The 574650-nt window shown below is 39.4% G+C and overlaps 5 protein-coding genes and 1 long non-coding RNA gene across 18 annotated transcripts; 2 read left to right on the forward strand and 4 right to left on the reverse strand.

The window, feature by feature from the left end:
- Positions 1–59298: 59298 nt before the first annotated feature.
- Positions 59299–69493, forward strand: LOC116788738. Its single transcript, XR_004357751.1, has 2 exons — positions 59299–59417; positions 69184–69493. It is a non-coding gene; the product is annotated as an uncharacterized LOC116788738 (long non-coding RNA).
- Positions 69494–189698: 120205 nt separating this feature from the next.
- On the reverse strand, positions 189699–197897 carry SMIM38 (small integral membrane protein 38). Of its 5 annotated transcripts, none has more exons than XR_004357607.1 (5): positions 197734–197897; positions 193197–195719; positions 192170–192296; positions 191971–192076; positions 191293–191561 (listed from the first exon to the last, which is right to left on the reverse strand). XR_004357607.1 is itself a non-coding variant. In XM_032691114.1 (4 exons), the coding sequence occupies exon 4, from the start codon at positions 190975–190977 to the stop codon at positions 190846–190848; it is 132 nt and encodes a 43-aa protein (XP_032547005.1). In that variant the 5' UTR covers positions 190978–191561; positions 191971–192076; positions 192170–192296; positions 193197–197897; the 3' UTR covers positions 189699–190845. The 5 variants fall into 5 exon arrangements, 2 of the variants coding, with proteins under 2 accessions (XP_032547005.1, XP_032547006.1); XR_004357605.1 differs by having other exon boundaries at positions 193197–195743; XR_004357606.1 differs by having other exon boundaries at positions 193197–195447; positions 195572–197897.
- Positions 197898–198900: 1003 nt separating this feature from the next.
- TPCN2 (two pore segment channel 2) lies at positions 198901–255831 on the reverse strand. 3 transcript variants are annotated; one of them, XR_004357604.1, is made up of 27 exons: positions 255719–255831; positions 253862–253926; positions 252547–252623; positions 251224–251401; positions 249890–250006; positions 247987–248093; positions 246971–247043; positions 244747–244846; positions 244382–244447; positions 243965–244029; positions 242049–242146; positions 241642–241723; positions 240886–240972; positions 239752–239871; positions 239375–239434; positions 239159–239287; positions 238484–238533; positions 237559–237658; positions 236518–236589; positions 234249–234322; positions 233841–233931; positions 233637–233719; positions 232705–232786; positions 231202–231287; positions 208091–208218; positions 200852–200951; positions 198901–199077 (listed from the first exon to the last, which is right to left on the reverse strand). XR_004357604.1 is itself a non-coding variant. In XM_032691113.1 (25 exons), exons 1-25 carry the CDS (start codon positions 255801–255803, stop codon positions 224769–224771), a joined length of 2214 nt encoding a protein of 737 aa, XP_032547004.1. In that variant the 5' UTR covers positions 255804–255831; the 3' UTR covers positions 223909–224768. The 3 variants fall into 3 exon arrangements, 2 of the variants coding, with proteins under 2 accessions (XP_032547004.1, XP_032547003.1); XM_032691113.1 differs by lacking the exons at positions 198901–199077; positions 200852–200951; positions 208091–208218 and adding an exon at positions 223909–224835; XM_032691112.1 differs by lacking the exons at positions 198901–199077; positions 200852–200951; positions 208091–208218 and adding an exon at positions 227871–230477.
- A 2929-nt stretch (positions 255832–258760) lies between these two features.
- Positions 258761–274841, reverse strand: NADSYN1 (NAD synthetase 1). 2 transcript variants are annotated; one of them, XM_032690808.1, is made up of 21 exons: positions 274706–274841; positions 274443–274503; positions 273858–273974; positions 272956–273009; positions 272485–272574; positions 272002–272053; positions 271235–271323; positions 269973–270090; positions 268986–269117; positions 268159–268233; positions 267859–267983; positions 267586–267634; positions 266858–266960; positions 266024–266192; positions 265557–265692; positions 264210–264316; positions 263322–263453; positions 262849–262918; positions 262637–262765; positions 262018–262194; positions 258761–259245 (listed from the first exon to the last, which is right to left on the reverse strand). In XM_032690808.1, the coding sequence occupies exons 1-21, from the start codon at positions 274788–274790 to the stop codon at positions 259192–259194; spliced, it is 2124 nt and encodes a 707-aa protein (XP_032546699.1). In that variant the 5' UTR covers positions 274791–274841; the 3' UTR covers positions 258761–259191. The 2 variants fall into 2 exon arrangements, with proteins under 2 accessions (XP_032546699.1, XP_032546700.1); XM_032690809.1 differs by lacking the exon at positions 273858–273974.
- Positions 274842–276951: 2110 nt separating this feature from the next.
- Positions 276952–285129, forward strand: DHCR7 (7-dehydrocholesterol reductase). 4 transcript variants are annotated; one of them, XM_032690811.1, is made up of 8 exons: positions 276952–277109; positions 278540–278645; positions 279518–279740; positions 280418–280508; positions 281112–281325; positions 281760–281964; positions 282823–282954; positions 283544–285129. In XM_032690811.1, the coding sequence occupies exons 2-8, from the start codon at positions 278548–278550 to the stop codon at positions 284006–284008; spliced, it is 1428 nt and encodes a 475-aa protein (XP_032546702.1). In that variant the 5' UTR covers positions 276952–277109; positions 278540–278547; the 3' UTR covers positions 284009–285129. The 4 variants fall into 4 exon arrangements, with proteins under 4 accessions (XP_032546702.1, XP_032546703.1, XP_032546704.1 ...); XM_032690812.1 differs by lacking the exon at positions 276952–277109 and adding an exon at positions 277131–277149; XM_032690813.1 differs by lacking the exon at positions 276952–277109 and adding an exon at positions 277187–277206.
- A 17266-nt stretch (positions 285130–302395) lies between these two features.
- Positions 302396–441591, reverse strand: LUZP2 (leucine zipper protein 2). 3 transcript variants are annotated; one of them, XM_032691570.1, is made up of 12 exons: positions 441267–441591; positions 375269–375386; positions 374165–374235; positions 371100–371181; positions 364155–364217; positions 342442–342504; positions 338816–338878; positions 328326–328400; positions 326448–326612; positions 309466–309558; positions 303466–303543; positions 302396–303018 (listed from the first exon to the last, which is right to left on the reverse strand). In XM_032691570.1, the coding sequence occupies exons 1-12, from the start codon at positions 441326–441328 to the stop codon at positions 302914–302916; spliced, it is 1038 nt and encodes a 345-aa protein (XP_032547461.1). In that variant the 5' UTR covers positions 441329–441591; the 3' UTR covers positions 302396–302913. The 3 variants fall into 3 exon arrangements, with proteins under 3 accessions (XP_032547461.1, XP_032547460.1, XP_032547462.1); XM_032691569.1 differs by lacking the exon at positions 441267–441591 and adding an exon at positions 419992–420081 and having other exon boundaries at positions 302400–303018; XM_032691571.1 differs by lacking the exon at positions 441267–441591 and adding an exon at positions 433090–433118 and having other exon boundaries at positions 302401–303018.
- Between the last annotated feature and the right edge of the window lie 133059 nt (positions 441592–574650).

The raw sequence follows: 574650 nt of genomic DNA on the forward strand, positions 1-574650 counted from the left end.
TTTTTATATATGTATGTATATATTTAAAAATTGTATAGATTGAATACATATAGAGGTTATATAGATTGAGCAAATGGACAAGAGCAATGTAGCAAATGCAGCTACACTGCTGCTCTGCCAAAGAAAATGCGTGTCTTGTGTGGTTGTGAGTCCTGCAGCCTCTCAAGGTTGAATATTTGGGACTGGATATTTAGTTCATTCAGGGAAGCAATTAGAAGTTTTTATGGTGTATGGGCAAGTCCAATCCTTTAAATCAAGAAATTGCCATAGATTTACCACCTCTTATCTCAAGGTCAGTGCTTCTCCTCTTCTCTTCTTCACAGCTGAGCAAATAATTTTCCCCCCATCAAAAAGATGAATCCTTGCAGCAGCCAGACCATTTGTAAAGCAGAGAACTGTATTTGAGAGATTTAAGTTCTCTTTTGAGTGTGAAATATCACGTGAAATAAAAACCTGTAGGATTCACCCATTGCCTCCATGGGTGAACAGAAAATTGCCTGAATTTCTAAGGCTGGAATTTTAAAAATCACGTTCTCACCTTATGATGGACATTTACAGAGGTTTTCTGTGAAGTTAATACAGAGCTATATATCATCAATCATATGGCAGGATGGACTAACTCTCTAGGTATGTCCTCTCTCCAGGGACTAAAGTCATATTAGGTACCACAGGTGGGTACCTCACATTATTGGAGATGAATCTAGACAACAAAGTTAGACTGAATCTGTTCCACTCCAAACAGCAGGAATTTTAGTGTCTAGGATTTGAGTTTATCTTCCATAACCCTCTGAATATCCCTACCAGTGCATGTGTTGCCAGGGACATTTCCAGAGTTTCTCTTACCTATTTATACTAACACACAGTAATATATTCAGCACACATCAGATTCAACAAGAAAAAAAATACTTGAAGGTTTCAGGTTTTTCATGATCCTTCGATAGATTTTCAATATAATCTGTGTCAACCAAGGGAGGACCTTCCTGGCTTTAGGAGCTGTGAAAACAGCCTTCCAAAACGTGAAGAAATTTATCTTTTTTTAAATTTGTGAGATCTCAAAGGAGAAGGATGGGTGGTCTTAGCCCTCCAGAAGGTCTCTGATCCTCTGACCTATTAGACCATTAGTTCACCTAACCCAACCAATAGCTATTCAAGTCTAAGAGTGTAAAGAAAGGTGGCAATAAAAATAAATTATTAAGCAAAAGTAGCAGAAATAAGCAGTTAGAAGATTTTCTCCTTCTGTGAGATCCAAAAAGTGCACAGGCTGTTCCATTCTATCTGTTCAGCCCAGATTCCTTGATCTTGCCAAGGAAAAGTAAGATTAAACTACCATGGGTACCCAACTACAGGGATATTTTGTATTACTGACATTTAAAGTATGTGCTGAGTGAACATCCTTTACCCAGCCCATCTGTTTGATGTTCAGCTGCTGTTTTCTACTTAGGCCCAGGGATTTTGCATCCTGAAGCAGCAATTCCTAATTAATAACCACGTAACTGCGGATACCAAGACTGCTGGGAGAGAGTAGAAGTCACACATGGATTGTTCTCATCTCCCACCCTCAACTCCCCCCAGAACAAGTCGTAGCTCTCAGACTCCTGGCCAAGGGTCCATAAAGGCAGAGCCTCATGGAACTTGGTGTTTCCTTGCCACTGAAAACACTGAGAAAAAAACCAATACATCACACTGGGTCTTACTTATCATCAGGTTTAACCCCCTCTGGTGTTGTTTTTTTTTTTTTTTTTTTTTCAATTTTTTTTATTTCAAAGAGCATTATCTAAAGTGTCTCATAACATCACTCAGAGCCAGATAGCACGTGGAAATCGAGAATATCCTCCTAGTACAAAGACCATTGGACAGCACTTGTGCTCCATTTAAAAACCAGAAATAAGATGATTTTTCAGTCAAACAGCAAACAGCCACGGTGAAATCCTTACTGGGGATTTGTGGCCAGGGAAAGACTCCCAAGTCTGATTATACAGCACAGCTACTAAGGAACAAATATCACAGAACAAATGTCGTGGCTGAGGCACTGGACTGGTGCTTCTGCCCATGTTTTCAGACCTTCCTCATGCTCTTGGGCAGTTCACTTAATCTCTCTGCTAATCCCCCTGGTTCCTCTGTGCAGAATGGGTATAATAATTTTCATGCCTCAAACACTCAGTGAGGGAGTTTGTCTTAATACGTGTTTATAAAGCACTTTGCACACGAAACTACTAAAAACACAGCATAAGTATTGCATATTCTCCCAAACATATTAATTTTCCCCACTCTCAGCTCCTTAATTTTAATAGTTTGATGGCATTTTGGCAATAACCAGATAGGGAGTTGATCTCTGGGATGGTTAGTGTGAGCAACTGAGACACAGCTAAGAGCTGGCTGCCCACTGACTCTATTGCAGTGGTCCTTTGCTAAATTAAATGTGCTGAACTGATGTCAGTGGATGCTACTCAGAAGTGAAGGCAGGATTGGGCTCACCTAGACAATAATTGCTTAAAGTCTTACTCTTGCTGAATAATAGCAGTGCTAAGAGGATTAAGAATCCACATTGTTGGAAGAAATGCTACCACAATGTTATGTGATAAAAGCATACCCAATATTTTGAGAAAAGATTTGATAAATGTCCATATGGAAACATTGTGGATACAGTGGCAGCACACTTTGACAGCAGTTAAAATCAGACTTGAGGTGCAGTATTGCTAATTATTGCTAAGCACTAGCACTATTTTCTCCCAAACTGGACATTCTTAACAGTTCTCCTGTCCAGGGCTGATTCTTTTTAGTAAAATCTGAAGATGAATGAGCACATGCCTAAATTTAAGGATGTAAGCGAAGCAACAAAGTCAAGTGGACTGTTCACAAGCTTCAAGAAAGTATTCTGAAACAACATCCTGAACCCTGAGTCTTGGACAGGAGAAGTAGCCCGAAGATGAGGTTAATCCTTTCTCTTTTCCTCTCAGCATGATTCCCTGCCCATCCTGTCCTGGGATAAGTGTCAGTCGCTACACTGGTAGGAAGAGACACAAACCCCCGTGTGCCAGATCCACCCAGCTCTGCTCCAACCTCTTCCCAGTTTGATTTCAGATAATTTCTCATGGGAAACCACATACTGGATTCCATAACAAAAGGAATATTTTGAAAAAAAGTGTTCTTACTGCTTTTGTCATTTGCTGCTGCTCATTTTTTCCCGTTCCTCTTGTTTAATTTTAAGGGCTGATAAAACTACTGCTTTCCTACCTGTAGAAAGTGGCTGTGATGTCACAGCAATAGCAGATTTTTATTACCTGAGCTGATAGTTGAAGTTAGGAGAAATTCATATCCCCTTTCTCTACAGCAGAAACTCTCATTCCTCTCCTTTTTTGGGACTCTTCTTGTGTCTTACAATAAATCAGCTGAATACCTAGCCTGAAATGATCAGCTTCTTGTAACACAAAAAGCTTGCATAACACATTCAAATTCTAAAATCAGGTAATTTTTATCCTCTGATTGCAATACAATCCTTGTTTTCCATCTCTTTCCAGACTCAAGCCATCTAAAGCTGATCACCAAACCTTGCTAGAGACCAGTCCAGCGAATGCTGCAGACCTATCAAATGCTACCTGTATTTCTAGCATTTTAATCTATTAAAACCTTGTAAATTTTATATGGTCCATGTATTATTTATACATTTATACAACCCCTTTCCTTTACGACCATTTTTTCTTTTATCCCTGAAGATTAAGAACATCAACGGCTAAAATCAACAAAATCCAAATATTAAAGTCACAACACAACAATTTACCTTCCCAGTGTGGTTATCTACTTAAAATAAATCTGATCACACAGACCTTTCTGCAATTATAGACCAAAAAAGGGTTGTGTTGAGACAGGCTTTGACTAATCCATCATTAGGCAGGACCAATAATTTCCAAACATGCACAGAGGTGGCACATTCTCTATATCTGGAGGCCTGTTTATCTTTAGTCTTAGTGATCACAGAAATATTACAAGGCTGGTTAACTCTGAAGCCTCAATCAGTCCTCTGACTACACCATAATTCAGCTTATTCAACCCAACCCTAGTTAAGTTATTCTTTGGGGTTATTCCAGTTCTCTTGTTGCTGGATAAAGAGCAGCAGCGAGAAAAAAAAAAGAAGAAAAAGAGGTTTACACGTGTAACTTTATGCAATTCCTTCAAATTTGTGTACATATTCCACTTATGATGGGACAGCTTAGTGTTTAGCATAAAACCAGCAGTCATGACCACTGCAAGGGACCAAATGTAAGGGCAGAGATTGACATTCTCCACATCACAGGAGGTGGAGAATATTCCTTGTCAATAGGGCACAGATTTCAAACTGGAATTAGTTCTATTTACTCTGTCATGGAAGAACCAAAAAGAGGAAGGTGGGAGGCTGAAGGGTGGTGCTTTGCCCTGCAGGTATATGCAGCCAATTTAATACCCCACCTTTTTGTTTTAAAATGGTGTTTTGTTTAGTTTTTGTCAAAAGCAAGTAACACACTAGAAATGATTGCTTTACATGAACATACACATCAGGAAAATCGTAGGTTATAACTAATAAACCAACAAAGGCTGCTGTGTGCTGCAAAGGATCAGCTCATGTTGGGTGAAAAGCAAAGAGCAGCTCTTTGGGTAGGTAAGAAATTGTCTCTAGTGACCTAAAACAACTTCTTCTAGACAAGACCCTCAAAGCAAGTTTGTATTTGTACCAAATGGTTATATCTAGAAGACATGGAAAGTTGATAACCGAAGAATACACCAGTTAAGATGCATGAAAACAGGTTTCAGTTAAAAAAACTCCAAAAGATAAAGTGGAAATAAGAGATTTAAAAAGGAGAGGTCAGAAAGAATTTACATTTCCAGTTAATGTCATTCTTAAAAAGTAAGCACTACAGGACATGAATAACTTTTGCACTTTTAATTAAAGATAGGGTAAGCTGAGGATGTCTGCTTTTGGCCAGGAATTTGGTGGCCCTCTCCCTCTGGCCTCACATAAGTTTGATTTTCTGTGCCAGATCTGGGACAAATTTTGTGCTGATGTAGCACTTCATGCCAAGCAACTCTGTTTATGTCAGATTCCCCCTTCCTGCAAAGAAGGTGAACCCAGAATCCAGGCACAGGGCAAGGTAGACGCCAACAGCCAGGTGAGTGCAGAACCCTCAGAGTAACCACAGTACAGACAGAGACACTCTGGGGCAGTGGCAAGCCAGGCACAGCCACATTCCCAGGCTCTGGAAATCAAAACAAACACAGCCTAAATGCTGTGGAACAAACCTGGGCCCATAAGTCCAGACTGAATGAAACGGAGCTCAGTGCAAACACAGTCCAAAGGCAGAGGAAAGCAAACTTAGGCAAATAAACTCCAGGCTCTGTGAAACAGAGCACAGATAGACACACTCCAAGCACAAGTAGAAAAGCAAACAGAGACAAATATAGTCTAAACTTAATGAAGCAGATACATGAAACAGTAGCTGTCTCGCTCTCCAAGCAAAATCTAAGCAACTTACTCCAAAATCACCGAGCCGGAGCAATTGTGGTTCTCTGACAGGCAAACTACAGTGTTACCTTCCCTTCTCATCTCCTCCATGCCTTCCACTCACACTCAGCATGGTGGACTTATTCTCCACTCTCCAGTGACCCACAGCAACTGCTGTGGATCGAAAGATTTCCAATTTTTTCATTCCTTTGGCAAGATGTAAAGACTTCCAGTGTTTCAAGGCAACATTAAAACCAACCAAGGAGACCTTACTCAAATATATATATATATATATACACATATTTTCTTTTTGCACATCTATAATGTTGCTTCAGAGGGAATGACATAGAGAAGACAGAGAGTAGATAGCAATCAACACACATATAAAAAACAATGAAGAACAGGGAAAAAGGGAAGCTAAAAGCATAGAGACATTTCTATACCCGAGAGATACGTAACTAACATGAAAATAATTCCTAAGTTATTTAAGAATAGCTGAGAAAGCTTCCCATGATTAAAGATTTTTGAAGAAGTTACACACTTAGTGATGGAGAGGTGGTAGATACTTAGTAAATATTGGAATAAAAAAAGCATAAAGTACTTTTTCCCTTGAGGATGACAAAGTAGTTCTCCGGTCTGATGATAGCTCTAGAGGATGGTAAAGAACATCAATTACTGATAAGTACTTTAAACCTGGCAACCAGGACAGATTTGGTCCCAAACAGTCCTAAAGACCTGCCTGAAGAAAATCTCTGGCATGTTTTTAATGTCTCTTGGAAGACCAGGAAGGTTCCCATGAAATGCAAGAGCACTGTATTTAAAAAGGGCAGGAAGGATGACACAGGCAGCACCAGGTCAGTGAGGTTGACCTGGGTCCTGGGGAAAAGAATGCTTCAGTTGCTGCAGGAGTCAACCAAGAAGGAAATAAAGAAAGGAAAGAGAATCCATGTCGGTCGATGTATTTAACAGGAAATAGGTCATGTCAGACAAATGTGATTCCATTCTCAATGGAGATTATTAGTAATTCTGCAGATGTGATGTACAGTGCAACACTGTGGTTAAAAATGGTGCCACATGGTGACAATAAAGTACATGTTAAAAGCATTAGGAATGGGCTGAGTACTTCTTTTTTTAAAATCCATCAGTGGGGAATCACAATTGCCTGATGGCATTTTAGGGGACTCCCCCATGATCAAACTTTTTCAGTATTTTTTTTTTTTTTGTCCAATGATTTGAAACAATTTTTAATGTTTGTTAAAATGAAAGCAGAACATACCCAGCCACCTTGTATCTCCAATAAAGGCTAGCAGAATAAAATGAAGGTAATTTACACTGAAAAATTCAGAGCAGGGCCAAGTGTGGCCCATTTGACCCAGTAAAATGTTACACCTCTGGGATTCGATGATAGACAGAGGTGAAAACCAGTGACCTACAACATGGAAAGCAGTGCTGCTGAGGAAGAGTTAGAACTTCAAGGTGCAGGTGACTTCACAGGCAGCACTGAAATGCTGAAGCAGGAAGAATTAATGTACTCTTGGAGGGGCAAGCAGGATAAGCTTAAGGAGGAACAGCAGAATGGCCGTACCCCTTGGCAGATGATGGGGGACAGCATCATTAACTTGCTGAGGGAACAACTCAGCTGCCCACAGACAGACCCTGAACTCCCCCTAATTACACCTCCCCTGAGCATCCACAGTGTACAGTGGGCTAGTTCTCACCTGCTGAGAACCCTGGGAAAGGAAGGAGGGGAAGTGGTTGGGGAACATCGTGTTCCTCTCTGAGCCAGCCCTCCTACGAACCAGAGCCACCAGTACAACACCTGCATAGGTCTAGTCTGCTGTCTTGTCCAGCATGATGGACACAAGCACTGTGCCAGTAAAAACATCAATCATTTTACACGAAACTCGATGACCAGCTTCATCTGCTGGCTCATTGTGATTTCAGGAGTTTCCTCCCGTGCTCACTCTGCCAGTTTCCACTGGATTCAGAATGCCTTAGTTGCTCTAAAATAGCAAATACAGTCCCTCCTAGGGGATATATTCTACTTTTCACCTACTGGAGCAAAAAAAAAAAAGCCAAGCCAAAGTAACAAAAAACCATCAATGCTCTCCAAAATAATTATAAAACTATAATAATACTAAAATGTAACACTAAATATAATGCTAAAATATTGTGATGATGATGACAATAATAATAGTAACAACAATGATAACAACCCCCACAAATTTTTAGTGCTTTCTATTATTTTCTATGTTAGCTAGACAGCGTTTTCCTTATTCCAGGAGATGCAAATTTATTTTCTACTTCAACTTTTATTACTTGTAGTCTCTTCTATTTTCTTTGCAGGTATTCTGTGCCCCGTAGCAGAGCTTAGTTCATATTTTGCACTCAAGTTACAAGGCAAACTGAAAAAAAATGTTGTCTCTATTCACTTAAAGTTATAATCGTAATGCAAGTCATACTGGTTTATGTGTGATAAACCAGGTCCTCAGCTAATAGAAATTAGGACAGGTCCATTTTTGAGCTATGTCATTTATACTGATTGAAATTAAAAGGCAGTGCTGCTTGTTTTAGTATTAATAATCAACTAGCTTCAGTTTTCTCTTAAAATAATCATTAGCTAACATACTAGTTTGTTTCCTCCAAATGAGAAAATACAATAGAAAAAGAAATCTGGTAGCTGGTAGCAGACCTAGTAACACAGATATAAAACTCAAGGTCTGTTGACTGAGTATCTTTACATTCACTGATTAGTCTTCCCCTTTCATCTCCCTGTATAAATGCAGGATGGCTGAATGAGCTGGATAATGGCAAATACATTTCCAAGTCTCTCATAAAAACTGTGAAAAATACGTTTCTTTTCGTAAAATCTGAAAGCCTGAAATTTACTGAAAACAGAGAAAAAGAACTGCTGCCTTTCCCCCTATGGCAAAAACTATCTTCAGGTTATAGAGGCATCCATGCAAATCAGGGAATTTTCCAGGTATGTTCCTGCCTATGTATTCAAGTATCACACACAAAAAATAACCATCTGATACCCTGCCCTGACAATTGAGGCATATATTGCTCCCAGCCTTGTATTCTCAGAAAACAAAAATGAAAGAAAAAATGTCGTGGCTTCTGCGTGCCCACTTGTCTCACACCTTTTGTATTTGATCTTCACTTCATATTTGTGAACTACAATTATAAATAATCCTGTCATGGAAATACTTGGGATTTTATCAGGAAGTTATAGGAGGATAACTGGAAGAATTATGTGTAATAGTGATAAAAAAAGTTCCCCAACTAGCCATGCCAGTGGCAACTAAACCACCATGAGTAGAGGCACCATTCCTAAAAATGTCCATTATTCAAAGCCTCTAAGTGATTTCTATGCTCCCAGGTCTGCTGGGGGTGGAAAAGGTGGGTGGCTGCATGGCCAAAGTGCTTTGCTTTTGCAACCCTGTGAATTGTGAACAGAAAGGCAAAAGGAAAACGTTCTCTGATCCCCATCCAAGGTCACCTCTTTTGATAGGAACAGATCTCAGGGCTCAAACTTTCCGAGCACAAGGGCAGAAATTCACAAAAGCAGGTAAAAGATGAGCTCTTTCACAACCTTTCTTACCACAGGGGCCATCTACCAAGTTTTGTGTGTCAGAGAGAGAGGGATAAACTCCTCACTTTTCCATTGAGATTATTTCATGAGGCCAAAAAACGGAGACAGAGTCTCCTGTCTAGGATTAGAACATGGTCTAAGTAAAAAGAGGCCTGTTATCCCCTGATGTTCAGTGAATTCCCATCCAACAACTGTTCATTATAAACTGTGGGAACAGTCACCAGCGCAGGAATGCAGGAACTAGAACCCTCTCGACTAGTTGACAACCTAGGACTCACACTCATCATTAGTACACCTTCTCTTGGCTTATCTGGTCCAGCAAACTCGTGAGGCTTTTCTGCAAAGCAGAATGGTTTCAACAGAGGGATAAAAACTGCTCCCTGCTTCAAATATAGTTTAGTGGTTTAGGGGATCCTCAGGGCACTTTGGCCATATGGGCCTGAAACCCAGCCAAGAGCACAGGGAAGGGGCTATTCATGCTCTGGGGTTGTGAACACGGCATAAAAGGGTTTGGCAGTGCTTTCTTGGCTATACTTTAAAAGAAAGGAATGATCTCCACGATAGTTTCCAAGAAAATGACATAAGTACCTTATTCCCGGAAAGGTTTCAGGGAAATACCTTGCTGCAGCTCACAGACAAGCACTTAAGCCCAGGAGAAGGAGCTGCAGGGTTGAAGTCATTTCCTACTGACCAGCAAAGGAGTCTCTCTGCTCAGGGATCTCGCTACCAAGAGGCCCAGCCTGAGGCAGCTCCCTCTCCTCGTTCATTTTATGGGGAGCAGAAGTGCCTCGTTCAGGGTTCTGGGTTACACACTCAAAAACAGATGCATAAAAGCTTTGTGAAAGTAGAACAAAATAAGCCAGCAAGCAACCAAAACCTGAAGGAACTGGCTCCAAGGAGGAAGATACCCAGATATAAAAGGACCAAATGATGGACTATGTTCAGGAAATGCACAGGAAGAAACACCAGCACAAGTGTAACCGAGTGCAGAGTTTGAGATGAGCGAAGGATGCTGGATTTTGGAGAGCTCAGAAAATGCAGTGTATGTACGTACACACACACAGGCAGAAGTGTCAAAGCAAGTCTATGCTCCATTCCCATGGGGCATATTATCACCATCTGGGAGATGATTGATATTTATTTGTCTAGCTTATGCACTGCATTTTAGATGAAGTCTCTCAAGTTAAATAGTAAAAGGAACAATAAGACAACCTGCTGACAACTCCAGCTCAGACTAAAAGAACCAGCCAGGAATCTCACAGCTTAGAAGTAACTCAAAACAGTTATTCACCCACACATTTTCACTCCAGTGATAAAATGGTATGTTTCTCTGTTTATGTACTGCTTAACTTGGTGGGGTGGGGACTGCATTTCCATTCTATGGACTGGAAGTATGTCAGGCAAATAGAAAGGCACCGTGTATTTTCTGGAAAAAAGGAAGGGTCAGATTGAGCCCCCATTTTGACCTTCATGGGTTTTGTTCCACTTAAACCAAATGAGTTTGTCCAGCAAAATTTTGCAGCAGCTGTGAGGTTCTGCAGTTGGTTTATATAAGCTTTACTGAGTTTATGCTTGGAGAGTGCTGAGTGGTCAAGGGGATACTGCACACTAAACCCTTGCCTCTTTTGGGAAAAATTGTATTAAGCTGTCATTTTTGTGTGCATAAATAGGAAACGTTGAATCAACTTCTGACTTTCTAGACATCTCATTTGTTTTTCAGCTGCCTTTTTTTTTTGGAGGTTCAAGAATTTACTTGGTGACTTTGAACATCTGCAGGAAGAAAGCCACTGAAATGCCATCCTGTCCATTTACTTGGGAGCGCTGTGGGTGGAAGGTACAGATGGCTTACAGGCGTAAAGAAACTGGGAGATACAAAATTTTGTGGGAACCCACTCCTTCTGTGCTTGCCAAAAGCGTGTACAATGTTACTCATCCGAACTCGAACCGGAATTAATGTATAAAATGATGTCTCTTGCCTATTAACTTCTACTTCCAAAAATCACAAAGCAAGATACGATAATATCATGTTTTCTAATATCTTGGTAATGCTTATTTCCACAGCTGTCCTCAAACCTGTCTCAATCCTGAATTCCAGATGCTGACACGCATTGGAGGGTACCTGGACTGCACTAAGAAATCCCAGTCCACCACCATTAGTAAATACAGCTCTTAGACAACAAACTGCACTCCACCAGCCAAAGCATCTGACAAAGGTAGTGGGATGGCTCCTCTGTTGCTCCTCCACACCACAAACATCTACTGAAAGCCCACAGTCGAAATCAGACACATAGTTCTGTGCATCTGCCCTGTGTGGTGCAGATCCCAAGGCAGGAGACGAGGCAGTGCAGGGCTGTGTTGGTGGGTAAAATGTTCCATTTCATGCTGGTGTAACTCCAGCTTTTTCAACTGAGCTGCACTTGAATAAAGCCAGGCTAATAGAGTGGTGAGACAGGACTGGCACATCTGCTGTGCTCTGTATCTATGATTACAGCTCAAAAGATCTGCTCCAAGTAAAAGAGGTATTTTGATTACACATGTCAGCATGTGAAACCACAATTTTTTTTCATATGGGTGGCAATTATTTTGTTCTTGAAGGTTTCTGTGATGCACCTATCCAAATGAATAGATAACATTTGAATATTAGCAGTGACTCATGGACCACTAGCAGCTACAGAAACCCAGATGATGAAAAATTGGAAACGTATATTTTTACAGATCCTTTTTGTGGTTGGTATCTTTGATAATACCAAATGATTTACCAGTGTCTCTTAAAACAGTAAAACCTCCCATCTGTTAAAGGGTTGATCCAGCAAGTTCTCAACTTTTTTGAGTCAGTTTGTTGCCATCTGAGAGTTCTCAATCTAGTTGTTCTCCTTTTCCTCTCTTTTTTTTTTTCTTGTTTTGGGAAAATAGCACAAAAAGAACATGTCATAACTAGAATGGGGGCTAAACACTTGCCGATTTTTTTTTTTTTAAGTAGAAATAGATCTTTCAAGAATGGTTAGGACATGAGCAAAGCAAAGACTCCAGACACTTTCTTCTTTTTTTCTAGCCTGAATTCTTTTTTCCCTAAAATTTTAACAGCTTGGGAAAACTGGGAAAATTTAAATAAAAAACTATGAAAATACGCATGAAAAAATATAATATAAATAAATACATATAAATAAATAAAAGACAGGGAAGGTGGATGTAGAAGATTTAAACTAAATCAGAATCTAACCTTTAATACCCAGTCATTCACCTCCCACTTTTGCTTCCACAATTTTGGTTTTCCAGAATGTACAAGAAGCAATTCGACCAGGTAGCTCTTTTTGTGGCAGGACTGATCACAAACAGGGCTTCATTTTAGCCTGGAAAAGGGGAAGCCTAAGGAGATTCTGGTTTCTCCACCCCTGCCAGCTTCTCTTTTGGCCTGGACGTGCTTCCTACCACCAACAACCAGCAGGTTATTTTTTCCTGAGACAAAACTGCACCAGCAGTTCAACCCAATGTTACCAGTCTGCAGAACTGGGGGTTATTTTCACAGGAGCAGATCCAGGACAGAATGCAAATAAAGGAGAGTGAAGAGATGAAAGAGTTAGGTAGGGAAGGCAGATAGGAGGATTTGAAAGAATTTTTACGTGATGGATAAAGGATTCCCAGGAGTGAGAAGAAGTGGGAGATGAGACTGGACAATGGATTTTTGCACCAAAAAAAAAAAAAAATTTTACAGAGACTAAGTTTATTACATTCTTCAGGAATAATGTGGAACAGCATGTGTGAGAAACATCTGAATAACCAGGTGTTTCTTAAAAGACTCCAACCTGTTCATTCTTCTATTCCTTATCTCTGAAATCTCATTAGCTGCATCCTTTCTTTCACGTTTGCCATTTCAAAGCTACATTAAAATAGATTCAAACTTATGTCCTGGCCTATTTGACTGCTAAATATTCAACTGCAGCAAGCAAAGATTTCTCTGCCTGAGAGACTTGAAACCAAGGTAGGTACAGAGATCTCTCAGTCACAGCTCCAGCTCACAGCCAGCTGTTTCAACTGACAGAGAACCGAGCCATCATCTCCCAAACCACAAACACGCTACGTCTTATTCAGAGTGAAATGAGAGACGTGCTTCCTTTTGACAGTTTGGGGAACAGGTGGGAGAAATTATAGTGTCATTCTAAGCATTTTCTTTTGGGCTATTACATGGTGTCTGTGCTCTTGTGAGCACTATTGACAGATACTTTCTTTTATTAGCCATGAAGAACAGACGCTTTATGTGCGAAACAGAAGCCTTGACTTCCACTGCTATTTTAGTACTAATTCCACACTTTATCCACTTTCCATTTTCCAGTTCCTGGGGAACTTTGGAGATGAAAGACTGAAAGCCACTACAGAGTGTATGCAATGGAGGATATCAAGACCAAGGCCTTAATGCAGCAAACTTTACCCTGCTGACAGAAGAATCTCCACATGCAAACAACACAAATGTCTTTCTTGTGCCAAAGTTTTGCTTCCTTTTCGTAGGGAAATGAAATAAATAAAAAAAATCTACAGCTAGAATAAGACACCAGAAACCACAAAACTTCCTTGATACAGGCCAGCTGAGGAAGAGTGAGAACCCAGCAACAGAACTATTCACTTGGTCTAGTAGTTGTTCGTTATTAAAATGATTCTCAGTGCTACTACTTCAGGTTTTGCTCCTTCTGCTCCCATCAGAACGTAAAGCATGCAAGTAATGCAGATGTGCCCAAGTATAAAACATCCCTGCTGCACTCAAAACAACCTTCATTTCAAGATGTGAATCTTTCCTCCCATTTTTACTCATCTTCCCAATGCTCAGCCTGTACTCTTTTTCCCGTCTGCTCCAAGTCTCAATCCTCACCCTCAATCGCTTGGTGCCAAAAAAGCCCCACTCAGTGCCTTGCAGAAGGTGTGTTGGTTGGCTGCCAGGTCAGCTCTTTACACTGTAGGGACCTTGGGGTTGGGGCCATCTCTCCGTTTATGTTTGGGAATAATCAAACACACGTACAGCGCTCCGGCTCTGATCCCGTATATCATAACACCAGTGATGTGGGACCAGATGCTATATGAACAAATGGGAATCTGTTGCATTCATATAGTGCCTTTTTTTTTTTTTTTTTTTTTTCCAAGGAACTCAAAGCACTTTACAATCTTTAAGCCTCACCACATGCCTGTGGGGTACAGCAGGGTAAGTAGGCCTGTAGCATTCTTTACAGAGCCAAGTACATTTATTCAAATGTAGCTGAATAATAATAATGCAACCATGACCTCCCATGACACTTACGTTCCTGGGGAACAATGAAACTGTCAGCCACAAGGGTGAGGCTCAGGAGCCTGGGTGACAAAACTTTTTTCGGCAGCTGGCCCACGGCTGCAGGACTCACTTCCGTAATAGATTAGGGATGACCACGAGCTCCGCCGCCTCCCGTGCGAAATGCAAAGCTCACCCCTCCCAAACTCCCTTTTCCCACCCCACCAGCAAATACCAAAACAACCTCGATGGAAAACAAGAACCCCTCTACAGGGTTTTGTGAGTCATGCTGCAGATTCTAACAGGCAGTTGCTGCTCCACCACGTGCTTCAAAGAAACAAAAAACAACACCTCTTGTTTTGAGAATTCAGTTCTTAAATAGCTTCTGGAGATTGTTAATGAATTTAAATGAGGTACGATTTTTATCCTTAAATTTACTTTCACTGACTTGCATGCAGGAGTGAAGTGGTGGCAAAAAAGGAAATTAACCTTAATTTCATCAAAATAGGTTTTTCTGCACTGTTATGAACCTCTGTGTACTGAAAAGTAACATACGTGTTTCCAATCCAATAATGAAAGTAGAGGAGACACTACAAAAAGACCATTCTCTTCAGGAAGACGAAAACAAATGACAATCAATCTGCAGGACATATTTGGAAGCTAAGGCCCTGGACTCCTTCTCTGGGAGTAGTCTGACCTTTGGAAATCTGGGAGTCAGAGGTACAGTTACCTATGAAAAAAATCTGTGCCATATTGATTAACACTGGCACTTCAGACAACACTCTCCACACATGCATTGGAATGGCACTGTCACCACGTGATGGCTCCAAACTGGCCACTTCTCAGAGATGGATGGTAGAATAAAAATGGCATTTAATGTACCAGTGCCTGTACAATGTGTAACACTGCTTTGCTTTCCAGCTGGTTTACTGTCTTCCAGGAACAACGTAGAACATTAAACTGAGCAGAAACTACTACTATTAGTCACACAAATCTCTTTGTCATCCACTCTGGTTTTGCTAAGATACCATTTTCCCCCCTTTTTTCTCAGTCTCCTTCCTCTTTAGCAAGTGCTCCTCCATCCTCTTATGTTCCCCCTGTGCATATAGCAAGGCTGGAGTTGCCACAGTCTCCTTAATGTCTAATCCTTTAACACTGGGAGAGCATTGTATTGCAGCCCTAATGCAAGGATGAATTCTGGAATGTGGAGCCTGGAGAGAGGCTTATAGAATAAGAAAGAAAGAAAAAGGGAAGAGGAAAAAGGAATTGAGAAGAGAAAGAAGTCAAAACCACACATGGGACAGAAGGAAAAAAAGGGGATTAGGTGACAATATCCGACTGCACTGAAGGGTCAGGAGAATTAAGCTTCAGAGCAGCTTGCTCAATGTGTGCTGGGATAAAAAGACTCTGATATGAATGGAGGTGGTTCAAGTGCAGGCACATTGTGGAATGCAATAGGAGTCTGCTAGGGAACATTTAAGAGAGTTGTGCACCACTTTCATGTAACAAATAATATATATTGTTTGCTGGGCAAAGATCTGAGCCTCCCTGTCACTTTAACAAGGTTGTTACAGAAGAACTAGAAATACAAGAATGGAATGAAATGGAATAGCATTGTAGTAAATGAAATAATAAATCAAATAATGTGAGCCTGTGCTCCCAAGATTTATTATTGCCTATTATGTTTATATTGAATATAAACTTAAAGTGATAGATCCCTACCCAAAGAAAGTCAGCATTTGACATCAATGGAGTTAGATCTGTTTTTAACAAATGCTTCAGATCCTGATTTTTAATACCTAGTTGTACTGCGTGTGGAGTGAGGGAATAATCTTTTCATCAGGCCAGCTCTACATGCAGCTAGTGATCTTTGGGAGCCATGTGGGTGCTGTATCTTGAAGGACACTGACTCATTATGATTCTCATATATACTGAGAGTACTTCTGTACAACTGAACTGTTCAACTGAAAAAAAAAAATCACAGAAACTTTAACTTCCTGTGTAGTTTATTTTCAATTTCCTATCCATTTGTTCACTTATTGCAGACAAAAAAACTTATAGACAGCCTCAAAATGACAGCATGGTTGCTTTATAAAAACAGCTCTCTACATCTTCTAACAACACAGGCACTGAAAGTTAAAAGAGCTGGAATCTGAGGAAATGCCCTCTGTCCTTCTGACACACTTTTTGCCCCAACATGGCTTCCTAATATAAGATGAAATAACAGTCTCATCTCAGTCTGGCATGACTGTCCATCTATGAAGCAGGGAGAAAACTGAGAAACATGAGAGATGGAAGAAACAAGTCATGAATAATAAAAGAAAGTGATTTTTAACTATGTAAAGAGAATTCATTCAAGTCAACCATCTGGCACAGGGCACATCCTGCAGAGAGAGCAGCCATGGAAAAATTACAAAGTCAGTTCAGTTAACAATTCCCAAGAAGACACCACAGGAGACAAAGCTAGAGTACAGTGCCACATCCAAGTGACTGATACTAAAAATAATTTGATATTGGTTATGAAACACACCAACCCTTAGTGTCCACTTCAGGCAGATCCAGAGAGCTCAGATATTTAAAAAAAAAACCCCACAAATGCTTTCTTCTCACTTGTAATACTATTGCTTTGCCTTTGCTGCAGAGGTGTTTGCTGAATCTTGCACAAGTAAAGCCGAAGGTTGCTGTGCAAATGACTTACATGCTCTTTGTTTTTAAAATAGAAAGGAGAATATAACTCATTGCAAATAAAAAAAAAAAAAGCCAAAAAAAGCAAAACAAAAGAAAACCCAACCCAAACCACTCCACTCCTACACAAAAACTTGCTTGGGTTGGAGTGAGTAGGACATGTTTCCTTCCTCCTCCCCGGTGGTAACACCTATGACCTGACCCAAGACTTGACCTGGAAGCTGAGAAAAGAAGAAAAAAGAAGGGTTTCAGGGTTCATGACAGCATCTTTAGGAAGATGTATGCCTGTGCGTGGGTATTATGGAAGTACAGTGTCATTTATTCCCCAGAGACACTGATGTGAAAGCACCGTTGATGTATATTTTGAACTAATACTTTCCCTTGACAGAGGACAGAAATATTGTTTCCAGTGAATTCAACAGCAATATTTTTATTGACTTCAGTGGACTGGAGTTTTACTCCAAGGTTCTAAATATATCACAAGAGTTCACAGTCGTACCAGCAGTTCCTCCCCCATCATCCATATCCTTAAAAATACGTATATGTCCTTTATTTCCTGCATCCTCTGAGTTATCTGTGTTTGCTGCTTGTCCCACTGCAGCCCAAGCCAGCTGAGAGCCAGGCCCCAGAGCCTCAAAATCAAAACAGCAGCAACACATTAAAGAGTCTTCTGCCTGCAGGGTCTGCCTGACTAAGCTGGGAGTGATGTGGGAGCTGAAGAATCCCACCACCTCATGGCAGCAACACCACGGCTGGGCAAGGTCCCTGTGCTGCCACAAAATGTGTTCTCCTCATCTCTCCCATCCTCTCACAACCTGTCCTGCTCAAATGGAGCCCAAACATACATCTCAAATGATGCAAAAATCCCCAAGGAAAAAATCATGTGATTTTTTCTCTTTTCTTCACAAGCCCCTCCCAAAGTGACAGGTATCTTTTTGGCTTTTTGCATCACACACACTGTTGCCCACATCCCTTCTCCCATCTCCTTTTCCTCCTCAAATACATATTAATGACAATGAGTAGGGAGAAGAGGGGGAAAACAAGACACAGGCCCTCTTTAGGAAATAAAAAACCTAAAAATCAAGGCAGGATCAGTTATCCTTGTTCAGAGTCATGGTATATGTAGAAGAAGTTGGGAGGGAAGAACAGAAATCACTTTCTTTTCTACTCTGACACCTCTGGGCTTCCTAGATTGGACCAGCACAGATGGTAATGTTGACAGCTCAGGTGGCAGAGAAACTGTCCCTCCAAACATCCTGAATGCTGCTTCCTCAGGAGGGCTAATCTGGTCAGCAGAGTTGAACCAAGACCTGAGGAGAGCGTGAAGGGATGCAAGAGGTGCAAAGGAGCCTCCACAAGGGCAGGACCCCTAAAAATATGTCTCCTCACCTGCTGACACAGTGCAGCTCTTTTCCACCCCTTGTTTCTGGCCCATGTCTAGAACAAACAATTAAGCCTTAAATAATGTTTGCCTGACTTGCCATTGAACTTCAGCCAAATGAAACCTCTAACAGTTCAGGCAGAATTTTGCTCTCCTTTTCAGTACATCACAATGCCAAAGGTAGCAAAATATATGAGAAGACTAATTCTATATTGCTCTTATCAGAAGGAAGGTAGTATTGGAATCTCAAGACACATCTTATTATTAGCTACCTGAGCTCATTCTGCAGGTGGGAGGCTGCCTGGGTAGTCCAGATCAGATTTGACAATATCTAGACTGCTGTGTTGAAGTCAAAGCCAGAGAAAATCACACAGCACTTGTAAAACCACTTTCACCATGAAAGTTTTCCCTCAGCAGAAAAGGCATAATGTAAATTGCAATAACGTCAAATAACATGGGTCTGCAGGATTTTGCTTCACATAAATCACAACCCATACTTTGGAATCAAGTCCGTCTTTCTGAGAAATAAAATCATGGGAAAATAGGAGAGAACAGCTGATCAAAAAACGTGCCTGCTGTCAGGCAGAGGTAGGCAGGAATTATTTTTGGTGCAGAACCACTGGTTGCTCTTGCCTACAGAGCTCAGTAGATGTTTGCCCTTGCATTTTTCCAAAGCTGTTATCTGTAATTCAGGCCTTTTAATCACAGCTGGGAAGAGAGAAAGCAACGTGGTGCTCAGTTGGTTTGTGGTGCGACTACCAGCAAGTTGATTACATGCATTTCCTTTCCAGTGGGACCTCTCTCTTCCTGTAACAATACTCAGTTTGGGTTTTTTCCACATTGCCCTTGAGCACATAAAAGCCATGTGCACTTTCAGTGTGTCAGATCAAATGAAGACTATCATTTCAGAAGAGAAAGTATCATCTTGGCAGCTGAGTGTTAAGCCTTATTTTGAAAAAGAGCTAGGGTAGAAAAATCTATTTCCTAAAAAAAAACCTCATAGGATGATATTTAGGACAGGGCTTTAAGTACATACTCATTTCCTATCTGTTCCTGTGTATCCCACAGGTAATCCAGCCACTGGCAGCGGTACCTGTGAGAATCACAGGTCTGTGCTCACTCCCCAAACAGCCCCTGCACGAGTGAATGCCTGGAATCAGACCAACTATTGTTTCCTTCACATTCAGCACCACTGCTGAAGCATGAAGGGAACTCCCACCCTCGTCCTCCCCTCCTCACCCTCCTTCCCCTCCCCCTCGACCCACACACAGAGATGTGAGAAAGGAAGCAGATCAAATGAAATCAGTGAGAAATTATGTTTCCTCGTGTCTCTTTGCACTGCCATCTATCTCCCACTGCAGCACCAGCAAGGAGAGGGTTTCCTGCCTCATAACAATGATCATCTGCCACAGCATCACATCTCCGCATATTTTTCCACCTTTGAGCATCCAAGAACTGGAGAAATGAAAGATGAAAGTCCTGGTTCATATATAATCTTGTGAATACCGAGGGCAGGGTTGTGCCCTGCCTCCTTCAGTGTACAGCACATTTTTCAAAGGCATTGCTGGGCTTGACCTTCCAAAACTCTGATCACGAATGAATCTGAAGGACGAGGGTGCTTTGGCAGCCACAAACACAGGATGGGAATAAAAGAGTAATATTCACAATCAATCAATGTAAAATTCCCAAAGGAAGTGCCTGGCATCTTAAGGGTGTGTAACATCTAAAACAATGCCGGTCTTTTGGAAAACACTGGCCTAATCAGTAGTTTGCTAGAATAACACTGTTTTGTGAAGCATCCATCACTTAATTGGAGTGTATCAACACATGACAATTGCACTTATGTTAGAACAATGAAAAAAGAAGTGATTTAGAAGCAGAATCCTAATCTGCATGCTTCAGAGTATCAAGCAGACAGCTTTGGAAGATGGTGTGTATCAGCACTTCTCAGGCCTGGCTTTCCTATAGGCTTCATAATTCCTTCCCCAAAAGTGCTTTGTGGTAGAGGCATAAAGAAGAGAAGGCAAGAAGTTGTGTTATACAGGCAAAACCTGGAAAAGTCAGTGCCTTTCAAACAAAAGAACCAATCAACAAGTGATTTGGCTCCAAATGAAATACAGCTCAAGGTCAGTGATCTGTCCTGAGTCTCACGGGAGGGTGCAGGGAAGACTGAGCCGGGCTCTCCTCAGAGGTGCCCGTGGTTCAGGTGAGAGGCAGTGGGCACAGACTGTAACATGGCACATTCAGAAAAGATAAAAGAAAACAACTTCTTATCAGAAGGGTGGTCAGACACCAGAGCAGGAGCCCAGAAAGGCTGGGAACTCTCTACTCTTGGGGAGGTTAAAAACTCAACAAGCTCTTGGACGTCTTGCTGTAACTGAACCTGCTCTGAGCAGGAGGTGAGATCAGACAACCAAAGGTGTCTTCCCACAAATCCTCTGTTGCTCTCAGATTCTGTTACTGAAGCTTTTCGTTGGGCACTGGCACACTGACTGCATGTGAAATTTTTTTCTAATTGCAAATTAGAAGTAATGAATTAGTAATAAAGAGATTGATGAATAATAATATGAACAATTAATAACAAATATACTTTATTATAGCAAATAAATAATAATTAATGTGTAATAAAATTTGCAACTGATTTGCATATTATTAGTTTGCTTTTAACTCTTGCACTGATGTGCTTATAACCCTGCTACTCAGGTTTTGCATGTTCCTAGAATCTACTGAGATACCCACTCATAAAGTTCACCGTGAATGCTTTAGTCATTTTTATCTCTGTGACAGAACAAGATTTGTTGGAGTTTGGTTTTTTTGGGTTTTTTTTTGTTTGTTTGTTTTTTAACACAGCATAACACAAACCTCAGATCAAAGTCACTCTGCTCTGTTCTCAATACTGTGCCCTTCTCTGCAGTGTCTCAGAGCCTCCCAGTAACATGTTACAGAATGTGATTAGCAACTGTCACGTGTTGTTTGTTTCTCCTCATCTCCCCGGGGATAAACTCAGCCCAAGCGTTTCACTGGTGGGAGTTTTTGTTTGGTTTTGTTTTGAAATACGTGAGAATGATCGGGCAAATGAATACTGCCAGGTCATTTTCATGAAGTGCAAGATTGATCCTGAACTCTCTTCCATGTAACTGTTTCACAGGGAGATAAGAAGATAAGATAGGTGCTATTTAACATGAAACTCGAGGAAAAATTGCCACGGTGAGGCTGAACTGGCAGCTCACAAAGAAATTAAATCTACGATCCACTTGTGCCCAGAGGCATTGACACTGCGTGCTGAGGATCTTTTGACTGGTACTACTTATCCTCACCTACTGCTGGCCCAAGAGGTGTCAAGGCCATTGTAGAGCAAATCAGTAACTCACAGGATTTGACTGACAGAGAGAACAAGGTGAAGTCAAGCAAGTGGACTTGCTTGAAATATTTCCCTATGAATAGAAGACCCCCCCACACCTCCAAAAAAAGGTAGACCCCAAAAAACAGCATGAGCAAAAACCTGCTAAATGTACTCACTTTGCCAATCAGCACCATCCCAAAACAACAAAAAGGAGCATTTATTCTCTCTGTACAAAAGATGAGTGGCTTGGTAATGTGGTGTAAATAACATGATGGCTTCTGCTCACGAACAGTTCAAGTCAGCACGAGTTACTTGTGCTCGTTAAATCAGAAAAGAATCTTGGCAGAATGAATGAAAACATCAATTCAGGCGTTTTCAGCACAACTTCAATGTATATTTTTCTCAGTCTTGGCATATACCCCCTGTCACCTCTCCACCATCTCCTCCGTGTAGCCCCAAGGGCCATTAATCCAGCTTTGAAGACGGTGTTTTTTTTCACAACCCAAACAACTGCCTCAACGTGTCTAAATAAAGCAGTGCTTTTATTTTTTTTTTTTTTAAATATTATATTCCACACCAGGTTAAATCATTCATTCACATTATTTACCTTAAATTTATCGCTTACAAATCCCCAAGCCCCAGAACTACAAAAGAGTGGGAGCTTTCCTCATTTCACAGATGGGAAAAACAGGAGCTGATGCTAAAGGATACTCCTTCAATGCTAATGCAACATGTCCTGACAGAAAGCAACTGGGGCTTGTATATCTGAGTGTCTCAGGTACTTCTGCACAGTTTGACTGAAAGGAAATCTATCCTGCACGCTATGGAGTGACACACTGATTCCAGAAGTGGCCCAGCTAATTCCTATAAAACATGGGAGAAAAAGTAATCATGGTAATCTGAAGAGCTGCTCTGTCCCAGCAAGGGAAATTTGGCTCATGAAATCCGAGGTGCATTTATAGACCGGTGCAGAGCAACTGAGCTTTGAGACCCCAGCCTGGTACTACAAGGCAAAAAAAAGGTAAATCAGGGCAGAGACAGGGTCAGGCCCAAGATCTCCTGAACTACGTCCAACTTTTTGAGCCTAATGCAAATCTGTGAAGTAAAATAATGGGCCTGCATGAGGTTCTATGTCTTTGCATGAAACCCAGTTTCAAATGTAAAAATTCAGCTTTCAAACTGATATTTAATCTAGCTGTGGGCTCACCTTTCCTACAGCTTTTGCAACAAATATCTCTGCTGACAAATTCTGGGTTTGGAAAGCAAGGGTACATAATTTTTGCCTGATATGATCATCTCAGCATTACAGATAGGCTTCCTCCTTGCTTCACCTCATCCAACTTCCATACCGCTTGGAAATGACAGAAAAAGATTCTGAGGCAGAAAAAACAGACTTTCTGATTTACAATTTGGGATGAGAACCAAATTATTCAAACTACTGCTAGTACAGGATAATAGATAGGATAAAAAACCAATTATCACAATGTAAATATTAAAAACCTCATCCTGTCATGAGACAAAGAGAAATTCAGAAGTACCTGAAAGACTCATGGGACTATGAATAGCTGCCCTAAAGAGCCTGTATTTATCATTAGATGGCAACAGTTTGAAGCAAACTCAGATTTGGTTTTTTGAATTGTATCAGAATGATTTTTTTTGCAGATGAGTGAGAAACCAAAGTAGTGATTTCATTCACTATTTGCGTTTCAAACTACAAACTTGAGTAGATCTGGTCCCGGGCAAAAATTTTTTTCTCATTTTTAAACGAGTATTTTTTTTAATATAATTTAATTTTTAACTTTTCTGCAGCTCTCTTCGTGGGCAACAAACTGTGTTTATACCCGAACAGAAATGTTTGATGCTCTGTCAAAGCAAATCAATCTTCCCTCTCTTTTTAGATCCTAATGATGGCATCAATAAAAGCTCTCATCATAACCGAATGTTCTGCACAAAATGCTATGCATAATGGTATGACCCCTCAGGATGCAGGGCATGTCATTTTGAATTTATTTAATCTCTGGGAGCCCTGTACAGAGCTAACTTTGGGGTCTTTGGAGTCTCAAGCAAAACAAGATGATAGTGCCCCACAGAGAGGCAGAAACAGAAGAGCTTGCACCTGCAAGAGCCCAGTTCTTCACGTTGCTGTGAAGCAGAAAGGCAGCAGTGGTCAGTGACTCCCTTCCTGCATGAAGTGCCCACGTGAAGTGCTAGAAAAAGATGACTCGAAGAGGTAAAAGTCTAAATAGAAATATGGACATAGAAAACATATCCATGAAAGCAAAGGGAAGAAATGTCGGTTTGGACAAGAAACAAACGCTTCCAAGCCTCAAGGATTTGTTTGTTGGTTTGTTTGGGTCTTTTTTTTTTTTTTTCTTTTTACTTAATTTCATTTTGGCCCAGAGAAAAATTTGTTCTTCGGTTTCTTAGCTTTCAAGTAAAAGATGAAGCTGTGCAGATTTCACTGCGTTTTTCTATGAAAAATATCAAAAAACCCCGTTATCCACTCAAAAGCAGCTCTGACCACCCTTCGTGTGATACTGGGAAATTCAAAGGAAGTTTTGGGCTCCTGGTAGATATTTGCATTCCAGATGAAGCAGCACGAAAATGCAAAAGATAATGAGTGGGAAGAATCACTTTCATGATAAGCCAAGAGGGAAGAGTACCTCTAAGTCATGCAGGGTCTCCAAAGTAAAAGACTAGGTTGAAAGTAGAGCCTCTGAAGGGCTCAAAGACAGTGGCTGTGGGCAGACTGGAGAGTTAGACTTATGCATACTATTGAGGGAGCTAAAAAATTCAGTACTCAAAGGCTAAAGAGAAAACAATGGGCAGATAATAGTTTTCATTTCAAAAGACCTCTGTACAGAGAGGGAAGAAAAAAAAATCAGTATTTTAAGTGTATTGTTTAATATCATCCTTAAATTTGCTTTTTCCCACAATCCAAAGTAGGAAAACAGGAGGGAGGACAAGAATCACTCTTGAAAATGCAAGAGATATTGCACTTGAATGTACTGATGAGAATATAACAGAGCATTCTTTTGCAATTAATTTCTGATGAGAGACCAGCACACAAAAAATATATCTGGTACGTATCCCCAAAAGAAAAGAACAGAGTGACTCCTCAAGGCTTTTCACTTCCATAGAAACCCAATGTAAAATTATGAGGAGTTTTAAGTGTGCTCTTTAAGAGAGATTTTCCAGCATTTCAGTAGAGCTTAGTAGGGACTGAGATAAAATGAGGCTCACAAGTGCAGTCAGCCTTTCCAACATTCACCCAGCAGGGAGATGGACCAGACCACAGGCATTCTGACTCCCAGCCCTGAGCACTGGATATCAGCAGCTTCCAGACCAAACCTCCTCGGATTGATGAGGGTTTTTCTGCAGTCGTGGGCTCTGTTTTTTAGGGCCTGGCTCTCCAGGGTTTAATTGCACATGCATTTGCAAGCACTGCTATCACACAGTGACAGTTATAAATAGCACAGAGAGAAATTCAACGTACAGGAGTTGAAAACTGGTGTCTCACGGGCTTCCCCTGGATATACAATTTAAGAACTAAACCAGTTCAGGGTCAAATGTTTCAGGTTGACCTCTACAGCAATGCCCCTTTTGAACACTTTTCCTTCTGCCTGCTGCAAAGGTTAAAGAGTAGGAAATGCCCATTATTGCTTGACCTTGTGTCACGGGGACATTTTAGGGCCCAAACGTGCGGTTATTTTTAGTCCGTGCTATTATTTTGAAGCGAACAAAAATCAGCAAACTCCACAAAGAGGAGACAATGCATAAAACGGCAAGCAGCATTATCTTCCCTTTCAGCTTGACAGGAATATTTGTCTTGATAGCGAGCGTCAGTGCTATGTTTCCTCAAGGAATGCTGAATAACTTCCGCTCACGTTACACAAGCGCCTGCCCGTATATCACTTTCCTGTGTGGCCACTTGGCTGCAATGCCTACAAAGGCTTTGTAATCCTCAGTTCTATTATTGTTTCCTAAGGATGCATCCTGCCTGAAAAACAGCAAAGGAAGGGAAACGGTATCTAGCATTATTTCCTAATTAAACTGTTTGCATCATTCAAAGCCTGTGATGAGTTCCTTCCTTTTCTCTCCTTCCCTTTTCGTTTACTAAAATCAGGAGATACAAAAAGGCAGCAGGAGAGAGATGCAGTAAACCAGATCCTAATCTCTAGCACAAAAGGCAATGGAGCTTTTCCAGGTTTTTACCAGCATCCTGAGGATTAAATTCTCTGTCAATCTGCTACTGTAACCTTGCTGAGGACAATATTGTGTGCAGAAGTGTGTGCTTTGCTAAAATAATTTCATTTCTGGAGTTCTATAACTCGAATTGGGAAACCTATACACAGTGGTTTGGAACAAGGCTCAGTTCTGGATCCAAACTTTCCCTATATTCAGAATTGTTTGTTTGTGTTCCTGTCTGGTGTTTACAGACATGGGAATGAACCACGAGGCTCACACCCAGGTCTGAATTCCGAACTGAGCCTCCCCAGGGTTTGGGGATGTTTGATCCAATGTCCAGATTTGGGCCCACCTCCAACAAATAGGTCAGCCTGGATGAACAAGGGTCCCTCCTGGCTCTGCAATCTATGCATCTGGGAATATGGGATTTCACATCTGCCAAATGCTCAAACAACATTAACTGCTGAGCACTGACACGAACTCTGAACAGTCAGTCTTAAACGTGAAGATTACAACTCACCAAATCAAAAATAGCAATGCTGAGAGGAAGAGGCGGCAGACAAAGCTCCCAGGTTGCAGAGCAACTCAACAGCACTAGGGAGAAGCCTGGGACTCTTGGCTTTGCATCCTGGGCTCTGACTGCTGGGCTAGGCTACCCCTCCAAAAAGAGACTAATGCAAAATAAAACCTCTCCAAAGGGCTCCAGGTACACCTCCCTGAGACTCAGAAGTGTAGCAAATTGGATGTGTCTACTACAGACAGAGGCACTTTAAAACACTCAAGCCTTTGAGATAGACTACTTCCAGAATTTAGACCTTGCTTAAGTTATATTTGATTTGTCAGTTATTCCAGATAAATAGTAAAAATAACTTTGAAAGTTACAGGGTGGGAAGACCAATTCCATAGCCCAAAGTGCCCTGACAGGAACTCTGTTAATAACATACCACGTGCAACACTGAAACACTCTGTGCAGTCAACACAGGCACCAAAAGCTGCCCAGATGTTGCACTGGGGTTAACATTCCTCCCTGCAAAGCTGATGCCACTAATGCAAGGAGCATTTCAAAACAGAAAAGTGCTACGGGTCCACACAGATCAGCAAACTATGCAGTCACCAACCTCCACACTGGCAACCACAGTAAACACAGGTAAACGGGATGAGTCAGATGGAGCTGCTCGAACCCTGCCAGGTGACCTCACCCTGGAGCCACTACTAACCCAGCTTTTGAGTGACCTCTCCAGGGGCCTCTGCCTGCCTTCAGCCAGAACAGTCCTCCTGGTTTTGGCAGAGCTGCTCCTGATTCACATCCACCCATCTGAGGGCAGGATCAGGCTTTTTTATCTTTCATAACCCACATTTATCACTCATAACCCACAACTAAGTGGTGATTGCCTGAAGGATGGGACGGAGAACTGAGGTGTCTCCGTGGAGAGAGAAGCCATACACACGAATTCTGCTATGTTTACCCCTGTCTGAGTGTGAAATATTTCAACCTTACTCCTACAGCCAGCCAGATTTTCAGCTGCATATTTTCCTTCTCTCCTGTGTACCTGCTGACTTGGAGTTCTTTACAATGACGAAACGAAGGTCACTTTTGGACAAATTTCCTGTTCTATGTAACACAAAGAGCTCATCCTCATACATTTACACAAATAACCACTACTGACAGGGAAAACTGACCACTCATTCAGCAGGGCCAATAGCCACATGTTATGCAATTGCTAGTTTTATTAAGCTATGCTTCAGACACCTAATCAATGTGTAGGTTGGTACAGAACACGGAATTTCTGTAGCCTCAGTGTATGGAACTTATTATCTGTGGGTAGAAGCTTTCTGGGATGAAACATGCTATTATGTGAAATTGTAAACTCTAAAATTCAATGGATGAACAACAAGACCACGATTCTCACAACGTTCACAACAGCATGGAAAAAATATGTATGTTTTTCCATATTTTATGGACTCCCTGACAGCTTGGGAGTTTACAGCTGTTGCTAGGGCTACTTTGCATAAGCTGTGAACAAGTCAGAAACTGTGGCAAGAACTACTTTCATTCTTTTCAGTTGTTTTTCAAGTGACAGCCAGCTCAAGTTGATGGTGCTCCAAACCTTGCAACAGTTCTCTGTGGGAAGCAGTTTAGAGCACACAACACCCTGTTCATTGTGCAAAGTCAACACTCAGAAAAGGTCAGTTTTACAGTGATCCCAGGGCCTATGGAAGGCAGAAAAAAATAAAAAAGTTTATCTGCTGCAATATGTGTAATTTGCTGCAATATATGCAAGTGGGAGACAAACATCAGCATTGTCCCTGCATTCACCCCAATGAGCATTTCAAAGGATCTCCTATAAACCATTTCTTCTGCTCCAGTGAATGTTGTTGAAAAAAAACACATGCAGAGGTTATGTCCACAAAGGAAGCTAAAGTGAATGTAAAAGAAAGAAATTAGATATGTAAAGAAGTCACTTAAGGAAGATGAGCCCAACCAGTGTGCTAATGAAAAGGTACAGTTGGACTAATAGAAATTAATAACCACAAACTCTCTTCCATTATGAAAATTATATGATTACTGTTCTTCCTGTGGGGAAGAGATTCCAGCAGACAGAAGTACAAGTCTGCTTTCCCTTCTGTCTGAGACAGATAGAGAAGCAGGGAATGGGCAGTACTAGAACACCAGCAGTAAGTGCTGCAGCTGCAAGAAGTTATAAAAAATCTCTCCATCTAATAGTCTCAATCCTAACAATAATTTCTTTCTTTTTTTTTTTTCTTTTCTAGCTGTCTTTACCACTTGTTGGCTATTGGCAAAGCTAGTAGACAATTAGAAAAATTTAGGAAAAACCCCTCAAAACCCAAAACCACACTCAACCCAAAGTCTTCAACCTGATCTAAAGCCCACTGAAGTCAATGGAAAGATTCTCTGGAGGGAGAACGAGAGAGAACAACCCACAGGTGACAGATCTTAGTCATGCTGCTGAGCTCACTACACTCTGATGCTACAGCAGAAAAGGAGGTGTGAGAAGTGCTCTGAGCTAAGGAGCAATACAATAGAAGAGGTTCTTGATTTAGGCCCAAAGCTTTGATGGGAGACTAAAGGGAGAGTGGTCAAAAAGAAAAAAAGTGATGAGATTTTGTAAAAGTTGACAATCAACAAGTGTGAAAATATGCAAACAGGATCAGTTTAAAAGCTGTGTTGAAGGTTTTCTAAGAAAAAAGAGTCTGTTTTTTTACAGTTAGTGGCAGCAAGGTTTCACAGACTTGGCCATAAGCCAGTGGTGTGGGAGATCTATGTCATTCAGATGCAACGTACCAACAAGAAGTAAAACAAAGATCCTGATGATCACAAAAGGTCCAGAGATATTTTTGGTAAAGAAACACTTGTTGAGAGCAAAATATAATTCACCTTAATTACATTCTCCATTTTATCATGCATACCTTCAGTGTCACATGCCAACCAAAGCCACTACATCACTACAGAGATAAATGCAAAAGTAATAAATCACTTCCTAGTGAGATCATTGCTGAAAAACATTATCTTTGAAATATCTGAATGCCTGTGGTTCCTGAAGGTGAAAACTGTGTAGCCTATTTCACTGCTGAAAGAATAGCACCAATGCAATAGTCAATTATCATTAAATTAGTACAAGATCAGAGAATGGATATGGTATCATGGACAGTGAAAACAACAGGGGAAAAATAAACAGTCTGTGCAATGTTACTTAAAAATCTACAAAGGTATATCCAAATCTCTATCTTAAGTAGGTTTCTACTGAAGAAGACTACTCAATTTTTCTCAGTTGAAGTACATTGTGCTGCCATCAAGAAGTGTTTAAAAATGAGCTGACAAACAAAACCTGTCTCTCAAGAAGAAAAGGAGAACAACGTGAATTAACAGAGAGGAAGCACAGGGATCAGCAGAAAATCCCAGAAGAGCCCTGGCTGAGGTGAGCAGTGCAGTGATAACCAGGTACAACTGAAAAAAACATCCATCCTGACCCTGCAGACCACAAAGCAAAGGTCTCACTGGCAAAGGCTTCTCAGCCAGGTTACTGAGCTCAGTCTTTGCTCTGCACTGTGTCATGCTGTGACTGTCCAGCTGCACTCCATCCTAGCTCAGGCACTGCTGAACATCTCACAGCAGTCAGAAAAGTGTCCTTACTGACACACAAATGCACAGCCAGACATCAGTGTTAGAGCCTCAGATCTGTCCTGCTCTGTCTCAGTGAGTTTATTCTGGTACATTCAGCAAAAAGGACCGTGAGAGGCCAAGGCAGTGCTGCAGCTCTTTCAGACATGCACTTTACCTGCACTCTCAGGTGTGAGACCCTACTCTCAGTGTCCTGTGGATCTAATGCACTCGTTCTCCATCACATTATTTTCTAATTAGGTTAGTCCTCTGTGCTAAGGGCTTATTAGCTTGGTCTGCTGAGGATTTACTAGCTCAGTTTTGGTGAATGCCCCTGGCATCAGTAGGCACAGGTATCAGCACTAACTGCAGCTCCTGGTTTCACGGCTGTGTCGTGCCCACACATGAGGAACCTCATCTCCACCTCTGGCATCCACTCACCTCCCAGTTCTAATCTCACCAGCTCCCAGTGGTCACATCTTGTGTAGACACCCACCCACAGCTCAGGTTGGCACCTCTAACCTGTTGGACTTAAGGGTACAGGCAGGGGCTGATTTGTGCCACGGGGTGTCCGCGCAAAGGCACGGAATGACTTCCAGGAACGGTGTGGAAATATTTATCCTGTGGATCCATAAGCAGCTCCACAAACAGCCCCATATAGGAATGGAGGAGCTGCCTTCATCCCCCATCTGGAAGTGGTTTGTGCACCACCAGTGGGATGTGTATCAGTCTGGAAACCCCTGCTTTATCCCAAGAGCCTTGCTCGGGGTTTCTCCGGCTGCCACACAGCTGCTGGAAAGACTCCTCGCCCTGCTTTGTACCAGGAGATGATGAAGACCCTCCAGAGCAGCTGTAGAACTGTCTGTGAAACCTCATATCTCATGAACAACAATTTAAACCTGCCCTAAACTCCGCTGGCTTGGAGGCTGATCCGGCTGATTTATATCTCAGCAAGAGAAAAGACAAACAGATTTTCCCAGCCTTCCCGAGCCTCTTCCCATCTCACTAAAGCAAGGGAAATAATTTCCTCCGAAGCATTTTGGAGAAGAAATCCATTAGGAGTCACAAAGCAGAGCTGGATGTTGTTGTTACTCCAAATAGCTGTAACAGTCTTTGGTTCTACTCCTACTACTTTAAGACAAAAATCAGGATTTTATGAGCACATAACCAGAGTGTCTCTCAATTGCCACCTTCCTACCAAAATGATATTGCATTAAATCTAAAACTAATGAAACAAATGTACTTATTTTTGTAATAACAACCACAAAGTAGGCCATTTATATCAGTTTCTCTGTGGTGTGTCCATTTGTTGCCCACTTACAAATATGACACAAAAAAAATATTAGGCCTAGAATTTGCAACAAATTTACATCTTTTGATATTACCTCGTGAGTAACTAGGATGACTAAAGAGATACTCGAGGACCAGTGCTTAAACTGAAAGGAGAGCTACAGGAAACAGTTTATTCACACAGGAATGTGTGAAGGAGCCACCATGGATGTCAAGGAGCCACCACACTTCGTGCCTTGGGCACACTGAAACACCAGGCTCCTCAGCCACCCAAAGGTTGTCATTATGGAGTCAATAGTTCTTGGAGCTGGAGTGGTCCTTCTGACAAATATTTATTTGCAAGTGGTTATTTTGAAGAGAAAAATACAATAAAAAACAAGTACTTCCTCTTGCATTCATTTTTTTTGTTGAATATTTCCTCTCATTTTGGGATTTAGGATTCTTTCTGCCCCATTAAATTATTTTAATGCGGTTTATTTCGCAAGTAAATATTTCTAATTGTTTTACGGGAGGGTAGAAAAGGGACAGATTAGGAGAGAGCTTTAGGACCTCCCAAGGTAGGGAGGGGTATCACTTAGGTCATATTAAAATGAGCTGGAGGTCTGCCTGAGTCACAGAAATTTTAGAAAGATTTTTTTTTTTGGATCCATATATTTAGCAAAGTGTCAAGAAAGAAAGCACATGGCTTGTGGGCAGAAACACAGGGCTCCTGGCTGTAAATATAAACATTAGTTTTGAACACCTGCATCTATTATTAGACAATGTCTGCTTGTTTACACGGGCTCCTCCATCAGGTGAAGAGGTTATTTTTAGTGTCAGCAGGTTTTGGACCTGAGTGCTATAGGATTTAGGTGATTTTGATTAACCTGTTTAGCTACTGCTTTTTTTTTGTTAATGTGCATATAAGGATGGCACACACAATTTTAAAACAAATTCAAATAAGCTAAAATTAATTGTAGTTCTAATGTCTTATTATTTTGCCTCTATTATGATGCACATCATCCCAGCTGCCAGTTCAAGTTTTAAAATCTTTGTTGCCCACGTTCAAAAATCCGAAAGTTATGCTTCATAGGAGAAAAGTCATGCAGGTATTCAGAGTTTTACATGAAGGTTAATGAAGTTAATAATAAAAAGACCCATTGTTTTCTATGGATTTTGCGTCCTGTTTTATAAACCTGACAGAAGGTTTTGGGAGTCCTTGATTTTCTGCTCCTCTGTTTCCCCTTTTTGCGGTTTTCAGCAGGTCACTTCAGTGTTCACTGCCATTAATCTGCCTCAGGCAGATGTACAGGGACTGCCTGTTTTAGGGGCTTTAACCTAATGGTAAAAAGACGCAAAGAGCGGCAGTGCAAATGGAACAGCAAGAAAAGCAAAATAGTTGCTAACATGAAGAGTTTGATGTGCCAAAACATCACCTTTTCAAGTCAACTTGAATTATATCTAACCCACGGAGTCATAACTCGATGTATTCACTCTGCATACTTTCATAAAAGCTAATGGTGAGTGAACTGGCACGACTGAAGCACGTAACAACCCCAGAAAAGTCCACCAAAACCAACAACAAGCAGAGGCATTTGGCTTTTTTTTAAAGAAGTTTGTGAAAGTTTGGTATTTTTCATTGTATCCTGTTTGTTCTGGGTTCCCTCTGGAAGGAGCAGTGCCAAGGCACTTTGAGAAAGGCTATTCTTGTTCCATTCGCAGCCCAGCGAGAAGCAGGAAGCACCATAAATCTCACAAGAAAGTCTGTCCTGCCAGCAGGGCTGATTCTGAAGTTAACCCAAGTTGTGTCATAGCCTTCCACAAGGATCCAGTCAGGCTGAATCACCGCATTTATAGAAATCAAAGAGCTTCAGAGCTGTTTGGACAGGGATCAGGAAAGTATGTGAGCACCGATCGTGGGTCCCCAGGTCAGACTCACCCAGCTGTGAGCACAACAGGGACATGGCCAGGACTAAAAGCGCTGAAACCCAGTTCCTGCTCAGGCTGAAGGAAGATGTCAAAGGCAAAGCACTGAGGAATTCAGACAGCTGTGCACAACTTAACTCAGGTCTGAGTCTCATTTTCATGGATTTTTGGGTAGTTTTTGTTTCTTTGCTGGATTAAAAAAAGAATAAGTATCCTGGTGTAGAGATCAATTATACAATATGCAAGATTTCCAAGCTGCATTTAAAGAGTTATATAGGTTGTTCCCCGCTACAAAGCTTATTTCCCATGTGTTGGCCCACCAAGGATTAAATTAAAGAGCAATCAGGCCCTTAGTGGTGAAAGAAAGTTCTGTTTCCAGAAATGTATGCTCATTTTGGACAAGCAAGCCTGCTTCTCATGTCTCTGTTCTTGTTACACATATTAGCTGTGGTCTATTTGACTTGTTATGTGAATGCATATGCTTGGAAGAATATTCTCAGTCAATGTGAGGAAAATTTCCAATATGTTAACACAGAAGGAACAATTCAAGTATCATTTACACACTTTTGAATTTGGATTAAATATAAATGAAAGAAAATCAATGCAGAAAATCAATGCAGCTTTTGGCTGAAAATGAACATGAGGTCACACTGGCAAGGCCTGGGGCTAGAAATAAGCTGCAAATTGTTTCTGTGCCCTTGAAAACATCGTCAAAACCCCATTAAGGAAAAACTCTGGTAATCTCTTGATGTTTTTTTCCCCAGAAACAGAAAATCATTATCTCTGTTACGTCTACCTCCAAACAACAAGAGAAAAACAGAAAACTAACCATATAGCAAGCGATTCCAAGGTTGGGTGTCATCCTAAACTGTCAGAGATTCAGGTTCAAGCAGCTACTTCTTGACCCTTCCTTGCTCTCTGAAATACAAAACCCAGCACTATTCTGGAAAGAGAATTATTTACCTAGAAAAAAATTACATTCTTATTTTGCAAAATTTCTGCTGAATTGAAACATTAGATTTGGAACATTCCCACAACTCTACCACACAGTGCTGGGCTTGCTGCCCTTCTACCACAGGATTTCTAGTTAGCTCTGATCACAAGATGTGTATAACCCAGACCTTCTAAACTAGCTTCAGTTAGAACAAGGAAACATATCAGATCATAAGGATTTGCCCACTTCCCCTGGGACAAATTCTCAGGGAAAGCTGAGCACCTTGCCTATACTGATAAATTAAATAGGACCAGAGCACAGGCACAAGCCTGGCTGATGATGCCCACACCATTGTCAGCCTGGTTTTGGCTCCTGCCAACCTATTCTCTCAGATTTGCTTAAGCCTGATCTGAGAGATAGCAAAGGTCAATTGTTTCCACCAGGCAGCACAGCCAAGGTATCTTGGCTTTTTGGGAGGGGAGGAGGGTGAGCTCAGCCATAGGGCTGAGTCATGCCTTGTTCTTTGATCTCCAGGCCAAAGAATCATCCGTGGCTCATTGTGTTCGGCTACAGACACAATCCTGACAGTTTGGGATTGAGAAGAAAGCTGCTTGCTTAACTACCTCTCCATAAACCCCTCTCTTCTTCTCCAGAACATATTGGTGGGGCTCCTGTGGTGACCTGTGGGATCCCAGTTTAAAGAACACCAGAAGTAGCCCATTTTCTTGTGTAAAAATATGAATCACCAGGAGTTCTACTGTAAATCTACTTCAGGCAGTGAGACAAGGGGATATTTCCAGAACTTTGACCTTCACTTTTGGATGAAGCAGCGATACATTGTCTTTCCCATAACTAAGACTCCAAAGGACTTGTAAACACTGGAGCCAGAGAACACCTCTGTGACATGGTTTGGCCCATGTCATTATTCCCTTTCTACAGGGAGGAAAATTGGGTCGCAACTGGTGAAATGCTTTTCCAAGGCTTTTCAGCAGTAAGTGGCACTGCTGAAAACAGGATGCATGAGTCACAAATCCTAGACTCCTGTTTAACTGTGTAATGAAAGGAGATGCTTACTTGGACTTTGTGTAACAGCACAGGTTGGAAGCACAGAGTGGCATGTGCTTACTGAGGTTACCTGAGCTTTCCCAGGGATGGCTGGGAATGGCACATCCACACAACACCTCAGGCTGGAGAACTGGCCCTGCTCTGGTGGTGACACAGCTGCCACAGCACACCTGGGTCATAAACTCTACCTCTCAACACTAGACAGCAGGGGGCTGAAAAGTTAGATACTTCAGCACACAAGGTCACCAGGCCAAAGCCTTTTTATGGATTTAGCCCTCAAAACAGGATTTAATAGCACGCAGTAAATAAGGCCTTGGGCCACACATGGAACAATGAAGATAAAACAAACTACTGAATAGCTTGCTCATTAAGAGGGCTCTGAACATCCTGTGCACAGAGGTAGAGAGAGCTCTGCGGAAAAAATAGTATGTGATCAGATAATTAAGAAATGAATCATAATGAATTACACAGGCAACTTTAATTAGGGCATTTCCTAATTTTTCCATGCTTTTCTTTGTGACATCAAGATGTTCCTTCAATGCCATTTTTGTGTGCACAGTGTAGAGTTCTGCTCTGCTTATGCACTAAAGGCCATGGCAGTATTTGCGTTGCAAAGTCACATCAGGCTGTATTTTTCTCTACAAGCCGTTTGGATCTTTCTCACCAGGAGCTCCTGCAAACTTTATAAAGAACTGCTTTGATTACTGAGGAGAAAGGAGAGATTCAAGCCCTGTGTCTTTAAGAACTGACAGAAGGAAAAGACAGAACAGCAGAAATACTCGTTGTACAACTCAGCTCTTCCAGCTACATCAGCTTATAACCATACCGGATTCCAGTGCATCCGTGGGAAAGTATTTATTTTACCTGTAGGTATAATTGTAAGCAATAAAAACAGTTCAAGCCTTGCCAGAAAGGGTGTGAATTTCTAAAAAGAAGGAAAAACTCTGAATTCCGATACCTGAGCAAACAAGTCAGTAGAAGAGGAAAAAAAAAAAAAGTAAATGAAACAGCGTTGCCAAAACAATGAGGTTAGGATTTGCCAACAGCTGGATTGCACTTTCACTTATAAATGCTGCAAAAAAGGCACTGACTTCTGAGCACATTTTCTTTTGAGTCCAATCATTTTGTTTGTTGAGTGCAAAGGATGTGTAGGGAGGGTAAAAAACAATATTAGGTTAAGCTTTGAAAACCAACATAATCCCTCCACTTCTTTGCTCTTGGAAGTAATTTCACCAGTTTGGCAATAAAGAAAAAACGTGTCTTGCCAGCCTCAGAAATATTGGCTCCCTGAAATCAGTTGTAGAAGGGAAACAGGAAAAGAGAATGAAGCTCCCCAAAAACACACACACACACAGTTAAAAACATGATCTGCCATGTTTTGGTCTACCTTGCCAACCAAAAGCTGCAGTTTGTTGTCGGATCAGGGATGCAAATATTGGAAGCAATGCTTGTCTTCCAGCCAGCTTGTGACAATGCAGTTTGATTACAATCTTGCTCTGTATCATGCCCAGATTGTCATGTCACATAAAACTTCACTGGTGTATCACAAAATGAAAGAGGAATTTGACTTACTTGGCTCATCCCTTGAATTTGTGTGAACGTACTTTTAACAAAATCTCACCAGACAAAGGTTTCCATTGGCAAGTTCTTACATTTCCTTGTGCACCACAGAACTAGCCTTCCTGACAACTCTCATTTCCAGCCCTGAGTGAAACCAGAACATGCATGAAAAGCAAACTAGGTGGGAGAACAAAGTTAATCAACTTCAGAAGCCCTTCCAGAAGCCTGTTTTATAGGATGGCTTAAGACAGGTGTTATTTCAACTAAGCATGTTCAGCTAAGCCCCAGCATCGTGTCTTGATAGGGCATTAGAATACCTAAAGATGTTGTTAATTTTCACCTGGCAAATTTTTGGCCTTCAACCTCACACCGAGACCTTCTCTGTCAGGTCTGTCCACCTCTGTACTCACTTCCACCTTCCTTTAGCTTCTCACAGGGAGTCAGCTTCTCCTGGTAATCTGTTAAACCTCTTCTATCCTTTAACACAGTCTAGTCTGCAGCTATTTTGCAGCTCTGTTTGGAAGGCTTTTTAGGCGAGATCAAAAATCCTAGAGATGCTTCATCTCTCCTACTGGGTCTCTGCATTGTTGTGTGTGCACCTGCCTCTTTCTGCTGTTCACCTAGACAAAATGCAAGGTTTCTCTTTTGTGCCAGACAGCCCCTTATATATGAAGGCAGAAAATTGTGCTATTTTAGCCCAGAAGGTCTGGCAATGGTGGGACTCATAATGGCAGCAACAATACTGTCTGGCCAAAATGTTCCTTTCGTTAGATTTGGCAGAGTTGGCCATATATCTGAAAGGTGTCATGCAGCAGCCTCTCTGTAAAATTCATCATATAAGGGGAAAAAAACCCCACCAAAAAACAGCTGAACTTTAAAAATGAGATGCATTTGCACTTGGCAACACTGTTTTTCCGATTGTTTTCTAATGGCAAAGACTAAACAAGATGGCTGCGGCAAAGCAAAGGAGACAACTGAAAATGAAGGCCAAAACAAAAAACCTATAGACAACCCCACAATAAAGACAATTTCCATGCAAACTGCAACTGTTGAATTTCAGGCCTTTCAGCTGTCTATCTGCTTAAAAGCTTTTTATTCGGCAAACAATTTACTTTGTAACAAACCTAGGCCTGGAAAATTTCTGCCCAAAACATGCTTCTTTCACAGAATCAGAAATTAGCTGATGACTTAATAGCAACACTTACTACTAAGCATTATAATAAGGAGGTATTTTATGTACTTGCCTTGTATTCTACCGAAGACAAAGATGAGAGACTTTCACTGTTCTTGTATCACACATATCATGGATCAAAAGTTTTCCAGTAAGGTTTCCAATGGTGGCGTTCTCTGGTCTTTGTGGAAGGCTAAAATATCCCAGAAAAACTAACAACCAAAACTTGTGATGAAATAACTAAATGAAATTCAGCTTGGAAAGTGAGGCTTATGCTTCCAGAGAAAGACAGTTTAAGAGAGATGTTTAGGGAGGACTATTAAAGCAATGTATGGATAATAGCCAATACAGCGAGCCCACAGTATATTTGGGAACTTACTGCCATAGAAGTAACAGATGGAAACAAAGGGAGATACAGCCATTTTCACAATAATACTTTGAGGGTGGAAAAAGGACTGAAGCTCTCTGAATTTTTGTTTCAAAAGTCCTGTTCCAATCACACTAAAGTCCACTGTATTAATTCTCCAGATATCACCAGCAAGGTGATCTGAGCGACGTCTGGAAATATGAGCACTGCATTTGGGACCTGGAAGAGGGACCGAGCAAGGAAAAAAACCCCACATCAACCTCTCAGATACCGAATGTTAAAATATCTTGGCAAACCCTCAGCTATAGCATTTGGGTCTATGGGAGCTGCAGAATGGCCATCTGGTTCAGCATCCTGTCTTCAACAATGGCCATAAGCAAACCTCATGTCTAAGTTAAGAACAGTGGCAAACATATATGATACTCATTTGGAGCAATTTCCCAGTCTGTAATTATTTTAAGCTCAATATATTTCCTGAGCTTGGGGTGGCCATTTAGCAACCTTCAATAGAGCTGTCCCTTCCAGGTATTTGCCTTGTCTCAAAGCTGTGCAGACCTTTTTTTGCATCCAAAGCATCTGTTGGCAGGAAGTCTACTTCTAGAAGTAGATTCCTGCCAGCTTTGACAGTCCTTACTTGTACTCTAAGGGCTGGTAACTAGTATCCACATGCCCACTCCACTAGTGATTTGTAGACATCTATCAGATCTCACCTTGCTCACTCATTTTCTGAACTGAAGAGTCCCAGTCAGTTCAGTCACTCTTTGCTCAGACCTTTGGCCTTTCTTTCTGCCCTTTTCAGGGCCTTTTGTAGTTTTTGGTTGCGTTTCTTTCTTTGGCAGTAGAGGGGCCAGCACTGCACCCGGGTGAATTATGGGCTTGCAGAATGACATAGTGGCAACTCTCCAGCGCTCCAGGGCCACTTCTTGTTTGGGACAAGAAGAGAGAAGAACCTCTTGAAACTGCAGGAGAAAGGGAACAGCAACAATTCCCATGGTAATTGTGGTTATAGAAGTATCTGTTCCTACTGTAATGATCTCAGTTGAGCAACAGCCTGAATATTGACCAATAGTATTACAAAACACCTCTTGAAACTTGGATGAACAAAACCAGGTCTGCTCAAAGGTATCATCTACCCACAGGTGACGCATTATTCAGCCTATAAAAGTGTTCATGTCTCTGTAGATATTTTGCAGTGGCAGTGCTTCCACTTTTCTGTCCCTTAAAACCTGTCAGAAACTGACTGCAATGCCAGCATGTGCACATTTGTACCTGTCATGCTCATCCTCATAAATAACTGTGGGTTTCTGGGAGTCAGGTCAGGTTTGGTGTTTGTGCCCAGTCTTAGCACCACAACACACAAAACCAGCTAAAGTTTGAAATTCCTGTTGACCTTTCTCGCCCCTTTACTACGATTTTGCTTTTTGCTTGGCAGTTTTTCCATTCTGTTGTTATGGTCTGATGGATTCACCAAAAGAAAGCACAGGGAAGAACTTGGTAACCAGAGTTAAGTTTGTGAAAGGCTTTTTATACACTTGAAAGCATCACCCTAAAGAGACCATATTCCTGTAAGCCTTCTGCAGAATGGTTGCCTGAAATTATTTTTCTCATCTTTAAGTGCATTTATATTAGGACTGCAACAACAATTGGCACATATGAACAGCAGATTGTCTGTGTTTTTCATTAGTGTGGCAGCAACGCATCCTTTGTTTTTCAGTCCTGGGCTAAATGAAACATCTTCCACAGAGACAAATCTCCACAGTGATTAATCATGAAGCAGCCCATATGGATGCTGATATCCCACATGCTTTAAATGAGGCTGGGTGGGAAATATTCCGCTTCGCTCATCTCTCAACCCAAAAAACTGCTGAAAGGTACCCAGAGGTTCATTCTCCTGAGATTATAACATCCCTGCAGATTTGGTTGAGACCAGGTTAAATGTAGAAGCTTTTGCTGGTGTTTTACTGACCATTTACTGGTGTCATTTTTCAGTTTAGTTTTTCCACGAGGACAAAAGCCCTAAACACAGTTATACTCACACAAAACTATTTTTGCTGAAGTGGCTTATTTCACTGACAGACCTGATGTAAAGCCATACCATACAAAAGAGTTTTCCAACAGTATAAACCACACTTCTTTCATTGAGAGAGCTTAGGATGTGACAGAAAGCTTTGGCTGTGCTGCAGGCAGACCCATTTAGCATTCCATGGAGTACTGCAGCGTGGAACCTTCCTGGGATACAACTGAACCACACTTGGGTTTGTATTTTGCATTGATGGTTTTACCACATACTGCAGAGGAGTGGGCTGAGGCACAGTCAAACTGTTCCATAATGCAATATATTGAGCATAATACACTATCCAAAAATCAGCTCTAAAATAAATAGCCACAGCTTAATTGACGCAATAGAGGTCTATTTGCTTATACTGTTACTAGCTTGGCCCTCTTCACTTATTTGACTTCAATTCAGAAAGCGCATTAAGGGTCTAATATCCATTTTCCAAGTGGAAATAGAAGTAACTTTTCCCTATCTACACATATAAATTAAAAGACCAGAAGTCCAGCACAGTATTTCCTTGCTTTATAACTGTACCTCAGCCTGAAGTATAGGTTTGACTTTGACTTATTTTTGCCTTCTCCCACACGTGTTTGCTGTCCCACTTCATCAAAATCAATTATTGATGACAGGCTGCCTAATCAGCCAGTGGCTCTCCTGACATTTCTTTCATCTTCTGACCTGCAATGGGTTTAATGTTGCTCTGCAGCTGGGTCTCTGCTGTCACACTGTATGATAAAACCACCAGGCTTCTGGGCTTCAGCAGGAAGAGAATAGGAGGTAGATCCTTAAATACTTTGTAGCCCCTTACTGAAGCCCCCTGGAATAAAGCTGGTTCCTGAGATGGCTTCTTTGGCTATTGTTCTCTGCCATTCAGGTAGAGGGTGAATGAACAAGGGCCTAACAATTGGAGATCCAGATGTAAATACAGGTAAAAATAAATTCACATCTTAACATCCCTCTTGACCAAGGGATAATTAGCTCTTAGTGTTACAGTGTTGGTCCTTGCTGAGCTGTTTCAGTCATGGCTCTCTTAATGCAAACATTTAATCAGCTTCTGGCAGTTCAATACTTTCAAGGTGTCAGAAACACTAACAAACAAGAGACCCTAAAACAGAATCTTTTCCTTTCTCTGTAAGATTCCTGTCACAGCATGCTCTCCATCCAAAGAGCTCAAAGGGCTTGGTAAGAAGATAGGCAGATAAGATTGTCTCAATAAGGAACTTTGAAGGATCAGCTCTTGCAGTGATTTGTCTATAAAGATGACAAAAGGCTCCTGCCAACTCAAAGCAGCTTGAAGGGAGATTTTTGTAAAATAAAACTGTGATAGCTGTATATTCATTTACAAATAAAAATATAGCAGGCATAAAACTGCCAGCTTAAATGCTGTGGCATTGATGAAGACATTCAATTTGCTCTTTACTAGCAATTATAAATGTTAATTTCTTCTAGTTAATTTTTAAAAAGGTAAGCAAGGTTCCTACCCAGATAATTCAAGAAATACTCTACTGACCTGACTGAAATATTCCTCAATTCCTTATTCTAAACGAGAGGACAAGGAAAATAACAACATATATTAATATGTTATTCAGAGGCTTCACAGAGTTCCTGACCCAAAGGATCAGTCAGATCTCCCCCAGGTCAGGTCTAAGGAGAGCCAAGTGGACTGCATTTCTTTATAGAGTTTTCTTCACGCCATTCCAATTATTAGTCTTGAACTAATGGTGCTTTACTATGAATAAATATGCAAAGTGGAACCAGTTGAATGGAATCCAAAAACCTGAGACACAAAGCTACTCTGCTGTGTGCCAGTACATGGCAGCTGCTGAGGCATGAGCTAGAAGACAGTTATACTTGCCTGGTTCACCAGAAGACTCTGGTGTGGGCTCCATTATACACCAATATAAGATTAAAGGAAAAGAAAATCAAACCTTTCCATAAATCCATCTGAAAGCAAACCTATCAATGCTGTGGAGACAGTGATTTACACTAACACTCAATTTTAGAGACTAAAACATCCCATCTGAGCAACAAACAAAAAAAATTAACCTATTGTTAACAATTTTCTCGTTTGTTATTTAAAACAGAAGCATTCACATAACTTGAAAGAGTATCAAACGTGCTATTTTTTTAATCACTGTGAACAGCAAAAATGGGACTTTTAACCACACTTAAACCACAGCAGGGGCTTCACCACTGCTCATTGAAAACAACAGCCCAACCCACGCAGTAAAATTCTGACATATCTGTGATTTGGCTTGCATTTAGCTGAAGCTCTGAAAAATGACACTAGCAAACATCATTTGAATCTGCTGCCTTACTGCCTGGACCAGTGGTTTTGGTTTAGATTTATCACTTTCCTTGGGTCCTTGTTTGAACTCCCTTCTCTTCCCGTCCCCTTAGTGTACTGCAGGGATTTCTCTGGAGCTGTGCAAAGGTAGCAGCTTCTGGCAGACACAGGGCCCTCTAAGACATGACTAAACATCATCACCAAGTATTTCAAAGGGAATATGACTTTCATCTGAAAAGGAAACCATGACTTCTATCTCATTAATTTTGCCATGGTTCTTCCCGTGGTTTAAAGACCATCAGAAAAAAGTAAGAAGTTTTAGGCTTCAGTGCATTGCTTGAAGTATCTGAAAAGTCCCAAGGAAGGCTACCTTCTCATTTCTGGACTTTCTGGAGTAGGGGTGGAAAGCATCAGGCAATTTTGCCAGAGGAGTTACTATCTTGAAACTTAATGGGCATTGAAGGAAAATTCCTTGCACAGTGATCAATTAAACCCTCAACTGCAATTGGTATCAGATTTTCTGGTACTCAGTTATTTGCCAGGGCGCTGGAAAAAAATAAATTGTCAGCTATGGTGTCCCTGCTGCTCCTTTTGCTACACACATCCTGACTCACCTGTATTCTGAAAGCAAGAGCTACAGCAATACTCAGATCTACAAGGGGTGAAGTACTGAAAGACACATCAGAAGGGTGATCCTTCATCCTGGTGTCCTATGCAAAGAAAGTTATGGAGCTTAACCTGCTTAATTTTGAAGTACAAAGAATTGGTTTTTTTCCCCTGGGAAAGTATTATCAGGCCTTGTGTTAATAATAATCGTATTATTATTTACTAATGCCACTGATTAGCCAACTGAAGGCAGCTTTGTGTGTCTGCACCAACCAAAAACCCAGGAAGTTTTATTTTCTTTCAAAACAACAGCTTCACCTTCGTGTCACTGGAGCTCTGGGGCCTTAGGACAGATCTGTAATTACTGGTAGCACCACAGCAATCGAGATCAGGGCAGTGGATTTGGCAGCCACTGGGGAGCTATCGCTTTCCGTGCCTCCAGCACAGACAAGACCACCAAGGAAGTGTAGATAAACATGGCAGGAGGCTGAGAACTGGGCTGGAAGCTAGGACTGAGCTTTGCATCCCAGTGTTCCAAATAAGATGTTGTTTAGGTACAACAAGACACAGTTATGCACAGAAAATACACATTACAATGGCTGCAGATGGGATCCGAATGACGCCTTCTGCTGGAAGACACCAAAATTTACTAAACACAGAAAGAGATCCCGTGGATCCTAATAAATAAACCATGGTACAAATTCAGATGTAATACTAACTTCAGGTCTTGCTGTGAGGTTATTTGGCTTTATGTAACCTTGCACTTACAGCTGCTTACTTTTTGGGTTGCTCTTTTGTTAAAACCACCATTGTCTGCAACAGGCACTATAAAATGTGCTCTCCAGACAAATTATGGTAGAAGAATTCTTTCCCATTTCCTGTCCCTCTTTCCCAGTTTTTCTCTGCCATCCCTATTTACCCTGATGCCCTTTGTATTTCTTCCTGATGTTGCCAGTCTGAATGGTTAGCCTCCCTCTTATGGATGTCACGATAACCCTTTGCATTTAAGGGAATCAGAAATGGATTTAAACAAAAATCCCACCAATTTTTGCAACAGTATTAAATATACTCATTGTGTGAATATACTTAAATATGTCTCAACAGCAAAAATTGAAAAGGATGGGCAGATAGCACAGGCAAGCAACTGAGAAAACCACATGTCTGGTCAAACAAGCTCAATCTGTCTGGTCAGATGACACCAACCTGCTCACAATTACCCTAAATACGCAGCTTAATCTATTGCAACTTTGTGACAGGAAAAAAAGTAAAATAAAAACAAAAAAACCCCCAAACCCCTGACCTTTGAGTTTTGCAGGAGTCACAAATAATAAGGATGAGCTGCAGAATAACTTGATTTGGTCCAGATAATTACATATGGCCCTCTTCACAGCAAGTCCTACCTTATTCTGGAAAGGAAAATTGTAATCTGGTAGCTGTAAATTAAAGGGAAATGGAGCACCACTGACTGGGAGTTGCAATACCACTTGCTGGAAATACAGAAACAGTATCTGAGTATCTGTCACACCATTCCAAATGCCACTGACTCTTCCTTCCAGTGTACAGCTAAAAGCAGAGAGATCAAAGAAAACAAGGCTGTTGGTGTCCTGAAGATAATTTCTGAAGTTTTTATAAGTCTTGCATTATCTGAATCAAAGGTCCTGTCTTGTCATGAGGTGAGTCCAAGTAGAAGAGAGGGGTTTATTACAGAAGGATGTCCACACATGGATTTTCTTCCTCTTCCTCAAACTCCCTCTGCTAAAAGTAATTTGCAAGCAAAGTGCTGTAACACATTGTACCCAAAAAACACTGGTTTTGCTCCTGAATCCCTGGAAGATATTTTGATGTCTCTCCCAGCAACTATAACTAGACTTCCCAACCTTTTGTACCCTGGCAAGTGCTGAGGGGAATACTGAAAGCTAATGGCCACCACATGATTGAAATCGGGGAAATCACATATCACTTCAGAGGCTGTATCTTCAGTAAAAGGTGACAACACCTTCGTGAGACCACCCTGACAGCATGTGGCCTCTGTGGAGGCTTCATCACTTTGGTCTTCAGAGTCTCTAAATTAACAAATCTCTCAGGTGGGCTGCACAAATTAAACACTGTTAAAAACAGGCACGGTTTTATCAAAGAGACCTCACTACCCTGGGGAATATCTGGTTGAAAAGAGCAGTGCTAAAGAAATGGAACCACTAAATTAATGTGAGAATTCAGGCATATACTTAAAGAAGATGAATACGTCTTCCTGGGAAAGATATAATGCACAAACAGGAGGCCATCAGCCTCAGGGAACCTGCCAATTCCCAGCACTCCAACACTTGCTTTTAGCTGGATAGTGAGTGCTACCTATCCCTTGGCAAGGAGCTGGCCCACCACTGTCTCTCTCTCACTGCTGTGTTTGAAGGCAAATCTTTGTTCTCACACATCGGGCTTCTATTTTTCCATTAGAATCCTCTTTAAAAATAGTAACGGGAATAGTGGGAACAAACACCAACAAAAGTAAGGCAGGGAAAGGATTTACTGCTCGTGGCACTAATTCTTCCACTAATAAACCATAACTGCAAATTCAGTTACTCTTAATAGCAAAATTAGGTTCTTACCTGTTACTTTTTGCCATTCACATGACCTTTAGTCATTGGAACTGGAATTGGCTTGTGTGGGTGTAGTTTGGTATGAGAATTGAAGGCTCTCATAATTCTCAAACACACCTACATTGATGTAAGAGCTGCTTAGTGTTTCAATGGAAAAAAAGAAAAGATAAGTAAATCTTGATAATGTAAATAGTGTTCAAGCTTTAGAGATCACTTCCTGAATAAGCAGAGTGGGCCAGGTCAGGGGGGCAGGAGGGAAGACTTAAAACAGGTTTACCATCAGGATTTCAGAAAGCAGTTGGAAAAATATGTACAGATTGACAAAATTTCTTATTTTATAAAGATTGTGGATGCTGTCATGTTAGACATGTAGATTAACTGATCAGTCCTGTCATGACCTGTGACAGTGCTTGGAGCTGATCATGGAAATAGTGCAATTCTTGGTTTTTGTTACAACACTTACTATAAACTGGATTATGATATGATATTCTTTTCTTGAACATTCTCCAAAGTCTCACTATCTCTGTTTACCCCCAAAACTACAAGATTCTGCATTTATCATCAGACACTGGTGTTATCTTTTTAAGCTTTCGTTTGTGAGGCTTGTTTGTTATCATGAGCTGAGACTGCTTCTGAGGAAGAGGCCTCCCAGGCATACCTGAGTTAGCACAGGATCTCTGAAGCATTTCTCCATCCATGTAATTTCCCCAATGTGAGGGACAGTTTGAACAGCTTTTATTCTTTTGTTGGGCTTTTTGTTGGTTGTTTTTTTTTTTGGTTTTGGTTTCTTTGTTAAAACTAGCCTTGCAAAGATAATGCTACATCAGGAGCCTCCTCTGATGCCTACTGCAGTGAAGGGAGTCCCACAAACTTTTCCCGTGTAGGACTAGGAAGAATCATAAGATTTGGAGTTTTTTTGGCAGTGAAAACCAAATGAGAAAAAAAGTCAGCTCAAAATCAACTTGATCCAAGCCACATTTTCTTCCTGTTCCTGCTATTAGAATGAAAAAGTATTTCCCTGTTCTACTCGTTTAGAAATTTAAAACTGTTTGAAAATAAAAATAACACATTTTTACTCTTCCCTCAGGTGCCTGTGTACGATAAAAGATTTTGGAGAAGATCAAAATGATCCTCAGATGAGCTGTTATTCGTTCAGCAGGTGGCAAACACATATTCAGGTCCCTCATCTGTGTGAGGCTTTGAACACACACTTCCCACCCGAGCATCCTGAGTTGCATGAGCCACTCATGTCTATCTAGGACAGAGGAAACCACAATACCACTGAGAGGTTCAAACTCTTCACCTGAATTTGGGAAATGACACCATCCTCTCACTATAACCGACAGTCCCTCCCTTGGCACCTTTGCAGTCTGTCCATGCAGGAACAAGAGGTGAGAAACCTCCCTTACCAGCAGCAACCAACAGGCAGACACCCAAATTAAGTCTTTTTTTCTCTGTGGTTCCTGCTGAGTGCTCCAGTAACTGGCACCAGGCAAGCCACTCCAATGTTGTCACCAGAGGATCAAATATCCTGCTACTCCTCCAACCTTGCAAGGAGTCCCCAGAACAAAACAGGCCAAGGTAAAGAGAACAGATAATAACTTAGTCATCTGGGTAACTCGGGCATCTAATTTTTTTATTTTTTTTTTTCCAAAGGCCAGTTAGACTGTAACTGAAGTGAACAGCCTGAAAAAGGAACTTTCAGTCCGAAAAAGGAACTGTTGTTGCCAGCAGGGAGGAGCACACAATGTACTTGATGTTACCTCATGTCGGTGCTTCCCATATTTCCTTTGCAGCCAATGAAGAGAGGCTGGACTTTTCCCAAAAGCACCTTGCTGAGGTGCTTGAAAGACCTCCTCTTACCTGTATTTTTGAAAACTACTTTTTTTTATTTACTTTAAAACCTACACCTCTCAAAAATCCTCACTAAATCATCCCAACCTTCCTCTGCATGAGCAAAATACCCCTTTTTATTTACACTTTGTTTATCCTGTTTAATACTTGAGCATCCTCTTTAAGTCTTTAACATCCAGCAACAAAAGTGTGAAGCAAAACACTCAAGGCTCTGTATTTAACCTGTGTAGACTTCAACTGTCCTCAGCTTTAAGCAGGAATCTGTCATAATAATGCATACAAGTGGCAAATACCATTTATCAGCAACGATTAGATATTTCTGGAATGCAGCAATATTTTTCCATATTAGTGCTCATTCCAAGGTGCAGTATATTTTCTGTAGAGAAGGTGAGAGCCCATGTAATCTTTTTGAGGTGAGAAATGTGTTTACAAACCGACGTGTTGGCTGCACTTCCTGCTACTGACACCGGATTTTGAGAAAGGGATCTTAGCAGCAGAGTAAATAACACAGCAGTTTGCTCCCAGAGACTCAGGTTTTTTAAGTTCTTACCCAACAACAAGGAAAACCAAACGTGATGGGCTCCATCCCAGTCAGCACAAGTTATTTATCACCATCAACCCATCAAAAATTGAGGGCAGCATCTGGCAGGAAAAGCCTCAGTCTGGAGGAACTGGAGACTTGCCTGTCAGCAAGACAACCACATACACTGCCTGTTCTACCAGAAGGGTTTATTTTTCAGAGCATCAGTGTCATTGATGATACTAATAAAGCTAAGTATAGGAAAGAAACTGGTAGAAGTTGAAATTATTAAAATAGAGCTGCCCGGAAAATAGGAAGTTGGGTTTTTTTTTTTCTGCTGAAGAGGCACATTTTTCCTCACAAAGTTGACATTCCAGACACTGAGGAGATAGTCCTTTGAATAGGGATCTGGGACACAACTTCCTCCTCCTTCACACACTGCCCTCTCCATGCCTGGTCAGGGGAGATGGTGCAGGGATCCAAGGATCACTGTGTGTCCTTAGAAATGATGCCTCCTGGGGAGTCTCACCCATAAGAGGGTAAGGAGGTGACACTCACAGAACTTTTAACTCCTTTACAGCACTGCTGTAGTGGAATGCAGGGCATCCAGTACTTCCATTTTCAGAATTCCTGTTCTTCAACAGAATTGAAAACACATTTCTATTTGAAATAATTCCTTTTCCCAAAGCCTAACAAAAGAAACAGTTCCAACAACAACAATAAAAATATCAGTTTGGTTTAAGCGCTTCAGCAACTCTCCCTGTCATTTCCTTTTCAACCCTCTCCCTGGAGCTGCAAAATCAGATCCCAAGGAGAAATACTTCTATAAATCAATGACTAAATGATCTCATGAGATTTTTTTCCCCAGCCTTATCTTAGACAGGCAGCATGGGACTGGCAACATTAAGAAAAGAATTCTAGTCATTGTCCTCAGGCAGGCACCCCTCTGACAAAATAAATTTAGGCAAACACTTACAAAATAAATTTAGGCAAACCCTTACAAAATAAATTTAGGCAACCCAAAAACTCCAGTAACTACAAGCAATGTGCATTCTCTCTACTGAAAACATAGTGTTGCTCTGCAAGTTTATTAATGAGTAGATATTTTCAATAAATTTTTCAGTAGACTCACTATTTCTGACTTGGGAAAAGCGAAAGGGAGTTTATGGGCATACAAATCAGGAAAAAACAACCTGACTTCATCTGCTAGTGACTGGGTTTTTGTCAAATGCATACAGCCAAAGAGCTTTAGAAAAGCTGGAAATTACTGTTTTCACCTTCTTTGCCTGGAGAGCTATCAAACATTTTTGTTATTTTTAGCATCAAAGTAGCTTAAAGGGCATTGTTAGAAAGAATGGGCTCTCTCTCTTGGCTCATGCAATGAACTTCAGGGAAGGGGCTTAACTTCAGAAAAAATGGTTTTTCATTCCAAACCCAGCTCAGTGAACTGTCTACTCTATTCCTCAAAGCTTGTGGTCTTATTTAGTTGTACAATATGTTTTTATAGATATGTTGGGTTCCTGTGGATGCAAACAGAGGAGGACAGTGACAGCACCTTCTAAGAACATAAATACCACTCCGTGTCAGACCAAAGCTAGAAGTAGCCCCATATCCCACCCCTGGAAGTTGTCACTGGAGGATGCTTAGCCAAAAAGCATCAAAAACGGGGCATGTAGGAAGTGTTTGGGGGATTTTTGCCCCCTGGTTTCCTCTCACTTTTTGGGAATTAACGGTGCAAACGCTTCCTGAATGCGATGCTCCTCTGGATCACTGTGCTCAAGGGCAGTTTCGTGCCATTGTGTTGCTGATAAGCAAGGCTGTGACTGATGCTTCCTCGGTGTTCTGTGAGGCCTCTTTGGTCGTGCCCTCTTTACCACCTCTGGTTTGTTTCTTGAATCGCGTGTTGGCAGCTGAGGCAGTGAAACAACGTTCTCCAGAGATATCGATCTGCGAGGAGCAGATCAACGGCAAGATTGTTGCGAGCTTATTTGCAGAAACCCATTATAAGTGGTTTATTCTTTTATAGCTGTGGCTGGAAATTACATAGGCACACACTTCTTAGGGCACTGCATCAGGAAAGGAGTGATCTGGGCCAAGACCTCAAAACTGGGAGCAAAACCCAGGCTCTACAGTCTCTCCATGTGCACTTTGCAGATCCTACAGAGCTTTCTGCCTAAATAAATTCTTGCACCTGACAGCAATAAAATATGATTACTTAGGCTCCTGTGTCCTGAAGTCATCTATTTCTTATACCCACAGCACAGGCGGTGCCTCTGGCATAGCCTCGTTTTTAAGAGGTTGGGGAACTCCTCTGCCTTCTTGTACCACAGGATTTCCTAAAGTTATGTCCCCTGATGAGCTAAAAGCAGGAGAGTGATAGCGCAGAATGGCAGATGCACTTTTGTGTTTTCCCCTTCTCTGCCTTCTCACAACAGGCCTCGTAAAAGAAGAGAATAATCCAGCTTTGGGCAAGTTTCGCAAACTTCAAACCAAAGACAATATTGGAAGCAGAAGCCTCAAAAACACTTAACAATTACATTGTTAAACTTTGTGCAATACAAACATTAATTAATCTATCTCAGGGGCTGAAATTCAGCTCCAATAAAACTCTGTGGACATTTGCCAGAGAGAAATTTAGCCTACAATTTTTTTTTTCCATCTCTGCTTTTGGCAACCCTGGGAGCGTTTTGCATTTCCCACTCTGTCAGTTTTGTCATACCTTTTGGCAGAAGCAAACTCCTGATGGTTGCACGGAATCAAATCCTGCCCTCCACAACAGCCAAGCAGCCCCAGTGATTCCCTGGGTAAAACCAGTGGCACGTATTTGGCCCACCGTGAACCCAGGGGAAGAATGAACCTCCTGGGAAAACAAGAATAAACCTCTTCCAGCTTTCTCAGTTCTACCTTGAAGTTTAGAAACTTCTGCAATTCCTAACCCACATTTCTCTGAAAGTGAAATACAAACAACAATTTTGCCTGGTTTCTTCCCTTTCAGCAGCTCACTCTTTTTAAATGCCACAGACAGAATCAGTGTCCCTCGTACAAGAAATTTTCAAGTAAAACTTAGAAAATGCTTTCTTTTAATGCTCCAACCCGCAGCAAATATAAACCTTTGTAAATGCAACCTAATTTGCTAACATGCAGTGCTAATTTGATTACTCCAGATAAAGGTCTTAGTGGGACCAATTGGCGGTTGCTGCAGTGTGAAACTAGAAGGATAATTTGCTAAGAGAAAAGTGCAAGCTCTCTTTGGCACCCTGAAATGTGTTCGGTTGGTTTTGTGCTTTTGCATTTGAGTGAGTACTCCAGCACAAATTGGGCACAATTAGCAGCACATTTAAAAAAATACAGCTCAGTTCTGGTGCTAATTTGTCCTTGCAATAACACCAATTTCCCCTGTATTTACACTCAGTAAGCGTACAGAGGCTAACACAGAGGAAAGCTTTGGACAATTCTCATTTGTATAGCACAGAGCAAATAATTCTTTGTGCCCTATGTGAAATGAGTCGAATATCTCAGCCCACTTTCCAGAGAACATGTGTCTACATCACAAAATCTGCCACCACAAGTTGGCACTAATTGGCAGTCTCAGCGAAGTGGCAAAGGAATGAATGGCCCCTGGATACCGAACTAACATTTTTCCCCTACAGGTGGTCTTTTCAAGTCGGAATTGAGACGTACATTGTTTAGGCAAGGTGAAGTTTGTGCTGCTGGTACATGTTTTGTTGATTCATAGAAGATTTCAGTCTATAGCGAGGGTTTTCATGAGCGTTACATTCACACTATTAAAAAAAATAAACAAAACCCTTAAATTGTATTAAAAAAAAAAACCAACAAAACAAATTCCAGCTGTCCCTATTTTCCCCCACTTTGTCCTCTCAAAATCCTCAGTATGTTCAAAGGCACCACCAAATCTTTTCAGTTCTTGTCAGCACATATTGATGAAACAGCTCCCTTAGATCTGATACCAAACCAAGAGATTAGGGTGCCAGCTGCTTTTATCAGGGACCTGACTCTCCAGACTTTATTCATATGTAGCCCTGTTTGTGCCATTTTCTTGTCCAAAATCCACTGATAGCAGTGGGAAGTCCCTAAAACTCCAGTAAGCTTTAGAAAAAGTCCTTTGGTGAGAGGGGTGTTAAGGACTTCAATCCGCACTGTGCCACAGAAAAAAAATATCACAGATGCTTTGATTGTGGAGTATAATCATATTTACAGAGAATAGAAACAGAATACTAAAGAGGCTCTTCAGAATGATGGAAAATTACATCCAGATAAAGCAAAATAAGTTTTTAAAAATTGCAATTAACTAATGCAACAAGTTTCCAGAGGTAACACAGAAGCCCCTGTGTGTTGCCATCTTCAGCTCACAGCTCAAGATAAGGTGTTTATTTTGAGATGGGCTTCAGTTATCCTCAAGGACTGACTGATATGATATTTTGTATATATCCTCAATCTAGATGATCTAATATAATTATCTATCCTATAATTATTTTATGCACTTTTAGATATGCTTTCAGAAATCGTCCTATTGTTTTCAAGATGATGAGTTGATTGAATTTTGTCAACCCCCTTTCTGAAACTTCCACCTACTGCTTGATTGCATTTTCCGGGAGGAATTTCTCCTCCTTTTCAGAGGCTTGCAAATGTGGATGAATACTGAAGAGCAGAAGGAACACTGTGTGTCATACTTCTATGAATAATCATCAGCATTTCTGGGCTTCTCTTGAAGAGCAGTTTTTCAGATTATACAAAAAGAATTTTAAGCTGCCTGGCCTTTTTATAGGATGTAAAAGCAACCTCTTTATACAGTTCTAGTATTATGTGTTCATCTTACAGGGATACAATTTGACATCATCAAAAATTGTCCCAGAAAAACTTTGACCTGTAGCTCTCATATGACTTCACTCAAGTTTTGTATCCAAGTTAGGTAGAGAGATTGGAAGAAAACAATACTTGGTTGTTATCAAGAGCAGCATATACCATAAGAAACCTGCTTTGGGACCCTGACAATCTTTGTTCCACACATGCCAGCTCAGCTTGTCAAGCCAAGTCAGTTCCTGCACCATTCACAGCTTGGTGGGTGCTGTGTGTGGTTTAACTCTTGTGCCATCACTCACTGAGTCTCATCGTGTGGCTGTTAGCCAAGATTTCTATTAGCCATGATTTCTAGACACTGAAACTGGTTTTAGTAGGACAGGTGAGCAGAGCAGGCAAGATAAAGATTGGTCTTGCTGTCAGGATTACCACCAGAGCATCAGTACCCATGGCTGTAGAAGGAGTTTAAAGCCAAATGCTATTTTCTCGCTTATTAATGTCTCAAACAATACCTTGTCCCCCGGCACATCCCACAGCATCCATGACTGATCCCATATTCCTAGAACTTCACTCCTTTTCATTTCACTTTGTTTCTATTTATCAGGTACAGAAATGGAAGAATCCCTTCCAGAAATATAGCAGTGATCCTGACGAAACAACACAACACTTGGCCCACCTTTTGTACCATGCTTTGAAGAAGGACAGAGTTACATACTGCAAGTGCTAAATATTTTTGTTAATATTGCCATCATGGCCAAAGCCCCAAGAAGTCCTGTTTGGCAATTAATTGGACTGTTGAAACTCTAACCCCTGGTTGTCCTCAGGCTGCTACGGAAGGAGCACTGAAAGGAGAAACCAAAACAAACACCACCTTGGAGAGAGAACAGTCTAAGAATGGAGTGGGAGATTCAATGAACTGAAGACTGGGAGGTCCAGCTTCGTGGTTTTGCAGGGATGCTCCAGGTGTTACCATGCACTGACTTCTCCTATGAACCAAATGTATTTCCCTCATTTTAAACATTTAATTCCAAAGATCTACACAGGACTGAATGAATGTAATGTTTTTAACAAGTCAGCCTAGTCCATGTTCTTTCCCTAGGCCTTACCTGTCTTCTAAACAAGCCAGATATTAGACATGGTAGCAGGCTCTGCTGACTGATGTGAGTGTTGAAATTACAGCTTTGCTTGCTGCTACCACTTGTATTTGTTTTACACTATTTGGAAAAAAAATCACTAAATACATTTGAATAGCAGGTCAGGCTGCTTAGAGTATTTCTTTATTTCTGTCCTGTGGGAAGGTCTGGCTGAGCAAGAAACTCACAGCAGGGATCAGTTGGCTGATATGGGCAACAGAGTTGTGTTTGCTGCTTCCACTTATTTTTGTCCCAAACTATTTAGAAACTAGTTCAGCCCCTGGAGTTTTGCGTTTTACAGCATGTCAGGAAAGTTGTTGACAGTTTGTTTGTTGATAATCAAGGAAATTTTTTTCAATTAAAACAAAAATAAAAATAAAACAACACTAAACTGAAGTAAAAACCAGATCTTAAGATGACATGTGCTCTCATAGCTGTGACTGACCTCCCTTAGAAAGAAAGAAAATTACAGTAAGAGCTGAAAAACAAGCCTGCAGAATCAATCCTCCCTTATTTGATTTTAAACCCCTAGGTGTTGGGTATGGTGAAGATGTATTACCATAAATCAGAGCTAATACCATGAGCCAGATGGTTCAAATTTGTGTACTAAGTGTTAGGCACTAACAGAGCACAACAGCCTGTTGTCTTTCCACGGGAAGGTTCTCAGTTTTGAGCAGCTAATTAGTCTAAAATTAATGAGGGCCAATCTGAACATTTTTCCACACACGCACACACACAAAAATTGAATGTATGCAGAAACAGGTCAAAATCCCCTCTCTCTGACTAGAGTAGTAATGGCACTGAGAACAGGCAGGAGGGAATTGGATGAGGGAACAATACAGATACAGACAACTGACACAGGCAGATTAAGAGAAAGAAAGAAAAAAAGAAAGCAAATTTTTGGAGAAGAGAAACTGTCCATCTTCAAAGTTTATGCTGCACTGAGGGTCAGTTTGTCACAGATTTAGCCCAGATTGTTGGAATAAATATCTTACAGGTGATATATTTACATGATGCTTACATTTAACCCAGTCTCCTGTCCTGCAAGTCCTTCAGACACTTAGAGACAGGGACACCTGCTTTGTTGATCCCAAATGAGCTGCAATGGCAAACCACTCTGCCCTGCTAAAGAGCTGAGAGTTTTGCTCCAGAGAAGTATTCCCTGGGAACTTTTCTGGGAAAAATGCTGACACCCAACCCATTAGGCAGCAGACTTTCTGGATGACACAGACACCAAATTCCACCTCATTTCCACTTCCTTCAGGCATCCAAGACTTCCCCTCCCTCACCCCCCCAGACTGGAGCCTCAGCTCTTTAATGGGACACAAGCCAAAAAGGTTCTGTAAAATGCAGAATTATTTTTTGGTTCCTTTTTCCTCCAGTGAGGAAAGCTTCATACTCTCAGATGTGTTAGGCACTTTGGCAGTGCTGAGATCCAGAGCACTGCAATAATGTTTAATCCCATTACTAATGCTTATTTTAGAATCTGCTTGTCCTTAAAGACGTGATAGTGATCTTAATTATTGTCTCCAACATGTATTTGCCTGAAATAATTATTATACTTCATTCCTATAGAGACAATGAGATAAAACTCTAATTTCATTTTATTGGCCCTTCTATCCATCAAGAAATTAGTTTCTTGTGAGAGCTTTGAAGTAGTCCCCTTCACGGATTAAACTCCTTGAAAGTACAAGAACAGAAGGGCGGGGTGTGGGGGGAATTGAAATAATTTACATACCAGCAGACATGTAATGGGAATCAACAATGCAACTAGACCTACATGATGGTTGAGAGGAAAACGTTGAGACATGCTATTCAGTATGAAAAAAAAAAAAAAGTCTGGTTAGCTGCAGCTTTTAGCTCAGGAGACAGCCAAGGGCTGCACTCAGTCAGAGGAAGCACGTAGCAAAGAGGAGCTTCCCTAATCATATTTAGAAAAAAAAAAAAAAAACCAACACAAAAAAACCCCCAAAACAAAACAAAGCAAAAAAACCAACGACCCCCTGAAACACCCTTTACTAGATAAAAGAATTTCAGATGCTTAACTGCCTCTTGGCTGCCCGCCAGGCCAGCACAGGCTCACAGCATCACTGTCAATATTATACACTGGGGGGGAATAAATAGCACAAACTCTGTGTTTGTCAGCAGCAGCTAGATTTGATATTAGATCTGTGCAAGATGTCTGCTCCAGATCTCCCCAAAATATGAGAAGTTTTGTGCCCTGAGTTTTGTTGCAAGCCAAATTTCGGCCACGTTTTTCTCAGAAGACAAAAGTTATAAACCTGACAGCTGAGGTCATCTATGTGTTTACCTCCAAAGGAATACAGACCAATTTTCTTCCTTTTTGTTAAATTTCAAACAAGACAAAGAAGAATCCCTATGCATTAAAGGGAAAACTTTGAGCACCAGAATAATTTAAGCTGAAATCACAGCAGCAAGGCCCAATATACAGTTGAATACAAGGGAGGATTCCACGCAATCCTTACAGCTGTGTCCTGGGATGGAAGGAACAGTTTGGGCTGGGCTTGTAACATCTTCTGGAGAGCAAGTGCTTTCCCACAGAAAGCAGTTGGATCTTAAATTTTTAGGAACTCGATGGTAATGGGTGCTCGGCATCCTGCCCTGGAGCTGACAGAACAATCACACACACTCTCAAATTCAAGTTTATGAGCAACTCAATTGATCTCAAATTTAATTATGCCTTTAACTCTTGAGTCTGTCTGGGAGTGCTGAGGACTTTGCTGATTAAAAGCTCTATGGTCAGGATGCTTTTAAATATACATTAACACACCTTTCAAGAAAGAAATATAAGTACGTAAAGAAACTGCCCCAAAATTTAGCATGTTCAGGATGTGGGTTTTGCAGTGCTGGGCTGCATGTAGCACATGTGGCACATAAAGCAACCTGCCCATCATGGATGTAGCTATAAAACATTTATTTTCTTTTCCATATGCTGCATATTTAAATTTCTGTCTAATAATATCCACACAAACAGCTGTCATTTTTTCCAAGGCACAGAGATGGAGACACAAAGACAGCGCATTACCTCTTCTCCCCCCCCCCCATAGACTTTTGCTCTTTCTGCCTTCTGGCCTTAATGATTCCAAAATAAAGATCTCTCTGTCTGACAGCAAGTGGCTGCTCTTTTTAGTGAGCCTTCCCACTGTACTGCAGCCCTGATACCACTGTGCTGCAAGAAAAGTATATTCACTTCATCCAAACACAACCTAGAAAGCCCAAACAGTGGGAAACCTCCTATTTGGTATTGTGCCAAAGAAAGTTTGAAGAGAAAAATGGTGGTGTACAGATGGCCAGGAAAATACTATATGTGATTAGATTATCACAAGAAATGCAATGCAAAAGGCAATCACACGTATGTCCCTGCTGCTAAATATAAATGTGTCGGGGGCCTCTCACATGGAGAAGGTCCAACTGATGTTGATAAGATTTTATGTTTCAGTTGCTGATTGAAAGGTTTCAGTCCAGCTTAAAGGTGTGTGCTGACACCTTCATTGTAGTTTTCGTAAGAAAAGGTTTGTATCCTTCATAAAAAAATCACATTAATCCTGCAGACAGCAGAAGCCCAGGGTTCTGTACCCCACAGGTTTTACAGCCCCTGGAATGTCGTGCAGCAGTTTTCTAAGCTGGCCTTTTGCAGATCCTAAAGTTGCACACACCAGTCTAGTGCAAGAGGAACACAAGGTCCTCTGAAACTATCCAGTTTTTAAAAAATGAAGCATATGATGATAGTAACTTCCTCTTTGCTGATTAATGTGCTTTAAAACTCTCAGCACTGCTTAATCACGTGATTAAAAAGTACCATTTCTGTTGCTGTGCAAAGACCAAGAGGCCAACTTGTCTTTCAGCTCTGTGGCACTGATGGCAGATGATGGCTTTTAAAAATAACAGTGCATAAAAAAAAAATCACATCATAGCATTTAGAAAAAAACAGAACAAGAAACCAGTAGTGTTGCTCAGGTGATACAGGGGCCATGCTGGCTGCCTGCCAGGGTTCTGCCAGGATCCACCACGGGTCGTGACTTCCTATGGAAGGAGTTGTATCATCTTGTTAGGAAGTAACAAGTCAGGCAGAATCACATGCTGTATAATGTGGTTTCAGAAGTAGTGCCAAAATTGTAAAATTGATCACACAATAGACAGAGAGAAGCAGAATTACATCAGTCGCATTTCAAATCCCTCTCTGACTGCTGTTGGCAGCAGGCTTGCAGATACAAGAGACTTTTGCCCTTGCTAACTCTCAAATCTTACAAAAAAGGGCAGAATGAGGGGATAAAACTCAGAAGGAGCTGTGGGACCAGACCTGGTACATTCCCTCCCTCAAAAGATTGTCCTCACCTCTGATTTATGGGGAAAGGGTTGCTGACAGATATCAGCTATGAAAAGATGCCTCACTCCGTAGTTCAAAGACATGAGTCCCCCACTTCTGTTGGCTCTCCACCCGTGCCATGTTCCCAGTCTCTGGACAGAGCCAGGAGAACTAAACCTCCACCAACCAGCACTTCGCCCACTGCCAGATCATAGCTGTGCACCTTTCCCCAAGCTGTTGCTAATGTGTGCAGGTGCAGATGCTATCCTGGACAGGGATAATAAACCTCTGCCATGGCTTAAATGGAATGGAAAGTAGGAAAAGCTGACACCTTAAGCATCCTGGTAGAATTAGCATAGTACCGGCAATGCCTCTTTTTTGTGCAAATTTTCACGTATCTCAAGGGAGACGAAACAACTTTCTTAGTCCCAGACGGACATTTAAATAACAAGTGCAAAAGTTGGTTGTGCTCCCCGTTCATTACCAGGAAAATATCTGTACTGTGTGAATAACTTCTGGTGCTACAGTACTGAGTTTACAGCAGTTCAGTCCCAGCCAAGCAAATATGATTAGAAACTGTTGCAAACTGCTGATTTTGAAACTTAGGAAACCCCCAGCTAGGTTAAAACATTGTCAATGATTTCCCTCACAGTCCATCTGGTACAGCCTGGGGAAATCCTACACAGTACCCACAGAAACATCCAAGGAGTAAACAGGAACGTTTCAGCGTTTTCTTCCCTCCCCCATCCCACAGGAGCAGAAGAGGGAGTGGAAGTTCAGCGCAGACTTTCATTTCTGTGCTGTTACATAACTGCACCGTGCCTTTGCAGGAGCCCTCCCGCTTTCAGCATGATCAAACCCCTTTGGAGGCTGGGAAACTGAGACAGGGAAAAGGTATGTGACTCGCTCAGGGCTACAGGGCAAACCAGTGGCAGAGGTGGGAGGGGAACCTGCAGGTCCCGACAGAGCCACTGCCGAACCCCTACGAGGCTCCACATTCCTGCCATTCCTTGTGCATACTTTTCAAAACCTGAAATGCTGCTGCATCACAGGCTGACCATCCAACCCAATGTACCACCTGCTTCCTGACGATCTCTTTGCCATCCAGGGTGCACAAACAGACACTGTAGCTATTTCTTGCCTTTTTTTTTTTTCCAAGATGATTTAAGATTTCTGGAAATCACGCCCATCACGCCCAGCATATTCACTGACCAGTGATTTTTCTTTTTGGTAGCTGTCCCTAACCACAGGCCTCATTTAGGCGTCATCCACTGAGTCTCCTATTCTTTTAAAATTCTGCACTAGATTCCATTTACTAATACTAACAGGAAATCCCATGAATCTGCCTCATGCCCTTTCACTGACTTCACAAATCCAATTGATACAGATAGAGCCAATTTCTGAAACTGCAGCTGTCCACACTTACAAAGCTCTGACTGTTAGATAAGAAAGTGCCAGCTGGAACAAGAAGTTTCTCCTACTACGAGATGCCACAGTCCCAGCCAAGCAGGCAGCTGTCGGCTTGGGTGGCGGCAGAGCTGCATAAACGGGAAACCCTCAATCCAGTCCCTTCTGCTCACCCTAAAGCAATTGAACAGTCCCAGGACAGGAAAAGCCAGCAAAGCTCGGTCCCAGAAGAATGCAATTGCACTCATCTCCGAGTTTCCAATTCCCTCTCCATGTTACTGCATCCCTTATGGACCACGGGAGATGGAGACTGAGGGAGGTGCAGCATTTGGGCCAAAAAGCTGTGTTGGCCCCTCTTTGGATCTAAGAGAAGGTGAAGGTCTCCTCAAGTCCGAGCAGTGTTTGGCACTTCACAAAGTTAACAAGTGATTTTATGATGATTTTCACTGCTGGTTTTAAATCTGCCTGTGATTACAGCTCCCAAGATGTTTTAACAAAGAGGTTCTAGGCACTAAATTGGGAGGTGAGGGAATGGGCAGAGTGGTTGGCTCCACCATCCTCGACCTGGATGTGCCAAAGGGGGAGCACAGATCATCTCCCAGTGTGTGGGGTTGGCAGAAAATAGCCTGCCCATGGCAGGAGGCAGTGAAGGAAAGCCAAGCCAGAGGCTCACTCTGCCCTCCTGAGGGCTCTTCTAAGCCAGGCCTATTGAGGAATCACACCCAGCTTGAGACTTTAAGTAATCAGGGGTATAACTGGAGACTAACAGCGCTGTGTGCTTCACCTGGAAAGTGGATTTCAGAGAACTGAGACAGGCATTCACTGTCAGCAGAGGTGGCTCTAACCCACGATTACTCCGTGATGTGGCTCTGCTCGGTGCCACCAAGTCTTTATCCAGGCTATGGCTGTGGGCCACCTACCTGAGTATCAGGAAAACAATTTAGCAGTCTCTTTGTGGATCACTTATTCACCTGCTCTTGGTCCAGTATGCAAATAAGTACCATCATCATGGCTGGGCTTCATGAATGAAGATTTGGGGAGGGCTTTACCCACGTTTCTTACAAGTACACTGGTGGCTAAAAGGGCCAATACAAGATAGACAAGTAGACAAGTCCAGTTGCAAAAGGCACAGCAGAAGGACTCCTTAGGTGGTAAATTCTGCAAGGCACAATTCTTTCTGCATTGTTTTTTCTCCTCAAGAGTGATCCTGTGAGTGTTCTCAAAGGGAGCAGCAGTGTTATAGATGGTGTGTCTCCAGGCCTCCCGAGTGGAGGTCAGAGTAGACCAGTTATGTTGATCAATATGGCCAAGGCTGAGATGTTGTTTTGGGGAGTCCTTGTATCTCCTCTTTGGGGCTCCTCTCATGCAGCAGCTGGTAGCAAGTTCACCATAAAGCAAGATCTTAGGGAGGTGGTGGTCCTTCATCCTGGAGACATGTCCTGCCCAGCACAGCTGTGTTCTCAGCAACATGGCCTCAATTGGTGCCACTACTCTGTAGATGCCTTTAAGGTGAGTTTTCTTGATGTTTGGGAAGGTTTAAAAAGATAGCCATTTAAATTTAAGCATTCAACTCTCTCAGCTATGACTCAGCTTGTCCTGCTGGTTGGACAACACAGCCTCTTCCAATGCTCACTCGGTGACTTGGAGTTCTTAGGATTACCACAAATTCAGCTATGAACATATCAGCCACGTGTATATTTGAAGTACTGTAATGCTAACTAGGTCAGTGACTGATTATGAGCCTTCACAACTGACAGACCTCAGCAGCAGGCACAGCTATTTTGATTCCATACACTGTATAAAAATTAAAGTCCAGTAATCACTAAACAGTAAATCAAAAGTGACTGCAAATCAGTGCTTACTTTCAGCTTACTCCAGCAAGATTAACTCAGCTATCCAAACTGATGCACATAATGCGTTATATGAGTTTTACCATTTGATAATTGCCTTTTTTTGACAAGTAGGGAGTGAAAGGCTTGCCCTAACCTTTTCAGTGGGGCGGAAGCCTGTGTGCCCCTCTGCAGTGGTGAGCTATGCTGGCAATGGTACACGCCTTTGGCAGGGTCTCCCATGCCAGACAGGTCATAACTGAAGGGTCAAGTGAATAAGTATAAGCAGTATGAAAAAACCCCATGTCATTAATGGTACTCAACAGGTTCCATCAGTGGTTTCCTAAAGGTGCAGCACGGAGGTCCTGTTTCCTCAGCCAGTCAGTGCCACTCTGGTTTTTCCCACTCCTCCCCTTTGGCAAATAGGATAAACATGACAATGAAAGAGGTTGTCCAGCTCTTTAAATGGACTCTACACAGGGGCACTGAAAACAACTCCAGAAGCTAATTTCTGAGGAACTCCCTCCTGACATTGGAGATAGTTAGTTGTGAGGTTATTGAATCTCATTGGATTCAAAAGACATAAGAAGCACTGCCAAATATTGTATAAGACTGCACACCTTCAGTGAATCTTTGAAAGTTATCAGAAATTTTTTATTTCTTCTATAGAGTAATATAGTTGCCTACTGGAAAGTGTTATATGCCCATCCATTCTGTTTGCAATTCCCCTGTTTCTTAATCCTACATCTACTTTTCTGGAAACACCTCAGTGCAGATCTCTCCTCCCTCCTGTCAACCACCAAGAGAGACTTTTTAAAAGGGCTTGTGAGTTTTACCCTTTGCATACAGACTTTCTTGAGATTTTTAATCTTTTTAACCTTCCTCCTAAATGAGAATCTTTTAAAAGCACATTTTCTACTTGGCAAATAGCATTAGTTGAGTAATTTCACAAAAATGAACAGTGCCTTTGGATAAGCTGGGAAGAATATTAAACCTGTGGCCTTTAATAACTTTGAGTTACCCATGGGGAGCTGCAGTATCAGCATGAAATAACTAAGTGATTTATCTAATAGGATATATAGGTAGACAGACAGAGAAGAAGGGATGCATCATTGTATTTAAGGGACCCTAAGCCACTAAGAAGAATGGGGCAGCCCATAAATCTGATTCTACAGATCAGAATTCACAAAAGCAATGAAAAATCCATATGTGAGATATCTATCTATCTATCTATCTATCTATCGATCTATCTCCCCATTTAAGCAAAGAAAAATTGTTTTTAAGAGATGAGAGACTTAATGAAGCCATTTGTGTAGATACTTTAGCATCCATATTTGCATATTCCTTTTGCTCTTTATCCTTACAATTGTCTTTACTGTGCTTTCCTGAACGGGAATAGAGTCCTCAGAAAAAAGCTGACAGAGGAATAAACAAATAGACAACTAAGTAGAAATTAAAGCTCAAAGAGTAAATACATTACTCAGTGCTTTTTTTTAATGGAAACTTTCTATATGGATCCATGCAAGTTACATGTATGGAAAGTAGACTGTGGCTTTGTGGGCTTCTTAGTATAAATATCCTGACATAAAAATTACTATTCTAGAAGCTTTGTGGAAAGACTGGAAGAAATCTCCTCATGTACAGACCTATGTAAACTGTTTAGTAACTAGGGAGAGATTTTTTAGGATAGAAGCCATCTTTCCCCATCCCCCTTTGCAGACTTCTGTCTCATTTTGTGAAACTTCTTTGCTGTGTTGTTTCAGAGGGGGCAGCTGAGCAATCCGTTTCACTGCCTCTCTTTCCCATGGAACAAATCCCCCCCAGCCCTCCTGCTGCATCCTGACAGAGATGGCAGGCCTTTCTTCACCGAATTCTTTCAATAATGCTGTAATTGCAACATTAGGAGAAACAATTAAGACTAAAGGGAGCTGCTTCTGTATGCCAGATCTGCTTAACAACTTAATTAAATAAACAGAAATATAATTATAATGTAAATATTTCCTTTCTTTAATTCCTGGACATCCTGAGAGAGAGAGAGAGAGAGAGAGAGAATGCTGGTGAAATGATATAAAATTATTGAAAACCTTTTCAGTTCTTCCACACTTAAAAACCATTTTGCCGTCTTCCCTCACCTTCCCACTTGTAGCATTTCTCTTTTAAAATTTCAGAAAACCATCTATCAGACAGGGAAAAATGCATCCTTGGAAAATAATACCCCAGATAGTCAAAAGTGTTTATAATTGAAAAGGAACCATGAGGAGTAAATTGCTCTGTAATTTATAACTGCAGGTTTCCTTCCTCAAATTATTTTCCTTCAGCAGTTTTCTCTGACAACTTTTACAGTTTCAAGTGTTTCTGGAAAAAAAAGGCAAGAGACACTTAGATAATATTGTCTTTTGGCATGTACACAACCACTGAGAAACGATGACCCTATTTATGACTTCAAGTTGTATGAACTCCAGTGGCTTCAATACATCTACTCATGATTTGCATCAGTTTGGGCTTAAACTTATCACCAAAAAGATTGCTCCCCTTCTGCTTGCACTGGGGAATTTTCTTTGGCTTCACCACAACACAATTCTGAACACAACCTGTTGCACCTATTTATTCAGAAACAACAATAAAAATCTAATTAGTGACAGTGATACAATCCTGAAACAACAGCACACATGACAACAGCTCAGATCAAGCATCATGAAAAATCTCTCTAAACTACCAAAAGTAGCAATATGAAGTTTCCTTCAAATTAGGAATAAAACTACTATTGATAACTAGATCTGACTCCAAATTACGGTGACCTGAGCTTTGTCCTTTATTACTCAGAACTGCCCAAAGTCAAGGTGTAAACATACAAACCCTCCTAATGCTGACTCCAGATCAGCATAAGCTTGGGAATTCTTCCTGCAGAAGCCTCCAAGAGCACCTGGGCCTAAGCAAGACACTCAAAAATTTGCAGGCAACAAAAGAAACAGCAAGTTCCAGTCACAACAATTACGGCCAAGCCAGATTTTCTGGCAGTGGTTTCCTTCTCTTCGCAGTTTAGACCCGTGTTTTCCATTTGACAGCCTCCACCCTGCTCTTTTCCACAGGTGCACGTGCCTTAACTCTGCATGCCACAAAAAGTGCAGGAGTTTTCTGCCTGGTGCCTCCTGTGGTTGCCCGAGGTCCACCTTTGGCCTGGTGTCCTCCTCCATCGCCCCAACGCGCGTCATAAACGCTGTGCCAGAGAAATGGTTATGCCATTACTTTTCTGGGCTGCAGAATGCAAGGTGCAGGTGTGCAGTGTGTGCTTAGGAAGGAGCATCGAAGGTGACCCAAAGATGACTTCGGAAGGAGGATGTAAAAGAGTTCAGGCAGCTGATAGAAGGAAGCACAAGCCGTGCTCCACAAAGGAAGGGGGATCACAGGTTCCTGCTGAAATTCGCTTGACCCGTTTGACAAACCACATTCCTCTGTGAGCAGCCAACACACACAAGAACACATGGGAGAGACCAAGAGGTCTCTGGCAAATGCTCCAACAAGAGCTTCCCCTTCACTGCCTCCATAAGAGGCCAAGATTTGTCCCGTGGTCGTGCAGCCCATCAGCTTTCACAGAGCAAAACCTCCCTTTGGATGGGTTCATATCATGTTCTTGCTTTATTAAGATGACCACACAGTTCCCAGGTGTGCTGCTCAGAGCCTCAATGCCCACATGCTGACTGCTGTACCAAAACACAACCTGTCCAGTGGGAATTCTGCCTTCTTGCTCTGCCTGTGTTTCCATGTGGAGGCACCTCGGCCCCAGCTGAAGTGCAGAAGGAACTTCAGGTTCAGGGGTTAATTAGAGATTACAGACACATCAAAAAGGGTATGGAAGAGAAGTAACAAAACTGATTATACCCAGTGTTAGTACAGATCAGCATTATGCTTTACTTTATGGCTGAAAACTGGTATAAAATCAAAAGGAAAATTACTTCATCAAAAAATATGCATCTTCACAATTCCCTGTTCCTTTAACAGTCATCTCCTTGTCTTCAGAAAAAGTGGCCCTGGGCTTGCTGCCATTGCTGCTTACATCTTTCCCCTCTTCAGACCTATTCTTGCTTCTACTTGATGCTCTTAATTCCTTAAATATAAAAGTTTATATTTATCTATATAGTTATACACACATATTCCACTCAATTTCCTCAGGATATGACTCTTCCATGCTGCATAAACTTCCTTCCCTGGACTTCTCCAACTCTATCATTCTTTTTGCTCCCGTCCAGGGTGCAGCTGTCAGGGGCAGGAAGCCCCAGACTCTGCTGCTCATACACAGATTGATCAAGGTCAGGAAAAGGGTAGCCAGTACCTGCTGCCTCCCACCCTCTCAGACCCTTCACATCAAAACAAACGAGTCCCCAGATAGCCCAGTGAGCTTTCAAGTGCAGAAACAGATGAAGCAGTTGGTGTAAGTGAGGTAAAACCCATGTCAGACAAGGCCCAGTCAGGTTATGGCCCTCCCAGAAGGCTGAGAAACGGGAAGGGGAAACTCAGGTGACCACCCCAAGCACATAAAAACTGCAGTAGGAGCTCATGGCGATGAGGTTTTTTGTATAAGAAAGCTTCAAGGCATAAAATGGATATGCCTGAATACTGCACTTGCTATATTCTTTCAAATAATTAATCAAAAATGAGATTAGATAAGTAACTTATCTACATTATATATGTAACCTGTTCAGCACTCCTAATTTCCAATTGCAGACATATATTTAGATTAGAAACTGGATTCATTTTTTTCTTAATCAATTTTGCTTTAGTTTGGCATAAGGAACAAGAGAATGTATAAAATTGTCACGGGAAACTTAAATAAGATGAAATTACATAAATTCTCACTCATTCTGTCAATGTGCAGATGAGAAAAAAAAAGTAATCCATGGTGCTTTTCCTCTGAAATTTCAGTTTTGGAGTCCTCTCATACTAAGAGTAGGAGAAACTGATGCTGAAATGCTAACTGAAAGGGAAATTTTGTGAATGGATTTGGAGAAAATGGATAGCATAACTGTGCTGCCTGCAGGGAGACTGAGGCACAGAGAACTCTGTGAAATTCAAGAGAGTCATCTTAAATCTAAGTGCTCATCAAAATGTTTCACATAAATGAGCCATCATGGATTCTGAAGGGTAAAAAATTGCCATTCAGTAGAACCGGGTTTGAACTCTGAAAGGTGAACTGGAACTGGAATGAACTTTCCCACGCTAAAGAAAATGCTTACATCCTGCCTGGCCAGCTTTAGAGAAAGAAGTCAGCTATGACTTTTGGATGTAGAACCAAAATTCTTGAGTCAGGGGTTCTCTAATCTGAGGCCTCAACTGAAACCCATTTCTGTGGAGGAACATTTAAGCTCCCGTGACGAACCGACATCAACCAGCATCACCAAAGGCAGATTCTACAAGGAGTCCTCAACTCCCCATCAATTCCAGGTGCAGTCAGTGGGTGTTAAAAACCTTGCAGGATTTGACCCACCTTGAGAAAATAAAGAAGCAAAGCTATAAAGCTACAGAGAGCTGCGTTTCCTTTTGTAATTTCAAAACCCCGAGAAACGTGATCTTGTCATTGGAGCAATAGGATAATTATTGTGGCACAAAACTCTTAAAAGTAAAAATGTCCTCCATTTCCCTTTGATGTTGAAAGAAGAATAATTAATTCAGAGGCATGCAAAAATTAGTGGAATTTAAAATACCAAGCAAATGTAGTCTAGTCTTGTCAGATACAGTGTGCCTTTTATAAGACATTTCCCAGCTTGCCCAACCACAGTGGAGCCCCCACAGCTTTTTCAGATCTCCTCTACAGGGTAGTTAGATTATCCTAGAGCACAGCAGAATAATTAAACCACACCAGCTGAAATGGATGTGACTTAAAGGGCTCTTTTTAATAGCACTGCTCTCTATGAACTCACCCATTCCATGTTGTGAAGAAGCTAAAAGTAACATTGGATCTCTGCTCTGGTGAGACCCCAGATGGATACAGCTTTGGAGCCCCCAGCTCCAGACATGGAAGACGTGGATCTGTTGGAGCGAGGCCACAAAGATGATCAGAGGCCTGGAGCACCTTTCCTATGAAGACAAGCTGAGAGAGTTTGGGCTGTTCAGCCGGGAGAAAAGAAGGTTCTGAGGAGACCTTAGAGCCCCTTTCCGTACCTAAAGGGACTACAGGACAGCTGGAGAGGGGCTTTTACAAGGGCATGGACTGATAAGACAGAGATGAATGGCTTTAAACTGAGAGAGGCCAGGTTTAGATCAGATCTTCAGAAGAAATTCTTTACTGTGAGGGTGGCGAGGAACTGGAACAGGTTGCCCGGGAGAAGTTGTGGGTGCCTCATCCATTCATGGAAGTTCAAGGCCAAGTTGGAGAGAGCTTTGAACAACTCAGTTTCATGGAAGGCATCTCTGACTCTGGATGATCTTTAAGGCCCCTTCCAACCCAAACCATTCTGTGATTCTATGGAATGTGTATTTTTCCTTTGGACATAAGGTCAGACTTACGATTATAAGCTTTGTAATTAGCAGAAGTCTTCAGCAAATTAACCTACTTCTCAAGCCTTCATCCACGCACTGAACTAGCACCTCTTCAGCAGCATCACACTGGGTGGACAAAGCCTGTCTGTGGTTGCACCTGACTTTTCCCTTCAGCTCTTGTGGACACCCATCTCACAAATGCTACTGCAAGCTACAATTTGTGGCCAGTGCATGATTGGCAGTAGTAGAATGAGAACCCTTAAAACAGGACCTGCTCTTTCCTAGAGCATTCCACATTCAGCAAGTAATAATAATGCAAATATTCTAATTCCACTGGGACAAGCATTTTTGCAATTTGAGTTGCAAGTTTAGCACTTGCCTTGTGATGATGGTTTAGTCCCATTGACTATGCCTTGGATCAGACTTGCTGTTATGTTAATCTATTTTTTACCCCCTGTATCTGTCCAGCTGCAGCCTCACAATGCCAACAGTTGAAAGGACAAGGTCTGAATAAGTTACCTCAGTCACTATTTAGCTGTAAAGCTTAACTCAGGCTACCTACCACTCCACATATTCCTACTTCTCAGGAGGGATTTTCACTTGCTGTTGTGTTCCACATGCTTCAGTGACAGTAGTTTGGACTTGCCTCATTTGTAAACTCCTTATCAGTGTAGCTTGTGCCCTGAGCTCACAGAAATTCAACAATTTAGCCTAGGTTTGGTCTTAGTTCAGAAGGCAGGCTTGGAGACATTCAGTGAGTCGTGGGTTTGGCACATAAAAAACCAGAAGACAAGTATTTTTGATTTCCATTTCTCAAGGGCCAAGTTCTTCAATGCCAATGGCCTTCCTTTTAATATTATGGACTGATAAAGACTGATATTTTTGTTCTTTTGTTTTGTTTAGGTTTGGGTTTTTTTAAGCTGTCCCTTAGAAGTTTCCTTTCTTTTCAGTTTAGGCCTGCAGGTGCCATGGTTGCACTTACAAATTAGCTCATTGAGCATCATCATCCAAGCACCATTTACTGCGGTGGAGACTTGTCATCGGAGACCAGACACTGCCATGGAGTCTGAGGATCATCTGATTCCCTCTAAGAGACTCCTCTGCTATTTCTCAGTTAAACATTCCAGGCCTCACTAAGCAGGACAACATGACTAGAATGAAGGCAATACTCAGCATATGTACTGTGAAAGCATAAAGCAACAGCGGAGCTCCCTCTAACAGATAGCCAGGAATAAAGGACATTAATCATACAAAACACTATTTTGCTTTTACAACATTTTTGTTTGAGGATCTTTCATGTTTGTGTCTCTGTGGTTAACACATATCTGACTACTTTATTCATATGATATTCATTATGGTAGGCAATCCTTTATTTATGGTCACTCAGGCTACATCTACAGTTGCACACTAAGCAGTAGCAGGATTCCCTCCCTGGCCTTTACATCATCTAGCACAGTTTGGCCACTCCCACACTGTTAAAGCTTTTTCCTCTCAAAACAGACTGGCTACTTCCAGTTGCCTACCAGGAATAGCCAATGACTCTCCTTACCTCTCTGGCTCGCTCAGGAATTGTGTAGAACACAAGTTGGCCCAAACTATGCCAGGGGCCATTCCAACAACGTAACAACACGGGAGAACAGGAATATTGATCAGCGCTGTGCTATTCCCTGGTAGACATAAGCTCTGTGACACCTTTTACCCCTTAGAAAATGTACATCCTATTTATGAAAATACACAGTTTAAAGGTTACTAGTAGTAAAAATGTCTTGCATCAGCTTTTTCAGGTGCATGGGCGTTAGTGTTCAAGTTCACGTTGCCTGTGAAGGAACCTCCTCCTTCAAACATCCCCCGATACCACATTTCAACTCCCACTGCACATCCAACTGAGAGCAGGGATTCAGTTCCTTTCAGCCAAAACAAAACTGGAAGGGCACTAATGCTCTCCAACCAGCAGTGGACATCAACCCCACAAACCAGATCCCACCCGTAGCCAGTCCAAAGTCCAACGCTGCCATGAGGAGAGCCCAGTCCTCGACACCTGCTGTTTTGTTCTGTGGATCTGCTCCACACTAACACAGGCAATGCCTCTATTTGCAAGATTCTCCCATTAAAGCCCGTGTATTACCTGCACTCAGGCCCCGTGGGCTGGTATTGCCCCAGGGACAGCACTGTGACTGCACAGATAAGGGTGTCAGACTCTAAGAGCTGGAAGGCATTTGGTCTCCTCAGGAAAGTGAAGGACCACTCTGGGTGAAGCCTGTAGTGCCCTCTAGTTTGACTCCCTCTTCAGAACTGACTAGATTCAATTCCTCTGTCACTATAGCTGGTTCCACAATAGACTGAAAGGTTAATGCCGGTCTTCAGTAGAACTTCCTCTGCCTGCAAATGAATGAGTTCCACACAGTTACAACCACAACCCAAGCTGAAAACTCTGAATTTGGTTGATTATAACTTGATTATAACTTACTCCTGTGCTTTTTACTTTGTCTTGCAAAGTAAAAAAAGATGACTTGCAAGTGGTCCTTCATAAATAAGCTCGAGACTGGACCCCACAGCTTCATATCATCAATGCACATGGTGTCACTTATTATATTGTGTATCTTTTGACTCGGGGGAAGGTGAGGGAGAGCTGCAAGTACATGTGACACTTCCAAGTTTATACATCTTAAATTGATTTTAGGCTTCTTCTTTTTCTACAGTACATATTTTCAGAATTTTTTGGGGTCTGATTCAGCTTGCTCTGCTGAAGAACAAAACAGTTTCCCTGCTCTAAGACTGGAGGAACACAGTGGTGAATCAGGCCCTTTATTTGACTGCAATGCCTTACTATCAGGCCTACTGCAAACTACCTATTGAAAGCATGACAGCGAGCACTATGCTCTATAGCAAGCAGTTGGAGTATCACGCTCCAAGTACAGGCCACATGAAGAGGTCTTTTGTTCAGGAAAGCAAACTGTACACTCTTTAGTGAGCCACAGTCCAAATATAGTATCGATAAAACAGGGCTAAAATCAACTATTGCCTCAACAGGCATTCACATATTTTGTCTGAATTAAGCACGCTTGAATCTTTGGGCTACAATGCACTCACTCAGTTCTTTCACAGACAGTCCATGCAGAAATAGAGTAGGCTGGGACCTGGTATCAGGCAATGCACAAGAACTTGAGGCTCCAAGTGGGGAAGGAAAAAAAATTAGGAAAAAAAACCCAAAATAAAAATAAACCATATGGAATCCACACTCAGATGCCTTTAAAACAACCACAAACATTCTTGCTGCCTCAAGCTGCAAATGTCGTGAAACAATTACTGGGCTGGGGGACTTCAAAGGTTCACTGAGAGCAGCAGTTTTATTTTTCAATCAAACACAGGAATAGGGTTTTTTTTTCTTCCCTCCCTCTCTCGCTCTCTCCCTTTTTTTTTTTTTCTGAATGAAACAGCGTCCAGGCTTCCTGATTTCAAAACCCCTGTTCCGCTTCGCTTGACCACTCCATAACCTTAAGAGAAGCTCAGAAACTTCAAAACGAAACTGTGAGTCATACTGAATGAAAAAAAGGAGACATTCTTATATTTCATTAAGGTTCAAAACTGCTGCATTCCTCATTTCTAAAATTTACATGAACGAGCTTTAAGGGCTTGCAGCTGAATGCTGTGCAAAGCTTGAACTTCCATAAACTCCTGTTTACTTAATCATTGATTCTGGAAGGCGACTGACAGTCATTTGTGGGGATTTGGAGATTCAGAACTCACCATGCACAGAAACAACTGGACTACTTCCTGCCACTGCCTCACCTATTTATACTTCCCCCCTCCTTTTTTTTTCTGCTTTGTGAAGGACCTATGCGCTTTTTATTTCACGTTTTCCTTTCGGAAAGGCAACGGTTTAACCTCAGTTTCCTTGCAAGAGCTTTTGCAAAGTCTGCAGGGTGCACCTAGAGCTTTGGGTTGCTGGTGGAAGTAGCTGTGCCTGACGTGTTTTCTGATGGCTGAAAACACTGGGGCAGGTTTGGCAGAACAGATGCCAGCAGCCCAAACCCTGCCTTGTTTAAGGAGTAACCAGGAGAAGCCAGGCTGCTCCGGGAGGGCCGGGTCCCAAAGGGTTAAGTTGGCACTGACCCCTTGGTGGAGAGTCATGCACACAAAAATCATGCAGAAATAACATGCTGCCCCCCTTTGAAGAGAACTGAGTCAGATTGTTAAAAATGAAACTGAGTCATTGTAGAAACAGTGGTCACTGGAATGGCATCTCCACAACTGCTGCGGTGAGAGAGGAAGCTGCCTGACCGCAACTGCCTTTGTGCTTATTCTAGCTGTTTAAGTTCTAAAAACCACAAAACCCCATTTGAAATTCCACTGTATAGCAAGGTTTGTGTAATGAGGTTACAATTCATAATAGGATCATTGAAAACTGAAACAAGCAGCATTAATATGTGGACTGCCTGCAACGAGCTAGCAGCAGCGTGATGATGTCATTTTTAATTAAAAGTCTGTCCCTGTTTGATACGCTAAAAAAAAAAAAAAGAGTGCAAATCAGGGAATATGCTCTGATCCCATCCATAGGGAAAGAGTGTCAAGCAGCACAGTGGTATCACAGAGCACCCTGCGAGCCATATGGCATGGCTTTAATGGAACTAATTCCCACGTACTCTGCTTGTGTCACGCGTATCAGGATTCTGCTCCCACACTGAAAAGACATTAGTCAGAAACAGGGGGAGGGGAGGCTCAGTGATAGCCAGCATCGTGTCCTTCCTCCTGTGGCATACCCTAAATACTACTGAGATCAAGAGGAAATGGGCTGCAGCTCCATGGAAGTGGGCAGATCCTTCACTTGCCAAAGTCAGTGACCACACCAATTTACAGCAAAGCAAGTCTAGGCCTTCTGGCAGAAGGGACTAACCAGCCTGTGAAATATGAATTCAAAGTGGCTGGTACTTGCAGAGCTACTTATTCATCCATTATTGCACTTTGTCCCAAGACTGACTGACACAGGAAATGAGAGATACTCATCCACAAAAACCTTACCTTTTAAGATCAGCTGCTTTCAAGTATTCAGTGCTGTTGGCTCCCTTTCAGCCTCTTGTGCTTTCCTCAAGGCAACTAAGACCAACTTTGGACTTCAGAAGAAGCAGAATGCCTTTCTCTGAGTGTCAGTGGCTGCTGAACACATTCTCCCCCTCACAAAGAGCAGACACCAAGACCCCCAGTCAGCCCATCCTTAATTCTCTGAACAACCTTTTTGACTAGGGAGATGTTCATCCTACTCAGCTAGATAAGAATTATAAGATGTTAATAACAATGAAGCATGTCACAACTTGTGTGAAAACAGCAGAAGAAAGATGACCAAGAAAAAGTTCACACTTAACTGTCATTTACATGTCCTATGAATATTTTGGTGTTAATTCTGCCTTTTATTTATAATTTTACTGTTGGTTTTCTCTGCTGTAAATTGCTGGGTTTGGGTCCAAGTTATGACTTGGACAATTCTTATGCCAAGCTGGTCTACAGACCTGCATTAAACCAAGATTTCCTTTTTACTTTATAGCATTTCAGCATGAAGTTTGATGTAAAAGGGTATATGGGGATCTTTGAAAAATATCGAGTTGATCATGAGCAAAAAAACTTAGGAATCGTTAATGTAAAGTTTTTACCTTTAGGTCTTCGTTTATAGAATCCTGGCCTCACTTGAAGCATGCATTGCCATTAACGTCAGAAATATTTAGCTGGGAACTTCATTTGGACTCGTAGTTTTATTTCCCCCAGTACTTTAAGCTCCCCAGACAATTCTACACAAGATGCAAGAATGAAGAAATCTACATCTTGTCCCAGGTATCTGCAGGCCTGTAAAAATCTTCCTTGATTGATATTAAAAACTAGAGAGATTTTCAAAAGGTTTCAGCTTTAGCGTAAGCAGGGAATGCTCAGGTGTTTCAGTGCAAAATATCTGGAATAATCCCACTCCCTGAGCACCATCCTACAGGATTCCCCTTCATAGGACAGAAAAAAACAGGACACATCTCTTGCTGCAGCAGCTACTCTTGTAAAACCCTGTGTATGGGGGTGTGTGGCTGCAAGCACACACGTGTATGAAAGGGAGAGAGTGTGTATAACCAACTTTCTCAGCCAGTAGGAGGGAGGGATTACCATTGGATTGGACCCCACATGTTTAATTTTCACACAGACTTAACGTGAAATATGTTACATCAGACCTAAGGCAGTAGTGTTCAAATTGTTATTGACCCCAATCACTTCAGGCCTGTTGAATGCCCTACTCCGTATAGAAGGTTTAAATTACACTTGGAGAATGTTTCTTGTTGGTACTGAATACAATGTATTTTCTGAAGAAATAGTATTTCCTTCTTGGACCACAATGAGCAAGTCCAAGGGCAGACAAATCACGTGTGGTAGGACAGGTTGCAGAGATCTGCACACAGAATTTTGTTATTCAACTCAAGAAACTTGGCTATTTGTCAGGGCATACAAAGCCTATCTTCTCATGCTAATAATTGATTTAATTCCATATATGCATTACTGTGAAGCCAAAATTTATCAGCTGAAAAAAACCCCGCCCTAAAATCTCTCTCTCCTATAAAAGACAGATCATTATTTGCACAAACTTTACCCACTTAATTATAGCCAGAGAAAAGATAAATGAGAATTTTCAAATTTCTTTTCTTCCGTGGAAAAAATACTGGTTGGAAGATTAAATGGAAAGCTATTCTCACTGAATCCTAATCTATAAATAAAACCCTGAAGGTCCCTAACATCGGTATAAATTTTCCCACCCCTGTTCATTCTTGCCTTACCTTAGAGGCATATTAAGAAATGAAACTGCCGGGATGTTTCTGCCCGATACCCTTTTTATGTGTTTCACAGCTAGAAAAGTGAAAGGCTCAGCAGGTTAAATACCAGCAGAGTAAAGTATTTTTTTCAGATATCAGTTGCAAAGATCAGGGGAGGAGGGGGAAACGCAGTGAGGCCTTTCAGCCTGCAGTGCCATGGGAGAAGAAAAACGAGACAGCAGAAGTGTGTGGTAACACAAAAAGAATGTTATCTCAGCGGAGGGGAAAATACTTTCAAATGCATAATTGCAAACACATACCCTCTGCAGCTAACCCAGAGCCCTCTCAGACTGCAAAGCTAAGGGTTTGGAAAGTGGCCAAAGTATCAGTTTTATTTGAGAGATCAAAGTGATGAAAGAGAGAGAAAGAATAGCATCAAATATGATTGATAAAAAGTATTGCTTTCTTTGATTGGTTTCTGCTCCCCCTCCCTTTTCCACCTCATTCTTCTCCCAAGCTCACTAAGAAAAAATGTCAGATCTGTGGTACATCTCGTAACACATGCCTGCATGTGAGATGTGCCTATAGGAAAACACCTGCTGGCTGCTCATACCTGCTTAGACTCATAATGGACACGAGATTCCTGCTCGCTGCAGGTAACTGCTGGGAGCTGGAGTACAACCCTTTGTAACACTTCCCAGCTTGCACACACACAGGTATTGTCTCACACTGTGATATTTGGGTTCTTTGCACACAGTCTCCCTCGTGCTGCTGAGCACCCACAGAACCAACCCATGGGTTTACAGGGGACTCTGACCTGAGTGAGTCGGTGTCTCGTTATTCCTGCCCTGTAATTATCCCATCTCCCGCCTTTATTGTGCACACCGTCCTTATATAAATACACTGAGGAAGATAAAAGGTTTATGATGGCAACACAGTTGAGTTTATGGCTCCTTTCACACACGTAGGAGTGCGTTACCTGAAGCATAGACCAGCCAGGACGAAGACCTTGGAACTGAAAGGCACTTTCACATGTGGTGGATTCAAACCACTACCAAATGCTTGCAGGAATTGTAGCTGATGGGCAGGTGTCAGGCCATGTATTTAACAATATTACACAGGCCAGGGCCTGCAAACAATGTACACAGTCACTTTATATGTGCATAGATATTGCAAAATCAGTTCTTTGCATCAGGATTTTGCAGCCTGTGGGGATGACATTTACTAGAACCACTTACATGAGCAAGAGTTTATTGCAGAATAGAAGACAGATCATGCCACAGGAATTCTGAGAAAGAAGTTTGTGGAGATTACTGGTGAGCAGTGAAAAAAGTGGAAAAAGTATTGGTTCCAAAGCAAGACTAAGAAAATGAGAAATTTTACAGAGAAAGCACAAGGCAGCTCTGAGTCGTGACAGGTGTTAGGAGCTGAGAAGAGGAGAGGGAGACCACAGCAAAAGGAAAAGCAAATAAACAGGCCTGAAAAAAATTGTACAAGAACCGGAAATTACCATAAGTAGACTGAGATATTCTAGGTCTTTCTATGGTAAAGAGGAGCAAAAAATCACAATAATTCAAGAGGGATGCAGCCATAACGATGAAATTGGCCATTAAAGCAGACCAACAAGATACAGGAGACCAGGTAGGGTATGACCAGACAATAAATATTTTTGCAACAAGGAGAGAGGGTGTTTTCTTTAAAGAAGGAAAAATGATCCACAATAGCAGACTTGAGCAACTCCCTTATGGATTTGATAAACTCAGTCTTAGCAAGATGTGGTTGTGAGCCTGGTTCATTAATCATTCAGCCATCCAGCTAATCCTGCATCCAATATCTCAAAGTCTGCAATAATCAGATGCTGTCTTGGCAAGCCTGAACCACTGGACAAACAGCACAATGAATGCATCACACCACATAACTCTGCAAGGAAAACAGGAGACATGTAGGACATGTAGGATGACTTGAGTCCCAGGATAAACCTACCCCTTAAAAGAGGAAAATACTAGAAGGGGGATGAAGAACAGGAATGTGGGCAAGAGGGCAGGGAAACTGCACTGTAGGTGATATGTGTGGGGTTAGGAAAGATGCAGAATGCTGAGATAAAAGGAAAGGGGCAGGCACATCATGAGAGAGGACAAGAGAAAATTTAAAAATAGCTGCACTAACAGTTTCTCATTGCTGCAATTTATTTTTTTTTAACACATGTCACCATGGCAGGAGCAAATCAGGTGTGCTATGAAAGGAGGAGAACGTGGAACACTTCAGAGCACACTGGGTGTTACTAATTTGACAGATGACAACTCTTCCTTTCTTCTTCTGCCTATCCCACCAAGTTCTCCCTCAGTTCCCACCCTTCATCCATCCACCTGTGTTGGTGTGCACCAAGATTTCTAAGCAACCTGACAAGTCAAGGGTCTCCCAAAATGAAAGGACACAGAAAACCAAGTAGATAAATGCAATGGACCCATCACTTTGGGGACGAATCCAGTCAATTCAACTGTTTCCTTGCTTGGTCCCTGGGGTGTTTCAGTAACATCTTTTAATTTCCAAGCACCAATTATTCCTCACAACTTGCCATGAGATACCTAAGCAATTAGTATTACAACCATTTAACGTGGTAGAAAATTAAGACTAATAAATTGAACAATTTAACTACACCACCGGGAAAGTTAATTCCCAAAGCAGGGATTTAGACAAGATGAGTTCTAAACACTCTTCTCTGACCATAGTAATCGATAGTATTGCTATTCCTGAGCTCCTCAAAGCAAGACAGATGACTGCCATAAGAATTTACCTATTTGTCGTTCATTTTACACTCTGTGGTTGATCAGAATCAACCACTGACATAACTGAAACCTGTACAACTCTCAGGGCCTTAATCAGTAGCCAAGCAGTAATTTTTTTTTTTCTGAAAAGAAGGCTCAAACTGCAAAAACTACAAAATGTATTTAAAATGAATAGAGCAGAAAGAAAGAAATGCTGAAATCCAGTGATAAAATCCGAGTTGCTTCAGAAACTGAAACTAAGTGCACAAAATGTGCAGGGAACTAATGTGAGAGGAACAACACAACGTGGAGCAAACCAAGCCTGCGAGCTACAGGGAAATAAATCTAAACCAATGCAGAATGCAGCACATGGAGACAACTAACAACTCCAGGGCTGTGAGACAGCAGGATACCACGTACCCTGAGCTCCCTGAAGAGTTAGTTCACCCACTGGTTTCAAAGTCTAGCAACTGCAGTTACCAGGCAATGACGTCTGCAAAGCACAGAAAAGCACGAGGACTCACCTCCAGAGAGTTCCAGCCTAACAAAGGGCTGCTGTACCCAAGGAGGGGTGTAGGGAGGTCGGGTTAGCAAGAAGGACATAATTGCAGCTAGACTGCAACCATCTTCTGGGTTTAACTGTGCTATCCACTAGGTTTTGATCAAGCAGGTGATGCCTGGTATTCCCACAAGCTTTTCTCATAGTCACTCATTGGTTTCCACACACCTCCCTTGCTCCAGAATAAGTATGGTGAAAACGAGACAAATTTGCCTGCAAAGGTTGCAGTCAGAACAATATTATAGCCCCTGTACCCCTGTCCAAGTCAACCTTGCTAACCTGTGCTCATTTTTTGGCTGTGCAGTCTGTGGCATCCTTCTAACTTCTGTGGCAAGAGGTGGATTAAGCGTCCTAAATCCACCTCCCATTGCTCACACAAATAGCTCTGAAATAGTAGCAAAGGTACAACAAAAAGCTTTTAATTAAGAACAGGTGTTCAGTAAACCTTTCACTCCTCATCTGTGCAAAAAATTCTAGGCCTCAGAATGGAGAGTGCTTTTTGGCAGAAAGTCTTACCTTTTGGGCCTTGTTGTCATAAAGGAACAGTGACTGGTGGGCAGCACCTTGCTGAAAACAGGCAAATCTTTATTGAGCAATCCAGAGGCTTTAGAGCCAACTAAGAGATGTTATGGTTGAATTAAACATAAATTTTCAGTTTGCTTTACTTTTTGCTCATTATTTTTAATTGCTCATTATTTTGCCTGGCAGTTACTTCAGTGTCAAAACATTCTCTCTAAAAAACTGAAGAAAAAAATAAAAAAGGAATGAATGGCACATGTAACATGCTGATGATTCAGCAGAGGCTGGTGGTGTGGGCTGTCAGATAAATATCCTGTGAGATACTTTGTTGGCTAAGCCTGAGATTATTATGGTAGAAAGATAAATGGTACTCGTGCTGTTTCTGGGAGATTTTTCTGTCTCTTATTTAGATGATATGCACATGATCACAGGTTGGTAACTGCCCGTGAAACACATGCTGGTGAAACTCTGAGATTTATTATTTTCTCTGAAGGGGGGGAAAAAAGTCACCCATTAGTTTTATAAATATAACCAGGAAGCAGCTTTGTGCACTTAAAAGGAATCAGCAACAGCCTCTGCACCTCAGAGATTGATTCTGGATGATGTTTCAGGCACAGAAGGTCCAGTAAAGTTGATCCCAACTTAAAGAACACAAGATCATTTACTCCTGGAACAATAAGCAGTGAGATTGAAACACAAACCTTACCTCGTTTTGAAAATGGCTTGGATGGCTGCAAATAAACAGCAGAGGCTTTAGCAGCCCTAAGATTCAGGATGTGCACTTCTCTTCCAGACCTGAACACTCAATTTAGGATAAATAAATTATTATTAGAACCATTTTTAGGAGCTTCTTAAATAACTACTTATTTAAAGGTCTCCTACTTTTTTCTTCCCCTCTTTTGACACATTAATAACATTATTGCTTTGTTGAACTGCTGCAGAAGGAATGTCCATTGCAGATGGATTGCAGACACTCATTTACTTAAGGAATTAACTTAATTTGGAACTAAATCAAAGTGGAAGGAACGTATAAAGGTAATAATGTCCCACCTGGATAATTAAAAAAAATAGTTTTAAAAAAAAAATCTATGGGTTTTAGGAATAGCTCTTGAAAAGGACTTTAACAAGGGCAGGGCTCAGCTCACAAATAATTGCCCCCTCTCGATAACCCCTTGAAAGTTTGTTGATAGAAGCTACAGGTGCAAATATTCAAAGAGACAACTACAAACTCTGGCAGCTAGCAAATTAGTATAAATCATCATCTAATCAGAAAATAAACCATAGGAAAAAGAAAAGTGTGAAATTAATTGTTTGCAACTTACAATTCCTCCGTGACAGTGTAGCCACCCAGACACTTTACCTATACTAGCAGTGCTAAGTGCCTGGAGAAAGTGCTCCAGTGTTGGCTGAGCATTCCAAAAGGTTTTTGCTGGAAAGCCAGCTTTGCAGAGGGTTTATTTTCACAAGAAATGTAGAGGCAATTTGGGCCAACCCTCTTAAAAATGCTCAGACACTCTAGAATTTACAAAAATTTCCACAACTTTTTCCCTCTGTGGCACCTCCAGCCTTTAGGATGCATTAACATTTCAGATTACTCCCATTACTTTAAAATACCCTCCTGTGAATTAGCACACTGAGATGGGAATCAGCTTCACTGACACTTCCTATGTGTTTTCCTAAAGCAGCCACAATCACAATTCAAGTCTTCAAGTCTTTCTCGGTTTGAGAAGAAAATAAATAATAATAAAAAAAAAAAAGTAAAAATAAAAATCTCTGAATAGCTTCACGCTGGTCTCCTTCAGAAACACCCCGAGGTGCTTGAGGTGTCTTCCCAAGCAAAAAGGAATTCCTCAGAATAAACAACCGGTGAAGGGGGAAGAACAAGTGTCTGGGGCAGAAAGAGAACTCCATGTAGCTGAGATGAAACAAATGTGTCCTGTGAAACAGGAAGAAAAGGGGAGGGGGGCAGTGGAGAGGGCAGCAGACAACTCTGACTTGCTCGCTCTTTCCAGGCTTTGTATTTATTTCTGTCATGGATCTGAAAAGGCAGCAGCAGACTTTGTAGAAGCGCCTTATGAAATGGGGTAAATAATGGACCCCAGATGCCCTTGTTTCCTTCATTATTCAGCCCAGGCCTTCAAAGCTGTTTTGCAGTGTGAGGTATCCGAGGGAGGTAGAGTGTTCTGTTAACAAGATTTCAATGAGCTTTGGAAGCAGGTCCAGGGAAGCTGCTGGAAATGTTTCAGACATACAGCACTTTTGTGCTTTTCTGACCCGCGTGTAGTGAGAAAACACGGGACAGAGGGTGCCTTGATTTTTAAGAAAACATCACCTAAACAATATGTAAACAACAGCAACACTTTGTATGTATGTGATCCCGTTAATTCAAGATTCTCAAAGCATCTAAAATACATTGAAGGCGTTAAGTCCAAGAACACTGCTTGGAAATGAAGCACAGACAGCTTAGAATATGTATTTTTAAAAAAGCATGGTGAGCAATGGGGCCATAAAAACAGGGTTTTGAGCTCCTCTCATTTCCCTGGTCCTTCTTCTGCTGGGAGACAACACTGCCTGCCCACTTAGCAACAAAATATACTTCATTTTTGCCTTGAGACCCACCCTGGACATTTCTCTGTGCATACTTTTAAGATTCTTCATGATTCATCATCAACCAAGAGCCACGTGAACCCCACTGACACATCCAAACACTCCAGTTTTTGGATAGGTTCAGCATTGGCTGGCACTTGAGATCCGACCTCCCCGGACCACACCCATTGCTAAATAACTAAGTATCTTTTCACCAAGCCTTTTCGCTTTTCCTTCCTTGCTGATATTAACATTTAAAAGCCAAACTGTATCTCAAAGCTTAAAAAAATGAAAAATAAAATAAAATAAAAAATAAATTAAAAAGGAATATTTCAAGCTGCCATTCTTCTAGCTCTTGCTTTCCCCTCTGTTGACACCAACCGCTCTATATTTACTCCAGCAGCAACTACATCCTGTGCGTGGGGATGTCTCTGCGCGCTCAGATGTTTCCGAGTCTCTCGGGGTGTAGGGATGCATTGTGCACCGCATCCTCTCAGTTACCGGGTCCTCCGCTCACCGGAGCGGGCGGTCTCACCTTAAAAAAACACAATGGCACCACCTAAAGGACACTGCATGTATGTGGGAAGGCTTATTCCAGGCGTTCCTCTCCGGTCTCTGCCCCCGTGTGCTCATGTACACGCCTGTGCTTTCGACAGCGCTGAGTCCTACGGTGGCAATATTCATTTTTCTCAGGGCAGCACAAAGCTTATTCATGATTATAAAATCATGCATACAGGAAAAGACATCCATATTTTTATAGCCGCCCCGATAAGGCTGTAACAGAAAAGACAACTGTTAAAAGCAGCTGCCCTTTTCTCTTCATTCAAAATGAGTGTAACAGGCATGCCTAATACAACAATTCGAGCAGTTTTAAGGAAGATTAAATAAAGGAAGAGACTCCCTTGGCCAACGGAATGGCAAGTTGATATTGTCCATATAATTCTCAAAAAAAAAAAAAAAAGTTAAAATACAAGAAATTGAAAGCAAGAAGGGATAGGAGATCCTCTCATTCCATTGTATATAGGTAATTCAGCAGCATGTATACTACTATATGTCTTCCCATATGTTAGGCAATGGTCCTAATTTTCCAGAAGAATGGGGGAGTTTTTAAGAACAAGTTTAACTTGTTCTCCTTTCTCAGCACCAGTCATAGCTTTCATAGTTCATTCTTATAGATCGCTTTCGTGAAAGCATGAAGTGCTTTCACAACTGAGGGCAGGCATAACACAGACCCTTCCTAACAAATAAACCAGGGTTTGATCATTTGGAATGTACATTTCTCCAAGACAAAACAAACAACTTCAAAGCTAACACAGTCAATCGAGTCTATTAGCGGTTTCAGTTCCACGTTATTGCATTTATCTGAGTTGCTCCATTTACATCTAGAGAAACCCAGGAAAAAGGAAAAAAAAATCTGATCCTTTAAAACAACATTTGTATGTAAATATAACAGAGAGAGAGCAAGTTATTCATAGGAACTCATTTTCAAATGCTTATGGCAGTGGTCATACAACACAGCTCTGTTCTGTGCTTTGGCTTTAAAAAGGGAAGACTAAGACACAATCTACTGACAAAGGCTAAAGTTATTTTGAGGGGTATTAACTAGTTCCAAACGTTGTTAACTGGGTTCTGGAGATTTTCACTCGGCAATCTGAAGTCGTTACCACACCATAGGTGTGCAAAAGCCTTTTAATTGCTTCAATTTGGATACTAGTTGGCAATATTGCACAAGAAAAACTGCTTCTTGATAGCTGAGGAGGGAGGCCAAAGACTGATGGGGCATAAAGAACAAACTACTTCCTACCCCCCAGGTCAGGATGCAGGGTATTGGCAGGACTGGGTGGGGAACGGCAGGCTGTAATTGCCTGGGTAGTACACGAATAAGAGACTTTGGTCTCCCAGAGAGCAAAATGAGAAGGAAATGTATTCCAAGGCTTGTGTTTTAAACATTATTTTCAGAATCAAATTAAGGCAGAGCCTTTCAAAATATCTAATATACCGGTTGTCTAAGAAGGATGTGCCAGCCTTAAATATACCCGTTAGGGCCCAGATATTCAAAAGACCTCAATTGCCCACGTGCATTTCCAAATCAGATGACTGGATTTCCTGAAGCGCTAGGCCTCCAGCAGAAGTTTTGATTATTTTGGCATTTCCTTTAGGAGTTGAACTGGAAGTTGACAACAACTGCTTGAGTGCTCAGCTCCTTGAAAAACCTGGCCTGGAGATTAATAGCTTTGCAGTGCTGAGCCCAACAATTGCCTTTTGCTCAGTGTCTCTCATAATTTACAGTATTAGTTATTTGAGTCTAGTAATAGCTTTTGGGAAGCTAACCATGGGTTTTCCCACTTTACAGATAAAATAAATGCAAAAGTACCTGTTCTAACAACAAATCTAGACTAAAAGCTATCACAGACTGGGATTTCTGCAGTCTTCTGCATTTGTATTAAAAAATAGAAGTAGAAAGGTGAATATTTTAGAAGATAGCAATAACCTCAAGGCCTCAGGCAAGACTGAAGACACACCTAATCGAGGTGCATATAGATGAGAGAAAGATCTGTCATTCCTTATGTGAATTTGAAGCTCTATGCCCATTCTCAAGAGAAACTCTGCCTATGTGATTATTCTGACCCTTCAGAACACCCCCTGTCTGAAGAGGGACCTACAGCAAAAAGTCAATGAAAATCGTGAAGGGTGCAGTGAGTGGCAAACCTACCACAAAGGGGGGAAAACAGGGCAGTTGTGGTGTGCATCTTTCTGGAGAGCATGGAAAGGAAAACATCAAACCTTCTAAGCCCTCAGCCATGTACTGCCACAGCCCAGAAAAGCAATTCTAGCTACATCCCCCAAGCACAGTTTTTCCTAACGCTAAAGGCCAGCAAATCAACTTACAGAAACTTTTAAATGGGACCACAAACCCATTATTTTCATTTCAACTAGAAACGAGGCAGATGGCTAATAAAAAAAATTTGGTTACCTCAAAAGACAGGGATACCTGCCAGCCTCGGGGTGGGAGGGACACTTTTGTGCCAGTGCATTATGTATTCCTTTCTGACTGAGTGGTTATAAAAGCCCAATAAGAAGACAATATAAAATATTATATTTTATATATATATACAGAGAGGCAATTCAAATTTTCTTTTGAGCAATAACAACATAGCTAAATATCCCCTTACACAACAGCCATCCCCTTAGTGATACGTTCTTCAACTGTTGCTAGTTGTCTGCTCTGCAGCAGTCACAGAGCCAAGCCCAGTAGTTTTTTTTCTAAAACCAAACATCCTTTAAAATTTGTAGGATTTCACCCGAGCAGGAACCTCAGGATTTGGTTTGCAGGTTATGTCTTGGAGTGCACAACGTGCAAAGCTGAGGCTGCGAGCGTTCAGTTCAAAAAGTAGCGAGGCATAAAAAAATTAAAATGAACTGCTCTAGTCACTGAGATCAAATGTTCACAGAAAAAGCCTTAGAAATGTTTATTCTCTCAGATTAGATGGAATTCTAAGCAGTGTTTATTGGGGAGAAGAGATGGAGTGTGCTATGTCTTACTCTTGTTTCCTGTATCCGCCTTTCTCTTAAAAGTGCTAAGTAGCAGGGCTGCAGGGATTATGGTGCTGAGGGAATTCTTGCCACTTTCCTTCTCTCTCTCTCTATTTAAACACGACAACTCTTGGCAGGCCTCGGTCACATTGTTTGTGTAGCCAGGACAAGAGGGTGGAATTCTGGAACACGTTCCAGCCCACATTCCGGATTTTCCTATAAACTAGCCCCTTATTTTAAACACACGCCTCTGTGAATTACCTTTGTGTTGCTATGCCATTTGAAAATCTGTTTCAAACACTCCTTGTAAATTAAAATCTGATTCAGCTTGAGTTCCAATCAAGGTATTTCTTCATGGCGAATAATCTAATAAAAAGACACTGTTTGGTTTTGTAGGAAAAAACAAAATTAAAGGGGGGGGCGGGGTGGGGAGGGGGAAGAGGGAGGAGAAATGGCTCAGAATCAGCCAGAGAGTATGGGATCTTTCCCTCTAAATTAGCGATTTAAATAACGGCATATGTTGATTGCATAACAATTTATACAACTGGACTTTATTGCTCATCTTGTGAGAGGACTGGCCTACCCTTTTGTGAGTGCAATTTGCATATCTACCTTTTCTGCACCGCCAAGTAACAGGCAAAAACTTCAGCAGTCATTTGCCTGACAATTGGATGTGTTAATTTGAAGCTAAAAAAAGTACAAAATGAAGGTCAAACTGAGGCAGTCAAAAATTCAGCCCCTGCTTTCTCTTACTCAGCTGATTGTTGCACAAAGATCAACATTGCTCAATCTGGTGTGTGTACTTTCAGCTCAATAAGTGCTTTCATTCATCATTCACAACTTGCTTCATTATGAAAGTTGAACTATATCTTTAACACAAACCACACTTCCTTTGTCCTGAATGAAAGATCTGCCCCGGCACACTGGAGAACAGGCTCGTTGTTGATGCAATGTTATCACATGCACTGAGGCCAATATCTTACATCTTAAAGCCCTCAGCACAACCTATGTAGGACAAACTTCCCATATAGAACAAACTACTCAAGCAAAACATTTTTTAATTAAATGATGGAGGGGAAAGGAGCTTTTTCTCTACCAGTGGCACCAGGTTTAACAACCCATTTGTCACAAAAATCTTTCTGCATCTTCTTTCACGGAGCTGCTGATGCATATTAGGACCTACACTCCCTGCAGGCACGGCCCTCCTGGATACCATCTGCATACCCTATTAGAAACTCATTAACTGGCACTGCTGTAACATCAGCTCTACATTTGTGTGCCTAACACTCTCTCTGTGGCACTTCCCTTATATTCACTGTACTTTTGACTGTTTTTCCATCCTTAGATGTTATTTGGAAAAGATATTGCATTCCACGTACAGATATTCCCTAACTCTCTAAGGGAAAAAGTCAGGAAAAAAAACCCCAAAACCAAGAAAACATGGATGTCACAAGACGCCACTTCACTTCGCTGTCAGCTTATAACTACAGGGACAGAAAGGCAACAAAACCAGGCTGCCAGACAGTAGGCAGAGCAGGAGAATGGGGAGGGTGTTAGGAAAGAAATAACAAAATAAAAAAGACAAGCAAGAGCCTACTTACATTTGTCATGGCAGGCACCTTTTGTGAGTATCAAGGCTGCCTAACGAAGTTAGAGTAAGTTCAAGAAATGCTTGTACTGTCCATATGTAGAGCATGGATTTCATCTCACTGTATTTCACAAGCCAATTCTGACAACTGAGATAAGATCTGTCAACACCCTTTGCTCGTAGAGTTTTTCACTCTTTTAGCACATCAAATGCATTTTATATCTGAGCAAAATCTCTTCTTCCTGCTCCTCCACAAACATAGACACATTTTCCTGAAGGTTAGCTGGAAGTGGTATTAAACACAGGACTGTATCATGCAACAGAAGAATGACTGGAGAGTCACACTTTGAGGGTCCATTTTCCAAAGGAGCCCGTTCTGGTTCATGAACCCAAAAAATGCCAGAGGTACTGAAGTATCCACTGCTTTCCAAGCTGGTGCTGCTTGGTTCCTGTCCATCCAAAGCACCCTCCTGCACAATATCACACCGTGAGTGCTAAGTGATAGCCTGAGAAAACAAGTCACACGTGTACTGCCATGCTGGATAAAGCCCATGTGCTCCCCTTATCTCTCCTCCTCCTTCCCTCTGTTGCTGAGAAACCATTAACACGCTGAGAGCTCTTAGAGGGAGAACAACAGCAAAGGAGTGCAGGGATTCCAGGTGACCTCCTGAACTCTCCCAGCTGAGGATCAGCAGGCACCAGAGCAAACCTACCCTGTTATCCAGGAGCAGCTTCACAGCCACCAGCCCATGGGTATCCCACCCCACTCTCCAGGGGAGACCCTCCATCCTCCACCTGGATTGGGCAACTCCAGGATTAGCAAGGTAGTGGATGCAAGGCAGCCACAGTTCCCCCCCCAAAAAAAAGAATAATTTGGAACATAAAATTTAGGAAAGCAGGGAACACCCTGTAAATGAAAGCAAAGGTGAGTGAAATGGGTCTGGGAAATCTGGAACCCTCTCTAACTGCAGCAAGAGAAAACCCATAAACAAATATGCATGATCACAAGACCAAGCCAGTGTTAATTATCCAGTTTTTTCAACTGAGACGTTAAATGTCTTTGTAAAAATTTACAAAACCATACAAATCTTAAGCATTTGAGCACCTCCTTAAATGGATCTTGGATAACACTAAGCTGTAAATAAAGCCCTAAATTCTAGTTATCTTCCTTTCCAAGTCTGAGGTTTTCACAGAATGTAGATTTACTTTAATTACTCAGTATTAAAAAAAAAAAAAAAAACAAACCAAAGAAAAAACCCAAACCAAAACAACAACCAGGAACATCCCATTTAAAGGGTGACTGATTTCTGATCTGCTACAATTTTAATACACTTCCATCAAAAAACTTTCAGCATTTTCAGAAATTAAAAAGACCCTCAGCAACAGAAATATCACATGTTGGGCTGCAGAAGATTGACAGGTCTTAAAATGCTACAACTGTTGCTTTTTTCATGTCACTGTGGCTATATTTTAAGTCCAGCAGCAACTGCACATTTCTAATAGCAAATTCCATGTAAATGGAAAACATGCAAAGCAGACAGAAACTAAGAATATTCCACCCTTGGCATACAGGTATGTTAGTTTTCTCATTAAGAGCAGAATTATAAAATTGGCAGTTCCTATAAACAAGCATTTATCGAATAGGAATCTGTTTGTGTTGAGTGGGTAAGAATTTGTATTTAAATTTTCTGAATGTGTATTTGTGTTTCATCATGCGTTTGGCAACAATCTATAATTAAACTAATTTCTGTAATCAAATGGCAAGAACTATCATGTTTAAAAGAATAGCAAAAGCTGTGAAAGATTCATGATAGCAGAGTTCATTAAAAATGAATTTAAGTCCTACATAAAACCCCCTGCTAAGATTAATTTCAGATATATGCCCAAAAGTTACAGACAATTTATACCCTATTTAAGTCATATTCCACAGCACATTTACAACCAGTCCTTTGCAGTGCTGATTTAAAATTAAACCAGACACCCAAGGACTTTAACTTAAAGAGCTAACATTTTGGAAAAGTGGTGGAATAACCATCACTGGAAGATTTTAAAAGCAAGGGACACAAAAATTTGCCAGGAATGATCCCACCTTGGGGCAGAGGGATGGATTAGAAGATGTTCTGAAGTTTCCTCCAATCCTATTTTTCTTGAGTTCCAAGTTTCCAAGGAAATGGGAAAACAAAGAATCACAAAAAATGTCTTAACAACTGAAGGAAAAGTAATTGTATAATTGAGACCAAATTATTAACTGATTGCAGCTTCCATGTTACATTTGGATTAGAATTAGTAATAGATAATAGTACAGATTAACAGAGACAGGGGAAAGATAAAAACACAAGGGAAACCAGAATTCAAAAAACTGTTGTGGAATGGAAGGCAAATGTTAAGGTTAAGAAATTCGACAGTCTATCTTGCTTATGCTGAGATTACTACACTAAGCTCCCAGCAGAAAGACAGACTTAAAAAGTTTCTTATTCTTACAATCAAGATCTTGCAGTTATTCGATGTCATTTTGAGAAGGAGCTCGTAAGAGCCAACCAAAAATATGCATTAAAAAGACAGATGCAGAAATCCAGGATATAGTGTTACCTCAGAGCAATGGGGAAAATTAAGATATTTTTCCATTTGTTCCATACTATATTCAGAGTTTGTACCAAGGGGATGCAGAACCTCAAGGGAATGTTAAGAGTGAGAGCAGGAGTTTAGAAGACAGATTCCTTTCCTGATTGGCCACCAGTTCCTTTGGGGCAAATCACTTAATGTTATGATACATTAACATTTTGAGCACTTGTGCTCCCTAAGAAGTATAACTGACCTGAAAGAGAAGAGTGAAGAATAAACAAACTATATGATAAGCAGTAGCTACAGATTAGATATGACATAATTTTAGATAACCATAGTTTTCTGCAATCTCTGAGACCATAGAAAATACGAGCAATTAAGGAGTGTGCAACAAAGCTTATGAAGACAAGGTGACTGTGTAGAGTCTTGTACCTGTGGAGCTACAATGATACTGAAGACAGGCTCAAAAGTGACTTTGAGCTCTCCTATTTAAAGGAAATGAGAAGATCAAATCTCCCAGAAGGCCAGCAGAACAGTCAAGAATGGTGTACACAGATTTCCCAGTCCTATCCTTAATCTGCCCCGAAGGCTACACCGAAAGTGAGGAGGATGATGGTGGCAGGGACTCTGAATCATCCAGAGTTCATGTACCAAGAGCATCCTCTTATGGTTAAGGAGGACTTGCACAGGTGCTGAAATGCAAAGTAAAGAATCAGGGAATTAACCCACACACAGAATACATTTGTGCTTTATCTGTGCACTTTTTGACTGTTCTTCACCATTATTTATTCTCTTCCCACTGACAAGGAAACACAAACAGAAGTAAAATAATTTGCCAGCATTTTCCTTCTTCTGCAACAGTTACCACTGTGATATTTCCATTATGATGTCAGAGTTAAAAATAAAGGAAAAAAAAAAATCAATATCAGGTGGCATTAGTCAATAAATACAGAAAGACCAAGAACAAAGCATCTGCACTGCACTGAATCCCTCTCCTCGCCTTTCCTATCTTCACTTATTTTAGCCTATCCCTGTTTGCATAGGAAACAGGCACTGAGTATTTGGAAGCAGAATGTCTAGGCCACGGAAATGTCAAAATCTGATCAAACAAGTGAAACTGGCAACGTAGTCACAGCTTCTCTCTCCACCTGCCTAATGCCTAACACACAAAAAAAAGCAACAGAGAGAGGACATTTCATTAATGGATATGTTATTGTAGGAATCAAACATTGTGGCTAAAATTATCCAGCAAACACAAACCTAAACTGCAAACTGGTCAAGTAAGAGGGGCTAATAATCCTTTTCTGTTGGTTGTAAAGTGGAGACAAGTAGTTATTGGGTAGGTGCTCTGCACAGCTGTAAAGTGTGAGGGACTTGGGAGGCATTGTGACTTAGACACTAAGGGATTGAATGTGACTGCATAGTAGTGAATAACTTGTTTGTCGTTCATGTGAATAAAATGTGGAAGTAGATCGATGCTTTTCTCCATAATATGGGTTCTCTCCTAAGCACAGTAAATCTCCGTCTCACTACAATGGTGTGAGATCATTCATGCCATTAGTTTCAATGACACTGACTCTATACTGCATGCAGTTTGCTGTTCTCTTTCCTCAATATAACAAAGCCTGAGAGTGCCAGCTGCCTCTTGAGCCTTAAAAAAAAGAAAGAAAGAGAGAGAGGGACTTTTATTTACTGTGATTTCGATTGGTTAATTTCTCGCTATTATTTTGTTGCTTCCTCCCATATGAAGAAATGCATTGTGGCCCAAACTAACGCACACGAGAAAGGCCGCCCAGTTAACATGCAAAACATTAATTACCAGCCAGTAATGACACTTTGAACATGAAGCATAACATCACCATCCGCCTCAGTTTTTACTCCAAATGTCACAGATTATTTTATTTATTTATTTTTTTTTAAAACTCTCGCAGCTGGGGCTACAATCACCATCTCATCTGCTGAGCTTTAGCTGAGTTTAGTGTCCCGTGCACACGGCAATGGGGTTTTATGAGCTGGATATCGGCGTTGTCGCAGGACGCGGTTGGCACGTGAATGAAAGCCAAGGTTCCGCCACCTACTAGATAAGGCTAAGCTATAAAGATAACTGCACAACAGAGGAATTTTCAGACCATTTTAATGGCCTTCTGGCTCTGCTGCTGCATAATTTAATACGCTGTTAAGTTTGCCGTTGGTGCTCCTATGGAAAAAAACTGCCTACGCACGTTTGCCGTGGACCCTCTTCCCTCCCTCCCTGCACTGCCATACCTGGTGTGGCAGCTCAGCACTAAAATGCAGCTGCACACCTGGAACCTGGCAAATAAAGTGCCAAATCAGGGTGCATTTTGTTAAGAAATCGCAGTAGGGGGCGACGATAAAATCAGAGAGGTAAAAGATTACAGTGCATGCGTTTGAATACATCTCCATGAGTGCATCACCCCAGACCTGGTCTTTAAAGATAGGCTGAAAGTGTTCAAATAGAAGACATCCAAATTCCAAGGGCATGTTCAAAAGCATTGGTCTGTACACTTCTGTCTCAGATGGATGCGTTGGTCCGTGCACTTGGGTTTCAGACGCTTTCAGAGAGTGTTTTTGAGACACTCGTTTCAACAAAAAGAACAGAAAGTTGCCTGCTACCTGCCTATGTTATTTAGAAAAATAAGAGGGGGTGAGATAAAACTGTAGAGAGCACCCAGAAAATTTTAGTGTGAGAAAACAATCTGATCTGTGTTCCCAGATCAGGTAAACTGCTGATGAAACTTCAACAGGTTATTGCATCTCTCCATGCCACAGATATATCTGCATCTCTTCAGTTGCAAAACAAACTGAAGAGGGTACAGCTACCTCAGCTGCAGAGATGAAGTGGTTAATGTGCAGAAAAAACACTGTTTATATGAGGTATGCAATGTATTTATACTGTTTCTCATCTCTTATAGGGACTTCAGCAACACTGAGGACCTGGCACTGGTCTGACTACCCAAAGTGCTTGGGTGTGAGCAACAACAATCCATCTGTTCCATCACCAGCAAAACAAAGCCAGCATTACATAAGAACACAGTAATATATGGGCTTATTAGAGAACTGGTTCCAGGGGTCATTATATGCAACATTACAGTGCTATATAAATGCATATTAATAACAGCCCACATTTTCACAGTTTGGCACATGTTAGCTTTGAATATGTGCATGTTTTTCCAATAAGTGGTCATGGCAGCTTTCTCAGAATTGATATAACCTTTCCACTTTGAAAAAAAAAAAATTAAAAGTCAGCTGTTAAAAAAACCCACCCTAGATACACATTTGCCTGGTATACTGGAACAGCATCTCCTGGGTAAATAATTCATGGGTTTTGACATCAGTACATGTTCCAAAGTATGTATTTACCTGATGGACCATAACAGCCCTGAAGGAGCCTGTCTAGTCTACTGGGTAATATCTGATGGATTTTTTTTTTTTTTTTTACAATTAGTATGCATGCCACTAAGCATCCTAAATCGTATAAATAGTGTACCTTTAAAAAAGCCAAAATAAAAATTTAGACAATCCAAACCACACAATGCTCTGGACCACAACGCGTGGGCAAGCCGAATAGTTTAGGGGATGGTAAAATAGAAGCAAGGAGAGATAGATATTTTATACTCTGTAACACGAGCCAGAATTTTTGAAAAAATGAGCTGAATTCTATCCCGGTGCCAGAGACCCAGCTACCAAAAATATTTCACAGGGTTTTGCAATAACCTCATGGTAGCTGCTCACTTAATCCATTGGAAAGAGTGAAGCTCAAAAGCAGTTTCAGAGCTCTTCACCACTGTGGTCTCCTGTTTCTGTATAGCTTTGGTCTCGAGTTATATGGGCTGGTCACGTTCACAGCTCACAGCACAGGCTGAGGAGAAAAGGTGTCTGAGGTGATTTCACCTTGATGGACACCAATAGAGCAGGGTTTGTCATGTTTTTAAACCCTCTCAAACAAGGATGAATTTCACCTTTTGTCAAGTAACCCAGAGAGGCAGGGAAGGAAAAGGCCATTGAAGGAGTTTAAAGGGAAGAGGACAACCATTATCATTCTTTACAATGCCCACACTGGAAAGAGTTCAAAGTTAAAAAACACCCCAAAACCTAAAGGGTGTAACCTTTCCCTTTAATCCTTGGCTTGCACCTTTGTGCTTCATATACTGTTGTGCAGTCCCCTAAAAAAAAAATTGTCAGCTAAACGGAATCTGTGGGATTTATCTTTTTTAATAATAAAATGTAATCACTGAAGAACATTTTTGGTGTTAGGGGTGTTAGCCTCCTTCGAGGCTTCAGGCAGTTATATGTACCATACACTCTCAGGACTTTCAGGGAAAAATACCATAGTCATCACTGCCATTAGTACCTCAAATTGTATTTTGAGTGTAAAGTATTATTAGTACTTGCATATAACTACTGCTACTATTAAATCCATTACTATGTGCCAATCTATAGTCTATGCTCCATTTAAGTTCCACTTAACTCCCAATTGAGAACCAGAGCAGGCTTTATGCCTTCTTTAAGATCTGTTTGAGGCATGAACTTTATCCAAGGAACACAATTCCACAGTTTCAAAACTTTTTACCATATCCCTGGTAACCAGAAAGCTAAATAGGATCCATTGTACATGTAACAAAATAAACAATCAGTGAATGGGAAAGATGTTAACGGTGACAGGCTTTTCATAACTTCCTTTCCTTAGGTAATGAGGCCACTTTGCTACTTTTGCTAAAGCCCCACTATGGCTTTGCAACACTTCCAGTTGGATCCAGCTGCAGACAAGCAGCCACGAGAGATGCTGAACAGCACAGCTCTCCTTCCCAGGCCTCTGGATTTCAGAGGCAGAGCAGTGGCTGACACTCTCAGCCTGAAAACCCAGCCAGCAATCTCAGTGCTTCAATTCATGCTCCAGAACATGTCTTTGTGTGGGTTTACAGGCCTAATCTTAGTTAACCAACACTCAATTAATAAAATTTCTACATGAGTCTCTAATAGGCATCATCTTGAATTTCACCAGCATTTTCATTTTCACCACCATGTATTTGTGCCAGACACCAGGTTTAACCTCCTGCATTTTTCATAAAGAACTACCAGCTCCTTGAGTTACTAAAACTGCTGATAGTGAAGTCAAGATCTAACACATATCACCACCAAACTTTACAAGAAACTCATTAATCTGAGGGGAAAACAGACATACATATATAAAAACCCTTTCAGAATAAAACTCTCAGATGCTGAATTCTTATTAACAGCATGAATATCTCCAAATTTACACCGAGGAACCGAAAAAGCATCTGTACTTCCTTTAAAATAAACTGTCAGTCTCATAAGTTGTGTGCAGTTCATCAGCAAGGAATGTAGCTGGTGAGCTGCTCATGCTTTATTACTTGCAAGATAAATTTTCACTGTCCAAAATTGGAGCAAATCCTTTCTGCTCTACCCTTTCTCACCTCGATTTCTGGTCTTCCAGACTGTAAACCCTTGAAGTAGGAGGGATGGTGTTCAGGATCTATCTACAAACATCAATACAATATTTGGATTCATCGTTGTGAGACTGAGAATTGACAAACTTAAAAAGCAAATAATCAGTCAAAAAACAATTGAATTTAGGGATACCTGTATGGTGCTACTTCCATAGCATATATTACCTACACTCTGCAATTACTACTACACATGCACATACATTTATTCTCAACTAGCCCATTATTACTATGCCTCTCTGGATGTAAAAATGCCTAGTTTATTTTTCATTTGGGCATCATTCTCCCCCACATAAGTTTGAGGTTTTTTTGTTTTTGTCTTATTTGTTTGTTTGTTTTTCAAACAGATGAAAGTGAAACTTCTTCCATACTTGTATTTGGAGCATTTCCTTGCAAATCTGTAACAAAATTAACCACGTTTTTTAAAGCTAACATTGAAATATTGAAGTTTTTTTTTTCTTTCTAATTAAGCCAGAAAAAAAAAAAAAAAAAGATGGACAGTAGGGAAAAAAAATTTCTTAAGGATTTTTTTTTAATATATTCCTGAGAAATTTCATCAAAAATAAAAAGCATGAAAATCAGATACATAACTGCAATAAAACACTGCCTGTGTATATCCCATTCCTCAGGGTACCTGAAGAACAGCATGAATAAACTCCAGCTACTGTAACACAGACAAGAAAAATGAATTTGAAAGTAAGGTTCCTTTATGACTGGAAACTATTACCTCTAGGTTTCATTTAAATAGGTCCCTAAAGGGAAGCAAGAGGTTGTTTCCACATGTACAGGCTGCACTGGACAAAGCCTAACTGGACTGACCATGTAGTGCAGCCTGACATATGACAAAGTACTTCCTCCTGGATGCTGGGGACAAGGGACATTTCCCAGTTTGCCATCAGCCTGTGTTGGAGCTTATAAAGTTGGAGTTGATTTTACTAAATCCCCCTCCCCTCCCTGACAGATATTTGCAAGCAGACACATTGCCAAGGTTTTCATGCAGCTTCAAAAAAAAAAAAAAAGAAAAAAAAAATGCAAACAGCTAAAATAAACAGGACCGTGAGCTCCTGGCCATGTGCAGGTTTAAATTCATGAACCCTTTTGCTGCACTCCTGTAAGAGCCAGACAGGTAGCAGGGAAATCATAAATCACCTCACTTTTAGTCACAGGGGTGTACTAGTGAGACGGAAATGAGGACAAAAGCTAATGTCTCAGTTTATAGTTTCTGCAGATTTCATTAACACAGTACTCACTGAAATCAAACAGCAATTCTTTTGACAATTAGTCCTTTTAGGTCAGTAGGATTTTTTTGGATGAATGGTAGATTTGGCTGGGTTTAGGTTGCAGTATTTGATTCACCTATTTTCCTCCTTCACAGAATGCTTCAAAATCCAAAGGACCCCCATAAGTGAAAAGTGATAATCCTCTCGAGCTAAGAGCACATATTTTATTTGTCAATGAGAACTGTGTCGCTTTCTGTGGGTCAGAATTAGTCTGAGCAGCTTGAAGCCAGACAATTTTCACCCTGACAAAGATATTTTCATAGGTAGTGCTCTGAAGCTGAGATACCATTTATGGTTGCCACACAAAACTGGGAGTAAGGGAGTGTTCCCAGTTTGTGCCAAAGATTTCCTCTGTTATCTCCAATAACTGACATAACTTCCCTCCCACAGAACCTTTGTGAGAATTCACTAATGTTTGATAAAATCTTTTGTCCTAAATAGGAAGCTGCTATAAAATAGCTGACATTTTTACGTTGATTATATAATTTTTTTTAATTCTAGGGTCCATGTGATGCATTTCTCACACTGGAAGAGATCATTGCAAGGTCCCAGACTCTATTTTAATGACAACTCCTAGATAATTCAAATTGTTACCTGCATTAAATTCTTAACTCAGACTAAGCTACAAAATGAAGCAGGAAACAAAGGTATAAATTGAGGGTTTGACTTAATATTTTGAGAAAGTTAAATTCACCAATATACATGAGATGTTTATGGAGAGAAAATGTAAAGACCAGCAAAGAACAGGCTAGTGTCTGAAATAGGCTGGCTATTTTTAAAGGTTGTTTATTCTTTTAAAAATCTAAAAATTATTCCAATAATTCCCCTTCCAAAGACTAAAAGTAAGTTGAAAAGCATAGGACTTCATGGAGATCTCTAGTAGCAAGATGGTTAATTTATCAGTAATATCCTTTTATGTGGAAAGGATATTATTCATTGTGGTGAGTGCTTTTAATAACTAAATAACTACTGTCCACCTGATATTAAGAAAAGATTCTCACCACTTACCCAGTGCTCTGCTCTTTGCATATCTTTGTGCCACCACAAGATGTAACAGAGATAAGGTGGGAAAATAAAAAAAAAAAGCAGCAAACTTTTCAAGTGTGATTTCCCCTCACCGTCCTTCCTGGCCCTCATTAGGAGCCTCCATTGTTCATCCTAATCTACTCTACCACGTGAACTCATCTGAAATACAGGTATGGAAGAAAAGCACCAATTTACTTGTAACTCAACCAGCTGCCTGCAGATAAAAAAAAACCAAAAAATCACATAACTACATTTCAGAGAACAATCTGGTCTTATAGGAAGGGAGAGGGAAAGAGAGAGAGATGGAGATGAGGAGGGAGCCAGCGAGCAGTTGTGTGCTGAGGTAATGCTCTCTCCCCTCCTTGTGGTCTCAAATTGTTCTTGCTGTCTGTAGGTGTAAATTTGAATCTCACACAGTTCTTCATTTTGGGCTAAATCCGCCCTCAAAGAAATGCAAATCTAAAGGAGTCACTAATAGAATGCAATTGTACAGCAGAATTGCTTCTGCAAGGTACATTTGTAAGTTGGTGTCTAAGAGCGGGGAGGATGCTTGCAAGACACATTTCTTAAAGAGCAACAAATAAGGGCATCTGGTATAGTTTGCAAGAGCAATTACCAGATATTATATCATTAAGAAGTAATTTTTTTACCCTGTGATTTGCATGGACAATGGATCCTTTAATCTCCAAGCTGATGTTAAGCTCTTGGTAGCTGGCACGGATATTCACTGGGTTATGTAAAGCAAGTTGGAAGGTTTATGCCAGTACCCATTGGCAATTACCCACATTAACAGTGAAAGTGGCTTTTGGTAGCAACCTGAGCAAAGACAACCAAGGTGACAATGACTTATCATTCCACTCACAGCATTCCGAATGACACTTGCAAGTGCAAAAACTAATACTGGCAAACCAAGGGGACATGTAAGCTGTTCACATCACCATTTTTAGTTACTAAACATTCATTTAATTAGTACCATATACCAGGATTACATTAGCCAGTCTTAATTATCCATTTATTTTCCATTTTACTTGATTTCTGTAAATAACCTGGCCAAGTGCACAAGTGTGAGTTATTAGCAGAGGAAACTGGAGCAGGAAACAGAGATGAACAAGTTTATTTATGGTAAACAGTAGGAAGAACCTACTGAATAACTCACTAAGTGGTAGTGAATTCATTCCACAACATCAGCCATAACACAGGCTGGAATTCTATCAGTACAGTCACGAAACAAATAGACAGCAGATCATAGGAAAGAAACAACATTCTCTGTTAAAAAATCCATGATGTGCCCCCAGGTTAAACACTGCAGTTTTGTTTTGCCTGTCTTATAAAATGTAGAATGGAGAAAGAAAAGTGACAGTCATGATCGAGGGCAAGGACCAGCTTCCACACAATGAATAACAACAGTCTAGGAGTCCTCAGCCTGGAAAATAGGTAATTATGAGGGTCAAGATGTCTCAAATCATGACCAGCATGCAAAAGGTGAACAGCAATTACTCTCTGTAGCTACCAATACAAGAACTAAGAAATTAAACTTGCAGGTGACACATTTAAGATGAATAAAAGGAGATAACTCTTCATTCAGTGTGTTTAAGCTGGGGAATTGCTTACCACAGGACAGAACTGCAGCTAAAGGGTTTGCTCAAAAAAAAAAAAAAAAAAAAAGGTGGAAATCTTTGAGAAATAAGATTTCTAATATTTCTTGGTTTTCTGCTCAGGAGAGCATTCTGAAATAATATCACCATTACACTTACCATGTTCTTTTTCTCTTCCACTATCAGACTCTGTGTACTCAGGTGCACCTCTGCTCCAATCTGCACACACCTTGTATTGTCTTAGAACTCTGAAATTTAGACATTTGAATTTCGGCACTTTAAATACAAGCCGGAGCATTTGAATAGATTAAAACCAAAGCTCAAAGCTTCATTACCTCCTCTAAGTTTCAACTAAGGCATCAAGGTTTTTATAGGAGGTGTCTTAAATAAACAAATGGTTGAATTTTTGCAGCACACTGATGCAATGAATGGGGCTTCATGAAATGTTGGTATTTTGGTATGGCTGATGACCCAACAAATAAATAAAATCAATTCCATTCAAAGAAAATTTCACTTTTGTTATTTTCTTCTGGTAGAACAAAGACTAAAATGTTTGTGCTTCAAATGTCACATTCCATAAAAGATATTATTTTCAGTCCATTGTAAAAAAAAAAAAAAAAAAGCAAAGAAAATGAAGGGTTTGACTGGCAAAGCTACTAAAGAACAGAGCTGCTCTCAGCACATTCATCAATTCTGTTATGAAAATGCTCACTCAGGTCTTTCCATTCTCTCCTCAAGCCCATCAGATCCTAAACTTAGGGGACCTGAGTCCCAGCCAAATTCCTTCACTTCCTACGTTTTCCCACTGCAACTCTACCAGCACCTACTGTGGCAGGTATCCTACACCTGCCTTGTAGCAAACTCCAACCAAATTTCCACTGGTTGTACTTTTAACCTTCAGAACAATAATGACTCTATTGGGACGACAATTTAGGAACTGCTGCTCCACAGCACTCTGGGAGCGTAGAAAGAAAGGAAGTAAGAAGTAAGAAGGAAAGAAATTCCACTTTGTCACGTTGATGTTGGTTGATCTACTTCAAATATTTGCATCATGGGATAGAATTTGCAACTCCCTGAACAGCATCATTGTAAAAAGACACACATTCCTTCTTAAAAATCCACAGTTTCCTTGATAACTTATTGTTATCTGCAATTAAACAGACTTAAAGGGAAGAATCAAATATGCTTTAACCCCAAATACCACTGACTTGGTGGTCACCTGCACTGCTGAAAAATCAAACTCATTTCCCCCTCTCTGCTTGATTCCAGTGTGTTGAACCATGACCTCCCATTTGCCAGAAAACATTTCCTAAACACTACCCGTTGGTATTTGATTTAATTTATAAATGATTTTTTTGTTAGGCAAATGGATCACTGAATCTCTCCTACTATGTAAGAGATAAAAATTGTTGACCCAAGCTCTGTGCAGCCTCATACAATGAACCTCAGTGTTAATGAGACCAGGAAACTCAATGCATGTTCTGGATTATTGCAATTCCAGTTCAGCAGCTTCCCATAATTTCTCAGACTCAAACAGCCAAATTCATTATGTGACTCCATTCATAAAACCCTGCTGTACTTCCTACTGGTTGATAACGTGAGGCCTGATGATAAGATACTGGTTTAAAGAACTCTGGTCAGATCAGAGCAGTTTTTACACTTGAGAAAACAGAAGTGCAAGACCCAGAGAAGTCCTTTCAGACACTTCTGCCCCTGCCCCACCTAGGGATAGCATGATCCTGTGAGGACTGGTAACAATTAGTTTAATAAGGAAGCAGGAGAAACAATTGCTATTGCTCCACCTCCCAAGCTACTGCATTACAATGTGGTTCTTGGTATCTGGAGTATTTCACAGATATATTGTTTATTTATTTAAGCCATGATTAAAGCAAAGCATTCTATAAAACCAGAACAGCGGGTGAGAGGAGGCAGCCTGTTCTCTTTTCCTCAGAGTGAGGATATCCTCAGAATAACTGAATATCCTTCATCAATGCTTAAAATGGACCCTCACAAAAAATTTTATTGCAAGGCTCTGTTTTCTATTCCTCTCTTTTTGGGCAGAGACACTGATAGGGGAGATCAATATAACACAAGCAAATCCCAGAGTGTGGGTTTTAAAGGTCAGGGGACACAAATCCTTTGGTCTCATTGAAACACATGAGCTGGGAAAAAAGACCAGTGACACAAAGAGTTAAGGAAAAGAACATAATTAGCACATTCTTGAAAAGGTGACACATATGTGACATCACACAATGGCTATAGTGGAGCACCCCTGCCCTGAGAGTTCCACTGAGCTCTACCTGCAAGCAGGTCTCAGTCCTGGCTTATGGAGAGTCTGCCACAGCACCACAGGCTGCAAGACCGTGAGGAGTTTAAATAAACTAGATTTTACACCGAGCTGTTCTTCCTGCAGGCTATGCACAAACCTTTATCTGAGTTCCCACCACACCTCTGCCTGGGAATGGTTAGCTTCCCCTCGGGGTCATTTGATATGGAGTCCCTGCTTTATATACACAAACACCCACACCTTCATTACACTCCTGCTTTATTTCCCTCCCAGGCTTGCAGTTCATTCTGCCCTAGGGATAAAAGGACAAGGCATAAGGTGCTTCAGTGTGATTGCTTGGTTCAGAGTAGAACCAGAGCAAACCCCAGGTGGGGGTTTCTGGGGGCTTCCCAACCCAGAGGTGTTGTCCCAACCCAGTCACCCAGCTCTCTGGCAGCACTGCAACCCATCCCTACCCACAAACCTTCTCCCGGGCTGTGTTACAGTGCCTTGTTAAATAGAGGCACCACAGCCTGGCTGGGGGAGTCCTTACCTGGCTCCAGGGATTAGCTGCCCCCAGCTAACCCTATCCTGCTCTTCCCAAGCCCAAGTGCTGTAAAGTCTTTCACTCAACATACAATCAATCTTTTAAGACAGTGACAGATGCAAAGATCATCCATTCCCAGCAGACTGGCAGCTATGAGATTTCCTTCTGAGCTAAATCAGGTCACATTAGCCCAATTTAAGAACACTGCTATCAGTAATGATGAAACTTTTCCCTGCCAGCTTCAAAGTGTTGTTAGTTTTAAACACAGACCAGATGATCTATGGCAAGATAATCCATGAAAACCTGTAGTCAGTGACAATAAACCAAAGAGAACATGAATTGTGGGACAAGCTGGATGCCGTATTTCAGCCACCTCCAGCAACACAAATAAAGATATGAACTATGGTCACCCAGGAACAAGTTCACTCCCTGAGAATTCGGGCAGTTCTACTCAGAGAGGTTTTTTTAGCACACAGAAGAAGAGGTGAATCAGCAGCCAGCAGAGGTGTCCCATGCAGCCTGTCAAAGTTCAGCAATAGAAGGAAAGGTCATCACACGCATGACAGTTATGCAGAGCTTCAAGACTTTAAATAGAAAAGAGTTTATGTAACTCTGGTGCCCAAGTGCTTCCTCATGACAGCCTCTCACATGGTTAGGAATTGTTACCTGTTACGTTTAAGGGGCTCTTTTATTCACATTGCAATTTTATCAACAGGCAAGGTATAAGGTGGAGTATTTGATGGATTTTTTGTTTGTTTTGTAACAGAGGATGTAATCACCACATTTATTTTCATGCTATGGCTTTTACTAGAGCAAGAGCATAATTCTGAAAAAGTTTCATTCTACTGACCCATGTAGCAATTGGAAGTGTCTGTTGATTTTCCACTGTGCCATTTAGAAGACAACATGTTTGGATTTTACAAGATTGATATTTACCAAAAAGACACGCTGATAGCACCAATTCGTTGATTTTATGCAACCATATAATAATTTGTTGTATTTTACAGGAAATTCTGCCTTACATCTGTTAAAAATCAAGTTGTTCTCCCCACAAATCTAGCATAAGATACTTAAAAATATATATATATATATCGTGTTCAGATGAGAAGCTCATCTCTCTATGGTTTAAGTGTTCAAAAATTATCTTCACGAGCTACACTCAGAATTTTCTTTAGGAAGTACCTTATCACTATAATAACATGAGATTAAATAATTGAGAAATTCAGCCTGGAACCAAAACAAACCAGAGAGTTTACACATCCACTTGAAGAGAAATGATATGTTTCACAAACCAGATTAATCCTTCAGTTGCTGCTAGAGGTGTTTTGTTGCTATAGAAATGAGTATTGCAAAATCAGTGCAACTGTGCATTAAATCTATAATCAAAGAGTGATGGGATTATTATGATACGACAGACACTCAGAAAAACTATTCCTGAAGTACCGTGGGCAAGACATCTAAAGAACATTGATGAAAACCAATGTTAAGTTATTCAGGAGCATCTTCGGGTCTCCAATGAATTCCCAACCTTAATAAATTACCTATTGTTGAACTACACATCCATTTTACCAGAAGTAAAAGAGAGGTGAGCAGATTTAAGCATAAAAATGTACCAGTTCAGACAATTATACAACTGTATTTCTAGGTGCTAGCTTTTTCTTGAGAATGCTTGTGGCAATCACTAAGAATTGGCTAAAATAAGCCATTTATTTTTATTTTTTTTGAAAGCTGCTACAGTCTGGGACAGGAGGATAGGAAAGAAAGAGAGGAGAGGGCTCTGACAGTTTATCAATTTTGTGTGTCACCAAGAAACCAAAGCTCAGCCCATGGCAGCAAGCACAGGAAAAAAACTCTGCCTTCATGCAGAGGAAAGTAATTGGTAACTACTCACTGGAAAAAAAAAAAAAGTTTGGCAAACCCAAGAACTGTCTTTACAGTATTCTTTGCATACCTTACATTTGTTGAATGCTTTCCAAAACTAAAGCTTTCCCATGGGAAGGCAAAGAAACAATAGCAATTTTTTCTGAATGAAGCTCTCCTAAAGCCAAAGAGTAAACACACGGTATGTGACCTGAAAGTTTGCTTTTAACTGTACAAGTGGCTAGTTACATAACTAATCAAAATACCTTCAAAAGCAATTCCTAAGGGAAGACTGGGGGAAAAAAAAAATAGAAGGAAAAAGTAAAAGGGAAAGAAAAAAAAGCACAGCAAAGAGAGATGGTGATTGATAAACAGTTACACTGCATGAACTTGTATGTGTGTGCACATACACTCAAGTTTAATGATGCTTAAGGATTTATTGCTCTTCTGCACAGGACTGTGTAACTCAGAGGAAATCTGTGTTCTACCCGAGGTGCTGGTGCAGGTTAAAGAGAAGGATCTGTACACAGCTCCTATTCCAAAAGGGAACGCGAGCTGGTGACGTGGCAGCCATGGAATGCGGTTCCTGCATGTCCCACACATACTTCTCAACATCAAACAGTGAAACAGTTTGAGCTTCAAGATTGATTTTGAAAGGTGGACGTGCCTGCAGAATTTAAATTATCCCTTAAAAATTAGAGGAGTGGAACAAAATCTGCCTTTTTTTTTTTTTTTCCACTGGGGAGGTGTGAAAACTTGGCATTTAGAGAACAGTCCTGGAGGTCAGTGGCATGACATGTACTCACATCCCATATGTGTCCTCCATAGCCATGTATCACGTGGAATTAACCTAAATGGAGGGTTGTTTTGTATCAATTCTTAAAAAAAACCCCAAAACCCAAAACAACAACAAAACCCACAAAACGACCCCCCAACAACAACAAAAACCAGAGAAGTTCAGACCTTATAAACCCCTAAACAGGGTTCTGCCTTTTTGAGGCACCTGTATTGTAGGCAGAAAGGAATTTAAATATTTTTGTGCATAGTCTGTACAATCATCAAATTCAATGACAGTTTAACAAAACTGTCCATTTCTGTGCAAGAGTGGTTGCAGGTTTAGGTGTCCCAGTTTTGTTACACCACCACCTCTCCCTGTGTGCCCAAGGGAGGATTAGCTCAGGCATCCCCTGACCCCTACTGGCAGGGCTGGCCTCTGATTTCTGCCCCCAGAAGGAAATAAGAGGGGAAAATACACTTTATGGCTTTAGGAATGCCAAGTGGAACGCAGAAGGAATTTGAAAGCCAGACATAAAAGTATTTCACAGGTAGAAAAGCCTTCTCTGGACACCATGGCAGGCTGAAGGTGTACATGGGAAAAATCAAGAAAATTTTGATATTGGAATCCTCTTTTAAATCCTCTACTGATTGGAGAGATCCATCTGAGGTTTATTTACCAACTGCTACAACAGACAAATTGAGCTGCCTGAGACACAGCTGGAGGACCTTTGTCCTGCTGCAGAAGAAGTGCTGGTAGACAGTGTTAAAAGCATGGCCACAGCCTGATTACCCACAGAGTACCCAGCTAAACCTCTGGCTTGGCTCAGTCCAGCCCAGGAGCTACTGGGGGGAGGCCCTGGAGCTCACATGGTGCTGCTTCATCACCCATTCCCAGTGTGACACCGGAATACTCTTCATGGGGAGAGCTCTCTGCGAGGGGAGCCCAGGGAGAAACCTGGAGCATCTCAACAGCTCCTGGCTTAAAATGCAATGATTGCTTCTGCTCAGGGAGTAGAGTTGTCTCAGAAATCCTGCAGGGAAGTGTGCCCAGTAAATTGGTGCAAAGATCCCCCCATTTCACAGTGATGTTCGTAAGGAGATCAGCACTAAACTAGACTCACTCACTTCTGATCAAATCCAGCTCCCTCTGCTACACAAATGGACAAGACACGCAGCTTTGGAGCAGCAAATCCTGAAGGTACTCATGCAAAAGCAGCCTAGTAATTCCAATTCACAACAGCTGAAACAAGACTTAAGACAAATGTTATCTACAGTGCTGACAGCAAGCTGAAATTAAGAGTTGAGAAAATAGATTTTCAGACAAACTTCTAAGGAACTACAGTGAATGAATTCAACTGGAGCTGGACTTATTTTTTCATTATGATGACAGGTCAACAAATATTCCACCAAGTATTAAAAAAAAAAAATTAAAAAAAATCCTATTTTTGATCATTGTGTCTCCAGAACAGCAAGTTTAACTATAGAGATACCCCCCTTAACTGGAATAAAATCATCTCTAGTTATTGAAACAAAGTTGATATTTTTGTACAGGACAGTTATTTACTAAGGGGTAAGTGCATTTAGAATCCCAACTAATGCATTTGCCTCACAAAATCTGTTTTGGATTATTTCAGCAACTAGCTGATCATGTATATTTAGCTGGAAAAACTACAGTTCTGAAAAAACATGAGGGGAAACCTGGAGATGTACAGTATAATTATGAAGAGAGACTTGCCAGTACCTCCAGCTGAACAGGCCAATGTCAATATTCTTAATAAACTGCATTTTCTTCCACATGTGGCCAAAAAAAAGTATTAGAACCTGTTTATGTCCCAAAATCCAATCTCCTGGACTCATCCCCCTTACCCCCAGCCCAAGGAGATCTCTGTTATAGATCCATCTTTCTAAGCAAATCTCTGAACTCAGGGTTAACGAGCAGACTTTCCACATTTTCTGACATCATTCTGACTTTTGTATCAACTATATTTCCTGCTAGGAAAAAAAAAAAAAAAGAAATCATTTGGGAAGTACATTTGTTGTCAAGACAACTTTCAGCATTGAATGCCCAAACTGTAAGAGATCAGATTTTGCTGAAGGTTCCTTTTCCAAGTAATGGAAGGGTTTGCTTGCAGCATCTCCAGATGTAGCTCTTTGCAAAAATCACAGAATCATTAAGGTTTTAGGAGACCTCTAAAATGCCTCATTTCTCACTGCAACATGTTGTCAGTCATGTTCTGCTCTGATGCCAAAAGAGACTCTGCTTCCCTGCTAGGAGAGAATCTCTTTGCCCTGCTGAGTCCCACATCCTAAACCAAGAGCAAATCAGCAACAGAATCTCAACACCATAAATCAAGTCAGGTGGACGACTTGCAAGTGGAGAAGGCCTTTAGCAAAAGCCTGGGAAAATTCCTCTGGCTTTAATGGGCCTTGAATTTCCCCAGTTTTTGTTTCTGTCATGGTGCTTAGTTCATTGGAATTAAACAAGCCACTTAACTTCAGAAGTAATAAAGAGTTTTGAATATTTAACTCCAAAGCTTTGCTTTCACTGTTGTTGCAGTGCCGTGTGTGCGGCCACGCATGTGTTACCTTCTGGAGCCTGTCCACAAAAATAAAGGAGGAAATCCTACTGAAAATGAAAACAAGGAACTATTAAAATATTCCATCTGTACTACAACCCTGTACAACTCTTCTTTTCTCAAAGCAACCCACTGCAGCTTCTTAGCCAGGCCCCCATATGACCTGCATCCCCTTTAACTGACTTTTTGGGCAATTACTACACATCTTCTCTCTCCAGCCTCTGAACTTACTGATGCGAGGTAAACTTTATCAGAATCCATGTTGACCTTCCTCTCTTTTGAACTCTGAAACATTGATTAACTTGTAAGTTATGTAGCAAGTGGGACAACTTAAATAACATCCTTTATTTTGGTACTTTGTTTTCTCCTGACTGGCTATTGCAGCACTTGTAACTCTTTTAAAAGAGGGTCTGCTAAAGCCAAGCAAGTTACAAGCTAATTTTCCTGGGGTTTTTTCCAACTCATGAAAATGGAGAGCCTCACCTGAATATTAAGAAAAAGGTGATTCGTTTCTTATAAGATGTTCTCAGTTTAAGCTGTTTGCTGCTCCCTGACAATTGCCATTAACAGCTGGTTACAAAGAAGTTCCTGAAGCAAGTCCGGCCACAGATCAGAAGGAAAGCAGGTTGCTGGAGTCATTATAAGTAGAATTTTGAGGAGATCTTAGAAATCACAAAAAGAAAGTGCCCCAGTATAAAATCGTAGCCCTAATGCACAAACATCAAAGCCTTGTAGGGAACAAAACAAACCAAAATAAATTAAAACAAACAAAACAAAAGCAAAACCAAAAAAGTAGAAGAAATCATCCATACCCATAATCAGCATCTACAGATGTGCAGATGGTGTTCCACTATTTCCAGTTTCAAGACACAATTTAGCAGCTTGTATTGGTGTCATACTGGTTACATTTTCTTTATCCCCTGCACCCCAGGTAACCCTGCTGGTTTTTTTCCTACACACTGAAGAAATTTTAGGAAACTGATCTAGTGACTAGGTCCAGCTATCAGGTACTTTTCTCCCCAGACAGCTCCAAGTTATCAAAATCACAGAGGATTTTTTACTTGCTGTCCCAGAGAAGGGCAGCAGGATTTCTCCCCTGGCCTTGCAGTATGATCAAAACCAGCTCAGGATTTCCATTTTAGATCCTGTTCAGAATCAAGGGTTCCAACAACACAGCAACAGCCCAAACCTGTAAGGAAAACTCAGATTTTACTATTTCACTGAAGAACTGGTGCATCTCCTCACAGCATGGTAGATCCTTCAGCAACCTCTCGTCAGGTTGATTCAAGAGCTGAGAGGACCCAAACACAAACAGCTGGAGCTGCCATTATAAAATGTTCAGAAGATTTACCTGCAAGTTATCAATTTGTAAGTATTACACTCTGTGTCTCCATAAACTGTGTTACCATTTCTCACAGCGCTGCTGCAACCTTATTTTTGAAGAATTCTCTTTTCTTTTGCAGTTCAGCCATTCCCACCCTGCTGCCTTTGAGTCCTGCCTGGTTACAGAGTTCAAGAGAGAATTTCTTCCAAATAAATAAGGCCAGAATGAATAATGCCACTAGTGTTATTTATGTATGGATAATACATTCCGTGGATGTTTCCACCAAAATTATTTCAGAATGCTGTTTTGATATATTCCTGTTTCTCTAATGAGCAGCATCTTGTGTTCACAATTAAAACATAAAACAGTGTAATATGCACAGAAGCTTTTGTAGTGCTGGCATCACAGCTAATAGGAAATAGTACAAACACATTCTTTTTTTGTGACACCACATTTTTAGAGTTCAATGGCCCTTATTATCTCTCAAAGCAAGATGAAGCTTCTCATGATTAACCATGTGCACGATATGACAGCAGAACCAAAGAGAGGTCAGTTATCTAAACAAGTAGGTTCATCCCATCACTTTAATTACTTTTTTGAGAATGGGGTGATGATAAAAGGTAGAAGAGAAGGCAGATAATATTTCCACAAATGGTCTTTTAAATTATTGCAAATATTTTTACAGTGTAGGGTGTCAATCTAGTCATGTCAGTGCCGTGTGCTTCCAGTTACAAAATACTCAATTTCAGCAGGAGATCTTCCATTGAATTCTTAATTTTGCCTATGCCCACAGAAGAGTACATTGGGTGACTAACACATGGTAGGTTTGGGCTAGGTGACCACTCAAGTCTTTCCCATTACAGACTTGCTGAGTTTTCATGTCCTTCTTCGACATGGTCACATATTATTTCATAAAACAAATTTGCCCATAAATCCTTATTAGTGTACAAGGCACCGGGAGCAAAAGAACTGCCAGAAGTCCAGAAAAACAAAGAGCTGCTTCCAGAGCCACTGACACTACTACAGGGAGACCTGCCTATTAGCAACAGATACAGCCCAAATATTGTAGAGGCAGAGTATCATCCAGTAGAAGGATGGTGAGGTATTTTGTTGCCAAGCTCCAAAACTTGGCAGGACTGGGAAAGTACTTCATGCACCAGGTATCACCCAGTTGCACGTCTTCCTGCCTGTCACAGCATTCAGTTTGCTGAGAGACACCTGGTATATTTGTTCACAGGTGAAAGTCACTTTAAATATTTGTTCTATTAGGTATTATTTTCGATGTCACCATCTGCACCAATATGACTCACCCATTCATAAACTTTCTTTTCTTTGAGAAGGCGGGGAAGTTATTGGTGCTTGCATCAAATCATTCCAGCTCTGTGAATTAAAAGCTTCTTCACTTCTTATTGCCAACCAGATGTTCAGGGTGTGAACCATTCAAACTCAGAGATATTCAAAACTACAAAAGAAAGCAAACCTGTGCATTTTTAATGGGAGAATGTAACCAAGGGCTGCTACTGAGCAACACGAACCAAAAATAAAAATACAGATGACTAAGCACACACTTGCCAAACAACTTCTGAGACCAATTTAAGAATCAAACACACCACTGCCAAAGCTTTGAACTAGAGGAAGCAGATGCTTTTGCTGCTGTGACATGCATTTCCACTCAGCAGGTAGACGGGATAAAATCCGGTCTCATCAGGTCACTAACAAGGATTCAGGGCTAACAGCAGATTGGGCTGAGCCAGCAATAACAACACTTTTACATATGATTTCCTGATACAAGGAAGTTGGATGTTTCCGCTATTTCATCTTCTATTTTTCTTAGGACAAACTGCTGAAAACTAAATTGCAAAGGAATGCAGGCATCTATTCTGATACACAATAGTTTGTTGAAATAAACTGCACAGGAAACCTTCCTCCCCTGTATGGATGTACCATTACCAGCAAGTGAAGTGACCAGTGCACACACACAGGCAGAGGTGAAGATACTTTGATAAAAGTAAAGGTGATACAGGTGGAATTAATCCCTGGTTAGATCACAGTCCCTTCAAAGCCCACTTAGAAGAGTTACTGCCGACAACATGAATTTTATTGGTTTATTATCATCATATGTTTTCACAGAGTCAAATCTTCAGATGTTTGTGTCTTTACTTGGCAGAAGCAAAAGCCACAGGAAGGCCTGTGAAACTCTGAGAGTCAGGTCTGTGTGAATTAAACTAATTTTTTTTTTTCTTTGTACCACTAGCAAATAGATTTGCTACAGCAATAGAGGAGAAGGTTTGCTTGGGAAAAAAGTAATCCACTTTCCATGAGATATCTGTTTCATCTAGAAGTTGTGCATGCTACACTCAGTTTCCATTTCTCTTTGGCTCCCCAGAGGTCCCCAATGTCAGCTCCAGGCTGCTTGTGTTCACTTTCCCAAGGGAAAGCTTTGTGTGGCATTAACGGTTGGAAAGGCAGGGATTGAGAACAGCATGAAAATACATGGAATATAAGGCTCTAATGGCAGCAGTAGAGTATTTTAAACTCAGGGTTCCCCAGGGTATTACATCAGTAACTCAGCTGAGACACTGAACCAAGAGAAGAATGCTCACATCATTTAACTCTTTGCTACAAAACAGCAAAGAGATGAAAAGGGAGAAGATGTTTTGATTAAAGCTCCTCTACAGCTAAAGCCTAAAGCCAAAAGCTCCCTGCAAGAGCCCACTGACCTCACATTTGCTTATGGAGGTTCTGATGCATTCAGAGAGGAAAGGAGTCAGGTAGAGCAGCACAAGGGGCCCTGCTCTGCCTGCACAGCCTCCGCAAACAGGATTGTTTAGCTTAGAAGGGACTCTTGAGATCATCCAGCCCTACTCCATGTTCCCTTCGTTCACTTCCCCCTTGGAAGCACCACAGACCCAGGCACCCAGATCCATTGATCTGCCACACAAAAATTGCTGGCTACAGGTGGGGAGTTTATATATATTTACAAGATATCCATTGGCCAGTGCTGAAACAGTACTGAGATACACCCACAGCCTTCCTGAACACCTAAGTACGCCTCTTATCTACATAAATTCAAAACAACACATCTAAAACCACGGGTAAATTAAAAATGACCCATTACAATGCACAGACTCTCACTGGGAGGTTGAAAGGAGGTTCTGCTCGTTTGGGGGAACATATCAGATGCAGCCTAATATCAGCTGAAAGTGTGGCAGTAAGTCTGTGATGAAAACAGTAGTCACCTGGAACAGACAGGCTGGGTTTAATTTGAATATTGGCTAGTATTTGAATAGCTCTTAGCACCAGAGCAGTAGCCAAGACCAACCCAAAATGCTGGAGACAAGCAGGGTTTGAAGACATTCCAACCATGCAGCGTCACTCGAAACCAGCAACAAGCACAGGAGTGACTGTGGGTGTTCATTTGCTCTCTTATTTCCACTTGTCTCTTAACTATCCAAGGTTTCCTCCAGATTACATGGCAGCTACAGAATACCACTCTATCTTTTACATAAACGTCTTCCTTGTGAGAGACCTGGTTATCCCAAGCAACAGACACTCCAAAACTTCAATTGAAGACACAGAAAATGATGGTGGCTGTTCATTATTTCTGAAAGATAAGTTGAGGCCCTCTCAAACTTCACATAAGTATTTTAAAAGTCAAATTATCTACCTACTCTCAGATGTCATGACCACAGAAAGCAAAAGGGGTTATATCTTAACATTCCACTTTTCAACAACTTCATTATATGGCTGCATTTTGTTCTGTGCAAAATTCAATAAACTGTGGTTGTTTATTAATGAAATACTGAAGGGGAAATGAAAAGTACGTTCAGTTAAGTTTAATTTTCACGAAAGCATAAGCATAGACAAGGGGGAATATAAATAGTGCACATTGGAAGCCTTCATTATTTAAGTTGCATGTAAGCACTGCTTTCATCAACAGAGACTAAAGAAAGGAGAATTATGCCACAGATCGTTTTTATTTTCCTTCAAAATTAGATAGGTAAAGATAGCAGACTAGAATTTATTAATAAGCGAAAGGAGGCCTTAAAAATCTGAAGAAATAATAAACTGATCCTCCCAGCTGTAACTCCTCCAAGTTATTCTGTCTCAATCCAAACACCTTCAACACTGGTCCTCTAAAAAGACCTTTTCAATCTTTCCTTGCCTTTTACAATACACCAGTGTTGCTCAATTCATTTAAGGCTTAATTCATGAATAAGAAACCACATTTACTCCACGCTCCTGCTTGGGATCTATCACACAGCTGGGATGAAAGGGCCTCGATTCAGAAGTTGCCAGGAAGCTGGGTCACAGTGGTACAGGGGCAAAGTTTAGGCCAATACAATGAAGCCCACAAAAATTTGAGTAATATGCACTTCTCATCACAATACACAGGAACTTACACTTAGAGAGACCCACAAAATACTCCCTACAGGCCCCCAAAGTCCCATTAAAGAGAACATGAACAGAGACTGTGGGCATCAGGTATTTCTCATCCTTGGCTGAAAATGCTGGGGTGGGGTAAAAAAGAAAAAGGAGATGGCAATTGTAGCAGAATGTAAAGCAGAGCACTGTCCGTTCTCCAGTGCTACATGGCTGCTGACCAGAATAAATAATGATTTCCCTCATCTGAGTCTTAAGAAACACTTTTGGGGATCACATGCATGTTGCACAATGTTTAGAGAGAGAGTGGAAAGGAAAGCACACTCCAGTCTTGGACAGGAGGGGTTGTGAGTGGCTCCCAAAGCCCACTCATGATGCTCAGGAACACTAAAAGCATCTGTGTGGCTGCCTCAGTTGAGCAGCAGCCCCCTCAGTATGCAGTTCACATACAGCTTTACCTCCACAAGAGAAAGAAACATTCAGCAGGGAAGGAAAAAAAAAAAAAATTAAAAAAAAAATAAAATCCATTAACATTCCAAAACATAAAACATTGGAACAGAGTGTTTGCATCTTACAGAGGGTTCGCCGTGAAATTCTCGGCTGCCAAATGAAAGGCATCAGGGCAAAAAATAGCCGAGGAATACCAAACGATGCCATCATGACCAGAACCGCAAGCATTTCCTTGTATTCACTGTCCCCATAGCCAGACAGGGAGGTTCCTCCACCCAGTGTGACTGTAACTTCCCTTGCAGAAATACCAGGGGCGCTCGGAGTGAAGCATTGAATGTGGTTTGTGATGCTGATGATTCAGCTCAGAAGTGGCACACACAGAGCCAGGCTCGCTGGAGCATCGTTCTGCATTTGCAAGCAGCAGCCAGAAATGCTGGGAGTATCCCCTGCAATTGTTAAACAAATGGAAAGATGCCCTTTTATCCGTTTCAAGCGAGCCATTACACAAATCATCACCTTCTCTTGCCAGAGCAAGTATCTGGGAGCAAGATGCAATTTGCAGCTGAATGGGGAACCTTTGGTTACAAAGGGATGTGCAGAGATTCCTCAGCAATAGGGCTCTCCCCTATCTACACGTGCTCCTGCTACTTTTGGAATGCTGGGCTTGATCCTTCTGCAGAACTACACCCAGTGCAAACTGAAGACATGAAAATGCTGCTTGATCAAGGGAATAACTGCTGAGCGTTTTTCAATGCAAAACTTACCAGCTCATCTAGTGGTAACCCCCATTCCCATTCTGCCTCCCCATCCCTATCTCAGTCTCTCTGCTTAGGAACGCAGAAGCCTCACCCTGGCAAAACTCCAACTCTCTTTGCAGTCACAAAGCTCTTTCTTGGTTGCCCCTGTGTCATGTTCTAGCTCCTCTTCAACCTCTGTATCCAAGTGTCCCCAGATATCAGGCTCCTTATTGCAATCCTGCTTCTCTCTTCCAGCCCACATCCTTCCCTCAGACCTTTCATATCAAGCACCCCACTGGTTTCTTATCATATTTTTCCTCCAACATCCTACCACAAAACGTTGCTCTTTTTCCTTAGTTGCAACTCTAATTTGTTCAAGGAAGATCCAGATTCTGGTTCTCACCTGTATTCCGTGTCCCACCTGCTGTCCAAGCAGTCTGTTTCCTGCTACTGTGCAGGAACAGCTCTTTTAGAGCAAAGAAAATTAAATCCCCCTGTACAGTTTTCCATGTTTAACACGGGACACAGCAATCTAGGATTGCAATTAGACCTAGGAAAATCCTATTCAGCTCTGGACTTGAAGAGTCCAAAAGCATTTTGCATGCTTCAAGGAATGAAATATTGGCAGTATCACAAATCTCTAATAAGTACATCCAAATTATGACTTGTTTTTTTTCCCCCCCAATCTAAGCTTCAAGCATCAACACAATTAATGAACCAAAATAAGATGATCAGACTATTTTTGACACGGGTGACCAAATGTAATTTCATTCTCATTCTGAGAAACATCTGGATTCTTACTGTAACATCCCTAAAACTCAGCCTAAGGTTGTTACTCCAAACAGAAACCACATACAGCCCTTTTCCCAGGCAAATGATCTTACAACAAAACAATTGATAATTACTAACTTCTCTATACTCCATGGTTTTCAAAAGCCCTAAAGACGGTCAAGTTAAATTTCATAATGGCTCTGGACTGGATTATACATCAAAGAAATATCATTGGTGGAGATTTGAGGTCTAAAGGCCATCAGAATACCCAGGTCCCCATGAAATCCAGTGGGAGGAGAGTTATGCACAGGAAAAAGGTAAGTACTGCAAGGAGACCTTGAGTGAATCTGTGAGAGCAGACTGGGAATTTTGGAAACTCTTCCCTGAGCTGTCACCTCACTGCCGATTCCTGAATGTCATTTCATGCCTCAGTGTGGATACAACAAGTGTCATCATCCAGAATCTTGTTCTGTACCAACACCCACCACAAACCTCAGTCTTGACAGGGCTGAAGAGCTCAACCCATGGGTCATGTCCAAGCACAGTTTAAGTCCAGTCATTATGTCCCTTTTTTTTCCCTTTTGGATTGAGAACCTCCCTTTTGGTGGGTTTCCTGAGGTTGTTCCTAAGATGCCCTGCAAGATCATGTCTAATAAAGCTAATTTTTAAAAACTAAGTGGTAACTAACTAGCACAAATGAGAAAGAGCAATTGCAATACCAATGACATGGATATATTTTATAAATCAGTTTATTTGCTGCAATATTTATCTTAAGGGTCAAAAGATAGAAGAAACCAGACAGAGAAGATACAAGACAACAAAAGGCATGAATTCCCATCTTCTATTTTATCCATTAGAAAAAAACCAAACCCAAAACATTTCTTCCTAACTACAATCCTGATTCCAGTTCTCCCTTTAGTAGTTCACCCTAGAAATTACATGTTTCCACATTGTTTAACCCTGCCCTGTCCCACAGATAGTTCTTGAGTTTTGTCACCCTTCCCAAACAGCTGCTTTTTCTTAACTTATCCAAAAGGTGAAAGGAGGAGACAGAGGGAGCGTGGAAACAGAGCTACTTAGAACTGGCTTTTGGCTTTGGCCAAAACATCATCCATGGGAGTAGGAAATAAAAAGGCATGATGGGGTGAAGGTTCTTGACTGTTTACAATCAAACACCCAAACCACAAGACATTTATTATTTCGTCTTTGACGTGCAAATTTTAGGAAGCCAGAAGAGAGTTTTGGAAAATCCTTTTATATGGCATTGAGTTATGACTCACAGCTCTGATGTGAAAAGAAAAATCACCTTACTCCAGATGTGTCTGTGCTGATGGCCCCATCTAAAATCTATTAAATGTTTTAAAAACTGCTGGAGGAAACACCATTTCTATTCCAGTGTGTACATTTGTGGAGCAGTTTTTATAAGCTTTGCAGATGCTCATTGCAGTTGTTTCAGCAGAACTCCCCCCATGACTGCAGGGAGCTCGTGCTGGACCTGGAACTCACAGCACCTCTCCCTTTACCCTCTGTGGTCATCTGAGAATTTCCTGAATTCCCACAGAGAGATAAAGGGGACAATAATACATGAAGAGGGTAAAGGAGCTATTTCCCAGTGCCATTTCTGGTGTGATTTCTCTCTTCATCTCAATAAACAGCAACTTCTTGCTGCAGCTACAATTTCAGCTATCAAAAGGGGACAGAAGGACTTGCTGATTCCCAGGAGCATCGAGGATTAGGTCAAGAGAAAGGCTGGGAGAAGGTTCTGCAAGGAAGCTGCCTGCTGTACCCATCACCAGCAGGGCAGCTCTCCAGCTTCCAGCCACATTTGCACACACACACACACACACACAAAGTAAATATGCCAAAAGAATACTGTGATACCACAGAATACACACCTTAAATTTTAAATGGAATTACTTCCCATAACCGTGTTTGCCTTAACACTGTAAATACGGAAGGGTGTAACCCTTAACAGGTTCTTAACTACACAGAAATAAGAAACAGTTGGTGAGTTTTTAAATGTATTGACTCAGCAGTTTACTACAAGACATGACTTGGCTGCACTGAAAGAAAAGGCTGAAATAAAGGAGAGTTCTCTATAGGCAGTTGGCTCTCACTTGTGCTCTTTTTAAGACTCTGCATACCAAATTTAAATGTGTGGTGAGGAAAACTATAATGAATCTGCTTCTTCTCCCCCCTCTTTATACAGAAACAGTGAATTATTTATTTATGCAGTATCTGCTTCCCAGATTTTTGAATATCAGTTTAAGCTTTTTGCCAATAAATAATAATCACAAAAAAAAATAATTCCCAAAACATCATCAGTATATACAGGCCAGAGCAGAATATACTGTAATAAAACACAGCTTAGCATCTGGGTGACCAATCTCACAAAAAAACCTATGTGAGCATTTCCACTGAATTAAACAAGTCCACTCATTTGACTACTTGCAAGCTTGCAAAACTGGAGCTTCAAGTTTTTGCACACAAGACTTAAATGAATATGTCACTTTACATGGGAATCTGAAGCAAATGGTGATTCCTTGTTCACAGGCAAGTGGAACATACACTCCTGGCTGGTCACAAGGGCAAAAGAATAGGAGGAAGAGTGTTTGTCCCTTTATATTCAGGAGACTCTCACCATCACTCAGAAAACAGCAGAGTATGAAATCAAATAGAAAAATGACATTTTATTTATAGAAATTAGTATTTCCATCTTTATCCTCATCATTGTCTCTAAACTGCTGACCATAAAAGCACCCAATACTGAGCTTATTATCAATTATTATTAGACTGTAGAGCTGAAGTCTTGGGTACCTCCCTTTCTAGAAATGCTTCCAGTGTCCCAAAACCATTCCTAGACATCTCACCATCAAGCCAGGTTTAATTTCAAACCATTAAACCAGGTTTAATTTCAGTCCAAATCCTTGAAGAAGGCAATGTCCAAGGCAATGCTGTAGTTACTCCTTGGACTCCAGCACACAATCCCGTTTTGACCTAAATGGTTTACAAGCTTTTAAGCATGGCTTGAATTCCACATCCAAAAACTGAACTAGAAACAGACATATTTCTTATTGTGGCATCTTCAAAAAAAGAGTTTACAGACTGCAGTAGTAAAAGTCAGAGAAAGGAAGCTGGGGGAACTTGGACAGTAAATAAGGGATGTGGAAGACTGAGACAGCAAGGAAGAACTGTAATACCATGACATAGCTAAACAGAACAGTTTACACACTGTTTCCAGCTAGGAGAGAGGAAATAATCTTAAGGTAAAACCTGGATTTATTTTAACACTTCGATCAATAGCAATGATGGGAAACATCTTAGAGAAGTTTTGCAATATTGAACTTGACACATTTTAAGAAAAAAGAAACCCAATGAAACCACCCAGCCATCAGTGTGTAACATATATAGATAAAGCCAGTGTTCTACATCACCACAATTTAATTAGAGCCTTTGAAGCCACCCACCTTTGATCTGAGACGAGCCATAAATGTGTTATATTTTAAATGGATTATTACACGTTCTGTTTAACACAGCGGTAGGTTGGAACCAGCAGAGTCTTGGTGCAATGAGGAAATAACCTGACTGGAACAGTCCTAAGAAGCAGAGGCATCTGCTCTGTGCCTTTCAGATAAACAGGTGACTGGATGCCTAAGTGCTTCTAGAGTCATGACAAGTAACATCCACCCAGCCTGGGGAGTGAAGGACTGGACACACACCGTTTGCAGAGTAAGAGTCTTGCTTTTGTGTCTTCAAGTACCAGTGCCAGGAAGTATTTTTTGTAAAGGTTTGCCAGTGCAACCAGAGAGGACCCAAAGGCAACAAATCTTGTAAGGGGCCCTTTGCAGCAGAAACAAGGCAAACCCAGTGTATTTGTTAAAACTGCCTTTCAATTTTGGGACACACAAACAGAATGCCTGTTCAGGAACTGAATCTGTCACTATAAAGGTCTTAACACAAGCCCTGGTTTCAGTCAAAGGCAATAAGACTGTCCTGAATTTGAGTACCTGAGGTTTTTCCTCAGCACATCAGATTTCCTCAGCTCTAATTAAGAACAGTAACTGTCAGACAGCTCCAATTAATAGTTCTGAATACCTTAATTTACCATAAACCACAACCAGAGATATTTCAGTGCTGAAGAACAGGTTGGATCCAAATACATTATCAGCAGTTTCACTGTGTTTGTAGTTTTAATGGAAAGAATGTTATGACTGGGCTGATCTGAAGACAATAACAGCAAAAGGCAGACAAGTGTACTTCAAAGTATTACAACAATGTTAGGGGTACCAAGCTTAAAAAGCAAAACAACAACAACAACCAAATCAAACCATAAAATAATTTACTTTCTGTTCTGATGCCCTGGATTAGATTTTATGGCCCTCACTGGAATCTCATATACCGATAAACATGACACTATTCCTTTATCACTTATACCTGCTGCTATAAACTATTCTAAGCTATTAAGTCTCCATGAGCTCTTTTATAATATCAGTATCTTCCTCTGCAATTCAGTACAGTTACCTGTCTAAAAAGTGACAGGAAGGTTGTAAAGGACTGATAACAAACATACAAGAATAGGAAATAATTGTCCATAGTGACAGACTAGTAACATATTTGTTAATAATACTATACAAACAGCCACTCAAACCACAAAGCTGCTAAAGTGGAAGAAGCAAACAAAACCCAGTGATTATCAATAGCCCAGTGAAAGGTATCAACTGCAGGGAACTATGGGAGTGTCAACCCAGGGTGTTAATTCCAATGTTTAAAATACTTGGGCCGAATGCCAGTTTGGGGGGGTTTTCTTGTTGCTAGAAAAATGGGCACGAGGGGAGGGGAATAAAAAATACAATCCACTTTCCATCCTAACCATATTTCTCAACATTGTCACAGTTGTCACTGTTTAGAGGCTGACTGAAACACTCCCATTATTGAGGAAGACTCCCCATGGAACAAAGGAGCTGTAGAAAATCTCCCTTCTGGCCTGCTTTTGGCCCCACACTCCCTATTTGATGGGGAGTGCAGTAACTTTTGGTGGATGCATTGTTTTCTCCCATTTCACATCTCTTCCCGTAGAATAAAATGCTTTCTGAAAGAGCCCTTGGTCCACAATACACAAATCCTGAAGCTGCCATGTTAGAACACAGCAGTAATTTAGTTATATATGAATAGTTATCATATTCTTGTTTTTAGAAGAAGATTATGACTCACATAAATTTTCTCAATAAACAGTTACTATCAGAATAAAGGACACATGAAATTGTAGAAAATGGAGTTATTAATATACTTATTCCCATACTACAAGCCAGTTCCAGCACTTACTCAGTAAAGTGGACTTTATAATCAGCACATTGTGGACAGGTTTTAACTTTACCAAGCAATAAATGCCTCTGATGCACAGCTTTTCCTTACTGTATATTGAGAACACCACACAAAACTTAAACTCAACTAAGTGTCTTTTCCATTGCTGCTAATCTATACCTATTTCTATTTTCTGATTTTTTTTGCTCAGACTAAGGGAATCCAACTGGCTGCTTTGTAACTGACTATTAAACGTCCCTCAGTAATTGCATTTAACAGAAATTTTCGTATTTCACAATAAAAACTTACACATTTTTAATCCAAGGCCCCAGTGCTGAGGTCTTGATACAGCAAAGATGATGTTTATTAACTGGCTGGAGCAGCACTAAGAGCATTCTCAACAAGACAATCCTTCCTCCTCTTCCTGGGTAACCACTGTGAAGGGGTTCAGCACTCCTTTGGAACTGGATGAACCATTCACACGGGATCTTTCAACAGGTACAAGAGGAAAAAAAGCTCAGCTGATTCTGTTCCCTGATAAAGTCAGGTGCTCAACAAGTCCTATAAGCAGCTGAGCACCATTAAATACAAGCATCTAAAAAGTGCAGCTCAGATGGGATCATTTTTAGTTCACCTCCATTCATAGTCCCATCAGTGAGAGCTGGGCAGCTGCTCTGGGTTTTTTTTGCAGGGATATTGGTTGTAAGGCTCTGGAGGCTGTAAAGTAAGATGTGTAACTACTCATGTTATATAGATGCTCCTTGCACCTTCAAGCTATAAAATGTTAAGTAACAATTACTTGATCCTGTACCAGCACAGATTGTGGCCTTTAAAACAACAACAAAAAAACATCCAAAAACCCACAACACTCCAATAACACAGAAACAGCTCATAAAATTAAGTTTTTTCCCCTTTCATACCTCATATTTGTACATTTATACCACACGGGTTCTGAAAAATAGCTCAGCAGTGACTAGATTCCCACTAATGGGATTTGGACACGTATCCCAGTCCTTTCATCAGCAATAAGGAAACTCAATGTTCCCTGTTAATCAGCTCAGCACAGTCATTATTTAACCCGCAGACAATGTATGGCAGCAAAGCTTAAATTTTCAACCTTGAGAAGGCGGCAAGCTTTGCAAGCTGACCCTGCTGAGGGCAGGCAGAAGCCAGAGAGACTCTTTGTAGACAAGAAAAGGCAGACACACTTCATCTTCTAATGAGAAAAAAATTCAATAAATCTGACCTACTGCTAAAGCTGCCAATAAGGAAAATCACCAGACTGCATCCGAAATTATGGATGTGGACTGCTCAGCAGAGAGATAACAGGAGAGGTTGGAAGGTATCTTTAAACTCCTCCAGGTTAATGGAGTTAAACTACAACACCCACAGGCAATAATGCATCAGCTTCAGCCCTTCATAATCAATAACAAGGACAGGCATAAAGACGAGTAAATCGAAGAGCTCTGCTTGGAGCAGAGGAGGTTCCTTTATTTTGGGCAGTTCTCAAACAGTAATCAACACAAAAGTGAGACAGAAAGAAGCATCAGCTCCCCCCAGGCTGCAGTGGAAGAGCTCTTTGAGCTCATCTTCCTGATGAGAGCAACAGCACATAACTGCAGGTTCTTAGCTGGAGACATAAATATAGATCCATGCCCAGATATTGTCATTCAGAGACACTATTTGACACCAAGCAATAAAATAAATGTGCTCAGAACAGCAGGACAGACCAAACCAAGCATCTGCAATAGGGTGATTAAATTCTAACACATTCCAATGTGCAATTTTTATTTCAGCATCCAGAAAGTGCTTTGCCATAGACCATCAACAGGCCATTAGTTTGTACAGTTGTATTTGTACTCTCACTGGAATTGCTCCAAGAAGATGAGACCTATATGGTGTCACAAAATTTGCTAATGTGCAAAGGATTTGATTTGCTTTTATATTAAAAGTAGAAGTTCTCTACTTCTGCTTAAGCAGAGCAGATGGGGCATAACAGTTGAAGTAGAAAGAAATCAACACAGGCTGAGGGAGGAAGCACTCACAACAATTATCAATTTATGTTTCTGTAACAGAAAAAAAGTCACAACAATAGAAGGTCTAGCCCCACTCAAAAAAGACACATTTGTTTAATCAGAACACGAATACTGACCAAAACAGCAAAATTAACTACTTGTAATTCTTTATATATTTTGTTCTGTTACTAAACATGTGACTATTAACACATGAAAAACAAAAAAGTTATATTTGAGGAGCTGAATAGACCAGGAATTTGTTGGGAAATGAGGTTTTCCTTGTAAAATCACTTTGGATTTGTACTTTAGATCTGCTTGGTCAGGTACCACCAAATCTCACTTGAACCAAGTCTCCTTTGAGTAACACAGTAATCATCACTTTCTTCAAGGTTAAACCCCCTACATTTCTATCCACATCACTTCAAAGCCGTGCCATGGGAAACATGGAGGTGGCTGCAGTAGCCTCCTAAAAAGACCAGCAGTGTGCCAGAGGTGACTCCAAGCATCCTGTCACCTGGGAGCACCATTCATATTTCAGCGTGTGGCAAAACCAGTTATTCAGGCTCTCAAGCAGGAAAAGTCTGTGTATGAACACATTTTGTGAATATATGTCATTTCTTATCTGTAGGTGAGGTTTAGTGGCAGGAGCACAGGGCCAGGAATTCTCCATCCAAACACAGGCTCTGCCAAAGCCTTGCCAAGCTCTTTGAACTACTTTTTGCTTCTTTTTAATAACAGTATTAATACTCAGATTCTTATGGTCTCATAAGATTAGAATGGTAGTGTCAAATTAACCTCAGATACACAGAAATATGAAAACTTTTGTTATGGCTAAAAGTTAAGCACATTTTAAAATCAGGCAAGCAAGCACATACCTTTGCAAAAGCCACGTTGATTCAGTCGTATTCCGAAGCAGTTCCGTGCCATGTGCCATAATGGCATCAATCATACACTCCCAGCACAGCTAAAATTCAGCAGCAATATGCTGAGTAAAGGAGGGACTGTGCATTCAACAGCAACTCATCCAAATGCTTTTCAGGATCCATTTCACAGCTAGGAAAACAGACGAGAAAACCTAATTTTTTTTCAGGGTCAGAGGCTGAACTGGATTTCCAGAGATCTTCCCTAAACCACAGCTAGAATTCAGGGAACTTTTTGTAGCCTATAACACCAGGCATGAATCCTGGCAGTTGGCTCCATCCCACCTCCAAACCAGGCAACTCAGCCTTCCTTTCTAGAGAGGAGGTAATTAGAAACACACTTATTATCAATAATTGGAAACAATTACCAGGTGAGGTTGCTTTCTACAAAGCACCTGATTCCCCCAGCATGCCCAAATACAGCCAGCACAAAGAGCTCATCGTTCAGTAATCCCAGTTTTCTATCTGTCATGCAAATAAGTACAATATATAATAACATCCAAGTTATTCCTGTGCACTTCACTGGCTTTATTTGCTCCCCCTGAAGTGAATTCTCTCCCCCTAATGCTAAAGCAATCCAAATACAAACGCTGCAAGTCAGCTTTTAGGAGAATGGGGCACCTCTCCTCACAAATAGGGTGCCATATGGATTCCCTTCATGAATATGGGATTTCCTTTTAAAGTCACAGAATGCTTTCAGCATTTAATGGCTGGTGCTAGTGCTGCTCAGGTTCCTTTTGTGATTTGTACCCCCGGGACACATTACCCCCTGCACCACCAGCTTTTTTCCTTATTTTTCACCCCCCATTATCAGTCTGGGTAAATAAGATGCACAGCATCCGCTAGTTAATAAACACACTCTCACTTTGATTACACTTTCAGTTTCCAAGTGCAGAGCTGGCTAACTACAAAGAATAAATGTGTTTGGGGTTTCAGTGCTGGCCTTGGAAGATTGTTCACAAATACATGATTCATATCCGATCCTGGACATTAACACTTTCCTTATGACTCATGCATACAGTTAAACAATCAAACAGAACGCTTATTGAAGTTTTGTTTAACGTGCATAAAGCACCTATTATGAATATTTTCCAATTTAATTGTTTAACAGCGTTGATCCTATTATTAGCTGCAAGGAGGGGATGTTTCCACTTCTGCCTCGAAATAAATACACGCTTTTGAATTTACTCTGACTTATATTTAGAGTCTTTCAGCAGCAGTTCAGAACATAAATACTGAGAAGACATTAAGCACTGCATGGAATAGGGTATGTACCCTAACAACCTACCCATAGTGCATTATTTGAATTGATAGAAGGCAACTGCCCTATGTCTCTCATTCTATAGAACATGGTGTGTACAACATGCTGATCAACACACCATTTCCTCGCATTGTTTTCCTCTCCAAAGTGAAGGATAAACCAGAAAATTTGTCCTTCCTCACACAATAGGCTCTTTAGGTCTTCTATCTGGTCCTTACATGTTAGGATGTTCAGTGCAGTACAATTCCCGGATAAATTATAATGAGCAACTGGCAAATCTGAAACCAGTTAAGAGTTCAAGTTCAGTTAAAAAAAAAACCCTCAGGGGTTATTTTTAAAATGTTATCCTTCACAATTTGGTCTTCTTTTAAAGTTTGTAAAGTCATCATAATGGGGCACTATTTGCAGTTTCACTGGGAGAAAAACCCCCAGCTCCAGCTCCATACACAAGATCCATGGAAGTGCTAAGTGGAGCTTGTAAGAATCACACTGTCATGTAGATATACATTCAGGTGAAATATAAGATTCTCATCTCCAGTTTCAGCCTGCAGGATAGTTTCTTATCTTGGGACATGAATGTCTGCCTCGAGTGTGTATTCTGTTGGCTACATGCAGCTTTCAAACCAGTTTTACAAATCCGCTCCTATCTTTATGCAAACTATTTCTAAACAACCATGGAAGTAAGTGTTCTCCACTGCAGACAGAGCTTTTCAGTTTGCTCCATCGAGCTTTTCCAAATGACAAATCCTTCTGCAACACTAGAGGACAAATTCAGGAAACACACTGATGACACAGGAACATGTTATGGAGAGGTTGTTCTTGTCAGTAACCCATCAAGTGATGAGTAAGAACCTCCTGGGCTTCATCCTAACCCTGCTGATGTTACTCACAAAATAGTCACCCCATGGGTACAAGGTTGACCTTAAATTCAGGGGTTGGCTCTGCCATGAAAATACTTTCACTCTACCCACTAACACCGTGTGATTTCTAAATGCTTCCTGGCTCTCCGTGTCCCTCCCTGGTTGCAGTCGTGGTCCTGGACACGTTGTCTTCAGCAGCTGACCTTGCAGGGGCAGGAACAGTGATTTGCTGGTGTTGACAAAGCCTTTCTGCCGCTGTTTCAGCATGGCTGGGCAAGGACAGAGAACACGGGGGAGTCGCTCACAGCACGGCACAAGTACCAGGCATTGCCCCCACGTGGCTAATCACTCAATCCCAGAAAACTACACTTTCCTTAAAATAACATTAACACTTCATCCATGTCCCACTATTGGGGAGAAAATAGAAAATGCTCCCAGGATGAAGCACCGTCCCTGGTTTTTCTCTCAGGTTTCCACAGGCGTAAAGGGAAAGGGAGTGGTGCCCGTGCTTCACCTGTTTGCTCTGGGACTCCAGCCCGCTTCCAGTCACCACATCCAGCTGAGAGGGACACAACCAGACTCTCTTGTCCCCTGCCAACCCCTTCCTCTGGCCTCTCCCCAGCCCCAGCCTGCCCGCCCAGGGCCAGGAGGGAGGAACACATCAAGATCGCAGCCATGGAGCGGTGCCATGGCACACACCTGGTGCTGGGCACCTGCTGTGGCCGGGATTCCAGCGGGCACCAGGCCATGGTGCCTGGCAGACACCTGCCCAACAGCCAGGAGGGACCAACAGGGGTGTCCTCGGGAGCCATCCCCCTCCTCCACGTCCCTCGGGAAGGCACTGTGGCATTCCCACCCACACAACCTGGCGCAGCGAGGGCTCCGGGTTTCCGTGTCCCTCCGTTCCAGATTGCCTCCCGAAACATGGGCCAGCTGCAAGACTTCACTTCATGAAACACGAGCCAGCTGCAGGTTTCACCATGTGTGTCTCTTATCTCAGCACCAGATGACCAAAAAAAAAAAAAAAAACCCGAAGGGAAACAACGAGCAGGGGAAGCGATTCTCGGTGTTTTCGTGTGCCGCTTGTTGCTAGGAAAAATATTTCCTTAGTATCTCTGTGGGCTCTGCAAGTCAGCATCGGTGGAGCTCTGCTGGTTGCCAGAGAGTATAAAACAGCAAATGTCAGGAAAAAAATAGGAAGAAGAAGTAAAGCTTTAAGAATGTGCCCCTTAATGAATGTCTGCCCCCTCACATGGTCAGCGAGGAGACACATGCACCTCCTGTCTTTGCTGGAACAAATCTTGGAAGCTTCTTCCCGAGGTATTTTGTCTAAGTCATATTATTTTTCTGTCTGGGTTTTATTTTTTAGAAGGTTGGAAGCGGTTCTTCGCGTCAGGGCAGCACGGGGTGGAAGAGAGCCCCTCTTTGCCTACTGCTGAGCATTGGAAACGGGCAGAAGAGAAAGGGTAGGAAGGGACCCAGCATGGTGGGAGGCAGAGCAGCCTGTCCCTGGAGATGATGGGACCTGAGTCACCACATCACCGCCCTGGTGCCACCAGTGACACTCCCAGTCATAAATGGTACCAGATACCCCGGAGAGGGAGGCTGAAAACCCCTCTGCTCTGGACATCCCATGCAGCTCTGAACCCCCGGTGTCTCATGACGTGGTGTTCCAACCTTCCTAGAGGCCAAAGGGTAACCCATTCCCTAGGCCAGCTACTTGTCCATCCTTCTGCCAACGGCTGGGGCCAGTGCTGATGATGAAGGGCTGGGGGTGGAGAGTTTGAAGCTGGTTATCGCTCAGTTTGCTTCATACCAGCCACAGAACAATTCAGTGTATCTGCTTGAGCTGGACGTGTAACCCCCATTAAATGGTTTCCAGACCCCACTGATCACCCTCCAAATTGTCCCGTGGCTGCTCCCATTGCTGACTGCTGCTTGAGTTCTCACATGGTGCTCTTTGAATTTTCAGTTTTTCACAATAAAGTGGTCTTCTCCACTCTCTTTGCATTGTTTTATAAGCCATTTGTTTTTAAGTAAGACTCTTTTTTTCTTACAAAAAGAAAGAGCAAGACTTTGTCTGAATACAAATCCCATGCCCGACAGTGTGCTGACATTTGTGCACAGAGATGTGCTTTCCAGTTTATTCTATTGTGCTTTACTTTTTCTTTTTTCTTTTTTTTTTTTCTTTTTTAAAGTAGTTCAGTGGAAAGTTTGGATGATTCCAGGCGAGTATCCTTTAACACCACCACAGAAATAGCCTGAAAAACTGGAAATACATCTCAGTGCTGCCAGAGGAGTTACGGGCTGTAGGTTCCTTACTTTTGCTTTATTTAATGCAAGCTATCAAAAAAAAAAAAAAAAAAAAAAAAAGGCAATTTTTATGGCTGGTAAGCAGAGATTAAATTCAGGTAGCAGCAGCACCTGTGTTTTTCTCCACCTGGGTATATTCATGCCAGTGCAGGATTTCTGCTATCTCAGCCACCTGTCTTTTTAGAGCCCTCCATTGGAGCCAGCACGTGGCTCATGTTGCAGCAGGTCCTGATGTCCACCAAGGACTGTGACTCCATTTGTAGTGGTACAATTCCAGCCATGAGCCTTTGCTGATGTACGGTAGAGGCTGGGCACGCAGGAGGATATAAGAATATGGATGCTTCCATTGATCTAGATTTATATTCCCAAGCTAGTTGCCAGGTTGTTACCTGACCACACACCGGGTTTGCCCCAGAACATCCAAGGTAAAAGGCTGGAGCATTAATCCACGGCGCCATCTAGCTCCCACTAGAGGAATATTTCCATTAGCACTTTACCCACACTATCGGGTCTCCAACCTTGCCTAATGTCTCACACAGACACACAGGAGATGATAAACGATGAGAGAAAACGAGTGTCGTTGTCACTTCTTGATCTCCTGGGAGCCAAGAGAACTGGAGGAAGGCAAAGCAAAGCACAGTCCCTCCTGTCCCTCTGGGTGGACCTTCTTTTCTTACTCCAGGACTGACAAGTGGCTTGACCCAAAAACCATTTTAAGTACTTAAACCCCCCCTGTCCTTTCTTCCCCAGAGGCCTCTCACCCTCTGTCTCAGCAGCCTCTGTCAGAGCTCTGGGCCACCTGGGCTACCATTCTGCGAAGGGCAGTGGCCAGAACGTGCAAGAACATTGATCACAGGAGAGCAAATACATAAATTATTGCAACTGACTTTAATTTCCACTAATTGCACATAACACAAGGATCATATGTCATCTGATTTGGTTAAGCCAAGAATTTTCCATTTGGCAGTTTTCAGATAGATGGGAATTCAGACCCATTTCATATCAAGAAGCAAAATCTGAAGGCTGCCTATTTCTTCTCTCTGAATAACCTTCATTCACCAGGCTCTCAGCCTTTGAGCCTGTTTGCTAAATAGGAAGATTTCCACGGCTTTCCCTAAGAATTTTCAGACCTGGGGATCTCCTTGTAGCCCCCAAGCAGAGAGAAGACAGGCTGAGATCAGACAAGCCAAGAAAGCGGTGAGACAGCTGTACAACCACAGGTAATATGCAAGCAAAAGACCAAATTTAAAGCTCCAGCTCAAGTCTGCAGGACATTTGCCAACCTGTGAGTTAGGCTCCAGTGATGTATGGAATATATTTGCTCTGAGTCTATGCTCTGCTGTATGCCAGAAGCTTTTAAACCATCTTTACAAATATGTTCCCATCTTTTGCCAAGTGAATGTACAGTCTTTTTCCCTCACGTTGGTATCTACAGCTGTTCTTACTAACTCCGTGATTTCTGAGGCCGTAATTACTCTTCAATATTCTCAAATATTTGTTTGGTGTCCACCAAACTCAAATACTTTCTTATTTTAACAAAACAAGCATTACTTCCATATTGACTTTGCACGTGTGCTTTACAAAGAGATCAACAAAACTGCTTAAAAGTACTTCAGTGATCAGTGGTTTATGAGCCCTGATGACCGGCAGACTGGTCTGTTCCACCGCATTATTCTGCAATTAGCTGTTTGTCCACTCTCCTCTGCCTCCACTCCTGTGGAGTGATCCTCTGTGATCCTTTGTCCAGTGTGATCCTTTCTCCTCCCACCTACCTGCCACGCTCTGTCTGTGTCTTCACCAGCAGTGACTTCTGTAAGCTTGGCCTGTTCTCTCTGCTGGAACTTTTTTGATGTTACGTGTAATTATTTATGTTTTCTCAGGTACTGCAAGACACCTTCTTTCCTGCAACCACTTCCTTGCAGACAAAGACTTTCCTAGCTGTGGATATTCCTCCAGATTTCAGCTCTATACTCAAAATGCAGAGGTTCATTCCAGCCAGGGCCCCTCAGTCCATGCCACACACAGAGTGCTCCAGTGCAGCTCCTGCTGTCCAAAAGAAAAGGTGGTATTAGGCTCTGAAAACCTGATGACACGGTGAGGGCATGCAACCAGCTTAGATCTGCAAGTGTTTCCATAAAAAATAGGAACTCTGTCATCAGCACATAACCCTAATGTTCTTTTGGTCTGCTGTGATGTCCTGACCTCGTTCCTCCTCATCCTTTAAATTACATGGATGGGTAGAGTGAACTGCAAGCCCTTTTCTCTGGTTTTAAGTAGCAACATTTGATAACACAGATCAAGCCTGGAAGGAGGTGAAACAAAACCAGGTGTTGCTCTATTGCAGGACATCAATTCCACAAGAAATTCTCCATCCAAGAAGAATGGATAGGAAGGTCCCTGCAACTGCTTCCGTGTGCATATTTAGTGCACTCAAGTCCTGGTGTTTGTTATCTTTTAGACTCAAGTGCTTGTCAGATAAGAATAAAGAGGATTCCTCCTTTTCCAGGGGTCACAGCTGTACATGAAGTAAAAAACTAAAATTAAAACCGACGACTTTCACTAAGGAATGCAGGAAATGTTGTGATGTATTTTCGTTGCAACCACTTGAAAGCAGAATTGCTGTGGAAATGAAACAACTCCAAACACACTGAACTTGCTGACTCAGTGGATCCAGACAAAAAAAAGAAATTACAAGTCAGCAATTTCAAGCAACAGCAGCACCAAATGTACTGTATCTGCAATACTGATGTAATGTGCATTGCAACATCAGATTTCCCTGAATACTGTGCTCATGAGTTTGATGAGCCACAGCTTTTAGATGAAGCTGAGGATTTGCTGCACATTACATAAGGGAATTTTCCTGACACTGGTAGATGTTGGACCCACCCAACTGCTCAAGAAACAGGCCATTTAAAGGGAGCAATTTCCTCCAGCTTCCTTCTGACCCTGACCTGAGGCTCACAGCAAATTAAAAGCAAGCAGAGATCTAGCCAATTCTCCTAACGGATCCAGAATTATCAGCATTGCAGCATTTGCTTTTCAAAGCAGCTTATGCAAATACTATATGCAAATTGCCTTTTTTGGTAATTTTTCAAGCAATTTCCTTATTTTTATCAGCACCTAATAAGCAAAATATTAAGATAAAACTGGGCATATCTTCACTTTAAATTTTCCATTTAATGTTCTGCTTTAACAGTGGCCATAAGAAATTATTAGTAGCTGTTAAAAGCCTCTTAAAAAAAATAAGATATATTCTAAAACAGAAACCCACTTAGAGGCAGCAATTTTAAGCAATTAATTAGAGTCTGTACTCATCTGTAGCTATGATAGGTGAGAGAACAGAGAGTGACAATCAGGAGGAACAGGTTATGAAGTAAACTGGTTAAGGGATTCTTTGTCCCAGCTGCGATTACTCCAGGAAAACACAGGAAATAGGGAAGTTTGTCACATTTAAATGGTGGAAACTGAGAGCAGAAAGCGAATTCAGGTATCTTAGTTAATGTAAAAAGCATCCACCTCAGTACCCAGGGTGGCAGATAAAAGCAAATTACCTTCTAAGAGACAACAAAGTGGCCTAAACAGTAAGTGGACAAATAGAAACTGAATATAAACAGAAAACATTCAAAAGCAAAAGCATCCACTTTTCTCTGGTTTATAAGCCTCTCTCTTTCTTCCTTAGCTGTTCCCACTCATTTAACCTGTTTTCCAGAGACATTGTATGGTAGGTCAACTTGTCTGGTCTAAGGAAGAAAAACAGAAGAAAAACCTATAGGAGAATTGTGGAATAATGGTTCCTGCTTTAGTATTACAGTACATTTCTGCATTCCTGAAGCTGCACACATTGTTATTTGGAAGGGTAATGATCAGGAAACATGACATTATATGCAATCAATTTATGCCAAATATTAATACAAGTTATTTGTAAGGAGGGTAGGTTTATACAAAATATGAGTTGTAAGACTCATTTTCTCTTTTGCACATTATATTTGACAACTATGAAATATAAAGTACCCAGAAATCAAATATAGAAACTCAGCAGAACTTATTTTTTCCTTCTTTTTTTTTTCCCCCTCTCGAAAAGTCTGGCCTTACTTTCTACTTTTCTTTCTTACTACTGTTACTACTTTTCTTTACTTTCTTACTGTTCTTTCCTCTCACTTACCTGAGTATTGCTTGTTTTCTGTTCAGAGCTCTCTGATCTTCTCTATCACAGCAATTGCTTCTGTTAATTTAGCCCCCATCATGATCATCCTATTCCCACTTCCAGTTTCCCTAATTTTTCAGCCACTGAAAGTGTGGTTGAGAACAAGTTCATACACAGACAAATATTTCCCCCTAAGTGTTTAAAACCCCCGACGCTGCTCTGCTACAAGGATACAGCAAGATGCAGCAACGTGCTTTGAAAAAGCAGAGAGTACACTGAAAACCACCAGGATTAAAGGGATCCCACAAAATATCAGAGTCCACTCCTTAGAAAAAGCTCTGCTTATGTTGGAATAGTGCTCCCAGCCTTCGTTTTCCAGGAAAATTGCCACGACCATGTAACCAGCAGAATGGAATAGCTTGGTTGCTCTCATACAAAGTGAGCTTTAATAATGGTGCTTGTTCTCCCTGAAGAATATTTCTGGACACCAGACACTAATATTTTGCTTTTCTAGTGGCACTTCAGAGCCATGCCAGGAGAGCCATGGTTCTGACACACCGAGTGGGTGCAATGCATCACTGGTGAGCAGCTGACAGACCAAGTGTTGTGTGTGGAATTGGGAGGGTTGTGGTCTCTGCAGAGGGAAAGGATCATTCATCAGAAAAATAAGATGAAAATTGTCAGCAGAGTCACTCGTGGCCAAGGAGTTCTCCAGCTCCAGCTATGATTTGCTCACTATTCTTGGCCAGTCACTCCCTTCCCCTTTTGCTGAAGAACACATCACCAAGCAAGTGGGTTTATGGAATAAAATGTAATAATGTAAAAAAAAAATAATAAATTAATAATGGCTGTTAGTACCCATGTAGTTACTTCGTTACATAAGCTCAGGGAACAACTGTGTTTCAAACTCGTTTCTCTTACAGCAAACTTGAAACATCCCATACTTTTAATTCTTTGCACGACTGCGACCTTGTCTTCAAGCCTTGAAATACAAGGTAATTTAAGCGAGAAGTGGCTCCAAGAGAAAAATAAAGGCTGAAGCAAGAATACATTAATTCAAGTGACATTTAGGTCAGTACAATCTTTGGTTCGCTCAGAAAAAACCAATTTAAAGTCCAAGAAAGCAATAAACTTGAGTGGCAAGAGGCAGCTCCAAGTTAGCACTGTGAAAGGAAAGAGAGAAATCATTGCACCAGAATCTTTGTTTCTTCTAATTTCAAGTAACAGATGGAGGACAGAGAAGCTTGGTAAATTATTATTATTTACTTATTTCTCACACAATAAGTACCATAATCTGGTGTTGCAGTGTGGACCATTAGCACATTTTTTTACCCTTGTTTTTGTCCTTAAGTGGCCCAAGTGGAGTATCTTCTGATATTGAGGGGTCACATTTAATTTATATAAATCACCTCAGGTCTGAAGCTCATTTTTGTCTCTTAAAATCAGAAACATCTTAACTTGCATTTTGTCATTTCTCCACAGGTTAATTTTCCAAGCTCAAGACGGCTCACCCATCCAGATATGGTACCTGCATGAACAGGAAGAAAGCCATGAAAGAATTCCTGTGGTTTGGGTCAGTAAATAAAACAGAAAGTGGTTTCTGCCCCTAACAATGTGCTGTCCATCCTGGCTACTGCAGCTCTGGGTAAGTCTTATATAAACTAAACCCCATTTCTCAAAGTTGTATATAAATAATTTCACTTAATTAAATGACTGTGAGGATGGCAGAACTCACAGAACATTCTAACATGAACAGACCATTATTTCTGGCCATGTTTTTGTGCAATATGTGCACCTTCTCCATTCTTACATGTTTGGAAACATCCAGAAACTTCTCCGAGTGTGGATTATTCCTGAGAGATCCCTCACCTAGAGAGCAGCAGAATATGGGCATTGGTGTGAAACAGAGATATAAATATTTGCCTGCTGAATTCCTGGAACTGAACCATTGCACTGTGCAAAGTTTACTTGTATTCTTTTTACTGATTGTTTCTTAAGAATGACCGGCCAATTTGATTTTCGCTCCCACTGGTTATTCCCAGATGCTTTAGATTTTATTCAACCTGTACTCCTGTTTTTTTTTTCTTGCAGTATCAGCCAATAGTCAGCCAAACAAGGCACTGCAAACCTAACCATAAAAGGTATGTGAAACTCAAGCTTAGAAAAAAAAACCCTCTCAGTATAACGAAGAAAATTGTCTGCTCAGTTTTCTTTGTGTGAGGGTTATAATGCAAGGAAGATGAGACCACTGAATAAAATACCTATGCAAGTTAATTTTGCAAAAAAAAAAAAAAAGACATGAACTATTTGAAGAAAGTGAGAACGAGAGAAGAAAGGGATCGTCAGGAAAATTTTTAATGCAACAGGTGAGGCTATATATGGAATTTCCCCCAGAATGGATATTTGTATATATGTGCTCCTCCATGCAAGTAGACTCAAGTGGAAAACACAGCTACTTGAAGACATTCTGGATATAGAAGTACCGTGGAAAGAGAAACATGGAAAATGGAGTTTTTATGGACTTTTAGAGTTCCCCCAAGCTTCAACGATCTATCAAACATTGCAGATCTCCAGTGCTCATAGAGGGGATAGATTTTAATATCCACATGCCTGTGGCATAATAGCAGCCATAACTCCCACAGCCTCATTTTATCAGGGACAACGACATTAAGAGTTTGTCTCAAGTGAATTAAACCCCACCATTTTCAATCTCAGTGTTTAGATTTACCCTCCTCAATCCACCTTCAGGCACTTAAAAATCAACAGCCTGTTTTTAAATTGCTGAGACCTTACATCTCTCACTGACACAGGCAGGATTTGCATGGGCCAGACACTTTGAAAATGAATTTGATGAGGATGCTCAGATGCTGATCTAATTTTGAAAGTGTTTACAGACCAACCTGCTTGTTGATACTTAGGTATAAGAACCAATATAAAGAGAGGAAATGCAGATTCCACTGAGACAAGACTTATATTTTACTACTCTATCACCAAGTATCCTTCCAGTGAATTAACAGTTAGTAATGTACAGATTATCATTCAAGGAAAACTTTGTAAAGACCAACATTTTACTCTTTGGAAAAGAAGTGATGAAAAATGAAACCACTTTTCTTAGGACAAAAAAGAAAAAAAAATCACCTACATCAAAAAAGTTGAAAGCAGATCAAACAAAGGATGCACTGTGCTGAGGGACATGAATCCATGTGCATCCTGCAAAAATGTTGAAATAATGGACAATTCTGACAACTGAGCCTTTGTTTCTGAAGCAAGAAAAATCAACTTGTATTTACATTTTCGAATGGGTTTGTTTGATCTGTGTGCAAGGGCAATGACAGTCACTCAGAATCATGAGACCTTTAATATTAGCTGAGAGGTTTTAGTCACAGGTAAGATTTGTAGCATAAATAATAAAAATTAAAGTGTAAAATAATTAATCTGCAAAATACCCATGTATATGCCTAAACTGAAGGATGCATGTAGCTTTACTAGGTTAGGTCTTGTTTCAAATGTAAATAGGTTCAATGCACTTCTCATGAGGAGGAGTGGAAAACAGGGAAGATACAAAGTCTTTCTCAAAGACAATATTTCATAATTCATCCTCTGAGTACACAACAGAACTGGAAGCAATCAGATAGTGAAAAATTTGAGGCCCAAGTTCCAGACATTTGAACCAAGACTGGCTTTAGCATGCTAGGATTAAGCACACCCAGAACTAAAATACACGAATACATCTCAATTAGACAAGCACTTTTCTAACTAAGTGAAAGCTCTGTGAAGGGCTGACAACAGCACTGAATGTTTACCTCTCCCTGATTTGATAGACAACAGAAAGAGCTCAAATAAAATTGGTGAAAGGAAAAATAAGATGATTCTTCCCACAGTAGTTATGCAGAAAGTCCTCTAACATCTCAATCACCTTCTGGTTTTAATTGCCCGTGACCTAAGCAGCATCTGACTGCACTGACTTCAGTGTGACCACCCAGATCTATTTTGTGAATCAAGGCTTATCTTTGGGATCAGCAAAACTCAGAAGTTTCAGAACTGAGATCAGATCAGATCTGTGTAGGAATTCGAACTATATAACAATGAATCTTGTCAGACCTCTAATTTATAAACGTGGAATTTCCCTCTGTTAACAGAGCTACAGGGATCTCTCTCCAGCTTGCAAGGTGGTGGATACCAAGTCAAAGAGTATCAATACCAGCGGGAGATGTGCTGTGAACAAAGAGGGGTTTGCACCACACATGGATTTAGGACTTTGCTCTTTCAATTCCTTGGGTAATAAGCAGCCATGAGGAGAAGTCTGTCACACGCACATAGAATCACAGAATCATAGAATCAGCCAGGTTGGAAGGGACCTCTGAGATCATCAAGTCCAACCCTTGATCCAACCCCGCTGTGGTTCCCAACCCATGGCAGTGATGACACATCCAGTCTCACCTTAAACACCTCCAGGGACAGTGACTCCATCACCTCCCTGGGCAGCCCATTCCAATGTCTGATCACTCTCTCTGTAAAGAATTTCTTCCTAATGTCCAACCTAAACTTCCCCTGACAGAGCTTAAGACTGAACCCTCTTGTCCTGCTGCTGGTTCCTGGGAGAAGAGACCAACCCTCCCTGGTTACAGCCTCCTGTCAGGGAGTTGTAGAGAGTGAGGAGGTCTCCCCTGAGCCTCCTCTTCTCCAGGCTCAACAATCCCAGCTCCCTCAGCCTCTCCTCACACCACTTGTGCTTGAGTCCCTTCACCAGCCTCGTTGCTTTTCTCTGCACCTGCTCCAGCCCCTCAATATCCTTCCTTTCAGGAAGGATACTCACACAAATCTGGCTGCATCCAGAAGGCAGAAATGAGTCAGGTGCCTCCACACTGGGTGGAAATTCGTATCTGCTCCACTGCTCATGTGAGAGGACATTGGTCCCTCATGAGCCTCTTCACCACATCTGACCCTGCTTATAGCACTCTGCATCAGCCCCCCCGAGGAATCAAACCCTCAGCACCACAGCCCAGCAGCCCAGCCCTGCCCTGCTTCACTTGTGTGACCAGGAAGTGACCACACCTCCGTCAGCACTCAGTGGCTTTGTTAGGAGTTCCAATCCAGGGGGCTCAGGGTGGGGAGAGCCAGTTGTGTCATTCAGAGATGGGGCTCCTCCTGACAAAGGAGAAACACTGGGCAGGCTGGGAAACCTTGGTTCCATAGTGCTGATCTGATCATATTTAGGAATTTTCTCTTTGCAGAAAAAAAACCCAAACAAACAACAAAAAGCACAACACCAAAACATAGAGCTACAAATTGCAGTCTGCAATTAAAAGCTCATAGGAGCTCCACGTTAGGCCAGGTGATTCTGGTAGGTGTAACTGCAGCAATAAAGTTGTGCACCTCGTGCACCGAAACCCTTTTGCTGTTATCCAGCATTGTCTGGTCCAAGCATTTTCCCTTGAGGCATAATTTTGCTTCCCAGACTAGATGGTTTACAGCAATGCAGGCTCGACCTACTCTGAGGCAAAGGCACTTTCTGCTTGGAGACAAGACTGCATAAAAGTACTTTTTGAGGCATTATTACACACACGCCTTTGAATTTTGATCTTTCTGAGACTGAAGAAAGGGAAATTTTATCTACTTGTTCTTCTTTCTCCTGTCCTCTTCATCCCGGCCTTCTCCTGGCAGTTCTGCTGCTCACTGAGAGGGGCGACAGGCTCACAGCATTTGTTTACCGTGGGTCTCCCTTTGAAGGGTGATTACAACAACATCATTCTGCATATCCGGAGGGTGGATTTCTTATCTCTCTGAAGGAGAAGGAGAACAATCACATATTTGATAAGTTCAAACAAAAGCGCACACAATTATAGGAAGCCAAGTGTTTGCTAAAAGAGGGCAGTTTATACAAACCCCGTTTTTATAACCTCGTACGTGTATTTATTTCACGGCAGCTCTCAAGAGCGACGTTCTGTAATTCTGCAGTATCTCTGCCCCGGGGTGACACATGGAATATTTTCCATCTGAAAACTGACACCGAAGGGGAAACACTCCGCAGGAAACAGTCATTGCAAGAACTTTGCTCTGTGTCTATTTTCACCCCACCCATCTCACCCTCCAAGGCAGTCAGTCAGGTGTAGGCAAATCCATCCGAGGCTGCCTTCCCACCTGTAGGAATAATGGCAGGAGAGGCACTTCCTTCCGTGTTAGCTCTGGCAAAGACCTGCTGTTCCAGGCCTGGTGATCTGAACGTGGTCGGATTATGGGGAGGGAGGAATTTCTTCCTGATGGAAGAAATGAGAAGAGAAGGGAGATTTTGATTCTGTCCTTAGCACTTTCTAAAAACTCACAACTGAGTTAAGAGTTTTTGAAACTGTGTTTTAAAAAGACTTTTTGTCTGCCTGTGTTACCTTCCAGCAAAAATGTATTAACTTATAGTAAGGATTAAGCCAAGTCTAACAAAGAATGTTTTCCATTTTATTGTGCTGGGGGTCTTGCTAACCAATTTTGGAACATCACAATATAAATATCCCTCTTTTTTGTTTCTCTTCCTTCCTATCTTTTTTATTTCTACAGAAACACAAAAAAAACATTACTAATCTGATCAAATTCTGTCAGAATTTTCTCCACCCATAACATTAGGGCAGCGTTTCTCACATGTCATACCGACACTCAGGGGTGTATTTTATTTTAATCTGTAAAGCTTTTAGACAGCCTTAGAAATAAGGCAACACAGCAGTGAAAACTAAGATCAGTTATCTGTAAACACACATGGGTTTTGTATCAGGAAAATGCAAAGTGAGCAGTTAAATTGGGTGTAGAGCACTATCAGTGAAGAACAAAAGGTTATATTTTCCTTGAGAGTCATGCATAAAGTGCAGGACAACAGCAAAGATCTTATGTAGCTTTCCTGTAATGTTTCTTTTGGAAAACTTCATAAAATATATGAGGTAGTAACTGAAATATCATAATTAGAGAGGCCATAGAGGCTTTGGAATCCATTAAACCTGTTGCAAGGGTCAACCTTTCAGCTGGCATATACAAGCTAAATGACATTGTTAATTCTGTTACCTAAGAAAATAAAATCTGCAGGTCTTGTAATGTAAAAAAATAAAATTAAATAGGCATTTCCTACATGGATTGACTAAGGAAGTCTTCATTGGTATTATCTGTAACTTTTTTTTTTTTAAAGGCAATCCTCTAGCCTGAAAATCCAGATTCCAAGAGGAGTGAGAAAGGTTTTCAGGATCAGATTGTGGTGTTGGCATACAAAGGAATGCTAGTAAAGTTAAAGAGATAGGCAGGGCACAGCTCATCTCAGTGCACAGTTAGAGTGGGATAAAGATGCTTTGGGCAGGCACAGACAGATCTAGTCAAAAGGGGAAATGAGTTTAACAGGGCTTCTTTGGGTCTGAAAAACTTTAGATCTGCACTGTTGCTGTACCTGTGTGTAGCTCTCAGGAGAAAAAAAAAAAAAGGTTGATGACAGCAGCTGTTCAATGATCACAAAAGGATTGTGTCCCACAGACTGTTCATCCTCCCCACCACTGCTCTTTGAGTACTTACAAGGGCTGGGGCCCTTTCAGGCTGAACAGCAACCCTGTGCCCTGTCCACACATCCAAGAACAGCCACACATCCAAGAACTGATGCTTCCATTCGAGTCTTCTGGTTCATTTATGATGAAAGACTATACGATTTTATAAAAGCATATGCATGTGCACTATCATCAGTATTATAGATGAACAGCTTAGAGAAAAGTTCTGTACATAAAACCTCCCAGAAAGGTAATGGCAAAAATCAGTATATATATTTAGATTAAGGCTTCCAATCCTGCAAATGTTACTCTCTCAAAATCATACCAAGGTGGAGATTTACTGTGATGAATTTGTGCTTATTTTTCTGCAGGCACAGAAGGGTTTAAAAGTTTGCCAGTGAATGTTTCTGTAAATATGAGTTGGAATTGCCACCTTTCTGCCTGGAATTTAAGGCATTCATAGCAATTGGTGTATGCCATTCACAGTATTGACTTTAGAACTACACTACATATATAATAAAAGATTTTAAGGGCTATTATCCTGAAGATTTGTGTGTACATGAAAAATGGTCATACATATTCACAGAACCAAGGCCAAAAAAAGGCTGGTTTAGGAACAGATATTTCTTTAGCTGGAAAACTTCCATTTCTCTTTTTTGATGTAATGCACAAGTGACTGCTGTGGAAATGTAATGCTGAGGTTCAATCCTGATGCTACTGAAATAAAAGGTAGAATAGTCTTTGACTTCCAGACATGAAAGTTATTTTTCTGAATTCACTGGAAGGTTCAAAAAGCAAAGATATATGTTGCTTTTTAAGGCAAGCATATTCATTTTCTTCAGACATGTACAACTACCTGAAACAGAGACACCTTTCTTTACTGATTTATGCAGGGTAACTGGGGAAATAGTGCACAGAAAAATATGTTCCTTCCTACAGACTTATATGGATTCTTGTCCCTCAGCATATAGAGATCCAAGTAGTATTTTGACTTCCAAATTTTTAACATTAATGATTTACTTTCGGTTTCCTGTAAATATGAAATATATGGTTGTCTTTCCCAGAAAGGATAAAGAATTCTCTTTGTTTGCCTTTTGCTATGTAACATTTTGCAATCCCCATCTGCAGGAAAATGCAGCATCAACTTCTGCAAGGTATAATTGCACGGGGTGTGGAAGAAAACCCGATCCTGTAAACTCACCCAAAATTATATTTGGTCTTTTTTTTTCCTTCTTTAGACAAGGTTTTCCATCCCCAGGAGCTTTGGCATTTGTGGGGCTGTTAGAACAAATGAAGGGACAGAAGTGTCATCTGGTTAACACTCAAGTAAAAGCAAAAGCAGAGTCACAGACATGAAAGGGATCACAGATATCCCACTATTTATGATGTGATTGTAAAGTGTGATACAACCTTAAGGCAATACATGTTAATTACCCTCAGCAGATCTCTGCTGTTGTAAAAGTAATTGCTGAGATCTCTTCTGTATTGCTGATAACTATATCTATCACAGCTTGGTTTGTTTGTTTTAAATTGCATTCTTATAAGCAACAGGAACTCTTGACAATATAATGCTATAGAATTCTTTATTTTTTTTTTAAGTTTAAAACATTGGATCATATCCAATGGGCCCTTAGCTCTGTTCATCAAAAGAAGACAGCAATCTTGCTGGGGTAAAAGTCCACAAATATGTGCCTCAGGTTTGACCCTGTGTTTTTCCTCTAAGCCTGTAGCAGAGCAAAACCAAGTCTATCATCAAGAGCACTCTCACCCTACAAACCACATGTAGACAAAAATTCACAGGTATGGTTTTGGTGCTTATAGGGGTGAGATGCACCTCGTTGGCTTCATACCTATAAGAGTGAGGATAATCACTCCAGAGAGCCTGTATTCCAGTCAGGCCCAAACTTATGCTGTGCTTACCTAAATGATCCCCAGAACTAGTGAGTTACCCCCAAAGCATATCCTATTCCCTATGTCCTCAGGAGCAGGTCAAAATTCCTCCCATCCCTGCAGGAGATCCAGTTTGGGAGAGCTTGGAGTCAGTTTGGCTCAGGTACAAAAGACAAAACATTTATTTCCTAATATAACGAACACCTGAACATATGCAAAAAAAAAACCCCAAAACCAAACCAAACCCAAACCAAATAAAATAATCTTATCACTTTTTTCATAGAGCACTAGAAAAACTGGGTTAATAGGTGTTACCATTATGCAAAGGAAGAATGAGTTGGGAAGAACGAAAACAGAGGCTGTGGAAAACAAGAGTTGTTTAGAAAGCTAAATGAGGTATGAGTTTTAAGGAAAAACATCACTATTAATTGTTATCTATTAGTTAGCAAGTCAGTCAGTGAGTGGTACCTGTAGCTAAGATGAACTGCCTTTCGATTATTGCTTGGTTTGGGCAAAGGTATTTTTGGACATTAAGACCATTGTTAAAATCTAGTTAGACTCAATAGATGTGGACATTAAGATCATTGTTCTAGCTTAGTTAGACCCAACAAGTGGCACAGTAGAAGGAGTTATAATATATTTAGTATTTCTCATTGAAGAACAAGAGGAAGCATGTCAACTTTGATTATATTGTGGGCAGGATTGCCACTGACTCATTCTGAGTTTAAGACTGTACATCAAGATTTTGCCAAGTACAAAACCCTTCCTTTGGAAAAATAGAAGATATCAAAAGATCTTTGTCACAGACAGAGCTACATAAATTAAAACCAAGTATACAACAAACTTCTGCAATATCTGCTGAATGAAGATGAGCTTGTGGCAGCTTAGAGATTTTTTGAGACTATTTAGGTGACCCGGCTTCAAACAAAATAATTTACAGGAATAAAGCAAATACTACATATTTCCAGTGCTGCCAGAGAAGCACATCCAGGAGGCAGGACTGCCCAAACCTTCCTGTGCAGCCCCACAGGCAGCTCAGCTGACCAGAAAAGGGCATTGCATTCTTCTCTGTGCATGCCATGAGATGGTGTGAATCTCGGGCGAGCACGCTGCACTTAAACAATGAAGTCAGCCAATAAATCTCACAGTTGTCTCACTCTCCCAGGGCTGCAGCCTCAGCCCCTACCTCCAAGACAAGTGGGGATGTTCATCACGAACTCCTGCGATCAGAGCCAATAGTTGTCCTCCCACAGAGTGATTCCACTGATTTTAGTCGTGTTGCCTTTAGCTCACTCTGACACGAGTGGAGTATCCATCCTATAGGTTGTATATAACCAGCAATCTGCTCATGGACTCTGGAATACTTGCTGGCCCCTGGCCTCAACCACGAGAAACAAGAGTTTCAGAAGCAACCACAGCTCCTCCTCTTTTGTCACTCACTGCAAGCAGAAAGGAAGCTGCTTTTAACATATATATTTAAACACGCTTAATCTCATTAATAAGTTCTCCTATGACATTCACTTTAGTTCTTGTTGTTATCCCATTTTAGAAGAGGATTGATTGCAACTAACTCTGTGTTTTCAAGCAAATGAACTCATTTGAAGGGTTGGTGCTGTATTTTTTCTGTCTGTTAATAGCTGAGCCATTCACTATGGGACTGCAGCACCCTCAGAATTCCTGAGAAAACTGAGTCATCCCATCACTGCTCACAGGAGGGCTGTACAGCTGGGTATTACTGCCACCTAGTTTTCAACTTTTATTATTATTATTATTACCTAGACTTTTGCATTTTCCATGGCAAAAAAAAAAAAAAAAAAAAAAGTTTATATATAAACCCTGAAAATTTTCATTTTAGTCATAGGTTACATATATCCCATGATGTATTTAAACAGTGGAAAACTGTGCAGTGATAAAGCCTTATTAAACAAATCTACATGCACCCAGATGCAATCTTGAAATTCATATTAAGGGTAGATACTACTAATCCCAAATACAAACACCATGTGAAACCCCAACTTAAATTTGCTATGCAGGAGCAAAACAAGAGCCAAGTTTGAAACATCACAGGGGTCTGTAGATCTACAGCTGATCTGTGCCAGCTGACACCCAATCTAATATTTTTTATTATGGATCTTTTTCATTGCCATTGACAAATAACATTTTTCCTGCTTAATGCAGGAATACCAAAATCCTACAGAAAGGCCTTGCAATACAAGACTCCTCAGTGAGATACCACGTATTTTTTATTTTGAGGTGTATAAAGAGAACCCTTATATTGGGATAGGCCTTTTTAGACCAAAATATGAACAAAAGGCTCAGCGATAAAACACAGAGAAATGTGGAGAACAATTAAAGCAATTTTTGAAACCTCATTTAAATTCCATTTTGAGGTCTGAGAAAGGAGCTGTTAAGATTCTCAATTTCAGTGACCTTTTTTGCTTTTATGCCAGTTCTGTGGTTTCTGACTCTGACTAGGAGTGCCTGTGGGAACCCACAGAAGTTGGAGGTTAAATTCAGAAGCCAGCTGAGCAACCTTTCACAAGATGAGAAATAGTAAATATATTGCCACAGGCTGGTTCCAGTTTGGAAAAAAAAAAAAATTAAAAAAAGGCTCATAACTGAAATTTCTTATAACTTTTAGAACTGGGGCTCTGTTATGCCAAGGCAGGGTAACATGTTTTATAATTTCTCCAGTGCAATTCTGCTAAACCAGACGAGGAGGAGGAAGCCTGCTCTCTGCTGCGACTGAATTTCGTCCATTCTTTTAACAAACAGCATGGCAAAAATTAGGCCATTTCATTGTGTTTGTGTGCAGCAATCACGCCCAAAAGCCGCCCCATAAATCTCCTGAAGGAGCCTGGATTCTCCTTCATGGAAGGGAAAGATTTGTGTGACGACTTTCAGAGGCAGCGGGAGCAAGTACTGATGTTGTCGCTCTTTATTTTTGCCAAAACAGCTTTAATGCCTGAAAGTCAAACAAGATGTTTGTGAACTTCAGGCATGATGCAATCCGAGGAATTTGGCACGGCGGATGGGCTGACAGGGCACGATTCTGAAGGTTTGTTGTTTTTTTTTAAGACAAAACTGAGACATCTCTATTAACGCAGGTTGAGAGGCCACAGATGTCTCCAGACGCCCTCCCTTGTTTTTTAAATCGTTATTGAAAGACTAAATTCTATTTGAACTCAGATCCCAGGCCCCTGGGCTTGAAAACCATATTGTGCACCCCCCACCGTGCTCAGGTTGAGTTCATTCAAACTATTTCTGCAGCTACAGTATGGATCACGCTCAGTTTTTCTTTTTCCCCCTAACAGGTTTGTTTCTGGTCATAAATTCTCAATCAGTGGGCAAGCCACATTGTACAATTTAGTAAATAGTGTAGTTAAAACATGTTTAAAGTCAAAAGAAAAAGGGTCTGACAATGGAGCATTGTCCCCTTTTGCAGAACTGAAGTGTACCTTCTTTGATTCAGTAACCTTGCTGCACTTTGGTATGAAATTGCCCCTTTTTCCATCAAACTTGCATTTAAAGTGCCTCATTAGCATGTCTCACCGGATCAGTAATGATTCTGCAAACCCAACACTCGTTTCAGTCAAGCCACCATGGTTTTTCTATCTGTTTAACATCTAAAACTCCTTGACAAAGTTCCTTTTAAAATTTACTCCTTTTGTTTCTCCTTGGGTTTTCTGCAAAGATCTTTAAACTTCGATGTACTCCGAGATGACTCCTGAACAAAAATCATGTCTAGCCCAGCTAGTAAATCTACCCTCCATTCAATGGGATTAAATAAGTGCTTCACGGCTATTGTAGAAGCCTCTAAAAAGGATCTTGCATCTTTAAGAGTTTCCTACAATAAATTAAACACATCTCACCCATTGTAAAAGAAAAAAAAAAAAAGGAGACTTGATCCAGCACAGGGGAACCACTGTAGACCCGCAGTGATGCCATGCTCCTAGTACCAAAGCACCCACAGATAACAGCCTAAATTAACAGCAACAGGCAATGGAAGAGGAATTTTATTTCTTTAGGAATTCAGCCTTGGACTTCACATCAGTAAAACGTGGCCAGCAAAATAAAATAACTATATAGCATCTTAAAAATCTGTGATTTTATGGGTTATTAAAATGGGACGTGGCAGGTTTTTAGCTTTTTAGTTTAATTTGCAGTACCTCAGGCAGGAAATTCCTGTTTCTTTTCTAATATGTAAGATCTCAAGCCCAGTGTTCAGATTCATTGTAGCATCTGAGCCCTGCTTAAAATACTTGAGTAATCCCCCTGATATCACTGAGACTGGTTCTCTGCCTAAAGTTAAGCCCATGTTTAAACACAGAGCCTACACATTCAATCCAAACCTCTAGATCTTTCTGCTCATATTTGAGCTGGAACTGAGAAAACTCAAACTCTTTTAACCAAAAGGGGGATTGAAAAAAATTTGGTGAAAAGAAAAAAAATAAATAAATCAAAGGCCACTAATTTATCTCTCTGAAAACCACCCCCACTTGATGAGTGCTGAATGACCTACCTGAAGTGAACCAGCATTTCAAAGGTGTCTTCACAACACAGGAAAAAAACCAGCCAGCATCATAGGGCACCAGTTTACCAAACTTTGCTGTAGCAAAAAAAAAAAAGTAAATAAATTCAGGATAAATAAATGTGGAAATAGCTTTTAATTCTTATATGAAGACAAAGGCCTCCAGTGTATTCTTTCCAACCTTTTGTACTGCCACTGTTTGTATTGCTAAAGTTCTACCTGTTTTACAGCAGTTATGTTTAACCTTCTGGGTATCTGCAAGGATAGAAAACAAAAAAAAAAAACCCCAAAACACAAAACAAAACAAAACCAACCAACCAACCAACCAAAAAAATTTACTCGCTTGTTTCTTTGCTTCCTTTAAATATTTGGTCTACCTTATCAAAATGAACACCTGCAGTAGGAACCTTATATTTCCCATTTTTGTCACACATAAGTTGTAAAACAGGCACACAAAAGAGACCTTCACAAATACTTACTGACTGGCAGCTGTGTGTCCAGAGAAAGGCAGCCTAGGTAGTGGCTTCATTATTTCTAAATGAAGAATGAATTTCTAGTAGAAAAACTTCACAGAACTTATTATACAACTACCTACTTTCTTTAAACACACAGTAGAAGCCTCAAAATATTTGAAAATTTCAATCATTCTCAACGAATGGAAAGCAGCACAATATTTTATTTAAACTACTCAGGGTTTTTGATTGATCTTATTTTACTTCTTTAGTTCTCATATCTCCTCCTGGGAGGAGTTTGCTACTGCATGGTTTCTATGGCCAAAAAGAGCAGCTGTAAGACAACACTTTGTAAAAAAGTGCAGCCAGTCACTGCCCAGGTCAGACTTTCTACCTGGAGAGGGGAGAAATGTAACCCAACGAGTTCAGACTGTCCCTGAACACCACAGGGCTAATCAGCCATGGAACATTAGCTGGGTGCTCTGTATCTGGAGTGTAAATGCAATGCAAGCAGTGGAAGAAAGAGAGCAGTTTCCTCATTAGCAGTGGTTAGAGAAGACTGAAAACAAAGTGCCTTGAGCTCACTAACCAAGAAAACAGGGAAGCACAGAAGGAAGTGCTTCTTGTACAAACCAGGCACGAGAAAACATTGCTGTCACCTCTCCCCACTCCTCCTTGTTTTAACCAGCCAGAGTTTACTAATATTATTATCTAAACATTAAGGTAAACTTAGTTTTGTGCTTTTCTGGTGTATGTGGCATGATCATCTTGTCCCTGAGTGTCCCCAGTGCTCCAGTTGAAAAAAAATCAGGTGGAAGCAGAGTCAGTCTCTCTCAGACACTTTTCCTGTCCCTCAGGCCAGACTGAGTTTGCAGAGCTGGCAGCTACAGCATCATTTTCTGACCCTTTCCCTTGCAGTCACTCTCAGGTGCCGAGTCATCCAAGGGTCCCCCTGGTAGGGACCCTTCTGCTTCTGCAGAAGTCGTTCAGAACTATAAATGGCATCAATTTTCACAGATTTGGTGGAGTTTGCTGCTATTTTCTGGTAGTTCCTGGTGCCAGTCTTTTGTCCTGCAATGACTACCCCTCACAAGTTTCAAAGCCTGAAAAATATTTTCAAGCCCAGAAAATGAACTAATTCACAACACAGCCTTGCTATTTCTAAGCTGATCTCGTCCTTTCTGAGGGTCTAACTCACAGGTTTTGACCCACCTGTGCTTGTAATATTCAGTCAAACACCAGCTGATGTGCTTTGGTGCAAAGTAAAACTGATTCTGTTTGGTGAACCTTTTCTCAAAACCAAAAGCATCTACAAGTCCATATTTTTATAATAACAATTGAGACTTCCCAAAGTACTGATAGGTAGTGAGCAATATTTGATATTGATATTAGTTATTTTTAATTTCCTGTAGTAACACTCAGACAGATAATCTGTTCTGGTTTGGTGTATATTACGAATCAATAGTGTGAGTGTGGTTTGGAAGAAGGGGGAGTGAATGAAATGTGTTTGGCCAAGCTTTAACTACTGTGTACATTAGCCAAAAATCTCAGACCTACTGGGTGATTGTCCTCCAGAGACAACGGAGGTCTCTTCTCCCAAGTTAACAAGTGATAGGACAAGAGGAAATGGCCTCAAGTTGCACCAGGGAGGTTTAGATTGGATATCAGGAAAACTTTCTTCACCAAAGGGTTGTCAAGCATTGGAACAGGCAGGGCAGTGATGGAGTCACCAGTCCTTGAGGTATTTAAAATCCATGTAGATGAGGTACCTGGAGATATGGTTTAGTGGTGAGTATGGCAGTACTGGGGGAAACACTGGAGATCTTGGAGGTTTTTCCCAGCCTAAACTGTCCTGTGATTCTATAAGGGAAAAAGTGTTTCTAAAGAATGTTTCCAACAACAAATCTGCCAAATATTCATTAATAGCTGTATTTAAGTAATTCCTGACCCTCTGACAGTGATTCTGTCACTTCCTCAGAGTGACACAATATCAGACCCGAAGTTTTAAATTGCAGACCTCCAAATTGTGAAACAAAACTAGAACCTACAGAGCCTCTTTCAAACACAGTGGGCTGTGCTCATCCACTTTGGACACGAACCTTGCCCACCCTCCTGCTCTCCACCCTGCTCACAAGGTTCTCTGTCAGCAGCACATCCTCTCCACCTCACTCTGTAGGAGACAAAAACTGTATTTTCCTCAGTGTGGCAGGACACCAGAGTTTACCATCCTGACCTGAGGACAGACACTGCTCCTTCTGGCCACTTCCAACAGCAATTACCAACAGAACAAAGTCATGGGAAATGGTTTGCTTTTTGTTTTGTTTTTAATTCCACGGGGTATGTCAAGGACAAACTTTCCTGCTCTTGCCTTTTTATAGCTGATAACTTATGTGGCCACGAATTCTACAAAAGAGAAGGAAATGCAAAGCTGTTTGCCAAATGACAGCAAGCATGAATTAAACAAAAAAAACAACAAAAAACCCCAAACCCCCAGAAAACCCAACCAAACAAAATCCAAACAAAAACAAAAGAAAACAAAAAAAAACAACAAAAAGAGAAAAATAATAAAATGGAAAGGAACAGGATGCCTTGTAACAACAGAAGGTTGAGGACACTGAAAATTCACCAGCCTTTCACTGTCCATTTTGTGCTGGCATTAAGGGTCAAATACTATGTCCCACAGAAAATCAGCCAGTACGGAGAACAACCACCACAAGTTACAGCTGAAACAAAGGAGAACAGTATTAGACAGTGTTTAATAACAATAATAATTTAATTAATTGTTGCATTTTGTTCCAAAACCAAAAAAGCTGGATCAAATCTTGTCTTCTTTTATTCCGAATTTCCGAGTCTGATTTCTCCCAATCTCAGCCAGAAAAGATCTCCAAATCACTTGTGACAAAATTATAGCAGCCACTGAGAGAAGCTGATCATTCAAAAAAGCATCACCTTTGTGGTATTTTAGCACGAAAGAGAGGTATTTCATCATGAGGGACCCAAAAAACCCCAGACCAATTGTAAATTAAAAACCCCAAAGTAGGCAGTCATCTCTTTTCCATGTGCAGGAGGTGATAATAATGTACTGCAGTATCTTGTTCCTGTCTCAGCCTTAGTACAGGGAGTCACATTTTGACCCAGGGCCTTCAACACAGGTGTAACTTTCTGGAAGTCCCAGAGGATGAGTTTGTTAATTTAGTCAACCATCAAAAAGTCAGATACATACCAAATCAATTTGATAAATTAGGGAAACATTTTCTTTCTCCATTTGCTTTTCTATTGCTCCAAAAAGCCAGAGCTCCTTTTTTCAACCCCTGTTTGTTTCAACAGCATTCACAAGAATTGTTGAGTGATGGTCATTATTCCTGCAAGAAAACCCTTCTGTTGCAGCTGTGTGTGCATCCAAACTCACCAAAGGAAATAATTGTTACAGAATATTTCATGTTTTCATGCTATTTCTTTGATTCCTCTTGCTAAATTGCTTTTAAAAAATTATGAACAATCCTTTGAGCAGGAAAAAAGCTTCGTGCCACTTCCACAGAGCACTTGTAACCATGTAGGTGCTGTAGGAAGACAGTGACAAATATATTTCCCTTATTTTAAGCCCACTTTGGAAATTATACACCAGAAAGAACAGGAAATCCTGTTCCTGAAATGCAGATGTCACAGAGGTAGAATACAGCTCCTATAAACACAGGACACTGAACAACATTTTAGGACAAAAGTAAAGATCACAGCAATCAAGTAAAATATACACAAGGATAAATTGATAAGAAGAATTCATTAACAAAGCTGAGATTCATGACTGACACACCAGATCCTGAGGAAAGAAAGATCAGCGATACAGGCACTGAATGCAAAGTATTTGTCTGAACCTTAAGAAGAAAAACAAATTACTTTTTAACAGGAAATTCAACGAAACATCCAAAAAAATAATGTTCTCTTTCCCTTTGACTTTGTCAGATAATTATGAACTCAATATCTCAGGATGTAGGATCTTTCTGTACTTAAATATTAATTTTGCTCCACATTAGGCTTGATGACACCACAACCCCACACCAGATACAAGCACTCATTAAAAAACACACCTAAGTTTAGCTGAGAATTTTGTAGAAAGAGACCATTAAAATTACAGCCAAGCATAATAAAAGTTACAAAATTGCTATTTTGCAGCCCAGTGGAAAAAAAAATCATGTTGCAGCCTAAACTGTCTTCCCTGAAGAAGTAGGTTGATCAGGCAACCCCACCTTCCCGTTTGGGGTCATGGATTTGGAGCAGCCTGTACCAGACTGCTGGTGACCAAATGCTGTTCCCAACTGACAGTCCCTCCGTGATCTACTTGGGAAGAACAAAAAAGTGGAAAGCCTCAGTTTTTCTTCTTAATGGCCAGGTGTTGCCCTGACACAAAAAACCCGGCCCATCGTTACATTTGGTTTGCTGACTGGAATCCTTATGGATAGTCTAAAAGGAACACAATGGGTGGAAATGACCATGGAAAGTTAATGACTCTTTCAGCCCCACAGATGGTCACTCTTAACTCCTGACTCCAGGAAATTGTCTGAAACCCTCTAATTCAATTAGACCCAAAAAACCCCTAGAAAATCTCTGCACGAAGAGTAAATTTGACAGGGGTTTGCCACAGGACAAAGTGCAGGGAAAAGGACAAAGACTTTTTGATACCAACCCAGGCAGGATAAAGTGTTTTATCACACCACGGAGCAGGGATTTCAAAGCCACCACAGGACTGTCATGAAGTAACATTTAAATTTTGTACTCACCTTTTATACATTTGACCACCAAGAAAGCCTTGTCTTGCTGGAAATCGCTCAGAGAAGTGCAATCAAAATCATAATTAATCTGGTTTGATAGGAGAGGTCTCAACAACAAGATTTACATACCTTGATTCAGTAAATTCCTAATTATTTACATATTTATATTCATTCCTTATAGTTTAAAACAATCAATGTTGTAACCACATCTCCTAACATTCCAAGAGTAAAATCACTGGGGATAAATGATTTAATATACTGAACACAGGTGAATAGCATTCATGTGACAACTACTGGCACGACAATAAGATCTTTGAAACAACACTGGTATGTCCCTCAGAAAAGGGACACAGAAAATTTCAACTTTTCAAAACCATGTTCATGATTAAACAGCCCAATCTCAGTTTCAAACAGAGACCAAAAACCCCAGAATCCTGTTTACAGGGATTTTACAACACTGAATACTTAGTTCCCATTGATTTTTGTAGGTTAAAAAAATACCAGTTCAATGGTTATAGCTATCTGGATATCTGAAGTTATCAAGAGAGTCCTAAATCCCATTATACTCAATGGCATCTAAACCCCTAAACTGCTTAGATAATTCTGAACGTGCTGGTAAAAGCCCAAGAAGCAATTCTGAAATATTTCAAAATATTGGTACAGGCTTGGATATAGGCAGGAAATAGCCCAGAAGACCTCCCATTTTGGGACCATTTCTAACATCTTTTATTCTGTGAGACCAAGACACACATAAAGAGGTAACTGAATTTTACTGCTGCCAAGTCAACCTCTTAAAAATAGAGAACAGAGACTTGGTGAACTTGAGAGAAAAAAAGACCTATTTAATCAGACACAGTAGAAGTATTTCTACGTGACAGGGACAAGTTAAGGAAAAATCAGGTTTTGTTCATCTGTTTTTCAGGAGAAAGGATTTAACCCACTTTTCTTGGTGAATTTGAAAGATACCCCTATTCCTTGGAATTCAGCCATATTCCTCTGAGGTGTGTTTCCCTCTGTGTTGCTAAAGTTGGCTTTCTGAGAAGGACAGATTTAAATTTCAGCTCAGTACTCTGGACATCCCTTTTATTTTCCATAGTGTCATTGTTTTTGTTCTGCACTTCGAGATGCCTGACCTGAAACCAGCAATTTATCATCCTGCCCCATCAAGAGAAAAGAGAGACTGTACAATGGAAAATGTTGCTGAGGGTCTGCTGCTGTTGCCAAGCTCTATCTAAAATCACTTCTTGATCAAGGTCCAGCCCATTTTATATTTGTCTCTTCCATAACACAAGAGAAACAGCTTGGCAGAGGTCTGCAAATTATTGGTGGAAAGACAGAACAGCTACTGGGTACCAGAGTATCTGGCAAGACATACAAGTGTTCCCAGACACAACTATCACGAGCACATAAATAAAAACATAACTTCCATATAGCACTGCCATGGCCTGAGTGCTTTTTAAATCCATCCCTGAAGCTGCATCCATTTGTACCTGGTTCAGCTGCAGACAACTGAGAAGCAAAGAGCAATATTGAACACAGAATTTCAGGCCCCTCCATTTGCAGGTCACGTTCACCTTCACAGCCAGAAGGTGAAGGAGGAAGTTCTGAGTCACAGGAACACGACAAATGGCAAAATGTATAATGGTCCCTAAAGAAGTGATATCCCAAAAGCAAAATTAAGAGCATTTCCCTCCTTTTTCACAAGGCCCAGACTTTCCCAGAGACAGAAGAAGCACACAAAATAGCAGATGGGGATATATGTCCAGGACTGACCTGTTGGATATGACTTACACCATCATAGCTTGAAGGTTTTCGGACAGTAGCCCAAAAATGCACCAGAAATTTTCCTTCCCAAATCCAGGTTTGCTGCCCAGAACTTTGGTTGGCTTTTCTACAGTACTGGGAGTTACTCCTCATAACTATCAGAACTGTGATCTATATCCCTCTCAACATCCCTCTGTGTCCTTTTTGTTCATTATGAACAAAAATCACTGGCAAATCAAATTTGCATTTAATTCTATTGGTTGCCAATATTTCATGGGAATGAATGTCTGACCTCTATGTCAGTATGTCTAAAATACAGCATGAAAACTGGTCTTAAATGAACCCTTTCAATGAAAACCAAACAAGCAGTTGCCCACATTAAACAGACAATGCCCAAACACAGAAAATTGATTATAGGTTACAAATAGTGCAGATAGTCAAGTACACTTGGGTTTTTACCCAACACAAACAGATCACAGTCAGAGAAGGAAGTATTACATTTCTGTTGACTCCATCTATTAATTAAGGTAAACATAACTATTTAAGTTCCAGGCAATTCATGTATTTTTGGCCTAGGAATGAGTAATTATCTTTTTTTGTGACTAATCTCAGTAGGAAACTTATGAGGGCCAAGGGCCACTTCAGAAGCACACGGTCTAATGTAAGTACCCAGCACTGTACTAGAGGTATTTTTCTGCTTGCAAAGAGCATTTCACAATCATTACCCTTTTCCAACTAAAAAGGAATAAAAAGAATTCAGGCTTTTAAAATTACATCTGACTTTGCTTTTAATTCTAATCGCCTTCAGATTATTATATTCTCTGTCACAACCTAATAATCACTCACGCACACAGACTCACAAATCACGTGTGCACTCTGCCAGCTTTAAAATGAGGAGAAACTGGGCAGCAATTTTCCCTCTCAGTTCTCTTCAAGGTCCTGGTGTTATCCTGATTGAAGGGAATGCTTTATTTAGAGCCTGACATCACACCTGTGGTCAGGGGCTGTGTGTACACACAGAGGCAAAAGGTTCAAGAGCAATTTAATCTACAGTAACAAAATTAAGGGGGCTGAGTTACCTGTAGTAAGACCAGTCTTTCTGTGACACAAGCTCACACTGGTAACTTTGCATATTAACCAAATAGTTTCCAGAGACATGAATTTCATGGAGCTTTCCAAGGATTCCGGAGGTGGAAAAATACGTTCCATTTGAGAGCATATTCTGTCTGTGCCTCAGTGCCTGTGGCAGCCCATGCTTTTTATACATCTCCACCTAGATCAAAGCATCCATCTCCAGCAAGTGTGACCACGGACACCAACGAAGTTACTCCAAGAGAGGAGGTGTCTGAATATTTTCCACAGGTATTTGAGCAGAGTAAACTATGACCTCATGCAAAAATAGCATTAAGGAAGAGCTCAGCCACGACCATACAGCAAAGCAGAACGTTTTAGCTTGGAAAAAAAATCCTCCCTCTTTCAGTATCACCTACGAGATCAGCTGCAGAGAGCTGCAAAGTTCTCATACAACAGGCAGAATTTTGCAAGCCTTTTCTGGGAAGTGCAGTGGTGCACCGGGAAGATCCATGTCTTTGGTTCCCGTGTCCCAGGATCTGTACGACATCCAGCTGTTGCAAGCATAATGAAATTTAAATGTCAAACCTATTCTCCACTTTAAAAGCTTTTCTCCAAAAAGGTTCTGGCAGGCCAGAAAAACGGACTGGCAGTAATTTGCCAACTGTATATTTTACTAAACTTCAGGGCTTCGTATAAATGTGTGATGTGTCGTAAGGCTCACCAATGTCAACACATCTGCAGGCAGGATAATATTCCCCTGTGCACTCTGTCCTTGTTAGATACAGTTATAAGAGCCTGATAATAACATATCCCAGATTTACCAAACGTATTAAGTCTTAATCCAAAATGCTTGGCAGGGATCAGAGCATAATACCTGTTAACTATTATTATTATTATGAATTATCCAAGGGTGCCAGGCAAATAGAAAGATTCAGGATAAAATCCTGATTCTCCTAAAGTCTGGCATTGTTTCCGCTGGTTTTAACAGAGCTAAGATTTCACTCCTGATCCCTGTCTTAAAAAGAAGAAGGAAAAAAAAAAGTAGTAATCAGAATAAACAATAGACAGCACAATGCTGGGAGGTTGAGAAGAGAGGATAGCAAATCCAGGAACAGAACTACATGGTTATGCAAACTTATTATGAAACATCACCATGCTTTTTTCAAAGCAAAGAAAATAATGACCCAAAATAGAAGGAGTGGAATAAAGTGTCAGCATTATCCCTTTTCATAAAAGGAAACACAAAGATTCACAGAGTTTTGCATCAATTCTTGGCTTTATGAAAACCAGATTACTTTGCAGCTGAAGAAGGAATTCAAGAAGGAAACTTAGAAGCTGAATTCCTGAGGAGGAATTTAAGGTAGGTTAGGTAAGAATTTTGAAAATATGAATTTTTTGCCCCATGTCAGTCAGCAGGACCATTTACCACACGAGGGCGAGGATTTTGAACTGTTGAGTTCTGACTCCCAGCCCCACATTCAGAACAGTAGATTTTGAAACACCAGGTACTCTCCAGATGATATGAAAATCATCTACCTGCCCTGGCTGTGTCCTTGTGTAGGCTGGAGAAAACAGGCCTCTGCAGATCACTGACAGTTTTAGAGCAGAGGAAAGAACACAGAGAGGCTTGGTGGGTATCACCAAACTCCAACACAGAATTGTTCATCAAGGTCTGAGTTTCCCTATTGTGGTTGGGCCAAGATTTATTAAAGCACAGCATGTGTTCACTTATTTCTATCCAAAATTAACTGAAAAGGCACTTTGCATCTGCTCTCATACAAAAAAAAAAAAAAGAAAAAAAAAGTTTGCTTATTTGGCAAACTTTGTTTACAAATCTGTTTCTTCCAAGGTTTGTCTCTTTAGTTCTTTTTGTTTGTTTGATTGGGAGTTTGGGGGGCTCTTTTTGATTTGGTACATGGGTGTGTGGCTCTCTTCCCCTCCTGTACCTCTCTTCCTCCATCTGTTGACCTCACTTCAGCACATAGTTTCCCACTTACTTTGCCAAAAATGTATAAAACTTGAGGCGTCTGCTCCGATTTCTTTGTGACTCGTAACTGTATCGTTAAACTAACATTTGCTCTGTTGTAAAGAAGTCCCTGAAACCTTAATTAGGCTCTTCTGCTCCGTTTGCTCCTGCACAGTTCCAAATGTGAAGCAATGCTCCCACATGGAAGTGAGAGGGAATGGTCTTTATTATAAACAAGCTGTGTGAGAAGCCAGAAGCCTCAGCACTGCCTTTCCTACAGGGCCCAGTACTGTACTTTCTGCATGTAAGATGTTTTTCCTATGCAAAATATTTACCTTGCCTTGCATTCCCACCAAAGCCCCCTTTTCTCCCTCTGCCATCCCTGAATTCTGCTTGCCTGGGGACAGTCATATTCCAAATCCTCTCAGAGGCCCAGGAAAAAAAGGGCAATTCCTTGAAAATTCAGTTTTCCAGCCATGGATATGGGCCACACAGCTCACTAGTCCCCTTATTTTCATCATTAAGCCTGGGGTCTCTAAAGCTACTCTATTGCATATTAAGAGTGGGATTAATACTCTATTAATACTAATTAATACTCTATTAATACTAGAGTTCAGTTCTCCTGCATCTCAGTTCTCCTGCATCTAATACATTAATATAGATAGGCAATAATCTATATTAATCATGAAGCAGCACTACATGATTAGTTTGGGAACAAATTGCCATGAAGTCCAAGAAAGAAAATTATACTGAAATAAGGAAATGTCAGAAGTTTCAGAGTTAGAAATCATTTTGCCTTATTAAAGTGATCCTTTACTAAATCTAATAAGTACAGGTAGACCCAGAGGATAGAATATTTTCAATCACTGTTATTCCAGCAGCTGCACACCAGAGATCACACAGTATTTCAGGGAACGTTATTTGAAATTAGATTTAGTTATTCTGTTGGTTTATATCTGTCTCAGGTAGACATTTAAAGGATATCTCCTTTAAAAAAAAGAATGGTTACAAGCTAGGCAGTTTGACATAAGAATATGACATTGGCTCACCTTTTCAATGGAATGAGGACAGGGATGTTTTCCCCTTTGCTCTGTGATCCCTTCCCATGGCAACATCATTTCTTCTCCACATTTTTTTGTCCAGATGCATTCAGTAGCTGTTATGACAGTCCTGCAACAAAACCAAATCATTGCAAGGTGTTCCCTTTCACTGCCATGTACTTAAAGAACACTTTAACCCAAATGATTAAAATAATAGAAGCCAAATCTCCCAAATCCCAACACTTGGGTTTGATCATAATAATATCTTTCAATTTTGGCAGGTGGATTTTCGCAGTGTTCCCCCCAGTTCCTTAAAGGGAGCATGAATCCAGAGGTATGTTCTCTGAAGAGCTTGTGTCCTGTAAGACCAAAGTGAGCAGGAGCAAAAGATCCATTTACAAATTCACTGGACAGATCCATGTTTCATTAGAAAATTCCCAGACATACCTATGGCAAAGCCAGGAAAATGGTAAAATCCCGTCTCTCAGTCCATTGTTCTTGAATAGAAAATCTCGTTTCTTACAGTAAAACACAGCTCAGCTCTACAGTAGCCCCTGTTCCAAAGTACAGTCCCCTCAACACAGAGGTCCAAGATGCAACAAAAGCACGTGGAAACCAACGGAATCACATTTCCCCCCCAAACCAGCACTGAATGGATCCATGTAAGATCTCATGGAAAGGTACATTTCCCAAATCCAGGCATTTCAAGGGCAATCCTAGTGGTGTCCCTCTTGACGGGCAGGGAGTAAAGCAGTAAGCACAGAAGATAAAAGGGACACTCTCATGGCAGGAAATTTTTTTCCTGGGCCCTGGAAAGGTTCTATTAGCCATCTTTGCCACTCTAAAATGCCCAGAATTTAAAACAAGCACAATAACTCAAAATCACTGAGCAAACAGTAAATTAATTCACTTTACTCGTTTAGTCATGAGTCTGGGTGATGTGTTAACACCATTATCAATTCCTTCCCTCCCAGAAACAGAGATTACTTAGGAAAAATGGATGAATGTTGCTTTTTCACCGACAGGCAGAAACTAGTTTTTTTTTAAAATAAAAATATGGTGTTTTTAAATGAGTATGAAAAGTATATATTATCAAACCACATGAACTTCCCTCTGAAGCCCTCACACACAAAAAAGAGAAAAACACAATAGGCTAATTTCTAAACAAAGAGCCGTGCATTTTCCCATTTTAAACTGTTTATAAAAACTAAAAAAACAGTCAAAGTATCCTGAGAGTGAGAAACAAGGGCTTTCAATTCATCCGTGTCTCTTCCTCCAAGCGTGCCTTTCACCATCTAAGAAAATCCCAAACAATAACAACATACTAAAAAGTCTAAAGTTTTGGCTAAGTTTCCAGCTGCTAATTTTGTCTGTCATGAGCTGCTATTGTCAGTCTGAGGGAGGGATTGTTCCCAACTTTAAAAAAAAAAAGCGAAGTGGAAGATGCAAAATATACTCAAAGTAACATCTGTGTTTTCTGATTTTATTAAAGCATTTTGTCTTTGTTATACAGAAATAACAAAACACTGAGCCCTTCCCATCAGTATTCATGACGTCTGCCTTTTCATACAAAACCCTCTGAAAGAAAATTCCCCCTGGAAAAAAAAAAATACTTTCCTTATAAAAAAACAGATTGTGAGACAGATGATTGCATTGTTTAATCAAATTTCCATCTGAAAACTCTTTTCCTAGTTTTAGATTGAGCTCGCCCAGTAAGGCACAGGCACTAGGAAGCACGTGGAAGTACAAAGTAGCAGCTCCTCCATTTTATTATCTCCCTTGAGCTTTGCAATTGGCAAATGAAAAAAGGGGAGGAACAAAAGTAGCGGACATAAATTAAGCCCTGCTTTTTAAAGTTCAAACCGAATTTTCTTTATTTTTCTACAGCTGTCAGATAAGCAGGGGTAAACCCACTAATGCATGTTTAATATATAAAAAACTCATAATGTTCAGTAGTACGACCTCCATTGGAGACATTAGTTCAGGCCAGTGAACTTGGAGCAAGCCAAGTGTGGAAATGTGGAATTGGGCCAGTGACCCCCACCAGTGCCTGTCATATCTGCTGAAAGCAAACTTGTCAAATATAGAAGGGGCAGAAGGAGGACAAGAGTATCCTTAAACCAGGGAGCAGCAACAAAGCAAAGATGCCCATCATCTATTCACAGTTGTCTGTTGTTCAGTAAAGGCTCTGGCCGTCTCAGGAACAAAAAGTCTGGTTATAGCCTCAACCTTTCAACCCTGGCTGGTCTGGGGGCCTTTCATTTCACAGGCTCCCCAAAGCTGATGAGTGATCATAAAGCTATGATATGCTCCTTGCTGTTATCATCTCTTCAAACTTGCTCTGTACCAGGCAGAAGAGGGAGAGAGTATTCCCAGGACTGTTTGCCTGCCATAATGAAAGAGCCACTGTTCTTCCCCTTTCAGCTACAAAAACAGTCCTTAAAAATAGTTGATTGGTTGTATTAATAGTAATTCCTTAGGATTCTTTTTTTCCTGATAAATCAAACCATTTTAAATATCTGCCTTAACATCCTGACACTGGTTTTAATTGACTCATTGTATGTTTTTCCTTGAGCTTTGGCTGTGGCCTGCTTTCTTTTTGTCCCCTCAATTTCATTTATACAGTTTTATTCCCCATTAAAAAAAAAAAAAAAAGATGCAACTGCAGGGAAAAAATCCCCCATGGGCATTTGATTTCACAGACAGGCAACCAGCTAAACCCCCATCATTGTCAACAGAAGACAGAGAACTTACACTGACACTGTAAAAGCCCAAGAAATTAGTAGGACAAGTTCAGCTGTCGTATCAGCAAGCTTTGATGACCTTACTAATGAGTTACACTGCTGTTACTAAGGAGAATAAGTGACACTTCTCAGTGTCTGTAGGTGTTTGGTGTGCAGTGGGAAGAGTACACATTAATGCCTCAGAGCTCACACCATGATCTGCACAAGGTGGGTGCTGAGAATTCCCATGACAAATCCCAAAATACCGAAGCCTTGGGCTCCACTGGCTGCCCTGCATCTCACAGAGGTGCTTTCCCCTGAAGCAAGCAGGAACCTCTGCCAGGTACAGAGGACTGCAGCCTTCAAACAGCTCACAGCTCCTGCACTTGGATCAGGGGTTGCCCTCAGGACTCGAGGAAATGGCCTGAAGCTGAGCCAAGGGAGGTTTAGATTGGATCTCAGGAGAAGGCTCTTCACCCAGAGGGTGGTTGGGCACTGGAACAGGCTCCCCAGGGAGGCAGTCACAGCATCAAGCCTGACAGAGCTCAGAAAGGATCTGGACAATGCTCTCAGGCACAGGGAGGGATTCTTGGGGATGGTCCCGTGCAGGGCCAGGAGTTGGACTGGACAGTCCTGATGGGTCCCTTCCAACTCAGCAGATTCTGTGATTCCACGAGCACCACATTGTGGGATCTTGTCTCTTCACCGGACAAACCTTGGGCAGCACAATCTGGCTCTGGCTTATCCACAGACTTCTCCCCTTTCCCCAAGTCACAACATCACATCCCTGCACTCCTGCAACGTTGTTCTTTGGTGTTTATTTCCCGTGTTCAATGTATTGCTTTCATGACTACTCTGTAATTCCAATTCTCTCTGTGAACAAACATGTTGCAAGTGAGTTCCCTGATTGTCTCTTCAGCAAGACATCAGTGGTGGCTCTTGTGCAAAAGCAGATCTCTGAGGGCTGTTTCATCTAAGGCTCCTGATAGTTACCTACCTAATCACACATCAGCATTTTTATCACATGTGAATGAGCACAGTTCTGCTTTTTTAACACAAGAAGGTCTGCTGCTGCAGACTTTATTTTATATTTTCAGTTTTGGATGGTGCGTGCAAAAGAAAGGAAGTTAGACTGCAAAAAGAAAAGACAAAATTTTGTCCTCCTCCATACTAACTCCTGCCTACCAGATGAAAAGACTGGCTTTTCTTGCTATACAAAGCCCTCTTTGAATTTTCTCCCAACGTCTCACACCATACTCTGCAGACTGATAACATGTTTGGGTTTGATCACTTTGTCTTATCCTAGAGATAAGGTTATAGTGTGATAATTTTCAGACTTCTTGTGTCATGTTCCTAAAAGATAACTACTGGGATAGCCATTTCCAGGCTAGGTATTTTTAAAAGAGAGAGATTTAAGATTTTCATGTAATTTCTCACTTTGTTCTCCTGAGAGAAGCAAACTTCAATGTTCTGAGTGAACTGTAATCTACCCAAACACGTACCTACAGTATTTACAAACACAAATTTGAACAAAATACATACAGTCACATGTGTAACTTCTGGCTTCAGTCCCAAAAAGGTAGGAGAGGCAAAAAAAAAAAAAAAAGGTAGGTTAATGTACCTAAGAATAAATAATCAATGCAGATTTTTAAGTAAAATCTTAGGCAATCTTAGGCACCTCAAGAGGAGGTGCCTCCTCTTGAGTTAACTTTGCACACAGGCTTTTAGTAAGGACTCTGGAAAGATACTAAAGAATTAGTACTATTTATATGACAACTAGAATTTATAGCTAATAGTTACTGTTAGCAGTTGACATGTGCTAATTGTAGCTTTTGCTGTGTTAAACACAACAGTTCAAATGCAGCATCACACCAGAGTATCAGACATCGTGTCATTTAATTGGTGTTACCTTTTCAGTAAACCCTAGAGCCAAAAAAAATATTAAAAATATCATTACCATTGCAAGATTTTATATTCAAAAACTGAGAGAAGCAATTTTATAGGTGCATAAGGGATATATTTCTTATATACTGTGTTATTTCTCCACAGTAACCAAGTCTATTGAATGGCAAAGAGGAAATCACAGGTGACCCCATCTAATAAATATAATCTCTGTTCTAAGGAAAATTCTGGGAGTGTAATTAATAAAAAAAAATCTTATAAATGTAAAGTAAACTGTGTCATCCTTCAGCATCATTATTGCTTCCTAATTTAAAATAAGGGGAGATTATTGAGTACTGTCAAAATACTCACAGCTTCACGAGCCCTGAGGATGATTTCAGTGCACTCAGACTGGTGAGATGGACCTTAATCTGCACCATTATCTCTGAGATACATGACCCTCTTGTGGCAAAAAAAACCATAAAATGACCTGTTTCAAAACATGTGCTGTCAGGTGGGTCTGGTAACAGCATTATGAGGTTGAGTTTATCATTTATGATTATGTATGTTAGTTATTATGAAGGTTACTGACAGCACTGAGAATATTTAGAGGATCCTGAGATGGAAGGCAATGGGTTGGAAAAGGGGACTATGAGGCAATTGGAGCTGGAGAACAGACCGAGCCAGATTCGACCCTCAGTTCAAACACAACCAACTGTGCACATGGATTTTTGGGGTGCTAACATGCCAGAGAGATACAAACTGAGAATACAGAAGACTGAGGCTGAGCTGTGATGTGGTCATAGGACTCAGGCTAAGAAGACTCTGTGAAAACATCTATTTAAGGTGACAAGCAGCTTGACTAGTCTGTGCACTGCATTTAAAACTTGGAGCCATGCTGGTGAACCTGGGGTTGTCTCAGGGCACAATAGGCAGGACTTTTAATTACATATGTATAGTTTGGGGTTTCTTTTTTAAATGTAGGAAGTTACAAACCAACTTATGGAAATCTCTAAACAGATGTGAAAAGGATGGCAAGATCAAGTTATCAAAATTCAGAAAGCCTGGAAAGTCAGAATTAAGGTTGGCCACCACCCCACCTTAACTGAACTCTCTGTATGAATGGATCTGTATGAAAAAAGTCATCTATCCCACTGGTGAGCCTCTAGTCCCCAGATTTATTACTCACCATGGCTCTGGGAAGCTGCAAGAGGCATTCATTCGGAGGGAGAGGATTCCTGGACCACATGAGCTCCTGTCAGGCAGCTGGGCTGATGTGGAGTTTTTGGCTCCATGTGGACGTGCTCTCCTTTCCCTCTGTATTTTTGGCTCTGCCATCCACAGGGTCAGAGTGCACTTCTGAGCCTGAGGAAAACCTCCCCACATCTGGGCAGTAACCTCTTCCCTTTCACTGTTTCTAATACAGATAAGGAAGCAGAGGTTTACTCCATTAAAAAGTCAGAAGGTGAGCAAGTACCCCCCACAGAAATGGCACTCCCTTTCCCTCATCTAAGAATTACAGACAGTGCAATTTGGAAGGTTTAGTGATATTCTTTAGCAAATCACATTTCCCCATACTCTCCTCTACTTAAGATTTGTTTTCAGTTTGCTATTCTGCTTGTTATTTTTGGGGCAATGATGCAAGGAGTGCTTGTTTGTTTGTGAAGTGTTTGGCAAGATTGGTTGCATACTCGAGTCATTTCCCATTACACTGATACTGAACATTCCTATAAACCCTATTGCCTTTTCCTAATATATTCCTAGCTCATATTGCAGGGTTTATTCTTGAAACTACCTTTCTGTGTTACCTGTTCATCCTAACTGAAGACCTCATCAGCTTTCAAGAAGACCCTGCAGAGAGGCATTCAAAAAATACGATAAAATACAGTAAATTTTTAGGGTTTCAGCAAAATAGATGGAATTCGAAAGGCTTATCTTCTTTTATGAAGACTCATATCACAACAGGCTTGCAATATTTGATTTAGCATTGTCCCTAGCAAGAGTTACACAGTTCTCTTTTCCTGTAAAGTTATCTTTCTTAGTTATTTTTAAGGTTTGGTTCTGTATCTGATGTGATTACAGTAATTCATATATGCTAATTTTTTTTTAATAAGACACATTTATAGGTCCATTTCAGAGTCAAATTTTCAAGACCTTTGCTTGCAAATTGATTTATCTTTTATTTTATGTTATATATTGACAATCCAAAGGTAGGCAAACATTTCTAATAAGAACATAACATTCACCCACAGTGCAAATGGTTTTACACAGTCAGAGTTCCTCCACGTATTATGACCAAGTCTTTGTTCAACCTCTTCATGTATCAGCACTGTTCTGTGGTGTTCATTAAGAAAAAAAACACTATCCCTTAGGTGGAATTGTGCAACTGTCTGCCAATTTTGGGTGTGCAACCACTGTTTTGATGAGAGACCTGCCTACCCCAAGCCTGTCAACCACTTCCAAAACCACTTCAGATCTCTTGTCTGAGAGCAGTTCAAACCCTCAAGATGTAATTTTTCTTTCTGAGCACCGTCTCTTCATTTTGTGTCTCTTTGGTCCCCCTGCACCACAAACATGTATCTCATTAGACTACATAACATCCCTGTTTAATTACCCTTAGCAGACTAAAATTTGCCAGTTTCCATATGGCTGATCTGTTCAATCTGCCAGGTTTTTCATTATTTATTCAGGAAAAAAAAATGGCAATTTACAAAAACAAATTCTTTGTTTCCCCACAGAAAGACCAGTTTCTATTCTCTGAGCCAAAAAACTAGAACTAAACAATATGTACAACAGAAGCAGATGCAGCTATTATAGTGTGGCCTGGTGCTCTGAGAGAAGGGACAGCATGGGTAAAATTAATGCATTAATACATTTGCTTCAATGTGTTTAACCTTTCCTGCTTAACATCACCCATGTTATTCTTTGGAGTGCAGGAAAATTCAAACTTCTTCACCCTGGTTTGCTGGTCTGCAGTCCCACCATCAGAACCTGGTACTGTTCTGTGAGAGAGCTCATACCTAAATATAGTCAGAGCTCATACCTAAATATAGTCAGAGCTCACATCTAAATATAGTCAGAGCTTTCAGCTTGTGACCAACAACCTCTGTTGTTGTCAAATTCAGCATTAAAGCAATGGATGTATTTTGTATCAATACACTGTAATTGGTTTGCTGGATGACATCTCTGCAGAGCAGTGCCAGGGTCGGTCCTGAGGAGAGCAAACATTAGGTTATTATGCCCCTTTCAGAGAGCATAAAAGTTACTCTAGCTTGAAGCCATATGGCCTAGGAGCATGTTGACACATCTCAGCAATAAAGGGTTGTGTTACAGAAGGGACCATGTCGAGGAGATCAGAAAAGCTGGATCGGCCACTTGACCAGTGTCACATCACTGAACCCAGCGTAAAGAGCCCCAACAAAGTGACACGAACTCATCTGCGACCACTGTCTAGGAGCAGAGACCTTTAACAATGGCAGCACCTGCCAGACCTCCGTTCTCCTCCCCAATAAAGTCACCAACAGCCCCCTCACTGTTCTGTCATGTGCCTGGCACAAGGCCCCTATTGTTACCAGCCACTCTCACTCCAATAATTTCTCCTCTAAATGACACTGCACCACCACAGGTCATTTCAAGGGGACTGAAAAGAAAGATTTTGCATCTGTTTTGAGTTGTAGGCACCAAGGGGGAGGGGGCTTGAAACCCCTTGATAGCTGGCAAATGGTAATAGCAAAATGTCTCTATTGTTTGTGTCTGAACAAACAACCATACTACATGAGAGTTTTTATTGTCCTCAAGGCAATCTGCCACGAATGCTCCCCTTTGCCCATACTCTACAGAGAGAGAGAGAAAGAGAGAAAAAAATCACCACAATAGTCACAGTTAGGAAACCTTAGTGAGAGTTTAATGACCAGCTACCAACTAATGGATGGTGAGTAACATATGGCAGAGCTTGGCCTCTTCACATATTGATCAAAAATAATTTAAAATTTAAAGCCAAGTTTGTTTGACAAGGTTCCAGCTTCTCAGCAGCCACTTAACAATCTGAATAAATCTGAAGGGGAAAAGCTTAAATTCTGACTAACCCAAGACAAAGCAGAGCAAACTCATTGTCACATTACATAATTGAATCTATTACATTTACCCAAGATTAACAGCCAACACTTAACGATTTTCCCCCCTCTACCTAAAATATTTGCTGATGTAAACAGCAAAGCAACTCTTTGTAATATTTGGCAACCTTTTCAGATTGCCTTTAGTGGACCCTCTTTATTAAACACAAACATTAATGACCATAATCAAGACCTGTTAGTCCCTTTTTAACCGCATAATATTATTTAATGCAACAGAATGAGTCTATTCTTATGCCCTTGAAGCACCACTCAAGCTCAGTGCTCATATTTTTATACACATCTTTGTGTTCTTTTCTAGCATGATGAATGTCAGAAGCTAGAGCACTTGAGATAATTGTTTCTACTGGATGGATTTAAATAAAGTCTAACTGGATTACTTTTTATTTGCTTTCAAAACCAGCCACACACACACACAAATGGATCAGATAACAGCACAGAAATTACAGTACCTGTCTCTACCAAGAATCAGATGTGCAGCTAAGAAGATTCCAAGTAAATTAAAGGAACAAAAAAATAAAAAAAAAAAAATGCTGGGGCTGATTTTTAAATGGTGATTATTTGGAAAAGGAAAAAGGAGAAGTCCCCTACAACCCAGCTATACACACAGTAAGGATCTGGATAAAGACTTTGGATATTGGGAAGCTGATATAAATAGGTGGCTAGAGCACTAAGTTTGTATCAGGAGGCTGCATCCTGCTCCTGGTTCAGGTGACAAACTGCTCCATAACCTCAGACACATCACTTCATCTCTGGCTTCTCCCTTACTCACTTTCTAGTGGCTTCTGCAAAATGTTCTGATCGTTGTTGAGGCAAACACATTTTAATTCAACATGAGTTAGAAACAGAGGGTTCAGTGCTGAGGCTTTCACTCACCTTCAGATCCACTATGAACGTTTAGGTATTAAAAATTTACATTTTGGAAACTGTTACACTCCCAGTACTCCAGAGAACACCTTAAGCAGTAGTTAGGTAAAGTATCTGCAGCATGGAATTAGGCAGCACAACCATGGAGATGCAGTTTGGTTCTTAAGCAAGAGGGTCAGCTGATAACATATTTTAGAAAAGTCTTTAAAATATTTTAACAGGTTTGGCTTGGTTACATCTGCTTATTTCCCTTAATGGAATTGCTAAAATACACTCTAAGAACTCAGTCTACCTCTAGAGCTTTTCTATTATGCCAGCACATTAGTCTATGACAGAACTTTGAAAGGGATTAAGCTACACATGGACAGAAGACAGAAACAGAGCTCCCAAACTGCCACAGGAGTTAAGACCTAACTTGTCTAAATGCTTTTATAGGAATGCCACCAAAAAAACACTGGATATGAAAATATAGTCTTCAAGTAACCAAAAGATGTGACCAAATCTGTCTTGCAGCCATGGATTAACTGCAGAGTGCTCCTCAGAGATAACAAAGAATGATTGTTGCATTTTACTGATGGGAAAGTGGAATGCAGCAAGAGATTTTTCCAAGGTCACACAGGAAAATCTGTGTCAACACCAGGATTGGAAGTGAGATCATCTGGCTTCCAGCTCCATAAAATCATCCTTCCTCTCCAGAAAAAAATTACTTGTCTTTTCTAATAATAAAAGGCACTACAGGAAGGGGTGGTCTTTTGTTTTTGTCTTTTAACTTCAGAAATACAAGGAATGATCAGCTCTGGTCCTCCCTGCATTTGGACTTCCTAGATGCTTCCCGAGCACAGCCAGCACACACCAAACACAGGAAAGCTTCATTCTCATCCCATTCCTTCCCCTTCGTGCTCCCAACAGCAAGCAACACAAATCAGGATTTGGAACGAACTAATCCTTGGCACATTCGCTTTTCTTTCAGGTGTCTCCATGGAATCTGACCACATCCCAGTCTTTGGTGTGTTTTTTAAATCTTCAAGAGAAGGGGAACAAAGGTATAGACCAGTAACTTGCTAGAAATCAGACATGAAGGTAGGTTTTTGAAAGCAGTTTCCTAATTCAAAGACCTGTTGTATCTGCCTTCACCTCAAAAGCCTGAGGGAGGCAACTGGGACTCACTGTGGGTGCCAGAATCATCTTCTATTAAATCAGATCACCCAAGCATAAAACATCAAGTGTATACAAAATTGGGGCACTATCAATTAATCGTGGCATTTATTGTATATTTGATGTAGAATATGTTCTATATGTTTGGTTCATTTTCATGTTTAGGGTAAACATGACTGTGCCACACTGGTATGAACACACAAACAACTTCTGGAGGACTGCAGCTGCCTCGTGAGCTTTCTGGCAGAGCTCAGGTATTGACTAAATGTCCACTGAGATTATATTCCTCACACTGTCATACCAAACATTTTGTCAGTTTTATAAACAGAATAAAACTGAAGCTTGTAGGACATAAATGTCTTTCACCGAAAATATGCCCAGAACACCAAGTGTGCCATCATTTCCTCCCAGGCAGCTGCATATTGCCCATAAACATCACCAGAGTTTATGTGCACACAAATGATCTCTGAACTATTTGTCGTTAAAGTTAATTAAAATCTCCTGTCTGAAGGGAAAAATAATAGGACCTGGGAGTGCATTTGGAAGCCATTATGGATGGTCTTTGTGCTCTGTGGAAGGGCAGCTGAATGGGCCACGTGTTAGTGCAAGGGTGGAGGAGCAGGGAAACACACAGCACTGCAGGAGGGTAAGGGAAGGCAGGGGAGACCTCAAGGACCTTGGATCTTCCTGCCCAACCTCGGGATGCTAAAATTTTCATCCTGGCAAATGTTCTCCAAAAGGAAAGAAAAGATGGATTAAGAAATCCTCACTGAACAGGCTCCATCCTGCAGCTTGCTGAGCACTGGGAAGGTGATCTGCCTAAGGAAGGAGAGGAAAGCACTCAGCACTTCCCAGGCAAATTCAGGGAAGCACAGGTATTTGCATCATATTTGTAGGAACTGTTTCTGCCACGGACATTTTAGGGTCATGGAGAACTTCCTCCTCCCTTCCTTGCCCCCCCTTCTCCCAGCAGGTCAAGTAAAAGTCTGCTGCCCTAAGCTATCTTTCTTAGCAATCTGATTAACATATGGACACACTCTGGCTTACTAAAAACAGGAAATCAATTTGAAAGGCAAGACAAATATTATTTGCTTTCTTCCCATCTGCTGTGATATGTGAACACGCCTGCTTTCAGCAGTGATACAGGATTATTGATTTAGGATATTTATAGTGTTTATGCCGTTATCAGGCCAGCTATCAGAGGGCTGTAGGAAAGGCTGTTTGACCCTACAGGCTATTTAAATATGCAGTTGCTTAAAAAAAGTCAGATTTTCTTATTCAAGTTGACAGCAATACTATTTCATGTCATGCCTAAAGACACCATTTCCTGCTTGGCCATCTACTTCTGTTTGATTGCAAGTCAAATTAAACGTAATTGTTGAAGGTCTCTCCTCTCTGCATGCTGACCCCAATGCATTTCCAGGCTACTGCTCTGACCCTCTGGGTCTGCAAAAAGCTGGTTTTCACAGCACCATTGCCTTTTTACCCATAATCAGGCTGAGTCACTTTGCTGGAGGGAGCACAGAAAGCCAGAGGACCATTTACCACAAGCAGAGACTGTCTTTTAAAACAGATGAGTTTTAAGAAGTCTCTCTGTAAATAATCAAGCCAAATAATTATGAAGTAGCCACAGATAACTACCTAAAAAGAGATAACACTGTGTGCTTCCAGCAGTAGCCCATGTGAAATATCAAATATCAAATTGGATTGCTGCCGAGAGCATATAAACCATATATTTCATAATAATATTGCATTCAGTCCACAAACACTTCTCCACGTTGCTCAAGCCTTACCAGAAAACCCACAAGCTGTCAGGAGGGCTTATTTTGGAATGTGAACCAAATTAGTGAGAGCCTGTGCTCACACAGAGCTCCAAATAGCAATGGGAGGCTCTACTCAGAGACACGGTCCTCACACACACACACACACATCCCTATCACTGTGTCTCCCACAGCCAGGATCTAAAATGTGCTCTGACTTACACGAGGTTTATGACAAAAACATAATATAAAAGATATGCCCCATAAAGACAGATCAGCTTTGGGACACTCCACACTTACAGGGAAATCCTCAAGACTGACCCCATATTTTTCAAAATCTTCACAAGGGTGAATTCATGTCCAGGAAAATGAAATTTGCTGGTCCTTCACACCTAAGAGAAGGAAAATGGTTTATCTCACAAATTCAGGAGTAACTCTCTATATTTTTTTCTTTCTTAACTCTTCTTAACAAGCATCTTTTAGGAATGGATTAGGATTTAGGAATGGATAAGGATGATTGATGCTCCTGGAAGTACTAGGCTGTTGTTGACCCTTCCAGCCTTGTTTTTCTATCCTTTTCAGTTGAAAATAACTGAAAAAAATTACAAAGTACTGGAATATAAACTACAAATGAATATACATTAGTTACTAAGTAAAGCACTTTATAGCCATCATTTGTGAATCCGTAATCATGGATACAAATTAGACCTTTAACAAATATTTCATGTGTTACACAGATAAAGCACTGAGCTGAGACACAGGAGACTTGCATGTGGTTCTTGCTTCTACCAAGGGCTTTCTACAGTGATTTATTTTGCCTATTAGGGTTGTCTATCAGACGTAGGCAACTGTCTTAAAGAGCATGTGATCAAAAGAATAAGTCCTGCCCTTCCACTGTAACTACTGCCCCATTTCTGCTATTGGCAGCCTATGTGAAACACTTCTGTGCTGTATTAAGGGACTTTCCTTCCTCCTTTCTTCCTTCTCTCATCTCACTCCTTACTTTTCTCATGACTCATGTTCTGCAAAATGAGTGTGGCGCAAAAGTGTTGGCTGCTTTTCCTGAAGGGAAGGCTGTGGGACAAACACACCCATCTCTAGCTGGCAAAAATGACCTGCAAGGAAACATTGAATTTGCCCACTGATGGTTGAAATTCAGGCCACTCCTGGATCTTAGATCCAGGTGCTCCCTGTGTGTTGTCATTGCATCCCAGGTAACAGAGCTGACACTGGAACAGGGATTGAACTCAGCTTGATGGAAACCTGGAACCTTCAAAGGATCCAGACAGGTCAAACTAAGGTGAATCCCAAGCAGGGGCAGGGCCTGATAGATCTTCCCTGCCATGCAGGACTTGGAGACCTGAGGCCTTCACATCACAATGAGTGGGAATAGCTAAAAAATGTCTCCAGGGATTCAGAGGGGGCCAAGGTCAAAGAGGAAAGGGCAAGGCACAGTAATGGCAGCTGTTTGCAGCAACGGAGGGAAGCACTGACTTAGCAAGCCACAGGACTTCAGGGAACTTGAACAGAAATGAAAGTTTGGGGAGCAATTCTGTGCCTAGAATCCGAAGAAGCTATGAGGTCATGAGAAAAAGCTTGGTTTAGTTTCAGTTTGATGCGTGACTCCACATCAGTCAGCTCCCTTCTGCAGCAGGTGATAACTGGCTTGCAAACATCTGGCTACAGTTCTAGGGAAGCCTGAGGAGAAGGAATTGAACCAGCAGCAGGGTATGAAATCATGCTGGGTTGTATCATGCTATAAGGTTACCCAGATGCAACAGGGACTGTTGGAAGTCACTGGCTGAGCAGCATCCTGGCAGGACAATTCCTACTCTGTGCACAGTGTGTTTCTAAACGGCTGAGGGTTGTGCTGGGAGTCAATCACAATATTTTCTAATAATAAGCATTAATTCCCAGCAAAAGCTCCAGAATTACTCTTCAGGGTCGGGTAACCCTCATGTCTCAAAGGCTCTAACACACTCTCACAGGCACTGCCTCTCCTGACCGGAAGAAGCATATAATAGGAAATCCTGACATCTGGAAGAGCACATCTGGCAACCATAATGTTTCCAAACTTGCTAAGAGTCCTTTTACATCAAATTATTACCAACTTCTTTGTGTCATGTTCTTTCTTTACAAGGTGTGCCTGTATCCCTCCCATTTATCCCACTGAGCAGCATCAATTACATGGTAATCACCTGTTTATCTGTTGCCCCGTGAAACTTTTAGGATATTCCTGGTGCTGGTGAAAAGTCAAGAAGTTTACGGTGAGACGCTTCTCAGTTGTTCAGAATTATATGGCAGTTGAAAATATCCAGCCCAAGCTAATAAAAAGAGCACAGGAAGGAACATAAAACCTTCTGAATGAGGCCTCAAGCCAACCTCTGCAGACAGGGGATAGGAAGAAGTCCTCATGTATATTCACATCTACTTGACATGAGGTTTATTGCCTGTTTCTCTGGAGCAATCTGGGGTTGCTGCTGTCAAACATAAAACAACATGTCCATAAAGGAATCTCCGTGATACTTTAAAGCGTGGCAGGACCATCTTTCACACATTGTAGGATAAATTCAGGGGGAAAAAAGGATGTCTCTAAACAGCTACAGAGCCTATCAAAACAATGTGGCATTCAGGAAGAAAATATTTGTGTAGCCCTTTTACCAAGGCAAATCACTTTTGTCTTCAAAGGCACCTCATTTGTTAAGTTGTGGCACCACCCATGCTCACCACTAAACCACATCCCCAGAACCTTGTTCCCATATCTCCACTGTCTTGTGCACACCAACAACACATACTGTTATTGCTCCAAATGGGTATCAAATCAGGCCAAATCATAACGGATTTTTGCCAGGTTTGGGGTTTTTTTTACTATTATTTAATCAAGCTTTTTGTCAGGCCAAGAACAATGTAGAGCCTGAGACTGGAATGCCCCCACGCCTGGTCCAACAAAAATTATTTGTCCAGGATGGACTTAGCTTAGGCCTCTGAACAGGAATGCCAAACACCTCCCCCTGCTCTCTGTCACTGATACCTCCACCCCCATGGGTCACTGCTGGTGGTCACAGCTTTTAATCACGTGCTGGGCCTCCAATGATTTATCACCCCCTAACAGTCTTTGTGTTGAAGATTCCCAGTTGGGAGCCTAGCTCCCCTTCCTCACCACCATGTAGCATTACCCAAGAGCACCAAAACCAAAGCAGGAAAACACACTGGTCCATGTGGAAGCAGAGTTAAAGCTGTTTAAGAAAACTATCTGTTACCGACAGGCACTTTTAGCAAACAATTAGTGACACCATAAAAGATTTTGGGAGTTATGCAAAGGTTAAAAAGTTAAAGACTTGAAATCTAGTATAGTGTTTCCAAGAGACTGCATGGCTATCTGTTTCTCTCTGCATAGCCCATTTCAAGGCACAGTCAGTCCTGCTTTTGATAAATTCTTGCTGTGAGAGTCACCTCAGTTTTCAGCCCCCAGCTGCTTCTGTGGAACTTGCTTCCAACTTGTCATGAGCAGAAACACCATGCACAGGAAAATCTCCACCACTCAAAGAGTGCCCACATGTGGTGTGGTACTTCTGGTCTCAGTACATAACCAAGATTTGTCTGATAGGAAACACTGACGCAGCATTTTTCATCCACAGGTCTCAAAGCTTTCCTGCACTCACCTTCATTTTAAAGCTGAGCTGACTTTCCAATTCACAGTGCAGGATGCTGCCTGAAACCCTGGGCTGAAGCCAAGCTTCCCTAGTCCCCAGCAGAATGGCTCTGGGATTGACCCAGACACCTCTCAGGAATAGACAAACTTCCTTCACTTGGTCAGATTCATTGGGAAGTAACAGTCGTGCCAAGTCCTTGCTCCTGTATCTCAGATTCTGGCAGGGATTCTTCCCACTCAGGCAGCAATAATCCCTGCAGGTGGTGGTGCTGGTAGTGATGAGGGTAATGTTGGTCCATCTCCTTCTCTGTTGGAGCTCTGATGGATCTCAACAATCCATCTTGGCTCATTTTTCTCCAAAACAAAACTGTAAACACACTCTATTTGTGGGTTCTGAGCACACTTAACCTACACACTGTGCACAGCAGCCACATTATTTCAGCCACTGAAGGGAGGAGTTTGACCATTTATTAGCACTGGTTTCAGTGGAAAGAAAGGTAGGCCCTCTGTACAAATTGCTCACATTTCACTCCTGCTTCTCTCCCTCACACCTCTGATGTCACTCTGTGGTCTAATCAAGGATGCATCGTGCCAGCAACAGAAGAATCACCTCGAAAAATACAAGAAAGTAATAAATTTCAGTAAAATAAGTTTCAGACACTCAGAAAACCTGAAAATAAAATCCAAAATCCAACTCATCAGTCAAGTAAGTATCTTGAAGGGAAACTATCTGGTGCGTCTCGGAGATCTCCCGTTGTCCAGGTCAGGGATGCAGCTTCAGCACATCACTCCCCCATTCCCATCCAGTTCTCATGCTCATGGAAAGAGGGGTGAGGACAGGGAAAATGGGGATGGAGTTGTGCTCAGGTCTCATCCTGGCACGGAGCTGTAATGCAGTCAGGGAGCACTCACTGGTGTGAGAGCCGAGAAATACATGCAGATGCCTGATTTTATGTATAGCCTTATCAACCCCCAAAATTTTGGAGGTTCTCTGCTTGTATAACATGTCAGCAGCAATTATTGTGGGGATAAGGTGTATTCTTGATACATTTAAACATAATATCCACAGGCTAAGTTTCAATGATACTGAGCATTCACAACCTTAACCAAAATCACGCCATTCTGGGATTACCTTCTCTAAAAATAAGACACTCTGTTATATGTAAAGTTATAATCTGTAAAACAATACCTCAGCCCACATCTAAAGATGTCTAAATACAAGCATATAATTCATAAAACACCACCTGCCACACTACCTTACAAACAAGGCCTATAACAACATATAACTTACCCAGGAAAAAGGCAATCCACCACTAACACAGGCTGCCTTCTCACATCCCACTAATGCAAATCACAGCGTTTCTCACCACTGCTGGATCCATTTACAAAGGCAGGGAAGGATAATAACCAAATATGATTGTTCAACTTAATTGCTAGCACACAGTATATAAATAGCATTTTTGCATGATGTCATACAACTACCACAGCCCTACATGGTAACAGGTCCTTAACAAATAGGTGTATGAGACAACCAGGGGCAGGCCAGAACCCTTATAAAGCAAATTGCTTCTTTCTTATAGTTTTACCACTTGCCATAGGCTGTGAGTAGAAGTATTAAAACCTAAAGCTAATACACAGGAGGGTTGTTTATTGCACTGTATGGAGCAAAGAAGAATTTCCTGCATATGACACTGAAGGCAGAGTGCACAAAAATTCCTCTGAAGTCTGCAGAGGGAGTTGAACAGACCCTCCTCTGTATTGGGCTTTTTCTCACATATCTGTGTTTTGAATTTTAACACAGCTGTGAAAGAAAAAAGAAAAAAAAAAAAGCCCCACCAATAAGCTTTGCCAATTGGGCATTCAAATGTCAGAGACAAAGGAAAGTTTGGTGAGGAGATGAGTTTGCTGTGGGCAGTGGCTGTGTCAGACAGCCAATGACATCACTGCCTGTGCTGTCTCCATCACAATTTTCCAGAGCAGGATTACAGTGATGACAGATTCCATTCCAAAACTCCCAGGCAGCTCTTTACATAGATGTTAGCAGAACAAAAGCATTACACAAGATTTCCTCTCTCCGTCAAGCGGCGTTTGATGTTCTCTAATCCTCACCTTGGGAAAAGCATTCGAGAACCATATGGACCTGCTGCAATCACACAGGATGTCCTGTCTCGTAGCTAAAACTCCAAAGTTAAGGGACCTCTGTGGGGCAGAGAGAGCAGAGGAAGTAGGCTGTGTCTTTTATTTCCAAGAAGAGAGCAGGGATATCCTCCAAAATTATGCCCATCACCAAGTCCAACTGCTCCATGTTCCACAGAAAACTGTTCTGGTGACTTACTGGGGCACGATGGGGAGTAGAAAAACAGTAAAAGCATCACTAGAGAATTCTTCAGCAGCCACAAATATGTAACAAATTTTAAAAATTTTCCTACTTTCCTCTTTAAAAATTCAGTCCCCCACTTGTATGGAATTTTGACCATAGCTGGCTGACTAAGGAAGTCACAGCACTTGATATGTGGATAGAAGCTTACATTTAAAATTAATAACCAGCATTGTCATGCATTTTAACCAACACTGACCCAGTAGTTAAGAATTTATGTGTTCAATTAATCTAGTTGCCTTCTCTAATTCAATTATCTCTTGGCTTTCACCATCAGCAGGAAGTTGTTCAATTAATATTCTTACATTGTCTGGAAACTCAGTCTTATTTGTCTGTATTGCTGGTCATCTTAAACAACATTATCAGCATCAATTGTCTGCAGTCTACTGTGTCACCCTCAATCCCAGCAGAAATTTTTTCTTCTTCACAGAAATAAAATGAGCAAAGAAGTAGTTTAAGTCACATTTTCAAAATCCGATGCATGCAATTTTGCATATAACATTTATCCCATTTTTAAGCTCTGTATATTAGAGGAATTATCAGAACCAAGAAGCAAATAAAAATAGCAGCATGCATTCTTTTGGAGTTGCCATTTTTTTAAAACTGCCCATAAAATATTATAGCTTTATCTTTTTCTCAGCCTTCCACGGGCACACACCTCCACGACGGTATTTAGTTAATGGAAAATCAAAGGAAATTTAACAGGTGTTATTGTGAGGCACCATTTACACTCGAGACGAGTGCTTCACGGTCATTATCTGGCTTGTGGTTTGGAGCCACACTTGAAGGTTTAGATTTCTTACACTGCCCAGTGCTCCATTCCCTGCCCCAGCCTCTGTTTTATTATTGCCAGTGAAGACCAGTCATGTTTTTCAGACATGAACTCACGTGAAAGTGCCTCCTAATTCACAGCCACCAAGGGATTCAGGCCCATCTCTGCTTGCTGTGTAATTCTTTTGTCCCGTGTGGTATTCTGGTATTTCTGCAGAGTGATGAAATGAATTCAGATTAAGGGCACAGCCACTAATGTGCTGCCCACCCCAAGAGACTCTGGCACGTTCAGCTTTGTCACAGTGACCTCCCAGGTCCCCAGGATTTATCTTTGTAGACAACACAATCACAAGGCATCAAAAAGTGCAAGGAATGTGCTGTGTTTCAGAAACTTTTTTTTTTCTTTTGTTTTTTTTCACTTTTAACTGCAAGCAAAGGGTTGTAATAAGAAAGTATTACATTGCCTGGCCTTAACAGGCATGTCACTGCAAGCAAAACCAGTTTCACATCTCGGGTAGTTTGAGAAGCAGACAAATACCGTGACTGTCTTTTTCTTCTTGATGTCCTTGTATAATTGATCTTGAGCTAGGAACTTTGCATTCCAGCAGAAGCCTGGATTAAAAACCTAGACCAACAACAGTCAGCCATCAATCTTGAGGCAATCTATCCTATCTGCAACCATTTGTATCAGCCATTAGCTATTCAGTAACTCAGGAAGAGATCATCTTTCAAAGAGAATAAACCCTCAGTGCATATCCCCATTCATTCCTCCTATTCTTTTGCTAATTCCCATCTATTACTCCCTCAGCGCTTGCAGTGAAATCTCATGCTCATTGCTTTGGTCATATTTATATGCCACATTACTAAGCATCAGAAAAGAACTAATTGCTTTCTTTTTTTCCAGATACGATTTCCAACAAAACTTTGAGAGAGAATTTTCCAAAAATATGGCAGATCAGAATGCAATAACACCTTCAGCAAGCAGAAACAACTACTTGCTTCTCAGTTATATTGATTTCTCCTTACATCCTTCCTGAAGTGCAATGTGGTACCAGGGGCAGCAGTGTTAAACACACCCTGGGTTCTTTCCCACTGCCAAAGCAGAGTAAAATGAGAAGTTAGTTAACATAAAGGAGACAAAGGCTTTGTATTCAAAAAGGTATCCCTGCATAAGATCCCCTTCTTCAAAAACTTTGCAGCTGTTTGTCCTGTGTCTGAAAATACTATCACTTTAAATACATATATTTTAGTAAGAAAACATTCCAAATTCACATGGGAAGTCAGTTATGCTGCATTCCTGCCTGGACCAAGGACCAGGAATAGAGATGCACGTTGCTGGATCTTTTCACCATCCCTCTGCCTCTCCCAAGGCAGCTCCCTCCTTCATCCCATGCCCCAAAACAGCCCCATCAGCTGAGTTCCTGGCTGCAATTGAGTCAGGACTGCAAACTTAGCCTGGATGCCTGTTCCTCTGTTTGTATATCAGGACAAAAAAAAGAAAGAAACTATTCCCCTTTCCTATGCTGAGACAACTGGACACGAGCACATTATCCAATGCATGTATTTCAAACACCAGAATACAGCAGACACGGCCTGCTGCACTTCCTAAATAATTCTATTCCTCAAGTTTTAGTCTTCTTAATTGTTTAGGTAAAATTTTCCAATTGTTAGCATTCCTCTGGGGTATTCCCATTGGAATTCTTCTTCCTAAAGACCAACAATAGGCTAAAGCGACTTTTATTACTCTGGGACTGGTCATTAAAGTTGTTACATCTTTTTAATTTTTTTTCAGATAGCAAATTACAGTCTCTAGAATGTTTTGGTTTTTGTTTTTTGTTTTTGGTTTTTTGGGGTTTTTTAAGTACATTACACTGCAGATCTTCATGACCATGTGAAGATTACAATTAATTAGCTGACAGACTCACTCAGTGCACCTTGTTGAATGATCTCTCTGAAAGCAGAAGTGATCCCAAACTAGACCCTCCTTCTGGCAGGCACAACACCCCGTCCTCATCCTGCAATCCAGTAAACCAGCACACAGACCAACAGTAAATCAAAATGTCTGAAGTTAACCACACTACATCCAGAACTCCAACTGTGTTTGTAAGGCATCAGGTTCACAGCACTTTCTGTTAAAGCCAACAAATTACTCCAAGGGATGCTTTTAAACTTTTTATAAATGGAAATCAATTTGATCAAACCATGAGAGATGCAATTTTCAAAGTCCAGGAAAATAGTCTGGTGCCTAATCATGGCAGAGGAGTCAAAACTTACAGACTCCTCTTTAAATTTCTAGTCTAAATAGTCATATTTCTTAGCCAGAAACAGCAACACTGGAGTAAAAAGGTGTAAGTTATTTGAAGGTTTTTTTCCCTAATATAATAAAGTGAATTAATTTATTTTTTTTTAATATAAGAACCACGCATTTTATAGCTGGCTTTACTTTAAAAGAATTTCATATCCACAATTAAGATATTAAGCATGGGCCCGACCATGTTGTTATGAATTTAAGAGCGCCAGTACTGACAAATCATTGGCACTTAACAGTTCCGTCTTTAAAATCATCATAATTTGACTTCAGAGCACTGCAAAAAGCTAAAAAAAGATTTTTTAAGAGCTGGAAAATGACTTTTCTTTCCAGACTGCTCAGAGAACTGTACATTCATTGTACTTTTGAAAGCAATGTGACTTGGGAAACTGGCAGCTTTCCCATCCATAGCTTCTTAGAGATGTTCGTAGCACATGATATTTTAATTGCCTGATGACAAAATTATTTGGAAATGGATCAGTTTCACAATGCATTTGCTTCATATTTGAAGCAAGAAGCATGAGATCTGAAAAATGTTAATGTCTGGATATAAGCCTGACACAACAACACAAAAGTTAAGGAAGGATGTCCATAATCCATCACCTTTAATGCATCCATGACCCCACATGCATGAGCTCAGGTGTTGGTAGGGATTCAGTCTGTCCTGTAACTATCCAGGTGCTCGGACAGCCCTCATGGATGAAGCCTCATTAGGGCCTGAAGTTTATCCTAAGCCATGTCTTTTTTTTGGTGAACAAAACTTTGGTAGTTTCTAAACAACTACCGTCATTTGAAATAGGGAGCTACTGGACGAAGAAGACTGAGTTAGTCAAAAAATATATTAATTCACTAATTACAGTCAAATTACAATAATGTGGCCTGATTTGCATAAACCAGGCCACAGAATTTCACCCAGCAAACAATCAGACCAACTGATTTTTTTTTTTGTGCATGTGCAAAGGAATGTTTACTAAGGCAAGTCTCTCCCTAAACCCACAGGACTGATGACATGTGAATGGGGTGTCTTCTGCCTTCCAAGACAAATTTTCCATCTTTTTGGTGTGTAAAATACTAAAATGGCTCTGGATTCGCCTACGTGGGGGACTGACCTCGACTCCATGCTGCATCCTTAAACCTTTATAGAAACAGTGTTGGACATGACTCTGTAACCAAACTCTTGTAGCTTTGGAATTTATGCCTCACTTTCTATAAGCACCTAATAGATAATCCAATCTGTTAACCACATACCAACAGCTTTGCTGTTGACATCCCACCTTTTTAAGGGGTAGTCAGGAAAGTTGACCCACTTGGTGTGTACATTCAACAGAGAGGAAAAAAAAGGAAAACATTTTAATGATTACATTTCATTGCAGCTTTTTAATTGGGAAGCTCCTTCCACCTCCTAAGCTTTTGGTTTATTTGCCTTATTTTTAATTTATACTACCAGGGTGTGCAGGTAACCTTGCAAGACAAATTGAAGTTAAAATCAAGGAAAAAAGTCTCTTTGATACTTTATAGAATATGCTGTGTGTGCAAAGGCTGGTTTCATGAACTAATGGATTTTTTTTTTGTTTTATTTTACAAAGCACACACAACATACACTGTACTTATACATTCACAACTCACAGCCTCTGATTCAAGTCCTATTAACTCCACTTGGTGACTTGCAAATTTAGGTCCTGCTGAAATAACCTGAAAGCAAACCCTCTTATGAGCATGGACTTGATTTACTGCAAGTAAAGCTCTAGCCTGTAGATGAATCTCTCAGTTATTTGTGCATAGGAAAAACGTGGTCCCCACTCCTAACCTGGGATTTTACTGGAATGCTGTGGTGGAAAAGGAGTTACACGAGTGTTCCTTACTGCATTAGAGATCATGTTTTGTAAATGGGGTCTGACTTTTAACTCTACCAACACAAGTATAGGTGTCATTATAATTTATTCCTTGATGGGATTTCCTCTCTGCTACTTCCCCAGCCCTGTGGCCCTTGTTTATCAGTTCACTAGCGCTCATAAGAAAACATGCCCAAATATTCCACAACGTACATCACATCCTTCCACGGAGCAAGGGTAGCCAGACACCCTGAAATATGGAATGTGCATTAGCAATCATGCTCCATAAAATTTCAAAGCCTGAGATCTTTTCACAGCCTGACAGATTTTCCCATATAGCTTTCCACATTCCTAGTGTAACCCAATACAGGCACTGCAGGCTGAATGATAAACAGAGACTCCTTCAGGAAACCTTGGGAAAGGGGACCCTCGGAATATTGCACTTCGCTATAACTATTCCACAGGTGACTGAAGGCTGCACAGCCCATTTTTTCAACTCAGCAGAAGACAGGCAGAAAAAGTGGAAATGGGACAAAACAAGCATCTAAAAGTGTCTGGCAATGACCTATCACCACTCTCAAACACTATATCTTATGGAAAATAAAAAGACTTCAGTATTTTCCAATCCTGGACAAAGCGGAGGCAGCATTTCAGCAGACACATGATTTAACATTGTTTTTGCATTAGGTACATTGATAAATTTAACTGTAAATAAATTAAATGTAACAGCAAACCACGAGGAGCATGAAGGCACATTTCTACCAATTGACTCACTTCTAATTTTTTTTTTCTCTTCACCAGCTGTGAGTTTGCCAGCTATGGCTTGTACATATAACTCAGTGCAGCCCCAGCCACAGGCAATGTGCAACACATACAGGCACTCAGAAAATGGGAGTCTGGCTGAGCCAGGCTCTCAGCAGCATTCAAGCCACCCAAAAATATCCCAGAGCAGAGCCAGGGCAGGTACACCCTGCCAGGGCTCCCCAGACCGTGCATCCTCCCGGTCAAACCCCAGGGTAAAGCGGAGCATCCTTGGAGCTGTTCTGCTTCCCCTCAGCCATCAGTGGCTCAGAGCTGATGCAGGTTTCAGGCATTGTTGGGGTATTTTGGCCACACTCCCTCACTTGTAGCTTTGCACCCTATGGAGCATGGGGATTGTTCCAGCAACAGAGGGACAGCAAAGGACTGACTCACTCACAGAGTGTCTTTCATGGTACAGATCCAGTGCAAACCACCTCCAGCACAGCCAAGAACCAGGGCCAGGATGACTAATAATGACCTTCTGAGCAGCCACTGCACGTAGAGCACAGAGTACAAGGGGTTTTCAAACAAAATAATACATAATATACCCCAGCTAATATATCATGCCCACTCCAGAGCTGGGAAAGCTTCAGCTGGTAACGTTTGCAGTAGATGTGATCAAAAGAGGGAGAGCGTGGTTCCCAATCTTACAAAACCTCTCATATCTGCTATTCAAAATTATCTGTTAAATATATGCAGGCATATTTCTGACCTTGGAATCTGGGTAAAACACTGAACTAGACTGTACTTTCATCAGCTGTTTTTCTTGATTATGACTGGACAGCAAAATCAGGTTGTATTGCCTCTGCTCCTTCCTCACACTACTCTGACATAAACAGAAAAGAGTTCAAGATGACAGAAGAGTATTTCCAGCTTGGAACTTCAGGCAGCCACAATCTGTAGATTATTTTTAAGATTTCTGCTGCTTTTGGTGCTAAAAAAATGCCTGCAGGAAACAGACTTAAATGCTGTGTCAACAACAAAAAAAAAATTGTCATGTTCTTTAGCATTCACTTAATGTTAAATTGTATGCAAATGGACAAAACAGGTTCATTAATTATTAGATACCAAATACAGTTCTTCATATATCCACACTATTGAGGTCAAGGTGCTAAATGGCTAACCTAAAATTCTGATATTTAGTACAAACCGTAGGTGTGTAAACATTATTCAAAGTAATGGAAAGAAATATCCCAGGCTGCCCAACCTATGGCACAGCCTGTAAATGGTAAATACCCATTTCTATCATACCATCATATAGTGGTTTATGCTGGAAGGGACCTTAAAGATTATCTTGTTCCAAACCTCCTGCTGTGGACAGGGACAGCTTTCACTAGACCAGATTGCTCAGAGCTCATCCGTTTCTACATATAATTATATCAAAAGGTTACACATTTCAGTGTCACTATCTGTGGAACTTATTTTCTTGTTAATAATATTAAACTAACACGACTAAAACTGAATTCATCACTGATACTCACACACTATTTTGCACTGAAAGTACATTTAGCTGGTTTTATGGTAGAGAACTATACTTTGAATAACTCTACATTTTTGGAATCCAGCCTGAAACCTCAAATTTTTTCCCCAAATGAAACTACGTTAATAAAAATCTCAAACTAATCAGCACAGCAGTTACACATACTCTCAGCTAGAGAAAAACATAACGAGTAGAATTTGGGGGAGATTAATTCCTCCAAGTCCACCAGAAATGTGGTAAAGTATCTTTATCCTTGAGTCCAGTAAATCTTTTCCTGTCTTACTGAGGAATATTCATTGTGGTGTGATTGAAATAGACTTGAAATAGGATTTTGTTGGTTTTTTTTAAGTAATCCACCACTTGAAATTTCCAATTAATTCACAAGAGCCATGAAAATGCCCGGTGTAGGACTACAATTTTAAAATCATCTGTGGGCACTGAAGCCACCCAAACTAACATGTGTGCACACAATCTCCACCAGCAGTTGAAGATCAAGCTGCAGAACAGGTGATGTCACCATGTGGAGCCTTGACTGCTAAACGAGGTCAACTGCCAGGCATTATTCTGAAGTAGGAGGACAAAATGGAAAGAAGAGCCAAGGTTGGAGAGGAAGCTTTAGGAGGCTGAGCAGCAGCATCATGGCCAAGCTTCTATTGTGCTCAGAAACACAAAGAATTTGACATCTGACCCTCCTAGGAGAAACCCAAGCAACATCTCCCAACGTAGGCAGTGAAGCATGGAAGTGAAGCACTGTCCACACAACAAAGAACAGATAAACTGATACACACTGGATAAACAGATAAACAGATGCCTCCTGGATGTCTCCGAGAAACCCTCGAAGACTCGTGCTACAGAAACAGTGCTTGCATACCCTGTGAAAAGCTCCTGAATATCACAGAGTGCTCTGAAACCCTCCAAAATTTCACAGCTCTTTTTAGAGCTCCTCAACCCACTTCTCCATAAGGCTTAGCTGCGAGCTCGATTCTTATATCAAGCAACATTAATGCTCCCCTTTTCCTCTTCATCCAGGTAGGGAACATTTTCTATTGTGCCCATTTGTGGCCAAACAGGCCATGTATATTTTAAAAGAGCAGTTAATGAACACTTTTCCCCAGTATGACAGCTGCTAACCGTCCCTGTCCAGTAGCAGAGGTGGAAAATTCATCACAGCCATACCCTCTGCTGGGAATGAACCTCGATGACATCAGGGCTAATCCAGAATGAGTGTTTATATCCAGTGAAAAGGGCAGGTTTGTTTACCAACAGACAATGCCCCAGCCAGGCACTTTCCATTCCATAAGTTTGTGCAGCAGGGAGTGTTTTGCTTGTGTGGAACAGTTACAACCACCTTGCTACAGCCTTCCTTAAAAAGCAGTTTATGTCCCATTTTGACCTTCATCCACTGTGTACAATCTGAGCATTTTTAGCTCCTCTAAACACCAGCTTTGGTACCCGGTTTCTAAAACAAACAATAACTGAACATCTGGATGTCTGATCTAGAGAATCTATCAGGTCAATAAAACAATCTGAGCAGAATTCCAGCCTAGGTCCTTGCCTGCTTTTGGGCCAGAAGCTCAGCAAAGAGTGATTGACCAAACTCCATCATCCAGGGCTCTGAAGAGGCTCCAAAATGGGAGGTTTTGGAAAGGGACTGGTTTTCCTGCACCAATATTTTCACAAGTGGCTTCTCCTGTCAATTATATGGTTCAGGGACAGGTGGAGAGAAAAGACCTGACTGACCTGAGACCATTAACTGAATTCTGTCACATGGATATTTTTTTTTTATTTCTCTTCATTGCATGGTAAATGCTCACATGCAGCCCGAGGAGAGGTAAGTAGGCTTTTTTTTTTTCCTTTTTTTGAATACAGTTGGCAGCAGATCCCACTCATGGCCAGTTGCTTGGTAACAAGTTTCTCTGGCTACAAAATAAATATTCCACATCTGAAATATTTGAGAAAACACTGTTTTTCCTAACTACATTCCATAGTACTTGGGCCATGGGGTTTCCCAGAATAGTCTAAAATATTAACAGGGTTACACAAAGGACGACCTCCAATTAGGTTGTCGCTCTAAGACAGATACAGATGTGTCCCCCTACACAACACTGTTCACATATTCCTTAAATAGTAGGTTAAATCTACTCCACGGTCTGGAGCTCATGTAAAGTAGTTTAACTGCCTAGGAACAAATTAGCTAACTGGATCCTGTGCCCTTTTAAACGTAGGCGTGGTGGGAGACATTTTGCAGGGACTGAAAATCCTGGAAGTCGCTCTATTCGGTCTGAGACGCGTGCCAAAGAAAGCATGTCTGAGGAAAGAGACAGTGAGAGAGACGTAAAATGAGGCGTCTCATCACCTACCACAGCCACAGAGGGATGCTACTGGAATTACCTGCTCTGGGACCGGCATAGAAAGTGTCAAAGTCACGTGTCTGCAGGTATCTCACAGTTCCCACCTTCCTCTTCACCCTTTAGCACGACACTCCTTGGTCCAGGACACAGGCAGTAGAAGCCAGTTCTTCCAACCCTCTGAAAACATCTGCCCCAGAGACCGACCCTAAATAATATTTATCTAAATATTCTATCTAATATCTATCTAAATATTTATCTAAATATTCTTACTTTGCAAACGCAAAGACAGTGTGTCCCGGAGCAGCAGAGAAGAACCCTGAGGAACCAGCTGATTCTGCCCCGTTCCCCATCACGACAACAGTGGACATCTACAAAGAAACTAAGAATAGGACGAGCATTTAGTGATGCTTCTCTAATATCCTCTTCAGCTTTCGACACTCTGCAGCACAAGGATTTCCTGCACTTAATAGCCCTTGATGAATCCTCCTTCCACGAATTCGTCTTCATACAATGACTGGGGAGGAGAAATAACTATTTCTAGATTTTGTGATTTGGTAATAATTCCCAGAATAGAGCACTAATTATTTGGGGTGTTTTTATAACCTAGAGACAAATTAAAAAAAATTATTCTCGAAAGAACAGAAGAGAGACTATTCACCTCATAACTATCAGTTAGAAATTCTGATTGAGAGTTTTAAGGCTGCCAATTCTCAAAGGGGAGGAGGCCAGAAAAAGGGTCTCAGCTCACATAGGAAAGTCCCAAGTTCAAGCATTCATTAAATACAGGACCCAGGTTTCAAACTCACCTGGCCTTTCCAAAACAAGGATTTAGACATGTACCACTGATATGCAGTCTAGGGATCCAAGGCCAACATGGAAAACTAAACATCTCCCACGTACACCTAAAATGCTATGGATGTCTCCATTCTACATTATTTTTTTTAAATTTCTGCATACACCCAGAGCACTCACATCTCAGTCCTGGAAGGTCTGCATCTATGAAACAGTCAACTGTGAACAGAGTTTAGGAACTAAGTGGTACTACACATATCTGTCCACTCACTAGCACCTTAGAGAGAAGTAACAATTGGTTTTTTCTACAACACACGTGGAGGAAAAGTTAATTTCCCTCCATTTTGTTGTACTCATTTGCCAAGTATATTATTTTTCCAAGATATTCCTGCCACATTCACCGGATGGGATGGACAGTGTTTGCTTAATTAGTTCTCATGTTTTCTTCATTATCAGCACTTAGTCCTTAATTAATTTCCTCCTGAATGTCCTTTAAAGTGTATGTGTTTTGCAGACGTTAATTAACACTTTTTTCATGTCCACATTATCTCATTTTGCAATAAGAGACCAAAGTACAGAAGAATTGCTCCTTTTGCATCTAGTTATTTTATATGTCTCACTTCAGACTCTCAGAATTTGAATTCTCAGTGTACCAGTTAGTTTGTTAAACTGGTACTAGTTTATTTGTTAACCTGACAATCCGCAGTTTAGGGTGCCCGGCCCATAAGTAAATTAGGTAAAGAGACAGTGCAAAAGGTAAAGTGACACAAAGCAAAGAATACATGTTTCTGTTTCCACTTACAACTCAATGACAGATGAAAACAGAATAATTTCCTTATCACTGCACTCAAAACTTTAGTCTTCCTAGAGCTCTGCCTTTCATACTCCATCTCCCCACCTCTGAATATTCAAAGCATTATTCCTGCAAGCTTCCTTCCCAGAGAATTTCATCCTGTGCAACAAATGAGCAAAAGAACCTGTCATAATACTCAGGGAGTAGAGCAAAAACTGCATATAAAGCCTTAATTCTATTATTGCCTTAATGTCAGTGCTCCAATTTGTTACATCATAATAAGAAATATGGAGTTCACAGATCCAGAGCATTTTCTGCTGGAGGTTGAGAGGTAGATGGGACAGAAGAGTTTTTGACAGCGAATTTCACAGAAATCTGTTGACAGTCAAAAAAAGGATAAAAAGTTCCAGGATTTATATCAATATTTTAAAAGGAAAGTGATCCAGCAAACTTTTTATTCAACTCTTATCCCTTTCACAGTTCCATGGACTTCCTTATTCCAAGTCAAATTACTTCACTAAATAAGTCTTAGCCTCCTGATTTCAGTCTTATCATAAAATTGTTTAGGTCATATATTTCAGACTCCACTTTTGCCCTGTCTGCTAGTCCAAACTATCCTAATTCTGTCTGGTCTGTCTCCTCTCTCATTCACCAATCGATCCAGCAGGTTTTGCTTCCAGCCCACATCGGATCTGATCTTGTACTCCTAGAATTAGTGGTAGGTACCTACATCATTTTCTTCATGTGAAACAGGAGTTGCATATCCCTGGTGGGGCCGAGCAAAGATTATCTCCCAGAGTAGGAGAACTACGTATTAAAACAAAACAAAACAAAACAAACATTGTCAATATTTTTGTAGCATGGGTAAAACAATATTTTTCTCTAATCTTGTTCTTGGAAGACATTAAACTGTTCTGGCTGAAACTTTCTGAAGGGAACTCAGCCGCAGGCAGACACCAAATGCAACATGGAAAAAATCTAGTTTGAAAAGCTACTTTGACAAAGCTGTGAACAGCTGAAAATAGGCCTTTAGGACCAGAAGTTGCCTGGCAGCCTTAGCAAGAGATGATGTTACAAGCCCTGCCTGCAGAGTCAAAGTGTCACCCTCTAAGGTCACCCACTTTAGTGACAACCCAACCGCATTTATGGAGCAGCTCTGACCAAGACAAGACTTTAGCCATTTAATTGTCCACCAATCTGATGCCTACACAAATCCAGACAGAGACACCCCAACAATACTTTTCCATTCCTCAGGGCTGTGCCATGGACCATGGGCCTGGGGAGCAGTGCTGGTTCCACAATTCCCAAGCCTCAGCTGATGATGTGGCAGTTCCGTGTAAGCAGCTGGTGACTGGGCCCCCCAGCTGTTCAGATTCCTCCTGCAAGAGCCAACAGAATTGTAGCCCTACTTGTGTCCTCAGCTTCTCCACTCCAAATTTTGTTGTAATGGACCTACCTAAAGTAATTAGGCCACTTGTTGCATTGCCAGATCCATTGAAGGGAGTCCTTCTGCAGTTGGGTTTACGGGGTTTGACAGTAATTGTTTAAACGGATACCAGTGTAATGGCACTGCAAAATAAAATTGTGGAATTATTTTAATCAATAAATATAATTACATGCTCAGATGACCATGAGTTTATCTGTAATTAGTTCTCCATACCACAATGCAGTCCACAATGCCAATTTTTATGCACTTCACACAACGTGGGACAGAAATCGCACTCGCAGATAACGGGATATTTACAATCAGCTGAGGTTTTACAGCTCAGCAAGATTTTGAGTCCATGTTAAAAAAAAAAAAAAAAAAAGAAAATTATCAGCTGTGGAACTTGAAAATGGCTATTTATTTTGGGACCAAGTTTGTTTTTATTGGTACCATGAAAACAGTCACCCTAAATCAACACATTCCAACACAAGCGGCGTTCTGTGACGTCAGCTACCTAAGCAGTGAAATCTGTGGTTTTTTTCTTCCAGAGCTACACAAGACTGAGCAGCTTGAAGCGGGGAGGGCTGTAAACACAAGATATTCAAATATTAACATTCTCAAATGAAAATATACATGTATGCACATGCCTATACATTTATCTGAACTGTCAAGTGTGCAAAGCCAAAGTTCATAAACTCCCCACAACATGTATAAATTGACCCTGACATCGCCTCTAAGGCAGATTTTTGTTGTAACACTGGTCTTATGGAGGAGGAAATTCAGATACCTTCCTAAAGTACTCACAAAATGAGAACTAGTACTTTATACTAGTTACTTTATACTTTTGTTCAAATCACAGGCTAAACCTAAACCTAAGCATCATCCTATAAACATAATAACCCTACAGTTACAATATCCCAGTAACAGTTCTGCATCCATACATCATCCAGTTTTATATTTGGTTTATATGTAAAAATATAATGTATTATATACATTTATATATAAAGAGAGAGAAAGAGATGGACAGACTACTAGATAAGCAAAAAAATACATCAAGAAATAATTTCACACAAAGGAAATGGAATATGAGAGAGTTTAACTGCACTACAAGTGGTTTATAAACTGCTGTAATTACACCTGCTTCTAGTAGTGCCTCAACAGGTCAGTGTTGCTGGTTGGTTACAAAGGTACTGCTCTATCAAACACACTGGGAGGCAAAAATCTGTAGAGTTGTCTATTGGTGGAGTCCCAAAACTTTGATTTTCCAAAATAAATCAGAACAGAATCTAACCCTGTTTTAGAGGTTCTTCTTGATAATGACTTAAAGCAAAGAGTGGAGATCCTTCCCTATGGATACCGTGGTAATTTTGGCCACTGTTTAGCATGTTAGTGATATAATTAATAAATACATAACATAATATACAATATAGACATAATATATACAGAATATATTTATATGCAGTGGACTTTAATCTATGTATATAAAACGTAATTATTTTACATTAGGAAGGATTTTAATTTCACTACTATTTTTCTCTTTCTTTACACTTACCTTTGTGTCATGTTTTGAAAGGGGGCTCCACGCTGCAATCTTCATTCACACTGTCCACAGCTCAAAACTGACATTAAACACATGCTTATTTTTAAACACACCCTCAAACACACAAAAAATCAGCAGGGTATAAGTATCTTTTAAATACTAAATGAAATGGAATGAATTTTAAAAGACTCCAAAGTGATTTCCAGTCAAGCCCCTTCAAATTCCACCGAGATACGGGCTTCAAGTTGGATCTTAAAAAAACTACAACTAGTTGGCATGAAGCAGTTATCATCCAAAGTTTCTTCTTCTGCTGCACCCCTTTCAGGAAACAGAAAGGGATTTTTAAGCACAGGCACAATCTTTTATATCTGAAAAAAAATAGCAATTGAAAATATTATATTTATATTACATTTTCCTTAAGGAAAAGGAATATGGTTAAATTGCACCAGGAAATACTAACAGACACTTTCAAATCACACCACACTTAAAAGGGCCCAGATTTTTATTATCTCTGTGATAAGAGGAAGAGCAAATGCCCATGGGAATAAAGAGGAAGATCTCCATTTCCTTCAAGTGTGATAGCCCAGATTTTGTAATGCAGGATAAACAGGATGGCTTCCCATGTCCTACAGAACTGGATAAAGCTATATGAATCCACAGAAATTAAAAAAGGTGGTAATAAAACCACTTTGAATGCATAAGGGGCCGAGTAGGCAACAAGATCTCAATGAAGTCTTCAGTAAATTGTTTTTATTCTTTAATTAAATAATTGCTTAAGTAATTCTGCAATAAAGAATTAGAAGACTTGTTTCTTAAAGGTGCTATCAATTTATCTACAAGCTTGGTTTTGCCCAAAACAGCAAAGAATAGGGATGGTTAACTGAAAGAAGAAAAATGGATCACTGTGCCTGTTCTTCCAGTCACTCATTATCAAAGGTATATCTTCAAATAGACAACATTTCACTTTCCCTCTGTGGTCTGGTTTGCTGTTGGGAAATAAAAAAAACGGACAGAATCATCATTAAAATTAAGAACCATAGATACAGACAAGGGGTTAGTTCCATCTACATTTAATTTATTGTCATCTGGCTGGATTTCAAGTCAATGACATGCATTTCAGGCATTGCAGGCTGTTTAGTACATTGGTCATCCACCATAAATAAAATCTGAGGCTGAAATCAATTGACCTGACATTTACCCTGTTCTGCTGCATAAGCACAGCCCAGCTCTCATGTCTGAGTTTTAGGAGGCTTCAAAACACAAAATGATAAGGGCTGATTAACAGTTATTAATGATGAGCCTGTAGGAAGGTAAGAGTCATGAATGGGCCGGAAAATTTGGATGGGAATACTGTAGCTGAACTCTGACATCATCATGTGAGCTACCAAGAGATACAGAATTAAGTACACAAAGTGGCAACCTTCACTTTTACATGACATGGAAATTTATCAAACAAAAAAGAACTTTTTATTTTTTTTTTGTTTAAAAAAGAAAGGTGACTGGGCCTCAGGCAAAGCAATACAGTCATTCTATTTTTACGGTAGAAAATTCAGTTCTTAAAAGCAGATGTCAAATTGAGTTGGGTATGTAGTAAGATATAGGATGTTTTGCTTAGTATAACACCCATCTAAAAGGAGACAGTTCGCTTGGAACAGTTTATCTCCTTTTGCAAGGTAAGTTAACCAAAAAATCCTAAGTCACTATGGCCTTGGACACGTAGTCAAATCCTTCCATGTCCTAGTAAGGTCCTTATTTAAGGCTGGAAGTGAAGGTACCTTGCAGGGCTTTGGTGTCAGAACTCACTCCATGTCAGCTGACACCTGAATGTGCAGAGCAGCAGTTTGTCCAGCAGGCACCACACACCACATCTCATGTATCAAGGCTGGGCCACTGCACTCTTGGACTGCCCAGCAATAGGATTCCCCCCAGCTCGTCCAAATCATTTAATTGGCAAAAGTCCACAGGTCTGTTCCCGACAATAAATCCATGCCCAAGCTGGAGAGGAAGTCATTTGACTCAGTCAGTTGTCACTCCTTCCCCTCTGTCAGCACGTGGCTTTCTGAAGAATCTTCACTCTGTTGCAATCTCGACACGTCATTTCTCTCTCATCAGATCCCAAGGTAAGAGCTGTTCTAGCTCCATTTACCTTATCCAGCTCTCCCCATTGTCAATTCAAATCTGAAGAAGCCTTTTGAAGTCTCTCAGTCCTCTTTCCTTGTGTCAGGAAACCTTCGGGACAGTTTATAATCTATATAAGCACTAAGGCAGGACCACAAAATGAATCGTATTAATATAATTACAACCAGCAAAATCATCAAAAGGGCCGATTCCATATTTAAGCTAGAATAATGAGGTAATGTGAAAAAAAATACTCTGGGAGATCTAATTATATAATGCAGTATTCAGTTCTGCACGGCCAGCCCAGCAATTCCTCTGACATTCCAATCAAAGTGATCTCACTAGCATGTGAGAGAAGAGTCCAGCTGACAGATTTGGGACATGTAACGTACTATTTAGTCAAGAGGCCCCATGTGCTATTCATAAAGAATTAACAACTCTTATATTGACAATGACAGTATTGTCAGAAGACCTTTGGAAGGGGGGGAAAAAAAAACCCCTCCATAAACTCCGTCTCTGTGAAGTTGGACTTTTTTTTTTTTTTTTGCCCCTTTTTTCCAATGCTGATGTAATCTCCAAACATCTCCAGCAGCAGCTGCTCAGCGAAACCAGGCACCTTCTCCCTAGTCCCTTTCAGCAGCACACGCAGCACTTTCCAGCTCCCTCAAGACAATCAGGGCCTTTCTTTCACCAATTAGCTATCACTTCAAGAGTCCTGCGCTGTCCAACGAGCTCTTAAGAATGGTCTTTGCAGGAAACAACACTGGAGGAGCGTGTTTTTGTTTTTTTTATTTTCCCCCTAGACAAATGAAAAGGGGAAGAAGGGAGGGAGAGGAGGGGAGGGAAAAAAAAAAAAAGAAAAAAAAAAAAAAGAAGCACAAGAAAACAAATCAGAACACAGAAGCTGTCCAAAATGCAGCGCTCATTTAGTGCATCGACAGAAATGTCCTCGAGAGCCCAGGCTAGAGCAAAGGACATACACAAAAAAAACGTTCCTGCTTTCTCTGGGAGATAGTTTGTTTAGCTGAATGTGTTAAAAAGGTTTTCATAGAAAGAAGTGCTCTCGTTACAGCAAGTCCCTGAGCCGTAGGAACTAAAGGGGAAAGAAACTTCTGTAGGATTATGCTCTATTTCCTTATTTGGCTCTCCAAATGTAAAGCAGCATTATTTGAAGGAGACATTGTAGGAAAGAACTCGGTTTAGCTCACTTTAAATATAGATGGGTTGATGAAATGAGTAATTACTGGAACTGCTACGATCTTTTCAAACTTACTCCACCAGCAAGCTCCTTTCCCCAGAAACCGCACTTTCCGCCTAAAAAGAAATGAGAGCCTGATTCAGACACGTAAAGCTTTGGGAATTCTACGTTCTTTTTCCTTTAAAATCAGGGAATAGGTACAGTAATACCTTGGGGTCCTTGTCGATGCCAAGGCCTCGTCAGAATTAGTACAACTCCAGGATCCAGTTCAAGAAGAAAACAAGGAACTTTTATAGATGTTTAAGCAATTCCTTGCCTGGGCCTGGACAAGTAGAGCTGTGAAGGCAGAAAAGGGAAGGATCAGCAGTTAGTGAAAGGACTTGGATGTGGCCCAAGCAATAGCCTGGCTGCTTCCCTGATTTTCAAAAATTCTGCATTAAACCAAATGTCATACCAAAATATTGACTGCCAATATTCTCTCAAAGTACCATTTTCTGGTCAAATTTGTCCTTGAATGGGGTAACCTCACGAGAGTCAACACATTGCCTTCTACAAGGCCAACACGTACATTTACATTGCAATTAAAAATAAAAATAGCCTGTTCCCTTTTATTGACTGTGTATCAGAAGCAAAGCCCTGGGCTTTGTAAACAGTTAAATGGCACAGCAAAGCAAGTACTCTGAGGGGTTTCAGGAGTTTCTTTGCACTAATGGGTTCTCTCACCTACCACACGGATTTTAGAACGGAGTTGGAAAGTGTCAGAACTGATCAGAATGTTTAGAGGGAAAGAAAGTCTGATGTATTACCCTACATGCATTTATGAAGGAATGTGAATCCACTCAAATTCCTCTGCACGGGAAGGCTCAACCAAGGGATGGGTACACACAGTCAGGATTAAGAAGGAATCTTTGTGGAGGTACACTGAACAATGAGTGTCTTTTTTATACCTACAGATCTCAAAAGATGCTGAGTTTAAAGGGACTGCTCCTTTCAACTAGCAAAGAATTTTGCTGAAAAAATGCAGCAGGCTGGAGAGAACAAATCTATCTATACATATATATGTTACTGGGGCCACCTACAGTCATAGGAAAAAGGATGAAAGGGACCCAAAAGGTCTATCAGCTTGCCCTAAAGCAAGATCAACTACACCATTCCTGACAGCTCTTTCTCTAACCTGTTTTTTTTTTAAGAGACTGACATCCACACAGATGAGAAGAAAGGAAATCATCATCTCACCTGAAGGGGATTTCAGCTGGAAAAACAGTTTGACAAACTGTTCAGTGGCTCTACCTGCTAAAACACAACCACTGCCAGCTCCAGCCAGGGGCTCTACATTACATACTCACTTGGGCAGCTGGCTCACTTTGTAGCTGTAAAATAACAGCTAATAACATTAGCCAGTAACATAATAATTATAATAGTAATACATAATTAGCTAATAACATAAAATAGCAAATGTACTGGTTGAGGCAATGACATCTGCCTTTTCCCAGAAAAGCAATATCTGTCCACCTGGATGGATGTCACTGGCTGCACCTGAAAGTTCATCTTTGGTGACAACCATCTTCCTTCCCCCCGGTGCAATCCTGCTGGATTGCTGGAAACCACCAGCAGGATTTTAACCAATTCCCATGTGAGCTAGCGGGGCTGTCACGTAATCCAGCACATCCCATGCCCTGGCCACCAGCTCCAGCCCAAACCATCCGCAGAGAGAAGCCCAGCGGCTACTTAAGGGCACGCGAGGAATGAACTGGGGGGTTCATCCCGGTGCCAAGCGAACAGGTGCCTCCTCCCCGGGGCTCACAAGTGCTTCTCAGCCCTGTGTTCCCTGAGAGGTGTCAAAGCCGGAACAGAAAGCGCACATCCCTGGCGCCTGGCACCGGGACAGGCTGGGGACAGGCTCACACAAAGCCGGGGAATGGCAGCTCCGCATGCCACGGCTGTCGGCTTGGCACTCCCTGGCGGGGCTGCGTTTGTTCACACGGAGGAATGCTGCTGGGCATGGAAGGACAGCGCTTTCCTGCTTGGATTTCACTTCTTAGGGCAGATTTCCTCCCACAGAAAATCCGTGGCACAGCACAAGCAAGACGAATCTATGCGCCAGATGAAAACTGGCGCGGCTGGGTTTGGGAAAACGCGGTTTAACACGGATGGTTGTTCTTCCTTTCTTTGTAGAGCCTTCTGGGAATGAGCGAGGAAAAGCACTATGCAAAGCCTATATATTGATAATCACTATTTGGATTTTCCAAAATTTTACTTTTTCACACGACAGATGTTCCTGGCACCAATTTTTTAATGATTTGCCTTTTTGAAGAATGTGTGTGGTATCACCCATAAAAGCATCCTCTCTGTTCAGAGTTCATTTTGTTAAAATCACTTCTCAACTAGTCATCTCCCTAGAGAGCAATGGCATGATAGAACAGTATTCCTGATGGGTGATATTTTATTACTAACATATGTTTTCATCACATAACCAACATTATTACCCTGTTCTGTTACAACTATTTATAAAAAAATCCTCTAATTTGGAACTATTTTTAAAATTCCATATTTTGCTTTTAAATTAGTACATAATTAATTATCCTGGTAATCAGTGCCCATTGAAGGGTAGTTTGGCAAAAATAATTATGTATTATGCAGTTTTGTTGACTTTAAAATGTAAGGTAACAGGTTTCACATTTAATTTTCCAGTTCCCCTACAAAGCAGTCTATCTCCTAAAATATCACTACATTCCTAAAATTTCAAAATATCAAGTGAAGTTACACGTGACAAAGCAGAGAATACAACAATAATCAATCATAAAACACCCCCTGTTCTCATCAGTTTGAAATATATCCAGAAACATTAATAAATTAGAATTATAAAAGAGAATATGTGACTTACTGCATTTTGCCACGCATTCAAAACTCAGGACATGTTACAAATGAAACAGCAAAGAGTTGCAGTAGTTGGCATGGCTAATAAGAAGTTCCCAGCTCTTTGTTAAGAGAAATAGAAAAATTCAAGACTAGCACTTATCTCTCAGAATCATGTGCCTTCTACAGTTATCAGAGTCAAAAAGGCACCTTGCTCCAGTTTGCATATGTGAAATCTCCTGAACAAGCATTCCACATCACACTGGAAACAAAATGCCAGTTCAAAAGAGCCAGATCAAGGTCTTCACAGCTTTAGAGGACAAAACCTGACATTCAAAGTCAACTCCTGCTTCAAATAAGTTGTGATAACACGCACATATCAAGATCATTCCATGTTGCATTGAGCCAAAGCAAAGTCAACACCTGCCCACTGGTTTTCTACTGGAAAATCCCCAGCAGAATCCCACCACAGTCAGTTCAACATGCCCATTTCCATGATCAAGAAAAACAAGGACAGAAATAAGTTACTACATTTATTACGTATTTCTTCCCTCAAGACTAATTTCAGTGTCCATAAAACCAGAAGTATTCGTAAAACTCCAGCTCATCCTCAAAGGTCTCACAGTCAAAACTGAAATTTGATTGCAAAACAAAGCGCACAGATTGCAGGGAAAAAAAACCCATAATGAATATGAGGGGAAAAGGTTAGGAGAAAATGAAGCAAAAACTTATAAATCAGTCTTAAAAGTCATTACCTGAAGACATCTGTATTTCAAAATACAGACTTGATGAGACCTCTGCAGTTATGGAGCTGTCATTCCATGATCACCTCCATATGCTGCTGGATGTGGCAATGCTTAGGAGTAGATATTTTGGTTCCCTTTCATTTACAGGAATTTCTTCCTAGGAATGTGATTAGAACATGACCTGGTAGCAGCAGAATAGATCACACATATGCCATTGATACTTAGTCATATCAGTCAATTAAAAGTTTCATGATATCCAAAATGTCCACCTACTTGTGAACAAACATAAAAATACATATTTAGCGACTCAAAGGAAAAAGCCTAGAACAAATATTTAGGATTTATGTCACAAAGTTCAGAATAGCTGAGTAGTTCACATAAATTCAGGAGAGAATTTGATTAGTATTGTTTTGGACAAAACAGTGTTTCAACCGAAACGTCAGTTTTTCAAACACAGAAGCCTGGCCAAACGTGCTTCAGTTTTAACAAAATATTTGTCAAGAGCTGCTTTTCAGATCCATTAAATTCAAGATCAGTACAAAACAGACACTCTCCAAACATTATACAGTCAAGGCACTCATGCATAAAACCACAGTTTGAGTCTTTTGACAAGTGCTGTGGTCACCTATCTCTGGGCTATTCCCACGTCTCCCTTGACTTGAAAACCTTTTTTTCCTTCTCACTGTGCACAAACCAGACTGGGACCTCCAGAAATGTCACAGGACGGAAAACTCCCTTTCCTCTTGTCTGTAACTCCACGCCTTTGGCAGATTTGGGGGGCTGCTGCAGACTCCATTTCCTCTGGTTTCACTCGGATGATGCTCCTCCTGTGCTCTACCAAAAACAGATCAAAACCTGCCTCTGGTTTACAATTAAATTTGGGTTTCCTGTGCATCCTTTGTTTTGACAGCATAAGCCAGTTTAGATGGAAGCAAACAATGACACAACTGCCATTTTCCTACAAGGTCCACGATGTGAAAAGCTTTACTAACCAACAATTTAAACTCTCTTAAACTTATCACAAGCAAAATGTGCTTTGGCGAACTACAGACCTTGGAAAGAACTTGAAGATTATATCACACCACCCCTAAAATGCAGTTATTGAAAAGAACCGTTATCCTCTGTGTGTGATGGAAGGTAAACATTTCACATGCTGCACTGACACAGCTCCAAACCTCATTTTTCTATTTAAAAATGAAAGCCGGGCATTCAGCAAACTACATTGTGTTTTGAAGAAGTTTTTCATTCTACTAGCAGGTTATCCTGCTTACTTTTAAAGTCTCTTTGCACACAAAAAGAAGGGGAGCTGGGGCAAAGAAGGAAAGAAAAGAGTCCATTTGAAAAAATTACACTGCTAGATTACAAGAGTTGAAAGCTGGTATGTAACTTTGCTCCGGGTGATCAAACTGCTAATCAGGAATGCTGTCGGGAACAGAATGGAATTCCAAATAAATTAGCCATGTCCAAGAAGCCAATACAACACAGGATTAAGGCTCACAAAGAAAACAAATTTATTCAGCCTACTTTATCAGAATTCTTAATAACGTGTACTAGTTTTTCTCATCGCAGTCTGAGCTCTTCCACTGGAACAGGGGGGAGAAGGAAAAACGAGTCACACTTCATAAATCTCCTACTTGCACAGACACCTAAAAATGTTATGTACAGCAAGACACACAATACCATTATATATATACATACATACGCTTATCACAGCCACAGTAGAAATGTGCCTATTTATTTCTCCCAGTTTATTTTCAAGGCACCTGACCAAAGAAAAGATACCACACACTTCCCTGAAAATCTACAAAGCTGAAGGAAAAGTTCAGAGCTGCATGGATCTCCACACCAAAATGAGCTTCAACACCATAGTATATGAACCACTGAATTAAAAAACCAAATAGAGAAATAAATCTCTCTCCTGTGTGACCATCCCATGCATCACATTTTTTAGCAAGTATAAAGAGAAAAATTCCTGTGTCCACACACCGCAGTGCTGCAGCTGAGGTACTGTCTGCAACTCAAAGCATATTCTATTTTCACCTCTGACAGCATCCCAGAGAAACTATTCTTAATAGTTTATGCCAAAACCACAGGAACATTAAAAGATGTGCTCAAGTTTCTGCTTTTCCTTGAATTGGGATTTTAATCTTGATCGGATTGGTTTTCCTCACCTGTGAAACAGAGATTCTGATAGCTTTTGTCCATACAGTGATTTGAAGACAGAATTAGATTTTCTGAAGCATTTTTGTAAAAATAAAATTAAGAAAAAAAAAAGCAGATTAAGTACTTCTTGCAGAATCTAGACATGTAGAGTGAAACTGTCCTGTGATAGAAGAGCATGTATAATCTTGGTTTCTGAAAAAAAAAAAAAAGGTAAATCATAAACATATTCTAACTTCCAGCCACCCATTGTCCAGCACACTCATCCACTGGAAAATAAGAGACTGAGCACAGCACCACTTGCATTTGCATGATTTTGCCACGTTACCTTGAGAATCTGTGCATGCCTGGATTTCCTGTAATAAAATTCACCAAGCAAGCCACAGGTTGAGTGTGAGTGTTGGGGATTCGTTTGTCTGCTGGTTCCCAACCATGGCACTGCCCTGCTTTCCAGGTGACCAAACTGCACCAGCAGTTTGATACACGTGGTTACTGTGTTAGGTGTTTTCTAAAGAATTTTTGTCCCAGGTAAAGGGGGACTCCCTGTAAAACACCATTTGTGTCCCCTCCCTTTCCCACAATGAAACAAATTAAATGCTATTTACCATTATCACTGTAAGCATCTTAATCAAGCACAAAAGTACACATTTTACCAAGTGTGACTTAGATTTTTTTTGGTCAAGTGTTTTTTCCGACCTATAAGAAGATATTTGCAAAAATATGGAAAGAAAAGCATATATATCCCCAAATCATCTCCTCTGGAAATGCATCTCCAGAGAGCAGGGGGTAAAGGATGAAAGCCATTGCTGCACCATCAAGACATGACTGAAAGGGTTCTGCCTATACCCTGATGCCTCCATTAGATGTACATAAAAAAACACTTGATTTGAGTAAAATGCATTTAAATGAAATATAAACTGTGTTGTTTTCTCAGAAAAATAAACCAAGAAAGCAATATGCACCAACAAAACTTTTCACGAGGCCCAAGGAAGAAAAAAGTATTGATTTTCATTTTCAAAAGGGTCTCTCCTTAGATAGAAAACAAATTTTTACGATTAACTACTGAAAGAAACATTTTGATTCAGTGAACAGCAGAACAAGGCATTTTCCCAGCTAAAACTATTTTCCAGAGCTTTTGGATGCATTCATAAATAGCTCCATATCATCTGAGACAACTGTGGCAAAAACGAACCACTGATCTGAAAAAACGTTACCTTGTTCTACCTTGATGTGCCAAACAGGGCTGTGTGTGCCCCGCATTAATGGATGATTCACGGGCTCAAGCTCAGCACACGTGCAAGCACTTGAAGAACTGGGGTAGATTTCTCCATTTCCAGGACACAGACCCTGGATTTCTGAGGGAAGAAAAGGAGGATGATTGCTGGCAGCGAGCAGCTCCACTTACCCGCTCTTGGCTGGTCGTAGGCCAGCGAGATGCATTCTGGGTTACCACATTCAATATTTGCCTTTACAAAATAACGTCATAAATTACAGTTTGATCAGCAAGTGCGCTCCTCTCGTACCCTAAAAACAGTATTCTTGAGGTACATTTGAGGTTTATTTTTATTTTCCCCCTTTTAAAACCACGGAAAATAAAGCTAGTGGGTGAAAGGTAACTGTATCACTTCACAGACACAAGCTACCCTCTGATTACAACTAATTAAGATATTCAGCAGCCTTAAAACAATACCTTTTTTTAATCAATGTACCCAGACGGCATTCACAGCTTTTTGAGATGACAAATGCCCTTTGAAGGAGTTAATAGGCAAAGGTTTGTACTGGCAATGAATAGGGCTACCTTTAATTGATCCAAGAGCCTTAGAGAGCCGTCTTATAGTGTGATGATGTATTTGGGTTGCAAGTAGGCCAAAATAAGCATAAAGAAAATCTGTAAGACCATGAGACCTTTCATTTTTTTCATTGCAGGGAGGGAAAGGCCGGGGGAGAGGCGGGGGGGGAACTGCTGGGGAAAATGAGAGAACTATGATGGGGTTATCTTTGTGCTCTGGCACTTAAAATAGATAAAAACGAGAGAAATTTTGAGGAAAAGAGAGGAAGTGATCAGGCCATAATTCTGAGAATAAACGTCAAGATGTACGGAAATGTACAAAACAAGGCTTCTTCAGAAAAAAAAGAAAAAAAAAACATGAAAAAAAGAGGAGATGACCTAATGGTATAAAGAAACATTGATTAAAGAAATACCCAGAGGGAGAAAGATATTCCATCAGCTTTAACAAACACTGCATGGCCCTGCATTCCCTCTTTACTTCTCAAGTAAGGGAAGAAAAAAAAATATCTGTAGAAAAGGCAGTCACATGGATCCATTTATAATTTTCTCCTAATTCTTTGCTCATCTTTTTTGCATGGTTTTGTTCAAGATGTACAGGAAATGTGCACACAAGAAGTGACTCACAAAATTAAACATGATGGATTAGTAGTAAGCATTCTACCCTCTGCAGTCACAGAAGAAACAAAAAAATTATTTTTATAAGGAACATAAAATCCATTTAGTCATATTTTTTCTTGATGAGACTGATTGTACACTAATATTGCCTAGTAATGACAAAACTAGTCTATCCATACTTCCACTAGCCTTTCATAAAAGACTTAATTTTGGCAGAATCCCTTCCTCGTAGAGCAAAAGTTAAACAGATTTCCTTGAACTTTCCCAGGTGCAAACTTCACGCCAAGGTAGAATTTTTTTGGAAAGTCTGAGGCAAATCAGACAAGAAAATTCCTAGACTAGAAGACTATTTTAAAATGGAATTACTGTGTAAGCATATTATCCATAACTCTGTAAAAAAAAAAAATCAAATAGAGAGATGTTGGGGTCTGAGATTATCTTAGAAGACAGATATGGGAGGAGCTAGGGAAAAAGTTGACATTGTTCCTTAAAAATAAAAAAAAGCAGAGCAATAAAATATCCTGCTCCAACACACGCATCCAGATGCCTTAGGAAAAGTAAGTCCACTTTCAATTTGGAATGGGAACAGACAAGCTGTTCTCAAATTCTGCTCATCCTCTTTATCCCAGAGCCATGAACGAGCCCTCTTCCAGCAGCCACTAAACAGAAAAAAGTACAAAGTCTTCATTGTGGTCTGGGTGAAAATGAAGAGAGACTGAACTTACCCCTGTAAGACAAAAGAACTCAGATAGGATTCTTCAAAGAACAATACATTCCCGTTGGGAATATCTGCCTCCCGTGAGTTTTCCTCTGTGGCACAAAGCTCTGAGGAAAAGAACAGATAAAAACTTCATGTCATAACTTCCAGACATTTTCCTAATTAACCATCCTAAGCCCCCATCACCAAGCACCAAAGAATTAGAACCATACCAAGGTAAGCACCAGCTGCATCCTTCAAAAACCCCCTCACTTCAAGGCACAAACATCAGCAGATCAGGAGAACCAGGGCACATGGACAGTTTAAATAACACTAATAACACTAATAAGTATTGATGTTGTTGTTATTTTGAGAAAGTCTTCTCCTTGTTCCATTCACTTTCAGTTCAGACTGTTAGAATGTTCCTTTGCAATTTAAAGCTGAAAGATTTCCTTCCACTATATCAGGTCACATGTACATTCTAGCCACCATAAGTTTTCTAAAAATAAATAAATAAATAAATAAATAAATAAATAAATAGGAACTGCAAGGATGTCTAAAGGACGTCAAGTCCTTTGGGAACACTTCAAAACCAATTGCTTTTTGTGCAGAGGACAGCAGGTGGATTGCCCATGACATTCTTCCAGAGTGTGGTGAAGCACCAGTGTTTTACAAAACAGAAGTCAACCCTATCACAAAATAACCACATCCAGTAGCTTGCTACTTGACAGAAAAAAAAAAAAAAAAGGTCCCTTCCAACCCAAACTACTTCAGGATTCTATTCCATGAGCTGGTATAATCAGCCTATTTATGGGACACTCCATGCTACTGAAGATCATATTTCCACTCCTGCCTTTATGGACAGAAAAAGAGTCAGCATTCAAATCCTGTTCACACACGTTCACAGAAGAACACACTGGGACAGAAAGGCACTTCTGTGGCAAATATCAGCAAAATCTGAGCTATTTTCCCAAATCAAACCTAAAATACATTTTATAGCTCTGTTTACACAAGGACAAAACACATCCCACCTGGAAGTGAGTGGGAGTTGGTTATGAAGGGCACCCCAAGGAGCATGGCGGGAGGGCATCTCCTCACAGACTCAACCTGATCACCAATGCAACGCCAAAATTGTAATAATCCCATATACACACACTTATCTTTGACCAAAGATATACTGATGAGAAACCGAGGCATAGAAAGCCTGAGCAGAAATGAAGCCTGACTGTCCAACCTGTATCTATTTGACAGATGCCTCTTAAAAACTAACAGAAACAATGTATTTTTAAAGCCAGTTCATACTGTACTCCTCAAGGAATTTCTGTATTTGGTTAATCTTCACCCCTGCATACATGTGCACACACACACACACACACTTGGAACAGCTGAAACCAAGACTTAAAGGTGAGGAAGGAAAGCTGACGCAGAAGGAGAAATGGGTTTTTCAGTTTCAGAGACAAGACCAAAACCACTACGTTTTGGTCTTCATGCCAGTGTTCAGACAAAAGTTTCCCAGGTTCCTTATAAACTGAAATAACCCTCACTGTCCTGAATAATTTATCCCTTTAAAGTGATCTCCAGCAAGCTTTGCTTAAGATCTAGTTCAGTCTCCTTGCAAAATGTGCTCTTTAACTGGGCTTTAATTATGCTGCCATCTACAACCCCAGGCCCAAACACAGCACACAGGGAAATAAACCCCTCAATGTTTTCCCAAAGGAGGCAGGAGGGAGTTCCATGCCGTATCATACGTGGCAACAGGCACAGATAAAGTTGTGCCTTCAGCTCCACCAGTGTAAATCCTCAGCTACTCCACACTGACAGAAACCTCACCCTAAACTCTCCATAGACTCTCCCCAACTCAGCTGGGATAAAAAGGAAGCAAACTTCGATCCCTTTTTTTTTCTAAAAATCTGCTTCACAATTCAACACCTTTGATGTAAACCTTTTAAAAGACTGTGATGGCATCAAGTCAGGGACAGGACGGAGGGAAATATATGTTTCCATCCGCAGGGGGATCATCAGGAGGAGGGTTAATAGCCCTGGGCATGTGATCAAATTAAGGCTTGTGCCAGTTTCCCCAGGCTTTCCCTTGCCATCACCAGCTTCCCTAGGCTGGGCAGCTCACCCTCACCTTCTTACCAAAGACAGCTCTTAAGCAGAAGCACGACAGGCTGCTGGGAGGAAACAGAAAGACAATCACACAACTAACTTATATGGACAAAGTATGAAACGGGCCAAGGGAGGGAGGGAGCCTTTGATATCTTCACCTTCGCAGAGATACGAACCCCACACGCATTCACAGCCTGAAAGACGGGGAGGCGGCAGGAATTCCGACCTTCCCAACATGTGGACTGCAGCACTGAGGCAGCACAGAGTCTAAACAAGGCTGGAGTTAGCATTCAGAGCACACAGCCCAGCAGAGTATGGGAAAGGGATAGAGCAGCCCAAAGAGCTGGCGCCACGAACTGACGAGCAGAGCGCAAGTGATAAAGATTTACTGCGAGAGAGGAGGAAACAGTCCGCTGGCCCGATTAGAGCTGTGAATACCGAGTTGTTCAGGGAGGATTTTGCAGCTGACTGATCACAGGCTGTCGGAGCAGGCCTCGGACAACAGCTGCAAGGCTTGCTGGGCTGCAGAAACAAAAGGCGCCTAGCACGGTGCAAAGAAAGAGTTGACAGGTTGTTGTTAGCAGTGGCAAATGTGTGAGGTATGTCACTGTGTGTGAGACGGGGTGGGTTGGGTTGGTGGGGAAGAAGGAGGGCAAGAAGCACAGGCAGCGCTCAGAAAAGGCGGGGGCGTGGGGGGGCTGGCGGGGGAGGGAGCAGGGACACAGGCTTGGTCAAAGCATTTTCCTAAAATCAGGCCGGTGTTTGTGAGGGGGACAATCACAAGGTCTGTTTACTGCTGCCAAGATGAATTAGCCCATCGTCTCATTTATAGGACGAATCCGGTGGCACAGACTATAAGGTGCATGGCATTAAAGGGACTAATTAGACGATTCCGGCAAATCTGAATTAAGACCCTTTCTTTCTTTAAAAGCTGGAAAGCATTTCTCAGGACTCCAGTCAGATGGCTTAGGTTTTGTTGGGCTTTTTTCTTTCTCTTCTGAGAAGGGATATCTTGTGCAGTCCCCTAACTCACAACGGTCTGCTCTACATTCTACTCTGAGCTTCAAGAACAGTTGTTAGGAAGCTGCTGGCATTTACATCATATCTAAAAAGGTCCAAACTAAAATCCTGGATTCTGCAGGAATTCAGCTCCCAGTCCAGGGACAAACTTTGCAGCTGGTCCCTCCTGTTGGAGTGGGCCAAAGCAGAAGCCCACATGAGAACATACCTGAGCTAAGAGCCTACAGCTGAATTCTCTCTCACACATACAAAACAATCTCGGTTTTTCAAAAGCTGGCTTCTAATCTGACACCCATCCACCCCCTCCGAACACAGGGTCTGTAGCCAAGTGCTTTTCCCAAGCAACTCCCTGTTTCTGGAGCCATGGTTCACTAAGCATGTGAGTGCTGGGCAGGAATGTATCAATGAAACTGCAGAGGTGATCAAAGACAGAAGCTGGAGAACAGGAGACCTCGCTTCCAGCTCCCCATTTGGCAAGTTTAGGATTCAGTTCTTGAAATCTGGCAACATTTTACTCCAATTGTGACAAAAACAAAGTGTTCCAAACACCTCTGAAGCAATGGTGCATGCTGTTTGCACACAACCACTATATTACAGTGGTCACTATTAAAATGTTTTACCAGTGGTTAAGGTTACCATGGCATTCCCAGCATTCTAAGAGAAGGGAATACCACGAAAATCATGGAAATACTCAGCACTGCAAGCTGCAAATATCGGATGTTTCATAGTAATTAGTGACACTTTGTTAAGCAGAGGCTTCTTGCTTTTTAACACACATATCTATCGCTAACCAACAAATGGGAGACACTAAGAAAGTGCAGTGGCCTTTACAGTATCTGATCAACTGAACAAGCAAACCCTATTTTGATTTTTCTCTTCTATCTCTGGGACCCAGTTAGCCTAGTCCCAGCGGGCAGCACTTGATACACTGTAAAGGGAATTCAGAACAAGAGGCATTTCAAGGCCTCTAACACAGCTCCATTCTCCCAAAATATATATAAAAAAACCCCAACCCAGTGTGCAGAATACTCCATCTAGGGGCAGAAATGCAGCCCAAAATTTCCTTAGCCTTTGCTTTGACATGTGTTAACCTCATTCTACCGGGACTGAGTGCATGAGAAATAATCAGACATTTCACAGAGGTTCCAAATAATTCTTCCTCAGTATGAGTCCATAGATTTTTACTTTTTATTATTTTAAAGACAGAGCTTCCAGCTTGAATTTCCGCTTAACAGTGATGAAGAACACAGGCACCACTTTTATACAGCTACTAGCAACTGGACTATACTTTAAACTACAAATATTATCTTAGGAACAATTTATAATCTATCATCTCCATATGCTCAAAGTTTTCAGCTGAATAAGGGTGGCCAGTGAGCTCAACTGCAAGGAATAATGAAATGCCTGAAGGACTATTTAGGTAACTATATTTTTGGATGTAATTACGCTCCCACTGAAGTCAAAGCAAAGTCTGAATTTGGCTTCAGTGGGAGCAGAAATGATTTGTGGCAGAAGCATATTTCTGAGTCAGAAACCCTCTCTGTAGCTGGATAATTCAGTATCATTTATGCTTAATATTAGCACATGGGATTTGTTCACCGAATGTATTTGAGAGCAGTAGACAGAAGCAACAATTCACAGGCTCTGAAAAAACCCTGAAAAGATAAAATAATGCCCATTAACAGGGTTTTTTTCTTCTTAGGGAAAAAATTAATTACAGAAGTATATCAAGCCTGGCCTTCCAATTATGTTTCCTTTGTACAAATCGCTTTCAGCTGACAAGTCCTGGCTAATTTTCTGTAGTAAGCAACGGGTTACAGCTTGTCCATAATGTCACAGCTTCCCACTGCACTGTGTCTCGCTCTTTGTCTCTCTGGTACAGAGGGGCTGCTCCTGAGGCTGCTGCAGCACTCTGGAAAGTCATCAAATTACTTCCTACATTTGCTCTCCTTAAACACCTCCGCTCGATCCCCCCCTGCTCTTCCTGTTCCTCAGCCCCCTCGGCCGCGAACTCCATCCCCCGTAAACGCAGAGGTTAGAATTTTCTAGACACCGCTTTAATTTTTCAAATAGCAATCCAATTACTGAGCAAATTGGCACATGTGCCTGGTTACATAGTGACTTGGCACTGCCTCCCCTCGCTGCTGGCAGTGATGAATGTGTTCCCCCTTCGCCCTCCTCGTCTATGTGCCCCAGCCTCCAAGCCAACACCAGTGACCACATAAGGAGAGTGCCTGGCAGCTGCAAGCCCGAGGTGCCAAGAGGCAGATTGTATTCTGCAGCAGCAGGATCTGGGACTGTGACTGGCTTCCTGGCTAGTCTTTTGTAAGACCTTTTCCATGGCCTCTAGGTTGGCTCTAATGAAGCCTGTAGAAATGCCTGCAGGGAGCTGGTATAGAAGTGAGTTAAGTCAAAGGTTTAATTTAGTTTCTAAAGTGAAGCGAATGTATATTGGCCTTCTTTTTCCACCCTGCAATTATATTCCTGCCACATTTATGTGAAAATACAGTATTCAGTCAACAATAGGAGTGCATTCCTGGGTATGTCTGCACTGCACATTGGGGCAAAGATCCCCAAGCCAGCCTCAATTAACTTAGTGCAGAACCAGGAGCAATATAGCTGTGTTTGCTCGCTGCGACACCCGAGCTAATTAACTATGTATGGCAGTAACAGAGCTTTACTGTTTCTGGCACTGCTGCTGGTATCCCTGTGTGGTAATCGACTGCAGACATGCCAGCTCACTTGGAGGTAACCTGAGGGCTCCCCACTCCAACGTGGCTCTGCACTGCCCAGATATGTTTAGGAATACTCCGGGAACTGGCAGGAATTTGTTGACCATCATGTGAGAGTGCTGAGGCTACACATGTGGTTACAGTAAATCTGGACTGTTCCTCTTCCATCCCATTCACATTCTTTTATTACTCACAACATGATGGTCACAGAGCATCTTTAAGTAATGTGTTGAGCATCTTGAGCAGCATCTGTCACATGTGCTGCTTTCTAAATTTCCCACTTCCTCCTCCAGGGGCAAAAAGCTGGACAAAGATATTTTAAAGTATTTCTCAAACTTGCCTTTTCCATTTTTTTTTTTAAGAAAATTGGGTCTTAGCCCATAACTGAACTTCTTCAGACTATTTAGAAACCCATTTTCAATTATTTCAACGAAGCAGATAAGAACTTTCTCACAACAGGATAGCTTTCCCCCATCTGGCTTTTTTATGGTCCCCAAGAAATTAACTTTCTTAAAATAAATGAGTGCAGGTTCCAAAGACCAGAGATGCACTATGATCCCTGTAATTCAAACAGGCTTTGGCCAAGGTAAAAACAAAAAACAACTTACCAGCTATTCCTCTTTCGGAATCCCACCTCAGGCATACCAAGAAGCTACTGGAGAGAATCAGAGTTATTTTGCCCAGCAAATTTCTGATGCAGATGGTAGTCTGGAAAATATCCTAGTGGACTCTGGACTGCACGCACTGGAATATTTTGCCGAGTTCGCTTGCTTGGACTTTACTGTAAGAATTGGAACTTATGGGTACAGTTGTTTGTTACTGATGGAATTTTTCCTTTCCCTTTATATTTTTTTTTCCCCCTAAATTGGGTATGTTGACAGAGGTACCGAATGAGCAATCAGATTATAATTAATTAAATTCTCATTTATAATTTAAGAGCTTTATCAGCCACGTTGCCTTTACTGACATTCACCTTACTTGAAATCTGTAGGTAGACAGGAAAGCCCAAGATCTTCTTCTGACTTAGACAAACGAGTTGAGTTGTAATTCCAAGAACCACCATAAGGACCTGAGGACTTTCTCTCCAAACCTAATCCATCCCCCCAGCTCTCCAGACTGACTTTTTACAAGGCAGCAAACACAGTGATAAATTTTAACACACGCAAGTCCCCAGGCTTTCCCTCAGTACAAACACCCACAACTGTGATGCAGCAGCATGGATTTTAATCAAGTGTTTGATATCTAAGCATGATGTTTTTCCTCTGTCTCTCAGTCTTTGCCACAGTTTTGCACGAGTTACTTGGAGTCACTTTAAACAAACGGCACTAAGTTCTGCACAGGCATCAGGAAAGGTAAAGTTACACACAGCACTGGGAGGCTTCACACCATTTCTCAGGAGTCCGTACCTCTGTATTTCAGTGATGCTGAAGAGGAAGATAAAAACCCCAGAGCTGTAGATGACGTGCAGCCCTACTGCCATCTTCCATGCCTTCTACGGGAGCAGGAAACTGGGCTCGCAGTCCTGGCCGCGGGCCTGTAGGACACAAGAAAGAGCCAGTTATCCAGAAGGGCACAGGAGCATGTGCCTCTCACTAGGCATGTGAATGCCCCAAAAGCAGAAAAGCTCACATGCCAAAGTTAGCAACACTGCTGTAGCCAGGCTGTGCTGAGAGTTAAACATGCACTTAAGAGCTTTGCTGGATGGCAGCCATTTACAGATGTACAATCAGTGCAGAGACATGTAGGCAGAGACTTCCTTTAATGGGTCCTCTGAATCCCCTTCTTGAAGATACATAATTGGTTATTTTGATGAATGTATTTAGAAAACATACTCTTCTTCTGATTGCATCTCAGACACTGGCACATGCATCATTTTTCCTGGAGTCCTTTATTTACTACACTTCTTAAAGATTCAGGGTCAGACAAACAACTGAAAATCAAATGCAAAAAGTAGCCAGGTTCTGATAAGGCAGAACTCCCCCAGCTCTTGTTTTCCTCTTGCTTTATCCCTGCTTTGTTTGAAGATGCTGATGGGTGCTTGCCTGCATGTAATAACTAACAGCAGCTTGATGAATAAGACAAGAGAAAGTAGGGGGGGAAAAAAAACAATAGGAGAGGCATTAAGGGCACTAAGTCATTCTTTCTGGGATGGGCATTAGACATATGTTCACTACTCCAGTCCCAGTGCAATCAAAGCTGTCCTGTGCCACTGCCAAAAAGTGCAACAGGTGCCAGAAGATTACAGCACTGGTTAAATCCACTCCTAAGGCACCAGCTCAGGGACTGATCCAAATCCCAGAAGCCAATGAACATCTTCCTCCAGATGTCAATTGTTTTCAAATAGTTCCCCTCTTATTTCCAGTGCGATGCCGGGGAGGGGCAGGGGGGGATAAATAAATTCAACTGCCAAGAGGCAAAATCCTCTGATTTCATCACTGCAGGTCTGGACAGATGCCAAAGCCAAGCAGAGCCTCTCAAGCACATTTGTAAGGTAATTAATATTTTATATTCACAACAATAAGAGGGCTTCATTCACAAGGAACTATTAAGACAGTTTCTGCTTCCATTCTTCCCAGCACATTACAATGACGACTCCATGCCAGCAGCAGCCACATGGCCTAAAGGTGCCAAGCTGGCAAGGATACTCTCTCACAGCATTTGGCATCCAAGCCCTTGGCAAACCCCTCAGCAGTTGTGCTTGGCTGCTTTTGGATCCGTCATGTGGTCAGGCTGCTGATAGCAGAGGAGGGTGCTGCGTCCTCTGGGCACCATTTCACTTTAACACCTGTCTGATTCAGAGGAATGTGTGCACATGGAAAGCAAGATCCCTGCACAAATCCTCCCGGAGACCCAGAGCACATGCTCCATTTGTTACTGAAAGGGGTCGTTTCCTCAGACCCACAGTGCTTCCCCCCCCCCCTTCCCCTTCACATATCTGTACACAGCCCTTAGAGGGTCCTACATCCTGCCATGCATTCCACATGTGTTGGAGGCTTGCTCTGTGAACCAGGAATACAAAACATAGCCTTTTTGTATATAATGAAATCTCATATTTTACTGTGCTCATATAAAGCCATTGCTTTGTGACTAAGACTTTTTTATTTGTGACATTTTAATGATCTACAAATGTTTGGTATAGATGAAAGGAAATTATTATTTCCAGGTCACCTTGCAGTAATACTTTTTGATAGGCACCATAATTCCAATTAAATTGGGTAATAAGGGAGGAGGAAACCCTTCAAACATTTGAAGTGCTACTGAAGCAGAAATATTTTTAAAGGAAAGCTTCAAAACAAGCATACATCCTTTCACAGAATCACAGGATATGCTGAGCTGGAAGGGACCCACAAGGATCATTGAGTCCAACCCTTAGGTCTGCACAGGAGTCACACCACAAGCTACAAAATATCACAGGAGCATAGATAGGAAAATTCAAAGCCCTTTTTCCATTGGGGACTACTCAAAAAATGCAGATATTACGACATGCAGACCACAAGGATGTAACTCTGAGCCCCACAAACACACTTTGCAGGGAATGCAGCAGGTTTTCGTGTCACAGGATCGGGGCTGACTCAGGCACAAACTTCATCAAATAATCCTAAGTCGTGTTCCTCAGAGGTACTTGTCAAAACCACCGCTACCACCCCAAACTTGGCAGGGGCAGCTCTCCAGGAGCTGCGGCAGAGGCGCGACGGGCGCTGAGGTGTCGCACAGCAACCCCCAAATCCGCGCCTGTCCCAGAGCACCACGACCCACCTCACGTTCCCATGGGCTGCACTGGTTCATCCAGTACATTCTGACACTTCAGAGCAGGGTTATCTCGGGATCACACACTCCAAAGCCTGTGGAATAAACGCGACGTTTATTCCGGTTGCCAAGCTCGCAGTCACGAAACAGCCGCTATCGCCGGCTCGGGAGGGGAAGGCTCAGCGCACCCGTTTCACCCCGACCGGGGGACACAAACACGAGCCAGGGCTCCCGTGTTCCACCCCAGCCATCTGCCTGTCACTTTGTACCGTGATTTTTTGTTTTGTGTCCAGCTTGTGGCCCACAGGCCCCAGCCGAGGCCTCCCCGTGCCAGGCAGAGCAGTAGCACAGAACACAAACCCCGCTCGCCGCACGTAACCTGCATTTATCAGTCCCCCCCGATGTGTTGGGCCATACAAGCTTTTTTTTATAAAATTGAAGTTAAAAAAAAAAAAAAAAGCCAACAAAGATAAAGGCACGACCTTTCTGAGATCCTCATACTACAACAAGCTTAGCAGTGACATCCCTATCAGAAGATCACTGGGGCTGCCCACGTGTAAAATAATTTTAAAGCTACTTGAACAGAAGACAGGATAAAGCATTTCCAAAATTACTCTACTCTAGCATCAAGTAAGCAACTTATTTTATTTTTGAAGAGCTGGGTTTTGTTGTTTTGTTGGGATTTTTTTATTATTCTTTCTTGAACAGCTCTTCACTATTTAATCAGGAAAAAAACTTATCTCACCCCCTGCTTTGAAACACATGTTTTCTTCAGAACATTAGGGTGACGTACAGGATGGACACTGGGACCATGACAAATTTAAGATCCAGCATCTTGAAGGCTTTTCTGGCCACAAGCCAAACTTTTCTGGAATGAAGAAAAGCTTTTTAATAAGGCATTTTCAGTAAAAAATTCAGTATTTAACCCTGTGAAGGTAAGGAAATACCCCAACCTAAAATTATGATTCAGTTGCATATAAAAAATGTTATTTTAGATCATTTTTAGGAGTTATTGTGATACATTATTTTCCATTTCTTTTTCTCTGTGACCTGGGCAATGGATTTCATTGTGATTAAAGCACCTGGCTTTTGGAGCAAGGGAGATGAAAAATAAGTACCAAATAAACATATAAAACTCTCCAGCAACATTCCTGGAATAGTTCCTCTGTAAAGTGCATGGCATGTTCAGAACACATGATTTCCTAGCACAAAGATTTTACTGGCTTCACTGCTCAGTGTGGTCATCTCAGATCCATGCCAGATAAACCTTCCACACCATATTGTCATTTATTTTTCACCTCTGGCTACACATCCACTCTTTTTAAACAGCAAGATCCCAGTTCCTACACAAATTCACGACCTGAATGCTTGTTAAATTATCTTCCCTTGAAAATTATAACCTAGAAGAGAACATGTTACTGCATGTTACTCTTGGCAACTACAGTGGAAAGGAGTAAGTACAGGACTTCAGAAGATCCAACAAAAGAACGAGAGCCAAGGAGGAGGCTTTGCCTCCAAGGGGTTCCCTGCACCTCGTTTCGGCAGCATCCCTGTGCCGGGTACCAGGAAGGCCCTGGAATGAATGCCCCACACAGCATGGCCTGTACAAAAGTTATGTGGGAAGGCCAAGGAAAGGAAAAAATTTTATGTCAAAGTCCAAAAAGCCTCCAGTTTCACTTACATAAAACTACATGAACAGACCTTGCCAGATGTTTCCTTATCATAATACGCTTCCCCTTACTAACGGGACTAAATAAATACGACTTACCCAAATCAAATCCTGACCATTTCCCCATTTTCAACTTAATGAATTTTCTCAGCTTTATGCACTTTTTTTAGCAATGTGAAGTCAAGAGCTTCTTCATGAGAACGTGCCTGACCGGGACATTTATTTTTGTTAAAACAGTTACTGTGCCATGACACAAGGGTAGAACACTGTTTTAAAGGGCTGCTGACTCTGGACAATTTATATGCTAATTTCAGAAATGATTCCTCCTACATTAAATAAGGAGCTGAGGAATGTTCCAAAGGTCTAGACAGCCCATGCCATTTACAGATTGGGTAAATCAACGCTAATACTGCCCACAGCGAATTACACCGTGTGAACTTTCTGCACTGCACACACTTTACTAATTTTAGTTCCACGTGGTTCCTCAGCTGACTGGCCAAAATATAAACTACACCAGCTCCCCAAAGCCTCCCTGTGCCCATCTTGACCTTGGACTTGCCTTTAATATTAAACTTGAGAAAAAACCTGAATGGTCACACTTTTTTTATTCAGGGTACATTTATAAATGGTTTATAAAGGGTTAACAAATGATTAATAGGTTATGATAATATTAAAAAGTATGGATAACTACATACAATAAGGATAACTGCTAGGCATTTAATACTAATTGATCAGCTATTTAGGACATACATTCTAGCCCAAACTCCATCAGTGAAGAGTCCGGCAAATAATTCAAATATCTTCAAACTTGTTTGAGCACCGACAAGTTCTCCAGCATTTATTAGCAGTGTTCTGAGGCTACTACCATTTAAAAGTACAAGTCAAATCTGTCTCCAAATTTAGACTTCGTACAAAAAAGCTGTTATAAAACCTTAGACTGACAGAAAGATTTCCAGTTTTAATTTTACTTTCAGTAGAAATGATCTCTACGCAAATTCTCATACAGGATATGTGACGCCAACAAGGCAGAACCAAAAAACTTAAAATTCAACAAGCATCACTATGTGGATCATAAAATACTAAAAAGATCAATTGAATTTTCAGATCTCCCTCTGGTTTTGTATCTCAGCTTACCAGCGACGCCGCCGAAACGAGGCACCGATGCAAAGCACGGTGCTGAGCCCAAGTGCTCAATTGTTACACACACAAAAAAATCAAAATCTCACTAGGGATGAAATTCTAGTTTTAGAAATAAACCAGCGTGCGAAGCATTGACAGCATCTTGTGTATTGTCGTGATGTGACAAGTTCTTGCAACCTTGCCTACTGGTGAACCCTAAGGTAGTAAATACTATGAGGTACCTTCACGTGACAAAAATCTGATTTCTTTGCAATGTGATGCCATGAGATGGACCTTTCTTTCTTCATTCCCCCCCTCCTTTTTTTTTTCTGTTTCTTTCTACTTAACTGTCTGAGGATTATATCAAATATAAATGACACAACCTCATAATAACTTTCTTAACAGATTGAGGATGCAGAGCTGGATTTTAAGTCAAAAGAGCACTGAGCATGTGCCTCCTCTCATCAAATTCAATAGCTGAACTTCCACTGAGTGCCAAGGAATTGAATTAGGGAATCTGTTTATAGTGTGGGTGCCAGCAAACTCTTCCCCTCTGTGCCATCATACACCCCCCCCAACTAATCAGTGCACTGTTAATTATATCATAGGAGCTCTCTTAGCAAATTATAAATGCAAGCAGGGCCCAAGACCCGAATAATAAATCACATACAGCAAGACCATGCTTTGCTATACCTGAGACACCTCAGTCAAATGGCTCCTGATAATGATCAATGATGGTAAATTGGCCACTGGGCTCCTGGAAAAATTCCAAGTTTCACCTTCCAGCTACAGGAATGGGGAGGATATATGTGAATGGGATTGTTGGCAGGGAAAGGTACATTGTTTCATTGCTGTGGGAAAAATGCTTAATGCTCGAACATTTCCTTAAAATAAGATTACAATGAAACATTAGAGGTGGCATTATTAACGATAATCAACTTTCCTGGCTAAATGAAAAAAAAACAAACCAAAACCAAAACAAAAACCTCCAAACCCAACTCCAATCTCCAGGAAAAAAAGAAATCTAGTGTTTCATCCCTTGCTTTTTTCTGAGCACTTCAGCAGAAATACTTCCTGCAAAGAGAATAGGCCTTTGTATGCTTTGGTTTTTGAAACTCAAGGAAGTTCCCAACTTACCTGTCCTTTTTACCCATCAATGGATGAGAAGGAGATTAATTGAAATTCTGAGACTTTAGACTATAGCACTTTTGACATACTGGAAAAAAAGAACCCTTACACCTCCGATTCATTTCTGAATATTAGAACCTTGTCCGGGAAATAGGTTGTGCCTGAAGAGAGACACAAAACGTAGACAGCTTTAAAGAGGATTTTGGGATCTCAGAAACTAAACTTGTTGCTGGACTCCTTGGCATCAAAACCACAGCCATAAAATACTCTGCTGCCTAGTAAGGCAAACTATGAGATATTCCCTCAAACTATGAGATATTCCACCACTCCACGCCGGAATCTTGGGGCAGCATCTCCCTTTGCAGCCACGGCACAGGAAGCACTGTATGTGATGGGAAGGCAGGTTAAAAAGGTATGTTTCTGAAACACTCTGTCTTTCATGCTTTCCCCAAGACAAAAATAAAAGCCTAGTACAATGATAAGAATGCTGCTAAATATTCAAACAGGTTCTCTTCCTGAGAAACCACTAGGAAAGCTCATGCAGACAGAGTACACACATGCAATACATACACATAAAGATATATGTGAAACACCCTGTGCTTCTCAACAGAAAACAAAGCATTCCCACCTCAGAGCTCATTCAAAGGCTCTGACTCAGAATTGTCCATCCAGTTTAGAGTCACCTCCTTTCTCAGCTTGTTACCTCAGCTTCATTCCATCCTCCTTTAACTCCTCTGAAGGTCCAGCCAGCTCCTTTCCTTCACCAATCCTCTTAATTTCCCCCAGAAAACACCTTACCTCAAGAGGAAAACAAAACATGTCATTTTATTATATCATTCCTTCTCTGTATGTCTCTCTCCTTGTGCTGCCTTTTTAGGTTACAGTTTCTTTAGGACAGGGATTATTTACTGTTCTGTGTACTAATACAACACAGTCTGGATCTTATGCAGTCTCAAGTCACTGAGAAAAAAAAGAAACTGCCTTTGCCCTAAGTAAATGCTCTCCAGAGTGATATCAATCATATTTATCCATCTTTGAAAAAGGAATCCAAGAAAGCACATAACAAACACGCCAAACATTATAGAACCTAAATTGCCTATTCTTTTGAGAAATATTTATTTTAAACAATTTTTATACCATGAAATGGAATCCCACATTTATTCTAGGCATCTCTGATATATTAAATCAGGGTGGAAATTCTATTTTTTTTTAAGTCTTGCTCATTTATCTTTTCAGGGTACTTAGGAGTAAATCATACCGGTTCACAATCACTCCTTTCTCTTCATTGAGCTGCCTGAATTCAATTAGAAAACATTTCACTTGCAAAACTTTTCCTATGAAAGTCCATATTTGGATATAGAAAAATGTGAAAAGACTCAGGAAGACATCCATAAAACCATTAAAAAAAATTGTTTCTGAACACGTTCAGCACCTAAATACTTTTTTACTGATAATTTTACATCAATTTTACTTCATTTTCTTAGTGGCAAAGCATTTGGAAGATATGAAAAGCTGGGCTATAGGTATGTTGCCAATATGCTTTTATCATAGAATCTTGGAATGGTTTGGGTTGGAAGGGGCCTTAAAGATCATATACTTCCAACCCTCCTGCCACAGGGAGGGACCAGGTTACTCCAAGCCCTGTCCAACCTGGTCTTGAACTCTGGATGGCATCTCATTCTTCGTGTGTCACCTGCACCACTCACTTTGGTGTCATCTGCAAACTTGCTTTAGGGTCCAAAAAAGCCACAGTGAGAGTCCCTGTTATTTTCATAGTGCATCCCACCAGGTCTGACCAAAGGCCACTGAAAGCAGGAGATCTTTCAGACCCTTCAGTGGAGCTGCAATAAAGAAATAATTCATTCTTCTGCAGAACAGCTCAAAAGCAACTTAAACACAAATTCTGCAGAGCAGTAGATGAATTTCTACCACTCTTAAGCAAGTGGGAACTCAGAATCCCAGACTTCCAGTTGGGGAAAAAGCATTGGGATATTGCAAGAACTAACCCACTCCGAGATGCCAAAAGGATCTGTTTTCTTTCCCATGAAGCTCAGGTTTCCACCTTTGGCTACGTTCTCAGAACACAGTGTCCTGTTTTGAACCCAACTCAGCAGGGCACACAGCAAGGAGAGCAGAAGAACTTCCCTGAGCATGCACTGAGCAATCAGCCAGGGCTGCTGGAGAGAGAGACATCACCCTCAGATCAAGATGGACCATTACAGGCCACCTTATCATCAGCCTCCCACAGACCAGAAACTACCAGGTGGATCTAAAAAGCTTAAAACTGCACATTCCAGAGAGGTGGTTCTGAAGTAAAACAATAATGCTTCAAAATGCCACACCTTCAGGTGAAGGGACACCTGAAAATCCTGCTGTGAACATCACTCAGACCTGGAAAGGATGTACATCCAGGTTCAGCGTGGCCTGCAGCCTCCCATATGCATTCAGAAAGCAGAGAGTGACAAACCCTGGCAGGAACAGATCAGTTGGAGCACTTTTGCTGTGAACTCAAGCTAAATTAAGCAGGTGATAAATCCTTCATCCCTCTGCTGGTGAATTGAGGGAAAGGAAAAGGATTGAAACACTATTTTATGAATAATATAGAATCATTCATTCCCTTTTACATAAGACCAGAAGAAATTCCAGAGGTCTGTGGTACACTTGAAAACAGGCACAAACCCCTGATTTGTAACAAAGTGCCCCAAAAATACTTGAGCTAATCTCAGGGTTCAGCACAATTCAGAGAAGCTCAGCATCACTAAGGCACCATCTTCAGTCCAGGCTGCAAGGATTTGGTAGCTGATATCCAGCCCAGTGCTCAGCAGGAGCTGTGAGCCAGAGGTCCCTCCCTATTGCAAGGACATGCCATTCCCAAGCCAGCCTGTCCCTGATGCCTTCAGGAAGTCCATGGAGGCAGTTGCCCATTTCTAACTTTCTTACTCCCAGGCAAAGCAGCAAAAGAAAGATGTTAAATTCCTTCCAGTCACTGAGTTTCCACATTTGCAGCGATATTGCCCATAAAGCATTAGATTGATGGCATTTCCAGGGTGGTGACAGCAGAATGGGCAGTTAGAAGGTAAGATATTTACTTACAATAGCAGCAACCCACAAACAACTTCAAAAAAGCTGGCAAACAGAGATGGAACTTCATAATGTGTGGGATGGAAAGGAAACAGGGTGTTTGTATGTGTTCATGCTACAGTTTGTGTTCTCCTTAAGGCCATAACACAGTTCCTTTGTATCAGCTACATTGTGAGGTATGAAAAAAAACACAACCCAAAACAAGTAAAACAAATTCACTGAAATGAACGCACCCAAAATACATTTGGTTTCCTGTTCCAAAAATAGTACAGATTTTTGAAGTCTTTCAAGCACCATCCCCATCATCCAAAAAGCCTAAATACTCAAATTGTACAATAAACATGGAATCCTTCCTAAAAGAACACTAACTGTCCTGGTTCTCATACTTACAGCACAAAGAACCAGACACAACTAGTAAAAACTACCAGTTTTGCTGGCCATATTCACAGACTCACTTGATTCCTTCCAGCAGAAAAGTGACTTAGAACTATCACATGGCTTTATTCACACCACCACCACTACGTTATGTATCTTGGGAACAAGCTTGACCCATCAGGGAAACGGGATCTAATTTAGGAACTGGTAGATGGAGTAATCACGTTAAAGCTCCTCACTATCACAGAGCAAACACCTGCAGAGGCCACACAGAGGCATAGTTTTTATGTGTATGTGCACATACATGTTTATACACACACACACACATATATATATGTACACACACAGACTTTTGGAGAGAAATCTTCTGTCTCAAACACAGAGGGCTCTCCCACCACAGATGCCATCCTGAGATCTCATTTTCAGCTACCTATATCACAGTTATGCAGAACTGCAGTTCTTCCTGCCTGTACTTTGCTGGGATGCCACGGTAAGTGGTAAATGCTCTGCTGCCACCCAATGACGTTTCCTGGGATTGCCCACTTCCCAAGCCCATTTCCTCCTACTCCATAACCAGGTTAAAAAAAAAAAAAAAAAATCAAGTTAAATTAAAGGCAGCACTTAGAACCGAGCACTTTGCATACCTGTGGCCTCTGTGGAACACGGGACAAGCCTGCCCCTCCTCACCTGTATGCAAATGGCCCCGGGTTCTTTTTATCATTCCGCCAACACCAGCAAAACTTTATCTGAACTCCCGGTCACAAAACCATCATTGTGCTCTGGCAGTTAATTTTTACTGGTTTACAATGTACTTTCCTTTACACAAGAGATAATGCCAGGGAAGCCCAGCAAACCTCTCCCACAGCTGTTCTGCTTTACAGTCCCTCAAAGCATTGATTTCGCAGCGTTATGTCAACGCCAGACACGCCGATTCCCCTCCCTGCTTTCACTCAAGTTCCTTTCTTGGGTCTCCTGACAAAGGACAACTTGTTTTAGTCCTTGTTACTACACCTAAATTAAGTTTGCAGGGGTATATAAACACAAGCAGTAGCCCATCAGGTTTAAGTGAAAAGGGGAAATGCTGTACCCTAGATCTTGAGTTCACCCCCACCTATAATTAAGTCCTCAAACGTTTGGACACTTCAGCTTTCCCTGCAGTAAAAATATACATTTGCAGAGCGCCAATTTAAAGAAATTCAAGCAACTAGCAAAGTAATTTTTGTCAATACGTATTTGCACAAAAGAACAAGCTGCTCAGTTCTGAAGAATCTGTCCACAATTCTGGGGCTGCAACACGTGCATCTGCTCGAATCAGTATAATTTAACATTTTTCAGACCAGTATATACAATGAATTACTTTAAAATGTGGTTTACATTTTCAGTTATCAGCTTAAGCTGGTATAAAAGGCCTTGACTGCTCCATGGATGAATGCTCAGTTGAGAGCTTATTATCACAGAGGAACCACAATTATGGGTCTAAAGGAAGCCCAGCAGTGCTTGATTTATTTTCACCTATTTCATTATTATTCTTGTTTTGGCATACAAGACGTAGCAGGATGTTCCTGCCACCAGAACCTACAGGTTGTAGAATAATACACTAAAAACCTAAAGAACGGCAGAATTATCTTCTTTCCCAAGAACTGTCTATGAGAAAGTTCAATCATCGTGTTAAAACTTAGAAGTTATTTCCAAAACACTGTTCCCACTCCTGCTCTCTGGGGTTCTCAAAGATCAGGGGTTGTTTTGAGACTCATTAGCAGTTAGTGGTACTTAACTACATTTCATTCAGATGGGACAACAAAACTGGATTTGGCACTTTAAAAGAAGTGTCACTTTCACTCTTTTACATTTTCAATGCAGAAGTGTTAAGAGATAAAAACATTTTGGTAGAAACAGATGTGTATTACTGATAATTCACTGCCTCAAAACATACCTTCTAATGTTTTGCCCTTAAAAAACAAAACCCGATTGTATTCCAAGCCCTTGATTCAGGCCCCAGCACTTAACTATGCTGAGAATGTTCCATTAAGTGCATCCAGAAGTGCTGATCACACAGCCCAGCCTGCACGGTCAGGGTCTAAAATGGGGGCTTGAAACTCCCTCTGCTGGCTGAAAACACAGCTAGAGACTTAAAAACATCTTCTCTTGCCCCCTAAAAAGAATTAAAAAACAAATAAACAAACAAAAAACCCAAGCCCAAACGAATCAACAACACTGCCAACAATAGCAAAAAAAAAAAAAGGTAAGAAAAAAATGGTATGTGAAAAACTTTTTAAAAAACTAAAATAAAGACTATCTCTTCTTCAGCGATTTTAATCTTTTTAGTTGCTCTGACCCCAAGGCTTTCCAGCATTCAGATACTCCTACAGCAGTGTCCTGCTACCCAAAGCCTACCAAACTCTGCAAGTCAGTGTCTCAAAGTGATTTTACAACACCCAGAAGGAAAAACTCCCGATCTCCCAGTTGTTGCTCCCATGAAACACCAGCCTGTGAGTGGGAAGCTCTGCAGATGAGTCCTGCACAAAGGATTTCCTTCTTAAGCACTGCCAACGGATCACAAAGAGGATGGTCTCTGTGAGGAGACAATCAGCCAGAATTTACAAACAGGGTGGGAGAACTGCTGGAAGAAATCCACCATCACAGCAGCCAATTAAGGCAGATTCGACAAGGGCCAAAATTACAGCTTTAGGTCAGACTTACTGAGAATCTTCTACCAGAGGCAACAGAGTGGCAAACGTAGGATTTGGGTTCAGAGCCCACTCCTGAGAGAATTTCTTGTGCTCAAAGTCATTCTGGTTCAGTTCCTTCTCTGGAAAGCGTTCTTTCCTTGTCTTCTTCCCTTCATCTATCTTGACTGCAAAAGAGAGGATTTCTGCCCCAAGGACCTTACAGAGTAGACTCAGTGTCTCCCCCTGTGCCTTCTGTGACAGGTCACATAACTCAGTTTTCTAAAGCTTGTTCCAAAATGACTGTGAGAGCATTGTGTCTGACCTACCACTATCTTGCACAGGAACATTCATTTCTAGGTCACAATCAACCAGATGATATCGTACAGTTAGAAAGATTTTGCAGGGATGTGACAGTGACCCTGTGAAATGACTTGAAGCATAAATGGCAAAGCAGATTGTGATGGTCAGGGCGGTCCATCCCATTAACCCCACCAGCAAGCCCAGCTCTGTAGTAAAGTACTCCCCAATTCAAATGGCAATATTTTACACGTATCTTACTCGAGCCTGATCACCATCACCAGGTACAAGACAGATCTAATTTCCCATGTTTTGATAACTATGGTATTTACCTCAGTCATATAATCTAACAGGGGAGCCATTTCCAAAGATCATGGAAAAGCAGTGTCAAGGAAGATCATAGGGCACCATAACACCCCCTCAGAGTCTCCCCTGAGGGCACAAGTCAGTGTAAATTTGCTGGAGGAGAAAGTGGCAATGAAATAACAGAGCTAGATCATCACAAACATTCCATCAACAGTTTGTTCTGTAAAATAGCACAGAACAACGTTCTCTAAAACATCAGTTCTGCTTTCTGGCAAGTCTGTTGGCCCACCAACACACTGGTGGCCACAGAAAATGTAGCTGTAATGCAACATAGTTGGGACAAATCTTGTGAAATGTCTTCTTATACAATGAAATTGCCTTCCTCTCAGTGGGGTTCATACATACACACATTGGGTCACAACCCTTTTTATCCAAACCACCATCTTATCTGTATGGGATTTAATTGAACCCTTCCTCATTTAATAAACTAAATGTGGTTTTCCCCCAACACCTGTTCACGAGTGGCTGGTGCAAAGCCAGGTAACTCCTCTCTCTCTGTGCAAACCAGAAATCACACGCATGAAACTTCGGTGCAGAACTGCACATGAAGGGTTTCAGACCCGAATTTCACCTATACAAGGTCTTAGAAGTCTTAGAATACTTAAGCCTGGATCTGAGCCTCAAGCCCACACCTCACTTTCCAATATTTGCACAATTGGGAAGCAGAGGATCCTGCTTTACAGATCTCCAGAGGACTGAATCAGGGTCAGTCAGGAGATGAGAACCAAGGACTTTGGAAAATGTCAGAGGCGAAAGCTTAATAGCCACTGTGGAGGGTCTCAAGCAAGCAGATGCTTCAAACATGTGCCTAGTTTTTAAGTGCTGAGTTTGATGGCAGTAGATATTACAGTGGGCACCAACCCAAGACAGAGCTAAGGAGGAAAGGCTGGTGGACAAAATAGGAGGAAAAGCAGAGCAGGAGAAACATTTTTTCACGTGCTCTCTTAGTCTGTGTAATCTACCCAAGAAAGGCCTCAGCTAGCAAGTCAACTTCAGACCTCAATTACAACACGTGGGCAGTTTTATTGCCCAACAAAAAGCACACTGGACATTTATGATCTCATTTTATTAAATTCCCCTACGCACGACGCTCACTATTGGGTGTGTATGTGTGTGAGGTTAATATAAAGTCCACACTATATTTGTATAATAACAAGATTAAAAGCTCACCTGCATGGCAGGTGCTGCTGTGGGCACAGGTTTGGGTTATGGATTAACCAAGTCCTATCAAAAACCGGGGTCTATCACCAAATCTAAAGCAGGAAAAGCAGGTGCTTTTCCTGCTGATGTAGCTGAGGGCTCCGATTGAATTACACCGGGAAAGAATAGCTTTGCTTTCTTCATGAAATCTGATTAGAAAAAGAGAGAGCTAACACCTTACACAACACAGTGCAGCTTAAAGGACAATCTGCTCCTCTCATGGCCCCTTCTGCTGGTTACTTTGATCTAAGTTTTATTGTCTGGGTTTAACACCTTTGCCTTTGGTTTTACAGAAAAACTTCTTTAGAGGTGTTTTCCTACACCAAGTAATTGGTCAAGTCTTTTCAGAGAAACCACCAATTATCCAGGATGCTCGAAACTAAACACCTGTAGTTTTGGCAAAATACAAGATTATTCTCATTAGTATTAAACAGGTAAGGGAAGACACATTAAAGACTCAAGTTTTACTTTCTAAGATCAGTGTTCAATAATAATAAGAGCAGCTCAGCACACTATGTGAGGAACCAGTTCATTCCTAAATGCAAGGAGACCTAACATAATGAAATAATACAGGCCAGACTGGCTTTCCAGCTCCCCTCAGTAGGATGCTCGTGGTACAAGGTCATTGTTATACCACCACTCCCCAGTTCAATGCTAGAGTGTTACAGTTCTGTAGCACACACAGACCAGCAATTCCTTTCCAGAAGCTAATGAAACCAGTCTGATTTTAGCCAGAATCCTACACAATAACCCTAATTTTAAGCATAAAAATCAAAATCCCTTCTGGTCTTACCTCAAGTGACAGGCTGGGTAACATAATCCTTACAACTCAACTCAGTAATTTCTGCATCCAGCCCAGCAACCTGTATTCGTGTCAGAGATCATATTTCACATCACACATATACACACCTACTGTACAACAGAATTTGGTCTTAAAAATGCACTCAGTTTTCTATTTTGATGTGGATTTCCAGCCTCTCAAATGCTGATGATCCAGTGAAATCCTGCAGGGTAATTGGCCTCCTGGTCAGTTTTCCAAATCCAAAGTGATGTTTGAGAGCCCACCAGCTCTGAAATGTCAGACTGTTCACTCACCTCAAAGAACAGAATACAAGAAGCACAAATAAAGACAATGCTAAAAGCATTGCTGAAGTGTGTTTCAGGCCTGAAAGCAAGCTGGAGCTGCCAAATAACTGTTGTTTAGAATGGTCATCCTGTATTTTTCCAATATTTTTGTACAGCTAAGTTAGTAACTTCATTACTAGAATCTGTTTACTTACACTCACTAAACCTCCAGCACATGTGCCAGCCTCAGATCATCCCTATTAAATATTTCTAAATCAGATGGCAAACCAGTAACAGCCCTCCCTCCCCTTTTGATAAGGTGGGAAGTAAAGAAGTTTAGAGGTTCCAGGATATTTTTTTTTCAATTTTAAAGCGAAGTAAATGAAAAAGTTGCATCCAAGAACGGGCAGCAACAAAATTATAAACCAGCTGATGTGGAAACGTCAACATCATCTTCTAAACATGCAACTGAGGTTCACAGCTGGTGCAAAAAAAGAAGGCAGCATTGTCTGTGAGCAAAGGCAGTGAGCAGGGACTGCAGGTTTTATTCTGAACTCTCCCACGGATTTCGAGCTCGGCTGTGGGCAGATCACCAAATATCTCAGCTGATCATCTACAAAATAAGGATAGCAATATTTTCCTATCCCAGCAGGATGTTTTCAGAAGAGTACTTGGGAGGCACTCAAACAATGCAATGATGGGGGCCATGGAAAGTATCTGTGCAGAACAAAGACAACACCTGCTCAACCAGTTAATGGAAAAAAGATGACTGAGACTGCTATAAGGAATTTTTAGCATTAAAGGAAAGGACAAGCTGCAGTTGCCTCTGGCTTACAGTTAAAAAATTCAGCATCAGTAAACCATTTTTTTATATAATTACTGTGGAAGAAATTCAAGTATAGGACCAGATATGAAAACCAATGCAAATAAACTACATAAGTGGCTGGAATTCTAAGCCAAAGACATGGGTAACATGGATAACTCACAACAAAACATCATTTGACTTCCTTTGGCAAATGAGTGCACACATGATGGAGGTAACTGCATACCACTTTTTTTCCTCCAGAACTGCAACAATTTTAGTTAACAAAGACAATTTTTATAAGCATTTATGTTGTGAGTCCATTTTACACAGTCTTGAAGTTCTGCTCATACTCTTTGTGGGAGATAATGTCCAGTGCTTTGCTGTACATATCACTGTGTACTTAGTATTTGAAGAATGCTAGCTCAGCCTTGAGGGTTTTTTCCCCCTGAACGTTTTTCTTTCACTTTATGCTGGAAAAACTGTAGCTCTACAAACACAGAAAAAGTTCTCAGCCCAGAATGAAACATGAAGTTTATGATTAAGGAAGTCTGATGATCTGGTGTTTATTCCTGAATTAGCAACAGATTTCCCTTGACCTTAATTACTTCATTTAGATGCTCTGTGATCCATTTAGAAAAAAAAAAAGGATAGTATGTCTGGAGGATGCAAGAAAGCCCAGCTCCCAGTTCTGAAACACGTCAGTCCACACTTCATGATGATGAACATGATTAAATCTCTGGACCATCTCCCTTTCTCCCCATTGGAGATTAAGTGTTCCATTCTCATTGAAAGGCTTCACATTCTACACTGCCACAGATCCAGGGAAGCATCAGATTCAACTAACAAAGTTTCCAGCAATACATCATTACCTTCTGTAAGGTTTTCTTGTTGCTTCTAGGATTTATGCAGCATCAGTCCCCTGGCAACAAAGCTTTTAAATTCATTCACCAAACCATGCTTGAAAGAAGAGCTCAAGTGTTAAGAGATGTGAGTGTCACACATTTTGTGACATCTGGTAGCAAGCAGAGAAGAGTGTCCAAATTCAGTGTTCTCATCAAGGGAAAAATCAAGTTATCTGACCTGCTTGGCTTGTCAGTGAGCAAATACAGCCTGGGAGAAGGGTAACATAATTCCCTCTCTTTGCCCAAAAAGGTAAGAGAGGTAGAAATGAGATTAAAGGGAACCCAGCAGAGACAACTGCATGCAGAATTATGGGGAGACAGTGCCAGGTCAAGTATGAGCAACAGAGCACACACAGCCCAGGTTCATCTTCCTGTCTAGAACAGGAAGCTGAAGGAGCATTTTTTTTTTTTTTTTTGCTACCCCTATTAGAACCGTCCTTGTAATGCTGTAAACATTTGTAAGCCATTAGCTAGATCCAGCAGCACATGGTGTAACAACAAAAGCTAGGTTTGTTCCAGCCATGGGAATCCTTTCTGGTGAAAGCACGGAGAGGTGGGTGGGACAGGATCTCAGGGAGCAGCTGAGGCATCACCAGGCAGGGGCAGGTTCACAAACATCCCCCCAGAGCTGCAGCAGGTGACTGGCAAACAAACCCTTCCTAAAGGAGCACTGAAGTGGAGTCTGCATCCCCAGAAACAGTGCTTGGAGTCAGGGAGCTTCCCTCGCCTGCAGCAACTCCTTTTGCTGAAATCCAAACTGCAGCTTCTCTGAGAACCAGCACACAGGGATTACACACCACCTACACTTCACTCCTCTCACCCATTTACATATTTGGATACTGCTTAAAAAAAAACTATTTGCCTGTCTCTTGTTTGTCTGTAATTTTTCTCCTCTAAAGTTCTTCTCAACTCACACCTTTGCAATTTCTTAAAAAGGACACCTCCCCCCATTTGCTGATTTTAAAACTCAGGGCCCAAAATGCAGGGCCCCAAAGAGAAGTAATATGCAATATTACAATTACAGCAAAGCAATTTTCTTTTGATCTCTTTGAGATGCTGTTGGTTCACTCAATTTGTATTGAATATCAGCCCTATAATATTTGTCTTCTAATACCACTTATTCCCTGACATGTACTTTTAAATTGTAACACTTTATAGTTATCTCTTAAATTTTCCTTTAAAATTTTGGTAATTTCCTCTGGTTTATAAAGGCCATTTTGGAACACTGTCATATATATTGCTTAGAGGTGGACTACAGACCTGATCTTATCCTTCCACTCCCCAACCCCAAATTATTTCTACCCAGAGTTCACATAACAAATGGCTCTGAATGTTTCTAAAGACTGCAGATTAAGTCAAACCCACTTGATTTGTGGAAAACTCCCAACAGCTGTATAGGCTTTTAATCAGACAAAAAAAAAAATCTAGTGAAAGAAAAAAAATCATTAACCCCTACATAAAAAAAAAAAAAAAAAACAAAACAGGCAAACACCTATTTTTATTTTGCTTTCAATAAAAACCCAAGACAGAGCTCTGGAATTACTTGACCTGACTAAAGCACAATGTTAAATTGTAGCAAAAGCTGTGGTAACACTATGCACTACTCTTAATATAAAGGCAGGTGAAAAGGTAAACCATCTACCAGGGTAAGGGACACATTTACCTCACGTATCAGAGTTAATTAATCTATACCCCCCCCATCACTTTCCCACAGGACCTATTTTATCTTATAGGTTTGTATGCCCCTATTTTTTTTTTTTTTGTGCACATTAGGAAGTGCTGGAGGGATAAAAAGCAATGAGGCCATGAAAGCATGTATCACATGCTCCATTCATATAAACCCTTGACACCCAAGACAGTGTTTCTTCCTTTGTCTGTAATTCTTACACAGTTTCTAAGTTATTCCAGCTGCCTGTTTGCAGCTCGACCAGTTTATGTTACTTCATAGTTAATTGTGCTTGTGAGGTTTATCACTGTATTTCTGTGTTTTTACTAAAAGATTCAGGGACATTTCAATTGCATCCGTCCTCTCCCTCCACTCCTAAATCTTAAAGCAATAAAAATTCACAGTAAATCAAGAAGGAAAAATAAAATAGCCGAGGAATCTCAAATTAACCTTAATTAGGTGATTAAGGTCCTCCTTCAGAAGACAGAAAAATCTGATCCTGATTTAATAACACAAGGTGATCTTCTCTTTGCTTTGGCCTTCATGTGCTTCACCCGAGAATCTGCAACAACTGCTGTCAGAGTCATCAGCTTGACCCAGGACTGACTTTGTTCTGCTCATAAAAAAAATCTACCATCTTCTAAATCAGACCCTGTTCCAAAAGAATGCCACGAACTCTGCTAAATCATGGGCAAAACCTGCCCCAGTCAAAATGCCAGCAGGATGCTTTTTGCACTGATCTCTTCTCCAGGAAGAGATGAAGGGATATCTGGTTTGTAGAGATTGAAGCACAAGTGAAAATCAACCTGCTCAACACCCCCAACGCTCGGTTCCAATGAGGTTTCACCTTAAAAATTCAGCGTCCCAAGTGCCTACAGATGATGTTCTGTGCCTCTAGAGTTGGAGAATAACAGAGCAGCAACCTTTAGGTGCTGCATTTTGAAACCAGGTAGATATGTCCCACATGCATGTAACCTCCTCCATGGGCCAAGCCTTTAACCAGCAAAGATAATGGGAGCAGAGATGTTGAGCGCTGCAGAAATCAGCAGCAAGGGAAAGGCAAAAAACAAACCACAAGAACCATTGCAACACCCCAATTATTTCCAGAGTTTGAGAAAAACTTACTTTAATAATGCAATCCTCAAGTTTTACCTTATTATGTACATTCATTTTCATGATTTTATACAGTTATTGCATAATGTGGTCATTTACATCTTCCAGTTCAAGTGACATTAGGTGGCACAATTTTGTATTAAATTCTAGTAACACTTTCAGGCAATTACACCAATGTGAAACAAGAACAAGATAGACTATTCCCTTCTTGCCTTCTTCACATTGCCCAGATGCAAAGAAAGCATAATGGAGACAGTTGTGATGTTTATGATAATCCCACACTGATTTGTGTTCCTTTGGTAGATTGTAGTGGAATGTAATGGCAAAAAACCCCACAAGAATCAAAAGCAAACAAAAAACCAAACCCAAACAACCTCAGGAGGCCAAAAAAATAATTAAACTGGTAAGAACTGTACACTTCCTTTTTCGGCAAGGCAAAAGTACTTCAAGTATTCAGAAAAGTAGAAAAAAAATAACTTTTTATTTTCAATGAAAAGGTAAAATAGACTATTTAACCACTGTGTAATAAGTGCCAATAAATTGGTGGAAGTGATTATACATCATGCTAGAAGGAGCAGAAACCATCCTGACATGAAGCCATACTGGAAAAAAAACCAAACAAACTCATAACTAGAAAAAACAGTGCTGATGCCTTTATCAGCTTGCCATGATGAGTGTTTTAAGTGCATGACTGAAAATAAGCACAGTGATGCCACTGGAACCAGTGCAAGTGAGCTCCTGGGGAGCTTAATCTGGAAGAGAGACAAGAGACTGAACACAGACAAGGGCCTGGCTTAAGATGCAAGATTATAAAAGTAAAGAAAGATTGCAGGAGTAGCCCAGAACTCAGTTCAGTTTTGTTCTACACATGTAGAAGCTACAACACATTTCACTCCACAGCAAAAAGAAAATAAGAGCAAAAAGATAAAGAAACAGACAAGAATCATTAAGCAACTTTTGAACAGTGAGACAACATGGCAAAAATGAACTTTTGAGTGAAAATGTGCTGTCATCCTGGATATTTTCCTCTCCCTCATGCAGGACAGAAAGAGAGGCTAATGAGAAAAAAAGAGAGGGAAAAGTATACAGAATGATTGCTTGGCACTTTTGAAAACTGTTTTTTATGTTAAAAAAAAGAATCAAATAACTTACAAGTAGTAGCAGTGTTTTATGGACAATTACCTTCCCCAAGCCCTTGTTCCTACAGAGGTGACCACAACAGTGTCTGTTTTGGTGACAAGTGTCTCCATGAGAAGGCAGCACCTCAAAGAGCAGTTTTATTTTCACATCTCAAAACAGTAGCTGGGATTCATTCTGATCTTCACAGCAATTCACAGGACGAAGATTCAAACAAAAAAAAAAAAATCACCTTTTCAGAGGAATACCACGGGAGAGTGAAAAGCACCCGGATACAGATCACTGTTAATTCCCCACTTCAGGTTTGTTGAGAAAGTTACTTACCCAAATAAGTTTTATCTGGGTGAAAGTTAGTGATATGGAGTGTGTGGTCATTAAGCCATAAAAGTATGTGATCTTGCAATGCTGGTTGAGCACCTTCTAATCCCACAGACTTCAATTAAAAATTTGAACTGCTGAGCACTTTGATTATCCCATTCAACCTTTTTTTTTCCACCCCCCTTTAAGTGGGAGACTGGCAGCGATCGTGGCACAACATTCCGGCCAAAGTTCGGCTCTTTCATGGAACACGACACAGAGGCAGAAAGGGAAAGTAAAAGGAAGAGGGTTGACTAAAAAGCAGCATGAGAATGTTTACCCCAGAAGAGCTCAGTTTTTACCACATGGAAAAGCACAAGTGCAATGGCTCCGGTCGCAGTTGTAGCTGCTCTCACAGCGACCAGCGCGACACAACCGGCACCAACCCTTGAGCAAAAGCAAAGGAAACCAGAGGATGTGCAAAGCAGGCAGCCCCTGTTCCTCAGCTGAAACAGATTGTGTTCCAACGTGATTAACTCCTGAAAATTTGGTAAGATACGCTGGTGTCACATTACAGCAAAAATAGTGTTTCAACTCTCACTACAAAAAGATTAAGGATTCTGTTCTGGTCCTGCCTAATCCATTCATGAATTGCAGGGCACAGCCCTTGCCACATTGCCAGAAAAGGCAGTTCCATTTTCCTGTGCTGAAGAAAGTAGGAGGCTTAGTGGTTATAAAGTTCATCTTTTAAAGTGCACTGTCATTTTAAACACACTTTCCTTCTTAAAAAAGAAAATAAAACATGTTCCGATATCAACAGTCTATAAAAAATAACGGCTGCAACACTCCTCTAAAACTGCAACTTAAAATCAAGTCAAGTTATCAAGATTCAAATCTTCTGCGAAAAAGATATGAACCCAAAAATAAAATAACCTTCCTGAAGAGAATTGCCAAGCAAAACCTCACACACTGTCCTACAAGCCCCTCTTCCTAAACAGCATCTCACAGAAAATCCAGTTTCTTCCAGCTGACAACCTCAAGAAAACAGAGGTCTAAACAAATCAGTCCTTCCCACCAGTCACCTACATAATTGCAGGTGTGGGTGCTGGTGCAGTTTTTCCATCAACTCCTCCTCTGTAGGTTCTTCCAAAACATCTCTACAAAGAAAAAGCATGAGTTGTTAGGGGCAGCAAAGGGAGCTTCTCAGCATTTGTTTTAGCAATGCACATACTGAGGATGTGACGTGTGCTTGTTTCAAGAATGAAACAAGGAATTAAAATCACAATAAGTTGATGCTCCCTAAAGATGCATCTACTTGCAAATGATCCATCCTCTACAGATGTGTCATGGAAACCAGCAGCTGTTTTCCCACAAGAAGCAGGGAAGCAATTTCCTGCACACAGTCCAACACAAGTGAAGGTCAGTAGATTTGTTTTCCTGAAAAAACTCCCAGATGAGAACATGTTCCCAGTGCTACTATTGAATATCCAACGTGCACCAGAAGTTCCACTCATACACGATCATCAAGTCTCAACTCACCACCCACAATTTCATAATAAGCCAAGAACATGCATCACTTTCCTCATCTTCCCTTTTCTTCTTTCCCTTGTTTTTGTCCCCCTCAGCAGTTGTTCCCCTCACCCCCAGCACCTCTTCTCCCACCCTGCTACGAGCACAAAGCATATAAAGGTTAGGCTTCCACGTCAGCTTAAACCAGGCCTAACTAAAGCACTTGTTGATTTTTTCCTAACTAACACATAGAACAGTTTGCTTCAGAGGGAGGAAATGCAAGATAAGCCTTTGCCCTCTTGCAGGCAGCATATTTCCTTTAAAATAGAACATAAAAAAACTAGATTGATTATCAAATCCAGTCCAACTCACCTGAACATTAGTTCCACTGTCCTCTGGTATTCAACGTCTGAAAGAGACTCTCGATGACAGCGACGGTCCCACTTGTGAATAAAGTTCTGAAATGTAAAAGAAACAAGGAAAAATTAAAAGGACTACTTCTGATGACATCAGAAATATCCAGTCACTATGCCTGCAGGTAAGGTTTGGGAGGGGGGTGAGCTTTGTTTTTAAACACAGTGCCAGAGCACATTTACTGGCTGTGGGTCACCGCTTTATTCGAGTGTTGTTCAGGAAAGAAATAACTTTCTCATCACAAACTGAATGAACAGCAGAGCACAAGAGAGCCCTGCTGCCTTCTGCTCCTAGCAAGGACTGCCTCCCCAAGACAACCAAGTGAACTACTCACAGATTTTTACCTGCTCTGAATTTCTTCCACTTTAAAAACCCAACCGTATATAAACCTACTGCTAGTCCAGACATCACAGTTTAAAACTCAGTTACTGGTTTTGTCACGTTCCCTTCCCCATTTTGAATAACTGACAAATTAATAATTGGGGAGCAGACAAGACAGCTCAGGGGAAAAAAAAAAGGGGGGGGGAGAAAAACAGTGAGATCCTGCTCTCCTCTTTCAGAATGCTGCATCTTGGCTCTTACAGCAAAAACTTTGGCCACAGCCCTGCAGAAGTAAGCAGACAGAAGATATCTTGGACTGAAAGTTTGCCATTCTTTCTACTATAATAAATTTAAATTCTCAATACCCTCAGCAACAACAAAAACATCTCCCAAAGAAACTTTTAGAGGTTTTGAGATGGGGTGAAGTGCCCTCTACAGGTACTCAGTTCCTTCCATTACTTGTAAGAGAAGTCTACAATTATTAAAGTGGAGGAGATGGTTCTGATTAGCATTCCCTTCACCATCAGAAATTTGGATTTGCAGGATAAACATACACAAGAAACTAGCAGAATGCTCTTCATGGCATTGCTTGGGTACCTACATTTCCACAGCTTCTTTGAAAGACTCTAGAATATGGTCTCTTGAAAAGAAATAATCAGTTCCACTCTTCTAGTGGGGAACTGAACAATGGTAAATTCAAATCAGGGTGGGAAGAACCACAGGAGAGTCAAATAAATTAAAAATTTGAAGAGCTAACTTCATTTGCTGATACATTAAAAGGCAAAAAGCCTGCAGCTTGAATAACTAATGCTGAAGTTTAATGCAAATGTACAAGAGACAAGCAATTTTATAATACTTATAATATTTTTCATCTTTACAGAGAGTGATATAATGAAAATGTACATACCCAATGGGATGCAACCAGTTTTGTGACAAAACTGCAAGTAAAGCATACAATTGCCTAGGGAAAAAACCAACCTCCTTCACTCCTCAGGGGAAGGGCAGCGAGGAGAAAGGTAAAGAAAGAACACACACAAGCCCAACATACTATTCCCAAAAAGTTGCCTGGGTTCTTTTAACTTCCTGCACAAATTAGAACCCAGCTTTGGGATCCAACACCAAATAAACACATTTCCTTACCTCCAGAAGTAAAGCTACGAAGAGATTAACCCAGATGACAGAGGAGATCAACCACCAGGCTACAAAATAGATCTTTGCCCACCTGCAGATCAGAGTAACAGACAATAAGTAAAGTAGGCAGCAAATACCCTCAGCCTAAAAGTGAGCAGAGCAGCATGAAATCACATTTTTCCCTGAAATATAATACTACTCCTTTCTGGATGTCAAATGAGGTAGGGAATAAAAAAATTAAAAATAGAAAAATCTTAGCCCTTCATTAAATCAGCTAAACAGACTCACTCTCCCTGCTCAATCTGCTTAATTGAACTCTGAAGGGGCAGAAAAGCAGCCCAGTAGAAGCTGTGCTGGATCATAGCAAGAGATCCATCTGGGATAGTATCTTTGGAATGGTCAAAAGCAGAAACATAGGAAAGAGTGCAAAACCATGGCAAAATATCTGTGTTGCTACCCTCTAAGCACTCCCCAATCTCCAACTGTTTGCAGTTCAGAGATTTCTTGAATTACAGGGAGCTTCCATTCACTGCAGATCCAATGGATTTCTCTGTCATGGCTTGTCCAGTCTCCTCCAGACCACATTAAACATTTATCCCACACAGCAGCCTGCAGAACTTAACTAAGGGCTTGGGATAACCAGCCAAGGAGCACTGGGACAGCTCAACCCAGAAGCCACCCAGTTCATTCAAACATTCCCATAAAGTCATTAAATACAAATGAAAGATATGTCCAAGGGGTTAAGTCCACCAAAAAAATTGTTCACCCACAGAGAAAGCACAGAAGCATTAAATTTCTCTCCTTTATACCTGAATTTCCAGAAGAAAGGTAAGCAGCACCCCTCTTAGCAGATGGAATTGTGCCATGTGTGTAATTCTTGCTCAGTTACCTTACAAGCTGGATTTATAGGAGACTTTTTCAGTATTGTTACTGCTACTTACGGACTTGAATATCTTGAAAACGCATCCAAAAAGACCTGCCAGTTGTTCACCACCATCACATCCCAGAGGGTCACCACTGCTGCCTAAATCATGTGAGCAGAACAGAAGGTCAGTGGTTATTTCTCACACACTCAAGGCTCAGAAAATGAGGAGAGGCAAGAGGAGAGGGGAAGAGGGAAGGATGTCATCAGTGATCACACTCACGGCAAAGTCATCGAAGTTGTTGGGCCAATATTCCAGCTGCTCGTAGGTCCCACACTGCAAAGTGCCATTAGCAAATGTTGTGTTGGCAGCACTGTGGGAGAATTACAGGGGGATGTGAACACAGCTTGCTGTAAACTGTACCTTAAAACCAAAATTATCCTGACTGCCCTGCAGTTCAGTATCTCAAAGGCAGAAAGCAAAGGAAACAGTTCAAAAACAGACGAGCCTTCCTGCAATTTCAGTGCAGCAAGAAGAAACAGAAGATAAAGCCTTGTGATTTAACATTTAAAATTAAAACATTAAGATTAAGCTCCGAGAATAAGAGAAAACAAACAACAACAAAACAACCACAAAGAGGTGCTCTTGAAAGACAGGATTCTTTGTGAGCAGTGATGTTGAAAACCTTACCTGGTGTTTCCCAAGGGAACAACAGCACCTTTAAACAGCATTATGCCAGTGATAGCAAATGCATAGAAAACCACCTGGAAGGAATACAAGCAGCTGTTAGCTTTGAATATTTCTGTCACTAAATGAGAAAGCAACACAATTAATATGGAATTTATATTTGTACCACAGGTGAAGGAATTACGTCAAGAACAACGCCTGAAGCTTTTAAAGTGAAAATACTCCCCAGCTTAACTGTTTGCTCTTACTTTTCAATATTCTATTTAACTTTCTGTTCTTAAAATGCGTTAAATCCTTTTATTTTATGATCTATTTTACTTTTTGATCTGTTTTGCTTTTTTGTGTCTCAGAATGCTGATATTTAACTGTTAACATTGCAAAATAGTAACTTAAACCAAAACACACTGATGGTATTTACAAAGCATAATCTAAATATTTTTATTTAGGGCGTTTTCTGCTAGATTCAGTGAAAGTAAGCTTTTATTAAACTTAACTGAAGGACAAAACCAAGCCAGTATTTTATATTACACCAGCAACTTTCTTAGAAATGTTACAATTAGCCTAAAAATAAAGTTTTCAGTAACACAGAGGGCTTTGAAACTCCTTTCTTTTACTTGTTGGAAATGCAAACTTCCTTTTAAAGAGACACCTTTCAGTATTTAGCAGTCACTTGGGTGATTTTCCAGTTTTTATCCTACAAAGATTGTTGTAGAAATAACCTACAGCTTCGCTCCTCTGAGAAAGAGCCACTTGTCATGGGAAAGCTTAAAACAAGCTGAATCTTCAAATGAAAAAAGTATTTTTTTTTTTTTTTTGTATTTTGTTACAAACAGACCTAAGGAGAGGGAAGTCTGGGAGGAAGAGAACTGCCCTGGCCTATGAACCACAGCACTTTGAACATAACTGGAGTAAGTCAAAGCTGATATTTCACAGTCTGCCAGAAGATGGGGCAATAAAATTAATTTTATTCTTTGAAAAAACCCCATATATTTCAAAGACTCACTGCATGAGAAATTAGCTAATTAGTTACATTACTTTATCAGCATGTGTTCCAGTCTAACTTTAGGAAAGATATTTTCTATCAGCTGGTAATGGAGTCAGATTTCAGTAGAGCAGCAGCTCGGTGACAGCTTCCACATAGCCTGAGGCAAAAGCAAATTAAATTAATGGAAGTGGCAAACATTGTGGCAGACTCGCCTCACAATTGGTGCAAAACTACAATTCACACTTCTGACATTCAGGGTAATCAGCAGCAGCCACTTTACGAGAATCATGTCTCACATATATGCATAGAGACACCACACTGAAACAATAATGCACATTTTATGAAAATAAAAATCCAGCCTATCGCTACAGGCTCCCACCACTTCCTCCAGGAATGAAAGAAAATACTTCTCAGTTCCAAGAGTAGCTCCCAGTGGCAAGTGTGACTTGTAGAGTACAACAAAAGTTGTTACCAAATTTGCTTTGCCCAACCAATATCTTTATTTCAAGCTGCAACACACACCAACCTAGGGCCCCTTCTCTACAGATAGAAGTAGAGATTACTAATGACAAAAACAGACATTCTGGTTAAATTGCATGCTAAATGTATAGACCAGAACAACAAATCATTGGTCTCTAACCACTACCTCAAAATAAAGTATCCTACAAAACCCCATGGACAATAACAAAACCAAACCTACCCAGGCACTTCTTTGCTCTACCAGGAAGACATTGTTGCAAAGCCAGAAACTCAAGATTTGGGAGGATTTGTGTACTGGACATCATGCATTGTGATCCACCCTTTAATCACATGGTTACAGAGCATGTGCTCTACACAGACACACCCAAAACAGGATGACAGGAGGCTTTCAAAAGTCATGTCCAAACATGCCATCTCAAGACCTTCTCAACTGGAAAAGAATTTTCAAGTGGTTCTGCTATTTAATAAGCAAATATTAATAAGCAAATCGGGGTAAGGAAAACTGGTCTGCTTTTAGCATGGATGAATTTTGATTTGCAACCAGAGTATCCAGCCTGAGGCAAGCACTCTGAGGAAGCTTCAGTCACTCTTATAAAGATCCTCCTGATAAAAGAGGCACTGTCACTGTGCACAGGCCATAACAAAACAGTAGTTTGTCCTGGCTTTCAAACACATGCCCTGGAGAAGAACTGGCTGACTGAGGTGAAATGTTAGTGATCCTGGTGACTTTACAAGACACTTGTTAACTCTTTTGGAGACATACCCTTATTAGACTGCTAACTATAACAAGCTTGCATCATGACTTACCACCAGGATTCCTGCAAAGGCTCTTAAGTTTTTTACCAGATCCAGCAATGTAGTGACAACCAAAGCCATGAACTAAAACAAAGCAGAATTTTACATGTATGACATTCATCCCACTTCCATTCCACATCAAATTATTTTTACTAAAAGGACAAAGAAGTACCAATGGGGAAAGTGAACTATGACTACATGCAGGACATCTTTGATACAGAGAAATTTCCATGATTTATTTAAAATGAATGAACAATGCTGTAGGAGTCTTTTTCACAGACAGACATCATCATAAGTCTTAAATATATACAGGCACTGCAACCTAAAGGACTGTATGCCTAGTAAGACTAGAAAGAATGGCAGGCAAGCAAAACACCAGCACCTCCCAGCTCCAGGGTGACTGCTTCATATTTGACCCACACAATTCCTATTTTACACTTTCCACTGACACTATGACCTCTGATTACATCAGGTTTGGTATTTATGGCTTACTGAAGTGAGATATAAACCCTGTGCCCGACATTAATTTGGGCTTAGCTTTTAAGCAAGTAAATGCAGGATTATAACAAACAATCAAAGTGATTTCTGACTCAAGTACATGTATTGTGGTGGAAATACCCATACTGGGAAGGTGGAGAGGGATTTACCCCACAAAACCCTTTGCATTACCAAATGTCTTGCAGTACCTAGTGAAAGCAATTCTAACCCCTCCTGAGTACAAAGTTCTCCAAGGATATCCCAGCCACTCATCTAATTAAGACTGAAGCACCACACAAGCTGCACGAGTGTTTCTGGATAAGTTTGCCCACCTTAGAATAGCAGCATCAACTGCCACCACACCAACAGAACTTGGCTGCTGCCTCAACAGAGAAAACCAGCCCCAGAGACAGGGAGTTTGTGAGGGGCTGTGCAACAGCCAGGACAGTCAGAGCTGAGCTCTGATCCCACTCATGGGCAAAAGAATTGCAGTCTGTATGTTATTCTGAAAGGCTGGAACAAAATTTATGAGGTGACCAAGAAAGAAAGCAGAGTTGTGGAGGGATGAGCAATCACCTTCATGTTGGGGATGATCCGCAGGAAGCGGAACACGATCAGCATGTTCACCAGCCGCACCATATCCCACAGGGATAACAAGCCCATGAACTCGGGTCTCCTGGGAAAGATGGGAGAAAACAACCAGTCAGAGAAACAGCTCACGACAGAAAGACAGAATTTAATCTCCTGGGCTACAGGTAACTTCATTTACAGTAAAAAATTCATTTACTCAGCAGGAATCTCACTCTTAGCAACTGCTGCAGGAAGTGACCCGTTTAACCTGGGCTCTTAAACCTGGGCTCTTAAATATGCAGAGAGTGCTCCTTAAAGTGCGTGTTTGTGAAAGAAATTATTTAAGACAACACTGCAGAGAACACATATTCTAGATAACAGTCACATTGCTGTCCTGAAGGTGTCAAATCTACAGACCAGGCAATTACCAACAGCACACACTCACCAGTGACTCGTGGGTTACAATCTGTTTGCAGTGACTGACACAAAGACCTAACAAGTGTTACTGGTGCTCCAAGATGTAGAGCAATCAATCAACTGCATTTAACAATCAAAGGGCGAAATCAAACCCAAACATAACCAATTCTAAGATAATAATTAATGCCATTAGACTGTAGCAATTACTATTCTGCCAACCATCACTTTTTTGTAGTGTTGTTTTCAGCAGTGTTCAAATATAAGCCATTTTCAAACCATAAGGTCTACCAGGTCTCTGCAGAGATAACAGTGTTAGTTGTTTTTTGTAACAACAAATGATCAGGAGAGTTATCCAAAAGCTGTTTGATCTTAAAAAAAAAAAATCAAAATACAACTGCTTGGTATTCCAGTATAGACAAATAGTCTAAGTCTATAGGCATTTTTCTACTAAATTTTACAGCATGACCCAGCCCAGTCACTGAGCAAAGTGCAGCAGTTCACAGAGGTCACCTACCAGCCAGGATGAGGAAATCCATACACAGCAAAAGTTGCAATCTCCAAAATCTTTAGTTAGGAAAGAAAGAGAGGAAAAAAAGGTCAAAACTTTACTTTGTAATTCTGAGTCTCAGAAATTCTGTAAGCTTCTTGACAGGAAACATGTTTAAGAGCATTAAGCTGCTTTTCTGACTCACTTTAAAGCTCTGAATTGTCATATTTGCCCAGTTATTCCCCAAATTATCTCAATGTACATAGGTCATTCAATAAAAGGATACACAGTGAATACCATTAACCATGAATTTGGCCTCATCTGACACATGGGCTTCAAGCTTTTACCAAATAGTTATTACAATAACCTGCCTTTTTATTGAAAGAACAAGGTCATCTTAGCTGCATAACAGAACTCCCTATGCAATTATTTAAAGAGTTGAATGTTTCCCAATAGCAATAAAAAGACTTCTTATAAGAAAACTCACCTTTTCCATGGATTTAAATAAGCCTGCCTTCAGAAAGCAGACCCTAAAGGAACCATACACCAGCAAAAACTTTCAAGCCACTGAAAACCACTGCTCATGTTGTTCAGCTCAGCCTGTCAGTGTTGAAGAAAGAGCAATCCCACCAGCTCTTGGAGTTCCCAACCTCCCTACCCAACAAACCCAAGAACACATTAGTTAAAAAAAAAAACACTTACCAGCAAAATTACAGTCAGAAGCCCATCAAATGTATTGCTTGGGTAAGACAAGTATCTTCTCAAGCCCATTGCTAAGATTTTCAGCAACATTTCCAGCAGATAGTACAGGATGAAGAAGCAGTTGATGGCCTTCACCCCCCCAAAATAAAACCAATCATTAGAATTACTGACTTCTCAGGGAACAGCAATAACTGTAGGAATGCTACTGCATCTTACCCCTAGGAAGAAGTCATCTCTTTCAGAAGGTTGTTTATCTGCATCCATCACCAAAACCACCTTAAACAGGAAATATTTTATGAATCCACTGCTTTACTGCTACATAAAACAGATTTTTAAGCACAAGAAGAGTCTTTCATGCTTTGCACAGACCTTTTTCAAGCAGCTGAGAATATATTTTTAACTGCAGGTATTCCCTCTCAACTTAAGGCTTTACATGACTAAAGTATGCCAAAACCCTGCCAGCTGCTACAAAAAATGGTTGTTTAAAGAGAGACTAAAGAACAAAAACAGAACTTAGGTTTGTAGCAGAGGAAAACCAAAAAAACAGACAAAAACCCCCCACCACCCCACAACAAAAAAACCCTTTTACTTACACAGATAGAAATAATGTTTGCAAGGGCTACCACATTCCCCAAGTAGCCAAAGTAGGGATGGCCAAAGGCAAACTGCAATTTCTGCATAAAATGGGATTGGTACTCTGGACTGGGAGGATGCTGAAAAGAACACAAAGGATTTGCTGAGACTCAAAGCATAAGCATTTTAATAGTACTAAAATAATAAAACCCCACACCCAACCTCAGATTTTAAAAGAAGCCAGACATTTTCAAAGCAAAACTTCAGGACCACAGGCTAATTTTGACATTTCAGCTGGAAAATGTTTCCAAGCTGTGGTTGTTCACAGTAAAATTCATTTCTGATTATGGCACAACACAAGGGAATGGCAGAGAAGGGAAATAGTCCAAGCCTTCTTCAGTACCCCAAGCAGGTAAACTAAACACCAAGGTATTAATTGTACCCATTCCTTCCCCATTTCCCAGTGTTTAATTCAGAAGTCTTGGTTACATGCAAACATAGAAAAGAACATTTCTTAACCCTCAAACAGTTGTGTTTTGTTTTTTTCTTTCTCCTTCCAAGAGGAGAAGGCTGCTTTCTGCCCATCTTCATCTGAACACTTAAAGAATCCATATTTTGTTCTTCACTCAGGGACTGGAGAAAAGACTTTGAGTATATTTAAGTGTTACCCTGCAAAGACTAATACAATTGCAGATGCATTCCTTTAATATAGGACTGTCACAACAAGACAAATCCCGCCTATTTCATCAAAACCAATTTACCAGGGAGGTAATTCATTTCTCCACAGCACCCCTCAGAAAGCCAACGCTGTAAATCCAACTCCTATTCTTTGTTTCCTTGTAATGAATCTTCCTACTAGACAAATACACATGCAGATCTTATCAATTTTGTTTGGCAAAGTCGCTTTAAAATGCTGACAGAATAAACAATTTTGTACATTTAGGGCAATCCCAGATGAATGCTGTGAAAGCCCCAAAGCCACATTGTTTGTGACCATAAGAGCAACTCATGAACAAAATCAACAGCGTGTGATTGCACCTTGTGTTCACATATTGAAAAGTCTGTTTATACACTTTATAGAGCAATACCATCACTTATTTTTGCCCAGGACCAGACAACTTCTGATGTTTCATAAACAATGGTCAGATACATACTTGCTTAATGGCATCTTTGTCTAGTTCTTCAAAGAGCTTCTGGAACTGGGCAGCTGACAGTTGGTCACAGGAGCACATTTTGAGCGACTTCACATGAAAGAGAAACATTCAGATCAGAATCTGCAATAGGTGCATCTGCAAAAAGTGTCAAAACCCTCAGACAATCTTTAAAAGACAGGGAGTAGAGATCTAACACAAGCTACTCCAAGCTGTTAGAGTAACGTTCAATTTTGCTTTAACACAACACTGCCATGTGACTGGAGGATTCCTCTTGCCTTTTCTATTTTCCCCTCTCTGGAACCACATGCACTTTTGACAAACTTAAAATTTTTAGTCCTGTGGTAGTGCCATTATTATGTTATGATCCAAGGAATGCTGCAGTAGAGAGCAGCTCTAGACCACAATACTTCCAGGGAGAAAGGAAAGCCAATGGAAAAATTAGCTCTGCAAAATAGGAGTTTTCATTCCTCTATACCTCTCTCCAAGTGAATGAATCCCTCATCACACCAACCAAAGAGGGAGTAACTTTAAGGTGAAATCCTTGTCTAAGGACTACTTTTATTCTGAAGATCAAAACATAAGCAGACAGTGAGCTGGGCTTCTGTTCACACTTTGAGAAAGCAGCATAAAGGAGCTGAGCTGAAAGCTGCCATTCCCAGATCAATGGTGTAATTAGAGAAATTTCACTTTCCACAGCTGTCACATCACAGGGTTTGACAGTCACCAACATCAGGGCTAAGAAAATTCATTTCTTACCCTCAGGATGGCTTGTTTGCAGCGAGAATCCATCTCAACTTTCTGCAGCACTTGGTGTAAGGCCCCACTGCTGACATATGACCTATTTAAAAGAAAACAGAATGGGCCCTGGTACTGATAACTGTATAGATGGAAAAAAAAAAAAAAAAAGCTGTTCCAAATGCATTCCTGCCTTTCTTTTCTGGAAAAACAGGTAAAATTAGAAGTAGAAATAAAAGGGAAACAGACACCATAAGTCCCAAATAGCGTGTTACGAACATTCAGTTAAATTAAAAATAAATAAAATGAGATGAGCAACACACTGCCATTTTCTAAGAGTGGATCCTCAGTAAATTAAACAAAACATAGATGACCAAAAATGTACTTTTTTTGCTAGATAATCTACTGTTTCAACATTGTTCACTTACTGTTGGGCATTAGCAGGAGTCTCTTTCAGGGTGGAAAGCACTTCGAAGGCAGCCCGGATTCCCAGCCGCCTCCTGAAGAGGGAGGACTGAACTGATTTCTGAACAGTAAAAACACCACAGAGGAAACAATTTACTCACACTTCATGCACTACTATGTCCTATGGCCACAGAATACACTGATCCTCTGGCACACATCCTGGATCTGTGATTAGAGATCAGAACAGGGGACTGCCCTCAGCCTCACTCCCTCCAAGAACTCTGTGTACGAGGAGGAAGGAAGCAAGCAGGAAAGCAAACAACTCTGGAATCCAAGTAAACATCCAGGTCATGAATTATTTTCAATTCTGGACTGCATAGGAATATGCCTGTTCCAGAGACACTGGGAACAGCAAAGCTTAAGGATTCACAGCAATTCACACTCCTGTGCAGAGGGAAGAGTGAGACAGCTTGTGAAGCTCCAGCTTCTCCCCTAAAGGCACAAATCCAGAGCCACAGTTTTTCATGCCTTTTTTTTTCCCTCCACAATAACCACTTTCAAACTCAGCTGCTTTGTTGGGAGTCAAGTAATGTCATGCTCTCATGTGAGAAAGCGAAAAACTGAGAAAGAAGGGAAGAAATAGAGAGGAGGAAAAGGATTACCAAAAATCCTCTTTGCACATATTAGGTTCAAACACCTCTCTCTCACAAGAGGGTAGGGGCCATTCCTTCTGTGTAACATTGCTTAAGGCTCACTAGCCAAAAAACTTCTCCTTCTCTCTGGAACTCTACTAGAGCAGGCAGCTATTACTTCACTTCCCCCCCCAAGCCCACACTCCATTCCTCTGAAGGGCTGAAGGAACTATAATATATATATATAAAGGGAAGCCAGTAAGGAAGGAACCATAAGAAGACATGTAAATAAGGGGGGAAAAAATCACACCCAAAGTCACCAAGTTTCTCCTGACACTAAACCTTAAGGAAATCACAGCCATGAGAACCCTGGGCTGCATCAAGAGGAGCGTGGCCAGCAGGTCAAACGAGGTGATTCTCCACTTCTACTCTGCTCTTGTGAGATCCCACCGGGAATGCTGCATCCAGTTCTGGTGTCCCCAACACAAGAAGGACATGGAACTGTTGGAGCAAGTCCAGAGGAGGCCACAAAGTTGATAAGGGGACTGGAGCACCTTCCCTACAGAGACAGGCTGAGAAAGTTGGGGTTGTTCAGCCTGGATAAGAGAAGGATGTATGGAGACCTCAGAGCACCTTCCAGTATCTGAAGGAGCCTCCAGGAAACTGGAGAGGGACTTCTCATCAGGAGCTGTAGTGACAGGAACAGGGAATAATGGGTACAGATTGAAAGAGGGGAAAGTTAGGTTAGATATTGGGAAGAAATTCTTTACTGCGAGGGTGCTGAGACACTGGCACAGGTTACCCAGGGAGGCAATGCCCCATCCCTGGAAGTGTTCAAGGCCAGGTTGGATAAGGTCTTGAGCAACCTGGTCTAGTGGGAGGTGTCCCTGCCCATGGCAAAGAGGTTGGGACTGGATGATCTTCAAGGTCCATTCCAAGCCCTTAACATTCTATGATTCTATGACTTGCCACAATGGCTATTTCAACAGTACAGCAGATTTTCTTCACAAAAACCAAATCTGAGTTACTCGTTCACCTTGTTCAATTTTATAACAGAGGGTTCCCCCCCCCCCCAATAGTCCAAGTTGCAGATCCACAGCATTCATGGAAGTATGCAAGCAATTTTGTCACAGAAGGGGATCAAGCTACAGCAGCATATAATGGGAAAAGTATCTCCATCAAAGAACATTTAGCGTCTTAAAACTTACAACCAAAACAGGCCTCCTGCTTTGATGCACAGATGACACTTAATATTTCACAGGTTCAAGGTTATGGCAGGACACAGAAATTAGAAATGCTTTACTCACCAAGAGGTATCCTCGAAACTGGTTGTATATTATTGCTGTAAGCAAGTTCATCAGAAACAGGTTGCCTATTGGAGAAGAAGAGGCAGTAAGAACTACTGAAATCCATATCGTATTTATCAAAGAAGTTGCAGTGCATGTAGTAAATAAAATTTATCATTTAAAGAGGATTAGTTTTCTCGTGTTTGATTCCAAAGTGGTTTCATGTACTGTAATGTGTGCATTTCTCTGTGACGTGTTACCAAAACCTCCAAGCCACAAGCGAAAATTATCTTACAGACATTACACAATAATTGGAAGAAACACAAAAAAAGGAGAAATTTATGATTAAACTTTCCTAGAAAAATAAACCACCGTGGCTGTTAAGCACAAGTGTCAGAGTTAAAGTGCATTTTCATGACTGAAGACGAGGTAACTTACCTAATACAGTGAAGAGGATGAAGAAGATGGAATATGCTCGATTCTTAGAATATGCAGGAATCATCACTGTGTGAGATTGAACAAAAAAAAGAAATAATATTTTAATGCTTAAGGTGCACAGTGGAGACCTCAATCAATTTTTGGCAATTGGTAAAAGTTCTTATACAGCAGCACTGGTAATATATAATTATCACAAAGAAAGGCAAGAATCAAGTTACTAAAGGCATGGAAAACCCTTTTCCAACCTTCCTCTGGCTGTATTAAGAACTAGCAGTTGAAAGAATGGTTACAGTAGTCTGCAGGTAAACTTAACTCTATTGTTCTTTAAAAGGAAAGATAAGAGCTGTTTCTGAAAGACTGCTCACCATCAGGATTGTTTGCAGTAGTCAGCAGGACCAGCAGGGATGTCAGTGAATCCGGTAAATTCCGGAAATACACCACCCACTCCTTATCCTGCTGGTTATCCTGGTCAAAGAGATGATCATTGTTAACAGAAACACTGAAGAATCACTGTCTTACCAAGGAAAGGGGGGGAAAAAGAACTAAAGTCAGTCAATAATCGATTTCTTACACACATAATCACATCCACCCCGTGAAAAAAAGCACAAACCAAGCATCAAAATGAAGACATTTTGTGGGAATACAGAGCAATCACTTCTCTTATTAACAGCAATTAAAAACCACCAGGAAGAACAGGAAGCTCAATATAGAAGTTATGTCACAAACTGACAGCACAGGAATCTGAAAAGACCCTCGACTGATATAAGTGTCACCTCTTAGCCTGCAAGAGATTGTATTGCAGATAAAATATGATTTAAAAGAAATAATAATAATAATGAAAAAAGATCACACTTGTAGCTGTATCAGCACACCCACTGAGTGTCTTTCACTTCCCCTTTGACTTCCAGATAAAAAACTTAAAATCCCCTGGATCAGTTTTTTGTACAAAAGTTACTACCACTATGCAAAACAAAGGTTTTCCCCTTCTTCTTGCTACCCCCTCAAGCAGTAATTCATGCACAGCACAGGAATTGCTGGGCAAGTAGAAAACAGGTAACTGTTTTGAAAAAAAAATGAAGATTTAAAACACTATGTTAAAATATCAATGAAAACATCCCTAGAGCTTAAACACCTCGGAGAAAGAAAATTAAAAAAAAAAAAAAAGGATAAGTGCTACAGCACCCAGAATGTATTTGCAAATTTGGCAACTAAGGTCATCACAGTTATCTTGTGGTTCAGGGAAAACATCAGATGATTTGCTAAAGCTCAGTGTCAAAATCTTCATCAAAAACATACTGGGAGGCTAATCTTGGGTCATTCACTTACTCCCCCCCCCAAGGTCAAGCAGAGACAGATAAAAAAAGATGCAGAGTGCAAACAATGCAAACATGAATGATGCAGCACAGAACAAACAGCCCTTGAATCTGCTGCAAAGATTGCAAAATGTACCTCTAGAGGACATAAACAAGACAATGCAAAAATGTAGAGGCATAAATTTCGTTAATAAATGTATTTTTAGAACTTGGCTTTCAGTAATTCACCTTGTCAGATAAAATTAGTTTGTGTGGATGTCAAAGCAGCACATCAAAATAGGCAAGTCCACGCTCTAATTTGTTATTTTTCACCTAAATGTACACAAAATTGACTGGTTTAGGTATACAAGTTATATTCCCACTGCTGGGAAAGCTCATAACTGAAGTTAGATGTGACATACAAAGATAATACAAAGATCCAGAATGCAACTTAAAGCAGGAAAACGGAGCTCTGCTTCTGATTTCAGAAATTCCATAAATCGGGAATTCAAAGAATTTGCTGACCACAAGGAAGACTACAGGCAGGCTCAAGTGCAATTTGCAGTAGGAATGAAGGTGCAAAACTGAGATTAAGGAGAAGACTATAATTACTGAGAGAAGTAGGCAGGAAATTTCTGTGCTCACAGTAACACGTTTATGGAAGGTCTTAAAAAGTAAGAACAAAAAACCCACCCAAAATATCTGAGCATAATACATTAAGATACAGGAAATTTTAGAGAGAGGGAACATACCATGAGCACTGGAACACAATATTATTTTAACCACAAAATTTCAAATTTGCTTTTCAGAAGCAGGAAGAGAAAAATGAGAGGAAAACCCAGAGATCAGAAACCAAAACATCAGAGTAAAGCAGGTAAAAACCTACCAAGGCATGGCCAGGGGTACCAGCATTGGAAGGTGAGAAAACATGGAAGAAAAATTAGCAAACAGCTAGATAAGGAAGAGAAAAAAAAAAGAAGAGATGAGTGATAACATAAATGAAAAAGTGATAAGAGATTTGGATGCAGAACAGCATAGAGGGTTTCAACAAAAGCAAGGAAAGTAACTCAAAGGATCAAACTGGATAAATGCATAAGGAAGTCTCTTGTACAGATGGAATACTATGCACATGTTAAACCCATCCAAATGGACTTCAAACTCATCACAGCAAGTCTGACAAGGTAACACGACCTTTTCAGGGGAAACAAGTTTGATTATAAAACTGGACATGAAGCAGCTGTGCAAGTAAAGAGAAAAGCCCCCCGAGATCCACCACAGCAGAAATGGAAGTGATTACCTTTGTTCGAGCAAACAGCAGCATGGCAAACATGGTGAAGAGGGACAGATGAACAGCCAGCAGCAGAACAACACTGTTGGAAAGAAACCATGTGCATTAATAGCAAATTTATCTTATTCTTAATAACATCCTTTGCTAAAAATGCAATCTAAAGGAAACTAGGGTTTGTTTTTTTTTAAGAAGCTATATGGAAATAGAACATGATCTGAGTTTTAACCAAAAATAAAAATCACATTTGTGGAGAGTCCTCAGCACAAGCTCAGACTTTTTATTATGTCAATGAGATTCTAACACCTTTTTTTTTTAGAGAAAGGACCATATTTATACCCTCCAATCAAAATACAACATGTTGGCTTGCACACACACCTTTGATTCTCCTGGGGCTTGGTAGTGAATAAGTAATAGGCAAGGGCAGTGAGTTCCATAAGCTCTACACATACATGACCCATGTCACAGGAAGAGATCTCTATCAAAAAGCATCATGTTGTCTGGTTACAATTTCACCAGTGGGGTTTCCAGCTTAACACTAAAAGTAATTATATATATATATATATATATATATATATCTGAAACCATTTAGAAAGGAAAAAGTTGAAGAAAAGCACTCTGAGGACAGATTTACATCCATCTGAAGATGCAAAGAAAGAAATATCTTTTTGTGTAGCCCTCATGGCTGGAAGACAAATACATGTGTGTCTACCCATATTTCTGAGAGGTTACCTTGGAGAAAACACATCACAGACCCTTGCTCAGCTCTTCCCTTACAAAAGCAGAATCAAAAATTCCCACTGCACCAGCATCAAAAACCTTATCTGTCACATATAGAGTCACAACATGTGCATTCTAGAGCTATTTTACAGACTAAAAGGAAGCAAAAACCTAATTAATACAACCTCCACCCATTGCTACCTGATCTCACTAAGAACGTAGAAGGAGGCTGCTCATATTCCACACAGCAGAACACAAAGATTACTCCCTGCTTGTTGTGAAAGGATGTTTTCTATACTATTACCTACCTTGCCATTTCAGGCAATGTGCTGTTGATACTTTTTAATGTTTTCTTCATCATAGAGGAGTTCTGAAGGAGAAAGAACGGACGAAGAATCCTCCTTATCCTCAAACTCTGCAAAAACCAACGGATCAGACACTGAGTTCCCATAAGATCGGTGGCACAAACACTTTCCAGGCAAGTTTGCCAAAAAGCATTGATTTAAATACCAACAAAGTCAACAGTGGGACAGAAGAAGGCTGTGCTCAGACGGTAACTCTGCTCCACTGAGCTCACAAAACAGGCAAGAGAGACTTCAGACTTCAGGTGCCTCATTAAAATAAGGAGAGATTGCTTTAAAAACCACACGTTGACATTTCAACAACCTCATCAGGCCACTAATTAGAAACAATCTAACTTCACTGCTGGCTAGACATAACAAGCTGGCAAGTGATGGCACTTTTGTATTTCCTATCTCAGGAAAGGAATTAATAGTGAGCTGCTTTCAGTAAAAACAAATACACATGCTAAAAATAAGTGCTTGATTTCAATTTTCAGACTGACTTCTTTTTTGTTTTATAATTAAAGAGCCTGCTTATTATTCAGCAATTTCTGTCTCTGACAAGACTCAAATTGTAATTGTTTTTTTTCCCCCACAACACTACAGCAAGTAATCTGTTTCTTGCCTTCAAGACGCTTGCTAGCCTTCAAGTTATTTCTGTGACAACTTATCAGCTGCTTCAGGTGTTTCAGCATCCTGGATTTTAGGATCAATCTTCTCCAGGTCACACTTAACATCAACCCCCCCCCCCCCAACACCCCTTTCTTCATTGTTATCCCCTTGTTCACACATCCCAGCAGTTCAACTACTCCTTCTGCCACTGCTTTGTGTGGGAGGCTCCTGTTCAAACTACTCATCCATTATTACACCTGAAGATTCTACCATCACTTCCCCCTGTTGTAAGCCCAGTTTTCCTCCAAGGTGATTAACTTCTTTCAGCCGCATTGTATTTATTTGGCTTGAATACAAAAAGGACATAGTCACTTTTCTCACTGTTAGATGCTTATAAGCTTAAATAACATTTTTATTCACCATTTTAAGATCACGTCTCTGATGCTCCATCACATCCAGGTCAGCAGTGACCAGTCATCAGAGAAAGAACAGCATGAACAGCTAAAAAATGTCACCCACAGCAGCACCTGCATCCAACCTCATCCTGACCAACACTGACAGTAACTTAAAACAGGTTTGGAAGTTCTCTGAAGACAGCAGATACTGGTTTTGACATGAGAAATGACAAAAGAAGCCAAGTTCAAGATTTCTCCCTCCTTCACTTCCCAGCATTTTTACCATCTTAGTGTTTTCTTAACAATGATTGTTAATGAAAATCCGTGGCAGAGAAAACCAACTGGAAGATTGCATTATCACATAAAGGAGGGCACTTCTAGAGCCATTTCACAGAGCTGACATTCCCCTCAGAACACAGTTGCTTTGAACACAGCACAGTTTCAGCTCAGCAAGCAGCTGTTAAACTACCTTTTACTTACACATCACTGCATAGACTCTGCTGTTGAATCAAGTTAAGGATATAATTCTCCAACTGCATGAAAACATTGCTGCCGTGCAGTGAGTTTTCTTTAAACTTTCTGCCTATTGACAGACCAGAGCAGCAAAGTTTTATTTAATTTTACCAGTGAACACGCACATTAAGAATCAAACTTAATCCTTAGCAAGGCAACATCACCAATAATTTTTTCTGTGTTTCAGTGTGTTATCCAGCTATCAAAGACCAAAAATAACTATCTCCTCCTCATCTCTTAATCCTGCAATGCACCATATAAACCCTGCTGACTATCCCTTTGCAGGCTCTTCTCCTCTGCCACTTTCCACAATCAAGATGCTGATTGTTTCTGCAGAAACCAGTTCTTACCTCTGTGCAGAAAAAACTCAGCGAGACAATCCAATCAGTCAGGGAGACAATTAATGTCAGTATATAAGCCATTAGCCATTTGTTTTTCCAAAATTCTTTCCATCCAATTAAGTAACTCTGGGCAAGAAAAAAAAAAAAACAACAGAGCAACCAAAACTTACTTTAACAATGAATTCCAACACCCTAATACTGGAACATATTATATATATGTTGGAATATATATACACCCTAATACTGGAACATACTATATATATATTGGAATATATATACACCCTAATACTGGAACATATTATATATATGTTGGAATATATATGCACCCTAATATTGGAATATATTATATATATAATATGTACGTATATAATTATATTATATATCATTATAAATTACAATAGATAATATATTAATATATCCCAATATATATTATATCTATATCTAGTAAATATATAGTGTATATAAATATACATATATATATAGTATATTCTAATATTAGGGTATATATCTTGCAATATATATTGGAATATATAATAAATATATAATATATATATTCCAATAGACATAGTGTCTGTATATGTATATTCCAATAGACATAGTGTCTGTATATGTATATTCCAATAGACATAGTGTCTGTATATGTATATTCCAATAGACATAGTGTCTGTATATGTATATTCCAATAGACATAGTGTCTGTATATGTATATTCCAATAGACATAGTGTCTGTATATGTATATTCCAATAGACATAGTGTCTGTATATGTATATTCCAATAGACATAGTGTCTGTATATGTATATTCCAATAGACATAGTGTCTGTATATGTATATTCCAATAGACATAGTGTCTGTATATGTATATTCCAATAGACATAGTGTCTGTATATGTATATTCCAATAGACATATGTCTATATATGTATATTCCAATAGACATATGTCTATATATGTATATTCCAATAGACATATATGTCTATATATATATTCCAATAGACATATGTCTATATATATATTCCAATATACAGTGTCTCTATATATATTCCAATATACAGTATACATAGTATATATATATACATTCCAATATATATTGTGTACATATATATATATATATACCAATATACATAATATATCCATCTTAGTATACACCAATTGTTTCCCAAGTATTTGTAATTTTAAACCAGTGCTCATTAAGAGCTCTCCAAAATCCAAACATAAATACATTGTTCAGAGATTTTTTTTTTCTTTCCTCCAAGAACTAAATAAAAGTAGATAAAAGTGAGAGGCGGATGGAGAAACCGGACACCGAGCTACACAACACACCAACTGTTTCATCCAACGCTCACCTTCACGGCCACATCAACCCCAAACACCAGGAAGCAGAGCAGCTCCAGGCTTTGGGTCAGGCCACAGGGCGGATTCCAAGCGGGAAGGCGGTACCGCACATCCGACGTGACCGTGAGCGAAGACGGCTCTTCAACGAAGGCCAAAGCCAGGATTATAGTGATGGTTAAACTCAAAACCCTGTTTGGAGAGAGATGAAATTTAAACAAACAAACAACAAAACAACATACAACTCCCCCCCCCAAAAAAAAAAAACCCAAAATGAGTCAAACGAGTAACAAAATACTTAAGAGTAAAAGTACTTTCCTTAGAAGTAAACCAAGCTATATAATAACATATTTAACACAAACAGGTTAGACTAGAAGGCAGCACTTTACTAGTGATGCCTTAAGATTCTTCTAGTTTTTTGGGTTTTCTAATTTTTATAAGCTTTATAAGTAGTTATATAAGTAGAAGTAGATTTTAGAAGCAGCAGCCCTTATTCCTTTACCTTTTAGCACAGTAGTTTACACGTTCCTCAACCCCTACATACCCCATTCCATGCTCCCATATTCCCCTGAATTCCAGTAGAAAATGTTTAGTCTCTCTTTAAGAGTAGGTCTTTTTGTTTAAGGACACTTGTGCCCTGGCCTGAACCACAAAAGTACAGTCAAGAACTGTGTGACTGTGTACCCTTTGTGCTCTGAAGAAGATGAAGATGATGAAGAAAAGTCCCCAGCCCCAATTCCAAGGGGGTGGGACAGGGGTGGACCAGGGCAAAAGCTACGGGGTGGACACACTTGGGATAGGACAAGTAATATTATAAATTGTAACACCTGTACACGGCCGGTGCATCTTGTAATCTTATGTCTAGGCACAAATTAAACCCTTTTCTTATCTCCAATTAAACTGCTCTGGAGTTTTCTTTCCTCAGCTCCTGCAGGCAACACTAGCATGTTGTTGCCTGTGTTAGTGATGCAACTGCTGACCACCAAACAACCTCAGGTGGTGTTCTTTTGGGACTAACAGGAAAGCAATCTTGCTGTTATTTAGAATGCTTAGAAATAGACACCTTGAAAACTCTTAATACACAGTGCTGCAAATCATGCTCACAGTCCATTCATGCAGTAGTCCTACAGTTGTTCCAAAGAGCCACCTACATGATCACACTTTCATATAACTGGCTGCTCTGTCATGTTCACACCCCCTTGCTTCCTACAGTAAGTTCTCATAAGGATAAATGCAGAGTCATCTAATTGTTTAACAAAATAGAAAGATGGAAGAGTAATTTTTCAGAAAGACTTACTCCCAAACAAAAAAAGCAAAAGGAATAACCAAGTTCTTACCACTGGCAAGTCCTTGAATAGTACCATCGATAAAGCCACAGGGATTTGGAGTCCACACGGTGATTTATGGATCGATACTGAAGGTAGGAAGCAGAAAAGGATAATTCAAACATTACATTCAGTCTGTCTCAAAGACAAAGATCAAGTTACCAAAGTAAACCAAATTAAGTACATGTTATTCATTATTAAAGTATCAGTCACCCATGACCATAGATGTAAGTCTACGTGTGTGAAAAGGGAAAGATTTTAAAGAAATTCCCCTATCTAAAGACCACAGAGCTGCTCAGGTAATCAAACTGTGTGGCAGCCACCTGAAGAAAGCACTGCCATCATTACAAATAACAGCACCTGTAACAAATCAGTGATTACTCCATGTACTTGCCAAAATGATCCACCCACTTAATTCACTTTTCTAGCATTCATTCCACTCCTGGACCTTCTTCTGTCTTTCTTTTCCAACAAGCCGCAAGATGCAAACAAATTAATCCTGAATATAAGAGACCTCAACCTGTGTCTTTGAATAAAACATGCTTTAAGGTCAAGGAAGTCCCCATGATCCTTCAGAAAGAATTTTGGCTTCCAAAATCTGCTCAGTCCCTTCTCTGCAATGGCTCCTGGGCTGCTGTTACCCTGAGAAATATCTAATTCTAGAAAGGTGGGTACAGCTTAAACACATCGGATCCCCGGAAACCTCCCAACCAAAAGCTATCTGAATGCAGCAAGAGGGCTCAAAAACTGCCCTCCAGCATTCCCACTGCCAGCAACCACTCACTGGGAGATAACAGACCCAAGAACCTGCAGTAAAGGCCAGTAAAGGAAGGACAAAGAGGGAATGAAGACTTCCAAAGGTATCAAGTTCAGCTGAAGCAAAAAAGGCTTCTCACTTGAAGTCAGCCTTAAACTCTTCAGTTTTTACCAGCTCTTAAAGTGTGCAAGTAGTCAGATTGAGAGGCAAATTACACAGGGTTTGCTCAATTTCTCTTAGAAGTAGGTTAGTCACTCTCAAAAAAAACAACAAACAAACCAACCCAAACAAACAAACAAGAAAACCACCATGAAAGCCACTCCACAAACCAGCATCTCTTTTGAAAACCTTAAAGAGAAGATTATTTCATTGCGTGGAAAAATGTTTCTCCTGGGCAGAAGTTTACAGATACCCGCGTACCACAGGAATTCGGAATTCTGATTCTGCTTTGTGAATCGAGATGACGTGACATAAAGGCCTCCTGAACACAGAAAAACTTTAAAAGTGGCAGAATGTGTGACAAACATCCAGCATGGGAAGCGTAATAGCTCTCAAAGAAGTTACATTTACCTGTATTGCATCTTCAATAAATACTACAGCTTGGTTTATGTAAAGGTCATTATCAGCTCCAGCACCTATGAAGGTAAAAAGAAATAAGAATCACCTGCTGTGTTTTGGATAAAGCCTACAGCTTCCTTATTAGTTACTAGAAGCTCCACAACAATGGTTTAAGTAGGTAGATTACATCAATAGTTAAATTGGCACCATAAGGCTACACAGAGACAAGTCCTAACACGCAACATTGTGGGTATTCAATCAGATTATTGTTTGACAAAGTGTACAGTCAAGTGAAGCTGGAAAAATCAGGCACCAGTATCCTAGTCATTTTACTTTTATTGAATAAAGGTACTGCAGTTTAGATTGGTTTTGTTCTCTCCAAAACCACCAAGGAATCTCCAGTCAGATGAGAACTAAATTAAATGCATTTTTAATTTGTCCCGAGAGTGTTTATTACCATACCAAACAGATCAGAGTTCAAGACAGAGTAAGGGGTGAAAGTACACAAAATGAAATAAAACATCACTAAATTAGTTACTTATACTTTTCAAAATCCATTACTAAGAAGTCTACATGAAGATATTTATACAAAAAAATAAAAGGCAGCCACTTGTGTTCACTTGAACCAGGGACCTTTGAGGAACTAACCTGGCAATGGGAGAAACAAAGGCAATTACAGTCAAAATGAGGAAGGAAAAAAAATATAAAAATAAAAAGCTGAGAGGGGCTAAATTAACAAAAAATATGTGCTAGCATAACCTTCCCACAGAGGGAAAGAGTCCCAAGGAGCACTTCATACCGTCTCCTCCAAGGAGACGGCAATCACAACACGGATACAACAGGAAAGAGCCCGTCCCACTACTACCACGATGCTCTCCAGACACCACACAGTGCCACTGATCTGAGTCTCAGACAATTTTATGTTCCCCGTGATTCAATGGCATCAATTTTCTACAAAGACTGCAAGCAATTTTTAAATGTCACCCTTTATCTGAGCATCAGCAACAGCACAGTTTTGTGCTGATCCCGATATGAACCATGGCGCGAGAAAGACTGAGCACAGAGACAAGCCAGGCTCACGAAGTAAAGACTTTATCTTTTTCGTGTCATCTCACACTAGAGATAAAGTTGCTTAAAGGAACAGTATTAGTTAAAAGGAGGCAAGGGCAGCAAAAGCTTTTGGTTCTTGGAGCACGCAGCAAGCCTAGTGTTGATGGCAGAGATTTTGGAAGGGTGGAATCTAAGCAACTGTTCATAGTATAAAAATAAAACAGGGAAATCAGCAAAAAATGTTCAGTTTAGCAATTTCTCCATGCATACTGCCATGGATATCCAACTTACTCTGCAACTCTTAGTCACGGCAAGTGACACTTAGTCACAAATGCTGATTAAAGCCCTTGCTCGGTTCGGGCACACAGGACCCGTCCGAGACCCCGCTGCGCTTCTGGCACCGCAGACAAACACGCAACAAAAAAAGAAGCGAAGGTTCGCTCAGGTGATGCCATACCCTAAAAACAAGGAACCTGCGGTCTCCGAATGATTCTATCCCGAGGAGGGAAGGGGTGGGGGGAATTGAGGCGCCAGACCGCCGACAATCATCGGCTTCGAGAGAAAACTTGCCAGCGCTTCAGCAAGAAAAAAAGAATAAAATTACATAAGGAACCCCCGAAGCCCGGGGCTGCAGCGGGGCTGAGCTCCGCGACAGCGGCTCGCTCAGCGCCCGGAGCAGCCGGGGCAGGGCTGCGGAGCCCGGGGCTCCAGTGCCGTGTCCTAGTGCCGTGCCCTAATCCCGCGCCCGCCCCGCTCCCGGGAGCGCTCCAGCCCCACGGGGAAGCGCCGCCCGCCCCAGCGCCCCGGGCGCTCACTCACCGCGCTCGGCCGAGCGCCACAGCCCGCGGGCCGCCCGCCACCGCCGCGGGGGCAGCAGCGGCTCCGCCTCAGCGCCGGGATCCATCGGCAACCCCGGCAGCTCCCCCGGCCGCGCTCCCACCGCGCCGCCGGCACGGCACGGGAGGGGACGGGATGGGACGGGACGGGAGAGCAGGGAAGAGGGGGCGGGACGGAGCGGGGCTCAACCCGCCCCGGGCGGCTCCGCCCGCTGCATGTGACCGGCTGCGGGGGAGGGCGGGGACCGGCATCTTCCCGGCTCCTCCCGCTGCCGGGTTCGGCGCTGCCCCCGGCCATTCATAGAATCATAGAAGGGTTAGAAAGGACCTCCGAGATCATCGAGTCCAACCCTTGATCCACGGCAGGATCAAGGTTACTAGACCACGGCACTAAGTGCCACATCCAGTGTTATCTTAAAAACCTCCAGGGACGGAGAATCCACCACTTCCCTGGCAGCCCATTCCAATGCCTGATTACGCTCTCTGTAAAGAATTTCTTCCTAATATCCAACCTAAACCTCCCCTGGCAGAGCTTAGGACCGTGTCCTCTTGTCCTACCGCTGGTTCCTGGGAGAAGAGACCAACCCCCACCTGGCTACACCCTCCTTTCAGGTGGTTGTGAAGAGTAATGAGGTCTCCCCTGAGCATCCTCTTCTCCAGGATGAACAACCCCAGCTCCCTCAGCCTCTCCTCATAGGACTTGTGCTCCAGTCCCTTCACCAGCCTTGTTGCTCTTCTGTGGACCTGCTCCAGCCCACCAATATCCTTCCTGAACTGGGGGGCCCAGAGCTGGACACAGCACTTGAGGTGTGGCCTCACCAATGCAGAGTACAGGGCAAGAATCACTCCCCTGGTCCTGTTGGCCACACTGTTCCTGATCCAGGCCAGGATGCCACTGGCCTTCTTGGTCACCTGGGCACACTGCTGGCTCATGTTCAGCCTCCTGTCGTACCCAGGGCGTAGTTCCCGATTCTCTCTACCTCCTGTGTAGGGAGATGGGGGATGGGGGTTACGGTCAGTCCGCCACAGGCTGGTTGTGCTGCTGCTTGGGGAGAGGAGAGTCCTTCACCTGCTCCAGTGGGGGGTTCCTCCCATGGGAATCAGTCCTCCGCGAGCTTCTCCAACTCGAGCCCTTCCCATGGGCTGCCATTCTTCAGGAACTGCTCCAGCACAGGCTGCAGAGAACTGGCTGCCCCAGCGTGGGTCCCCTGCAGGGGCACAAGTCTAACCAGGAAACCTGCTCCTGCATGGGCTACTTGCTCCATAGGTCCTGCCAGGATCCTGCTCCAGCTGTGACCCACAAGGTCACAGTCTCCGCTGGGCATCCACCTGCTCCAGTGTGGGGCTCCTCCAGGGGCTGCAGGAGGATCTCTGCTCCCCCCTGGACCCCCATGGGCTGCAGGGCACGGCTGCCTCACCACAGGCAGGGAACCTCACCTGCCTCACCAGGGGAACCTCAGCTCTGGTGCCTGGAGCACCTCCTGCCCCTCCTCCTGCACTGAGCATGGTGCCTGCAGAGCTGTTCCTATTGCATATTCCCACTCCTCTTATCTCAGGCCACAATTACATCTGTGCAGTGTTTTTTTCCTTCTTAAATATGTTATCAGAGGCATTACCACCACTGCTTGCCTTGGCCAGCAGCGGGTCCGTCCTGGAGCCACCTGGCATTGACTCCATTGGACACAGGGGAAGCTTCTGGCAGCTTCTCAAAGAAGCCACTGCTGGAGCCTCCCACCCCCAATTCCCAAAACATGGTCATGAAATCCAGTACAAGATGTCACTTGTAAAAAGTGACCCCATCTACATGGGGTTATTTCCCATTCTCAGTAAGCAATGAAGCTCTGCTAAAATTGGAGCTATTTTAGTAACAGTTGAACTAGAGGCATCAGGTGGAACAGACACAGTGAAAATTTCTGGATAGTAAAAGGAAAATGGGGTGGCCTGGTACAATCTGTATTCAGCACGAGCAGGGAAGAAATAAAATGCAATTTGTACATGTGTAAATGCCATTGCTAAAACACACAAGTGTTCTTTCACCAAGTGTTTGAAATATTCAGGGTAACCACACTAACCAGGAGTGCATGTAAAACATTGTATTATTCTTGCTATTATTTTTTATTTGAATGAAAGCAAGTGTTTTCTCCTGTCCTCTTCATTGATTGTCAGGAGAGACAAACCAGTAGCTTCAGGAGGGAAAAAACAAATACGAAGCCTTCAAATATACAATGAATTCTTGAGCTTCTGTTCCAAATTCATCCACTCCCTCTGTCTGCAATGGGAAGTGCAAGTGCCCAACTAACTGTGAGAGAAGGCACATCTCACCTGGGGTTTTCCAACAGACAAACAAACATTCTTCACAACAGCAGCATCCACTAAGGTAAGTTAGTTATGTATTTAAATTAATACAATACAATAAACCCACAACAAACAATGCAGCATCTTTAACTCCAAGTGAATCAACTCTGTCTGGATCATGAAAAACAAATGTGGAGAAGGTGCTCTTTAGCAGACATTTCTCACCAGCACAATGCAGGACCATTTTAACAGAAGTCTCACTTGGTCTAAGCTCTTCTGCTGTTTGAGTGTTGTTCACCCAGAACTTCAGAAACGCGTTTCTAGTTTCCCCTCTTAAAATTGCACCTTTCAAAACAAGTTTCAAAAAAGAAACAGAAACAGCTAAACACTAAATGAAAAGGCAGAAAAGGGACTCAGGCACTGGACACATTTAAAAGATCAGTGAAGTTAAAATTTAAGCTTTGGCAGACAGGAGGTGGAAGGTGGGTAACACACTAATTGAGCTCAAAGGAAGCTGGGTTTATACTTCATTCTGCAATAGTGAAACAAAACAAGAAGCTGAACTCTTAATTTTGATCCCACTAACAAGGAGATTACCCATCTGCTTCAAGGTAGACATGCTTCCAACACCTTGCTGAATTAGACTTTATGTGATCTTTCAAAACACTGGACCAGTCTACAAAGCAAATGTTAGATAAATAAAAAACATGAAAAATAAGAACTGAGTCAATTAGCATGACAAAATTACAAGTTTATTGCAAAGTAAGATGAGTTTTTGCCCTCAACAGCACATGCCAGAACTGTTAAAATTTTACTTTCAGCTAAATGTTACTCAAAAACCATATCCAAGTTATGAGAACCAAACTTCATGTGTGTATGTGCATTTACTTTCACAAAAGACTACCCTGCATTTATTTATTATTTATTTATGATGGGCTTATCCCAATATTTTAAACTAAGTATTTGAAGGAAATCCTTAATAAATGATTCCTTAGCCAATCTATAGTTTAAGTATATTGGGAATAAACCAGGGAGTCAATTAAAAAAAAAAAAAGGAGACTCAACAATTTTTTGGGTCATCGCTGCTCATTATCACAGTATAATCCAGTTTGGAACACTCTGCTTGGCAAATTAATTACCACAGTTAAACAAGACATGAAATCAGTCCACGTCTTCAACTGGAGAAATTCCTTCCTTTTTTTCTAGTTTGGATACCTGCAAGTGAAAAAGGAAACCAATTCAACAGTAAAAATGAGCTTGCATTTAATGTCTCCAGTCTTTTCAGACTTCCATCACAAAACAGTGTGGAGCCCAGATTTACCAGGAACCAACAGTGGGATACACTCTAGGGCACAGCTGAGCTGACCAGGGTGTTAGTTGCAGTAAAAAGGTCAAGCTTTCTTCCCACCCACCCCTCCCTTTGGCTGCCTGCTCCCATCACTTCCCAGTTTTTTGTCACTTTGGCTGCCCAAGGAGTGAGACAGGCACCAAAGCCATCTCAGAAGCTGGGAGAAAACAGGGAGGTAGGCAAGACTGCCCCTTTCAGTGACAGTTGTCAGAGCAGATCAGGTTGTAAACCTGGAATCCTGCCCCTAAGAGAGAGCCCGGAATAATTAACACGACCACAGGAAACGCTTTTCATACTCACATACACAGTTCTATAAAACTGACCTTCACTGTCCTTAAATCTTAAGGAATTACCTTTATTAAGCTAAGCTGTTGTTAAGGCTAACAATATAAATAGTTTCAGAAAGGATTCTACAAACTCGGGGAGAACAGACCAAGAGCACAAACTAAACACAATGTTCTGCATGTTATCTCTGACTCTAGAAAATTCTATTCCACGTTCCCCAAATCCCCAAATAGAGGGAGAGACATATAATAAATTCCCTGTTCTTATGTTCCTCCATCAGTATCTGCCACTGGTTGTGAAAGACACACAAACATCAGGTTTTTAGAAGGTTGATAAAACTTTTGGTCATTGTGGAATGACCAGTAAACACTGGAAAAAGCAGAAGGCAGCCTGCAGATACCCGATTGTTGGGGGTGGATGTGCAACCTGTCTTCTGTTCCTCCAAATTATGCCACCTATTGAAATCCCAATGAACATTTTGGCATCTAGAAGTTGCAAAAAGTGCGTGCTCTAACCACAAATCCTTTATTTCAGGCATAACTCCAAGGCAGAAGCTACAGACACTGCTACTGGTGCTCTAAACCACCAGAAAGTTCACCCCCTGGGTGGAACCCTCAGTCAGGTAGAGCTGAATGACATTAAGACTCCAAGGGCATATCTGGCAATTCCCAGCAAACACTCTGATCTAAACTTCCTCTTACCCATGTTCCTTCTGCAGCAAATACAAAGGGAATTTTGCACTTGAAAAGAACAGATAACTAAACTGGTTTGACTACACTACAAACATCCAAAGCAGAAAAACTCTTTCCACAAATCCCAAGGATTTCTCCATCATTAGCACTCCAAGCTGTTTCCATTCACAAATGAGCTCGACCTGTAACGTGACTCTCCTACAGGAAAACCTGGCATTACCTAAATAAAGGTGGGGTTTATGTCAAGTTTATGACTTATTTTCACAGGCTTGTTACTAAACCAGAAAAACCTTAAGTGCAGATTAAGTCCCAGGAGCAGAACTCCCAGTGAGACATTGTCCTAGAGAGTGACTGTCTTCAGAAATACATTTGTGCTGAACACACACAATAAGAGGAAACCACATTCCCTTTCTTGAATAGGGTAAGTTATTATTTTCCAGTCTTGCAAAAAGCTACGTGAGTTATCAGCTCAGGTTACAGTTGAACTCTTATCAGTCCAGGCTACTGTTGCCTGCATAATAAAATCTTCCTCAGGCTTGACTCCCAGTTTTCAGAAATAAGTTGCAATGGCCAGTACCCTTGCCCAGCACAACTGCTATTACATACAAATCTAGTTAAAGAGTGTAACAAGATCCTGCATCATTAAAAGATCTTAATCACATTTACTGGAAGCATAAAATAATTACATTTTGGTCCAGACCCTACAAAAATATTTTACCCGACTCCCACTGAGGCCAAAAGAACTTTTGTCCTGGACTTCAGTGGGAAAAAGTCCAAAATGATGGAAAAACCCCCCCACCATACAGACCTACAATAAAGTACTGCACATGGTAGCTTTTATCCCAGGTTTCAAGGTAATAAAACACTATTACAACATGTCTGGCATTTCACAGACGAAGGAATTAATATTTTATTACATACATAAACATATTCTTAAAAGCAACTGGGGTGTAAAATCTCTGGCAGAAAAACCTTCAAGGTGCTAAAATCCTTCACCCCAGCACTTCTGCCATAAAAGAGGCATTAAAAAAAAGTTTGAAGGGGTGGCTAAAAACTACAAAAAGTTTGGTTCTTGTAATTGCCTGAGCCCTTCCACACCTCACAGTGCTCAAACTAAGAATGGTGCCATTACTGCTGCTGTGTTTGAGCAAATATGCATTTGTGAGTCAACTGAAGTGAGGTTTAAAAAAAGCAACTGTTGCAGAAGCAGGTAGGAGAAGTGTTCACAGTGAATTGCTGCCTCTTACTGGCTTTCCCCATGCAGATGTAGGTCAAGTCTTAATTCTGCAATTAGACAGATCCCTTCAGACGGGTCCTGAACTGAAAGTGAAACACATAAGCTTGTTGTCCTGATTAGCACAAGACTCCATGAGTTTGGGTACACTTATTAGTTCCTGGCCTCAGTACATATATTCTTTTTTTTTCTTGTTTTCATAGCATTATGGCAATTAAAAAAATTAAAAGAACAAACCAAACAGCCTACACTGAAACCAGAGGATTCTTGGCCTCCCAGTTACGTGAAAACAACAATCACACTTATTTCTGTGGTAACTAAATTGCCCTAAATGCTAGTGGTCTTGTGCTGGAGATTCACTGGAACCAGGTTCAACCCACTGTGAGGACTTTAGATACAAAACCATGCAAGAACAAGAGGGCATTTACCTGTTTGTCTATACACCTGAACTGCCAGGACCACGTGGTGTTGTAAAGGAAAGGCCTCAGGTCAAACCTGTTGTCGTCGGGGCTGTAGTTTTCAGCGTGGTAGGAAGGAGTGAGGGTGGTCATTTTATGCCTGTTAACTGAATACATCCTGAAGAAATGCTTGACCTTGGATGCCACCTGGTGTACAAAGAATATAGCCCTTAATCAGATGAAGTTTCTTAGTATTTAAAAGATTTAGAGGAGAAGAGTATGAGTGTGTTCTACCATTACACAGTGTAGACATTTTTCCAGAGCAAGAGCCATTTTTGGGTCTCAGAACACATAACTAAAGGCTTCAAGACTAGTTGGTCATCTATATTTCAGAGAACAATTCTCCCTTGAAGGAGTAGTTCTGAAGCAATTATTTTCAAATTACCCAATTACTGTTTTAACAATTTGCAACAGACAACAAGTTCCATTTAAGAGATGCAGACCAGCTCTTCCAGCATATTCTACTACACAAAATAATGAAAATATCCCTTTCAGTTAAAAGGAACTTGACCTTTCTCCAAACACTCTATTTCAGCAAAAACATTATATTATTTTTATTTTTTTGTTGTTGTCATTTTTGGTATATTACCTCTCTTGGAGTACAAATTTCCTTCCACATATTAATCAGCTTGCAGAACATACTGTATGGTCCAGCCTTTGCAATTTTTCTTAATTTGCCATAGATGGAGAGCTCTGCATATGTCATCCCCATATCTGCCTGAAAACACACACACACAGAAAGTCACTGAAAATCTTAACTATGGAAACTATAATTAATAGTTTTATGGAGCAATTAATTACCTCATCAGTTTGAGCCACTTGTCCATCCACCAGGGGCTCTAACTCTGCAGTGGGTGGAGCTGACATGATACTGTAAGGAAAAGGTAAAAGGAAAACCATGAATTCTATCCAGTCTTACGAGTGTCAGTTAACAAAACAGTCTGGTTTGTTAAAAAAAAAAATCAAATGCTTTATTCAGAACTTTTTCAGGGCATAAGCTGCTAAAGGACTAGATAACTAAAGAAGTGGTACCTGCAAGCTATTCCAGGTTTAAAAAACAAAGCATCTGGTTCAAACAGGTCCTTCAGTGGCATTAACACCACAAATGCTTGCACAGGGTTGTGCAAGCCCACACATTTCAGAACAGAGAGATGTGCAGAATACTTGGTGAGCCCTGGAAGTATTACTGCAGCTTAGCTCTGGTGGCAGAGAAACCCAAAGCATAAAGCCCAAAATAAGCTGCAGACAAACACAGCCAGGGAACCGCTGCTCACCTTCTGAGGGCTGTGAGCTGGAAGTTTTCAATGCAATACTGGATGAAGTTCTTCAGATCAGTCTTGCTGATGCCACCGATGGGATTGATGTCGGCGCTGGAGCAATCGTACTTGGTCAGGTAGCCCCGGAGACTGAGCCAGAGAGGGAATTTTATATTGGCATTGAAAACAATAATGTAGCTGTAGTATAACATGTAATCATTTATACCATATAAATAGGAATTTATATGTTGAAGAAAGAAAGGGAGGAACAGACTGCACATTGTTAAGGTATTTATACCTAAAGGGCAAACATGTTCAGCTGCAGCAGGGCTATCCTAAAGCCATGGAACTGCCTGCAGAAGATATTTTAAACAATTATGAAGCACTGCCAAACTGCCCATGCTAAGGCAATATATCTGATGCAAAACAACTGAAATACCACGCTGACCAATTAACAAAATAAATCCCAAAACACCCACAGAACCAGCACACAGTACTCTCACAGCTTTAGAGGCTAACAATCCCACAGTCCTACAGGGATTGCTTTAATCTTCAAATACTCGGCTCTAATAACTCCAGATTTTGAAATCTCTTTTTCAACTCAAAGTTCACACCTAAATTCCTAATCCAGCAATTGAAAATGCCACAAGTTGGGAAGTTAACCTAGTGAATGCACAGGGCAACCTCCACTGAAAACAGCATTTTATTGGAAAGCTATAGCAATACTTTGGCTAAACTTCTGAAAAACACACAAATTTTCCATTCAGGCTGATATTTCAATTAATTTCACTGTCATCAGTATATTCTTAGGTTTTTTACCTCTTCTGAGTAATAACCTACACTGGGATTTGGTAGAGTTGCCAGGAAATGCAGTGACCTGGGTTTAGATTTCTAATTTTCACCCACCTTTCATCCACATTGGTAGATCCCAGCACGAGCAGTCCCCCTGGCATCCCACGAGCCCACAGTGTCAGCTGAGCAAACAGGTAGGCGAGGACCATTCTTATTCTAGCCTGCAAAGCAAAATGAAAGAGAAATCAAGTTTACAAAGCAGAGTAATTTCTCCCCAGTCACTTTTATTAATCAATTCCCTAAAAAAACCCCATAAAGAACAAAATGTGAGGGGTGGTACTGTAAGAACAGTGGTCTTGTGGAGAAGATGCTGAACACACTTAGTAAAGCCAGGTTCAATATCTGTTACTTCCATGACTGAGCAAGTTTGTTCTGCTCTGAACTGCAGAATGGGGAGCAGTTGCCATTTTCTACCTCCTACAAGGATCCACAAGGGATGAAGTGTGCAGATAAACCATCTGTCTACCACCCCCTTTTACGGAGTAAATAAATCCCTTTATTCAAATACGTGACATTTGTGACAAATTCACTTTGCTTTTTTGTCCCCATTCTGAAATTCAGTTTTTTCCAAGGATGGTAATAATACCAAACCAACCTGGGGTTCAGTCTCCAGCTCCAGCCACAACTGTGGTGTTAAGCAAATCATGACACCCTGTGACTAAAGCCTATCCAAAGAGCTGATAAAAGATCCAATGTTTGCTTCCAGAGGAGACAGCTGGATTTCTCCAGTAATAGAGGGGAGAAAGATCAAGCCCTCAAACTAACAGAAAACTACCAAACAGGATGACCAACACTGAGCCAGAATTAAAGCAGAGTTGCTGGTTGGATTGGAAGCTTCTTAGAACAGGCCAAAATAAGCCTAATGAAGATAAAGTACCTCCTCATGTTAAAAAAAAGGAAAAAAAATTAAAATATTCTCTTCTACTTTCTAAAACCGAGGACATCTAGGAATTGAAATGGGTAAGCTTGATATCTCCCTCAGAGGCTTTCAGAGGCTGCCAACATTCAACAGGGGAAAGTGTACAGCAGCACTATATTTAAGTCTTGACCACAATCCTGCTGGACTCAGACTTGCCTGTTGAGATACTTTGCTGCTTGTTTTCCTGACCTGGCAACTGTCTGTTGGGATGCTTTTCTAAAAGGCACCTAGACCAGTGCTGTTGATGGGATACAGGCAGGTACTCTTCCTTCCTGACCCTCCCACAGAAGTCATAAACAACTGGTCTCCTCCTGAATTATGTGAGACTGTAGATTTCTGCTGCAGACAAGCATTTATTTACTGGGAAGCCCATTAATCTTCAGGGACATACCACAAGTTCAGGTTGGTATTTTACCATTTTGTACTCTAAAAATAAAAAAAACACAACCAAGAGGGTCTGACCTGATTCAGCCTCCACACACCTGCACATTCTGCAGTGCTAAGCTTTCTCTGCTGCTCCCTCCGTAGACAGAAAATCGGGGAGTTCGACCTGTCACCATGCTGAAAATTCCCACAACAGCTTTCACAGCCACATCTATGTTCAGGTTGATGTGATAGCTGAGAAGAATTCAAGCAGAAGTGACTCAACCAGCACAAGCTGGCTACATAAAATAGCATTAAAAAGCAAAAAAACCCACCCATCATGTGATGTTTTAAGGCTGCCAGATCTGGTAGGAAGAAATTTAGGAAAGAATAACACTTTCCAGAGGCTGTGCTTTGCCAAACACTTCTAAGTTTGCCTCACATCAACACTTAAATAATATCTGTAGTAATCCTACTTAACACACCTCCTATTCCTCTTATTTTTTCCCATTTTAGAATTTGCAAGTTTGAGATGAAAGTCTTTGCCAGAACACATGTTGGTTTTTTTTTTCCCCCCAGCTTGTACCTGCCTATTTGCTCAGCCAGAAGTTTTGCCCTGTTGCAGGTGTCCTGGGAGGAATTCTCACTGGCCATGTAGCACGTGGTAAAGACACGCTTGCAGAATTCCCGAGGATCCTCAGGGATGTAGGTCTCGTCGTGGACAATCCTTCGGGCATCAGCCAGCACATCTGCATCTGAGGGCAGGGCAAAGGAACACAACCAGAGGGCAAATTGTTGCACTCCTGCTACCCAGGATGTGCAAATACCTTGTACATTCCTTGTGTTACAGTTAAGCTTCACACCAAGTAAGATGATTCCATCATCTAACTCCCTAAACAAAATTTCAGGTATCAAATAAAAGAATTATTGGGTTTGCTTCTGATTTTGGACATGGAAATATTAAATCCTTTTGATCTGTTAAAGAATCTTCATAGAAAACATAACCCAATATGTACAAAGGCTTAGTTAAATGCAAAAAGTCTATTTAAAGCCAGTTTTAGAGCTTGAACCATGACTAACCATGTTTTGTAGTGCTGATTTTAACAGAAGGAGAAAACTTTCAGGATAAACTGAAATCTCAAAACTACATCAGCAACGAACAATACTCCAGACAGAAACAAGTCTGAGTTCCAAATCCAATTCTTAAACCCAAAATGAAAACTACTAAGCTAATTCAAAAAATCTGAACCTGCACATGGGTTTTTTGCTTGGAATTTCAGAGGAGATGCAAAGGACTCCACTGGAACAACTGGGAAGGAGTCTGCCAACGATGACCTCTTGCATCTACTACACCCAGATAATATTAACTTGTCTGTAACCATTAGTGAGCATGGCTAGCCAGACACACAGATCTACTTACTTCCATTCTTGACTGCCAGGCAAACCTGGTGACACATGGAATACACTATGCAGGCTGTAGCAGAGCTGTCGATTCCACCACTAAGAGGTAGGAGAAATCCTGCCTTGAAAATAGAGCAAGGAAGATGTTCCATGTAGCAAAATCCGAAAAAAAAATATTGTACCATTTAGAAACACATCTTGTAGTAAAAGAATGACAGGTGCATTGTTCAAGTTGCTTATATTCTACTGGGGAAAAGCAAAATAAGCTCTCCTCAGCTGGATAATCAAACAAGTAGTCAGTGTAAATCCTCTGGCTAGAAAAACTTCCAGTAAGTCTTTACCCTCTAGTAAGAAAGAAGAGCTAATAAAAATGATTACTTTTTCATATATACTTTACTATTAAACTGCATTATGAGTTCACATCACTCTGCTTGTTTTACACATCTCCATTATACCATTCCAATATTTTCCTTACTGAAAAACAGTAAGAAGAAATCCCCTTTGTTAGGTAAGCTTGACTTGTAAAGAAAAGCACGATTCCTAAGGGAAAGGTGCAAAGAGCACACTGAAGTCACATTTGGAATACAATTTTTAAGTCTGAATGAGCTACCAGTGAAAAACTCTAACCTTGAACCTTGGACTAACATCCCCTTGCATTCCCAGCTGCACAGGATTGCAATGTGCCCTGTCCCTGTGGCACAGAAGATGACGTGTAACCAAGGCAAAGAACAAAACCAATTATTTTACCTGTTTGCTGCGCCTTAAATAGTCCCAAAGCCAACATGCAGGTCCAAGGCTGAAATTACAGAACATGATTATTCTAAGAGGGTTGTGCAATAACACCTAAGCAAGTCAACACATTTCCTGTGGTCTTCCAATGAGACACTTTCTTTAATTAAATCTAAGTAACATCTTATGATTATCTCTTTCTTTGGTTTGTTTGATTTTTGGTTGGTTTTTTTGTTCTGTTTTGTTTTTAATCAAAATAATTTTCATGCAACAGATTCAGTGTATGTTTACCTGATCTCCTCCTCAGGACTATGATATCTCCACTGGATTGGCATACAGGTAGGCACAGCTACATCATCAGGACATGACAGAGCAAAATTCACTTTCACCCTGGGATAAGGATTTGCTTTACTTGCCTAAGCAACAGTACAGAAGAATTCGTAAGATATCAATTTTAAAGCAGCATATACCTATAAAACATCAGATCCACAGAACATTGTGAAAAATCAGGACATGCAAATACTTTTTAAATTCAGTAACTATTCAAACTTGGCAGAGTTTACCAACACAACCTCCCTAAAGGATTCTTACCGCCAGGTTACGGGATGAAATCTCCGCTCTGTAACTTCGGACATCCTCCAAGTCCAGAGTGGCAACCAGCACCTCCTGTGGAAAGGCTTTCAGTGTCAGATCCTTCCACACAAACACATAAACAATGCTTGGCAGGCCAGGACTATAATCAAAAAAAGTCGGGGAAATTTTCCGTATGGATTTTTATGCTCACTCCACGGGTCATCTCTGCCTCAGCAGAATTCCTTAGATTAAAGAGGGAGCACGACCAACCCACCCACAAACCACAACAAATTTATGGCTCTTGTCAGATGGCTGAACAAAAGGTTCACCAGAAAGCTGTGGCAAAGGACAAGGCAAGAAGCACACTGGGGAAAGAGATGGATTTGACACATAATGTGAGGAAACCTGCAATTTTGTTGACAAATCTACTGAGATTTCTGAAGTAAAGCTCAACCTATGAAACCTTTTGTCTCAAAACTGGGTTATAATTAGAACATTGCAACCATTGCCCTTTTTTTCTTTAGAGAAGGGACTGTAAGTTAACAGGGTCTCTCCCCCACCTGGTGATTGCACACAAAAACGTTTTCATGAAGTTCTTCCACTGTGACTGCTCTTCCTCCCTCACAAAAGCAGGAGAGCTACTGCAGATCAGACCTGGGCAATCTGACTAAGAAAAAAGCTTGGATCCAGTTGAATAGCATAGTTAAAATACATAATTTTTTAGTCTAGGGACCAGGACCCAGTGCCTGGAATGTCTGGAACCCTGAGTGTTCACCATGTGTTGAGCATCAATGAAGCCCTACTGATTTCAGCTGTAACTAGCAGCTCTGGGGTGAATATATTACCACGTCATCCAGGGAGAACTGGGATCCTTGTGCAACTGTTTCTCCATTCATGGAAATCATGGCACAGCCATCATAATACAGACGGTCACCATCACAGCCCTTCTGGTTTGCAAAAATGTATATTCCACCATTCTGGGAAGGAAACATGCAGGAAAAAAGGAAGAATGCTGTTCAGAACACAGCACCTGACAGGATGTTAAAAGACAAAATGTTCCTGCCCTTCTTACAATCTTCTTTGTACCTTGTAAATGATTTAAGGCTGGGGTTCTCCCTTGTCTTTTGCAAAGGTACTTTGCATGTGACATGCATGGCAGAAACAAGTAATGACATGGAGTAAATGCAGTGAGTGAGCTCTGTCCCTTCCACAGAGTTGAAAGCCTTCTATTAGTAGCAAGAATAGCCCAAATAGAGAGGGCAGAACTTCCAAACTGAAATTCTAAGTTCAAACTGAGATTAAGAAAAGCGGGAAGATGATGACAGAGGCTGTGTTTGGATGTCTGAGGACAGAGCAGATACTGTTAAATATAACCAAAGCCTGTTAAATTAAAATGACCAAGCAGCTGCACATTTTTCACAGTGTAATGTACACTCATTGCTTTATTTTTGTCCCCATCACTATCAGATAGGATTACAGTCCAATTACTTAATGTCTTCTTTTCTTTAAAACAAACAGAACCTCTGAAGTAGAAAAATATTTTTTTTAATATTTTTTTAATAACAGAGGAAAAATTAAGGCTGAGTTCATACACTGATTTTTATTTCCCCTTCCTGATATAGTTAATGATATTTCCCCAACACAACGTTGCTATGTGAATGAAAATTGGGAAAACTATCATTTTCAGGAAATGAAAGAGACTTTTGGATGATTTTTATATGTTGACTGTCAGGGCCCTCACATTCCTTCTATGTCCTGCCACAGGAGAAGAGACTGTTTTGAAAAAAAAAAAAATGAGGTGCATAACCTTTCTTGGATATTAAAATTCATACCTTTGCTGTGGCAGAATTCACCAAATCCACTCGGGTGTGAGCCTTTCGCAGCACGTGGTGACTCCCAGAAGAGTTGGTGAAGATTTCCACACCATCGAGTCCCATGTCAATATGAGGGCTGTCAAAGCAACGTGGATATACAGGGCAAGGTCAGTTGTGGGACCATTTTCCTTGTCTCTCAGTAAATCCAAAAACAGAACCACAAAAAGGAGATTTTTTTTTGCTGCCTTTTTTTTTTTTGACAATGTCCTAAGAAAGGAATACTAAAAAAAAAAAAAAAAAATCACATTTTTGACAAACCACACCTTCTGCAGTTACAAGGAAATTAATGTCTGTAACCGTGAGATTTGGAACTATATCAGGAACACTTTGTTTATTTTGTAAACAGCTTTCATGGTGCCACATCTCTACTCCACCCCTTTGTGAAAGGGATCTTCTTTGTCATTTGGAAGAACTTTAAAATTGTAACAGGAACTAAAATAATAACAGGAAATATCACTTAGGTTAATAGGCTTTGCTTTTCCTTAGTGACCTTTCGTTGCTTCTTTATGCACTGTGTGATGCTGGTTAAAAAAGAAAGCAGCCAGGACTAAGCTAACAGCTGAATTTTTAAGAAAAGTGAGACATCTCAAAGTGATGTTGCCTAGAAGCCTGTGCTCTGCCTTGTCAAACAGAAGAGAGCTCAATTTGTCTGCTAAGAGGAGTGGCTTAGAGAAGCTGGTCAAACCCAAAGCTAACAGGAATAAAGTAATTAAAAGACTTAATAATAATCTCAAAATTCTGAGACTATGTACAGTGAGTAGGAATAATACAAAGTTATGATTGCTGGACAAAATCCATACTAAAAATTGATACAAAATACCTTTGAGCCTCTATCAAGTTACAGAGATGGATCCAGAGAGGACATTTCAGCCTCAGGCTGAGCTAAAAGCTGAACAGTGTCTGGATTGTCAGCACTGTAGTTTATCTGTCATTTGTTTCCTCAGGTCACTTCTTTCATTCTGGTTCTTCTTGTATCTCCCTCCTACCTTCTGTTTCTAATTAATTTACCTTAACCACCCACATTTCTTGGCCATCCTGCACCGAGCCTAGTGAGATCTTGCCCAATATGTATTTATTGCTCCTAATTATATTTTAGCTTACTGTCACTTTCTGAAAGATAAATTACATAGAAGAATAATAAGCAGATCTTTTCAAACATTTATTTCAGGCAGGCCCAGGGTATGTTTTAGTTTATTTTTCATTTCCTTTTCCCCCTTTACCTATTTGGTGTCCAGAGTTCTTCACACATTTCTGCCCCTAGGCAGGTATCTTTGGTTGCTAGCACTGCATCCCCAAAAGGAACAGTTTCCTGGGAAGAAACAAGAACATCCTTATACACATGTAGTAGAAGAATCTATTCAATTCAAAAAGTTAACTACAACTCTTAAAAAAATATAAAAATGGAATACTCACTCATGCGAAATGAGTGACACAATATCAATCACATTACACCTTCCTTCTTTTTTACCAAGTTTAAAAAAAAAAAATAGCCCTAAATTGCAAATTTCTGGATTGACTGGAATTTTATGTTGAAATTTCAGTAGTATCCAGATCCAGTGCTTTGCTTTCATCTACAAAACAGAGACTGTTTCACACTGTGAATCACACTCCTGCTTAAGTGGAAAATACCCTAAGTTTTAGATCCTTCTGAATCAAGAAGGCCAAATGATTTTTTTAGTTTTATTTCTTTTACTTAAAAACACATACCCAATTCCAGTCTCAAGCACAGATAAATGCAGTACCAGAATTATGCAAAATAAGAGAATCAAGGTCCTGTACACACAAATAACTGAGGCAGATTTTAAATTTGCTTGCTTTGCTGCCACCTACTAACGTACAAAAGGTTAAATTATGCTCTCATTAAATGTAACTGAGAACTACCACTGAAACCTATGAATTTGCAACATGACTGGCAGCAGAATTTGATGTGCTGCAGTTTTTAATTGCTGAATGTGGGAGACACTAAAGTTAAAAAAAAGCAACTTACCTGTCCAGTCACTTCCTGAATTATCCTGGGTAGAAAATATTCCTCCACGTGCCTAAAGCAAGTTTGTAGATTGTGAATGCATTATGTAAAACACAGCATAAAAACTTACTCTCATCTCCACATTCTGACACTTTTTAACACTGATTAAAGAAACTGTACTGAAGTTGTACAGGGCTCTATGTGTTTAAAAATAAAAAAAGATGTATTTAAATAATGAAAAAGATTCTTAAACAAAAAATAAAAATAAAAAATATTTAAAAATAAAAAATATTTATTGAAGTTAAATAAATCAGAAATGTTAAGATTATAACCTTGCAACTTATAGCTCTCTGCTTCAGAAATGCATGGTAAACAATGCTCCATCCTAGCTAGAAACTAGACCTATAAAATATAGACCATTATTTGCTGCAGAGATTTCAATTCTGCTGCTGCAGCCTCAAACAGCTGTGTTTTTAAACACAGTTTTAACAGTCACCAGCATACCTTGCTTTGCTCCACGGAGTGAACCACCTGAGTTCTCTGTAGTTTCCTGCATTTGCCAATGCTATTTTTGGTCTGATCAGAAGAATTTTTCTTAAATCACAAAACAAAACAGGAAGGGCAAGTTAAGACCTGATGTACAGCCAAACGAGGCTATATATGAACACTGGTTGAGATCAACTCTTTTTTTTTTTCCTATTATGATGTACATTGAACAATTACTACAAGCAAACACTTTTCAAGTTTCTGTTTGCAGAGTCAAGGGGGTTTTTTTAAGTCTTTCAAGAACCACTGAGAATTTAGTTTCTACAAATCCAGAAAAAAAAAAAGAGACAGTGAAAACCATTAATTCTCAAAATTTAGTAGATACAGTCCATCAGTCTACATAGCACTGAAGAATCCTTCTTGAAGGCCAAATAGCTGTCTGAAAGGATACACTAATGTGTTATCTCACAAAACATGTAAAAAACTTACTTATTTAGAAAGATCACTCGACAGTTGTAGCGAACATTTCTGTGCAGAACAGGCCTGTGAAAAGAAGAAGCATTTTAAGCTCATTAAATGAAATTATAAAAGCTACAGAATCTACTTCACTGCACAAAAACTACTTTTAAGACCTCACTAAAAGGAATTAAGCAAAACAATATATCAAGTTTTAGCTTCTAATTTTTTAATTCAAGTAGTTGTTTGAAAAAAAAAATCAGAGTTACTGACTATCCTGCCAGTCTCAGATATGACAGCTACTACCCAAGCAGTGGCATGCCTTAGGAACATGAGCAGACCAGAAGAATCCCCTTGGCTGGGCCAACTTATTTAGTCAAACCTGACTTCTCATGATACCACCAGCCCAGTTCAAAACCAATTACACATTTAAATCAATACTAACACCTTGGTGTACCCGTTAATTTTACAGTTATAATTTATCACTGGTTACTGTCAGCATATGACTTACAATGGTTTTGGTGATTTTGACACACACTTAGGTTGCTTAAAGATGTCTGTCAGTCAAAGCAAGTCACCTTAGCCCCAACATTCCTAAAAGACAGTTAATTTATAAAGCCCTTGGTGTTACATCCAACACAAAATCTGAGCTGTGGCAATAGGGTCCAGCTGTTAGGGTTCCAAATAAATAACAAATATCCTATTTGTCTCCTGAAGGGCTCAACCACCCTAAATCTTTAAAAGGATTATCTTTCAGAAACTGTTTCACATGTTGCAGTCCTAGTCATGGTAATTAAGAGGGAAAGTAGTGCAGTTCCTAAGATGCATTTGAAAGTTTGGTGCAGAGCCCTTGCTATCCAGAAACATGGCAGAGGCAGCATTCCCTGAAGACCTACCCCTTTATCACATGGACACAAAAAAACCCCAAAACTTACATTCCCACATCACAGATAATATCTTGAGTAGCTGGAGACTCCAAAAGCTTTTCCAGAACTTGAAAGGAATGCAGGAGTGTGTCAGACTCATAATAGTGATCCGAGCAGCCGTAACCACTGCATACAAAAACATTAAGAAATCAAAAATTCACGCAATTCAGCACCAGAGGCGAAGAACCAGAACTACTTCGGACTGTGAACATTTCACCCACACAGGTAATTTATACAGAAAACGAGGAAGGAGTGCTGTCAGCATCATCCCTATTGACAGCATTTAAAACTCCCTGGCGTTTTATATCGCCCCATGACATTCCTTACAAGGGCAGCATTCAGGCAGAACTCAAAGCGCCACGTTTTCTCTGAAGGGAAACTCGCCGAAATAGGTTAAAAAATCACCAGTACCGGTCAGGTTTCCAAGCCAAACCAATCCTGCGCTCGCAACTACAGCGCTTTTCTCAGCGCCGACAGCCGCACGCTTGAAGTATTTACTAAGCTTTGGGCACTGGGGGACTGCGGGGCTGGTTTTCCTACTCTGTTTTTGTCACGATTAACTGGGAACGCAGCGAGCCCACGAAGCGCTCTTACCAGATCTCGAGCTCCGGGCCGAGCCGGTACCGCGCTCCTTTGCTCCTGGCGACGGCGATACCTGGAAGAGAGGGGGGGTAAAGCCCGGCCCTGCCCGGGGCTCCAGGACAGGCACGGGGAGGCAGGGAGGGAAGGAAAGGAATGGAGGGAAGGAAGGGGGGAAGGAAGGACGAGAGGGAGGAAAGCAGGGAGAGAGGGAAGGAGGGAGGGAAGGAAGGAGGGCAGCCAGCGAGCTCGGCAGATACCGCCACCACCTCACTCACTTCTGACAATCCTCTCCAGGTTGCCCTCAAAGTCCAGAGCCCACTGGTTGAGGGCACAGGTGGCCACTGTCACCGCCCGGCCCATGGTGAACCCGCCGCCTTCCTTCCCGGCCGCTTCCGGGGCGGCGCCGGCGCTCCCGGTCCCTCCTCCCGATCCCTCCTCCGGCCCCGTCAGGAGCACCTGCAGCGTGGGAACGGATCTGTCACTGCCCTGCGCTGCTGCATCGCCTCCCCCGCTCTCCGCAGTTTTACATCCCCATAGCCCGGGATAACGGGAATACGGTCTTAGCCAGTTTTGTTTTGGTTGTTTTTTTTTTTTTTTAGCCCTGCAGCTTTTAAGAGGTGTCGCTCAAACCGAGTTCGGAGTGTGAGCGATTCGGTGGCGCAGGGTGAGATGGGGCTTTTTTGTGTGCTGTTCGCATTTCAGCGATATCCCGGCAGCTCTCAGGGTGCTCATCCAAAAGGATGAGCAGAGTCATTCCATATTTGGCTGCCCTGAGCCTCCTTACATACTGGATTCTAACTTTATTCTGTACTAGAATCATAGAATCCTTTAGGTTGGCAAAGACCTAAAGTCTTGGTCTCTTTTCCCAGGCGACTATCAGCAAGACAAGAGGGCATGGTCTCATGTTGTGTCAGGGGAGGTTTAGGTTAGATATTAGAAAGAATTTCTTTACAGAAAGGGTGATCAGACATCGGAATGGGTTGCCCAGGGAAGTGGTGGATTCTCCATCCCTGGAGATTTTTAAGAAGAGACTGGATGTGGCATTTAGTGTCATGGCCTAGTAACCGCAGCGGTAGTGGATCAAGGGTTGGACTTGATGATCTCGGAGGTCCCTTCCAAACCAGCTGATTCTATGATTCTATGATTGTATGATTCTAAGACCTGAAGTCTAAGACCTAAAGACCAAGTCCGACCGTTCCCCCAGCACTGCCAAGCCCGCACTAAACCATGTCCCCAAGTGCCACATCTACATGGCTTTTAAATACTGCCAGGAATGGTGACTCCATCACTGCCCTAGGCAGTCTGTTCCAATGCCTGGAAACCCTTTCCATAGGGAAATTTTTCCTAACATCCTAGCACACCTTGAGGCCATTTCTTCTTGTCCTGTTGCTTATCACTTGGCAGATCAAACTACTCCCCCAGCTGGCTCCCCCTTCCCATCAGGGAGCTGTAGAGAGTGAGAAGGTCCCCCCTGAGCCTCCTTTTCTCCAGGCTGAGCCCCCCCAGCTCCCTCAGCCACCTCTCATCACACTTGTGCTCCAGACCCTTCCCCAGCTCCATCCCCTCCTCTGGACACGCTCCAGCCTCTCAATGTCTTTCTCATCTCGAGGGGCCCAAAACTGACTCCAGGGTTCAAGGAAGGGCCTCAGCAGTGCCCAGTTGGGGGGACAGTCACTGCCCTGGCCCTTCTGTCACACTGTGGATGACACAGGCCAGGATGTCATTGGGTTTCTTGACCACCTGGGCTCACCTGGGCTGGTGTTCAGCTGCTTTTGACCAGCCCCCCCAGGCCCTTTCCCACCAGGCTAGTGCAAATTTCGCTGAAGTAATAGATAATGGTACATTTTATAATGATCAGTGGAACATTGAGAACTTGCTGACAAGTCAAGGTGGTCCAATCCAGTTTAGGGACTCCGTGGATGCCTAAAAGTAACAAGCTGGAGCTCTGTGGCCACTTAAAGTGACAGGCCTGCAGCGCTGCAGGGCTTTGTTGTGACCCAGGGCAGGTCTAAAGTGCCTCCTTGGACAGGAGACTGATGGGAGACCTCACTGGAGCCTACGGCTTCCCGGTGCAGGGAACAAGAGGGACAGGCACTGATCTCCTCCCTGTGGTGACCAGTGACAGGACCCCCGGGAACGGCCTGAAGTTGTATTAGGGGAGGTTTAGGCTGGGTATTAGAAAAAGGTTCTTCCCCCAGAGGGCACTGAACAGGCTGCTCCGGGTGTTGTCGCGGGCGCAGCCACGAAGTAACTCCCTGTTCCCTGCGAGGTCACCGCCACCCCCTCAAGGATTCCCGGGAATCCCTTCCCAGGTTCCACCCAACGCCCCCCGCGCGGGGCTCGAGCCGCCGAACCCTCCCCGCGCGCTCCTCGCGCCATGGGTTGAGCGCGCGCAGCCAATGGGAGGGCGCGGGGTGGGCGGGGCGAGGCGGGGATTGGTCGGGGCAGTGGGGCGGGGGCGGGGCCGAGAGGCGAGGCCGGCACCGGCCGAGGGTGCGCGGGTCAGTTGCAGGTTGGAGCGGGCGGTGCTGCGCTGGGACGGGAGCGCTGCCGCTGAGCGAACCCCGGCCGGCAGCCCTCAGTTCGCGGTCCCGGGTGAGGGACTCCCGGCGAGCGGCCCCTGGTGCGTGATCCCGAGTGAGGGATCCCCGGTGCGCCGCCCCCGGTCAGTGGCCGCTGGTGAGTGGCCCAGAGAGCGACCCGCGGTGAGCGACCCCCGGTAGGTGACCCCCCCGGTGAGCGACCCCCGGTGAGGGACCCCCGGAGAGGACCCCTCGTAAGTGACCCCTGGTGAGGGACCCCCGGTGCGCGGCCCCCAGGGGGTGTCGGGCCGGGGATGGGCGCGTTCCTTCCCCATCCAGAGCCGAGCGGGGCCGCGGCGGGAGCTGTTAGTTACAACCATTTCAGAGTTTCCAATAAAAACTCACCGTTCTTGAAATGCAAAGCCTGAAAAATGAAACAAGTGTACAGTGGGAATTCTTGTTACCAGCACTGATCTGGACATAAGTTATCAGAGGGTGTAGCAAAACTAGCAACAGAAATAACCTTTGGCTCTATAGCCCCGCTGTGCATTCATTGGTCATGGCAACAAAGTTTTGCTTTTAAACCCATCTGCTAAGGAAACCTTTCCAGAAATGTGAGATTACATTGCTACTTTTCTTAAGAAGTTGTGAGGCCTTAATACAGTGTACACAGATGAGACGCTGAAATAGGAGAGAGTCCAGTTCCTGCTGATCAGTGGAGATGAGGAATCAGCTCTGCTGAGCAGGCTTCGAGCTTTGTGAGTTTTACAAGTCTGTAAGTTTTCCCTAAGTGGACTGTTTCGAATCTGTTTTAGGAAGAAACACTATTTTCTGTTTTATCCACTTTCCGTACTGCAATTTATCCCTAAAATTCAGCCTGTAGTTTCAAAAGATAAAAATCCTTAGACTACATCTTTTGGCCTCAGTAGCCAATTGCAACTTGCCCAGGGAAGTTCAGCAACAGCACCATTCATTAAATACATTGTTCTGTACCAGAGATCCCACAGAGATTCAGCTCCAGTGCTAAACCCCATAGAGTGTCAACTGCCATAACAGCTGATTTTTGACTTCGGTGAGGTTATCTCCTGTTTTCTTTCATGTAGTTGGCAGAACTGGAGCAAGGGATCTTGACAAAAGTACATCTTCACCGAGGTCCAGTACAGATAATGTTACAATTAATGTTACAGATAATGTTAGCCATTCCTCTAATTAAAGAAGGCAATTAGATACAGAAATTTATTTTCAGAGGTTTAAAGAATGTGAGGAAACATTTTTCTTTCCTTTTGCATTTCACAGGTAACTAATGTGCCATATATAATATTATATAATATATCTTAAAAGAAGTTTCCAGTTAGCAAGAGGTTTAATGGGTTAGCTCGACATCGGTGTTTTGATTATGTTTTGCTGAATATAAATTCGTAAGGAATTGCTAAGGATTTTTTCCTTCCTTCCCTACACCCCCAAATTTCTTGTAATCAGAAGGCTATAGAAGAGTTTTTAATAACTGTTATTTGTGTTTCTCTTCTGGAGCCATAGGCATTACTGAGAACAAGCTGGAGTAATGCAATGAATTGTTTTCTTTCCTAGAAGATATCATGGCAGCCCATCAGGAGAAGAAACTTGCTCAAGAAAGAAAACACAAAGCCACCCAAAATGATACTCAAACCTCTCAAGTGCAGTGGGGAAGAGCATGGTGAGAGAAGCTGATGACCCTAATTAGTCCTTGTATTTCCAAGTGCTTCATACTTAACTCCTAAAGTTGCTCCATTCCTGTTAATAACAGACTGTTGTAGTGCCCTGCCCTTGAAGGCTCATGGATAATTTCCTGTAGCAACAGATGCCAAACGAGAGTCCTTCAAGGTTTTTGAGGCAGAGAGCTTGCCAGATGGCTTGGGCTAAAACACAGTCCTCCTTGCAAAAAAGGAAAGTGAATCGTAAAAACTGGTAAAATTTGTAGTTCCTTCAAGGACCAAAATATTTCCTGAGCTTTGGAAAGCAGGCATCCGGCATCTGGTATTCCCAGCTGACAGCTCCTGCTGTAGCAGGATTTATGGCTGATAACTCTGTTCTCCCAGAGCTGGGCAGGTGTTGGTGGGGTGTTGTATTGCAGCTGGAAACAGTCACGGCTGCCTGTGGCTTTCCAGACAGCATGTGGGACAGGGAGTTTAACTCCTGGCCATCCAAGGTCTGCCTTTTCTGTCTTCCCAAGCTTTTCATAATGTTCTTGGGGTTCTGTTATCACTTCCAGCTGAATACTCTACCAGCTCTAGCCATGATTGCCATGAAGTCTGTGATAATAATCTGCTTTCCCGAGGGGAGATAATGTCTGATGTGTTGCTGTGATCAAGTAGAGTAGTTTTATAACAGTTTGAGGTAAAGTGTGGTCTATGTTCAGTGCTAAATTTTTTATGGTTGTTTGACCCACAGAAATGTGTGTGCCCTGAAAACATTTTCAGTTTTCATCCGGTTAGTCTGGAAGGGCCACTGAAAAAAGATTGTCTGATATAATTAAACCACTTCTCTACCTGAAAACCAGGGAAAAAACTGCTGTGTTTTGGATTGCAGGGAGGTGGACTGGTTTTCCTTGGCAAGCATCCTTTTCCTGCTCCTGTTTGCCCCACTGATTGTGTATTACTTCATCATGTCCTGTGACCAGTACCAGTGCTCTCTGACTGATCCCCTCAGGGACTTGCTCACAGGGAACAAACATCTGTCTGACATCTGGAACAGGACTCCCACGCTGACCTACAGGGCTGCTGGCATCTATTCCCTTTGGGTGGCTTTCCAGGTACATCATTGAGTCATGAACTGGTGAAGGGTCTGGTTTTTCAAACAGCTCTTGGATGAATCCTTTTACACAAAGGATAGTGGAATATAGGCCTGACATTTACTCTTGGGTGTTTCTCACTTTCCATGGATTTTGGAATCCAATTGAAGCTTATGGACTGGAAAAATAAGTGTATGGGGAATATACACAGATATTCCTTGTGAAACATAATCCTTGATGAAGGTACTATAGAAAAACACTACCCATTTGTTTTAAATTCATACCCAATAAAGCACTGCAGAAAGGCTGATATTTTCTATAGACAGGCAGTAAAAGAAGGCTGTCAAATGAAATTTAACTTATATGTGTGAAATATCTTCGAATGTAGCAAACCTATTTTTTTTCCCTAATTGGGAAACACTTATAACTCAGATTAATTTCAAAATAAAAGGATGAGGACCTGAATCTAGTTAGCAGTTGTCCTGCATCCCCACCAAAAAAGGATTAACAACCTGTCAGAAAATACATCTTTAGAGTTGTGTATTAGCTTGGATGTATTACTAGTCTAAAATCACAACTGCTAAATATTGCCATATTTGCTTATCCAATATTTATTAGAATCTGCAGAGTATATTTGGTGTATATATATAATAGTACTATGAGGGGTATTGTCTTTTAATACAATCTCTCTCTTCTAGGTGGTTTTGTATGTGTTCGTTCCAGATTTCTGCCATAAATTTCTTCCTGGATATGTGGGAGGTGTGCAGGAAGGTGCTGTCACCCCTGCTGGTAAGGTCTTCCTTAGAATACACTTACACCATCCAGTCTCTTAAAATTAGAGTATTTCTGTACTTACAGTCTTTGATAGCCCATTTGTGGCTGGAGGAAATGTGGATGTCAGTGCCCTCACCTCCCTCATGTGTTCAGTTGAAAGCCAAATAGAAAGCAGCCTTTGTGCTCTTGTAGAATAAATTATAGAATTTCTCTCTCTTGCTGCCAGTAAAACTATTGATACAGCAGGCAGCACACCAGCAATGGAAAAGCTGATAATTTTGGCACTTAGAATCATCAGTGGACTGTTGCTGGTATGTGATGAAGCAGTTGTACCTGCTGGAGCTACGTTAGCCCAAGAGACTGGAATCAAATGGGTGATGTGAAGCAAGTGTTGGAAAGGGTCACTTGTTAGTTCCATCAGTTTTGGGGGAGATTCTAAATTCAGTTTTGTGAAAAGAAAACTCAGCCTAACAAAGCCTAATGGTTACAGCAGAGCCTAAGGTAACCTTCAGAAAAGTGTCACGTCGTGTCATGAGCACTTGCTTGAGCTTCTATACATAATAAAAAGCTGTATTAATGTAATGTTGCTAAAGAGTCCCTTTTTTCTTCATATTTTAGGTGTAGTGAATAAATATGAAATCAATGGACTTCAGGCCTGGATCATTACCCATGTGCTTTGGTTTGCAAATGCCTATTACTTCCACTTCTTCTCCCCTACCATCATTTTTGACAACTGGATTCCTCTGCTGTGGTGTGCCAATATCCTGGGATATGCAGTTTCCACGTTTGCCATGATTAAAGGCTACTTCTTCCCTACCAATGCCAAAGACTGGTATGTAACTGAGTAGTGAGAGAATACTAGTTATTAAATAGTTAAATGAAAATTGGGCTTATAAATTGAATGACTGGCACAAATAATATATAAGATAATATTTGACTGTGGTTCTTTGCTTCATTGGCACCATCCTCCATGTTTCCACACATGTGACAGCAGCATTAGTGTCACAGATACCTCCATCCTGTAAGTAAAGTTACAGTTAGACTGTTCAAAAGCATTACAAAGAGTAAAGCAGGACACTTCTGAAATTCTAAAATTTATTAATTCAATGCTTCAGTTGGGTCAGTTTGTGTTGTCTTCCACAGTCTTATGTGAGTTTATGATTTTTATCATCACTACATCACATTCATCTGAAATGTGTAGTCACAATAGTAATTGACTGTATTTGTGTGTAACTGTGCACTTTTCTATTTTTTCATGCTTTCCAGCAAATTCACTGGCAACTTCTTTTACGACTACATGATGGGCATTGAATTTAACCCTCGAATAGGAAGGTGGTTTGATTTCAAGCTCTTCTTCAATGGGCGCCCTGGGATTGTAGCCTGGACTCTAATTAACCTTTCCTATGCTGCCAAACAACAGGAGCTTTATGGCCAAGTGACAAACTCCATGATCCTTGTCAATGTCCTTCAGGTAAATGCAAAGGAGGAAATTAAGAAACCTGTTTGGAAATGAACTCATATTAAAGTAGGGAAAAGCCTCCTTCCATGGGAATTAAACTTAGACAGAAAATTAAATTGGCCTAAACAAGCTCATTCAGTGATGAAGTAGTGGGACTTCTTTGGACACTTGTGTTCCTTCAGAGTGCCACCAGTGCCTTGGTCATGTCTGCACCAGATTTTAGTGGAAACTTCAGTGGAAACTTTTCTGAACCTCTGTTCTGGACGCAGGCATAGCCTGATCTTGAATCCAAATTAAACATCTATGTCTTTAGATGGGGCAAGATTGGGTGGGTTTTTTCTGAGGGCAGTGCTACACCTGACTTTGTGTGTGTGTGTGTGTCTGTGTGTGTGAGAGAGAGAGACAGGCAGAACTACAAATGCCTGCACACCTCAAAACAGTCCATATGGTGCTGTGCTTTCTACTGAAGAGACCCCAAGGTAATAAATACAGGGCATAGTTTGGATTTGCTCTTTGATCTGTGTAAATGAAAGCCTGTCCAATGGAAGCTCTGTCCCCCCTCTGTGTAACCACATGGCTCTAAGCTGAAGAGTGATCAGGGTGGTCAGTTGTGAGTTCACTTCTGAAGTGTGTCTTTACATAGGACACTTGCCCTAGTCATCATATTTTTGTCTTGATAGATGTGTATCCAGATAGATTGTATTGGTGTGATGTGTTCCTCTTACCACCCTGTTTTTCAAGTGTTAGCAAGGAATTCACAAGTGAATTTTGAGATCATATCCCAAGACAGCACAGAGATTAGGCTGATGCTCTTGAACAGGGTAAGTGGTGACTGTGCTCTGTTATTAATGGGAAATTATTCTCTTGCAGGGTATTTATGTTGTGGACTTCTTTTGGAACGAAGCCTGGTATTTGAAAACCATTGATATCTGCCATGATCATTTTGGATGGTATTTAGGCTGGGGAGACTGCGTCTGGCTGCCTTACCTCTATACTCTGCAGGTAAAAGGAAAGAACCTTTCCAGAAACACTCTGCCCAGCAGCATAATTTGTACCTTAAATAATTACTAGACAGTTTGAGTGTTGAGAATCCATGACAACATTCCTTGTAACAATTCACTTGTAGGAAGGTTTACTTTCCATGCATGGAATTGACATCTTTTCCTTCTTTTGGGCCTTTTTCTGTCACTGTCTATTTTGTCTGCGTATTTTTCTAAATCCTTTGTTTCTTTTTGTGCTGCTGCATGTTGAGGGTCTTGTGGTTGGTGGTGGTTGGTTTGGCTTGTGTTGTTTGTTTTTTTCCCTTCTCTCCTGCTTTGTTTGCATCCTGGCAACTTCTCTCTACTTGTTTCATGAAAAAGTGCGATTTTGGAGAGAGAAAGAAGGCAAATGTAGAATGCAGAGTTTTGTGCAAGTTTTCCACAGTTGTAGTGTTGGGAGTGGATTTTTCCATCCTTTCTTCTCGTCTGTTGTGGGTCACTGTAGTCAAGTTACTGGTCTGGCATCCTGAGCACATGTTGCAAGTTTTGTTTGTATTTTGTTTTTTGCATATTTGTATTTTGTTTGCAACTCTTGTCTCTGTGCTCCCCAGGGTTTGTATTTGGTTTACCACCCCGTCCAGCTGGGCACAGCCAATGCGGTGGGGGTGTTGATGTTGGGCTTGATTGGCTACTACATCTTCCGAGCTACCAACCACCAGAAGGACCTTTTCCGTCGTACAGAGGGGAACTGCAGGATCTGGGGGAAGAAACCCGAGTACATCGAGTGCTCCTACATGTCTGTGGATGGCACCAAGTACTACAGCAAGCTGATGACCTCGGGATTTTGGGGGTGGGCTCGTCACTTCAACTACACAGGAGACCTGCTGGGCTCGCTGGCCTATTGCCTGGCCTGTGGGTTTGCACACATCTTGCCTTACTTCTACATCATTTACATGACCATTCTGCTCACCCACCGCTGCGTCAGGGACGAGCACCGTTGTTCCAGCAAATATGGGAAGGACTGGACGCGCTACACCGCTGCGGTGCCCTACCGGCTCATCCCTGGGGTGTTTTAAGGCTGACACAGAATCCAGGGGAAAGAAAGAAGAAAAGGGTTGGGTGTTTTTTTTTGTTTTGTTTTTTTTTTGAGGTGAATGGAGTTTATTCACACAGGTAAACTAGCACCAAGGTTTTGTGAAAGACATTCTGTGCTGTTCTGAAGGAGAAAAGGCAGCTGGACAATAATCCTTGCTGTACTGAAAGAACTTGCAGGCAATGCTGTGCTTAAAGTAAATGAAATGAGGCACTGAAATGCCTCATTTTTTAGAAAACTCTTCTACCTGGAATTCCCTCCTGTACCTCCCCAGTTCCCAGATTACCTTGGAGATGAAAAGTTACATGTACTGAGAGTCCTGAAATCCCCCAGAGCTGGGAGGTGGCCTTACCTTTCCCAGTAGCAGAGTTCTGGAACCAGTTTCCAGTGATTTAGGAGAGGAGGAAAGTAGTTTTGTGATGTCTTTATGAAAGAAGCTGTCTGCTGCAGTTGCTTGTGACAGTCAGAACCTACAGTCAGTAACAAGCCCAGAGGAGGATTTATTGTTTGTTGCTTTTTGGAGAAATACCGAACTGGAGACAGTGATGTTAAATCATGGTTAGAATCTAAAGGAAATGTTTGTGAAAGCTGGTATAAATCAGTGTAGCTCAAAAGTGACATTCTCAGCCCCTGAAAATATGGTATGTGACTAACTGAGTATTAATTTGATGCTGAAACCAAATCTTGCTTTGTGTAGATACTGAGCTCTGCTGGTTTGGGCTGGGGTAGAGTTAAATTTCTCATAGTAGCTGGTATAGGGCTGGTTTTGTCCTTGTGCTGGGACTGTTGATAATGCTGAGATGTTGTTCTCATTGCTGAGCAGTATTTACAGTGTCAGGGCCTCTTCTGCATCTCACCCACCAGGGAGTGGGCTGGAGGTGCACAAGCAGTTGGGAGGGGACACAGGTGAGACAGCCCTGTGGCATCGTGCTCAGGCAAGAAAGAAGGGGGGATTATTCGGAGTGGTGTTGTTTGTGATGGAGCCCTGTTTTCTTGGAGATGGCTGAACACTTGCCTGCAGATGGGAAGTGGGGAATGGATTCCTTATTTTGTTTGTTTGTGTGCACAGCTTTTCCTTTACCTATTAAACTATGTTTATCTCAACCTGAGTTTTCTCACTTCTCTGATTCCCTCCCCCATCCCACTGCAGGGCTATGAGAGGGTGGCTGTGTGGGGCTGAGTTGCCAGCCTGACTGTCCTTTTTGGTGCCCAACATGGGGCTGGAAGGGTTTGAGAGAACAACAGGTTTGATTGGAATGTGCTAAACTGGATGTGTAGCTGTTAGTACCTGTTTAGCTGTTCACTGACAGGCTCCTGTGCTGGCCAAGGGCTCACTGGTTGTTAATTATTAGTGCTCGTTAGTGGCTTAATTTGGGTTTTGCTGGTTCTCATCTTACTGTGCTGTGCCTGGGGATACTCTGGTGGCAGCAGTGGTGACACACCTGGGCTGGCAGGTGTCCAGGCATCACTGCTGTTTCTGTGCTGCTGTGCTGGACAGTCTGGAACTCCAGCTGGAGGAACTGTGACCTGTGGATGAGTGCACACGGGAGCAGGACACCCCAAAGCATCAGTGGCTGTGGATGAGCCCAAGGACAAGCCTGAAGGATCTGTGGTTGTGGATAAATCCATGGTGGATAAATCCAAGGTACACCCTGAAGCATCAGTGCCTGTGCGTGGAGTCGTAGAAAATCCCATGACAGGGATTTTCTGCAGCCATGGGTAAGGCCGTGTCGAATTCTGCAGAGTGGTTTGAAAACTTCATTCTGTACAGTTTGTGTAAAATCACGTTTGTAGAAATGGAAGAAATAAATTCTTAGTTTCAAGACAAACCCCAGTGCCCAATCCATGGCTCCCAGGAATCTGCAGCAGTGCCATAGGATATGACCCTCCACACGTTGTTGCACAAGATCCTGCAGTGCAAAGGCAGGTGTTCCCAACTCCAGGGCTCTCTCCCGATCCAGGATGGCAGGAGCAGGAGAAGGAATATCTTGGCACCACAGTTACTTCTGACAAGAGACTCCATCCCTCCTGGAGCCTCTGGGAGACCTGCTGGAGTCAGTCAGACACAGGAGCCCCTCTGGACAGGTCTCTCTGCTGCCTGGGAGGGGTGGGGAACAGCAGAGCCCACTCCTCCCTGAGGACGCACATGGCCAGGAAAAGCCTGGAATTAAGAATGGGAGCCCAGGCCATCGCAGTAAGGCATTCCCAGGAGCAGCTGGTGGCACAGCAGCAAGTGTCCTGGAGCTGCCACTGCCCAATCCATGCTCCCCAGGATGCTCCCAAGCGCCTCTGAGACAGAGGAATCCCTGTGGACAGGTCTCCCTTCTCCCTTGGAGCCACAGGTGTCAGGAGACCCAGTTCATCTCTGAGGATGGACCTGGCAAGGAAAAGCCTGGAATGAATGAGCCTGTTGCAGGCTCCCAGAAAAGCATTCCCACAAACCAGTTGCACAGCTGAAAGGTGCCTGAGAGCCACCAGTGCCCAATCCATGGCTCTCAGGATGCTGCCACATGGGAAGAGCCTCCATGCAGTGCTGGATAAGGTCCTCCAGCGGCAAAGGCAGTTGTTCCCATCTCCAGGGTGCTCTGTTTATCTATGTGTGGAGGAGCAATAAAGGGAATATCTCCTGCACACCTGTGTTACTTCTGACCAGAGCCTTCATCCTGCCTTGAGCGTCTGTGACCCCTCTGGACTCCGCTTATCCCTGAGGATGCACATGGCCAGGAAAAGCCTGGAAGTAAGAGTGGTAGCCCAGGCCATTGCAGTAAGGCATTCCCAGGAGCAGGTGGCCCAGCAGCAACCGAGCTCAAGACTCCAGTGCCAGTCCAAGACTTCAAGGAAGCTGCAGCCGTTCCGTATGAGAAGACCATCCGTATGTTGCTGGAAGAGATCTTGTGGTGACAAAGTCAGGTATTCACATCTCCAGGGCGCTCTCTCCTGCCAACTGTGGAGGAGCAGGATAATGAATATCTCACACCTCCAATCCTTCTGGCAAGACCCTCCCTGAGAATTGCCAGAATCCAGACAGAGGAACCCTGTAACCAGGTCTCGATGCTGCCTCATAGGTGCAAGTATCAGCAACCCCTGCTAGTACCTGATGATGCAAATCGACAGGAAAAGCTTGGAAGTAAATGAGAGAGCCCATGTAAATCCAATGAGGTATTCCCAGGAGCAACTGGCACGGCTGAAAGTGTTCTGGAGCTCCTGATGCCCAATCCATTGAGCCCAGGAGGCTGCCATATAAAAAGATCCTGAGCGTGCCACTGGACAAGATCCTTCAGAGGTGAAGACTGCTGTTTCCATGTCCAGGTTGCTCTCCTGATCCAGCTGGAGGACCAGGATAAGGAATATCTCCATACTGCCATTACTTCTGGCCAGAGCCTTCATCCTTGCCAGAGCCTCCCTCAGAATTGCCTGACTCCAAACTGTATTTATCTGGATTGTCCAGATAAAGATTTACAAATATAAAATAAGATTCTTGACTTCCAGTAGCTGCATTTGTCATTTTTCTTTTTGAAAAAGCATGGGTGACTTTTCCCTTTTATATTTTTCCCTTCTGAATGCATCTCTTTCCTTTTTCCACTTCCTCTACTCAAAAGACCTTTCCTGTGGCTTATTCCTCTAGAGAATCAGTATAGAGATGTAAGTGATGCAACACATACTTATTAGATTTTTTTGGTTTTGATTTATACTATGTTAAGATGATGAAACATGTATTTTACATTACCTTGAACTGGAAATTTGTTACATAATTAAGGGAAAATATATTAAATATATAAAAAAAGGTTTGAATAGCATAATTAAAAAAAAAAAGTTTCCTTACCTGTCCAGTTGCCATAAAGTACGTCTTAATCTGTCATCTAAACATAAATAAACCTCTTTTTTTCCCCCTTTTGATTTGACACACTTAGACATTGTTTCCTGTATCAAATGGAGCAGAAAAAATACATTATAACAGTTTTATTATTTCCTAAATGCGTTGTGTGTGCTGTAGACCACCCCTGAATTGTGTCAGCATTCCTGCAGGCTGGATCAACTCGACTATAGATTTGCATCATGAGTTAGAAATCATTAACCATCCTCATGCTGAGGGGTGGAGCCCTGATCCCAGAAATGCCACCTAGTGTCAGAGGTTTTCCATGTGTGGAGACATCCTCCCTCTCTAGGGCTATTCCCAGTTCCCCTCTCCCCACTCCCCTCCATCTGTAAATGGAATACTGACAATCCAGAATGGTTATACACTAGAACACTGGCATGACCCTCCTTAGGTAGATCTGTGGCAACCTGGGCATTTGTCACTTCCTACAATAATCCAACCAAACTAATTTGTCACTGCTCCAAGTAATTACCAGCAGCTTTTGCTGTATTTTCCCATCACGTATCTATTTTATATAATCCAAGTTAAATAAGTACAATTTTAAAACATTGGCACTCCTATGTTTGTAACTCCCAGCATAGCACAGGGATTTGAGAGGCAAACTTCAAACTTGATCAGTGATACTGGCAGCATGGGGTCAGTAACATGAAATATCAGGACAAAAGTTCATCCAATACACACACCCAAAAATCCTTCCAAAAATATATATTGTTTTATTTCTATTTTTTTTTTTTTGTATTCTGGAAGGAACAAATTTTACAGCCCTGCCATACAAACAACAAAGTGGGACCCAGGCAGGAAGGGAAGCAAGCAGGTGGTCATTCAGATTCCAGCTTTAAAGGGTGACATCAGCTGGACACTGCCTGGAGTACTTACACATTGCTCATGTTAGAATGAAGCTTCCAGAAGAGAGAAAAATTGTTTTCATGCTTCTACAAAAAACAATTTCTTTACACAAACCCCAAATCTGAATGAAATGAGGGCTTCCTTTCCCCTCTATATGTCCGGTACATCTGTATTGGCACAGAGATGGAACAAGGAAGATCTGTCTGCACAGCCTGAAGGAGCAGAACCTGCCATCCTTACAACAAAGAGGGTGTGAGTTTAGCCCAGCAATGGCCTGGAAACCCTTGTGACAAATTGCTTCCTATCCTGAGTTTAACAATCTAGTCACCAAAGAATTCTTGCTGCAGCAGCCCAGGTTGTCTGCAGGGAAAAGCATTCCTAGCAGGAATAGCCATCAGCAAAGGAACAGAGACAAGCCTTTCCCTGCTCCAATGTCAGACAGAACAGAAAATCCTCTGAGCAACAGCAGGAGTAAGAGAAATTGCCTAAAAGAAGCATTTGAACACATAATGCACTTGCTAATCACAAGGCTGCCCTTCCCCTTCAAATCTCCCCAATGTTATTTGTAAAGTGAAGATATTTTTGTTGGTCTTGAAGGGACAGTTTCTTCCACTAATCACCCAGGACATATCAGGGAACAGAAGGGACCACACTGTGCTGTGCAAGGCTACCATGATTTAGAGTCCAGGTGACCTTGCAAGATTTCAATAACCTTGGCACGGCCAGCAAACACTCAGTGCAATTTCCAAGGCTACATAAGGAAAGGATGCAAGTATGGGGTCTTAAGGGGAGCTGGGAAAATAAAACATGCAATTATTCCAGCAGAGCCAAAGGCAGCCTGAAGCAATTCAGGGACTGAGGGGGTCCAAGAGCCCTAGAAGCCCCCCCCCCCAGTTTTCCTGTCCTCTAGATTGACTTCCCTGAAATCAAGCACCTCAGAAGCACCGCCCCTTGGAGAGCTGGAAAGCTGCTGGGCTGTGTATTTTCACTAAACGCACCTCTATACATGTGTGTATATCCAGCTCTGACACAGAGCCAAGCTACAAGACACATTTGTTCCCTAGGTTTGGAGAGCCTAAACCATCCTTTCCAGGAGTGCTGCAGCAAAACCAAAACACAGGCTTAGCAACACACCTCATTCGAATCTGCCATGAAGATCAGTGTATTCAGCAGCCTCTAAAGTAATTTACAGTTTTCTACTTACTGCAAAAACTAACAACATATCTGTGTGTGATAGTTAATACTATGATCCCTCTTTCTTTTTATTGCTTTCACCTTGGAAAACAGAATTCCGAGGAGCTCTTGAACTGTGCTTTTTGAAGAGGGACTGGGGTTTGCAGGCTGTGAGGACAGAGGCGGGGCAGCAAACTGATCCTGGGAAAGCTGCCTCGCGCTTTCCTTCCCAGCTCTTCTGACTATCCCGTTCTGTCTCCTGCGGAGGGTGCTTGTAAACCCAAAAGTTTCCAGCTCTAGTTTGCGCAGAGAAATGTGCCGGGAGAACAACTGCAACTGTCGCGTGGTCTTTGCTGCCGTCTAGCGTCCTTTTTTTTTTTACGATTACAGTCCTATTGATGGCTTTTTAAACACTCTGGTGTTCCCAGTCTATAAATTACCGCTGTATCGTCCGGCTTCAAACGACTCCTTGCACGGCCTTGAATGTGGATGCTGATTACTCCTGATAAGGTTAAAAACTATGTCTCTTATCTGAGGTTCATAGGATTCTCAGGCAAGTTTCTCAAGCAAGCAAATATGTTTAATAATATTAATCATGGCAAGTTTTTTTCCAAGTAAGTTAGGCACAAACACTTGACAGTATTCTGTCTCTCTTGCAGTGTGCCTGTAAACTCAAAAGTTTCCAGCTCCATCTGGCACAGAAAAATGTGCCAGGAGAAATCTCACTCAGAGTCCTGCTCTGCACATTCCTTCTCTAGCTCCACCATAATGATGTACCCCTGAACACTTCACTGACTTGATGTCTTATGGCCATTAGATAAAGCAGTGTTTGGCTCTCAAATCAAAATGATGGAGGGAAACTTACACTTTTGAAATGAATTTATGGGTGGAAGGTCACCTGAGACCTCAGCTTTAGTTTAGGTTGTAATGCTACTTTCAATGTGATTGGCATGTAAAGTTGATGAACTAATTCTCACCCTCTCCCCAAATGAAGGTGTCTAGGTAAGCATTTAATTTGTCCACCTTTCTTATAAAAACAGAGATTTGAAAAACACAAAGATAAAAATGCTATCTCACAAGACATCTGCTAATTCCTATTTTTTATTGGGATGCCAATCTGAATTATTTCCTGCCCCTGCCACGTGCAGCCCTAGACTCATAATATGCATTTTATGAAAAAGGAATAAATTATGTTTATAAGCATAAAATTTTAATATAGAACAGAAAATTCTAAGCACCAATCAGTTTTACATATTGTCAATATGACACAAATAAAACTCAGCAGTTGTTCTACATATTTAGTAATATATTGTCAATAAAAGTGAAACAAATGTGACTGCAATTATTTAAAGAAACGAGGTGAAAAGTGGATGGGTTGTTTTGGATTTGGGTTTTTTGTTTGTTTGTTTTACCCCTTTTCGTTGTTGTTGTTTGTCTGTTTTTAACAGAATGAAGAAATTATGCTGTTGCTTGCTACATAGGACTCACAACTGCTAAGAATCCATGCTGGACTAGGAGAGTGTACTTGTAGCCTGAAAACACACACTTGTTTAGATGAATATCACTCTTTTCCACCTGCTGTTTCAACCAGTCCTGCAATTAAACATCCCAGGCCACCTGCCTGAGATGATATTCAGTTCTAATTCACTATAAACAGCATTTCCTACGCCAAAAGCATTTTGTGCTATTTATCTGGAAGTACACTTGCAACACTTAATAAATGTTAAATACACTCTTCTAGACCCTGTTGCTGCATATAAAGCACAGCTGCCCATCACAAGATAGTAGCTGAGGTATTTTTAGATGTAATGTCTTGGTTGGCAGGCATTAGCAGAGAACAGCAGTGACTTTTATGCCACAATCATTACTGAAAATCCACACAGTTTTTCAAGATAACATTGAATGAAGCAGAATTATTTTAAAGAAGAAATCAAACAGAAAACATTCATTCAGCTGACACAAATGAAAACCACTGCTTTCTAGTCTTGAAAGATAACAAATGTAAACGGTTATTCACACACAAACCTGGAGAATAAGGCAAATAAATATTTCTGCATGACATCTATAGAGTACCTTGCTTCAAAACATAACTTTGTTAAACATAATTACACTACTGCAATGCTAGAGCATGCTCTGCCTTTCACGTTATTCAGATTTCACTGTCTTTACAATCACAACCACCAGTTTAAAAATGTCTGTGTTTCAGAAAAGTGTTGCAGCACAGCCCACACTCATATATCAGACCCCCTCACCAGAGACACCACAGAGACTGTGGTCATTTTAATAACATTTCCACATCTGCATCTGGGAACAAGCTCTGAAACAATTAATACAGACACAGAACCCCCCCGACTGTATTGCAACCCTTCCCCCCCCCCCGAGGTTTTTTAATACCTTCCTACATACTAACTTGAAGGCTTTTTTTCACTAACTACAAGAACAAGATGAATGTCTCTTTACAAACTCTATCTGTCTGCTTGGAGATAAGGGAAACGGCTGAAGGACAAACCAGCTAAGAGAAACATTGAAAGAACTGCTGCTTGACCTAAGTCATATTGAACTTCTCAAATGTATTAACTTCTACACACAGGGTGGGCTTAGAGCTCATTTTAAGGGTCATACAACCCAAGGGGGGGGGGGGGGGGTACATGTTTGTACGTGTTTAGGGGGGGGACATGTAGTGGGCAGTTCAGGAAGTCTGTACCTCCCAAGTACCTTAGTCAGTGGGGAAACGGAGAGGGGAGTATATGGCCAGGGAAATTAATATAAAAAGGACCGCGAACCCCCAGCAAGTTGACAAAGACCCCGCTGGGTCATTGCCTCAGAAAACTTTCTCCCTTTATTCGAATAAAGCAAGGACTCCCCTGTCTTTGTGGACACCGACCTCTAGCGACGTGACTTTCCCTTACGCTAAGAACGAGGAGGACAGAAAGAGAAGTCCCTCCCTCCCTTCGTCCACTTCTAAGAAAAGCAATTTACTCACTACAAGATTTTCCTGCAACAAATTAACTCACATATCAATAGCGAAGCGACCTGAGCAGAGAAAAGGAGCAAGAGGACATATAAAACAAAGCACCAGTGACATTAAGGAGGAGAAAGCAAGACAGGCTCTGTGCAATGTGCAGAGGGGAGCCGGTCACAACTGAGCTAACAGAAAGCAGCAAAATCCCCCAGGGAACAGGAGAGCCTCTGCAGCAGCATGCTCTCCATCAGTCCTGTACAAGGGAAGGCTGAAAACACCAAATTCAGAGAGGTACTTACGAAAGCAGGGACAGAAATACAGACTGGAGGCTCAGGTACCTCCTGTTCTTCAGCTTCCACAGGCAGGAGGCAAGACAGGTGGTGGCACTTTAAATCGGGGTGGCGGCAGCAGAGATCAGCCCCATCGCACTCACCTGGAGGGCACAGCTCCGGGTGACAGTCAACACGTGCTTACCCTGTGTCTGTGCTGATTAGGAGGATGAAAATATAAAAATATAAGAACTTAAGAAATGCTCCCCAAGTCCATCCAGGCTTGTACTTTGTCCCCAGGAAAGGAGATGGATAATAGTGCAGAGCACATGGATGTGGCCCCTATTCCCGTGTACCTTCAAAGTTCATGCTCACTGCTCATGGGAGAGCATTCCCTGATGTCCCTTTTCAGTGTATCTGAATGGTGACACCTTTCATGATCCTGCCAACACTGCCAACATTGTCAGCAGCCTCCCAGGGCAAGCAGTTACTCAAGTTTGTTGAACATCATGTATTTCCTTTCAAGCCAATTTCGGGAAAATCAGTGCCATGTTCACCATCTTCACCATCTCCAGGGCTTTGTGATAGGCATGCCCCTCCAGCCTTCATCTGCTTTCTTCAGAAATAACTTGCTCTAGTGTGAATAATATTATAATATGTGTTTTCCAGGAGCTGAACTATTCTGTGGTCTGTTTAGCACGTAGAGAGCAGTGCTCTGTGGGATACGTGCTGATAAGACACTCAGACCTACCCTTACATTGAGGACCTACATTATGCATTCTATCAACAGCTCTACACAAAAGCAGGACCTTTACACTAGATTTTAGGATGATTAAGTCATCTTGAGGAATAGTAATAGATAAAAGTGGTGTATCAACATTTAAGTTTGAGCATCATTTAGAGAGAAAAATAATAGGTGTGATACTGAGGAAAGGTCAAGAAGCAGTTTAGGTGTAAGATTTAATGAAAACCCATTCGTGTTCCACAGAAAACTGTAATCTGTATTATTTTCTGCAATTCAAAAGTAATATAATTCAGTTGACCTTTCGAAAATCGAGGATTATGAAGTACCATATAAAGCAGCTGAGACCTCCTTTTGAATGTCACACTGAAATCTGCACGTGCTCAGCATGGTCAGAGTACAATTAAAAGTACAGTGGGTGAAATTAAATGCTTTGTCTTGTTAACAGCTGTTTGCATAATGGTCTGCTGAGCGAAAGGCATCTGTTCTGCAGTCCATCATCCACCACTAATACCCCCTGTATCAGAAATACAGCCTCCTTTGTATACACAGCTTGTGTGATCCCACATTTTTGTTGCTTATTCCAGTGTTGCTATGTGACGTACTGAGGGAGACACTGAAATTCTGATCACATACACAGGAACAACATGGAGCAAGCACCATCTCTCCCTTTTCCATCAGTGGAGTCTAATGTGTCTTTGCATCTAAATAAACTATTTGCATGATAAGCAGACAACTGTATGACATTGCTGGCGTGCAGTTAGCTAACAGCCTTCTTCTGTGCTGTTTCAAATGCTGAATCTGCTGTTTCATTTTAGAAATGCAATAGATCTGTTAAAAATTCATTTTTTACGACTATTCACCCTACTTGGACAAACAACTGAGATGGAAAAATGCCTAGTTCGTTTTCAAAAGATTATGCAAATGCTCTGGGATGCGTATTTTTATCCGACTTTCATTCCCTTCTCACTGCTGTATATCTTAGAATTGTTAAACGGTTTATTGCTATGGTTTTGCTTGATCACATTCTGCTGGCTCACAACTTCTGGTTAATTTATGGGTCTTCAGCTGGAGGTGGTGTCCTAGCTCATCAGGTGTGTGCCCCCAGCCCTTCAGCTGAGTTAAAAATCACCCGAACAAAGACAGGGAGCTGAGAAGAGCTCCAGCCACTGACTTTTATTTAAATCTTTGGGGAAATGTGTTTCTCTCTAGCATTGTCTGTATTTCAAACCTTTCCCTTCAAAACTTTGATTAACCTTGACAGGAGTTTAATGGCTGAATCTCCACATGGTGAGATTAGGGTGCTCCACACACAGGTGCTCCAGTTTTCTGGGGAGGGCAAACACCACAGTTTTCACTTGAAAGACAGCCCTTGAAAGGAGTGACAGAACACACTGCAAATTGCATCAACTATAGACCCAGTTTTCCATAATTCCATCTGTGGGATAACTGACATTACAGTCATTCAGGACAATAGGCATTATCAGTGATGAAAGTGATTTTCTGGTTGTTATTCAGAAGACATACTAAAATGAATGAACATATTTTTACACGGGGGAGATAGCAAAATATAGCAAACATGAGGCATTTTTTCCCCCATCAGCTGTGTTATTGCTGAAGCATCATTTGGCTCCAGGACTTTCCCAAAGACATTTGGAAACCTGCCTTTCAGTGGGCAAGTGTTGGGTAGGTAAAAGCTGGGATGCAGTGAGGTAATTACTTGTTTTGCTTTGCTTGTTTGTGCAGCTTTTACTTTCCCTATTAAAATGTCTTTATCTCAACCCATGAGGTTTTTTTTACCCTTCAATTCTCTCCCTGATCCTGCTGGTGAGGGAATGAGTGAGTGGCTGCAAGGTGCTTGGTTGCTGGCTGGGGTTAAACCATGACAAACACAAAACCAATTTACTGCTCAACAAAAGCAGGCAAATACATGAAACATTTGATTTAAAATTTTCCCAAGTGTTAGACATGCAATGTTGCAGATTTTACCTCCCACTGTGGGCAAATATCAGAAACCAATTGCCTTTCATTGATAAACTGAGAGTTGTACTCTACAAAAATTAGAGCCATTAGATGTTGAGAGAAGGTAACTCAATCTTCCTTTTTACTGCACATTTGTCACAGAATAACAAAATATTCTGACTTGGAAGGGACCCACAGGGATCATCCCACCTTTACCAGAGAATTGTGTTATCAAATGTAGAAAACATGTTCTACTAAAAAAAATCTGGACAATGTTTTGCTGAATTTGGGTGCTGTTCCTCTAATCACAGAATCATAGAATGGGTAAGGTTGGAAGGTCCAACCAGGCTCATGTTTGGATCCTCAGCTAGGATGTGAGATGAGTTTTGGTTTTAAACTGACGACAATTCATTTTTTCCTTCCTTCAAGCTCTGAATTCTTTCCATATAGGCAGCAAAAAGAAACAGTAATTCAAGAATGTTCTTGTTCACCTTAACATGTCTGGTGGTACTTGTGAATGATTTCTTACACAAGTATGCAAAGCAAATTTTTGCATCTTGTAACACAAACAGGGGAGACTAGTGTGTGGATTTATGTCACAGGTAAAACCTGATCAGTTCCTGTAGTTTAAACCAGATCAATTTAACAACTGATGGGTGCAGAAATCTGTGGCCATCGGCTTCTGATGTGTCTCTGAGTGTTTGGTTTAACAGCAGTTAAAAACCAGGGGATTTTTGCCAAGAGTGGGCTGCACGAGAACAGATCTACCAGGTTAGCTTTGCAATATAGTTTTTTTTTCATAATCTGTCTTCTTTTTTGAGGGCCAGTTTTACAATTTCCTTCAAATAAAGTTTGAATTAAACAGTTCTTCAACTCCCAACCAATGCTTTTTAAAGATTGTAGGCCAGACTCTAGGAGGGGGAGACTGAACCTATTTGACAGAATAAATTCATTAATAATTCTATTCCTCTGGAGCTGTTCTCCAGAGGAACAGTTTATGAGCAAAATGCACTGGTCAGTGCTGCAAAGCAGAGTTCAATGCATAGAGTGAAGTGTCACGTCTTCTGCAGTCAGCATGTGTTTCAGAAAAACTTTGTCTGGAGAGCCTCCAACCTGTGACAGGACAGTTCACTACCAACCCCCTACTGCAAAGGACAGTTCTATGTATTTTCTGCTTTTAAGTATTTTCTGCTCTATGAGACCTGATGAAAGCTTATGCTCTAAGATAAGGCCTGGTAAGGCACCAAACCTAATAGAAGTGGGGTGGGTTTTCTTTCCATCTCCTTCCTTGAAATACAAGGAGAGGGTCTACCTGGGTCTGCATAAATCTGCTTTCCAGGCTTATCTATACTACCTTGTTCTGGTCACATCTGAGTCTTCTGACCACTCATGATACATTCCTGGAAAAAGAGAGGCATCTCTCCTTTCCTTCCTATTTTCAGTTTGCACTTAATGAGACAGAACAAGGAGGTGGAGGTGAAGCTGCTGCATTGCTTTGTCACACACCTCTGGGCAGTGCCAGGTGAAACATCATTTTAAGTGTTGTGCTTTCATGGGAAAAGCCAAAAGGTGCCCATATGATAAAGAGTTTACAGTTGCACTAAATTTAAATGCAATTTTCATGCCATGGCAGAGGGAACAGCACATGGCAGTCAGTGAAAGTTGTTAGACATTCACTGGGGATAAGAAATCTCCTCATGGCTTTCCTATGCATATTGTGAATATCCTTTTGCCTCAGTCCTCTTTTATGCCTCTCCCAAATGCATAATTTTTCCCCCAATGCCCTCTATATCCATTTGCTGACCCTTCTCAAGCTCCTTCCTGCTCCTTGATCTTTTTCTCTCCCCGATCCCTCCTCTCTCCTCCCTTTTTTTTTTTTTTCAGTGCAGTAGCAGCTTCCCAGGCAAAATCCTCACAGGGAGAGATAGTACTTCCATGCATCAAGAGGAACATTGCTCTGCTAGGTTTAGACTGTTAATGTAACTTAAAAAGTTCAGTTATTTCAGTGAAAATTTGGGGGGGGAGCATTGTAGTTAATAAGCAAAGAGATGTTTTTCATTCTTATGTTATGGAGAAAGCACACACAGTTTTAGTGATATTTACCCTTTTGTGTTAAGGTTGGAGGCTGGCCCATGGAGCACTCTGATTGCTGGTACCTTCAAAATATCACTACAGTAACCTGGTGTGCCCCAGCCCAAGGCAGGTAGAGAAAATAAATATATAAACATGCCTGGCATGATATTACTTGCTTGCATATTTAAATAGACAAGTAGAACCGTAATACAATATATAAATAATGAAGGAAACTGTTTTATTCACAAATAAAACTTGCTAAAACCCATGACTTTCCTCTCCTCGAAGTAGATGCATAAAAACTTCTGATCCAGAAACTTACATCCTACATAGGAACTTGTTTCTTGCCACATTTGTGACACCCTTGTAAGTGTGCCATGTTCGTCACACGGCACAACACGATTAAAAGGAGAGCTCCTGGTTTATCAGAAGCAGAGAAAATAAAACCTAAGTTTCCGAAAAATTAATAAAGATTTAATTAAGCAGTTTTAAATCGGATTTTAAGATGAGCTATGCAACTATTTTGGAAAGAAACCATGTGTGCAGATTTAAGTTCAGAGAAGCCTCGTGGCTGCATATGTTCCGTGAGGACACTTTTCTATCATTGTGTCTTCACATCATCTCAGTGCTGTCCATATACACTGGAAAAGCACTCCACAGGGTTTCCAATTTGTTTTTAAGACTTTTCAGTGAGATATAATTCTAAATGAAAAGAATAAAAAAACCTTGTTGGTTCATTTCATGGATTTTTTTACATTCTGACAAACACTCTTCATTTTAACTTTGCAGTCTGAAATCTGTTTATCAGTTGCTGTGTATAATCATATTCAATCTTTGAGCTCAACAAAACTTTGTACCTTCCCTGCAATTTATGTAAAGTTCTGCTAATTGTCACCTAAGTAAAGGCAGAACCATCAAAACCAGTTTCTGCCTTGCACCAGAAAGTACTTGTATGTACCTACACTTATGTTTCAAAGTTGCTTTCTATAATCCTTCCAGCTTCGTGGAATATGGTAAATAGACTAACACTAAAAGATGTAATATTCAAGCCACCTCTCCTTGGCATCATGAATTAAACTGTCCTTACAGGCATCTAATTTTAGGATTAGTTGAATCTTTAATGCTTTTTTTGCTTGCTATAAAAAAAAATATGTCCTATCTGGCTCCCATGTGAATAAAGCACTTTACAAACTTGTAAGAAAATGTTCCCAACTGCTATGAGACACAACACACGCTTTTCTTTTAACTAGCATTTTTTTTACCTGGCTGCATGCTAGAAGGACTAGATCTGTATCAATTGACAAAAGAAATACTTTTTCTCAAAAGTCGTTGCCCAAATTTTTTTCCTTGCTTCCAGTGGTGTAAACAAAAGGCAATACAACCTCATAAAATGAATCCAAACTCATTATTTTTCCTTTCACACATTAAAAAAAAAAGAAGATGACAGAGTCCTTGTCTACACCTTCTCTCCTTCACTGTTCTTCATTCAGCTACTAAAATTTGAATCCGTGGGTTTGCAAACCCAGGGAAATAAAGAGATTTTCTCCATAATTTTTTTTGTTTTGTTTTGCTTATGCAGGCTTTTCTGAGTTAGTGAATTATTTATCTCTACATAATAATTCAAATAAGTATATTTCCCAGAGGAATCAGATTTCTTTCTTCATGCACATCTTTTTCCTAATTCAAATGGCATTTGAAAGAGAGAGAAGGAAATGAGGAAATTAAGGAGACAGATAGATAAATCACTGAACAGTTTTTAAAAACACTGACTGCATTATCTCAGACAAATATGTTTTGTCCTGATTCAGAAAATAGATCTGACATATTATGCATTAAATAAATTCAGCTTCAGCCTCTTTTTTTAATGTCCAGGTCCATCAGGAGATGAGAAGAGTGGAAAGATGTAAGCAAGCCCCTTTCTTATCCTTATACACAGACACTTATATATAGAAAAAAGAATTCTTAAAACACATAAAATAGCAGACACACAAATAAGAAAGGTATTTCTAGGATTATTAACTGCTTTGAGATTTTCCCAGAAATTCACCCATTTCTGGAGCTTCCCTTTAAGAAATTAAATTTGAGGTTTGGGGTTTTTTTCAACAAGAAATAGTGCTAATATTTCATACCCTTCCACAACATCTTTTAATTGGAACATTTGACTTAAAAAATGAAAGTAAACTATCTTAGCCCACATTGATATTTTCACATCATTTGTACTGAAGTACTTGAAGAAGTGAGGCAGCTTTCCACAAGGTCAGACAGAGACACAGAACTCAGTGTATCTTATCTTTAAAGTTCTAAGAGTCAGTGAGAGCTTCCTCTCATTCATATTAACAGAAATTCTTGTTTAAATGGAAAACACCTGCATCTGAACTGGATTTCCACAGGAAGTTTTGGCAAAGTAATACCTGACTACAGATGAAATTCCACTCCAGAATTTTTGGTTCACATACACACTCAAATATGTATATGCACACTTACATGTAGCTTTATGTGCATATATGCTTGCAAATACACATGCACAGAGATACAAATGCATAGGATGAGAGATTAATTCATAGAACTCTGTATTGTAAAAGGAAAAATGAAATAGAAGTTTAAAGTTTGGAACAGTCTAAAAGCCATCTCATACTCTCAAAAAAGAGCGTATGTTTGGGCTGCACTTGAAGTGGAAACTAAATTGCTTTTAACAGCTAACCTTTGGAATATCTGACAAAAAAAGCATTCTGCCTCCTTATGGTTTTTTGCAGAGAGAAGGATGTGGGCCATGACCTGGTTGCCAGGCAACTGCAGGCAATTACAAAACATCTTAATATGTTCTGCCCTGTGGTACCACGAGTCCACAATGCAAAAGAGACCAAGTGACATGGCTCTCTCCCAACACAAAAGGGGTTTGGAGTGTTCTAGGGAGACCAAGAAAGTGTGAGTGGGATTTAAATTGTATAAACTGAAGTTCCCTCATGACCAGCTCTTTATAAGGCTGAGTAACCACAAATCAAAGGAAGCAGTAAGTTCTGTTTGTTGTCATCCCAGCGTGGGGTGTTGAACTACTCACTGTCACACCTGGAATGAAGAATGGTTATAAATCCATTGAGGGAAGAGGGGAAAACATGTACACCTTTGCTAGTGAAAAGCAATGTTAATGCTTGGAAGCATCACTGTAAGGGTTTTTTTTTTCTTCTTTTCAAAATCCTTGACTTTTACCACACGAATTCTTATACATTTTAATTTCCTCTCTAAAGTACTATTTTTTTCCCCCACACACAAACTGAGGTTTCCTATCAAACTGAAGAGATATGAGTTGTTGAGCTGTAGTTGTCTGAGATACAACCACCAAGGACAGATTTTCCTTCGGATGTGTACCTACCTCTCAATAAAATTCAGACTCTTCAGAGCAGCAATACTTTTTCAACCATATCTACACATACAGCAGATGCACCTACACCACATACAGAAAACAATCAGTCATATATCCATCATAATTTTTCTTGATTCTGTATCCCTACGTAGATTATCCTAAAAATAGCAGGTATGAAGTTATGCAGGGATTTCCCCAGTCACCATCCTTCAAGGTTAATCACACTGAAAATGAGTGGCAATCGATGTCCAATTCCAAGGTGTCCAAGAAATCCTCAGTACCTACATATTTAATCAAATTCTCCCCACCAACATGGCTTTGTTCAGTTCTGTCTCACCTGATCTTCACTGTCACCCAGGAAAAGGGACATACAAAAACTGAAACCATACATGCATACCTCAGATTATGATCCCATGGCTAGAGGAAAGCTTCTAACAATAAACCTTTTGGAGACAACACAAAACAAAAAATAAAATCACAACGCCTCTCCTCCCCTCAGTATTTTTTTGTTGCTTTTCTAACAGTAAATAGATTTCTTACATTAATTATCTGCTGGTGATATACTAAATAAATGATGCATATTCCCAGGGAGCAGAGGGCTACTCAACCATTCACTGACTTCAGGTATGCTGAATAAATAAAATACAACAATAACAAAAATGAAAAAGCAAGCTGGTTTGTTGCTGATTTATAAGGTAGAGTTTTTTCATGTTATGAACATCAACCCCAAGCTATCCCTTGGCACAGCAGCAATAAACAGCTACAGCAACAGCAGATATGCTGTCAGGAATGCTGAGTGCTTCAGAAGGGTGAAACAAATGCCAGGTAGGACAGCTTACCTCCTTCCTCTGGGACATGCACATGGAGATCCATGTCCCTTCTTGACAGATGACTGAAACAGTTTCAGTGACCTTTTAAGTCAAGGTGTGTCATGTGCAAAGAAATGTTACGTTCGACACCGCTAGAAACTATTTCCAATTAATTGAATCCCAAAAGTGATGACCCTCTTTATCTCCATCCCTCAGAATCCAATTCTGTCAATGCTTCAGTGCTCAGAAAATGGACTAGTTGTGATGGCAGTTAGGAAAAAAAAAAAACACAAAAAAAAAGAACCAAATAAACATCTTTTATTGTTTAAATTAGTAGATTTGAAATGGTATTACTGAAAGATAATACATGGACCCCCATCCAGAGTTCCCTTTTTACAGTTGCACTTATGGGTTGTACTTCAGCTATGGCTACACAGATATTTCTCCCCTCCCCCCCCTCCCAGCTGCCCCTTAATCTTAATTTAAAAACCTAATCTGCCATAAAGGTACATGAAATAGAACAGACTGAGAAAATACTTGAGATTGGCTGCTGTTTACAAAGAAACTATGCAACTACTGATGGTGTAGAACAAGAGTTCAAAAACGGGACTGTATTACCAAGCATTTCTTCAAACATCTGTTTTGGATTATGGCTGGAAGGTACTAATTGGTCTATTCTAGACTAATTTACAACCATTCATAAAACAGTGAAAAATGCATGCTTTAGAAACCTGGAACATTTCATGACTTTGCACTGAAAAGAACAGGAAGGTGGAAGCAAGTGAATGGTATTTTTAATGTAGGTTAGTAGTGTTCAGAGTTTTTTTTCTTTTGTACTAACAGACTCTTCAGATTTTTTCTCATTTCTTTCAGGTGATTTTTTGTCTTCGGATTTAGTCCGTGGAAGGCTGTGCAACTTCTGTGGAGGTGAAAACAGCATCAGTGTAAACACTGTGTACTCTCTCTCTGTGTATATATAAACACATAAACAAATAAAAAAGCGTGTTAAAAATCTGTGGCATTAGTGCACACAGAGCTGTATTTCTGTTAAACTGCCTTAAACTACAACAGCAGAATATGATATTTGCCAGCTGCACCCAGAAAAGGATTCTAATCTCTAATAAAGGAAGCATATTTAACAATCTTTACAGTGTAAAAGCATACAAGTGCAAATGCTGCTTTATAATCATGACGATTTTGACCTCCTCTTGATCCATCAGATGAACAGCTCTGATGTACAACAAAATGCAGTCAAAATCTGAACTAAGAAGGTAGTCTTCTGAGACAAAATTTAGTGTAGAATGTGCAAATATGCTTCACAAGACCTTTTAATTAAACCCCAGCAGTTACTCAGAAAGAGGAATACCTGAAGGCTTGTCTCTGTTTCTGCTGCCTTCAAATGAGATGTCGAGTTACCGCGATTCCCCAAACACGTCTTGGCAACCTGTCAATACAAATGCCAGAAATAACTACTTTGTATTTTTTCCTAAAATATTTATGGTTTTCTTTAAAAGCAAAAAAAACCCCAACAACAACCAAAAAAAAAACAAAACAAGAAAAAAAAAAAAGAAGGAAAATAGAAAAAATCACTGGGTCTTCTTTTAAGCCTAGTTGATGAAATAAGACTTAAATTCCAGACTTCCATCATCTCTATAACAGTCTAATGTTGCAGAACCTTTAGCAACTTAATGCTTATCCAGCAGTTCTTTCTCATGTTGAAATCTCATCACAAATAGTGAAGTTTTACTCCTATGAGTGGTCCTAGGGAACAGAAAAGTAATTATAATTGTCTTTTATGGGTGAGGAAATAGCAACAAACAGGTGAAAACCAGCATTACAGTTAGAAGTTCTCTATTACTACACTCACACTCTTGTCTAAACTATCAAATCTCTTGGGTATAATAATCCCTGACTGGGGATGAATATTCACTGAATGGGAAAGTCAGATGACTTTCAAGGTATGGAAAAGCTTGTGATGTTAATTGTTGTCTTTTTATTCCAGGAATAGTGTCATATTCTTTGCCTATATGCTTTTTAATACCTGAGAAAACAGAGTTGCACAGCATAAATAAAATTAATTACTCAGTAGATTTCTGAACCGAAGAGATGTCCTGTTATGAAAGTAGAGATTTACCCAGTGCTGAAATTTCAACCATAATTAAACCAGAGTCCTTTCAGGAGTAGGAGTAATGATGCCATAGGAAAAGTTCTAAAACGCAGCACTGAGAATCCAAGTGGTGAAAGTGAAACCTTTACTAAAGGTTATTCAAGTGTGTTTGATGGCTGCCCAGGCTATTTCACTGTTTTCACTGTTACTAACTCTTCTCAAACATCTCCTTAAAATTTAGCTTGGCCAACATTCACAATTTTTATGACTAAGTACAACAAAATTCTTATGATGATTTTCTTCTACATGGCAGACAGACAGACCACATTTAGTGCTGTTGTACACTTGCTACTTGCTCTGCATAAACTTTAGGAAACACGTTAATGATCTCTTTGTATTTATAAAATTGAGTTTTCCAACGAGTGTGTTTTGCCTTAAGCAGTAGGTTTTGCCTCTATAACATGAAATAAAATCGAGAGTGGTAAGTGAGAAATTTAATATGACAGAAGAATTGAGGTGCCTCGATGACAGGCTTAAAATGCTGCGTTGTTTTTGTCAGCTCAGCACGAGGTCTGATCTCTGTGTGAAATTCTGGTTGTGAAGCATGCAGCTTGATCAGTAACATACACAACATTTCAGAGGTTCCAGCAATTCAGTTCACCCAGGTAAATTATACATCAGAGCTGGAGAGCTTCACAGCTGGATGCATAAACTCCAAATGTGGATAAGTGTGCATCTTCTTTTAAAGAGAATTTTCGACAAGCCACTTAGAACTCAGCACGTCCCTTGGCTACTGAACTGTGCAACTTGAGCTGCAGACAGTTGAACAATGTAACTGGAAGGGTTTTCCACTGCACCAGTACAAGAATGGGCTTTATGGTCAAATAAACGTAATAATTTAAGGTCAAATACTCAAATCGCACATGGTCAGGAAATCAGGTTTAAATACGTGATATTAGAACAGCTTTTGCAGTTAAAAAATAATTCAGCTGCTGCTGAAGGGCATCATACAGATTTGCTTGACCAAATTTACTTTCAGTGTTCCTTGGCATCACTGCTGCCCTCCTTTTGGCTTCAGGGGGCACCCAAAGCAGACGTGCAGGGTGTTTGTAGGGTGTGACGGGGGATAATGCAGGGAGCTGGTTCTGGGGACAGCAAACCAGAGAGAGGAGAAGAGGACAGTGTGGTTATAACCAACTAGTTATGTTAGTTGTCACTAGCCAAGGTAGGTTCACAGTTTATTCAAGGACGTGTTTTATCAGATCTGCTCATGAATTGTGTTTCAAGCTCCTTTAGCCCTCACTGTTTAAAAGAAAGACTCAGAGCAAGAAGCATGTGAAGTGTGCAAATGCCTTTTCATAAGACAGCTCGACAGTTTTTCACATCTTCCTCCTATTTCAGACCACAGTGTACTGAGGGTATGGTTAAACTCAGATGATGTAACTTCCTATGACCTCCAAAGTCCTCATTTAGGGAACGGAATTTACTTTAAGAATTTTATTAGTTTGAAGTTTTGTTATGACGATGGTTTCTTTTTTTTCTATTATTACTCCCTCGTGGAAACAATGGGAGAGTAAAATGTGATCAAAGCTCTGCAATTGAAACTGAGAGAGAAAAATGAAGCAAAATGCTGTGGTTGCTTAGGAACATGTGCAAGTTTGGCTCCAATACTCAGTGTCATTTGTCACTGAATGATTAATGAACATGTGTTTGTTTACTGCAGGAAATTAATGCAGTAAATAAAAGCACTATCACTTTTATTTATCAGAAAAGACTCTACAAGGACAAAGAGCAAGAAACCTAAGATGAGAATAGAGAACAAAGAATCGTTTTATAAATCGTTCAATGATTTTGCAATACCAAATAGGTAGTTTTAAATTATATGTTACACTCATAAGAATTATTTGATATGAAAAGGAAACAAAGTACATCCTGGTGGTGTAAAAGCCAAAATAAACTCCCAAAAGTTTTTGGGAGGACAGAAAAGGGAAATGATACAGGGTAAAGAGCTCTGCAGAACTCTGATTCTGCAAAAAACATTGGTTCTGCAGTGAGTTTCAGGAGCCAGTTGTAGAGCAAACATCTCTGGATAAGGCTAAGAAAAAGTAGTATTTACAGGATTCCCCTAATAAAATAAAATTAATCTACATAATGAGAACTTTTAAAAGAAAACTGAAGTTAATTTTTTTTTTTGGTCTTTGACAAATTTCAGATTATGTGTAACAGGATGTCCTACTTACTTCTGGCTGCTACTGGTCATGCCAAATTTCTTGACAGGTAAATATCAAGTGTCTAATTTCCAAATTTGCTGACATAATTTCACCTGTCTGTATTCCATTTGCCAGTAAATCTTAATTTGTATTCATTCTAATGTAGACTGCATTAATTACTGTAATCAGGCATAAAACCATACAGACAAAACTGCAGTAGGACTACAGGCTAAACAATATCAGTTGAAACCAGCAACTAACCATTTTGCTTTATTTTCTGCCTTAATATCAGTAATATTCCTTGTTCCTCTGTAGTTAGTCCTTAGTACAGTAATTCCTCCAAAATATAAATCACATTTTGTTTATCAGAGACACAATCAGAGGATCTTTGCAAAGTTCTGAGAAAGTATTGCTGAAATATTGGGTTTCTAAGCAACAGAGTTTTAAGCACATCTTCATTTATTTTTCTTAAACAAATGGTAAATTAGAACCTGTCATATGTTCTTGACCTTCCAGTCTTATTCTTCCTTCATTGGGAGTTAAGGAGCTGTAAAATCTTCAGAAACAAACACAAACCCACAAGCAAGTAATGATAAAAATCCAACAAAAACTCTTCCCAAGTGTGGAATTTCCTTAAAGTGATAGTGCCCACAGGTACAAATTACAGCTTTGTATTACTGAAGTAAAGGATCCTTCGTGAAAATAAATTCTTTCTAGTTCTTTCAGAACTGTAGGTGGCATCTCTAATGTCATCATACAAAGGGTAATTGTAGAGAGAGACATTTTTAGTTCATACTCAAAACTGACTAATTTGAATTCTTCCTTTTCTCTAAATATATATATCTGTTAATGTGAGAGAGAAATAATAACAATAATAAAAAAGGTAGGAAGAGGTTACTAAGCCAACATCATCAGCTGCACTATTTTTATGCCCACTTTAGCTCATCTTCAGGTGGACAGTGTGTACAGGACAAAGAAAAAAGTTTCAATTTAAACAAACAACCAGGAAAATTACTGTAGTCATCAGTGTGAGCAAGCCACGGGATGAAAAGGGGTCAAGAATGGACCTCAGACTGTGTAAAGTATTTGGAACAGTTATGTAAAACATAGTGCTTTAGCTCTCTTTGAAAATATTCCTGCTTTCCTTTAGTCAATCCTTCAATTTACAAGAACACTTCCCCATTCTCATTATTGAATCTTCTGTGCTATTTGAAGTGGAGGGGATGCTGACAAACCGGGATGTTTTATCCTCCCACGGTGGCCTCAGATTTTTACATCCATAGACAAAAAAGATCCATCATAAAAGTCTCACACGTAAAGAGAACACATCTTCCCGTATTTTAAGTTTTTTAATTTCACTGGAGATTCTGTTTCTGACTGGGATAAGTACCACAGTATTTATGAGTTCCTTGCCTAGAAATGTGGTTGTCCTCACAATACTTTTTGGAAATTTGCTGCCAAAGCCATTCCTTCAGCAGACACTGCAAGCACAGCATGTTGTGTATGAGTGTGAATCCTGGATTGATTTTTTTTTTTTAAATGTGAACACAATGGTACTATGAATATTACATAATGCTCAATTTTCAGTAGAAAAGAGAATTTATTAGCAGGAACATGTTTAGAAGCAAGATAAGACTGAGAAAACCACTGCCTGCTTAATTTTACAATAAGGAGCATTATCTAGCAAGGCACAGTTAATTTGAATACCCCTAAGGTATGCTTTCTATCATTTTACTACTTTTTCCTCTATGCAGGAGGTTTTGTCAAACAAGACTTAACAAATCTTAAAGATTTAAAACTTAAAGGAAATGTGAGCCCCACAGAATATAGAATTGGTCTTAAAATATGCTAACTGAGAGATTAAATGATATAAAATTTAATCCTATTACTCAAATTCAGATAGATAGCCTAATTTCTTTTTACTTGAATTATAATGTTACTTAGACAAACACAGGGAATAGGGTGGAATTTTAATTTAAATTGAACCTTGAAAAACAGTTCAACTCATCAACACTTCTAACTCCAAATTGGAGTCATCTGCTTTCCCTGAAAAATTTCTTATACCAAGCAGCATTCCAGGCTGACTACATAGCTAAAAATACTCATTGCTAGAAGTGCAAAAAGCAACCACCCCCTAAACAAAAAGACCAAATCCTTGATTTTACGGAAAAGTGCACCTTTTAGGTGCCTCTCGCTGCACTACTTGGTAGAAAAATTAAATCCTCTTTTGATTTTTGAAATGTGTTAACAGTTTTTTTTCTTTTTCTTCCTCCTTTAATTTATTCACTTCTATAAAAAAAGAGCTCTCTGAGCCTCTTTACACAAATTCTTGGCCTAAATAAATTCAGTCTCTGCCTAAAGTAACCTACATTTCATCAAACCTCTTATAAGTTTCCTAAGTGATAACTAACCTGTAGTCATAATCTAAATGGAATTCACTCCAACCTCCTAATTTTATGTGATTTTCTTCTCCTCCTTCAATTTTCATTAACGAAATTAAGTTTCCTTTACCTTTAGACATTAAACAACATGCAACAGCAAATTATGCACTCTTCTGGATATACAATTTCCCCTTGTCCCTGCCCTCCTCGAAAGGATGTGGCAGAGGGAAAGTAGCTTCTAACTGAATAAACTTGAACATATTTGTGATAAATGGATCCTATATGCAGGGGTTTTACCATTTGTTGAATGCTGAATTATCTAAGATTTGTTTTTCAACGTTTTGTTCACACTGCTGTGATCCCTGATTACCAAGTTACCTCCACAGCAGTTTGTTATATCTGGAGATACAACAATATATTCAATATATATATATTTCACCTGCGAATTAGTCAAGGTAGCACTATGCTTTTTTGGCCTGTTGAGCAGACAACCAGCTCTCTCAGCAAATTTTGCCTCCCTCATTTTTTCTGATTTTTTTTTCCTGTTTTATTTATTTAAAATATGTGTACAATTTTAGTTTGGAAAAGCCCCATTGACAGCTGCCTGAGGCATTGATATTTTCACACAGCCTAGTTGAGACCCCGGGTTCCAGGTGAGTTAATCTTACATTTTGAGAATCACACTCCTGGGTGCTCTGATTTTCTTTCTTTTTCAAGGCCACAGGAAAATTCTCTTTCTCTGCTGAGACATTTCGATGAACCTGGGAAATAAAAAATGAAATAGTGATCGAAATAATAATTAAAATAATAATAATTTTAAAAAGCTAATATAATTGAGACAAAAATATCAATTAAATCACATTCGAAAAATCAGGGTAATGATGAAAAACAGAAAGGTCAGATACTGCAAACTGTTAACTATTTTATACACTGCATTTTCAGGTAATTTTATAAAGGGCATGTCTTAATATACATTCTCATTAAAGCACTCCCTTGTAAAGCTTTACTTTCAAATATATAATCAAGATATTCTATCTAAATGCCATAGCAGAAAAAAAAAAATTCAGAACTCATATTCCCATGACTTCTGTGGATTCTGGGAAAGACTGAGACCTGAGTTGACATGTTCATGAGCTGATTTAGCTTAATTCAGACTTCCACAGTCTCTCTCTGCTGGGACCTCCCGTCTCTGCAAGCTGGCAGAACATGTTCCTTTTCATGCCTTTCACTCCTCTCCTCGCACTCAAAATGGGCTGCTGGCTGAGTCAGGCACTCTGCAATCCAGGCTATTGTTTTATATAAGCAGTGAATTTCCTTCCACCGAAATACTGGTTGTTTTATTGTGGTTTTCTGCATTTCTCGCAACTCTTAAAATTAAAAGGGACCAAAAACCAAAAAAAAAAGCACTGATACCATCCTTAGGGATTTGGCTTTCATCAGACCATCTGCAAGACGTACTGAAACTCTTCAGGAGGGTGGAGTCAGGGAAAAAAAGCAAAATAATTTCTCTGTACAGATAAGTTAAAATTCAGACACCAGTTTTGAAACCTTGAAGCGTCCTTTCTCGTGTCCCTTTTACTGCACTGAATGACTAAGTCACAGAGTTTTCATAAATGATGGAGGACAGGAGAAACCAAACCTGGCAGGTCACTATTTACAATTTAACTGGAATCATGAAAAATAGTTCAACTCACAGTCAAAATAAAATAGTTCCAACAGTCTCTGGTTAACAGCTCTCCAGTGAGGATTTGTTAGTTTTATACTGACTACCAGGGAAGAAATGAGGAGGTGAAGAGATAAAAAAGATCCATAAAAATAATTGTTTTGTTAAATAATAAATGCCATCTAATACACATATTGAGTGATTTTTCTGTTTGGACTGAAAGAAATGACAGTTCTGCAAACCTAAATTTCTTCCTCTTGAATAAAAGAAGGTGCAGTAAATGACAGTACGTGTGTTCTCCTGATTTCTTGACTGCTTGAGCCAGTAAATCTACACGGGATGCCAGAGAAACCAGGCAGTTGGAAGCCTTATTAATTAAAGGGAATAAATGCCTGTGCACAGCAGTGCTTCTTGTTTCAGAATTTGATTCCTGCTTAAGATTGTACCTTAGCAAATGATACACAATTTCTCAGCACGGTGCACTCATTTCTACAGAACAAGGGGAAGTTTGAGATTTTTAGGTGAGGCTGTTGTCAAGAAAGCACTTTCCCAGTGTCAGGTTTTCAGATGTTTACAGAATTTCCCATCTGTAGGACAGTGGAAAACAGGAAAATTTCGGATTTTCATCCCCTTTAATTTTCCAAAGAGTGAAGTGCATTATCATATGCTAGAAGTCCCCTTCTTTTCTCTCTCCCAAAACAAAACACAGGTTTTTTTTTGAGGTGTTTCAATTTTTGTATGATTGCCTTGTCCAGTAGGATCGGATTCTGTAAAAAACTTTAAAAACCACTTGCCACAGCTGCACTGCTCAGACATCAGCCAAACCTGGGAGTAGTAAATGGGTCCTTTAAATTAGAGTTATGTCCTTTTGGCCAGAACACCAGAGGGCTTATTGCATCTTATTTAGGTGGCTTTTAATCTATAACATTTTAGGACTAAGACTGACTTCTTACCTGATAAAGAAAGTTTTTTGAAGGCTTATCTGCTTGCTGATGATGTGGGAGTCTTAGAGGAAGACTTTGCAAACAGGATCCTTGTTATTAAAAATAATCCCTCATAAAAAATTGAATATTCTATAATTTGTCTGACTGAGGCCTATTTACTAGAGTGATAGCTTACCTAATAAAAATGCCATCAAGTATTCCAGAGTGAAATGGTTTGGATACAGATCATGAACTCCTTCCCAATTTACTTAGAGACTTCTGAACTCTCCTCAAAACTTTTCAATACAGGATTTCAAATGCAAACATTTTTTTTTTTCAAGGATCATGAAACCTTTTATCTTTGTTTTTCTTTTAGGAGTTACCGCATCCTCCTGGTGAATCCTCACAAGCTTGACTGAAAACCAAGCTTTGCATTTCAGATACTTAAATAATTGTTTACAATGCATTGAAGGTATATGCAGAGGAAACTAGAGTCTGCTAATGAGTACTTTGCTTGCAGAAAAACTTGCAGACAAGCAAGTCAAACTCTTCATTTCTGTAATTATCTTTCAAAGTCTGCACTGGAAAAAATAAGAGCCCAGTTCTGCTTCATGCCTTTGAAAATTCCTTCAATTATGCTTTATATATATATTTTTCAGTTCTATTATCAAACAGCTTCTCTTCTCAAAGCACCCACTATTATTACACCACCGTCATCTTCACCGCTAAACAAAACTGCAAAATTAGGTCAGCTGAATTCCATCTTTCAGAAGGTTTTTTGAGCCTAATATGTAGCTCAGTTCTTTGCTATAGTAGTAATAGACTTGTCATGACTTTTTGGCATGACTGCACCACCCCTAATCCCTAATCAGCAGTTGTTCCTGAGAGATGCCTGTGGGCAGGACTGCTTGCCAGATGACCTGCCAACACCAATATGGGTCACATCAAGGAAATCATTTTCTGTTAGGCTGTCACAGATTACTCTTTTCTACAAGTAAGGATTTCTAGGGACAATCAATTTCCACACTAAAAAAAAAGAAAAAAAAAAAAGAAAGAAATATGAATACTCATCCTGATCTAACAGGAAGATGGCACAGCATTTTCAGTGTAAGCAAACAAACTAACCAGTTTCTGGCTGGGTGCAAGTTTACGAAATCTGAGGTCCTAAGAAACCCAGTTCTGTGACAGCCATGGTAGTTTTCCTCTAATGATGGGCAACCACCCAATATGCCCATTCATAACCCATTTTAATAAAACTTCAAATACAGAAATCACTGGTGTTTGTCCAGAAGCACATTTTTTTTTTTCACTGAAAGTTCCACTGGCCCAATCTACAAACATTTAAAAAGTACCTACAGCAAAGTCTTTACCTGGCAGCCAGTCTTTAGAGTGCTGGCTGCACTTGTCTGCCCCTCTTGACATTGGTTTGGCACATTGAGTGAGGCCAATCTCAGAGATCCCCCTGGGCTGGGGGTGCTGCTCTACCCACCCTCCACCAAGGTTACTAAGCAGGTGGTCTGTGAAGGGGCTACAAACAGGGAACAAGACAGAAGTCATCCCCACTTCTCAGTTTTGTATTCCTCTGGGACCTGCCTTATCCTTTTGAGATGGAAATGGCTTGATGTCATGTCTAGGAAATCCCAAATTGCTCGAGGATTTGTAGCACTGTAAAAAAACTAGAGCAGTTTTGTATGTAGCAGGTAGACAAAGCTGTCACAGCTTTTCTGGGCAAGGTGCATGGATCAAGAGCCAGAAATATCACTTTTCCAGAGCCTGTTCAGTCTGAGTGCTCCTGGAAACCAGGGACTTTGTACACCACACACACACACAGAGAGGCCAGCTGCCATGTAACGCCTCACATATTCATTTTGGTCATGAAGAAGGTGCTAATCCTATCACTTTTTCTTTTCCCCTTCTTTTTTGAGCAGCACCACTTGCAATTACAAAGGCCCACAGGATCATTTTGGAGTGTAAGGCAGACTTTCAGTTTGCACCTCCAGCCCCACAGATTTCATAGAATCATAGACTGGCTTGGGTTGGAAGGGACCTTAAAGAACATCTTCTTCCAAATTTGAGACATTTTAAAATAATTGTGGGTCTATTATATCTTTCCCCAACAGAAATCACAGATAAGTATGTATTTATATGTTTAGTAAAAAAAAAAAAAAAAAAAAAGCATTGCATTGCATTTCTTTATATCCTGATTTAAAAGTCTTCCATAGTAACACACATGCAAAAACAATTGAGAAGTCAATACTAACAACAATAATAAAACTACATATTTCTATAAGACTAATGGTCACTGTATATGTATATACATATATTTGGTGTGCTTTGAAGTAGAGATAACTAGCTTTTCTCTGCTGGACAGTCAATATTATTCAACAGTAAGTGTGAAAGACATACTTTAGTTTTTATCTCTAATGCACATCTAGAGATACATTTATATAGGGCAATTTAAAGAACTGCAAATCCTATGACGTAGCAGATCTTTAAATTTCTATATAGTGTTTCTAAGTAAACACACTTACCCGTGATTATTTCCTTTATTTTTTTTTTTTTCAGTTTGCACTGTATTCAAATAGCTTTAAGGTGGAAAATAGCTGCTTATTTCTATGCCAACACTGAGCATTCAGCACAACTCTAAGAAGTTTTGCAAGTAATCCAGAACAACCTCACTTTCATCAGAAGTGGAAATCGTTAGGATATCTTTAACATGGATACCAACAGATCACCTCCCATTCCACAGGCATTTGGGTTGGTTGTAATGGAGTTTCCCCGAGACCAACACTCACAATAATCTCAACTGGCTGAACATCCATCAAAGGACTTTTCTTAATAGACCATTGGGGATGATAGATGACATATTTAGCTGTCAAATTCCTGGATCATCCTTGTCATAGCATTACTGTGAGTGCAGAATGTCCCCTCATACATGCAACTGCCTCCTAGTAAATTATGTTGGACATTATATACATTATTGGTTTAAATTTTTATTTTGTTAAGGGTTCTGGAGTCCTTTTTCTCTGCATGTTGTGCACTGAATTCTGCTGGTTTTTTCTAATACAGCTTATTTGAGATAATTTCAGTATGTGTTTTCTAACAGAACCTTAAACCAACATTTTCAGTTGCCTCACTTCCTTGGAACAACTGCAGTTTCTTATTTATATTTCCATGCAGCTGAGGGGGTGAAAGCCCTTATGAAAAGGTATACAATCATTTTTTTCTGGATCAGTAAGAGCATCTCTGTGATGATTCATTGTACCTCAGTTTTCATCAGAGTCAGAATGATGTATTTAATTATATTTAACTGCAAACAAGATAGAGGATATCTAAGTCACACGCTTTAAGAAGAAGAAAAAAAATAAACAAACCAAAATTCTGGTAAGTTTATACAGCAGAAAGAGGTAAAATAACTTAAACAACTGAAAACAAAACTAGAAATACTTTTCCTCATACTAAACCTGGGAAACTCATAAATAATAATCTACATTAAACCGAAGACAAAACATCACCATCTTCTTGTCTCATAGTGTATGTTGGTATGAAATATATGAGACAATGAAAAACTGAAATTATTGGAGTCAGCTGTTTAGATTGGCTGCTCAGAAAAACTGAACACTAAAGAGAACCCCGTATGTCACACGATTTTGTGACCTAGCAAAGTTAAACATTTACAGACTGAATTATATTTTAATCAATAATGACCAACATAAAAGAATCCGAGTATTTCTAAGTAGTGCTTAGTGAACACAGACCCAGAAGTGTGCCTCCTTAAGACTTAAAAAGAAACTAAGCAAAGAAAATAAATAAAGTGCAAATTGATAAAATGCAGTGACAAGAGAACTAACCTGTGTAAGTCTCAAATTTATTAAAAGTTTACCATGGAGGATATTCAGATGTGTGCTGTGTACAGGGTAATTCCACTGCTGCACACTTCTGAGCAGCTACAAGGAAGATTCTTAATAAAAAAGACATTTGTAACTTTCTGCAGATAACAGAACTGAGATCTGCAGCTGCACACAAGTGGAAGTACTCTGCCATATAAGAAAAACTACTGAAATTTGAGAACAGATGGCATTCCAACATTACTTGAAATGACACTGCAGCAAAACCCCAGCACGAAATCCAGCTATTCAACTTTGTGGGTCACTGAACACTAAGGTTTTCCAAATGAGTCCCAATTACAAGAGCACCCGAGCCCAGTAATTTTATGCTAATACAATGAAAAATGTAACACAGATGTAACAAAGATGCATCATACACCTTCCTAATTTCTCATTCATTATCTACAGTAATTTAGCCTATTGTTTACCTGCTCTATTTTTGAAGAGGACATAACTGCAAAGTGAATTTAAAGTGAATTTAAAGTACACATTCTACCATAAACCAAAGGGGTCTTCCTTTGCTAAAAATAGCCAAAATTGTTCTTCATATAGCAAACTCCATCAAAATATGCTAACATAAACACCAGGTTAAAATTTGTACATATGTAAGAATCTTTAAAATGAGTCCGTGGAAATGGAAACTGATTGGTAAAAGATTGGTAAAAAGACTTCTCATCAGCCACACTGCATTCCATAAGAGCAGCCATGGAAGCTGGTGAAAATATTTGCTCTCTGTGATCATCTGCTGGGGTTGTGTTTGTAACCAGGTAGGTGTTCCCACAGCTGCCTACAGCTTCTGTCTCACTTTCACCGTTTGGCTGAGATGTAAAGAGGAAAAAACCATCTCCTATTTTTTGAGTGTGTGCCAATATACAAAAGCTTGTGCCTTAAAAAAACAACTAAATTAAACTTCATATAACCTAGTCAGAAAACTTATCAAGTTCTTTTAGATCTCTTCCACTCTATCTGCAGGTAGACACCACCATGTTACATCAGTAGGCTTCTGATTTTTAAGGGTGAGGTAAATTGTGTTGCTACACAATTTGCTTTCTTTGAAGTCAGTTGGTCTAATGATACAAATATTTACTGAAGGCTGGTGCTGTTTCTAATGATGTAGCAACGTGTGAGCTGCATGCATATCATGGATTTGGAGCAGAGCTGACTGCTGTGGGAAAGCTGTGGATAACACATGTGGGGTTTGGTCCTGAAAACTGCCAGGGGCTACCACAGTAACTTCAGTGGAAGCTGAGAAGGCTCAGTGCTTACAAAAAAAGGAGGATTCCTATAAGACATCCCTTGTCTCTGTTTATTTAATCCCTGAATGCAGCATTTTTCTACGACCTTTCTGTTCCAGGATTTCCCTGAGATTAATTCCCCCTCTTGTCGCAGACTTTAAAGAAAACATTTCTGTAACATTCCAGGATTTGAGTGCTGAGTTCAGACTTCGTGGCACTACAGTTGGGTCACTGGGTTGGCATCAAGTTGTGCTGCAGGCATTTTCATAATTCGTCTGCCAGCATATTTCTAAGGTCCATGGACAACCCTTTGCATAAATGTGCCAAGAGAAGGGGATCCCAAACCCTTTATTTATACTGTGTAGCCATATGTATTTTGGAATATATTAAAGAGCATAAATTGCTTTCAAGACACCTTATTGCACCTAATACACCTGAACCTATATCACCCAGGGAAAAGGAAAGGTAGAATAACCTCTAGAACAATCAAGGAAAGAATTGCATTTATTACTGAGGGCTCTGTGTAGTTGACCTAGAAATACGACTGCATTTGCCACATAGCACATCAAGACCTTCTTGAATTATTGTGCTGTTAAAGGACTTCATAATAAACTTCTGGCATGCAAATCATTAATCATTCATATTTCAATTATAAAGTTTTAATTTTTTTGCTTCTCTTAGTCAAAAAAAAGAATTAGGGCAACTTGAGAAATCGCTGGCTTCGCGTGTAGTAAAAGCTATACCTAATTTTGACATCCCCTAATTATTTAAAGGATGAGTTCTGTGGAATATTATCTATTCTACAGACCTGATACAAAGCATTTAGATATCAATTTTTTATAACTTTTTTTTCAAAGGCAGGATTAACTCTACTATGTTTGGCTGCCTTACAGTAGCAGAAGTGTCCTTCAAATTTTATTTCTGAATCCATTTTTGAAATCCAAGAAAGACTAAACCTCACCACAATTTTCGGGGTCTTCTATGACAGCCTGGCAATGTATTGCATGATTTTTTTTTTTTTTTTTAATTCAGGAGATCTTTCTAAGTATAAACAACAGATTTTAAAATCTTTTTCCCCAAAGCACCTTGAAGACTATAAGTCCTGAGTTTGTAGTAAGATTGCAGATTCCCCTACAGCTTACACTTAGTACCTCCAGAACTCTCACTCAGTTCTGGATATTATACCTTCTACATACTTTTACTGCCACCTGCAAACACCAGTGGAAAAAATGGGACTAGAGCTTTGTTTCATTCAGTTGCCCACGCTGCATTTTACAGGGCTTGCTCTACTCAGGGACAGTAAGTAAAACAATAGTCTGTCAAAATTAAGAAAATTATGAGAAAACACAGAAATAATTCCCTCTCCAAACAAATTCAAGCATTCTTTCAGGCCCTAAGCATGAGAAGAGAATGAATTAATTTTTGGCTTCCTGAGACTTCACGCATTTAAAATATAAAGACAGGAACAAATATAGATCTGGATGGCAAGTAAGCTGCAGTTTACATTCATTTACAGTCTATATTAGGAATAGCAAAATTTCAGAAATAGGTTGTAATGAAAAGTTAAATAAAAAAATATCCAACTGCAGGGCATGGGTTGCACATCATTTGTAAAATATTGAGCAGCAGGGTGGGCCTGGATTTCTGTTTGTATTGTGTGCCATCTATCACAACAGTATCCCACATTTCTCTAGAGCTCCTAGAACTTTGGGAAAAAAACTACTGAGGAAATAAAAAACCCACCAAAACTTCTTCAATAGATGATGTATATACATTTTAATCTCTACATGATGTATCTGGAGACAGGCTGGGCTTTTTCTCCTCCTGCCAGAGATTTAGACTTGCTCGCTTGCTGTGGTTGGAGATCTCAGATGAGCACATGTTTTATAGCACACTAAATACACTGCAAATATGGAGGCAAAATATTATTGCTTGAAGATGAAGAGTCATCTTGACCAAGTGTAACTGCTCTTGGCAGTCCTCAGTGTGTATGATGATATAATAAATTCACAGCATAAAGCAACTTGCAGCGATGCCAAAATATTATCCTAACATGGTATCAGAGACTGGGGCTAGACAGCAAAATTTGATTTTTTGAGTGGCTTAGTTGCTCATAAACACTTATTCCCAATGATAGAACACAGTTAGCTCACTTGATATAGATCATTTCACTTCAGATTTCTTCGAACAACCATTTGCTTAGCAGTAACTACGTATCTATTGTAAAGGTATCTGTAGCTAAAACAACAAGAAAAGTAGATAGAATTAATTAGGTCTGAAAACAAATAATCATGCACATAATAAGTGTTATTAGAGAAAAATCTTGCTGATAATTTTTCAGAGTCAATTATCTATATTAAATTATATCTAAACCTAGAATTTCATGCTTCTTTAACATTAGCTCAATTTTAACATTATTTTTTTCTTATAGAGTGAGCCTGTTCAAATACCTAATATTTTGTAAATGCAGAGCTCAAGGATGGCTGGACAGGTGAGTGTAAGCTCTTGAGCATATATATATGTGTGTGTGTGCATATATACACTACATGTGTATATATATACACAGCATGTATATAAATACACACTACATGTATATATTTATACACTACATGTATATATATATATATACACTACATGTGTATATATATACACTGCATGTATATAAATACACACTACATGTATATATTTATACAGTACATGTATATATATATATACACTACATATATATATATACACTATGTTTATATATATATATATATACATACACACACTACATGTATAAGTACACCTTCTACTTCATTTTTCCACCACTTCTAAAGTTCTAAAACAGGCTATCCTCCATCCTCCACTGTAGGGAAAGGAACTTTCTTTTCTAAAACTATAAAGATACTTAGCATGTTCAGCTGTGTATGGGGATGTTGATATTATAATACTTGAGAAACTGAAACCACCAAATGAACAGATTCCTTCAACAACAGCCTTGATTTTCTACAGGCATCACAAAGGAAAAAGCAATTATCTGTGGGATAATGAACACTGTCTAACATTACTGATGCTTCCAGCAGCAATAACATGCTCTGTCAGAATGGGCTTTATAGGCAATTAGAGTCTTCCCAAAGGAACAAAACAGCTCCTGAAGTTACAGCCACGCACACAAGAACATCTGTATTTTCAGGAAGGCAAAGCCAGAGGTGCTCAACTCTGGAGGAGTCACAGACCCCAGAAGGACCAGCTTGCTGCAGCTGGAACCCTTCTGAATGATGGGGTCACTTGGAGAAATGTTTTGCCTTTCAAGACTTTGACTTTTTCCCCCAGTCCTGCCTTAAACGAGGAATTCTTAATGATTTAGGAATGGCAGAGGAAGCTTTAAAAAAAATGAACTCTATTTGCTTCCAGTTGCCTGTTTATTTAAGTCCCTTCTTACAGAGCTGCTCTTATAAAAAATTACCTGACAACCTGTTCATCATCATGATCACAGTTCCATTAACAGAGATGAGGACCATCATCTTTCAAAAGATATGAGAAAAAAGGTTTTAATAAATAATCCACAAAACACCTCAAAATATTTAATAATAAAGAATATTTAGTAGTCATTTATTATATGACTCCATTTTCACTGCCTCAAACATTCAGTTTGAGCACTATCCAATTAACTTTTTAGGATTTGAACCAATACAGGTTTGATACTAAAAGGGTTTTTCTTATAATTGAATGTCTGCTTTTCCATTACTTGAGATCACATTCCTTCAGGTTATATGACTTTTAATTTGTCAATAAAAGAATATTTTATTTACTAATTTTTATTTTGCATTTTATTTATTGTTATTTTAACATAAAATAATGAATACAGAAAAAGGTAGAGATTAGCCATTTTGGAAGATGATGAGACTTCAGGTGTAAGCCAGTAAGTGGTTTCTTAAATTGCTCAAGGCTAAATTGAACTTAAAGGCCTTGGGTTTAATCTGCATTTGGGTTCATTCTGCATTTCTTAGGCTTTATGATTCAATGAAATGCTTTTAATCAAGTTGGTAGAAAATTCCTAATAATGACAAAAATGCACAATGAGTATTTTCTTTGTGAATGTTTTCCAAATCACATCTTTGCTCAAATCAAAGAAAAGGATCTTAATTGTCTTAACATAGAAGGATCTTAACTGTCTCTAATGTTTCCCACTTGGTTCCCTATACATGTATCAAGGGAAACTTGGCAACAATAGATTAATAACAGATATTTTATACAGGAAAAATGCATTAATAATTTTTTAATAAATTTTTAATATATTCCTAGATAGCAAAAGTCCCTTGGGAGTACTTTTACAATTATCTTCTATTTTGTAAACCACTTAAAATAACTCATTAGCTCCTTTGCACATTTTGCATCTTCTTTTACATGTAACATCAATAGAAAAAAATGCTAGTATCAACAAATTTTAGAATGGGGTTACTAATGTGCAACTGCAAAGGCACATCAATTCAGTTTTGCTGTCATTGCTCACAGGCACATATTTGTTAACAGGACATGTAGCAAACACATCAGCTGGGAAAGAAAAAAGACAAAACAATGTATTACTGTTTTTGTGCTAAATGCAACAATTAGAAATAATGTACACTTCTGCAGTCATCTCCACTGTCTCCAGGGTGATAAAGAGAGAGAAACATTGGAAAAAAACCCACTTGATAGGTGAGGAAAGAGATCTCTAAAATAATAATATCTGAAAAGTATGTAAGAGGATCTTCTCTTTCTCTGTTTTTGACAGAGAAAAAGACAAGTCAGCTTGTCCAGAAAGCTGCTACATCAAGGCAAGCCTGAGGCTGCTCTGGCTTGGGGTCCTGGCCTTAGACTGAGGCAGAATTAGGGAATTTGAATGGATGCTGTCCATGCTAATCCCGAGTTCCATGTGAGACCTTTCACCATACCTAAAATCTGGATTTTGGTGCTATTTAAAACACCCCTTAAGAAATTTATATTTTGTATACACATTTACTTTTTCAACCACTGTCTGCCAGAAACCCACAGTATTTTTAAGACATATTATATGCTAGATTAGAGGAAACTTTACAGAAACACCTGATAGGCAGAGACATTAATTTTAGAAGAGGATATTTGGAGTGAGTCTTCGGAGTAATTTTCATACACAGGCAAACTGATCTGCAGTTAACATCCACAAAAAGTGCAGCAATGAGCAGTTACCTCATCAGCCCATCAGCCTAATTAGCCTTTCCTAAATTCAGAGTTGAGGGTAACGGGCCAGTCCAGCCACTTACACTCTGCAACAAATAGGAGTGAGGTCAAATAGTTAATGAAATGAAAGTAATTATAAAGATTGTGTCACTGAAACTTGAAGGAGAGTGATATTGTTCTAGGGAGCTAAATAAGAGATGCCAGGTACTTTTTTCCAATTTCCCTTGATCGTATTCGGGTAAAAAAAAACCTCTAAAACTAATTTACTATCAAGATAATGTGCTAATAATGAAGACTTCTTTAAAGGGAGCAATAAAACCTAAGAGCTTCAGCTTTCAATTTAACAATCTCTGGTGTTAAATATTTTTCCGTCACACAATAAAATTTTGTTAAAAATTAGTCACCGAAGGAAAAAGGGCTGAAGAAAAAGAGCTGTAGGAAAAGTTCTGCGGAATCTTTATGAGGCAACAGCAAAAACACACTCAATTTAATGCAAATTCTGGAAATAAAAGGTATGAGAAAGAGTAGCCACAACCTTGTGAATCACCACTGGCATCAATACAGGATTATGGTTGCCATCTAATTGATCACAATGAGAATAAAAGACCATTAGCCCAAAGGCAGCTATGAAAAGCAGAACAGGAGAGACTTACATGAATAAATAAGTCATGCTAGTCAGGCTTCTGCAGTTAAATTACCTTTTATCTATCCTTATCCTACCTAGCCTTACAGATACTCATAGTACCTCAGATTTCTATGAGATTTCTACCTTAGGAGACACACTCCTTACTCTTTGAAATTAAATCCTAAAACAATGGATAGTGTCATTTTTCAACACTATTTTATTCTCCTAATGTTTTTATGCATTAAGAAAGGGTTATATGATTGCATGTCATTACTGCATAGTACAAACTGTGGCTGACTCTACATTTAGTAATTGCTTTTTTCCTTTCTTTAAATTACAGTTTTCCAATCCCCTCGTTGAACACCATGATCTGCAGGTTACTGAAACTGCAGGTCTTGGTGATGCCTCATTAACTCTGGCAGAAGCAAAGTTGAAGTAACAAAAGTCAAAAAGTGTTGAGGCACCAGAGGCTGAATCCTAAGGCTTTAATGGAGCACAAATCTATCCACTGCCCTCAGTGCTCCTGCTGATTACTTACAGCTGACCACGGATAAAATCATAGGATAATTAAGATTAGAAAAGACCTCTGTGTCCTCAAGCACCACACCTACATGATTTTTATATTATATATAAAAATATATATATATTACTTTATATATATATTACTTTATATATATATTATAAATAGATATATAACACTTTATTTTTATATATATACGTATATATTATATGTAAATATACACACATATAATATATATGTATATATACATATGTATATATACATATATATTATATGACTCTTTGTATTTTATATATATATATATATAATATTTTTTGCCCTTTAGGTTCACCCTCTGCTTCCTCTGATAAATTTATGAGGTTACATGATATATTTTCCCCCAACTGTGAGCATACAGTTATTTCCAAATAACAACCCTAATTATATTTGTGGGTTTTCATAGATTCTTGAGCAAGAATTTGCATTTGGATGCAAATGCCTAGTCACTGTTATGATTTCCATCCATTAACAACACTTTTTAAGTATCCAGGTTCTTAGGCACTCATCTGGAGAATAAAAAGGAAAGCAGAGTTTCATTCCTCCTCTGTTTTCATTTTTCTCTTTCATCATCACCTTTGTAATGGGAATGGGACAAAAAAACTGACAAGAGACAGATCCAATTCTCAACTAGTTTGAAAAAATTTTCCGATGGCTGAACATAAAATGGTTATTGGTGTGACACTGCAGTGCAAAAGAAACTGTATATAAAAAAGAATTGTCAATAATCCAGAAAGTTAAAACCCTCATAGTTCAGGATTAATGATCGGCCTCCTGGTTATGCTTGGTTTTACTTTTTAGTGCCATTGAACTTATATTCACAGAGCCCTAAATCCCTTTGTCAATACTTTTGGCACCAGTACTGTGTTATACATGTCAGGTACATGACAGATAAAATGGCTTTGAACTGAAACACTGGTGGTAAATTCTGTGTTATAGGTTCCTGTACATTGAAAATATTAACTTATTTAAGACACATCAAAAAACACACCTCAGTCTTCTACTGCTTTTGATCACTTTGAGGGAACTTTTTCTAAGATTTAAATATAAGAATTTCCCATTGCTACACAGTTTTCCAAATTAGTGAGCTATCCAGAAGAATCACCTTTTCTTTTTTCACTGATCCAGGCACTCCTACGAACTGGTTTTTTAGACCTAATTTATGCTTTTTTCATATCCCTATTTTCTCTAGAAAAAACAAAATGTGTATTTTCAAGAAATCTGGCAATCTGCTTTCCCAGTTAACCTTTCTACACCACGTTCTTGTCCTAAATATCTCTAAGAAGCATTCAGGTATTATGGTGACCAATTATGAATAAAAATATACAACCTACTCATTTGGACTTTTTTTTTTTTTTAATCAGGAAACACCCAGGGATGATTGTCCCGAAGTGATACAGCTACCATGCTGTATGATTTACCCTTCAACGGATTTAAAATAAGTCTGACACTCTAGACAGCAATTTTTAGGCTGGATGAGAATATCTTAGAAATAAGATACTTACCAGACAAATTATCATTTGTCCTCTGAAGCTGAAAGTGCTGCTTATCAGGCATGACAAAATGTGTAAGTGCTGCTCCCATTTTTACATATGATAACATGTTTAACTAACCACACAGATTTATTTTGCCCTAAAAATACTAGCCTGCTGTATCAAAATATTTATGCAAATCTAATAATAATAATAAAAAGAGAGTCATACATCTGTAGTTAGAGTTAATTGGTTCGTCAAAGGAAGCAAAAGCCAAGGAGAAGATATATAGGAATGGGTATCATAATAAAAAAACACCTTCTATTATACTGCTGAAGTACAGTGGACTGACTATGATTCTTTGACAACTTGTTTCACAGCAGCTGATTTCAGTAGTTTTATAATCACAGATTTACAATAATGAGATGTCAATGTGTGGAAGAAGAGGATTGCAGACCATTATTTTCTTAGCCATTTCCATGTCATATGCCAAGTACAGAGAAATGTGAGAAATGCCTATTAAAGAAGCAGTATAACTTATTCAAGCCTTCTGGGTGCAGAGGACTAAATGCTGGACTCTTGAAAGGCTGCAGCACAGAAACACTGATACCTTTTACCAAGTACAATAAACACAAAACCCATACAATCATTAAAAAAAAAAAAGGAAAACTACTCTGTATTGCAGTCAAATATGAAAAATTTAATTCTAATCTCTGTGCTGTGTTCCCCTGTCCTTCATTCAGTGACAGTGCTACCTGTAAAGCCAAGGAGACCTCAAATTCCCCAAAGGCTCGGACCCTAAATCTATCCTAAACACAGACATAAGGGCTTGCTTGTGTCTTATGTCCTGCCCTTATCCTTCAGTCCTTCTCTGCTCTCATGACAGGGGCACAAACACTTCCAACCTGAAGAAGAGCCACATTAATCAGGAAAAATATTCTTCTAGAGATCCCAGAGTTCCGCTCAGCCTGCGTGACCTACAAAAGAAGAGTCTGCTCCCCTGCAGAACATACACCCAGTGATCTTAATCTGAATGAACACCAACATATCCATGTGCTGCTCCTGGTTAATACAGTGCTTTGTTTCCAGAGGTAATGATTTTGGGGAATGAAGCTTTCTTCCTATAAAACAGTTTCTTCCTATAAAACTGTTGTGAGAGTAGCAACGTGGGATCCGGATCTATAATTACATTCTGCTTTCTGAAGTTGTGTTTCAATTTTAATTACAAAGATTATTAATTTTTGGCTTCTGGCTCTGTGCTAACGGTGAAAACCAACAGCTGACATATACAAATTACTAATTGGCTGTGAGTTAGCTATTCGTATTTATATTTCATTTTTGGAATTTAAAGAGGACATGGAAGCATCCTTCAGTCATTCTTCCGTAAAACTTCCTTTTAATTGAAATCACAGATTTCTTCTTATATCTAGAATTCCTCTATTGAATGACTTGAATACAGGAGCAAAATTCAACCCTGGAGATGAAATTATTAGGATAGTTGTTAATCACTGTAAAACTTAACTGTATTAAAATGTTTGAATTTGTTGAATCAAAACACTTTTTTTCCCTCATACTTTCTCCTAAACTGCCCTTCTCATCTTGGAATATAAGAATATTCCCTACACCCTGTTAACAAGTTCGTAGATTCCTTCCGGCAAATTTGATTTGGTGTCCCAGATTATTTTATGCTTCTCTTATATCAAATTTTTCCACCGAAAAAAAAGCATGATAAGCAATAACCACCTTACTCTTTAGAGCTGTATTACCACAAATTCACTCTCAGTGCCTGACAGGTAAATGATCCTATGAATTAGCATCCTCACTTATTTTAAATGCAAATCCATCTTCCCTGCATATTTGCTCTGCAGACATGATCCATTCACCAAATGATAGAAGGAATTTTGTTCCTCAGCAAGAAAGCAGCTGCTTCCCAACATTAAAAAAAAAGTTTATTGACATCAGAGACGGACTTAGAATCATCCTCAAAATTCATCCTAATCTTTCAATTAATTTAAAATCCTCCTTAGTTCCAGTTTGATGCTCTTACAGGACAAACTTTAAAAGATGTTTAAAAAAAACCCCAACCACATCCAAGAGAGAAACTGTACCTTGGTGTTTGTCACTTGAAATGGAGCTCTGGAGCCCTTTGTAACTGGGGAATTCTGCTTCTCAGTTGGTTGTGAAGGGATTAGATTTATAGGGAGAGGCTGATTGTGCAGAACAGAAGACAGGCAGAGCTGCACAGTGTCCTTCAGAGCTTTCAGCTGTGACTCCTGTGGAAAACAAGAAATCATCACTTCTCTAAAGATGTGCTATGAGGAACAGAATTTCTTACTTTCTCTCTCTGCATTAAACCAAACACGAGCAGCTGCTGTTTTTTTCTTACTAAGGGACGGAATTAAGGCTGTTTAAGGTATTTTTGTACTATCAGGATCCTGTGCATTACACACCAAACTGCACCCTCTTCCCATTCCTCCATGTAGTTTTATCCACGTTGATGATTGCAAATAATAATTAAATATATTTTTTTCTGAAAAGAAAATCTACAAAATATCATACATTTATGTATATATATACATATATATGTGTATATATATATACATACATATATATACACACACATATATATACATACATATACACTTTTATGTATAATAGCCACAGAGAATTATTGCAAAGACACAGGCTTTGCATGAAGTTTTGATTTACAGCATTCCAAATAATTGTATTTTTCCACGGGTTATAAAGATGAATTTTAATCCAACAAAGATGATTTACAGCAGAGATGACTTCCCTCGTGAGCATATCACACTTTTGCAGAGTATAGTAATGAAACCACAGGTCTTTTGGACAGTTAAGAGTATCTTTGTCCAGATCCACCACTGTCCATCAAGCCAAACTAAACCTTCTAAGTGGTGAAGAGTTTGCAATTCATGTCAGAACGTTGCTATTTTAGTCACAGAAATATAGAAAGATGTATTAATGAAAACAGAAGTCTGTAATTAAATAAGCTGAGACAGTAAGAACAGTGAGATAACGACAGCACTGAGAAAATCTTATTTTTAAATCTTTGCTCCATGAGAGCAAGACACATGTCAAATATTAGCTATTGAGGTAATTTCCTGACACTCATTTCAAGGGGAGTTAGCAACATCTGGCCTAAAAAAACCCCACCCTAGCTTTTATTCTTTTTATTAAGAATGCACCTATAAATACAGGCAACATCAGCACACTTCAATCATCAAAGATTTTTTGAAAGATACGTAAATCAAGGTATGCCATGGTAGAAGCTGCTAGAAAATACATGTGTAAGTAACATTACACATATTAATTGCTGCATATTAAGTAAGAGAAATATTACATATACAATACAAAAGTATTTCACAGTTATCCTAAGCAATGGTATACACAATGTTGCTTTAGTTTATTTGCTAAGCAAATATTTTTGAGACCACGACAAATATTCCCTGCTATATGTCAAATAAAGTTCCCCTGAACTGGAATCAATTATATCCCATAACTGGGAAAAATAAAAAAAGAGTGTTTCTAAAAAAATAAACAATACCTGTCAGTATATTTCACTGGTAGGATCAAAGACAACCATAAAAAGACTATTAATGCACGGTACAATATGGAAAATCAAAGAAATAGGAGATGGAATGTGTCGTGCTGGAGTGTAAATAAACTTGTGAGAGACACTAAGTCCACTGTTAGCACAAAATTAAACTCAACACATATTTAAATCCATTAAAAATCAGTGCAAAAAAAATATTTTGGGGCTGTTTCTTTCTAATTTGACCGCCCTCCTATTAACACCTTTGCAGTTGTACTCAACTTCAGGCTTAACTGACTTCAGCAGCGTCACTCCCAAGGACCTGTATTTAAGTATTCATCTAAATCACTGCAAAGCTTTCATTTGTTTTTGTCAAATTACACCAAAACATTCACAGCTGATAAACATGTTTACATTCCATTACACTCCTTACTTTGTCAAGGGCTGCTTTTTCCAATTCATCTTTTGCAACTGCTAGTTTTTGCTCCAGATCTGTAAGCTGCTGTGCCTGTGGGAATAAAGGAAAAAAAAAAAAAAGATGATGCAATCTTCAATGTGTTTTTCCCTGTAATTTTTCACGTGAGAGAGGAAAGGATATACATTTTTCTAGTAATATATATTAATTGGGTCAGAACTCCTTGCAAAAGGACCAGGCCTTAAGGGATATTTTTTTCCCTGAAAAAGAAAAGTACGTGGGAACTGTGCTCAAATGTGAATGCAAGTTTATAATAATTGCAATGTCAACAGCAAAATTAATTCCATACTACAAAAAAATTTAGTGTTATGCTATAATATCCTTCTGGAAAATTCAAGGTATTGAAACAGCTTTTTATAATTTTCATTTATCTGACTTCTGAGAACAATTTGCAACACTATTTTGTGGTTTTAAGCATCGAGATACATTAAACTAACTTGGCATAAAGGGAGAAATTAGAAAACACCCCAACATTCATGCCTGTAGGGAAATACACTCTCTGCAAGAGCTTTCTATTTAAGGGAAGCTCCCAGATTCCTGTGGTTTTCAGCCCTGTCATTAATAGCACTACTATGCATCCAAAAGGAACAAGGTACAGGTTTCTTTCACTGTTATATTTGCAAAATAACATTGTTTTCCCTGTTCAAAAAGGGAACCACAGAGAAGGACACTGGACTAACCAGTTACCTTTTTGTCTTTGAAATTCTAAGTAAACGAACATTTTATACATGTAGAGTAACTGGGTAAAGTTCTCATTTCTCAGATAAAGAGCAACATATTCTCTTTTTTGCCCCAATATTTGCAAGTACACTTTCCCCTCAGCACCACCCCATGCTCACCAGATTTCTGAAGTTCATCCCCAGTCAGACACTGTTTTCTTGACAGACTTTTCAAGATCTCATGCACTCTGCTGACTGCAGTGTAGCTTAATGTACAGGTGACTATAGCAGAGCTCAACGTGTAGCCACACAACATAAATGATATATAAATCCCTAGAAAAGTTTTTAACATGGTCATAGACAGTGTTTGAAAGACTGAACCTAAGCTTGGGTCTATGTGATGCAGAGACACTTCTTATTAGATACTAGAACTAGACATGAAACTGCTTCCATGTCAAAAAGCAAGTTGGAGGAAAAGTACTTAATTTCTTTAATTGATGGTTTCCGTGATAAAGGATTACTACATTGCAATAACACTGCTCACATCACAAAATAAACCATTTCTGGTTAATGGTGAAAAGTTATTCTTCCAAAGGATGGGTTCATATGTATTAGTGAAGTCTTCCTGAATGCATCATTTATCAAGACCTATCCTTAATTTTCATAATTCTGTCATATTTTGATGGACTAACATTTGCTGTTAACTTTCATGTATATTTATTTTATTTCACAGAATACTGAGCAAAGAGGTCACTGACATCAGTCCAAATGACATTAAGTGACAATAAAATTCTGGCTTTAAGAATGCATTTTGATAGACTTGAAAGTAGTAATATTTATTTATATCTTGGTTCCAAGACTGCAGAAAAATCAGACTTTTTTTCTGAAAACTTTTGTCTTTCAAGGCTAAATTCATATTGCAATAGTTTCACTGCAGCTGTAATTTACAAGTTTTTTGGGGAGCCTAATTCAACTAACGTGCCTTGGATACTGAATAAAGACAAAATACCAGTAGGACTGCACAAGCCCAACTCTGAGAAGCTGCAAAGAGCCTTTAAAAAGACCAGCCTGGAAAAACTAAAAGGTAGGTATTCCTGTAGAATGAGGTCTTAGAGAGGAAAGAAACAGTCCTATTCTTTTTTCTCCCATCTTTGGGCAGTTTGGAATTTTTCAATACTGCACGATGAAGTTTTTTTCAATGCTACTGGGCACACACAAAAGCATTATTATAATGAAACAATTTGGAAAATGCCAGTCAAAGTCCCAATCAATTTCAATTTGATATCAATAGTAAATCTTCTCATTTTAGGGGGAGCTGGACCAGGTCTGTAAATTGATTGAATAACTGTGTGCTGCCAGTTAAACATGGAGCTGCTGCTGCTGCACTTAAGTAACCTTGTCTCATGGTGGCTTTTAATTTGCCTTGTCTCACTCAGAAACCCAGACTGGTTATTTAAGACTGCATAACCATATCCTTAAGGCCACATCTTCAGAGTCACATATAAATTTTTAAATGGTATTTTTCAGTTCATTAAAAAAGTCACAATTTTTCACGCTCAAAGCTGAGCTGTAAAAAAAAGATCCAGCAATAAACTAATAGACCTGAATTACTAACTGCTGAAATGGTGTTCTCATTTTACATATATGTGATTTCCAGAACTGCAAGAAACCATTTAAAGAAGAGACTTGTTTCAGGAAGGATACATAATTCAGTGTCCTTACTGAGAAATATATATGAGAACAACGCTAAGTAGTGTTTTTCCTGAGTCAAGGACTTTTTTTTGTTCCCGTGATCTGCCAGTGAGGAGGTGCACAAGAAAGCTGGGAGGGAGCACAGCCAGGAGAGGTGACCTGAAGTGGCCAAAGGGATATTCCAGAGAACATCATGCCTGGTATATAAACTAAGGGAGTTACCTGGAAGGAGGGTCTAGGATTGTTGAGTGGGTGGTGTTGTGCATCTGTTGTTTTTCCTTGCTTGTTTTTTTCCCTTGTTTGTCTTTTTTTTTCCCTTTTGTTACCATCATTATTATGTACTATTATTATTATTATTATTATATTTTACTTTTGTTTCGTTTATTAAACTGCTTTTACCTCCACCTACAAGTGGGTAGCTGCATGGTGCTTAGTTGCAGCTGGGCTTAAACAACAGCTTCCTGAGCAAAGCACACATAACCTAGATAAAACTTTCTATCTACATTTTAGTCAAGGTTGTGAAAATATACTACACCACTAATCAGGGAAAAAAAAATAATTGTCTGCTATAGAAGAAACCAAATGAAAAAAAATAAGCCTTGTGCTTCGTGAAAATAAGTGGTACTCAGTATACAGTGATAAAAGACCATGTAACAAAAGATCATGAAATGTTGGTTATCCTAACTGTGTTGTCTCAAGATAGCTATCTGGAAAGTAATCATGCCATATCTTACCAATCAAACACCAACTACAGAAGTTTATGCAACAGCCCTAATATATTTTACAAAAATCAACGAAGAAATTTTCAATTTCCTGTCTCTCCCAGGGGTTTCATCTTCTACTGAGAAAAACAATTCAATAATATCCTGTCTTAGAGCATTTTTCTACATCCAATAAGCAGCCTGATCTAATCACAAATAATTGATAAACTGAAAACCAAAATCATACAGGCAGTGATAAAATTGCACAAACATACTGACTTGATCAAGGGAAAAAAGTCCCAAAGTGAATAATCAACCAAAGAATTATTTAATAAAAAGCATCATAAGCCTTCTCCCTTGGAATGGAAAAAAAAAAAAAGTAGCAGTTTCTAAGACTGAACTGCAACATTGAAGAAGAGCTCATTATACCACAAAGTAGAAATACCTTAAATATCCAACAATCTGTATCCTTAGAGAATAGAAAATCTCTATCCTTGGAGGTCAGAAAAAAAATCTGTTCTCTCTCATGACACATTAAGTCACAAAACTCTGCACACCCAAGGCCATGATCAGGTAAAAGACCCAACCTGGCCCACAGTTCATATCCAATCCTATTATTCTCTACAGACTAAAAACTGAATTCTGTAAAACTATCACATTCTTAAAATCCACAAGTAAATAGAATAATCTTCATAAAACAACCTCAAACATGAATAAAATCTACACTCTACTTCTGTTTCCTCAACCATCCATGCATGGAGAACTGAATAGGGAACTAAACATATACTGATAAAATATTCTGGTGACATTAAACCAGAACTCTGTGTGCCCTAGAAAATGGGGTTTATCTGTGTTTACCCTGACAAGCTGGGAAAAACAGGGTGCCAGTCACTAAAAGCAAGTATAAGATGCTAAATGCAAACAATAATGATCAGTAAAACTAATATAGAATATAGAACAATAGGGATGAATGACCCAAGATGGTATTACCACTGAATATGTCATATTTCTGTAGAAAAGGTAAAAAACATTGTGGGTACAGATCACAAAAATCCTTTTTACTCTCTCAGCATGAGTGAAATGTCCAGCTCGAATTCAGTGTCCATTTTAGGACACTGCAAAGAGACCAAAGAAAAGAGGTTCAGGTGACTAACATGAAGCATTAATGGTGGGCAAATGTGCAGAGAAGGAAGACTGGGAAAAAAAAATCTATATAAATTAATTTTAAAAAAAATACGATAAGACACAGGATAACTACAGCAAAATAGGCAAAATATTGCTTTAATTTTAAACCCCCCTACTCTCCAGGTCTGTGAGAGACAGCATGATAACTACCCAGCTTCCATTGCAGTATTTTTCAAGACATATAAGAAAACATTTTCTGCTACTGAGGCTGACAGACTAGAAGAGACCAAAGCAGCAGAAATACGTAGAATTCGGGCTGCTGCAGGTTTCTACAAAAAACAACCCCATTAGATAAGCCTCGTGAAAGAATAACATGGGTATAACAGAACCCTGTCAGGAGTCAGAGAATATGGGACATCCTTTCTATTTTCCGTAGCCTCCGAAGAAAAAGGTCTTTTGCCACAAGTGAACCAGTGCAGATGGGACTGCCACAGACGTATAGAAGTACTGTTCTCAGTAAATACAAAGTAATTTGTCTTATTTATGTGTTTAAAAGGAAAATTCTGTTGAGAATATTTTCAGACTTCTCATTTCATCATCTGTCAGAGTCTGCTTTTATTGTGGGCACTTTTCATTTAATCTTCATCCTTTGCAGGAAAACACAATCCAAAGACAAACAACTTCTTTTTGGTTATATAATCAACTAACAATATATAAGCCATGGGAGGCCAATTATATTAAATTTCTCAAATAGAAAACATCATAAAATAAATGAAGATATAGCTAAACAGAGGTTCAGCTTGTTACTTTCTACTCAGTCATCATTTCTGACAAAGTCAAGGAAAATTTTTTGAGAGCATTTTCTTATCTGAAGTCTTTGATAGTTATTCTCTCAAAACAATAAGCTCAAAAATGTTACACATTAAATGTATAATAACAGGAAAGTCGCCTCTTCCAGACTCTCTTCAGTTGTTATGCTGTGTGCTGAAGTCAGCCTGTAGCTTATAGAACTTGTTATCCCTAATAAAGCCACTGTTGTAAGATCTCTGGAAAAAAAAAAATTACTATCTCTAACATTTTTGCGTTATACTTATGTTTAGAACTGATATTTCTTAATAGTTTTTTCTGGTTTTGGTGTCTTTCCCAAGTAGCTTTGGTGAATTTCTCAAGGGAGGTGGCAGAAGATCCAGATGTTGAGGAAATACACTGGATGAATAAACACACCACAGGGTGAAGATCCTGTCTGAAAGCCAGAGGAATTGCATGTTCTCTCAGGGAAGTTGATAGGACAGGCCTGTAAGGAAACTGTCCTCAATTTTCTGTTATCATCTCCTTTCAACACTGAGCTGCAGAAGTTTTATTTACCCTTACAGGGCAGTGTAAAAGCAGAAAGAAAGATAAGAGCATTCTTTTTTGTGCTAAATAAATGAATGTATAAATAAAGCTTAAGTAAAACAATGTTGCTTTTTTTGGAAAAGCTTTCCTGCAATGAAAATAGGAGTTTTATGGTACTTTGAACATAATGAAGAATGCTTTAAAATCTGTTAAATGGATTAACCTTTCAAACATGCAAAGTCATCTGAATTCTGCTGTTGGTAATTTTAATACATACAGGTGCAAACCGTGGGAGAAGTGGATATAATTGTGAGAAATGGGTGGATTTGGGTTGAGCCTGACCACCAGTAGTAGAGAAAAAGAATTGTATTGGAAAACTTGAAACTTGCATCTTCATGCATGTGCAAGCACAAAAATTGTAAAAGGTTATCACAAATTTAAAATCTGTGAAAGATTATCACAAATTTAAAATATGCAATCAATTATTTCAAGCCCAGACAACAATTTAAATGTTTACACAAGTTCTTTGTCAGGTTAAGTCTTTAGTGGTTTTCTGTGTGGTTTTTTTTTTTTTCCACTTTGTTTTTCTTTAATCATTTCATCTCTTTCTCTGTGTGGAATACAGAATCTCACTGTTTTCATGACAGAAATAAATACTTTAAAACTCTGGGAAAATGTAATTAACTTCTGCTAATAGGGAGAAAAACACGTATGGTGGCATCAGTTTTACTTTAGAGGGAGGAATGGCATAAATATATACCACATTCAGTCAGTATGACAATAATTTCACATAGTTTTGTTTATCTTTGACTCTATTGATCACAGTAAATGATTAACATTATTTTCACATATCCAAATAATTAATTGATTCATGTAGAACTGGGTTTGCCAAAGAATTTGGAAAGCGGTTTTGACTATAAATTTATTACTTTGTGTTACTATAAAGGTAATAAGGATTTGTCGAGGTAATAAATGGCATTATTTGTTTTAATGGCCTATGCTTTTGGCTGGCTTATTCCAAGTTAAATTCTGCCATGGCACAAAGATTAAGTACATTGGTAGGCCAGGTGCAGCTAGTTGTTGCTCACAATTGAACTTTTTATTGTTTGGGGTTTTTTGGTTTTTTTAGGACTATCAACATATTTTGTCTTAGAATTTAAATAACAAAAGGGAAAAGAGATGAAGCATTAGGTGAAATGTCCGAAACTCTGAAGCAGAATCTGTAGAAAATAGCAAAAAGATGTACCCAAGCCATAGCACTGAACCATTGTCACCCTGTACCTGTACAAAAGCAATTTCAATAATACAAGATACCTGTATAATCTGGCAGTGAAAAGTTATTGCTAGGGTTTTTTTCTGCATCTCCTGCTACTATCAGATATAAATGTTTGCAGAAAAAAGCCAAAACATTTCTAATTCTTTTATAATTTAGTAAAGCCTGTGACTTCTTCTAGGATAATATAGCCAAATGATTGGGAAGAGAGTTAGCAAAGAAGGAGTTATTTAAATAAGAAGTGGTCATTAATGCCTGAAATGAATGCAGACCTTGATCTAGCAAAACACTTACACTTAGGAGTACTTTACTGAATCAAGGGTTTAGGACCATATTTAAATTATTGCAATTAAGGGTGGTCTCATTCAGAACCAGTAAGTACCTACTTACAAAGGTAACGACAAAATTAGGAAGACTGAGTGGCAATTTTTATTAATAATTTCTTATTTTTCTCATAATAATACAAAGCAAATTTACACTTTTTTCAGCTCTTTAAGGGCACTGCTGAATGTTTTAAGAGACTGAAGTCTGACAAAGAGACAGTAGCTCAAATTCTAATCTCAGTAAAGATATTGACAACCTCTACAGACTCCAGCACATCACTTAATTTTTGTGATGATCTTCCACCTGTCCTTGTCTTCCACCTGGCTTTATATCCCATAGGGAGAGTTCAAAAAATATAAACATAGATATAGATATACATATACACGCTCCATAACTAATCAGATAGACCACAAAACACTTTGAAAACATAAGGAGAGTAAATACATACCTAAAGTGATGAACTTGTATTTACTACCACCTGTTAGCTTGCTGTCACACAATGTTAAAAGTAGATATGATTTACCAATTCACTGGAATATTAAAGAAGAAAGCTGCCTTTTCCCCCCTTTCCTCTTCCTCTCCCGCTTAATCCCCAGAGGTCTAGTTTGGTACAGAGCCACTGACAATAACAGTTACCAGAATTTAAGTAACAGTCTCTTGATGCTGATTATGCAAAACAAAAATCAAAACAACCCCTTCCTGTATCACATTTATCTGCACAATTAATTCCTTCACAGAAAGCATTAGTGCTTGGGCATGGACTGCAGCATTCTCTCATGGCCTTTAGAAACCTGATAGCCTGCAGCTCACATCCTTCTGGTGAACTGCTCCAAGAAGCTCAGAGCTATGTGGAGAGCAGAATTCCCTGAAATTTCTCAGTAAGGCAAACAGAAACTGAGTTCAGTGGGGTGGGAAGGTGGTGGGAGGGGAAAAATGTAGAAGACCAGTAACAAGACAGTAGCTAGCAGCAAGGATTTTATCCCAAACATTCATGCTCTGTCCTGGCAGAAGTCTATCCATCTATTTCATTTATCAGAGTTCCGAATAAGAGCTTCAAAAAACAGACTCAACAGCAATGATAACATTAAAACTGTTACATTTCCAGTATCAAAGCAACCAGAAATGAAATATCACCTGTTCCTGCCCAAACCTATCAGCCTCTCTCTGATCAAGCAGATACTTAAAAGGCTTTCCAGCCTGTACCAAATGGCTTCTACTCTGCTCAGCCTGTCTGTCTGCAAACCTGATGCACACATAAACCAGCACACTGAATCTACCCTCCCCCACATCTTACACGATCATTTAGGAGGGCAGCATAAGGTTTCTGCTCACTTTACTTCATAAATCAAATTTCCTTAGTCAGGAAAAAGACTGATGGATAAACCTGCACCAAGATTTCTGGCTACACGTAAAGGATGTACCCAATTAGCAAAGCAGGCAGTCAACCTCATACCCAACTGCACGTGGTCAGGAGATGTTCCAAGTGTTTGCACATCCAGTTCCCAGAGGAGAACCCAAGCTACCTACCTTGGGACCTACATCCGAGCTGGTGGCTCTGGTATTCGTTCATAATCAAGAACTGTGTTCATTCAATACAAGTCAAGGACTTTAAGGCCTAATTCATGTGGTCAAATGTATTCTTTAGGAGAAGATAACTCTCCAAGGATTCAGAGTGGAGACCATGATGCAGACATCCATATCCAGTCAGAGGAGAGCCACATCTACTTCCTTTCACACTAGACACACTTCATCTATTATTATGTATTTCTGTCCCTCCCTTCCACCCCAAAACCCTGTTCTTTCCATCTGTACCTGAACCACCACGTTGTCAGAGTTTACTGAACTAGGATCAGGATTTCATTGTCCATATACCAGTGACTTGTCAGACAGCCTTTCCCATGTGTTCATTCCTTCATGTTCCTGTTTTCCTTCTCATCTTCTCTAGTTTTTTTTTGGGTGAGTAGTACCTCGCAGGAGTTCCCTTGCTAAGCATTGCTATGCACCCTGGGATAAGTCAGATCTGGTTTTGGGATCACTGTGTATTAGCATCATGAAAACAGCAAGTAAAAAGTAATGCTGAACAATCCTACTGCTTCAGCCAAAGAAAAGAAGCTTTCACACCAAGGCAAGATTAGAATTCATAATCTTTCCCTCTGTTCAAGCTCTCAATTATATTGAATTTGAAGAAAGATATGTTATTTTTGGTAATGTTGGCTGGTATTAAAATTTAAATGCCTAGACGTGTAATATGCCAAATTTTTTGCCTCTAAACCTATTTCCCTGGTTTTGGTCTTATAATGACCAGAAATAAAAGTTCCTGAAAAAACTTGGAATCAACCTATGCATTAAAAAAAAAAAATCACAGAAATCACACTGTGTATTATAAATGGCCTACATTATTCCATCTTTACAGTACTGTATATACAATAGAGAGATTTAAACAGTTCCAGAAGGCAATTTGGACCTCATATTGACATGAATGACTTTTTAAGTAATTCTAGGTATAGTCATTCTGAAGATGACTACTTAATCTCTTCATCCTTCATGCTGAGAATAAAAGGGCTACTCAGTTAGCAGCCTCTAGTCAGGTGATTTGCATCTCTCTCCTCCTCCTTTAACAGGGATTAATTTCTCCCTGTGTTAACAAGGAGCAAAGTTTTTATTTTTTGTCCTCCCCCCCTTTCTTTTTATATTTATATTTATATTTTATAAATGTGCTAGCTAGACAGACAATTCATTTGGATTGTTGAAGCCAACAAGTTTCTTTTTCTAGAAGCTTCACATCTAAGGAGTATTACCTTGCTCGAGCTTATCATAAACACAGAGATTTACTTTCAGTGTTGACAATAATTGACTTTGCCACAGAGGACTGCTAATTAAAGGAAAAACAAGAACCATCTGTTTCTATCATTCAGCTAGAAAGATGGAAAACCTGCTACAGAATGTGTGGAATAGGGCAACAGGTTTTGTTCATCAGCAGTAAACTAGAATGTGAGCACGTAAATACAGGTACTCATAAACCAGATACTTGCCACTTTTGTCTATTTAAAAGCAAAGACACCAGAAAACTTTTTAGGCTTGGAATCTTCTCTTCTTTGGCCCTGCAATCAATTTAATAAAAACACTGTCCCTGTTTCATTGTTTTGCATGGAAAAAAGAAAAAGACAATATTTCTGAAAATGCATTATGGTATTAAGTCTGTCTTGGTGCTTTAAGCTGTTTTCAGAATGAAATTATTCCTTAGAACTGCAGTAATAAAGCCAGCTTTCATATTCCTAGATTACCACAATACTATATTAACTCTAATATTTCAGCTAACTATAGTGAAATAAAACTTACCTTAAAAATCAAATCCTTTTTCCCATAACGAAGCTCTTTCAGCTGGGCTTGGATCTTTTTTGACTGAAAGTGAGGATAACAAAATCAGGTTGGAGGGTGTTTTTATTTAAAATATTTACTTTTAGACCAGAAAAAAAAAAAGGTAATGAGTTCTGACAACAGCAGAATCCAGATCAGCTCTAAAATGTAGAAACCCCTCACCTCCCAAATCACTGACAATTGTTTTTCCTGGTTGACATGTCAAAACCAGCCAAAAGTATCAAGGAAAATATAAACTGCCACTTATCTAAAGCACGTAAGTACATTTTATATTTGAGTTGTTACTAATACTTTCCATGAAGGGTACCTGAAGTGAGCAATCCTATTTTTAGGGGTAAAAAGGCTCCAGAGGATTGCACAGGTTATTCCTTGTAAAAAAAAATAGGGCACTCCAGGAGGTGTCCAAATGATCTAGGTTCTCAGTTTGTAACCATGCCCTTGAAAACAGGCAGAGTTATGCTTATTTACATCAGCTCAAGATGATATTTATTTTAAATCTTTTTACATTGACCCTTAAAATAATTCTAAGTAATAGTCTATGTATTATTTTATTTATTTAAACCAAATATAATAGAAATGGATTATTTATATTAAACCCAACTATCCAAGGAACAATATCTCACCCTTTATCTAAGAATCCTGTCAAAATAATAGCTTTTTAAAATAAAATCCACAGTCCTGGTTGATATTCAATATGTTTTCTTGTATTAATTATTAGTTAATTAGTTTTCTTTTGTGAGTTAATGCCAAATGTTTTGAACTCCTTTAAATGTATTAGAAGACTATTTCACATTTACTGAAACAGTGTATCCATAAATGTAACATATTACAAAGGTAGGAATAAATTTCATAAACTGAATTTCACAAACTGAAATTTCTGGGAAGATTTGATGTCCTTCCAATTCAGTGACAGACTTTTGGGAAGGCTGAATAAATCTAAAGATGAAATTTTAGAGCCTGCTTTAAATCTTTAAACAGTGAGACCAAAATGGTTACGGTATTCCATAAAATCTGAACCAAATAGCCAAGATCAGTTCAGTTCAATTCATTCTTCTGTGACTCTATCTGCTGTTAGTTCATCTAATAGCACTGTCCTCTAATCTGGGCAGTGTAACTGGCAGAGCTATGGAATATATTCCACATCATCTAAATTAAAAAATATTAACCAACTTTATATTGTTCTAGGGGTCATGCTTAAGAAAACAAACAGTCTCTGTGATATACAAGGTGTACAAAAAGGCTGTAGAGGAATCTGAGAGTTACAGTTAAGGTATTACTCATTTGCTAAATATCAAAGCTGTGATAAAATCAAGAGTCATAAAGCTAAATGCATTCAGTGTTCACATAAGGGACTCAAGAAGCACACATATGACCTGCAAGTCTTCATGACAAAATTTGGTCGTTTTGAGGGTTTTCTCTGCTTTGAGGGAGAGGGCTGACAAAACTGACACCTCTTAGTGCAGTCAGACAGACAAATCATCATTAAACACGGATCTCTAAACCACAGCACCTGGGAATATTGCCCTGGCACATGCCTATTTCCATGTCCTGGGAACACCAAAATTTGCACCACCCTGCTTTCCTCTCTCCAGGGCTCTGACTTCTCAGAGAAGAAAATCCAGCCATGCAAAGTGTGCAGGATCCCAAGCATGTTCCCATGGATGCTATGGGACAGCAGGGAATCATTCTGTTTGCACTCAGCCTGGGGGAGCAGAATGAAGCAGGAGCTTCCTGGTGGGCTATTCTACCCACAAAGGGCTTGGATCTAATAGCTAAAAAGATATTGAGTTATTAATTAATTAATTGAAAGCAGAAAATACCTTGTTTCTCTGGTTGGTACAACCTAACTGGCGAAATGACCACAAAAAAATGATGCTCCTGCAGCATCTTTGCCTGTTCTAATGGTACTAATACCCTTAATAGACACAAATTTGCCAGGATGATTCATAAAGCCAGGCATTCTCACACTTTAAAATACACTCACAATCTGCTGTCTTGACTGCTACTTAATGTAGGTTTAGTTCCCTGAAATTTTCTGAGAGCCAGGGCTTGTCACACTACAGTGCAGTTAAACTATTCTTAGGCCTCATCTTTCCAGACATTTATGTTGCAAATATTAAAAGGGACATAATCAGGGAAAAGACCATCAAGATAATTACCAAAGATTCAAAATATTATGCAGCTAGGTGTGGTGGTTTGACCCTGGCTGGATGGCAGGTGCCCACCAAAGCCACCACCACTTCCCTCCTCAGCTGGCCAGGGGATAGAAAACAGAACAAAAGGTTCATGAGCTGAGCTAAGGACAGAGAGAGCTCAGTCACCGATTACTGCCATGGGCAAAGCAGACTTGACTGGGGGAAATTAATTGAAATTATTACCAATCCAAATCAGAGCAGGACAATGAGAAGTAAAACAAGCCTTAAAAACACCTTCCCCCCACTCCTTCCTCCTCTCAGGTTCCACCTCCCTCTTTAGCAGCACGGGGAGACAAGGAATTGGGATTACTGTCAGCTAATCCCATGTTTCTGTTGCTGTTTCCCCTCAGGGAGAGCAGTTCCCCTGCTCCAGCGGGGGGAACATGTTTCCATGAGAAAGAGTCTTCTCAAAATTCTCCAGTGTGAGTCCTTCCCAATGGGCTTTATTAGCTTTATTAACTCTCCAGAATGATCCCTTCCCATGGGATGCAGTCCTTCAGGAACAGGTTGCTCCAGCAGGGGTTCTCCATGGGGTGATAAGTCCTATTATTTCCTACCACTGAGTATTTCTCAGAAGCTTGGCCTCCTAAATATTGACCTCTAAGTTAAAAGGTAGAGACTCTGATGAAGAAAACACACTCAACGATAATTATGGAAATTTTAGGAAAGATGTTCTGCCTCTGTTTCATTCAGGTAAGGTGCAATGACTCTCACAGAAATTATACATGCAAAAAACCCAGACTAAAGTAATATAAATGAGTAAATCGGATTTACATGTTGTCATCTCTTTTTTCATGAAAAGTTAAATAATTAAAGGGACTGCTTGAATGAATGCAGGTACTTCTACATTCATCTATTTGCCAGTAAATAAGGTTTTTGTATCACTGACTATCTTTTCCATCTCAGTCTTCAGTAGAGGGGAGATTTCGTTCCCACAATTTCATAAAGTGACCCTTTTATCCCTGAAGTAATGAAACATTCTAGGAATCAATAACAATAAATTTTGCCTGTCTCTAACTTAATTTCAAAACAGGCATTTGGCAATTCCCATCTTAGTCTAGGCATGGAGATCAAGGAAAGTAAATCGGTTTTATATATGCTATAGATGCATAATAAATTTGCAGAGCTATATCATAAGCGTGCCCAAATGATTTCACTTGTCTAAAACTTGAGTTTGCAGCTCACTTTCTAAAACATTTATGCTGCTTCTAGTGAAGTCACAGAAATGAGCTGGAATGAGAGCACTTTAGGAACATAAACATAATATGTATTCTATATTCTGGTATATATATATATATATATATATATATATACTGAACCTCAGTAAAAAAGGCTTTGATGCAAACTTCTTTGGGTTATGTTAGATTTAGAACAGAGAGGAACCTTCCTTACCTCCTCTGCATGAATGCCACAAAGCTTGTTTCCTGACAAGAGCTTGGTTTTGAGGCTTTTGTTCTGAGGGGGAGACAAGAAAAAACCAAGGTGTTTATTAGTGAGGGTTGCTGAAATATTAACTATTTGACCACACTGGTTTTATTTTCTACATGGATAATACCTTCAAGTCACCAACAAAGACACAGGTAAGACAAAAGAGATTCATCAAGGCACAATACTCCCTTACAGAATTCTAAAAGGCTATAAAATTTGCTTTAGGAGGAACAGGACTGCTTACAGAAACCTTCCAACACACTCTGACAACTGAAAGTAATTTAGATTTAATACTCTGAGGTACAAAAGGGCAGAAAAAACCCATCTGATCCTTACCTGGTGTCAACTGCATAGCTCAGTATCATTTTCAGTAAATCATTTTAACAGGTGAGTAATAGGGCCAAGATCTCATCACTTGACCTTGATGATCAAATTCATGGGGTCTTTTTGCTAAATTTCATAATTTAAAATCACAAGCAATCAAAATCTGTAGAAGGTTAGCTACCTGATAAAACATTTCACCAACTCAATACGCCTTTTCATGTAGGAGTTTTAAGTGTATTTTTTCTCATTTTCAGGGAAAATAATAAACCTTGACAAAATGCATTTTCCATAGTCATTCTTTTTGCACTCCTCACTCATCCCATAATTGACAGTCGAGAGTGAAGATTTCTCTGCAGTGAGAACATCTTTCAAAACTGGCTAGAAACAGAAGTATTCAATAAGCAGATCTTCAGGTGCTGAACATAACATGTTTGACACTAAAGGGAAATGAAAAGAACACCAAAACTAACTGAAACTAACTGCTCCTGTGCTAAGGAGCTGTAAATACACAAACAGAAACTGAACTCCCAACATTTCAGGAATATATGTTTATTACTGAATAACAATAGCTTTCCTGAAGATTGTACACAAGAACAAGCTGTCATTAGAGCCAAAACTGTAATTCCATCCAGTTCAAATTTAGGTCCACATCCCACTGAAACACTGGAAGCTTTAATTCCAGAATCAGAAGCTTTGAGTTTTCCTTGAAAAAACCTGTCTCATTGAAGCAAATGCAAAGAAACTCAAATTCCATGTGAAACCTCATTTGCTTAATTCCAAAACGAGGAGATGTGACAAACTCCGTATTTCAGAACCAAAGTAAGAACGAGTTGTAACCCTTACATTTTTACTCATTTATCTTCCTTTCACCCAACATATATATATACACATTCTCTATACATATATAGAATATATATATAATAGATGTATATGTATATATTATAAGTAATAACTTCTATTACTACATTACTATTTCACAAGTAACTTCTACACCTGCTGTTTTGAGGAGATCCTGCAGTGACCCAGAATGTGTGTCAGCAGGACACATGATGGATTAGATGGTTGTCAAAATTTCCACATCAGGCCAAATAAGCCTGGTAAAAGAATATAGTTAAAAGAACTTGTCCCACACCAAAACTTGATGAAAATATTTAAAGTTAGGAGATGAAATCCATTGTGGAGGTTTAGCTAGGTTAAACATGATTTACCAATCCTGTCTCATTATCCAGTCTATTAGTAACAAAAAACCCCAGCAGGGTTATCAGAATGCAGGCAAAATAGTCATGATTTAATCTGAACTTAATAACATTTTTAGAAATGAAAGCAAGCATTAAAAGTTACTATTATCAAGAGCTTAATAAGTAGGACCTCGACAGGGGCAGGTGGCAACTTCTTGCATACAATTTGAGTGATTTTATATTACTTCACAAATCAAGTCACTGTCAAAAATAGCTTTGTATCCTGATTAATAGTGCTAATTTTTATAGCAGAATGTGGAGTATACCAGTAAAACATATGAACAGAGCCCAATGAACATATAACAGAGCCCAGTGTTGTCTGGATTCTGAATTAAATGTAGCAAAATGAGAATTCTAATCAGCTACATATCCTAAAAGAATATGTCCCTTTTGCTAGAAAGGGGCTATTCAAAATCAGATTAATTAATCAATGAAATTTCAAGTTTACAAATGCCTATTGATTCAGTATAGAAGTTCTGACTTTCAAGACCTACATGGATTCAAGATTATGCTTATTTTCCTATTAAGAATCCTTCAAAGAGCAACAACAAATAAGTTAAACAAGAATTTTACACAGTTTTAATTTCAATACTACATTTGTTACTAAGTACTTAAGAGAAAAAGGTCTTGGGCATTTCAAGCTTAAAAATTAAGGAATTAAGTATCTGTAAATATCTCACTAATACCAATTTTAAAATTATATGGAGTAATGATTTTAGTTAGAAATGGCCTTTTAGATGTAGAGAAAGAATACCATGATATTCAAACTAAATAGGTGTTTTAATGTAAATGAGTGTCTAAACAGAAGAAAAATACAGAGAGGAGGCCTTAGCATTCTCAGAAAAACAATAACCATGATGCCAATTAGAAAACTCAGACAAAGGCTTGCAAAGGAAAGCAGAAACTGCACACTTGAAAGTTCAATAGAAGCACTTTTACAGTTACAGCTTTAGTTACTTCCTCTTCTGCAAAGTCATTTTATAAAAATCATTAATTATATAGCTACACATTGCATTTTTTTTATAATTTCTCCATCTGATTTAGCATGTACAGTAAATATAAGACAAGAGTCACAGTTTGTAGGCACTGGCAACTGTGTCAAATTTAAAGGGGTTTATTATCATCATAAATCTGAAGTTAGGGGGATTAAGATTTATCTGATGAATCATATGTTCTACTAACAGAAGGCTAGACTTACACCACCAATGTCAAAGCCACAAATTTTCAGATGTCATTTTTTGAAGTTAGTTTATCTTGACCCCATGTCACACAATGAGTGCTTTAATACTCTTATGTTTGTGTTTCATAATTTGAAACACCGGTGTTATCTACTTGAATCAACATCAGGATCTAATCCCAGAATGAACAAATATATAACCTAGACATCATCAGTACAAAGCAATTTAGTTTGTCTGCTGGCCTTTGAAAGCAGAGGATACGAAGTATGTTCAGGGAAAGAAAATCACTTTCTCTCTCAGAAAATTGTATTCTCAGCAATCAACTGCAATTCAGACATTTTATCTGAGCTCTGACTTATTTTTCTGTTGTTGTTGTATAGAAGATAGATTCAGCTGTGCTTCTCCTTGATGAATAGTGCAAATCAAACCATGCTGAGCCCCTGCTCATCACTGGAACATTTCCCTCTAACAGGCATTACATTGGAAAAAACAACCAAACCCAAGAACAGCAGAAAAACCCCGGACCCTGCTCAGCCCTAGTGTTGGGAACAACTGCCATGACGAACTGCCTTCCATCTCCCGTGAAACCAAAGTGCTCCACTGTGCCCTTAGGAGAGAAATCAGAAGACAGCAACAGGCCAAAATCAAACATCTGGATTTATTTGTTATCACAGCGTGTTGGAATCCAGTTTGCTCTGGGTATTAGCTTTGTATTTCACCATGATGAAAAACGGTTTATATCGCACGAAACAGGGCGAGTGCTTTAATCCCAGCAGGGTTGGCTCAGCCCTTCATCTTTCTGAGAGAGATAAACTGAGCTCCCTACACTCTGTGAGGTTTTCCAAATAAGACCTTAAGAAGTGCATTTCTACCTGTTGTTATGGCCAGTGAAGACAATGTGACTTTTTGGCCTTGATATTCTCGAGGATGTTTGAGCCTCTTTTCCCTGCAGTTTTTCGGTGGCCAAGTGTGCCAGACAGCTGAAGGACACTGCCTCACCAATGTGGTGATGCATATAGGGGCTGCACACTTTTCAGATCTGGCTGGATCCAAACTCAGAAAGCACCGTTGTCCTTCCAGCTCTGAATTCCTGGGAAAAGCCCACTTCCACTACGGTCAGGCTTCAGCCTCTCAGTGCTCTTACACCTCAGCCTGTACTGTTATTTAGGAGGCACATGCAACAGATGTCGATGTTGAGACGAGCCAGCTCATGGGCAATTAGGGCAAACCGACGCTCAGGACGCCCGCTACCCGCAGAATCGAGCATGGTTCTGATGTTCCAACATGCTAGAGTTAATTTAGGTACACCTTTGGAGGCAGGTGCATGCCTTTGTCTTTTGCTCTTTGTGCGACCGCATTGGAAGAAGATGCCCGTTGGCCTGCGGTTAACCAACCGGGTGAAAGTGGAGATGAGCTTTGTTTAGGCCACCTTTTCTAGGCCCCTCTCCGAGTGGAGCAAGCAGTGCTGTCCTTGAAAAGGCTGCTTGGTCGTTCAGGGTGCTGCCCCAAGAGACTGTCATCTCCGGTCAGTCTCAAATGACCAATATCCTGAACTGCCTGCATGCAGGGTTGGGTCTGCGGCTTCCTAAGATCCTGCTCTATGGTGAACTTGCCACTGGCTGCCGCATGAGAGGAGCCTCGAAGAAAAGATTCAAGGACTCCCTGAAACAACATCCCAGCCTTTGCCATATTGATCACCATAACTGGTCTACTCTGGCCTCAAATCAGGAGGCCTGGAGACACACCATCTATAACGCAGCTGTCTCCTTCGAGAACACACGCAGGATCACTCTCGAGGAAAAAAGGCAACGCAGAAAGAACCGTGTCTTGCAGATTACACCATCTAAGGAGTCTTTCTGTTGTGCCTTTTGCAATCGGATATGTCTGTCACGTATTGGCCTCATAAGCCACCAGCGTGCCTGTAGCAAAAGTGGATAGTGCCTTCCCAAATCTTCGTTCGCGAAGCCCAGCCACGATGACATGCAACATCTGAAAGCTGACAGCCAAGCTGGGTAACCCCTGCAAACATGGCACATTACCACTGTTGTAAGCTTAGACACATTTGGACTGTTTTGTTCATTTTGAGCTTTCCTTCTGTAACCTGTCCCCCTGCCTTACACTCGTGTTACAGATAAAGGCACTTAAGGACAAGCTTTCCCAAACAGAGAGAATACATTTCTTTTCTTCTGCCTATCTGTCCCTGCTAATACTAGAGGCTGTTATATTTCTTCCTGAATTTCATGTAGTCCAGCTGAGCTGAACAAGTTGATAAGCAACACACAAAAATCTCCTATTCGAGCTTTTAGCAGGAGTTCTGTGTTCATTGTGTTTGTCTTGGTGCTCCAGTCATTTCAATAGGACTTTGCAATGCAAAAGCAAATGCCATTTCTAATTCTTTTCATGTCAGACATTCTAATTAAATACAGAAGCATATTGAATGCAGAACCCATTGCAGAGAATTTGTATCTGAAATGAAGGGTAATTGCCTATGCTATGCAGGGTTATTTAGAGAAAAAAACTGGCAATTCTTTGATTTTTCCCTTTGGTAGGGGTGGCTGAATGCTCTGGGGATGGTTTGCAGGATCAACAAAGCAGAACACCTAGTTAAGTAGATGTTAGCCCAAAGGTCCTTCTGTTCACTTGACAGTTGTGAACAGAATGACAAGCAGAACTTGGTGCTGCTGCAAGCTGAAGGCTGGGCTTAAAAAAAAAAAAAAAAACACAACAAAAAAGACAGTGAAAGCTCTCATTAAAGCAAGGTGACAGGAGTGAATAGAGTGTGCTGTGACCAAACATCTCGATATAAACCCCATTTCTGACCTTGAAAAAAATGAGCTCCTCTATCACTGGAGGAGTGAGGGGTCAGACTGTTGACATGCTTTTCTACAACTTCACTTTTTTCCAATGTAATAGCAGCAGGACATGAAATGCTGCATTAAGCATGTTTCAGATCCAGAATTGCCAACATCTGTCTTCAAACAGAAATGACACAGTTATGGAAGGAGAAGGACAGGAGATGGGTAAGGCATACATTTATGTGGCTCTCTGTGGAGTGGTATCATTTGGCTTTGCTTTAATATTAATAGGCTCTGTCACCTGAATTCTCTCAGTAGCACTACACTGAATATTTGTTGTTACAGAACTTTTTGGCCAATACATTTAATTTTTAAAAGAATTTTTGCAAGCACGATCTACAGACATCTAAAATACATATCAATTGTATTGAAGAAACTGCTACAATATCTTTCAATAAGAAAATAGATACACCTAAGGCAGTTTTACTGGATTGATTCACATACTAGATGTATTTCCACCATACCATGCTCATTCAATACCCAGAGCAGTAAGAACCCACATAATATGGACTAGATAATACTTCTAGCCTTTAATGATTTCCTAAAAGTCATTTAGCAAGATGAAGTCAGGAATAGGATCTAATTCTGAGGATTGAAGTGACTTTTTTTCAGCCACTAACACTATTTCTTCATGAATCATGACTGTGAACTAACATTTTATACCAGGCTCCCTCCTCTTTGGAAAGGGAGAGGAAAGGAGTAAACTGAGCCATTTTTCAATGCTTCTGAAAAGTGTTTGCCCCCATTTAAGCTCAGTACAGCAACATCAGACAGGATGCTTCATATCAGGCTCCTAAGTGTTAAGAAAAAGTAATAATAATAAAAAAGCTCTGAGTACAGTTTAAACTTCTTTGGTTTCTGAGAGTAAATAATACATATTTGCAGACCAAACATTTTCAGAAAAAAAAAACAAAACACCAAAAAACCCAAAGCACAATAAGTAATATTTTAGCAGAAAACTGAGGAAGTTAAAGACAATCACAAAAAAAAGTTGAAGACATTTCTTGGTACTTGTAAATCAGCCCAATCTGTCAAGAGGACATAGGATATTCTTCCCCTAAGAACGTCTGGGATAGGTGATCTGCCTGATCATCTTCTAATCGGTTCCTAGTTCTGACAGAAACATCACCTTTCATTAATGAATATGGACTTGAGTGGGTATCTCAAAGTCAAGGAAGGGTTTCAGTGAGGCTTGGAGTCATGTCCTAAAATGGTTACAATTTCACATTGCAAAATAAGTATTTTCTTAGCATTAAATTCTGGTATCCACAATTTTCTCTTTTCCCCAAATATGCCTACTAATTTGGACTGTGACTGGGAACTTGAGATAAGGGTAAGATAAGGAGAAGATAAGGAGAAGAATGTATCCACAAGTGTGAAAGACTGGAATGCTGATGACTCAGACAATCCAGGTGCAAGTTGATGATGAATACATTAAAAAAACCCATGGCAAGCAAAGGATATGAGTGAAAACTCCTCTACAAAGGCAGGGGGAGATAAATGGTGTACAACAGCCCAGGAAAAAGCTTACAGAGAAAGGAAAAGGCCAAGCATGTCAACTGTGTGCTCTTGAAGTGCAGGTTCCGGGGTGACACAGAAACAGCAAAAATTAGCTAGTAAAGATTGAGAAAAACCAATAAGTGTGAAAACAGTACAAAAAATTTCATCTTTTCTTCAGTATTGATCTGAACACTGAACACTGAAATTATCTAACTGAATTTCAGAGATTTAAGGCTAAGCAAACGTCAGACAACAGGTCTTACTGGGTTTGTGTTTTTCAACATTACATAAAATCCAAACAAGCCACACCCGAAAGGTTGTAACCACACTCACAGGTACTTTAAATACATAAACACTTGTTCATCTTCTCTCTCTTTCTTTATTCTCCAGTCCTTCAATCCACAGCATTAAAACCTCATATGACTAACAGGGTGCCTCTGGGCAAGTCCAGCCTCCCCAGCACTCAGCAGCTCACCTTTACCTCACAGGCTCACAGAATGAGAGCTCTTGTCTCGCATCTCATTGAGATTTTCTTTATGAGTGCAGATCCAATACCCTCACAGTCACCCTCTCTAAGGGGTGCTATAGTCCTGAAAATTTTTGTATTTTATTGTCATGAAAGGGAAAACACTAGAAATTTTTAACCCCTCTACAAAAGTCTTTCCACATTGCACAAAACAAACAAAAAAAACCCCAACCAACAAACATTCAAGACAGTTAGCCCAGGAGATTACACAAAAAAACCTGTGCAGGATTCATTTTTCAGCCTTTTTCTCTCTCTTTTTTTTTTTTTTTTTTAAAATATTCAACCAAATTTTCTATTTCAATACCTATTAGATTTTTACTTGAAACTAAGCATTAATAGGTTTGGACAAGAAAGCAAATTTGACTGTCTGCAGATTTCACATTAATACCTGTATTGGAAAGGAAGGGATGTAAAAATGTAATTTATCCAATCCAATCATATCAAATAGAATATTGGTCTGTCAATCACAGGCAGGCAATCTAAGTAATGCATCTACCCAGCAAATTTAATAACTTTTATGCTCATATGCTTTTCAGAACTATCACAGAGATCTGGCCCTAGGTCATAGCAGGTGCACTGCTCATGAATGTTTCTTAAAGCCACAGCTGACTATGTATGCTGTTTAAAAGTGGCATGTTTTTATCTGCAAAATGTATTTCAGTATTTCTGAAGGCAGCTGGATTTTCAAAGAAGCAATCTTCTAATGAACTTACGGCTCAACAGCTGCATGTCTTATTACCCACAATTATTTCTTGAAATCTACTGATGATAAACCTTTGTCATTCCAAATTTCCACCAGTTCAGGATTTAAATAGATACATTCATAGACTCATGTTTCTGGCAAATATGAGTAACTATGCTTTGAAATATTAACAGCCAAGGCATGACAGAATCAGGATTGTAGATTAAATCTGCCAACCCAGGCAGATACGTGGTTCTATTCCCAATTATACTTATTATATTTAACACAACTGACAGAATCTCATTTTAGTTTGTTTAAAAATAACTGGTCCTAGCTGTTGTTCTTTGGAATAATTAATTAATCAACCAGAGAAATAAGGTATTTGGCAAGTAAGGAAAAGGGAAAATGAGGCACAGGTCAATTGGCATCTTGATTAGGGGCTAGTGAAGGAAAACAGCTAACCAAGCTAAAATCACCCACAGTGCAGCAAAGGCATCTATCTCAGGGGTGATGCTGGTACCACAGCTTAACCAGATCAGAGAATTAGCACACATTTGAGTGGTTCAGGGGTCTTTAATAAAAAGCTCAACAGCTCAAAGTGATCAGTTTAACTGTTTTTCACTGTTATTTGTAAAGTACAAAGCCTCACTCCTGAGATTATTAAAAAAGCCCCCAACAATAAACCCCAACAGAACACAAATAAACAAAGGGAGCAGAAGATAAATAATTACTTTAGGAATGACAAAATGTTTAATTTCACATGATTAGGAAAAAACCCCAAAATTTCCTGAAGTTTTCTCCAAAACAAAGAGGTTGCTGCCCCTATGAAAAACCACACATTTCTCCCTCTGAGCCACCCACTAAACAGCAATAGTCTCCTTCTTTTAAGCAAATGGTCCAAAATTCTTTCAAAAAGAAAAGATAGTTCTGCTCATAAACTTGCAAAGACTAAGAGTATTTCAGATTACAGTGTTGAGTGTCCTGTCTGGCTCCTACAGTCACCTTCGTGAGTAAAAGAGTTACAGCAAGAGAAACACAGAACATTAATTTCAAGTCAACCTTAATTGAAAGGAGCAAAGTAATATCCCTTGAGCTGTATAAAAAGTATATGTAGTCGAACTTTAGAAGAAATGTGAATTAAATCAAAAAATATACGTCCTAAAGCATCTCTAACAATAACAGAAGAAAACTCCCAAAGATTAGGGCAAACTTATATTTTTATTTCTTTTGACACCTAAAGGACTACCTCTAAAGGAAAATCTTTTCCCTGTTTAATGATTAGAAATAATTCAATTAAAATTGCCAATTTCTACATTATTTATCGAGAATAAACCATCATAAAAACTGTGCAATACTTTACAATTTTAAAGAATGCACAGCAACCATGCAAACTGATTGTTTCCTGCCCTGTACTTGCTCTGTGCAGAGGATGCAAGTGGCAGCAAGCAATGCAGTGCAAATAAGACTCCTACAGATTGTGCACACACACTTCTTCTTTCAAATATAAGTTGGAGCTTTTCCCAAATGACAAAAACAAAGAGCTGGCAACAGCCACTGACAATCTGCATCAATGAAGAGAAAAATATTAGCAGTGTGTTTTCCACCTGAGCAAGCACTTTGGAGACATGCAGTGCTGTAACACTGCTTCCAGCTTAGCTGTGCCCATTTCAGCAAGAAAACTGGATCTGCTTTTGCTTGTTGCAACAATGGAAAGCTCAAGAAGTGGTGTTGTTTTTTCTCCTTTTGCAGCCACAGGAAAAAAAGGTTGTCTCTCACCCAGGAAAGGATGAAGTTTTTATAATCATACGATCCAGTTCAGTGAACCAGTTCTTGTGTGTTGTTGAAATGACACCTAAAGGAGCTGCACGAAGCTTAAAAAAAAAATAATTCAGTTTCTGAAGAGTATACCAAGGAGGCATATTATATAGGTAGGGGGACTTTGCAGAAGTAACCAATGGAGAGCACTGAAACACTGCATCTTTGTATCTTAATTATTCCAAAGAACAAAAAGCAGGACGAGTTATTTTTAAACAGACTATCTGTCTGAGCAGTTCTGGCTTTGACCGGTTCTTTGGGACGTCATATTTACATTTTGGCTAAAAACAATGTGCTTTTCACAATCAATTTCCGTGCCACGTTTTATCTTCTTGTAAAATTAAGATAAGGTGACAGCATTGTAAAAAAGAACAAAAAAAAATAGAATTTAATAAAAAAATATTAACTGATACCCCCATCAAGTATTGCAGTGAATCCCCATGGTGATTCAACAAGACAAACATAGGAAAGAGGCATTGGTAAACAGCAGGTTACACCTTTTACCCAAAACTAATCAGCTCCAGGATATGAATTTTATGCCTGGATGCTAATATTTCCTTGATGTAGTTAAGCTCATTTTTGGCAGATGAAGGAGGATATCCTAACTCTCAGGTTCCAGATCTTTTCTCCTGAGACTCAAGTTCATCAGCATAAATTCTACAGTTTAAATGCTCAGTGCTTAGCATCATCCAAATCAAACATGTAAAAGCTCGTGGCTGCAACATGCAGCTGCACAGCAAGAGAGATTTTTGGGGGCTTGTTTGTTTGTTTGTTTTTAAAGCACAAACTATGCTATTGAGAATTCAGGGAGAGAAAAATAGTCCATTAAATCTAATCTGCCTACAGACTTCATGCAACAGGAAAAGAAAAAAAAAAGAAAATTAGAACACAGTAAAGCATTTGATTTAATACAGCCAATACATGGGAACTACCTCAGGAACTTAATGGGGTTCATTTGGCATCTACTCCTACTCATTCCTTTGGGCCAGTCTGGAGCCTCAGTGAGCCATCAAATAAGGCATCATCTCCCTTCTCCTGCAAATTTTGTTTTATACTACTCTTATCACTATCTCTATTCCCCAGTATTTTTTTTTCTGTCCACATATATCATTTAAAATGGAAGGCAGTTCCTTATCAGCAACCCAAGAACTGGATGCTGTAAAGGATGGTCCTCCCACCTGCGTTCACCCCCACAGCAAACCAGCCTTGTTTTCATCACAGTTTTTTCTACCCTCTTGCTTTGACCTTTAAACACAAGTGAACAACCAAAAAAGAACACAGCAGGAAGTTGTTAATGGGTAATCTATTTCTTTATGAAGATGCTTCCATTCTTGGCTTTTTGTGGTGTCCAAGGATTTTTCTAAGTACCAAAAACTGCACAAATACCTTTTCATGCACAGCACCCAAAGCCACACCCAGGGAGTGGACCAGGCCCACCACTGCACAGCACACCCCATGCTCTTCCACTGAAATATTATTTTAATGTAGAAGTAGAGCTGTCCTGGTGACCTACTTCTCCCTGGCCTAAAATCCTTCGTGTTTAAAGGTATTTGTCCTTGCAGAACACCAGCTATTGAAAAAATACTGTTGAAATTAAGGATGTCAGGCTAATACTATTTAAGAAAGACTAAATGGGTATATTGTCATAAATTCAGTACATAAACTGTACTTGAGACGACTGCTGAGTCTAATTTAGAAAATATGCATTTTCTAGCTCAGTGGTAGCCTGAAGAACTTTAGGATCAAATTATCTCCTTCAGTAAATGAGCAAAACTCCACTGAAATAAACTGAGAAATAAGCTTACATAAGCACTAAAAAAATCTGCCACAACAAGAATAATCTGAGAATGGCATGGGAAGACTTGAAGTTCTGACACAAAACCCAAGATAAACCAGCTCAGCAAGTCAATACCACAGAGAGAAAAGTTTTCTGGACACATCCAGAGAAACTGAGCCCTTACAGCTTTCCACGAATCATCTGTTGATAGTTTGGTATTTTTAAGCTATTTCTTGACATCACATTATGTCCTTGTACGCACATAAATATGCATCTGAATCTGTATGTATGGGGTGGTTCTGATTTAAACATACACACAAATACATATACACAAATACATGCACAAATATGCACAAATACCTTGTACCTACAGGATTAAATTTATGCCCTGAAGTAGAATGACTATTCTGCATTTGAAAGAAAGTAATCACAATACATAAAAGACAGCACAGCTCGTGGATGAACCACACAAATCTGACATTATTTAAAATTTTCTTTTTTATCTCTGCAGACCTTTCCTGAGTTCGTGGAACTATGGGGTAAAATACTACTCAAATCCTTATTCACTAAGAAAATTGAGATTAGACAACACCCTCCAGAATACTTTAAGCAGCACCTGCTTGATTAGACCCTTAAAACTTCACTTAGGAAACATCTATTAAACTCAGCATGTTTTAAATTGTTTACAAGATAAATCATTTAAAAAAAGGGAACAATTTGAGTACTACTGTCGTTGCTGTTTCAAAGTTTTTCAGTTGTAAAAACTGTGAAATCAGCTTCTGAAGAACAGAAGATTCATTCCACAGAAGGGTTTAAACAGGTAAACGTGACAAATAGGCAAAATTACTGGGACAGGTATGGCAAAGCCACTTTTCAAGGCAGTGTAATGGAAACTGCATTTTTAAATTATAGCATAGCTATAAAGCCAGCTTTGTTAAGATGAATAGAGCACTTAAATAACAACTAAACAAAATCAATTCAACTCACTGGAGTTATTATGCCTAAAACTAGTGACAAGTTGATTGATCTACTTAATCTTTCCTCCTCCAATAACGTCTGCAGCTAAACACAGATTAACAGAATTTGAAAGGGTGTGTGGGAAAGAAATCTCCAGAACTAACTAATTTAAAATATTTCAGGATAACAGAAAATTGGTGATTTGGGCCCAGAATAGCACAATTTCTACATTTAAGACTCAGCATGAGGTTGACTAGACACTGAGGGTGAACTACTTCCTAACACTTGAGTGATATATAGTGAATTGCTGCAGTGGTTTCTTAGGAAGAGGCCAGTAAATTTTGAAGTGTTTTTTTCCTACTGCACTGTATAATCAATGTTTTCACATCTTTATGGCAAACAATTGCCTAAGCAAGGCCATGATATTAATTAGAAATACATAAGGATTTAGGCTGAACAAATTTGAACGTTGCCGTTAAGCAAGCCCTCTGAATGTTTTTGCAAGGATAAAAATGTCTATATTTGAAAATATCCCAGGGTTTCAGGATGAAATAGTTGCAAAGTAGGCGAGAATCAATTCTTTTTACTGTCACAAAAAAACAGTTTCATGTGCTTCTACTTCTTTTTGAACAACATGCTGAAGTCACATTACAGCTGAACAGCTTACACAGCTTATTCTTTTTGGAATTATCTCCCCAAATATGGTATCCATTTGATCAAATTACTACTGGAGGATAATTAGTCTCAGGAGAGGAGTATAATCTTTATAAAGTCACAGACTAGTAATCCTCAGTTGGAAAACGCCATATAAAGTTGACATTTTCCAGCTACATGGCTTCTTGATTAAAATTAGTAAGTACAAAATAACAGCAGTCTAGTTGAATATAAAAACTCTGAAGGGTAAAAAAAATATTTCTGAAAAGTTCTTTCTGCTCCCCTTGAATTTAGTAAATTAACACCTGCATCCAACAGCATGATCATAAAGAAAAGGCAAACACTCCAAGACTTTACCCTTGAAATCAATGGGTGTTTTGTATGGGGTAGCATGATATGATCAGTTTTGCATTTTTCTTTTTGCTCTAAATTCTTATGACTTCCATGGAAATCAAGTTATAACCATGAGAGCCATGGCCTTGCCAACTAATCTAGTAGTCTCTGGCGAGCTCTGAGCCCAGGACAGGAGCATTCCAGGTCCAACATGACTTTATCAAGCAGCTTTTTTAAAATTAATAAGCCATATGTATTTTTATGTCACATAGACCCTTATAAATTCTTATGCTATTAAGTACTGTGTGGTGTTATCAGAGGCAAAGAATATTCTAGCAGTGAATTTGGATTACTTGAGCTCCTCAAAGGCGATCTTTCTTTTTTGATACTAAGTGGCAAACATCACTAATTTACAGCATTATTTGTAATGATGAAATCAACAGCTCATCTTCTCTTTCTTTCTGAGCCACAGAAATTTGCTTATTAAATGCCCTTTTATTATTTCATCTTAGCATAAACATCAGCAATGTTTATTTTCAAGTATCGATTTCCTCTTTTTTTTAACCACATATACCACTGTTACTTCCTTTAGAGTGGGTTTCCCACTAGGCAATTTTAACATTTAAAAGCAAACTTTTCCACTTGTCTGAAGAGCATGAATAAATCAGATCAGCATTTTTCTTTTCCAGTTTGGCAAAAATTTACCCTAGCTCAAGGAGAAGTTTTTCATTAATTATAAAATTTCATCTACGCCTCAAGTTCCCTGGGGCTTGGCTTTGAGCCACCTCACCCCTGAGATCTGAAATGCTGGAAAACACTGATTTGGATAACACTTAACATTCACAAAACTCTCTGTGCAAGTTCAAAGATCTAAGATTTTAATTAGGTTTCAGGCTGCCCCTGTTGCCTGGTGACGCTGCAATAGATGTCCTTGAGAGCTGGGTGCGCAAAGGAGAAAATACAGCTCTTTTTAAACTTTACTACTCAAGGTAATCTCTTATACTTCATGTTTTGCTGCTTTTGCTTTTTGCTACGAGGACTTTCTATTCTTAACCTTTCATTTCAACCATGCTGGTTAAACTTTTAGCTCAGTTGGTCAGAGCTCGGTGCACAGGAAACAAAATGACAACTGAATAACAAATAACAACTGAAGAAGACTAAGCTTTGGGGACAAAAAAGTCTATTATGCAGATTTGAGACTAGATGAATAAGAGAAAAAAAAAAAAATCCCATTTGGAATTTCGGACTTAATGAAGAAGGAGGTCAGAAATAAGAATTTATAAGTTTTCTGGGCAGCATGAGGAAAGACATCAGAATGGCTGATCACTAATGAACACTGTTATGATTTTCAGCATTGCAGACAAATATATTATTGGGAAAAATCCAAGCTGTCAAGTTTTCTAAACACTCTGGTTAAGTACCAGACAAAAAGAGACCCTTGTAAGTGTAGATTTAACTTTTAATCTTCTCATTTGTTAAGGATACATTTTACCTAAACGTTCTTATTGGAATACCTTCTTCACTTTCTCGTAGTTCGTGAATGTCAGTTTTTCAGCCCTGCTTCTAAATGTAAAAAATGAATGAAGAATCAAAAAATATAGTGGTCCCTAGGAGAGTGGGGTCCAGACATAGCAGGTCCATTACATTCCCACAACTGATGCTCTGATTCTGATTCTCACTCAACAGCCAAGTGAGAAAACGTGTCCTATGCTCTTGTGTCTACAAGGTCAGGAAAACAAAGCTTATAAAACCAGAACTTATTCTATTCACTGCAGTTGCTACAGTATCACTACAAATATATCTCACTGACAATCGTGATGCAGTAGGATTTATTTTCTGAATGATCTCAGACACTGTCCCCTAAGAGCCATTTCCAACTGGCTGAATTGCATTTCTACTCTTTCCTTGTCGTATTCAGTAAAAAAAAAAAAAAGTCATAGAAGAATATTAAGCAAATCATTTTTTAAAATAGGACTTTATTTTACTTCAAAAGAAGATGTAATCAATCAATAAACAATACTGAACTCAAAGCCCTTCAGCAGAACATATCTACAGCTGCTCCTGCACCCTTCCTGCTCCTTCTCCCTTCCCTGGGCAGTGCCCCTGTCTCTGACACTTGTGGAAGTTTCTGGAATTGTAGAGCCAATGCAGCACCCAAGGAAGGCACAGGATTTTACCCAGTTTTCTTCTCAAGGATGTAGGATTTTATACTCAGGAGAAAAAAAGATAGTTTTATCTGCAGAGTATGAAGACCAAAGAACTACAATGTCCTCCTTTATAGAATAGAACCAGGATACAGTCTCAGAGCCTTAAAATTTAATTTCTGCTTCACTAAGGGACTTTTCTGGTTTTCTGTCCCCACCATAATTCAATGCAATTCAATTGAATTCATCCTGCAGGGCATGAAATTCCCAATACATCAGGTGAGACTTTGTGCTGCTGTGACTTTATCCTTTGCTAGTGCAGCTAAGCACAGAGAGATTGGAGAAAATTCTGGTGTAGGATGATTTACTCAACACTAAAGCCATAACCACAATTTATATAAGAATAGAGCAGAAGTATTGTTTACAAGGTTGTGATTTAAAACTGTGCTTCTTAGAAAAAAACCCAAACACATATTACTGAGAGCTACAGCAGTTAGTAACTAATTTTCCATTCCTGATTTACTTTGTATTGCCTGTACTACTATACATCTTCTATATAATTCATGTTTTTCAAAGTTCTGTCACAGTCTAAACAGCAAAAGAATATACTGCCTTGTATAAAACACTGCATCTACTTTATAAATACATGTGATTGTTGTAAATCCATAAAGCTATTAACATACCTTAATATAGGTATTCACAGAAAGATTATAAAATGCTTTGCCCAAATATGACAAGCCAGTCCTTATCTAATAAAACCTAATTAAATGGCTTAAACAAGAGCAATTTTATACACATTTCTAAGTCTAATGTAAGACTGCTACAATGTTCATGTTAAAACCTGAATAACAATTCTCTACTGCTCAATAGAGAAGAGGTGGCTTTTATAGGTGTACCAGCAGGAAATTAATAACAAACTAAGAAAATGCACTACACACTTCAGTGTAGAAAAACCATTCATTTAAGAAATTAATCCATATGTACATGCATATTCAGAGCTGCACCAAAACAATCAGTTCTGAATGCCAAATGGCAACTGTGAAGACTTACGATTTTTCTGACACAAACAAGGGTTAACAGAGCATCCTGCTTCAGCTTTATTTTTAGAGCACTTTTGGCATAATTTCCTGCATAGAAGTGAGTTTCTCCTTCTGTGTCAGCCCATCTCCAGCGGTTAAAATTGTCAAAGTGGCTCTTTTATACGTATTCTAATTTACTCTACATTTTTGCCAAGCTTCTCAGCTCCACCTGTGCTTCTGCATTTCAAACTTCTTGGTTTCTTTGGCAGTAATAGAAGCCTCTCAAAATAACAGCATTACCTATTTACATGCCAACCCTTTATTAGGCTACATTAACACAATCCACACAATATTACAGCTGCAAGTCTGACAGATATTTTCTAGTATTTGCAGGAAGTACTCAGAGACCTCCAAAAAAGGGAGGATTTTTAGACCCATAATCAGCATTCTCTCTATCTGGCACTTTTTTAACACAGACTATTTTTGTTGTCGACTTTTTTTTTCCCCCCAAAGCCTTGAATAGCCTGAAAATTGCCTTTCTGTGCAATGTCCTCTCCTCACACATCCCAGCTGCTGCATTCAGCTGGAATGTCATCTATTCATACCTCCAAATGGCAAAGCTGAATGGCAGTAGGGCATGTGCTGAAAGAACAGGACTAAACAGGGAATGATTTTTACAGGAAGAGAGAGCCTGAGATTGCAAAATTCACGATTTGGCTGTAAAAACTGCGGGTGAATGTAATATTTGAAAGAACAAGAGTAGCTCTGCTGTTTTCATTTTCTGTCTCTATATATCTGTATGCAGACAGCACTTCCAAAAATTACATATAAAATGCTATCAATTACTTAAATGTATAGCATGTCCAATCTAACAAACTAGATTTTTAAAAGCAATGTGACTGGAAGCAGGACTTAGATAATATATTTCCTCAAAATTGTATCATTTCATTTCAGTCTAATTTCAGAAAAACTGATGTTAGTTCTTACTTTTAGGGAACTGGCAAACATGGTATAGGAGTTTGACAGAAAGCCATTATTTAGGTATAGTTTTTGGTTCCTTTTCTACACTGTAGCTGATGCACAGGGCTAAGCAATGCTCTAAAATCAAATTTCTCTCAAGACAAGTTTAGTTGACTGAGCCTAGAACAAAATGCTTTAATCACAAATACTACTCATTTTCTCCTCCTAAAATAAGTGCAGAATAAACAGCACCCACAATCTTTCCCTACAGCTCTCAGAACATCTTGCAAGATGACATCGTTAAAAAAAATAATTTCAAATAATTTGATTAAATTAGAAAAAAACCCAAACCAAACCAAAAGTAGACTTTTCCAGTACTTACCTACGTGAATGTGTTTGGACAGGGTAGTAATAAAAGAATCATCTGAATGCAAGCACCATCAAGTACTTGCATCAAACTGTTCCCTACTGTTTATTATTTTTTAACTACATATAATTGCAGTTGTTAAACGTGTAGGTGTGCAAAATCCCTGTTTCTTGGGGAAGGGGTGCATTTTGGTGGGTGCAGGGGCTGGTGTGGAGGAAAAAGGCCTTTATTGCCTCTCATGCAATTTTGAGAACCTGGAAGCCCAAACCTTTATTGTATTTTTTTCTTTACTACACCTAATTTCCTCTTTGCTGCACGTAATATGAGGTCTCTTTCCCTTGGTTATGTCTTTGTTATTATACTCCTCCTGATAGATTTAATCCTTTCATTCCCACATAAAATTTGAAACATTTGTAGAATGTACTGGAAAGCTCCAGAGTTCCATTTAAAGAATCTGGACATTAATTCACTGTTTCTCTAGGGATGAGTGTGGCCCTTTTCTTCTCCCAAGTAAAACATCCCCACACTTTATTTTTTTATAATTTTAATAACTAAAAAAGATGAGTGATACAAATCAGATGGATTTCTTTGTGGTTTGGGTTGGGTTTTTTTTTGTAATTCCAGGAACATTTCATCAATATTTAAATCCCAGGTAATTTGGGTATATGGAGGAAAAAGGAGAATCAGGTGAGCTAGACTAGGACACACATCACTGAAGGCCTTGGTACACTGGAAATTTGTTTTATTTTCTTGATGTGTTCTACTTCCCATCTAAACAAGTATCTAAATTTTAATCATTGCTCTACCTCTAAGACTAATTACAATTTTTCAGTGTGCTATTTCTTTTTTTTTTTTTTAATTTTGAGAAGCTTTAATCACAGATGCCCCAAATAGTATTTATGCAGGAGTCCAGAAACTATTCCTTCAGTGACTCACAAAATTACTGTCCATCTTCTCTGCTGTTTTGTAGTCAAAGCACTTCCCTAAAAACTCAGAGAGAAATCCCAGCCGGGTGTGCCAGGAGATACATATCAAAAGCACACTTTAAATATTTATGATCTGATAGATGTCACCATTCAGTTTACACTTTTACTTAAAAGTAAAATTTTATCCTGTTACAGTTCTTATATTAAAAGGTTTATACTTTATTTTTATGTAGTTTTACACATTTTCCCTTTGTTTATCTATTCTTTAAAGGACTTTTCAAGATATTAAAGGGAAGTAATGATCTCTTTCATTCTTCATACAGCCCAGAGACCCCAACCAGACTGAGGCATTTAGCACCAGACATTTGCAACGTGACTGGAAGAAGCTACACAGTGAAATGGCTGCAGCCAGCCCTGCAGCCCCCAAGACAAAACATTATTCTGCTTTTTTCTCAAGGTTTTTTTTTTCCTTGAGGGTTTCCTCGGGCTGAGTTCAAGAGGAAGTAATGTTTGCAACTGCTGATGAAGTGCAATAACAGGTACCACTGTGGCAGAAGAGTAAACCACACAGAAACCCATCACACAGACATTCAATCTCCTGAAAGGGGGATAAATAAATAAGAGATGATGTAGAAATAGAGAGATGTATGAATAAGGCGAACAGTAAAAAACGGTCAAATGACCAAAAAAAATTAAAGTGCCTAGAAGCCATAAAAAAAATGCTATGTTAGAAGCTCATAAAACCTTGGTCGACTCTACAAAACTAAGAAGGGAACAACTCAGAGTTTAGAAAAACTTGTTGAAGGGAGAAGAACAGAAAATGACATAAAAAAACCTTTAAATTGTGAAGTGAGAGGAAATTTGATAGTGTAAAAAGTTGTGGAGGTATCCAATATCCAAGACAGATTTAGAGAAATTAATGGACAGCATGTTCATAAAACTAGCACATCTGTGGGTATCCAAGACAACATATTTATGTTTTGAATGGAAGGACTGTTGAGCATTCTTATTTTCCCTTCTTTTTTTCAGGCAGTGATAGAGATGTTTAGTCACTCTGCAGACTGGCCCACAGCTGGAAACATAAAATTGTAGCTATGCAAGTTGAATGTTAATCTGAAAGGCCCCATGATAGGTCTGAAATGCTTGCAACATCAGTACATCCAGTTTACTCAGCTCCTGCAACTTCAGACAGGAGGATATCAGGAAATAAAACGCTGGTGAAACACTCTGCCTTTAAACTGAGAAACAAATACTTTTTGGTGCCAAAAGGAAAGATTCCTTTCAAAGCAGATTTTCTAAAATGTCCTATAAACTCAGTAAATACTACAGAAGTCTCCTGACCTACCTAAGCAAATCATTATCAGTCAGACAGCTTGAATTTATTTATGTTCTTATGTGCAATAAGAGACAAGATTGTTTTAGGGCTGGTCAATAGGATGAGATTGATATGATTTATTATAATTAACAGGCTCAGTTGCAAAGCATCCAGTCTACACAGGTGGGAAGAGAGAGCAAGTTTCCTGGCTGAAACTAGGACACTGTTGTGACTTAAAAAGGAATGTTCACATTTTTGAGATTGACCATATATATACACTCTCATAGACCAAAGACATCAGCGATCACAGTTGAAATAACGGCTTTAGGGGTATCAAGTTTTCATTCACACAAAACTCAGAAGAAAAGCAAGAGAACTGAACAAAACAGACAAAGGCAAGAAGCCTGGCTGGCAAGAGAACAAGAATAAAATTAAAAATAATATTTTCAAGTGCAAAGAGCTTCGCAAAATGAAGCAATGGAAAGGGTAACTACACCCTGATTTAGGCAAGTTTTTTGAGGAGAAAAAGATAAGGAGGAAAAATAATATGATGCTGCACAAATGTTTCTATTCCAAGACCAAATTTCAAAATAAATTCAGTTTAATACCAATAAGAACTAAATAAAACACGTTTTATATTTTATCTGGAGTTTTGGGATCAATCTGGGATTAGTATTCATGGCGCACAAAGCTTAAGAAAACATTTTAAGAATGCGATGGATTTTAAAATTTTATTATGAATCTCCATTCTGAGCTTGTATTTCCTGTCTCCTCCTCTTGCTGTTTCTTTTTAAAGCAGGTAATAACAAAGTGAACAAAGTTTCACTCTGTATCAATAATCTACAGAACTAAGTTTCCCTTCTGAAAAAGCAGCAAGAGTTCCAGAGGTGTACTATCAAACCAAGCACCTGTAGCAAGGAATCAACAGTTCTATTCAATAAAATACTATTTCTAAATGCACATGGTCAGTTTTGCTTTTTTATTTAGAGAAATTCACCGGTGCTTTGTCTGCCCACTACAACAAAATGTGCTTTATATATGAAACCAAACCACAGTCGCTTTCAATCAGAGGCCTGAACGGAGATGACAATCAAACGTTCCTCTTACCTCGTTTTGGAGGTCTCGGATCATTTTGCTCTTCCTTTCCATTTCAGTCTTCAAAAAGTTAATCTGCAAGTTTAAAGGCATGTTGAGTGTGAGTTGTTGAGATGTATCTGAACATCAGCCGTGACCACGCAGTATTTTTTTATGCTTCTCACAGCTTGGTAAAAAAAGAGCAACCACCAAACAAAAAATTTTGCTTATATGTCAAATCGGTATAGGCCACAGTTAAATATTTGGTAAATCTACAAACGTTTAGCATATTTACTAGAAAACTTACAATCCAAAGAAGACTTTTGCTTTGCACGAGTAGACATTGTGCTTATCTTTCACAAGGAAGTTCAATGTGATCCTCAGAGAACTAAGGAGTTTTATTTACAACAGTATTAACTGATTCTATGACATGCAATTTTTTTTACCCTCTAAGAATCATAGCAGGTTTCTAACACAGTTATTTAATTTGAATGCTACAGGGCTGGTCCTAATGAGATAAATACCTCGATTCTGATCAGACTCTCCTGTGGAATCAAGAGCATTACATGTAAAAGCATTCACATATGGTCTCTAGTTCCTAATTAACTCAATGACTTGCCTTGGAAAGTAGAATTCCAGTCTTAGGTTTAAGACTGAATTTAATCAAACACAGTTTAAAACACTGTTTTTACAAATCAGTCTAACTTTCTTTCAGGACCGAGCTTTCCTCGCAGCTTATGGAGTACAGTGGAAAAAAAGGACAATGTAATGATAACAACTAGGATTAAAAGAACACATTCCTGTCATTTTGAAGGAAGATGCTCTTGGATACCTCAATTAGCAAAATACTCATCCCTGTTTACCCAATGCCCTATGCTGTGTTCTCTCCCCGTTGATGCAAAACTCTATCCAAGTTCAAGGGAAGCTACAGTTATTCTGACATTGAGAGAGACTTGTAAAGAAAAATAAAACCCCTGTAAAGAAAAAAATATTTAGATTGGAGAGACATTGACCCAAAGATTCATGGTTTGGATGTCATGCAGGTAAAAAATTACACTGAATTTACATGACACGACAGCTGTTCTTAGAATCATGTCCAAACTCGAGCAGACACGTCAGTAATTTGAAAAATGTCACTGAATTTGATATCACCATCACTTGTATCAAAAGGGAAGTCACAGAATTCTATTATCATTGAAGACAGAAATGTAGGTAGGGAGTGCACGAGACTAGAGCCACCTGACATGCATAAGTAGACAAAAGTTAGGAAGAGTTTGTAAAAGAAATATCAAGTGCTTTGGCTGTGGAAATACTAACTCCACATCCAGCTACCACTGAGGATGATGCTTTATCAGAGGACAAATATATTCAGCACCTGCCTGGCAAGGACAAAATTATTGAAATTTAGTCCATATATACTAGATAATAAACATGAAGATTTTGCACAACAAAAAATAAAGGTCACAACCGAAATATGAGATCAAGATGAATGGGGAGAAATGTAAAATAGCTATTTGCATGGTTATTTTGTTTTTTCAGCTGTTCAAAAGTATTGCCAGCTACCACTAAATACTGACAAAAATAATATACTGACCTCCATTAAAGAGTGTTCCCTTTCTTAGACCTAACGCTCAGGAGAATATTAATATGCCTTCAAAGCACTTCACTTCTAACTATGAATATATATGAAATATTTAATGAGATTTGATACCAAAATTACTATCTCTACATAGCTTGGATCTTCTAGGGAAGAGATAATTAGGACAATCCAGTGCTATTAATTTAACAGCAATATATGTTGGTTAAATCAGTAATTTTGTTGATTACTATGCACATACACATGCATCTTATACCACTGATATGGACATCCTACAGAGTGTAAACATACTGTTCAAGCTTATCTGAATAATTAGAAGATGTTTTTACAACATTAAAAAGAATAATTTCAGTATTAATTAAGAATTCATTCATTTTTGCATTCATATTATAACAGCATTTTTAAAGGTCCTTTAAATCTCTAACAGCTGAAGAACAACTTAGTCACGAGGGTTGCACAGGATGTTTATATGGCTTGTCTACTGGAGCCCATACAGAGATAACCTAATTGAGCCATTTAAATGTACCTATGTGGATAATTTCATGCTTTAAGGCAGATCAGTCTGTGTCAGACCATTTCCACAATGCTTTTAGTCAGTCTCAAGGACAAGGCATAACACCATTTTCCAGAAGAGATGTAAAAATTCTGCTTTGGGTCACTAAATCCTCATAGCATAATAAACAAGAACAGGCATTTACACCCAGCTCTAAATTAAGAGGGACAAAATCTAAATAATTGAACAAAAAAACTTCCCGCATTTCTTCCTCCTTTCTACCCACGCTTTGTTCTTGTTTGACATTCAGCACTTTTCACATGTTGTCTCCCTTTAAGTGCTGTAATTATGAAAATACCTGATGAAAATATGTTGTTCTAAGGCTAAACTCTTCAATATTAAGCAAGGACACTGCTTCCATATCCCTCTATTCCATAGAGACAGGAAGTGTTCAATACTGTTAAAAGCAGAGCTAAATAATTTTTTTACCTATTTCTTACATGAATATAACTTTTAAGCTGCAAGTTAAAGTTTGATTAGTAGAAGAGACTTTTGTCAAGGAAACATCTAGGACTTTGGGAACATGAAGTCATAAAAATTTTTACTAAACAAAATAAATATTTTTGAAGTGAAAAGAACATCTGATCTTTTCACTTCAAAAATCTCGCAGGCATGAGGATAACACTGAATTAAATTCCCCATATATTAGCCTTTATTAGGGCTAATTTATTAGGCCTAATTTATTAGGGCTATTAATGTATTCCCCATATATTAGCCTTTTATTACTGAAAATATTCTCCTGATTTCAAAATTACCACATTGTGTATGGTTTCTTTTTATAAGTCATTCATAATGTGTTACTTAATTCTCATTTTTCATAGTGAACACTGAGCAACTGGGAAAAAGGAAATTACACAGACCTATTTTCTCCTTTATTTTGACAGACAGCACTGTAATTGTATTGTCAAACAATTCCATCAACCTATCTTCTTAAAAATTGCTGCATGATATAAAATACTAACGGGAACAACATATAAAAGGTAGACTAAGCTTACTTTAGACAAATTATTTTTGAGTGTTTCCATGTTTCATTCTTTATTTTCTCCCACATCCAGAGCTATCCAGCTCGTTTTATAAACCTTAACTGCAGTTAATGGGAAATAACTTTGCAAACTTGCTAAAAATATAGCTGTTTCTTAACATGCAAGCAATTAGCACGAAGCACAGCAAAGAGAAGAGCCCTTCTCCAAGAAGCTCTGAGAGCCTTTTAACCCAATGAAGAAATACAGAATTACTGCTTATTCTACAAATCCACTCAAAAAAATCCAAACAAAATAAAACACTTTCCAGTTTACACGTGCCACTTGCTCTGTGTCTTTTTGTTAACAAAGATGAAAATTAGTCCGTGGCCTCTAATGCTGTTTCTGGAAGAATTGATTCCACTTCACATTTAGAGATAATATCTTGACATTTTTAATATCTTTTTTCACTGTACAAAAACTTATTAAAAATGGCTTAGGTATTTGATGCTAAGTGCAGCATAAAAAGCTCTGTTAACCTTCATTGATTGTTAAAGAGGACACCAGGTTATTTGGAACAATGTCTTACACGTTTTATGGGCACGTTATAGGACTAAACCCAGTATGGCCCTTCTGAAATGCTTTTTGGCATAAAAATAACACATAGTTGTAGTGTGGGATGGTCTGTAGAGAAGCTCCTTCACACCAAAGGCTTTCTGGAAGACTGTTTCAGAGACATGTTGAACTAGGCAGCATAGTCAATTTAAAGCATCCTTATGATAACTAGTGTTTCTCTGCGTATTTTATTATCCCAGTCAGAGTAGCTGACACAATAGGCTTAAATGTGTCTGAGGTCTGCCCTGAATTTCCTGGAAAAGACCCATCTCAAGACAGAGTGCTGCTGTTCTTCGTGTGTTAGTGCTCCAGATGCAGAAGACAATCCAGAAGGATCCAGAAAGGAGTGTTAAGGCCCCCCAGGTCAGCCCTCGGTGTGATTACTAAAGAGCAGGAGTGTCTTTACACATCCTTTTACTTTCCTTAAGCCTGAGCTGCTGCTTCTACCCTCAGAAAGTTGTTACTATCCAGCAGCAGCTCCACTGGCTGCCCTTTGAGGCAGCACCTACCAACTGGAGTTGGTACCCACCAACAGGTCAGCAGCTGCTCAGAACAGCAACTTCTTTAGCTCTTGGCTACTTGTTGGTTTCTCTAGCCTTAAAGGGTCAAATAATGGATAAGCAAGCATAAGAACACTGATAACTCTCTTTCTGATGAATCATTTGTGCAAGGATAGTGAAAAGCCTTGCCACATATTGCACAAGAAGACATGGATGCAAAGTCTAATGTTTTGCTGTGCTGTCTCCTTTGTTCTTTTGGTTTGGTCAGAGTCCTTGAATAATTCCCAGGTTACTTTGCATGTAATTTGACTTGATTCCTGTAAATTCTTAGTTACACTTCTACATTTACCTAATAAAGAACACCTTCAGGCAGGTGTTGCCTGTTGAATATAAACAGCCAATTAACATACCCACAGTAAGCACTGTACTATGCCTTCATGGTAAGTGCAGAAAAGAAATATATATTTCCAGCCTTCCCTCTTCCACCAGTGTTTTATTAGTCTTTGAGAAATGTAATTCTACTCTTATCGACTCTGATGAAAATCAGGATTCACTTCACCAAATCCTATAGAATAAGATGTGCTTTAATTAGGCTAGAAGCTAGTCTCACAATTCATTAAATTAGAATGAGATTCAAGCTCCTATCCTCTAGCTAGTCTTGCCTCAGAATACCTAGACCTTCTTCCATAGATTTCACATTGCTTCCAGAAAAATGTGAAACACACGGAAAAAACAGGTATAAAGTAACGTTGTGTGTCAGCAATAATATCTATTTCCATTTCTACTGCGGTTTTCAGGTGAGGATCCTGATGTGCTTTTTAAATATTCATTCAGTCTCGCTGTATTGTCGAGCCTCATTATGTACATTGTACCCTGAGGCATAAAGAAGTAAATATTACAAACCAAGGACACAGTTCTGCTTTCCTTAGAATTAGCAGCAAGTTTAATATGCTATTAGTGGCAAGTATTGAGAATTCAGCTTCTCTAACCATCTGCCCACACTCCAAGCCAAGCTCTGCTATAAACTCAGAGGAGTTTTTTTCTGGTTTCTGCACTAGGTGGTATTTTGCTCACAGTTAACAGTAGATTTTCTGTACAACAAATCTTGTGCTCTTCCTAAAGCTAGGGTAGGGACTGAATTTACACAAGGCAGTATTGCTCAAATTAAAGGAAGTGCTGTATCACAAAAACAAACAAGGCAAGTAATCCACGCACTACATCTGAGATTTATGTAACCCACAGCTGAATTAGTCTTGAATATCAAGATGTAATATGGAGATTAAATAATGAAATATGTATTCCACCTTTCATTTGTAGGACTAGAATTCATTGGGCTTTTAAAGTCAGTGGGAATATGTTCGTGCACCTGAAAAAAAGACAACACTCCAACCCCTTAATATGATTCTATGATTTTATATAGATTACCTCAGTACAAAACTACCATAAAACTAAAGTGCAGATTTATTTTTCTGGATATATGCTGCCCTGGCTTGTGAGAAAAAAACCACAAAATATATTACCCTTTCCAAACTCAATACAGCTTTGATTACTTCTCTCCACCTATCAAGAAAAAAGAAGTTTCTTTTTTTTTTTTTCTAGACAAAATTACATGTACCAAATATCCGCTAATTACATGTGTGGGACACAAGATCACATAAAAAAGTATCTTTACACTTCAGACTTTTGAGCAACAAAGGTAAAAAAATGTGTTTTCAAAAATCATATTAATTGACAGAAACTTGTAAAAGGAATAGTTTGGTCCACACTATTTCTAATTAGAAGGTAGCGTGTAAAGCATGCACTCTTACATCTTGTTCACCAAGGGCATAAAGCCACATACAAATCACATCATTCTAAGTATTTGCTAAATTTAATGATTACTTTTAAACCACTGTCTTGGAGGAACTCTTGTTTTGTGAACCTGGAAGACAGTGGGATCTTAGTAAATAAATCAGTAGTTATCCTATACAAAACAAAAAATAGATTTATAAACCCCTCTAGCAGCTTGTTTTCAGGTACAGAGTTCAAATCACAGAACACTTAAGGTTTGAAGGAACCTCTGGGGATTGTCTAGTCAACTTATGCTCAGTGGTGTCCATGTTATAGGAATATTACTAACCAACATAGGAAAAATTTCCTTTTTACACCTTAGTAAACGTGATTCTACTCTTTTTTCTACCTGCAATAGAAAAATGTGGCAATTTATGCTCCAAAACACTTCATTGCTGCTTAAAAAAATGTACAATTTATCTAGAAACAGAATTCCAATAAAGCATGAAATCTTAATAGCTCTTAATAATGCTTTCCTACATTGATAATTAGTTTTACTGTGGTCAAAACCAGACACTCCACTATCCATTTTGTTGCTGAAAATCTGTAGTGATTCAAAAAAGTCTGTGTATATATGACAATATGCATCAGTTTGGATGAGATATGAGGGTCCATAAAGGTAATCTAACCAGGGGAGAGGATTTAGGCCCAAGTCTCCAGACCACCAGACTCCCAAAGCTTATACACATCCCTAAGTCCCACAGAAATTAGGCAAGAAGGGAATCTTAGAGCTTTTGAACATATAAACATTTTTTTTCAGCTCCTTTCTTCTGAAGCTTGCAGAGTGCTAACACATATGTGAAATCCATTTATCTTTTTTACATAAAAAGTTATTTGAGCTAATAACACATTCTCAAGGTGAGATTGAGGGAAAATAAAAGAAGAAAACCAAAAATAATGAGAGAAGGAGGGGGAATCACTCACAGTAGCCTGCTGCTTCTCTGCTTTCTCCGTTGCCTCTTTAAGCTGCTTTTGAAAGGCTTCCTGGAGAGATTTCATTTCTTCCCTGGTTTGTTGAAAACACAAAAAACACAAACTTCAACACAAGTGTCCATCAGGAAATAATTCTTCAGATTGAAGAAAGGGCACTTTTAATTATTCAGAGTAGCAGACAGATGTACTTTGTCTGTGAGCCTTCTAAATAAAGTCATAACAACCCTAGGAACTACAGTGTGAATAGAAGACAAAAATTAACTATGATGAAAATTAGCCACTGTTTATATCTGCTGAATAGCCTGCTGTGCAAAACATCTGTCAGTGTATAATTTCTAGCCAAAAGGACTGGCACCAAAAAAGTGAGGAAACTGGGCTACTCAAAATGCACTGACATGGAGCCATACTATTGTCAATAAGAACTAGTTTATACCTGCTTTAAAATAAATAAATGAATCATGCTCTGATAAAATTCAGCCTTCACTTTGCACTTTTTAGAGATACAACATTCAGTAGAAGGTTCTGGCATCCAAGAAAAAAAAAAAAAACAAATCCAGGATAATTACTTGGACTGGGTTTTATTTGAAACCAAAAAACCCCCTTTTGCGTTACCGATGCAGAGAATTTCTCCACATTGCAAGAATTTTTTACCCACAGCACATGACACATTTTGGAGCTTGGGCAAAGTAGTGGAGTAACATATTTCAAAACAGCTGCAGAGCTTTTTCAGGGCTGTTGGTTGCACGGATGAATTTCCAGCAAAGATCAACACAAAACTGGGTTTACACACAGATAATAATTTAGCCCAGTGAAAACTGAACTGGAATGGAAACCACTTAGTTCATACAAGTACAAAACTTGTTAGCTGCTGGATCATCTTTCTTGCTAGCTGACAGCCGTACTACTTTCAGCCATTTCGGCAATGCTGGTACAGAGTAGATTTAATTGAAAAAGTGATTGAGCAGCATGAAACCAATACTCCATTAGCACAAACAGATGCCATGATTTCCAAGTGCTGATGATGCACAGAAAGAATAAAACTTGGGGTATTATAGTATAAGTGACCAATTTTTACTTGCAATTTGGGAAGCATTGAGGAATTTACACAGAAAGAATTTTTTTAAAAAAATCTAATTGGAAGTCAGCAGAACAAAATTCACTTACACAAGCTGAGGATTCTAGCACTCTAAACTTTACTGTATCACCATTGTAGAGCACAATCAAAGTCGTGTTTACACCAAATGCAGCTCATGTTTGTCCAAAGAAAGATCGTAAGATTAACATTGGGCTGTATTTCGAATTTTGGGTTCAATAATAAATAGATCTAGAGCATAACACTATGTTCATCATTCTTGATTTCCTGCAGATGAAATACAATCTGAGGCTCCTGGAAAATAAACTGTGACCTTTCCTTAGTGAAATTCTACGAGGAGGATTCCTTGGTACAATTTTTAACACCTCTTTTGTACACTGAACTTCTATACTTCCCTGGCAATGAAACCCAGTAAGTCTGTAAATACCTGGCCACAGCAGTAGCTCCAAGGCACTTCCTTGTACTATCCTGTTTATTTTATTATTACTGCCTTTTATTTTCTGAAGGAGGGGGTGGGCTGCTCAGCAGCAGGTTGCACTGATCTAATCTCTGTCTCTGGGAGCTGCTTTTGTGTAGGATACTCAGTGACTGGATTTCCAAGAAGCAAAAGTCAACAGGTATTTTTGGGTGGACCTTGAGAGACTGTAAGTGGTGATTTAAGGCAGAGATTAGGAAGCATACTTGTAGTATGTAGTAGAATTTTCTCTTAGAAGACTCAATTTTCCCATCTGCAATGAAGATCTATTTACTAAACATCCCATTTCATAAAACAAAGTTGCTCAACAATCAAACCACCACAAAACCACCTCCATTTATGATGAAGGATGGAGTCTGTGCCAAGAACTGCTGAGATGTCCACCTTAAGCTGCATTCAAGCCACCTGAGTGTTTAAATAGGATGTTAGCTGAAGTCTCGCCTTTATCATTTAATAAATTAGTCTGGAATACCTGAAAGATCCTTATGTATTTGACCCTTCTCTATCACAGCAAAAGTAAGGACTTCTGTTGGTGTTGTATTGTGGATCTTAAATGTTGTGTGTTGAAGACCTGAAGGTCATTTTCTCACATGACTTCTCCATAAAAATGCAATTTCTTATGTATTCTAATAAATACAATATCAGCAATAAGATGGCCATGGAAATTAATTATTGCATTTCTAACAATGAAAGAAGTATGAAATTAATAAAGTTTCTTACTATATGTTTTTACTAAGGAAAAATGTGAAGTATAGGTGCATACATTATATACTATCTTTTCAGCAAGAGCAGTCACTATAGTTATGTTTTTTTGTTATTAAAATTGTATTGATGTTTCTGTTTGTTGGTCAGAATTCCAAGAATTAAGAGACACAGAATGATGAGACTTACTTGCAATGAAGCACTAGGAAATCTGAGACTAAGGTCTAGGCTGGGAACCTGCATTCCCAGCCATGGAAACTCATTATTTTCTAAGTGCTCAGAGAATAATTTGAAGTGAATACTTCTCTTTCCTCCTAAATCCCTTCCTCATAGATCATCCAGTGCAAGTACTCCTTGCACAATGACCACTGATTTGGAGTGTCTGCATGCATGAACATTTAATTAAGAGGTTTGAGTAAATATATATATATAAATATATTATATCATCATCTCTAAATTCAGATATTGAGACATTTTAAATTTCTAAAGAGTCTGATTTTCTTTCTTAAGGAAAATTTCATGACTAAATCTTCCTGAGAAATTCAAAATGCCTTCCTTTACCAGATATCTCTCTATAGCATTTTAGTACCTTTTCCAACTATATGTCCAATATCAGCAAATCCATTATTTGCTTCAAAAAGAGCATTCCCTGCCTTTCTTTCACTGTTACAATCAGCAGACTCTGGAATACAGTAGTGTTTATAAAGCAAAAGAAAGGTGAAATTTGCCAGTTTGACAGTTTTCAGTCAGGAAATGGCAAGAGAAGGAGGGAGGTGAGGTTCTTACCTTTGCTTTATTCCCAGTTCTAGGAGTTTCTGTACGTCACTTTTGGTCGATGCTTCATCATTTTTCAAAGACTGATAGCAATGAAAAAACTCTATTACCAAAGAGATTTTTAATTATTCATCCGTGAAATTATTAATTTGCCCCTTGTTAATAAATTGCCACTTATGAAAAATGGAGGGATAGACTGACATTTTTTACTGTGACTCAAGCACAGCCAAATGTACACAGCTCTTTTTCAAATAATTAAGGAGAGCTCATCAAATAAGTACATTTAGAAACAGCTAAATCACTAAAAGCATTAGAATTGTATGAAAAAGGTCAGTGTGTACATACAGAAGATAATATTACAGCTCTTTGCTCGTATCTGGATGTCTGCAGTGCTGAGTCTAAAACATCTCACAGTGTAATTTTGCTGAACACTACCTTCAACTGTGCTGCATTCTAAAATAACTTTGCTCCAAGTAGAAGCACATTTCTCTAAAAGGCAAGAAGAAAAACCCTACAACAATAAAGAGTGATAAAGCACTAAAAAACCACATTAATTAAAACCAGAGAAGTCTGGAATATAAGACAATATAACATAATAATATCATACAGCACAGTATTCTCCTGTGAACAAGTATAGTGCTTTTCCTCCTTTTATTTTTCCCATCTAGCTTCCATCAACATGGAGACAAAAATGTATTGTCAGAAAAACAGTGTCCCTTAAAAAGGCATGAAATACAGAGACAAATCTCAGCTGATAATGAGTTTTCACCACACCGACAGACTCCACTGGGAAAAGACAAGTGCACTCTTAGCTGAATATCTGGTGATTTTGGGACCTCAAATCCAGAGCAGCATTTTCAACCTACTTGTTACTTTATTGCTACTGAGTAGAGAAAGGGAGGGCCCAACTCATTAGAATAAAATTTTCCGTGAAAACACTATGTTTATATTAAGTACAAAATCAACAAAATAAACAAAGTAATATTAATATATTTAGTGTTTAAAACCAAACAACTCAGAAACATACATTTTTTTTGTAATTAACAGACACCAGTAAGAAAGTATAGGTAAGTAATAAAGGTAAGTAATTCTATAAAAACTGAGACAGAACCTAACCTGAAGGTTTACTTTAATTCCCTGAAGTTCTTTAGAAGTCTTTAGCAGTTGGTGAAGTATGTTGCTCCTTTCCTTAAAGACTTCTTTCAGCTGTCTTTCCAGTTCTTCATAGCCCTGTCTAACACAGAAAATAAAAACATGACATCATCTCAAAGCATCAGTCAATGCATCTGAAAACAGTCTCAGTTCACCCAAATTTAATTAATTCCAACGCCCTTTATAGATTTCAAATTAGACTGTGTCCCACTGTTCACGTGTATAACTTGATTTCTCCTAACACAGATAAATTGGTGGTTTAGATGTCAAAATGATGTGCTGCCTCTGAGTGTGCAAATCATCAAACCCAAACACTGCAAATGATGTCTGGGATGAGCAGGAGGCAGAAAGGATGTATTTAGCACGAGTGATGGCACACAGCGTGAGACTTTTCCTACTCTAAAAGATATATTCCATGCAAGAAACAAAGCAACACTTTGTAAGTGTGAAGTTTTGAGACCTCCAGCAGTCTGAAGGAAGAACAGTTCAAATCTATTTTAACTTTGTAAAGTTTAATCCATTCCATAATTTCTTCTCGCTTAAACCTACTTAGAGAATAAAATAGAATTGACAAATATGCTCAGGGGAATCAAAACTACTTATTAATTAAAGAATAAGTCAAAATATTGTATCCTTTCCAAAGTGGTAATTTTTACTTGGAATGTAATTGTATATTTTAAAGCTTTTATAAGATCCCCAGTGAAATAAATCCAATTCATATTGCTTTACACTGAACGAAATACAAACTCAACTCTCACATTCCGTTTCAGAAAAAAAGGCAAACATTACAGTTAATGCTAAAGCAACATACTTTTTCATTAAAATTGCTGTTTTGAGGAAGATCAATCAGTGAATTGAAACACCTATTCCTATTACAACTTGATTTTATTTTTTTTTCCCCTTCTTGCAGTACCTCTGCTTCTAAAAAGTGGGGGAAAAGAATCTGAGATTTGCAACACATCACTAGTATTTTATCATGAGATTCAAGACCTTGAAATTAAGCAGGAATCTTAACAGTAATGGATTTTGAATGCACATTTCATCAAAGAAACTCAGAAAAGCAAATTAAATTTACTATCTAATATCGGTACTATCTACTTTAAAAATAGACAGCTCACAAAATATCTATGATATTTATGAAAAAACGAAAATTATCCTATATTAAATGATGCTATATACAACTAGAAGAGATTACAGTGACTAAAACACCTCTTCCATCAACACAAGACATTCAGTAAAGAATCTTAGTATTGTATTGAAGTTTCAGTAATAACTACATTCAGCTCTGTCAGAATGTTGCAAATTAGAAAGCATACAGTTCTTTCAGTCTGCACTTCCAATGAAACCATTTCTGCTGCACAATAAGAACCGAGGTGGTTTGCAACAAAGCACTCAACACTTTCAGTTAAGGTCTTCAGCACACTTTTTAGGTCAACTGTTGAATTTTACAGTAGAAGTTCTCTTTTGGAGGGAAGTCGAAATGAAAGAGAGGTGAGAGATTATACACACACGAAAAAATTAAGCTTTACCAGGATGGCAAAATAAAAACTACGATCTCTCTGATACGTTCCACAGCTGGGAGATAAAAAGCTCAGCAGTAAAATAGTTCCCTTGAGAAGTTTTGCTTTTTCTTTCAGTGTGTGGATGAATGCTACTTCAAGAAACGACAGTTTCAGACCATTTTGATTATGTTTAGATCATTTTCATTACATTCACCCACCAGAGGAAAGGAAAAATTGTAGGTCTAGTGGGGTAACAAGAAGTACCTCTGAGTAAGACAAGGAGTGAAGTCAGTGGAAGGAGATGACTCCAGGACTGAGCTATGTTCACCTGCTGGTCACTAAACAGCACTCCTAGGTAGTGGAGTTATCCTTGATATGGATACCTAATGTTATCAAAACAGGAGTTCAAGGCCAGCTGAATGGGGCTTTGAGCAACCTGCACTACTGGAAGGTTTACCTTGCCATGGCAGAGAGGTTGGAATTAGATGATCTTTAAGGTCCCTTCTAACCCAAATCATTCTATGAAGAAAAATAAGTTCTCTCTAATAGTGGTCATGCAGCCAAACACATATGGGTTTACAGGAAAATCTATATGCCGAGATTGTGAACCTTGCAGAATTTAGCATTATCCACAGGGAGGGTAAATTTTCCTATCAAATTATATGATAGAAACTATATGAATCAAATCTAGCAACTGCTAGAATACATGATAAATATAAGCATTCTGGTCCTTACCTGCAATATAAATAAAATATCCTGCTTATGTTTTATACAGATACACCTACAGGGTTTTTTTGGCTACCACTTCAGCTGCCTCTGATTTTAAAGAAGGAATACATCACTGTAATAGAGCTGGCTCACCTGAGCAGTAACATTATGAGCAGTCAGCCTGACAAGCTTCAGAGAATACCCCCAGTTTCGTTTGCCAATGAACAGATGCCAAGGAGGAATTTCCTCCTGCTGAAGTGATCAAGTAGTTTCAATAAGGTCATCACTTTCATTACTTTTCAAGTAACACAAAATGTGCTTTAGTCTTGATGGTCTCTTTTTGCTACTGTTACGTCAGGCTTTTGTTTAAAATCAAACACAGTATTTTAAAAAAAATTATGTGTTGCTGGTAACACTGTGTTTTAACCACCACTTTGAAGTACTCTCTCCCCAAATTCCAGTTGAGCTCGAGCATTTAATGGTCATCTCTCTGTCCCAAGCTGCCAGGTGTGCTGCTCCATGGGTATTCAGCTGGCATAGGTTTCACTCTACTGCCTGATAAATAGCAATTTGCATAATCTAGGATATTTTCCTTATATTGAAATTAATATAAACTATGAATGCTTATTATCTCCTATGACACACTATACAGAGAGGTAGAGACAAAAAGCCAACAATCAACTTACCACAGAGAGTCACAAACCAAACCAAGCCCTCAGAACTATTTCTAAGGACTTAAAGAGCACAGTTGCCCATCTCAAACACTGCCAAAGACACAGCAGGAACTGCAACAGTCAAGTCTTGTTGCTGGATCCAAGGATGGGGATATCTTTTCTCTCCACTATCTACTCTTGTCCTTTCTTTCTTTTCCTTAGATGTTTTCTTAAGTGACAGCTTTATACTTTTATATTGTTTTATTACTATAGATAATAATGAGAACAGCTATGTGCCTCCTTGCAACAAAATTGTTCTAAAATATATATATATATACACACATCTACCAGTCATCCAGTGCCTAATTCCCTCTAATTTGCCCCAAGGGATATATTTACAAGAACCTCAGTTACTTTTGCCTTTGGGGGTAGGGTGGTTGTAACACGATTAGAAGGTATTTTTTTAAAGAAAGGATTGAAGAATGGAGATACAAGACACGTCAGATCTATTAATTATTAGGTCCTCAAGGGTTTTTAATTTTTAATATATCTCTGATATCAAGCTCTGACTCTGCATTGTGTCCAAGAACAGTGCCCATGTATTTATACAGCGAAATTCAACTCTGCACCATGTGATAAAAAACAAACCCTCTGTTTTGGCCACCTCAATTTCTACAGTGAGAACTTTTTGCACAAAAAAGTGCAATTCAAGTGAAAAGGAGTAAATTTGCAAATACAGTGGTCTAACCATGAATCACTTAGATTATTCAACAGCTCTCACATTCTCCACAAAATTGAACATATCTTCACTTTTACACTTCCTTAATATTAACAGGATTCTCAGAAATGGGTTTAAGGAAAGATCTATGGTCAATCAATTTTCTTATTCTTCCCTTCTTTAATTATAAATAACCAAATTTTAGTCTCACATGTATTTGATAAGCATTCTTTGGAAGGTTTCAACCACATCACTTTTCCACAGCATACTCTGCAGCTGTGTTATTGTATGAAAAGCACAACATATTTTCCAAAGCTAATGTTAGATTAATAAAAAAATAAATATTTTCACCTTCTCGTTCATATCCGACAACACATCAGTTACAAAACATATAAACACAAATACAGAAATTTTGTCCTGATGAATATAAGCACACTCCTCTGATTACTGAATGAGATTTTTTGTCTCATTAAGAAACAATATAAGGTGGAAAGCAGTTGAACCAGATATTAGAAGACCTAATCAGAAAACTGCTGAAGTCAGAGAAGATTTAAAATGAAAGAACACCTCATCTCTGTATAGGTACCTGCCAGAATGAAGCACATGGGTCTTTAAGGATGATGGCACCATCCCTCACCACTATGAAATTATACACATATCAGATTTGTTCTCTGAATATTAGGTTACGCCAGTTGACACCTTTCTGCAAAATTAAGTGCCACTGTCAACATATGAATATTTATCATTTCAGCAAATTAAGGTGCTTTTATAAATGTTCATCGTGAAAGAGAACAATTTAGCAACACTCTGCATGTTACAGTCATTTGTAGTGCTCTGATTCTAAGTTGTTTCTACCATCAGCTTATTAATGTAGTGCCAGGGTAAATTTCAATATAATCTGTTTTCAAGGGAATGATATTCACTTCTAGTTTCAATCTTAGTCAGCTGTTTTTACTCTTCTGCTGACATGACTTAATATTTAAGATATTAATAAACATCCCAATCGATGCTAATTTTTGGTATAACAACAGAGGCAATTATCTAGTAACTAGAAAGACTCACATCCCAGAGATCACTCCACCTGTGACTGTTACTTCCTCAAACACTAGAAGTTAAGCTTCAAAATAAGGATTGAATTTATTTCTCACATGTACTATGTCAGGACAAATGAATATCTAGATAAAGTATGGTACATATAGCATATATATAATTATAGCATATATATATATATAAAATGTATTATGATAGCATTCAACTACTTGTTGGTTTCATATACATTTTTTTCTTGAAACAAGATTTTCAACTACTTGTATATGATTTCACTCAGTTCTGCATTAACTATTACATTTGGAAAAAATCATATAAGCATTAGCTTGATCAGCAGATATGCTCTTGCTAAAATCCAACCTTTGTCAGATACAACTGTTCTCAACAGTTAATTCACATTATATGTTTTTTATCTCAGTATTATCTTAAACACTGTGTTTCAGACTGGGACAGGGAGGAAAAAACCTGAACACAAAACCTGGGGATTTAGGAGCAGATGAGGAACATTTTTCTTTACCCAACCATTAGCTGTGCAAAATATTTCATTATTATAGATCAGGTTCATGATCACCTGAGGAACTTGAACATACACAAGTCTATGTGACCCAATGAGTGGCGGTCTGAAAAATAAAAGCTAAACACGATCCCAGTATGGGGAAACTGGAATAGTTTATTGAACACGAGAACACTATTTTAAAGGTATCTGAGGCTGGACATGTTAATGAAGGGGACGAGCTATGTTAATTATGGAATTACACAAGTTTTTACTGCAATTTCTAAATAGTTAATTTTTCTTCTAGTAGGATTACATGGGGGATAGAGGAATTACAGGGGTTTAGACATGGTTTGATACAATCATCTCAAAAGTCCTTTCTGATTTCTGCTGGAGCCAGGCTTGATCCATGAGGTAGAACTTTAACAGGTCTTGTGAGAAGGGTCCAGCTCCTTCAGATCACGAGGTTTTTGTCAGCCCTTGTTTTCCTTTGCTGAAAGCTGGGTTTGGGCTCCCACATCTGCCCCTTCTTTTTTTTATTTTTCTAAAAAACAAAAAACTCAGAAAAAACTTTGATCAAACATTTGCCAATGCAAGACAAAATACAAGGGAATACAAATATTACCTTAAATGTTTTCTTTTAACTTATCATGCTAACTAAACATGGAATCTAAGCTTTGATTACTATTTTCTTCTTTCAATTTATCAATGCATTGATGCATTAGTTCAGAGTGAGCTAATAACAAATTCTATAGCTGCATTTTAGAAGCAAAGGTATACTTAAATGGATCTAACAAGAAACATTGCAGTCTTACTTTTAATACCACAAGTGAAATTAATTTTAGCAAGGAAGCTCCTTTTTCAAGGCAATGTACAGTCTTTTACATACCTGAGATGGAAAGTATGATTATGCAAAGGCCTTGTGTGTCAGAATAGTTTGGGCCACAAGGTTTGGCACTATAAAGGCATGTGAAGGAATCATAGCTGTTTTAAGGCATTCTGCATATTGCTACATAAATTATTTTTTTTTAAACTTAGCATTAACATTAAAAACATTTAACCAATCAAAAAGACTATCAGACATTTTTTGATATAGAAAAGTAAACAAGGAACAAAATGCAAAAAGGAAAAATTCCAAGCAATGCTAAACTAAATAACCCTGGATTAATATAAAACTTGTTTAAACAACTTAACTTATTCCCATTATTTCTTATTAGAAATTACTCTTATAAAATCTTGTTTAAGCTAGCCTCTAAAGATCCTATTGACTTATAGGCAATTGATTTTGAACCGAACTTAATAACTTGATGACTTCAGGGTTTGTGTGCTCCTGATTTTTACTGAAAGTGTTTTTTAGTGTTTGTTTTTGAAAACTTTTATTTAACCTAAAACATCTCTGCAAATGAAGTTCTATTCAACTCAGGGTGATATGTTTTCTGTTTTTTATCTAAGAGTGTTTGTGCATATGTGAGGTAATGCGCATTTGTGTATAAATCAGAACATATTAATTATTATGTATTCACATGCATGTATACATTCACACATTCACACTCGATGGCCATCGAACACACATCATACAAACATACCTTTGGGTTTCATTTTACAGTGTCTTTTGGTTATGCATTGGCATTTTTTGTTTCTCACCCTTAGATTACTAATATAACTATGTTTTCTGTTTTGATGATAGTATAACCCGTAAAAACATAAGCATATTTTGCTTCATGTTCAATTTAAATTTCAAATACATATAAACATTCTTATAGTTCAAGGATAAATTATATACTTCTTCTATTTTTAAGGCAAATATATGTCTTTCTGTGTTAATTTGGCTTTTGGACTTAGGGAAAACTGTTATTGCAAAGACTTAAAAATTTTCAAAAATACAGGTATGCATACATTTAAAAACTGTTTTGGCTATTACTTATGGAAGGGTATCTTCATTCAGCAAGGGTTCTTTGCTTTCCCCGCCTTCTCCCCCTCCCTTTTTTTTTGTTTGTTTGTTTGTTTGCGGGGTGTGGGGGGACAATCTCTCCTTTGGTAGCGTTTTGTTCGCCTTATACTGTGAAACTGAAACAGGTTAATAAGCAAAAAGGGTTTGCAAAAAAGATCAGTTCATAGTTCAGGCTGCAAAGAAAAAGGAAAAAAATCAAGGAAGGGGGTTTTTGCTGCTCTGATTACTGCTGAAGTCGGCAGCTTTGTGTCTGCCCCACTCTGTTTGTCTCCGGGGTCACTGTTCCTGGGTTTCTCTCGTGCTGTTGCTCCCGGGCTTCCGCTCGCTCCCTCCTTCGCTGACGGTCCCGCTCGGGCTGTTTCCTCCCTCGGACCTTTCCCGGAGCCCCCCAGGGATTCTGTGGGATCCTCTCCGCCGCCCGCGCTCCATAGCCCCGGTTTTTGCGTACCTCGTGCGCTGTTTGTGTTTGTCTTTCCCGGTGCCTCTTTCGTTTCCGGGTTCCGGGTTCCTCCGGCCTTCTGAGTGGTTCCCGCTCGGGTCCCGCTGCTGCTTCCTCCGCCGCGGGTCTCTCGGTCTCGTTGTTTGCTGGGGCGCCGGAGGTGGTGGCCCTTTTTCAGGGACCTGCTCTGGGGTGTTGACCTCGCGCCTATGGCCGCTGCTTGGCTGCTGCTGCTGCTGAGAGCGGTAGCGGGCGGTGACACAGGGACTTGCCGAGACAATGCGGCAGTTTGCTGGCGCTGGCTCGCACCCCGACCCTGCACAGGGTGGCTGCAGCGGCGGTGGCCATGGTTCTGTCTCACACGGCTCTCTCTGGGCAGCGTGTGTCGGGCTGCAATGTGCTTGTGCGCTCCGCTCGGCGGCTGGGGCCCGGCCCGGGCAGCAGCTGCTGAGGTTTTTTCGGGCAGTTGCCGAGTCCCTCAAGCGCGTACCAAGAAGGTTGGTAACGTTCAGTTCTGACATGTGACGCTGGGCCCACAGCAACAGGTTCTGCAAGGGCTGTTCGTCAATTTTCGCGCTGTGCTGCTTAAGCTCGCGTTTTAAGATTAAATAAATGTGGTTTTGTTCAGAAGATATTTGAGTCCCCATTGTACCCTACTTATCGTTACAAAGTCTTTAAAATAATTACCCAATCTGGAGTTCGTAGTCAGCTCGCTCAGCAGTTCCCGCCTGCTGAGGACAAGTTTCCGTGCACGTCTTCTGCTTTCTCTCAGTTCTGACTACGCACACACCACCGAAACACAAGGAGTGCTGCTTCCCTTGGTCCAGCCAGCCGATGGCTGAGGAATCTTCTAAATGTTAGAAGGTTCTCAGCCCCACGGTTGTGGCGACATTAGTGGCGGTCTGAAAAATAAAAGCTAAACACGATCCCAGTATGGGGAAACTGGAATAGTTTATTGAACACGAGAACACTATTTTAAAGGTATCTGAGGCTGGACATGTTAATGAAGGGGACGAGCTATGTTAATTATGGAATTACACAAGTTTTTACTGCAATTTCTAAATAGTTAATTTTTCTTCTAGTAGGATTACATGGGGGATAGAGGAATTACAGGGGTTTAGACATGGTTTGATACAATCATCTCAAAAGTCCTTTCTGATTTCTGCTGGAGCCAGGCTTGATCCATGAGGTAGAACTTTAACAGGTCTTGTGAGAAGGGTCCAGCTCCTTCAGATCACGAGGTTTTTGTCAGCCCTTGTTTTCCTTTGCTGAAAGCTGGGTTTGGGCTCCCACACCAATGAGATGCATCCCAGAGTCCTGAGGGAATTGGCTGATGTAATTACTAAGCCACTGCCCTTGATATTTGTAAGTCATGGCAGTCAGGTGAAGTCCCAGGTGACTGGAAAAAATCTTTAAAAAAGGGTAGAAAGGAGGACCCTGGAAACTACCAACCTGTGAGCCTCCCCTCTGTGCTGAGAAGGTCATGGAACAGATCCTCCCAGAAGCTGTGCTGAGGCACATGGAGGACAGGGACGTGATTTGGGACAGCCAGCACGGCTTCACCAAGGGTGAGTCCTGCCTGACCAACCCAGTGGCCTTTTATGGTGGAGTGACTGGGTCAGTGGACAAGGGAAGGGTTACAGATGTCATTTATCTGGACTTCTGTAAAGCCTTTGACATGGTCCCCCACAACATCCTAAATTGGAGAGAGATGGATTTGATGGGTGGACTGTTAGATGGATAAGGAATTGTTTGGATGGGCACATCCAGAAGGTCGTGGTGATGATGATGTGATGTGAAGAGTGATGATGATGTGGTGCCTTCAGGGGTCCATACTGGGACCAGTGTTATTTAATATCTTCATTAATGACACAGAAGAAGGGATCAAGCAAGTTTGCAGATGACACCAAGCTGAGTGGTGCAGGTGACACACCTGAAGGACGGGATGACATCCAGAGGGACCTGGACAAGCTCCAGAAGTGGGTGCATGTGAATCTCACAAAGTTTAATAAGACCAAGTGCAGGGTGCTGCACCTGAATTGGGGCAGTCCCAGGTATCAATACAGGCTGGGGGATGAACAGATCAAGAGCAGCCCTGTAGAGAAGGATTTCTCTATTCCATTGGATTTTTTAATGCATTTATCATAAATAAACCAAAACAACCTCGTATCTTTTTGGCAGACTCTTGGCAGTGTAGAATCAATGACTCATCAGGGAAAAGATGCAAATTGCAGTTCCCATCAATGAGTAGAGGAGCAAAAGGAGATTTCTGAAAACTTGCAGCTGGCATGGACGCCTGGCCCCAGGAAATGAAACAGCAAGTTTAATCATCATGAGCAACGTGATACTGAAAAAAAATGACCCGAAAAAAAAAGCAACTTGCAAACATCCACTAGAAAAGTGCACAGGCAACAAAGCCCAAAGATTTCAGAGGAAGGACTGTGATTAACTTCACATAATCACTGTGATTAACTTCCCATAAAAATAATTCCTCTGCCCAGCCACACAGATGGGTGTGTTGAGCCTTTTTCCTTCTTCAGCTTGTTATTCAGTAGGCACAATGCCCACAGCAATGAACCCTGCTGTAATATGGAACAGACCTCTTCTGGAAAGGAAGTGACTAAATTCCTTACAACTATTCAGATACAGACTGCACAAATATGGACTTATCTTCTGTATGTAGAGTTGATTTTTTAGATTAGTTCTGCAGGATTTAGATTTTTTAATTTAGCACAGAAAACTGCTCTTTTTCTAACTTTACCCTTTTCAGTTGTGATATTCTTCATAATTTATGTCCATTTTACTGCCTTTGGTCTGATATTCGACTGCATATCTCAAACTTTTGACTAAGACCTCAGTGTTATTACTCTTAACTACAGCACTGTTACATTAGTCTCCTCAGATAACCAGAAATGCCTTTTTTCCAAAATCTCTTACAATACAGTCAGGTTAACAGTGCTTTTGCAGCTAGTTGCATAATTTCATCCCATAGCTGCTTTGGAATTTTACCTTTAATTTTGTGGTTTAATTAAAAAATAACCTAACAACATCATGAAATCTATAGAAAATTATAGAAAAATCTCATTCTGTCCAAACTGTTGTCTCATTTGACATAGAATTGAAATATTTCTACTTTACCTGACAAAATTGTCAGTGTGTATCCTCTGAAAGTCTATTTCACTGTTTAACAACTTAGTTCAGTAGAGTTCACCGATTAACTTTATCCAATATAAATTTAATCAATATTGCTTTCAGCATAATTTACGTGGGGGAAATTTGGAGTAACAAAATGTAAAACAACTGGTCAATACGAATTATGAGGAACAGACAGAAGTACCTGGGAAACAAGAGAACTCGCAGTTTCAAAAATCCACTAGCTTGTGAAACATTACAGAGAAATGCTGAAAAAAAAATTACAGATTTTAAAGAACAAGAAGTGCAAAATAAAGGAAAGAGATGTAAAAGTAAAAATGTTGCTAACTTAGATAAGAGATATATGATCCTCTCAGATTCAATCACAGAAAGTTACCCAGAAATAACTGTATGCAGAAAACCTTGCAATATATCACAATAGTTTGTGTCTCTCCTTTCAACAGATGACATACAGAGCTGTATATATTATTTCAACAATTCTTTATGTTATGAAATGCTTCCTTCTGTTTCCCTCAAAAATGTACTCAAACATTTTATAAAAATTGGTACATAATAAATAACAGCCGCTCTTCTCATTAGACCATGTTGATTTCTCTCTTTACAAAGTCTGTATGAAGCCAATCTTCATACAATTAAGCTTAATAAAATTTAACTGTCTAATAAAAACTGACTGTGATATCTCTGGCTTGACAATTCCTCAGTAATAGATCTGAAGAAACAGAATAACATGTGAATGGATAGACTCTGAGGGATAACATGATGATCAGCCAAACAGGCAAGCTTTACTTTTTTACATGGGGTTTAACTACGTGATTTCTTTTGGATTTAAAATTTTATGTTCATAATAGACATTTTAGGTTAATAGGAGTTATACTTATTAATCACCATGTCGTTCATCCATTTGGAAAATTATCTGACCGGTGTGGAGAACTTTGGTGAGATTTGAATCAATTCTTAATTAAATCTTCGGTGGTTTTCACTTAACATTTCTATTTCAGAAAATACTTAAGATCTAAGACAAAACATTCAGGCAATTTGCTCCATTCTTTCTACCAGTGTTCACTCACTCAGTGCATAAAATGGTGCATAAACACAATGTTATTTGATTTTTATTTATCATTTCAGAATCTCAGTTCAGCAGCTGTAATTTTTGTTGATCCAGAGACCATACCAAGGCTCATCACATTTGGCTCCTGTTTGCATCATCCTGTTTGCCAGAGCTCACTACACTCAGTTATTCAATTCTTGATCAAGACCTTCCTATGACAAGGAGGAAGTACAAACTAAAAGCCAAACTACAGATGTGTACCATACTTGCATTTGGACATTGATTCCATGGCTGCTTCATCTTTAAATGACTTGGAACAATGAAGAAACATCACCAACTTCACAGTTCCACTCTGTGCTTTTTACAGAATCTGTGGGAACTACAGGTAGCCAAGAGATTTTTCAAAGATCCCAGTGTAATTTATAATAGAAAGCATTACCAGATACAAATATAAATGTTTCTATCTCTTCCCACTACAGTCTTCCTAATTCATTAAAAAATAATTATATTCTGACTACACCATAATGAGAAGTACATGGGGAGGGACAAAACAGTTAAATTTACCACATAGCAAATGCAAATCAAGTGCTAAAGAAAAATGTTCTTATCAAGTTTCAGTCAAAATTTGTGTTTCCTGTTGAGAAAACCCTTCTGGACTGCTGAAATGCAGCTATATTAACAAGCAGATATAAAAAGCAAACGCTGACAACAAATGCCCAGCTCACTTCCTACAGACTTCCCTTTTCTCAGACACTGCCTTCCCTTAGCAGATGTCTCCATTAGCAGCCAGCATCTGGTATGTCTTCTAGATGAAACTAAGTGGAACTTCACTCCTAAGTTTTTATTTTTATCGAGTTCCCAATGACATAAGTGCATCCAGAACTATGTGAACCAAATCTGCTCAGAGAATATGTCACTGACCCAGAACTGTTGAGTTCAAGCATTAGGGTTTTTTCTCCCCTCTCCTTCCATATCTGCTTCAAAGGACATTTCCGTTGTTGGTTCAACATATTGGGTATTATTTCCCCTGAAAAAGAGCTTCCTTCACTCTGTATTCAGCACATTTTTACTAGATCAGAACTGACACATACATAAATTGATGAAATTGTCTATACTTGCAATTTTTCTGCATTTTGCATTGTCTTTTGTGATTTCCAAAATAACCATATCAAAATTAGAAAGAATGCTCTGTAGCATTGCTGCAGCAATGCTGACATCATCTAAATTCACTCTGGAGAAATTTCCCATGTTATCAGCATCCTAATACATGTATTCTGTCTAACTTCCAGTCTACAAATGTTACTGGGCTAAATGCCCCAAATATCAGATATCATAACTCTGTTCTGACTATTATTTATTTCCATAGATTAAATAAATATATACTTTAAAAGTAAGAATGCTATTCAAAAGATGTTCAGGAATTGAACTGAAGTTTGAACGACTCTGGGCACAGCTTAAAAATCCTCCTAATTCCTCATCCAAGAAAAATAAAGATTGTGGAAGTATTTAGGGCAGCTAGTCTGTATGTATTCTTATTTCTCTAAAAAGTGTGCTCCTGCAAATTAAATGCGCAGGGATTTACCCACCCTAGGAAAAAAGGTGATGGCCAAACTGCATTTAAATATATTTAAAGTTAACTAACTTATTTAAATAGTTAGTTTCAAGGTATATTCAACTTCCCTCTGAAAATGGCTTAGTCTTGAGAGAGTTAAAATGGTAATTTAAACCATAACTTTAGACAATTGAGCTTTTTTGCTGGACTTGGATAATACAGAAAGAGCCTTGGGAAAGATCCTGTATCCCAGTGTAAGTACTTGCCTTCCCTACTGCATTTGGAAGTGCAAATGAAGAGCAGTTGGACTGTGAGAAACCACTCAGGCTTTAGCAGAGGTTAGCTACAAATTCCCACAATCAAAGGGAACAGAAGCCAGTCTTTCAGGTGGCTGTAAAACAGACACTTCTATTTACCACTGCACATTCCAAGAAGGTTAGAAAATGAGTGTAACCCATATAACTCAATGGTAATTTAAAGGATTTATTGGTTCAGCTTGTATCTGAACTGTAGAGTGGTTTTCTCAAGGGCAATTGCAATATGAGATCACTTATCAAGGACAAGTCCACTCTCTTTCAGAGTGATGTATTTTGCCTTGGAGCATTTATACACAGACATATAGCCAGCAAATATACATGGAGGATTTTAATTATAGCAAATTATGGTATTATTAGATATGAGAAAGGATTAGTTAGTTACAAGGTGAAAGTTATGTTGAACATATACATTTTATGATTTGTACTGACTACAAACTCTGGGGTATTGACTTTCTGATAATTCTGTCATTGCTCGCTCCTTCCCCGTGAGTGGTTTACTATTCTGAAGAAAACCAAAAGCCTCAGAAAGTGACAGCTGCATTTTCAGGTCAACTTTTCCTTCCACCTGGCGCACCTTCTACCATGAAACCAAGAAAGGAATTGTACATCAGGGGAAAAGAACCTTTGAATGTAAAAGCAGACATATTTCTAAAAATGCACTGAGCCAAAATACAAGGTATTTCCCTTTATATTTCTTTTTCCTGGGGATCAAAATGAAAACATTTGCAAACTTACAAAAACATGCTTTTCTAGTTATATGTACTATTCATTATCATGGGAAGAATCTTGTATTTATTTCAATAACTTCAGAAGAGCAGAGGGGATGTAGATCCTTGGCGACGTATTCACACACTCTCAGTTGTGTGTACAGACTGTCAGAATTTAGAAAAAAAAATGTCTGCACCCACAAAATCATGCATTCTCAGAAATCAAAAGTGGTATTTGTGATAAAAGTCTTTGGATAATCATATTCCAAACTCCCATGCATCACACATCCATTTTATGCCACGAGCAACACCCAGCACAACTTCCCTCGTGTGTGTGCAGAAGTACCAGTGTACACAATGATGTAGGTCTTTCTGTTTGGTTGAATGCTGAGGTATCAATCATTTGTGTTCACTTAATAATAAAAGTGGTTAATAAAAAAAAGTCAGGTTTTAAAGTCAAGTTCGTTGAGCACCCCCATCCTAATAAATATTTTGTGGGAATGGTAATGAAAACTCTTCAGTGTGAGTCGAGATGTTCCATTCTCACCAGAAAAACCCCAGGTAATCCAGCACATTAAGAGTAATAGGATTTTAATATTTTAATAGAACTTGACAGAAATTATGCTCCATAAACACCCTGTATTTTTTCAGTAACACGCTTTCCACTGACAAAACCCGACAAACCAAATTTTATGTACACATCTTGTAAACTTGAAAGGACAGGACCTTTTGAAATCTGCTTGAGTGAAACAGACCCAAACATTTTGTAGTGTGACATTCCCTGTTTACAGTGAAAGTGGCAAAGTAACCAAATATTAAATAGTCATTACAGAACTCTGTCTTTAGACATACCAATACCATTACAGAACTCTGTGACTGCTGTTTAACTTACAATCTTCTGTTTATGTTATAAATAAAAGTTTAGAATTCTTACGTTTATGCTTCTACTGTGATGAATTTTATGAAGTCCATGTTTGACTTCATGAATGCAAAATAGGCCAGCATTTCACCTGCTTTCCTCACACAGCCTGTTAAATGAACACCCTGCATACATGTCCTTTTCTAATGGACAACTATTAATTTCTAACTATAGCTGAACTATTCTTGTTCCTAAAGCCATTCTCACTATTACTAGGGCTGTGTCTGCACACACAAGGCAGGGACTAATGCAGTGTTGTGTTGGATCACTAGGTATTTTCTAAGGAGAACTACACTAGTGTAGTTCTTCATCTTCTGAAGGTACCCAGATTTTTGTTTCAAGTTGGAAAAATACGAGAAGGGAGAGCACAACACTAAATTATGGGGTATGAGTAATTTCAAAACTATTTTAATTTGATCTGATTCATTAAATGGCTTTTGCTGAAAGGAAAAAGACTCAATGAATCTGTAAAACCAAAGGAGGAAGAGCTACTCTCCCGATACTCAATGGTCCAGTTATTAGTATGTAGGAGATCTGGGTTAACATTTGCAGCTGCTTTAGGTCTTATCTCTGATAATAATGTGAAGTAATCCAGTTTTAAAACACTTACAGGCAACTGCAGTTATTGCTGATGTTACTCACACTTTATAGAGAATTAAGTATTCATCACAGTAGGAGTACCACTATCTCATCCATCATGTGAATAAGTCTTTGAAAAAGGGAAAAAAAAGAGAATCATTCCCCATCTTCTCGCCTTTTGAAGTAACTTCTTGTATACATTTCACGTATTGAACTTCAAACATACTTCAAATCCACACCCTGCATAACACAGAGAACACTTCTAAGACTTTTTAACACTGGAGGGGGGAAAGACGTTCGGTAAATGAGTCAGAAATAATTATCATTCTACCTCACTGCTTTTAACCCATATTCAGAAGTTTAGGTTTAAAAATATGGGATGTGTAATACAGCTTATTGGTTGTAAAACCCCCAGTCCTGGAAAGGAAGCAGAGTTTCCTTTAGGACTCCCAAGACTCTTTTGTTTTGACACACTTGATTCATTGCATGTAGTAACACCAGGACTCCAATATTCCTCTAGGGTAAGAAAAATGAATGCCACTCTTTGGCTGATAAACAGTTGGGCTCAATCACTTGGGTCTTTCCTGGAAAAAAGGTTTCTAAAATCAATAGCCAGCTGGCAGTAGATCTTGCATAATATTTCGGGGGGGGGGGGGGAAAGAAGTCTTAGCTCCCTAAAACATATTGGTTAAAATAGTAAAAAACCAGCAGTGGTATGCAGGGCCCTGCTAAAAGTGCTTGAGAAAGGAGTGTGGTGTGATACTAATTCCTCCTCAGGACCCTCCCTAGGCATCCTGCTAGGGGAAGGGAGCTTTGGCATCTGTTTTACATCAACCCTAAGACAAGGCTACCCATGGTACCATAAGACAACACAGTTCCATTGAGGGTAACACATTTGACACCAAGTTCTGTGCTGAAGATAAATCACTTTTTAGTGATTTATCACTAAACACAACCAAATATTGATTTATCACAACACAATCAAATATTGATAAGTAATTTAAAAGGAAATTCAATTTGATAAAAATTATTTTTTTGTCCATCTCTTCAACTCTTTTATTTTATTCCCAAATTTTGAAGGCACTGAAGAGCTCCAAAGGCTCTGTTCTGTATTCAGATCTACAAATTAGGCAGCAAATTTCTCTTTTTCACTAATTTACAGCTACAGGAGGCAATATGTGAAGTTAGTGTCTGTCATAAAATGTACAATGTGGATTTTGGTGTAGAACTGTCCACAAAATAATAACCTTCACCTTCTGTAGAAGATACCTAATGAGTTCCTCACATGTCATTTCTTAGATAGCTCCTCCAACATAATTTATACAGCATACAGGTTTCTTTGTGGAAGGAAGGACTGACACTGCCATAAGCTCTCTGCTCCCAGCAATATACTGGCATTTTAAAATGAAAACTGTACAAAAGGGATTCACTACTGTCAAATTTTCACAGCTAAACTTTCTTGAGGTCCCTCTGGCTAGTGTCAGACATCCAAAGATTAGAGAAGGAGCGTGGGGGAGAATTCTGTTTTTACAAGGAGGGCAGCTGAAGGGGTTAATTTCTATACTAGCTTTAAGTGTGTTTTTTCCCTGAGTCATATAACATTTGCTTTAGTGCTGTATTCAAACAGCTTCTATGAGTGACCTTTGAATAGTTCCCTACTCCCAGTTTCCAAGGATATATTAAATTCCCCTCCGTTATCAGTCACACCGGAATCTGTTTTTTAACGTCCAGTATCAAGTTCATACAGTTTACTTTCAGTATTTTAATGCTCCCATTTGTAATGTACCCAGACTAAAAAAATGATCATCGGTGAACCCTGGGTGTTCAAAACCTGATGTCTAACTCATCAGCCATGGTTCATTTCCTCCTCCATAGTCTGAAATGACCTGTGAAACTAAGGCTCTTCAGCAGACATGCTTCAGAGGAAAAGAATAAAAGAAAAGAAAAGGAAACACATTGCTGATATGATACAGTTGTTTTGGTTTGGTTTTTTTAGTGGAAGGAGGTGCTGAGCTATGTTTTAAATTGTTTCTAGTAAAAAACAATCTAGTTGTCTGCTTAACTGAAACTCTCCCTGATAAATGCAATATCCTCCTCTGCATATTTATGCTTTGCCCTGTAAAGCCCCGTTACAATTTGTGCTTAAGTCATCTCTGGGCAAAGCTCTGAACCTTATGGAGCAAAGATTTTTAATTAGAACAGCATGAACAATATTTACATTAACAGACAAAAACTGAGTCGAAACAAAGAAGTTTCTGGATCTGATGGCTTCAATGGTGAAATCTTAGAATATCTTTCATAGAAATTACCTTTGTTTAACAAAACAAACTCAAGGAGGAAGCTTCCTTTGATCTGTAATATGTAGGTATGCAATGCAAACCAGAACCTATTTGTGGCCCTGTAATCTCTTGTTAAGATCACTGTATTCTTTCCCACAAAATTTAGCTCACAGGACCTCCACATTAACCCAAAGCCAGCGAAGCAGCAGCCTGTGCCAGTTAAGTCTGCCCATGGTGCTTTCCTGGCCTCTACTTTTCACATGCTTTCTCTGAAAGTTGAAAACTGGCAAATGGTTGGAAGAGCATCATATTTAAAGTACTCACAAGCCTGGAGGCCTTTTTTTTTTTTTTGCAGCTACTCTTTTATACACCAGTGGAACAGAATTGTAAGTACCCAGGCAAATTCCTGATGTAAACATCATGGAAGAAACAGAAAAATGAACCCTCATTTAAAAAACCAAAACAATGTCTGGCTCTTTTTAGCAAACAGTCCATTATACTTTTGTAATCCCCAATGCAATGCTGTTGTCAGTTCTAAAGACACTTTTAAAGACTAATAGACAGTCCAGCATTATGTTAAGGAGGTTTTCCACACTTTCCCAGTCAGGAGCTAGGAATTTTATGCTAAAGTAATTTTATGCTAAAAGGAACAAAGGCTAATTTCTTTTCTGTTGTCATCTGCTAATTAATGATTTGGATCCTGGGTGTCAAACACTTTGGACATAAACCCACTGCAGATGTTGTAGCCTGCAGGTTCCTCGTAGTCGAGCTGCTTGTCTCCAGAGGCACAAACAGACCATTTTTATGACTGTTATAATGAGTATTCCAGATACACTGAACATGAACTAATGTTCAATATGTATTGCATGAGCAATTTAAACCTCAAGGAACTGAATTAAATGTCATATGCAGCAATTAGCTTGAAAACAGACTATGTTACCATTTCCATGGTAATGAGTGATACCTTCAGAGGACTGTCAAACACCATGAAGGAGACTATTCATATGATACTCTGAAAATTAGGAATTTATAAGCTTGATTTAAGGTCAAGCAATTATGGTGCAGAAAAAGGTAATAAATATATAGATCTGTATCATTCTCAAACTGTCTTTTTTTCTTTCTTTTTTTTTAATAAATTGTTTGTTTCCAAAAAATATGAAGCAAGATCCAACAAAGGAATTTGCAAGCACCACTAAAGCGCCAGTCAAATTCTGCAGTTACAGTGATCAAGGAAAACACAAATTTTTCTGAAATACAGATGATTTATAAGGCATACCTAAACTCTGAACTTAGGAGAGAGTAGATTCGTCAATTATTTTGTTATAGATCTGTAACCCGTAACAAAAAAACAACTTCATCCCAATATTGACCTAGAAGCATTTATTAAAATATCATCCATCTTCCAGTCTAATCTTTCTTTTCTGTTCCATACCTAATACACATAGCACTTACTAACTGGAAAGAGAAAAGAGGAGAAGCATCGTCACGTTACCAAATAAAAGAAAACAAACAAAAAGAAAGTAGAAGCAGAATAATAAGTTTAACACTTAGCTAATAGGAAAAGTGTTTAAATTCTCCCCCAAAAATGTTCCAATTTATTGCAAAGTATCCTAACTAAAAAATATTTTTAAAGTAGGGTGCAAATATCCCACTTATCTATAGTACTGCTTATCCTTGTATGTGAGTAAGAGTCAGAGGAAACCCTTATTTATTTAAACACCTAAGGAGATGAAGAATTTCAATATTAGATGTACAAAAATTTTTTTCCTATACAACCATCCTTCCAGATTTCTTCAAGAGAAAGGAGGTTAGGATTAAGTACAAAAGCAACACCTTTACTGAAAATAGCTGCAAAACTGTAAGTTTGACCTGAACCTATTGTACAAGTTATTAAAGAATCTGGTTTAGGAAAAAAAAAAAAAAAAAAAGCTGATTTTCACCCAGCACTTGTCTCCTGAAAATTAAAGTATCTTTGGGTGGCTCAAGAACACACTGAAGCAGAGACATTCTCAAATTCAGTAACGAAAACATCTTCAGAAGCATTCAAGTTGACCTATGCTGATTCTGACTTATATTTATAAGATTTGGATATGCATCAAACACTTGCAGTTTTCTGTTAGTCAAATCAACAAGATATTTGACCTCAGTACATTCTGGCTCTGCACTAGAGAGAAAGAGGAAAAAAGGAAAAAAAAAGAGGAAAAAAAAGAGGAAAAAAAAGAGGAAAAAAAAGAGGAAAAAAAAGAGGAAAAAAAAGAGGAAAAAAAAAGAGGAAAAAAAAGAGGAAAAAAAAGAGGAAAAAAAAGAGGAAAAAAAAGAGGAAAAAAAAGAGGAAAAGAGACAAAAAAGAGAAAAAGAGAAAAGGAGACAAAAAAAGAGAAAAGGAGACAAAAAAAGAGAAAAGGAGACAAAAAAAGAGAAAAGGAGACAATCTTGTTTCAAGTACTCTGTCCCTCTCATTCATTTTCCTTTCTTGAACTATGCTGACATTTTGAATTCAAAATTATCATCTTCTGCCAGTATCTGGGAAAGGTGTTCTGCAGCATTCAGTGGGAGAAACACACGATAACAAATAATTGCATAGCATTTCACATGGTCTCTTCAAAAGCACTGCTGTTTCCTATAATTCCCAACATTTTTCCTATCAGGGAACACACCTACTCTACATATGTGTGTGTTTACATATACACACAGATACAACCACACCAATAGCTGCATGTCCATACACATTTATGTCAAAGGATTTTTAAAGTATTACTGAAGTGCCAACACTGCTATCATATACTTGCCATCAACCTGTCTTAAATATTTTTGTTTATGCATTGATTTTTATGTACATCATGGAATCCCTCGGAGTATTTTTGCATTAGATTTTGTACTAAATCAGTTTTTATAAAGTTTTGATGGTTTCAATTACTACCCCTGCTACTCGCCTCGTGGGTATTCTCAATTCATGCTTTGCTGACAGGAACAAAAGAGTTGGCTTTTAAATACTCCTCCTGCATTTAGAAAAGGAGAGAAAACACTGCAGTATTTGAGGAAGCATATCAAAGCCTTTAAAATAGAACCAAGTCAAACTAGAAATATTTTAGCTGTGTGACTGCACATAACAGAAAAAATAGTTCCCTGTCTTCAGTCAGGCACTACAAAGTGAATTACTTATGTAATCCAGTTATGTTCACAGTTTAAATATATATACATACACATACATATACAAACAAACACACACACATATATATATATAAAAGCTCCCATTTTGACAGTTTTAGACAAGGAACCATTCAGAATTTGCTCACATTAACCAGTCATTTCTATGCTCCTATTTGTCTTTTCAGAAATACATGAACCTCTTCATGCACAGGAAAATGCTCTCACAAGCCCTGATGACTCATTCCTTCCTTGAAATCACGGTTCGTAAAATACTGCCTCCTTTAGGAAATTTTTAGGAAGGGTAGAAACAAGCACTGGGTTTGACTTTCAACTGATGTTACATATTTAAGTGAAATCTATTTGCTAACATTTGCCTTAAAAGATGCAGTAAACACCAAGCAACCTTTTACACCAAATACAGCCAATACGGTTTTAATTCCTAAAAAAATCACCTTGAGAGATCTGGCTGACTTTGGTTCTAGCTAAAAATAATTCTTTCAGCTTTTCTGCTTGCAGTTCTGAAAGGAAAGACAAATTCCAGTGGTTTTAAAACACCATTATTGAAAAGATGCTTATGCAAGAATACATACGTGCATGTTTGAAAACATTACATGCAGTGAATGGAAAAAATGGAATTACACTACATTTTTTTCTGTACTTTCGAGCGTCACTTCACACATTTTTTATTTTGCATTGAAATTAAGAACATCCAGAAAGGTGATCTGACTCAAAACCACATCCATTTCAAGGGCATTTGCCATCTATCATTTAACTGGACTGCGATCTTGAATTTGAAATCAGAATTTTAAAGCTCATTTCATTATATAATAATTTTTGACAGCTTTCCTTTTATATTGAATATATTTTGTACAACTGTTAATGTATCAGCTCTTAGAAGAACCACAGTGGAAATCAAATGTGTTACATCTCATGAATTTTCTTCAGGTTAAATAAATAGATTGAATCAGAAATTGAACTCGAAGCTTGACGTTGGAGTTGAATTTCCTTTCTACAGCTCTCAAAGGTACTATAGTATCAATAATTTTCTTGTTCAGGTAAAAATTATCTGATTATCTGCAATGGATTATCTGCATGTTCATTCAGCAGAGATTTTGGGAACTCAGTAATTGAATCAAAGTTTTGCTGCTTCTTTTGCTAGAGGCTGTCATTGACAAAACTGTCTTAAATTCAGTAAAAATTTCCCAAGCTAACTTATTCTTATTTAACACTCATTTCTGATGCCTGATCTGGGTATTGGGAAAAGAGGAGAGCATAAAAAAAAAAAAAAAGAATCAAACAACTACTTCTATAAACGCTCTTCCTTCCTCTACCCCACCCTGATCCTACACCAAACATCTTCCTTCCCCCACACCTCATCTCAGCTTTCTGTATGTGCATGGCAGGTCACTCTTGAGCCATCCCAGGAATCACAGGAGTTAGGGGCCAGTGCACAGTAGCTTTCCCCTGCTTCTCTTGGCTTCCTGCTGCTTTTTCCCTGCTCCAACGTGAGTCCTCCATGGACTTCAGTCGCTCAGGGGTGGTCCCACTCTCACGTGGGACCCATAGTCTGCCCTCCCTCAGGGGTATCTCTGCCCTAGCACAGGTGACCCACAGCTGTAGCTCCTTCTGAAGTGCTCCACTTGGGCACTGCACAACTCCTTCCAGGACCACATTCCCAGCCACCTTTACACCAACTCATCTTCATCAGTAAACTTCTAAGACCATCTTCACACCTTCAACAGCACAGGACAAGAAGGCATGGTCTTAAAGCTGTGCCAGGGGAGGTTTAGGTTGGATATTAGGAAGAAATTTTTTTCCAGAGAGTAATGAGCCATTGGAATGGGCTGCCCAGGGAGGTGGTAGAGTCACCATCCCTGGAAGTCTTCAAGATGAGACTGGATGTGACATCAGTGCCATGGGCTGGGAGCCACGGCGGGGTTGGATCAAGAGTTGGACTTGATGATCGTGGAGGTCTTTTCCAACCCAGTTGATTCTATGATCTTCTTGCCCCTCTTTCTTAAACCTCTTCTTTCTTAAGTTTGTCAGAAGAGGAGGGACCACATGCTCCCCTGGCAGCCTGCAGTGCTGTCATGCAGTGGGGTATTTACATCAGCTGGCGATTACTGGAACTAGCAAAAGCAGGAGACAAGAGCTTGTGGCCTCCTCCTGTGCAGGGAGACTTTCTGCCTCCTACAGAGACTTTCTAAAACCCTACACAGTATGCCCAGAGAAGCTGGGAAGAGTTTAACAAATATTCAGTAAAAATTGATTTGCGATTTGTTTAAACATCTGCAGGCACAAAGGCTCTCTGAAGCAGACTAAACACTTTACAATATAAAAGACAACGTGCATTTTGCAGGTTGCACTTTGCTGCAGGTCTGCAGATTGGTTTATGGAGGTTCAACATTCAACACGAGTTACAGATGGTGGCTGCAAACTAAAGTCATCCTCCAAAACAAGTTAAGGCAACATGCCAACTGCAATTAATCAGGTAATGGTTAAGCCTAGAATATTTGCTTTTGAACTCAACATAGAATTATGTACAGGTTTAGATTGGAAAAGACCTTTAAGATCATCAAGTCCAACCATTAAGCCACTACAGCCAAGTCCACCAGTAAAACATGTCTGCAAGTACCTAGAAAGCCAACAGTCCTTCTAAATTTAAAAGGGAATTAAGATTCCTCTTGATTTCCACACACATACACCTCTTACCTCATTTATTCCACGAGTATATCAGCAAGATCATCTTTGACTCATTCATTTACAATAGTTACAATCCACTTATTCTACATATTTCACTTTCATTCCAAATGAAAGACAGCAAAAGGACAATGTTGGTTTTGACTGATTCAGCATGTTTTAAACAAAAATGTTGGCAAAGTTTCACAGACTCAAATGTGATCTTTTACTCAGAACTTTTGAAGCTTCTATTTTCATCATATTCTTTCTCTCAAATTTTATTATGTTCCTAAAAGTTTAGTGAATAGCAAAAATGCAGAGAAATGAATGGGTTGGGACATCTGAATTCAAATCAACAGTGACAATTACAGCTATTTTATTCTACATATCCATACAGATAATCCTTCCTCTGAAGTAGCTGCCACTGAGAACATGGGACCAGGTGTGTATTTGCATTGTTACAGGGTTGCAGTTTCTACCTTCTCATGTTAATAGGAGTACAGAAGTATCTGGGACTTCTGGCCAGAATTTACAAGAGACTCTAAAGTGACAACTGAGCAGATGGTCAGATTCATAATTGTGTAGTATTTCATATAGGTATATTCCCTAAATGATGATCAGCTCTAGACTGAGGGCATAATTCTTCCACTGATTAAAAGTTGAAGCAACAACTAAAAATCAGCAATAAACATTTCCTAATATGCCAATACAGGCATTTATCAATATACATACAACTATCAGTGTCACTACAGTCATAACTTAGAAATACTTGCAGCAAGTGCAGAAGGTGTCAAGAACTTGGAAAACATGCTTGGCACTTTTTCAAAGAACAACTGTGGCACTTGGGGACATGGTTTAGTGCTGAACATAGTGGTGGCTGGATTAATGGTTGGACTTGATCTTAGAGGTCTTTTCCAGCTGTAGTGATTCTATGATTTACTGTCATCTGATTTAATTTATTGCTTATATTGAGTTAAGAATTAAAGTGCATTTCTTAACACGTGCATTACCTAAAGAAAGTGCTATAAATTATTGACAAAGTACCCAGCTGTAATCAAAAATAGCCAGCTCCTGCTGATGATGATTATAATAACAACAAAAACAATTATAATAGTAGTAGTAGTTTAAAAATATATCATCTTTAAATGCATAACAAAAATAATTATAATAGTGGTAGCAGTAAAAAAGATATAATCTTTAAATATACTGTTGGTATTCGGACAAAGAGATGAGAAGTGCCAGAAAAAACTTTGGGTGGGATCATTGTTCATTCTACTGAAAATAGGAAACACTATCACTAAACCTGGTAGAACACACGTGCTGGGTGTAAGCCTAAAAATATGAAGGCAAGTACTTCAGGACTCACAGCTGCCAGCTGAGAGCCTTCCAGGACCCTCCTGAGGAGGGGAAACATAATTGACAGTCATCAGATTCTGTATTAAAAGGTGGATCTGACAGGTGCAGCATATAACCCATGTTTATTAATGCTGACTGAAAGGAGACTTGGTATTATTTAAGTTCTTCTGCAAGAATCGTTTTTTAGTCACTGGCAAGAATACAGATCAGCAAGTAACTGTATGGAAATTACAACAGGGAAGTTGATAAAAATTAATTATTTTGAAGAAAGATTTTAGAAAACATTTAAAGTATTTTCTGAATACCTATAATGCAAGAATCAACCAGATTTATTATAAGGAAAAATAAACATCATCATCATGGCTGAGCTTCGCGAACGAAGATTTGGGAAGGCTTTATCCACATTTGTTACAGGCATGTTGGTGACTTATGAGGCCAATACGTGACAGACATATCCGGTTGCAAAAGGCACAACAGAAAGACTCCTTAGATGGTGTATTCCGCAAGACACGGTTCTTCCTGCGTTGCCTTTTCTCCTCGAGAGTGATCCTGCGTGTGTTCTCAAAGGCTTCCGCAGCGTTATAGATGCTGTGTCTCCAGGCCTCCCGATTTGAGGCCAGAGTGGACCAATTATGGTGATCAATAAGGCCAAGGCTGAGATGTTGTTTCAGGGAGTCCTTGAATCTTTTCTTCGGGGCTCCTCTCTTGCGGCAGCCAGTGGCAAGTTCACCATAGAGCAAGATCTTAGGGAGGCGGTGGTCCTTCATCCTTGAGACGTGCCCTGCCCATCGCAGCTGTGTTCTCATCAGCATGGCCTCTATACTTGTGACTGCTGCTTGCTCAAGAACAGATGTATTGGTCACAAAATCTGACCAGTGGATGTTTAAGATTGTACGGAGGCAGCGCTGATGGAAGCGTTCGAGGAGACGCAGGTGGTGGCGGTAGATGACCCATGATTCGGAACCATACAAGAGAGTAGACAACACTATGGCTCTGTAAACACTGATCTTTGTGCTTTTCTTCAAGTGTTTATTACACCATACTCTTTTGTGGAGTTTTCCGAAAGCACTGTATGCCTTTGCCAACCTGTTGTCTATCTCCCCGTCAATCTTACCATCCGAGGAGATGAGGCTACCTAGGTAATTAAACTGCTGGACTGATTTGAGCTCTGATTCGCCAATGGTGATATGGGGATGATGGAAGACTTCCTGAGGTGCAGGTTGATGGAGAACTTCTGTCTTCTTTAGGCTGACTTCCAGCCCAAAGAGCTCAGCAGCATCTGCAAAGCAGGATGTTAAACGTTGCAGAGCTGCTTCTGTGTGGGCAACAAGGGCGGCGTCATCAGCATAGAGCAGCTCCCGGACAAGATGGTTTAGGGTCTTGGTGTGGGCCTTCAGACGCCTTAGATTGAACAGGCTTCCATCAGTACGATATCGAATGTAGATACCGTCCTGATCATCGAGGTCTGCTGTGGCCCTTTGGAGCATCATGCTAAAAAAGATTGTGAATAAGGTAGGAGCGAGCACGCAGCCTTGTTTCACACCATTCTTAATTAAAAAGGGCTCAGAAAGTGTGTTGCCATACCTGACTTGGCCGTGCTGATCCTCATGAAGTGAGATGATCATTTTAAGGAACTTGGGGGGACAACCTAAACGTTCCAAAATCTGCCACAGACCTTTTCTGCTCACAGTATCAAAAGCCTTGGTGAGGTCGACAAAGGTTACATAAAGACCTTTGTTCTGTTCCCTACATTTCTCTTGCAGTTGTCTGAGAACAAATACCATGTCTGTGGTGCTTCTGTTGGCTCTGAAACCACACTGACTTTCAGGTAGGATCCCTTCTGCTATAGTGGGTATTAGTCTGTTCAAGAGTATTCTTGCCAGGATTTTGCCAGCAATGGAGAGCAGAGTAATACCACGGTAGTTTGAGCAGTCAGATTTAATACCTTTCTTCTTGTACAAAGTGATGATGACAGCATCACGAAGGTCTGATGGTAGTTCACCGAGCTCCCAGCAGCGCACCACAAACTCGTGAAATTTGGTGTGGAGGGCAAGGCCCCCATGTTTCCAGACTTCAGGTGGAATTCCATCAACCCCAGCTGCCTTGCCGATTTTTACCTGCTGTATGGCCTTGAGGGTTTCTCCTAAAGTGGGGGCTGTATCCAATTCATACTTTACTGGTTGTTGTGTGATGGACTGAATTGCTGAGTCTTGGACCACACGGTTGGCACTGAAAAGAGTTTGAAAGTGTTCAGACCATCGATTCAGAATGGAGGTTTTATCTGTTAGAAGCGTTTGGCCATCAGCACTGAGTAGAGGGCTTTGTACCTGGTATGTGGGCCCGTATGCTGTCTTCAAGGCTTCATAGAAACCTTTGTGATCACCCATATCTGCGCATAATTGAGTTTTTACAGCTAGATCGATCCACCACTTGTTCTGGATGTCACGGAGTTTCTGTTGGAGCTTGCTGCATGCGAGACGAAAGGCTGTTTTTCTTGCGTGACAGGATGGCAGTGCAAGGTGTGCTTGGTGGGCGGTTCTCTTCTTCCTCAACAAGTCCTGGATTTCTTGGTTGTTTTCGTCAAACCAGTCCTTGTTCTTCTTGAGGGAGAACCCTAAGGATTCTTCGGAGGATTGCAGAATGCTGTTTTTAATATGCTGCCAGGTAGTTTCAGGAGAGGAATCTGCAGAAACTGTGGAACAGTTTTCAAGCCTAGTTTGAAGGTTTGCCTGGAATCTCTCTCTTACTGTGGCTGATTGGAGATTGTTAACTTGGAGTTTTCTCCTTGTGATGTTGCCCATTTTGGGTTTGAATTTAAGATTGAAGCTGAGTTTGCAGCGCACAAGCCGATGGTCTGTCTGGCATTCTGCACTGGGCATCACGCGGGTATGGAGGACATCGCGAACATCTCTCCGTCGCACCAGGACATAATCGATGAGATGCCAATGCTTAGATCTGGGGTGCATCCAGGTTGTCTTCGGACTATCTTTCTGCTGAAAGATAGTATTAGTGATGGTGAGCTGTTGCTCTGCACAGAATTCTAGCAGGAGTCGACCATTATCGTTGCAGTTACCAACACCATGTTTGCCTAATATTCCTTTCCAGGCATCAAAATTCTTACCTACTCTGGCGTTGAAATCACCAAGGATAATGATCTTATCATCTGCGGGCACTTTTTGGGTAAGGTGGCGCAGGTCAGCATAAAATTTGTCCTTTTCGGCAGGGTCAGCTTGGAGAGTTGGGGCATATATACTAAAGAGGACGACGTGTTGGTTGTTGTGGAGTGGAAGGCGTAGGGAGATAATGCGGTCAGAGTGACCTGTTGGCAGATTTTCGAGTTTGGGAAGAATAGAGTTTTTGATCATGAAGCCGACACCTGAGAGATGTTTTTCGGTTCTGGGCTTACCTGACCAGAAGAATGTGTAACCAGCACCATGTTCTCTGAGGCTTCCTTCCTCGTGAAGGCGAACTTCACTGAGGGCAGCTATGTCGATGTTGAGACGAGCCAGCTCATGGGCAATTAGGGCAGAACGCCGCTCAGGACGTCCACTATCCGCAGAATCGAGCATGGTTCTGATGTTCCAACATGCTATAGTTAATTTAGGTACACCTTTGGAGGCAGGTGCATGCCTTTGTCTTTTGCTCTTTGTGCGACCGCATTGAGAGAAGATGCCCGTTGGTCTGCGGATAACCAACCGGGTGGAAGTGGAGATGAGCTTTGTTTAGGCCACCTTTTCTAGGCCCCTCTCCGAGTGGAGCAAGCAGTGCTGTCCTTGAAAAGGCTGCTTGGTCGTTCAGGGTGCTGCCCCAAGAGACTGTCATCTCCGGTCAGTCTCAAATGACCAATATCCTGAACCGCCTGCATGCAGGGTTGGGTCTGCGGTTCCCAGTGCACCTTTCACCTGCCGTTTCGACCCTCGTCCGTCGCTACAGGACTTTTTGCATGTGGGTAAAGCCTTCAAGCCTGCGCAATGGATTTTTTTTTTAGGTGAGATGCAGTATGCGCGGAACTGAACCCACCCTTTAATCCTGAGGTTCATCTGCCAGGGCCAAGCGAGCTTGGACGGTGGCAGCGAAATCCTCAGGACGTAGGTTTGGTTAGAGTGACCTTCTCTTAGATGGATGGCCTTACAGGGCTAAGCGAGCTCCATCCGCCCGGGTTTGAGATTAGAGTTGTCCTTCTCCTAGGATGACTAAAAACATGTAGAAATTCAGGCCATTATGCTTAACATTGGAAATAATGTAATAAAACTTCAACTTCCTTTCCCAATTCCTGACTCCTTTTAAGACTTGCTTATAAATTTAACACTTAACACCATTTTTCTGAATGGGCTGATTTGCAGAACTGGCAGCTAAGGCTAACTCAAAGCAAATGTCATCAGTTCTGTAAAAGAATCTGCTGAATACCCAGGTCTGTGTGACTCTGAATGGAGAAATGGCATCTTCAAAATTTGATAAGCAGCACTTCAGATTAATAACCTCAAAGCAGAGTCAAATTAACATGTATGTGGACAAACAAATAGCAGATACACATAGCTACAATTATTGATTTTAATTTCAAGTTTCTCTCCCCTTTTAATCTTTTAAAAGCATGAAAGTATGGAAAAGCATGAAGCTACACTTGACATTTCATATTTGATCAGAGATGGGAATTCATATTTTTCAAGTTTTAAAGGACTCACTAAAGGCAAGCAAAGAGAAAAGCCTGTGAATTACCTATAACAATTTTATTACAGCTCAGCTGAATTGTATATCCTGAAAACTCAAGTAAAAATGTCCAAAAGAGATATACAAATGGAAGCAAAGAAAATAAAGGATCTAAACCAAAACCAGCCACTAAACCATGAGCCTCCAAAAGGCGGTGGTGGTGTTTTTGAAAAGGACGTACATAGATATCTCTAAATATTTTTTTTCCCCAGAGACAATAGTCTACATCCTCATACATGTTGCAATACAGCTGCCTGACACAAGTCACAAAAGATAGGACAAACAGGACAATTTTTGCATTATTCCAATATTTTTTCTTCGATGTGACAACCTTAACAGACCAAATCTTTGGTCTGTAGCAGTATAACTTTATGCTGCTGTTACTCCCTCCTCCCAGGTAAGCAAAGATGTGCTATTTATAGCTGGGACTATATATAAACTGTGATCCTTTCCTAGAATGCTCATCAAGCACATTACTGAGCTGGAGCACGCTATCAAACTCTCTGCCAAGGCTATATTTGAACTGGTTGCTGCCTCTTACCCAGGAAATAACCAAAGTCAATCAGAACATCCTGACACCCTATTACAAATTAAGAAATTTATTTTCTTTTATTATTTAAAAAAAGAATAAATCTAAACATCTAGGAGGTGAAGTGAGGCATTGAAAAGGTCACTCCAAAGTAATCTGATTTTCTGAAAGCTTGTAAATACCTAAACACACACATTTCCACATACAGATCCTAGAGCCTGGAAGCTTGCTTCTAGTTTTCTAGTCTTGTCCCACTCATTCTGAAAAACAGACTCTCTCTAAAAATATGATGCAGATGATTCCTCAAGAAGTTTCTTCTATTTTTTGTCAAATGGCAGATGGCTCTCAACAACTTGGTGACATTGCTTTCATAACCAAGTCCTCTGCAGAATTAAACATATTTTTTAATATTGAAATGTAACAGCTAAGCAGTAGATTACAACTTTAGACAATTTCCTTTCCTTTCAGTTTTCCATTAAGAACTTGGGCTTTTTTCTTGGTTTTAAACAAACATTTCCAAATACCCTCTCAATAAATACCAATAAAGGTTGTAAACTTCAGAGTTTCTCAAGTCCCTATAGTTTTCACAGTTACAAGGGCTGCTAACATGCACTTAAGCCATTAGTACTGATCCATTTTTAATTCAGTATTTTATATTTTCCCCAGATAAACAAACTAAGAGATCATAGCATCCAGCTTTTCATCAACTAAAAACCCCAAGTACCGTGCACGAAGCAAAAATCCGTGTTCTTCCACAAATTTGGATTCCAATAGCAGATTTGTTTCCTGCTGCATTTAACATTTTATTTAAAATGCAGCTAATTCATCCATTTCATTATTTATATTACACAAATGCAGTGAGTGTAAAGGCATGTCTGCTTTGAGAGTCAGTAATTTTGGTTTGCAATCCCACTAGTGTGCAATGAAATGCCACAACACAAAACCATTTACATCATTTACTAGTTGGCATCACTCATTTTCTTCACACTTGTTCTGAATTCAGCAAGGCATTTTTGAACACATGTTGGATAAAACAAGCAGAAAAATAGTCACCTGAAGTAAGGATGTTTTCATAATTTTCCTATTAATGTTCAAGAAGAATTTAAGCTATATTCTTTGTTAGTTATTAAGATACTTAGGGTCACACAGACTAGCAAGAGTTTCAATCAGTCCTTAACCTTGCTAAGCTTGAGAAGCACATATTAAAATCCAGACATTTATTTAAACTTCTTATAAATCGAAGTAATTATATTACCACCCTGGCTGGTATTTTCAAACTGTGACGTTGTCTTTAGGTTAGGTGCGTTCACCCATCATAAATTCATGACAATTAATGACCTTTGAAAAATTATTAAAACTTTTCTTTTCATTAAAAAAGTAGGTGAGAAAATGTTTCACTCTTATAAGAGTAAAATTACAAAATTACAAAAATTACTACTTTAGGCAATTATAACTTGTGACTCCTATTTTACATGTCTTAAAGAAGTCTTTTCTTAATAGTGACACTAATTATTCTCATCATTAATGACATTTTATTATAAATGCTATATAAGAACAAAACCTAGATTTTGCTGCTGTGGATTTGCATGTACCAAAAAGCACATGAACCATCTCATATACACAATTGGAGTACCACCACTAGACCACATTTGCCAATAGTCTAATAAAAATACAGAAAAATGGAATCAAATTACATACACAATTTTAATACTAAATATAACTTACAACAGAAAAAATTGAAATGTTCAAAAAAGCTTGCTACTTTAATAATTATTGAAGTATTCTGGTTTTCAGTATTGTATTTTTAAAAAGTTCTCTAAAAAACCTTTCTATATGTAGCACTTAAATGAAATAAAAGTAAAGGACATTAAAGAATGTTTCCCTGCCATTAGATTACTGCACTTGGCAGCCTAAGGCAGTAGATCCCTTTTTCTGTAGCTCTTCTAACCATGTAAATGGAATATGTTATCACAATAGTATAGCGCTGCAGCTTTCCATCAAAACCACAGCTTTTAAGGAAACATCACAGGTAGTGAATTTGTTGGTCTAAATTTTGTCTTCAAACTTAGCATCCATTTAAAAGCAATAATTAAACTGTAAAGCTCTGATTAGTGTGAAATCCTGTGAACTGAGTGTGTTTCACAGCTACCTCTGGACAAGCAAAAGGTCTCTGTCTGGAATTACTCTTGCCACTTCAGTAAAGCCCTATAGTGAGCTGCTCAGTGATCACATCACCAAAATACCTCGATTAATATCTACATCTCTGATTTCTTCTAACTTAAGGCCTAACTCTGCCTCTGGTTGTGCCAAATTTCTGTCAGGTTGTACACGGTATGATTTCAGAAGCACTAATGTAATCAATTACTGCTGTGACTTGGTCTTGACAGAACTTCAATAACAGTAAGGCAAAGCATCATCTTACAGAAGACACTCTGTTTTCACTTCTGTTACCATGCCTAATTGTAAGTTACTTTTAATAGAAGTAAGACTATTGGCCAAGAGAATGATTTGCCTGCACATTATTTGCACAGTGATGCACATATGAGAGATGGAATAATGAGAACTCTGCCATGTGAAGAGCTCTTTTTTGAGGCTTTTTAAATTAAAATAGTGTAGTATGAGGATGCACATACACAACCACCCTTCAGGCAATAATGATGGCTGCATATTTTCATATTATTTTTAAAAGGAGAAAGACCTTTGCCATTTGTTATCTATACCCCAGTTAATGAGCAACAACAATATATAGGAAAACCCATTCTTTCTAGTGCAAGAAAATTACATAACTGGCAATACTTTGTGACTATTTTAAGATCATTCACATGCATGAACAGAATTGCAGCAAAAATTCATGACCCAGTCTCAAAAATGTAGGTCAGAGTTGTAAAGTAGCAGATGTTTGACACAGGAATAAGTAGAAGCTAGACTCTGATACACTTGACCATTTTATAGCTAAAAGGTAAATTAAAAAGAGCAATGAGTCTATAAGCAAGTACAGAAATCACCTCCCCAAAAAGCAGACATCTTCACCTTTGAGGAGATACAAAAATTCAACCTCATCTTTGATCAGGATTGCCATTTACAAGACAGCCAGCGAGTTAACACAGATCCAGTAATGCAGTTTGAGCAGTACAGAGAGCCAGAGAGCACTGGAGGAGAGTAAAACCACATTGTGCTCCATTCTAGAGGAAAAATTTGAGGGAGTTTGAGCACATATCTTTCCTCCAAGGAAATGTCTTGAAGGTAATGTCTCATGAAATAAGTATTTCACTTGCCACCATTTGTCTGGTCGATCAGCATTTCCAAGAATTTGCAGTAGAGATTAGAAACAGTAATAGATCAACTAAAGAGGAAGAGAATTGCAAAGCCACCTAACAGATTTCAATCATTAAATATCACGGAACTTTAAAAAGGGATGGTTGTGTGGCTGCGAAACACAGTTCAGCTCAAAAATAGCTGTATTCAAGGTTCAGTCATTCCAAAATACACGTAAGACAGAAAGCTAGGATAAATTAAGAAAGCAAATTTCCTGATTCAAGCTGAAAGATTGGAAAATATTCCAACTTGCATCTCCAAGCTTGCTGCTGAGAAACTTCTCCCCCAGAACAGTAAAGAAAAGCAAAACGCTGAAAGGAAACAGACTTTGTTTTCACGTATCACTGAAAATTGGTAGACATTTCAAGTTTCTTTACATGTTTCAGGATAAGTATTTTGGTTTGTAGTAATTTTCTCCCACTCTGAATAGATATGACCTAAAAGTGAACTTCAACAGAAGGCACATCAGCTCATACTTCTCAAAGCTAAGTGATAGGAATACAGAGCACTGTGCATTTTATCTTCTGAAGAGACTCAGGAAAAGTATCTTGGGTATGGGTCTGACCCTGCTTATGTGTCTTTTGCAGACAGAACTCTCTTCTGCAGAACTGGGATGCTATGTTGGGAATAAAAAAGTTTACTAAAAAGGTCTCAGTAAATCACCAGGAAATAAACGAGCAGGAAGACAACTTCCACTGTTCTCTACTTTGTGTGCACAGTTATACACTTATACAAGAAGAATTTCCATGCTTTTTAGTCAGCTTGGACTTATAGTTACTTTGTGCTGACATAAAACCCAAGAGCTGTGCCTAATATTGCCATATATAAAGCCCTGTTAGTCACAGACACAAGAAAGTCTTTTCCTCTTTCATATGCTCACTTTGTCCTGAATGCTTCCTTCATTTTAATGAAGGGACTACAATGAAACCAATCCACACCAAAAAAGAAAAAAAAAAAAGAGGCACATTCAGCATAAAATCCAAGGTGACAGTTTTCTAAGTAACTTAAGATAGAGACACTCTTTCTCCATGGTGTTCTCACCTCATGACATCAGTAAGTCTCTTTCCTGGAGTACTGGATCTTTTTCTATACAACTTCATTTATCATTATTCCTTACAATACACAGCACACACACAAAAAAAGCGGTAAGAAGAAGTTTACTACAATAATCCATCATCTGGATAAGATCTTCACTTCAAATTTCTTATCTGAGAAACTCTTATCTACCGTTTAATCTCAGACTAGAATCAGAGAGAGAAATATATTTGTTCAAGCATAGCAACATTGCCTTTCTTCCAAGATATGAGCTATCAACCTTACATATCACCTATGTAGTAGATTTTCCTGTTCTCTCTTTTTTTTAAAACCCTTTTCATATAAATTAATTCAAGCTAAGCCTTGGAGCAACGTACAGCATCAGACCTGCTATAGATGATGGACCTTTTTCTCCAATGCAGTTAAAACTAAAACAATAACTGCAGTCTCTTCCAGAAAACAACAGCTAAAATATAATATCAGTACCAACAGATCAAATGAGACATCTCATTCACTCCCACAAGCCCCCGAACATCATGTGAATGTGAAAAACACGTGGTACCCAGATATGCCAAAGGAATAGAGCCCTGCTGCCAAGAGGTTGATGACATGACCTACATGTCCCTGGAGAAGTAAACCAAATTTTACTGGAGAAAAGACTGAGAGGTAATGAAACGGTATGAAGACTACAGAGACAGCGAAAGAAGAAAAGCATAAAAATTATTTACCCCAAAATGACGTCTTTCCATTAAAATTTCCAAGCTGTTCAAGTAAAAAGTTCGGATCATAAAACCCTGATATCGTCTATGGCCCATCAACAGCTGCATTGGTTCTGCCTTATCCCAACCCATGAGCTGTTTTCCATCTTACTGTCTCCCCTGTCCGGCTTCTGCACAAAGATGTCCCTAAAACAGTTTACATCATGAATGCTACGACTTTAAGCACCTCCTTTAATGTTTTCCCAGGGCCACTAACCCCAAGTGGAAAAACAATGTTGTTTCGGTGTTTCACTTCCCTTTACACTCTACCATACATTTCATTGCAGTATTTAAGGATTTCCTTTTTCCTGAACCTTTTGGAAAAACATTTGTACTATCACATAAGAATAACCTTTTCAAAGGGAGGGAAAAGGAACGTAATTACATCTTAATTATCTTAAAAGTTCTAAATTGATTTGAAACGGTAATAACAAATAATTAAAACACATTAAGTTCATAAAGTACAAAGGAAAATAGGTTTCAAAGAGAAAATTAAACCTTTGTCTTCAGTTACATTGATAAAATGTAGAGTAGCAAAGAGTTGTGCTTTTCATAGCAAAATTCATTTGAATGAGAACATTTAGGGAAATTTCAAATCCAATTTTACCAGCAGAGCTCAAACTCACCTCTACTACCAGAAACATTACTGCCATCACAGTGGGGTGGTTGGAACTAAATTATCTTTAAGGACCCAGCATGAACTAGCCAATAAATTCTCCTATGAGGAGAGGCTGAGGGAGCTGGGGTTGTTCAGCCTGGAGAAGAGGAGGCTCAAGGGAGACCTCATCACTCTCTACAACTCCCTGACAGGAGGTTGTAGCCAGGTGGGGGTTGGTCTCTTCTCCCAGGGAAGCAGCAGTAGGACAAGAGGTCACAATCTTAAGCTCTGCCAGAGGAGGTTTAGGTTGGATATTGGGAAGAAATTCTTTACAGAGAGAGTAATCAGACATTGGAATGGGCTGCCCAGGGAGGGGGTGGATTCACCATCCCTGGAGGTTTTTAAGATGAGACTGGATGTGGCATCAGTGCCATGGTCTGGGAACCACGGTGGGGTTGGATCAAGGGTTGGACTTGATCTCAGAGGTCTTTTCCAACCTGGCTGATTTTATGATTCTGTGAAAGAGACCTGACTACACCAACACGAAGGGGATCAGAAGGCAGTTTTTGGTTTAGATAAACAGTTATCAGCAGTTGAGTGGACCAATTAACTACGTAACAGTTGAGTGGATAACTGGTGGTATAAGTATTTTTCCCAAATTTGTTAAAAGAGTGTGAAAGCCTGAATTAGCCAGACCAGTATGTGGGCAGGGGGGAGCGAACAACAGAGTTTTATAAAACTCAGCCCAACACAGAGTATAAGAATCAAGCAGCTAACCAAAGATTTTCAAAGAGAACTTCATGTATGTTGAGCTGGCTTCAACATGCATACTGAAAACAAAACTAAAAGCAAGGCAAGTGGAATTATTTTTTGCCATTTCCTGTCTTTTGTTGTGTTTTTAGTGGTTTAATTATTTTTTTTAAACACAGTTCTCCTGGACCTATTAAAATTCCTTTAACACTTCCTGATCATTAGAACTGTGCTGACTTTTGTATGAACAGTTCTAGGGGGGCTTTGCTGTTATCCAGAATCATTTGTACAAAAGCACAGGTGAAACATCCATAGTTTTCTAATATTGCTCCTGCCCTTCTTGCCTTCCGTGGTACATTGTCTCTTTGGCTTCTTATATTACTTAAATAAATTTTCCCCCCTCCCCCAAGAAAGCAGAATTGATTTTTGGCATTATATCACCATCCTGGTAGCTTCTATGCCTCTTCTTTTTTATCTCCTTTTTCTTTGGAGTAGACAAATGAATAAGCTACTGTTTTGTGTTTACATAGTAGTTAGCACAAATGGGACTTCGACATTCCAGACACTTCAAAATTTACATAGAAAATTTGTGTCATTTGTTAGTCACACTTAGTTATTCTGATCCTTACTCTGAAGGTGCTGTGCAACCTGGGAACAAAACCCAAGCAGTTTAAATAAATAATCACACAAATAGCAAAAGGTGGACAACACAAAAAGAAGAAAATCAGTCCGAACTTTCCAGGATCTTTTCAGATGGACAGACAGATGCAATTCCTAGAAACCTAAGTGCACAGACTAACAAAGTATTACAGTTTGAGTGTTGCAAATGTAGCACTGAGACTGCTGATGCACATTTCACACAGCAGAACAGAATGTGAATAATTCTGTAAATACATAACATCTCTTCCCAGACAAGAGTAAGGACTGGTTTGGGAGCATTTCAGAAGCAGCTGTAATTCTAATGAACAAAATTCTACTCGAACTTCAGGTACTACACTGGGAATAGAATGAAGGAAGCTCCATTGATGAAACTATTATAAGAGATGTTTGGATCTTTTCATTTAAAAAAAAAAAAAAAAAAAGAGAGGAAATAACTGATTTCTACAATAAAGCCTGAAGTTAGGTGTTCAACGAAGATGACATCTCATGCCATACAAATGGGATCAAGAATTTAAACAGCCCTAGTAGCTTTAAGATATTTATAGAGAAGCAACATAGTTAAAATGATCTTAGCTCATAGAAGTATGTTTTTTTCCTGCATCACTGAAATAATAATATATGTGTATGTATATACACATGAAATAATATGTGGAAATACATGGAATATGGAGAATAGTGCTATTACTTGTAAGAGATAATATATTAATGAACATATTGTGTAAATGAACCCTTTTCTATTAATAAGTATGCAAGAAATAGCACAATTTAATATGAGAAGTCAAATTAGGAAAGCTTTCTAAAATCAGACAAGTGTTGAATAACATTTAAACATTTCCTAAAAATTCCTAAAAAAAAAAAAATTCCTGTTTAAACATTTCCTAAAAAAGCCACATAAATTACTTCTATCACCAGCCTAATTCTAATTTTTTTTTTTTGTGAAGGGATTCTTTTTTTTCTTGCATAAGTCTGAAAGTTTACTGACAAATTGATTAACAGGGAGCTTTGCTAATTAAATCAGCTGAAGGAGATTTAGACTGACACCATGCTAGGTGCTTAAATTAAGAGACTGTCCCACTGCATTACATATAGTGCATTTATCATAGATAAACTAACAGCCTGTTAATGGAACTGGCAGACAGTGAAGGAGAAAAATTAATCTTTACAGTGCTATGTGTAATAGATACACAGCTCTGCTAACTGTAGCTTTACAGATTTCTGAACAATTAGAAGGGGTTTTAATAATGTGGGTTTCAGTTTGAAATTAGAAAAATAAAATCCCTCATTAACACTTTACTTATGTGACAGTCTCATTACCAAAGATCTGCACGTATTTCTGTGTTGACAGACTGTTACAAAGTAAGAAACCTTAGAAAAATCCTTTCAAGTCTAGAAACTTTGATTGTACAGTGTTAATAAAATTGAAGAAATTGGCTGTACATTACCTAAATAAAATCTTATCTCTAAATTAATCTTTATTTTATAGGCATTATCATCCAAATGGTGGTATTCAGTCAGTGTAAAGTGTAGAAGTTTCATGTAATCTGTTGCAAGTTCCTTTAGTTTTCAAAGTTTCTTGGCACTGCTAAATGCCCATATCATTCTGTTTTCAAAGCAGCTACAACCTACTGAACACATCTTGAAAGTTTTTTGCCTCTCAGTCTATATAAAACACATCACAGCATATGGCACTGAAAATATATTTGGACTGGGTTTGCCTTAATGTCAAATTGATTGTCTTAGCGAATTAAAGACAGCACCCAGGAGCATCTTTGCCTTTCTTTTTCCCCCTGCAGTAGGTTTAAGACAGGCTGTCACCACCTGACCCCCTCTCCTTGTTCATGCCAGCACAAATGATAACACATAATCAGTCACACAGAGAGACAGAGAGAGAGAGATCAGGGTTGGGATAAAGCTTCAGCAAGATTGTTTCCTTGATATGCCTCGTAAGCAAGTCTATTCATGCACACAGAAGGAAAGGCACGTCTGCCAACAAGAGAGGCACGACACCGTTCTCCTATCAGATTAAGTGCTGGCTGCTCACAAAATCGCTGACTCAAAACAGTAGCACTGCTCCTGCCTAAGTCATTTCAGTCAAAATAGCTGCCCTATCACTCGAGAAATCAACCCCTTCTATCACCAAAGGAAAAAAAGAAAGCAAACAGATAGAACAAGAACAGTCACTTTGGAGTATTAAAAAAAAAAAAAAGCTCTAATTTTTGTCCAAAAAAAAATCTGTCGCTCTCCTCACTCTCCTTCCAAATGACTTGAAAGAAAAATGAAAGCAAAGGCTAAGAGTAGAGATTGGTATGGATACTAGCATCATATAATTAAGACTAAAAATTAGTTCAGAATCTATATCTGAATGAATTATACTTAATCATTGAATTTTGTCCACCTGGTGCTTATTCAGCTACACATATAGGCAATAAAGAAAGCCTGCATGCTTCTCAATTACTAAAGTTCCATAGTTAAAGGTATTTTTTGGGGTAAAGTACCTCCTAACTTCTACATGAGGTGCTCCCAATATACTCCAAAAACACTTATCTGCGAAAGGTAAAATAACTGGATGTTGACCTACAAGCCAAAAAAGAAATTATTTGGCTAAGAATGCACTACAGATTTTTAAGAAGGGCCAGAGACCTCTTCAAGACATGACTCACAATCAAAATCAAAATACATTATTGTGCTAAACTTGAGAGTTTAACATGCTTCATGCTTCATGAGACTCTAATACCATATTTGTTATTTTTGGTGATATGTGGTTCTGGATGCACTGGCCCGTTATATTCATTGACTGCTTACTGATTATGAAAGAGCACATTCTGAGCTCTCACCTTGATCTGTTGTTTTATTTCTTCACCTTTGCTACTCAGAGAGCATTGGTCTTAACTTCCAAATTTTATTGAAGTTTTCAGTGTTTCAGGCCTGTGACTCAGGATGCAGTTGCAAACTTCTATTTTCAGCAGCCAACAACTGCTGTTTTGGACAATCTCACTGACACTGCATCCATTCAGCAATAAGAGTTACTTCTGCAGGGTTTTTTTGAAGGTACCTATTGAGATCATCTTGCTCATGAAAGTCAAAAACCCTCTCTTTGTGCTGCATGGGTTTGGTGCTTCAACTACATTCACCTGAACTTTTCTGTCACTTAAACGAGAGGTAGCAGGGACTTAGAATCTTCACCATCACGTTGTGTTTAGTTTGTGTGTGTTATTTCCCACTTCTCTCACTCAAGAACATCAAGAACAAAGAGACCAAAGACTTCTCAGTCTTGGTGTGCTTGAGCTGTTGTCTAATGATGACACCCAGCAGAGAAATGTGATGCACATCAGAGAGCATCTCGGGGCAAACACGTATTTCCTGTTACTGAAGACTTTTCCTAAGGAATTTTGGTGTAATTTCATGCAGGCATTACAGAGCATGCAGTAGAATAAATAGAAAAGACCTTGAGGTTAAAAAGAGTTAACAGCATAATTCTACATTATTGTACACCCGAAGAACCAAATCTATTTTTTACAACTGTTACTGACTGTTATTTTACTATTTTACGAGACACCTGTAGTATCACTCAGACATTTAGATCCTGGAAAAATCGGGGTGGAACAATCAGGACAAATCCATAAAGAAGTCATGTTATTTTAAAAGCAATGTAAAACCCATTCAACTTTGTTACTAAAACAGCACCACAATTAACTACTCCCACTGCTATAATTGCATTATTCTAACTGATTGACCAGTTGTATTTAAAACAAGCACAAAGATTTTTCAGAATACTCTGCTGAAGACATACATAACATGAAAAAAATCCAGTGTATGCTGAAAACATGTCTTGTCTAGTCTATGATTTAAGACAAGCAAAGTTTATATTGTTTCAAAGATAAGCAAAATCTAATTGGAGAAAGGCAGCACACAGAATAAGGTGTCTCATTGATAAATGTGTTGTTATTTTCAAGCCTTAGGGATTAAAGCTATTCATTTCTGGTTTTGTTTTTCCTATAATCAAAGTTTGCAGATGAACAAGTGAAAAAAAATTTTTCCTAATACACATAGTAAAAGCAAGATAAAAGTCTCCATTATAATTTGCTGCAAAAAACTAACAGCTCAGGTATTCTTTGTGTTATACCATCCAAAATTCCATTATTATTACTGCTCAAGGTCATATAGCAGGTCTGTAGTAGAGCTAAGAACAGGAATTGGCTATCTTGATATCAACTGGACCATATTTACTAAAATAAGCTGATTGAGCGTGATAAAAAGGGTCTGTCCTTTCTACAATGAAATCTTTGATAAGTGCAGAAATGTTTCAACACCGTGTTTATGAGCAGCAATAATCTTCTTTCCACGGCCTTTTTGAAAGCTGATGGTGCAATGACAGCTCCAGTAGATGAGAAGTCTTCTCTTTCATAGAGCATGTACAAAAACTACAGTTCCCTTGCATATGACAGGCCATCGACTTCTAAAAGAATTTCCTTGAGGAAGACCACTGTAATCTTGCCCACCAAAATCCATGCATTGTACTTAGTAAATGGCATTCCTAAGTTTTCAGGCTTTATATCTCCCTGTTTGCTACAGTTATAGAGGATACTGCTTTAATACAGTAACCTTTCTAATACTTTTTGATAGAGGCTATTACCTGATTATAATGGCAATTAAAAATCTTTAAAGTGCCTTCATTTTTAGTTAGATGCTACTTTAAAAAAGAAAACAAAACACTCCAAACCAACAACAAAAAACAAGCCTTGCAAACCACAGCCATGAGAAGCCACTGAGAACCCTCAATAAGAAATTATGAATTGTCAAGCAACTGAGATGTTTATAATTATCCATGATAAAGTTCCGTGTGCAGCTGTTCTTTTCTGACTCTCAGTCTCATATATTACCATTAACATTTATGAAAATGGTAATTTCATAATAAGGTTTCCCCAGATGCTGTACTAATACCTAAGAATGTGGCTACTCCACTGAGATCACAAGCAAAAGAGAAGAAGGAATTACCTCGGTGGTACAGTTGTAGCACCTACCTGAAAGCTGACATCCATATTAATAGCTCCTGAGGTTTTGTGTGAGATGGGAAGGTTGAGACAAACAAGTGGAAGGGAGATAAAGAATCCTGGCAAGCCTTCTGGAGGCACAGATTACCTAGATTGCTTTTCTGCTAGAAGATATTCAGGTGAAATTAGGTATCGTGCCTGAGCCAGCACAGCTGCTTGCTCAGGGTAGTTTTCCCAGTGTAAGGTACTTGGAGAAATCCTCTACAGTAGCATAAAAGTTTAATTTATGTATTACATGTCCAACTTCATATTTTAAGAGGACACATTTCTATACCAGGGTAAACTGTACCTTTATAAGTCCCAGTATCTACCCAAAAAGAGATCGTGTGGCCCAACTTCATGAACCTAAATGCCTTTTGTGCAGAAGATGGTTTGTGTTTTTAGTGATAGTAGCTATATAATCTAGAAGCATAAATGCTCTAGAGTAATCTCAAAACAGATTCTGAAATTTTGAGCACTTCTGAGAATGTTCTTTCCCAGCCCTTGTTTGATTTATAGCACTGCCTACTGCACAGTTCTGTGAATCTATTCCCCTACAAAGATTAAAACATAAAATGAAAAATGGATGTGCAAATCTTATGAATAGGTTTTTACATGACATTCTCTTAGCTGACTTGTAAAGGTATTCCTCATGTTGCAAAATGTAAAATATGTAAAATTTTCGTAAGAGAGGATGTTGATCTTTGATGTTTGATCTTTGCACACTTCCAAGCCTAGTCAACAAGAAGGAACATTTAATCCACAAAATAGATAATGGCCAACAAGCTCTAAGTGATGTCCAGGTGTTGAAGACAAATTACCTGTTGGCAGAATTGCCTTTTGAAGGTTTAGGGCTTCACGTGCTTCCACAACCTCAGACCTAGGGGGAGGTTAACTAAGCTTGGGAAGAAAGATGTACCACTGATAGTGGGCACAAAGAATGCAGAATTCACAGGCCAGGAGGACATTTGGAAGAACCCCCAAGGTAAGGAAGAAAAACTAATAAAACCAACCCAGCAACTCTGTGCTGAAATCAGCACAAACCAGGTGAAAGGTAATTCTGGCGGGGAGAGATCACAACCACCAACTCAGAGCCACCAACCCAAGAAACCCACTGACCCAAAAGAGAAAGATTGAGTATTTGAACTAATAAGCATGAGAAATGAGAGAGTCACTAACTAATAGAAGATATAACATAAATTAGTAAGAGAACTAGTTATCTTGTAGCCAAGGAACACCAATGCCTTTCTTTGCTAAAATGTATAAATACTGAAAAATTTTGGTAGTTGTAGTTGGTAGCTGGCTTTGTGGATTTGGCACCCAGCCCCCCTTTCTGTGCAGAAGTGTAAATAAATCAAATATCTTGACTCTGGGTGTGGACTGGCCTCTTGCACACCGGGTGAAAGAACCTATTTTGGGGCAACGCACTCTCTGCTTCACTGAGCCTGTATGAAAAATATTAGAACTCCTTCTCTAATGTTTTTTCACACAGTACTTCATGTCTGTAATGGAGATACCAGCTTAAGAGATGTAGACCCCTGTAGATAAGGACAATTCCACTGAGATCAGTAAGAGCAAACATGAGTAAAAGAAAGAAGTAAGACTATTTTTTATTTCCTGTTTTATTCTACCATGAGAAGCATTTTCTCTTTTACTTAAGTGCAGATTCAGGTTTGTTAATCACACCACGCAGATTTCTCACTATAACTGGTGAAATACAGTAGATTATCTTTTCCTTGGAGAATGCCTGCCAGGGAACAACAGGTTTTGAAAAACTAAACGGCCTACTAACCCAGTGCAGACTTCTTTATAATAAAAAAGAAATAAAAAAAAAATCATATGAGTATCAGTTAGCACAACTGGTGGTGTTGTTTAAATTTATATTTTGCTTCTATGGTTCTTGTTTTATCCACTTGCCTAATTAACACATCATTTAGGAACCTACTTGATTATGCCAAATACTAGCATTATTCATTCTTTCCTCCAGAGCAGCACTGAATAGGCAGACTGTGTGGATTCTCCTTCCATTTGCTTGCCCATTTCAGGGATACTCACTGTTTTGTGTGCTGGAGAGTCATTTGAATGCAAAGCACTCTCGTTTCTCTATGTAGCATTGTTAGCATCAGGTTGTAATTTTATTTATAAAAACACATCCCTGTAAGCTCTGGGAGCCCCTGTCAGAATGAAGACTGGGGAAAAAAAAATATTTGAGATGTTGACAAGCAGGCTGGGTTTTCTTTTCTGTGTTTGTGATATGCATCTGCTTACAGCTGCACACGATCTCACTACACGTGTGATTCAAAGTTACAAGGCATTTCTAGTCTTCAACCTCCCTGCAGAAATAACTAGAATAGGGGTTTTCTTGTTCAACCACATGGCAAGCCACTGATACCCAGTTCTTTCCTGACAAGTTGTGCTCAATTGGTAGACAAAGATAAAACCCGTGCAGCTACTGCAGAGATCTAAAATAATTCTGCTAAAAGATCTGCCCTACTTGCATATTTTGTGTGCCTGTATTTAGCTCTGCAGAGTCACACAGCCTGAAGGTCTTGGTCCTCAAAACAAGGACAGAGTTGCTCCCCAGGCAAGTATTTGCACGTTGTTTACTTGGAAGTTTTGACTATTTACTGACTCACCCTGACACAGGAAGCAAAAGCTCCATCCAACCTGGCCTTGAACACTTCCAGACACGTTTAGTATTACAATGCTAAAAGTCACCACAGAGGGATATATCATTCAAACTGAGTGATTTCCACCCCTCAGCAAATTTTTTAGAACATAATCCATTTACAAATTAAAGCCCAACCATCAGTTTGAAAGTTCATTGCCAGAATACACAGAAGGCTTAATTTTTTTTTTAAGAGCCAAAGTCCATTTCAAAAAGCTCCAAGTCCAGTGACCATATGTACTTAGATCAGAGCAAAAACACTCAATTCTACGTGTAGAATCAAATCATTAATAAATCTCTCTTCTTCCAACAAAATTACTTTTTTTAGTTCCTTACCAATATACAGTGATTAACCTGTCAAAACGAGCTTTCAAAACATGTGTATAAACATTCAGCAAATTACTATGTTCTACAGTGCACATTCTCAACATTTTCAATTTAAGTACTTTTAGCTTCATTTGCTGATTTCTTTTGTTGAGAATCTCAAGTGCACACTGAATTTTAAACACCACTGGCTTCTCTATTTTGCAATAATAATCAAACAAAACATCCAAGGTGAACATCTCTAATTTAACATTTCTCTGACCAACACATTTACACCTGTAATCATTAATCATGCCATCTGGCTTAATGTGCTCATTAATAAATTAAAAATAACCCCATTGCATTATTGGTTTTAGATAGTTGATGAGTTTTCTTCTCCCTGAAACTTGTCAATGTCATAACTTTACCCTTCATATTTTTGTACTTCATAGGGAGCCATTGCCAAATATTGACACATAAATCTTATTCTTACATTTTCCAACATGCTTGTTTGACACTGTAATACAGAATTTAACACTGTTCAAGTAGAATTTTGAAAAGAATCTGTTTTGTTTTGTTTCCTGCTGTAAACAACAGGAAATAGCTTTTTACTCCTCAAAGTAATGCATACTTTGTCTTGAGACTCAGGACCTAGTTTTCACTCTTCTGCTGCCTGCACTGACAATTTTCATGTCTCCTCGTTCTGGCTCAATCTCTTGACCATGTTCACTGGTTGAGAACAGTGTTGAGACAAACCCCTGCAGCCACACACCAACTGTGACTGATGTGGTGGCACCTGGACAGTAAGTTTGACAATAAGTTTTATTCTAAAACAGTGGTAAAGCATAAAGAGGTACCTTTTTGGTTTTGGGACTCAACACACTTCAGTGGCTTCCACAATCAAACGTGCACTCAATCAGTTTAATTTTTAAACAGAGAGCATTCAAGATCTTTCATTTCAGGTTTTAAAGCTGGGTTTGTCAAGTATTTCTATTAAAGTAAAAAGCATTGCACCAGCTGTTTGGTGCAGATGAAATGAGTTTCTGGAGGCTTGATGCTTTCATGAACACACATATGCAGAGTATACATATACCACGAAAACCAACTCTTATATGGCTTTCAGTGCTTCCTTAAGGAAAGCATAAATAATTTGACTCCCTTCTATCATTCATTATAAAAAAGGTTAAAACTTCACTTTTCATATTTAACCAAGATCACTTTGTCTTCCAAAACTGAATTTTTGAACAGTCTGTTGAGGATAAAATAAGCTCTAAATTTTAGGACTCAACATAGCAACATTGAGCAATAATTCCACCTACTCAGCATACTATTTTTATTAAGGTCTTTTAAATACATTTGTATGAAAAATATCATAGGCCTAATTTTTTTTCCTCTCGTGAGTTCTTGCAAAAGCTCCCTGTTCAGTCAGGCCAGTCTTCTTGCCCACTGGCACATCTTTCAGCAGATGACCTGCTCCTGTCACTTTAGGATTTCTTTCCTAAAGTATATTGAGCCTTCCTGGAACCATTTGTTATTAAGGGCTTCTTCCCAAGGGACTCTCAAAACCAGTGCCCTAAATAGGCCAAAATCCACCTCTGGAAGTCCAAGGTAGAGGTTTTGTTGACCACCCTCCTTCCTTCCTTCACCAAGATTCAAAAAACTCTAACAAAGTTCTAATTAAATTGATCTCAACTACAGCATATCAAATTTATAAGTCACCTAACACCATACAAATAGCTTATAGCACACCTTATGATTCTGGAATTATGGTTTACAAGACATCCTTGACACTAAAAGAACAGAAGGATGTTAATTCATCCATAGTTTCTACAGAGGCAATCCTCTTACCCGCTGTTAAATTCTAAATTGACCATGCACAGCTAAGCCCAGGAAAAGAAACATAAAACTGATGTTATAATTAATCATTTTGTTTAATGATTCTATAAATTGTCTTTTCAAAACCATCCAATCTGCCAGTTGTCTTTATCAGCATTTTCTACGTGTTTGTCTACATATAACTCTGCTCCTGCCTGTACTTCTGTCTTATTTATGTCATGAGCCCTCCAGGGGAGTTGACTAAGATTATGCTTAACTAGTGGTTAACTAGACAAGAATAGAAGTTTCATAGAAGGATGAAAAGCAATAAAATCAGGTTTGCTGTTTATTTGCTAGTTTTCCTGACAATCAGTACAGAACAATCCTTCTAGAACAGTTATCCAATATACTTGTATCCAACAGATTATTTATAAAATAAATATGAGCATTTTAAAGATATAGAAACAATGTAATTAGCTTTAATTGTTTTATATTTCCTAATTCACTAGGCATTCACATTATTCTGCTTGTGGTATAGAGGTAATTTAATATTTCAATCAGCCCAGAAAAGCCACACAAACTATTTGGAAAAGGATTATTGTTCATTTCAATTGATAGAAACAATTTTTTTTTTTCTAAAATGGGAACACAATTTCTGAAGGAAATGAATCAGTTTCTTTTTAGTCAATAATACAGGTGGTTGCAATAGGTTCAGGCACACACTTTTAAGATACCATGTAAAAATAACATAATATTCTACCATGCTGCATATTCTATTGAAAAAGAAAGTTGAAACAACAATCGAATCATTTTCCTTGCCATGAATTTTGAACCTGAAGTCTTACTTAATTGACTTCAGTTTTACAGCCAAATCCCTCCCCAGTCATCAGCCAGGCATCTTTGTGACCAAATATGTTTAACCTGTGACACGTTTGGCATTATACAACATCATGTAAATCCACACTGAAATGCAAAGCAGCAACAAAGTCTGGTTCACACAGCCCTTTAAATAGTAACTGTGTAGTTCTACTGAAGGAATACAACTCATGGATCTAATGGCATGTTACTCGAGAATATACAAATACATTTTCCCTAATGTTTGTTTCAACACAAATTTAACTACAGATCTGACTTTCATTTGGAAAGAAAGAGATGAGAAACAGTTTTGATGTGACATTAGAACAAAATAAATAAAATTACCCATATTTAGTCATTCCTTTATTTCCATGTGAAGGACACCTATGTCATAATTCGTAAGAAAAGGAATTATTACAGTCATGAGAAAAAAAAAAGGAGCCAATTACGCACACTGCACATATTAAATCCAAGGGTAATTTGCCAACATCAAAGTTCATTAACCATACGCCAAGTCCAAAACCCAAAGGATCCTAATTAATGCTGAAAACCTGAAAAAGTAGGTCTGACCTATTCTTCTGTGTGATAGCAGCCTGAAAATTGACATTGCATGGTGCTGCTTTTTCCCATTTACTTGCTGTAGAAGTCATTTAATGCCCGCTGTTGCCTATGCAATATTAATAGCAATGGAACTTGAAAATAGATCCTTTCTGACTGCTGGCTCTTTTGCCAGGATATGCCCACATTAAAATCAACCAGGAGAGTGGGTGATTTAAAAATTGTTGGGTTCCTGAGTTTGAAAGGCAGACTTTTGCATGATGAACTCATTGAAGAGGCTTACTCTGTCTTCATCACTCCATGAATCCTGTGCAGGTTAAATGCACAGCACAAGTACTAGTTGGACTGTTTTGCTATTTTTCCCCCCTGTACTCGACCTCTATAGCAATTTCACAGGTCTAAATCTATGCTGTTAGTGACAAATTATACAGACTATATGTAGAAGTTTGACAGTTGCCTCTACAGACTTTGTTAGTATGCTAACAACATTTTTTTTTGCCTTTCAAAGAATAGGGTCTCTTGTCCAACACCAACTTCCCAGGAAATCTAAGTGTTAATTTACAACAGGAAAGTTAACAGAGAATTCCAGTTTCATTGTCTGACATGAAACTCAGTCACAGAAACTCAAAACTTGCTTCACCTTCAATAAAACAAGAAAGCAGCTTCTATTTTGCTGATACTCCAAAGTGCTGTCAGGAAGGATTAATCCAATAAATATTTACAGGCACCTCTTGATAGCAGGAACAAGTTCTCATTTCAAGGAAATGATACTGTTTCTTTCTGATTTCAAGGAAGACCAACATTCAGTCCACAAAATATAAACCTCAAATATTACTGTAATAGCACAGTTTCATTTTTTTTGTTCTTGTTACTAATGCATATGTGGGGGATTATTGCAGAGACTTAAGAGTCTCTCTAAAAACTATTAAACTTCCAGATTCAAAACATTAGTTGTCTCTACTCTTTCAAAGCTTTTGTTTAGAGGTTTTTTCTTTTTTTTTTTTCAGGAAACAGTTCCCATTATTTATTACCAAGTTAAGTAATCTCACAACAGAAAAGAAACAAGTAACGAAGTTGCACCAATATGATGGTTTAACACTTCAAGACCTTCTATTTCTGTAGTAACAATAGAAATTTTTCACCAAGAAAAAATTAAAAGATGTACCACAACGGCAACACTTTGCTTTAAAAGTACAAACTAAGACAAACAAACCTCTGTTCAATACAGGATTAGGTCCTATCTCCTCCTAGGCTTTCTCAACCACATTTATTTTATATTTCCAGTTTTCCATTACATAGTTATTTGAGACCACCTCTTATTTAATTAAATATTAAATTGCTAGCAAATGAGTAGTTTAACAAAAAGGGGTTTTGTTTTTTTTTTCTTTTATAATAGGCTTATAATAGATTAAAAGAAGTATGGGTTTTTTGAATAACAAAACTCCGGGGATAATTTTAAAATAAGGGAAGCAGCAGGCAATACATTATCAACCTCTACACAGATACACCAGCTAAGTAAAAATAATGATGCAATTTTTATTCTCAACAGCACTCTTTTTAACACATTTTTGCCCTGAAAATTACATGCTTAATCTAAAATGTCTCTAAATTCCATCTGATGAGTTGGATGATGTCACCACATGCGAATTGATGCAAAATTGCTTCCTTTGTAAAAAATATTTACCATGTTTTTTCATTAAACTCTTCCACAGCAACCTGCTACCGCTGAATTTCATCAGAAATTACATTTAATTGTACACTAGTGTTTTATAAAGGCACACACTATTAAACTATTTCAATCCACTGATTTAAACTGGAGGCTGCAGTATGAACTAGTGAACAGCCAAACATTTTGGATTGGTTACAAGAGTTGGGTGCCAGTCTTTTCTAGTTTTTACACCAGGCTGCAAGTCAGTATATGTCGTTATGGCTCAGCTTCCCATTGAATCTCCTAAAATAATATCTCAATAGAAAAAAAAAATCCTTAGGCCTGCAGGCAAAAAAAAAAAGAAGCTTTCTGTTTTGGAATGTAAATTAGCTGCTATTTCATGATCGCCTACTCCAGTGGAGTCAAATTATCAAAACTTGGAAAAGCTACAGACTGTTTTTTCAGTTAAAAAAAGCTCTGGTTACCCAAAGTTAAACATAACCCTGTAACATATATTATGATCCAAAGCTACAAATATTACACTATCTTGTGCATATATAAAATGACATTAAAAAAAAAAAGGATGAGGTAAGCAGTATACACGTCAGAAAGTTGCTCATCCTGTCAATCTAAAGTCTACCAATGGTCTTCAGGAAAAACGAAGGCAGTTGAAACTGTATTTCAGTTCTCTCCTATAATTCTTTCCAACTCAAAGGAAGCATCCCTTCAGGAATGTTGTTTTTAAGGAATAGCTAAATACTATATTCACACTACATTTTATACTCACAAAATAAAAGACTCTTTATTTTAATAAAAGTTTCTAAGTTGGTAATATCAATTTTTTTCCCCCAGTAGAGTAAGTTTTAACTGCCCAGTATTTAAAGGTTTAGTGGTCGAAGGCCGTGGTTTGTTTCTATTTTGCAAGTTTTTAGTTTCTATGACAGAAGTATTAACTTCAATGCATTCAGCCCTTCAAGAGGAAGGCCCATGAGAAGCACAAGATATCTGATTGTGCTTTCATCAGCTTTCATAACTGACCACCATTTAAAAAGCAAATAATTTTTGCCTAGTTTCACCTAGGCAGGCATACTTGGACATCACTGCCAGGTGTTGAAAATATCACGGAGTAACAGCTACCCCAAAATGAGGTTTTGTGTAGGTAGTTTTGATCCAAGATCCATTTAAAATGCAGCATCTTTCTGCTCCTCAGTTAACTCCTGCAGATTGTGTCTACCTCATATTTTGATTTCGGAAGGCAAGGACATGATTTTCTTTTTATTTGCTTCTAAATAACGGAACTTTTGATGTTTTGCTCTGTAAAAGTTTTGCTCGTTACCCTTCAAAGCACAGCCCTAATGAAACTGCTTAGATGATTCTGGCAGCATTTATCAAAAACCCCACATTTATAAAGGTCATTTCTTAAGGTCAGTTGAATAATCCAAGAAGAAAACAGGGATTCTTTCTCATCATGTTCCTCTCAGCATTTTTATGCTGGAGTCAATCATTTCCATCACACATTCTGCTCATCCAAAACCTTTATTCTTTATTCTCTTTCCATAAATTCCTTTGGAGAGAAAAATAGCATGACATTAAATGCTGTAAGAATAATAGGGATTCTAGTGCAGAATGATAAACTTAAGATCATCTGACAAACTGGACCACAGAAAAACAAAATTGTGGGTACAAGATCTAGTTCCACTGGGTCAGTTGTATTTGTGTGAGACTGATCCTGGGTTTAATTCCATCCAGACAATGCTCTATAGCAAAGACAAGTAAATTTCTGACCTAATAGTCTTCATACCATTTGCTGGAACAAACAGAAATGTGTTTCTACACGAATCTCCCTAAAGTTTTCAGGATAAATACTTGCTCCTACTGCCTCCACCGTCTTTACCACTGACTTAGTGCCAGGGAATATTACTGACAGCTTAATAATGTTCCTAGATTTTGAAAATACTTGAGGTAAACATAAAAAGCACCATGCACAAAAGTAGACTCAGCTAATACAGTTTACTTAGACAAGAACAGTCTACTCTTAGCACAGATACTCTCTGCTAGTGAAAGACAGTGAGAGATTAGAAACAGAGGTATTAGATATCATTACATTCCATATAAATATCTGATTTTCTCTTATCCACTGCCTGCTGCAGAAGAAATAGGCAATCTTTTTGAATTAGCTACGCAGGTGAGTAAGAAAGGTGTCAGGTATAGGCAATAAACTGATCCATATCACACCAAATGAATACAATCTGGAAGGGTGGAAAACTGCACATATTCCTGCCCAGTTTTATATGCAGCTGTTATCTCACAGGAGCTCGTTCAGTCTTGAAAAACAAGAGGTAACCTGAGATTATTTTTGGTGGTTGACGTTAAACGCTGGCTGTTCCCGTGCAGCTCAGCCTTCGAATGAAGTCTTAAATACCAATTTGGATCAAAGCGTTGAAAGCGCTAATTGAGCTGGCAAAGATACAATGCTCACAATTAAAAGATGTCTCCATTTGGTTGATGGCCAGATCTGTAGCTGGAATAAAGTTGCAGATGCCAGCTGATGATCAGAGCCAGCTCCTCTCCGAAACACAGCATTGCATTTCTTGCTTATTAATTGGAAGGGACTACCCTGACTCTGACATTACAATGCAGTCACTGACCTCAGAGAGTGGCCCTTAAACAGGAGCATTGTTTTCTTCTTTTCTTAGGGGCACAGATCCTGCCAAAATTTAAACATTAAAATATCCAGATTCAATTTGCAACAGAGACATCCTTCAACCACGATGTGCAGCTCTTCCTGTTGACATGCAACTGCCCAATTACTTACAGATACATCGGATTTTTTTTTTGACTTGCCTATTGAATTCTAGGAGAAATGGCCCTTGCCACAACTGCATTCTTCACTTTTGCACATTAGAAAGCACATTATCAAGGTGATCAGTACTAATCTGATGAGTGCTATGTTTTCACTGCTCATGTTATGCAGAGGGATAGCAACATCCTATGAACCACTCTCTGCAGAAAACATTAAGAAAAAACAAAGGAAAACAACTTTTAAAGCAAAGGCTTCAAATATTCAAGTAATAAACAAAAGAGTTGTTAAGGGTGTACCTGGGACACTACTACAAAACTACTATAACACCCAGCCAGTACCCATTAAGGGCAAACTTTTCATAAATGTCATTCAGAAAATAAAAAGAAAACCCGCAAACCTGAGAGAAGAATGTTTTTTATTTCCCACAATAAGATTGCCCTCAAAGAAATATAAAAGGAAGAGAAGTCAGAAAGTTTTGCATACCTGAGTGCCCTTCCATGTTTGGATGCCAGGAAGGTGGGGCAGTTAACTCCTGTACTCTTTGTCTAAACCGAAAACCATAAAATCGCTGAAGAACAATATCCTTCAGGATACCCAACACATCGAAAGTAAAAGATCACTTCCATAACACAAGTGACAAAAACTCTTATATTAAGAATGATCCTTGGACTAGTGCCAAGCAGAAAACCCAAATCAAATGAAGCAGGGGTGACCCTTACCATGTACAAAACCACCCATAACCGCTTTTCATGAAGGCAGGATTTCATCGTTTTTTCCCCTTAAATCAACTTTTAGATATTAATTCTCACAAAGGCTTTTGGAAGAAGAAAATAAAGGAAAGCAAACAGGAAAAGAAATCTTCCCATCTTTCTCCTCCACACAAATAATCTCAAGTCCAACACAGACCACATCATCTATTCCAAATTATGTCCACTGAAAACTGTGCTGCAAGCAACGAAATGATGGTAAAAGAGTGAACACTCCTCTTTCACATTATCACTGAGTGGGTAATGCTGGAAAGGAGCACAGTGGGTCATCCAGTCCAAGCTCCCAGCTCAAGCAGGGTCATCCTAGAGCACATTGGCCAGGACCAAATTCAGTGATTTCTTAATATGTCCAGTGAGGGAGACTCCACAACCTCTCTGAGCAATCTATTCCAGCGTGCAGTCACCTGCACAGTAAAGTTCTTCCTCATGTTCAGGTGAAACATAAAAGCTTTTGAGGTCTGAAAAGGCTGAGATCTTTCTCTAAAGCAGATTTGGAAGGTTACCTGCAATGTAAACTTTGAAAAAGTTTCAGAGCCAGTTAAGAAGAGGGACTTTGCAAAAGCACCCACTGTTTCCCATCCCTGGGGGAGTTATTTGGAACAACCTCAGGATGTGTCAGATGAGGTTACACTGACAGCCAGGTCACCAAGAAACACAAGCCAAGGTAATCAATCACTGAGTGAGCTTTTAACAGGACAACAATTGTTCAAGTTTCTCTCTTAGCAGTTCCATAATGACAGCCATCACCAACATAAATATAATATTCTGTTGAAACACAAGGAATCTACACAAAATTTATATATTTTCATACACTGGAGTGCAAGACTGTCCAACCAAAAGCGGAAGCTGGCAGAATAATTCCAGGTTAATGTATTTTCCAGAAACAATGCTTGTCTCCAGTATGATTTCTTGCATTTGAAGGAAGTACCAGGATATTAAAAAAAAACCAGCAGTGTTATCTGTAGAAATAATTTGGTATTTTTATCCGCAAAAAGTGTAACCAAATGTGATGCCTTAGCTGTCGAAAAAAAATTCAGCTGTTTTGAAATATTTCATTCTGTAGAAGCAGAAGTATGTATGTGTATACACATATATAGACATATATATTCAAGCCACTGAGAAAAGATAGCCAAAAATCAAATTTTCATACTTAATTACGTGTCTACAACTAGAAACCCTTCATACATAGGCACATACACTGTCCATATTTATGTATTTTCCCTTGAGCAAAAAGAGATGTTTTTACATTCAAAAAAAAAAAAAAACCACCAAAAACAAACCAACAAAACCACCAATGGAATTAGATACCACCTTGCAGTTTTTAATTTCTTTTTATGAGCATCCACAATGATGTTTTGGCATCTACTCCAGATAAGGAGACTTTCCCACAGCCGTTCCTCTTCATTAAATTAACAAGAATCAGGTAAGAGCCCTCTCCATCCTCATTACTGTTTGGTAAGTAATGAGCACTAAGATTTAGAGACACACAGAGATACACTATAAAACAGTGTTATCTGGAAGATTTACCCTTAAGTTAGCACTAGAACCTATGAGGTTTAAAGTAGCTGTAGCACAAGAGGATTCTGTTCTATTGCCCTAAATCTGAAGTGAAAGTGCTAGCTTTTTACTGCTTTCTTATCAGGAGACTTTGAAGCCATATTTTTAAAACAAGCTTTAAGCCTTTGTTTGAAAGAATTAAAGCTACACCAATACTATAATTTCTAAGTCCTGAGCAGTAACAAGGAGAGCCTAACCAGTCTCCTTCCCTCCAACACTTTCTCACTCACTACACATATAGCATTTTTGGTTTTTATCTTTGTTTAGAAAGAGCAGCATCCAGATGCAGTCAGCCCCTGGTAAGATACAGATAAATAGAGTATCTCTAGAATAACATCAATATTTCAACTTATTCATTCAGCGCATAACATCCCTTTTTATCTACCTCCTTCCAACAGATATCAAAATTAGCCTGTTTTCCCATCATCACCCCTTTGATATCTTATCTCATCCTATCACGTCTGAGAATGGCTCTGGCAACTTCTCCGTTCTGACTTTGTGAAGTGAAACTTCCCAGTAATTTCCTTGAAAATCGAGTGGTTGAGGGAATTGCTTGGATATGGATGTTTGTTTCCAGCCTAGTCGGCAACTGAATTTCTGAAAATACATCTACTTATTTCTCCAGATGGGTCCTTGCAAATATTCACAAGAATGAGTCTGCTACAGATATCGAATCTACAGCAGTGGCACAAGCTACCTTAAGGATCATTTTATTCTCTAGAACATGGAAAGATTTAAGGTAGATTAAATTATTCCATACTGATTCTTCCAAGATATTGTCAGATGTAAGCAAGGGTGACAAAAACTCCGTGTTCCTGTAATGGCTGCACGTTATTTGGAACAGTTTTCCATTACATATAAAAGTACCATTTTAACGTGTGACATAAGCAAGATTAAGCAACAAAGGAACATATGATATGGGTGAACGCTAAAATACATAAACCTGACTGCAATATCAACTTCTGTACATCACCTATTTGATGGGAATGGCTTCAGCCTTTGCAACTACATTTTATAAGCCATTGATGGGTGATTTGTCTATACAGAGGAAACATATTCTCCTTAAACCTTTAGTTCTGGTATGCATGTCCTATATTTCTTCCTAGCTATTTCAGAGGCTATTTAAATTTTGTCAGTTTAGGTACATATGAAACTAGCAATACCACGCACGGTGACATTAAAGCAGATGGAAATGCAAGTTTTTTTTCCGAGTCCATCTGAAGAAACTGATTATTATTTCTTTAAAACAGATCTTACTATTTAGCTTGCACGGCATTTTAATTCTTTCTGTGCCCAAGAACAGATAGCAATCTGCCCTTGAGCCAAAAGAGCTCCAGCTGAGTAGAAACTAGGGAAAGAACTAGGATATTTGAAACAGGAACAGAGGTGTGAGTTAAAGAAATAAAATATATTAAATGTCTGCTTTCATAAGCTTTCCTAAGCCAAATACAGCACACCTGTGTACACTGAAGAGCAGACAGTTGTTTTACAAGTAAATAAAAAAAGCAACTGCAGATTAGTCTCTATTCACTATCTGTGCACTTCAGGACAGTATTTTTTCACACATCATTCATATGTGAATGTAGAGATTTCACAGAAAACAGTATTTGAGACTGATTTTTCACCAAATTAAACAGCCAGGTTGCACTGGTTGCAACATTAAAGATGATTAATGAAGGAAACAGAAGGGGAGCAGCAATGCTATGGTGGGTTCTGACCCCCCCCCCCCATTGTCATTTAGGCACCATGGTTACAGATTAATTTCCCAAGCCTTACCATCTGCATTAAGCCAAATAACCTTATTCCTCAGCAGAGAATAAAACAAAGCAAGCTGCAAGCCTCGACTTTGTAAAAGAGACCAGGATGTCTTCCCAACCATCACAACTGTTTTGTACCCCCCCATACCCATCAGCACCTAAATAACAGTCTGCATTTCAAAGGCTATAGCTCTCGTTTCCATTTGGATTTTCAAAAGGTTAGTGCAGTCAACAGGCTGTTCCCTTCTGAAATTCAAAAAGTGTCAGATTTGACTTGTTCAGCTCGCTTAAAAGAAAATCCACTGCAGATTACAGGTATTAAGCCTCTCTAAAATATCTGGTCCCTTGGCAAACGGTTGGTTCCCCTCCCAGAAGGAGGAAGAAAACAAATCAAAACCAACAAAAAACTCAATAGTACCTAGTTGCAGAAGTGCATAAGCCAGGAGCCTCTGTATTCTCCACGGAATAGAGGGGTTGAAACACAGCAGGGCTGATGGGCTGTGCCAGTCACTGATAAGTAGTAAGAATACAATGGCTATTCTGGGCTTTGTGGCACAGAAAACAAGAATTAATTATCAGCTGATCGGTTTCAGCAAAGCAGCTCAAAGGTCAAGCTACTAAACACAGTTGTTTGATTTGCACCCTCACTGAACTTCAACCCCCCCCCCAAAAAAATATTTCTTAACAAAAAAAATGCTAAATGAAGCAGTAATAAAGTTGATTTTATTTCTCTGTTTTCAAGGGAGTGTCTCTCTTTGCACACATTTCATTATTCTGCCTCAGGAGGAGGAAACTTCCTCAACAATCTAATGACAGCCAGAGCACAGCACGGCTGCTTTTCAGTCTTTTCAGCTCAGTTTTCCCACACTTTTTTTTTTTGTTTGTTTTCTCTTCCACATTTCAGTAAAACCTCATTTTTCCCCTTGTTTAGCACCACAGGTAAGCCTGGAACAAACATATGGCTGCAAAAATCATTCAGACATGAAGAGGATGGCATTCATAAGGTGGGCACAGGGTATTGCTGGGCTTATTGTTACTCTCGGTTCACAAAGCAATTCTGAGGTACAAAGTTCAAGCTCCTACTCCTGTTTAGTCGTTCATATCAACAAAATCACACAGTCACCTGAAAAACTGTATCAATTATTGAGAATTCAACAGTACAAAGCATGAATAGACTATTTTGTTTACCACTTACAGCACCAAGTAATTTTTCTCCCCTCCCACTACCAGAACAAGTTTTATAAACACCCATAAAAACTACTGAAAATAAGTTCAAGTGTCATTTCACCACGGTGATATTACAGAGACTATCAACCCCCTATCAACCCCCGCTGGCCTGTTCTTGCACAGAAGGTGTTTTGATGCTCTCTAAGCAAGGGCAGAGCAACAAAGCCAGTAATGACACATCCCTCTGGGTAGAACTGTGGTGGCCTGGAAGTCTTTCATGTGGAGATGTTAGAAAGATGTTCTGCTGCAGCCCCACCTCCAACTAAAAGGGAAAGGTGTTAGTTTGCAATTAGATGTGACTCAGCAAATGCTCCCTCCGTTTTCTAAGGGCTGCAATTTGTCCGACAGTTGGTAAATGAGTTTTTCAACCAGCTTCCACTTTCCTAATGGGCAAACGGAAAGAAAACCCACCTATTTCCCACAAGGAAACTGTGACTATAAATCAATCAAATAGGATAATTCATAAATAACAGCAATAAGAATATGTAAATGGATGGGGAAAATAACACTTTTGGTAACATACACCAGTTGGCAGCAAACAAGTCTTATCTTCCTAAGACAGCATGTGGAGACAAAACACAACAGAATTTTTTCCATAGAAGCCATTAATCAATATTGACAAGTAAGATATTGAGAAATTCTGCCCACAGCATGTAAGATTCACATATTGATTTCTCTAATGGTTGACTGAAGTATTGTTTGTATCAACAAATGCAGCAGAAACTTAAGAGGGAACACTACTGAAAAAACTGCAAAGACAAAACACAATAAAAGTAAACATTGATAAACACAGGAATAATGTGAGGTAAGGGGTAAATGAGCAAGTAATAGCAGAAGAAGGAAAAGGAGAAAAACCCTATAATAGCACACAAAAACTGCTATTACATGCAGTGTCATATTTATTCTTCAGCATTTCTAAAAGGACTTGCCCTCCAAAGTGTTTGAAATAATACACCTTGCACAATATTAGGACTGAAGGATGGTATAAAAAAAGTCTTTATGCTTTCTGACAAACATATTACTTGACTTCCACGCAGAGAATATTTACAGTTCTGACTCTTTACAAGGCAGATGGCACATCCGTTGTGAAAAACTAGACAATGGAAAGAAACACTGCTTTTGACAAGTGGCATAAATGAGATTTCTTTGTCTGCAGAGTGGTACATCATAAGGATTACTATCTGTGAACAGTTTTCTATTAAATACAGAAAATAATACTGAACACACAATCTCACAGAAAAAGGGATCACAATTTTTGGTTAAGATATCCTTATATCCTGTCCTAACTATAAATTAATAAATGAGAAAGAAACAGGAAAGTGTCAGCATTCTAATTTTCCTAAACACAAAGAATACATTAAAATGTCAAAAGAAACTCCATGGCAAGTCTCCTGAGCAGAAATACATTATACATAGAATGACAAGCAGAATTCCAACTGATCTATTACATTTAGACTGAATTCTAGAGATCGTCAAGATTTATCTGAGATCACCTGGAACTTCAGGAATAAATATATTAACTGCAGATTAGATCAAATCTAAAATAAGTCTTTAGTGAAGGTTACAAAAGTTTTTATGGCATCCTTTCTTTCCCTCACTTCCTTTTTGTTTTTCCTTCTTCCTTTCACTTTCCAGACGTCAGAAACATAAGTGATAAAGTATCACAAACAAATTTTTTTTTAGTTTTCTGGCAAAAATTACCTCTTTTTTCCTGGATTTTTAATTTAGGTTGGTGATTTTAGACATAGGGAGCACCTTTAAATGTATTAGCCCAGCTAATAAAATAACATAGCAAGTGTCACACTTCCAAGGGTATCATTCATAACCAAATGTTAGTCCTAAAATAGCAGAAAATTCCATAAAAATTGAAACTTTTTAAAAATTAAAAACGAAAAACTTCCCCCCACCAAGACATACAGAGTAAAAAAAAAAAATAATTGTGGTTACTTTATTCAGGAGGAGAAGTAGAAGTAGCTCCTCCTGCCCACACATCTGGGTGTGGGGTTTTTGGGTTGGTTGGTTGGTTGACTGGCTTATCTGATGAGGGGTTTGTGTGTTTGGGGGTTTTGTTTGTTTGTTTATGGGAGGTTGCTAGGTTTTTGTTCTTTTTAAATATATCAAAACTTTCCTCTCAGAAGAAAACTCTTCTTTCACCAAGTAGCTTCTAGTTTGCTGCATTAGGCACTTGCTTATAAGTCATCAACATAAAACCATTAAGCCAAACACATTTCTTGAAAAAAATGGAGTTGCACCACTGGTTTAAGCAACCATTGTGCTTAAACACAGTCCACATCAAAAGCACATAGTTCTTCAGCTACAGTACACCACATATCTAAATACTACTTCTGTACCTCAAATATAAGTCCTTACAAGCCATTAACAAAACAAGCATCATCATCAGGCACATTGACAGAAATCAGAAAGCTTTCACAGCCCAGAAAACTCAGACAGCAAAAAGCGTGAATTCTAAGCAGGAGACAAATGATAGAGTTATTACCCTCCTGAAAGAATAAAATTAAGAACCTACAGTAAAAACACATGGTGTTTTCTGCTAAAGAAGCAGCCTACTAGCACTCTGCAGAGTTCATCCTCAGCCCCGGGGAAAAAAGAGGGACACTGCTGGACCTCGGCCTGAGCTCTCAGGAGCAAGAATAGCTCCTGGCTGCCTGCCAGGGACACTGTAACCATGGCGTGGTTACAGCCCAGAGCATCAGCACCCAGCCTCAGCCTCGTGCTTCCACTTCAAAGCCTAGGAAGGGGCAGAATTCCATCTACTCTCGTATCAGTGTAAATGAAAGACAGTCACTTTCAACACCTGATTATAGCCCAAAATGATCTTGAAAACCAGAAACAAGGATTTTCAACTTTCTCCCCCTCCACCCCAGCACAGTAACATCAAATATGTTTCTCTTTATCTTTCCTCAGGTCTCAGACTGAGTTCTTTACACACCTTTATCTGAAAGGAGGGAAAGATACTATTTTCACTTCCCTTAAAAAGTAATTACTTAAGGCAACAAATGCAGAGGAAATAGTCGACCTTGAAAATATATCTGAGGGGAAAAACCAAAACAAAACAATCATTTGTGTCAGGTTCTCAAGCTTAATAAGCAGATTCATTATACTTCTATCACTTCCAACAATAGACATACACCAGATATCTGTTGAAGGTAACACCCACACCTTCATTAAGCAACTTGAAATGAGCACAGTAGTTTTGTCCTGGCTACAAACCACAGAAGAAGCATTCTTCTGAAGCCTGGGAATTAGAGATTGCTTTGTAACATCAGGGGTACTAAGATTGACAGTGGAAAAGAGACCAGCAGCAGCTACTTCTCTACCATTAAAAAAAGTTCTGCCTTTTACAGCCCTGTTGTTTGTATATGCATTTAATGAGTTGCTGTAATGGAAATATTATTATTGTTATTAAAGTGCATCTTGTTGGGTTTATGGTCCTGTTCTCTGCTATTAAGCATTCTACTTCAATCAAATTATTCAGTGTCTTGTATCTTTGTCCTATTTCACATGTGGCCAGAAAGGAAGTACTGTCACAAAAAAAAAAAAAAAAAAAAAGAAAAAAAGAAAAAAGAAAAAAGAAAAGTTTATTCACATCAAGCTTCTTCTAAGAAGTCATATTTTTGTGATTTAAACAAAAAATTTTGGTATACAGCCTTTCAACAGTAACATTCAAGTAACACTCAGAAAACTTTCATTTTAGCTAAAAGTAGGGAAGCCTCATTAGACAAAATAATCTGGACCACCAATTTTAGTTTCTGATCCCAATGCCTGACTTCATGTAAGCATTCCCTTCTACAAATAGCTTTCCAGATAGATTGTTCAGGTGTCAGGGTCACAAAAGCACACAAATGGCCACAGAATCACACCCTGAGCCTGTTGCACCCTGTGTCCACTCCCTAAACTCATTCACTGAGACCGATTTCTGATGCTGTATGAAAAACCCATGCTGTCTCCAGCATAGTTTGAAAAAAATTAACATATATACAACTATCACAACTGCCAACACCAAAATGTCAAAGGAAATATAAAAGTGCACAGGAAACCACAAACTTCAGAATAGTTTTACGAAGCTAAATTCACCTTCAAAAATATTCCCCTTTACATTTTGAGAGACTGATTTCAGGGCAGTTATTTTTAGGTATTCCATCAAAACGTACATAGTTAACTGGACAGACAAATACACCTCAGTCTTAGTACCTCTTTTGCACTACAACCCACTGGAAATACGAGTTAGAGTTATCATTGTGTCTCAAAGCCACACCAAAATCCAGCTTAGGTAATACAGGAAAGATGGTTTATTTCAAAACCATGAACTTTCTGTAATTTTATAGGCATTGATTCATGCATATAATTTTATACCAAGCTTAGAAGTTACACACAGTAATGAAATAATAGTGACAGCTGTGCATTTTCCTCTTTTTAACAGTACTGTCAAATAAGAAAAGGCGACAGGTTGTGTTAACGTAGTTGAACTTATCAGTTCATATTTGTTTGCAATTAGACCTGAGGACGTGCACCACCACATGAGATCTTCCAAAACCATTACCACGACATAATGCATCACCCCATGACAAGGGACAAAAAACATCAGCTGTCCACCTCTGCAGCAAGTCCTGGGCTCACTGATTTCAGCACCAGTGTATGAAACAGAGCAAAAACTGTTATAAAAATAAATACTGTGGAAAACTTTCCATCTTGCAAGGCTGACGCTTTACCTTAGCTAAGCAATTTCACACAGCAGGACGTCGGACTTTGCTTTTTGCAAACACAACTAGTCCTGCAAATCTACTCTGTTAGGTCCAACCAGTGCATTAGTTGTACATTTACAAGTACTAACTGCCACAGACAGAGCTGCCTTCTGCTGGAGGAGATAATAATCCAGTAGATGGCACATCGATAGCACTGTATCATTTTTTAAACTTAAAGCATGTGCTGTTGAAAAATTACTCTGTGTTCTACACAGCCAGTTACAAACCAAGCTGAAGACAGTAATCCAGGACTTTTGTAAGTCTTCAACTGTACAGTAGAGTTTCAGTCTCCTTTTTAACAGGATAACCAATCTGGCATCAAAACTTCACTTTGCAACCCATTTTACACTTGGGTGGAATTCTAACTGGAATTTCTCTCATATTGATCATTTTCATCCCTCAATTACATAAGAACATAAATCATCACAGGCCACAAAACTGTACTCTTATCAAAGTGTTTCCACTCCTCAGAATCATAATTTTCATAATTAGTATTCACATGCCAACTTCAACTTCTTCATATTCTTTCCAACTATTTTTTGAAAGGTGAGGAGGAACCTGAATTTTTATTTTTTATTTTTTATTTTTTTTTACAGAATGAGCTACATTTCATTTTTCAGACCACTAATATTTGCTCATGAAGTTAAGGACCCACTTTTAGGGCTCTACAATAGATACCTTGATCTACAATAGATACCATGAATGTTCAAGCAGTTTTTTAAGTTTCCATAGATTGTGTCAGTGCAGGTTAATCTCCACTAGCTCATACAAGATACAAACCTACATCTGCAAAATCTGGTTTGGTGCTTCCTCTCCATCTTAACTTTTCTTCCAAGGATGCATCACTCTTTAATGAGCATAATAAAATTATTAATCTGAATTAATTCACACTTGATTGCTAGTGAAAGTTCCTTCAGACATCTCATTAAATCAGAAGAACTGAAGCACAATATATCACAATTTCCCTCTGAGTTTTATATTCCAAAGCGCATCAGCATGGTTCATATGGACCAGCACTGTAGAATCCCTAATCAGAAGGGATTTTTACCAAAAAAGTACCTCTCCTGTGCCCATAACAACCCCACTCTAAAGGAGGGAAGTAACTGAATAATTGAAATGATTTCCTGACCCGAGGAAGTGGCCTGAAGCTGAGCCAGGAGAGGTTTAGGTTGGATATTAGGAAAAGGTTGTTCATCCAGAGGGTGTTTGGGCACTGGAACAGGCTCCCCTGGGAAGTGGACACAGCATGAGTCCTGACAGAGCTCAAAAAGTGTTTGGACAAGGCTGTCAGGCACGTGGTGGAATTACTGGGTCTGTCCTGTGCAGGGCCAGGAGCTGGACTTCAATGATCCTTGTGGGTCCCTTCCAACTCTGTGATTCCAGGATTTCTCCCTGCATTCGGACTTTTTCCCACTCAGAGATTTTCAGTTATTATTTGCTGTGTATATAGAGAAATGAGCTCCTGCTGTCCCTTACTAGTGTGTAGCAGGCACACATTTTCCCCTTTTTTTCTTTTACATCTCAGTGAACAATTAAGCCTTAAAACATGAAGCTGCTTTGATGTTGAATTTACACAAAGAGACCAAGAATAAGGGGAAAAAAACTGCATTTCCCTGAAAAACGTACATGCATCTATCCTCTGAGAACATACTCATGGACTTACTGCTATTATTATGGACTTAATTACTGTCCTATATTCTAACACTGCAGAACAATACCACAGTCAAAATTTGGGCTTGATTTACTTATAAGGAGCTGGAAGTTGAGAAGTCTGAACTGAGAGTAGTGTCATAATAGATCTGCTCTGCACCCAACATTAACTTCCATCTGTGTACATCAAGACAATGGATAGAGTGTCTCAGCTTTATCTTTTCTTTGCTGAACATATTGTACCTACAAGATGGACAGTAATTATCTCTCAGCAGCTGAGCAGAACACACTATCTTATCAGAACACTGCATGGCCAGAGCAGGTGTTATTTTTAAGCTGAAATAGATTTGTTTGCATTTTCTTGTATTTGTTATACTTGCACAGAAAGGAATTCTTCTAGATTGCAGCAACTTTTTACACGTTACTGGCATTGAGATAACACTGTAACGCCTCACCTGCATTTCACAGTAAAAAAAAAACCCCAAACAAAACTCCCCAGGTCATGTTCAGATAGAGAATCCTAAACTGAGACAAGATTGTTCAAGTGTTTCTAATTTTTTACCCCCTGTAAGGGAAAACGTTAGCATGTTCTCAGTTTCAGCTGTCTGCCTTTCTTTCTAACGAAAGAGAGTCTATCTAGTTTTACTGTTCTATATGTTAAAGCTTATATTTGTCACTAGTCTTGTTACATCCCACAAGCTGTGGTCAAGTTACACGGGAGCATCTCTTTCTTGTCATTAAGAAAAAAAACAAAAAGCCTAAAACCACCAAGAGAACACTCAGTATCTTTCAGAGGATCGGGAGGGGGAATGGGACACATGAGAATCAGATGATCTCTGCTCTAAACTTAATACCCCAGTAAAAGCAGAAACCCGTGTTATTTCTCTTCAAAGCACTAAATCTGAAAAAAAGGCAAACAAAGCAGGAGCACCTTAAGGAAAATAGCTCTCGGTACTCACCTAGTGCCGAAGACCAGCGCAGCAAAGAGAGGCAGCAAATAATAGGCAGAGATGAATTTCATACTGGCGCTCCCCCGTTTGTTCCCTTCCTCGCACTGGTCCTCGCTCCGGCTCTGTCCCCGTCTCCTCCTCCCGCACTTCGCCTCGCCGGGGGAGCCGCCCCTCCCGCTGCGGGAGGGTCCTGCCTCCGCCAGCGCAAACCCAGCGCCAGCCGGGAGCGCCGAGCGGGATTTGAGCGCCGGGAATGGGATCACGAGGCAGAGCAGAGCCGCCGGCGGGCGGCGGCTCCAGCACGGGATGCGCCGGGATGCGCCAGGACGCGCCCCTTGGGGGCGGCCGGGCAGGGATTAGAACGGGGATGCCCGGGGCCTCCGCTCCGAGGGCACCGCGGGGCGCGGCCGAGAAATACCTCCTGCAAGTCCAAAAATAAAATAAAATAACTAAATAAAGAGAAACCTGCAACGAAAAATCCGCCGGTATTTTGCGGCTAGCGCCTTTGTGTGATGTGAATATAAACGAGACAGGTGATACAGAGAAAGGGAGCTGTTCCTAGTAGGTGTCAAGCCCCTGAGCAGCCTGTCACTGCACCCAGCCCAGGTGTCATTTCTGCAAAGTAGGAAACACACAGCTACTATTTCAATCAGGTGTTCATTCACCTTCATAGCAAATTAAAGGCAGCAGCGGAGGAAATAGCTTCCAAAATAGGACTTTGAAACGTTAATGTCATCTCTAAAGCCCTTCATCACCTGAAACAACCAGTTGGACCTTCGGAGAAATAAATACCCCTTTTCCTGCTTCCTGTGTTTGTATTCCACCTGATCTCAATCATTAGTTAAGTGAATCTGCATTGGTTAAAGATGCTTTCAGGATGTAGGTATTCCCTACCTCGACACAAGTGAAGTTCATCTGATGGTAAACCACATGAAAGTAAAATAATTAAACAAGAATCACCTGGCTATGCAATACCCAAAAAAGCCCCATCAAACAAACTTGTCTGCAAGTGAATGAAGGTGTGTTCGTTGCAAGAAAGAGTTCTGGTCACCTATGTGCTTGTGTGTCATATGAAATGCAATTTCCATAGTTTAACCTGGTGTGTCATTGCATTCAGCTACTTATTGAGGAGTAATTTTGGATTCCATCAAAGCAACCAGAAACTCACTGTTTGAAATGAATGGAAGACTTTAAAATTAGCATTGTCCTCTAACAAGATATTCACAGGGCAGACAAATAGAATTAATAAATTACCTTATTGGTTATATGCTTCAATAACAAACTGAGAGGGAAGGGAGAGAAAAGAAAAGAAGAAAAGGCAACATACACGGCCAAAGAAAGAATAAAATAATTAATTTCTGACTCCTCTTCCTGTGTCCTAGTGCTAGTATCTTTTTTCAGCACACCTGGAAGCAAGTTCTATTCATTCAGATTATTTTAAATCAGTATTTATTGTTATTTTGATGCTACATACCAGCATGAAAGAACAGTCATGTTACCATGGATACTTATTATAGAATGGTGAAAAGGTCATAAAAAGAGCAGTTAGTTTGTCATTTTCTCTTCCAGAAAAAGCCAACCTTCCCAGGCTACAAGGCACCTCATAGTCTTGTATCAGCAGCTAATACTTGTTTCATCTTCCTTTTATGTGCACACATACAGGGTGGGATGGAGGGGAAGATACTGGTGCATCGAGGCAGCTAATTATGCCTGATAGTGTTGAATGACTTTAAGTAAACTTGTGAAATTTTGCAATCTGAGGAATTATTTTTTAATTCTATTGCTGCCCTGCCTTTTTTTTGGGAGGGTGGGGGTGGAATTCAGAGGTCTGCTGCTGCACCTTGGTTTCATCTCAAGTGGTTTTACCACGTTACACGGGAGAGCATCTCCCAGTTGAGTGACTCCAGTACAGGTAGCCTGCAGCTGTCATAGTGCTACCTCACCCAGACATCACATGGGCATTCCCCACTCATATTCAGATAAATGACCTTGATCTTGAAGTGTCTGAGGGTTTTTTGGGTTTTGGTTGGTCGGCTGGTTTTTTTAGAGGAGTGATGTGCATCCCAACGATAATATATCCACACCAAAAAAACAGGAGACAATTGTTTGCAGATTTTTCTTAAACATAGACTGCAGTCAATTTATTCAGTGCTGTGTACACTTAAAGAGAGATCAAATATTAATGTAGAACAACTTCAAAGATGCTGGATAGAAATATTCCATATAAATATATTAGACATGCAGAACTCTTTGGAAATACCATATTTTCACTCTTGTAGTTGAAGGCTTTCCATTTCTTGGCTCCAATTAATTGAAAGTCTTACTAAATAAATAATTACTCCCAGCTTAGATAGAAAAAGTTGGTTATATATGCCATTTCACAAAAACCTTACACAGAAAATACAAATAAGAAAACAATGGAAATATTATTGCAAGGCATTTCAAACACTCATCACACAGGTTCTTGCAAGTTTAGCTAAATACACTCATAGTGTAGGAATATTATTTCCCACTTTAGCGAGGAAAATAATCAACTGTCTCCCTTTGCAAAATAAGCACAGCTTATGCTTGCCAGAGCAGAAAGATATCCAGTTAAGCCTCTATTTCTGTAGTAACTACTGTAGCAGGGGTCCTAATTTTATTTTCATTATTTGGAAATGATGGTAATGAAAAAAGGAATCATGAAATGATGATATATGTTATGTTCAGTTACTTTGAATGTATGTGTTAGGTTTCTATAAATATACTTAATAGAGAGGACCATTAGCATATCTTGCTGTTGAACACTGAAATTCTAAATTTCAAGACCTTGCATAAATGCCTTTCAGAAGAATAAGGGCACAACCACTGGATAAAATAGAACGTACTTTATTTTAGAGTAATTTACAAATGCAATTTTTAAGTTTTTATTTGGGAAAACCCCCTGCAACTAAGGCAAAGCTATGGGTAGGACTCAAAATTATTCCAGTTTCATGTCCAGTGCTCTGTGAAGCAGAGTATATTACAGTGCACTGCAGTGCAGAGAGTGCCACTTTCTTATGTACTTTTATATCTGTGCATGCATACACATATCCATACACATACAAATGCATATATATATATATATATATTACTGTATTGAAGTACCCTTTTAAATAACTGTAACAGTAATTCTGTACATTTTACACTCTACATAACACACTGCATTTCTATGCCTTAAAAAGACCAGCCAGGCACACTTGAATTCCCAGGTAATAATACAACCTCTGAAATACTGTTGATAAAGAGCATCTTAAATAGTGGAAGAAGCAGAAAACCACAGACATCAATACTCTCCTTAGGATAATTGTTGTGAACTAGTGATGCAAGCAGCCTTCTGAGTCAACAGTACTGGACGAGTAGGAGCAGAAGGGACAAGTGGCTTGTAAGAGACACTGCTCCAGCTCTTATGCACGTTTCTCTCTCCCCTCAAACAAAGATTTCACAGTAACTTTGAAAATAGATTTGGCACCTCTTTTCCCAATTTTTCCCTGGCGTTTACCAATCCATCTTCTCGTTCCTCTCCCCCAAACAGAAAGTTTCTCTGCCTCAAGAAGTGCTCCTTGATTTAACTCAGTTCTGATCAAAGCTGTCAGGCTACCAAAGGGCAAAACGTTCTTGCCAAAATAGGAGGGCAAAGCGTAAACCTCAGGGTGAAGAATTTCAATACACCAGGCCTAATATTTTATATTCACATACACAAAAAAACCCCAGCACAAACCCAGACATAGAATCAATGTGTGTGGCTTGCTACTGCTCTTGATTGAAACCTGTCTCAATTTTTTATATATTAAAAAAAAAATTTCTAGCAGTAATTTTAAATACCATGTCCCATAACAAAACAGTGTTGAAATACTAGCTCACAACAGTTGAAATATCATCTGCATTTGTATTTGGCTGAAAAAGAAGTTATGCGGTTGCTGAAGGATAACTTAATAACCTAATTAACTTCAGTATCAAAAAAGGAGGAAAAAAAAAAAACTCCTGGCTACTACAGTGCTGGAATTAGAGTTTAACCAGAGTTAAGTTTCTACTAAGATCCTTTTGAAGGTCATTTAAACTTTGGAAGAGATTTTTCAAGGTAATCCCTTTTAAATCTGAGAACCAGACAATTCAGAATCAAGTTCATTGAAATAATAAAGAAGTAAATTTAAGTAAATTTAACCTCATTGTTAACCCTGTTTTTATCAGGTTAGACTTCCAATTCAAATTGTTTTTGAACTCTTAGCAAATATATGCAGCCCACATAGATTTACTGTTAAAGCACAGAGTAATTTAATGAACATGTGACTACAGGAAAAAAAAAATTTTATTTCATTCTACAAAGCACCTCTCTTTCCAGTGTCCAAACTAGCATGATTATGTGCTTAATATTTAACATTCCAGACTGAAGGCCTACATTTTATGGAATATTACAGCTGCAGTAATTCTGGTAACAAGATTTGATCCAACCACTATGTACATGATAAGCAGTTCTAGGATCTCAGGGAACAGAAGGGCAAAACCAACCCACTCAAGAATTTCTGGACTTCCCTGTGTTGGCTACAGTCAGCAGTGCTGAATCTCTTCATCCATAGATTTACATTGAAGCTTGTCTGTGGTAAAGGAAAGAGAGGAGAAGAGGAACAAGAGGTGCAAGGGAAATCCAATTCTCCATTTCTTGCTGCATGAACTGTGCAAGTGCCAGAACTGGGATCAACCCTCAACGTGTGCAAATCACCTGCTGGGTGTTACTGGTTATTAGGAAACCTGAAACAGCTTTTTTATGTGTGGAATCTTCTGTTTCAGAAGCTGTTACAAATGCCTCTCCCCATGCATCTAAAGCAAGTCATCCCTCATAACTCGTGGATGGTGTCACCTCAGTGTGACAGCAGCGCTTGTTTAGACTCCGCTGTGCCAAACACTTCACGGCCAAGGTTTCAGAGAAGGCCTCTTTCATTTTGCAGCTGCAGGAACTGGAAGGTAAATCAAACACACCACCAGAATCACCAAGGTCAGTAAGTTAAGACCTCACTGGAAACTGTTTCAGTCAGCAGTCATTGAAGTTGTTAAAACTCCTTTCTCGGCGTCTCGGAGCTGTGGTTTGCTTATATCCACCAGGGCAAATCTGCCTTCTCATACCCGAGCTCAACTCTGTTAAGTCAGCACTCATTCCAGACTGAAGGCAGAAAAAATACACATATATTCCAAGGTGATTTACACTCTACATAGAGGTCCATTAAGGAATCATTTGTTGTATAAATCTGAAATAATTTCATGTTTAATGTAGTATTGTGTTAAGTTGGAGAAGTTTGACTTCTAGGAATCAAAAGCTACTTGACAATCCTCCCAGACAACTCATTTCAATTGCTCTGAGACTAATTGGTTTAAAAACTGAAAAGGCTGGGCAACGATATTTAAAAACACTTTTTAATAAAAGAAGGAAAGAATTTCAATCACATCTGAGTAGCCTTGGAGAGGTCGGGAATCATTCTTATTGGTTTCACAGTGGATGGACTAATTCTGAGTACTGGGTTCAACAACTCAGAGTATGCTTACAATTGCTTTAAGGACTTGCTTCCTTTTTTTTTTTTAATATTAAAATCAGTTTGGAGGTCAAGAGGACTTTTCTAATGGTATTTTTGGTACATCAAATAAAGTGGCAGTTGTCCGATGGCAAAATTTTTTCTTGTGGAAGAAAAGTCTTTAAAAGATTGTCCTTCTTAGTCAGAATATATATTTAGCAACAATTCTTTTAGTAACAATTCAATAAAACATCTAAAATTTTCAGTTGGAAATGGGACACTTTAAATTCTGAACAATTTTTTTTTTTAAAGCTTTTACAGTAATTTAAAACCTCTACTCTTCTTTCCTGCCCCTCCCCTTAATTTAAGAGTATTACTAGGCTGGTTCCTATGCTTAGATGTAGGGCAGATGATGCCTCACAGTGTATTTGGATCCTAATTGACCACCAGTTTTAAAACCAAACCAAACCAACCAATCGACCACCACCAACAACAACAACAAAGGGAGAGCCATATGTGGAAAGAAATTAAATCCAATTAAACCAGTTGTGAAGCATTTGGTCTTCTGCACCTCTAATGAGATTGAGTGTGATCCAAGAGAATCATTGCAGCAAAGCCATCAGGATACTTCAGCCTTGAACTTTATAAATGCCACAATCCAAACGATCCAAATATCACAGTTACCACCTGTACTACTCAGACTCTCATACCCAAAGTACTTATACATTTTTTTATAAATCCATATATAATTTAGTAACATTTACTCGTGGGGAACCTGTGGTGTGAAACAATTTGAGACACCCAGGGAGCTGAGGGTGTGTGGAAATCACATAGAGAAGCTACAGTCGATAAGTTTAGCACAAGGAATCCTGCATTGTAATAAGTATTTCTGAATTCACGTTAAATAAGATCAGAAGTAGTCTCTCAAAAGTATAAATGGAGAGTCAGAGAACATGCAGTATAGTGACTAGGAGCGTAGAAGATACACAGATAAACACACCTATACTGTGCCATTCCAAAACTGCTACAGCTATTTAGGATGTTTTCTGTTTCATTCTCTACTTGTTTGCTTTACTGTGTTGCTTCATAATATACAAGTTGTCATATGGCCCAGTAGAGATTACCATGAGAGAATGTAAAGAGAATGTTCCACAGTTTTTTTGCAGAACTACAAATAGAACATGTCGTGTGCTCTTACTCACACAAGTGATATGTGCCTTCCACTCTGCATAAAGAACCCTGTATAACATCTCTTAAAAAAGTTGAACTTTTACTGATAATTCAATTTCCTTGATGAAATAATAAGGATTTCCTAATATTTTGACCAATTTTCTGTTATACCCTAGTAAAAACCTGATTTTTGAAAAGCTAGAAGTGCAGCTCTAGATCAAAATTTATTAGATATGACATGCATTAAGATTATACTATCAAGCTCATATCAAAATATCATTAATACAGAGTAAATGGGAACTCAGGGAAAATTGCTACATTATATCAATAGTGAGATTGTCACACTAATGTTTTAATTGCATAGTTAAAAAAAATGTTGCCAATCTCTGCGTTATAATGGAACAATTGCAGTTTTTTAAAAACACAAGTTTAAAAACTCTCTGAAGCACTCATGTCAGACTGCCATGTCTCTACATTTGTTTTTCATACTGATTTTGTGCATGTCTCATTAATGGTCTAAAACACAAATGCATGGTAAGGAACAAATTAAGGTGTCAGTCAAGCAGAGTAAACGACCATGAGCAGGACACTTTTGACGTGTTTACCTGAAAACTTCAGAAAACTCCTTGTTTTCATCTCTCAGTACTGTTTCAAGGGGTGGGAAGAGAAACAAACCTAGTTTTACAATGGCATTGAATAACCATATGACTTTCACATTTACTCCAGCAGCTACCAAAAATAGTAAAATGAAAAAAAGTTATAGTAGTCCAAATTTGTTATTTACCTTACAAGAGTTTCTTCTCCATCTTATACCAAAAGAAATCAACCAGAATTTCTAGGCAGTGACATAATATAATATTTCATGGAACTAACCATTTTATCATCACTATCAGGAATCTGGTCAAGTGTAGGGTGTGCTGTATGTCACCTGTGAGGTCTAGTATCAAATAGAACTTCACTCAATGAAGGGATTTCAGCAGAGCCCATGGGTTAAAACTGCAATCCTTAAGCCCTGTTTTTCCAGTTTACCTTGCCACCAAGTCATGAGAAAGTTTTGAACATACTTCCAAACCATCTTCCTCCATTTCTTTTCTTTAGATAGAGTGTAAATTATGTTGATGTAAATATAAAAGCTGTTATAAATGAAAAAAAAAAAAATTTAAAAAGAAGTTACAACTTCCTTGTGAGGAGAAGAGGAGGGGCAGGCACTGATCTCTGTGGTGACCAGTGACAGGACCCCAGGGAATGGCCTGAAGTTGTGTCAGGGAACGTTTAGGGTGGATACCAAAAAAAGGTTCTTCATCCAAAGGGTGGTTGGGCACTGGAATAGGCTCCCCAGGGCAGTGGGCACAGCACTAAGGCTGACAGAGCTCAAAAGCATTTGAATTATAATCTCAAGCACCTGCTGTCACTCTTGGGGATGGTTCTGTGCAGGGGCAGGAACTGGACCTCGATGATCCTTGTGGGTCCCTTCCAACTCAGCATATTCTGTGATTCTGAGCAATAAGCAAAGAGCCCTCTCTTGCCTCATGGAAGCTGCTTCAGGACTGATGGGGAAGACACTCAAGTGTGAAAGGCACTAACCCATGTATGCTTATTTTTCAAAAACTTACAGAAGTAAAGTTAGCAAGATATCAAAAAGGTAGAGTTGAAATATATTTTCCAAAGCCCAGTTGGAATTCCTGTGCTGAAATGAATGCAACCTAAATCCTGTGATAACCAATTAGATATATATATTTATTTTTTTTTCTTCTAGATAAACACATTTTCTTTCTGCAGGAACATTTTGCTTTTATTACTTTAACTCATAAATATGAGTTTCCACTCATTCATGAGCTGTCCTTTCAGATTTTAGGAGAAATATCTATCCAAAAGAGTCACATGTGAATCACTGACCAGTAACACAGTAACACCTGTTTCTATAGATCTTTTGTCCATTCCCATCTCTCCTCTCTGATCCAGTTTTCTACTAGAAGTGAAAGGACAACGTACCAGTACTAATGGCTGGAAAGCTGAACTACAGAAACAAGCAGCAACATAATATCTAAAAACTATTCTTGTGGAGATACACTGGCTAGAAGATTGGAGAAGGGCTATAATTTTTTTTTTGGTCATAGCAATGAACTGGGTCACAAAAACACTCATACAAAGAAGTTCAGCATCAAAGCACAGCACATGACATGGCATCTACACACATAACTATGCAGGCTTTCCAGTCCCATTCTTTAATCACAATAGGGTTCTGTGGAAAGGTAATTTATCTGAACTCTGCTTGAGACAGGATGATTTAGCCCAAAGTGCACTGACATTCCAATAAAACCCTCTAGAAAAAGGGCTTTACAGTATAAGTCACTAGAAAAACTGAGTCTTCATTCTGCCCTACATTGAACAGTGAATACTTCTATATCGTGCTATCCTATACATTTAGGACACTTGAGGCTTTTAATCCACCTCTATTTAAAATAGGGACCAAACACATTCAGGCAGAACTTCAAAGGTGTTAACTTGCTAAACCCACTGATACTGAGCTTCCTAAAATATGCGTAAAGACAGATTTCAACTTCTGCACCTGTTAAATACATAGTGTTTGCTTTTAATACATAATATACACTTATGAAATCGTGTATTTGGAACCACCTGCTCCTGTACTTTTGTTTAAATTTGTGCTTATATTCACTTTCTAACGTCACCTTCACTAAAAAGACACCAAAACGAAACAAGCTTTTCTGACAATTCTAGCTCTTTCTTTCTGAAGTTGTATTCTGCACCTTTCTCAGAGAGTAGATTACTCTGAATTTAAGCTGGCATATTGTTTCATGTTTTAAAATAAGCTGTTGAAAGACTGGAAACACAAGAGGCATAGTTCAAATGCAGCTCATTTTTGTTGTAGCCAAGATACCAGTGCAAGGCTGCCCTATATGAAGGTATCTGAATTAAAAAGTAAGGAAAAGAGGAAAAAAACCCCAATAATAACTGATAATTTTTAAAAAATAATTTATTTTATAAAACTAATTAATTAGATCATCACACTGTCTGTAAACCTACCTTAACACATTTCTGTGAAGGCATAGTAAGTGCCTTGTTTTGTTTTTTTAAGTAAAGCAGCACTTAGGGAAGGAGACAGCTGAGATTCTTAGAGAGTAAGGCTGAATTCATAGTTAAATTGTCATCAATTTCTATTTTCTCTAATTTTTGTGACAGAGTCTTATCAAGGTCATGCAAATCAAAGTATGCAGCAATATATACTATTTAATATCAACCAATAAAGGGATAGGAAGTGATGAAAGGTCTTGTTTACCATTTCTGAAGAATAAAAGAATTACCAGCATGTAATTCATGCTGTACAGAGACTTTTCTTGGCTGGTGGTTTTCACCCATAACAGAACAATCATGACAGAAAGATTAACTCCCTCAGTACATTATTTCAGCATTTCTACTGAGATTTGTTGTTAATCTGGGCCAAACCATGACATTTAGAATCTTCACCCCAGCTACCCTGTGAAATCTTTTAAATTACATATTAGTTTCTGAAGAATTTTTTATATAATCCTTCAGCTAATCACTTTTCATTAGCTAGTGAAGGTTAGCATATAAAAGTGCTAATTTTTTCAAAATCAATATTTAACCATGGATAGTTCCATAAATGTTATGGGCAACTTTAAAAATCCATATGTGTGTACAAAGTGCAAATTAATACTTGGTGTTCTCCAGTTTACTCACTCCCTTAAGAAACATTACAACTTGCATTCCACATTAAGTAGTGAAATCCTCTCCAACCAACTTTCCTGTATTTTTTTTTGACTTTTACACTTCTTTAGTAGATGACCTTTAATGATTGAGGGTCCATGGTTTTCTTATTGTAGCTCCTTAATTTGGGCTTGATTCTGTCATAGTTTTTAACAGAAAGAAGTGGGTTTGGAGGTCACAAAACAGGTTTATAATTGTATGCTTTTCCCTACCACCCCCATCTGCCTTGCAACTGCCTGTCACACAAATTTCTAATTACACAATCTGGTATATAGCACTGAAAGCGACAAGGTGAAGCCCCCCAAAAAGTTAATTTTATAACAGCTACATGATTGAGAACCATAATACATAGAATCTAGGGCAGTCAGCTTTTGTTCTGTTGTTTGCTGTCCTCTGGGAAAACTGTCTTCCTTTACCAAAGGCTTCCAAATATCAGTGTGCTGACCTTTAAACTCTTCAAAGCTGTCATGGACTTCTCCCTGTTTTGGATCTTCCTCCACACAAGGAACTACCTCCAACACAAGGAACTTGAACCTTCTTCAGAATCATTTAATAATACTTAACACAGTATTATTAAATAAATTATATTTTTAAAAAGATATATTATTATATTATTTAAAATGATTATATTTATTAAACTATATTATTAAAATATATATGCTTTATATTTTTCAAGTTACACATTATCTTCAATATGCAATACTATGTCACTACTTCTCTGAAACCTTGGGCAAACCTTCAGAACTGTAACTTCAATGGGTTTCATTGAGCCTTATTGTGGAAATGCTCTGAGGCAAATAAATGTTAGATAGCTTAGATGGCTTTTATATATAACAGGACACAGAACTAGTGTACTCACTCCATTTTTCCATTTTATCGATTTAAATATTCTCCCACTCAGGGTAATTACAACGTCTTAAAAACAAAACAGCCCAACCCAGCTACTATGCTATTCTACTTCAGCAGAGTACTTAATTCCACTGCAATAAAAAGTGTCCTTTTGTGCATTATTAATGTAAGAATGCAATAAACCAAGCTCCATTGGATAGCTCTTTGATCTCCTGAGGGATTTGACTATTTGTAACTTCAAAGCCTATCTACAGTGACATGTTATCTAGTCCTCTTTTAAATAAGGTCATACACAGAACACACAGATGAGCACTGTTTATAGCACCAATGTTTGTAATCTAGATTTAATGTCCCTGTATGCTTTTATCCAGTGTGAAAGTCCTTTGTCAAATCACCTATCCACTTTGCTCGGGTTTCTACAGATTGAGGGGTTTTTTTAAACCTCGCTTTCCTTCCTGCACAAAACAGTACCTTGTTGGACTTCAGCACTGCATTTCAGCCTGCAGCCCCTGCTGGAAGCAGGCAGGGCTGAGCAATATCCAGTCTCACATGTGCTCAAGTTGCTGCATCCCTACATGCTCCTCACAGGGAAAACAGTACCTTACAGTGTCCATTGAACTAGCAGCCCCAATCCCAAGAAAAACAATCAGTGGGATTGTGTCACACACCAGACTCATGAAAAATTTTCACAGCCTCTCACAAGAGTGCATCAGCTCTTGCAAAGATCAGAAGCTCTGTAAGGGGGGATGCAGGGGATTTATGGGGAGCAGGCAAAGGGACAAAACAAGAGCCGAAAAAAGGGATAAATTTTGAAGTAAGGTTTATAAAAAAAAAAAAGCTAAAAAGACCAAGCAACCTATGCAGAAGCCCAGGGATCTCCATATGTAACCATTTTTAAATTATGTATTAAAACCTTGGTACTTTTTGCCTGAATTTATTAAGCTCTTTATAGAAATGCAGATTGCAGAAGTTAACATAACTTGATTTTGAACAAGGTGATACTGCTTATACTTTCCTTAAAGCCTCTTAGCATAACTTCCAAATCCCACTGACAAGTTAATGATGACAGAAGGTAATTCTGCATGTGATTTATGCTTTTGCCCTCCCCCACCTTCTTTAGTCTTTCTTTATTTTGGACATTTTTTCTCCTCAGCCATGTACCAGCTGTATGTCTTGCTGCTCACAAGGCAGCAGGTGGTGATGAATAACACTGCTGTGTTACTTCCTTGGAAGAGGCATAGCTCTGTACCAGTCATCTGCACGGAAATCTCATCATAAATATCATCTGAGCAAGCAACAGATGTTTTAGTGTAACTAGGCTATCAGGGTAGAAGGCAGGTTTTCTTCCACCCCCCCATTTAGCTCTTTTAGTCTGTACTAACACAAATATATCTCCATCAAGCATCAATGTAATTGCCTGTCAATTCTCTCCTCCTCCTCTTCCATTCATTCTGTCCACGTGTGTCCTGTTCCACTGCCCACCCCTTTCCCATTACATAAATAATTTCCTGCAATATTTTTGCCAAGAATACATATTTTCTTAATTATCTTAGAAAATCTACAGAAAGTATTTGTCACTTGGTAAAAAACCATAGAAAGTAACCATTAGTGACACTTCCATATATGTATTTTGCAAGCTTGAAACTGTGGTAGAGCATAATCCATCATTACAGAGCTTAAAAACATATGTATATCACTGCAGTATATGTTTAGAAACATTTGGCCTCAAATACAGACTAATGCTGGGGGCAATTCCTTTCCATCCAGAGCGAAACTAGAAGACAATAAACAGAAATATAAAAATATCATTTAGGCATGACTGGTATAGAATAACCTTTGGAAAGTTGCTTGTTGGCATAATTTCAGAGGAACAGTCAGGAATCATGCAGGATTACTAGGTAGGTTCATTTCAGTCAACAGTCAGTTTCCTTTCCCAGATAGAAATCTGTCTCTGCCTTCTATGTGCTCCTCATGGGAGTGATCATCCTTCATATTGGAACCTCAAGGATCTGGGTCCTTCAGTCACCCGAAAGAGAGCCCCCAAAAGGTGACATAACTTAAAATCCCCAGCCTGACTACTATACAAAATCTCACCCTTGTATCCCAGCATGAATTTCTTTCCTGCAACAAAACATCCCTAACTTTCCAGCACTGAACACCCCCCTCCCACCCCCCTAAATTAATTCAAAACACAGCTTTGGAACTTAAGGGCATTCTTCTTTGTAGGAGCACACATCAGGATTTCCTGGTGACTAGCAGCAGGGCTGGATATTTAGCTTCACAAGACAGCAAATTCCAGTAGCACAGGTCATGTCTGTATTCATGAGCCAAAGCTATTCAGTGGAAGAAGAGCAGAATGTATTTGCCCCTGACATTTCCGTAACCTTGATTCTTAGTCCACCATAAGTCACCAAGAGATGGGAAAAGCTATTTTCTTGTTTATTCTAGGAATTCTTAAACACAATAAAAAAAAAAAAAGTTCCCATTCTTAGATACAAGGAGCTCACAGCATGTGAACTAGAAGGTTGATATGACTTATGCTTGCAGAGAAAGATATCCAGCATCTTTTAACTAGGCAGGCTTCTTTTATTAACTCAATTCTATTATTAGTTCAACATGCTTCATCTACAAGATGTTATAGAGAATTTAATTGGTTATTATTTCAGGTAGTCAGTTATTCCTTCTGACAGGCTTACACATTCATAGGCTAGTTTGATCCTTGTCACACAATACAAACATAACCATTACGTATTTTATTAGATTTAATGATTAGACATGTTTTTCATGCACAGGTTGACAAACTGCAGAGAATGTTATTCAATGTATTCAGAGAATGTATTCAGAGAACAATTCCATCACCATTTGATGGGTCTTACATATATCTATTGCAAAGAGGAGCTCTGGGGAATTTTTCCCGTGGTTTTGCCAGAAAGCAGGAGAGGGGGGTGAAAAAACAACCACAAAACAAAACAAACAAATAAAAAAACAAGAACCAAAGCCACAAACAACCTCTCCCAAACAAACAAACAAACAAACAAAAAATCACTCTCATCTGCTGGTTAGAAACCTAGGCAGGCAGCTTCACTTCATATGAGCTATGTTATTCACAATAATAAACAAACAGTCTTGTATTTTTTAGCCAGGAAGCTACTAAAATGGAACCCAAGGGAGAAGGCAGCTTAATTAAGAAGTTAAGCCTACTGCAAATTTATGAAAACTTTGTGCTCAAAAGCCAAAGGGAACTTGCGAGAGTGGAAAAGCGTCCACAGAAAATTGATCTCTAGTTTTCAAGGACTTGCCCTTGCTCTGAAAAAATAATTTCTGCAACCTATCAATCAGGTCGAGCATAGAGAACATTAGAATAAGTTCATCAATACTACTCCACCAATTTACTTCATCCTTGATTTGGATTTTCTTGCAGGATTGACAGGCCCTGTAGGTGCATTGCATTGGCTTTCTCTGACACCCCAAGGAGAAAAGCTACTGTGAGCAAGATTCATAACAAATGTAAATATTAGTATTGATTTAATCTGTATTACTCACAGAGGTAAAAAGAATAAAGAGCCCAGCATCCATTCTACAGTGGAAATAACTGAAATTTCAAATGTCCATTAAAAAAAGAACCTCTAAAACTTAGCTTTCTGATATATTTTTCCCTCTAAATTCCTATATGGAAATCAACTGTGCTTCACACAGGCAGGTGTGTGAAGTGCAAAGTTCCTAGCTTATTAGTGATTTATCTATTTCATATCACATTTCTTTTCCAAAACAAATGGGGATTCTGACAGTGTATTTCTTTCATGGCTCCATAAACTTCCACGGGTTTGCTGTCGAGCTTCATTTTCAGTACATTATCGTGTTTGTATTTTTTGTTTCATCTCCATTAATTTTCAAGTCCTTGACACCTACAGATATATTTTTTCCTTTGTACTTTATTGATTGCCAACATCTTATGTAAAAAAAAAAAAGGCTAATTATTTCCAAACTCTTTATTTAACCGAGACCAACAGTCTATCTAGTCTCTTGAATTTATAAAGATTCAAAAAATCTTTAACAAGTAGTCTTATGAAATTGCAGTTATGAGATAGATCAATAACAACAGTTGCTCTGATTATTAAAGTACTTTCTGCTGCAAGTATACTTTAATTCAAAATCTTGCTGATCTGTTTGTTATAGGTATATGAAACCATCTTCTAGCTTGTATTTTACTTTTAGGTGTTGCAGTATCTGCCTACTGACCCTAAGAAAATGGATTTCTTTTGAAAGGTTAGGTGAAACCTCCAAATTTTTACTTAATGTCTCTATATTTTTATCTCTAGATAGAAATGAGTGCACAGAAAGGAGACAGAGAAGCTATTGCTCATGGTTTGTGGGTTGTAAAGGAAAAAGAAGGACCTTATACTCTGCCTGTAATCAAGTACATCTGGACTCTCATTGTCTGACAAGGAGAGATGTATGTAAAGTGCATTTTATCCTTGAGTCACTTTTGCAAGACAATTCAGCCCTCACCTTCAAATACCCCCAATGTAATATTTCTACTCCGAGTTAGAAATTCAAAGTTACACATAACTTGATTCCATTCTAACAAAAGTGGCTTGGCTCTGTTTTTAAAAGCATAGCAATTTTTAAAAATCTTTAATTCTCTCTCACCATCCCCTCCTCCCTCTACTTTCATTCCTCATTCTCATTTACTACATGTGCTGACTTTTTCCTCATGTCAGTTCTTCCTTTAAAAAAACAGACTCTTTTATTTTTTTTTAATGTTGTGTTTGCATATATTGTCACTGTGACTAAGTCTAACTGGTGTTCCTTCAAGGAGAAGGAAAAAAAGTTTTGTTTTCAACAGATTTCTCTGAATAAATAAAGTTGCTGTGCCTAGAAAGGCCATCACAAGGTCGAATAAGCACTTGCACAGTTACTTACTGGTGAAGTTGACGGGAAGTTCTGGAGGAGAATTGGCAGCTATCTGGCTAAAATTAAGCTAAAATGAAATTTTTGCTAGAATTAAATTCTTACAAAGAGTAAACTGACAAAATAATCAAGACATCATTTTGGCAAAGGCAAAAAAACTTAGCATGAGGCTTCTTTTCACTGTAAAAAGAGAACAGTTGTCCCATTATTATAAGCATTCATGTCTTATGTTTTTGATAGTTTCTAGTGTTGGTCTACAAGATTTTATATGTTATAGGTCCAAGTTTCATTTCAGGGATTACTGCTTTATCATGTCAGAGTGGTAGTCACACAGTGCACTGTATTTTGTGTCACCTCTATTTGTTCTCCACACACAAGAGCAAAAGCACATTCCCATTTCTCACCTTTCACCATTTGAGGAAGGAACAGGTAAAAGTGTTACACTTCCAATCAACCACAAATCAAGAAAAACAATAACAAAGGAAAAATAAGCCACAAAGTAATTACTTCCTCTCATTATGAGGCTGAATAATTTATTCATTTATTTAAAGATTTTTGTTCTTTACATAGGGTATCTATATCTGTCCTATGGAATCACTAATATTTAGAAGAAAGGGTATGCTATTTTCCAACTGTAAAGGTACAATTTATTCAGCAGTGGGACAGAACAAAGCCATAGCACCTCAAAACCACTAGCTAAATTATATCCACAGGAGGAAAGTGCATGCACCTCAGCTAACATATCCTGAAGCAATACTCATTGGCTAAACCACTGTCCTTCTCTGCAATTATTAGAGTATTCCCTGTGATCTCATTGCTTATCTCCCCATGAAGAAGAGTGAATAAAAGACTAAATACATGCTGTCTGCAACTGAAATAATCCCAGTGATATATTATTGAGGCATGGACAGGCAAGACCATTTAGGTCCAGACCACAGCAGAGGCTCTGCACCCCAAAACCAGATTTTTCAAATGCTTGTGGGAAGTTTGACTTCTAGAACACACACAAACGTATCCACTCACACGTTCCACGGTCTCCCCAAGACTTCACCTTTATCCAGGTTCAATTTTCAGTGTCCTGTCAGATCCACCCACAGAGCAGATTGTGCAAGCAAGCCGTGCTTCCAAATGTTTTCCATGTGCCTGCATTTCTGTGTTCATCCATTTCTGTTCTTTCTGAATAATAACGCTCCAGTTAAGAAAGAAACCTCCAATTAAGAAAGACAGTGATAGGATTTTCCTTGTAAAATGATGTTTTAATGGGTTCTAATTTGCTATATTTAACAGTGGATTTCACTATTGATTACTTTCAGTGCTGCTGTGCTGTTGCACAACAAGTCATGATAAGCAGCTTCTCTTTCAAAACCAGTTTGTTTTGTTTAAATCAGTGATGAATTTTTCTGTTGTGCAGTCTAGACAAATTCAGGCTCTTGACTGACCCAGCAGTTGTCAGTCTTCTGCAAACAGCTAACACAGAAGCTGATTAAGTTCCCAGAAAGAACTACCAGCTTGTAAATGTTCTCCAATACTCAGGATGAATATTTGGAAGAACAATTACACCTGAATTACTATCCTGGAAATAAATACACATTGCTGGTTCAATTATCATGTATTCTAAAACACCAGAGACATTTCTTTGTTCTGACTAAGCTCTTTCACCCTCTCTGTATCCCTCTTCTGGGGAACAATCCCAGTCACCAGGTAAAAAACAAATTAAAAATAAATAAACATTAATAAAAAAATCTCTGGTGTCTATGAAAAGGGCATTCCTGTCCAAATCTCATCTTTCTGCAACTTGGAACTTTGTGAACTGCAATTTAAAGGTACAACACTCAGCTTTTCCACAAGAAAAAAAAAAAAGGAAAAATAAATTAATCTAGTTTCAATGTGTTCTCTTTACCTCATACCCTTAATCCTTTTACTATTTCTGCAGAGAAGGAAGGAAAAAGTGGAACATTTTTTCTTCAGGTATGGCACTTTATATTTTTTATTTTGTACAGCTAGGTAGCACATCTTGACTAAAAATCCCTGCTGACTAACCTACAAATAAACAAGATGAGCTTGAACTGAGGTTGATATAAAACATCTTGACTTTGCCTTCATATATGTCATGTTTTCCGGGAAAGGGACAGTTCTTGATGTTTGGATACTTGATATAAAAGAAGGTGTTGCAAATTTATCCCCCCTTCTCTGCCTCTATTCCAAGTCATAAATATATTAGTCAGCTAGACACTATAAATTAATTTCTATAAGAGGGTATAAATATTATCTGCATGAATCATCATCAGGATGCTCAGGGAATTTGGAACTCAAAAATCCTACAGCTGGAAGCATTCACATAAATTCTGGCGACACTCAAATGACATGACTGAGTCACCAGAGGCATCACTCCACACAGTGTAGGTGAGTCATCAGATGCATAAGTGGCTAAATTACACAGAACAGCAATCAGACTTAATTCAAATTACTGGGCAGTACCTTGGTGCAGTTACAGCCTGTGCAGAATTAAGTCCTTCAGAGAGTTAATTCCATGGCATAAATATGATTTCTCGAGACTGACAATTTTCTTCCTGTACATCTTTGAGCAAGCTTTGCTTTCCATTTAATTTCTTTCAAAGCAGATTTCTTCATAGAACATTGAGACCTACGTGTTAGAATTGCTACAGTTTTGCCACTTCAATCATCCTTTTTTTATTCATACCTCTGAGAAATATTACTATAGCATACTTCAGTGTGGATGGCTTGAAAACAAATTTCCCATCCTTAATATGATAGTAAGATTTTAAATGTCTTTCAGTCACTATTTCAGTCCTTGATAAAAATTTTCCACTAAACCAGAAACAATTTCCATTGAAATTCTTCAAAAAGGGTGACTACTTCATTTTATCTTTTATTCAAAGCTAATTAAATCAGATTTAGTTAAAAACCCTACAGAATACAAGGGAACATATATTCAGTCTTATGAAAAGAAAAAGTTCAAACCAAAACAATCCCACGAAGAACAATCAATCCCTGTAACATTAATCAACTTATCTGCTGTACTCTGTGTTATTTGAGCATAGAGTACATAGATCAAATTTGTGTTTTTAGATGATTCTACAGTAACAGATACATTAATGCACTAATGGCTTTTTCTGCAATTCAGAGAAAGTTTTTTTTCTGTCATTAGAAAAGCCAAATTGTTTTTCACTATAGAGAAATGTCTGATTTACAAATGGTGTAAATTAAGATCAGAACTTGGTAAATTGTGTCAAAATAATGTATAGAGGCTTTTGCTTTGATAAAGCCAAACACAAATGAAAGAAGCTTTTGTAACAATAGAGTACAACTTCTTCTGGCATGTTTTGAGGAAGTGTTTAAAATGTAAATCAAGTTAAATATCTATGATTTAATTATAGTTAAATATAGTGTTTGTTTATTTACTACTCATTTAAAACAAGAAACAACCTTAGTATACCACAAAGTAGATAACAAGTATTAACTCTTCCAAAATTGCCACCAGTAATAACCTCATTACACTTTCTGAATGAAAAAACATTGGTTTAAGTCCAAAGATAGTTTTACTCCTATCTGAGCACCGCAATTCAGTAACTGGGGGCTGGGTTTTGCTTTCATTTCTTATTCAACACAAGATTTACTGATTCTTTTAAGCACCTGGCACTGGATACAGCAGCCACCCTAACAGTAAATGAGTCCTTTGTGCTGGTAAAACCACCCCTAAACATTCCCAATTTTGGTCATTCCTCCCACACCACACAGTGCAGCAAAAATAAAATTACACTTATTCCCCTTACAGATAATTTGATAAAGTATTTCAGTCATGAAACAGGAATTTTTGGTTTGACAGGTTTTATTACACTTGGATTTTAATTGCCTCTATAATAAATAATAAACAGATAAAAATTTCATGGTCGATAACAAATATTACGAACAGTACATGACAACAAATCGATGCATACCACATAAATATAATATGATCTACAGCTTCTACACACCATACCAGATTCCTAGTGTAGCAGCAACATGGGGAAAAAACCCAAACAATTATTGACATGGTTCACAGCACTCACATGTTTAGGATGCACCATGAAACAATTGTTCTCAAAAATGTCATTAAAACTGCTTGAACTGTCCATTCTTTGCTCCTTATTTATGCTGTTTCAGCACAAAAAAAAATTTAGCGTATAAAATATATTACAGCATTTTACCTCCATTAAAAAAAAAAGAAGGGAGTCCTACACAGCAATCCTACATATTTAACTTAACCCATATTTATTTTTGCATCAATTTGCATCAATTCTGTATAGCAACAAATCTTGGTTTATTACTCATGCTGTGCTGAGAACTGACTACAGATGGTGGAAATAAGCATCTTTATCTTTTTTTTTTTTTTTTGGTGCTCTGTACAAGAGCTTAAACTCATTTTAAATGAATATAGATGCAGGAACCATTCATTTATAGAAGGCAACCACCATGAAATTTTACTTAAATATCTGCTGTACTAGCAGTTACTTGCAATTCTGAAATTCTTTTTTGTATTTAAGAATTCAGAATATTGAAATTCAACGTTCAGTAATTTAAAAAAAATTCAGAAAATTCAGAATTTTGAACAATGAAATGCTTTCTCAGGAATCAGTCTGTTTTAACTCTTTCAGTAACAAACTGCAAGATTAAATCAGAAGCTTGATGACCAGTCATCTCCATGGTTTGTGTCGGTTGAACACACTCAAATTCATCAAAGAGAACCAGTTTCAAAAGAGTAAGTGAAAAGATTTATTTTCTGCCCGTAAGAGATAGAGCTGTCGGTCCATAAATCCAACTAATGATCTGATTTTCATTTAGCAATGCACTGCATCAAAGGAAAATTAAAATCAAATGTAGTCAGGTTTTTGAATGCAAATTAATACTTGAGGGTAACAGACTCATTATAATCTAAAATGTATGAAGACTGGTGAGCAACTGTCATGGTTACCCCTGAGTTAGGAACAGTGTGAAATTATTAACCAAGATGGCAAATACACCATGAATCTGACAAGTGGAAGGTTTTCTTCCACCTCTCTAACAGCCAGAACAGTATAAACTATTAGCAATCAAGAGTTTTAATGGGAAATAAATTCAGCATCACATCCAAATTATTTCTTTCCCTCACGTGTCATAAGAGCGACACAAAAAATTTACAGGGTTTTTTTGCATGTGTTTGCTCCTTTAAAAGAGAAAGAAAGCTGTGCTGTTGTTCACCTAAAGGGTTCCTGGATTTAGATGTTAACATGTCACGCAGCCTCCTCACATTCTTAAGTACAGCAGATCAAAACCCATGCTACAAAAAGAAAAAAAAAAAAAGGGGAGGGGGGAGGAAAGGTACAATTCAGTTCATTATTCATGTCATATTTCCTCACACAGGGAGAGACTTGGAAAATAGAAACCACTTTACTTGGAAAATAGAAACCACTTTGCCTGGTAGTCACTGCGGTCACCACGGGCAGCTGTCAGCACCACATCATTAGTGCTAACCAAAATGTCTGCAAAAGTGTGCTGAGGTTACAGCTGGGTTGGGTTTCTTCAGAGCACTGAAGAACTGATGGAACAGCAAGGTAAAGAGATGCCAGTTAAGAATTTTTTTCGTTTAGATAACCCAAAAATGCAGTATAGGCAAGACTTCAAATTCCGATAATCGGCCCTGGAATATATCTATTGCACATAGGTAAGCACATTGTAGCTACTCTTCTGTATTTGCCATACTCCTGAAAGAGGCAGCCATACTTAAAAGAACAAGCAGTAACTAATAAGAAAAAAATTATATGTTCCTCAAAGTCATAGCCCAGAAGACTCACGAACTGAAAAATATCGCATTCTTTACAAACAACTTAAATAGCAGAAAGGTATAAAATGTTTCCTAGTTTTTCAGCCTGCAAAGATGCACCACTGTCCATTTAAGAAAGTTCACAACTTGGCTATGGAAATGAGCCCAAACAGGGTTAATCTTTTCTTATAGAATGGCAAAGAGTACCAGGCAGTGGCACTGTCCAAGTCCTTCCATGCCTCAGAAACCTATTTTCCACAACCTGGCACTCTCCAGTTTATAGGATGCTGAGTAGTATTGGAGTGTTCCTGTACAGTACAGGACAAGACAGAGAACATTTTTATGAAGGTTTGACATGAGTTTCTTGATTCTTTTTGAGTTTACACTTCAGCACAGAGCATACACTGAGATAGCACCTAACCTAAAAGTCATGGAAAAAGCAGGCACACATCCATGAGTAAGAAGCAATTGAGGAAGGCAGGTTTGGGCAAACTGAGCAGAGACATCCATCAGGGTGAGAACTCAATACTTCCTCTATAAAAGTGGAAATATTGAATCAGAAACTTCTCAGATTATAAGTAATGTTATTCCTTTCATTAAGAATACATCAGAGTAAAAAAAAAAAACAACAAACTAACAAACAAACAGCAACAACAAAAAAACCCCAAAATGCCAATATTGAGGATGCAAGACCTTATCAGGGCACACTTACAACTAGGAACACATTTCTGTGAGTTGTGATATTTTACCAGTCCAGATTATGGCTGGTTTCAACAGGCTTTTTTATTATTTATAATGGAGAACTGAACACTGATTTTTAATGCCTCACAGCTTGTCCTTCACCCCTATGTTTCTTGGCTGTTTTAGAGACTGTTAAAATATTTCTAGAATATATATGTTTAGCACTTCAATACAAGTAATATAAAAAAAAAGATGAAATGGAAGTTTCCTACTATTCTTCCAGCCGTATTTAGTGCAGCCAAGAACCAAACTATTTTTGCAACATAGTAATGTTGCATGGTGCATAACACCTCAAAAATCAGCTTAGCTTTCTCCCAGCTTCAAACAGAGATCAAACCAAGGAGATGAGTCATTTAAAGGAGATCAGCTTCTTCACTCTAGTGAAGAGGAAAGCAGCAAGTGCTTCACCCTCGACTCTGATGAAAATGATTTCAGAGTCTTTCATTTCAGAAAAGTGATCAACTGCAGTTGTATTGTAAGCTTACCAGAAGCATTATTCAAGTTTCTGGCATACTTACATTCACAACAGAAAACTTCTGTGAGTAAAGAGGAATATTCATATCTTGCACCAATTTTAGCAAATAAGTACTCGCTGCCACAGTCACATGTCTGTTACATAAAGATTTGGTTCTTCCTTTGGGAAACTCCCATGAATTTCAAGTACCCCCAGTTTTTCCCACCAGCCTTCCAGGACATGCTTCAAATACATCAAACACTCTACTGCATCTGAGTCCTCTCATACATAAACTATGCAAAACAGCAGAGCTATCTGGAACAAAATGTCCCCAAGGAATAACGCCCTGAACAATCTGCCGTACTTTCACTAGTTATTTGGACATGTTTAACGTTATTTTTATCCTATTTTTGTTTTCAAAACATCACAATCTGTCTGTGTACTGATAGGAGACCCCTTGTATTTAGCTAATTAACACAGTCTCAAAGGCAGGAAGAAGCCTAATGCATAGCTCAGAATAGGTGTTCATTAATCAAACAATACCTCCTAAGCATACTGGTATTCCTAGTTCTAGCCCACTTGGGATAAGCCTGCTGAGAAAATACTGTAAAACACAAAGATGTTGTGACAACTCTCAGATACCATTTTTTTACTGTGTGGGATGAAAAGCAGTGCAATCCTTCTCTATTGCACAGTTCAGAGAATTTACTGACAGTGGAAGAGCTTGAGACACACAACTAAGCAAGCCACTCAACCACATGCATATTGATAAAGTTTCATTTTGAATATTATTAGTTGAAGAAAGCTCTCTAATTTAACTGATATTCTCAGAGTTGCTTGGAGTAGTTCAAAAACCTATTTACAAAAATCAGTAGGTCATACTAGTTAGAAACAAAAGAGAACAGGAAGGTTAGTTTAAATTAGACCACCCAAATCTTGATCTCAGCCAGTCTGGCACTTCATTCAATAATAGTCAGAATTTGATGTTTATTATATTTATATTTAGAATCCTACATGCTATAAACACCGAATATGTACTTTTTGCGACATCCACGTGCAGAAGCTGAGCATACTCTAAGCACAAATGGACTCCCAGAACACATTATTCCTTTAAAATCTTCATACAGAGGCAAAATCCCTACTGTCACAATGACATTGAAATGTCCTCCCTTTATCTATTAAGTTCTTCTCCAATTCTTCTCACAGTGAATTTATCACAACACAGTCACACCCTTGGAAACTTTTTCTTTTCTTTTTTTAAACTAAGCAATGTCCTTCCAGACATCATCTGGCAGCATAAGTGTTATTTTATCAAAAGCATCAACAAATAAAAATGTCACATTTCAAGTCCTTTGAAAGACATACACAACCAATGCATAGGAGACAGCTTGGTCCTGTTTATTTTGAAATGTGTAGCTTATTGAAGTAATTACAGTAGGACAATCAATTCTGGGAAAGAAAAGATACCCCTCTTCATTACTGAAAATAATTTGGGGAAAAAAAAGTCCCCCTAAGGATTATCTAGAAACAGTTGACAATTTTGATGTATGGCTTCTGCAAAGTTCTCTTCTGTACTCACTCAGTGCTATCAGAGCACAAAATACCAAAGGATAACTAAGACCAGTGACTACTAAGAGTACACTGTAAAGGGGAAGAACCATAATTAATTAATAAAATAATTAAAAAAAAAATTCATTAATCAGGGCTTGTTCTTTAACCATGTCCAAAAAGAAGCTGTTATGCATACCAAGTTCCAGCACAGTACATTACTCAACAGAACCTTGCCAAATCGTTAATCAGTATTTTAATTTTCTTGTTTTCTTGGGTTTTCCATCTTGTTGGCATCACTGATTAAAAAAAGTAACTATTACCAGCTTTAAAAAACTCTTTCATTGGATATGTTGTCCAAAGCTGGGATTTTCCTTACCTAATGCTTCCCTGTCATTAAAATGCAAGTTGTAGAGATAAATGGACTTGAAAGTCCCCTTATAACAGAAGCAGAAAATTACATTACTGAAAATGACCTCAAATATAGGATTAAGAGTTTCACAATGTTTTATTATTATGCACAGCATTTTTAACACTTCTGCAGTGACTTTACTGAGAAGAAGTTGAGATAATCGTGACAAAGTCTAAGGAATTCACCCACTAATATGCTCAAAATCTGAATCAGCAAAATGCCATTTATTGTACCAATCAGGCCTTAAAATAATTAAGCCTCACAAAAAATGCTTCTAAGATTAAAATGGTAGAGGTGAACATTTGATTCACCAGCGAATGTCACAGCCTCTGAAAAAGCTTGGAAAGACAGAAACAACACACTACCTGAACAATACCCTTGTACTAGGACAGTTTGAAGTTCACCTCTGGGTGAACCAGGGGTTTTTCTGCTGACGAGATTTTACATCACAATAGCACAGATTTTGGCCACAGAAGACATTTCTTCTTTTCATTACTCAGCCCCCCTCACGTGAGTACCCTGGTTGAATATCAAATATAACATATAACTCTAACTCTGCAAAATTACGTCTCTGTTGACATGTACCACACTTCATTTCAAACCAGCTAAGCAGCACCGATCAACTTCAATAACAGAGTGAGGCAACAAATTTTACATTTGAATGAAGCAGTTTATTCATTGCCCAAGCATATCTTTGCTGTTCACTTCAGCTCTGGTTCTTTATTTCAAGTTTTTGGCAAATGTTTCACCCGCCCTCTTTCTTTCACCGGAGTCTCCGGCGCTAAGGACCAGGTGCTGCCAACTGGAAGCTCTCTCCAAGGAGAGGATCATGTGGGAAGTGGTTGGGTTGTGTGAGAGCTGTGAAGTGATATACAGTGTGACAGTTCCTTGGAAGAGGAGTCCACAGCACTCTGGTACGCTGGCAGACTGTGGACCCTCAAACTTTTCAGGCTGCGGAATGAATCAAGTGTTTGACAGACAATCAGTGTGTGTGTGTCAGGGCAGCAGTTCCCCAGATAATGCTGTGTGAAGAAAACTGAAGTTATCAAGCTCAGTTGCCAGAACTAAACAGAGATGGAATAAATCTTTCTAACATAGAAAACAATGCCCAAAATAACATAACGCCAATATAAGAGTTTTTATGCATCTGTGCTGGGAAAATTGAAATATTAAATCTTCCAGCTCTTCTTGGGGAAAGAAACCCTGCACAATGAACTCCTTCTCCTCTTGATGCCCAGAAGGACACCCAAGCATTTTGTTAGCTGCACCATAATCACATTATTTGAACAGCACCTGAGACACCATCCACAGTCCTCTTAGCATTCTCACTTCATGGCACAGACACACTAGGCATCCGTAATTCTGCAGATAAAGCCTGTGTTTTTGCTTTGGCAGTTCTTCCCTGAGTAAAACACCAATTTGCATGTTCCAACCAGGAAGCAAAAAGGAAGGACAGAGGCAGAAAAGAAACCATGAGGGAGGAAAATCAACAGAAATGGGGGGGGGGGGGAACAAACTCAAAGAAAAAAAGGCAAAAGTGGAGGAAGAAAAAATTTCTTTCAGAATTAGAGGAAAAATTAGTTATTAGTGCAACTGCTAATAAGGAAAAAAATACCTCTTTACTATTCCTCATCTGGTGGAGCCCTCCATATCTATTTAGCAATCACCAGAGACTACCAGTATGAAGCAAGGTAGCCATTAGGAAAGCCTCAGTTGTAATGGCAAGGTCTGCTCTGTTTCTCTTATTCCAATGCTATTATTGAGAGATTCATCCTAGCTCAATGGAGACACCTATATTATAAACACCTAAGGAGAGTCTAAACCCTCACTGTAATTAATACAGGCAATGAAAATATGCATCAACAGGGATAACTCATTTAACACACACTAGACTGACTCAGGACAAGATGTTTCATTTTCTAGAGTGCCCCTAGCCCTTCACCAAGGATAAACACCACTCTGAGTTGAGTGGCACAGAGTTCTCTACATTCCAAGAGTCAAAAGTTTAAACTTCAATGATTTTTTTCTTTAAAAAGCAGTTCAGCATTAGCAGAACAGAACACTGTGTTCCCATCATGTTCAGTTTTCCAACTCAAGGTCAGTTTTCATTCACTAAAGAGCAGTGTTTTATTACCTAACAAATAATATGCAATAAGAACCAACATTGCCCAGGGTGTTTAATCAATCTACTATCAAAACACTTATAGTGAAGGTCCATACATTTTAATATGTTTTAATTAATATTCTGTGGGTAAAGGTTTTGTCTGGCCATAGCTTACATTTCCAATGTTGCAAAGAATTCAGAGGTCTCTTGCAAAAAACCACAAAGGTGACACCTCCTTTCCCCTCCCACCTACACACTCACACAGCCAAAAAGACAAATATGTTTCCCTTTGGAGTACCCTAACTGAATAGAGTTATCAGACATCAGGATCCATGCAGTAATTCCAGACTGTCTGAAAGATGGATGGAGAATTTTAATTCCATATACAGCAGACTGCAAACTGAAATTTCAGAAGAAAAGTTTTGGAAGCTTCCAAGTGCAGGCTCTAAATGTCTCATCAAAGCATGGATAAACTTCCTTAGACGAAGCTGCCTCTTCTCCAGAAACAAAACTATGAACATTTTTTCAAAGCTAATCATATTTGATCACAAGTTTTATTAGCAAATTTATATATTGTCCCTCATGGGAAACAAATTAAAATGAACGTATTTTTACATTTTCTTTTACAGACAACTTACAAAATCTTTACAGAAAAGAACACAGTATGAATTAGATGGCTTCATTCATAAAACTAGGCCTTTGGTAAGTCCTCTCCACCACAGCTGGCAGTGCACCACTTTTAAAGCTAATGCTGCAAGCTTATTGCACTTCTCCACAGCCAGTCATGGAAAGCAAAACACTTGGAAGGCTGCTGATGACCAGCTTCAGGATCTCTCCCAAGCCAGAGCAGCTCTAATTTAGTTCTTCAAGAACAAGGGTGAAAACCACTGGAAGTAAAGAACCTGACTCTGAGCTCCAGCAGGCAGCCTGCAACATGTTCCCAAAGTGTTCCACGCTTCATCTGTTCCTACCACTTCCTCCTTCTTAAGGAAGCCACTTATCTTGTCAAGCATTTTTACCTTTCCCTAGCTTGTCAATGCATTTTCTACCTGTCTGAATTTCTACTTCATTTTGATTCAAACTTTCCTTTTTCAAGTATTCGACACACACTCACACTGCCCACTTGGTTATTCGTCTTCAAGTGCCCTATTCCTCTCTCAGACAGAGTACACCACATTTCCTTTACTTCCTTGGAGGCATTACTCTGCTCTCTAACTACCATCAAGACCACAAAGCACCCAACAAGTGTGGCATATTTACAGCAATAACGTTTTTGTCAAAACTACTGTACTAGAAAAAAAAGTAATCATAACAACCTTTACATAAAATACAAAAAAACAGGAGAAGATAAAAATGCTCGAAGAGATAGAGGGGCCCCTTCAAAATTTCCTCTAAATTACCACAGTGACATTGCCTCCAGGGGAGAGAAAAATAAAAGTATCAAGAAATGGGCCCACTCTGAGGTGGGCTCACAAGGTGCAGCTCCTCAATCCAGCCTGCTCTCAGGTCAGAGTTCCTGATTTCTAGAGCCCTTCTTTCAGCACAGCCCGTGTTTTATTCACTACTGTTCTTCACTCAGAGGGAATTATGACTGGTTCTGGCACCTCACTCTGTCCTTTGCAAGCACTGAAACAGAATTCATTTAGTTTCTTAGCACTCCAATTTCTTTTGTCGGTAAATTACTGCTGCTGTCGGACAGGTGCTTGGCTGTCTCTTTCACTGACTCTTCATTGCTTATAAATTTCTTATTTTTTACCACAACCCTTTCTGAAATCTTCCTTTCATCTTTCACCTTTGCTTTGTGATTTTTACTCTCCCTTTGAGTCTTCTGAGTCTGCAAGATGAAGTCCTCTTTACTTGCTCTGTTTTGCTATCCGTTTGGGTTTTTAGTGGTTTTTTTAGATACATGCACATACATTTATAACTTATTACTTTTCAGCTCATCTGAACCTGAGAGCATGGCAATATACTGATCAAGATGAAAGGGCAAAATATGTTTTAATCATAACTGAAATTTTTTTCTGGTCAATGCTTTACATCCAAAAATTCTGTTGTATCCCAAACACAGCACACTCCAGCTATTTAGTGCCTTGAACTGTGGTCAAAAAGAAGAAACAGTCCGTTTTATGTGTAAGTTGAAATTCAATGACAACTGAGTCAATGGTATTATTCAAAATAAAAATATACAGCTACCACAGCCAGACTGATCCTGAGCTGTATAGATCTACAGAAACCTTTACAATATAAAAACTCTTTTCTCATTCGCTGGTAAAAGTGTTATTTGAATTGTTATTTGTCTTGTGTTGTTTGAATTCGTTTCTGTCATAAAAAACATGATGCTGCAAGATTAATTTCTTCTACGGTTATTCCTTCTTTCCATACCAGTGTATCTTTATGTCCTATTTGATCTCCTCCACAACACAATCCAGAGATAATCTGCTCTTATAGCCCTGTTTTATTGACACACACTTCTCTCAGTGCTGATTGCACGTGTTAGTTCCGCTGCTCGCTTTTTTATTTTTCAGTTTTAGGCCCTGTTATATTCAGGACTTGTCTTGCATACAGATCAGCTATACCCTGAATTCTGATTCTAAGCATCAGAATTTTTCCAGTGTCAGCTGCCAGAAGACAGAAAGGCCCGAAAATTGTTACAGAACCTTTTTTTCAACTGCAATCCAACAGAACTGAGGGCCCCTGAGGATAGGTAGGATCAGGCTTCCCACCCACCACCCTTTTCCTAAAAGAAAACTTTGCCACCAACCTTGCCCATGCTTTAAAAACAACAGTAAAAGATAATAAAAGATCATAAACCCCATACAGAGAGGATCCAACTTGTGAACAGTGACTGACATCAAAGCTTTCATAGTTGTGGGTCATAAGAGAAAAACACTGGTTAGCCAAAAAATTGAGCACTTGTCCATATAGGCAAGACCATCAGTTTTATGCTTATTTAGAATCTTAGTGTCCTTTGTGTTTCACAGAGAAGATAAAAGACCCAAACACCACACAACCAGGTAGGACAAATACATAATTACACAATTTATGTGGATACACCTTATACAATCTACCTGAATAAGAGCTACCCACTGAGTGAGACATGACAGAAACTTTCCACCAGAACTTCCACCTTTGCTCTGCTGCACTTCTGCTTTAAGTTCAGTACTTACAGAGGCAGCAGGTGAGTTGAATACAGTCTCAAATAACTAGCAAAAGCAGATAGGCCATTTTACATCTAGCATAATTACACACAATAACCTGTGTCAAGACCTTAAGAAGCTGGATGGGTACTTTCCCTGACCTTGTTTATATATATTTATTAAGGACTTCAGTAACACCAAAAATATTTCAGAGAAAATTAATAAGCTGTAATTTAGCATTGTGCTGTGTATTACCATAATGGCAGTAAGATTACTTTTAAGCTGAAATAAAACAGCTACCCCTCCACTCCTCCCAAAAGATAAAACTACATTTCTTTTTCTTGTCTCTCACCTAGCTGCCCTAACAAGAATCATGAATTCCAGAAAACATATCTTCAGTTACTACAGAGATGAGACTGTTTGAACAACTGAAAAAATAGTAAACTGGGAATTTTGTATTTCTTCCTTTGTGTATGCCATATATACTTGCAGATAGTACATACTGTTTAGTAGATCATGTGATTTTTTTTTGCAAATATGATGATATTCCAACTAATTAATCTTTGGAGAACTAAGGGACACTTCCAAGTCACTTCCCTTGTCCTTATGGTGGACTTCAACTTCCCAGAAATTAACTGGGAACACCACACAGCTGGTACAAACCGGTCCAGAAGATTCCTAAAAACTCTGAGTGACAACTTTATGGGACAGGCCCTAATGCTTGGATTTTGAATTAATTGGGACTATAAAGGCACCAAGGTGTATGCAGTGAAATCCTTTAGATAAAGGAATCTTTTCTTTAGCGCAGTATGCTCTTGAAATCCCACAGACCCAGAGACAGTGAGATGAATTTCAGCTTTGACCCTCAACTTCACCTTCACTGTGTGAGGTAGTTTTGTTAGGCTGTTAAAGCCATCCAGAGCTTTGTGACAGAAATGGAAAAATGGATGAGAAGCAAGCAGCGGGCTTCTCTCAGACATTGTAATTATGAAGAAGTACATGAATGAAGATCACAGAACATGCTGAGTTGCAAGGCACTCCCAAGGGTCATTGTATCCAGCTCTTAGCCCTGCACACAGGACATCCCCAGGAGTCAATGCCATGTGCCTGAGAACATTGGTCCAAACACTTCTCCAACTCTGTCAGGATTGGTGCAATGACCACCATGAGAGACAGTATAGAAAGCTTTACTGAAATCCAAAAAGATGGCTTCCCTTGATCAGCTAGGTGGGTTACCTTGTCATTAAAGGGGAATCAGGTTTGGTAAGCAGAATTTCATCTGATGAAGCCCTGCTGGCTGGAACCAATGACTGTGCTGTCTTTCGGGTGTTTTTCCTCACTTCCCAGAATAATCTTCTCCATAACTTTATCAGGCACTGAAGTGAGACTGACAGGCCTGTAGTTTCCAGGGTCCTGCTCCTTGCCCTTCTTGAAATAGGGATGTTTGCCAGCTTCCAGTCAGCTGGGACCTCTCTGGATTCCCAAGAGCACTCAAAAGTCCATCAAGAAGGTTTTGTGATGACATATCAGCAGCTCTTTGAGGATTTTGGATGAATCCCATCAAGCCCTGTAGATTTGCAGGGATCCAGCTGGAGCAGCAGATCCTGCACAATTTCAGGGTTGACTGGGAGTTGATCATTCTCACAGTCATGGTCCTCCAGCTCATGGCACTGAGACCTCCTTGATCTGTGTTGAAGACAGAGGGCAAAGAAAGCGTTAAAACACCTCTGCCTTGTCTCTGTCTGTCTGGGAGGTGACCATCCTCATCTGTAACAGGCCAGTGTTATTCCTACACTGCCTATTGCCATTAATATACTTGAGAAACCTTTTTACTGTCCCCCACATTTCTGGCAGCTTCACTCCAGTGGAGCTTGGCCACACGAATTTTCACCCTACAGCACCAAGCAGCATCTCTATATTCTTCCCAGTCACCTGACCTTGCTTCCACTGGGCATGCACCACCCTTTTTGGCCCTATTTCCAAGAGAAGATCCCTGCTCGCCAAGCTGGACTTCTGCTTCCCTGCTTGACTTCTAACATTTGGCAATTGCTGCTCCTGTGCCCTTAGGAGGTGATGTTTGCAAAGTGACCAGCACTGATTGGCCCCAGCACCTGCAAAAATATTTTCCCAGGGGAATGTGATTAATTCCTGAAGCAGCCTGAAATCTGCTCTCCTCATGTCCAGAGTTAATATTTTGCTGGCACTTTTCCTTCTATCAACAGAGATTTTAAGCTCAACTGCTCAAATTGCTGGTGGAGAAGTGGAGAGTGCTGAGGAAAGTCAAACCAAACACTTTTCTGATGCAAATGAAGTGATGCTGTATATAGCAGGATCACAACACTTTCTGTTTTTCTTTTTTTTTTTGATGAAGAGGATTGATCACTTCAACTCCTACCCATTTTATGGATTTTGGAGTATATCTTGCGCCATCATTCTTTCTTTACATTACACTTGAAAGGTAGGTCAATATGGAAGTAGCCACTTAATTAGCTCATCACTGGCTGCATTCCTTCTTAGTCACAAAAGCAATTTCCTACTGAACTGGCAGCCAAGAGCTGACTTTTACCAGAAGATCATGAAGTGTTTTGCAAACTAAACAAGGATAGTGTAAGAGTATTTTAATATGTATTCACATGTTCTTCCATGTGTATCTACACTCCTAGAGGCTGAAGAAATATACCACCTCTACCCATGTCAGTTCTCAGGAAGCGACTTCCAAATGGTGCTAAAGTCACATTCTGACATCAAAAGGTAGAACTGTCAGGATACACAGCATTCAGTTGCCACAGCCTAAAACCACCTTAGACTGGTCTTCATCACAAACTGAATTTCCAGAGCAAGCATACAAAATTTCCACCTACTAGTTGCAATGAGAACTCAATATTCATTTGCAGATATACTGCAAAGGCTAGAAGACAAGGCTTACAATAAAAAAAAGACAAAGTATTTTAAATGAATCTTTAAGATTTAAAAACCTGTATCTGTCAAATCCTCAATCCTAAGGATGCTCTGTTTCTCTCACTCTCCTGAGAACCAGTCCTAACTGGTTCACTCTTTCTTCTGAGCTAGGTACCAAGATAATTCACAGATATCACAGAATATTCTGAGTTGGAAGGACCCACAAGAAAAATTGAGTCCAACTCTTAACTCAGTGGCCTGTAATTCCAACAGGGAAGTGTAGCATGCTTACAACTAGTCTTCAAATTTTCCTCCAAACTATGTAACTTCTTGCCAAAAAATGTCAATTGTTTTCTGAAACTACCCCAGTATGGTTGGACCTTCAGGTCTTTCAAAGCAAATTTAGAAAGATTAATAGACAATAAAGCAATCTAGTCCAAATTAGACTAGAAAATGAATAAATTAGCCACCAATTATGCAAATTTCATATTGTACAATACATGTGCAGTTGAGAGTTTCTCCCAAAGATAGATACAGGCATTTGTTAATCATCTAAAGATTAAAAAAAAACCCAAACCCAACATAAAAACCACAAAACCCCAAAAAGTTATGGCATGATTACTCAAATTTTTCAAGTAATACTTTCAATATTAGCCAAAAGAATCTCAAAGAATATGCAAGATTAGTAGATGTCATCTATTCCAACTCATTCCCCCTGTACAAATCACTGAAAATGGGACTGTACCTGCCATGTACATTTAGATACAACCTGTTCAATTGTCATTGCTGTACTCAGTCGAACAGTAATTCAAGTTTACCTTCAACAAAGTTTCCTGAAGTCTCTTCAAAGTAACAAATAGTAAAGATTTTCAAGGAAATCCATTAAATAATCCAAGAAAAAAAAATCTAAGATAATAGCTATCTGTACTAAGAAAGCAGATGCTCTGACAATAAAATTATAACCTTGGCTTAAGGTTCAATTCCCGCTCTGATTGCAGACTTGATCTTCAACAATTGTTTTCATTTGCTTAGCCTTAGATGGCTTTTCTTTCCTCTCCTTCTCCTTGGGAATTCTTTTGGACAGAAATGGAAACTCTTTACTTATTTTTATGCAATAAGCTATATTCTAAAACTCATCTAAGTATTAACAGGGTCTCTACTGTTGCCATACAATAAATAGAGATAATATTTTTTTATTCAGTAGGTATATATTTTGCTTCTAGCCAAATACCTCATCACAGTAGTAACTAGATTAACTACAGTCTACAATATCACAAGGTCATAAAAAATAAGGTACTGTGATGCCTGGAAACCAGGAATTTTTCCCTACCTGTGAAGCAATCAAGAATCACTCATTCAAAATTAATTCTAACTATAGACCTTTAAGATGGGGAGGGGGTGGTGAATTAGGCATTTTTGCAGTTTATACAGGAGGTATAATGTTCTGCCAACTCTTTTATAGCAGAAGTGCTCTTTCAGACTTGCAGATTTTTCTATTATAAATAAATGTTTTAAACTACAGGCACATTAACAGTCCCTAGAACTATTCATCTTAATTCCTGGTGACCAAAAAAGAAAATTATGCGAATCTTCTTAAAGTCTGCTGCATATTGATAGACCAGACTCTGTTTTGACTGTTCCATGGCATATTGCAGTAATCATGTAACCTCAGGGTTTTTGTTTTAAATTTTCTATTTGAAACTGAGGCCAGACATTGGCTAATTCTGTCCATTGCTTGGTTTTGCTGAACTGCTTTTTTTCCATCCATCTTTGTTCATGTGTACCTCTGGTTCAATAAATACATACAAGAGCCTTACTTTCTTTTGCTAATACCTCATCTAATAAGTAGCACAAGTACTTTATTTTTTTCTGAACAGATGGTAGGGTTAAAAAAAAGTTATTATGCTGGAAAGATGCAGCAAACAGCTGAAGTTTATTGGACAGCATTCTAATCCACGAATTCTCTAGACTAGTCAGAGCAGATATTTATACTCCCTCTAAAATAATGGACACCTATAAAAAAAAAGCTAATTAACTTCATGTGAGTCTCCTCACTGCATGAATAGCTTGGGCAGGTAATTAAATTTGACATTTTATTTACCTTAGCCTTACTTCTAACAAAGACTCTGAAGTTCTTAATAGGTGGATCCTGTATCTTAGGTGACTTAAATAGGTGTGTAGAATTACTAACTTATACTTCTACATATAGGAAGACTAAATCTGACATTCAGTGAAAGGAACTTATGGCACAGTGCTACAATTGAATACATAAAAAATGAAAAACTATTTATAAAATTGATAATATAATGCAGGGTTTCTACATTTACTTGCAAACTACTTTGGTAAGACATTGCAGATGACACATATCTCGCTGTGTTGAAATTTTACATGATATATTTTGGTACAACACGGTTAGGTCTTCTGAGTACTCAAGCAGATTACTATTAGCTTGACAAGTCAGCATAAACAGACTCTAGAAGTTAATATATATATAACACCTTGTGTCTTTCATTGACCAACAGTGAATTTTTCACTTTTTATATTTTAAGGGTGCTTTACTTTCAGCTGATGCTCCAGCACAGGCAGGTTTATGTTACAATGATGAACTGTAATCAAACTACAGAAGGAGAAGTCAGTTAATATTACAGTTTGCTTTATTTATTTGTGGCAGTGAAGGAAATTTGTTCTCCATTCTGCCAGTCCTCTGAGAAGTGAGAGTCATTGATGATCAGTCATCTGATAAGTACAGAGCAGATGTAAAACTCTAACTTAGCTGAACTAATAGTATTTCAAGCCCTTTTGGGGAACAAAGGACTGGATCCTAACTGTAGATGTGTGTGATGCCTGCAAAGGAAACCTAAATCTCTCTGCTGAAAACCCACAGATGGGAACCTCTTTTCAGGGAGTTAAAGTTCTCTGCCAATTCTCAATTTTTACTTGCTTTTTAGCATTCCACATTAGCCCCTAATACATGCATAAGTTGTGCAGGAGCCTAAGGAAAAAAGGTTCCTAGAGATGTCTAGTATCAGGGACTCAGAACTTGCAGCTCTACTCACACAACCTCTGCCACGCATCAGCAGCTGCAGCCCAAGATTTGGCTCTACCTGAGTAATTGAGATATAAGACATAAATCATCATCGTGTTATAGAGTGCTTAACCGTGGAAATGGGTTGTCTACAGCTAATTCTTTTTGCATCACTGGAAAATGTATATTTAACTTTTAACTAAAAACAGAACCAGAAGGAAAAAAAAAAAAAAAAGAGAAACCAGCAAAATCCTGTCTGCTACCCCTTCCTTCCTTCCCTTCAAACTCTTCTATGAAGTAAGAAAACCTCTAAAGCAAAAGCAAAGCAGAGATACAGGTACTGCACTTTTTTTGCTCTCTGTTATTAGTAGAAGGGAAGAACAAAAAAATATTTACGTCATGGTCAAAACACCCAAAACACAACCACCCGTGTCTTTAAATTGAAAAAAGTTTCTCATACCACTCTCAATTCAAGTGTTTGCTTCTAGTTTAGCAATAATGCCATGGCAGCTATAAAATTTCCTAGTATTGCAAAAAGGAGAAGGGTCATAAGTGTTATTACCACAACTGTGAGATAATCTAGGTATCACAATTGTATGTGTTGAGAATCAGAAGGGGAGCTTCAACCAGCACTGAAAAAGGGAAAAGGAGGAAGATGTGTTTTGCAACTTATTTTTGACCTTAAACTACCAGCTCTGACAAATAAAAGAAAATGTCAAGTGCCACAATTCAAATAGTCCTGTTTTCTCACTTCTCTTCCTAATCCCCTCAGCCTCCCACATTTCTGCAAAACTGCCCCACTGTTTATTACTGAAAAAGTACCCAGCAAATAAACCAACCCGAGTACTCTCTGATTTACAATGCAGTCAAACCCTGAAATAAGGTAAAGGTATTTAGGCTGCCACTCCAGAAACACTTTACATTTAACATAACTGGTGATATTTGCTGTCATGCTCAAAAAGCAGACTACTGTACTACAGAATTGCTTGTGCACTGACTTTAAAACAGCATATTGCAGGTGTGTGGCTTCAAAATAAAGACAGGTTGAGCAAGATTACACACACCTCATATTTTCCTCTGAAGACAGATGGAGTAAACCAAGACATCTGGCAGGAGCTTCCAGTTAGTTCAGCTTTCTGTTTTGGAAAACAAAAAAGCCCACTACACTTGGCAAACAGCCGCTGACTTCAACAGCAGTAAAATTGGTGTAAATATTGATTTAACCAGCCATTCACACAGCTTCCTATAACCTAACAACAATTCTTCAGTGAGTTTACAAGAGCTGGCTGTTTTCATGCTACTTCATTCTTTATGTACAGAGAAATAATCATTCTGTTTCGAAGACTGGGATACCCCCCAGTTACTCAAGCATGATTTCAGAGAATCAGCTAATAACTTATTGAGTGTGGAATAATTCCTCCACTCCAGCAATAAAAGGAGGGGAGAGTGGGGAAAGGAATAGAAACACTTCTGCTTCTCTGCATGACAGAGAGGACCATTTCACAGAACAGGTCTGGAAAGGTGAGTACAGCAGAAAAAAAAGCATTTTAGGCCCTTGTCTGAACCTCAGCAATAGCAGCAGCAAACCTGATGCACATTGCTGCTCTTAGACGAGAGATTGCAGGTATTCATTTCCATTCACTAAAAAAAAAAAGTCCTTCATACTAAATCTGTGAAAAGGTAAAGTGTTCATTGTTTTGATATTGACATCAGACTTGGTCTAACACCTCTTACATAGCTCATGCAGTCTCCAGTCCAAATGTATGTGCAGTGGAAACGATCTTCAATGGCTTTCACAACAGATTTAAAAAGAGAAGAAAACAAATACCACCATCACCCCTGCCCCCCACCCACTGTCTCCTCCCCGCCCCCCCCGTTCAAACAACCAAAACGCCAACAGAAGAGATTAAAAGCTTTATATTAGCTTTTGCAACTGAGGAGGGGAAAAAGTTGGAAAGTCTATTTCTGGCATTTCGTGCCTCCATTCCACCCTGGCAGACTTCACTCCATAGCTGTTCCTTGCCTCTCAGGAAAGGCTGTTCTGCAGCTACAGCATTTCTCAAAATGGTTTGACACTTACGACTCTTCCACCTTCCCCTGTAAATAGTACTTTGGGGTTTTTTTCCCGTGTTATTTTAAATTTTGCATCCTTTATCAATAAAGTGGTAGCTTCTTAACTAAAACACTAAAGTTTCTTTCGGGGAAAAAAATTGCCTTTTAGTTAGCTCTGCTTGTGATTTCTGCACTTTCTCCATAGACACAGGAGCAATTTATATACATGAGTGCAATTTAGATGATCTTATTAGTGGCTGCAAATGACATTTAAATTGCATCTGTTAACCAGGTTGTCATCTAGGTACAAAAACATTTCCCTTTGCACAGCAATAAAAGACACTCCGTTGGTATGAAATCTCTTGACAATAAGAACTGTCAAATTTATCCAGTTTGTTTTGCAGCTGGTCACGGATATAGATTCACTCCCAGGTCTAATGATGATGTAGCAATAGTTTGTAAACTACTGAGAGGTACCTACTACAGCAGATACCTAACAATTTCTTTGATAGCAGAGCTAAGAAAAATTCTTTTCTTGCCCTGAAGCTTATGGCTATAGAGTAATTCAAGAAAGTAGTTCTGGCAGTTCTGCTAAACCACTTTAGAGAAATCAAGATAATTTTGACTGATATCTATACGGAAGACAAAACACAGACTAGAAGAGCAGGAATTCAAAACAGCTTTGCCATTAAAGGACAAGGTGGAATCACGACCTCTAAAATTAAAATTATGTTCTGCATTTATAACCAGCTCAGTCTTTTACTGCTGAACACAATTATTAAGCTTGAATGTTTGTGCTGAGGTCCTTCTGAAGGGCTCACAGCACTCTGGGGGTTCGGCCACTCCTCCCGGATTTGTGTTGTCAGCAAACCTGCTGAGGAGGCTTCTGCCCCTTCATCCAAGTCGTTGACGGATAAGTTAAACAATCCTGGGCTCAGTATTGAACCACTAGTGACAGGCCTCCCTGTGCCACTGATTATGACCCTCTGGGATCTGCTGCTCAGCCAGTTCTCAACCCACCTCACCATCCACTCATCCAGTGCACACTTCCTGAGTTTGCCTATGAGGATGTTGTGAGACAGTGTTGAAAGCCTTGCTGAAGTCAAGGTAGACAATATCCACTGCTCCCCCCTCATCCATCCAGGCAGTTGTTTCATCACAGAAGCAATCAGGATGGTCTAGCATGATTTGACTTTAGCGAGTCTACGCTGATTGCTCCCGATCTCCTTCTTGTCATCCGTGTAGACAGACACGGCCTGCAGACAAGGCACTCTGTCACCTTTCCAGGGATTGAGGTAAGACTGACTGCTCAGTAGGTCCCTGGGTCCTCCTTCCTACCCTTTTTGAAGGCTGGGGTGACATTTCCAGTCCTCAGGCACCTCTCCTGATCACCATGACCTTTCAAAGATGGTTGTGAGCAGCCCAGATATGGTGTCTGCCAGCTCCCTCAGCACTCATGAATGCACTCTGTCACGGCCCACAGACGTGGGGATGTCAAGTTTGTCTAAGTGTTCCCTAACTCAATTCTCCTTGATCAAGGAAAAGGCTCTTCCAACATTTCTTTACCCTGGTCTCCTGGGTCAGTCATTCCTGAGCCTTGTCCGTGAGGACCAAGGCAAACAGGGCATTCAGTAACTCTGATTCCCTGTTACCAAGGTCCTCCCTCCATTTAGTAATGGGCCCACATTATCCTTAGTTTTCCTTTTGTTACTGATGCATTTGATAAGCTCTTTTTGTTATCCTTGACATCCATGGCCAGATTTAATTCCAGACAGGCCTTGGCCTTCCTTGTCTCATTTCTCCTTACTGTGACAGCCTCTCTATGTTCATTCAAAGTGGCCTGACCCTGCTTCAATCTCCCAGGTATTTCCTCCTTATGCTTGAATAATAACAGGAGTTCCCTGTTCATCCATGCAGGTCTTTTCCCCCTTCACACCTCCTTCAGCCTGGAGGAGGTGATCCTTGACTATCAACCCGCTCTCCTGGACAACCCCCAGGTACTTCAGTAACAATGGGCTAAATTAACAGTTGAAGAACAGGTCAGAGTGTCTTTATTTCAGTTTACAAATAAATGGTGGCAGTCTGTAGAGCTGGGTTAGTTTGTCCTGTCAGTGCCTCATCTCAGTCTTTTCTTCCTCTCCCATTGTCAAAAAAGCAGGTGAAAAATCTGATTCATACTATGCCATCTCTTCACTCACCTTTTTCCTCTCTCCTATTTGTACCCCTTGCATCTCTACAAGCCAAATACCTGCTGGAAATCAAGCAGAAACTGGAAGGAATGCCTATTTCAGCATAGCAAGTTTTCAGCATGCTAAAAACACAAGAGCCAATGAGCACCCCAGTGCATGCTGAGCCTCAGAAACAACTACCTCCAAGCTCTGCACCTCACAGCATCTCTGTATTAGTTCATGACAGAATTGTGGAAAAATTGTATCATCTTGGGCAAAACCAATGCAAAACAGGTAGAAGACTTCATTGTAATAAGCTAGAAAATCAAAACATAAAAACATTCCCCCCCACCAAAAAAAAATAATCAGTAAGAATTCATGTTAATCTTTTCACCCAAAGAAAGCTAATTACCTTCATTTAGTTTGAAATGTTGCTGTTCAAATATCAACTTTATGTTCCCTCTAGCTATTATTTATTATCCATGGTAATATAAGCTGCAACTCATTCATAATAGAAGCCTTTCTAAAATGAAGAAGAGTTTAATTTCTTGGAGTTTCATTTTTTGCAAGTGAAAATTATCATTAAAAATGTCCAATGACTTACTGAATAGACAATTCAAAACTATGAACTGCCATGTTACTCCAAACAAATTGGCACAGCTATTATGCTCACTGAGCAAGATAATGGATAATATAAGCCTGAAAATTATCCAGATCTGGCAAGATTTGTCTAAGTTGACAAGTTCCAGACAGGAAAAGTTCTTGTCTAATGTGAAATATAACTTGAAGACAACCAAGGAAAAACAGACAACTTTTAATAAAACTTTTTGGAAATCGAAAAGTCTTGATAAAGGGGGGTCAGAAATATGCATTCATGGAATGAATAGGATGCACAGGGCATGAAGGTGCATAAAGGAGATATATGTGGAAACACACCAGTCTGCAAGAGTATTGCCAGGCTTAGGAAAGCAGAGAGCACATTCCTAAGAGTATTGGCAGTAAAACAAGGATATATTAAAAGCAAGAGGAGGAAAAAGGATGAAAAATGGGGGGAAAAAGGCAATACTGAAGTCTGAAAAAGATAAACATTAAAAATGAACCTGAATAAAATTTCTTCACAGATAGCTCAGAAACAGACCCAGCTTTTCAAAAGAATACTCAGCAGCAATGCCAATTCTATTTTAACACGCAGTCCTTGACATTGCCCACTTAAAAAGAGATTATGAGAAAAATGTTGAGATATTATAAAAGAAACTGTGGATGATTTATATAGTCAGGTATAATAATAACCTGATAATGGAATGCCATTAATAAATATAACAGTAGAAGAACAGAATTCTGAGCACTGAACCAGCCAGAGGATGAACAGCCACTATGCAACAATTAAGGTTTCAGATTAATCAGAACCAGAGGAGCTTTTTCTGTTTCATTTGTATTCAGTGAGCACCAGAACATCAACATTATAGAACACAGTCCAGACATTGTTTTGGGATTAAAGGCGCATTAGCAGATTTGTGCTTTGCCCTAGTTCACAATTAAATGTAAAGCAGTGCTATAGGAATCATCTGGCTCATCATGAAACAGTTTACAACCAACAGCACGTCTCTTAGTTTCTCCCATCAACATTTAAGCAAAAATCCCCAAATCAGATTCACCAGACTTACTTGTGAAAATCACTAACCTAATTTTGATCTATACAGAAGGGAAATAAAGGCACAAATAAAACCAAAATATTTGTATTATTCAAACTCCTATTGTATTCCTCATAAGCATGCCAAATGGTGCTCAACATTATACAGATGGAAACATATTTAGAGTGGTAAATTTTAGGATTTGTGGGCTTGATCAGAAAGAAATGGAACATTTTTGTTATAAAATGAGACGTTTCTTGACATTTTCTAGAACTAAAGCACAACCAAATTGAAGCATCTTGTATACAATCAAAATCCACAGAGAAGTAAATCATGGTCTATGATCTATTCCTTCTCTTTCCCTTGTTCTTCACGAAAACATTACTTTTTTTGCAAAAATAAAATGCAAAAGTTATACCTATTCTGAACAAATATGTACAAAAGACACTAGAATAAAGCCACAGACCCTTCAGAAGTTAAGAGCCCAAGGGTCTTAAAACTATATTGTTGTATTGTTTGCTACATTGTTCTGCAAAAACAGTTCTGTTGTGATTTTAGAAATAAGAAAGAAACCTTGTGAATAAAATAAAAGCTTCAACTCAGTAGGTTCTTTTGTACCAAACCTTGTGTTCAGCCATGTGAACAGTGAGGGGGAAAAAAGCACATTTATTTGCATTTCTTCAGCAGATAGTCCAACACAAAAAGCAGTTTATATTGTTAATAATCCAGTATTTATGGACGCAGCTATCACAAAGGTTTAACAACAGAATCTTTTAGAACTGTTGCTAAAATACAAACATCAGGTACTATTCTACCCAGTGAACAAGTTTTCTTGATTAATTTAAGAGAGATCACAAATAAATTTCATCTGTGTTAGACTTCTGTAACCTGGCACTTCCAATTACTTTTCTTCTGAACGGGAAGATATTTGTCTACTCTCCTTTGTTGATCAAATCCAGAACACCTGGTGCCCAAATTGCTAATTTGCCTTCAATTATCACTCCATGCATTTTCAAATGATCTACTTGCAAATCTCAGGGGTTTCCAGCTTGTCCAATTAGCATGTTACAATTCTGATTCAGCTCCCCGCTGTTCAAACCTAAACAACCATTTTTGCCCCTGCAAAACTCACCCTTCTTATATCTTAATTACATGTCACATATTTGTACCTGGTTTGGACAATGTAAAGCAGAGGTGGAAAAAAAAATCTTATCTCTGATTAAGGACAGTCAGATGCTTTCTCCCATGTCAGAGTTCTCACTAGTGCCCTATTGGGGCTTTTATATAACAGAAAGCAAAGTCAAGGAGCACCACCTAGAAAAATACTGCTTCTATTTCCTGCTAAGCAAGTATTATATATTCCTTCACCACCTCCTACTAAAGAAAAACATCACTTAGAACTGTGCTTTGTTTACAAACACCAATAGGTTCATAGCTCAAGTGATGCATATTCAGTGTACAGGAAAAGTTATCTAATCTTTCCAGCTTTCTGGGATGTTTCTTAGCATATATCCTCCAATTGCAGTAGGTTTTTCCTTCCACTTCTGCCTCCCATTGTCTCCATTTTCCTTCCTGAACCACTCCACTTGTGCTCAGTTATTCCTTGATGTCAACAGTTCTAGCAGCCATCATCATCCATCTAATATGGGTATGTGGTCATGTGAATAATTACATCATAAACTTTGTGGGTGATACAAACTTATCAACCAATGTGCCCTTTCCCCACTGTGGAATTCCTTCCCAACTAAAGATTTTACTCTCTGTAGTAACCTAAGCTGCCTCCCAGGCAAGAGGTGCGCAAAAAACATTTAAAATTAAAGTTGGATAGCTAATTTTTGATCACTCTATTTTATTTTTTTCTTTTTTTCTGCAGAATTTTGCTATCTCCATGGAATGAAAAATTGTTTGCTGCCAAAAACCATTAAAATTTGAGAGGTTGAAAACACAAGCAAAGATTTCTACTTCACTGCTTAAATCATACCTGTTAGCATTCTCATTACATCACTTCATTTTACGGACCATAACAAACTGAAAATAATAATAATAATAATAATAATAATAAACAATAAATAATAAATAAATTCTCACAACTTGCAAGGCATATTCAATATTAAAATACCACAAAAATATCTTCATATCTGTTACTGTGGAATTTACATCCACAACCCCCAGCAGAGCTTTCTTCAAGCAGGCACCAGTAGTGCTGTCATGTACTGTCAAATGCCTACAGGAAAAGAAATGAGGGAGAACTCCACACCTGGCTGCAGCTCCAGAGGAATACTGGAAACCAGATGCTGATGGGACTTTTTTGGTTTTGTTTGTTTGTGTTTTCTTCTCATAAGAGTTTTCAAGGAAGCATGATCTGAATATGGTCTTCTTCAAAAATATTTTTTCTTACTTAAGCTCAGAAAATGTCTGGTTTGATATTTAAACATAACGTACATTCCACAAACAGTAATTTTTTCATCGCAGAACCTTATTATAGGAAGTACAAAGATTTTTCATACCGATTTTGGTGATGTATGCTGGTATTTTGATGTTTAAGAATCTGCCTCCTGAAGTCAGCAAAAAAAACAAACCCCACAAAAAACCCTGCACCTTTGATTTACAGCATAATTGATAGTAATAAAAGGATAACTGCTAAATTCCAGCCAAAACTGGGATTTACAGATGCTGCATTATAAGTAGTAGCTTCCATTTGTCAGTAAGCAGTGGGAAAGTATTTAGCTCAATATTTTATATAATCATAGAATGGTATGGGTTTGAAAGGACCTTAAAGGGATACGGGCAGGGACACCTTCCTCTATCCCAGGTTGCTCCAAGCCCCATCCTGACCTTGACCACTTCCAGGGATGGGGCAGCCACAGCTTCTCTGAGCCAACCCTCACAGTAAAGAATTTTTGTTTTCTTAATTTATATTCTAAATCTACCCTCATTCAGTTTAAACCCTCTTAATCTATCACCATATGCCTTGTAAAAGGTCCCTCTCCAGCCCTCTTGCAGCCCCTTTAGCCACTGGAAGGCTGTTACAAGATCTCCCTGGAGCTTTCTCTTTTCCAGGCTGAACAGTCCCAACTCTCTTGGCCTTTCCTCACAGGAGAGTCAACAGTCACTTTCTTCACTTGGAGAAGTAAAGAAAACATTTTCAACATGTTTCAGTGAAGCACATGATTTTACCCAGAAGATCCAAATAAACCAAGTACCACAGGGCACACACATCATGTCAGAACTATAACTCATTTTACCACATCAGTATATATTTAGCACATAACTCAGGTTTGAGCATAGCAATAAAGACACACCGTGCACACAACCATTCAGTCCTTCTGCATTTGAGGAAGCAGGAACTAATCCTAAAACCACACCACAGGTGGCTGCAAAGCAACATTGCTACCTCAAGTAACATTAACAGATGCACTGCATAAGAGTCTCCAGGAAAAATTAGACAACAATTAGTAAAATACATAAAAGTAGTATATAAAGTCCTTCTGTTAGAAGGATTTGTTTACTCTTTAAAACTTCATGCTCTAATATCTCATGTCCTCTTTTAATCCCCAAACAGAACATCATTTGCCTTTTGATCTTGGGAGATAATGTTGAAAGAATGAGGTTTGCTATATTTCTCAGCTTGGCCATTAGATCTTTTTAGACATGCTCTAAAAGGAGGAAAAAAGCAGGGCTCACAGACTGTCATATTCACGGTAAAACTGGCCTGGGTGACACAAAAAGGATTCTTATTGTGGAGCTGTCAACTGTTTTGCCAAGGCCCAGGGAAAGCAATGATCACAGAGAACTATGGATCAATGAATACAAACAATTTATACAAACACAAATTCATCATAATTTCCTAAACATATTGGCATAAGCCTAAAACAGTGGAAATACATCTTATAGCTACCTTTCCACAGTCAATACATTAATGATAAAGACCTTTAGCTGGCACAAACTGATTCAGATATAGGATTTCACCATCTAGCTCATAATATTTTTTTTTCCCATGGTTTAGCAACGGAGTTTCTGGCTTGCTTAATTATTTGCTACTGTTAAAATATGGCTAATCTGAGATTTACCTCAAGCATAATAATAATAACAACAAGTGGCAGTCATTATTCATTTAAAACAGTCATGACAGGTCATTTGACCTATTTCAGACTCAGATCCAAAATTAAATTTTGAGCACTGAGCAGAGAGTAACGACTGACACACGGATGTAAAACAATCCCCTGAAGGAAAGCCATAAAACAATAGGAAAAATATGCAAGAGGAAAATTTTCTTAGGTAGGAAACTGTATTAACCCCTCAGATCTACTGCTCAGTGACCCTGGCTTGGAAAAACTATCCCAGGTATTGAAATAGAGCATTTAAAAACTAAGGCAGTGTCCACATGCCCTTCAATGGCTGATTTTTAGATCCTTATATATAAATATGTATCAGCCAGAAGTAATATACATGTATGGAATGCCCTGGTCCCAAAGCCTCAAGATTTACCAGGAGTTTTACTTTTATTTAGACTCCCAATAGTTCCCACACGAAACTTTTGCAGAGTCTTAGTTCTGGGTATTTCTCGCAACCTCCAAGGGTTTTAAGTTACCCACAAGAGGAAGAAAAGAGAGAAGAAGAAAGGAGTAAAGAAAGAAAGGGTTGTAAAATGAAAGAGCTGTTTGTAAAAAGAGAATTTTCAACAACACTTCCTCACCAGAAACATATAATCTAAGAGTTTTTAAATTATACTTTCATCAGAAAAACGTCTTTCAATATTCACGTCTGTCATGGAAAAAGGAAGCACGTTTTCCTTTGCATTAAGGTACACTTGGTTATTAGATCATCTGATTGTGTTCTTTTTTGTGGTGCAAGACTCACTTTCAACCTCTTGTATTTTAGCTTGCTAAAAAAAATCTTGTACATTCAGAAAGCAAATATCAGTGTCCTGCAGACCTTGTCACTGAATGAGCACCGTGACCAAGATATTAGTAACTCCAATTCCACACTGTGGGGCGAGTTCAAATAAATTCTATTGTAATGCTATTCTATATATGATGTTCTGTCTAACACAGAAGTTAATTCTTTTATGAAAAATGCACTTGCTTCTGTTCATTGTTCTACAAAATTAAATTTCACAGAAGACCTGAAATAATTTATTTTCCCAAAAGTGTCTTTAAAAAAAATATCCTTTTATTTGTTTCGTATGTTCTGTTAACAACTGTTCTTGTGGGCTGGGGAAAAGGTATTCCATGTATTAGGAAAGCTTCTTAGACATCTGGGACAGAAAAAAATGCATCAGAATCAGCTCCAACTATACAGCAACAGTATAACTCTACCACATTCTCTCAAAGTAAGGCTCATCCTGAAAATTTCAAAGTTTACATTGCATTTTGTATTTCAAAGAAGTCTCACTCTACTTCTCTTTGAGACTCACTAACCAGTGATCTAGAGGATGACTATTGTGCTACTGGTAAAGACATTCTAAAAAAGAAAGTTTTGGCCACTTTGATTAGTGGATTTTGATGACAGATATTTTGAAGCAATCACAACGCAGTGTAATTTAAGAAAATTGAAAAACACTGGAGAAAGTTTTCTCCCTAATGTGGTCTCAATATCAGCGTGTACAGCCCACTTTGAGACCAGTCTATATAAAAGACCACTCGATATATCACTATCTTCCCAGACCACTTCTGTAAAAATAGAATAGTATTTTATGAACATGGTTTACTTACTACAGAGACAGATGGGGGAAATATATACATTTTAAAATAGCAAAGGGAAATACTGAGGATTTAAAATATTTGCATCGCAACATTCGCTTGGTTAAATATACAAGGCTGCATGGTCTCCTTCTCTGTTAAAGCATTAGGTCCTTTTGCTATTTCTTATGCCAGTTCCTTCCCTATGCTGACAGGAACAATTTTTGCCACTGTTGATGACTTCTAATATATTTTGGTTTGAATAAATAAGAGGAAATTTATAGTGATGCCTAATTAGATATTAAAGCTTTTCCTTCTTGTTAATGGTGCACATGCAGCAGTGTTCCTAAAAAATCCAGAACAGTTTAAGAACACTGTAAGACTTAACACTCAACTACTCTCAGGAAGGGTTTTTATTTGTCAAAATAGAGCAAAAAAACAACAAAAAAAATACACACTACAAGATTAGTAAAAATAAACATTCAGAAAGAAGCAGCAGAATGAGAGACCCAGGACTGTAAAGCAGTCCATTTGGATTCCAGTATATGATGCAGTTTACAGGTATGACTGTGCTTCATGTGCAAATTTCCTTATAAAGGAATGAAGTTATTTTGAAGCCCAAGACTCAGCTTTAAAGCTTTAATTTACCTACAAGGCAAAATACAAGTTTCAACTAGCTACCCACAGAGTAAGTGGAATCAGCACACAGTTCACAACCCTCCCCCAAAAATATTATGAATATGCACACCCCCTCCCCCCAGCATACTGATACCTTTCCTGCCTACAGCAATTTCCCAAAACCTGATTTGTTTTCAGTGAGTTGATCCTCTGCAATAGTGGATGTAGCAGAGTTGAATAGATTTTGTAAATTTTCTCACTTTCTAATTAGGATAATGTATCTGCTAGCTCCAGATCCTCAGCTAGCAGCCTTCTTATTTAATGGAGACTACAAGGCTGTGCCCTTAAACTGTAGAAGTTTAAATTAGCAGAGCAGAGCTAAGAGCCAGAATGATTAAGTGAAAGATGTGCTGGGATTATTAAACTGAACAGGCTGCCTGAAAATTCGCGTCTGCTCCACAAAGACCTTGAAAGCTGCAAGAAACACTTTGATGTTCCCTCATAGATGCAGAATCAGAGAATTACAGAATGTGCTGAGCTGGAAGGGACCCAGTAGGATCACTGCACAGGATACCCCAAGAATCACACCATGTACCTGAAAGCATTGTCCAAACTCTTCTTGAGCTCTGTCACCACTTCCTTGGGGAGCCTCTTCCAGTGCTCAACCACCCTCTGGGTGAAGAACCTTTTCCTAATATCCAACCTAAACCTTCCCTGACTCAGCTTCAGGCCATTTCCACAAGTCCTGCCGCTGATCACAAGAGTGAAGAGATCAGTACTTGCCTCTCTGCTTCCCCTCACGAGGATACTGAAGACCACAACGAGGTCTCCCCTGAGTCTCCTCTTCTGGCTGAACAAACCAAGTGACCTCAGCTGCTCCTCATAAGGCTTCACTAATTAGTGACAGCCATCTACCATGGCATTAGCACACATAGCTCCTTCCAGAGGGCACTCTTATGGACAAGCATTGGTTTAAACATTTAGGACTGTCTTCATGAACATATTTTGTTTCATGCTTACCACATTCTACAACTTATGCTCTTTAAAAAACAACCCTAGCAAAACACTGAGGATTGAAGTTTTCATGCAACCCATTGAATCCTGCCTTCCTCATATTGCTTTAGGTTACCACAGTTACAGATACTAACCATCTTAGGGCATAACTTTAACAAAAAAAGCATATTTAACACATTTCTTTCCCCTTAGGAGGCAAAAATAACTGCTGTTCTGTTGCCCTTTTGTAGATAACTGAAGCAGAAATTCTTTCATTCCCTCCTGCCCCAGCTTCTGCTCTTTTTTTGCTCAAGTTTTCAAGTACTGCTGACAAATCTAAAAAGATAGGGGCAAAGATCTTATTTAAAACACAAAGAAAGACACAAGAAGCCTGCAGTCACTCTTTATTAACAGAAAATCTGTCTATAAAAGCAAATTGAAAGTAGAGAAGCAAATAACAGACATCAGAGCAGGTGACTGTAGCTTAGCAGAAGGAAAGGGGCAAAACACCCACTTCTTCCCTTCCCAAACATCCATTAAGCTAATAAGCAATCCACACTAGGTGGGGTATGTCAGGTAGGTGTGTCAGGTGTTTTCCACCTAAAACAAGAGTTTCCATCTAAAACAAGAAGTCTTAACTGAAGTAATTAAGCTTTTCTTAGGGTATGGTGTACAAGCAAACCTCCCTGTGGGGTGTCTTTAAGGGAGGCAGTAGCCTACTCAACAAGGACTTCTTTACACACTTGTTTGCTTTCAAAGTCTATTTTTTGTGTATAGGAGTAGTTGATAAAACGATTTCTTTGTTGGTATTATTACTTTAGCTGTTAGACTGCACTAAGACTTTTTCTTCTCTATTATTCAAAACTTGGAAATTTAGGTGCAAATACCAAATAAATGCATAGTAGTTGCAGCAAGGAACATACAGAGCATATGTTGTTTGTGTAGCTCACTTAGAGAAAAGATCACATACAATCTCTTTTATATTACTTTTTCTTTTAGTGCAGCAAAGTTTGGTATTCTGTGCTACACTCTGCTTGCAGATAGAACAACTGAGATAATATGGAGAGTGATTGACCCAGCTGAAGCCTGGAGAGATAGCCCTCAAAATGTGAGCTGCAGATGTTAAAGACAGGACCACAGCAATAACTTTAGGAGTGCACTAGCAAAATATAGCATCATTTTATTGAAGAATTCTGCAATTACATATTTATAAAAACAAGCTTATTTATTTAAGCAGAAACGTAATGAAATTTAAAATACATTTTTTCGGCTCATAAGTAAAATTTTACTCCCATGTTTGTATAAGTTAAGTATGGTCTTTTCATGTGCATAGTTGGGCTTTTTTCTTTGTGTTTGATATTATAATGTCAAAACAACATTAAACAATGGACAAACACAGGAAATAGCAATAATTTGTGACAATAGAGCATACAGGTCTATATTCTCCACAACTATGTCTTTTTAGCAGGCTGAGGCAAAAGAACTGTAAAAAAAGAGTTTTTCAGTCTTGAACCATCTACTTCACTTACTCTCTTTTAAGTCAGGCTAGCCTGCAGTATGTTGTGATGATACATTCTGCAAAGCACAAGAAGAAAAATCTGGGGGAAAACTGTAGCAAGCACTTCAGCAAAACCTCAACTTCAGTCTTGTAGCTGATATAAATAAAGGGGATTCCTTAATCCTAGATGGAATTACAGCAGTGCATTACAAATTGACCCAGATTTTTATGCTTGCTAACCCTCTTCACCTGACAGCCAGTTATGGGGGTGGTCTACTCTTAGCCTGCTTCAAATACTTTGGAAGCTTGGTGTTTGTACCCTGGCAACAGTGACTAGGCTGGCCAATTTTCCTCCACGTTTACCTCTGTGTTAGCTACATTTTCTAATCTTCTCCCTGCCAAAGATAAAACTTGACTGAATATCTGGGCTTGGAGGGCTGAATCCAGCTTCTGTTCACTATGAATATATTGTATGAGCCCTTCAGTTCCCATCCCAGTATTAAAGATGCTCAGATCTGAAAAGTTACTTAAATGCCAGTTATTTTGCCACAGTTTAAGACCTGCTGTTATTGTTCAGGTCTTGCTGATGCTTTTGACACTGAAGACAGCTGCTGATGGGAAAGCATATGCTATTTATAAATTATGCTTCACCACATAGCTCAAGCACTCATTGCTTTTGCTATAAACGTATGAAACTTTTTTCATATTTAAACAGCAACTTAATTTCACCCCTTTTATATGGAATGGTGCATAAGAAAGCAGAAAGAAAGTCAGCACAAGTGTGTATGTGTTATCCTAATCACAAGCACTTTATTCTGTTCAGTACTGTTCCCTATCTACCACCAAATTGTTCCCCATCTACCAAATGGCCCATGGTCCCCTCAGCATCCTGACTGGCAGCTCAGTAGGCCTCACCCAGGAGCATACTGGGGTCATATTTTAGCAAATAAAAATATGCTTTAAAAGACCCTGAGGGTTTATACAGCCATGACAGTACCAGTTTGCATCCACTGCCCAATATCCTTATTCAAGTAGTACAATAAGGGTTTGTCTTTTTTCCATCAGCCTGACTCATATGTGACACCATTGCCTCCTACTTAGCACTGGTTTTCTGGCCTCAGCCTCTCAGAGGTGACATTTCCCATCACCAGAGACACAAAACGTCTCTTCCAGGGGAGCAGATGAACAGAATCAACAAAGCAGCAGCAGAAATGGTCTTGTGAGATGCAGGGGATGCTCATCCCCTTCCTTGCCTGCCTTTTCTTAATAAGCACATCACTTCATTAAGTCAGGCTCTAGAAGGCACATCCCTCTTTCCAATTTATTGTTATACTGAAACCAGGAACAAAATTTACATGAATGCAAGGAGGGAAGATCCCTCGTCTGACTTTGCTGTATCACTTAAACCTCCAGGTCTGGATGAACCCTTTCGAACACAGAGAGTTTCCAGCGCTGGGATCTGCAGAAGGATTAGGGGCTCGATTAGCTCCTTAGTCCTGATGCAACAAAGTACTTAACACGTATTTATCTTTAAACACACGAAGACTCACAGCAGCTTATTCAGACCTCCTGATGTGAAAGAAGGTGATGACACTCATCGTGCGTCACCCAGAGCTGAACTCCTCCGCTCCCGGTGGGATCAGGCTTCACATCCTTTCACAGACTTCACATCCTTTTACAGGCTTTCAGAGCTCTGTACATGGGAGAAGTTGCAGTTTGCACTGCTGGTGTGCTGTCTGTAACTAAGTATTGCGTCCCACAAGGGCGGCCAAATCTCATGGTTTGTTTGCAAATTAAGAAACAGGATGACCTACTGCAATGTTCACACAATGCACAAGTATAGGTTAATTCAGGCTATGACTGCTGAACTGTATTCTGTCTAAAAGCAAACCATAATATGTAGGTAAAAGACTACAGTCCCACCTTCATCCAGTTGAATTACGTCTTGACCTCAAAGAAAACAAGGAAAGTCTTAGATATTTAAGAGATCAGATATTTAGAGATTAACTAACATTTTCTCAATGAGGATGTACTCTCAGGTCAAAATCTTTACTTTCTGGGGACCAAATTCGCTGTTGCTGCAGAAGGAACTTGTCTCCTGTGCACCTGTGTAAGAACACGGGTGAAAATTTGCCAGAAGAAAACATTTCCGTAGGACACGGAGATGTGTTACAGTAAACCAATTTCAAGATTTTAGTTATGTGATGAAGTAAACATGTTTTGGAGTAAATGCACTTCCTATTTGAATCAGGAGAAAAAATACCTCTGATTTCAGAAGCACCTGGATTTGATCCTACAGAAGTCAGATATATATTTACTAATAAGAATGCAGTTATGTTAATTTAATTAGATATACTTGATCATATAATAAATTAATATTTGATTATATAATAACTTAAATCTATGCCGTTTTTTCCTTCTTTTTTCCCCAACCATAAGTACAATTATACCTCCCTGAGCTGAAATGCCACCTCTGCAGAGTTTCTCTAACATGATTTCTGATCCAGTGCTGCTACTATTGCTGCAATAACTAAAGCAGACAGAATCAGTACATTATAAGGTCAGCTCCCAGTACCACAACTTCCTTAAAAGCCTAAGGCTAGCATTTTAAAAATTTAAGGACTTAAGAAGAATTTAAAGTCCTAAATTTAAGAATTTAAGGACCTAAAGTGAGAGGTGGGGAAACCTTATTACTGTTCCCAAGGGTCAAAACACACCAGGCTGATTTCCCTAACTTGAAAGTAACTGGAGGGAAATGTAATGGAGCAAAAGAAGCTCCTCAAAACCACTTGGCATATTATTATAAATTCGTGCCAGGCCTGTAGGATTTGCAGGATAGACAGTGTGAAACTGTACCACCTCTGAGAATTCGGAGATCTCCTTGTCTGAAAGGGGCACCTCTAGTCATACATTCCTTGCTGGAGATGTGAGAACAGGATGACATATTTAGGCTTCCCACATATTCCAGAGGTATGATGAGCTTTTCCTCTCAGCTTATTGTTGTCCTTTTACTGATGACAAGAAACCAGTGACCCCTGACATGGTGCAGTGGAGCAGAAGCCTGAAGGAAATTAAAGAGCTCTGATTCTCAAGAGGAGTGTGAACTCATTTCCTGAAAAACATCCAGGACATTGTGCTGGCCCCTGCACTGTGACATATTTTGGCTGAAGATAGATAAAAACACGTGTATTTTACCAGCACTATCGGAGTAGTGCTGCTTCTTGAAGAACACTTTAGTGGGTACATGGTAAAAACTCCTGGTTAGGAAGCAAACAAAGAAATACACAGAATTAGAAAGTTATAAATGTGATTTTCAAGTCCTCTGGCAGTCAGCAAATGTCTGATGACAGAAGAAATAATATAACAGGTGACTTTTTTTTTTTAGAACAGTATTCTTACAAGTTTTTTAAAGAACTCACAGAATAAAAATCAATGCATATAAGGAAAAAGACATTTATTTTCCTAACTCTGTTGAATTGTCTTTACTATACTATACTAATATAGTATACTATACTATACTAATGCAAAACTGTTGTGACTGTATTCGTAGAGAGGTTCACTGTTTTTTCAGTATAAGCAACAATCTTATGGAAAGAGTTGAAAAGAACTACAGAAATTACAATTCATTTGGGACATTATCCTTTGAAGTGAAAGACTGAAGAAATATGTTTACATAAGAAAGGAGATAATCATAGTTTTTCACAGGTGTTCACAGCTTGGAGTAGACTCCTGAAAATATTTCTTTAAAATAACAAAGATATGCACTATGAAACAATATTTGAGGTGAATACTAAACTAATTAAGTTAAAAAAATTGATTGCAACCTTCTTTTAATGAAGGATATTAACTTTTTTAATAATTTGCCTTATTTTCTTATAACTGCATTTTAAAAATCAAGTTTCAAAATTAAGATAGGAAGTATTCTGAATTACAGAAAAATAGTAAGGTAAAAGGAAAGCAGAATTTGGTCAATGATCTTTGTTAAATGGCATCTTAAGGCTAGTAACTTTTCTTTTTCCCAAGAATCAGTATCAGAATTCATTTTCTCTAACAAAACTGGAAGAAAAAAATCTATTTCAATTATTTATGCCATGACTTTGAGTGAAATTTCAGCAAGCTTCTTATCATAATTATGAGCCAAATCCAAACATGAATCACTCTGTTGCCTCAGAAAAAAAAACAGTCCCAGCAGAAGAAAATCGATTTTTCCTAACGGCAGTAGGTAGAGATAGGTTAAAAAAAGGAAGTTCTTATTGTATTTTTTGGAGCAAGTAACATAAATAAAGGTTTGTCCCAGAAAAGAGAGTTGCTTTGTAGGATCTGGCTATTAGACAGTCATACAATTTGGAAGAAATCTGTTTGATGCTTCAAAACCTGTTGGGAGGGAGACAGTTCACAGACTATTCCTGGTGCCACTGTACATTGTTCTTTCATTGGTTTTATTCGCTAGAAACCGAAAGCAAAGAGTTATTTGTCATGTCAGCTTTCAACATGATGGATTTCTCCTTATTTATCTGTAGATAAATGATGTTGAAATGTGGTATTAGTGATCCCAGACGGTTGTGATCAGTGGCACAGAGTCTGGTTGAAAGCCTGTCACTGGTGGTGTCCCCCAAGGTTCAATACTGAGCCCAGGATTGTTTAACTCATCCATCATGACTGCATGAAGGGGCAGATGTCTCCTCAGCAGGTTTGCTGACAACACAAATCTGGGAGGAGTGGCTGAGACCCCAGAGTGCTGTGAGCCCTTCAGAAGGACCTCGACAGGTTGGACAGATGGACAGAGAACTGCCTGAAGTACAATAAAGGCAAATGCACCTCCTGCACCTCCTACACCAGCACAGGTTGACCTGTGGAGAAGGACCTGAGGGTCCCCATGGACTTGAGCCAGCAGTGGCCAAAAAGGCCAAGGGTGTCCTGGGATGCATTGGGAAGAGCTTTACCAGCAGGTCATAGGGGTGATCCTGCCCCTCTGCTCAGCCCTGGTGAGGACACATCTGGAGTGCTGTGTCCAGTTCTGGGCTGCTCAGGACAAGAGAGACATGGAGCTCCTGGAGTGGGTCCAGCAGAGGGTTATGAAGATGATGAGGGGACTGGAGCATCTGGAGCTATGCTGAGGGAGCTGGGCCTATTAAGCCTCGAGAAGAGATATCTGAGAGGGGACCTCATTAATATGTATAAGCATCTGAAGGGAGAGTGTCAAGAGGATGGAGCCAGACTCTTTCTGGTGGCTCCAAGCAATAAAACAAGAGGCAACAGGCAGAAACTGATGCCCAGGAAGTTCCATCTGAACATGAGGAAAAACTTCTTTCCTGTGCAGTGACTGAGCATTGGAACAGATGCCCAGAGAGGGTGTGGAGTTTCCCTCACCGGAGATATTCAAGAACCCTCTGGGTGCAGTCCTGTGCCATGTGCTCTAGGATGGCCCTGCTTGAGCAGGGAGGTTGGACCAGATGACCCATGTGGTCCCTTCCAACCTTACCCATTCTGTGATTCTGTGATTCTCTGATTCTCTAAAGGTTGTTAATGGTGGAACATGCCAATTTTTAATTTTTTGAAGCATTTTATGGGTGAGAAACTTTTAACTTTCTAATGAATTTTTGGGAAAGGTACCTGAAGAAAACAAGGAATGATGTGAAAATTTGAACCACCATAAATAAGAACTGAGAAGCAAGAATCAAAGTGTAGGCACTGTTTCTTCGGGGTGGTGGGGTTGCTTTGAGTTGTGGGGGTTTTGTTTGGATCTTTTTGTTTGGACTTTTTAGGATCAACAATTCTGAATGTGTTGAAATTCACTGAAAATTGAACTGAAGTAGAGGATGCCCCATTGAACCAAGCTAGGGCTACTCTGCAGAAAAGTCCCAAAATAAAAAGTTAGTTGATTTTGAGTCATCAGCACCAGCTTTGCTCTGCAGATGTCCTGCTATTGTGCTCCTCTGCTTGCTAATATAGACATGGACTGAATAGCCAACACTACCCTGTTGAATTCAAAGAAATTTTGTCTAACCATTGACATTTGATAATATTTCATGTAAACTCAACAGGAGGTTTAGCTTGACTTTAGGATTAGAAAGATGAAGCTTTGAGTAATGACTCCAAGGTGTGGTCATAAGTATAGTATTCTGGGTTAATTACAAATGAACCCGACGTGTTCCAATTAAATCTTGACCTGACTTTTGCTTCAATAAAAATGAGGTGTGAACTTGAAAGCAATTAAATTTGACTGCTATGGGAGGGCTAAAAATTAATATTATAAATTAATATCTTCCTCAGGCTACTGTTCCTACTTAGCTCACTGCTATTCAATGTCATAAGCCTTTTCTTAGCTCCAACCAAAAAAATCCCCATCCCACCAACTCGTTAAAGGAGTTATTAAAAGTGAAGGAAAAAAAGGCTAGGAATTTTACCCACTTCCTGAACTTATAGGATACAGTGATGGAAGATCAACATGTGTATTTTTAGAGACAATTTTGTTAAGACTTTTCCATAGTACGTTGGAAGGATGCCAGTTCAATATTAATAGTCTACACCTGTCTTGATGCTAATATAATCATCTCAAGTGTGCAGAGCGTGCCATAAGCCCTTTTCTGAACATCTGTGATTTAGACCTAAGAGAAGAGGCTGGCTCCATAGAATTTATCATTTGGGTGCACAGTTCAACAGTGCTCTTAACCATCCCCTTCACACTAGAGGCACTCAGTACTTTAAGCTTAAGTGTTGTGTTTGGTCAGGATTACACTGGTGGCAAAAAATTCCTTTAAATCATTACTGCAAGACATTTTGACAGAGGAGAAAGCAAGAGACACAATTTTTGGGGACACTTCTTATTTCATCCCCACCACCTCCACCTCCCCTCCTTCCCCACCCAGCAATTTGCCTCTCAGAGACACCCAGGACTGGCAAAAGGCTTAACTGATTTTTAAACTTCTTAACATCACAAGGAAGACTTTTTTTTTCCCCCTCAGAACAAGAGTTTTTGACCACATAAGCCAACAAGATAAAAATACCACCATTCACCAGGTTCTGTTAATGAAGTTCCTTTTCCTATTCCATCTGGTGGATTCTAATTAAAACTGCATAGACAGTTCAAACTGCCCCTAATTGAAATGCCATGAATTTCTATCCACAAAAAGTGGACAGTTTATTAACTTGTTTCATAAGAAAACAGTCATTCATCTCTAGAAGTAGGATACTGGGGCAAAATTCTTAAATATTTTTTAAATAATAAATAAACTTTGAATGTTCATACATTACTACCATGATTTTCTTTCTTCCATACCTTTTGGAAGAAGCAGCTGTCAAGTTATGTCATTGGCCTTGTACAGCTGTATTCTTCATTTAAATAAATATTTAAAAGGTCAAGAAGATAATGAGCCAAAAGTCAGTGCAAAAGAAAAATATGTTATACAATCTATAGTTATAGATTAATTTAATTCTTAGTCTTACTATATAGGCTGCATTTAAAAGAAGAAAATGCTATACATTTTTGAAGAACCAAAGTGCTTGAGAGCAATAATTTACATAAAATGCTCTGTTTACGAAGTTTTCTTCGTGTTCCATTAATGAATATTTGCTTTTGCCATTATGTACAAAACTACAAGTATGTTTTATGGGTTTTGTAGTATTTTCTGTGTTGCTCTGGAATAAAAATGAAGTTTGTATTGTAGAAACACAAAGGTTTCGTGTCTTTACAGGACTGATCCCTAACTTCTATAACCCAAGGGAAAAAAAAGGTAAAAAATCTGAATGGCTGGACCTAAACCTTGCCCCTAGAATTAGTTCTGCTGGCTAAGATACACAATGTAGGAGAACAGTGTTGTTGTTCCCAATGGACAAGACTAATGCCTTTCAAAACCACTAAACCCCTTGATATTTAAAAACAAATACACAAACTCTGTACAAACTCTACTTGTATGATGGGAAGTTCTGAGAGGTTGCTGTTCATAATACATTAAAAAAGTAAAAGAAATAAGAGAAAACACTTTAATTAGAGATAGAAAGCATCTTTGAAAACAGTGCACATGCAGACTATCCTTCCCTGTTGAGGTCTTTGAGCAGACACAGCAGTTCCCAGATGTTTTGCCATGTCATCCTGCATATCTCTGTCACCATCTGTAGCTGATAAAACTAACTAGAACGTACAACTAAACTCTTATCATCTAAAATGGGGTTCAGTGAGAACTTGCAGAAACAAAATTGGAGTAGCACTACCTATATCCATCTTGCCTTAGGTAGAAACAGTAACAATATCAGCATAGGCAGAAATCTCACGTTCCTCTAAATGTCATCTGTGAACTCTTAATATCTTCTGATAATTACCAGTGCAGACTACATAATACAGCTATGATCAAGGTGACTGAACAATTGCAAACTGACACTAGGAAGAAATAGATGTGCTTTTTATCCAGGAAAAAACATCTCGTTTCTGCTCCCTGAAAAAACAAGGATACTATTCACTGCTAACAGCAACTGATGCCCTTCTTCCAAGAAAGTACAGCATCAAGGCACAGACTTGTTGATTCAGTGGAGCTCTGATCCTATTGGAATTGCCCTACTGTAAGTATTGATTGCTGTGAATGATGGCTGAAAGGAAAAGGCAAGATACTCAACTGTTATAAATCATAGAACCACTAGGCTTGGGAAAGACCTCTGAGATCATTGAGTTAACCCAGCACTGCCAAGTGCATCACTAAACCATGTCCCCAGGTGCTGCATCTAGACATTTTTTGAACAATTCCAGGATGGTGATTCCATCACCTCCCTGGGCAGCCTGTTAAAATGCCTGACCACCCTTTCCTAAAATCCATTCTAAACCTCCCCTGGCACAAGTTGAGGCCATTTTCTCTCATCCTGTTTCTTGTTACTTGGGAGAAAAGACTGATACCCACTTCACTACAGTCTCCTGGGAAGTAGTCCCCTTGAGACTCCGTTCCTCCTGTTATAATTGCATTGTGCCAGAAAAAAAAAAAATGGAAAACAGGCACATGAAGATTGTGAAGAATGTGCTTTGCTTAGCAAAATGTGGGCTATATGAATAATGGAGGGTAATATTTGCTGCCACATAAGTATTCCTCTTGCCTTCATATTATAGATTCACAAGTAAAACACTAGAGCACACAACATCAAATTTTGTCCAAAAAATGTTTGAAATAGAAATTCTTACAAGTCACTGCAGCTAAAAAATAGGTGATTTTAAAAATTAATTTTTTTAATATAGAATAGGAATAGCAAATCAAATCATGTATACTTATCCCTTTCACCAACTCTAAGGAGAAAAGGCAATTGTCCTTTCACGTTTTCCAGGCTGACAAACCATCTAATAATATAGAAAAGCACTTCCTTTGAGAAGCACAGTTCTGAGATTTGGAGAACTGTTTTGTTCTCAGTAACCTCTCAGTATTGTCTGTGTAAATCTTAGTGTTACTTAAATGGACCTTTCTTAAGCTGTATGAAGAAGTGATAGTACGGTGCACACAGTCTTACAGGAATTGTTTACAGTCAGAAAGCAATCTAAATGGAAATTCTAAAGAAACAAGACCATCTCCCTTTCTAGTACATAATCTGACCAAATCCAGAGCATTACTCAATACATGTAACTGTAAGTAACTTTATAAGGAAATGGAAGGAAAGCTTACATTTCCAAAATGCCTCCTAGAAACCTTCAATCAGAGTTGGAGCACTAGCATTTAACAAATGAAGTACGTTTTCAAACTAGCAAAACATTATATACTGAAAGAAAGAAAAGTGTAATTATTTGTGAGAAGGTTAGAAATATTGATGGGATCCCCTCCTAAGAAGAGATCACCAGGTAAGGGTTATGTAAAGTACATGAAAACCTTGGTGGTAAGCTATAAATTCTAATTTGGAGGTATGGGCATTGCCATACATACCAGGCCAGATGAAAGCCTCTTCTGAGGTTTCTTCAATCAATTATGCTAGGTGAATATGCCAAAAAGGTAAGCAGTTGTGAACATTGGAAACTTCTCCCACAAGGATAAGGTCTTTGCTAAGCCACATCAATTAGTGGTTCATTCATATTCCTTCTGAAACTATATGCATTTCTTGAAGTTAATGTAAGTACAGAAGCAGGGATGCATCTCACTCTCATTTTCTAAATGTAAAAAAATACTGTAAATGTCTGCAGTTTTGACCAGAGTCCACAGGAGACTGGGTGCTGCAATCCTTTGCAAATCTACATGATTTCAGAGCCTTGATCACCCCATAAAATCCAAACCACTCAAAGCATACTGCTGAACTGACATAATAAGCATTATTATACAATTAATATAAAACATGACAGAAATAATAACCATATTAGAGCAAAAAGAAACATCTCAGTACATCTCAGGCATGGATGGATCATATAACAATTGAGATAAAAAGGCTCCTCTCTGCGTGTCTCTCTCTATTCATTACAGAAGTGGCCTGAAAACAAAGTTAGACTAGATTTTTAGTATTTTTCCATTAGTCAGACTAGGCAGGATGAATACTAACCTGTGTGTCTTAAAAGTGACTTAAGCAAAATCCTAAATGAAATGAATCCCAGACTTGGTAGCAATTAATTCATTTGTGAAAATGCAAAGGAATCTCTTAAATGGCTTAGCCATTGCAACTCAGCATAAAGCACTACTTAACACCAACTCAGAGAGCCACTATAGAATCCACTTTGTGAAATTAATAAATACTTCCCAGCCCTGCAAATTTTCCTACAAAATCTTAGCAAGTATTAATTTAGAATAATTACAGTAGTAATAGTACACAAAGTCTGGTGGTATTTGCTGTTTCTCTCTGTGACAGTTTGGATAGACTGAAAATACGTATTTTTGCTAGAATTATGCTCCTCTTTCCTACAATCATCTTTCCCATCTCTTCACAATGGAACACATGAAAACACCCTCTCAGTTTAAGAAATAAATATTAGTATTTCTCTTGTGCCTTGAACCTGAATAAAATGTCGTTGGAGCTTTTTAAAGCCACTGGGGACTTCATTGCTTCACTTGCTGACTTATCCATCAGCTCTCTTGATTGTCTGCAGTAATTCTTCACATTTCTTGTCTTTTCTAAGCCATCTGTATCAATCTTCAGAGCTGGGAGGAGATATGGTAAATCCTGCTTTCCCAGTGCATTTCCTGTGAAATACTCCAATTTAAATAACAGCTTTAAACTTTTCTATTCAATTCAGCATTTAGTGGACTCCTCTATCTGGAATATCTTTATTAGAGGCACTCTAGGAAAATCAGTAGTATTCGTTTACCTTACAAAATGTCCTTGTAATGCATTTCTGCAGAGGACACTGTATTTTCTATTTGGCTGTTCTGTGAAGAGAACCTTCACAGGAAGGGATTCCTTTTATGGAATTCTTCAACATCTCACAACGGAGAGGTGGAAGGAGAGAGCTCTTTGATTTCTAGCTGAAAAAAAAAATCATACAAAATAAGAATTTCACCATCCAACAGTGCTACACAGAACTCTTTAGAGTCAGTAATTGTTGACTTTACACAAGTAGGAAGCTTTTTGAAGCACACTCGGGTGCGTATGTTTTATTCATTTTCAGAAGGGATGATATGATGAATTATATATATATCTTCTATCTTCTCAGATACTACATGGCAGAAGCTTTTTAGTGACTTCTAACAGAATGCAGAAACAGAAGAAAACCAGCAGGGGATCACTGTGCACTAAAAGAAGTTGAAGATTGGGTTCAAATCAGACCTGCACTTCTTGTCTGCAAAGAGTGGTTTGACACCTGGAAGTAACCCCCACGAAATTTTTTCCTGTTATTACTCAAATGCTCCAGTGTTTCAATATTGAAATCTGTCTGCTCCTCACAAAGCTGAAAACACGGAAGAGAAATGGAATTTCTCTTAAGCCTTTAGAGAAAATCTTGGTGTAGCCTCAGCTTAGTGTTATTATGAGGAAGAATAGAACTGATTTGCAGTTTCAGCATGGCATTTTGTAGCCAGTGGTGTTTTCACTTTTATGTAGAAAATGCAGTGAGTGCCTCCCATGATAGTATTTCAATATATGTCATGTTTACTGTTAACAACAAAAAAACCCCTTCTATTGGTGACATCATTTAAACAAATGAGGTAAATAAAAACTATTAAACTTTAATTCAGCCTAGCTGTTCCACTGGTTAGTTTATGGCACCATTATATCAATGAATAAAACCCATTTTGCATAGACAAAGAAGTAGAAAGTGTTAAACGATAGCTTTTTTATTGAAATATTTTCTACAATTAAAAAAATAAGGCAAAACAAAACAAACAAACCCAAAAAATATAAAAAAAAACCCTGTAAATGCAACAATGGAAAAATAGTGATTCAACATACAGAATCAGAGCATGACCAAAAGCTGCCCTATAATAAGGCCAGACCTACTGCAGACTTTGTTTTACATTTAGGACAAAACCCAATAGACCTAATGTGATTATTACATAGTTGGGCTTCAAAAGATTATCACATCTGTGATAATCAACCCATGGACATACCAAATTCATACAAATTTTCAAAAACATAGAAGTTATAGCCTAAGAAGCAGTTCTAATCCTCAGGAAAAAAGTACCCCAGAGGATTTGGAGAGGAGAAAAAAACCCACCTTTGTTTATAATTAAATTAAATGATAGACTCAAAGACTGTTATAAGTGATGAGTCTGAAATTAAATGTTACATGAAGTTAATAATGTTTGTCCCTGTGTGTAGATACTGATACATATAAATATATACATATGCCCATATATATACACATATATAAATATATAAATATGTCTATGCACCCAACAAAATAAACATCTAGTAGAAGGCTTTGTCTTCTGAAGAGTGCTGGTAATGCCTGATAATGTGTGACTACTCCAAAAACTACTCTACCAACTTGATGGAAATATAAATGAGGGAAAATTAAGAGAGAGAGATGATGGGTTTCCTGGAATCATCCTATAATGTACAGCTTGTGAAAAAAGAGAGAGCTGTGTGTTGCTTTTATCACCTGCTACGGAATACTGAAATGGTGTTTCAGTCATTGAAATGAGAAGAAATTTCACACTTCTGAAGCATGAACAACACAGTCTTATCACTTAAAATAATTAATAAATATTACTTACTTATTACATAAAAATCATTGTGGAAAAACATGATCAAATCAGGTGACCAGAGGCTGAAATATCCGGTTGTAAAAATGATTAAATATTGTGATTCTGAATGAGAATTATGAAAAGGCACCTATTTTAATACTAGGTTAAACTGAGAAACAAATGCAGTAACATTTGAAATTTCACTGTGGTCAAGAACATAATCTAAAGATCTGGGTGAGATGATTTCTAAAATCCCTATGAAATGAGCAATTTGCATCAGCGAGGAGGAATGGATTGGGTCTTAGAAGAGGCTGAGGGCATCCCTGGAGAAATAAAAGATGGCAAGTACTTCACAGGAAAGAATGCTCAGGAAAAGGTATTAAATTCATCAAAGTCTCTTAGATGTTATTGTGGGGGAAGTGACCACACCATATAATAAAGGAAATTTCCGCTGACAGAAAATTAAGTTAAATTCCATGAAAAGTAGAGATGGGCCTGCAGGAAAGTCAAGAAGTTATTTTTCACACAACATCCATTTTTGTATCAGTATTTTAATGTGATTAATTATTGCTAATGGAGGCAAGAATCCAGGAATAATGGGGACTGATTTCCTTCGTGCACTACTCAAAGGAAGGAGCTCTTATGTAAGTACCCAGTCTTGAAAGGCCTGAAACAAAGAAAAGAATTAGGACTGAATCAGAAAAATGACCCCAAATGACTTCATTCTCATAGTTACCATATGTAATGTGTGTCTGAGTGCAACATGTCCAAAATGATGGATTTACAGATTAGGTTGTAACTGTGAAACAGTATATTCTGTTATGAGATCTTGTCATCTTCACAGTTGATTTTTATGTAAGCCTCTTCTCACTAAAGTAGAGACTAGTCATTTCCAGTGGGAAATTTCACAGGTTCCAATGACAACTGTGAAAGTATCCTGTTTTACCACATATGCTATCTACAGAAATAACAATATCAAATTGCATCTTTTCCCTTCTGATCCCGTTCCCCCTGGGCTTGCCTAGCAAATCAGCTTTTTCCATAAGCTGTAGGAACAAGTCATCCAGAAATAACCCAAGATAGAGAAGAAGAAACCAATTTTTTGACAGTAGAGGATTGTATTAGGTCTGTCTTCAATTATATTATACATTCTTTCAGTTCCTATAAGAACATTTCTTTTAGTCCACTCATGGGAAGTGTACGACACTGATCTTAACCAGAGAGGCAGCCAGACCCAAATATGTGGGGAAAGGGTGGAAAAGGAAAGGAAATGCATGAAGTCATATATGGGAATTCTTCAAAAGTGTAAAGAAAAGAGAGATAAGTATTACAGTCAAATCATACCTTCTCCTCAAATATTACATCTTTGAATGCAGTCTTTGGCTACATTGTGCGTAAGAAGAATGGGGTTTCAGAGCTTTCTCTTCCTCAGATTGTTCCACCTATGCACAACTGATGCCACTAAATTGTTATTTTTCTAATGCATCAGCCTACAGCTGGGAATTGCTCTGCTTTTAGCAATGCCCACTTGCAAAAGCCATGCACATCCAGAATTATTGAAACTCCTTGTGTGTAACAGTTCATTGCACCAAGTTTAAACAGCTTACAAGTTTAAACCTTACAAGAAAGTTTCTTGTGAAATTCTTCTCATTTCATCTATGTGAATTTTGTACCCTGCTCTGAAACTATCAGAAAGAAAGACATAAGAAAGTTCTTATAGAAAGAAAGAACTACAAGAAAGTTCAACAATGTCACTTGGGAAATCAGGGGTTGCTTTTGGTTGTGATATATTTCTAATAAAATTCATTTTGAAATGGAAAAATAGAAGCATTTGAGCAATGTGTTCTACGGTTCTACAAAAATACTGTTTGTATTGATTTATTAAACATACTACTGCTTATAATCATACTTGACCTGGTTTATTTTGGTGGGTTTTTTTTTCTTTTCATTAAGGCATGAATTTACTAGAGATAGGATTGACTGACCACAGTCCCAAGGGTAAAATTTAAAATTTAAAAATTTAGGAAAAAAAAAATAATTTCTACCTTCCAGTACTTGGAGGGAACTCACAGGAAAGACAAGGTGAGACTATCTACAAGTGCATGCAGTGAAAGGACAAGGGGAAATGGGTTCATGTTGAAAGACAGCAGGTTTAGGTTGGATATTAGGAAAAAATTCTTTACTGTGAGGGTGGTGAGGCACTGGTACAGGTTGCCCAGAGAAGTTGTGGCTACCCCATCCCTGGAAGTGTCCAAGGCCAGGTTGGACAGGGCTTGGAGCAACCTGGGCTAGTGGAAGGTGTCCCTGCCCATGGCAGGGGGTGGGACTGGGTGATTTTTGAAGTCCCTTTCCAACCCAAACCATTCTGTGATTCTATGATAATTGGAAATGGGTCTGTTGAAGATGGTTCAGATCCAGGGGTTTTTTCTAAAAAACAAGGAAAGCAACTGTAAGAATTCTGAAATTTCATGATTGTCCTAGTTCTGCTGCTTATTAATTTAACCCTTTATCAGGGGCTGATTCACCATGGATGACAGTGAGGGATTTACTACTCGCAATAAGCTGCTTCAAACACATTCTACTGTTCTCTAGGCAGAATTCAAGCTGTCCTTTTCCTTTCCCATATGTTCTCTGCTCTGTGATCTTCCTTTAAGTTATTCAAGTCTGTAAATTATTGTTCCACAGAGATAAGGCTTGCCCATGCCCCTCTGCTCCAGAACACAGATCAAAGCAAAAATGCACTCTGGGTGGCCCTAAGCAACACATCAGGCCCAAGAGAGATAAACTAAAAATAAACAAAACCTCAGAAAAAAAAAGAAAGTCTTTTTTCATTGCCTCTTTTTTTCCTAAGCATTAGCAAAATGAAAAAGTTTAGAAATAGGAAGTGTGTTCTCCCCTACAGCTGTGGGTTCCTCTGCCACGAGAAATGACATCAAAGAAAGTAAATGCCAATAATACAAACCCAACTCTTTATTATTTTTATTACTGACGCAGGTGGAAGCAACTCTCATTGAAATAAGTGAGACTAGTCACTGCTTGCACCATTCAGATTGCATTAAGCTTAGTTAATTCATATATTCATACATTAATTCATACATTCAGATTGCATTAAGCTTAGTTTCTATGTCTGTTCTAGTGATAATATAATAAAAATTGAATTTCAGTGCTATAAAACCAATTCACTTCCAGTTACCAAATCCTTGGCAAATCTTTCCTCACCTCCTGCATATGTTCTTTATAAAGTAGAAAACATGGAGTACAACCTGCCTCCATAGGTCTGTGTAAGACTGATTCTCCCAGACCAAATTGTTAACTTCATCAAGTGCTAGAGTATGAAAACAGCCTACAGTTTTAAACAGTATATATAGATCTTCCATTAAATAGTACAGGCTCTTCCTTTTGAAGCAATAAAATGATAAATTATGTGCAGTTAAACAGTAATGCACATGAGACAAACAAAACCGTTTATTTTACTAGCTCTTGATTTGTCAATGTTAAGGAAACTTCCCCCTGTGGCCATTCCCGACGTTCTCTGGCAGCCACACTCCCAATGCCAGAGACTTTCCCTGCAGGGACCTATATTATCATTTTTTAAGATGGACAAAACCCCACCTTTCAAACTTTTTAATTTTTACTCCTTACTTCTTAAACATTCTAATTAAAAGTTGAAAATTTAAAAGGTAACATCTATTTGCCAAAGCATCATTAATGTAGTTCTGTCAGTGCTATTACTTCCAGCACTGAACTTCCACAGAAACACGGATTTCACAAATTTTTCTTGCTCTTGATTAGTCAAGATTTGCATTTCTCTGAATAAAAAGCTTCTAGATTTGTTTTCTAATTCAATCAGATCCGCAACTGGACTACCACCACAGGGAACTTTCACTGATTTGCTGTAAATATGGCCATGATATACATTTTCTTCTTTAATTTAGGTACAGAGGAAGCTGAAACTAAAAAGGAATATAAAAAAAAGTTTCAGTATTACAGGCTGAAAACAGACTATTACAGACTGAAACTTGGTTTGTCAATGAATACATTAAAAAGGCAAATTATCAAGAGCATAGAAATAGAGGTCAGCACAGAAAAGCTTGGCTCTGATACTCTTAGTGCTTTTGTGATTCATTCTTTTAAACTCCTTTGTGTATCTTTGATGCTAGACTTCAGAGATAAATCTCTTTACAGACAAATTGTTTATTTGGCCTGAAAAGAAAACAACTTTTTCTTTTTCGTAAATCTGTTGTAGAAGCTGACTTAGACTGCTCATTATTATTGAAACACAAGTGTGATGAAGGGCAGCTGAGGGAGCTGGGGGAGATCTTCCTGGAGAAAAGGAGGCTTGGAGGGGTCATGATCACTCCCTGAAAGGAGGTATCTCCTGAAACCTCTGTCTCTAGAAGTATTCTAAATTAAATGATCCCCACACCAGGAGGGTGGAACCAAAAAAAATTAAGCAAAGAATTACTTATTACTCTGATCTAAACACACATTCAAATTCAAAACTACATATTTTTCATGGGAAGAAATCCAATACCCTTAGACACTGAACATAATAAACAGCTCACAAGGCCTGTGTGCACCATAAAGTACATAAGCAAAAAAGACAAAGTTTAAATTGTAAGTATGCAAAAAAAACCCCAAAACACTTGTATTCAACACAAAGATTTAGAGCACAAGTCAGTACTTTGATAAATAAATGCTTTCAGAGTTCAGGAAATTAGAGTTGGAGACAAGGACAAAAGGTGGGGGGAAGGTTCAAAGTTTTTAAATTATATTCATTTCACACTAGTTTTTTTTTTTCTTCTCTCAAGTAGCATTAGCCTTGCTAAAGCAATAAGGGAGACTTGAAGGGTTTGAAAAATTAAATGAAGTTTAGTTTTTGTCTGCAATTTTATTTTTTTCTGCTCACTTCATCATTACTATGACATATAACAAGTAATACAAGGAATATGAGGTCAAGTTTTTCCCTGATGTCCCATATTCATGCCTTCACTGACTTTGCTCAAATCTAGGAGGGGAAAAGTTAAACACAGAGAAAAAGAGTTGTTTAAAAAAAAAAAAAAGAAAAAAAGAAAAAAATAACCTTTGAAGTAGGAGTTCACTTTGGCTATGAGACTGATGAAAAGAAACTTGTTGACAAATCAATAAAGAGGATTTAAGAAAGAGGATTACTTTGCCAGCATTCTGCAGCACGTGTTAGGTACAGTTTTTAAATTAAGTTGGCAGTACAGGTTTTTTTTAATTGATAATCTCATGCTCATTATTTAATTTGTAAAAGACATTATTTAATGGAAAGCAGTATAACACTGGTGGTTGAGCAGCAGCCTCTCAGAGAGAATTCTTTAGTGGGCACCATTGTTTCATTACAGCCACACAAAGACTTCCTAGGGTCAGTTCTTTCAGAAGCTACAAGATCATTTGTCCTTCAGCCAAATAACACAGCACATTTATATTCCCATCAGGGAAAAAACCCCACACTAAAACCATCTACAAAACAGGGGATACTATTACAATCAGGAATGCTTCCTTCTGTTCAGGGGCTCAGCTGAACAGAACAAAATCACCTTCTCTAAAGCTGATGGTCCTCCAAAAATGTCAAAACCAGTGTCAGTAGATACATTGAGAGAGAGTTGAGCTGAGCACCAACAACATGCTGATCTGATGGAGTTTTGAGCTCTCAAGATGAACTCTGCAAGAGTAACAGCAGAGACATTCATCCTGCATCCGTGCAGCTAATAATTCCACTGTGAATGACTTCCATATCCAAGCAGTTCTGATTAGAGGAATTACTTGTGCAAGGAGCTTTTCTCCAGTAAAAGGAAAGTGTTCATAACCTTACCAGTGCCTTGTCAATTCTCAGAGCTCATCCATGCAAATGAGTGGAGATTTGCTTTCGAACAAAATGTCTCAGACTAACATCTGCATGTGCAATACAGACTCCAAGAGCTGATCAACATGCTTAGTTTTTTTATTATTTATTTTTTATGCAGCTGGCTTCCCCTTTAGAATTTATACCTAGCAAAAAACCTAATAATAAAAGAAATTTATTTTTCCTCCTTGTCAGTACTTAGCAGCAATATCATTGAGTTAATACACAGAAACTTAAAAAGTAATATGCTTCAAATCTCCACTGTTAGTATGCATCCTATTAGGAGACTGTGTCAGCTTTAAAGAACAAAGAAATGTGCAACTAACTCAAACCATCCACTGGAAAAATACGGAATTATGTCTCCACATAATTCTAAGAGAAAAATAACCAGCATTAAAATACACACACACAAACACATACACACATACATATAAATTTAGAACATAAATATTTGATTGCTTTATTTGCTTGCTTATCATAGATAGAAAGATGTGGAAATTTACTTCTGTTACTACTTTTGACTCTCCTCTCTCATATGAGCCTCAGCTGTTTCTATCTCTGTTTCTACATTGGTCAAAAGTGCCTCTCAAGCTGTTTGGTGTATTGCTGGCACCAGGAAGCTTCAGAATTCTTATAGCCTGGCTTTAACATCTGTATTTTCTCAGAGGCAATTTGAGGAGAACCTGTGTAGGCAAATTGATTGCATTACAGGCAGGAAAAAGGAGAAAAAGAGAAAATAAATCAAAATCCCCTGTTTAGAACCAGATGAGCTCTCGGTGAAGCACACATGCTTGAGTGGAGGTTTTCACAAATCTCAGGAAGAAAATCAGTGGATGGATAGTTGAAAGGAAAGGGTTAGTTACAAACACATGTATTTATTCAACTTTACTACATTTCTCTTTTGCAGTTTTAGAGATGTTATGCGAGTACATGGAAAAGATAAATTCCTAATTTATAGCTGCTATAAAAGTTCTTAAGACCTACTGCACCCGGTAAATGTCTTTTAGCATGAAATAATAGTTTTCCAGAATTGTAGCTTTTTTTCTTATTATTTTTCTCCGAAACTGCAATACCAGGGTACACTGAATCGGAGATAAAATCTTTCCACTTTAACAATACGTCTTGCCCAATGATAAACTTGCCTAATGCCTGGTTCAACTCTTTAGTGAGATCAGACAACTAAATGAAATAAGCTTTGTGAAGCAGAAATGCGACACACAGTGCTCAGCCTTCCTCTCAGACCTCGACACCGAAAGCCTTTCATCCCCTTGAGTGGATTTACATCAGATGTCCACAGTAACAGCCTTGCAGGATTAGGCTTTTGACAAGTTTGTCACGTGTTCAGCAGGGGAATGGAAGTGGCTGGGTCAGGTGTCCCAGAGCTTTAACAGCCCAACAAACCCACGCGCCGTCCTTTGCACGGTCACCTTTTATCAGACACTGAAGCCCACATTTAGGTAATTCCCACCCAGGTTCTAAGCAATTCCCTTAGTTTTAAACAGCTATGGAGCTTTTTTCATTGGTGTCAATCAGACCTAGTTTATCACCCAGAATTACAGTGACTTCTTTCAGCCCAAAAAGCCCATTGGTGGCACGAATGGCCTTCTGTGGCTATCCTGTCACACCTGAAAGACCCAGGTGGACCTTGGAACCAAAACTCCCTGCACTGGCAGTGCTTCGTCCTGGTATTGACCTCATTAATAATTTTGATATGCAAAATATATGAAATACTGAAATTCAGCTTTTATTGGGTATTTCAGGAAGGACATTGAGGAGCTGGAGCAGGTCCAGAGAAGAGTAATGAGGCTGGTGAAGGGACTTGAACACAAGTCCTATGAGGAGAGGCTGAGGAAGCTGGGGTTGTTCAGCCTGGAGGAGGCTCAGGGGAGACCTCATCATTCTCTGCAACTCCCTGCCAGGAGGTTGTAGCCAGGTGGGGGTTGTTCTCTTCTCCCAGGCAGCGATGAGTAAGACAAGAGGTCACGGTCTTAAGCTCTGCCACTCTAGCAGGGGAGGTTCAGGTCAGATATTAGCAAGAAATTCTTTACAGAGAGGGTAATCAGGCATTGGAATGGGTTGCCCATGGAGGGGTGGATTCTCTGTCCCTGGAGGTTTTTAAGATGAGACTGGATGTGGCATCAGTGCCATGGTCTGGGAACCACGGCGGGGTTGGATCAAGGGTTGGACTTGATGATCTCAGAGATCTCTTCCAACCTGGCTGATTCTATGATTCTGTGATTTTAGGCTAATAGTTTGCAAGCTTCAGGTTTTGTTCATTAGTTGTGCCAGGCACTCTTACTTTTGTTTCTGAAAAATTATACTAGTTTATAAATGTATTCTTTTAATTTTAGTCTAACAGCTTGATTCATATTTAGAAGAAATAATGAACTACTAGGCAAAAGTTTCTTTAGAGAAGACACAGTATTAAGTAGCTACTAAAATAAGGTCCAATCTTAATTTTCTAGGCTTTTCTCAAGTAACAGAGTAGTGAAACAAAATATTGAAGGGTATACAGGCACGAAAATTTGTTATCAAATTTTAATTAGAATAATAAAAAGTACTTAGTGAAGTGTGTTTGGTAATAGTTACATTGCCAAAAGGGATATTGCTTTGTTTATTAATTTTATTAGCTTACTGATACATTATAATTGTGACTTCCGTTCAGTTAACACTGTATTCCATCACAGCTGAAAAAAGAGATTGCCTTCAAGGTGCAAAAGCGATGGTTGTGGTAATATCATACTGCACCAGCACAAAGTATCAAAAAGTGAAAGTTTAAATCACATTCTGATAACGTTTCCTAAATTATTTTAGCACAACATAATCCTTCAGAAATAAAGACTGCAAATCATTCCAGACACAGTTGATTTTTTTGGCAGTCCCACACATATCAAAACTTTGAATCATAGTCTGTGCTCTCTCTCTGGACTGCATCACTATCAAAGAGCAGTGTAGTAGAAAAGCCAAAGGAACAAAAAATAGAGATGTCTGCAGTGGAGGTGTAGTGAAAGCAGACTGCCATGTATAACAGAAACAAACCCACTGTAGGGTCAGAATATTCCAAAGCTTCATTCACTCGATCACCTATCCAGTTTAAAACTCTCAACTATTTACCCTGATAACCCCAGTGGAACATCAGAACTCTACATGAGCTGGTACATGCTGCTATGTTAACACAAACAACTATAGCAGAATGCTAATAAATCCACTGTGCAGATAAATGGCTTCAATTAGGCTCCTTGGTAGCCTCCACCAGGCTCTCTCCTTAGACATGACTACTTTATCTTATCTTGTGGATAGTTGGGTTTTTTTTCCCCATCTCTTCTCCTATTTTCTAAGGTTTCAGGCAGATGTTTGCCAGGCACACAGATTCTGATTAATTTGGGTGCATTTAGCAATCCAACTTTTTTGTTACCTTTCAGATTTTCTGCCACTGTTTCTGTTTAAAAAGAGCTACCAGCACTGTACAACAATGAATAAAGTACAAGAAAATCGTGAACTGTATAAGTAAAGGTGACATATCATTAAAATTGCAGAAATATTCCCCACGACTGCAAGAAAATTGTGATTGATCCATCAGCGTTTCTGCACAAGTTTACCAGTTTTTCCCTTAAATTCTTTAAATGGGAGAGAAAAGAAAGCATCTCTGACTGGGCTGGCACTCTTCCAGGACAACTATATATAAGATGAAACATGAAGATAAGAGAGAGTTTAAAGCTCCATGCTCGCTAGAGCTGAGGGAAGACTCCACTGCTGCTTTTAGAGATTACACAGCTACAGAAAAGTAAGGATTTAAGGGAAAAACTTTTTAGTCTGAAGAACAGAAGCCTGTTTTTGCTGGGCACAAAGTTAGGCTCCTGTTCTGGTTCTGGCCACGACAGGGTTAATTTTTGCAGTAGCCAGGAGGGGCATGGCCAGGACCTGGAGGTTGATCTATCCCTGGTGGGGTAGCACCGGTTCTGGGGGTGAGCCCTGGCACGGGAAGTGTTCACCTCTCCTGTACACCCTGTTAATAATATTGTCGTTGCTACTGTTCATTTCTTATCTCACTGCTGTTTCTAGTAAATTGTTCTTAACTCGTCATTTTTACCTCCTGTGCCTCCAATTCCCGTCTCCAGGAGGGGAAAGGTGAGAATTTGCAGTGGGAACAGTAAATTGGGGAATATCATTCCTAAACCATGACAGCTCCTGCCACCTCTCTGCACCCTGAACTTAATGGCAGGCAAAGCAAAGAGCCAGGGGTACTAGAAAACACCCGTCCCACACTACCTGGGAGTTCACTCTGCAACAACATAGAAAGGCAATTCACTAAAAAAACTCACCTGGTTTTGAGAATACTTTGCAACTAATTCATCTTTGTTTATTTTTAAAAGACGACTGGAAAGCCTACTAGCATTTTAAAATGGGGACAGAAGGGGAGCAGAAGCATGTTGGTAATATCAGAGCATCACCTGCTGTCCTGCCAGAACTAGAGACTCATCCAGTGCAGAGTTTGGATAGATATGATGAATATTTGATGCCAAACCTCTGGCTCAATAATTTATATTTAAGTCCTTGTAGACAAACTCTGCCTTGAGCAAGGTTCCAGCCACCCAGGTTTCCCCTGTACTGCTTCTGATGGAGAGGTGCCAGAAGCAGTGCAGACATCCTTTAATCCAGAAAGTACAGTACCCATTTTAATGGGAGAAACAGTGTTCCAAACTTCATCCAAAGCCCATGGAAGTAAACAGCGTTTCTGTGATTTAAAAGAGCATTACACAAATATAGAAAGAGATAAAGAAAATATAAGAGGATATATAAATTCGAGAAAAGTTAAATGACTCAGCCAAGAAAGAAAGGTAGGGGAGAGTTTCAGCGTGACAACCTGAAACTGAGAGAAAGCTTTGGAAAGCAGAAGAAAACATGAAAAAGGCAGTGGGAGGAATGTACTAATCATGTGTTTTCTGTACCTAGCTTGGCACACGAAGCATTTAAGATGAAAACAAAACAAATTTGTCCAACATGCTGTTACTGTAGCAGGATATCAGGGCATCACCACTGCACCACTGAGATCAGTGAGTGTTTTGGGTCAGACTAAGAGAAACTAAAGCTTGAGTTTTACCCTGTTTCAGTGGTAAATAAATAATGCATAAATAAATGTGTTAAGAAATTATGACTTTATTATTTTATGCCACATGCAATAGTTTTGAGGAAATTAGTAGGACTACTCCAGTGCATAAAATTAGACATATTTATTCCTTCACGGAATCAAGATTTCATAAATCAAGCCTTCCCTTAAAGTATTAGGGAAATAAATTGTTGATAGCACTCAGACCTGTGGAATGGAGCTGTTCTCCTCCTTTTCTTAAAGTGGGGTAGATAAAAAAATGATGCATTTCACTGTTAATCCTAAAATCTAAGCACTCGGAATCTCCTTGGATTGCCACAGGGCAACAGAAGTTCTTCTAGCAGTAAAACACCAGAACTTTTGCTAAACTTGCTGTCCCAAGTACAGAGCAATGCAGAGGTAGATAGTATTGCACTGAATTTAGCTGACAGCTCCCCAGTTACAGCTGACAATTATTTTTTATTGTGTTTAGTTTGTCACAGTGTGCTGAGGTGTTCTGTTGGTAATTCAGTTTCCCAGGGAGCTTCTTGGCAGAAATGTTATTAAAGATCATCCCAGAACTTCACGGGTCAGATCAAAGTAAAGTTATATGTTAAACTTTTAGTAAACTCTAAGTTCAATCACAGCAGTATAGAATTCTCTATTTTGGCACATTGCTAAAAACTCACATCTTTATTTCAAAGCCAGATCAAGAAAATGAGGTCAGTCAGAGATCAAACTGGCATCCTTGGAAAACAAGGCTGTGCCAAGAACAACCCAGCAATATGGGATTAGCAAGCTCTCATTCTACAGAAGTTCACCTGCAGTTCAATTCTGCATTGATTATTTGGAATATCTGTGCTGACACTTACTGACTCTGCCCAGAGTTGTTTTAGTGTCAAAATGTACCTTAAAATAAAAAGGAGATCCCTCCCAGCTCCCTCAGTTGGTGGTATTTTCCTTTTGCTTTTAGAAAAAGAACAAGTTAGTCACTTCCCCTGCCCCTGGGACAGGTTTTACCACATTTCCTCACCTCTATTTTTCAGTCTCTCAAACACATTTATTCACCCAAAGTCTTTTCATCTTATTTATTGTAGAAGCTGAAGTCTATTAAAATGATATACAAGCCATGGACCTGAGAGAGCAAACTTTGAGGTTGTGTATAACATCTTATGAAACTAAGTTGACCTTCTTCTAGGTGTTTTTTTTGCACAAGCACTGCAGCCAAAGTACGTGCTTGTAGGAACCATCACTCATTTGTAACAACCATATTGTCACCACCAAAGCCTTTTGAAGATTTCCAGGCTCTAGCTGCAGTTCGAGGGGTCTTATATTTGGGCTAGGATCTTGTTCAAGCAGCAGCAATGCTGTTGGCATCACTACTTTTATAGAGTCCTGAACTAAAGGGTGAAGCTTTAATTAGCTGGTCAAAATTTTTTTTCTCCTCCGAAAGCAATGATACAAAAAAAGTTTTAGTATTTTTTCATCCAAGTTATAGAGACTCTGGGACTGGATCCAGCATAATTTCCAGTAGGAAATGTGAACAATGAAAGAGTCACAACTTTACAGTGGAGTAATTTCTTTTTAACGTTGTTACTCCTCTTAGAGGACCCAGTCAAATGCAGCATAGCTATTTCGGATAGAACTTGAATAAGTAGGTTATGCAGATCTTTGGCTTAACTTTAATTCAGTCATATGAAGAGCTTATTATGACAAAAATATAGAAATGAGAGAGGAACACCTATTACTGTGTCAGTTTGAGACATGGGGAAAACTTCAATAGGGATTTTCTGCTTTAGATGACTTGTGTCTCATGAATGCTTAATAGCATATACATGGTAGGTATTAATCAAGAAGAAACTGTACTTTCCCTAAGCTCCACTTAATATGTGGCCTGTTTACCTAAAACATAATTATTTTCAAAAGATCCATATATGATCATATGAGGCCTTTTCCATTTTATTTGCCTCTCAGTTTAAACTATTACTTTCCTGTAGTTCTCCATTATTTTCCTGTAGATATTTGCCAAAAAATGAACAGAATACTTTACAAATACATGCCATTCAATCCCATAACTTACACAGTAAAATAGCATTTTAAATTGTGTAATAACTCATCCTTATAGTAAGGATTTAAAGAGAGAAAAAGAAGGCACATTTCATTTATTTCTCTATCAGAGAATGATTTCAGGAGAGAATAATGTTTCTGAGGCTCAAAGGTATTCAGGGAAAAAAAATAAAATCTATTGAACTAAATTGCTCAGGGATATCCAAAGATTATTAAACCAAAAGCTCACAAACACCTCAGTACTGCAAGTAGTCTAAGTCAACTTCGTGTTTCTAATTATGATTGATCTAACTGACATTGGGTACCTAAATATCTTACAGATCAAAGCTCTCTTTTCTGTCTTAATAAAGTAAAGCCTTACACTACCAAAAGCCTCACACAGAATTCTCACTGACCTTTAAAGCTGGCTTTTTGTTTTAGATCGATCCATAGTAACATTTGCTGATTTTAACAGGCAAGGAAAGACCAATCCCTTCAAGGGTGACAGAAAATCATGGCAATAAAACCCAAACACCTCCCAACAGGAATTACGAGCATTCAAATAAAACATTCCTGGCGAACACGGGCAAATATTAAAAGTATTGACTGATCATCATGTCAAAAGATGAAAACTACCAGTTACAAATGAGCTTGAACAGATGCATGATGAGACTCACTGTGCCTGTTGGCTCCAAAAATGGAATCTCTTCTTGAAGAAGTTTTCATAAGACATTTAAGACTTCAGATTTAATTATTCCTTTAAATGTAATATAATAATTTATTTTATATATTAATTACCTGTTTATATACAAAGTATCTTTTAGCATACGATTACTTTTGAAATAAAGACATGGTTATTTATATATTATCTCTGCTAATTAGCAAAGCTAGAGATGGGACAAAGCAGAATTCTAATTAAAGGAGTTCTTTGTTCCATCTTCCACAATGTATTTTCCCTTTTTATTTTAACATACAAAGTTAAAACTCTAGAACCTGGAAGATCCTCTCAATATGTCTGGGGTTTGTTTCTTTTTAATAAAAACTCCGATTTCAGGTGTTATTTTCCCATATTTTCTTCAGTCTCTCCTTAGTGAAAGATAAATTCAAACAAGCTCAATAAGAGTATGTGTTGCTCTCACTGAGGAAGCCCACAGAAATATACTTTTCATTGTTTAATCAGTGAATGCAGAACTTGATTTCTTTGAAACTTTAATCCTATTCAATTTAATCCTAGTTAAAATTTGAGGACGCTGCTGTCTGCTTGCAAATATTCCACAGAGTGATAAACAGTCACATTAGTAAACTGAATTATTCATTGCAAATTATTTGCTTATTGTTACAGAGCACATTGAACATTATGTATAATTGCCACCACACATTTTCCTCAGCCTGCTGGCTTTCTCTTTTTCGTTGAGATTTCCATTCTCCCTCATGTCCTTCCTCTATTATGATGCTATTTTACTGAAATATTTTTTCACAGCTGAAGTCCAAATTGTTTCTGTGTGAAAAATAATAGCCACTTTCTTCCACTGTCCAAAAGAGTTCTTCAAATTAAAAAAACAAAAAAAGAAAAAGAAAAGAGACAGTCACCACGATCTAACAAAGACATGACAAAGGTAATAATGCTGGCCAGTGTTCATTGGGAAGTCAAATAGTATAACTTCAGAATTAATAACTGTTATTGCTGTTACTGTGAATTCTCCATTAATACTTTTGCTTCCAGGTTTGTCTCTTCAGTGCCATGAAACAAGAAATATTAGACCAAAAAAAGTGGAGAGTTGCAGGAATGAATGTGAAAGAACCCCCAAACAGAAAATGCTTCTGTGGTGGAAAAGATCATATCCGTACTTATATTTCCTAGTTTATGCAGATTTCTTCATGCTCGACTTCTTATTTGAGTTTTTTCCAAAAAGACCTGCTGTTTTTTAAATAAGAGAAAATTCTTCTTCACAGACTGAAACATCATTATTCTGTGCTATTAACAGCAGTTGAGTCTCTAATGCAGAAATATTTTTCTCAACATTTAGATTAATTGGAAAATCAGATTTATCACACTGTTATATCCTTTTTCCCTCTTTGCTTTATATTAACACTTGGATAAATTTTGTTCATACAGAAGCATACAGGAAATTAAGCTTCAATTCTAATTAACTCCCTCTATTATTTTAATAGTGATTTTTTTTTGGTTGGTTGGTTTGGATTTTTTTTGTTTTGTTGTTGGTTGGTTGGTTTTTTGCATGAGGTTGTATTCAAAAGGAGAAATAGTAATTATAATCCCTAAACATTAATGTGATAAATGGATTCCATGCCCTTATTTTACTTTCTTTGGGGGAATTGTAATTCCACTGGTTAATATTTATCAATCCATATTTTCTTATGGTTCTAGTCTCCAAACTGGGGAATAAAAACAACATGTCAGTCAGGTGGCTTGTTATAAAGAGATTATTATGAATAATGAGCATAATCCATGAAATTTGTTTTAGCAAACACTGTGATGTTTCATACAGTTTTAGCTTGCTCAGAATCAGAATGGATCAAAATGCATCATTAAGGTAAGAGATGAAAGTAAAAGTCTAATATAAATTACTATATGATATAGTAATTGAACTAATTGAAGTTAGAAGTTAGAAGCAAGCAATATGAAATTGCAAAAGGTCATTTTAGAGATTCCACAACTGTACTGTGACAGCTGCAATGGTCTGGAGTCATGGACTGTCCAACCCTTTTACACTGAGATACACATATACAACATTAAAACATGACTGGGATAAATGGATGCTATATGCTTGTATTTAGAATTTCTGCACTGCTCACTCAATGGAGGATGAAGAGTATTAAAGGCATATTTAAGTTAGAAAATCTACACAAATGCCCAATACCAAAAAGGACTCAGTAACTCATCCCTTGACGTTTTATTTCTCTGGGGACATGAAGCAGGTACCACTGGCAGAAGAAAACCATGTGACCTAGCCCAAGAATTAGTATTAATGCTTAGAGGAAGAACCTAAAGATGAGCATTTGTTGCTGGAAGCTTTAGATAGATTAATGCATTGACTGGGGGCAGTATCAACCATCTATAGCAGCTCCAGGGAGCTCCAGATCTGTGAGGAGGAGCTCCTTGAAGCACTTCTCCACTAGTATCACTGCCTTACCTTTATAAAGTACTACTGCTGCTGTGTACTTTGTAGCTGTCCCCTCAAAATCCTCTCGTTCCTCATTGTTTGAAATGATGGAAGTGAACTAAGCAGAAGTTCCAGATGGTTTTTGTTAGTTTGGATTTACTTTTCATGGGATATATGCTCCATTCTGAGCTGGACACTGTGCAGTTCATCCAAATAGATTCAGTTGCTGTAGGATTTTGTGGAGAGTATAGAAACACAGCACATTCATCTTTTTTATTTCCCCAAATTAAGTTACTGGATATCCTGAGAAAATAGAAATACAGCACTTGCTAAACCTCACGAGAAAAAATAAGGAGCTCATATTGTTTTCTCTTTCCAAGAGTAATGGTCATTGTATTGGAACATGTCTAGCAGCAAACAGTTTTGCAGTTATCAGATAGCTTTACTCCTGCATTTACCAATGTCTAATATCTTAAAATTTTGTATATTCAGTTTTAGTTTGCACTTTACCATTCATTTCCATTTCAAAGAGTGCTTATAAATATCTATTCCTTAAAACATGTTTCCAAACAATTCTTAGCATAAGTTACAGGGTTTTTTTTTCCAGTTCTCAGTGGCTCTATCTTATCATGCATCTGATAAAAAAAGGCATTTATTTTTAGTTCCATAAATGACTGTTTGAAGGACAATGGTTAGAAGTACATATATACAAGGGAATACACTAAAAATGAAGATACCAGAGATTTTAATGTCTGCAATATAAGCATCCACCGTACTCCATCATAAATAAACTACTCTTGATGTTCCTTTCAAAGGCAATGGAAAACCCTTGAAATTTTCCTGGCTTAAGTAGAATTTTAGTATTCATGGAATTCAGTGCTGCTTGTTGCCAGTCAGTAACAGAACATGGCTCTAACAGGTTCTTCTCTCAGCCACAGGTACATCAGTGTTTTCATTTTAGCTTTACTTTCCAGACGTGTGAACCCCCTTTTTCTGAGATATACACATAAAAATTAAATCTGAGCTTGAGGAGCCTTGGCAGCCCAGCTTTCCCAGTTCAACTACTGTTTGTTAATAACACTCTCTCTAAAAACCTCATACAAGCAACCGTTTATTATTTTTCAAAATGTGGTAGAATGTAGATATATTCTCTAACACATAATTTACAAAGCCAAATATACTCTCCTCATTAATAAGGGGAGTGGGAAGCTGTTGGTAGCCACATCTGAATCAGAAAGAATCCTTCTCATAATTCTTTTTCTGGTTTTGATAATCTCTGCACTGATTCACACAAGTCTACTTCTGCACGTCAGAATCTGATTTTCACATCCAAAGCCAAAAGACTCTGTTAAAACATTTCCATTTTCATTACTTTTGCCATTTTTCATTTGTAATAGGGAAAAATTTCTGATTCTCATGACACTGATTTCTCTCCTACCATTGCAAGCGAGTGATATGCTTCATTATCATTTAATTGTTCTCTTAGTATATACAGCAAATAGACTGTCACTGCAGGCATACAGATATTTTCTCTACTGCATATCTATACCACTTTTAGCTACACAGGAGGTTAATTGTATAGGTTTTACTGGAAGCACTGATGAAAAGAAATATCCAAGCAGTAGCACCTAACTTTAGCACTTAGCCAAAGCCACCAAGTGACTAACAGTGATCACTCAGCAAACTTAAGGCAATCAGCATAAGAGAATGAATGACTGCAAGGTCTCTTGACCAAAATTAGCCTTTGCAGGGTCTTCATGTGGGGTCTACAAACTTGTGAGATAACTCTAACAGGAAAGCTAAAAACTAAATTCATAGTTAAACTTAATGGAAAAAAAAAGGAACACACAAAAAAAATAGGATGCAGGCATTCTTCCATTTTGGGAATCAGGACGTAGGATACCATCAGAGAGCTTAACAAATGAAGACAACTGTGCTACTTATGGCCGGTGAGAGTCTCTGTTGTGTTTTGAAACTCAGAACTGCCACACGGAGGTGTCCCAAGCAGTGGCAAGGCTGCCTAATTTACCCTGCAGAAAGGGAACACAAGGCACCTACCTCTAAAAGGTGCTTTATAAGGAGATTTCAGCTGAATCTGAATACTGGCCACACTACAGAAAGCAGTTTAATTGGACTGTAGAGACCTGCAAGTCCTGCAGTCAGCTTCTGTTAGTGTAAAGACACTTCTTGCACTGTAACACCCGGGAAGGGGAAGTTAGGGATGGGGAGGGCAGAGGGTGGTCCTTTTTGGTTTAAAACATGCAAGTGGAGTAAGTGGCAAGAGTTTCTTCTGCTCAGATCTTTAGAAGGAACCCTAGAAGGGTTCCTTCATTTAGAAGGATGGACACCTAGCCTCCCTTAAAAACTCCAGGCTCCAACTTTAAAGAGGCAGAGGGACTAAAGGAATAGATCCCAAACTCCTCAGAAAAGGAAAATCTAGACAACGGCAGGAGTCTCATAACACCATATTTTTAAATTATTCTCTAGTCTTTCTTCTTTTTTTATTGCCTTTTTTTTTTTTTTTTTGCTTTTTGGCTTTGTAAAGGGACTCAGGCCCCTCAGTCATAGGTCTAGAGTCTACTCCGTAGTCAAACATCTAAAATGCAGGCATCACAGCAGGCAATCCTTACTTGCCTAAGTCTGCTTGTCAGCAGCTCAAGGTACCTTCCCAAGCAATCTGAATGATTTACAGCCCTTCTTGGCCTTCATGTATGTATATTTAAATTTTATGCTTCGGTTACCCTACATAGATCACTGGTATAATAACTAAAATAAAATCTCTGTAATAGATTGCAGAGTGCTTTGAACCCCACAGGGAGTAGTTTCACACAGGAGAAAAACATTCACATCCAGGGCTTAAATAGCTTCAGCAAAAGAAAGCTACACCAAGTCTCACATGCAAAGAGTATCATATGGAGAGTGTTAAAAGGAAAGGATAAAGCAGCTTCACTAGAACTCCTATTTATACATGCCTTTAAAGAGACTTTTCCTGATGTAACAAAACGGGTAAGAAAGTCTCCGGGAATCTATCCACTGTTTGCATGAAGTATCTCTACCCACTGACTGCATAAAGTGTCAGCAATCCTTTCTCCTGACATACCATTCATTCTGGGACTGCCCACACATGTCACTGGCAAAAACTCAGCGCTGCGAGCAAGACCCAAGGGAAACCAGAGAGAGAGTAATTAATTCACAAGCACTTCCTCAAACTGCCTCCAGTAGATCGATCAGAGCTCCCTGCTCCAGCTGTGACAGCACCTTCAGGCAGTGACAGCAAAAAGGGCTCCAACTGCTCTTTCTCTTAATAACCTGCACCCTAAAGTTTTCCCTCCCTGGCTCTCACCACTGCTGTTGTTCACAACCACACGCCAAGAGGGAAGCTCCTAAGAGAAATAGGAAGTTAATTCAGTTTTCTTGATGGAGCAACATCAAGAAAATGTTCCTGAAGCTTTTCTTAAGACAGTTTCCACGAAGGTATTACGGTGCAGAAAAAGAGATACAGCACATCCCACACAACGTGCTCCCGGGAAACGGGGCAGCTGAAATGTTTGTACGGTACAAAAGGATTTGGCACTTCAAACACAAAGAAAATCTTCTGTGAAGAAGAATTTTGTGCTGAAAATTTCACAAAGCAGAAGATAATATTGAATGCAGGTCTCGTACTGACCTGTTATGGCTTGTTAGGAAAAAACCCCAAAACATTGACCTCTAGATTGATACGCTAGAGATTTTTTTCTTGTGTTTTTGGTCATTCCACTCCCTTTGCCTTCATGACTGTCCAAGCATGCTAAGTGCCAAAGTCTAAAGAAGAACACAAAGGAAACTAAGAATCTGTCCTCAAGATATCTGGTCTCTGTTCTCACCCGTTTTAACATCACAAGTGTCCATAACTGCAAATCCCCCTTTGCATTACTGAATCAATCAATGAATAAATCGGCAGATATTTTTAAGTGCTGAAAGGACACAGATCTGCATAAGAAAAGTCACAAAGCAGCAACAGAGAACGGGAAGTAGGAAATGAAAATCATTAAAATTAATCATTCTGATGACAGGCAACTACAGAACTTGAGTTTGGATTTAAAGGCAAGTGCTTTATTAGCAGGGGAAAAGACAACTTTAGAGTAAGAACACCATGTTTAGCAATGGAGGCAATGCACTTTGAAGAATTGCATAATGAATGTGTAATTAAAAAGATTAATATTTGCCCTATATTTATAATCCTTGGTAAATGACATCACTTCTCAGTGCTATAACTTCTACATGTTGCTTATTTCCATCCACAGTGTTAGCACAGGAGAACAGAGAGGCTATGCTGGGGTTTGCAGATGACACCAGAATATAAATAATAAGTGGTAATAATATTAGAGGAGATAGAACATTCAAACTATACAAAGTGTTAATGGAAAGAATGAAGATACACGTCAAAAATGTCTCAAGCTCAGTTTCACTATTGCTCTGCTCTATCTTTACTAGTGGAAGAAAGGAGATACTTGTGGAAAGTTCTCACTTTAAATCTGTACTTCATTATCTGACAAATTTTAGCAATAATTCAAAAGAAAATAAAAGCTACAAAATAGAGAATAAAACAATTGGGAGACAAATCTGGAAAAAGTTTTGTTTCTTTTCAACTTTACTTATCCATCCTAAATTTTTCCTTTTGGGGAAGATATTGAAATCAAAATAAAGCAGAAACTAAGTAAGTGTTCCTAATTATAAAATTGCATTTTATTGCAAAGACAAATGACTTTGGGGTATATTTAATAAAGGGAACCCAAGCAAATGGTATTAATCATTAATGAGAGCTCCTGGGAAATTAGAAATTAAAAAAAGAAGCAAATTCCCAAGTAAGAACAAAATAGATAAGATATAATTATGGCTAAACAGTTGACAGGTTACTAATTTGAAAGAGCATTTCTGGCATTAAGACATCCTTTGCAGATTCACTTAGCACCATTTGTTTCCACTCCTATTCTGACTCTCACTGTACAATGTCCTTGTTGAAATAAGAGATTTTTCAGTGGTAAAAAATCATTAAAGCCCAAATAAAATAACTATTTCAATTTGACCCACTGAAGTGTTTCTGTCTGGTGTAAAACCTGCTTTTGAGATTCCAAGCTGTTTCATAATCCAAAGTATGCCCCACTGAAGGTAATTAGGGGAGTTGTGCCAGCTGAACATCAGTTTCTGAGGTACCAAAATAGCCTAAAGTAATATAAAATTTAAAGCTCTTTCTACTATGTCACTCTTGATTTGTCATTGTATGCCCCTGCTGATTTTTTTTTTTTTTTAAAATTGGGCATCCAGATGTGTGACCACTTGGAGATGATAAAAGTAGACCCATTCCTTTTCTTATTTTCTCTCTAAAGGAAAACAATCAGACTTTTAATATTTTACTTAATTTCTAGCAAAAGCCTTTACTACCCACCACATAATGAGAAAGAATATAAATGTTCCCCAAAAATTTAGGAACTAAGAAAGGTCTCTTTGACTTTGGGTGCAAGTATCAAGTTAATTTTCCTTTCAGACAGATTGTCTGTTAATTCATCCATTTTGCACACGACAGAATGGGTATTTTTGTGTTATGTTGTGTCTGTTTTAAGTCCTCATTGATCCTGCACTTAAACCTGCCTCTGGTAAGTTCATAGAGGGACAGGCTGCAGAAAAGCAATGAATTAGTATATATCTGTTTTCTTACTCAGCACCCACTGGAGGAACTAGTGTCTGAGAGCATCTGGAATGTGGTGAGCAATCAGCATTTTTCCCAGTTTGCTTCCCTTTGTGCCTCAGTTCCTCTCCTCCCCCAGAATAACCTGAGCGGGGAAAGATTTCCTGCCTCAGGATACAGTGTGGGTTTAGGAGCAGGAGGTTGGATTCCTGCCTCACCCCATGCAGTAAATGAATCTAAACACAGATTAAACACCTTTAGGCAGCTCTCATATTGCAAAATGTCTTGCTTTCCTTTCACTTCCAGTTCATTAACAAGGTGTCTAATAAGAAAGAGCAGGTTCTTTTTGAAGGTACACCAATGTCTTCTTGCAGAGATTGCTCCTATATTTCTGGTTTTCTTTTTCTTTTTTTTTTCCTTTCTATGACCTTAATGATGCTGCTGCATCCTTTACTTCCCACATTCTGGACTCTGTATCCAAAACATGGAGCTGAGCTCAAAAACTGAAAATGTCTCCAACATAAAAAGTGCCCAAAGGGATGTTCCAGACCATATGAGGCCATGCTCAGTATATAGCAGGGGAAAGAAGGAGGTGTTTGGGGTGATGGAGTTTGTCCTCCCAAGTAACCCTTGTGCCTGATGGGGCCCTGCTGTCCTGGAGATGGCTGAACACCTCCCTGCCTGTGAGATGCAGTGAGTTAACACCTTGTTTTGCTTTGCCTGTGTGTGCAGCTTTTGCTTTCCCTATTAGTCTGTCTTTATCCCAACCCACGGGTAAGGAGTTTGCTAGCATAAATATAGATTTGGATTTCCTCCTTCTTCTTAAAAGTTTGAATCAACTAAAAATTATCTTAGCAGTTTTTTAAACTTCTGCTGAAGTCATGGAAGTGAAACATAGCAATGGTCTCCATTAACCTTACACATTACTCCATGCTTTATCCCTTGCTTCTGCTTCACTAATCCTTCTGCTCCCAGAGGTGATGATTCAGCCACATTTGCTTTCTTTTTGAAAAGCTGTTCCCCTTCTGACTAACCAAGCATCAGACTCTTATTCAGATCTTTATGCAGTGTGCACAGGAAATTTCATCTCTTTTTAAGCAGAAATAGCTACATAGGCATAATAAACTTACATCAGCATTGCAGCACTCAGAAGCTCACATAGAAGCTAATCTCTTGGTTTACTTCCTTTGCTGTGGTCTACTCTCAAAGTCTTTCTTTTCCTAAAGTAACTTCCAGACAGATGGCAGGGGAGTGGTTTTCCAAATTTAATTTTGTCTATAATGCTAAAAAATGTAATTTTTTTTATTTTCTGATACTGCAATGAAAGTCTTCTGTCATTAATTTACCCTTAGTTCTGACATTTAATATAATTTTAGCTTATTTTCATGCAACACTCTCCTTCTTACCTCACAGTACATTCACATGATGAAAAAAAGCCATTTGAAATAAAATCACTTTCTAAATAAAAATTCCTGGAATAAGAGTTGCAAACTCATTCTGGCTATGAAAAAACACTCAAACATACATTATGAAACAAAGTGAGAGACTTTGTGTGTGTGTGTGTGTGTGTGTATACATATATATATATACATACCAGCTTTGGTAGGTTTTTTTGTTCTGGGTTTTGGGGGAGGGGAATGAGATTTGGTAGACTTTGTTACTGAGGACAAAAAACAAAGCACTGAATGGTATCCATGGTCCAAGAGTAGGAATTAAAGGCTGAAAGTTCTGAATTCAATGTATACTTTGTTGTTTTGATAGGAGAATGAGATTTAGTTCAGTATCTGTTTCCCACTTCTCCTCTTTTTACTGTATTCTTTAATGCAAATTGTTTCTCCTGGTCCGTTTGATGATGTCTGATTTTACATCTGCTGAGTGTGATCTCACTTTAACACTGATCCTTTATCAATTACTTTACATCTTGTCTTATCCATGAATGAAGTATAGGTCATAAATATGTACTGGCTTATTTATCTTCTTTAGAAAGTTGATGAAACACTCTGGAAATGCTCTATTTAGCAAGCTGACTGATGATATTTCATATTTTCTGAATTGTTAAAAAATACTCTGTATTGCTAAATAGTGGGCACATGCAGAGTCAATAACTTTTTTTTTTCCTTCTCATTAGTGCATTAGCTTTATATGTTTGGTTATTCCCAATGCAAAATAAGACCCCTGCTTTTTTCTTTTTTTTTTTCCCTCTGAGGTCAAGAAAACATTTATCACAGCTGTGTACTGTAACATTTTTATGGGTTGGGAATAGATTGTTAATTTTAAAAGAATACTTATTTTCACATACTGACATATATTGACATGGGAAATCTTACTAGCAATATATTTATCTCAGTTTAGTGATCTCACCATAAAAGTCAGGGCCTGACATCAAAGTCTAGTTCCACTCACCAACTAATGAAAAGCTGTCTCTAGTGCAACTCATCCTTCCAAACCCAAATCATTCTATGATTTGTATATGAAAATAGCCTTTTGAGAATATGGCTTTGAATGTGACTGTAGTGATTGGTAGTCAGCAATTAAATAGGACGTTGCAAGTGCAAGATTAAAAGTTCAAGGTGAAAAAGAGCAGGTAGCAGAATGCTTGTAATAGTCTTCAAAAAACTGTGAAAAATGAGAAATACAGAAATGAGAAAAACATAGTAAGAATGTTGAAAGAATTGCTCTGAAGGGAATGCTTTTCAAAGTTATCTGGGATGCACCTGTCTGGCTTTAATGCACAGCTTATCATGCCAAGCCAGGCTGTGGAAGGCAGCAGAAAGAACAGATGGCAAAGAGCTTTAGATTATTATTTTCCCTTGTCTTACTTCTTGTCTATAGGCCTTTCTGGTAGTTTGGGGTATTTTTTTCAGGACCTACTGTGTATGACATGAGCAGTTTTCACACAGAAAGGTAGCAGGAATGTGCTATTCTCTACTGCTGAAATATTGAAAATCATGATTGCTGTCAGAATCCTGCAATATGCCTGCAGAGTGACACAACTGTAAATGCTGTTAAGGTATCTTATTTTCTGTAAGTCATCATGAAAATCTAAGTGCTGACAAATCTAGAGAAATTCCTAACCAGAAATGCAAATAAATGCATAATTCAAAATAAAAATCATACTACACAATGACAGTTTGGAGCCACCGACTGAATCCTCACTTCTCATGACTCACAAATCCATTTTTCTCTGTTTCAGTGGACTCTATGGCCATAAGTAGCTGCAGAAATACTCCTGAATACAAACTAATTATCACTGACAAGGCATTAGGGGAAAGTAAGATTGAAAAGTAGTTTTTCTTTTCCTCAGGTTTTTCCTTCAGGCTTTTAGAATTCCAGAGAATCCTCCAGGAACACCAAAAAGAGGCATTCCAGAGCTTGCAGCTAGGACCAAAGCCTTCCAGAGAAATTTGATCACAAACCATCCAATCTCTTTACGGAAAGTACTGGTCTACACAAACAGTTCAGAATATGCATCATCATTTTCTAGGCCTTTCTTATGAATAAAACAGAAGGCATAATCTAGTTCTGTTCAAAACAAGATGTTGAAAATAATTCATTTTTTGGACTAACCCAGAGAGGATGAATTCAATCACCTCTGGACATCCCGTTCCTGGGAGGATTCTGCACTTGGCAAGTTCCAGTATGTTTCCTTGGAGGAACTGACACAAGAACCTGGGACTGCCATTTTACTCCTTTGAGAAGAAAATTGCAGAAAAATTCCTGCCCCATTCCGACCCTAAAAAGTGCAGAGTTACGCCTCAAAGATTTTGCTTCCTGTATTACCCAGACTTTTCTTTTCCTATCTCTCCTGTGAATGAGTCTGCAGTATGACCAATGCCCATAATGCAAAAGCATTAAGAAGCCTCCCCCCAAATTATACTTATTGCTTAACATACTTTGCTTTTTAACATACAGATGTTGCCAGATGAGGAACCATTCATTCAACTGGCAGGGAAAAGACAATGATTATTCTGTAAATATTAGTCTGTAAAATGCCATGGCCTATGGGACTGCATAACGGGGATCATGCTGAACATTAGCCAAGAAGAGGAGCAGGAGAACAACTGGATTAGTTGTGCCAACTCAGCTCCATATTTGGGAAGGTAACATCGAGTTCATTGTGCAGTCAGGTGTGACTTCAGGGTTGATAACCAGCAGAGACCACCGGAGGGATCCCTGGGACAGAACACGTGCAAAGGGGAGGGAACACTGTTAACGACTTCAGGGGCACGATTATCATATGTATGTTTATTCTGGGGAAACCACTGAATATGTATGTAATATATGGCATATAAACAGCAGCTTTCCTATACTCATTATGCATCTCAGAGGAAATATCCCCTCGTGCATCCAGCACCGAGTAAAGAATTCCTGCTTCATTGCCTACTGCCTTGGTGTTGAGGAGTGTGGGACACAGACACAGACAGACACAAGCAGAATATTTCTCTCAGGGAAAAAAGAAAAAAATTAAGGTGAATTCAATTGTCAGGCTCCTGTCTGGCACCAATATGAGCAGAAATGTCCTTGTTATGGAAACCAAACTAGCTATGAACCTAATTTGTATTTCAGTAAGATGGATTGCTGCCCTGATCAGAAAAGGCAGCATCAGAAACCTCATGAGGAAATATTTTTCTAATTTTGCTTTTCAAACAAAAGAAGCTTTGTGATAACACAGGTAAAAATGATGATTTCTGAGTCTGTATTAAAAACAACAGTCATTATTTGTCTAAATTCATAAAGAAGGGGAAAAAAGCCGAAAACCTATAAGTCAAATTGTTTTTCAAGGCTTGTACTGGCATCCATTAGTTCCCTACAGCTCTCTTTAGAAAAACTGTTTAAATGCTGTTTTGTAATTCTGACTGCACAAACATTGGTGGTGACAGTCACCTCCAATTATGCTTAATCATGCCTTTTTGCTTTGTCAAACTATAAATGATGCTCATTACTTTTGTTTTCTAAGCCCTGCACTTTAATGCACATCCTCATTTATATGGTTGTAAATGTATTTGTGAACTGTAGCTTTCATTCTCACACTTAATAGGCTGTAAAATGCAAAAATATGAATGTCACAATCACCTAAAAAAAAAAAAAATCCTCAGTTTAATTTAAAGCTCTCTCAGCAGTCAGAGGGAAAAGGCTGTAGCATCGAAAGACCCTAAAGCTTAAGACTCAACTAAAACACAATAAAAGCAAGACTCTCATACAGTAAAAATGCATGTAAAAATGCAAAAATTAACGAGAAAGGATATGACTTTATATTTGAAATTTTGATTTTAAAACAGGGTCTTGATCCTGGAGAGAGCTGAGCTAATGTAACAGCATAAAGCACAGCAGCTTTATGTAAATGTTTTGTAGCTGAATGTCTGAGGAAATGGCAACAGCATTTTATATCTCACTCCTTTTAAGGAGAAAAATAAATATTGGGCATGCTTTCTTTTCCACTACTCCGTGTACAAACAATAACAATGAAGAGAATAATGAAGGTAATAAATTCAGACTGATATGGAAAAGAGGTCTTGGTTCAATCAGTATTTTCAAGGACAAAGCAACAACTTTTGTAGCTTTGCAGCAGTTGGATTTATATGGCAACAGGGTTGCTGCACCAAAGCTTGGAACAGAGCTGGGGACTTAATTGTCACTCACTCTGTTCTTCTGTTCCTTCTGGCACTAAGGGAAATTCTCTCCTGCCCTCTTGGTTTTGTGCTGTGGGACATAAATGACACACAAAATAAAAATCAAAACCGAAACAAATAAACAAAACCCCAGAATGGTGAAAACCATATGTTAGAGGTGAAAACTTCCTGTTAACTGTCAGAGAAGGAGGAGGACATCATGCCTGTGTCCCGTCTGTCTGACTGTCCCTTGAGAAAGATGGAACCGATGATACAGGACTCCACAGCACCTGGAGCTGCACTTCTGCTTTTGTGTAAGCTTTTCAGAATTCAAATCCCAACCCCCCTAAAAAGCAATATCAATAATCCCCTTTTCCTTTCCCCTTCTGATGAGACACGAGCAGATCAGATTGGCACAGCTCTCACAGCGCTGAGTAGCTCCCAGCAATCTCTTACGCTGCCTCCACAGCTCTCCAAAAGATAACTGTGAACAACTTGTTTTCCCTTCTTATATTCTGTTTATTCCTTAATCCATTGCTGTCAACAGGACTGCTTCATCAGTTTAAGTAGGAAGAAATAAGTAAGCAGTTTGCTTACTGACCTCCAGCAGTAAAAATGTTAATATGCGCCAAGAAAAAAGAAATGTACTCCTTCGTTCTCCTTGTACACTGTTCATCATCCCAGAAGCAGTGCCTCCAGGGACCCACAGAAATCCAGCTCCATGCATCTTTGGAGTCACTGTCTAGGACACTTTTTTAAAACAATAAGCATAATATTGTGATGGTCTTGCACTCTTGCCACTTCTAACCCAAGCAACAATCTGCTGTTGATTCTTTCCAGTGAAATCTGTTCTGTGCATGTTGGTCACCACTACGTGTCTGTCCCATAAAAAAAGTCCAGACTGTTTGGGAAGTTTTGGAAGAGTGTTTTCCCTTCCATAAAGAGATATTTTTGGCATATGCACCACAAATTTCAATGACCTGATGCACTGAGATATATAACCCTGTTAGCTACACAAAGAACAACTTTTCAGTTGTATCCTGCAGCTTCCAGGGCTCTTTCAAGCACAGTATTAAATACTGCAGAGGTTTCCCATAGAGGCAAGTGAAACCTCACTCAAATGCAAGTGAAATCTAAATTCCATTCAGGACACTACTTTATACTTGAAATTTATGCATAACAGTAAATGCATAACTCACTGCTGCACTTAATGCAAATTAAAGCTGAATGTAATTTGTCACTGAAGTATTCAGGGTTGGGTCTGCAGCATTTTGGATTTTGTGTGGGATTTAACTCAGCTGACTGTGTATCTTTGAAGAACAAACTATATTCCCTTCAAGAACTTTCAACACTTCGGCATTTTTGTGATGAAAGTTCAAGTCCGGTTTTAGTTTCGGAAAAAAACCCAAATTTTGTTTGTAATATGCGAATAGAATGAAAAAATATTTTGGAGTTCAACAAAATATTTCCTTGAACTAGTAGCTTTCTTTTTTCTAAAATCTTAATGACAAATATCTTTCAGAATAGTTGCATGTGGTAAATGCAAAACTCATTTTTCCCCATTTTTTTTCCTTGAAACTGCGATCAAAATGATCCCTATACTTCTGATTGAATCCTGGTTTTTTTTGGAAGCCAACAACACAATATCCCTGTAAGTTTTGTTGACTTCTCCTCCTCCCTAGGAAAAATCTCTTTAGGGAAAGGAAAGAGAAGCAGTTGTCCAGAGCTAGTCTTTGAAAAGGGACTGAAAGGCCAGATCTGGTGGTAAATCCCAGCTAATTATAGTTACTACACAGGGTCACTCAAGCCTGCTCCTAATTAAAAATAAATAAATAAATAAAATTTCATTAATTAAATTAATTATCAATTAATTATCAAATCAATTATTAAAATATTTTCAGCAATAAAATCAATCTTTTGTTTCAAGATGTTGAAATATCAGCACACTTACTGCAGAGAAATATTAAATGGCTAAGTAAGCATTCATTCATCTCTCCCTTTAAGCCTTGAAAAATCAATAAATGAACTTCAATTTTCCCTCCTACCACCAAGATTTCTGAACAAATATAACCTGGAATTTTCTTTGCATTAGCAGGTTGTTTTATCTTGGTTCTGCTTTGAGGAATAGTATTCTACATTGGTGTAGAAGATCTGTCTTGTGGTTCTGTTGTAATTTCATTAAAGTCTCTGTTGCTTTCATTATGACAAAATAATGAAATCAAATCTGAAACCTGCCATAATAATTTTAAAAAATCTTTTCTACTTTTTTTTTTCCAATAGATTACAAAGGAAGAGAAATATACAATAAACTCACATCATACTTTTATTAAAAACATTTTCCTGGATCAATACCTGCCAATACTTGCTTAATCCAGCAAAATGAAGAAAAGCAACCAAATCCACTTTGCAGGTGACAGACAGTGCCATGGGCTCTTGCATTTCCTAACTCTGCCAAAGGATTTGTTGCAGCTTCATTAAGTCATTGGCCTGTATAATTATAAACTTTGCAGGTAAAAGCTAAATTCAGAATCTCAATTTCAAAATCAACTTTTTGTATTTCAGAAAGAAATCTTGAAATCGTGCAAAACTGGAAGAAATTAATTCATTGCAATTCATTCCAAATTCCTAGCTGACAACCTGATAATTAATGTCTGCACAAAATGGTATTTTCTGGAACATTTACAACACCAATGGAACGCCTAAACAGCATCCTCCAAGGGAATGTTACGAAATAAAAGTAATTGGACAAAAAGAAATGGTTCCATCTTTCCTTTTTAATCCTGATTATTCTCTTGTCTTTCCTCACCACATCCTACACCAAGGCAGATGCTGTAAATGAAAGCCAACAAACCTGGCTGGACTGACTGGTCCCTGAGCACCCTTAACAAGGTTGCATCCATCTGTCATGAGATGTATCTTCTATCTCAGATTTTAGCCTTGGGTGTCTCCCTGTTGTATGGGATTACTTTAGGAGGAAAATTCGCCCATATGAATGGAGAACAAAGCACCAGGTCCCATGCTCTTAACACAGTATCAGAAATCATCATGTCAAGTATCAGCTTCTCTCCCACTGACATCAGCAGCAGTTTTCAGTCAGCTTTTGGAAGGCCTGTAGTGATAAGAAAAGTGGCAATGGTTTAAACTAAAAGAGGATACTTTTAGACCAGATATAAGAAAGAAAATGTTTGCAGTAAGGGAGGTGAAATACTGATGTGGGTTGTCCAGAGATGTGGTAGATGCCCCTTCCCTGGATACGTTCAAGGTCAGGTTGGACAGAGTTCTGAGCAACCTGATTTAGTTGAAGATCTTCCTGCTCATGGCTGGAGGGGTTGGACTAAATGACCTTTAAAGGTCCTTTCCAACCCAAGCCATTCTATCATTCTATGTTTAGACATTTTGCTGTGTTCAGGTAAGTATGGCAGAAGACTCACTTATCACACTTGATGTGTAAGGTTAAAAGAAGCTTTCACAGCTGACTATATACCCATAAAAACTTCTAACCAACCAGAAAAGGCCTTTCTACCAATATTCCTTTTCTACAGCTTTGGGCACCAAGAAGGTTTCATTATATTCAAAACTAAAATAAAAACTTTCTCATCTAATAAAAACAGGAATTAGAACAAATAAGTAAATTCAATTTCAACTTCCAAAATAATGTTTCTGAACTAAATTTTCCATAGGAAACAATATCCAGTCAATGTCAAACATGCTTCTTTAACTGGACTTATTTTTTCTTCTACTTATTCTCCTTTCCTAAACCTGTAATCACCGAACTCTAAAAATAGTAATTTTCTCTTCTCGTCAACCACATTACACAGTAATATCACTTAAATTCTTACCATAAGTCTGAAATTTCTGAGGATTTAATGAGTTTTCCACATGATACAGATAATCTGGATATTAGAAAGACTTTTAAATCCCAAGGTGAAACATAGTGACAAATATGGCTATATTTGATATACATGTGAATCAGAATAATACACTTCAATGGGCTTTCAGTATCTCTAAAATGTCTTTATTCCACATGAAAAAACCCTAGATTTTAAGTCTCAAATACTTAATAAAAGTACTAAATATATCTTAAATTATTACTTTAACATTTAAAAAAAAATCACTGAAGGCAACTCAACCCTAATTAAATTTTTCTTTTCAGAAAATTTCAGCTTCAGAAAAAAAGTTCCAGCCAAAAGCTGAAAGTTTGCAGTTTGCAGTACTGAGATCTTGTCTCCTAGGATAAAAGCAAGAGCATAATTATCACAGCTCCCTCTACCTTAAGGCAGTTTCCAAACACCTCAAGTTCCCCAAATTTAAATCCCCTCAAACCAGTAGCTTCTGTCACAGGCAAGGTCCTCTATAGTGACAGCAAGCTGTGTGTTTGATTTGCTGCTACAGACATCCACAGCTTTTATGCTGCTTGATAGCTCATTAAAAATGTGTTCATCTTAACACCCTTCTGAGAGTCTGCGACCTGGACTCTCCCTTCTTACTCAGCACTTTGTGAGATAAGTGGTTCCTCTGCTAAAAGCAACTTTACCAAAGCAAGGAGAAACATATGACCTGCAAAAGTATCTATCACATTTTCATCCCTGCTGATTCTGAAAAGCTACAAAAATTAATTTCATACCCCGTAGCAAGGCTGCATTTCTGTGCTCATCATTCACAGCTGCACTGGGCATTGCTGAGGCTCATCCTTCACCCATCTCAAGTCAACAGAAGTTTTGCCATTGAAGTCAGCTGGAAGGGATTCAGACACAGCTTGAAAATACCTTGTCGTGTGTGGGCAGGCGGAGGGTGAGCTCTGGCGTGTATTCTCCAACAATTCCCACTTATACAGTATTAATATGGAAAACTGCTCACCTCTTTTGAAACAGTGTCCATCTGATATAAAAGCAAGCAAATCGAACTCTTCAGCACACGTTTATATTTTTGTAAGGGAACAGATGGGTTTTATTTCTAAAACTAAAGAAAATGCCCTTAACATGAAATTTAATTACTTCAAAAGTTTCTGCTGAGGCTCAAACAGTTAAAGCAGAAAGCTTTACAAGCAAGTTTTTTTTTTTCTTTTTAAACAAGTATTAAGAATATGAAAAGTGAAGGATTCTTCCATACATCACTCAAGTGTTTACACAGCACTGGCCTAACACCTGTAAAGCTCCAATTCTCTTCATATTCTTGCTATTTTCTCTCCAGTACAATTCACTGGCTGAAAAATTCGTGAATACGTTACAGATGTTTAACCTCAACTTCAAAGTCTCAGTGGTGACCTCAGGGCTCCCAAGAAAGCCTCCTCTACCATCTCCACGCTTTGCATTGAATTTACTGCAGCCACAGCACCATTTCTTGAAGCATCTTGTCATTCACAGGAATCCTGCACCACTTATGCTCAGATACATCACCACACATGGGGTACAAGGCAAAGAAAGAGTCCCATGATTGTCACTGACGCTGGCACAGGTTGCCCAGAGAAGTTTTGGGTTTCCTGTCCCTGGAAGTGTTCAAGGGTAGGTTGGATGGGCTATTGATCAATCTGGTCTGGAGGAAAGTGTCCCTGTCCATGGCTGGGGGATTGGAATTAAATGTCTTTAAGGTCCCTTCCAAGCCAAACCACTGCAAGATTGTACAGAGGAAGAGCATGAACACAGTTGTGGTTTCCATAGAGTTGCCCAGCAGGCCAGAAATAAAGATAGGAAGACAATTATCCACACATATCTGGACAGGAATACAGAGTCTTAGGATGACTGTAAACTATGTGCCTGTGAATGTATGCAGAGAGATTTATCTCCAGAGGAATTTAATGGTGGTTTTGCTATTACCTTTTTCTCTGGTTGACCTTCCCAAACACCAAGACAGGGGAGAAAATGGTATGGATCCAATCAGAGTTGCTTCATTTCACAGGACTTTCTTTCGATTTTGAAAATCCCAAACGTCTCTCCCTTAAGGAAACTCCTGGTGGTTCTGTGTCAACCCACAAATAACAACTCAAAGTGGCAAATACTCAAGTCTGCTATGCCTCAATGAGACACATAAGTAAAGGGACTAAACATGTCACAGTACCTGTCTTAATTTTACCAGCCTGTTTACCAAGGCAGCTAATCAACACTTGTATTAGTAGAAATTATTTTTTTAAATAGTCTAGTTAATGTCTTGAATAAAAAGCAATGTTCTTACCATAGGAACTGTCTCTGCAGGTGCCGAAAAGGACAAATATTTTTTCTGAGACTGTGTGGGATTTTGAAACTCAAAGGAATTTTAATAAGCAAGAGGTAAATTCCTCTAATGGGCAAAGTGGAGAGTCCTTCTGAGCAGCAGTACTTTCTTCAATTTATTATGAAAATTCTTCAGAGACATGTGAAAGTCTCACTATTCTCTTGATCCTTATGAAATGAATAAAAATGTCTAAAATTTCTTATGCAAAGACCATTAGTTCTATGCCACACATTTAGTTTGTCTTTTTTTTTTGTCAGCATTTCTCTTATGCCAATTAATTAGTACATTTTTAATTCCTATAATTTTAAAAAGTAGCTTTGCCTTGTAGAGGTTTCTCCCCCACTACTGTTGCTACCCTTTGGTAAAAAAGAAATTTTAAAAGCAGAATTTCAGAGTTGGTAGCATGAAAGAAAAAGCAGCTTATGTGCCTTTGAGTTAGTCACGATAGCAAAGATCTTGAGACATGCTTCCCAGAAATAAGAAGCATAATCCAGACTTAGGTGCTTAAATAAAAAAGGATTTTAACTGTCAGAAGTGCTATGCAGGACAGCATCATATACCAAACTGACTTCCTCCACTGCTTGAATCCCATCTGATCTGCTCCTCGTGGCAATGTCACATTGCATCTTCTCTGAGAATAAGAGAAGCCCTTTGCTGAACTACATCACCATTTCTTAAGCAGAGTATTTCCGTTAGCTGACAGACTTTATCTCAGCCACAGAGACCTTTTCAAGCCTTTTAGGTTTTTTCATCTTGAGTGGCAAAATAAAGAACTGGCTGACCCAGATATGTCTTTGGAATGAGATGCCAGGTGTGCTGCTGTAACATCTTCTGTACTAGTGACTCCTCCACTCCGAGGGTAATTGCTGCTAGGACACAAAACACAAGAAGCCTGGACTAGCCAGTAAAGCATGACATATGGCAGGAATTGAATACAATCTACAACAGCAAGTTAGATCTTTACAAACAGCTTGGAAATTATCTGCAAATAAATCTGCTTGTCCAGACACAGGAGGCAGGTAAATACAATAAACTCCCTTTCTAAACATGATAGAATCATAGAATCATTAAGGTTGGAAAAGACCTCTAAGATCACCCATTCCAAACAACACCACTAAACCAAGCCCACAAGCAGCACATCTACAAGTTTTTTGAACAGTTCCAGAGATGGTGATTCCACCACTTCCCCGGTTCCAACGCCTGACCACCTTTTCTGTAAAGAAATTTTTAAGAATACCTGGACGTCCCCTGGAGCAACTTTCTCTTGCCTTATCACTTGTTATTTGGTAGAAAAGACTGACCCCTACCTGCCTAGAACCTCCCTTCAGGGAGAGGTAGGGAGTGATAAGGTTCCTCCTGAGCCTCCTTTTCTACGGGCTAAACACCCCCAGCTCCCTCAGCCACCCCTCATATAACGAAATTTCTGGAGTTACCTTATGGAATGCCAGTCCCATTAGTAAGTTAGTTTCTATTACAGGGGTGTTTAGGGGTGATATAAAGGAGAAAAGGGATCTGTTATGGTGGGTGCACTGCCCATTTATACTTTTCCTATTTCTAGACATCACTTTGATCTTTTTATTTCCTTAAATCAGGGAAGTCATTATTGTAGCTTTGCTATCATACAGTTAAGCTACTTAATCTTCTTCTTGAGATTGGACAACGAGCATCTGCATCAACATTTACTGCAGATCAAAGCATCAGCAAGTAGGAATTTAAAGCCTGAAGTAGTTGCCTTATGATTAACTTAGACTCCTTGCATTGCTGATTAAGGACTCATTCCACTTAAGTTAATTCCCTTAATTCTCTGAAGTTAAGCAGATGCAGAACTCCTAGAGAAGACTTTACACATCTTTAACTATCTAATCCATCTTAAAACAAGAAAATTGTTTCATTTACTATTTTAAAGCATTTATCTACTCCTTAGTTTTACTTAGGGTAACTGCCAGATATTTTTTTATTTTTTGTGTTAAGCACATTGATGCAGTTTTGTACTGCAGAATGGAAAAAAACCCTCAAACTAAGACCCAAACAAAAAACCAACATAAACCCCCCACAAATCAAAACTTACCTGCTGTGGTAAATTCTTACTTTTGGGGGGATTGTTTTGGGTTTTTGTTTGTTTGTTTGTTTTAAATATGTGATTTTCATATTTTATCAGAAACTCTAACTCCAAAATTTCTGCTTTCAGAAAGAGGTTGTTTTCCATTTTCCACTGATAAAGGATGTTTATACTTGTATTCTATTTCCATGAAAGCAGAAGCATCACATGTTGTGTCAGACTAGTATAGATCATTCCTTTTCCTTATAAAAGGCATAATCTACAGAAGGGATCAGACATGGATTTCTTTCCCGTGCACTGTATTTTCTGGTGGAGCCACATCACTCCCTTTTCGCCAGTCAAGTCTGTGACTGCATGCTAAGAGATCCCAGGCTGCTGAGAGGACTGCTGGTCACAACATCCACATTTGAGGGAGTTACCTCAACAGAGCCCCAGCCTGGAACCTTCAACCAATGGCCCGTTTGTGGCAGGGGTGCTGTGGTAGGATAGTCCACCCTGACCAGACCTAAAATCCAACAATGCACACTATGCAAGCCATCAGGCAAGTTCAGCTGCTGGCCCAGGTTGCTGTCTTGGTGTTAAATTATGCTAAGACCATCCTGGTTCCCCAGACTTTGAATACAGATCCTTTTTTTTTAACAAGGTGTGACAGATGAGCGAGTCTGTGAGCTTGTAAATCTGTGACTGCCGGTCCATCACTTCATAACTATAAAAGTCCAGTCCAAACCTCCATATGGCAGATTCTTCCATGTGCTTCCTTGAAGTGTGGAGCTTCTCCTGTGAAGCAGGGACATCTCTTCATGGATATTCCCCAGGGGTTAAGAGAAAGAGAGAGATCTGCCCACTGTCTCATATGGTAAGTTGTATCAATCTCTACTTAATGATTGTTTCTTTTGCTAGCTTTGATACAGTTGCTTTAATATAATTGCTTTGTTACAGTGCACTATACTACTTTGTTATGTAATACTCTGTTGTGAATTTTTTTGCTTTTACACTGTGTAGTAAATAATTCTGATTAGGATCTTTCGTCTGTTCACCTGTTTGTTTAATTCACCATCATAAATAATTTATTTATATGAATCTTTCTGTTTTGCCGTCATTAAAACTGCGGGACAAAGGGGTTTATTCATACCTCTATAATTCCTTTTTTGTACCTCCAACTGGAGAGGGGAGAGGGAGCAGATTAGGGGCACTGAATTGGGGAGTACCATTCCTAAACCATGACACATGATCATCAGAATTACCAATGCTTCTGCCACAGTCCTTGTCATATTCATTAACCCATGATGCCAAAAGCCTGGAGAATGATTCCTGGGGTCAGGTGAAGCTCACAGTTAAAACACAATGTCATTTGTTTTTTGTAATTCAATGGATTTTTGTCTGGGAACCAGTGGGAGGATAAATGTGAAACACTGAAGTGATGCTTTCCTTCAGAGACTCACTCTTCAGATATGCTCTACTTGCACAGGGGTTTTATTTATCACAATGAAAACTGGCAGATGAGTAACATTAACATGTCTCCAAAAACTCAAGGTACACACTCCAGTGATGTTGTGATTAATGGACCAGCTACTCACCCTATGATGGCTTCTTCACTGCTCAGCCAGCAAACCTAAAGAAAAGTCCATTCAACAGGGCAACTGTGCATCAGTCATGCTCTGTATAGTCTGAAGGGCACTTCAGGGGTCCCAAAACTTGAGCAAATAGAAAGAAAAACACCTCAAACCAGAAACTGCTCATCTACAGCACCCATCCCCACTTTTATTTTTTTCTTCAATCCATTTCAGGCAGAGTCCAAAATTTATCCCACTCAGGCTCCTGCACTCTGATTTGCCTTTTTTTTTTTTTTGGGGGGGGGGGGGAAGAAATATATCACTGCAGGTATTTTGTAATTCCCTCATAAAGTTTAATCAAACACATCATGTCTTTTTTCAGGAAGTATAGTCAGAAATACTGTCCATGGAAGTCATTTAGGAGGAAACATTTAAAAGGTTGTGATTATTTTAACTGTCAGTCATGTTAACCTTTAATGTTTCAAACATCACAGAGATCTGCCAGTGAAGGTAGACACATTTTATTCCAGGTTCTGCCAGAGACCTCCCATGTATCACCCCATGTAGGACGCTTCACCTGTCCCTGCCTTGCTCTTCTCACCAGCTAAATGCTGCTCCAGTCATCTTCCAGCTCCCCCAGAGAACACAGACTATTTGCAAAGTTGTCAGAGAAGCACAGATCCAGGGCTGAGGTGCACGACTGAGTTTTTTACAATCCAAAGCAGACATTGGAAGTGGACGGGAGGTAGTTTTCTTCTGATAGATGAATGCAAGAGATACAGAGAAAATTAAAGTGTTCATGTCTTCCATGTCTGAGTGATTACTGAAGTATAAATGTTTTTCTGAAGATGCCAACCCATTGAGACAAGTTTTTCAGATCCTGGTTATTCATAAACAGTAGTCCCAAATTCTTGTTGTCAAGATACTAACGCCAAATTTGAGAAAACTGTTACAAGTACTCTGATACATCTTGCTTGTCCCATTATTTCCGACTTATAGAACACTTTCATTTCAAAATCTGCATAGCTGAATTATTTTCTATAAAGGATCCAATATTTATTCAAGTTTGAAATGTTCACTGTCTGTCTCAAGTGAAATTTCCAATTTGCTCCGACTACTGCAGGTATGGAATTGTACCAGCCCACAGACATACAATTGTACCAAGGCTGGCACAGGGATCGCTGGAAAAATTTGGTCTCTGACTTCATGGACTTTGCTCCAGAACTGGCACAGTGCAGTACAAGTGCACCCCTGCCTCCATCCCACATTCCCCCTGGGCAAGGGCTACAGGGACACCAAAGGCTGCTTTGCAACTTCACTGCTGCAGGTTTGGGGTGGGGTTTCCTTTCTCCTTCAGATTCTGCACTTTACCCCACTGCCTCAACCGGGACAATCCCAAATCTGTAGGTTTTCCCCACCTCTCAGCTTTCAAACGAGAGCACGTGGATAAACATCAGCTCTTCAAAGGCAGAACGCTTTGGCATCTCCTTCAGCAGAGGAGTTAACGCCGAGCAGCTGATTACAGCTCCCTCGAGAGCCTCGCTGCTGTGTTTAGCAATGCCCTTTGCAATCTTTGGATTAATTTCTCAGCTGTTCTCCAGGTAATGAAACTGCACTTCAGCTTTTATTAGGCCAGCCCAGCTGTTGCTCCTGTTCTCTGTGCCTGCTCCTCACAAGGGAAAAATTTTTTTCAAGACAAAGTCTTTGAAGATTAAAAAAAGTCTCAAGACAAGAAGAAATGTCGTTTTGCTTGAGTTGGTCCACAGTTCTCAAATGTTTTTTGTTTTTCTTTTTTTTCTTTTTTTTTAAATCCAGGCACAAATTATGTCCATTTTCTTTTGTTGCCAGAGTAAAAAAGAACTCTGATCACTGCATATTTTGCATATGCTCTCAGTTAGATTTCTTCTCCATACTTAGTTAAACTGAGCACTTTTTAATTTATATTTTAATTTTAAGCAGCGTTACTTCATTTATTAAGAACAAATATTTGCATGTAAAGAAATAAATTAACCCACTTAATGACCAAGGGAATAAAAGAAAACATGATGTATTACTTCTCTTCCTCAGTAAAAATCTCTTGAAATTCATCTTTATTTCTGTGTTATAAAAAGCTTTTTGTGTTTTTGCCTTTACAATTGGACTACACACCATAAAGCAGCTTGGAATTGCTGCCTCGTTCCAGATAGTAATTTTTATGCACAGTAGAAGGATATTGTCACTACACATCTGTTGCTACTTCCACCTCTTTTCCTGAATCCAGATATTGGACTGAAAAATTTGTGCTTGTGCTTGGGATTCTAGATAGTGTTCTTTACTGTGGGGTAATTTCAAAGCTATTGCATTCCAGGGAAGGTACTGTCTGGAAATACAAGGACTCCTTCTCCACAAGCTTGTAGCTTTCCAGTACTAACAACTCTAGCATCTTTTTCTAAAACCAGTTTTACCTCATCATTATAAGTTTAACTTGAAATAAGAACACAGAGAGTGACGAGGTAAAAGAACATTTGAGATGGAATATGGAAAAGTCACCAGTATTACTAAAGTTATGTGATTTTTGAGTATTCATAAACATTTTGCAACATTTTGCCAGAAACAGACCTTAACTTGTCTCTATTTATCGGAGTGCTCCGATTCACGAAATGTTTCTGTTTTCTGTGGTTCAGAGTGCCAAGAGTTTCTAAGCAAATCATTTGTGCCTAATTAATATTTAAAATGTCAGCAAAATTACAGAAATATGAATCCATTTAGATAGTGCTGAGACAGAAATCTAATCTTGAAAATATCTATTTGGTTCTTAAAAATGCCAGGTGTTCACAATTTCTCACAGAAAAGCATCTCTTTTATCCCTAAAACACTCCTTTGAGACAGAAAATATTATAAACCTGTTCTGAACTATTTGTTTCACAGAGGTTTTTGCCATCATGACACTGTCTCTGTTGAACTGCTTCAGTTTGCTTATGACTATTTTCCTCTCACAGTAACAGCAAGAAAGAACTGTGGGATGAACAAGTTTGGTTAGAAGCCAAGACAGCTCATCCCAGCTGTACAGTACAAGGGGACTTGTCCAGCTACCTCCACTTGCTGTGGGCCCATTTATGTTTGTTATGCAAGTCTCAGAAGTTAAAACTTCTTAATCATTGTGTTAAGAATTTTAATTAAAAATGACAGGAGACAGTAGTATTCAATTACATCTGCTCCCAACTGTGCTCTTTTTTTAGAAACAGGATAGGGTTCCAAAAGATGAAAGTACATCTTGTTTCTCTTCTGACTGTAACAGCATATTTAATTGAATTTCAGTCATTTCTAAGTAGATAAATCTGACATTTATGCTCAGCACAGTGTGTTTCAAAAGAAACATGAATAAAGATTAGGTGACTATGAGGATCTCTCCATCAGTTGCTCTTCAATAACATTTTAAGACAACAGGACACTAATGCCAGTTTATCATAAACTTTGTTATCCTAATCCAATATGGTTCACCTAAAAAGTTAAGTCAGTTTACTGAAACTTCTCCAAAATTTCTAATTCACCTGCTTGCATTGCAGATTTTTCCAAACATGCAAGGTATATTAATGTTTATGGATCTTACAATCCCAAAGTAATTTCATGTAAGAGTTTTCAGCTTGAAATATGGTTACTAGCACACTCTTACTTTGTTCAGATATTGTAATTCATTTAACAGGCAAAGGGGTTTGTATTTTTACTTTCTTATCATGAGTGGTCCAGTAACATATTTCATTATGCACAGGGAGAAAGCACATATTCTAAGTATTTTTTTTTAATTTAAAAAACAATATTTAAAATTTTTTTTTAATTTAAAAAACAATATTTAAAAAAACCCCAAACACAAACTGCTGTGTAGGATAGCCCTATTTTTACTTGTCTTGCAATGATCCAATATCAAAGTGCCACATTTTTCATTAGAAACAAAAGACAATTGGAGAACTTGAAGCCTACATAGAGTAAGACAGGTCAATCAGCAGCTTCCCTATCTTTAAAAGAAAATACAACATTTCAATTATATTATTATTAATGTTTAATGCAAACAATCACTGATTGAAGCACTGAGCCACTTTCTTGAGCTCCAAAGAGCACACACAGAATGGAGCCCAAAATCCATGTTGCCAGAGCAATCCAAAAGCTCTCAGCAGTTACCTTTCCATCCAGAAACATCAAACAAACAAAAAACCCGAACAACAACCCAAACACAAAACCACAGCACAATCACACACTACAACAAATAAACCCAAAACAAACAAAAAAACCCTGACCAAGCAACAAAAAGAATAAGAAAAAAAAAACAAACCCCGAACAGATACCTTAAAAAGAAGGGGGAAAAAAAAAAGAAAAAGAAAAAAGAGAGTGTAGACCTTAATACACATAAACTACAGAAATGGAACTGCTTTTTGTAAAGTGAATTTTCAGAGTTTCCCCAGTCTCTTAGCCAGCTATGGCAGAAGAAACGGTTTCACTGAAATCTGAAAAGGCATCAGAAAAATTCACCTACAATTCTCACCTGGAGCAAAAGAAAGCATGAAAGACATCAAGTAGAAGGCCAGTTTTAATCAGTATTTCCTTGTTTGTCTTCAATTTAGAATTTATTCAGTAAGATTTTAAAAGGAACAAAGCATATTACCAGATTTCAAAACAATGAGGCACTTAAATACTTGAGAAAAGTCTCCTAAACCACTCTCTGCACTTTTATATCCCTTTTTTCCCCTTTTAAAAACATATCACAGAATCACAGAATGGGCAAGGTTGGAAGGGTCACCTGGTCCAACCTCCCTGCTTTTGGAAAAAGTCTTTTTGTCCTTCGTGAAATAATTTCAGAGGCAGGCACTGAAAGTCTGGGCCAAGACATCTGAATGATTTGCAACCATCATCATCATCAAGCACACATAGACCAACCCATATATTATCATGCAGCTACATGAACTAAACTAAAGGTGTCCAAAACTAGGTTTTATTACACATGTACCATGCTCACTCTTATTTTTCTTTACCCGCTGCAGAAAAGAAATAGAAGAGCTAAAACAAACAACACCTGTGGTTTATACTGGGATGTCTCCTGATAGGAATATTCCATTCCTCCTAGCTGGACAAACATGGTTCAGTGGGTATTCAGTGGTATTGAGTCGAAGGAAATTATTTTGTTAAATATTTTAGAGAAGAATACTATTTCAGCTAATTAATATTAATGTCATTAAAGTCACAAATGAATTCTGATTCTGAGAGAAGCTAATTCAGAGCAGGGTATTCTAATTTATCTTTAATCAGTGGGAAATTTTACTGTTCTAACCCTTGAAGAAATAAGCTTCAAAGGAAATCACTTAGTTTCCAAGGGTTGATCTAATCAGTAAAGAATACCTATCCAGCTTTAATTTCAGTACTCTTCCCATTCAGGATTAGTGTTTACTGTGGAAATAAGTGTTTTAATGTGTTCATAAATCTGGTCTTGTACAACAATAATTCTTGCACTGTAATAAATTACGCTGAAATTGTTATTATTACATTAATTAATAAACACTTAATTGATAGATTAACAAAAACCAGAAATGGAAAATATTGAAGTATAATTGAATCAAGGCTATTTGAAAGAAGGTCCCCTGGTAATCTATTCTTGAAGCAGTACTTTCATTTTCTTTTTGAATCCTGCAGAATACGATAAAAATGTGAGACTTGTAAGTGATGTAGTACAATGCAAATGGGAGCAAACGTAATCCTTCAGTGACTTCAGAGCAGAATATCAAACAAAGAACTGTTAGTGCCATGACATATCATTACTGAGACATTCCCAAAGCATGGTATCTAATAAGTGCCCAGATTTCTATGAATTGTTGAATACAGAGGAATTGGGCAATACCTTTTCAGTACTCAACAGATATGGCAAGATGTGGGTTATTTTTAAAAAGCACGTGGCAAATCAAATAAAATCATATGCCTGTTAAATCTCATGTACTCCTCAACACAGCCCTTTCTCAACTATTTTTCTCCACAGGGATGGGGTGTATCATTTTGCTGTCTCTTAGAATGACAGTTCATTAGGTTTATAAGGGACCACAGGTTATCAAGGGCTTGGTTACATCTCATGAGCTTCATGGCTGAAGGTTCATGCTATTTGTTTATCTTCAGGAGTACTGGTCCCCAGGAGTTAATTTGTTGATTACCATAAAAACAAAACCAAACCAAACCAAAAAACAAAATTATCATAAAAACAAACCAAACAAACAAAATCAAAACCAACCAAATAAAAACTCCCACCCAAAATCAAGAGTGATTTCACAGAATCACAGGATGTTAAGGGTTAGAAGGGACCTTAAAGACCATCAAGCCCCACGCCCTCCTGACACGGGCAGTGACACCTCCCACTAGACCAGGTTGCTCAAGGCCTTATCCAACCTGGCCTTGAACACTTCCAGGGTTGGGGCATCCACAACCTCCCTGGGTAGCCTGTGCCAGTGTCTCACCACCCTCAGTAAAAAATTGCTTCCCAATATCTAACCTCAATTTCCCCTGTTTTAGTTTGTACCCATTGCTTCTTGTCCTATCACTACCATTCCTGACAAAGAGTCCCTCTCCAGCTTCCCTGTAGTCTCCTTCAGATCCTGGAAGGTTGCTGTGAGGTCTCCAGGCAACCTTCTCTTCTCCAGGCTGAACAGCCCCAGCGTTCTCTGTTTTGGGGAGGTGTTCCAGTCCTCTTATCAACTTCATGGCCTCCTCTGGACTTGCTCCAACAGTTCCCCATCCTTCTTATGTCGGGGACCAGAACTGGATGCAGCACTCCAGGTGGGGTCTCATGAGAGCAGAGTAGAGGGGGAGAGTCACCTCCTTCAACCTGCTGGCCACACTCCTTTGGATGTAGCCCAGGAAGAGTTTGGCTTTCTTTGCTGTGAGCACGGGGGAGTTTTCCAACAACCATCATCCCCAAGTCCTTCTCTGTGGGGCTGCTCTCAATCCATTCTCCACCCAACCTATAGCTGTGCCTGGGATGGCAATGACCCAGGTGTAGGACCTTGTCCTTTGCTTTGTTGAACTTCATGAGCTTTGCATCAGCCCACCTCTCAAGCGTGCCCAGGTACCTCAGGATGGCATCCCTTCCCTCCAGTGTGTTTTCTGTGCCCCACAGCTTGGTGTTGACACTGAATCTGCTGAGGGTGCTCCCAGTCCCACCGTTCCTGTCACTGACAAAGGTGTTGAGTAGTACCTGACCCCCCCATGGACACCACTTGTCACCGCTCTCCACGTGGACAATGAACTGTCGATCACAACTCTTTGCATGCAGCCATCCACCCAGGTCTTTACCCACCAGGTCTTTATCCACCCATCAAATCCATGTTTCTCCAATTTAGATGATTTGTACTTGACCAGACATTCAGTCTTGTGATAATTCCCCTTTCTGTAAGTTACTAATGAATTTTAGCTCTTGGCTGTTAACACACAATAGCACACAGTCAGTGCTTCATTTAAAGAGACACCTGCAATCATGTCCACTAGCTTCCAAAAAGCAAGCAACTGCAGAGCCATGGGATGCCTTGGTGGCATTTAACCAAGCAAGCATTCCTGCAGGAACAGCAGCGTGAGGATAGAAAGCAGACAGGCAAGATGCTTGACTTACTTTCCTTCCATGTATGGTGTTTTATATATAAATATACATATATATACACAGAAAGAAGATGCAGAGACAAACACATGCTGCCTTTACATTAATATTTTAAAGGAATTAATAATGTAAAAGAATAATTACAGAACCATTTGGTCTTTTTCAGGCAAAAGACAGCAGGAGAAAAAACTCACTATGTTACACAGACTGGCTGAAGCACAGAGTAGGAGGCTGCACTCAGCACCTCACAGAGAAAATGGAAATGCACTACCTATAATGTAGGAGGAGCATCAAGAGCTCCAGCTTAAAGGAAGCCAGATGTGGTGGTTTAGCACCAAGCAGAAATTAAACTCTAAATAAGCCACTCCCCTTCCCTCCCCTCTGACAGTTACAGTCAGTCTGGGGCTCCATTTCCAAGAAAGGAGGGATATTTAAAAATATTTTCTCCAGGCACTTCATGTTTTTACCTTCAGCCTGAGTTATAGCACATCTCTTCTCACCACTGCTTTGAAATAAAAAGAAGTTCAAGTGGTACTTATGCTATATATATTCACCCTTGAACTACATACTGAGACAGTCTGTCAGCTGCCAAATCTTTATTTTATCAAGAAGTCTCAGGAGCTATTTTATTGTTAGTGGAATTTGCTTGGAAGGGGTTGCTGCTTTTAAAAGAAAGGAGGATTGAAAAGAGCAGCAAGGCCAGGAGCTAAAAAATAATAAAACTTAGAAGTCAAAAAAAAAAAAAATAGTCCTAATAAGGTAAATTTTAGACAGACAAAAGAAACAACCCACAAACTATCTCTCTAGACTCTTCCTGAACGTTTGTAGCCTCGTAAGTATCCAGCAGACTGGTTGATCAGGAGGGATTTGAATTTTTACAGGATAAGGGATGTGACACATACATGAAAATTCAAGCAAGCTTCAGAGGAGCCTTGCAACACTGCAAGAGAGAGGATAATAAAGACATGTGAGTGCAAGAAGAGATGAAGAGCTACAACTGACAGAAAAGAAACATCTCTGACCACGGCAGAAAAGGGAGTCAACACAGGGATTCAAAGAAAGGCCAAGCCCACCCTTGGATCACTGCAGGTGGAGAGCACTGGGGGGTGTTGGATACAGCAAAGAACACGGCCTCAGTTAGGAAGTGGATGGAGATGAGGACAAAAGTGCCAGGGGTATGGAGGAGTAGGAATGCTGAAGGTGTGACATATAAAGGTATGTGGGAGCAGGGAGGCCAGGGAGAATACAGATTCAGTACCAAATGGAAGAACTAAACTTTCCTTGGCTTCCCGAGGAGAAATGATTTAGTAGTTAAAACACACGACTGAAACTCTGGAGCTCTTTAATCTGCTCTCATCTCTGCTGATTATTTGCTGCATGACCTCAGGCACAGACTGCTCTGTGCCTCAGGATTTCACCACAAAAATTGGAACAAGTGAGAGCAAGTGACCCTTCAGGCTGCCCATAGCCACCCACTCCCAAGGCGCCAACCCTGAATGACTACTGCTGCTGAGACGAAGCCATTTTCCAAATGAGTACATAAATCATTTCAAATTTACCTTGTACAACCAATGAGATAGTCTCACTGGTTTCCAATTTAAAGAGAAAATGAGTTAAAAAGTTCTGATATGGCACTTTAACGTATCCTGGGATGCATCCAAAGCAGAGTGGCCAGCACTCACCACGAGGGAGGTGATCTCTGTTCTGGTGAGACCCCACCTGCAGAGCTGCCTCCAGCTCTGGGGTTGCCAGCACAGGAAGGACATGGACCTGTTGGAATGAGTCCAGAGGAGGCCACCAATGTGATTTGAGGGATGGAGCACCTCTCCTACAGGGAAAGGCTGAGAGAATTCTGTTTGTTCAGCCTGGACAAGAGCAGACTTAGGAGTGACCTAATTGCAGCCTTCGGTAACTGAAGGGAGTCTACAAGAAAAGCAGAGAAAAACTTTTTATAAGAGCATATAAGTGCCAGGACAAGGGGGAATGAATTCAAATTAAAAGACAATAGGTTTAGATCAGATATTAGGAAGAAGTTCTTTGCTGTGAGGGTGGTGAGGGCCTGGCACAGGCTGCCCAGAGCAGCTGTGGATGTCCCATCCCTAAAGGTGTTCAAGGCCAGGCTGGATGGAACTCTGAGCAACCCGGTCTAGTGAAGGGTATCCCAGCCCATGGCAGGGGGTTTGGAAGCAGTTGATCTTTAAGGTCCCCCCATGCCAAACCATTCTGTGATTCTGAGATCCAGGTACTCAGGATAAAACCACAGGAAAAAGAAATCCCCACAGTAACCACTAAATTACCTGAATGACTCATGTACTTCAGTTCTCTTTTCAAAAGTGCTTTGTGGAGTTATACTTAAGTTTGCAGTAAAATTTTAAGATCGTTATTTTGGTTATTTTTCACTCAATAGCAGGGAAAAAGTCCTTAACATAACAAACTTATCAGGAAGCTTATAAAGATCCATAATCCTGTTTCATATAACATACAGGGAGGAAGACCACATAAGCTCTTACAATAATCATAATATATAAACCAGGACATGACAGTCCCTAGATTACACTAGAAGGCACAAAAACCACCTTTTCTGATCCTGATAAGAGATTCAATATTCTGCCATCACAGAATCTAATTGATTCGGCTGCTTTTGCCTACATGAAAAGATTGAAAACTCAATTTTTCTCTTATTATTTGGGCTAGTTTGTTTATGGTTTATTCATATTGATTAGCTGTGATATCTTGCAGCTAAACAACAACAATTATTTCTTCCTTCCATACTGGCCTTATATAGAATGCCTGCCATGGAAAAATTCTGTGGGTGTAGAGGGAGGGCAAAGAGGTCACCTCCTACACCCTTCTAGGGTCTATATAAGGGATTATTTTTGTTTAGAATTGTTTCTTTTTTTCATACCTTTTCTTCTTGTGCCTTAATTATTTAAACCCACAAACAAAAAAGGAGGGGAGAAAAATAATTAGGAAGGCAGGCCCTTTCTCACCATATACCAGAGGCATTCTCACCAACACTTGCAGATCAGAAAGCAGCAGGAAACTGAGTAGAGGTAGTTTTTATTCTCTCTCTCATTTTCCTCTTCTTTCTGATGCCTTGAGCCAAAATTGAATTACAAAGGACCAGACAAATTAGATGAACTCAACTTCCTCCCACGAGCAATATTCCCCCAGCCTGAGTCACCAGAGGACGGTGACAAATGCTGCTTGTAAACATCCTTCTGCATTTGTTCCACTCAGTTTGTTCTTGGATGTACCTTACTCAGAAGGACTCTTACACATTTCCTCCCTTTCCTATGAAAACTAAAGGACTCCCTGAACCCAGTCATCCTGTTACAAGCCCTGCTGGCCAGCAGAGATATTAAAGTACTTTGTCTGAGCTATACAGTCCAACAAATGCATGCAAGGTGTGTCAAACTAAAAGCTTTAGGGCAGGGTTAATTTTATACCCCGGCCTCCCAAAGTCATTTTGCTTTACCAGAAAAGCAACAGAAATGCAGAAAAGATGCCTCCACACACCTCTTGATGCTGGGATGGGCAGAGTTGCTTCTCCTCCATTTATTTAAGGAAGGTACAGAGAGCCAATAATACACCTCCACCTGCTATGTGATTTGAAGGTAGCTGTGGAACGACTTAATTAAGACTCCCTGAGATCCAAGCAGAAATATCCCAGACTTTTCTGTGCATATTTACTGCAGTTTGCTTTTTTTTTTTTTACAGATTATCTTAAAAATTCCACTAGACACAAAAACTTGATTAAATAGGGAGTTTTGTACAATGAGGTAGGATATTTTGTTATGCTCAGTATTGGATGGGAGAAAGAGCTTTTACATTTTTCTTTTTACATTTGACCTCACACATGCAAAATTTTGTATTTTGCAACCGTATCTGTCATTGCTTCTCTCATTCATGGGCATCACCTGTCACAAAATGACAATATTGGTGCACTACAAAACTTATGCAAACCAAGAGGAGACCTGCAAAAGTGCAAAGGAAAAGAAGTCCCACCTCAGCTCTTCCGTCAGGGTTATAAAGCAGCATGTTTGTCATTCTTAGGTTTCAGGCACAGCTTTGCAAACCCCAAAAATATGCTTATGCATCCAGGGTTTTTTTACACACTTATCTGAAAGACAGCTTTCTTCACTTGGATTCCTACAGCTCTAACAATTTTAGTAACAAAATATATGCACTTTCATTGATTTAGAAAAAAGATACTAAAGTTCCCAGGGTATTCATCACAGCTGCATCTTCAAACTCAGACACTTTGTTTTCATAAATAACCAATTTCAACATCACTGCTAATGTCACTCCTCCATCTCAGCCCTTTGAGAAATCCTGCTTTAGAAAAACATGAAACAAGCAAACAAAACAAACCCAGGGTACAAGAAAGAAGGCACTGTGATGATTAAACACAGCAATGCTGTTCAGCAAATTCAAGCAATCGTGATCCACAGAAAAACATTGAGGCTGAGAAAGTACCCCCTCCCTTTTTTCAGAAATGACAGGTTCTTTTTAATGCCATGCTGTTAAATGCAGTGGTTCCAGCCCCATCTCTGTTGTAACTGTACACCCAACCCATTTTGGAGGATATCTGGTATTTACAGAGAATTGCCTCTGACAAATTACAAAGTTTAAAAGCTCACAAAAGACCTATGTATATTGTAGGCTCATCCACTCACAGAAACATGTGTCTGTTCAACATCACTTTAACTTGTTCTGAGTCTAAGCCTTTCCTCCGAGGAACTGCCATTATGGGTATTTCAAGGGTTTTCATAAAACAAGATCTGAAAACAGTCATCTCACGCTCAGGCATGGTCAGTTGAACTAGAATTTTTAGATAACAGTCATCCTACTTATTAATCACACTACTGCTCTCATCATAGGTAACAGGCAGAGGAGGAAGATGCTTTCACATAAGAACAGGTTTCTGCACATCACTGCAGACATCTCAAAGCAGTTCCTGGGATTGCCAAGGGGTTGACATTCCAGGCACACTCCTGAGCCCTGGTTAAAAAAAAAAATTCAAAAGGATTTGCATGACCATACAGCCTCCTTGTTACCCATTTAATTGCTTCCTTTCCCATGAGCCAGCTGGTCAAACAAACCCACTTCTGGTAGTGCAATAGCAGAGAATAGGTGGACAGTGCTCTGCAAACAAAATATTTTACTTCTGAAGGTGTCTGAACGCAGTAATGGTTCAGGGCACAGGTGACTTGGGCCGCAATTATTCTTTTCTGCTTTAAATAATGCATGTGAAAAAACCACGAAAAACTCTTCTCTATTGCCCTTTCAACGACTAAAACATGATGTTACCTGCTCCTCTGAAGAATAAGATCAGATCAGAAGGCAGTAAGCTTGCAGGGATAGGTGTAGAAAGCCATTCTCTTAGAATAGCCACATTGCTGCCTAAATTAGCCATGAAATCCTCGTGGAGTGTGAATAATCAAAATGAATTAAAGCACCTTAAATTTTTAATTTTTCCCAGTTATTCATATTTATCAAAAATCAAAACTCACAACACAGCAACAACAACAAAAGAATGTGTTCCATGCACGGAATAATATTCGAAGCAAAGAAGTCAGTTTAACTTCACCAACTCCAGCAATGCAATGATGCTTCAAAAAGACAGACAGGACACAGATTTTAATATTAACCAAATTTTATTTCCTGTAACTTGTGCTGATAAGCCCCTGACAAGGCCATATTTAAAGGAAGCTTTTTTGCTAGGAAAAAATTGTCTGTATCTTCCATATGCGCATAAACAGCCCAGTAATGAAAGAGCGAGGAATTGCAGAGACATCAAGAAATCCCAGGATATTATTTATAAAACAGACAGTTGTGCAATTATAACTACAGCAATTTCAGTTGCTACAGTGTTCAGGCACACCCATACAATCATCAATATAATATTTAGCCAACAGAAATCCAGCCACATTACAGACTGGCTTCTAAAGAAAAAACTATTTCCTTAATGTGTGTTCACAGTGTTTTCTTAATTTATGTCTTTCAAGCACGGGCTGTCTCAAAAATATGGGGTATTAGATATTTTAAATCCCAGCATAATTTCTGGAACTTCACCCAATATTTTTTGCAGCATGCTATAATTTCTGACTGAATTAAATAACATTATTTTTAAGTGCCTTAGATCTTGATTTAAAAGTTAAGAGAACTGGAGAACTCATGATTCCAGCAGTCTCCATACAAGCCATCGTTTCTGTTAAATCCATCAGTGTTTCCTTACATGATCCTCCAAGATGTTTATCAGTTGTGGTGTTAGTAGATCAGTAAATTTGTGAGTCCACAAAATAACAAACAATTTTTTAGCATTCATTTTCGTTTGATAAAAATTTCTGAGAAAATTATTAAGAACTTAATAGATATTATTTATCTGTACAGTGTATTTCCCCACCTTGTCCTGTCAGTTGTCTTCTATTCCTGTTATATGGAAAAAACCCTGTTATTGTAATTGAGTGCACCAAAATTCCTGGCCAGTCAATATAAGCTAATCCAAATAAAACACAAACAGTGTCGTGTATCCACAGGCTAGATCTGGATAGGCACATGGACTCCTTCAGATGTGATCTGTATAAAGAGAAAGGAGAAGATGCTGGAAAGCTGTGTGCTCTTCCTGAGCCAAGCCAGAGAGATAAATGTGCTGCAGCCTGTTTCAAAAATCTTTTTATGACTCTGATGCCTCTGGGTCAGGATCTGTTTTTGCAGAGCAAAGCAGATTTTGACAGAACTGTATCTCTTCATGGCTGTAATAATGTATCAAATTAATGAACAAGGCAAAAGAGGATGACATTTTTCCAAGTTCATTGAAAACAATTTGGGGCAAGTCATTTCGCAAAAGAAAAACTCAGAACTAAAGAACACAAATAGGGCAAAAAACCCCTAATGTAACCTTGAAGTATCCTCCTCTGTAATCTACATTCTTACAACAGGCGAACACACCAAGTGAATCTTTAAACACCAAGTATGACTGGACTCACTATTAGGCATAACTGCATTTCTCATTTGTTAAGCAACAAACAATTCATTGTTTAACCATTTAATTTATATGTAGGAGCCATCTGCAAACTCCAGAAGGTCAAAAAGGTGTTTCTGAAAAACACAGAGGCAAAATAAGAGATCCTGTATTCTGCAAAAATACAGCACATCAAATATAAGGAAGCCTTGGGACCTGGCAAGGGTCGTGAATATTTTCACAAGCCTGCAGAAAACAGAAGAGTGACTTGCTGTGATGTGCTGCCATGGGACTCTAGCCTCTGATACTATTTACTTCCAAAATATCTTGACTCCCAAGGAAATGCTGTGGCATTTAATCATACATGAATTTGCATAAGTAAGCATCCTTTAATTTTTACTTTTTTTTTAAACACCCAAACAGTATAATTTTGACTTCTGACTTTAGGTTTATTTCAAGAAAATATCAATGTTTCTATTATTCCAAAGAATAATTAGAAACTCCCGATCACCTCCGAGTACAGAGTAATGTGTGCTTAACAAAAATTTTGTGCAGTTAATAAGACATATATTTTAAAATACTTTTCAAAACACTTTTCCAGAGAAAGCTTGCTCAGCTGTCCTAATTAGGTAAATTGCAAATGACCCAAGCAGTATTCTCCTGCAGGAAAGGACACATGGATCACATCAACCCAACTCCACTTAAATGTCTGAATATTTATAGAATGTATATTTTTATATAAGCACACATTTAAGTGTTTATTATAAAAATATGACACCTAAGGCTTTTAAAACATTACATAATATCAGAGAGAGAAGGACAATCCAGGAGATGGCAACAGAAGGCAGCATTACAGAGTGTAAGGACGTGACAAATTTAAAAGGACTTAGTGAGATTTTTGCCACTGTCTCTCAGTTACACTCCAGAGCTCCAGTATAATTTATTTTCTTGCCTTGAATAGGAAAATTAGAGCACTGCAACCACCAGAAATGAATGTTTTTCTCTGGTCTGCTTCACTGCTGAATCAAAGCTCTCTGCAAACCAGCTTGAAGAAGTGTGTTTAGCTGGTAACATGCATCAGGAGGTACAAGCTGTCACTTTTTATAAAAGGCTTGCACATATGAATTTAAGATATATAAACTGGCAGTATTTTGGGATAATGTTTCTCCTCTATTGTCCAGAATCTAAGTTATATATTGTGTGTTTATACTGTCTGTTTTGTCCAGTTGCATCAATAAATATTAGGAATACCTAACAAGAAATGAAAAAAGTTTCAGAGAAGGAATTCCACTTTTTTTCTTTTAATATTTTCAAGCCTTTTCTTATATACACAAACAGCATCTGCCTATCTTCTTGACAGCTGTTACTCTATGACAGATAATCCAGCACAGTGCTCCCATCCCAAAGGGAAATGTACAAGCATTTAATGAAATAATCACAACAAGATTAGTGTTTACTATGAATATTTTCCAATGAATTTCCTCTGTTTAATATTCTGAATGAATATAAGTAGATGAGTTAAATCCTCTAAATTTACAGCTACAAAAGCAGAATTGGTCCTTCCCCCGTATGAGAAAACTAAAACCTATTACTTCTCTGAGCTCTGACAGTTTGAAAACAAATATTGAATGATATAATTCAGTATCAGCTGAATATTGAACACTATTCCCACTGAGAGCAGTGGCTTTTGCCAAGATAATGCAGATTCCACAACAGTGTGAGGCACTAACACCGAGGAAGCCAAAGGAAACCGAAGGGGAATTCCTGCCGAGCAAAGTTCCAGTTTATCCTTTCCAGATCCTCCTCTTTGAACTTGCACTTCTGAACCTGTGAAGGTTTTGCTCAAGTTGGGCAGGAGAAGTAAGAATATTTCTTCCCTGTTTGTGCACACTGGATTCATCTCTGTGCTGCAATCAGCCTTTCTGAAGCTAAAGGATAACGGTACCACAAAGGATGGAAAAGACCTCCAAGATCATCAAGTCCAACCTTCAACCAAATATCACCACGTTCACTAAACCACATCCATGAAGTGCCACGTCTACTTGTTTTTTTGAACAATTCCAGGGATGGGGATTCCACCACTTCTCTAGGGAGCCTGTTCCACTGCTTAACCACTTTCAGATGAGATGTTTTTCCTAAGATTTCACTGTTCACATACAGCATCTGCTTTCAGCCTTCCCTCCAAAGTGACTCTAGCCCATACAAACTTGTTACAACCCTCCTTGATCAATGAGTTTATGCTGAGTTCTATCCCAAGTCTGAAGCTTCCAAAAAGTCTCTCCTCCCACAGCAATGCAATTTGCAAATGGATTAAAACCACATTTAACTGTAGCTGCTAAAGAATTACATCATTACTTTAGTGTACACCAAACTAGAGCCCAGTTTGTTTTGCAGTACAGAACCAAAGCAAGTCTTGACATTGCTGTCTCATTTTCCCCTTTCCTCTAGAGTATGCAGAGATAGGAACTCTCTTGGCAGAGAAATGAGGTTCAAACACCACAAACTGAATCCACACAGATGTTCCTTCTCAGCTATTATTCAATTGCAAAGTAAATTCAAAACCCACGGGACCTAAATTTTCTGTATTAAGAGTCTTCACACAGGTAAAACTCTGCCTAAAATGTTTCTAAGAGCTAGACATACATCCAAACAGTACCCATCAGCAAGGGTCTGGGTTTCTAAATTCAGCTCTGGCAAAATTGGGCGCTCTGACACCCACTTTCTTTTCAGGACCCATATTTGCAATGTGCTTGCAGATCTGCAAGAGTCTCTGGTGGCAGAGGTGCCAGAGAAAGAGATGGCAATGGTGCTGTTCTGTCTTCTCATTCCTCTTACTGCCAGCATTAAAGCAGTGCCAGAAGATGTGGCAGAGGAGCTCAATTCCATTCTTAATCTTATTGAAGCTGCCACCTACTGCGGGAAATGTTTAAACCTCCAGATACAAGACAGTCTGAGGTCAGAAAGGCAATAGTATCAATCTGTTTCTACCCAAGCTAAACTGCTTCATGCAGAGATAAATTTAATATTTATTGAGCCAAGAAAAGGGATTCATAGACCACTGGTTTGGGTATCTGATTGTTTTCCAGAGAAACACAGCTTTTTGTGCTGCTCTACTGACTGCTTAATGCAAAGGAAGTGTTGAACAACACTGACAAGGGGATGGAGGACTCCTTATCTCCCAGCTAACCACAGAGCTACTGGGCTTAAAGTCTCCCCAGCTCTATTTGCTGCACCAACAAATATTTAATCCTTCTGTACAAAGGGAATCAGGTTAAGGACACTGAAGCTCTTTCTTATCTGTGAGGTTTTATAGATGCTTCAGTGTGTAATATCCCTGGGTCCAACAAAGCCAAAAAATTTCAAAACCGAAGTGAAGCCAACAGAACAGCCCCAGACAAACTGAACAGGCTCATTTACGAAAAGGTGACATACCTGGTCACAGTGCAAGTTAGTAGAGAATTATCTAGTTATTTTTATTGCCCCAAATTAAAAGAAACAAAACAACCCCCCCAAAACCAAAACAAAACAAACCCAGTTATCTGCAACTCCAAAACATGATTATTACCACAATATAATATTTATAAGCAACGGACGACACAGACTGACATAATTATTTTGTGAAACAGCTGTTGTATTTTGGGGATTATCTCTAGAAATGCATACCACGGAAATTAAGTTCTATAAGATATGTTTTGCCAGTGGGCAGATTGTTGAAGAAAAAGCTGGAGTTTCATTAGTTCCCATTATCTGTATTTGCAAGCTGTTTACAAATAGTGAGCCAAATGATAGATTTTCGATAAATATTCACTTCTTGTTTACTGAAAAATACCAGTAGTTTGCTATCCAAATTTACAGTAACTATTTTCTCTAGAAATATATATCTTGATAGGAAACACAAGCAGAAGGAAAGCTTTTTTGAGTAGAGAATACCAGAACTCCTGCCAAACTATCAGCTTTGTATGCAGACCAGAAAATGCTCCAGTGCACTGGAATCCAAATTTTATTAAGTTAATCAACAGATTTCTGATAAATGTCATTTTCATGCCCCTTTCTTGCATCTTATGCAAACTACGACCAAACAGTATAATACCAGTGAAATCAGTTAAATAAACTAGAAATTACGTCCCTTTCTTAATTTGCAATATATCTCCAGAGTATCAGAAATTCAACCATGGTGACTAAGGACTCAAACCCATTAGAGTGCAATACATAGTTCAGCAAGGAAAGCAGTTTGGAGGGATGCAGTGAAAGGACTTTTCCTCCCAAAGGTATTCAGGAACAGCTTTGCTGATCAACCAGACCATTGGACCACTTGATTTGAGCACATGGCAGTTTTTAAGTTATTCACAACGGCATTTCAGAAGAGCTACAGTAAACAGGTTGATAGAATTCAGTGATTTTTTGGACCAACAGATATATAAAATTTTTCTAGCTCTGGGTGATGTCAAGCTGGTGGATGAGAAGCTTGATATGACCTGGCAATGTGAGATTGCAGCCCAGAAAGCCAACTGCATACTGGGCTGCATCAAAAGCAGGTCTGGGGAGGTGATTCTCCCTTTCTGTTCTGCTCTGGTGAGACTGCACTTGGAGTGCTGCATCCAGTCCTGGGTTCCACAACTTAAGAAAGACACACACCTGTTGGAGTGAGTCCAGAGAGGGCCACCAAGATGCTCAGAGGGCTGGAGAACCTCTGCTATGGAGACAGGCTGCAAGAACTGGGGTTGTTCAGCCTGGAAAAGTGAAGGCTTTGGGATGATCTAATTGCAGCCTTCCAGTGCCTAAAGGGAGACTACAAGAAAGAGGGATAGAAACTTTTTACAAGGCCATGGAGTGACAGGACAAGGGAGAACAGCTTCAGAGCAAAAGAGGGTAGGTTTAGATTAGATATTGGGAAGAAATTCTTTACTCAGAGGATAGTGATGCACTAGAACTGCTTGCTCAGAGAAGCTGTAGATGCCCCATCCCTGGAAGTGTTCAAGGCCAAGTTGGATGGGGCTTTGAGTTAAAGCTGTTTCTGTCCACAGTAGGGGGCTTGGAACTACAGGATTTTTAAATTCCCTTCCAACCTGTATCACTCTATGATTCTCTGATTTGGAGAGAGACGGATCCTCAGCTGTCACAAAGCACTGTGAAAGTTTAGCCAAGGATCTAGGCTACAATACCAGGCTCCTGCCCACTGAACAGTTCAAAAAAACTTTTGAGTGAACACATCGCTTGGTAATAGAAAAAAAAAAAACAACAAGAAAATAAAAAAAATCACTGCTGTCCTTGTTGGTATAATATGAATTTTGCCTTGAGATTAACATGTAAACCCAAAATTGGAAGGACAATAGTGAAAAGGATCACTGGTGCATAAAAGCAACTGAAATAGTGACTTCCACAAAATGCCCCACAGGCTTCATTTAAAGCTTAGTTTTCAGGATTAAATGGCCAGTATCTGGTGTTCAGAGGAACATAAGGACTCCAAGAGCAGGGGATAGAACAGCAGGAGTTGAAAAGTTGTATTACTGAGAGAAGTTGCAGCCATAGCAATGCTTTAAATGTGTAGAAAGTATTGTTATTTTGTAGTCAGGTTAAAGGTGAGGTAAGAGATTTGATATTACCAATATTTATTTTGTTTGAGTTTTTTTTTTTAAAAAAAACACTTCCTGTGTTTTTGCATATATAATTTTACACATATATTTTTAATACACATACACAAATGCATGTGCTTATGTGCATGCAAACTGTGCAAAAATCCAAGAAGGGACTACCATGTGAAATTATTATGCACCACAGCAAGCAGGGTAGCACTGTTTAATCATGAGTATATGTGTTGTCCACTTGAATAGAGAAATAGAAAATATATATAGTTAGTTTTATCATTCCAGTCACTACAAGCAAAAAGGTAGCAAAAAAAAAAAAAAAAAGAGTTGATAGATTCCTTTAATCAGCTTGTACTCTAAAAACCACCATGAGTAGTGTGGGGCAGGGTATGAAGTTGCCTTGACAGAAAAGGTCATGCAGGCTCTGAACACACAGCTAAATTGAGAAGAGATATTAGTTCATTACCCTGAGCTCCTGTAAGGCCAAAGGCTTTAGTATTTCACACAGTTGCTCCTGCACTGAATCCACTAGTGTGCATTTGCAAAACTTCTTCCAGGAATACAGACAGCCTTGATTTAAAACAACAGTCAGATTCTGGAAAGAATTATACCTTCCCCAGTAATTAGCTCCAGGATTGCAATGGAGAGGGAGGGAAAAACAACAGCGAAAATAATCCGATTTCAAGACAAACTTGTCAGACTTCAGCTTCCAGCTGCTGGACACCACTAGACTGGTAAGCAGTAGGTGGGCTGCTTGGTGCTTATTCTTTTTCCTCCTGTTTGATTTCTGTGTATTTTTGTCACATTTCTCTTCCTCTTTCTTCTTCATTTTTAAAATATTAAACAGCCTGATCCTCCTGTCATTCCAGTGAATTTTCATCTGCCTTCAAAAGCATCAGACCTTTTTTCCAACCCCCTTTAGAGTATCAGTTGCATGTCACATTAAGAGAAGTCACTGAAAGCTTAGCACCATATACCAGCGTAATCATTCTTGCTTGTGCTGTGACAAGACAAATCACTTCCTTGCTTGTATTTACTACTCCCTTACTCATCTGCCTGCAGAGCATCTCACCTTGTTCTGATGCAGCACGTCATCTGTTGCTTGCATACTGCTACCCCAGGTCCTTTTAGCTGCTGCCTTCCAGGCTAATTTCTCGTTTGAAGTAAGCTCACGCTCCTTATTTCTGTAAGGATTGCTTTACATTCAGTATATTTAAAGCTTATTTCTGTTTCAATGAACATCTCTTCATCATTCTTTCAACTGCTGATTTATCTAAATGTTTTTTCCATATTGATTTTATAGTTAATGTTGCAAAAGTGGTATAGCTGAGCTGCGATAAACTTAATAGGATGATTCCACATAATCAATCCCGGAGTCCTGGGGACTGCTAACATCCATTATAGCACTGCTGGAAAAGAAAGGCCATTCCAGCAAATTTACTTGGGTGGAAGTTTGGAGGGGGGAAACAAACTTTCACTTGATTTTTTTTGTAAAATAAAGTAATGGCAAGAGAGCTCTGGTGTACAGTCAACAAAGGTTCATAAAAAAGGAAGAGAGCTCATGATCTGTGAGAGGTGAGGCTACCAAAGGTGCACTTCATCATTGGCAAAGGGCCCATTGAAGCCCCAGTTGCCACACTGACACTAGTCTTACACAATTAATAACAAGGATAGTTTGAATTAGCTTTTTTCCAAACAACTGTAGAAGATTTCAGGCTGGATGGACTCACTTTGTCGCCAAATTAAGCCAGGAAACATGTCAAGGGGAAGGTGTCTAGCCCACAGTCCACAGGAGAGGGAATGACTGATATCCCAGGTTCAAGATACAGCCAGCCACCAGATGAGCCAAGCACCACACTGGGACAGTCAGGCACAGCCTGTCACTGTCTAGAGACATCAGCAAGGAGCAGCATCTCAGTAATTCTCCTAATGATGAAAAGAGAAAAGCAACTTTCTCACTGAAGAGAAATTCATCATCTGACCTGCTAAGAAACTCATCACCTGACTTTGTGAATGCCCGAGGGGTGACTCTTCGGGTGTGTGATGCTTCTCTGTGTGTGTGTTGCCTGTCTAAAGGAGACCACTGGCCCTCTCTGGATGTGTGATGCTCACCTCCCAGCATCACACCCCACTTCTCCCCAAGCATGAATGACTATACAAAAACCATCCTCTCCAGCCTCTGAAAAACAGTGTGACTGTGTAAAAACAGCAACCCCACACACATGGGGGAGGCACCAGGAGGGTTTCTGAGGGAAGAGAACCCCACTGGATTTTCTGGTGACACCCCGATGGACCAAGGCACCAGCAAAAACAACAACCAAGTTCACTGGAGACCTGAGTGGTGACTATAAACTTTTATTCTTTTCTCTCCTTCTTTCTCTCTTTACCTTGAGTGCTATTTCTCTCTCTCTCTCTCTTCTCCCTTACATGTTTTCTTGGGTGCTTTTCTTTGTGCTTTTACATTGCTATATTAAAACAAAAAATAGGCTAAATACCCTTTTTCCTTTGCAACCAAATTGTTAAGTGCTTTGCAGTGAAGAAGAGTTAATATTAATGTTTGATAATCAAGTGTTTAAGGAAACTAAATAGTGCAGGAAGACACTTGTACAGACTATATTTTATTTGAATTGATGTAGTCTATTTTGCTTTATGAAACAGTTGCCTATATTAGAATAAACCAAGGGATTAATACAGTGCCTTAACACCCCGATAATCTCAAATTACTCTTTACAACCTTTTATTTTTTTTCCTGTGGACTATGGACCTTTGGAATCATTTCTAACAACTTGAAAAATGTTTCTGAGCAGAGTCAGCCTGCCTCTGCTCCAAGCTCTGCGCCTCCATTTAGGACTTGCTTCCTTTCCCACATTATTGCTGCAAATAGAACGTCTCCTACAGTAAGAAATCCAGCATAAAAAGATACTTCATTACTCCATATGGTGATGAATACTGATTTTCCCTCGGGCTATCAGGAAGTGGAAGCGTTTTTATCTGGGTATCAAAACACCAATTGGATTTTATGAAACCTACTTACAGAGGATTTTTCCTCACCTCCTGAAAGTTCTTTCCAATGATTAATGCTTCGGGCCAGGGAGTGCAAGCAACACCATTTAAAATACTTCCATTCTAAAGGCGTCACAGCCACTGTAAGCAATTTCTGCTGCCCAAAACAACTTACACAGATTATTTCTGAGTACTATTTATCTTTATTGGGACTTCAACGTGGTTTTCTATTGTATTTAAATAATTATTTGCCTTGATGATGACCTTTCATGAATGAATCAGCCTTTTTGTTGCAATTTACTGTGTTCATTCACATGCTGGCTGATACGGGAAAATAGGGTTTTCACTAAAAACTTTATTTTACTCATTCAACTTTTTCTAAAACAGAATTTCTCCCATTCTGTCATGTGAAAAGGGGAGATTTCCTCAAACCCTGAGTGTTTGGTCAGTCTGTCAGCACCCCAGGAAAGCTGAGACCCTTGTGCCCAACCAGTCTGTCAGCATCCCTTTGTGGGGACCCTTCACTGGATCAGAGGGTGGTTCAACTGACTTGTTCAGGGCCACACACCAAGCAGAGGAACCCCCTCCTGGGGCTCTACACCTTTACTCACTGCCTGCAGCTGCCAGCACCCTTCAAGGGCTGACATTAACAGTTTATAGAATAACACTCTTTATTAATGAAATTCTGACTTGTTAATGTTAGAGAATTGCCAGTGATTGTATCTGACTGCAAAAATATGTTCCAAGAAATATACTAATTCAAAGCAATACACAGACAAGCTCTAATCCCCCATAAAAGTCAGCTCAAGAGAATTATTCAGTGTGTATAGAGTACAGTTCTTACCCAGTAGGCATCCCTAGGACTTGAAAATATTATTACCATAACGATCACAGATTGGAGCTAGAAGCTTACAAAGTACCAGGAAAACATGACAAATATAGAATTATGATGAGCAGGAAAGCTTCCCCTGAAGTAAGAAAGAAGTTGGCAGATAGTTTCTACGATTTCTATTTGCCATGCCACTTTGATAGAGATGAAGACTATTGCTTCACAATAATTATATTTCAGTTCACAATTTATAGTCACATATACACCTTAGATTTGCATCGGGCTACAGAAAACACTGTATCAATATACCATCTCCTCTGCTTAGCAGGGATTTTGGTCAAAAATAAGGACCTACACTGCACTTGAACATAATTTTGCTGAACTGGCCTTGCTCATTTGTACTGTGCTCTTAGTGCAAAGAGTAGATAGAGGAGAATCCTTAAACATGGTCATTAAAAAGCTCTGAATTTCTCTGGTCAGCTGCATGCCCTATATCACTGCCATATCTATCCTACACTCTGCTAGACAGCTAAGACTTCCAAATGCACTAAGAATGTATTAAAAAAAAAGTAAAATACATGTAGAAAGGGAACAGTGATTTTTTAGAGAGAAACATTGAATAAAAGAATCGTGACTTTCAAGTTGTGAGTGTTTTCCTCATGGCAAGAAGGGAAAGGGAAGTGCCATCATGAATTTAGAGATTAAATGCTTCTGCACACTCACCAGAAAAACTGATTATCTCGGCACATGTCGAAGATAAGTTTTCACTTACATCTTACACACAAAAGCTCAAGTAAGCAAGTTCACAAAATTGTAGTAAAATTTTGGGTTAATGATAGTTGTGTTTAGAAAAATGTAGGTTAAGAAGGTTTCTTGCTTCCTGATGCACTCAAATTGTTCTCTGTGATATAAGGACCTTGACACATAAATACAGAATATTGGAGGAAAATCCTACTTCAATATCAAAGCTAACCTCCTGTATCAGAATAATGGAAAAAACAAGATCATTTCATCATCTGCTAAATAGGAATCTATGGTGATTCTTGTCTCTGCATAAAACCCATCAAGCTTTCTCCTGAAGTGAGAAAAGAAAGATGTAACATATGCCTACTCACCAGCGAGGGGCAAGTATTCTGAAAATTCAATCATGAACCATGGTGTCAAGTTTGCTCTCTTTCAAAATTCACTAGAAAACCTTATCTTTTTTTTTTCCCTGATGATAACAGACAAAGAAATATTTCCTTCACAACATACTCCCGTTCCCTATTAAAATGCATATAACTTTTCCCCTCTCTCTTTAGGGAAAAGTGTTCTCTGACAACCCTTGTAAACATCTCATGTATAATAGAATTCCCTAAAAATCAGTCTTAACACTTCACAATCACAGTAGTTAACGCTGGCAAGACTTGTTGATGACACCCTGCTGTTGTCCTTGATCTTGTTGCAGTCTTAGGCTACATTTATATCACTAGGATTATTTAGATTTGCTCAAAGTTCCTTTTCTATGAAGAAACAAAGACCATGTATGTTCTTTCAAAGAATGAGACATAGCATCAATCTAGCCACGTGACTCATTGAATTTATCCTCAATGTGAGTAAATTTCTTCAGGAGGGAGTATCACAATAAACTCAGCTCTATTACTTCCAGGACCCCAGCTCTTTATATCCCTTATTATCTATTTCTACATACTACATCATTATAAATCTATTTTTACTGTAAAATGCTCCCAAAATACTACATGTTCCCTTCGCAGTTCCAACGACCACGAATCCAAACACTTATGGATGGAACTCTAAAATCAAGTTCTGTCTTAAAAAAAATCCCAAAACACCCAAAAGGGCATGCCCTCAATTAAAGTAGTTTTTATATAAAGCAGAGCTCTGAAAATCTGTAGCATTTGGCTATCAGTCTCAGAAAAACAATCCGTTGAAAGATTTTGCCTTCCTGCTTCTAAGCAGACCAGAAATACACACAATCTGCTTTGCAGACACTTTTTCAGTGTTTCTAGACTCTGCTACATGAAAATAAATTAATATATTGAGGTATGGTACAACTGGTCCTCAAAAAAGTACAGTTTAATACATTTACACAGTGGTTTAATAACAGAAACGATGCAAAAAAAAAAAAAAAAAAAAAAAAAAAAGTCATGACCAAGGGATGATTTAAAAACAAAAACCCTGATCTTGCAAAATTGCAAGCAGTGTTCCTAAATAATAGGAAATATGCCTTAGAGCTGGAGACCATTTGCAGCCTCAACGGTTATGATTGCCCCAGGCTCTTGAACACTTTGAAATAATTTGAAAGTTTAAAGAACTGTTCATTCCACAGCAGAGTTAAAATATTTTCTGGCAGAAATCCCCTTGCTAATGGAAATACTGGACCTCGTCTTTTAAAGGCAGCAAGGGCAGGGCAAGTGAACCAAGTAAAATTGCAGCTGAGGTAGGGAATCTCCAGAGTGGTGCTATTTTGACAGCTTTGAAAATGCAACAGATCAGCCAAGGGCTGCATGATTAAATTATGTCATGCCAAAATTATCACTACTACAGCACTAGAAAGCCCTGGGTATATGGTCTCTTAACAAAACTACCAAAACACCCATAACAGGAAACAGTTAATTTGCTTATAGATGAAGTGGCAACAGCTGGCCAAAGGTAAGGGTTAAAATATCAACACTTGTAACCCTTCAACTGGTTTGATCTCAGGACAGCTCTACATGCCTGACCTGACCAGGTCCCACAGCCAAGGCCAAGAAGCACAAGCTAAATGCTCTGTATGTTCTCCCCACATCACCATAAGCCTGGACTGCGTTGGCAAGGACTCTTGTGAGATGTGGGACTGACAGTTCACACACAACAGATGTCATCACCAAGCAACCCAATCCAGTGGAAGGTGTCACTCATCACAGCAGGAGGACGCAACTAAATCACATTTAAAGGTCCCTTCCAGCCCAAATCATTCTATGGTTGTATTAGATACAGGCTTCTGAGTGGTCAGGCATATAAAGACCACGCTTTGTTTTTTCCTCTCAAAAGAAAATTCCTGCATTTTTGATTACCAAATTCAAATCCTCCATTAAAGAAACAGCAAACTCAAAACTTTAAACTAGATGAGTATATTCCTCCAGAACCAAGGCAGAGCCAAATACATCAGGGCCCTTCCCAACACAGTTCCTTGATTGATTCCAGAGAATCACAGAATCACAGAACATCCTGGGTTGGAAGGGATCCACAAAGATCATAAAAGACCAACTCCTGGCCCTGAACAGGACAACCCCAAGAATCACATCACAAATGACCACCAATATGGGAATCTGTAAAGAAAAGACTTGCAGCCTCACAAGGTCTGACACTTTTCCTCCTTTTCTGGAAGTGGTAGAATAAGGCTGAAGTGCAGCCTGTGCAGTCTCCAACATCAAAGCACATTCACAGGCAGCACTTTGGGATATGTCTTTTTGCAGCCTTTATTTCATGAAAGCAGTTTCTCTCTGGTGCAGAGCTGGCTGGTTTCAGAGAATGCTATAAAAATGTGCCTGCCCTTTGACTGACTTTGTCAGAGAGGCTAAAACATTTAGTTTTGAAACCTGACAATATTTCACAGCCTTTGGAACAGACAAGCTGTCAGGTTTCCTTTGGGAGGAAGAAAGGAAGGGATGTACATCCACTGAATGAAAATAACTAATACAGAGCTGGATCCAGCCTCAAATAAGCAAATCTTTCACTGAATGAGTGCTACAGGTCTTGCCTTACTGATTTTAGCTGAAAAACAATTCTAGGATTTGGCCTTTACATTTAAGCATAAGACTTATTTTTTAGGATTTAATTGCCTAAACCTAGTAAAAGACTGAAAATCTACATGAGCACAAGATGCATACAGAACAGCCTCAAGACCTGAAAATTAACTCTGCAGGCACACAACTGTTACACAGACAAACAACAATTGCAAGCTCATATTGTTCAATGCAACAGCAGCATCATTCAAAAAACCAACTTGCAATGGAACAATACATCACAGAGCTTTGTGGTTATACTTGCTCTGACTTTTGATTGCAAAACCTATTTCTGTTACCTGTAACTTTGTCAAGCTGAAGTTTATCAGCATGAGGCAGCACCCTGACATAGCTGTTACAGGTTTTTTTGACAGAACCAACTGATCACTGGATTCACGGGAAGAGGTTGGATATATCTACACCATATATAGGTGTAGAAAAATAATTTCAGCAGGTGTTTTAGGGCAATGTTTCGAAAAGAAAAAGTCTCCACATTCATTTTAAGGGTCACCTTTCTTATCCAGGAATCGGCTTGCGGGGAATATTCTTTAAGAATATAAGAAAAAAAAAATCCACAAAGATAAGTAAGAAATGAGCTGCTGAAAGAAATAATCACATCAAGGCTTACCACAGCCTCTCAAAAAACATATGTTAATACACAACTCCTCCATTGTTAATAAAACCACATCAGCACCAATCTTTTAAACTAATTATGCCCCACCGCAGGAGGGCAAGAGCCCAGCAGCTGCCAGGCACAGATGTTCATAGGAAAGAGGCTATTCCAAGGCTCTATTCCTATTTCTGCTAGACATAGGAAGAAAAACAACTTTTTTTCTCATCACATAAAAATAAAGGTTATAATAGTGGAGGGTTGAATAATAGCAGGAACAGCTAGGGAATAAACTGACTAATCAGGAGACAGACCTGCTGCTGAGGCTGTAGATTTAGAAAATCTGCATGTGGCAAAAATTTCCTACAGTGGGATATCAGTTGCATGTGTGAGAAACAAGGGCTGACGTGCACCATCCAGGGAACTCCCACAGACACCAGAAGAATGGAGTCTTTTTGTCTGTTGTTGCCTTTTGCTGAGGGAGAGCACAGCAGAAGGCCCAAATATTCTATCTGAAATACTAAATGCTATGCAAATGTCCTGCCTTCTGTGGCCACAGGTGATTTCCATTAAAATGAAGAGGAATTATTCAGTTATAAAGCCGTGTAGCTCACTTGGTTGACTGCACCCATGTAGGTTCGAGTGTGAAATAGTACATGCTCTGAAAAGGGTGAATTCTTGGCTCAAGGAAGCTTGGAGTACTTGGAATTATTCAAATTACTGGTCAGGTGACACGCATCTGTAGGCATGTTCATGCAGTGTTACAGCTGTAACTTTGAGTCTTCTTTCCAAATCTGAGGATTTGTCCAAATGATTCAGTCCTCCCTTCCTTATAGTGGTAGAATTCCAAAATAATTACAGGACAAGGGAGCAAAGGTCAGTCCAGGAGCAGGAGACCACCTTTTTCCTGTCTGCAGCCCCAAGGTTTGAAAGGATACAGGTGCTAAAGAGAACCATATAATAGAGGTATTAAGCATCCCTATGTTGTAGGATACAGTGCTGAGAGAGAAAAGAAACAACCAAAAACAACCCCACAGAGCAGTTTACAGAAGACAAGTTTACAAGGTCAGAATTTCATATTAAGGGCACATCGTTCAAAACCAAAAAAAAAAGAAAGTTTCTCTTTTATTAAAGGTTAACACATCTCTGGTTTGAAAAATGAACCCCAAAATTATTGTTCGCACATGGGTACAAAGTATTTTGCATCGAGAATACTCAAAACAACCAACAGAAATTAGGTTGAGGGAAAAAAACAAGCAGTAGTGAAATTAATCTGAAAATTTCTAACTTTGGTTTATGTTAATTTTTTAATCATTTGATGGGATTGCTATGTCTTTTTTAATTTACCAGTCAAAATTAAATAGCATAGTGATCACTTCTCAGGTCTCCTGGACAAGAGTACTCCAAGATTCAAGGACAACAGCACTCCCTTTTTTTCTATCTTGATCTTCAAAAACATTTGTTCATTTTTTCTGCTAAGTCAGGGCACCTCAGGTACAAAAGATGCTTACAAATATCCTAAAAAAAGACCACATCCAGTCAGGAAAAAAAAAACGTACTCTAAGTTGAAAGAGTTTTCTCAGTTCCAGAGGTCAGTCGCAGTAGTGGGAAAGCAACCAGAGGATGCTGCATTTATGAAAGATTACAAATGTTTAATATGCAGAAGAATTTTCCTACTGAATGCACAGGGATGAAGATGGAGACAGGTAGAGTGACTTGGTCTATGCAGAAAGCAGCAGAGTCCTGTGCTAGGATGTTGACAGGGCACCCAGAAGCCCAGGGCAATGCTCTGCCCAGGTTCCCAGGCATGAGAGCCCACAATAAAATTCAAGTCAGCCCTCTCATTCTCTCACCATACATCTCCCTGGCTGACAATAAAAAGCAGGTCTGTCTGGCTGTAATATATTATTGTGTAATTTTTCCACCATAGCAGACAAAGGTCAACTCTGGAACAGATTATTCTACAACAGCATTGATTGTTTGGGTCCATGGACTAAACTCCAATAACATACTCATACACAGAAACCTCTTTCAACAGAAAAATCCCCTATATTAAACAAATAACCCAAATTCACCCTAAGACCATGTGCTCAATTTCACTTTCAGTCCTCCCATTTTCATTAATGTTCAGTTCAGCTTCTTAGTAGGGCTCAGGGTGCTGTAGCTTTATTATGCAATGAACAAAGTCAAGGGAGTGATATTAGATATTGATCCAGGACTATGGCTATCAGCTGCAGCCCTGCTCTCCCAAGCATGCCATCAGCACAAGCTTCCTTCACCAGGCAGTTTTGACCAGCAGCCATCTGAAGGCCATAAAATCTTCTCTCCTCATTCCAAAACTGACATCTCCCAGGGCTCAAAACTGTTTCCCTTACCCTGGAACGTTTCCAGAGAGGTTCTAAAGAATAGTGAGCTATTACTCAGGGACTATTCTCATCTGTTGGATCTTTGCTCTTTAATAAAGAAAGAGCAGCATGGCAGCACCCAGGGCATCTGTGCACTTCCTGCTATCTGACACAATTATATTGCAGATGCTGCAATTCCACACAAGCTGAATATTCAACCCTTACTGCTTCTGGCTTTTTAATAATAGACAACTTTCAGAAAACCCTTGTTATCTCAGACTTGGTGACAAGAAAGAACTGGGAGGAATTCATTTGGAAAGACTCACTAGAATAAAAACTGTTCAATGGAGGCCCCCAGCTGCAGGCTGTCATTCATGTTGAAGTCATTACATACTCATCATGACATTCGAACACTGCATTCAACTGTAATCAGTCTTTATACAGCATAAGAACTATAATTATAAAGTGATTTTGACATAAGAAATGGCATTGCAGTACCTTACTTAAAAATTCCCACCCTGAAAATAGGATGCTAAGTCTTGTGTTTAGCAGAGGGACAGTAAGTTAGGCATGAAATCAGACTTGGGCAAGGAGAAACCCAGTCTGGCAAGAGACTTAGCTATCAAAAATAAGGATTAAATGTACGTTGAATTCTGTGCTCTCTGGCATTTCAGCACCTTGCCCTTGGCTTTTCCTTGGACCAAAGATCTGGAACTCTTTCCTAGAAGTTTTGAATGATGCCTTTTCTCCTAAAGGGAGTAAGGGAAGAAAGGGTAGAGGCAGGATGGATCATCAAACAGCAAGCACCATGCACTGAGCGTGGGCCAGGACTGAGGCCCGTGTCAGGTTGTGCAGAATTGAGACATGATTCAGCTTCTTCTTCCTATTTAAAACACTTCAGACTTCTCAAGACTATTTTCTGCCAGCAGGTCTCTGACAGGAATGTAAGAGAGGCAGCGCTGATATTCAACATCCGCTCTCAGAAGTGGTGCTTCTGTGACCCAGAGCTATCCTACAACCTAATTCTTCTTTGTCCACAATTCAGCTGAATTACTGTAAAAGCAGAACCAAAGCTCTCCCTTTTCCTTGTTACACACATCAGGCATCAGGTATTTTTATTCATCCCCACAAATTAAATATTTTCTCCTGAAAAGGCCAGAATGTTAGCTACTCATAAACCTGTAAGCATGTACGTAATGACAAAAAAAATGTTAAGGTTGCTCAGCCAAGCACAAACAGCTGTGATACCAACAGACAAGACAATAAATCTATTTTCACAAGCTGACTGGGCACAGTAAAGCAAAATATAGTCATGGATGGAAAAGGAGTTCCTCTCTTAGGAATAAAAAATGTTAAATTATTTTGATTTCAATATACGTATGCATATCGTGTAATCTAACAAAAACTCCAAAAGACATTTTTGTTATGTGTTTGGGTGCCTG

Source organism: Chiroxiphia lanceolata, chromosome 6 (genome assembly GCF_009829145.1).
Source record: "Chiroxiphia lanceolata isolate bChiLan1 chromosome 6, bChiLan1.pri, whole genome shotgun sequence".
In the NCBI taxonomy this organism is placed as follows: Eukaryota; Metazoa; Chordata; class Aves; order Passeriformes; family Pipridae; genus Chiroxiphia; species Chiroxiphia lanceolata.

Coding starts and splice junctions, on each gene's coding strand:
- TPCN2 (XM_032691112.1), bottom strand. CDS start 255,803: ATGGATCCCGGCGCTGAGGCGGAGCCGCTGCTGCCCCCGCGGCGGTGG. Junction 244,847..246,970: donor TGCTGTTTGCTCGAACAAAG/GTAATCACTTCC, acceptor CTCTTTGACCAG/GATAACCAGCAGGATAAGGA. Junction 234,323..236,517: donor CCTTTGCAGGAATCCTGGTG/GTAAGTCATGAT, acceptor TATTCCTTCCAG/GTGGTTTTCTATGCATTTGC.
- NADSYN1 (XM_032690808.1), bottom strand. CDS start 274,790: ATGGGCCGGGCGGTGACAGTGGCCACCTGTGCCCTCAACCAGTGGGCT. Junction 272,054..272,484: donor ACTCCGTGGAGCAAAGCAAG/GTATGCTGGTGA, acceptor AACTTGCTTTAG/GCACGTGGAGGAATATTTTC. Junction 262,195..262,636: donor AAATTTGTACTCCAAGAGAG/GTAATATACCAA, acceptor TTTGTACACCAG/GTGGCATCCAAGGTCAAGCA.
- LUZP2 (XM_032691569.1), bottom strand. CDS start 420,059: ATGCTAACAATGCTACATAGAGAAACGAGAGTGCTTTGCATTCAAATG. Junction 364,218..371,099: donor CAGAGAAGCAGCAGGCTACT/GTGAGTGATTCC, acceptor TTAAACTTGCAG/ATTAACTTTTTGAAGACTGA. Junction 338,879..342,441: donor GTGGCATTCATGCAGAGGAG/GTAAGGAAGGTT, acceptor CCTCACTTTCAG/TCAAAAAAGATCCAAGCCCA.
- DHCR7 (XM_032690811.1), top strand. CDS start 278,548: ATGGCAGCCCATCAGGAGAAGAAACTTGCTCAAGAAAGAAAACACAAA. Junction 279,741..280,417: donor CCCTTTGGGTGGCTTTCCAG/GTACATCATTGA, acceptor TCTCTCTTCTAG/GTGGTTTTGTATGTGTTCGT. Junction 281,965..282,822: donor TCCTTGTCAATGTCCTTCAG/GTAAATGCAAAG, acceptor ATTCTCTTGCAG/GGTATTTATGTTGTGGACTT.
- SMIM38 (XM_032691114.1), bottom strand. CDS start 190,977: ATGGAATCGGCCCTTTTGATGATTTTGCTGGTTGTAATTATATTAATA.